General features: G+C 36.0%; 27 protein-coding genes, 1 long non-coding RNA gene, 2 other non-coding genes and 2 pseudogenes across 47 annotated transcripts; 16 read left to right on the forward strand and 16 right to left on the reverse strand.

Moving 5' to 3' along the window:
• Positions 1–213: 213 nt before the first annotated feature.
• Positions 214–10,921, reverse strand: LOC109109339 (ras-related protein Rab-32-like). The gene is made up of 3 exons (XM_042773539.1): positions 8,881–10,921; positions 8,154–8,431; positions 214–1,104 (listed from the first exon to the last, which is right to left on the reverse strand). The coding sequence occupies exons 1-3, from the start codon at positions 9,092–9,094 to the stop codon at positions 967–969; spliced, it is 630 nt and encodes a 209-aa protein (XP_042629473.1). The 5' UTR covers positions 9,095–10,921; the 3' UTR covers positions 214–966.
• Positions 10,922–11,420: 499 nt separating this feature from the next.
• Positions 11,421–28,692, reverse strand: LOC109108722 (metabotropic glutamate receptor 1-like). Of its 5 annotated transcripts, XR_006162098.1 has the most exons (12): positions 28,447–28,690; positions 27,261–28,076; positions 26,161–26,410; positions 24,267–24,502; positions 23,416–23,424; positions 22,954–22,965; positions 20,585–20,831; positions 20,200–20,368; positions 19,956–20,082; positions 14,079–15,009; positions 11,655–12,597; positions 11,421–11,616 (listed from the first exon to the last, which is right to left on the reverse strand). XR_006162098.1 is itself a non-coding variant. In XM_042773540.1 (11 exons), exons 2-11 carry the CDS (start codon positions 27,976–27,978, stop codon positions 11,772–11,774), a joined length of 3,525 nt encoding a protein of 1,174 aa, XP_042629474.1. In that variant the 5' UTR covers positions 27,979–28,076; positions 28,447–28,690; the 3' UTR covers positions 11,422–11,771. The 5 variants fall into 5 exon arrangements, 4 of the variants coding, with proteins under 4 accessions (XP_042629474.1, XP_042629475.1, XP_042629476.1 ...); XM_042773540.1 differs by having other exon boundaries at positions 11,422–12,597; XM_042773543.1 differs by lacking the exon at positions 11,421–11,616 and having other exon boundaries at positions 12,304–12,562; positions 28,447–28,692.
• Positions 28,693–30,343: 1,651 nt separating this feature from the next.
• On the reverse strand, positions 30,344–51,423 carry LOC122148130 (NACHT, LRR and PYD domains-containing protein 3-like). Its single transcript, XM_042773545.1, has 9 exons — positions 51,279–51,423; positions 49,375–49,536; positions 44,815–46,683; positions 43,020–43,190; positions 42,312–42,482; positions 35,583–35,756; positions 35,047–35,208; positions 31,698–31,744; positions 30,344–31,610 (listed from the first exon to the last, which is right to left on the reverse strand). The coding sequence occupies exons 2-9, from the start codon at positions 49,521–49,523 to the stop codon at positions 31,051–31,053; spliced, it is 3,303 nt and encodes a 1,100-aa protein (XP_042629479.1). The 5' UTR covers positions 49,524–49,536; positions 51,279–51,423; the 3' UTR covers positions 30,344–31,050.
• A 3,378-nt stretch (positions 51,424–54,801) lies between these two features.
• On the reverse strand, positions 54,802–64,615 carry LOC109113161 (NACHT, LRR and PYD domains-containing protein 12-like). Its single transcript, XM_042773546.1, has 8 exons — positions 64,543–64,615; positions 61,344–61,505; positions 59,093–61,042; positions 58,173–58,343; positions 57,621–57,791; positions 56,902–57,063; positions 55,991–56,037; positions 54,802–55,916 (listed from the first exon to the last, which is right to left on the reverse strand). Exons 2-8 carry the CDS (start codon positions 61,490–61,492, stop codon positions 55,390–55,392), a joined length of 3,177 nt encoding a protein of 1,058 aa, XP_042629480.1. The 5' UTR covers positions 61,493–61,505; positions 64,543–64,615; the 3' UTR covers positions 54,802–55,389.
• Positions 64,616–66,458: 1,843 nt separating this feature from the next.
• LOC109113055 (kelch-like protein 10) lies at positions 66,459–70,661 on the forward strand. The gene is made up of 5 exons (XM_042773547.1): positions 66,459–66,749; positions 67,178–67,670; positions 68,751–69,176; positions 69,999–70,196; positions 70,386–70,661. The coding sequence occupies exons 1-5, from the start codon at positions 66,607–66,609 to the stop codon at positions 70,596–70,598; spliced, it is 1,473 nt and encodes a 490-aa protein (XP_042629481.1). The 5' UTR covers positions 66,459–66,606; the 3' UTR covers positions 70,599–70,661.
• A 319-nt stretch (positions 70,662–70,980) lies between these two features.
• Positions 70,981–72,301, forward strand: LOC122148103 (kelch-like protein 10). Its single transcript, XM_042773376.1, has 4 exons — positions 70,981–70,984; positions 71,062–71,177; positions 71,440–71,531; positions 71,652–72,301. The coding sequence occupies exons 1-4, from the start codon at positions 70,981–70,983 to the stop codon at positions 71,776–71,778; spliced, it is 339 nt and encodes a 112-aa protein (XP_042629310.1). The 3' UTR covers positions 71,779–72,301.
• A 1,014-nt stretch (positions 72,302–73,315) lies between these two features.
• Positions 73,316–92,808, forward strand: LOC109113053 (E3 ubiquitin-protein ligase SHPRH). The gene is given in 29 exon segments (XM_042773548.1): positions 73,316–73,439; positions 73,954–74,547; positions 74,663–74,792; positions 75,376–75,594; positions 75,694–75,772; positions 75,868–76,018; positions 76,600–76,696; positions 76,958–77,214; positions 78,024–78,647; positions 79,738–79,989; positions 80,117–80,195; positions 80,849–81,012; positions 81,101–81,557; positions 81,658–81,746; positions 82,589–82,681; positions 82,759–82,866; positions 85,457–85,599; positions 85,691–85,864; positions 86,183–86,245; positions 87,702–87,927; positions 88,007–88,144; positions 88,284–88,385; positions 89,340–89,411; positions 89,490–89,678; positions 89,821–89,913; positions 90,001–90,087; positions 90,715–90,893; positions 91,374–91,454; positions 91,762–92,808. Coding segments are annotated over 28 exon segments (5,028 nt in total). The 5' UTR covers positions 73,316–73,439; positions 73,954–73,962; the 3' UTR covers positions 91,859–92,808.
• A 9,533-nt stretch (positions 92,809–102,341) lies between these two features.
• Positions 102,342–109,730, forward strand: LOC109112788 (F-box only protein 30-like). Its single transcript, XM_042773549.1, has 3 exons — positions 102,342–102,521; positions 105,548–107,618; positions 107,699–109,730. The coding sequence occupies exons 2-3, from the start codon at positions 105,594–105,596 to the stop codon at positions 107,900–107,902; spliced, it is 2,229 nt and encodes a 742-aa protein (XP_042629483.1). The 5' UTR covers positions 102,342–102,521; positions 105,548–105,593; the 3' UTR covers positions 107,903–109,730.
• A 10,938-nt stretch (positions 109,731–120,668) lies between these two features.
• Positions 120,669–142,229, reverse strand: LOC109113051 (utrophin-like). Its single transcript, XM_042773550.1, has 15 exons — positions 141,784–142,229; positions 136,481–136,611; positions 136,241–136,397; positions 135,234–135,345; positions 132,500–132,762; positions 129,740–129,818; positions 128,868–128,928; positions 128,319–128,380; positions 128,056–128,130; positions 127,202–127,403; positions 125,895–125,980; positions 125,454–125,611; positions 122,983–123,149; positions 121,772–121,883; positions 120,669–120,809 (listed from the first exon to the last, which is right to left on the reverse strand). The coding sequence occupies exons 1-15, from the start codon at positions 141,916–141,918 to the stop codon at positions 120,669–120,671; spliced, it is 1,941 nt and encodes a 646-aa protein (XP_042629484.1). The 5' UTR covers positions 141,919–142,229.
• Positions 140,648–140,730, forward strand: trnal-uaa. The gene has a single exon. It is a non-coding gene; the product is annotated as a tRNA-Leu (tRNA).
• Positions 141,381–141,463, forward strand: trnal-uaa. The gene has a single exon. It is a non-coding gene; the product is annotated as a tRNA-Leu (tRNA).
• A 2,632-nt stretch (positions 142,230–144,861) lies between the features above and the next one.
• Positions 144,862–147,239, reverse strand: LOC109100045 (syntaxin-11-like). Of its 2 annotated transcripts, none has more exons than XM_042773551.1 (2): positions 147,089–147,239; positions 144,862–146,168 (listed from the first exon to the last, which is right to left on the reverse strand). In XM_042773551.1, exon 2 carries the CDS (start codon positions 146,161–146,163, stop codon positions 145,282–145,284), a length of 882 nt encoding a protein of 293 aa, XP_042629485.1. In that variant the 5' UTR covers positions 146,164–146,168; positions 147,089–147,239; the 3' UTR covers positions 144,862–145,281. The 2 variants fall into 2 exon arrangements, with proteins under 2 accessions (XP_042629485.1, XP_042629486.1); XM_042773552.1 differs by lacking the exon at positions 147,089–147,239 and adding an exon at positions 146,579–146,658.
• A 9,166-nt stretch (positions 147,240–156,405) lies between these two features.
• LOC109099867 (A-kinase anchor protein 12-like) lies at positions 156,406–162,705 on the forward strand. Its single transcript, XM_042773553.1, has 3 exons — positions 156,406–156,689; positions 158,732–158,831; positions 159,007–162,705. The coding sequence occupies exons 1-3, from the start codon at positions 156,567–156,569 to the stop codon at positions 162,690–162,692; spliced, it is 3,909 nt and encodes a 1,302-aa protein (XP_042629487.1). The 5' UTR covers positions 156,406–156,566; the 3' UTR covers positions 162,693–162,705.
• A 15-nt stretch (positions 162,706–162,720) lies between these two features.
• Positions 162,721–167,716, forward strand: LOC109100048 (calphotin-like). Its single transcript, XM_042773554.1, has 3 exons — positions 162,721–164,965; positions 165,296–166,447; positions 166,533–167,716. The coding sequence occupies exons 1-2, from the start codon at positions 162,721–162,723 to the stop codon at positions 166,405–166,407; spliced, it is 3,357 nt and encodes a 1,118-aa protein (XP_042629488.1). The 3' UTR covers positions 166,408–166,447; positions 166,533–167,716.
• Positions 167,717–167,795: 79 nt separating this feature from the next.
• LOC109100049 (zinc finger and BTB domain-containing protein 2-like) lies at positions 167,796–170,905 on the reverse strand. Its single transcript, XM_019113541.2, has 3 exons — positions 170,721–170,905; positions 169,308–169,490; positions 167,796–169,218 (listed from the first exon to the last, which is right to left on the reverse strand). Exons 2-3 carry the CDS (start codon positions 169,478–169,480, stop codon positions 168,054–168,056), a joined length of 1,338 nt encoding a protein of 445 aa, XP_018969086.1. The 5' UTR covers positions 169,481–169,490; positions 170,721–170,905; the 3' UTR covers positions 167,796–168,053.
• A 752-nt stretch (positions 170,906–171,657) lies between these two features.
• LOC109100050 (required for meiotic nuclear division protein 1 homolog) lies at positions 171,658–175,618 on the reverse strand. 2 transcript variants are annotated; one of them, XM_042773557.1, is made up of 12 exons: positions 175,478–175,618; positions 174,735–175,141; positions 174,556–174,664; positions 174,359–174,434; positions 174,232–174,271; positions 173,768–173,867; positions 173,552–173,659; positions 173,395–173,459; positions 173,132–173,208; positions 172,917–173,037; positions 172,032–172,148; positions 171,658–171,836 (listed from the first exon to the last, which is right to left on the reverse strand). In XM_042773557.1, exons 2-12 carry the CDS (start codon positions 175,137–175,139, stop codon positions 171,804–171,806), a joined length of 1,251 nt encoding a protein of 416 aa, XP_042629491.1. In that variant the 5' UTR covers positions 175,140–175,141; positions 175,478–175,618; the 3' UTR covers positions 171,658–171,803. The 2 variants fall into 2 exon arrangements, with proteins under 2 accessions (XP_042629491.1, XP_042629490.1); XM_042773556.1 differs by lacking the exon at positions 175,478–175,618 and adding an exon at positions 175,237–175,446 and having other exon boundaries at positions 173,552–173,657; positions 173,766–173,867.
• A 965-nt stretch (positions 175,619–176,583) lies between these two features.
• Positions 176,584–179,223, forward strand: LOC122148263 (annotated as a pseudogene).
• Positions 179,224–181,166: 1,943 nt separating this feature from the next.
• LOC109107444 (nesprin-1-like) lies at positions 181,167–286,932 on the reverse strand. Its single transcript, XM_042773558.1, is given in 147 exon segments — positions 181,167–182,087; positions 184,590–184,648; positions 185,837–185,929; positions 186,686–186,898; positions 186,984–187,112; positions 187,231–187,431; positions 188,420–188,631; positions 188,851–188,977; positions 189,533–189,669; positions 191,210–191,278; positions 191,424–191,763; positions 192,420–192,611; positions 192,694–192,831; positions 193,353–193,535; positions 193,587–193,764; positions 194,538–194,725; positions 194,810–194,972; positions 195,402–195,568; positions 196,641–196,799; positions 197,483–197,638; positions 197,718–197,843; positions 199,041–199,235; positions 199,312–199,546; positions 199,656–199,750; positions 199,832–199,979; positions 200,117–200,271; positions 201,084–201,230; positions 201,298–201,480; positions 202,604–202,630; positions 202,632–202,809; positions 203,082–203,215; positions 203,298–203,469; positions 203,586–203,740; positions 203,826–203,981; positions 204,960–205,136; positions 205,324–205,473; positions 205,601–205,783; positions 206,394–206,526; positions 206,617–206,813; positions 206,998–207,129; positions 207,648–207,821; positions 207,914–208,114; positions 208,279–208,398; positions 208,749–208,850; positions 208,936–209,145; positions 210,192–210,341; positions 210,536–210,667; positions 211,331–211,484; positions 212,082–212,182; positions 212,356–212,490; positions 213,432–213,623; positions 214,288–214,449; positions 215,444–215,638; positions 215,757–215,918; positions 216,001–216,120; positions 216,853–216,993; positions 217,523–217,711; positions 217,984–218,127; positions 218,538–218,720; positions 219,814–219,936; positions 220,026–220,211; positions 220,303–220,440; positions 220,621–220,803; positions 220,918–221,070; positions 221,207–221,362; positions 221,594–221,759; positions 222,091–222,359; positions 222,580–222,798; positions 222,905–223,049; positions 223,204–223,541; positions 223,824–225,981; positions 226,101–226,366; positions 226,879–227,055; positions 227,125–227,250; positions 227,346–227,492; positions 227,578–227,754; positions 227,917–228,084; positions 228,172–228,324; positions 228,439–228,765; positions 229,574–229,747; positions 229,866–230,021; positions 230,382–230,699; positions 231,519–231,683; positions 231,766–231,909; positions 231,996–232,149; positions 232,730–232,902; positions 233,103–233,267; positions 234,368–234,523; positions 235,023–235,166; positions 235,472–235,654; positions 235,731–235,908; positions 238,348–238,484; positions 238,578–238,934; positions 239,058–239,222; positions 239,791–240,100; positions 240,180–240,352; positions 241,204–241,495; positions 242,420–242,569; positions 242,748–242,953; positions 243,555–243,667; positions 243,767–243,974; positions 244,486–244,689; positions 244,766–244,867; positions 244,952–245,134; positions 245,212–245,370; positions 245,458–245,608; positions 246,737–246,916; positions 247,001–247,626; positions 248,379–248,532; positions 249,335–249,501; positions 249,782–249,905; positions 250,009–250,196; positions 250,272–250,370; positions 250,440–250,667; positions 251,271–251,421; positions 251,536–251,696; positions 251,997–252,137; positions 252,626–252,802; positions 252,894–253,061; positions 254,380–254,544; positions 254,628–254,736; positions 255,633–255,841; positions 255,929–256,087; positions 257,004–257,138; positions 257,289–257,453; positions 257,682–257,840; positions 258,587–258,754; positions 258,841–258,984; positions 260,442–260,594; positions 260,697–260,861; positions 260,946–261,148; positions 262,631–262,727; positions 262,835–263,003; positions 264,415–264,527; positions 264,619–264,783; positions 265,473–265,610; positions 265,793–265,900; positions 266,099–266,131; positions 267,025–267,072; positions 267,308–267,417; positions 268,882–269,078; positions 269,249–269,427; positions 269,523–269,615; positions 271,124–271,207; positions 271,367–271,462; positions 275,827–275,888; positions 286,801–286,932. Coding segments are annotated over 147 exon segments (26,451 nt in total). The 5' UTR covers positions 286,868–286,932; the 3' UTR covers positions 181,167–181,837.
• Positions 286,933–288,949: 2,017 nt separating this feature from the next.
• On the forward strand, positions 288,950–290,194 carry LOC109097771 (myc target protein 1 homolog). The gene is made up of 2 exons (XM_019111387.2): positions 288,950–289,080; positions 289,609–290,194. Exons 1-2 carry the CDS (start codon positions 289,008–289,010, stop codon positions 290,124–290,126), a joined length of 591 nt encoding a protein of 196 aa, XP_018966932.1. The 5' UTR covers positions 288,950–289,007; the 3' UTR covers positions 290,127–290,194.
• Positions 290,195–293,429: 3,235 nt separating this feature from the next.
• On the forward strand, positions 293,430–306,499 carry LOC109097523 (tubby-related protein 4-like). Of its 2 annotated transcripts, none has more exons than XM_042773559.1 (16): positions 293,430–293,567; positions 294,473–294,780; positions 295,780–296,049; positions 297,021–297,149; positions 297,878–298,039; positions 298,192–298,372; positions 299,024–299,131; positions 299,497–299,663; positions 300,369–300,593; positions 300,675–300,909; positions 301,029–301,191; positions 301,380–301,521; positions 301,786–301,879; positions 301,992–302,135; positions 302,243–305,730; positions 306,086–306,499. In XM_042773559.1, the coding sequence occupies exons 2-16, from the start codon at positions 294,760–294,762 to the stop codon at positions 306,200–306,202; spliced, it is 5,646 nt and encodes a 1,881-aa protein (XP_042629493.1). In that variant the 5' UTR covers positions 293,430–293,567; positions 294,473–294,759; the 3' UTR covers positions 306,203–306,499. The 2 variants fall into 2 exon arrangements, with proteins under 2 accessions (XP_042629493.1, XP_042629494.1); XM_042773560.1 differs by having other exon boundaries at positions 301,029–301,173.
• An 898-nt stretch (positions 306,500–307,397) lies between these two features.
• LOC109097767 (MFS-type transporter SLC18B1-like) lies at positions 307,398–314,016 on the forward strand. The gene is made up of 14 exons (XM_042773561.1): positions 307,398–309,604; positions 309,761–309,894; positions 310,050–310,145; positions 310,232–310,305; positions 310,492–310,639; positions 310,890–311,046; positions 311,221–311,360; positions 311,640–311,741; positions 312,024–312,115; positions 312,215–312,310; positions 312,499–312,574; positions 312,665–312,757; positions 312,886–312,932; positions 313,091–314,016. The coding sequence occupies exons 1-14, from the start codon at positions 309,583–309,585 to the stop codon at positions 313,185–313,187; spliced, it is 1,374 nt and encodes a 457-aa protein (XP_042629495.1). The 5' UTR covers positions 307,398–309,582; the 3' UTR covers positions 313,188–314,016.
• Positions 313,650–326,371, reverse strand: LOC109097764 (jouberin). 2 transcript variants are annotated; one of them, XM_019111379.2, is made up of 27 exons: positions 326,242–326,371; positions 325,715–325,750; positions 325,484–325,608; positions 324,845–325,368; positions 322,345–322,460; positions 321,844–322,018; positions 321,531–321,723; positions 321,346–321,441; positions 320,977–321,162; positions 320,733–320,885; positions 320,510–320,642; positions 319,688–319,811; positions 319,354–319,583; positions 318,520–318,626; positions 318,298–318,416; positions 317,836–317,966; positions 317,613–317,753; positions 317,310–317,500; positions 317,055–317,097; positions 316,728–316,759; positions 316,339–316,453; positions 316,082–316,140; positions 315,357–315,413; positions 315,102–315,264; positions 314,934–315,025; positions 314,770–314,849; positions 313,650–314,697 (listed from the first exon to the last, which is right to left on the reverse strand). In XM_019111379.2, the coding sequence occupies exons 2-27, from the start codon at positions 325,722–325,724 to the stop codon at positions 314,535–314,537; spliced, it is 3,558 nt and encodes a 1,185-aa protein (XP_018966924.2). In that variant the 5' UTR covers positions 325,725–325,750; positions 326,242–326,371; the 3' UTR covers positions 313,650–314,534. The 2 variants fall into 2 exon arrangements, with proteins under 2 accessions (XP_018966924.2, XP_018966923.2); XM_019111378.2 differs by having other exon boundaries at positions 315,357–315,416.
• Positions 326,372–327,522: 1,151 nt separating this feature from the next.
• Positions 327,523–335,619, forward strand: LOC109097781 (annotated as a pseudogene).
• Positions 335,620–337,125: 1,506 nt separating this feature from the next.
• On the reverse strand, positions 337,126–339,535 carry LOC109097769 (left-right determination factor 2-like). Its single transcript, XM_019111385.2, has 4 exons — positions 339,216–339,535; positions 338,127–338,370; positions 337,761–338,012; positions 337,126–337,658 (listed from the first exon to the last, which is right to left on the reverse strand). Exons 1-4 carry the CDS (start codon positions 339,478–339,480, stop codon positions 337,331–337,333), a joined length of 1,089 nt encoding a protein of 362 aa, XP_018966930.1. The 5' UTR covers positions 339,481–339,535; the 3' UTR covers positions 337,126–337,330.
• A 4,487-nt stretch (positions 339,536–344,022) lies between these two features.
• LOC109053094 (serine/threonine-protein kinase MRCK alpha-like) lies at positions 344,023–397,197 on the forward strand. 2 transcript variants are annotated; one of them, XM_042773563.1, is made up of 40 exons: positions 344,023–345,187; positions 353,449–353,540; positions 355,864–355,947; positions 356,034–356,129; positions 356,393–356,541; positions 370,837–370,930; positions 373,572–373,772; positions 373,967–374,215; positions 375,288–375,367; positions 375,912–376,072; positions 376,186–376,308; positions 376,507–376,640; positions 377,278–377,520; positions 377,596–377,706; positions 378,538–378,785; positions 379,033–379,138; positions 381,682–381,806; positions 382,226–382,331; positions 382,482–382,630; positions 383,170–383,261; positions 383,368–383,444; positions 383,805–383,843; positions 384,367–384,486; positions 384,817–384,894; positions 385,226–385,331; positions 385,423–385,553; positions 385,781–385,920; positions 386,012–386,093; positions 386,221–386,440; positions 387,830–387,892; positions 388,028–388,627; positions 389,722–389,819; positions 389,978–390,062; positions 390,395–390,518; positions 391,704–391,821; positions 392,230–392,412; positions 392,752–392,869; positions 393,419–393,561; positions 394,183–394,257; positions 395,690–397,197. In XM_042773563.1, the coding sequence occupies exons 1-40, from the start codon at positions 345,010–345,012 to the stop codon at positions 395,813–395,815; spliced, it is 5,547 nt and encodes a 1,848-aa protein (XP_042629497.1). In that variant the 5' UTR covers positions 344,023–345,009; the 3' UTR covers positions 395,816–397,197. The 2 variants fall into 2 exon arrangements, with proteins under 2 accessions (XP_042629497.1, XP_042629498.1); XM_042773564.1 differs by lacking the exon at positions 392,230–392,412.
• Positions 397,198–398,627: 1,430 nt separating this feature from the next.
• On the reverse strand, positions 398,628–429,946 carry LOC109053087 (frizzled-3-like). Its single transcript, XM_042773565.1, is given in 9 exon segments — positions 398,628–400,917; positions 402,697–402,933; positions 404,299–404,387; positions 404,389–404,410; positions 404,445–404,488; positions 408,456–409,473; positions 411,996–412,192; positions 427,673–428,214; positions 429,644–429,946. Coding segments are annotated over 8 exon segments (2,274 nt in total). The 5' UTR covers positions 428,123–428,214; positions 429,644–429,946; the 3' UTR covers positions 398,628–400,700.
• Positions 429,947–431,946: 2,000 nt separating this feature from the next.
• LOC109053088 (keratinocyte-associated protein 3-like) lies at positions 431,947–437,132 on the reverse strand. Its single transcript, XM_019070513.2, has 6 exons — positions 436,975–437,132; positions 436,251–436,435; positions 434,955–435,014; positions 434,311–434,508; positions 433,361–433,495; positions 431,947–432,385 (listed from the first exon to the last, which is right to left on the reverse strand). The coding sequence occupies exons 1-6, from the start codon at positions 436,985–436,987 to the stop codon at positions 432,290–432,292; spliced, it is 687 nt and encodes a 228-aa protein (XP_018926058.1). The 5' UTR covers positions 436,988–437,132; the 3' UTR covers positions 431,947–432,289.
• Positions 437,133–438,567: 1,435 nt separating this feature from the next.
• Positions 438,568–481,392, reverse strand: LOC109053093 (C-terminal-binding protein 2). 6 transcript variants are annotated; one of them, XM_042773569.1, is made up of 10 exons: positions 481,169–481,392; positions 468,928–469,080; positions 446,670–446,824; positions 445,448–445,592; positions 443,987–444,193; positions 442,876–443,090; positions 442,661–442,791; positions 442,121–442,248; positions 441,669–441,783; positions 438,568–439,470 (listed from the first exon to the last, which is right to left on the reverse strand). In XM_042773569.1, exons 2-10 carry the CDS (start codon positions 468,983–468,985, stop codon positions 439,290–439,292), a joined length of 1,335 nt encoding a protein of 444 aa, XP_042629503.1. In that variant the 5' UTR covers positions 468,986–469,080; positions 481,169–481,392; the 3' UTR covers positions 438,568–439,289. The 6 variants fall into 6 exon arrangements, with proteins under 6 accessions (XP_042629503.1, XP_042629506.1, XP_042629501.1 ...); XM_042773566.1 differs by lacking the exons at positions 468,928–469,080; positions 481,169–481,392 and adding exons at positions 440,381–440,451; positions 459,949–465,207 and having other exon boundaries at positions 439,333–439,470; XM_042773568.1 differs by lacking the exons at positions 468,928–469,080; positions 481,169–481,392 and adding exons at positions 440,381–440,454; positions 459,949–461,127 and having other exon boundaries at positions 439,333–439,470.
• Positions 481,393–488,826: 7,434 nt separating this feature from the next.
• LOC109076761 (erythroid differentiation-related factor 1) lies at positions 488,827–499,881 on the forward strand. Its single transcript, XM_042773377.1, has 24 exons — positions 488,827–488,927; positions 489,144–489,210; positions 489,936–490,061; positions 490,277–490,401; positions 490,486–490,636; positions 490,721–490,807; positions 490,925–491,046; positions 491,488–491,599; positions 491,689–491,836; positions 491,929–492,040; positions 492,137–492,248; positions 492,328–492,597; positions 492,793–492,864; positions 493,815–493,962; positions 494,056–494,247; positions 494,777–494,977; positions 495,171–495,392; positions 495,514–495,740; positions 496,887–497,045; positions 497,127–497,276; positions 497,378–497,531; positions 497,624–497,739; positions 498,658–498,830; positions 499,237–499,881. Exons 1-24 carry the CDS (start codon positions 488,827–488,829, stop codon positions 499,400–499,402), a joined length of 3,513 nt encoding a protein of 1,170 aa, XP_042629311.1. The 3' UTR covers positions 499,403–499,881.
• Positions 499,882–500,298: 417 nt separating this feature from the next.
• Positions 500,299–516,618, forward strand: tonsl (tonsoku-like, DNA repair protein). Of its 2 annotated transcripts, none has more exons than XM_042773573.1 (28): positions 500,299–500,564; positions 501,390–501,485; positions 501,635–501,777; positions 501,850–502,033; positions 502,159–502,288; positions 503,186–503,357; positions 503,487–503,601; positions 503,830–503,975; positions 504,147–504,299; positions 504,423–504,548; positions 505,379–505,574; positions 506,139–506,194; positions 506,283–506,372; positions 506,459–506,531; positions 506,642–506,805; positions 507,340–507,463; positions 507,838–508,067; positions 508,154–508,619; positions 509,369–509,559; positions 510,036–510,136; positions 510,215–510,371; positions 511,691–511,769; positions 511,865–512,172; positions 512,921–513,092; positions 513,198–513,373; positions 513,657–513,730; positions 513,849–513,982; positions 516,165–516,618. In XM_042773573.1, exons 1-28 carry the CDS (start codon positions 500,540–500,542, stop codon positions 516,365–516,367), a joined length of 4,284 nt encoding a protein of 1,427 aa, XP_042629507.1. In that variant the 5' UTR covers positions 500,299–500,539; the 3' UTR covers positions 516,368–516,618. The 2 variants fall into 2 exon arrangements, with proteins under 2 accessions (XP_042629507.1, XP_042629508.1); XM_042773574.1 differs by having other exon boundaries at positions 509,372–509,559.
• A 2,172-nt stretch (positions 516,619–518,790) lies between these two features.
• LOC109076768 (antimicrobial peptide NK-lysin-like) lies at positions 518,791–521,866 on the reverse strand. 2 transcript variants are annotated; one of them, XM_042773575.1, is made up of 5 exons: positions 521,724–521,866; positions 521,321–521,435; positions 521,003–521,067; positions 520,379–520,474; positions 518,791–520,282 (listed from the first exon to the last, which is right to left on the reverse strand). In XM_042773575.1, the coding sequence occupies exons 2-5, from the start codon at positions 521,361–521,363 to the stop codon at positions 520,121–520,123; spliced, it is 366 nt and encodes a 121-aa protein (XP_042629509.1). In that variant the 5' UTR covers positions 521,364–521,435; positions 521,724–521,866; the 3' UTR covers positions 518,791–520,120. The 2 variants fall into 2 exon arrangements, with proteins under 2 accessions (XP_042629509.1, XP_018947975.1); XM_019092430.2 differs by lacking the exon at positions 521,724–521,866 and having other exon boundaries at positions 521,321–521,555.
• A 22,132-nt stretch (positions 521,867–543,998) lies between these two features.
• LOC122148132 lies at positions 543,999–548,058 on the reverse strand. Of its 2 annotated transcripts, none has more exons than XR_006162100.1 (3): positions 547,976–548,058; positions 547,036–547,128; positions 543,999–545,995 (listed from the first exon to the last, which is right to left on the reverse strand). It is a non-coding gene; the product is annotated as an uncharacterized LOC122148132 (long non-coding RNA). The 2 variants fall into 2 exon arrangements; XR_006162099.1 differs by having other exon boundaries at positions 544,008–545,822.
• Positions 548,059–562,602: the final 14,544 nt, after the last annotated feature.

Here is a 562,602-nt window from a genome sequence, read left to right on the forward strand (position 1 = left end):
TCCATGCACAGAATTCGGAATATGCTGGCAGCCTACAGTGAGTTGAGGCTGCTGGTTGAACGGAGTATTGTTTGCTCTATATAGGCTAGTCCAGATCTCTGGGGGGAGCATCAGGGAGTTCTTCACTTAAAAATGCGCAACAAAATTGGGTCACACTGGGAACGGCTTCCTATTTCTGTGACATTAACCATTGTGTATGGAAGCTGTGCATCATGCTGATGTATTTGATCACTTCTGTGACCTGGATAATCACTGTATGGGACAAATTTCACTTCTTTATTTTAAATAATTGATCATTTTATAAACTTGATAAAACAGAGCAGGGCATTGGGCTTAATTAGTGTATGTTTTTGGCCTCTCAGTTAGTAAAGTTTGCAAAAACTATATGAACTGAAATGGAAATTCTGCCACTTTTTGTCAGATAATGTAAAGAGAGATTTATTAGCTTGCAATCTGAGACACAGCATGACACATTTATGCTGCCCTGATGGAATATGGAATATCATCCTGAAGCTACATTTATTTTTCATCAGTGTAACTTCATTAAATTATTTTTCATTTTAAACATTCTCTCCTGCTATTTTCCAAAGAAAACAAACTTTTGACGGCTATGTAGGAAAATATAGGCCACGTCCCTGTGCACGCTGCTTTCTGCAGAGAGAAACATAATGAATTTGGCATTCTGACAGCATTTCTGTTCACTCCTGAACTGTTGTAGGCTGAAGTGTGTACGGCGGATCTCGGTTAGTCTCCTTCCATGCTGATGTATTTAATAACCCGTGAGCATATTAAATGAGACACATTGCCACGGAGGTATTTATTAGATCAAACTCATTCAACGTGGTACTCGTTCATGGCCCCCAAAATGTATAGATGAATATTAATAATTGACAATAAAATTAAATATAAAAAATCCAAACTGCAAAATGATATGCTGTATAGAAACAAGTCATTTAGAGGTCTGAATCAGCAGCAGGAGTTGCTCTTTGACTGCTGTTGCAGGTTGATCTGCATGTTCTGCTCTTCTTCTTTCACTAATTCCTCATTGTTTTGGAGAATGTGCTTCACAAGGAATTTAGCAGCTTCATCCACATTGATATTCTCCTAAAACATAAACACAGCAGCAAAACTCCATTAAATCTAGCTACATCAGTTTAAATCTAGTAATGAAACAGAAGTGGAATAGTAGAAGTGATACACATTTTATAATAGTATAGGCAATATTATAAACATAACATACTGTAGTAGCTAAACATACAATTTCTTACAAAACTATTTTGAAAATTATAATAAACTATATATACAGTAGGTGGTAGTTAAAAGTGTTATTTCTTACGAAGCTATTTTGGAAGTCGTGGTGTATGTATATTTAATTAGAAGCTTTTGACCGCTGAGTGGCGCTTTAATCACAGGTTTACAAACAAGCGCATCAAAGCACATTTTCGCAAATAGACGTCAGCTTTGCCTCACCGAAGTGTTATATTTGATTGCAGTCGGGGAAAATGAAAGAAAAAATATTTATTATTCACAGATGAAAGTTTAGTCCTTATGAAGATATGTGCGTTTCTTATAACGAATTCAAGCAGGATAAATGTCAAGCCTATGAGCCTGTGCTTATATTTTCTCTACACCATATTTTAGATTAGACACATTTAAATAGTGTGCAGTATTATTTATATAATATGAATTATGTGTTATATTATTAAAAAGAAAATTAAAAGTGATAAAAGTGATAGCCTATTGTGATAGGCTTGCGTGTTTTATAAATTATTTTCTTTATTTTAGTAAAACGTAAGGCACTGTATAATTTCGCTCCCATTATTTAGGCCTAATTAAAACAAGAAACGAATAAATTAAACCTGCATGATTTAACTAAATCATTGCAACTCTAAAGAATGGATGGATTAATAAAACGTCCTCACTTATCAACAAAGTGCACACGATGTAAAAAAAACAAAAAAACAAAAAAAAAGAGCTTCATTAATTGACAACTTCAGTGATTTTAAATGGAGTCTTCTTTGCTTGCTTTCATATAATTTAAGTAAAGTAAAAATAAATAAATAAAATAAATAAATAAATTGCAGCCGCATTTAAATGCAGGTTTGTATAATATTCCGTTAAATATCAGTGCAAGATTTGCTCTGCATGATGCTGAGTGCACGCAGCATTTATTCTTATTTGTCTACATATTTTATCTTCATTACAAATCTTGTTTGGTTTTATTTTGGATAATTGCATGTAAAAAATATTTACTTTGTAATGCATATGGAAAATGTGAATTATTATTTATATTCAAGTGTTTGTGCAAAAATTGCGCATGCATGACAGGGAGGCGCCCTCTCGATCATGTAATTTTTTTCCTAATAATGAAATAACTGAAAATTGTGGCGTCTCACATACATGAGAAATATACCTACAGAAAGCTTGAAATGTCTTTTAAACGAATCAATTCAAAACGAAAGCATTATGTAATCTATGAAGGTTGTTTTTCTGTTTAAAGGCGCGTCCATGTGGAGAGAGTCAGCACTGTGAATTTCATCTTGCAGCCGACAAGAAAACATTTGTTTATTAATAAATGATTAAAATGTCTCCTTTTTCATAATTATTAGGCTACTTCTGCCTGTGCTTTTTGACAAACTTAATGCATGTTCTTGAGCGTGGAATATATTAAGGCTGGATTATAGTTGTAAATTTAATATAAACTTGCGATTAGTTGAATAATGACAAATGAACGACTAGTAACTAGAAAAATCTTACATGGGAAGTAGACCTATTAAATACCCTCTAGACATCTCTGTTAAAGTTTTTAAAGATTTTTATACGCGTTTGCATAAATTCTTCTTTCAGAACGGTCTGTAATGGAGAGATGCCTTAACACTGATTTTTCCTCTGAAACACAAAAACGAAAATTGAAATAAAATAAATATTTTATGTTTTGAGAATGATTGGGCTCAAGCCTCCCCCGCGCTTCTGAGACACGCTGCCGAGCAGAGTATGAGCGGAGCGGAGTAATTCTGACTGAAGAGGAGCGGATTTTTTAAAAGTCGGAGCGTCGTGGTTTTCACTCGCTCCAGCACCGCTCCATCACGAATACAATTCATGCCAACAGCCCGTAATATAACTGCATATTTAGCAAGAATTCACATGATAAACATATTTAGCTATAGCTTGATACACATAATATCTCCGATCAGAAGACTATAATGACGGCAATAGTCGAGCGGGATGTTACAGGCTAGTTCTCAAGTAATTTGTATTCCTTTTACTGATTATTTTCGGGTTAAAGCATGATTTAAAAAGATACAGCACATTCACACGTAATCGCTGTAGCAATAATGCATTCAAACAAATGTAATCTTACAGTAGGCTACTTCATCTGTATCTGATTTTGAATGAGCAGAAATCTGTAACAAATGCATCGATCTGTAGATAAAATAACTGACGAAAATGTAAACTGTTTTTTTCATCACAAACAAAATTTGCACAGCAGAAAGCAGCAATCATACCTTTTAATGCTGACAATTTTATTGGTTTGGCGTTTGGTAGGACAAAAAGTTTGCACACAATAGCCTTATCCCCTTTGAAACTCTCCTGTAATTTTATTTATTTATTTATATTTTATTTTTATAAGCTATTATGAACATAACATTTCAACTTTAGCCACGGAGTGAAGGCGGAGCAGTGTTTCTGGTATCAATGAACGCTGAGCAGAGGGATTATTAAATGCTCGGAGCGCGGAGGGAAATTGTTGCTGCTCCACTTCGCTCACATAGGCCTACTGTACTGCCGAGTGAGAGAGATGTTTCGCCCTGTATGAACAAGGCCGTCCGGTGTAGACACGGTTAGACAGTGTCTGCTATATTTACAAATAATTGATGTAAGAAATAAAAATAAATACATAACCTAAACCAGCGGCATAACGAGATGAAAATATAGACTAGAAAACTGATTTAGGCATAAACTTGGTCTGTCCTCCGTCCATGACACTGACTCACTGCAGAGTTGCCAGTTTTAATCTGAACAGCTCTTAACGCCGAGTGGATGGCATGATGGGCTAGTATTTAAAAAAATATATTTTTATATTAAAACTTGTTTTGAGCAATTTCTTTGTCATTTGAATATTGATTTTAAGTAGGGGGGGGGGGGGGGGCAAAAAAAAAAATCGATTTAAATTGTAAATCGGATTTTTTTTGTGAAAAAAATCGGGGATTTTTTTAGGCCATAGGCCTATCGCCCAGCCCTAATGCAACAGTTTTTTTTTTTTTTTTTTTAAGTTAAGGCAACCTCCTCTGAAATTAAGTTATAATAACTAATAAACTTTATTGCGCTATACAGTAGTCAACATTTGAAGTGATCAAACCTTTCTTTAAAGTTGTCCTAAAACCTGTTCTGCAAGTTTGAAACCCTCATAAAACTGTCCATATGAAAGAGCAAGAAATTCACACCTTTATCTCGACCCCCACAAGCTATACAGAACTACCCCAACCCCCTCCAGCTGAACTGAGCTCGGTCTGTTTTTTGGCTGTGAGGAACTGTGTGTTCTCATGTTACTGGGTTGAAACATGCCTGGACTCACAGCAGCCCTTCTCTTTTTATTCATTATTTTCCCGCAGCCCATATTATTATTTTCACTAGACCAAAATAATAACAAATTATCAATTGATAATTAATCATTATTTTTTGCCAAAATCATTGTTATTTGTGAAGGTAGGCATTTGCGGAAGGCTTTAAGACCAAGCGGAATCCTCCGTAAGCTGCTCCCGCTTCACAGCGCGCGGGACTCGCGCAAAACTGACCCCAACATTTAGCAAAACAGGAAAACATTCAGTCTGCCTGAAGGAAGACGTATATCATTGTAAGTTAATGCTGTTAAATAGAGAGTAAAAAAAAACACAAATCCAAACACCAGAAGCAACCTACACTCTCAGTGTTCTTTCACTGAAAAGTATGCATTTTATTTATTTATTCACAGGCTATATGGTTGAAATAGTAATATTTTAGTTGAAAACTTTAAGTGCCATTGTTTAAAAAAATGCATCAAATGTTTCATAGACCTTCAGTTTTAAAATCCCATGCCATTTGTAATTTCACTGTATTTTAACCTCCTAAATTACTACCCCAATTCTATAATGGTAAAATTTATTCAGACCGATGGCATTTTTATGACATTATTTATTTTTATTTTTAGAATAGGCTAATTGTAGCATAAATGGATGAATAAAAACAAATATAACTTTTTAACTGCAGGCAGATATAGGCCTATAGTATTTTACATTACAAATATTTGGATCCCTTATTTTATTAAAGAATAAAGGCTTATTTTCTTCAAGAATAAACATTATAAATAAATAATTAAAGAAAGAGCCTCTATTAGCCCTTATTTGTAGGTTGTAGGAGATATGCGAGCGATTCATAGATTAAAAAAAAAGAAAAAAGTGGGTGCTTGGTTTCAGAAAACGAATACAGCTCGTAAAAAATGCTATGATGAAAAAGTCATGCTAACTTATTAATTCATAGAAATAATTTAATTAAATTTTTTTTTTCGAGATTCAACTTGAATTTCAATACTATTAAACTGACTTTAAAATCTCAAGGAGTTTATAAGTTGAAACGGTAAAATGTCACAGTGCATGCTAGCCTAAATGAACTTGTATCTTGTATAGTATCCGAAGACTTGAGTGTATGTTAGCATAAAACTAACAATATAATTTGATTTTTTATTTTTTTTTAAATGAACAATTCCTATATAAAATGTGACAGCAACCTTTATATCAAACATTTTGAAATCGTCCACAGCTGAGCATCGCAGGAGGCAGATCTGAAGTTATATTTGTTTGTTCACGAAGTGAATGTGATGCACAAAGTAATTTTTAGATGCAATGGAAAAATAAAGCTGGATGAAAAACATACACAAACCCGCTAAAAAATAAATTACATTTGTGAGAGTTGCATTTTATTACATTCAGAAATAATAACGGCAGTCCTAATAATGCTATAGGCTAATGTACCAACAGGACATTTTTAGTTCCCTTCACTTTACAACAAATCCTTTAAATTTTAAAAAATGATCAGAACAGAACAAGAATTACAAATATATAATTCTAATGGATAAATATAATTGCAGCAGGCTATATAATAATATAGGCTTATAAACAACAACAAAAATAATAATAATTTAAAATAATTTAAAGCGATACATAAGGTTGGGCTTATCTCTCTCATTCGGGACAAATCCAAACATGTTGCACATTTGAAGCTAAACTCTTATTCATTAGGTAAAATAGGCTTTGGATTTCACACGTGTTTCAGTATGGACGAAAAAAAAAAATCATAATTAGCAAAATTATGCCAAAGTGGCCCGCTGCTCGCGCCGCATGGCTTGGTGAATGACTGCTGTTTCCAATGAATATGTGCGCGTGAGGTACCAGCGCGATCAAAGTCACAATTCACAATTATTGGTCACACAGTAAAGGCATAATTCAAAAATGCAACGTGTTAGCAGTTTGAAAAGTCAAGAATTATAACAGAGTTAATAAGAATGTTACGGTCGGTGGCTTGGTCCGTCTGTTTTCTTTGTTTTGTCCCTCCCTTGTTTTTCTTGGCGTTGCGCTATCCTTTTGGAGCGTGTACGTGCTCTATCTCTCTCTTAGGTGGACGCACCTGTTCGTGATTTGAGTGGCTGATTGATACGGTATAAACGTCAAACGAGGAGAGAAAGGAGATGGACAGATCTTGTGGGCCAGCCAGCAAACAAGCGTTTCTTTATTTGTATTTAGTTTTCTTTGTTGTTGTCTGTTCTGTATAATTTCGTTCCTGGGTTGGTATGTTCGTTAGTGTTGTGACGTCTGTTGGGAGTGAGTGAATAAACAGATTTGAGCGACTTCGCTATTTATTCGTTCTTGTTTATGCTACGTAGCTCTCTTCCCTCTGGGATGATATTTTGATGAGAGGTCGTAACAAAGAATTATTTGTAAATGCTGGACTGTTCTCATTTCACTCTGCAAATGGGACCTGAAGATTATTATTATTATTATTATTATTATTATTATTATTTTTAAACCAAGAATGAACAGAAATGAAAACATTTTAATCCGTATATATATATATATAATGACTGTTTAAAAACAATAGCATGCATAAGAGCCTTTGTGTAAAGGTTTTTTTTTAATTTTTTTGATGAGTAGACTGTAGCCTAAGACTATCCTATTTTTAATGGCTTTTAAGGATGTTATAATGTATATTATAATGTTATTGTTGTTTTACGTCTTCCTTTCATTTTACAATTACATTCAGTTCGCAATCCGTCCCTTTGCGCCACCTGGTGGTAGTTTCGCGAAGGATTTTAACACGCGACTGAATTTCAGTTAACGCCGCGGCCCTGCGGCGGCGGTACGCGCGGCGGCATTACTCACTTTGGTTGTCTACCATCTGTATATACTTATTTGTGTTTGTTTATATATGTGGCGGCGGTACGCGCGGCTTTTTGTTTAAACAGTGATACATTACCAGTTTTAAATAAATTATTCCTTTTATTCAGCAAGGATGCATTAAATTGATAAAATGTGACAGTAAAGACATTTATATTGTAACAAAAGATTTCTATTTCAAATAAATGCTGTTCTTTTGAACTTTCTGTTCATCAAAGAATAAAAAGAAAATGAATCATAGTTTCCACAAACAGGTCAAGCAGCACAATCATTTTCAACAATGATGATAATAAGAAATAAGTAAGTTTCTTGAGCAGTAAATCAGTATATTAGGATGATTTCTGAAGGATCGTGTGACACTGAAGACTGGAGTAATGATGCTGAAAATTCAGCTTTGCATCACAGGAATAAATTACATTTTAAAATATATTCAAATAGAAACCAGTTCTTTTAAATTGTGATAATATTTCACAATATTACTATTTTACTGTAATTTTGGACAAATAAATGCAGCATTCAAAAACTTTAAAGCGTTTAATGTTTACATAAAAAATGAAAATATAAGTTTAAAAATAGTAAGTAATGTATGTAATTAATAATACAAATAAGTATGCAATTAATACATAAACATGAAGGAGGACACTGGTTGGATGAGGATTGAAAAAACCCTGTTTCTTATCCAGAATTAGTCTAAATATGGAAATAGCATGATAATAATCCAGTCACCTTCGCTGATGTCTGAAACCATCCAATGAAGCCCTTCTCCTGGCAGAGTTTCTCCAGAAGAGAGGCGTTCCTCCGACACACTTTAGTCTCATCACATTTATTGGCCAGCAAAACAGCAGGGATCGGACGGCCGTTTTTCAACATTACTTGACCATCAAGTTCATGTTTCCAGTTCAGAGCTCCATCCAGTGTTGACCCGTTTGTCATGTCATACACAACAAACGCACCACTGGATCCTTTGAAGTACACACGGTTCAGTCCTCTTACACGCTCTTGACCTAAATAAACAAGAGAGAGAGAAAAAAAACACTTTTAATCAGAAAGCACCAAATTAGCCTTTAAGATTATTGTCCTAATTCTCCAGTTTAATGGAGGAACACAAACTGATCAGTTTACAGGCATTTCAGATTCATATGACTTGATATGTTTTACTTGCCTGGAGATTTATAGTCACTATATATGAATCTGAAAGTGACTTCACTGTGCCACTAAATGGTTAATAATTACCCCTGATGAGGACCAGCGGCACTAAAAAAACAACTATTTTTGTCAAAGTTAGATACATTTCTGTATCTAACTTTCATATTTTGCTCATGATACCATTTTCTCAGCATAGTACAAATATGTACATTAACATAATTAGAGATTTATGCACTGCTAATCTATTATGACCGAACAAAATAGCAACCAACGTTGTTCTACAATACTAATTACAACAAAGACTTACCTGCTATATCCCACAGCTGAAATCGCACCCGAGTGTGACTGTCCCAGTCTATCACCTTCATAGAAAAATCCACACCTATAGTCGTTTTCAACTCCTGGTAGAATTGATTTTTCACAAATCGTTTAACAAAGCTGGTTTTCCCAACTTTATGGTCTCCAATCACCAAAACTTTAAATAAATGTTCAGTGAATCCTAATTCTGAGTCTCCTGACATTTTCCTGGATAGCGATAACAAATCACATCTGCAGTAAATGACCTAGTTCTGATTTATTCTGCCGGTTAAATCCCTGTCATGTTTTTCAACCATGCTACCACCAACACAGATTGTCTCCAGCATTAAAAACAGTAAAACATAGAGTTTACAAGTTAAATCAAAGGTCAAAGTGTGAGTGTTTCAAGTGCAAAGCATGCATAAAAGTGACAGTGAGACACACAGGTGTTGAAGACTGTTCTTTAACATGGTCATATGAAAGCAATAACTGATCACATTTTGGGAAATTATTAACTAAACACTGCAGCAACAACCCTGAGAGCTTATTTACAAAATATACAGTATTTATCATAAACCTAATAAAACATGCTCACCTAAAATGATAAGCTAAACAGCCTCTGACAAAATACAGCAGAACTAAACGTCATCTGTAGAAATATAGTTTATCTTAAGATAGCTACTTCTAGGCTCATACAGTATGCAATAAATGATTGATTTAAAACATATAATAGCACAAATGTTTTCTTAAAGCTAAAGTATAGACTACAGTGTGCAGTCCGACAACATATATTGCACTGCAACAGAAAAATTTTTTTTTACAGCATAATAATTTCAGATTATATCTAAAAAGTTACCTGAATACAATCCTCTATAACTGCTTAAAATTCCACTATAATTTAGTAACCGTCATGTCATACAGGATTTAAATGGTCATAACAAGAGTATATAACTGTCTACATATGAGGACTTGTGGTACATTCTGGCGAAACTGTCGTCGGTGGCCCTGCTGAGCATTAGGGGATCTTGAATCTTCATTAACACATTGACTGTATGAAGCATATAAGTATTTGGAGCTGACATGAAAACATTTTACCAACAAGTAAGATAAGCTACCAAATACAGGTAATCATTTCTAATGAAAAAAAGTCATAATACAAACTCTAGCTTTATGTTATGACCATCTAAATCTAGAGATATATGATATATATTTACATTTTCTTCATTATTAAAAAACATAACAATCACATAAATAAATGATAAATAATATATACACTTACTATTGTACTTTAAACACACAAACTATATAAAAAGTACATTAAAAACAATACAGCATGAAAAAATACAGTGGTTTTGACATTGGCACTTGAAAACTACTGACTTTTTGCTACATTTTGCTAATAGATTTACTAGGCATTTGTTATCTACACTTGCTGTAGTTTAATGCATACATATGCTGCATGATTTAATGCTGTAATGTAGACTTAAAACTGTTTCATGATCAGGTTTGTTTAATATAGACTCAGTTTAAAATGTAGTTTATAAAAGTCATGATTGTATAAAATGCCTTAAACATGTTAAATTGCCACTGATCGAGTTGCTGCACATTGTTTGAATTCTTAAATCTTCATTTTCTGCTACAGTGGTTATTTTCTATAAGTCCTTTAGATGATTTGATCAATTATGAAATGCATAAACGGCTCAGAATATACAGCATCACAATGACTGGTGTTGGTGTCATGTCCACTACTGCTGCCATACTAAAGCAAGAGATAGTGACACAAATCAAAGGGTACCTACACATTTGGTTTCTTGCTTTTACTCAATCCAGCACTGACATTATAAGGTCCAAAATTAACTTTTTTTGCCACACCTACCAATTGCAGGTAAATTGAGAAAAAATACAGGAAGTTAAACTGTATTTTGCTTTATTGTTAACTAAAACTAAAACATAAAGAAACATTAAATAAATAAATAAATAAATAAACATTAGACAAATGTAATAAACTATATAAAAAAAACTATTTTATTTAAATGTTCATTTAGTTTAACTTAAAGTACTAAATTAACTAAAATTAAAATAAAAATCAATAAAAGCTATATAGACAATTAAAGAAAAAAACAACTAATAAAAATGACAAAAACACAAAATAAACTAAAACGAAAATGGAAAATGAATTCAAAATATTAATTTAAACTATAATAGTACATCAATTAACTTTTTGCCAAAGCCGCCAATTGCAGGTAAATTGAGAAAAATTACTGAACATTAAACTATATTTTGCTTTATTGTAAACTAAAACTAAAAACATAAAGAAACATTAAATAAATAAATAAACAATAGTCGAATATAATAAACTATTTTTTTAAAAAAAAACTCATTTTATTTCAGCTGGTTATCAAGACAACATCAAATTTTCATTTAGTTTGACTTAAAGTACTAAATTAGCTCAAATTTAAATAAAAATCAATAAAAGCTAAATAGACAATTAAAGAAAAAAAAGAAAAAAAACAACTAATAAAAATGACAAAAACACAACAAATTACTAAAACTTTAACTAAAATGAAAATGAAAACACAATGTAAAAACAAATTATTTTTATCCAAAACTATAATATTAAAATAACACTGGCTCATTTAAAATATGTATATGGTACACAAGCTTATCCATATCTATGTAAAACTGTGAAAGGTATACTGGCAAAATTGTATGTGCAATTCACACTTGGCAAGTCTTAATTTTGGACCCTGGTTAACATACATTCACTTCCGTCTTTAAATCAACCATATATAATAATAAAGCTCTCTAGTGCGGACGACTTACAGTCACATTATTGCACAAACTAGTACCATAGCTATTATTTCACAAAGCTAGAGTTGACATGATCTCCTAAAATAAATTTCAAAGAGTCGAGGAGCTTTGCTTATAGTCTCTGAGGATGACGGATGCGTATGTCACGCTCGGAGGCGTGCATAAGATGGACTCAGACACAGGGGAGTTGGGAACAGGGCTGCCTGAGCCGAGAGAATCACGAAAAGGAGAAGGTGGCATGAGGGCCATAGAGTCCTCCACTGCCATTTTTATCTGCACCAAATCCTCCTCATCGTGGATCTGCGCATTGTCATACATGTAGCCATGAAGAAGCCCGAACTGCTCATTTTCATCCTCCTCCAAAGGGGAGAAAGGTTCGTCCGGGTATGCGCCCAGTTGCATGGGCAAAATCGGATGCGGGTGCAATATCTGGAGTTTAAGTGGCGAAATCACCTCGTCGCCCGGCTCAGGCAGGCTAATGATCTCATCCAGATCGGGCATGCTTGAATTAAACTCGAGCGCCTCTTGATCTGCAATGCCATGTTGAGGAAGAACACTGTTTTTTCGTGGCACGTATTGCTCGGGAGTGTAAAATGTCATATTGGCGCCCGCCTCCTTCATAGGCTTGCTGACAGGTGACTGCCTGAGAGCCATCAGAGGAGGGCTGCCCGAGGGATTGTATCTGATCGGGTCGCCCTCATCCTCCTCGGCTACGTTATACAGAGTCTTGGTGCTTAAATCGGAAAACTCCATGCCTGGGCTATTGTAGGTATTAGTTAGGGGTTTGATGACAGCCGTCTGATTGGATCCGGCTTCCTGCCTCTTCACATGTACAGACAGTCTGTGCCACATGTGTTCCCCTTTCGGAGGATGTCTTGAACCTGGTTCAGACCATGACACAGACTTTCCATTAGAACTATGAACAAAATAAAGACGACTGTTATTTCACAGGAACCGAGAAAGGTGAACACAAGAACAACATTTCTGGTTCGTGTAAAAAATTATGCAAAAATATGCTGAATATTACTATTCAGATATTTAGTGTATGCTTAAAAACAATAGATCTATAGAGTTGGGCGGTAATCTAAAATTACCACAATCTTAATCACAGTACACTGTAAGCAATTGTGTATCAAAGTAACAGTTTAAAGTGAGGTCCAAAAGACTAAGGCCAACTTGAAAATGTAGAATTTTTTACATAACTTGAAAATAAACAATTAATTGAGAAAAATTTCAGATCCTGTACTATTTCTAGATGACTAATCAAAAGTATTTTGAGTAAATGAGTGTAACTGCTCATGTGACTCTTTGTAACGAGCATCAGATTTACTTCCAAATGAAGCCAAAGGTGTTTTATGGAACATCTCAAATCAAGCTGGAGAACATGCTCATGCTCATGTTCATTTCAGCTCCAGTGCTGCTGTCATTAAAGCAAGCAGAAAAACGAAATGGTAAAAGATTCTGAATTTGTCTGAAAATTCAAATTAACGTTTCACTCAAACATTGTTAATAAAATAATATTCAGAAATATATATTTTAAATTACCATCCATAATTACAAATGCATAATATAATATTTAAACATTTCAATATAATATATTAAAATATTTAAATAAAAAATATTACATGAAAACATAGCAAAACAGAAGAATTTCTACTAGTGCATTCAAACTTTTGGACCACACTTCATATCACAATATACATCACAACTAAATAGAAATTTAATCTAATTTTCACATTTTATTTGGAAATGATTTAGACTCAAACCAAAATACCAGATTATTCATAACAAATTAATTAATCTGGCATCACTGCAGAAACAGCTTCACATTATTAAAACAAAAGACTAATTTTATAAAACAAATAATTGCAACTCGGACCACAGGCATTGCAAAACAGTGATATACATAATACTATATTATGCAACAAGTCACAACTGTAACTGTCTTGTTTGGAACAAGTCCTTCTCTCTATTTCTGCATTACTCTATGTTTCATGTGTAAATACCACAAATATATCTACTGTGGTATAAAAATCTCTTCCAGTTGACAAATTTCTACCATTATCTAATATACACCATCATACTGCCCAGCAACTCAGTAATTGGTAGTGGAACAATAATAATTTTTGCTCTTTGCCATTACATACAGTACATATAAAGCTACTATAGTCTCACAGTCTCCCCCAGCCGTGCTGCTCAGACGCCCCTGGGTATGCAGGTTCCAATTGTAGTTGACCTGCAAATCACAAGATGTCTGAGAGAGCTGTTAATTGAAGAAGCTCCTGAAAATGGCATGATCTTAAGATCTGGAGAGAAGCTGGAATAACAGGACTGGACCCATGGGCTCTAGCGCAACAGGACGGAGAGAGACTGTGCTAACATCGTTGAGCTACTTACTTGGCATTTCCAGACGCGTTCTTCTTGCGTTTGAACATGTTTAGCAGGCTGTTGCTCCTGCAAGCAATTTTTCCATCACCCACGTGCATGCGCACCACATCGGAGGTGGTGAACGCGCTGCGTACGTTCCTCTCGGGCTTGGCGAGAATTATGTACATTTTTGGAGTGAACATGCAGCCGAGAGCCACCGTCACGCTGAGGCTCACGGAGAACGACGTGGTGATGATCTTATAGTTGGAGCCAAAGTAGATCGGCACAAAGGCCAGCCAGATAATACAGGTGGTGTACATGGTGAAGGCGATGTACTTGGCCTCATTGAAGTTGGCAGGGACGTTACGAGTTTTAAATGCATAATAGGTGCAGCTGAGAATGAGCAGGCCGTTGTAGCCCAATGGCGCAACCATTCCCAAATTGCTGGTGTTGCATATTAGAAAAACTTCTCGAATACTCGGGTAGGACTTTATGGGCTCCGGAGGCTCCAAGATGATCAACGTGACCTCTAAAGTCAGTTGCACACTGACGAGGATGGATGTGATCACCACTTGCGCCCAGGCGCTCATGAAGCGTGGTTTGCGCGTGCATATTTTCTTCTTGCTGCCGGCCAGAATGCGAGCGATGCGGTTGGTCTTGGTGACGAGAGCTGAATAGCACATTGAGGCTGAGAGGCCCACGAGGAGACGCTGCAGGTAACAGGAGGCTATGGTGGGACGGGCGATGAGAGTGAAGGGGCAGATGTAACCCAGGAAGATGCCAGCCAGGATGATGTAGCAAAGTTCACGACTGGAGGACTTGACGACTGGCGTGTCTCGGTACAGTATGAAGATGAAGGTGACGAAACTGGTCACTAGGATGCCCAGACATGAAAAGACGACAGCTGCGATGGATTCAGGATGACTCCACTCCAGGTAGCGCAGGGGAAGGGGCTCACAGACTGAAGAGAGAAGACAAAATGATTAGATCATATGTGAGACTATGAACATAATGCATTTAATTATTAATAGTAGTGTTTTCTAAGGCAAACATCCCTATTAGTCTGATTCACAACGGTAAGCTTGTAATAACGTTTTCTAATTTGAGTGGTTCGGGTCACAAACAAAGAAGGAGTCCAGGCTAGTAGGCTATAGCGTGTGTGGATGCTGCAGGTGGCGGATCATTTGTAGCCTTCTCTTACAGCAACTTGTCATTATGAGAATAGAATTTAAACGGTGCATGATGGTACTAAAACACATGTAAGTGACTGAAACTAGATTATAATTTCAAATGTGCTTCTGAATGATCTGATTACAGATATGTAGGATTACACTGTACTTACAAAAGATTTGTATTTCAAAGAGAACAAGTCCTAAGGAACATTAAATTGCTTTTTCGAGGTTAAAAGACAAATTCTTTCAATGACATTCGAATGGTATGACAATTACAGATTACTGTACAGAAATTGAAAAATCACGTAGTGCTGACGTTAACATTAACAATTTGAGATCAAAGTATAACAATAATAATAATTTGCAAGACGTAGTACAGGGTTCCTCAATTAGTTTTCGCCAAGGGCCGAATTCTGCCAACAATACCAAGCCAAGGGCCACTGACATATATATATATAGATAGATAGATAGATAGATAGATAGATAGATATGAATTATTATTATTATTAAAATTATTATATTGTTGCTTTTGTTAAAATAATCAAAAGATGGTCACAAGATACATATTCAGACCCCCCCCCCCCAGTAGTCTGTTTTATTCAGACAATTATGAACATTTTTGCATTTAGATACAGAAGAACTTTGCCTGTTGAATATTTAAAACAAATGAACAAACAAAAAATCTGGATCTTAGTGTCTGCAAATCAACTGTTCCTGCTCATCTCCAGACTGGATCTCTTCTCTCTACTTTCCCTAATTGCAGTTCTCTGCTGCAATTCAATTATTAGATCTGTAAGCATTAATATTTTTATACTTAGATTTTTTTTGGGGGATCAAACTGTAACACCTTGTGTCCCAACCAGACGTGACGCGACGCGATAAAAAATATCTTCTCCATGCAGTTTTTGTCCTAACCACCTGCGACAGCGACAAGTGACAATAAGCCACATGCAATTCTATTTTAGAAATGGTTTTTATTTTCTGCGACATCGCGGAAGGAACAACATACAAATTATGACAGTGATAATCTCAGGTAATGATTATGTGCTTTATTCAGTGTTAAAAGTGTCTAATGTGAGTTGCGTGATCTTTATAGCCATAGTAAAAGCAACAATAGATATTTTACCTCAGATCTTGAAAATAAATTAGGCTAAAGCAAACTTACGTTAAAACTCTCTGCGAACCAACATCCATAACAAAGATGATATCACTCACTCACTCACTCACTCACTCAAAACTGTTCAGTCCATTCATATTTGAATCATCTATTTTCAGTGTCCACTTTTCTTTACTTCACACTCGCCATGCTGTCACTTCGTACTGTATATCTACACTGGACGCAAAAAAAGCACTGCAAATCATTTGAACGTTGTGTCAGCACGTCATAAATAGAACGAGTCAGCAGTTTTCTGTCAGGGATTTGTCGCGCCGCAATGCGCAGCATCCAGTGTAGACAGCATCACTGATTATAATAAGTTCTACTGTATTTTGTTGGGTCGTGCCGCGCTGCTCGCATCCAGTGTAGACACAATGTAAGTTAATGTCGCTTTCTGATGCTGCGTTTGAATTTTCATGCCACATTATTTGAAATTAGCACGGGCCAAACATTTTTCTCTCTGGGGTTGAATGTGGCCTGCGGGCCGCATATTGAGGAACCCTGACATAGTATAATTCTGAAGTACAGTGAATATCCTCACTGGTGAGTTGACTGACAGCCCACACATACACCTAGCTCAAAACATTAGATACATCTGTGCTGAGGAGCCGTGCTGATGCACAACCCATGTAAAGAAAATAATTTCACAATTAATTGCAACTGCAGGTTTCAAACAGAGATGGTGACAAAGAGGCAAAACTTACACACTGCAGCTTTACGTAACAGTTAGTATCCACTTTGAACACTAGTAAGCAACCACCTATCAATGCCCTACTAACTACTTTAAACACCCTACAAACACACCAAAATCCAGAACAACTGCATAGCAAAGCCCTGGCAATGACTCAAATTTTGTATTTTTTTAAACAAGGCACAGGAAGTAACCTTATTGAACACCCTATCAGCTGCACAGCAATACACTCAGAATACTTGGAGCAACCGCATAGCAACACCCTAGGAACAACCAATAAAATGTTTTTTTTTATTTTTTTTTTTTTTTTACTTGGCACAGTAAGTAACCACATGGCCTCTGTCCATTAAAATTTTGGGATGAGTTCTTATGATTTGGACCAATAGGTAACCAACACCCTAGCAACAATTTAGAACATTCATATCTACTGCATCGCAAAGCCCTGGCAACAACCTTTTTTTTTTTTTTTTTTTTTTTTTTTTTTTTACATGGAACAACGAGCAACCACTTTGAACATCCTAGCAACTACATAGCAATGCACCAAAACCCACTCAGAGCACCTAAAGCAACTGCATAGTAACACGCTGGGAACAACACACAAACTTTTTTTTTTACATGGTAAAAGGTAAGTAACCATTTAAAACACCCTAGAAACCACATAGCAACACACAAAAACACTTTGAAAACCACGAAGCAACATCTTTGCAACCAGTCCCCAAACATCTAGGATGAGTTCTATTGATGTGGACTAGAAAGCAACTACCAAGCAACTACTTAGCAACTGCATAAGAACCACTCAGAGCAAATGCATAGCAATGCCCTGGCAATGACTTAAAAAAAAAAACATTTACACACATGGGACAGTAAGTAACCCTTGTGAATTCTGAACACCCTAGCAATCACACAAAAATACTCAGAACACTTCAGCAACCACAAACAATGTCTTGGCAACCAGCCATAACATTTCAGAGTGGGTTCTCTTGATTTGGGTCAGTAAGTAACCACTTAGGAAAATACTATGAACAACCTAGCAACAGCACATGCTAAAACACCTTATTAAGCCCTGGAAACCACTCTCAAAATTTGTGCTTTGGTTGTCTTGAATTAGGCCAATCTAGCAAAGCCCTAGCAACCATCTAGCAACAGTCCAGAAATATTCAAAACACACCTGATATGTCTACATTCATAGGTTGTGAGACGTTATGAATGTAAGCTTCCACCAAAAAGCAAACACTCTAAGAGATCAACAGGGGGTTGAGATCAAAGCATGCATTGTTGATTATGGATTAAAAATGGCAAAAGCATACACTTCGCATTGCTGCGTGTCTTTGTAGGACTGGCCATCTGAGTGTGACCAGCTCGCGTATGCACCAAGTGCTAAAGTAGGTTTCCAGCTCACCTAAAAATAAACAGCCCTTCCACTAAGGGACCGGCCGTAAGAAAGAACCAAGCCAAAGGAGACTTGAGAGACTGCAGCAGGAGAGAGGAAATGAATGCTACCTCATTACCAACTAGTATTCATGAGAGCCAGACACTTTTACCAATGATAAAACTCAAGGAGAGCTTAAAGACAACTATTTGTATCTAGAAATACATGAATCACAAATAAAATCTGTATTTGTACCATGCACATGGGTTATTCTTGAGCTACGGTGAATCTGTGCATTACGGCAGTAGCACAGAATGGAGCTATACTATAGTGAACTGATGAAAAATACATTGCTAGGACACTCTAGGCTACTGCATTGACATTGACCATCATAGTGTATGAAAATAGGCCAGAGAAGTAGGCAGTGAAGTAGGGCTGTCACAGGCGATAAGTTGCACAGCGCAAGCAATCTGTAAAAATGATAAATGGCCTTCAGGTGTCATGGGAAACCTTTTGAAAATAGGACAGTGAAGGTCTTTTTAAAAGCCAAAATCAGTCATCTAAGGCATGGAGAATGGGTTTCTGCATGAATGTTTGATGACACATCTATGATGCTTTGATTCAGAAACATCCTTTGAATTTGACTTTGAAACTCAATTTTAAAATTTTACTCAATTTAAATTGAAACCAGTTAAAGTGAATCAAACTTTGGGCAACAGTACCGTTTAGGCAAATCATTAACAACATTTGAACATTTTCTGAAGAAAAAAGTTTGTTCAAAAGTCACCACCGTAATCTTATGGTCACATAAAAATAGCAAGTCTGATTGCTTAGAAAAATAATATCACACCTCTCCTGGACAAGCAGCACAATTTGAGGTGTCATTCTTGTCTGGAACAAACGGTGACACTGGATTGTTTAAGGTTGTAGACCAAGTTATATCTTTGAATATTTAGTTTTACAAAAACATTTCAAATTTAAATAGGTTAATTATGCCACATAATTTCCCTTTAGTTTGTCCATTGTTTCCTCTAGACAATTATGAAATCAAATATAGATTTGGTTTAATTTTTCAGCTAACTCTAGTAATATCATGTCTCCTCTAGAGCTTCAGAAGAGATCTCAACCTCAGCAAGAAACCAAAATACCAAAGCCAACCAAAATTCAAGATTTCATTACGATATCAAACATTTCTCTTGAAATAATGTACGTTTTCTGAGCAATACTATGCAAGTTCATTTTATAGGTCTATATTTTGACTTAATATTGAGTATAATCTCATTTGTGTTTGTTGTTATATTTCCTGAAGAATTTTACTAGAAACATCTGCGACTAAACTAAAACCGACTACTCTTTTTTATAGTTTTAATTTATAGAATATTTCAGCTAATATGATAATGCTTTCAGCTACTAAAAAGAGTGTAGTATTCTTTCAGCTACAACAATTCAAATTTACCATTTTGTCAGTTTTAAAGTCTGGATCTGAAGTTTAAGAAGATGACTACTGCAGATGAAGTACCTTGCAGCTCTTTGTCCGGCCACCATCCCAGCTCACAGGCTTTGCAGGTGAACTCATCCTGCACATATTCATTGTCTTTACAGGCCGTACAGATCCAACAACAGCTCACCTCCCCTTTCCTGATCACCTGTGGGGACACAGGAAGACATTTTATTTTATCTGTATCTTAAGAAGAAACGGATGCAATGGAAATAAAGGCAACTATTTTATATGAGAGTTTTTGCTAATAAATATACAAACTCACCTTGATCTCTCCTTTGGAGCAGGGCTCGCTGCAAACAGATCGGACCATCTCACTACGGTTCATCTGGATCATATAATCATCGATACTTAAAACGCCTTTATGCCACGAGCCGACGTTTATATAGTCATAGACTCCAGGCTCTACATTTTGCAGGTTCATAATGTCATACTCAAAAAAGAGAGAGATAGAAATATTGCTATCAAAACAGTGATTTATGGGGGGAAAAATCCAGAAATACCTGTGAGTGAGTGTTTGCCGAAGCCAGGCCATTGGACTTATTGGATGCATGCTCCACGGTGGTTTAAAAATTAATTAATAGCTATTTTTGTGTTATTCGTTTAGTGCATAAAACGTAGCTTTATGTAGGGCAGTAAGTAAGACTGACCTGCCTGGCGAGTCCCCGTTTTCATCAAACCACACATCTTCTCCAGACACACCAGTAAATGAGGTCTTGAGGAGAAAGTCCAGCAGTTTGCTGCCGTCAATGGGGTCCATGGCATCACACAGTCCCACGTGATCTGGACACAAGTGCTCATGCATATCATGAAGCCCGTGAGCCATGGCATAGATGGCATTAATGACGAAGCCCATCTTACTGTCCTGGACATAGTTGTCCTCCAGGCTTTCATAACCTGTGAGAATCGGCAAACCAAAAAGCAATTATTAAAACATCAATGCAATGCAACCTGAGTGTTTCAGTCAACATGAAACAACATTTGCAACCTATTTTACATCCTTATAGATCCAAACAGCTACTTGACTACTGGTTGACATTATCCCCAAGCTGCATGGCCTAAGTGATGTTAGTTTTTTTATGTAAGCAATGAAGACCAACAGTTTTCTTTAGAATAATGTGGTCTAATGAATCATTGACAGTGAATAAAGAAACGTGCATTGAGAAAGTAAACAGGGTCAATATTGATTTCATGTTGACTGCAGCAAAACATTCAGCAATACCAGAAAATTTGGAAAAAATCCACATTTTGCAGCTAAAAGGCTTTTACTGAAATGAAAATCACAATGAAAATCCCCACTGCAACAAGTTCAGCCATGATATTTCCAGACACCATTTCATAGTCATTTTTGAGCACTTTAAAGGGAACGATAGGGTGTCCAAAGACATCATTATTCCTAAACCACAGGCGACATGACAGTAAGTTCATTTTTTTTGGCATTGGACATTGAATCAAAAGACAGCAGTATTAAAAGAGCAGATCAAACAAAACACAGTTGCCATGGCGAAGAAAACCATTTATGTAACCCAACTCAGCATTTAATTAGTAATAGACATGATGGTGACATTATTATTAATTGAGCAAGGAAATTAATTATTCATTTGTGTTCTCATTCTTGCCCATCTCCCTTATGAATCAAATTAAATGTGGCTGACAATTGAAGAAGAAAAAAAAGACTGCTGTATTAATTCAAAGGAACAGGCAATGTCAAAGGACACCCTATCAGCTCATTATCTGGTGATCTGTTACAAGCCAGCGGGAAGCAATATCAGGCACCATAGCTGATAAATATGGTGTATTTAAAAAAAATAAAAATAAATACATATTCAAAGAAAACGCTCACCGTAACATGGCTCTCACCTTATATCTGTAAATTAAAGTGCATTGCAGCAAGCAACAGGCAAAAGCTAAAACCTAGGCATGCTTCACTGGGCGATCCCTAATTTTTTATGGCACAAAATAAAACAGTGACACTTTGAGAAAAACTAAAACATTAAATACATCTTATTAATAATAGAGGCAGATTGTGAGGATAACCCCCCTGGCTCTCTATTAGACCATTTGTTAAAAAAACTAAATTTTATTTGGCATGTCAAAGTTTTGTTTACATGCAAAGTGAAATAACTGACTAGAGGCTTCAGTGAGGATATGATACTGTGCTATGATATCTCAACCCAAATATCATCTCATCACATAAAATGAATCATCAAATCTCATCAAAAATTAGTCAAAATCATCCCAATAATCAGATAAAAAATGTTAAGGACAAAAAATAGAAGAAAAATATGCTGACTAGCTTAATTAATTTATTTACATTTTTTATGAGTAAAGAAATAAAAGTTCACCATATAATTCACAATGACCTTGTTTACCCTATTTACAATATGGCGCCGGATGATAATGTGTCTGGTCACTATTATTTTTGTTAAAAATAGTAAACAGCAAAATATTTTTACACCATAGTCACAGTATGACATCGATACAATCATCTTATTTATTTATTTTTTTTCTGTTGTGCGTTTAGCAGATGCATCTTGTAAGTGGAACCAAATCTATAGAAATAAGAAAAGGGACCTCTTAATTTCTTCTCTCTGAAGGCTCTGATTCATATTAGCATAAGCAACTAAAAATGTTTGGAGCTTAAAAGAGTTCCCCACTGGAACATGCAGCCAAGCCAACTGGCATGATTAATCTAGCTGTTATTGGGATATAAATTCAAAAGGAAGTGCCCTTATAAATGCTTATTTATTTTTTGGGGAAAAAAACATCCCAATAACTTCATATATTAGAGGTCAACCGATATTCGGTGCTGCTTTATGACCTTATTGACAATAGTAAACTCTTATCTAATGACATTTACTAGTGATCTGAAAATATAAAGACACATTTTATGCAAACACAGAATCGCATAACATAATTTATTTTGAAATCATATGGTAGTATTATATCAGTCGACCTCTATCTATATTGCTGAAGTGAAGTGTCTCCACGTTAGCTCTTCAGAAAAATATCCACTTACCATCTTGGAGTTCTAGACAAAGAAATAATAACAAAACAGCAGACTATGACTATTTCTCTGTTTGATCATTTTTAACAGTTTTCAGTTTGCCTTTATGTTCACATTTTAAAGAGTTAAAATGAAAATGTTGCATTAAAGTCATTTGACTTATATGACTAAAACTAATAAAAACGAAAGGAAAAAAAATATAGCAAAGCAATGCTGTAAAAAATATAGACAAACAACATGAAAACACCATAAAAGTAAATCAGATAATAAAGTGAGTGGCATGCTTCCCTGTAATTATTACACTTTAAGATGAGTCTAGTTCTGTAAAACTGTGAAACAAAATGTGGCATTGCAAATGTAGAAAATAAAGTCAGGTCTCATTTGACAACAAGCTTACTTAGTGTTGCCTAAAACACAGTTGATAAATAATCAACCCAGCCATATAGAAATGTGCCATAAAAAGAGTCAATTTACCTAAATCACCTTTTCAGTCAGCAGAGAAGGTTTCAAAGATACAAAAAGAGCAAAAACACAGAAAAGGTATGTGTTTTATTTTCATCTGTTTTGGGAAATAACAGCTATAGCATGCAAAATGGGTCATTCCTGTTCTGCTGTAGAATTTGATCAAACAGAATTTGCATGGCAACTATCGCCACAAAACACCAAAGAATCCTTAAAATCCATTGCTCACACTTATAAATGTTTGTACCAGTGCAAAATACCAGTCCGCAATCCATAATAACACTTCCTCCAGTTAAAAAGTCCATCTCCTGTTGTCCTCACACATTAAAATCCACCAACATATTTATTTTTAACTGTTTTTGCTTGTAAACAGTTCTTGATCTGTCCATATTTCTATCCTGATTCAATCAAGACAACTTTTTCTTAAGAGGACGTGGCATGGATTACTTGTGGATTATTGTGATGTTTTTATCAGCTGTTTGGACTCTCATTCTGACGGCACCCATTCACTGCAGAGGATCCACTGGTGAGCAAGTGATGGAATGCTACATTTTTCTAAATCAATGAAAGTAAATACATTTACATCTTGGATGGCCTGAGGATAAATTTTCAGCAAGATTTTAATTTTTGGATGGACTGTTCCTTCAATACATTGTAAATTTCTTTTCTTTTTTTTTTCATTTTAGAAGTTAGTGTATAACAAAGTAGTGAATTCTTTAAAATTCATGTTAAGTTAAAGAAAACTAACTCGTATGAATTAGTTAATATTTCATCTAACATATTAGGTCATCTATGATGGGGACAAGAAAATGTACTGCATACCAGGAATGACCCATTTCCAGCCTCTCTCTCTCTCCCCGTACCTGAGCAGTTCTTCTTATAATTTGAGTTTTCTTGTGGATGTCCCGGGAGGCGGCACTGGAAACGATGCTGCCAGAATTCAGCAAACCAGGGGTTTCTATTGTTGGTGTTGAGCTGTAACTTCAGGTAATATTCATCGAAGGATGTGACCTCCGCCGTCTGTAGCTTCACAGTGATGCCGCCTGCAGCTTCCTGCTCGTAGCCCTCCACGACTTCATCCCTGTCCGCCCAGCCGTCACTGAAGGAAATGTGTCTAATTAGTTACCTAATTACCACCAGCTTCCTTTTCAATCTCTCACCTGAAATGCCTGAATAACATTGATGCTCAGTGTATTGACCTACTTTAGCACAGGCTAAAGAACAGACTCAGCACACACAATACTAACTTTGTGTTGGATGGTTCATTATTATAGCACAAGTGATGTGATGATGGCTGCCAACAGATTGATATAACCTTCTCTGATGCTTTTAGCTACAACATTCAAGGTCAAATATTGCACAACTGGCTTACTTTGCAATGCATAATCTGCAATTTCAGGCATATCAAAAGAGCATGAACATTTATTTGAGCTATATAACAGCAGGATGTAATCCCAGGCTGTTTTTTTAGTCCCAGTCCATGCCTTCTTGTTTGAGCTCATAATGAAGGTGTCTTTCTGTGGTCATGGTATCATCAGCACCATCTGCCTCTCAGCATCTTCTCGGCAGCATGCCAAAAAGTGACTATTATTAGTTGACACTTCATATTTCACAGATGACAATTTACCACGAGCAGCTGACAAGCATTGTGTGTTCTCAAAGTGATTACAGCATACCAAAGAAATGCCACAATCAAGTTCTTCAACTTCAGGCATGCCCTGTATCATGCACTTTTATGTCCCGGAAGTTGATTTTAATTAAAACCAAACGATTTTAGATTTTACTTTTTAATTCAAAGGCAATGTTCAATGTTTCAATTACAATTACAAACTTTCAAGTACATTTTTCAAACTCTACTCTTATAGACAGGTCTAATCTAACAGCTAGTATCAAATGAAGTTAGTATAATGCAATTAAAACACACAACAACTCAGTACAGTTTTATGCATCATTTGAAAAAGCCATGGCTGCGTCGATGAAATACACAATAATTTGCATTATTTAAAGTTTAAATTATCTTTAGTAGCCTAAAATGATTTTGAGTCACAGTGGTGAACACTACAAAAAGTATTCTTGTAGCTTCATAACATTACGGTTGATCCACTGATGTCACATAGACTACTGTAACAATGTTCCTACTAACTTTCTGGGCCTGGGAACGTTTCAGTTGTGTTGCTGTCTATGCAGGGTCAGAAAGCTCTCAGATTTCATCAAAAATATCTTAATCTGTGTTCCGAAGATGAACGAAGGTCTTACGGGTTTGGAACGAGATGAGGGTGAGTAATTAATGACAGAATTTTCATTTTTGGGGTGAACTATTCCTTTTATCTAATCAAATCAGCCTGGTGTGACTAGTAAGTCATTCATTAAGTTACTAAAGTATATGGCTTTGAATTAGCCTCCTTTAAAACAGTCTCCTTGACCCAGAATTAAGCAGCCTTGGCCAATTGATGTTCCTCTTTTCTTAGTCTATAGAGACTGCTTTGGTGTCAAGACCGAGGTACTGTATAAAACACTTTATACCAACAAGAGAGGGTTCTGCTGATTAAAAAAACTAAAGGGACAGTCATCCATCATTTTAATCTCATCAATAGAAACATGCAGCATCGGGAAATCATGATCATTTCTAAGCAGAATCCCTCTGATAGATCTGGTGCTTTATGAAACCATCAAGGATTATTCTCTAATGCCTCTAAATGTCCCCAGTGTCCCTGAAGTGTCACATTTCATTACATTAAAAACGAAACTTATATTCACCTGCCGATGAGGAGGAATTCTCCAGCTACACCAAGGCGTCTCATGGCCATGAGAAGACCACGAACAGTCATCCCCTCACAGAAACACACCACCACTCGAGCTTTGGGCAGACGCTCTCGCAGTTTCCTCAGCAGCCGGTCAAAGTGTTTCTCCCCAGCGTTGCTGTAGATCTTGTCAGAATGGGCGATACACAGACCTTCCTGAGATGCCAATTCCTTAAAGGCCTCCATCCCACTCTCTCCATAGTTCCCTGAGGAACAACATCCAACACAATAGCATTTGCATTAGAGAGTCTCTCATTGCCTCAGTCCAGCTCACCTGAGACTGCAGTGTCAATGCAATGGGATTGACAACTGTGTTTTCAAAGTTCCTCTGCTGAGCAGATGAAGACTGCAGATTGACTTTAGTCTGATTTACTGCTGAGATTATGGCCCATAATTTGGCTAAATAAGCAGAGTTGCCTGTTCAGAATTTAAGAACTGGCTCCTTTCAATTCATGAGTGTAACATCCACATAATATGGAATAGGATTTGTTTAGTCTGATTTACTGCATATATATATATATATATATATATATATATATATATATATATATATATATATATATATATATATTGAACGAATGAACAAACTAAGGACTGAAAAAATACTGAACAAATGAATGAATCAAAAACTAAAGATGATGACAGATATTTGCTACAATGAATGATTTGAGTGAGCACTTGTGATCCTGATTGTGCTTTCAAATGCTGTTAAGAAGATTAGTGTTACTTTTTAATCACAGATCGAGTTGTATTTGGAATAATGTGCCATGATAGGAGACCAGGAGATCTCTTGATAATGATATGGTGATTAAAAAGTCTGTTCAAAGACAGTCATCACATACATTCATAGTTGGGGCGCATATGGAGATTTCTGCTTGAGAAAAAGTTCCAGATAATCTCACATGTGTCTCCTCAAGAGATCTTAACATCTGAGCTGCTATGCACCTTCATTTTATAGCTCTAGGTCGAAAACTGACTCATTTGTGTCTTTTTTTCTCCCTATGTATTTTAGGAGAACTGAGAGCATTCTTTTACATCTCCAGAGCTATAACTCACCCTCAGTGTGAACTGCTGACACATACGTCCAGTTGTAGCGTTGAACAATGTCCAGGAGAGCTCTGGCCTGAAGAGTGTCAGAAGGTACGACCCTAAGGAAATACTTAAAGAGGGTTTTATCGCTAAGATCTATGCTTGTCGCGGAGTACGCAATCTGAGGGATGTTGAACAGCTGCAGCAGGTTCTGAACTTGAATGGCCACTGAACTGGATCCAGGTCCGATCACACCAGCGATGGGTTTTTTGGTGGCTGGCGGCTGAGCGGAAGGATTTCCCTCAATGCACCACTTCTGCCCGTCCTTTTCATCACGAATGGAGATAAGCGAGTCTCTTATGAACTCAATACTCTGTTCCAAAGCAACTGATGAGTGCCAGCAGGAGTCCCTGATCTCACAACCCAGAGTGATGTTGGGAAGAAGGTTTGGATCAGCGTTTATTCTATCTAGTGTATAAAACATCGCTTCCACCCTTTGGATCCCGTACTGTTCCCTGACCTCACCACACTTTCTTTCTGAGACCTTTTCTGCCGCTGGTTGATGATGGACAGAAAACAGAGCGCCGATGATGATATCACCATCCATCCTTGCCACGGAGCGGGATGCTGCTCTGGGTACCACTGACCTCTCATGAACATCAGCTGCTGAGATGGGACAGGTACAATACAATAAGACTGAGAGACACAAAATGATGAAATTTATTCTCAACATCATCATCCTCATGGTATCAGATGTCTTCAGTTAAAATCAGCTCCATCTTGCTGGTAAAAGACAGATATTTGTTGCATTCCAGTCTAGCCATAATCATCCAAACAGCTTCCCTGCAGAATGAAGATGAGAATGAATCACTTCATATAACATTCTAGCAGTAGGTACAGATGTGATAAACATATTCAGTCATAATAGTTATTAATAATTACATCGTGATGATTTGTAGGTCATCCTAGATATGTGCTGTAAACATTTTTAAATCAACAAGACACTGAAACCACGGACAGAAAAGTAAATTTCCTAAACATGCAGCATGCGTCCTGTTGATGAGCCACTCTGTGCCATAATTTAACTCAAATATAATAGTTGGTACAATAGCCACCATGCAATAATTTCTAGCAGGACACTAGTTTAGTGATCTGGCTGATGTATTATTTCTGTGTCGTGCATTCAGCTCTCATTTAATCAGTTAATTCTCACCTGAAATCACAGCGCGTGTCGTCACATCTCTCTCCTGAGCTGCTGGAGAACAAACTGAGCCTCCTGTTTTCATCCTCCAATGTGAGCGCAGGAACCTCCTCCTTTATCATCACTGCATGTGAAAGCGGCTCACACACCACACACAGACAAAGACACACAAATCCTGAGGAATATGAGACAAACATTAGGCTATATATTACATTTAGCCAACTATGTGTATGTGTGTCTTGTTAAAAATGAACGACTAATCTAAAATGCAATTTTTAGTTATTGTTATTTCCTAAATAGTACTTACTTTAAGATTATCCACAGTCCACTTTAATTAATTTATGAAAACATCTTGAAAAAGAAATCACACTGTTAAACATCACAGATGTTATACAATTAATATTAAATTTTGCAACGACATATCACGTATCACATTGTACAGAAACACATAGCCTATATACAGACTTTATAAAATACCTCTGTGAGATATTTAAAATATATCTTTGAGATATTTGTTCAGAATAGTTCTCTATATAGATATCTAAATAGACTAACATAGATATAGAACTTAATTATTACCAATACTTAAAATATCAAGTATTGTATAAAAACCTAACTGTGTGAAAAAATTGAATTGTGTCGAATATTAAGAGTCCATTTCAATAAGCAGGTGTCAAAGCCCCCTGGTGGTGAGATTAACGTGCTGCACTGGATTCACAATTTGACCTTGAAATATCACTGATTCACTGGTCTGAACCTACAATTTCACTTGGCATTAATTTGTAAAACAGCAACATTGCTAGGTACTAAATTTGCAGATGTTTAAAATAAATACCTGACGTTCGTTTGTATCTAACAGATTTTGAGATATGAGTGATGAACATGAAAACACATTTCAGTGGTCATTAATTTAAAAAGGTCAATGTTAATAATAACATTTGAGTAAACCATTTTGGATATTTGGAATAGACAAGATAAAATGCATAATTTGAGAATAAAATATCAGTCCATAATGTTGAGCTCAAGACACAAGCTGATCATTGAATGTATTTTAGCTCTACATCTATGAGAGATTCTCAAACTCTCCTGAGCACTGAGTCCCAGAAAGACTAAATCTGACATGAGTTTGATCCACATCTTCAACTCTACTGAACAATCAGAGTGATCTGCAAGAGACATCAACCTTCCACACGGAGTGTAAGATGAGCTCCATAGTCTTTGACATTTGTAATGAAGTGTGTTTAGAAGATGGGCTCTGACTGAAACCTCAGTTGCCATAGTAACAGAGCAAGCAGTTTCCTGTGATCGAGAAACTAAATTTTTCCTCCAGGTGGCGCTCAGAGATTCAAAAAGACAAATTTCCTGTTGAGCCGCATTCAGATGTCTTAATAAAAACACAAAATGTTTCCATATTAGATCTATTACAGCTGTAAGTTAATGTGAAAGGAAATGTCAATGTGTTCTCAACCGGGTGTCTCAGTTGTTTCCTACTGTAAGCTTGCAATCTTCCCCTTATATTCAGCCTCCCAGTAACAGCGTCCAGTCAGACTCTCTATACAAAACCTGCTGAAACTCATCTAACCTTGCTGGATGATCACGATATGGCTGCTTCTTTTTCACACAAATCACCTGTCTGTTACTTTTAGAGCGAGTTAGTGTTGGTTATTATGAAATATTGATGAGTGATTGTGATATTGATCATTCTTTTACACACACACACACACACACACACACACACACACACAAACACACACACACACACACACACACAGACACACACAACACAAAGGTATGTAAAGGGTTTAGTCAGATGAGCTGTTCTGTGCTATAATTAGACTAAAATATAATAGCTGGCATAACAGCTACAACACACCACACACAGTTACTAAGGAAAATTAAATACATGATATATATTTCATAAATTATTTTATTGAATTATGTGTATGATTGTCACGTTTAAAATTTAACGGATACACATTTGTTTTGTTTTGGTTAGTTAATGTATATAATTGCAATCAGTACTGTTTTTCTAAATAGTACTTGCTGCAAGATTATTCACATTGCCCTTCTTATGAACTCTAAAACACGTATATAAAAAGAAAGTAAATCTATACAGATACACTGAAAAATGCACATGTAACTGAACAGATACTGAACACTAATAATGCAGAACAGGGAAAGTTTACATAACTCAATGCTTCATATAGATTCAAATATATACACATATATACAAAAAAAGGACACACATTTATCTTTTAAAGAAACACTGTACACTATATCTCGACATGATTATTTAAAAAAAAAAAGATGAGATGTGTTTAGAAGATGAGTTCTGACAACTAGTAACAGCGCAAGTGCTTGCTAAGAACTGTTTCCTGTAAGCAAGAAACTAAATCTTCCTCCAGGTGTCGCTCAGAGACTCAGAAAGACAGAACTCATGCTGAGCCAGATTCAAATGTCTGTATAAAAACACAATAGAAGTCTGTGGTGTATCTCATTTAGACCAAAGTCAATGTGTCTATGATTATATACACACACTGAAATTAAGATTAGAAGAGAGAAACAGTTTTACAGTTATTTGAGTTAATGTGAGAGTGTTTCACTCAACTGTGTGTCTCAGTTGTTTCTCACAGGAAGCTGTTTCATATCACACAGAGACACTGAGGAGCTATGATCAACCCAAAATCCAGCATAAAGGGGTTCAGTGAATGAGGAGCTGAAAGTGTGTAAGCATGTTATTTTGTGTGTGTCAGAGATGCTGTAGAAAGACAGAGTGCCGGCTGACCAGTCCAGATACACTCCTACTCTGTTAGAGCGATATGGAGGGACAGATATATATGTGATATTACTATTGTGACAGACATTGAAACTGTTATCAAAACAGTTCAGACTCCAGGACTTTTCATTGAGTCCAAACCTACAGTCATTACTCTTCTCTTTCCTGCCGATTCCTTTATATGTCAGTGATATATTAACCGCAAACCCGCTCCATACAGCCTCCCAGTAACAGCGTCCAGTCAGACTCTCTCTACACAGAACCTGAGGATACTTATCAAATCTCTCTGGATGATCAGGATACGGCTGCTTCTCTGTCACAAGCATCACCTTTCTGTTCTCCTCAGATAGTGTGAGACGGGTGTTTACTGTGTTTAAATCCAGTGTGAGATTACATGCATCTACACAGAAACAACATATTATAACATTTATAACATGAAACAACGATCATGGTGTGTGTGTTTGCGTCTGTGTGTGTTTTGACCTACATTTCCACAGTCCTGGTGTCATCCTGAACTCTCCTCCATGATCCACACTATTAAAATGAAAGAATTCACTTATTTTACATAATAATGAAGAAAACAAAGTAAAAACACCCACAAAGAAAGAAAGTAAAGCTGCTTTCATGAAATGAAAGAAAACCTTCTACTGTGTCCTGAACAGACAGGATGCAGCAAGCAATTTGTCTTCCCAGACTAAATGAGAAATAATCCTAATTTCATTTGTGCCATTTATGTGCATGAAGTCACTCTGCATTCTATCTAGTTTATAGGAAATATCAAATTTGCATATAGCAGTTTTTTCGAGCCTGTTTCTATTGCAACTAAGACACAGGAGCGAATAATACAATATGAAGAACAGCAACAGACAATACATCACTAATAAACCTAAATTCTCCATGATAACAATTGTGACAACAATCAAAACAAACTATTTGAAGATGATATTGATTGTTTTCACATTTTAGTAGATGCATTTATACACAAGGGCCCTTTTGATGACTATAGCAACTCTGTTTAAATTAGATTAATTAAGAGATGAGAGGGTTTTAATGTACTGACTAAATGTTAAATGTTAAACTATGTTAAAGTACTATCAGCACATGAAACACTCTCAGAAAAGTAGCATCTCATTTTGTTTGTGGATTCATTTAATTGAATTAGTATGAAAATAAGTGCAATATCTTTTATTTATAAAAATACAATATCTTTTATTTATTTTAAAATACCTGAAACAGAATAAAGACAATAGACAAACCATATATTGTTGTGTATTTTCTGGATTCATCTTTCACAGCGTTTTTAATTTTTTCTGTTAGTTAGGGTTAATTTACCCAAAAATGAAAATTAGGCCATAAATTACTCAAGTCATGAGATTACTCATCCTAGGTGTATATGACGAATCCAGTCGGAGTTCTATAAAAAATTGTCTTTGATCTTTCAAGCTGTTTCATGGCACTCAGCGGGTGTTGCATGCATCAGTCCTAAAGAAGTTAAATAAAAAGCGCCCATCCATAAAAAAAAGTGTCTCACACGACTCCGGGGGGTGAACAAAGTCCTCCTGTAGCGAATCGATGTGTTTTTGTAAGAAAAATAACCATATATATAAAAAGTAATAATCACTTTAATGTAGCTTGCGCTCACTGTTGTACATGGAAGCATTTCCGGGCGGATGACGTATGAGGTCAGCTCTGCGCATGCACTGCTCAGAAGTGACGTACGCTGAAATGCAGCGGAGAGATCAAAACAAAACAACGGTCACTAATTAGAAGTACAAAACAAGGATTTCAAGAGATTCAAGATTCAAGATTTTTATTTGTCGCATACATGGTTATATGGAGAGCATATGACCAGCAGTAAAATGTAAGTCAGGTCCCCTGGACAGTGCAATTATTAAAGAATACAAACACAAGAAAATTATATATAAATATGGTATGGAAAAATAAGAATAGAATAAAATGCTTATAAAATAAAATAAAATGCACAGGACAGTATACTGTAGACTTCATACATATTAAGATGACCAGGAATGTACAAGAGAAGACTGTGCAAACAGGTTGTACAAGGTATTTACATAGCAGCAATAGAGGTAACAAAGTAAATAAATAAAAATACAAAATAAATTGTAAAGAAGAATGTCAGAGGATTTCGATATAAGTCAAGAGGAGACTGGTTTTCCTATGCTAAAGTAAGGAAACGTTGCTTCCTTCACTCCTGTTAACAACGTCGGTTTTCACAAGACTCACAAGACCAGCGCATGCACAACGCTGACCTCATAAGTCATGCTCCCGGAGCTGCTTCCATGTACAACTGTTGGCGCAAGCTTCATTATAGTGATTATTCCGTTTTGAACATGGAAATTTTTTTTCTTACGAAAACACATTGATTCACTACAGGAGGCCTTTGTACACATGTGAGACACTTTTTTTATGGATGGGCGCTTTTTATTTCAGGTCTTTTGGACTGATGCATGCAACACCCGCTGAGTGCCATGAAACAGCTTGAAAGATCAAAGACAATTTTTAATATAACTCCAACTGGATTCGTCTGAAAGAAGAAAGTCATATACACCTAGGATGACTTGAGAGTGAGAAATTTATGGCCTAATTTTCATTTTTGGGTGAACTAACCCTTTAAGCTGTCTGAATGAAAAGAAACATGCTACTATAAGAAATTTCCAAGGAGAAATGTCTGATGTACATTACTTCCAACTTTCACTCACAACAGCGCCCTCTGCCGACTAATAAGAAAGGGTTAGTTCACCCCAAAATGAAAATTCTGTTATTAATTACTCACCCTCATGTCGTTTCAAACCTGTTAAGACCTTCGTTCGTCCTTGGAACACAAAGATATTTTTGATGAAATGTGAGAGCTCTCAGACCCTGCATAGACAGCAATGCAACTGTAATGTTCCAAGGTCCAGAAATGTTGCAAGGACATCGGTAAAACAGTCCATGTGACATCAGTGGCTCAACTTCAGTTTTGCGAAGCTACGAGAATACTTTTTGAGTGAAAGGAAAACAAAAATTACATTATTTATTTTCCGCCATTTTGGAGAGTACCCAAGAGCGTAATATATGTAATCAGTGTCGTTTACGTTCAGAGGAGAAAGTGCGCCCATGAACGTAATCTGCATAATCAGTGCTGTTTACGCTTGGGGGAAAGCGTGCGTATGCATTGTGATACTCTCTAAAATGGCAGAAGACATAACTAGGAGGAGAAGAATTGTTGAATAAATTGTTATTTTTGTTTTCTTTGTGCTCAAAAAGTATTCTCGTAGCTTCGCAAAACTGAAGTTGAGCCACTGATGTCACATGGGCTGTTTTACCGATGTCCTTACTACGTTTCTGGTCCTGGGAACATTACAGTTTCGTTGCTGTCTATACAGGGTCTGAGAACTCTCACATTTCAGCAAAAATATCTTAATTTGTGTTCTGAAGATGAACGAAGGTCTTACGGGTTCGAAATGACATGAGGGTGAGCAATTAATGGCATAATTTTCATTTTTGGGTGAACTATAATTTTAACACTCATCATAAGCGTTTTACTGCAGCTCAAACGCTCCTCACAATGCACATCACATCAGTCTTTTATATTTAAAGGATTAAATATAAAAGTAAACAAATGACAGTAAAATTCTAAGTAATCCACTCAATAATCAGAAATACTTCTTGAATGTAACTAATATGTTTAACTAACTGTCAAGACACATCCTTATTTTTCTGTGCACTATGTGTATATACTGTATGTCCTGCATGCAGGGATCTATAAGAGTTTTCAATTACTTTATACCGCACATATTTACACATGACAGGATGATTGTTAGTGTTGTACATACTTGAGTTTGTCCAGTCTGTAGTTTAGATCAGAGAGCAGCTTGACTATTGATTGTCCTGGGTGATTGTAGCTCAGATCCAGCTCTTGCAGGTGTGAGGGGTTTGAACTTAGAGCTGAAGCCAGATAACAACAGCCTTCCTCTGTCACCATACAGCCAGATAATCTACAAAAACACACACAAACACAGGAGAACAGGAGATCATCTTAAACACAGGAATGTTCAGATTCCTGCAGTTCTGCTTTAAATCAAATGATTCTTTGATCAATGTTTCACCTTTCTCCAACAGGTTCAGTTCAGTTTGAATAACTTTGGGTTCATTGTTTTACTCAACATCATAGTGTTGATGGAGCATAATTGGTCTCAGTAATATTTTCTGTTTGTCTCTTTATAACAACAGGCTTAAGCAAACACAAACCAAAGGCATCTAACACACTGTGGTCTGCTGATATATTACAAACACACAGGAGATCCAAGACCAGAGCAGAGGGCATCTTTAATATCACAACCAAGTGAATCTTTATCTGTGTTTTATTTACCTCAGTATGTTGAGGTGACAGTATGAACACTTCAGCCCATCCGAGAGCAGCTTCACTCCTGAATCCTGCAGGTCATTGTTACTCAGGTCCAGCTCTCTCAGTGAGGAGTTTGACGATTGTAGAGATGAATATAAACTTTCACAGCACTGACCAGTAAGATAACAGTAAGCAAGTCTAAAACAGAGAAGAATTGTTCAATAAAGATGAACTATGTGGGATAAAATATTGTTTTCTGTGTTGTGCACATGGTATTGATCACATGACTAATATTGTATTCTTCATCAGGAGGTGAACTTTGAAAATGTACTGACAATCACCTGAAACTTGTTGAATTAGTGTGTTACTATGAACCTATAATAGTTATAAAAGTTGTCATATTAACATAATTTTCACAACAATGTCTGTTGCTCAGCTGGTAAAACTTGTCCATTTTGGGAACATAGCTTGACCTAAAAGAGACTATTAAGCACAAAAAACACCAGGACTGTATGCTGCGTTTTAGTCAGTTGACAGAGAGTTTACTGAAGACAATTTTCTCCACATTTCCCAAGGCAGAACTCAGGACCAGAATGGCCATCAGAAACGTGTGCTTATTTTTATTGTTATTATTATTACTATTATTATTATTATTTATCAGTTAATTTTTTTAAATGAATTATTTTATTATTTACAAACCTGTTTGGTCAACAAAATCCCAAGACATTTAATAACTATTTTATGTTTTTGTGAATTGGTGGCTAATTCATATGAATTAGTACAATCTCATTAATACATTTTCAAATAATATGCTCACAGAAAATACATTAATGCCTTTTCTTTAAATAAGGATTAATTCATAACTAGGTGTGCATTCAACAATTTTATTGCACAATATGGAATCTATCAGCTATCAGCAATGAAAAGTTAAGCTGTTGTTATTGATTTTTGCAGGAAAAATTAGATTGAAAGAATAAAAATAAGTTAATTTTCATCTGTTATCCGTTTTGTCTATGGGTCATTTTATTTATTTTGATCTTTGTCTGTTATAAATCAAATACAGATAAAGTAGCACAGTAAGATTACATTTATTTCAATGAATTAGTGTGAGAGGCTGAAGCTCTAGATCATTTCAAAAACAGAAATAAATATATGCTGAGAAATATATTTTAACTTTTCAGTCTTTTAAGATTTTTTACTAATAAATCACAGGACAGTGTTGACAAGTTTTTACCCTCCTGAATGTTTCTCTTTGCATGCATTCATTTGTGTATGTGCCAGTTACCATCTGTAGTCAGCTACCATTGTGCATTGTGCATGTAATCTAATGCGAGCATCAGTTTAACTTTCAAAGAGAGTGAGGTAAGATGGAAGTTGCAAATTATTTAATATTAGTCAACAGTTTTATGATAGAAATGTTAAAGGACTGACAGCTATATCCAATAAACAACTCAACTTTCTCAAATATGGCCATTTTGAGAGAGAGAGAGAAAGAGGGAGGGAGGTAGAGATGAAAGTTGCATGTGTAAATTACTTCTGTCTGTTGGTCCCACACTACAACAGTGACGCTATGAGTTTAGTTATTTAAAATACAGTGATTTTACCCCTTGTTGCTATGAAATATAATGTAGCAATTTAGTATAGAATCTATTTTATTGATAAAAGTTGCGTCACAGTGTTGACAACAAGTTTCTGTGCTCCTGAATGTTTCTGTGTGTGTTCTGTGTGGTATATATGACTCTCCCCCCCATGTTCAAGACATGGTAATGGCCTTAGTTTAAAGAACACATTCCAGCCAATCAGTACAAGATCTTGTCACCAATCAGCTGTTTTGGTGCATACAATGAAATTCAATGGGGTCCAACAGTTTCAAGCTCCAAAACCATATGAGAAAATCTGATGATGACAAAATGAGTGAAATATTCCTTTAACATTCATGAGTATATCACACGGTTTGTCTTAACATATCTTATGCAAAAAAAGAACAAAGAAAACAAAAGAACAAAAGAAAAAATTAAACTCATTACTGATTTTTTTTGTTTCTAAATAAAATAATTACAAAACAAATGCATATTTATTATTTTTTTTATTCTAATTATCCTATTTTGCCCTTGTATTTAAACCTTGTGTTTCCCTGAGTCTATGTCAGCCATTAAACGTCATCCTGATGTGTCGAGTCCTGTGATCCCCTGCATGCCCTTGTTAATAAAACCCTTTTGATTTGTTTACTCCGTGTCTCCTCGATCCTTCGTTCTTGTTCCTCATGTGTGCAACGTGACAGAACGGCTGCCCAAGACAGTAAGCAGAGTCACTTCTCCTGTGTTTTGTTTTCGTTTTTGAACAGTCATTTGTTTTCATTTTTTCCCCCCTGTATCTTCATGGTACCAAGAACACCCTGCTGTGCAGCATGCTGGCCACGCTGTTGTCATGCCCGCCAGCTGCGGCTCACTCCAGCCCGCTGGCTGCACCAAAGACAAGCCTGCTGTATACTCAGAAATCAAGTTAGTCGGCCACACCAAAGTGTGCTGGCTGCGCTGTAGTTTAGGTCACCGGCTGTGGCTCTCTCCAGCCCGCCGGCCGCGTTAAAGACCAGCCTACCAGTTGCAAGAATGTTAAGCTTGCCGGCCGTGCCGAGTCAAGTTTGCAGGCTGTTCCTATGGCAAGCTCGTTGCACGTTCATATGGTAAGCCAGCCAGCGGTTCTTATGGCAAGTCCACCGGACATTAATGTGGCAAGACAGCAGGACATTCAGCACTCTCGCCCACCTATCCAGAAGAGGAGACTAGGGAAGAGGAGAAGGGTGTCGCCTCCAGCCCCAGAGCTCGCTCCAGTGATGGCTCCACATGCCTTTTCCCCCCGATCCAGAAGAGGAGACTAGGGAAGAGAAGAAGGGTGTTGGCTCCAGCCCCAAAGCTTGCTCCAGTGTCAGCTCCAGGCCCAGAGTTCTCTCCAGTGTTGGCCCAGACCATGCTTTTCCCCCCGCTCCAAAAGAGGAGACTAGGTGTGATTAGAAGGGTGTTCGCTCCAGTGTCAGCCCAGGCCCCTGAGGTCGCTCCAGTGTCGGCCCAGGCCCCAGAGTTTGCTCCAGTGTGGGCCTAGACCATGCCTGTTCCCCCTGAAACTAGGAAACTAGGGGTGAGGAGAAGGGTGACAGCTGCAGCCCCAGAGTTTGCTCCAGTGTCAGCCCAGGCCCCAGAGTTCACTACAGTGTCAGCCCAGGACCCAGAGTTTGATCCAGTGTCGGTCCAGGTCCCAGAGCAAGCCCAGGAAGGGCTCCAGATTCCCAGTTAAGTCCAGGAAGGGCTCCCGATCCCCAGTTCAGCCCAGGAAGGGCTCCTGATCCCCCGTCGAGCCTAAGGAGGGCTCCCGATCCCCAGTCCAGCCCAGGAAGGTCTCCAGATCTCCATTTCAGCCCAGGAAGGGCTCCTGAGGCTCAAGTAAGCCCAGGGAGGGCTCCAGTCTCCTGTCATGCCCCACGGAGGGCCTCAGAACACATAAGCCTAGAGGCCGAGCCAGGGGCTGGGGCTGCGGCTTCTCTGCCCTGACCTCCTGAACTGCCGTAACCACCATGTCCTCCTGTGTTCCCTACGCCGCCCTGGTGCCCGGAGCTGACAGGTCCACCATGGCACACGCTCTGGGGCCCTCTTGTCTGGTAACCCTGCTCCTAAAGGTCTACAGAGTAATGTCAGACCCTGGGCCAGGTTTTGTGTGTGTTTTGTTCCCCTTATTTGGTTGGTATAACGTTTCGACCAACAAGTCTTCGTCAGGTCTTTTAACCTGTTGGTCAAAACTTTGTACCTATAAATTCCTTGGGAGCAGTCTTATCAGTGTTCAGACAACATTTTGTTTTGTTTGTATTGATCTTATTTTTGTCCTGCACCTGAGCCTTCACTTTTTTTGTATTTTTAAAATTTAACAGAACACAATTCATTATTTTATTTATTCCTAAAAATCTCCTTCAGGATATATCTCTGTGCTTTAAGCGGTCATTATGTCTAGAATCATTTATCTCTTTTTAGACATTTCTGCACAATCTACAGATACAGATACTGTAGTTACATAGATGGGATGAATTATGAATTAATCAGGACTGCACATTTTATTTTAAACCAAATTAACAATTAAAAAAAAATAATTAAATGTCATAAATTGTATATGACAAGATCATTTATGAATGATAAATTATTAAATAACATTATTTATCTTAATAACATTGTAAAAATTAAAAGGGGTCATATGGCGTTGCTAAAAAGAACATTATGTTGTGTATTTGGTGTAATGCAATGTGTTTATGCGGTTTAAGGTTTAAAAAACACATTATTTTCCACATAATGTAATTTTTTTTTTGTGGTTTATGGTTTGAATTTATGTATTGTTTTCCATTTTTTACAAAGCTCATCGTTCTGAAAAGCGAGGTGTACGCTGATTGCCCAGCTATTCAGTGCATTGTGATTGGCTAAATACCTCAAGCGTGTGATGGAAATGTTACGCCCCTTAACATACTGTGATGGCGTCTCCCAGCACGATCAGACAAAACCAATAAAACCCATTACAAATGAGGCATTTGTTGCATCAAGTTGGGACATAATTACTGATTATAATGACTTATGCTGTGTTTTTTTACGCATTGCATTGCGTATAATAATCATAAAACCATATTTGCATTTGTGAGCAGAGAAATGACAAACAACAATTGCTACTCTGCACTGCTTAAAACTCGTGTTTAAATCATCAGCGGCAAATTCTTTAAATATAAAACGTACTTACAGGCTGTGAGTCAGAAGCGCCAGACTGATCTTGCAAAGTTGGAACTGCCTCACTTTATAGAACAGTCTATAAGCACAGACCCATTGTAGGCCAGTCTGCAGGTTCAGGAAATGGTCCTCCATAAAATGAATCATACAGCATCACACACTGTGTTAAAGATCGGCGCGGCCGGCAGATTCGATGAAGGAGCAGCCGGCGGGCTTGCTGCAACCACATGTGACGACCCCAGGATGGACTCTGCTTTGTCCATGGTGAAAGCCGATCTGGCGATCCACAGCGTGAAGTTGATGTATTTCCTCAGCGACCAGCACGGATCAGCTCTAGGCATGATGAAGTGGATATCATCCTCTTTTGGAAGGCCAAACAAAGTAGTTTCGCTTTCACAATGAAACACACAGCGTCTCCACAACATGGTGGCAACAACAATACTACAGCGAGAATAAAGGTTACACATTCTTTATTTGCGTGAACATTTGGGTGGTGTTATGCAAATCTTCCCACACAGTGATGTAGAGATGTGGGGGCGTGTTTAAATGAGGTGTTTTATGAGGGTGTGGATAAGTCTTAACTTTATAAAGAATATCTCTTTGGATTTGAGACTTTAGTCTTTGCAACTTTACAGATCTTCTTAATGCACCAAGAGCTATTAACACTCCAAAGAGAAAGGAAAAACTGAAATCGCATCATATGACCGCTTTAATATTTATATTCTTAATATAATTTATATTCTAAAATTTTATTCTTAATCTAAATTACATTATTTATAATATTAATTAATGATATGCCTAAAAATGTCTAAAAATATAATTATTCTATCTTCCAAGCTCTTATAATGTGTGAAATATTATATTAATAGAAACCAAACAAAAAAAAAAACATAAATAAAGAGAGGTCTGTGCATACCCTTTAGCAGCACAGTCCACCATCTCATACTGAAAATGTTTTTCAGCAAGCTGTGCAGTTAACCTTATATAATTAGGAATTACTGTACAGACACATGGATAATTTTTTCCCCCATTCAGCCATATATTTGGAGAGCTACTTGCATTAAACGGGCGGACATGAGCTCTAAATGTTGCTAAATGCTAAAATGCAATTACGCGCAGATGAGTTTCTCTACTACTTATTGTTAAATTGATTTAGTTTTATTTGCTATTATTATTCTCCACACATCAAAATCCATATGTGTTAATTCAGCTATGTGTAGGCCTATATGAATTATAGATCAAATAGCATCTCAAATTGATTTGATACAGGACACGTAATTTTACCTTTGCAGGACGATCCTATATTTTGTGGGATGGGTAGCAACCCTAATTTTCACTATACCTTAATTATGTCTCTGTATAGCTAAACACTTGAGTCTTTGCTAAAGGAAGACATTTCACTGTCACTTTTTTTTATGAATCAAAGTTATGCGACTATCAAAAATGTGAAATATCAAAGGAACTCTAAATTTCAGAACTCAGACCATTCTTGTTTGAATCACTTTTAATATACTTCTTGCATATATTGTATTTACATTCTTTTTTAATGCATAAGACAGATGTTTTTACATCTACAAGCAGATCAATCAGAACCAATTTTGCAAGCATGGCTTAAGCAGAAAATTTCACACTGGTAATTTTAATTTTGTTCACATAGTGCTTCATAAAATGTGCTGTGCACAAGCAATTTTTTTGAGTTATACTGCTCAGAAACAGCATTATAAACAAATTTCTTGTTTTGTCTGTTTTCAGAAGGTCAAACGAAGGGGTTTTGTTTTCATGTGGAAACACAGTGTGGCAGAGACATGGGGACAACACTTCAATTACTTGTGCATGTCTTTGGGCAGGCATTATGTTAATATGGTATGTATGTCATGGAGCAGTGTTCTCTTTTAGATAGAATAAATCCCTTTTGTGGGAGACCATGAGCTTTGTAAATGAGCAATCTTTAATTCCCTTTAATTTCATAACCAAGTGAACCTTAATCTGTTTTTCTTACCTCAGTATGTTGAGTTGACATTGTGAACTCTTCAGTCCATCAGACAGAAACTCCACACCTGAATCCTGTATGTTATTGTGACTCAGGTCCAGCTCTCTCAGTGAGTTTGATGATTGTAGAAGTGAAGACAAACTTTTACAGAACTGACCAGTGAGTTTACAGCATGACAATCTAAATAAAACAAAGTACAAATATTCTCATCTATCTTTCCAAAACATGCAATTCCTGATATTTTGTCTACTGCTTATTTTTAGTCAAGAGTAGCTGTCTCATATTTTGAAATGCATTATGTATCTTTTTAGTGAGTGAAGTTACATATAGCCAATTATGGTGACCCATACTCGGAATTCGTGCTCTGCGTTTAACCCATCCAAAGTGCACACACACACACAGCAGTGAACACACACACACTGTGAACACACACACTGTGAACACACACCCGGAGCAGTGGGCAGCCATTTATGCTGCGGCACCCGGGGAGCAGTTGGGGGTTCGGTGCCTTGCTCAAGGGCACCTCAGTCGTGGTATTGAAGGTGGAGAGAGCGCTGTACAGTCACTCCCCCCACCTACAATTCCTGCCGGCCCGAGATTCGAACTCACAACCCTTGGGTTGCAAGTCCAACACTCTGACCGTTAGGCCACGACTTCCCCCTGTTAGGTCAACTTATTGTCTCTGAATCAAATTATATTTTAGAGAAGATCCCAGACCTCAGTATGTTGAGTTGACAGTGTGAACCCTTGAGTGCATCAGACAGAAGCTTCACTCCTATAGCCTGCAGGTCATTGTGACTCAGGTCCAGCTCTCTCAGTGAGTTTGATGATTGTAGAGATGAAAACAAGCTTTTGCAGAACTGTCTAGTGAGATTACAGTCAGCAAGTCTATAAAATAGAATGAAATATGATCCAATAATAGGAGATACGAAACAAAAATGTACACATAAACACTGTTCAGAAAGACAGACAGTGGAAAAGTCCAAACTTTGTGCTGTTAATGTCAGTGGGGTAACACATGAGTCTCTGCATAATGTAAGGAAAGTTAGGAAAGAGTGTTATTTATTATTATTATTAGGATCCCTTGTGCATCACAGCACTGGGGCCTCATTTATAAATGTTGCGTAGCACAAAACCTGCCCTGAAAGAGGCATCCGCCACTTCCTGCGCAAAAGGTGGGATTAATAAAAACAAACTTGATGGGAATATTTGCACACCTGCACCCAAACTTTGACCCATGCATACAGACTTTTTTCCTGGAGAAAGAAAAGTAATGAAGTAAATAATGATATTAAACTCTGTTTTCATGTCGATATACACATTTACATTAAATATTCCACTCTCATTAATGGAGATAAGCACTGAAATTACATAAAATCATTACGCAGAAGTTAAACCAAAATTATATGAATTTAGACAGCCTATTTGTAGAGGATGCGCTTGATCACTTTTCCTGTGGCATGCTATGTTTTAATGACAGCGAAGAGTGCTATAGGTGCACAATAATTCATCTTTATATTAAACTGCAGATCTCATGTTATGAGAAAATATTTTTAGTGAGAACAATGATCAATGATGCGCACTTACAGTACTACAATATTATGGCAGACACTGATAAATTTGGTGGTCAAACGGTCCATTGTCCGGTTTGAATAGGTCCAGTGAAATAGCTTACAGTATAACCGCAGCTGAAGGCATCTCCACATTATGAAAAATACCACTGTATTTGAAGGATACAACTTGAAGAAAACGTGAAGAAAAAGATTTGCACATTTCATTTTTAAAATACTTTTGTCAGTGATGCACAAGTAAGACAATTGTATTTACACTGCAATAAATATAGGCCTATCTGTTTCCACTAAAATAGCTAAAAGATGTTCACCTTATCAGCAAAACTTCATAAATTCAATTTAATTTGAATCGTTTAAAACAATCAAAATATTATTTGGCCTGTGGAAATGAATGAGATCAACTAAAACAATATTTATCTGATAACTATTTTCAACATTTTTTTTTTTTTTTTTTTTTTTTTTGGATATTTTGATATATTTATTCTAAAACATAAAAAGGATACTGGATGTTTTTTTAGCAATAAAAATGAATGTGTATGTAACAAATGGCATTTATAGTCTGTATCCCCTTAATGTGATGTAGGCTACCTTTGACGGTGTTAAACATGGTGTCACGTGGATGGGAATATGCATGGAAATGATATGCAGATGAGGTTATACACAGCAAAACTAAGTTAATCCATTGTACTAAACTTCCCTCTCTGTACATGCTCATGACCCCTTTCCGACTCTGACAGGTTACATGTTGTTTGGTGTGAGTCAGGAGGAACTAAATACTTCTGACATTAAAACATATGTCATTTTCAAACAGCTTATGATTTCATTTTAAATTATTGCCATGTCAAAAAAAAAGTGTGTGATGATTAGATGGAGGAATTAAAATACAGTGTCTCAACAAAGCAGGCATGTTCAGTTTTATCTACAATCACAAAGGTACTCACAGAGCTTTTCTGCAGTTCACCACAGCTGGTATCAGTCTCCTTCTACCCTCATCTGATGTGTTGTATTTCTTCAGATCAAACTCATCCAGCACCTCGTCTGATATCTGAAGCATGTAGGCTATAGTTGAGCATTGACCAGGGGAGAGTCGATTCACTGAGCAATTCTCTGATTGCACAAACTCCTGAATCTCTCTGTACAAAGTCTGATCCTTCATTTCCATCAGACAGAGGAACAGATTGATGCATCTCTCAGCTGAGAGACATTTATCACCCTTGATTTTGTCTTTAATGTACTGTGTGATTCTCTTGATGATCTCTGAGCTGTTCACTGTGTGTGTCAGTAGATCCTGTAAGAGTCTCTGATTGGACTCCAGCGAGACGGCCATCAGGAACCGCAGGAAAAGATCCAGCTGTCCATTTTCACTCTGAAAGGATTTATCAACTGCTGATGTTAATAGCTGATGCAAATTGTATTCCCGACGGTACTGCTGATATCCTTCTTTCAAAAACAACTTCAGTGATTTCTTATTCTTGTCTACATGGGAGTAAAACACAAAGAAAGCAGCTAGAAACTCCTGAAAGCTCAGATGTATGAAGCAGTAGACTTTCCTCTGATGAACCATAGATTTCTCCTTAAAGATCTCAGTGCAAATCCCAGAATACACTGAGGCGTCAGTGGCGTCTATGCTGCTCTTAATCAGGTCCTCCTCGTAGAACATCACATTGCCCTTCATCAGCTGTTTGAAAGCCAGTTCAGCAAGTTTCAGAATCATGTCTTTGTTGAACTTCAGGAGTTTTTCTGGATCTCTCTCATTATACTTCTGATTCCTCATGTTGATCTGAGTCAGCAGGAAGTGGATGTACATTTCAGTCAGAGTTTGAGGGATTTTTGCACTGACATCTTGTTTCAGGAGGTTTTGAAGCACAGTGGCTGAGATCCAGCAGAAGATGGGTATGTGACACATGATGTTGAGGCTTCTTGATCTTCTAATGTGTGAGATGATTCTGCTGGCTTGATGCTCATCACTGATTCTCTTCCTGAAATATTCCTCCTTCTGAGGCTCATTGAATCCCTGAATTTCTGTCAGACGGTTGATGTATTTTAAAGGGATCTGACTGGCTGCTGCTGGTCTGGAGGTGATCCAGATGAGAGCAGAGGGAAGCATCTCTCCTCTGATGAGGTTTGACATCAACACAGCCACTGATGAAGACTCATTCACATCAAGAACTTTCTCATCATCTGAAAATGTCAGTGTAATTCTGCTTTCATCCAGACCATCGAAGATGAACAAAACTTTACACTCTTCATAAACCTTTGAGTCCAGATCTTGAAGTTCAGGATAAAAGTCCAGTAGAAGTCTGTGAAGACTGTCCTGGTGATCTTTAATTAAGTTCAACTCTCGAAATGGAAGCACAAACATGAAATCTACATCCTGATTGGCTTTTCCCTCGGTCCAGTCCAGAATGAACTTCTGCACAGAGACCGTTTTTCCAATTCCAGCGATGCCTTTAGTAAGAACAGTCTTGATTTTGTCTTTCTCCTCACATACTTGTCCATGTAAGGGTTTAAAGATATCATTGCAGTAGATTGGAGTGTCTTGTGTTCTGGATGTTTTCCCCATCTGTAAAACCTCATGCTCTTCATTCACTCCTTCACTCTCTCCCTCTATGATGTAGAGCTGTGTGTAGATCCTGTTGAGGGGGATTTGATTCTCTCCTAGTTTGGATCCCTCAGATAAGCTCTCATACTTGTTCTTCATGCTGGTTTTGTGTTGGTCTTTGACTGTCTGTCTGATGATGGTCTGACAGTCGGAGTCAGTGCAGGTCAGATGGGGTGTCACTGATCTGATCACATCAGCTCTCTTCACTCTGCAAAGACAGAAAAACTGTGCATTAAAATAAAGGAAATCATTCAAATATTCAAGCATTTCCAGAGCTGACAGCCTTGGGGGCAGCGTTTAGTCATGTAGCATTTTTGTGCTTCAGATGACCTAATGTTGAGTCCCAGCTCATGATCTTTCCCGATCCCATCCCCCTCTCCTTCTGCTTCCTGTCAATACTCTGTACTGCCTTGTCCAATAATCAGGGGCGCCGCTAGCAATTTTGGGCCCTATGAAAGAAAATTAGATTGGGCCCCTACCGCAGTCATTCTGCACCAAACATACAAGCCAACCTTTTTATCCAAAATCTTTGTCTGCGATTTAATAATACTGACCTACTACTTTTGCTATTGCTTTTCACCACTAGGTATTAGTATTTAATCAGAAACCTACCCATAGCTGAGGGGAGCATATAGGTTCCGTTTGTTTGAGATTTTAGCTCAATATTTTTTTATTTTATATTTTTATTATTTTAAGGAGATTTTATAAAATATTACCCCCTAAATATACACCATTTATCATCTGCAATATCATGGTGTAACCTCTAGATGCCTGTATAGCCCTATATATAAATACATATAAACTGTTTGCTGCAGAGTGAAAACTTAAGACATAAAGCACATTAGTTGTATCAGGTTATTCATTGATATATTTTCAGACATTATTAAAAACTTCATTTAGTAAAAGTTGAAATTTAAATGTTGATTTGAAGTGTCAGTTATTATTATTGTAGTAAAATCTGACAGAGAAAGCATTTTGTTAGACTACTCATGCTAACTACAGCGTGATCAGTCACACAAAAGTAATGAGAATAAATATTGGCTCAGTGTGACCAGGGCAATATTTGAAAAATATTAATCACTTAGAATTTTGCCAGAAATGCAGAAATAAGCCATAATTTGTTTTATTTGTAACTCTTGGGTAGATACATTTATAATTTCTATTGTATGACCACTAGTACTGTTACTTCTAATAAAACAGTACTTTGGGGGCCCCAAAGTGCGTGGGCCCTTAGAACCTTCCTAACTTCCCCCCTTAGCGGCGCCCCTGCCAATAATAGCAAAAAAAGCCATAACTTTTGGGCGCTCTAGTGGTTAATAAACATAACTGCATGTGTCTTGCAGAAGAACTTTGTAGCCGGAGCTACTTTTCTCTGTTTATGTCTATGGCGAATCATGCAGGGACTGGGCTACTCCACAGCGGTACTTACCCGAACCAGTCTAAATAGTCTGAATATAAACACTTATTATAGATGTACTGTTGACAAGCCAAAAATGTGTTTCGGAAAATGGATTCATGATGTATTCGCTTATTATATAAGTTTAGTAAATTTTTAACACACAAAAAAGACCATACTATATTCTGATTTGTCTGATAATGGCTGAGATGTGAAAGCACATTTTAGATTTTTTTTTTTATAAAGTGATTATCTGGTCTTTGTTGAGAGATCAATTTATGGAAGTGACAGTTCTAGCATTGTTTTTTGGTGGTTTATATTTTTATTATTACGTTTTGTTGTAATTTGCAAGGAAATCATTCAATTGCTAATTTTGTACCTACAATAATCATGGAAATTTATTATCAAATATAGAAATTAATGCTTCAGCGTAAGTTCTGTCAGTAAGACTCCAGTGCCACGTCATTCATTCATACTATTAATCAAACTTTATCTTCAGGCAGGATAAGCCAAATCTGCGTCCCCAGGATTTGGACAAAGGACGGGGCCTACGCCAAAGAACTTTTCTATACAACTATACATGAATTACTGTAACTTGCCATCATCTTTACCTTTACCTTCTCTCTGATAGAAATATATATGTATTTTGTTTTTTGGAAATTGCATTCCAAATCCATTTGCAACAGAAATCTGTTCATTTTGAATGGGTATGAAGGCTCTGGTCAGGACAGTTAAGAGAATCATTGGTGCACCTCTGCCTGGGACTTGTACACCTCCGGAGTGAGGAAACAGGCGAAATAATCAACACTAATCCCACAGATAAGCCATTCTCTTTTTAAACTACTGCCCCCTGGTAGGTGATACAGAGCTCTGTCTAACAGAACAATGAGACTTAAGAACACTTATGTCTTCCAAAAGGCCATCTCTGTTATATAAGGGATAATGTACATCTAGCTGGTTGTTATTGCAGAATAAACCCAGACAGGGTGATCAGGACCCAGGTGCGAAGTGTGTAGCAAAGAGAAAATAAGGTCTATTCAATACTATAATTGTGGATAATTGTATTCCCTATACATCACATAACACATCATATTTGTGACCCTGGACCACAAAACCAGTCTTAAGTCGTTGGGGTATATTTGTAGCAATAGCCCAAAAAAATTGTATGAGTCAAAATTCTTGATTTTTCTTTTATGCCAAAAATCATTAGGATATTAAGTAAAGATCATGTTCCATGAAGATATTTTGTTAATTTCCTACTGTAAATATATTAAAACTTAATTTTTGATTAGTAACGTGCATTGCTAAGAACTTCATTTGGACAACTTTAAAGGTGATTTTCTCAATATTAAGAAATTATTATTTATTTTTTTCATCCTCAGATTCCAGATTTTCAAATAGTTGTATTTCGGCCAAATATGATCTGTTGATGCAGAAATCTTAATTTCGGAAAAATGGACCCTTATGACAGATTTTGTGGTCCAGGGTCACATTTTTACTCACTTGGGCTCAGGGGTCACTGCTCCATCATGGAACTGAATGGGATTATCCATGGATGTGTTACTCGTCATAGACACACAGCTGGGCTCTGGAGCTGCTGCTTCATGTGTGTGAACATCCTCCTCCATCTCTCTATTCTCATACAGACTCATTTTACAGGCAGTGCTTTAGAATGAAATAAAAATACAATAAAATTACAGCTGAATTGACATTTTAAGACTTTTAAAGAATGTTTAAGAAACAATTCTTGGTTGTGTTTTTTCGTTTTCTTTATAAATTTTTGTCAATTACACTAACGCCATATAATATCAAAAGAAATTGTTTCTTCCTTGTTTATATCTCTAATTCCATTCCCATTCTGAAAAACAAAACTAGAAAATTATAATAAAAGACTTGCTTTCTCTAGAATAGAAGCAGTAGAAAATAAAATACAGTTTCAGCTTTCTCTGCACCTTGTACCTGAACTTACAGTCTAATACATATGAGCTACAGATAATCAGAAAATCTACATTACAGAATCAATATTCAAGACAATATTGCAAAATATTATATTCCGAAGGCATTTTGAGTTGTTTTAATGAATAATTCACCATTATAATTAATTTCTAAATAGAAAGACAAGTTGTTGTTTTTTTCACTATCCATTCTTTTTCAAAACAGGTATGAATTAAATGGAAGTTTACAGGATTCTGCTACCCTGTTGTGCTCATTTCATTTTGGAGAAATCACTCATCACATTCAGATAAATAAATACAGTTCCGAAATATGAAACCAATTTAATACAACTTTACACAATAGTTCAGTTTCTCTTTCAGTTTGACTGCAAAATACAGAGTTTTTAAATCATCTTTTCTCTCCTGATGCTGTTCACATTCTTTTTCTTCAAAAAAAAAAATGCAGTCAGACTGCTGAAAATACTTTCATTTGTGACTTAAACTGACTGAACTGGTTTCTGCTTTCTCAAGCGAGAAGGGCAAAACTCTTAACACACACAGAAAGACAAAATAGCCCAGGATCACACACATATTTTAAACTTTCTAGCTTTTATTTCTTATTAAGCCTTTATCTCTCACAGTTGTGACTTCTTTCACGTCCTTAAGTATCTCATAATTGTTGACTTTAGCAGCACAGATTCGTCCTTTTTGGTGTGATTCTCTTATTTTGGTCACATTATTGAGTATATAGTTTGGACTCACAATTACATTTATTTAATTTTATTTAATTTTATTTTATATCTGAAAAGTAAACTGGCCTCCATAGTTTATTGTTGGTTTGAGAAGCAGCATTTAGGACCAACCATGCACACAGTCAAAATAATAAGATCGTGATGCTTCAGAGTTCTTCCTTTCACGAGTATGACTGCTGAAATAGTTTCAGTTTTGTCATAATCAGATCAGCCAGTTTTCTCAGCCCGGTTTCTCATCTTATCAAGAAAAACAATGTTGATCATTTATCAGGTAAATCAGTTTTCTTCATTTTTCATATGTGACACACATAAAGAGAGAATTCACAGTTCACAATCAAAAAAACAAACAAACAAACAAACAAACAAACAAACAACCAAAAAAGCTTAAGTTTTATTTCACTTTGTTAAATTACTGTGATGATGTTATCAAGATATTAATTAGTGGGTGGAGACACTAAATTACTTCACATACTGAAGAAGGCCTAAGAGCCAAAGTGTCTATTTTTCTCCCATGTGATTAATAAAAATAATGAATTTGAGTGCAAATCCCCATTGGATTCCTTAATGGTCATTGTGTTACACACAAAAATAACATATTATGGCATTATATTTAATACATAAGCTAAATACATGTAGTTAAAAGCAAGTAAGAAGGTGAGATAATTGTATTCTCTTTACATTACACAACATTATTCAAGAGTATAACCTTCATTATACTCACTCAGGCTTGGAGATCACTGAACTGAGGGGGATAATCCACAGACTCGTCACTCTTCATAGACACACAGTTGGGTTCTGGAGCTGCCGCTTTCTCTTCTCATAGAGACTAATTTTACAGGCAGTGCTACATAGATGATAAAATATACAACTGAATTAACTTCTTTAGACAAATAAGAATAATTACAAAAAAGGAAACTTCTGTATGTATTCTTATGCCACACAATATTCAGATATACAGTAAAAAAAAACTATACTTTCCATACAGTTTCATAAAGATTCACACTTTGAGCCACAAAGTTTTGGATGAATAATCACCGTCAAAAACTGTTCAACTCAACTCTCAGTTCAAGTTTCAGAAACAACTCCAAGAATCAATCATAAACTAAAAAGCTGCTGAGAGTAAGAAAAAGTCTCAGCAAAAATACTAAAGCTTTTGTATATACTCTTATATCAAAGTATGATAGAAATATAAACATTTACACATGCAAATTCATACTGATTTACCAGTGCTTGAGAATGAATCAAGAAATGTGTTTTCTTGACAAACCTACCTCTGTCTCAACAATGAAGAACATCAAACACAAACTTCATTCAGTTCATAAATCCATTCCGTCTCTATAAAGCAACATTAAACTGATCTGTTCCTAAACTGATTTATATTATTCACAAACAGCTTTTCTCTCCCGATGTGGTTCACGTTACCTTTCACAAAGTTGAAATAGTTCCCTTTTGACAAACTGGTTCAACAGGTTTATTTTTACTCGAAAGAGATTAAAACAATGCTGGACATTTGTAAAACACCTACACAAGTGAAGCAGTTTTCTTCATTTCTGAATATTTCCACATCTAATCCTAATACAAACACAAAAGTGTGTTTACAGTAATCCTCTCACTCTCACTCTGTGCTAAGATGACAACAGCATGTTAAAATTATGTGAACATTCATAGGTAAAGTGGTTTTCTACCTTTTGTGTCCACTTCTAATCCAGGTTTGTGATCTCATAATATGATGGCTATTCATTTTTATATACTTAATTATATATACTATTTGGATAACAATTAATGTGATCACAATGTCTTGTCTAACTGCAGAATACACAAACACACATACACAATATGTTTCCATTGAATATATTTCACTCAGTAAAGTAGCATACTGGTGCCAAAGTACCATGGTATAGTAATGGTAATACCATGGTACTTTTACCAGTGGCACTGAATTATTACTAATTAATTATTATTAATTACTATTGTTACTAATGTTAAGCCATGTGTTGTTATCATGCTACTTTTCGGTACTGTTAGCGTTCTGATACTCTTTTGAACATATACGTCTTTACCTACAGCCAGTCACAAGCAGCATATGGTGAGCATGAAATTTCACCAAGTACAACATGTTCCTGGATCAACATCCTGGAACAACATTCCAATCAACCAATCAGAATTGAGATATAACTTTTCAGGAAATATCTGTTTTAGGCTTTCAATCAGGGTTAGGTGCTTCTACACTCTCGTTAATCAGCTATCATTTCCCACTGATTTTAGGAATAAAGTATGGGTAGGGTTAGGTTTAGGGGTAGGGATTGGGTTAAGTCTATATTTTTGGACAATAATGTTGATCCAGCATCATCAAAAGATGTTGATCCAGGAACATGTCTTACTTAGCAAATTCATGGCAACCAGCAGCATATATACTGTAGGTGTTTAACTTGTTAAAGACTTTCTTCATTGCTGTCAGATGCTTTTGCAGGGTTGGTTTCAGTGTAGGTACATATTCACTTCATCCAGCACCCTTTTGATCTTGTTCAAACAGCAGCAGAAAATGGTTGTCAGACCTGTTTTAGAGTAAAAAACAAATACAGTGATGTTTGCATACAGGTTGGTTATTAATGAGAGACCCAAGGAAAAGATCAACTGTCCAGATGAAAAGATTTGTACCCACTTTTCAGTTGACAATTTTGTTTTTTTTCAGAAACTCACTATGTATTTGTTTATTTTTACTTTTTTTTTCTGCTGGTTGTTGGTGGTGGAAAGGCGGATTTTTTTGTTGTTTTTTTAATAGTTGTTTGAACAAGAAATTATTATTGACTAACTCATATTTTAAACACAATATTGTTGGTTACTTTTTTACTCCATCTACAAAAATTTTTCAATATTCCAAACCAGAAGAACATGCCTGTTAAAAGCAGATAATGTTGCTGGTAGTTTGTCTGTTTATACTTACAAATCAGAAGGGTATCGGGTCAACCAAACTGGGAAAACATGTAATTGGAAATAAAGTTCCATAAAGACATTGGCTTCTAATCTGTTTCAGTCAATTAATCTTTAAAGTGTGAAGAAATAAATCCCAAAAAATTGAGACCACCCTGTTCACATGTGTTAATTACAAGGTTTTGTAATATAATAAATTAACCACTTTCATTAAAAAAAAAAAAAAAAAATTCAGTCTACATTTCCTAACTTTTTACCCAGTGGAACAGATTGAACAACATAAGTCGACCTTGAAGGCCCTCTGGCTTTTTTTTTAAAGTACCCAGAACAATCTCTTTATAGCCACTTGTTAAATCTATTCTGTGTTTTATCAATAAGAGGTTGGAAATTAAGAGTACATCTTTCTATTTGGTCCTTCACTATAATAATATCCTGTCTTTCTCAGTGATATTATGCACAAAAGTATCACTGCAGTCATGAGCGCAGACCAGAGACATTGGAGGACAAATCAATAATACTTATTACCAGAAAAATCTGCCTATAGTGTCCTTAAGAAAGAGGCCTGACAACCTCTCTTTCAGCAAAAGCTATTACTGTTAAACTGATGGCTTTTATGTAAGTGCAAAGAATCCAAGCTGCAAATAGAGAAAGGTAAAGGGAAATGGGGCAGCCCAGCCTAAACCCCCTCAGTATTTCAAAATGTTGAGTTTCTTCACTTCTCATTCATCACCTACTCCCTGTACAATTAAAGAATTAACATGTCCTTCAAGATGGCTGACTTTAATTGAAAACCGGGTCACAGGCTGGAGGACAGAGGAGTGAGGAAACAAGGAAGCATGAATTTGAATACTGAGAAGCACCCCAATCTTATTATATACATTTAAGAAAACAGTAATACACATGTACACTACAGTGCAAAAGTCTTAGGCCACTAGTGTTTTCACCACCACCACCACCAACAACAACAACAAAAAATGGTTTTAAGCCAGTTATTTCTATCTTTTGCTGTAGTGTTTGTAAAAATCAGATTACATTTCCAAACATTCCTTTTGCTATTAATTGTAATAATCCAGTGAGATTTTTGTATGCACAAGGAGTCTGACAACAGCCAATGCTCCACACAGAGATCTGATTTCACCATAATCCAGTCCATCTGGAATGACATGAAAAAAAAACTGACAAAAAACTGAGAAAGACTAAATACAGAAGAATTGTGGCAACCTCTCTAAGGTGCTTGAAGAAACCCCCATTGAGTGCAAGACAATGAAAAACACATTTTCTAAGAAAAATGATTTTTATTGGTCATTGGTTTATAAAAATCAAATTGAGAAACTTAAATCATAACTGCTAGTTAAGTGGCTTTAAGTATTTGGAAGCACCAGGTTAAAATATATTAATCACCATAATTAATCATCTATTAATCAATGAATAGCTATTTTATACATAGATAGATTTTGAACACATTCTGAACAGCCTTAGAAGTGTACTTTGCATAACAGTGGTTGGATGCATAATTGCGAAAGGAGAAACAAAAGCATGAGCTCTGCACAATGCTGTCTAGCCATCTTCACAAACAATACAATTCGGCATTAAATTATAGGGATTCAGACCTAAATTCACGTTTAGGAAGCTAGTTAATGTTGACTAGGGTGGCTACATAGTGCGATGTTGCAATGACTGTGGGTACATGACATTAAAGAGACCCAAAGTTAGCACTAAAAATAGGTGGGGTTTTTTGTCCACAAAATGATAAGAGCACACATACCTTCTTTGTGTGTTTCTATGAACTAAAATTAAGATCAGAAAAGAGGGCAGCTGTGTGAGTTAAAGAGAAATAATGTGAGTGCGTTTCTTTCTCTCAACTCTGTGTCTAACTTGTTTCTCACAGAAAGCTGTTAAAACTAACACAGAGACACTGGCCTATAAGGATAAACCCCAAATCCAGCATAGAGGGGTTCAGTGAATGTGGTGCTGAATGTGTGTAAGTGTGTGAGTTTGTGTGTGTCAGAGACGCTGTAGAAAGACAGAGTGCCGGCCGACCAGTCCAGATACACTCCTACTCTGTTAGAGCGGCATGAAGGGACAGGTATGACTTTTCTGTACTTATTGTGTCTCACAATAAAATTGTTATCAAAACAATTCAGACTCCAAGACTTTTCATTGTGCCCAAGCAAACTTTCAGTACACCATCCTTTCCTACTGATTCCTTTATATGTCGCTGATATATCAGCCCTCTCTCTCCATTCAGCCTCCCAGTAACAGCATCCAGTCAGACTCTCTCTACTCAGAACCTGACACCATTCATCAAATCTCTCTGAATGATCAGGATATGGCTGCTTCTCTCTCACATGTGTCACTTTTCTGTTCATCTCAGACAGAGCGAGAAGAGTGCTTGCTGTGTTTAAATCCAGTGTGAGATCACATGCATCTGAACACAAGAAGAGAGATTATAACATCTGTAACACAACAAAACAAAAACTATTAAGGTTGTGTGTGTCCTACATTTCTGTGGTCCTTCTGTAATCCTGAACACTCCTCCATGATCCACACTATAACAAGAAAGGATTATGAAAGTTGCTATATTAGAGAATACAGATAGTTGTTTGTGCTAATTTTTAAATAATCTATTCAGGATGTCTACAGATATGAATAAGTAAAATTTTAAGACTTTAAGACCAAACCTGTGATGGAAATACTTATATGTAATATTTAATGTTGAATTAAAAAAAATATATATCATCACTGTCAACAATGCTATTTACTATTATGATATACAGTGAATTTTTTAAAACAGCAGACAATATCTCAAATTAACAGCGCGACATTGATATCAGAAATACACTATTATCAGTCACTGTTTAAGCTGAATGCAATAAAATCAGAAGAATCATTCTCATGTTTCAATGCATCACTAGTTATTTTTTGTCACGTAAGTTTTAATCAGGCTATTTGTCCTGTCGGGCAAGTAAAATTCCCAAGCCATTTTTCAGTAAACTTGCATTAACCCATTTAAAGTAGCTATGAGGCTGGTCAATTAGCTACTTCGACCTGTTATTCTGTTGCCACAATTCTCTCTGATGACGCGGTAACTACAGCAGGGAAAAAGTCTTCAGTCTCTCCAATGACTGTAAACACTCACTGGGTCCGTCAGACTGGAGACATTTTTGCGGTGATATGACCAAAAATATTTAAGACCCACTGAATATGAATTTAAGACATTTCAAGACTTTAAGGCTACAATTAACCCTCTTTTAGTTTTTATGTCAAATGGAGTCAAAAAAATCTATCAACTGTAACAGTTTTTAGTGATTACAGTGCATGTGTGAGTATACTGCACACATTTTATAAACTGCACACAGTGAGCATACTGCACACATTTTAATACACATAATGATTGTTAGTGTTGAACATACTTGAGTTTGTCCAGTCTGTAGCTTGGATCAGAGAGCAGCTCGACTAATGATTCTCCTGGGTGATTGTAGCTCAGATCTAGCTCTTGCAGGTGTGAGGGGTTTGAACTCAGAGCTAAAGCCAGAAAAGAACAGCCTTCCTCTGTCACCATACAGCGAGATAATCTATGAACACACAAACATTAAAGAAAACTTTCTATGTGGCATCACAGCTGATCAGTTACAAGACTACAGTATGCACATACATTTAGGCTACATCCATTTTAGTGACCTGGAATTGATTTCGGCAAACAAAGATTTGCCAGTGTTTTGTTTGTATCATTGATTTGGGGAAAAAACAGAAATGTTATTCTGATTTCTATTTTTTTTATGTTACTTGCAGTAATTATAATCTATTAAACTGGAGACCATCTTAATTCGATTCACACACAAGAATGTTCAGATTCCTGTAATTATACTTTATTAAATGATTCATTTATTTAGTCTGTCACTTTTTATCCACACACAGCTGCTTACAGGTTCGGTTCAGTTGGATTAACTCTGGGTTCAGTGTTTCACTCATTTTTCAAAAATAACTGACTAATATGAATCCTATCTTCAGACACACTGGGGATTGCTGATATATTATAAACACTAAAGGGATTGGGACCAGAGAAGAGGACTTTTTTTTAAAAATTATTTTAATTTTATTACTAAGTGAACCTTTATCTGTTTTTTCTTACCTCAGTATGTTGAGTTGACAGTGTGGACTTTTCAGTCCATCAGAGAGCAGCTTCACTCCTGAATCCTGTAGATCATTATTACTCAGGTCCAGCTCTCTTAGTGATTTTGATGATTGTAGAAATGAAGACAAACTTTTACAGCACTGACCAGTGAGTTTACAGCTTGTCAATCTAAACAGATCAGAGTACACATATTGTACAATTAAACTCATGAAAAGTGTAAAAAAAAAATTGCTGTGGTATGAAATTAGACCCTGTTGGTGGTACTGATGGCATCCAAGCTTATTAAAATAAGGTCCTCACCTTGGCTTTCCCCAAAATAACACTATGTATTACATTCTTTATAATGTTCAACAGAGAAAAAAAATACAGGCAAAAGCAAGACAATGACAAATTATTTATATTTATCCTTTGCCTACAGGAGTTGTGTTACACTACTGCATCAATATATATTTACTTCATCACTTCGTTTGCCAAAAATGGTAAAACTTAAATATTTTTTCTTAACTGTGAACTTCAAAAACTATTCAGTTTGAAAAAGAAACCCCAAACCTCAGTATGTTGAGTTGACAGTGTGAACTCTTCAGTCCAATAGAGAGCAGCTTCACTCCTGAACCCTGCAGGTCATTGTTACTCAGGTCCAGCTCTCTCAGAGAGTTTGATGATTGTAGAGATGAAGACAAACTTTCACAACACTGACCAGTGAGATTACAGTCAGCAAGTCTATAACACACAATGAAATATGGTTTAATAAAGAGGAGAAAAAATACAAGGAGCTCAACAACAACTACTGTCATGTGAAGATGACAAGACAACATGGTGGGTAAAATAACAATGCAAAGGCTTTTTTGTGTTTCAGAATTGTATTTTGATTTACTTTATTGGGCTGTTGCTGTTGTTGTTTCCTCCTGATTACATGATTACTAATTAACATTATTAGAGTAGCATTTAATGTTCATATAATGACCAATTTGGGGCATGCATGATTAGTTGAATATTCAAATATTCGGTCTGAAATCATTTTCTGATGTAAATGCAGCGAATGCATGTGAAATCCTTAACACCCAAACTGACACTCACAGTTATAACATTCATTGGGTGGCATGTAGACACAAGTTTGAATTGCATTTGCCCGCAGTTGCTGATGGAACCATAAATTCCACCAGATAATGATCTGATTCATTGGTGATCAGTAAATAAAAAGTGCTTTAACAAACTTGTTTAATTTTTATGAACTTAAATATTCAATTACAATATTATTGAAAAATGTCCATACCAATGACAAATTACATTTTTCTTGAGATTTTGAACTAAAAGAGTTTGGTGTACTATGAAACAAACTGTGACTTAAAAGTGACAAAAAGGCTTCAAAATAACCCTTATCTGATATTTTTGGTATTGTGAAGGATGTAATTCATAATGATGAATATATTAACATGTGACTGCACACAGACACATCAATTAATACTCACAGAGCTTTTCTGCAGTTCACCACAGCTGGTATCAGTCTCCTTTTACCCTCATTTGATGTGTTGTATTTCTTCAGATCAAACTTATCCAGCACCTCCTCTGATATCTGAATAATGTAGGCGATTGTTGAGCAGTGAGAGGGAGAGAGTTTATTCACTGAGCGATTCTCTGATTTCACAAACTCCTGAATCTCTTTGTACAGAGTCTGATCCATCATTTCGATCAGACAGAGGAACAGATTGTTGCATCTGTCAGCTGAGAGACATTCATCACCCTTGATTTTGTCTTTAATGTACTGTGTGATTCTCTTGATTGTTTCCAAGGTGTTCACTGTGTGTGTCAACAGGTCCTCTAGAAGTTTCTGATTGGACTCCAGTGAGACGCCCAACAGGAACCGCAAGAAAATATCCAGGTGTCCATTTTTGCTATGTAATGATTTATTAACTGCTGCTTTTAGTATCTCATGCAGAAGATGGCATTCCCAAATGTTCCAGTTACATCCATCCAGGAACAACTGCAGTGATGCCCTATTTTTGACAACCTTTGAGTAAAACACAAAAAATGCAGCTAGAAACTGTTGAAAGCTCAGATGTATGAAGCTGTAAACTTTCCTCTGATGAATCACAGATTCCTCTTTAAAGATTCTAGAATACACTGAGGCATCAGTGACGTCTATGCCACTCTCAATCAGGTCCTCCTCATAGAACATTACATTGCCCTTCATCAGCTGACTGAAAGCCAGTTCAGCAAGTTTCACAATCACTCTTCTGTTGGACTTCAGGAGTTTCTCTGGATCTCTCTCATTATACTTCTGATTCCTCATGTTGATCTGAGTCAGCAGAAAGTGGATGTACATTTCTGTCAGAGTTTGAGGGATTTTTGCACTGACATCTTGTTTCAGGAGGTTATGAAGCACAGTGGCTGAGATCCAGCAGAAGACGGGGATGTGAGACATGATGTAGAGGCTTCTTGATCTTCTAATGTGTGAAATAATTCTGCTGGCTTGATGCTTATCACTGATTCTCTTCCTGAAATATTCCTCTTTCTGAGACTCACTGAATCCCTGAATTTCTGTCAGACGGTTGATGTATTTTGAGGGGATCTGATTGGCTGCTGCTGGTCTGGAGGTGATCCAGATGAGAGCAGAGGGAAGCAGCTCTCCTCTGATGAGGTTTGACATCAACACACCCACTGATGAAGACTCATTCACATCACAAACTTTCTCATCATCTGAAAATGTCAGTGTAATTCTGCTTTCATCTAGACCATCAAAGATGAACAAAACTTTACACTCCTCATAAACCTTTGAGTCCAGATCTTGAAGTTCAGGATAAAAGTCCAGTAGAAGGTTGTGAAGACTGTCCTGGTGATCTTTAATCAAGTTCAACTCTCGAAATGGAAGAACAAACATGAAATCTACATCCTGATTGGCTTTTCCATCGGTCCAGTCCAGAATAAACTTCTGCACAGAGACAGTTTTTCCAATTCCAGCGATGCCTTTAGTAAGAACAGTCTTGATTTTGTCTTTCTCCTCACATCCTGGTTCATGTAAGGGTTTAAAGATGTCATTGCAGTAGGTTGGAGTGTCTTGTGTTCTGGATGTTTTCTCCATCTGTAAAACCTCATGCTCTTCATTCACCCCTTCACTCTCTCCCTCTATGATGTAGAGCTGTGTGTAGATCCAGTTCAAAGGGATTTGATTCTCTTCTAGTGTGATTCTCTCAAATAAGCTCTCATACTTGTTCTTCATACTGGTTTTATGTTGATCTCTCACTCTCTGTATGACATCATCTACTGGTTGATGAGAATTGTGCTGCATGTCTGCATTCTCCTTCAGCAATTTGTGTGTCTGCAGAGCTTCTATGTTTTGCCATCCCAGAAAGTTCCGACAGTAGGAGACAAAGCGTGTCAAATAGAACTTCACTGATCTGATCACATCATCACTCTTCACTCTGTAAAAACAGAGAGATGAACAGAAAACTGCATTGAAATGTTCCAGCACATCAAACTGAGCGCTCTAGTTTGAAATGACACCACATTCACACAGAAGTGGCCATTCAGACAGTGTCCCACTAGCTGTCTAGAAACAACAAATGAACATTTTTTTGCACAGCCTCCTTTATATTCTTCAATAACTCTTAATTCAACTGAAAAACCTGGCTAGTGGGAAATCTGCAGACTTTATTTACTTTGTATAAAACATGTCTGTAGTCAACATCCCTGTTTATCATGTTCCATCCCATTTATACTCACTCCGAGTCTGAGGTTACTGCTCCATCCTTGAGATCAGGGGGGTTTTCTATGGACTGGTCACTCTTCACAGACACACAGCTGGGTTCAGGAGATGCTGCTTCATGTGTGTGAACGTCCTCCTCCTCCTCTCTCTTCTCACAGAGACTCATTTTACAGGCAGTGCTTTTTAAATAGACAATAGAAATATACAGCTGAATTGACTAAAGAGATTCTTCTACCCTGATATGCTCATATGAATTTCTGACAAATCACTGATCACATTCATTTATTATATTTAGTCTTGGAATATAAAACTTTTTTTTTTTTGTGACTCCAAAAGGCAGATTACAGTTGTATCAGTTTTCTCTCCTAACATAGTTCATGTGCTTTCTTTCAAAAAAATGTGGTAAGTCTGCTAAAACCATTTCTCTTGCATTTTAAACTTGACTGAACCAGTTACTGTTTTCTCAAGAAATAGAGGGAGCAGAAAAAACAATGTTGTTTATTTACCAACAATACAGAGTTGGAAACATTATAGAATCTTCTTTTCTGCATGTCCACACATACGATGACGTTATAGTTCAGGAATCAGGATCACACAAACATTCCTCTAAAAAATATATCTAACAATCTCAATTTATTTCTCATTATTGCACCTTTATATCACAACATCGTTGTTTCATGCATTTGAGACCATATAACATATAACTGTTGATGTGAGCAGCACAGATTCATCCTTATTTTGGTGTGTTTGGCTTTCCATATTTTTTGCTTTCATCCTTCAATATAAAGTCACAACTGTAAAGAAATAAGTTACAATTACAATAGTTTAGTGGTACTTTAGGACTACCACTGCACACTCTCACAACAATAGAGATCTCTGTACAAATATTAGATCTTAAGATTGTGGTGTATTTAAATTCTTAATTTCACAAAATGCAGCCTGTCTGCAGAAATAGGTTTACTTGTGTCATAAACTGGCTGAATCTTGGCTGTTTTCATTAGAAAGATGTGACCATACCGGATTCATGAAAATATTCTTAAGAAATCAGATCAATAAATAAAATTCCTCTGATGAATCACAGATTCCTCTTTAAAGATTCTAGAATACACTGAGGCATCAGTGACGTTCAATAATAAACTAAAGCAGAGACTTGATGTTAACTGTCAACAGGTAGGAAGAACACATTCAATTACTCAGCTGAACATAATTATATTCATCTCTTCACTCGTAATGCTCTTATGAAATTTTTTTGGTCACACTTTATTTTAAGGTCCAATTCTCACTATTAACAAACCATTAACTATGATTTTTGCTTTATTAAACTCCTAATTTGCTGCTTATTAATAGTTAGTAAGGTAGTTGTTAAGTTTAGGTATTGGGTAGGATTTGGGATGTAGCATATGGTCATGCAGAATATGTGCTTCATAAGTACTAATAAACAGCCAATATGTTAATAATAGGCATGATAATATGTAACTAGTTAATAGTGAGAATTGGTCCCTATACTAAAATGTTACCAATATTTTAGCAAAATGTATATTTTTTGTCTGTATTATTGTGCTCATGTTCCTTTATGCTTCATCAGTTTGACATGCATCCAAGCACCATGGCTCTGTCGGTGATGTCTTTGAAGTTTAATGACTCGCTTGCGAAATGAAAACACTCTTGTGACATTCTAACATTTAAAGAAAAGGATCCCTGCTAGATCATCTCTAAAATGTAAGTTATGTGCTGAAACGCACATGTATCTGTCAAAGCATCTGACAGGGAAGCCACACGTCTTCTCAAGTAACACATACAGTGACCTTTGTCACAAGGACAAAAATATTTTATTCAAAATATTTAATTCAAAACTTTCTTAAATAAAATAAAATGCAAAATACAATTTCATGACCATTAAGAAATATTTATGGCTGAGACATTTTCTCAATTAACTCGCCATGACACTATTTTCACCCCAATTGCCTTCTTATACTTTACAATGCTGAAATATACTAGACACTGTATATGCTCACAAATATGTTTCACTAACAATGGTGAGATATAAAGGTGCAATTATGAGAAATAAAGTGAGATTGTTAAATATAGTTTGTAGAGGAATGTTTGTGTGATCCTGATTCCTGAACTATAATTTCTGTCATTGTACATGTGTGACATATGTAGAAAGGAAGAAAACTGGTTTACCTGTATATTGTTGGTAAATAAGCAACATTGTTTTCCTGCTCCCCTGTTTCTTGAGAAAACAGAAACTGGTTTAGTTGTTAGTTCATAACGCAAATGAAATTGTTTCAGCAGACTGACCACATTTTGTGAAAGAAAGCACATGAACTATGACAGGAGAGAAATAATTTGCCTTTTGGAGTCACACAGAGAAAAAAAAAAACCACCTGAAAGAAGCTTAACTATCCTGTGAAAATATGTTTTATATTCCAGGACTAAATATAATAAAACACATCTTATAAAAACACAAAAAAAGAATTGTATAGGGTTTTTATTCCATAGTGTGAGTAATGTTTATTCATTTAATACAATTACATTGAAGCAATTGTATCACCATACAATTAAGAGTGAATGTGTGCATGTTTTAAAATAAACATATTTGCAAATACTTCAATGCACACACACACAAACACACACACACACACACACACACACACACACACAAAATAAAAAAAAAGTAATTTAGAAATATCTAAACACTACACAAAAAATACAGTAATAAACTATTTGTACTCCATGACTATATCCCTCTGGTTGTAATGCTTAATATTTGAAACACCAAAATAAATGAAACATTCCATACAAACTCATCACAACAAAGGATGTGACTATACACCACTGGCTGTAATGCTTAATAAATGAAAAAAACACAAAATATTCTTAAGCAGTTAGTTTTTTTTTTCTTTTTTCTTAAAAATGTTTTGTAAATCTAAACTCTGATTCTTAAATATCATTTTATAACAGCTGATATTCTGACATGTTGATTTCCTTTTCTGAGAAATCACTAATCACATTCCCGGAATCCGATATAACACATTTTTACAGGATAGTTCTTTTTCCATTTTATTTGTGTTTTATCAGCAGCAATTAGGTATGGAAAGCAATCAAGAGAAGAAGAAAAACATAACTACAGAGAAAGCATCCCAAGTACTGACTTTTTACAGCTCAATAATGATGCATGAGAATGATCTCAAATATTTGTCAGTTCAGACCTACCTCTGTCTCAACAATAAAGAACATCAAACACAAACTTCTTGCAGTTCATAAATCCTGTCTCTTCAAACAGCTGTTCTCTTCTGAGGATGTTCACATTCTTCCTTTTACAAAATTGAGTCTGATTACGTATTTCACTTGTACGATAAACTAGCTGAACCGGTTTCCATTTTCATAAGAAAAAGAGGAGCAAAAAACAATATTCTTTTCTTTTTCTGCATGTTCGTGTCTAAACCAGGCTTGTGATGTCATGATATTCTTGACTATGAAACTATTAAAATATTTAAGTTAAAGCATATACTGTTATTATAACTGTTAGTGTGTCAACAGTGTCCTGTCTAACTTCCGAATACACAAGCACACACTTATACGCAATATTTTTTCCTTCTTCAAATTAATTATGCAACTTTTTAGTACTTTCGTGTAAATAGTGTTAGTGTTTTGAAAGGAATATGTCTTTATCTGCAGTATAGAGGCGGTCAAAAGTGTACCACTAAACTACTAAACCAAAAAGCTCTACTTTGGAGTTTAAACTGATCTGTCCATAAAACAATCTTAGTTGACAATGAGACAATGTTGATACTTAAAACTGCACTGAGAACTCCAGTGCATCTCCTGAGCTACAAAACTTCTGAGTTAGCAACTTCTGAGAATCTTAAATGTTCCTCTGTGGAGATTTCAGACCTAGTAAAGATGTTTAACTCACTATCCGTGTGAACTGCTGACACATACGTCTGGGTGTAGCATTTAACAATGTCCAGGAGAAAATTCTCAAAGAGGGTTTATCACTCAGGTCAATGCCTGTAGTCAGGTACATAATCTGAGGACACAAAATAATGATGAAATTCATACTCAGCACTTCCCTGCAGAATGAAGATGAGAATGAATCACTTCAGATCACATTCTAGCAGGAGCTACACATTTTTAAATTCATGCTATTAGATTAAAGTCACTGAATTGAGGGTGTACTGCGTTCAGCACTATGAACAGCAGCTCACGCTCACAGATCAGCAGAAAGTCAATTGGTCAAGGGCAATGACATACTCAATCATAATGAAATTATATCCTTATGATTTCTGGATGAATGCTGATATAGATATATGATTTTCATAGAAAATACAAATGTACTTCAGATATCTGCCATGGACATTTCTGACTCAATAAGACAATGAAACATCTGATGGAAAAATACATAGGTCAGAGTTTCCTAACCATACACCATGTGTGCTGTAGATGAGCTGTTCTGTTATATAATTAAACTAAAATATAATACGCTCAGCTTGAAAAAGATGCTCGGCACACTCCTGGCAAAAAAAAAAAAAAAAAACAACTGAAAAAAAATAATAACTGTAAGAGTAAAGAAACTTCATGCTTCACTATAAGGAAGGTTGGGAATTATTAACAAATTTCTGTATCCATTGCTGCTGTCACGTCAGGTGACAAATGAACGAACGACTCTGACCCGAAGACTCGGGAGGTGAACTAATCATTTATCTTTCCGGTACAGACTGCATAGGCTCTAGTAGTCTATGGGGCTGACATGTGATGAACGAACTACTCGAACCCGAACCCAAACCCGAACCCGATAATCTGTTTCCAGTACAGAACCTATGGATGTTGTGCGTGTGCGGTCAACACAAAATGAACGAATCCGCGTTGTTCCCGAATCATATTAAAGATTCAAATCGTTCAAGAATGACCCATCATTAGCTGTTAGGTCTATTTGGCATTTTTGTTAAATGTTCACAATCATGTATAATGTAATAAGGCCTATTTAATTTCTTAATTGTATTGGTCACTGAGTTAAAAATGTGATGGGTAAATATTATTGAAAACTTGATGTTCAATGACTGTGAAAATTTTTTATGCAAAAGCCAAATGTTAAGTCCAAGACACAAATTGATAAAAAAAAAAAAAAAAAAAAAAAACATATTCAAACTCTGCCACTATGATGTCACAAAGACATTCTAGAACTAGAATATGTAGAACTCTAGAGTCCTGAGAAGTCAGAGTTTGAGGTGAGAAGACTGCATACATACACTTACTTAAGATCAACAGCCGGCAAAAATGGAGAACATCAGTCCCACAGCCTTTAGCGTGTTTGATGAAGCACGTTTACTGGGTGAACACACTGATCTGGTCTTCAGAGCAAATGACAGAGAATTTCAAGTGCACAAGATCATCTTGTGTGGCTGCAGCCCTTATTTTAGGTAAGGAAAAGCATTTAAACTGTATACAAAGTACCTAGAAATAATTATATACAAAATTTTCACCACTAACACCAAACTGTTGAAACTGCCTAAGCTATCCATATATAAATGAATAAAAATAAATAAATGTATTGCCAGAACACAGAACATTACTACAGTATGATAAAAATATTTCTTGAGATTTAATTCTTAATTTTAATGGAATTGTATGAATGTTTATGAGTTAACACAGCATGTTGAATTTAATATATGAAACTAATCTGTTACAATCTTTGAAAATTACCATTAATTATAGCAGCATATGTTTTAAAGCATGTTTCTCTACATGTGAAAATTGGTCTTAAATTAAACTGTAAATACTTTTTTAATGTGTGTAACACAAATACTCATTAATAATGCCTGTATTTCTTTTTCAAATGTGTTTGCAGGGTTCTTCTTTCCACTAATTGGACCAGAACCGCAGAACATTTCTATGATATTCCAGGAATGTCCCGAAACATCATGTCTCTTATTATTCAGTACGCGTACACAGGATCTGTCCTCATTACAGAAGAGAATGTGCTGGAGCTCTTAGTGGCATCTGATCAGTTCTTAGTCTCAGGTCTTATAGATGCCTGCTGTCAGTTCCTGGAGTCACGCTTATGTCCGGAGAACTGCATTGGCATCTGTATGTTTACAGAAGATTTCCACTCCTGCTTAAAGCTCCACCATAAAGCAAAGCTCTACATCCTGCAGCACTTTGAGGAGGTTCTGCAAGTATCTGAAGAGTTCCTGGAGCTCTCACTGGAACAGCTTGAGGAGATCATTGATAAGGATGAGCTGATTGTCAAACAGGAGCAGGTGGTTTTTGAGGCCGTCCTCCACTGGATTGATCATGCACCTGAAAGCAGGAGGAATCACATCGCCATGCTTCTGCCAAAGGTAAAACAAAGAAAGACAGTAACCTTTGACTAAATAAAATTTAAATTAAAAAATGTAAAGAATAAATAAATACTTACTTTATAGGAAAAAATACTTTTTATTTTTTTGTCTTGTTTTCCATTACAAATATCTAAAAAGTCAAGAAACATTTACTTGAGAAGAAAATCTCTTTAAGTTATTAAGTCCTGTTTACTGAAAAATGTAAATTATTTACAAAATTAAGTGAGTTTATTCTTAAAACAAATTCATATTTGACTTTAGTTTTTATTTTAAAGTTTTCTGTTTTCATTTTAATTTTAGTTAAAGTTTTATTAATTTGGTTGTTATAGTGTCATTGTTGTTTTTTCATCTTTTTTATTTCTTTTTTTATTTCAGTTTTATTGTTACTTTAGTGCATCAAGTTAAAATGAAATGAAAATGAAAAATGTTGCCTTGACAACTAGCTGAAATAAAATACATTTGTGTTTTTTATATTTTATTTTATTTTTAAATAAAGTTTATTTTATTTTAGTTTTTTTATTGTTGTTGTTAAATATAATAACCCTGCCAACAGAGTAAGAAAAAAAATTAATTTTGAAATAAGTTTATTTTTCTTAACCTACTGACAGATTCTTTTATATTTTAAGCATAAACTTATTAATTTTGATAATTTTTTTTATAAAATAAGACTTAATATCTTAAGTCATTTGTCTTTATTTTGCTAAATGTATCTTGATTTTAGAAAGTTTAGATATTTGTACCAGAAACACAACAAAAATACTGAGTAAAAAATATTTTGTAGTATTGTTACCACTTTGGACACCATATAAAAAAGTGAAAAGTGATGTGACGTGTAGCCAAGTACGGTGTCCCATATGCTCGGAATTTGTGCTCTGCATTTAACCCATCCAAGTGCACACACACAGTAGTGAACACACACACACACACACACACCCAGAGCAGTAGGCAGCCATTTTTTGCTGCGGTACCCGGGGAACAGTTGGGGGTTCAGTGCCTTGCTCAAGGGTCTCACCTCAGTTGCGGTACTGAGGGTGGAAGAGAGCAATTCTGAAAGTCTAAACTCTCTTCATTGTGCTTCAGGTTCGAATGGGATTAATGACAACAGACTACTTCATCAATAATGTAAAGAGCAATGCACTGGTGATGGAGAATGAGGCCTGCACACCTCTTATCATCAATGCAATGAAGGCTTTGTTTGAATTTGACATGGATTTACAAGAGCCCACCAGCTCAGAGCTCATACATCAACTGACACGCCCACGTCTGCCCTCTGCGATCCTATTGGCCATTGGAGGATGGAGTGGTGGCAGTCCCAACAATGTGATTGAGGCATATGATGCAAATGTAGACTGCTGGGTCAGTGTGACTCTTGAGGATGAACGTCCCAGAGCTTATCATGGCACAGCTGTCCTGCATGAGTTTGTCTACTGTATTGGTGGTTATGACAGTGTGGAGTATTTCAACAGTGTGAGGAAACTCAATTTCACCACTCAAACTTGGCATGAGGTGAGTAATGTTGTACTGTAGGTCAACAGGTAACTTTAATTTTTGCTTCCTTTATAAAAAAGTAATGTGGTAAAATCCGATGGGACCACAGTATTGAATGAAAGTGTTCAAAGAAAAAACCTTGATACATTTGTATCCCAAAAATGATTGTAGCTTTGGATATAATTTAATTAATTAATTAATTATTAAGTCCTGTTTACTGAAAAATGTAAATGATTTACAAAATTAAGTGAGTTTATTCTTAAAACAAAAAAACTTTTTATATTAATATTTGACATTAGTTTTTATTTTTAAGTTTTCTGTTTTCATTTTAATTTTAAAGTTTTATTAATTTGGTTGTTATAGTGTTTTTGTCGTTTTTTCATCTTTTTTATTTATTTTTTTATTTTTTTTCAGTTTTATTGTTACTTTAGTGCATCAAGTTAAAATGAAATGAAAATGAAAAATGTTGCCTTGACAACTAGCTGAAATAAAATACATTTACATTTTTTATATTTTATTTTACTTTATAAATAAAGCTTATTTTATTTTATTATAATATTAATATAATAATGCTGCCAACAGAAACCTTTATTTTGTAATAAGTTAATTTTTCTTAACCCGCTGACAGATTTTTTTTATTTTAAGCATAAACTTATTAACTTTGATATTTTTTTCATAAAACAAGACTTAACATCTTAAGTCTTTTGTCTTTATTTTGCTAAATGTAGTACCATTGTACTTTTCTGCAATTAATAGAAGAGAACAATGAAACAGTGTATTGATATATATATGAACACTGATTTATATGCCGAAAAATGGTAAAATCATGATGTGTTGTAGGTGGCTCCCATGTATGAACGACGATGCTATGTTAGTGTTGCTGTTCTGGATGGGTTCATTTATGCCATCGGTGGCTTTGATGGACATGGACGGCTAAAATCAGCAGAACGCTACTATCCTGACACCAACCAGTGGACACTGACCGCATCCATGAATGAACGGAGGAGTGATGCCAGCGCCACCTCACTGCAGGGCAGGGTAAGAACATTCCCCCATGACCTGTAAAGCAGAAGGACAGGTGAAATGAAGAAATTATGGACTGTAGCATGAGAATACTGTCAATAAGAAACAGAATTTCATATGAAATATACTGTGTGTTGTAAACACTGTTTTTCTGAACAATCTGTAACAGTTGTGTGTAAGGCTGTGGTTATAATCATTTGGCAGGTTTATATCTGTGGTGGTTTTACTGGGACAGACTGTCTCTTCTCAGCTGAATGCTTTAACCCTGAGACAAACCAGTGGACTCTCATTTGTCCCATGAGAAGCCGCCGCAGTGGCGTTGGTGTGATCGCTTACGGGGATCTAGTTTATGCTGTGAGTATTAAACACACACATCAGTGTTATTTTAGAATCATTGAGATACTATTCATATTTTAAATGTTATATATTTTCTGATTTTATTCTAATTTTAATTAAAGTTTTAGTAATTTTGTTGTTTTTGTATTTTATTTTATTTTTAAGTTTTTGTTGTTTAAATGTCTGTATAGTAATATATCATTTTTTTTTGTTAGGTTTTTTTTTCATCATCATAGCATTATATGTGTCTATATAGGTTTTTAATTCATTTTTATTTCAGGTTTAGTTTGTTGCCTTGCCTTGCTGAACTATCTGAAATAATGTTATGAAAGATAAAAGTTTTAATACTAAGTTTTTTATATATTTTTTATTATAGTTAAAGCAAGAAAAAAAATTTTTAGTTAACTGTAATAAGCCTTACACACATACAGAAACATGGACGCAATCACAGTTTAAAGGTTGCATGTGTGTGTGAGTGAATGCTTGGATGTGCATAAAAACACAAACAGAATGCATAAATAAAAAATGTTTTTTTTTTTTTTAGTTGGTGGTTTTGATGGTGCCAGTCGTTTGCGGAGTGCAGAAACCTACAACCCGCAGACTAACACCTGGTGTGATATTGCATCTATGTACAACCAACGCAGCAACTTTGGCATTGAGGTGAGATGTGGACAGTTATCTACTGAAACTATGAAACAACATTGCAATAATGATTGTTTATTATAAATATAGGTAATTTGTATTGGTACCATATTGACAATAAGAGGAAAGTTGCATCTCAAAAACTCTAGAAGGCTTCATGGAAATGTCAAAATGAATAAATATTGCCCAATGTGTCCTATACTATGATTTTTTTTTATGCAAAGTTAAAGACCTCTGCTGAACATTATTTAAATTCCTTTTTACCTTCCTCAAAATCCAGGTAGTTGATGATCAGCTGTTTGCTGTGGGGGGGTTTACTGGAATCAGCACCACGTCTGATGTGGAGTGCTACGATGAGAAGACAAACGAATGGTAACATCCACAAACACTGCATATAAGCTAATGCCTCCACATAAGGCCCAAAAAAGTACATTAAGACTCAATAATGTATATTTCTTTGCATTCTCGGCATGTTATCTGTTGTCTTCACAGGTCTGATGCGAATGAAATGGCCATTTTCCGCAGTGCTCTGAGTTGTTGTGTAGTGTCAGGATTATCTAACATGGCACAGTATGCTGCCCAGCGAGACGCAGTCCAGATACAAGACGAGTCTGAATGACCTGCTTCCAGCAGCATTCTGACCCTCTGACCAGGAAAAACCCTCACCTGTGATATGAAACATGAATAAATGCAATCAAAAATAAGGTCATGCTCTGAATGTCAAACCTCTCAAGTGTGGTGTCGTTCATCAGATTGTAGGTTCAAATCCTGCGCCCGTGGAAACTATGCACTCAATGAACAATGAACTATCTCAGTTGTTGTCGCATGAGGACTGTCCCTGCATTATTGTACTATAAGTTGCTTTAGATAAAAGTTCTAAATCTATATCTTAACACACCTAAAGTTATACATTTGTGTAATAGAAATAACAATAAATGAGTAAAAATAGAATGTCTAATATTGGGAATTATGTTTTGTTTAAATAAATTGTTTAATAAACACTATAATTTCCTGTCTTTCAGGGTGACCGGTGAATTCGTTTTGGTCTTTTTACACATTGTGTATGATTGATTTAACTCCTAACTCCTAAACAGTCTTTGCTAAAGACTAAGACGTGATGTTTTTATTTCTGTAGCCATAATAAACACATGGAAATAGCACTTTATGCAACTTTTGTGTTACATTAAACAATTGAGAATGAAATTTTTTTGCAGTGTCATTTATGACTTTATGACTGAAAACAATAAAGATTGTAAACATAGTAAAACCTGGAGGCAAGGTATTTTATTACTCTGTAAAATAATGACATCATCAGTTGTATTGAATATGTGTGTAACATTAGGCTCAGTTATAAATTCGAAGAATACATTTGAAAATAAATGTTCTAAAAAAAATATTAGATAAGTTTTAATGGAAAAAAAAGCTACTGCAAGGGGGAAATTTTATTGGAATTCTATCCTATACAAGATGTTAATTGGAAAAAGGAGAGGCTGCTTCCTTACAAATGTTGTATTTCTAATAAAGAAAAATTTATGAAAAGATCTTAGATAAAATCTATCCAACTTATATTTAACTTTCCAATTTTATAGACATTTGTAAAGAATGCTCTTTTTGTAATAGTTTTGAAGAATCTATGTTTTTGTTTGTTTGTTTGTTTGTTTGTTTTTGTTTTTTGTAATGAATTTGTTCTTTTAATGAAGTCTCTTAAGGTTGTGAAAAAATGTTAAGTACAGATTGATAATATTTTACAGTAGATGCCTTTAATGTGTTTGTGTGTGTGTGTGTGTGTGTGTGTGTGTGTGTGTGTGTGTGTATATATATATATATATATTTTTTTTTTCATATATCTTTGGAGATGCATACTTGATGCCTGAATTTGTTTTTGTAATGTTGTTCACAAGCTCTTTAATAATAATTTAAAAAAGAAAAAAAAAACATTAAGCTCAGTCAGTTCAGGTTCAGCTGTTTAGTAAATAAATTATTATTATTAATATTATTAATTTAATTTATTAATTTTTTTATCAGACAATTATCAAGATTTTTTAGTTATAATTTTAAAAAATATCTTCACGACAATAGTCCCGTACTTATCTATTTAGCGCCATCTAGTGTTTAAAATATTACAGTTCCTCGGCATTGTTTTGGTTCTGACGTCGCTTCCTGTATTTTAAATATGGCGGATAAAGGCATGAAAATGTCCCGCAGGTTTTGGAGCTTATGAAAGTTATTTTATAACATTTACTTGCTGCAGATAAGAACACATTCCAAAGCAAAACAAAGGTACGTTTCGACTGCGGATGAGGCGGTATATTTATAATCTGTAATCAGCAGCGTTTGATTGAATGAATTGAATATATCATACCGTTTCTGCTGCATTGTTCATATAAACTGACGTTCCACGAAAACATTTTCAATGGACTTTGTAAAAATAATCATATATTTGTATATTTACCAAGAGAGTAGGTTAGTGCACTAATATCAATATTTTACTACAACTGTTTTTAGTAGAGAATTAAGTCAAATTAAAGCTTCAGTTTAAAGCAGAATAAGTGATTGTGAAGTGTTTTAGCCGTAATGTATAGAGTTATGTGTATTTATTCGCACTATATATATCTTAAAATTTGAGTACATTCCCATAAATGTCTTCTTCTAATTAAACTGGTGTATAAATCTGTTACTTTTGTTAAATTGTGTAAATGAATGAAAGTTAAGTCTCATGTAGCTTTAAGCATTTTACCTCCATATGGTAAATAAACAAAATAATAATGAAACTTTGTGTTGTTGTATCCAGCAGGTTTCCGCTATGAGCAGCAGGAGGAAACGAGCGCCGCCGGCGCGCATAGATGAGGAGGCCAAGAGGAGACTGGAGTGGAATATGCATGAAGATCGGAGAAATGAAGGAGACTGTAAAGACATTCTGGAGTCAATCCCAGCACTGTCTGACAGCTGTCATCTTGGACCGGTGCTTGAGAGCAACCAGGAAGAGGCAAACCAGTGTTTTATATCTTCTGCCGGCACAGAAGAAGGACCATCAGAAGAGCGTCCAAGCTGCTCCACACAGGATTCTCTTCCAGATACCATAGAACTGAATGTGATGCCAGTTTCTGCTCTGGATCACGGGTGGAATGCACTGATTGGAGAGTTTAACCTGCATCCAAAGATTCCCATTGGGATTGGAGACGGATCCTTCTGCCTGCAGCAAACAGGTGATAGACTAAGCATGAGTCTGAATAGTCTTGAGTTGGAGGTTGAGAGCGGCAGAAGTGATCCTGTCAGCCCTGTGCCGATCGAATGTTCGTTTGGTGGAATTTTGCTGGAAGATCTTGACTGGCTACAGAAGAGGATGGTCATTAAATTGTGCCATGCATCAGGAGATGAATCGGTAAAGGTGCGCATCCAAACCCATCAGGATCAAGCTATTGACCGAGGCTTTAGTACTCCAATAACTGTAACATAATGTAAACAAATTGCTGTGTTTTCTCCTCATTTGTTTTTGTGAACAGCTGAAAATTTTTCTTCTTGAATCGGGATTGGGCAGACCAGAATTCCTCAGTGAAGGAAATGGGCGCATTAAAAAAGCCAATCAGCTTCTGCAGAAATTAATGGAATTCTTCTACGACTTCATCATCCCTGGTAATCTACAATCTATGGATGCTTTCACACAATTTTATTCTAATAAGATCCTGGTCATGGTCACTTTAAAAGACCGTTCTATTTATTTTGTAGAAACAAACAGGCAACACAATTCAGGAATACTCTTGAGCCTGGAGGTGGAGCTCTACTTCAAGGCCCACTAAGCCCAGAAGTGGAGCTGCACCACAGGACCCACTGAGCATTACTGTGATGTCATAAGTGCTAATCAAAAGAAAAAAATCAAGCTTAAAGTAATTGGTATCTGATTTGTCTGTTTATACAAAAAAGTGTCAAATGTACAAATAAATAATAAAAAATTAAGATATAAATGTATAAATAAAAATTAATTACCGGTAACAAAAATTGTACTAAACCAAACAATCAAATAAACAATAAATAGATAATGAGCCTTAAAACACTTTCCATAAGGACCAAAATATGCAAAGTTTATTTTTCATAAAATAATAAGGAATCTTTTCTAAGGCAAACCTTGAGGTCATTCTGGTTTATTTTTATAAACTGTAATCTTCCTTTATGATTCAACTTTATTCCCATGGGATTTCTTATTTCTGGTCAATGGTAGAGGTGATGGTGAATGAAGAGGAGGAGTGTGACACTGATCTGGAGCGTCAGAACGTCGAGGAGCTGTACGATCACGTCCGACACCTGCACCAGACAGAAGCAGCAGAGCAGAGCTTCGATGTCCAGCACCCGGGCCTCATCCCCGTGCTGAGACCCTATCAGAGCCAGGCCGTCAACTGGATGCTGAGGAGAGAGAAGTACAAAAGCAGCAGCTCTCAAGGTCCATATGTGTTTTCAAATGCTTATCATCATCTTTGATTTATGGAAGTGGATGAAAAGAGTTCAGTGCTTAATAACAGCGTTTGTTTTTCTTGCACAGAGCAAAGATTGCATTTTCTTTGGCGGGAAATGGTGTCGATTTGTGGCAAAAAGCTCTTTTACAATCCCTACATTGGATGGTATGATTCTTTTTCTTAGAATGCAATGAAACTGTCTGAAAATATCGACAGCATTTAGTTTTTCACTGTTTGAATTCCCTTGAACTCAATCACAGCCTGATCCGAGAGTTTCCTCTGGCGGGAGTGGACTGGCCTGGCGGGATCCTTGCTGATGAGATGGGACTTGGGAAAACTGTGGAAGTACTGGCCCTTATTTTGTGTAACACCCGGCAAAACCTGGAGCATGGCGTTCTCACTTTACCTGTGGTAAGTTTACGATTGCATGTGCCTTTAAATGACATTACATAAACATTAGTCAAAAAAGTCTGCAGCAATCTTATTATGGTAATACTTAACAGCAAGTTCCCATTGATTATGCATTAACCTGGCTTTTAACTAGATTGATGTTTATATAGACTGCATGCCAAAACCATCTAACTATTACTTGATCTTAACAAACTGTATCATTAGAATGATTTAAGACACCATAGTAGTGACAGTAATTTCTAAACTGATGTCAGAAGAAAAATCAACATGCAAAGTCAATCAGTAGTTTTTGACATTGAATAGAATAATTTATATTTGAGTTCAAAGTTCTTTACTAAATAGCATTCATTAGGACTGTTCATTGTTACTTAAAGTTAGCTTATAACTATTAAATAATATTAACGAACAACTTTTGATTTTAATAATGTATTAGTGCATGTACATCTTTATAGTTAAATGCAGTTACCTATTGTTAGCAAATGGAACCTTAAAAAGTGTAAAAGCAAGGGACATTGAAATATTTCTTTGCACTTTCCAGAATTGACACGTTTTGTTTTACTCTTTTGTCTCTGTCCTCTCCAGGACGATCTGTGAATTACTTTGTCCCTCCTCCACCATTAGAGAAACAACAAACCATTAAACATGAGGTCAGACCCAAGGAGAAGATCATTTATCCAGGTAAAAAAAAAAAAAAAAAATATTCTCCCGAATGAGGACATGTTCCTTGATCAACATCCTGATTGGTCCAGGAGCAGCATTTCTATAAACCATGTTTCATCTGATCAGATACTCTAGGTTAAGGTAGGATTTAAGCTGTTGTTTCATAGGAATATTATCCAAGGACTAAGTTTGTTGATCCAAGAACATGTCCTATTTGTATTAAAAAATAATTAATGTATAATAAATAAGTAATTTCATGCAATTTCTGTCATTTTCTAGCTGTTCGTGAGATGCTGTTGACTTCGATTAAAGAAATGAAGGTTGGGAAAGGAGCGTCAGTCAATGCCATTTTTGCTTATCTGCGGACCATGTACAAGTATGACACCCTAAAGAACCGGAACCACATAAAGAAAGTCCTGACCAAGCTTATTAGCGAGAACGTTGTGGAGCAGATCAAAGGACGAGGGTTAGCAGGATCCTTCAAACTGGGCAAGAACTACAAAGAAAAGAAGAAGAGGCCTGCTGCTCCTCGAATTGTTCGTAGTTTTACATCTTCTGTAGTGAATTTTTGATCTTTTTTGATTATTAAAAATATAGAACACACTATTATTATTATCTTTAGTTAACCAGGCAAAAACCTCTCTGAGATTAAAAATCTCTTTTACAGGAGAATCCTGGCCTAAATAGGCAAAATAACATGCACACTCAAAATTGATACGAATAAGACACACTGAATATACAAAACCTTCAGTGACTTATCCTCCAATTCGAGAAGAATGGGATTAAATGTTTCAGAGATACCAGATTATGTATATTAATGTATTTTTGAGTTTAAGTAATTATAATTATCAAATATAAAAAAAAATGCATGTGTAATAATATAAAAAATAAGAGTTATTGCTGATTGAAAAAGCACATAAAGCTAGATATTTACTACTTATTTTATTTTACATGTAGAAGAACTATAGTTCTCTATTTTAAAGGATGCTACTTTAAAATACAAATTTATTTGTATTATTTTGCTATTTTTATTTTGTTACTTTATTTGTTTTTTAATGTTTTTTAAAGTAACTTTAAATATGTAGAATACAGCATGTTAATTTTTCATGTTTTTGTGCTATTTTTATAGAATTCTGTATATTTATTTATTTTATAAAAGAAACAAGACACACTTTAAATATGTAAGACGGGTCATGCACTTTTTCTTTTTTCTTTTACTATTTTTGTAAGTCTATTTTATTTATTTAATTGTTTATTTTACTGCAGTTTTACTTTATGGTAACCATTTTAAATATGCATAATGCATAATGTACTTTTTCATATGTTTGTATTCTTTTTGAAAAAGTCCTGTGACAAGGCCACCCCCAGAAGAACATCTCGTCGGGTTTCTGGTCAGGAGAAAGAGGCATCAAAGACCTCGTACACGACAGCATCAGATTCTGAAGACAGTGTGGATCCTCCTCTCCTCACAGAGGAACTCAAATGTGAGCCAGATTCACTTCTGGACTCCGAGAATCCACCGCAGAAGACGTCAGTAGACATCACAGATGAAGATGATAAAGAAACAACAGACAAACCCCAACAAGAAACTACAGAAGACATCCGTGTTGAGAGTTCTAAATCAGATCCTACCCAAAACTCCAAACCTGAACCCGAAACCCCAACCAGAGCATCTGTGATCCCGTTTAATACTCCAGATTACCGCTTTGAGTGCATCTGTGGAGAGCTTGGCCTGGTGGACTACAAGCCTCGGGTCCAGTGCTTGAACTGTCTGCTGTGGCAGCACGCTGAGTGTGTCAACTACAAAGAGGAGAACCTGAAAACGACCCCGTTTTATTGCCCTCACTGCCTGGTAGCCATGACACCTGTGTCTACTGGAGCCACTCTTATCATCTCGCCCAGCTCCATCTGTCACCAGTGGGTGGATGAAATCAACCGCCACATTCACACATCTTCCCTCAGAGTGCTGGTAAGAGCCAGCTAGAGAGCTACGACTACTGTTTAGATCAGGGATCTCCAACCCTGCTCCTGGAGAGCTACCATCCTGCAGACTTCAGTTCCAACCCTGCTCCAACACACCTGTCTGTAATTATCAAGTAGCCATGAACACCTTGATTAGCTGCTTCAGGTGTGTTTGATTGGGGTTGGAGCTGAAATCTGCAGGACAGTAGCTCTCCAGGAGCAGGGTTGGAGACCCCTGGTTTAGATCGTTTAACCAGTAGTTCAGACTTTGATTCTATTTTGATTGCATTGTTTATTTGAAAGATTTAATATAAGACTACATTTCTTATTAATGTCAATGTTGAAAGCAGTTGTGCTGCCTAGTATTTTTGTGGAAACTGATCTTTTTTTTTTCAGGATTCTTTGATGGATAAAAAGTAAAAAAAAAAAAAAAAAAAAAAGCATTTATTTGAAATAGAAATCTGTTGTAACATTATAAATTTGATTACTGTCACTTTTGATTAGTTGAATGCATCTTTGCTGAAAAATGTGTGTGTATATATATATATAATATATATATATATATATATATATATATATATATATATATATAATTATATAATATTTTTTTTTTTTTTTTTTTTTTTAATGCATGTGTATTTTTTTTTTTTTTTTTTTTTTTGATTCAAAATGTAGAATCTAAGAGCAAAATGCAGTAAATTGTTGTAGTTAAATATAAATAAGGGATGTTTTCCTCACTAAATGAATGTATGGAAGGATTATATTTTCAAACCATGTATTAAATGTATTTATATTTACTAGTCTAACAATATATAGCAATAAATGATATGGCCTGTTCACACCAAGAACGATAACTATAAAGACAACAATTACAATAACTATGTTAGCATCCACACCAATGCATGATAATGCATTCATCAGCTGGAAAAAATAGTGATTCCATTGATATAATTGCTCTGTGTTGTTATTGTTAAGTACGGACTTCCCAGTTCTCATAGAATTAGAATGATTATCAAAACTTAATGGTGTGAACAGATTTTATCCTCACATATATATTTTATATTATTATTATTATTTATTTATTTTTATTTTTTTAGGTGTATCAGGGTGTAAAGAGACACGGTTTCATCCAGCCTCACATTCTGGCTGAGCAGGACGTGGTCATCACCACTTACGACGTGCTGCGCACTGAACTCAATTACGTTGACATCCCGCACAGCAATAGCAAAGACGGCCGCCGATTCCGCAACCAGAAGCGCTACATGGCCGTACCGAGCCCACTAGTGGCTGTGGAGTGGTGGCGCGTCTGTCTGGATGAAGCTCAGATGGTGGAGTGCACCACAGCCAAGGTAGCTGATCACAACATTGATATATTAATTTTGCAGGAATAAATCCTGTTCAGTTTTAATCCTAGAGACAGCACAGTCAAAGAACAGCTTTTATTATGGTAAAATCTCTTGGTTTTTTTCTATTCAGGCTGCAGAAATGGCTTTGCGTCTCACATCTGTTAATCGCTGGTGTGTCAGTGGAACACCTGTGCAGAGAGGTTTGGAAGGTAAGCAGAATTAATATTTCATTGAAATAGAGCTTGGTGACACAACTAAACAATATCTGGAGATGAGCTCACACACAACCGTTCAAAAAAAAAAAGTCTATTTTCACCAAGGCTGTATTTTATGATCAAAAATACAGTAAAAACATTTATATTGTGAAATATTATTACAATTAATATTGCAATTTAAAATAACTGGTCTGCCATTTGAATTTATTAATTTATATCATTGTACAGTATGTATTTATTTGTTTTTTAAATAAACAGTTATTTTGATTCAAAATTTAAGAGCAAAATGCAGTCAATTGCAGTTGTGAAAAATAAACAAGAGATGTTGTCCCCATTTATTGAATGCAGGAAAGAATAATATTTTAAAACATATTTATATGCACCAGTGTAACACTAAATAGCAATAAATGACAGTATTTACAAACATACATTTTTTACTAACAAACTTTAATCTGTGTAAAATGCCTTATGGGGACTTCTTTGAACTTTCCTGAGTAATGGCACAAATTATTAATTGAGTCACCGATTCCCTAAAATAGACATTTGAACAAACTCCTCTGTACTACTGGCATTCTTGTGACTGTGGTCACTAATAAAAATTGTGTTATGTGATGATAACTGTTTTTGTTTTATATGAAATCTTTTAGACTTGTATGGTCTTGTCCTGTTTTTGGGAGTTGATCCTTACTGGGTGAAGTACTGGTGGGACCAGTTACTTTATCGCCCCTACCGCCACGGCAACACCACACCGCTCTACAATGTCATTGGTCAACTACTATGGAGATCTGCTAAAAAAGATGTCATCGATCAGGTTAGTAGGTAACTCTTTCAGAAAACTTACTTCATCCTTCATAACCTTGGCATTGCATTGATTTGATGTCACAAACTTTCATGTTTAGATCCAAATCCCTCCTCAAACAGAAGAAATCCACTGGCTCAACTTCTCCCCAGTAGAGGGACACTTTTATCACCGTCAGCATGAGGTTTGCTCGCAGGATGCTCTCGTGAAGCTGAGGAAGATCTCTGATTGGTCATTAAAGCTGGGTAGTTTGGACCGCCGTACCGTCACTACCATATTATACCCCCTTTTACGTCTACGTCAGGCCTGCTGCCACCCGCAAGCTGTCAGAGGAGAGTTCCTGCCCCTCCAGAAGAGGTTAGAAACTAAATTCAGATGTAATTGAAAGTGTTCTGGTTCATTTTGTCCACACTGATTTTGTTATTTCCTGTTGAAGACAATGACAATGGAGGAGTTGTTGAAGTCGTTGCAGAAGAAATGTCGTGTGGAGTGTGAAGAAGCCCACAGGCAGCTGGTGTGTGCTCTCAATGGTCTGGCTGGAATTCACATCATCAGAGGTATCGCGAGCCCCATTTCTACAGTGTCAGTATTCATCTACCTGCATCTGCCTTCCTTGACTGTTGTAGACATTAATGAACCATTTCCTGTCATCGCCAGGTGAGTTTGTAGATGCAGCGGAGATGTACAGAGAAGTGCTGCGATCATCTGAAGAACATAAAGCAAGACTGAAAACTGATTCCCTTCAGGTAAACAATTCCAACTCAGTTTAATTTAAGGCAAGACACCACAGGCAAAACCATTGTTTTTCAGGAACTGCTCAGTTTTGAGATGTTGGGCTAGATTCAGGGTAGACTAGTGGAAAGACAACATTAAAAATACAAATTTAGGTATTTACTTTATCTATATGCATCTGTAGATTTCAGTGATATGCATATCTTTAAAGGCGTTTTCTCAAAATGAGTTTTTTTTCTCATGCTCAGTCTGTAATCTCCAATTCAGTAGCATGTACATTCACCAAACTTTACAGCTGTATCTATATTCGGAGGGTTATTATTTTTTTGTAATCATTCACCTGAATTATTCACATTTTATTCCTAAAAATATGGTGATTTTTCTTTCTGCGTTTGTTTTCTGAGTGATTAAAAAGTGTTTTCCAAAATCTCTATGAAAACTTTTAATGTCAACAAAATGAAACAAGAATTTTTAACTATTATCCAGTGTTCATATTTATGCAAATGAGTGCATATTTAATTAGATAATGCCTTATTTGCCGATTTAAACACAGCATTTCAGACATCTTGTTATACAAAATAAGTGTCTTAAATGTTGTTATTAATCATATTGTAAAGTATGGTTGTCTATTAGTTAAAATATTTATCCTATCCACCTGTTGTGTCTTGTCCTAATCACAAATCATTAATCACAAATGTTTATTATTTTATTTAGTTTTATTTTTTTGTTCTAAATCCAATTTAACTCCCAATTCAAATATCTTTACTGTTGTTTTTGTACAAAATTTTATTACATCGTTTTTAATCATTTTTGTTTGCATTTTTATTGTTGTACCTTTTTTGTTCAAAATGTATAGAGGCTTCATGCAACCCACAATCTGATGGAGCTTCTGAATGCAAAGCATCCTGGGATTCCTCCAACCCTGAGAGATGACAGTCTCAAAGATGAGGTTGGGTAATCGCTCATAGGCCTAAATGTGATATGTTTTTAATAAGAAAATTCTAGTCCTCTGTGTTTTCGTCCCAGGCTGAGCAGCTGAAGCAGCATTACATGGCTAAGGTGAACTCTGAGGTTTCTGAAGCACATCAGAATCTACAGCCTGTTCTTCAGCACATTAAAGAGCTCAGACGCAAGGTAAAAGCTCAATTACCACACATTTTCATCCTTGTGTTTTGCTGAGTTATTGTTGTAGTTTTCACACACACTGCTGTGTGTACATAATCCCACAAAAGACTCAAATATGTGTTTACATGCTCATGCACTACAAATCATCTTGCACTATTCCCCAGCCAGCTGCTTGACTTACAGTGTTTCTCTTTGCACATGTACAGTATTATGTGAAGCATTCGTATAGTCTATATATTTTTTCTTTTCAGTCTATGTATAGGTAAACATCTATATATAGTATATTCATATTCAAAATCTGTCAGTAGGTCAGTTGTGTATACAGTAGGTACAGTGTTTATGTGTAGCATTTGTATAGTTTGTATTTTGTTTTTAGTTTATGTATAGGTAAACATTTTTTTATATATATATATATATATATATATATATATATATATATATATATATATATATATATATATATATATATACAGTACAGGTCAAAAGTTTGGAAACTTTACTATTTTTAATGTTTTTGAAAGAAGTCTCTTCTGCTCATCAAGCCTGCATTTATTTGATCAAAAATACAGAAGAAAAAAATTTTAATATTGTGATATATTATTACAATTTAAAATAATTGTTTTTAAATGTATTATACTTTAAATTATCATTTATTTCTGTGATGCAAAGCTGAATTTTTAGGATCATTATCACATGATCCTTTAGAAATCATTCTAATATGATTATTTCATTATCAAAGTTGGAAACAGTTCTGCTGCTTAATATTTTTTCAGAACATGTGATACTTTGTTTAGGATACTTTGATGAATAAAAAGTAAAAAAAAAAAAAAAAAAAGAAGCTATGTTTTTAAAATATAAATATTTTGTAATAACAATATACACTACTGGTCAGTAATTTGGGGTCAGTAATTTTTTTTTCTTTTTTTTAAATAAAATCAATACTTTTTATTCAGCAAGGATGTGTTAAATTGATAAAAAGTTATAGTAAAGAAAATATATTATTAGAATATACATTATTAGAATCTTTTTTTTTATTTTGAATAAATGCAGTTCTTTTTAACCTTTTATTCATCAAATATATTAGACAGCAGAACTGTTTCCAACACTCATAATAAATCAGAATATTAGAATGATTTCTAAATGATCATGTGATAGACTGGATGTTACATGTGACACTGAAGGCTGGAGTAATGATGCTGAAAATTCAGCTTTGCATCACAGGAATAAATTATTTTTTTAAAGTATATTCAAATAGAAAACTATTATTTTAAGTTGTAATAATATTGTCAGGGTTTTGCACTGTCACTGTTGTGTCTTGTTTCTTGTTTATGTCTTGTGTCAGCACATGGCCTTGTTAATTGTTTTCTCGGCCATGTGCTCCCTTAGTCCATCCTCCTTGTTTCATTTCTACGTCACCCTCTTGTTAGCCCTGTTAGTCTAATTGTGCTCACCTGTTCCTCATGTGTTTTCCTCCCTATTTATAGTGCTCCTTACCCTTTTGTTTTTGCTGGTTCGTGGTCATTTTCACCCCCTTCTGTCACTGTCTTCGTAGCTGTCTGTGGATATGACTATATATATGTGCCCATGTCTCCCTGTCTGGTTGGTCTTTTGCTCTTGTTTTGTTTAGTCCTTGTTGTTTCATGTTCTTGTCTTGCTCCTTAGGTTGGTAAGCTGTTTGTTCTTGCTTTTATTTTACTTGTAATTTAGTTTTTCTAGTCTTGATTCTTGGTTTTGTTTGATATTCTTGAAGTTGGTTAGATTGGTAATTATTTCTTATTTTGTTACTTTACTCTTTTAGTTCATTGGTTTATATTTTCCCTTATCTAGGATTTAATTTGTGTTTCTGTGGAGCTTTGTCTAGTCTTGTATTAGAGTTCCTGACCTGTTCCTGTGTGTCCTGCCCTGGGTCTACCTGCCTGGCTCTTGGTCTGCTTCTGAGTCGGCTGTCACCTAATGTTTGAGCTCTGCTCTATGATGCCTTGTGTGGTCTTCTCCATCAGCCTGGTCTTGCCGCCCCCTCGGTTGCCAATGTATTCTGCAAGTTTTCTGAAGCTGACCCTGTGGTCTTCCCTAGCTGTTCCTGTTTATTGTGTTCCTGTTGTGGTATTTGTGCACTTCACTACCCTCTTGTATCAGTCTGTTGTCAATAAACCATTGTTAACTCACTCTGCAACTGGGTCCTCCTTCCTAGATCCCTGACAAATATTTCACAATATTACTGTTTTTTTCTGTATTTTTGATCAAATAAATGCAGGCTTGATGAGCAGAAGAGACTTCTTTCAAAAACATTAAAAATAGTAATGTTTCCAAACTTTTGACCTGTACTGTGTATATATAGTATTTAAAGTCAAAATCTGTCAGAAGGTTAGTTGTGTATAGGTGTAGTATCATGTGAAGCATTCGTATAGTCTGTATTTTTTTTAGCTTATGTATAGGTAAACATTTATATATAGTATATTTATAGTCAAAATCTGTCAGTAGGTTAGTTATGTATAGGTTTATACTGTTTACTTCTTTGTTGTATGTCTGTATTTATGTAGTACCGTGGTCAATAAAGCTCGACTTGACTTGAGTTTAATAATTGTGTGTTCTGCCCTAGGTGAACCTTCGCTCTCCCTGGTGGCTGGATGTCATACAGCATGCCATTCAGTACTCTATGGACGATGACCTTGTGGGCCGCATTCAGAATGAGCTAACTTGCAGTTATAAACAACAAGCCAACAAGCTCTCATTGGCAGACAAGTAATCCAGCATCCATTCACTTGATAGATTGCAGATATATAGTTTTTGATGGGAAAAGAAGTGCTATTTAATAAAAATGTCTTACTCATAGGTTTCGGGATGCTCGTGGTCTTCAGTTTCTGCTCAGCACTCAAATGGATGATTTGATGAAATCGCAGAAAACGGTTCAAGATGCTGTAAAGAAACTGGAGGGGCCACCATCTCAGCAAGTCATCGAGGAAGCAACACTTTGCCACCTTCGACCTGTTCGTCTGCCACTGAACAAGTAAAATCTTTTCAGTGTTTATGGATGAAGTGCATATTTTCTGTTACAGTAGAAATACCAAAATAATTACTGTTTCCAATCAGTCTGACGTAAAACTCCAAGGCCATTAGTGAAATGGATTAATTGAATTTTTTAACGCTACATTTTTCATTCCACATTATATAACAGAAATATAATAACTCTTTTGAGTTACATATGTTTGTTAACTGTTATTGTTTTTGTTACACATTAGGGTTAGGTTAAATGTCACATTTGCAAATTATGATAATTGTTTGTCTTTGAATTTAACATTTGTTCCTTTTTAAATTCATCCCGTAGCTGTGTGTTTTGCAAATCCGATGAACTTTTTACGGACTACGAGTCAAAACTCTTCTCTCACACGTAAGTTATAAAACACATTAGATAGTTTGCAGTTTAAAGTGGTAAGTCGTCCAAAAATTACAATTTCATCATTATTTACTAAATCTGTACGACAACTTGTGTGGAACACATAAGGAAATGTTTTGCAGAATGTCCAAGCAGCTCTTGTTTAATAAAGGTTGATAGAGACTATGGGCTGTCAAACTCCAAAAAGGAAAAATCAGCACCATTACAGTATAATAAAAGTAATTCATATGACTTCAGCACTATATTCCAAGTCATACAATAGATTTATGTGTGAAACAAACTGATATTTTATCTGTTATTTATTGACAATCATGTTTAAACCATTTAGTTTCATTCAGTGGAAAATCACAGCTTGGACATTCTGAGATATATATATATATATATATATATATATATATATATATATACAGTACAGACCAAAAGTTTGGAAACATTAATATTTAATGTTTTTGAAAGAAGTCTCTTCTGCTCATCAGCCTGCATTTATTTGATCAAAAATACAGAAAAAAAACAGTAATATTGTGAAATATTATTACAACTTAAAATAATAGTTTTTCTATTTGAATATACTTTAAAAAAAATAATTTATTCCTGTGATGCAAAGCTGAATTTTCAGCATCATTACTCCAGCCTTCAGTGTCACATGTAACATCCAGTCTATCACATGATCATTTAGAAATCATTCTAATATTCTGATTTATTATGAGTGTTGGAAACAGTTCTGCTGTCTAATATATTTGATGAATAAAAGGTTAAAAAGAACTGCATTTATTAAAAAAAAAAAAAATTCTAATAATATATATTCTAATAATATATTTTCTTTACTATCACTTTTTATCAATTTAACACATCCTTGCTGAATAAAAGTATTGATTTTATTTAAAAAAAAGAAATGAATAAAAAATTACTGACCCCAAATTAATGACCAGTAGTGTATATTGTTATTACAAAAATATTTATATTTTAAAAACATAGCTTCTTTTTTTTTCTTTTTTTTTTTTTTTTTTACTTTTTATTCATCAAAGTATCCTAAAAAAGTATCACATGTTCTGAAAAAATATTAAGCAGCAGAACTGTTTCCAACTTTGATAATGAATCATCATATTAGAATGATTTCTAAAGGATCATGTGATAATGATCCTAAAAATTCAGCTTTGCATCACAGAAATAAATGATAATTTAAAGTATAATAAATTTAAAAACAATTATTTTAAATTGTAATAATATATCACAAAATTACATTTTTTTTCTGTATTTTTGATCAAATAAATGCAGGCTTGATGAGCAGAAGAAACTTCTTTCAAAAACATAAAAAATAGTAATGTTTCCAAACTTTTGGTCTGTACTGTGTATATGTGTATATATATATGTAAATGTAAAAGGGTTTTTAAAGACATTTTGGTGAAAAGTATAGTCAGTAAACTTCAGTTTTTAAATGCATTCTCGGCAGAGTAAAGGGACAGACGGCCATCTTTGAGGAGATGATTGAAGGTGAGGATGGGCTGGTAGATGATAGGCTCCCCACGACCAGCAGGGGTTTGTGGGCAGCCAGTGAGACTGAACGAGCCCTTAAAGCCACCCTGTCCTTTGCAAAGGCCCGTCGTTTGGAGTCTGGACTCATAGAGGAGGGAAACTCCTTCATGGAGCTCTTTGAGTCCTGGAAGAAAGAATATAAGGTTTGAGGTTGTTTTCTCATTGCGTGATGAATGAAGGATAGTTTGAATGTCTTCATCAATATATCTTGTGCTCTTTCAGTTGCTGCATGAGTACTGGATGTCACTGCGAGATCACGTGTCGGCCATAGATGAGCTGGGCATGGCCACCGAGAGGCTGCGTGTGCGGTTACCTGATGAACCCAAACCCAAAGTGCTGCATATCATAGAACCTCATGAGGTGATGACGACAGAAAGAGTCCCATCTGTCATGCTCTGTGTCATTTTAAGACTAAGAGATGTAAGAACCGTTATTTTTTTTTTCTCTTTTTTTTTTTTTTTTTTTTTTTTTTTTTTTTTTTACTTTTACATGTGAACAGGTGGAGCAGAACAGGATAAAGCTGCTCAATGACAGGGCGGTGGCCAAATCACAACTGCAGAAAAAGCTTGGGCAGTTTCTCTATCTCACAAACCTGGAGAAGGTAATACATGATGTATTTTAAGGGATATTATTCAAGGTTTTTTTTAAGTGCCCTTATAATGCCATTTTCAAGGTTCCTAATATTGGTTGGGAGTCTCCTATAATAGGTTTACATGCATGCAAGGTCAAAAAATGCTTTAGTTTTCTTAAAATATGCATTTAATGTCTCCTTTTTTCAGCAATTCGGAAATTAATCGTTTAAAGCAGTTCTCAGATTTAGTCTCTCTAAACCCTTACTAGCCTACTCTACTCATTCAGGCTGTACAGGGTTGATTCTTTATTTTGGGAGACAATAGCTTTATTTATCATGCAGTTTAGGCTTTACAACTTTGCAGACCGTTTACATTCACACACATCTACTTTACACACCATTTTTTGAAACACTTTTTTTTTTTTACCTAAGATTATTTACCCAATATTCAGACCCAAGCCTATCAATTTTTTCCCTCTCTCTGATCCTTAGAACTAAAAAAGTTTTTTTTTTTTTTTGCTCCTGTACCTTTAAGGCAATATGCTACAGACAAAACCATGTTTTATTTATGTACTAATCAATTTATGGGTTGCTTTGCTTCCATAACTTGTCTTCTTGCAGACTAGTGGAAGGAAAACATCTAAAATACACATTTAAATGTTTATTTTAATACAAAATGTATGTTTATTCCTATCTATATTGTGAAAGTTTTTACAGAGATGTTTGTTCAAGTGTAATTTGCCCAATTTATATAACACTTTATCTGATTGTGTCTGTAGATTTCAATTACGATACATATCTTTAAAGGCCATTTTCTCAAAATATTTTTTTTCTCTCCTCCACTAAGTCAGAAAAAGAAGAGTTAGTTGTTAAATGAAAATGCATAAAAGTTAGTGCACATTTAATTACATAATGCATCATTTGCATATTTAAACATAGCATTTCAGAATGTATTTCTAGTAATTCATGTATTGATCGTTTCAGTCTCAGGATAAGTCCACCGGAGGGTTGAATCCAGAACCATGTCCCATCTGCGCTCGGCCGCTGGGTCAGGAGGTAAAATCAAAGCAAAAATGAATGTGTCAAGTGTAAGTATATACTCTGAACGTGACTTGCATGTGTTTTTATTGTCAGTGGGCCGTACTGACCTGCGGACACTGTTTCTGTAACGAGTGCATCGCTATCATCGTGGAGCAGTACAGCGTCGGCAATCGACGGAGAGCCATAAAGTGTGCCATATGCCGACAAACCACTTCTCATTCAGAGATCTCGTATGTGTTCACCACTCAGAGCGCCCACCAGGGGGAGGACATCCCTGTGAAGGTCAGAGACAATTCCTGCCTCATCTAGGCGTTTAATATGTATTTTACAATGTAGGTCAAATACAACTGTACTGCGACTATGTGACATTTTCAGTCAGGTCAGATATGATTTGAGGCATCTCTGTAATCTCTTTCCCCTGTAGGGTAGCCACTCCACGAAGGTCGAGGCCGTGGTTCGAGTCTTAAAGAAAATCCAGATGACCGACCCGGGAGCCAAGTCTCTTGTGTTCTCCACGGTAACGCTCTCATTAAATGAGTTACTACATCAAACACCAGACTACAGCTCTTAACCTCTGACCTTACATTTACGCCTCGCCTCTCAGTGGCAGGGCGTCCTGGACATCATCTCGAAAGCCCTTTTCGACAACAACATGGAGTTTGCACAGATCAACGGAATCCACAAATTTCAGGTTTGTGTTGAATATGATGAAAATGTAACATAACACAATGTTTGTCTTTAATTAAGGATTTTTCTCCCTTTCTTTTCTGTAATTGCTTAAATATGTTATTATAAAACGAGTAGATCCAGCACCAAAATGAGTGGTTTAATAAATTTAATTATTTCTGTTGCCTTCAATTACCCAAAGTGTTTTTTTTAATGTTTATATTTAATATCAAATTAATTTAATAAATTATTCATTTATAAATGAGACATAGAACTCTAGAAATTAATGAATATTTTTTGAAAATGTTTTTTAAATATATATTTAATAATAATTAAATTAATTATTTTATTTTTTATGTTATTTATTTTTTTTTTTTATGTGTAAATGATTGTTTATTTTTTTATTTATGTGTAAAGATTTTTAAGCTTTTTTTATGTTCTTTTAGTTAATTAAACTCTGGAGTTTAAATGAATCAATTTTGAAACTGAAACTATTCAGCCAGTTGAACAGAGTAAACAGCTGATGACAAGAATCTCAAAATAGCCAAATTTTATCCAGTTAATCAGGCAGCTTGGTTATCCCTAGTTACCACTACACCTCTTTAACCACTAAGCACAAATGTGAAATTATGATTATTGCATTCATTTTTAGGAGAACCTGAGTGCTTTCAAATACGAGGAGAACATCAACATCTTGCTGCTGCCACTGCACACAGGCTCAAATGGGCTAAACATCATCGAAGCAACGCATGTGCTGCTGGTGGAGCCCATTCTAAACCCTGCCCATGAGCTGCAGGCCATAGGAAGAGTGCACCGGATTGGCCAGACCAAGTAGGCTTAACACACACACATGCTGTTGACATGAGTTTTGATTCTGGCTTGCAGCTTTTCTGTCATATCAGTTAAAATGGCACACATTCCAAACATTTTTTTGGAATATTTAAAGGAATAATTCACCAAAAAATTTACTCACCCTCAGGCCATCCAAGATGTAGATGAGTTTGTTTCTTCATCTAAAAATATTTGGATAAATGTAACATTACATCACTTTGTCACCAGTGGGTCCTCTGCAGTGAATGGGTGCCGTCCAAACAGTTGATAAAAACATCACAATGATCCACAAGTAATCCATCGATTAATATTTCATGAAGCAAAAAAGCTGTGTGAAGAAACAAATCCATCATTAAGGCATTTTAACTTTAAACCGTTGATTCTGGCCACAATACAAGTCTATGATCCATAATAGCACTTCCTCCAAGGAAAAAGAGATGTTATTAGTAAATTATTAAATTATTCTTATTATTTCTACAGACCCACATTCGTTCACCGGTTTCTGATCAAGTCCACCATCGAGGAGCGGATGCAAGCAATGCTTAAAACAGCAGAAAAGAGGTACGTTTCTGACACAAAACGAGGGTATTTAAAAAAAAAAAAAAAAAAATCAAACTATTGTGGTTTTTAGTCCATGTATGTTTATCCCTCTAGAACTAGTTTACTCCAAAAGTTTTTTTTATATATATATGTCCCACCCCAATTTCCTGGTTTAAAAGGAATCTCATCAACACAGGATCAAGCAATTTATTGGGATCTTTAAATACATATAATTGTGCACTCTGGCCTTCTGTAGATTTGCATTGTTTTTGCTCTGTTTACTGAAAATGACCTTGACTAATCTGTCTCAATCCAACATCACCTTCAGTCATAGTTCCACGTCTATGAAGCATTCGGAGGCCTCCGTGTTTACAGTGGCAGACCTGGCCGAGCTGTTCACAGAGGACAGCGAGTCTCTTGAGTAAATGTCTCTCCAGACCTGCCAGTCCAAAGGCCAGTAATGTGAACACTACACTAACACCAGCCAGGAGACGAGCCGTGCGCTGCTCTCCAGCTCTCCTGTATGTTTGCTTTGCACATTCTCCTTTCTATATGGTCTGTCCCATGGTGTAATTTATTCGTGATATTCGATGTGAAAAAGCAACTGATTTGAAGAACCGTTTCAGTCCTGTATCTCTATTTGTTTTCTAGATTTATAGTGGGTGTAATTTTTATTAATGCCGTGTTGTGCATAAACAAATGATTTTTAATATGATTTTAATGAACCAAATTGAAATTAGAATGCATTTTTAATGCTGTACAGTGCGTTGGTTTTGACATTAGCACTCATGTATTTGTGATTGAACAAATGTTTTATAAGAACCCACGGTAATCACAGTCTGTCTGTCAGTCTGTGCTGTAAAGTCGATTAAAAAAAACACGTGAGACATTTTATTGGAATTGTGCTCTTGTCCTGGTTTATTTTTTAATTTAAATGCATTTTATGATGTTCAGGAAGGAAATTGTTTGAATTTACAGCACTGAACCTTGTTGGAGCATCTTCCGTTCAGGCGCTCCTTTCAGTGGATTGTCTGTGCAAAGTTGTAGCAGACCATTTTGAACATTTATCTGGTGCTATTTGCAAAACAAAAGACATGTGATTCAGTTTCCGTAAAACTCATCCAATAAAGAGCACTTGTAAAAAGTAAAACCAGAAAGTAAAAGGAAAGAGACTTTCTTTGTCCTAGAATTGGACAAGGGCAGATGGGGCAAGTGAACTCTTTCTGTCAAGCTGTACTAAAATGCAAAATATCTTTCATGACAAGTTGTGATAACCCAAATACAGTATTGTACATTTTCTCATACTTGGAAAAAATAAATAAAAAAGGATTTGTCAGCAGAGGAATTCACTATAAATAAATGTTGTTTACAAGAAGAGATGCATTTTGTTGTATATTTCCTTTGAATTTTGAGTAGTTAGCAATGTAAAAATTTTCTTTTTCAGGAAAATGCTTATAGCAGACTAATCATTTTATTTTATATATCCCCTGAAAATGCATTGATTGCAATGCCATCGTTTCACATTTTGGCATCTGACATTTGAAAATCTCCCTCACCAGTTTGAAAGACTGCCCTCCCTCTCTGTCCAAACAGTCTTAAAGACATCAACTCCATCATGGCTAAGGTGTCAGTGAACTGCCCTTGACTCAGTGTGACGGGATGTCTTTCCAAACAAGTCGTTGGGGTTCCCGAAACAGTAAAGCGTTTGCCATGCCCTTTAAAAACCCCAACAGACAAAAGAGTGAGATAAAACAAAACACCGCCCCTGTATCTCCATTCCCTTTGCATGACAAACAAACTCCTTGTCGACCAACGCACTGAGACGTACAGTGCGCCGTCTGCTAAGTGGGTTGTCGGTAGTATTTTTTCTGCTTTTGCCTGAAATCTAGTTGGTCGATGTAACATTGGTCTCCTCCCAACTTGTGCTATTCAAGTGTGGAATCTCATTGTTGGTGTGGACATCATTCAAGCTGGTGTTCCAAAGCAACTGGAGGTTCCCACTTCATTAGAGCTGTGTTTCGGAGAGCTGGAGAGAGTGCAAGCACTACGTCTGGCTCTGACAGCTAGTCGAGGTGATAACCGAGAAGAATTGGCGGAAAGGGGCGAAGACAGAACTAAATTTCAGGAGAGAAGAAACCAGAAAGGTTTTAAGGATGACACCTGTTACACTGGCACTGACATGGTCTTTGCTCTCAATATGGACAGTAACTTCTGCTGTGCAGATTGAAGAAGAAGGTTAGTCTGATTAAACACATACAAAGACAAATATGTAAATGCATTATTTTATTGTTACATGCATAAAAACCAGTTTGAATTTGGGATGTACATTTTGGCAAATTGTTGTAAAATAAACCTAAAAAGAGCTTTTTTTGCACTGTCTTCCATGCATTTCTATTTCTATTTTATAATGTTAAAAGAATCTGCCACTGCACTGCAATTAACGTACATTTTATATCTAATTTTTAAATGTTATTTGAATTTATATATATATATATGTATAGAGAGAGAGAGAGAGATTAAAAACAAATGCTATATATATATTTCTTTTGAACACTAAAGCAAGTACCATTGCAATACTTCAAAATGTATAATATATATCCAATATTAAAATATTATTATATGCAAAATGAATATTTCAGCATTCTTCTTCACTGTTTTCATCTAGAACTCAATGAGACAGTCATTTGCACCAAAGATCACATGCAAGTTATCATTCCCAGTGTGTTTTTTCTGAACAAGGAGCCACCTGTTTCCGTATGTTCATGCAATTAATTTCACAAATAATTAAACCAATTGCAATGCTTGAATTTGTTTTAAACCATTTTCACTGATCTCTGTTCAGGTTTGGGATTTGCACTTGAATGATCCTGACTGTCGAGGTGTTGAGGTTGGGAACGACTATGTCTTCAGCATCAAGACAAACCTCACGGACTGCGGCACCATTATGGTAATCATCATTAGCATCCTCAAGGCATTGTGTGTAATCATAAAACCGCTTCAGACGATCACGAGGTCTGGAGAACGTCCTCAGCCGATTTCAAACTGGTGTCAGGACATTAAAGACCTTTAAAAAGGTTGTAAACACTTGTTGCATAAAGGCAAACTTCAAATTGGGCCTCTTTGGCTGTTAAACTTAAAAATACAAACAGTAAATTTCCCTATTTTACAATCCCTTCATAGATTGAATAGTGACCACGTGCTTTGTTCACAGAATAAGCAAACCTTCTAAAAATGTCTCATGAAATATTATACATCTCTATAATTATGTGCATTGTAATAAGTGACAAACATGAGGGTTAGATATTCTTTTAAGGGAGACTTGTATTTATTTAATTATTTTTCAATATGCAAATGCACATCATTGTTCGTTTCCCTACAAATTGGCTGGCTAGTCCTTTCAGAGCTCGGAGGGGAGGACAAACAGCCATGTGGCTCTAAATTATCCTGATTTATATGGAAATGATTACTGTGTTTTCAGCCGTGGTGAATAGGCCGACCATAATTCAGTGCCGTACTTTATAGTCCTTCTTTTATTCTGCCCTACAGCCAGCCTCAAACAGCGCTACCGCAACCCAGAGGACGAGCTTCACTCTGGCACGGCATAAATCTGTACTTGAGACCACGAGTATCATTGAGAGCCTCTCTCGGGACTCAGCAGACTATTTCTTGTAAAGCCAGCAAAAGGTTAACGCAGCTTAGAAAGGGGATGAATTCCCTTCTTCTCCCCCTTTCGGAGTTTTACAAGCTTTTTTCGTACTAAAAGTAGGCCGTCTTTGGATTAGAAAAATAAAATCCTTGTTTGTTGAAATCAGCTGCTTTTGAGAATGCGATCAAGAGAGGCAGTTTTCTGTCCCTTGTACATGCAGGATTGATTTAAACTGAATAATGTGACGCAAACAGCACTAACATTTGGTGACCGTGTCAAGAAGATGTTTTTTCTCTGAATCAGGAGGTGTGTTTGTAATGATCGGGGAAATAAAAGGGCAATAAAGTTTGTTTTACCGGATGTGGTCCGGGACAATTTAGCCCCTTCATTACCACATTGTTTCCTTACGTTGACCTTTAACTTTTTATGTTTTATTGGCCCATGAATGTCACTCAGACATTATTGAACTCAATAAATATTATGCAAATTAAAGTTAGACGAGACAAAATATCTCAAAAGTCTTTCAATGTAAACTGGAAAAGGAACATTGAACAAGATAAATTATGAATTTTAGATAGCATATCCTGTAAGTTTACAAGCATTTGAAGGTTATTTGATGTCTGGAGATTTTTTTATCTCATATATAGTTTGAATACTTGGACAGTTTACTATATGCATTGTTATGGTTTCATAGATAGATAGATAGATAGATAGATAGATAGATAGATTTAAATTTCTGTTTCATGTTTTCCTCAGGCTTCAGATGATGCTCATATCATGTTCACCAACACGATCCGCAACAATGAAACCGATATCATCACCAGAAGCTACATCAATATCACGTTTGGGTGTCGATACCCCATAAACTACATGGTTCAGCAGCAAAACGGGCAGAATCTGATCAGAGTGGATGTGAGGTGAGCTTCTCTAGTCATGACATCATCAGTTAATTAAGTCTGCAAGTCCTTTTGGTTCAGAGCTCAGTCTGTCTGGGACTGCAGCACTCCATATGTATTAATGGCTTTAATTATCACTATTTTTCCAAACTTAAAAAAGGCCGAGCCCTTCACTAATTGTTTGTTTGTATGTAAACACAATAAAGGAAGCTAATGATAACAAAAGACTGCCCTGGGGTCCAACTCTAAGAGTTTCATTCAATATTCATTGAATGAACCTTTCAGCCCCTTCAATGAGCCTTTTAACATTCTCTGTCCCGCAGGACAATCACTCTGAACACGGAGGATGGAAATTTCTCGGTCTCCATGCTGCTGTATAAAGACGAAGAGTTTCAGGATAAATGGACCACTGTTCCTTCTCTCACACTTGAGGACAACATTTATGTCAAAGTTTACATGGTGTGTGTTGAGCTGAATAGATGACATTACTCACTACAAGCTACTGAGGGCTTTCATGAAAGCTGCCGTGTGTTTTCTTTATGCGGCAGTTAAGAACTGTTTGGCTCTTTGTTCTCAGATGAATGGAACTATCTATCTATCTATCTATCTATCTATCTATCTATCTATCTATCTATCTATCTATCTATCTATCGTTCTTCGTTTGATGGTTCTATCTATCTATCTATCTATCAATCTATCTATCTATCGTTCTTCGTTTGATGGTTCTATCTATCTATCTATCTATCTATCTATCTATCTATCTATCTATCTATCGTTCTTCATTTGATGGTTCTATCTGTCTGTCTGTCTGTCTGTCTGTCTGTCTGTCTGTCTGTCTGTCTGTCTGTCTATCTATCTATCTATCTATCTATCTATCTATCATTCTTCGTTTGATGGTTCTATCTATCTATCTATCTATCTATTTATCTATCTATCGTTCTTTGTTTGATGGTTTTATCCATCCATCCGTCCATCCATCCGTCCATCATTTGTTCATTCTTCATTCGATGGTTCTATTCTTATCTATCTATCGATATCTATCTATCTATCTATCTATCTATCTATCTATCTATCTATCTATCTATCTATCTATCTATCTATCTATCTATCTATCTATCTATCTATCTATCTATCTATCGTTCTTCGTTTGATGGTTCTATCTATCTGTCTGTCTATCTATCTATCTATCTATCTATCGTTCTTTGTTTGATGGTTCTATCTATCTATCTATCTATCTATCTATCTATCTATCTATCTATCTATCTATCTATCTATCTATCGTTCTTTGTTTGATGGTTTTATCCATCCATCCGTCCATCCATCCGTCCATCATTTGTTCATTCTTCATTCGATGGTTCTATCTATCTATCTATCTATCTATCTATCTATCTATCTATCTATCTATCTATCTATCTATCTATCTATCTATCTATCTATCTATCTATCGTTCTTATCTATCTATCTATCTATCTATCTATCTATCTATCTATCTATCTATCTATCTATCGTTCTTCGTTTGATCTATCTATCTATCTGTCTATCTATCTATCATATCTATCTATCTATCTATCTATCTATCTATCTATCTATCTATCTATCTATCTATCTATCTATCTATATATCGTTTCTTCGTTTGATGGTTCTATCTATCTGTCTGTCTATCTATCTATCTATCTATCTATCTATCTATCTATCTATCTATCTATCTATCTATCTATCTATCTATCTATCTATCTATCTATCGTTCTTCGTTTGATGGTTCTATCTATCTGTCTGTCTATCTATCTATCTATCTATCTATCTATCTATCTATCTATCTATCTATCTATCTATCTATCTATCTATCTATCGTTCTTTGTTTGATGGTTCTATCTATCTATCTATCTATCTATCTATCTATCTATCTATCTATCTATCTATCGTTCTTTGTTTGATGGTTTTATCCATCCATCCATCCATCATTTGTTCATTCTTCATTCGATGGTTCTGTCTATCTGTCTGTCTGTCTGTCTGTCTATCTATCTATTCATATATTAAGTATATTTCTAATATTTCTTAGAAATACTATTTTTACTAGAATACTAGAAAATACTATTTTTACTAATATTTCTTTCTACTCAAATCGACTAAATAGATATGGGAAAGATTCCATGTCCACAAATCATTTGAATCACAAATTAAACATGCCAATTCAATACTCTGTCATCATAAATGTTTTGATCCTATAATCTGTGAACAGAATATGTACCAATAATGTACCAATCTTTTTTCTTGGAAGATGGCAGCTCATATTTTGTATATCTGCATAAGAGCAATAATAATTTTCTAATGGAGTCACTATTTTAAATGTGCTAATGAAGCTTTTTATCCTGCAGATTCCAGCAAATCTGTTTCTGAGAGTGGAGAGGTGTTGGGCCACACCGACCAATGACCCATACAGCAACATTCAGTACACCTTCATCAGGGACAGGTCAGGTTTTGCCCATCAAGCATTTCATTTTAGTGATTTATAAACTAATTTTGTTTATTAACTCCCTTTCATTGTCCTCTGTGTAAATGCCCTCTTTCACAGCTTCATTATTCCTTTGCTCAGGATTTAAATGTTCACTCAATCATAATTATCACCAGAGGTGTGAAAGGATGTTGTTGAGACATGCTGTTGAAACCGTTGCTAAAGCAGCTGATGGCAAAACAAAGTATGCGCTACAGTCATGTGACGACTGTCAGCGGCCGTATGCATTGCCGTTTAACAGCTGTGCTTGTCCTTGACAACCCAAAGAGATTCTCCACCGGGAGAAAGCCATGAAGCATGCAGTTTCTTTGAACATTAGAGAAAACAGATCCAACTTAAATATCAATCCCTTGAGTACAAATATCACACTGACTTACATTTCTCTTCACATCAGCTGTCCAGTGTTGTGGAATGACCAGACACTAGCTGTGATGAAGAACGGTCAAGGACCAGAAGCTCTGTTCAGGATACAAATGTTCAAGTTTGTTGGCAGCTCCTACACAGATGTTTTCCTGCACTGCAACGTCCAGATCTGTCATAACACAGGAGGAGTGTGCCAGCCTGTGAGTTCCCATCGACACATATATATACTGCTTAAAGAAAGAAGTCACCATGCATTGATTTGATTAAAAACACAGTAAAAACAGTAATATTGTAAAATATTATTAAAATTTAAAATTACTGTTTTATATTTTAATATATACCAAAATGTAATTTATTCCTTTGATGCAAAACACAATTTTCAGCATCATTACTCCAGTCTTCAGTGTCACATGATCCTTCAGAAATCATTCTAATATGCTGATTTGCTGCTTCAGAAACATTCTTATTATTATCAATGTGCTGCTTAATATTTTTGTGGAAACAGTTATACATTTTTAGGACTCTCTGATCAATAGAAAATGCAGAAGAACAGGTTTTATTTGAAATAGTATTTTTGTATTTATGTAAAAAATCTTTACTGTCAATTTTGATCAATTTAGTGCATCCTTGCTGGATAGAAGTATTAGTCTTATTGACCTCAGACTTTTTAATGGAAGCTTATCCAAGATACCTCTGTCAGGGTCTAAAATTGGACAAAAACACCATAAAAGTACTATATATTTACCATAGAAGTAGTCCATATAACTTGCACTTGCAAGTCTTAAATCCTGCACTTTCTATCCTTTTTTAAAATGCTAACTTGAATCATCAACCACCCTTTTATATTTCACAGACAAGAAACATACCAATTTTGAACAATATGTGGTTAAATAAATAATAACCAATTTCTTGTTTTGGAGAACTTTTCCTTTAAAAATATAGTTGAGAAACATCGATTGCATCATAGTAACTTTAAACCCTCGGTGCATCACAGAACTGCTCTGCTGAAGATGCAGCAGTACGGACACGCAGGGATGTTGCATCATCTCACACAGTCTCGTATGGACCAATCAGAAGACTCAAAACTAACATGGAGAATACTAATCTGGGTAAGTCTTGTAAACTCTTCATCGGAGTCACCATACTCGCCACTGTGCTCAAACCTATTTGAACATCTCCTCTTCCAGGTTCAGATTTGCCCCCTGTGGAAACCTTTGTGTTGGGTGGTCTGCTGTTCGTCCTGATTGTCATCACAGGAGTTTTTGGGAAACTCTGGCTGCAGAGCAGAAACTCGTATCCGACCCAAGAGGCCCAGCTCACTCTCTCCAACATCCACCATATCTCAGAGGTGGCCAGCTAACTTGGGATCTCAAATACACGCAGTGTTGTGTGATTTGCGTTCAGTTTGAAAGTTTTGTCTGCTAACCTGTAGTGCATTTTATAGTAGTTGTTCTTTTTGTCATTTATTGTGAAATAAATAAGAATGCTTTTTGAATTCCTAAAAGCTTACTTGATATACTGTTCAAAATGAAATATTGAGACACTTTGTGGTTGAGAATCATCAGTTGAACATGATTATAGTTAATGTGATGATCCACACCTGTGTAAAGTGTTTTTGTAAAGTGACCGTGCACTATTTTAACACAAATGTTTCCATTTCATGCATTGTACAAAATTTAACCAATGGCTAATTTTCATCCGCAGTCCCTTGGCAGGTACTCACTAACATAAAACAAATAAATGCAGTAAAAACACACATATACATACATATGCTATCAGAGACTATGTTTTATCTGACCACAGTTCTTGCTTAAAAACCGAAGGGTAAAGTTTATATTTGTATAATAATTAATATCAGGTTTTATAGCTCTTCATTACCATTGGTAGGCTACCCATCTTCATTAGTTATGTAATGATTTCAATTAAACAAACAATAGTATTTGATATGAAGAATAGTACCCTGAACACATTTAATATCAGTTGCATGAATAATAACTAATGAATAACTAGGGCAGGTTTTAAATATTTCCCCAGTATTTAACAGTATCAACACTCAAAAAGAGAATAAATGTTTTTTTCCAAATGTACTGAAACAAATCTACTGAAAACAACAGGTTTCCGTGAGGATTAGTGTAAGGGTAAAGTAAATAAATATTGTTTCAAAATAGGCTGATGTATGAAAACCATTGTAACTATGAGAATGGCTTTAGAAGTAAACGTGCAACTGAACTGTACAATAGGAAAAAATAAAATGTAGTAGTTAATGGTGTCATATACCGTGGTACTTTAAATGATACTCCAAAATACTAAACAGTATGGTATTATCATGGGACTTTGTGTGTGTGTATGTACAAGTTTTTCTATACTGGTGGGGACTTAAAGGGTTAGTTCACCCAAAAATGAAAATTAAACTGTGTTTTACTCACCCCCGAGGCATCCTGGGTGTATATGACTTTCTTCTTTCAGACGAATCCAGTCGGAGTTATATTAAAAATTGTCTTTGATCTTTGAAAAGACTTCTTTTGGACTGAAGGAATGCAACAAGCTTGAAAGATCAAAGACGATTTTTAATATAACTCTGACTGGATTCGTCTGAAAGAAGAAAGTCATAAGCCCATTTCACACTGCACCGTCGGACCCGGCAAATTGCCGGAACATTGCCGGGTCGACTTCTGTGTGAAAGCAAACATGTCCCGGGATTGATTCCGGGATTGATCCCGGGTCGGGGACCTAGTAACATTGCCGGGTTCAGTCCCGGAACGAGCGCTGTGTGAACAAAAGCCAGAACTAATGCCGTGTTGTAGTGGTGATGATGGTTGTTGTGGGGCTATTTTTTTAGGTGTTTTTTTGGAGGATGATCGTTGTTGATGAAAAAATATGTGCAAACTGTAACGAAGCAGAGATCAGTTAATTCCTTACTTTCCGCGCTGAAGCTGAGATCGTTCACCAGCTTAAGTGAAAGTTAACGTGCCTAATGTTTTTGACTCGTACATTACACGTCACACCCTGATATCACGTGTCTTTACGGGACCTTTACGGGTTGTGTGTGAACGCGCGCACATATTCCGGGTAATCACTGGCAGTGTGAAAGTGCAAAATCTAGCGATCCGGGTACAAATGCTGGGACACATTTCCCGTCTATTTGCCGGAAACGCAGTGTGAAAGGGGCTATATACACCCAGGATGCCTCGGGAGTGAGTAAAACGCAGTCTAATTTTCATTTTTGAGTGAACTAACCCTTTAAACCTAAATACACACCAACTCATGGAGACCTAAATTGAGGTCCCCACGGGTACAAAAGCTTATAAAGTTTTTTTTGAGATTGTAAAAATGCAGAATGTTTTCTGTGAGGGCTACGTTTAGGTGTAGGGCGATAGAAAATACAGTTTGTACAGTATAAAAACCATTATGCCTATGGGGAGTCCCCCACAAGGATAGTGCACTGCGTGTGCGCGCGCGTGTGCGTGTGTGAGCGCGCGCGCGCGCTTAGTCTCCGCCCACCTATGGGCCTCCGCTCAGTCGTGTATCAGTGAGACACAGATTTGACCAGAAACAGACAGACAGCAGTGAAAACAACATCACTGTCATTATACTAGAATAAACTTTTTTTTTCTTTCATTAATTAAAACACTATCCTTATTAAACTACTGAAGTCTCGTCACTGATCAACGGTAAGTCACTTTAATGTCTGTTTTCTCACCGGCTCCGACCGAAAAGACCCGGTCTTTGTTAAAATCGCAAAATACTTGTTTGTCCCTCTTACTAACAAGATAATAGTCCATCGGTATACAACGTTTATTCCTTCCTTGTGTGTGTCGTTTTCATTTAATCTTGCATTTCGTTGCTAACCAGCTAATGCTAAAGGCTCCGTGTTTGTCAGTTTAACGAATTAAAACATTTTCCTGTCATGATATAAACACAAAGATGTTTGAGGATGGTTCGTTGGAGTTAAATCGTTGATTATTTATCGATATGTGTTAATAGGACTGTCAGGTTCATGCTGTCAGTCGTTTACTCTTGTTTAAGAACAACAACAAAAGCTGCTTCAGGTTTCATGAGTTGGGATTAAGTTTAGTGCAGAGCATATCATATTTGGGAAACATTTCACATTTAGTGTCAGATCATATGTAGGATTGTGCCATGCTTGGGATTATTAGGATCATCGTGTGTAGGACCATGGTTATGTCATGTTAAGGATGATGCATCATATGTCATATTTGGTGTCATGTAATGTTTATGAAAATTGGGATCCACAGGTTATAGGCCCTTGATTACTAAAAGATAATTAATTCAGTTCTCAGCTATCAATTACGGTATGGCATATGAGCAATTGCCATTAATGAAAATAATAAAAATATTAATGAAAAAATTAATAAAAATGAGATTTAACTATTTAATTATCTGTTTTTTAATATTTATACTGTAACTGACATACCTTAAGCAAAATAGTGTAGGCTGGCTTGAATAATAAAATTCTGAATATTTAATAAAACATTCAGGTTTTAAAAATATTTCAGTAACACTTTACAAAAAGGTTCCATTAGTGTAATGTATTAACTAGCATGAACAAACAATACATTTATTACAGTATTTATTAATCTTTGTTAATGTTAGTTAGTTAATGCATGTTAATTCACAGTGCATTAACTAATGTTAACAAGCACAACTTTTGATTTTAATAATGCATTAGTAAATGTTGAAGGTAACATGAGCTAAGAATAGTAAATGCTGTAGAAGTATTGTCCATGCTTCATTCGTGTTAACTAAAGTAGTTAACTAATGAACCTTATTGTAAAGAGTTACCAATATTAATTTTTTTCCCACTTTGGTTGTGATAGTCATTTTTCATTCTCTTGTTTCAAGGAATGCATCCTATTTGAAAAATAAATTAGATTAAATTGTATTATTATGCAACAGTAATAAATTTCTGTCATATTTACCTGAATTTTATACAGTAAAGTGGTTCATTTAAGCATTAGAATCTTTTTGTTGTTGTTGTTGTTGTTGTTGTTGGAAAACTGTAGGAAGACATTAGCTCATTATGAATCATCACCGTACCTGTTGTTGAAAAAGTTGGTCAATGTGTTCTCTACTTGGCAATTACTTAGCAATTTTTGTTTTTTGATTTCTGTATGTGTAAAATTAACCTATAATGATTCCAATTTGATTGCATTTTATTTTGTGATTTGCTGGACTGATAAGCTGAATTTTCTGTTCTAATAAAGGCACAAAATAAAATGCATAGAACGTATAAAACGTATAGAAGTCTGTCTAATAATCAAATAGAACGGTTAAACAACGGAATTAAAATGTATACAAAAAGTATTATAACGATTGCTTTTATATTATTAGTAATAGAATGGCAAACATACTTTTTTGTTTGCCGTCAGCATTCAGCAAATATGCATTTATATCATTTAAACAAATCTTTGAATGACTAATGAACATTTAATTTCACAAAACTTGCAAACTTGGTCGAATCCAGCTGTGAGATCTTGTGAAGTGTGCATTTGTATCCTGCATGATCGCATGTTCTCTGCGTGACGGTCGGTCCGTGTGAATTGAATGCTGACCGGAGGGAAGTTCAGCTTCACTGGAGACGCGTGATCGAAAAACTTGAAACTCATGATTTCAAATTATGCTGCGCTTTATGCATTTGCCCACAGTCATATTCATGTTATTTTCACTGTGTGCTGTATGTAAAATGCACACAAACTTCCCAGAATACAGAGTGCCCTGTTGGTTACAGTGCTTACTTCCTTTTTAATTATATTTTTATTAAATATTTATTCATTTGTGATATACTTTTTCATCTAAAGTATTTTTATTTCCGTTTTCAAATGATTTCAAATTTCTTAAATATCAATTAAAATAAATAAAATTATATCGGCCATCGGCCACCCTGCTTTCTAAGATATCGGCATAGATTTCGGCTGTCAAAAAAACAATATCGGTTGACCCCTAAAGCATGCTGTCTGTTGTAAGTCCTTATGAGTGATTGCTTGTGAAACTGTATGTCATACTGCACTCGAGCACTACATACCAGACACCTAAGTATTCAGAAAACATCCTCAGATGTGTTTTGCTGTTTCAAAAGAAGCCATCACAAGACGTGGCAGGCTGACATGCCGGCATTGTGCACAAATGTTTCGCAATGTTTATGCCCAGCTGGTATTACGAGGACTATGTTGAAAGTCAGCTTGGTGATTCAAACTTACACCACATCATGACAGACCCCCACCCACCACCTTAACCCAAGTAACTCAGACAGATTGCATTTAGGTCATGCCGGCTGAGTCTAACTGCACATGTCCAGCCAAGCCCTGTCATGCTGGAGAGAGAGAAGCTTCTTGAATGACATTGCTTATGGAAGTGTTTCTTTTGAGTGGAAGCCATGACTGATTCCTGTAACATACCGTTCAGAAACAAGGGGTCATGTTCCTTCTAAATCCTCGAAGAACCAGCGTGACTGTGCAAATCTAGGACAGTTGTGAAATGGCAGTGCAATGGTTTAGTATTTTGGTAAACATACGGCGAGAGGGCAACGGGGTCTGATTTACACTTATCCCTTTTAAGAGACGGGGGGGGACTTTCCCCATTAATGGCGTACATAGATTTTAAGCCGTGTGATGTTGTACACAACGTGTGTGTTCAAAATAAGATCAGGTCTAACAATCTGTTTTCTTTTCTTCCACAGTGTTTGGCATTGCATCTTTGAGTTAAGCGACTCACTTATATTTGCAATGGAGGAGCTTCATATCCATTGCCTGAAATGTGTCAACCGCCGATGTATGATAAGACCAGAACCTAATGTTTCCTGTGACCTTATGGGTTGCCCTCTTGTGTGTGGAGCAGTTTTCCACTCATGCAAACTGAATGAACATCGCTTGCTGTGTCCATACGAAAGAGTCCCGTGTCTGAACTTTGGATTTGGATGTCCGTTCAACCTTGCCAGAGTCAAAATGGCACAGCACCTTGAAACATGCCCAGCCAGCATTGTGTGTTGCACTATGGAATGGAATCGATGGCCAGTGAGTTACTCAGATCGCAATTCCTACGATAACTTGAGTAAGGAGGTTTGTGATGTGGAGCAGCTCGACATGGCTTTGGCTCTCCAGGATCAGCGGATGTTGCTGGAGTCGCTTAAAGTGGCGACCACTGTGACAAAAGCTCTGGAAGAGCAAAATCAGGACAATTCTAGCCACCAGGAGTCGAACCCTGAAAATGAATTCATTGAAACGGACGAGGAACCGTATGGTGGACCTTACACAACTTCAGTGGAAAACAGTAGAAGCTTTGTCGCCACTTTGGACGTTCTCCGTAGTGCAAAAAATATTGACTTCATTGTGGAGAATACCAGTGGTGAGGAACAGAATGGAGATTGCAGCGGTGTCAGGAATGGCGATGGGGAGTTTAACAATGACACAACAAAGGAAAGTGACACTGATTCGGATTCTGATCTGGGAGCGGTAGGCGGTGCTGATTGTCCTTTTCCAGTAGACCCTGAAGATGAAAGAGATGATTGGTTGGAGAACAGTGGATGCGGTGAATCTTCTGAAGAAGAAGGCGAAAAGAATGGTGGGATAGAACTCAGTGAACTTCATAATGAAGGGGATGGTGACAGCCAGGTCAGACTTGAAAGGGTCAGTTGCTCTTCAAACGTAAGGCAGGTTTTACCTGATCATTCCATACCTGTTCTAGCACAGGAGCCTGAAATGGCCCACTTGCCTCAGCTACCTCTTCCTTTGCCCATCCCTGTGCCTAACCTGATGCACAACAATGTTCTGCACCATTTGCCTTTCAGAATTGAGGACCGATGGCTGTTGCGCAAGTTGGAAAATCTCCAGGCACTCAGGGGAATGAACTTGTTTACAATCAACGGGCGAAGGACTCTGTTTTCCGACCCCTATTTATTCAAAGCCAAGATGGTGGACAAGGCAGTGGACACATCAGACCTTGAGGTGGCAGATGATCTGATGGGTCTTCATGGCATTGACCTCATCACCGCTGCCTTGCTCTTTTGTTTGGGAGACTCACCAGGAGGTAGGGGCATCTCAGACTGCCGCTTTGTAGACGGTTATCACATTGACTTTGGTACACAGACCTTCTCCCTCCCTTCTGCCATACTGGCAACCAGCACCATGGTTGGTGACATCGCCTCAGCTTCTGCCTGTGACCACGCCAGTCCACAACTCTCCAACCCCAGTCCATTTCACACCCTCAGACTAGACCTCGTTCTGGAGTGTGTGGCACGCTATCAGACCAAACAGCGCTCGATGTTCACCTTCGTATGCGGACAGCTGTTTCGCAGGGATGAATTCTCCTCCCATTTTAAGAATGTCCATGGTGACATACATGCTGGCCTTAATGGTTGGATGGAGCAAAGGTGCCCATTGGCGTACTATGGATGCACCTTCTCACAAAGAAGGTTCTGTCCTTCGGTACAAGGTTTCAGAGTCATCCATGACCGACACCTGGGCTCTTTTGGTGTGCAGCCTGGATTAGCAGCTTGTCCCAATGAGCCTCTATCTAGAACTGACACCTGTCAGTTCAGGTCCCACTGTGATCACCTTAGTGACCTGCCCTTTGAGTTACTCCAGTATATTGCGAGCTTCTTGGATGGCTTTAGCCTGTGCCAACTCTCCAGGGTGTCTCGCACTATGAGGGACGTGTGTGCTAGTCTTCTTCAGTCCCGCGGCATGGTGGTCCTGCTCTGGGAGAAGACAAAGCAAGTTGATGGAACCTCGTCTTGGCAGATACAAGACAAGGTAATTAGAGAGTATTCACCTTGTTGTTATGTCTTGAAACACCAAGCACAAATCTAAATTGCTGATGTTTTTCGTTTTAGGTATGGAGGTTCAGTACGGCATTTAACACTGTGAACGAGTGGAAGTTTGCCAACATTTCCAGCATGGCCGACCACCTCAAGATGTGCACATTCAACACCATAACACGGAGAGAAGAGGCTGTCCCACTTCCATGTATGAGTTTTACAAGAGAACTTACAAAAGAGGGACGCTCTCTACGTTCAGTGCTTAAACCGGTGATATAGACTGTAGTCAAAATGCAGAAGAGGATTTCATTTTAGAATATAACATGCCTTATGTGTTTAGATGAACCATGGGATTGTTTGGCAATGTATTCATTAAAATAAGAGCCTAAACTTGATAAACCACTTTTGGAAGAGATGTTTTTTTGTTTCGTTTTTTATAAACAATATCTACCTGCTGTATTGATGATGGTTGTGCTGTTTTGCGTTTTTGATACAATATATTCAGTCTTTTTTTTTTCTTTTTTCTATAAATTTGTTGCTTTTCTTGAACTATGTAGCTTCAACCCAGAAACACTGAATTTTTAAAATGGTGATGACCAAACAAAAAACCATTGTCTGCATTTTTGTAATGCAGGAATACACAATACAAGGGTTTCTATCATGAAGATCAGTGGTTCTTAACTGGTTTTACTTTTGGACCCAAATTTACATTGTACCTGAAATGGTGACTGTAAGCTGTCTTTTCTGTTGCCTTGGTCATGTTAGCATTGTTGTTTTTTTGTGTGTTTTTTTTTTTGTTTTTTTTTTGCCTGTTTTCACAGAACAGACCAGCAAACAACCAGTTGAGAACCACTTATGTAGACTTTAATCTCCTGATTTGTCTCATTTAAAAGTCTATAAATGATAGTCTTATACATTTTTCCCTTTTTATCAGTTTGTCAGAATGAAAACATAACAGTTCATTCTCTGAGAAGCATTTATGGTATCCAGTTTTAGTTTAGTTGTATACAACACTTAGAACTTGATACTGTCACACATAACACTCCCAGTGGTCATCCTCTGTGTCTTTTGAAAAGTAAACGGATTCATGTAAATGTACTTTATCTATATTGATGGCATGTGCTGCATTACAATCTCCCTGATGCTGAGTCACTGCACAAAACCTGCAGGGCAGGTACAAGACTGCAGTTGTAGCCTGTTTTTGGTGGCATACAGTGCATGTGCAGATGTATTTCTCTGTCTCTCAAGGGTTTAACATCAAGCATATGCCATTATAGACAGTTTATCTGTGAGAAACTTGATGTGAGCTTGTGATTCTCTTCCACTTTTATTTGTTGATGGTTTAAAAGTCAAGTTTACAGTATGTTTTCAGGTGTGCAGTTACAGTTTTTCAGTTTGCTAAACAGTCTGAAATGTTGCAATATTTTCAGTCTTGTTTAAGGAATTAGCTGTGTGATATGACAGTCCTTACGTTTATGTTGTGTGATGACAATAGAGCAATATTCTGAAACGTTTGAGTTTCTGAATCTAATTCTAGCATCTTTGAGAACTGAAGAGTCATAAAATGCTTATTTTTAAAGACTTTATCAGAGTTAACATCAGTCGAAGTGCAAAATGTTGTCTTTGAGTGTTTTTTTTTGTTTGTTTGTTTTTGTTTTTTTGCTGAAGGAACAAATGCATTCATTTATTGCATCGTTTTTTGTTTTTGAAGAATTGTGATTTTTGAATCTATTTAAATATATTTACTCTTAAGTTTTCCAGCCATAAATATTATTATATGAGTGAACTCAGGTATTTAAAGATGAACTGTGGAAAGGTTAGGTCAGAAAAAGTACTATTTGGTTTCCTTTCCTTTTTTTTTTTTTTTTTTTGAAAGTAAGTGTACAATTAATTTACTCTCCAAACCCTGACATTTTTGTAATACAGTTTTCATATTTGCAGTTTTATATGACCTCATAGTTCTCAAACCCATTTTTCTATTGTAAATAATCAAAACGTTTGTCCATCTGTAGGTTAACTAACCTAAACAGTTGTTTCACATCAGCAGTTGTATCATCATTTGCATTTTTTTAATAATATTTTAATTTAATAAAGTGTGAGAAATCCAGGTTGCCTGTGTGCCATTTTATCAGACTCCCGATATACAGCGAACCAAGTATCAAAAGATTTTACATAAAGTTAATCAACGCTGGCAGAGAAATTAATTTGCCAGTGTGAAATCAATCATGTAATGGCAGGATGGTATTTTTTTAAGCATTGAAATGTTAAAAGTATTCTAATAAGCTGTGGATCCACATTTATCACTTAAGCGCATGATGTGACTGATTTTACAGATGTTTTATAATAGCATCACTCTTATGTTTGAAAAGTGCTTTACCACCAGATGGTGCTGCTGTATTCAGAATCAGAACATGCTTATCAAAAATCACAGGTCCTGAGAGAAATTTTTTAATGAAACAATTTTCTTCCTAAGGACAATATTAAATGTTCATTAAAGTTGGATCTGGCTTTTGATCCAACTTTTTGATCCTCCCTCTCCTCATTTTTGAAAGGGTCACTCTATCTCAGTATAATTTTGCCTGTGGGCCGAAACATACACATAGACGTGAAAAACCATGATAAATGTCCTGAATGGATCCAGGGCTGTGGTCAGGTGTGCTCATCTGTTTCAGAAACCTTAATGGAAATTGGCTTTTACAGCAGAGTTCTCAGAAGGGTTTAGAGAGACAAATAATACACCCAGAACTGTGACCACATTTCTTAAGCTAAACAAAGAAGCATAGCTTTCTGATGCAATAACGTTCTTCAATAAATGATGCATGCCTTCATAATAATCTTTACAGAGACAATGGATATATCCTTAATCCTTAAGGAGGGGTGTTTTTTAGCAACAACTCTATTGTCTGCTCTGCATTTTAATTAGTATTATGTAATACCGTAATTACCAATTACATAATGAATGACCATTACCTCATTAAACAGGCATTAGAGAAAAGTTTCCATCATCTCCTAAAACAAACGAGAATATTTCATGTAATCTTTAGATGTGTGGGTGGCTTTCATAGCATCCTGGTTAGAGAAATAGAAAGTTGTGACTGAAAAAAAAAAAAAAAAACAGGACACCATCAGTGTAGCTGAGATGATAATCAGACAAGAGATTAAAAATAGCATCCTGTTCAAAACATACTTAATTAATCATGCATTATTGATATTCAGTTCAGTTCAGAGATTCAGTTTGAGACTGATTAAGAGTAATCTTTTAATTAAATGATGCCTAAACAAGACTTTTAAAATTCATTATCAACATTTGTCTATAAAATCCAGCAGGAACATCTGAGACAAAAATATATATTTATTACAATGCCGCTTTCAAGTTCAAATCCAAAGAAGTTTAATGGTGACACACAGAAGCTTTTCACAACAGCAACAATATGAGTTAAGAATATAATTGTAAGGAGTTGCACCAAAACACACAATATAGTGTCATACGTAAGATGCACACAGCAAACAAATGTATGAAAACACATTTTGGAATAAAGATGGAGGAAAACATCTACTACTGTACATAACATATCCAATATCAATGGAATTGGAAAAGAAACACTCCACTTGTGTGATTCCTTTTCAAATTGATGATTTTGCCCTATAGGGGGAAGTCATGGCCTAATGGTTAGAGAGTCGGGTTGCAATCCAAGGGTTGTGAGTTCGAGTCTCGGGCCGGCAGGAATTGTAGGTGAGGGGAGTGAATGTACAGCGCTCTCTCCACCCTCAATACCATGACTGAGGTGCCCTTGAGCAAGGCACCGAACCCAAACTGCTCCCCGGGCGCCGCTGCATAAATGGCTGCCCACTGCTCCCGGTGTGTGTTCACTGCTGTGTGTGTGCACTTTGGATGGGTTAAAAGCAGAGCACAAATTCTGAGCATGGGTTACCATACTTGGCTGTGTGTCACGTCACTTTCACTTTTTGTCACTTATTGGTTGTGTGTAGTGTAATGCAATATATGTAGACCGAGTTTGCAGGCGGTTTAAAATGAAAATTCCTTGATGAATTTGTTTCTTAGCAAAACACACAGCTTTTTCCACTTCACAAGGCATTATATTGATGTACTGGAGTGGTGTGGATTATTGTGATGTTTTTATCAGCTGTTCGGACTCTCATTCTGACGGCACCCATTCACTTCAAAGGATCCATTAGTGAGCAAGTGATGGAATGCTACATTTCTCCAAACTCATCTGAATGGCTTGAGAACATTTTCAGCAAATTTTCATTTTTGGGGGAGGAACTTTTCCTTTAAAGCAGACTTTGCATTGCTCAGAACTGATTGTCATAGTGACCGAGAACATGTACACTTTATCAGTGGCATTTAAGCATGCCAGCAGTCTCTCTGGGAGGACATCCATGGGGGTGTGAATCCCCCCAGCGAGCGATCTGTCTGTACGGTCATCCTCTAGCGAACAGCTCACAGATAAACAAAACCAATCTGCACTGCGGGTCGACTAACACTTAGAACTTGATACTGTCCACACATAACACGTCCCAGTGGTCATCCTCTGTGTCTTTTGAAAAAGTAAACTGATTCATTTAATGTACTTTATCTATATTGATGGCATGTGCTGGATTACAATCTCCCTGATGCTGGAGGTCAACTGCAACAAAACCTGCAGGGCAGTTACAAGACTGCAGTTGGTAGCCTGTTTTTGGTGGCAGAACAGTGCATGTGCAGATGTATTTCTCTGTCCTCTCAAGGGTTTAACATCAAGCATATGCCATTATAGAACAGTTTATCTGTGAGAAACTTGATGTGAGCTTGTGATTCTCTTCACTTTTATTTGTTGATGGTTTAAAAGTCAAAAGTTTACAGTATGTTTTCAGGTGTGCAGTTACAGTTTTTCAGTTTTGCTAAACAGTCTGAAATGTTGCAATATTTTTCAGTTCTTGGTTTAAGGAATTAGCTGTGTGATATTGACAGTCCTTACGTTTATGTTGTGTGATGACAATAGAGCAATATTCTGAAACGTTTGAGTTTCTGAATCTAATTCTAGCATCTTTGAGAACTGAAGAGTCATAAAATGCTTATTTTTAAAGACTTTATCAGAGTTAACATCAGTCGAAGTGCAAAATGTTGTCTTTGAGTGTTTTTCAATTCAAACTATTCAATTCAAACTATTGCTGAAGGAACAAATGCATTCATTTATTGCATCGTTTTTTGTTTTTGAAGAATTGTGATTTTTGAATCTATTTAAATATATTTACTCTTAAGTTTTCCAGCCATAAATATTATTATATGAGTGAACTCAGGTATTTTAAAGATGAAGTTGGGGGGGGGCTGTGGAAAGGTTAGGTCAGAAAAAGTACTATTTGGTTTCCTTTTTCAGATTTTTTTTTTTTTTTTTTTTGAAAGTAACGTGTACAATTAATTTACTCTCCAAACCCGGACATTTTTGTAATACAGTTTTCATATTTGCAAGTTTTATATGACCTCATAGTTTCTCAAAACCCATTTTTTCTATTGTAAATAATCAAAAAAACGTCGTTGTCCATCTGTAGGTTAACTAACCTAAACAGTTGTTTCACATCAGCAGTTGTATCATCATTTTGCAGTTTTTTTTTAATAATATTTTTAATTTAATAAAGTGTGAGGAAATCCAGGTTTGCCTGTGTGCCATTTTATCAGACGCCCGATATACAGCGAACCAAGTAGATCAAAAGATTTTACATAAAGTTAATCAACGCTGGCAGAGAAATTAATTTGCCAGTGTGCATCAATCATGTAATGGCAGAGGATGGTGCTTATTTTTTTAAGCATTGAAATGTTAAAAGTATTCTAATAAGCTGTGGATCCACATTTATCACTTAAGCGCATGATGTGACTGATTTTACAGATGTTTTATATAGCATCACTCTTATGTTTGAAAAGTGCTTTAACCACCAGATGGTGCTGCTGTATTCAGAATCAGAACATGCTAATCAAAAATCACAGGTCCTGAGAGAAATTTTTTAATGAAACAATTTTCTTCCTAAGGATAATATTAAATGTTCATTAAAGTTGGATCTGGCTTTGATCCAACTTTTTTGATCCCCCTCTCCTCATTGTTGAAAGGGTCACTCATCTCAGTATAATTTTGCCTGTGGGCCGAAACATACACATAGACGTGAAAAACCATGATAAATGTCCTGAATGGATCCAGGGCTGTGGTCAGGTGTGCTCATCTGTTTCAGAAACCTTAATGGAAATTGGCTTTTACAGCAGAGTTTCTCAGAAGGGTTTAGAGAGACAATATAATACAACCCAGAACTGTGACCACCTTTCTTAAGCTAAACAAAGAAGCATAGCTTTCTGATGCATAACGTTTCTTCAATAATGATGCATGCCTTCATAATAATCTTTTACAGAGACACTGGATATATCCTTAATCCTTAAGGAGGGGTGTTTTTTAGCAACAACTCTATTGTCTGCTCTGCATTTTAATTAGTATTATGTAATACCGTAATTACCAATACATAATGAATGACCATTACCTCATTAAACAGGCATTAGAGAAAAGTTTCCATCATCTCCTAAAACAAACGAGAATATTTTCATGTAATCTTTAGATGTGTGGGCGGCTTTCATAGCATCCTGGTTAGAGAAATAGAAAGTTGTGACTGAAAAAAACAAAAAAAACAGGACACCATCAGTGTAGCTGAGATGATAATCAGACAAGAGATTAAAAATAGCATCCTGTTCAAAACATACTTAATTAATCATGCATTATTGATATTCAGTTCAGTTCAGAGATTCAGTTTGAGACTGATTAAGAGTAATCTTTTAATTAAATGATGCCTAAACAAGACTTTTAAAATTCAAAATTTGTCTATAAAATCCAGCAGGAACATCTGAGACAAAAATATATATTTATTACAATGCCGCTTTTCAAGTCAAATCCAAAGAAGTTTAATGGTGACACAGAAGCTTTTCACAACAGCAACAATATGAGTTAAGAATATAATTGTAAGGAGTTGCACCAAAACACACAATATAGTGTCATACGTAAGATGCACACAGCAAACAAATGTATGAAACACATTTTGGAATAAAGATGGAGGAAACATCTACTACTGTACATATCCAATATCAATGGAATTGGAAAAGAAACACTCCACTTGTGTGATTCCTTTTCAAATTGATGATTTTGCCCTATAGGGGGAAGTCATGGCCTAATGGTTAGAGAGTCGGGTTGCATCCAGGGTTGTGAGTTTCGAGTCTCGGGCCGGCAGGAATTGTAGGTGAGGGAGTGAATGTACAGCGCTCTCTCCACTCTCCACCCTCAATACCATGACTGAGGTGCCCTTGAGCAAGGCACCGAACCCCCAACTGCTCCCCGGGCGCCGCTGCATAAATGGCTGCCCACTGCTCCCGGTGTGTGTTCACTGCTGTGTGTGTGCACTTTGGATGGGTTAAAAGCAGAGCACAAATTCTGAGCATGGGTTACCATACTTGGCTGTATGTCACGTCACTTTCACTTTTTGTCACTTATAGATGGACAACAGTGCAGTGCAATATGTAGACGAGTTTGCAGCGGTTTAAAATGAAAATTCCTTGATGAATTTGTTTCTTAGAAACACACAGCTTTTCCACTTCACAAGGCATTATATTGATGTACTGGAGTGGTGTGGATTATTGTGATGTTTTTATCAGCTGTTCGGACTCTCATTCTGACGGCACCCATTCACTTCAAAGGATCCATTAGTGAGCAAGTGATGGAATGCTACATTTCTCCAAACTCATCTGAATGGCTTGAGAACATTTTCAGCAAATTTTCATTTTTGGGGGAGGAACTTTTCCTTTAAAGCAGACTTTGCATTGCTCAGAACTGATTGTCATAGTGAGAGAACATGTACACTTTTATCAGTGGCATTTAAGCATGCCAGCAGTCTCTCTGGGAGGACATCGCATGGGGTGTGATCAGCGAGCGATCTGTCTGTACGGTCATCCTCTAGCGAACAGCTCACAGATAAACAAACACATCTGCACTGCGGTCGACTCCAGCTCTTATCAGTTTGAGGAGCAGAAGACAGCGATGATGAAAGTCCTGTCACACTAAAACTGCATCAGTCATCTCGGTGTGGGCTGTGAGATGCTCTTACATGGGTGATGCAAGATGAAATCTTATGCAAAGAACTCAAACTTCAGATCCCAGGGCACCAGTATCTCATCTGATTGAGGAGTCTCACGTGAAGTTGCCAGAAACATCCCCAGATCTAAAGGCAGAAGGATAGATTATGAAAGCTTGTTTCTGCCACAGGACTGAAACAAAATAAAAATGGCTGTTGTGACTTTTTTCCCCATGATTCTGTGTTAATATCTGGAGATTCTGACTTTTTCTCAGAACTGCAAAATATAAACTCAGAAAGTCAGAATTGCGAAGAAGAAAAGTCTGGATTGTGAGATATAAACTCTCAGTCGCAAGGGAAAAAAGTCAGAATTGTGAGATAAAAAAAATTGCAATTATTATTTCACTTTATTTTTTATTCATTGTTGAAATCAGATAGATAGATCTGTGAGATGCAATAGATTTGTGAGATGCAAACTCGGAATTGCAAGAAAAAAGTCCAAACTATGAAATAAAAAGTCGTAATTACCTCTTATTCTGTGGTTGATTAAATCAGGCTTCCATAGTGGATACTTGATTGAATCTTAAGTTTGAAAGCTTAAACTGTATAATTTATATAATCTTCTTATTAAACAAATTATGATGGTCTCTAAGTGCATAAATTCTGTAGAAATTGTATGAAATAAATTTGACACGAAGGCTGTGTCTGAAATTGCATACTAAGTATGTATTTGTGTTCAATAAAGTATGAATGTGTGTAGAATGAGTGTAATCCAGACGTACTGCATTCATCATGCTGTCACTGTCATGTGACCTACCAGCATCAGTTGTGTCGCTTCACTGCCACTCACAGATCCTCTGCCATGGCCTCATGGGATAATAAAGTGTCCATTTGATGCGCAATTCAGAATCTTGATGGAAATAGAAGGTCATCTGGGAACGTTTTGCCAATTATTTTTTGAATACTGTGAATTTGGGCATACTAGTCTCTTTTCAAATACTGTTTTTGGTCTTCTATATATTAGGGAAGCATGTGATTTTGGATCGAGCCATATAGTAGGCTATATGAAGTTGTTTTGCTAGCATTCGTAAGGCATCAGATCACCAGAGGCGTCAGAAACACATCAGTGGCCCTCAGCGTGTATCAGGTGACATGATGCAGGTACCTGTCCGCCTCCAGACTCTGAGAAGGTTCCAGCTCATTCATCATCATCATCATCTCAGTGTTGGATGAGCTCTGATGTGCACATGGAGCTGCTCTCTCATCAGTCTGAGCGTGGATGTCGTCTGCACACCTGCAAAGATGACAGATCATTTTGCATACTCTTTTACATAATATTTTCATTGCTTACATATTATTGCATTTTGCATAATAGATGATGTCTAATTAATTAGCAATGATCTCAAAGGCAAGCATCAATATTGTATTGCTTAAATTGGTTTAACCCATTCTTTTGTTTAGTTTTAGATTTTACATTTTTAGAAAAAAAATCATACTATATTTATTAAAAACCTATGCTGAAAAGTGACTTGTATAGTGGTATATCAGTGGATGATGACAGACATTTTAAAGAAAAATTAAGTGAAAGCAAGCAATCAAATAATCACTTGAAATCTATCCATGCAATTAAGTTGTTAAATGCATAGCAGGTTTATTATACAGTAGTAAAGTAAAATTGTTGCCATTAAAACTTTAGTTAACTGAAATAAAATAAACCTTAACTGAAATAAAATATTTAAAAGTTGTGACCTAGGACCACAAACCCAGTCTTAAGTGTAAATTTTTTCCACTTTAAAACTGGGATTTATACACTATCTGAAAGCTGAATAAATAAGCTTTCCACTGATGTATGGTTTATTAGGATCAGACAATATTTGGTCGAGATACAACTATTTGAAAATCTGGAATCTGAGGGTGCAAAAAAATCTAAATATTGAGAAAATCATCTTTAAAGTTGTCCAAATGAAGTTCTTAGCAAAGCATATTACTTATCAAAAATTAAGTTTTGATATATTTACAGTAGGAATATTACTAAATATTTTCATGGAACATGATCTTTACTTAATATGCTAATGATTTTTGGCATAAAAGAAGAATCTATAATTTTGACCCATACAATGTATTTTTGGCTATTGCTACAAATATACCCCAGCGACTTAAGACTGCTTTTGTGCTTCAGGCTCACAAATGTACTTTAAACTCATTTTAAAATTTCAAATTTTCATAGTTTATAATAAAAAAATAATAATAAACACTGTAGACAAATTTAAAAGAAAAAAAAACAACAAAATTACTGAAACTTTAACAAAACAAAATGAAAACATAAAATATAAAAATAAAAACAATCAAAATATGAATAAAAATATGAATAAAAAGTAACATTGTCACAAAAGTTCTACAGCAATGCTTATTCAAATTTTCAGAATTATTTTTTAGGATCGTTATGATTAAACAGGAGCATACTGCCATTATGTGCCTGTACTGAATTAGTCCAGATTTATTTGTGCTGGTCACAGTGAGGTCAAATATGAAATGCTCACTCATCAGTCTGTTAGTTCAGGTGTCACAGTGAATGACAGAATGACAAACTGCTGTGCAAATGAACCAAACTCACATTTTTCCTGTTGACAGGTGAGATTCTGCTACAGGTAAGATGGCACTGGATTCTCTGTTGTTCTGTGTCGACCTGAAAATGAAAAGTGAAAGTTCAATGTGATGCAGGTATCGAACTGTAAAATGTCTGAAGCATTTTTTTCTTTTCCCTGTAGCTGTCAAAGTGAAATATTCAATTCAGCAAAACAGCTTGTTAAGGGTACAGGCAAAACAATCCACCTTAAAACAAAATGCACTTGTAATAGGGTGAGGAAAAAGAGATGCTTTATTGTAAAAATACTGCTCATTACTGCAATGGAAACCTTTTCGGTGTTGCCAAATTAAAAAAACCTTTCCTGTAGTATGAATACACTGTTTCAGTATCTAAAATGGACATTTAAGTCACACTTAAAATGTTATCATACTAGTTTTAACTATATCAAACCAAGTGGTGTTTATTTAAAAGAAAGCTGGTATAAGCTTAAAGGAGAACTGACATTATGCATCCATTAAAAATCACTGCAACAAAAATGAGTAGTTCTGAGAAAAGCTTTTATGCATTTCAGAAATATTAGTGCAGCATTTGAGTAAAGCTGCTCTTTGGCTTGATATTTTGCATGTAATACAACAAGAGGAGAGACTGCAGATACTCACTCATACTCCTCTGGACACATGCTTACAAATGCAACGGGGCTGCAAAACATACAGACAGCAGAGTGAGAAAACATCATAGCTGTCAACAAACCTGATGAGAGCTGATCACACATGGGCATTACATGGCCTTGTGAACTTTTCACACCTACACTACTTTAGTTTGTTTACTAAAAAGGGCCAAAAGTGTATATGCATCACCAGAAATCAAATCAAAACATCTTTTCCCCTAAACCATTATGAATAGTTATAATTTGCAACATCTCAAATCACTATTCATTATGTGGTAAAATTATTTTAAACATTTTTAGACTATTATTACATAAATAATAATAACATTAAAAAATGCTTTATTCAGTGACATACAAGTGATATTTCCATTCACATCATCATGTCTCATATTTCATCTCAAGTTCTTCAGTGTCACTGTTTTCTTGTTGATAAACAAGTACACTAATCTTTGAAGAATTTTAGCACTGCCAAAATTATTGATTGTGGTGGAAATTAGACTGGGGGAAAATTTGTGTTAAATAAAATAAAATAAAATAAAATGAAATGAAAAATAAATAAATAAATAAATAAAATAAAATAAAATAAAATAAAATAAAATAAAATAAAATAAAATAAAATAAAATAAAATAAAATAAAATTATTGATGGTGGTAAAATGACACCATAACTGACGGATAGTCATAATTTTTTGGGGAAAAATTAATTGATTGTGGTGGAAATAACACCATAAGTGAGAGGTAGTCGTAATTTTAAAGAAAAGAAAAGAAAAGAAAAGAAAAGAAAAGAAAAGAAAAGAAAAGAAAAGAAAAGAAAAGAAAAGAAAAGATATTAAATAAAATATAATAAACTTAAATTAAATTAAAAATTGCTGATGGAAATGACACCATAACTGAGTAATTTTTGCAAAATAAAATAAAACAAAATCTTCCAAGAAATATAAATGTATGATTATTGCACTGTTTAGACCATTAAAATAATATTTTCTAAAAAAATATATATATATATATATAATGGGTTTTCATAAACAGTTGGGTCTGGGACAGTACACAGAATATTGCAAAACATGAAAATAATCTAAAAAGTTGCAAAAATAAATGAAAGCAAAAGAGTTTTAATTAGCATGTTTGTTTTTATTTTTAAAAGGACAAAAGCAACTGTAGTTGACAAAACACCCATATTCAGTCACTCCCATAATAAATCCGGACACGTAATAACATAAAACTACTATTGACTGTGCTCTGACATTGCAACAGCCAGTGAGAACAGTTGGTATATTTCAGTATTAAAGACTGCCATGAACATGATAAATGTCCTGTCTCTTCATTTCCCCCACAATCTCACTAAACAGACACCTGATTGCTTTTGTAATTAAATTCACATCCGCGAGAGGGAAGCAGCATATGCGTGTTGATGTTAAAGCAGCAGCTTTGGAATTACATGAACGAACAGCCTCTTATTTGTTCCAGCGTTCGAGTGACACATGAATAGACCTTTAGTAATTAATGAACGTCACAGCGAAACAGAAGCTAACAAACATGTTTCCCATGAGGCTGAGCGATGACAGGAAGTAGTCAAATTACCAATACATAAATGAAGTATAATACTCTTTATACTTGCACTTTTTAAACAAGAATTAAAGGCCGATAAAAATCTGGAGATCTCAAAAAGATCTTGAATATTTCCACTAGGAAAACTCACGTCTCTAAATGCTCTTCCTCCAGGATGGTCTGCACGGGCAGGTAGCCGAGCCGAGGGTGTTTGGTGAAGTACTTCTTTGAGCGGAACTTGTTTTTCAGCACCTTGGTGAAGTCACGCACATCTTCTCCTGAGGTTGTCTGTAACAGAGAGGCTGTAGGGAAATGTTCTGTTGTGCATGAAGAATTACAGTGGCAGGGACTGGAGCGTTTAGGCTTAGAAAAATCTGGAAAAAAAAAAATTCTAACAAAAGAAAATATTAATGCACCTGCACACACACCCAAGCCCACAATAAAGCAGATATATAATATTATAATATTATTATTTTGAAATATATATATAGAGAGAAAGAGAGATATTCAAAAATGTAATTAAATGAAATTTATAGTTATTAAATTTAATTATAATATTTAAAAAAATATAAAAAAAAATTATTTTATATATAGCCCTAATATATATATATATATATATATATATATATATATATATATATATATATATATATATATATATATATATATATTAGGGCTGTCAAATGATTAATCACGATTAATCACATCCAAAATAAAAGTTTTTTGTTACATAATACATGTATTGTGTACAGGGTATATTTATTATGTATATATAAATACACACACATAAATTATATATTTAGAAAATATTTACATGTATATAAATTTATATATTTATATTCTTATATTTTATATATTATATTTATTATGTATTTTTTATTTAGAAAATATTTATTATTTTTTTTTTAGAAAAGCATGTGTGTGTATTTATATATACATAATAAATATACACAGTATACACACATATATTATGTAAACAAAACTTTTATTTTGGATGTGATTAATCGTGATTAATCATTTGACAGCCCTAATATATATATATATATATATATATATATATATATATATATATATATAGATATATATATATATATATATATATATATATATATATATATTTTTTTTTTTTTTTTTTTTTTTTTTTTTTCAAATTATTTAGGGTGCACTATTTCCTCCCTAATTTTTGAAGCATTTGCCACAATGAACCATCTGAAACCACAACCAAACACAAGCGTTTTCCAGATGCTCACAGGGGTGCAGTACTCCACCATTGGATAGCTGAGATGATAGTCCTTGGAAATCCTTCCCGAGAAAAAACATGTCTGACACACGTTGTAGTTGAAGTGTTTCAGACTTCGATACCTACAGGATTAACAGATGTTTAACACAACAATGGCTATGAACTTTGCAACACTGTCAATGAACTAAACTGAATCAACACTGAACTAAAATGAGTTGAACAATGATTCTATCGTCTTCTGAAGTGCTGCTTATAGCTTGCTTTGAATTTATTTCATAATTTAGGAATTTTGCAACATTGCTTTTATTTTCTTGTTGTTTGTAATTATGAAGCTTATCTAAAACAATCTGTATTGTATAAAGTGCTATATAATTAAATGTGACGACTTTTATGACACTGTCCACACAAATAAGATACACATTGGTGAACCATTACTTAATTTTTAAAACAAATGCACAAATATCATATTCCCTGGACTGAGAACTGTTAGATAAGACATGCATGACATCTCAATTTATGGGAAAAATTGCAAACTCGTTGCCCATTCTGACGTTGTTGTTGTAATTCATTTATTTATTTTAACAGTATATTTTGTTATAGAATTGTATATTTCAACTCTGTTTATATATTTAATTATAATGTTTATTCTTAAAAAATATATATATGAAATAACAGATTTCAGGTTTTTAAAATTATGTTTAGACACATTCCACTATGTGTATTATAATAATAATAATAATAATAATAATATAATGATAATAATAATAATAAAAGTAAAAGTGTCTTTATTGTTGTTTTTATTAATAATGTCTTTAATAATAATAATAATAATAAAGACATTATTAATAAAAACAATAATACAACACTTTTACTTTTATTATTATTATTATTATTATTATTATTATACACATAGTGTATGTGTCTAAACATAATTTTAAAACCCTGAAATTTGTGATTTAATTATTTTTTAACAATGAACATTATAATTAAATATATAATTTATATAATTTTATTATTTTAATAGTATATTTTACTGTATAATTTATTATTAATAATAATAATAATAATAATAATAATAATAATAATAATAATAATAATAATAGCTATTAATAGCTAAAATGCTATTTTGAGGTTGACAAACAACATTGTCTGAAGATTGCGCACCTCCTTTGCTGAAGAAAATGAAATTTTAAGAGTTTCTGTCTACTTCACTTTGTTTACCTGAAGCCCACCAGGGGACACTCTTTACAGATGTTGCATTTGGCCTGATGTTTGGCGGTTTCTGCAGCGGCGACTCTATGAAGGACAGGCAACCAGACCACCGACTGCGGCTCCAAATGCATCCAGTCCACAAACTGCTGTACCTCAATGACATCATCGCGGCCCACCTGAAACCCCAGACGACAGACAAACTATTCATTCATAACCGCAGTGCACTGCATGACACACTATAATGGAGCTGTCTGAGTCTAAAAGCACTCAGATGGTCTATTTATCATTTTAGAAGCGTATTCAACTACACTCCAAAAACTATAATATCCCATCACAACCTTATTAGCCCGAGGGCAAGGGATCCATTAGCAATTTTGAAGTGAAGCAAATGGGGCCAATTGTGATCATTTGTGTCTCCCCCATGACATTAAAACTGCTACCACTGTTATGCATCAATTACAGCAGGCTAGTTAAGGCAGGACTATCAAGAGTCTTTCATTACATGCAACATTAAATGAAAAGAGCTCCACTGTGACCCAAGTAAAACAGTGAAGTATTGGAGGCTCCGTCCAGGGCGGCTTTCAGGAGAGCTGAACGGATTTATAAATACTCCATTACACCAGCGGATGTGGTTCACATCATAAAGCACTCCATCATGTGATATTATGAGAATGCGTGCACACAAATCAAGTGGATTTCATTTAACTATCTCTTGATAGTTTGTGCGTCAGCTGTTGAACCGAGCGCTAAGTGTCTGAAAGTGGCGATGTAAATCCCCAGGCAGGCCTGCCACTCTTATAACTGAGCTCATCATTTATTTATATGTCAAAACTCAGTGAAGTGTAATGATAAGCCCCTATCCCCAAATAAACAAGTCTGAGCATGCGTTCAGCAGCTCCCTTTAGGAATACATAATGTCTCACACACCTGAATTATGTATCATAGAATCCCGTTCATTAATTTGCATGTCAGAATTTTTGTTAAACCTTGTCATTTTTTAATGTATGCAGGTGTTTTTTTTTTACACTTCCTCAGTAAATAAAGTAAAGATTTTATTCTGATCATTTAATGAGGTCCAATGGAAAAAAAAATAATAAAATTTGCACAGATGTTTCTTGTCCTTGTAAGAGTCTGATGAGAAATGTTTGAGTTCATATTGAGATCTCTGATTTTTCAAGTGCACACTTTTGGCAAATCTGAGTTTAAAGTCGGTTTAAATTGTTGATATTTCAAATGTGAGACTGATATACTTGTTCTCAGTAAGCTTGTTAAATAAATCTAAAACTATTAAAACATTTTGCTAATTGAAATAAAGCTATAATCAAATTAAATACAAATATTAGACAACAAAAATAAGTTAATGAAATAAGTTAAGGTTGAAGCACTAAAATAACTGAAAGTAAATAAAAACTAAAACAGAACAAAATCTAAAACTAAATGGAAAATAAAATAACTGAAACCTAAATAGTAATGTTTAATAAAAACTATTAAAAATGACAAAAGCACATAACAAAATCATTAAAAACTAAACTATAATGATAACTGAAAATATAAAGCTAATTCAGAAAGAACCCATAATAATCTATAAAAAATATTAAAATAACTAAAATAACACTGGTTCTCATAAGAATTGATTAAACATTTATTTAAACCTCTTAAATCAATTTTTAAATCATTTTCAAAGTTTTTAAATTCCTTGTTTTATTGTTGTGATTATTTTATTATTATTATTATTTTCTTTTCTTTGATGTAAAGCACTTTGAATTACCATTGTGTATGAAATATGCTATATAAATAAACTTGCCTTCCCTAAGACAAATCGGACTAATTTGTCTCCATTTGACCTCAGTTTGATTTCAATGCCTTGTCAATTTAACGAAATAAGTTTAGGTTGAAGCAGTAAAATAACTAGCTTCAATTAAATAAAACATAAATCAGAATAAAAACTGAAGTAAATTAAATCTCAATAGTAATTTTAAAAAACGAATAAATATGGCAACAGGACGTACAATGACTAAAAATTAAACTAAAATTAAAATGATAACTGATCATATAAAAATAAAAGCTAATTCAAAATATTAATAAAACTATCTAAATAAATAGAAAAATCTGACTCTTAATTCTCGATTTAATCTCAATGCCAAAGCAAGTTACTGAAATATATTAAAGTTTGAACACTTAAATGTTAAAGCTATAATTAAATTAAAAAAAAAAAATTCATATTAACAAAACAAAAGAACATAAAATTACAACAACAACAACAACAACAAAACTAAAATTAATATGATAACTGAAAACATTAAAATAAAATCTAATTCAAAATATTAATAAAACTATAACAGTGTATATAAATAATGCTGAAATAACACTAGTTGTCAGGATACTCTTCTTGAAGACAAGTCTTCATTTGACCTGATCCAAAGATATGAAGAGAGATATCTAATTATCTTGTTTTATAGCCTACAGTAGTGTTAACTCACATATTGAAAGCAGCTACGGACACTGGGCTCCATGTTACTTCCTCCGAACGCTGCGGCCTCCCCGAGCTGGTGTGGGATTTGGATGCTGTTGTGTAGCAGTAATGCCAGCTGCCTCTGGTTACAGATGCCTGCAGCGCCGGCCACCTCAGCGAACAGATCTGTGGAGGACAGCAGGAGCGAAACTCAAAGAACATCACAGGATGTGATTTTAGACTTAAGATCCAATTTATAAACGTCCTTGTAGGAGCCACAGCAAGGACAGTGTTGCATTCAATTCCCAGTAGGTCTGAGACAGTGAAATCAAAGGTTGCAGTGAAATTGTGCACAGACATTAAAGCGAAGGAAAGAAGCCAGGGTTTCACAACATTATTTAATTAACTTATAAATTGAGAGCAGGATAGAATATTTTATGCCACATATATTCAGTTTCAAAGTACTTGCATTTGTACTTATCCTTTAGAGGTCCTTTTGAAAGAGAAAACAAGCCAATCTTCATGGACAACACTTGAACTTTTCCACTTCTGTCACTATTAAAAAAATAAATAAAAAAGTGAGAAAGTGAGAAAATGACGTGAGGTGTGGCCAAGTATCAATTCAATCTGAACAGGGTTTTTGATATTAAAATACTTTTCTATGTCATTTACTTTGCTATTTGCTTTAAAAAACATTTGTTGTGCAAACAAAACAGGCATGTTAGTTGCAGCAATAAACACATGAAATTCTGCCTCAACCTTCTGGCTACACTTACACTGATGCAACGGCGAAATTGCTTATTATATATTATCTTGGGGAATAACACTGGTTATGCCTTTACAAATCAGTTTTGTGTCAGCTTGTCCTCTTGGCAAAAATAGAAATATTGCTTTAGGACTGCAAAAGAAATTAACAAAAAGCATTACATCAAATATGTATGAGAACAACCATTAGAGAGGAGATTGAATGGAATAGTTTAGAGGTCATGAGACACTTTTAGTGGCACTAAAAAGCATTGGACAATTTATTCAGATTTAAAATTGTATATACACATCATTGCATTATAAAAAATATTAAACTAAGATATGTTTTTTTTTCCTATGGACAAAACGGACAAAAGTGGCATTTTTTATCTTTATTTTAAACAGTATATCTTTTTTTTATCATTTTAAAGCAATTTTTGCGTGTGTGATTATGCTGGGAAATAAATGCCACTTTCTTTCTTTCAATATTATTTAATAAATGCCTAATATTTAGTTATTGAATGCAGGTTTAAGCGTTGAATAGTTTACCCAAAAAATGAAAAACTGATGGAAATGTATTCATCCTCAGCCCACCCAAGATGTAAATGAGTTTGTTTCTTCATTTGGAGTAATTTAGCATTTCATCACTTGCTCACCAATGGACCCTCTGCAGTGAATGGGTGCCATCAGAATGAGAGTCCATTTGTTTATTACATTTGTTTTTTAATATGTTTATTAAACATGCAGTTTTTCATCTCACAAGACTGGAATGGAGTGGTGTGGATTACTTGTGGATTATTGTGATGTTTTTATCAGCTGTTTGGACTCTCATTCTGATGGCACCCATTCACTGCAGTGCATCCACCGGTGAATAAAAGTGATGTAATGTTAAATTTCTCCAAATCTGTTCCGAAAATCAAAGTCATCTACATCTAGGATGGTCTGAGGGTAAATACATTTTCAAAAAACTATTCCTTTAAGGGTCTAAATATGCTTAAGGGCCACTGTAGTAAAGATAAAACCCATACAGACCTGTCATAGACTTTTAGCAGCCAGTTGAGACACAGATCCACACACAAAGGCACATTAACCAGATCCGGATGCACCTGCTGAAGTTCACGGTAGATTGTGCACAGACAGTTTATGATGCTAGGAATCTCCAGTAGCTGCCCATTATGCACAAGTTTGTGTTGATCAAAGACACTCTGGGCGATGCTGAGCTCCAAAAGGTCCACTGAAACAGACAGACAGATTCCATCTCCACTCATTTCTGCCTCCACAATGAATTCCATTCAGCGCATTTTAATGAAAGTCACCAGAGCGTAACTCATCCGTTGGTGTGTAATGAAAATGCCGTACTGAAAAGGCAGCAAAAAATTCTATTTCTCATCAGCATTCATCAGATTTGCAACCAATTATAAGTTTCAACAACTACACTTTCTCAGCATCACTCACATCCGAAGATATGAAGCAAAAATCAGCTGCTGTCTGTAACCAAAAACACCATCCGGGTATTTCTGCACAGCTTGTACTGAACTAATGTTGTCAGCGGGTGGCTTGCCGGCTCTAATGCTCTCAAAACTCCTACTGCAGATCAAAGGCTCATAGTTAGTGTACCAGAAACATCCTGACAAAATTAGCAGATAGAGCTCAAGATTGCTTGGTTAAAATTGTATTTGTCCTCTGCAGTAATCTGTTTACTTCCAAAAGTCATTTCGAGTGAGAAGTGATGAAGGGTTTTTCCACATTCACAGTAATTTGCAATGCAATGATAAATGTCCAAACAAATATGGTATTTAGGACAAAATCCCTGACAGAAGAACCATGCAACTGTTTTTATTAGGAAAGTAAGAAATGTAAGACTTAAATGATAAGTTATCACTCACAGCAGAGGGCTTTCTGTAGCCGGCGGCTCTTCATCGCTGTGCGGTAAGCAGAGAAACGCACATGGCTCAGATCAGCTGCATATCGAGGGTAAAACATAAAGGCTGGATGTGAATATTACTAATAAGAAAAGTCCAGTTCTCAAGTTCAAATGATGAGGAAAATGTAAGAAAGCATGCATATTGCACATTTTGAATGTTTAGTGAAATACACAGAGAGAAAGACAGAACACTTGACAGTTTGATTGACCAGAACAAGAACAAACCCATTGACTGAAATAGCTGTGTCATCTTTGGATGATCCCACGAGGTGGTCTGCTGCTCATGACTGAAAGATAATTAATAATAATTAAACATCAGTTCACCTTAATGGAAAATGTATTTTGGTGTCTGTCAAGAGGATGAATAAAACTGCCAGAAAGATTTGGAGAGTTTGAAGGAGCCTTTTTTGTAAGAAATCAATCCTTTTATTCTGTAAGGATGCATTAAATTGATCAAAAGTGACATTAAAGACATTTATAATGTTGAAAAAAAATCTATTTCAAATAAATGCTGTCGTTTTGAACTTTCTGTTCATCAAAGAATTAAAAAAATATTAAGCGGCACAACTGCTCTCATCATTTGTAATAATAATAATCAGCATACTAGAATGATTTCTGAAGGAAATTATTGTAATACATTTTAGTAAGGGTGACTACAAATAGATGAAAATTTGTTGAATCACTTCATTCTGATGCAAAATTGAGCACATGGGAAATCACAAGAAGTGCATGATGTGTCATAGCAGAGATGAGAACATGTGAAACAAAACTCACTTGATATAATAAGGGATGCCGTTATGAAAAACAGCTCTTTGCCAAGGGAACTGAACGGAAACTGGTTGAGAGACAGAAGGTTTCAAAGATAAAGTCATGACATTTGAATAACTTTCACACAATACAGTTTTTGTTGTATAGTGGAACAAATGAAAAAGTATTTGTGACAAATCAGTTTCCCCACTTTTTGACCAGTGATTTTTCAGAACTTTTTCAGATGTTTCAACTGACTGAATACATATTTTCATGGGAAATTGCAGAACAAAAGAGCAATTTCTAGCCGATTAAGTATAGCTAAACAAATGTACATTACCATTCAAAGGCTTGGGATCTTTTATTGTTTTGAAAGAAATCTCTTATGTTCATTCATTTGACCAAAAATACAGTAGAAATAATTGTTTTGGGAAATATTATTAGTAATTAAAGTATATTTTCAAATATAATTTATTCCTGTGATCAAAGTTGAATTTTCAGCATCATTACTCCAGTCTTCAGAGTCACATGATCCTCCAGAAATCATTCTAATATACTGATTTGCTGTTCAAGAAACATTTCTTATTATTATCAAAGCTGAAAACAGTTGTGCTGCTTAATATTTTTGTGAAAAAACAGCATTTATTTGAAATAGAAATCTTTTGAAACATTAAAAATATCTTTACTGTAACTTTTGATCAATTTTATTGCATCCTTGCTATATAAAAGTACTGAAGGAAAAATCTAACCAACCCCAAACATTTGAATGGTAGTGTATTCACTACAGAAGTTACTTTTAATTAATTCACAGGGCTAAAAATCAACATTTTAGAATTAAAAATATTTTCTATGACTATGGGAATACTGATGAATGCATAAAAAACGTTTGCCCAACCTACCAGACAAGAAGTCATGGGAGAAATGTCTCTTATCCGTTTGAGAGCATTGCAACTGCTGGTGCTGATTACCCACAATCCCCTGATAAGATTTTGAAAAAGAAAAATATTCTCAAACAATCAAGATTGAAAGATTATGACTACACCAGATGGCATGATAAAAAAATGATGCCTTAACATCTGACTGTGCTATCAGATCATAATGCGCTGATCGAAACATACCCCTCCAATAGAGACATAATGGTAGCTCAGATCAGAGGGAAATTACAGTGCTTTAAAGGCTTTTTCATCCTATGAGACGACTAAGCAGGGGGCAGTCTGGAGAAAAATAAAGACATTGTTCTGAGAATATGAGAAAATAGTCGCTGGTACTTCACTTCAGAAATGACCAGATGCTCATTATCCAACACGACTGCCTTCAAGAGTCTGTGGAGACACATCTCTGCCAAAATATAATGAGTGCCCTTTTCATCTTGTGTGACAGACAATGCCACATCCCAGAAGCACAAATGGTGCAACTCTTTCAGTTACATTAATATAACTCTTGCATGAAAACCAAAGATGCTCACTTGGGATGGAAAATGTTGTTGTTCGAGCTCCAAAAATGAGTTAGCAGCAGCCTGTCTGTGGTTTGATGAGGTGTTGGTGAAATAAGGCCCAAGAGTGTCATTGGGCAGGTAGCAGCTTAATTATCTATGTTCTCCAGCTGCCCAGATCGATACGTAGAGTCAATATTTCTGCCCACAGGATCCTCAGGAACATGACAGTCACACACTCATCAAGCTACGGGATAAAGGAGCAATCAAAAACAAACTGGACTCCGTGTGGTTTCAGTGATCCTTATGCATGATTAAAAATAATCGATTCTTCAAAGTCAACGCTGGGGTTTGAAAGCATCTTATGAGTATTTTAGAGTGTGATGCCAGCCGGCTTAAATGATCTGTTGCCCATGTGGCACAAATTGGCATCTTTATAGCTATTATGTGGGCTAGTAAGAAATATTCTAAACCTGAAGTGTAAAATAATCAAAAACTTTGACCTTCAATAAGCAAATGACAGAATTAAAGTCATAGTTTACTCAAAAATAAAAAGTGCTGAAAATGTACTCATCCTCAGGCTATCCAAGATGTAGATGAGTTTGTTTCTTCATTTGGAGTAATTCACCATTACATCCCTTGCTCACCAATGGATCCTCCAAACAGCTGATAAAAACATCACAATAATCCACAAGTATTCCACACCACTCCAGTCCATCAATTAATGTTTAAGTGGAAAGCTAAGAGTAAGAAACAAATCCAACATTAAGGCATTTTAACTTTAAACCTTAAACTTTATCTTAAACCTCTAACTTTAAATAATGCTTCCTCCAGTGAAAAAGTCCATCACCTGTTGTCCTCTCACATTAAAGCTATCTTGAACTGTTTTTGCTTGTTGAAGGTGCTTGATCTGTGCATATTTCTCTCCTGATTCAGACGAGATGACTTTTCCACTGGAGAAAGCAATATTTTGGATAGAGGAGTCTTATTTTAACCAGAAGCAACAGCTTAAAGTTAAAAACTTCTTAATGATGGACATGTTTATTACAAACATGTAGCCTTAATTGATGGACTGGAGTGGTGTGGATTATATGTGGATTATTGTGATGTTTTAATCAGCTGTTAGGACTCTCATTCTAACGGCACCCATTCACTCCAGAGGATCAATTGGTGAGCTTGATGTTATGTTAAATTTCTCAAATCTGTTCAGATGGAGAAACAAAGTCATCTACATCTTTAAAACCTGAGGTTGATTAAATGATTACTTTCATATGAGTACATTTATTTACATTTAGCATTATCATGGATGCATACAGCTTAAAGAGTCTGCAATGTATTTCGGATGTATTAAACTCTGCACATCTCAGAGTTTAACCAATGCAACTTCATCTTGACCCTGATGTTCAAAGTTGTATGAGCAATCGGCGGCATGGTCTGATGGCCTTGTGTGCATGCAGTCCTTTACCTAATCTGACCTGGTGGAACCGTTCAATCAAACAAATTCATTTACTCACATGAGACGGCTTGCTGACATATTTATTGAACTGCCCTTGTACAGTCAAATCTGAGTCTGATCTTTCACTAGATCTGCCTTATTCTATTTAAGGCTAAAATTACAAAGAAAATTTCATATTTGATCATCACATAAGACATGAGGGATGAGCTTTCTGTCACATATCAAAGTGTATAATACAGTTTTAAGTCTATGGAGGTCAAACTGGAATAAAGTGAAGACTAGAGAGTGAACACACTGAAATCTGTAGTACTAGAGTAAATTTTCTCTCTTCTCTCAAAAACAATGGTAGAAAACTAATAGTAATAATTAATATTCTCAAATAGATGCTTATTATATACCTAATTGTTGAGCAGTAAAGCATGTCATAAAAAACAAATAATAACAGAGTTTATAATAAAAATAATAATAATTAAAAAAAAGTTCCTAAAACAAAACAAAAAAGACACAAAATTTGGCTTATATTTTTAGGCTTAAATTGAAATCAGGCATTAAAAATTATTATTGTTATTATTATTTTTGGTTCATTTTAATTACTGATCATTACTAAATGTAAATTTCAATATTTATTTACTAATACATTATTAAAACCCCAAAAAAGTAATGTTACAATATTTATTGGACCTGATTAATAAATACTGTAACAAATGAATTGCTCATTATTAGTTACTTTTAGTAATTGTATTAACTATTGTATTTTTTATTTGAACTCACGATACTTTCCACATTCTCCAGCACATAGTTGGCCATGCTGTGTTCCTCAGAGTGCCAGCTCTCATTCTCCATCTCAGCCAGGCCGAGGTCCAGTTGGTTCATGGCTTGTTGGAGATCCTGAAGTTTCCCCAGAGCCCAGTCAACCTCGTGCTGCCAGCTGGCGGCCTGAGCACTGAACCGCTCCCAGTGCTGCTGGACCTCAAAGGCCTGGTCCTGAACCGCTTGAGCCAGCTGACGAATCTTCTCCTCCTGGACGGTCAGTGCTGAAAGTTAAAGACAGCATCAGTCAAATGACCTCAAACGAGATGTTCTAAGTCATCATCTTATTTTAAAGTGATTATTTAACCCCAATGTAGCACTTTTTTAGCGACCTTGGGGTCCTTAACAGGACATGCACATCATGGAGACATCTATTTGACATCTGCATTTACATCTGCAAGATGAATTTTTTTCGATTGTTGGCTTATCTGCAGTATATCTATAGGACTATTAGATGTCAAATAGATGTTTAGAAGATGTCTTTAAGAAGCTTATGATTTAAAATGTATGTAAAACTGACGTCTGGAAGATGTCACTTTTGTATTTCACACAACTTCTCTGGGCAATCTGAGGTAAACAAACACTCGGTTCATAATTCTGATTCTTTTTAGTAAATCGATTCGTACAAAAGGATCCTGTTTATCATATGTAGCTTTGAAAAGTACGATTCATTGCAGTGATTAAAGCTTCTCTCTCATAAGCAGCTGTGGAAAGTCTGATTCATTCTGCCTAAATGATTTTCTCTCATAAATAGTTGTGGAAAGTCCAGAAGTGAATCGGTTCGTTCTAAATGATTCTTACTCTCTCATACCTTTGAAAATTCAGATTCAGTTTAGTGAGTCGGTTCATCTTAAACTTACTATTGTCTCATATGTAGCTTTGGAAAGTTCAGTTCTTTCTAAATCAGTTTATTTGGACGGTTCTTGTCAATGAACATATTTCAAAAAGTTTGGCCTAAGGGGCATATCGATTCTGTTTTGAAAATTTAGTTAGGACTACTATAGTTAGTTATATTTAGAGTAAATTTATGTTGTAGTTTGATTATTTCAACTTGACTGTGATTACTCATTTGTGTTATAAAACTGTGGTTCTGATTTATAAATTATTAAATTTTAATTATAAATATTATAACTGGATAGTTAGATAAATTATTTAATTGAGTAGCTTCAATGTACTAAGACTCCTTGTACGTAAGCATGTAGACTGGGTTTTCCAGGACTGAATATTTTAGTAGTTAAGAGTCCTAGTCCTAACCATATTACAGTGGTCCAGCACTTACCATGTCTCTTTACCATTCTTTACTTATTTCCTCTGTGATCAGCTGCTATAAATCCAGCTCAGATTTACATCTGGCCCCTTCAGCACTCTGTCACTTTTCACTTTGTGTCCTGTAAGGTTTATTGTGTCCACTGAGCCATTTCAGACACAAATCAAGCAGCAACGATGCTATAGACTAAAACTATGACCTCCAGAAATGAAAGGTGTGATAAAAAATTAGTGTTTGAATCCAGGAGATGATCATTTACATCAGAAAGACAATACACATAAAATCTGACACATGGTGGCATCTTTAATAGAAACAGACAATTGAGGACAAAACCAGACTGATAGGTGAAATCTATCACTGCAACAAAGTGTGTTCAACAGAGGACAGTTTGTGTTATTTTGATGTATGCTACCATTCAAAGGTTTAAGGTCAGTAGGATTATTTTTTTAATAAATTAATACTTTTATTCAGTAAAAATGCATTAAATTGATCAAAAGTGACAATAAAGACAAGTAAAAATCCTGAAGAAATATATATCATGATTTTCACAAAAATAAATATTAGCAGCACAACTATTTTCAACACTGATAATAAAAAATATTTCTTCAGCAGCAAATTAGCATATCAGAATGATTTCTGAAGGATCATGTGACACTGACAACTGGCGTAATGATGCTGAAAATTCAGTTTTGCATCACAGAAATCCATTCTAAAAAATACTGAAGTAAAAATAGTTATTTTAAATTGTAATAATATTTCACAATATTACTGTTTTTACTGTGTCTTTGAATATATAATGTAATCTTGGTAAGTAAATAAGAGACTTCTTTCATAAACATTAAAACATTTTGAATGGTATGATTGAATGGCTGCTGAAAATTTAGCTTTAACATTTAATTATTCAAAATTTTAAATAAGAAATTACTGACCTCAAAGTTTTTAAATGGTAGTGTATATAAATATAAAACGTTGTGCATTTCATGTTGTATAAAACACTTTTTTGTTTAAAAAACACATGCCTGTATAAAAGAAAAATCTCAAACAAGACCTCTTTAATATGTGAATTATCTCTCCTACGCAGTAATAGAACTAATTTTGTTAAAGTCTCCTGCTTCTCAGATGTTTCTCCCGAGAAAAACACCCCATAAATCTCACATCAGGCCCCTCCAGAGTTTCAGAAGGAATCTTAACAATGTTTCATACTGTGTTGAGAATCGCCAAGACATCAAAGCCTGCAATCAAAAGATTTCAGTATGAACTCTTTTTTTCTTATCCAATTCTCCCAAGACCAAATTATCTGAGCTTTGCTTTATAAGTATGTTGATACTTATATGAAACATAACTGAGAATTCCTGTACCATGAAAGAGAAACCTCTATAATAAAATATTCCTCTGGGAGGTCGCAAACTGACAAAAACAGTCTCTCACCTGAAGCCGTCTCTATATTGCTCAGGACTTCCATTGTTGTAGGTTGAACAGCCAGAGACAGACATGTCTGATTCATATTCTGTCTCCGTCCACTCATCTCACTGTGCAAGGCCTGTGTCAAACAATACATTAAAGATGCAGAGGTGTGACTTATAAACTAAATCACAGAGATAAAGCTAGCAGTCATTACATCTCATTCCAGACAATGTAGAAGTGGTGAAATTGGAGATATAATTAGTCGAAAAGCAATCAGAAAGCAATGTATAAACCCAAACATCAGCTGAGCTGAATGTGACAAACTGAGAAAAAAAAAAAATTGTACCAGAGGGAATATGTTTTGATGTCAATATCAGAAGAAATAACTTTTGATTAATCCTGTATGGTTTTTAACTTATAAAGCAATATAATACCACCAACAAACCACATGCAATAATGAGCCGCAGACTCTAATAAGCATATAAAAAATTTATATGTGGAATAAATGAGGTACTTTACTGTAAAATACTATTTAATCACCACTATATATAAAGCTACTTTATAATGTTGTTTACTGCTATTATTATGTGAGGTCTGTTTGTCAAGACAGACTTATTGCAACTGATGTAAACAATGCAATGTTTTAATGCAGTAAATTCAAAAAACGGCAACGATAAATAGTGTTGTGCATTTAAAGGACATCAATAATTCAGCAGAGCAATAACAAACAAAATATCACAGCTTCTGTTTGAGGAACAGTAATCAAGGGGTTTAATTATTTTGTATTGTATCTTTTTATTAAAGTAGAAAAGTCTATATTATCAAAGGACTGCAAGATGCCTGTTTATGCACAGGAGGAGGTGCTGGGTACAAAGTGGAAAATTATAAGACATCATGTATAAAAAAATATGAATACATTACTCAAAATGGACTGTAAGTGTTTAGCTCTCATGAGGTTTAATGGTCCTTAAAATCCGAGATGCCTTTTCTTAGTTTAACCTGTGAACACGCACACACACAGCGTGACTGACCGTACAGTAGCCTTGTTTCTGCAGTAAAGTATGTACATCCTCTCCCACTGGCCTCTGCCTTGTCAGCTCCTCATCCTTCAGCTTCACCCAGAACCAAAGCTCTTCAAGGATGGTTATGAGTCCTGTCCATTTCTCCGCACCGGCCTCGAAACACTCTCTGAAAGAACATGGCAGTTTGAAGGAAAGTTCAGGACATTGGAGGTTTCCGTTTGTTTATATTGCTGGATATATTGTACAAACCTTCTCGAGGCTATATGAATGTGGTCCAGATCTCCAAACTTATCAAGTTCTTGTGCCATGGTATTCGGGATCTGACCCCCCAGAGCCCTTTTAGAAAGATCAGTCTGGGTATCAACATCTGTCTGAATGTCCTGAGGAGAAATAACAGCATGCAGAAGCTGAAATTGCACCAATTCAAACTAATCTCAATAGACTCTGATTAAGAGATCGTCCCCTTGGTCTGTGTGGCCTATAAATAGGACTAAAATGAAGAGAAAATCATTCTGCCTCTATAAGTATTTAAAGGAATAGTCCACCCAGAAATGTACATTTCCTGAAAATGTACTCACCCTCAGGCCATCCAAGATATAGATGAGTTTGTTTCTTCATCGGAACAGATTTGGGGAAATTTAGCATTACATCAATCGTCAATGGGTCCTCTGTAGTGAATGGGTACCGTCAAAATGAGAGTCCATTTGTTTATTACATTTGTTCATTAAACATGCAGCTTTTCATCTCACAAGACTGGACTGGAGAGGTGTGGATTACTTATGGATTATTGTGATGTTTTTATCAGCTGTTTGGACTCTCATTCTGACGGCACCCATTCACTGCAGAGGATCCATCGGTGAGCAAGTGGTGTTAATGCTACATTTCTCCAAATCTCTTCCCATAAAGAAACAAAGTCAGACTTACTCAAACTTAGATGGCCTGAATGTAAGTAAGTTTTTAGCAAATTTTCATTTTTGGGTGAACTATTCCATTAATGCAGGGTCAAAAAATCTGGAAAATGCATGACTAACAATCAGGTTCCAAAACACATTTGTGGTTGACAGAACACTTACCTACTTACAAAATAAAGTAGGCTATGTATAACCTCAAATTGCACACACCTCACCTGCCTTCAACAGTCTGCTGTAATTCCTACCCATAAAACTTCAATTTATGGTGACAGTTTCCTTAAAGCCTCCACAGACATAATGACTGATTGGTTTATATCAGAAAAATGTACCTCACTCGTTTAGAGCCAAAGTGATGATATACAGCCAAGCAAAGTCATCAAACAGAGACATAACAGACAGTCTTTGCTTATTATGCTGGAATGCATAATATGTGTTCTGCTAACAAGAGGACTTGGGAAAGATGAAGGAAAATGACACTTGCCATCATTATTACTGCCAACGATGCTAAAAACATAAAAGAGCTTGATCAGATCTATGCCTTAATAAGGTTGTACAAATTTTCACAAGTATAAAAAAACTAATCAGACAAAAAAAATACACTGCGATTTTCAGTGTCAACAATTTCATATTACAGCATTCACCAAGTTATTTATAAGTACAATGACACAGCAAATTACGGATTTTCCAGCAATTCTGATGTGAAATTCATGAACCCGAACCTCCCCTTCGATCACTTTTGCACTTGGATCAAAACATAAAAGTCTCTTTCTGGTGTTAGGACAATAAACTGAAGAACTGTATTACATATTGTATGTGGAAAGATAGTTAATTAATATAACTGTAAAAAAAATCATTTGTTAATATTTGAAAGCTAATAATGTATTACCCTCGATCCAGTTCTTTTATTATAACTTAATGCAGCCTAGAGATAAAAGCACTATAATAAAAACACAAAGACAGCATGATCTGTGTGGTCCGATTCACAAACAAATGACTCTTATGATAAGAGTCATAATGACTCTTATGACTCTTATCAACTTCAAATCCAACAGAGCTACTGAATCAACACTTCCTGAACTGGAAGTTCCATGTCAGTGTACCATTACTGTAATATAGCCTTTATAGACTGCCTATACTTGTTGTTCAACCAAGAGAGCATGTGCTTGAAAACATGAAAATGTATAATATAATATCCAGAGCTTTTAAATTATATTAATTCTCGTTCGTGAGATTTAAAGGGGTCATGAACTGGCTTTTCATTTGTTGTCTGAGTAATGGGCCATTTTCTACCCTGGTTTTAAGGCAAGTGTTGCATAGAATTATGTGACTATAGTAGGCGGTGTATTGAGCTAATCCAACCTACTCATAGTCCTAAACCCAATCCTTATCCTAAACCTACCCTCACTACAGCGCCTACTAAGGTCATATAATTCGGTGGTCACAGAATAAGGTGTAACACCGGCTCAAGAAATGCTGTGTTTTTATGGGTGTGCCGCATTGAAGATTTGGAAGTAAACGCCTACTGCTGTGATTGGATAATAGTTTTGTATAGTAAACTAACTTTCTGTGTGTTTGTTTGACAATGCTGCATCCTTCAATATTGGAGCCTTCTGTGACTTTGGTTAGACGCGTACACATAATCAGGACACATCAAGCGATCTCTAGCAAAGCAATAGTGACACATAGTACAAATATTTTTTACTCACATAAGTGTGCTGCACCATTCCTGTCAGATCAAAAATAGACAGCACAGCATTGCTTTTTACTCTCAGTCTCTCTGCAAATCCAGTGTCGACATTTGTCTTGTTTACAAAGAAATCCGCGGTGAAATGAAGTGAACAAACGTATGCTCAATGTTTTACTCACATGAGCTGAAACTTCATTAAAAAATAAAGTTCAACCACGCATTCCTAATATTTGAATATGAAGGAAGGTAATGCAGCGACTGTGTTCTTCCACAACCAGGCACTGTACAATATTCTGCAACCTTAAACGGCATGTTTACTGCTTGGTGGCTCAATCCTGTTTAGCGACACTCATTTTATTTCCCTACTATGTCATGCGCGGATCAGTGGGCGGAGCTTGGGCATTGATATTCTTCTGTGGAGGCGGTGTTTAACCTCTGTATTACATCATAGGTAGGCACATTCCAGGATCTGGCGTTCACTGGGCCTGGTGTCAATAAAAGCTTTTATTTCAGAAACAAGGATGTTTTCAGTTCTGAAACTTACAGGATATTCTTTTAGTAAGATGACCTCTTATATATCAAAAGCTCAAGTAAAAGTTGATTTCTCAATTCATGACCCCTTTAACAGGCAAGACAGTTCCAGCAGTTTAAGAACGAACTTATTTCTTTTATTCCTATTTCTTATTTTTATTTGTTCATCCTTAATCCATTTTATTCCAAATGGAGACCATACTATAGGGCTCAGTTAAAATGTTTGTAAAAGCGTTTCAAATGCTTTTAGAGACGTACCTAATAAATATAACAATTCCTTAGTCTTTCAAAAGAGTTGTGAAACTTGGCATCTTTGAGATAAGCAATAAAGGTTGCTTTTAGTCAGAGAAATCCGAGACTGGCACACTTGTGGTGAGGAAGACATTAAGAAGAAGTTTATAAATGTCAGTGCATTAATGTTCTTGCCATCTCATAGATATGGTGCCAGCTGCAGTTTGTGCATAATCTCTCTGTGAACAACAGTCTTCTTGAAACAATAGAAGAAAAGACTCAGAGGAACTAGTGCAAGTGTGACCAGGATGGCCGCGGGGTTAAGGTGTTGGATGTCCTCGTGGGTTCGAATAATTTTCAATGAAATTAAGTAATCTTTTCTGTGAAGAATAGTCAGAAGTAATGCTGGGTTGTGATGAGATGGCATTATGAAAAACAGTGCTGACTTATCAGTGTTGTTCAGAGGAGCCAAACATGTATATAATATCACTGATGCACTAATCTCTGTGTTATTTATAAGACTTTAGATCAGGGGTGTCAAACTCAATTTGAGCCCTGCAGAGTATAGATTCAACCCTAATTAAACACACCTGATCCAACTAATCAAATCCTTCAGGCTTATTTGAAAACTATGTGGTATGTGTGTTGGAGCAGGACTGGAACAAAACTGTGCAGGGCTCCGGTCCTCCAGGACACCCCTGCTTTAGATAGTAAGCAATCAAAACTGTCTGCATAGGTTCCTGTCGAAATACGAAATTAATTATTGAAATATTTCATTATTTAATTAATGAAATACATAAGATAAATTCCTTGTGCAGACAACGTATGCAAAATTTTAACTTTTAACACAAGCAGCAGCTTTATAAAGTATAAATCTAATATTCTTAAATGGGAACAAGCCTACTTTTTTTTTTTTTGTCACAAACCAAATCTCTAAAAAGGCTCCTGAAACTTGGCTTAGAACATCTTTCAGATAAGCAGTAAAAGTGTGTTTGATTTTAGTCTAGAAAATCTTATCTATCTCATAAAGGAACAAAATATCGGTTCATAAGCATCATCAGGATGGCCGAGCGGTTAAGGTGTTGGACTTAAGATCCAATGGACAAATGTCCTTGTGGGTTCGAACCCCACTCCTGGTAGATTTCAACAAATTTTCAATGAAATTAAGTAATCTTCTCTGTGAAGAGTAGTCAGAAGTAATGCTGGGTTGTTGTGATGAGATGGCATTATGAGAAACAGTGCTGACTTATCAGTGTTGTTCAGAGGAGCCAAACATGTATATAATATCACTGATGCACTAATCTCTGTGTAATTGATGAGACTTTATATCAGGGGTCTCAAACTCAATTCCTGGTGGGCCAGAGCCCTGCAGAGTTTAGATTCAAGATTTTTATTTGTCACACACACGATTATATAGAGCATTTATAACCAGCAATGAAATGTGAGTAAGGTCCACTCAATGGACAGTGCAATTATTAAAGAATACAACACAGGTGAAAATATACATAAATATAGGTATGAAAGAATGAAATAAAAGTAAACAATAAAAATATAAGAATAAAATATAAAAAAGATGGATACTGTAGATTTAAATATAGAATAGAACATAATGTGCATGAAAGTATACTGTAGTCTTAAATATTAAGATACACAGGAAAGTGCAAGAGGCGAATGTGCAAACAGGTAGTGACACTGTCAGTATGTCAATGTGAGGGAGAGAATGATGAATATCTTACTGATAACTGATTAGATTCAACCCATAAAGTCCTTTAACCTGAGCTAAACTGTAACCAGGATGGCCGAGTGGTTAAGGCGTTGGACTTAAGATCCAATGGACAAATGTCCTCGTGGGTTCAAACCCCACTCCTGGTAGAGACCTGGATTTTTAGAGAGATTAAATTTAAATTTGAGATGCAAATTTCTGCATAATTCATGAAAAAAATACAATACCTGTTAGAGAATAAACAACTGTGGCTTTCTGGACAAGATTCCTGATAAAGTCAGTCAATGAACTGTAAAAAACAGATGCATCTGTTGGCAATATCACTGTATATTAAAACTTGGTTAATGCACTTTTCATTTCTTGTGATGCTACCGAACCCTCTAAAAGACTGAGAATCTGTGAGCCCAAATGCACACACATTCATCAACAGATCTTCATAGTAAACAAAGTCATTTAAACACTCTTTTACCTTGCACAGTTTCTGATAACGGGGTGACGTGACAGCCATTCTTTGGATGTGTTGTAGAAAAAGCATCACTTTCTGCAGTGAAGATCTCACCATAGCCATTATCTTCAGACTGCTGGGCTTGTTTAAGATTTTCATCCTAAAGGATTTCCACTCCTGGTGTTTGCACAGTTAGCACATCATCTCGGCTTTGAAAGTGGATCCAAATACTCCTACAGCATGTCCAATAACTTAAGAGGTCATTTGCAAATGTGAAGTAGAGAAAACGCCTCTCAAAAGCAGCAAACAAAGCCAGTACAAAGATCCAACTCAAGAGATGTCCTGTCTTCAGGCTTGTGCTTTAATCTTCAAAGGGATACTGGACAATGAAGAGAGGAGTGATTCAGATCCATGAAAACTGAAAGTTGGACTAAGATGCAAAAGCTTGTTTCCTTGTCAGCAAAAACTCCCTGTCTGGATGAGAAGATGCTGAGTGAGAGAATCAGAGTCTGAGTGAGTGGCAGAGAGAGAGAGAGAGAGAGAGAGAGAGAGAGAGAGAGAGAGAGAGAGATATTTGGGGAGTGCACAGTATCCACACAAGACTGAGGACCATTAGTCTTATACAGTCAAAATGCAAAATTTTCCATTGCAAGTTGTATTTAAAAAAAGGTTATTCTTACATTCTTTTTATAAAAAAATCAAAAACCTGAGAGTGGTGGTTTTTAGAATGTCACTAAAAAGCCTATTCCTTGTAAAAAAAAAAAAGTATGAACTACCAATCAGATGACACCAGGCAAGTAGTGGACTGTGGAGGGTTTATGGTTTGTTTTGTGACCAGGATGGCCAAGTGGTTAAGGTGTTTTAAGATCCAATGGACAAAAGTCCTTGTGGGTTCAAACCTCACTCCTGACAAACTAAGATAACAACATTATAATAACAATTTCAGTAAAATGTCAAATTAATTGTCCCAGCTTTTTGCAATAATTTGTTTTGCTAAATTTTTACAAAGTTCAGCAGAGAGAACACTCCAAACGTGTTTTATTATGAAAAGCAACTAGAGCATGTTTGTTTACATACCAACAGTTAAGTTATTGCCATATCTTACACCAATTATAATTTAATCAGTTGCTTACAATATGTAGTCCAGTTACTTGATCAAGCTCGTGTAAAACACGTGACTCTCTATTGAGACAAAAAAAAAATACAATGCCGACATCTAGTGGTGTAACATGGCAACACATTTCCACTGTTGTTAATCAACCTGATGGGAAAATGTGACTGTCAGTAGAGGGCTCTAAAAGAGTGTAAATAATATCTCAATTTTACCTTTTTTTCATTCAGTGCATTTGCAACTTGCTTATTATATAGAAATACAGTACGAAGGCATTCATAAATGCCAGTGCATTAGTGTTATTGGCCTCTCATACATAGATGCAGAGCCAACTGTAGATACAAAGTGAATTACAATATCTGTAGGCCTCATCACATCACATGCAAAATCCAAAGAAGAAAAGACTAAAGTCACAACAGTGGAAATGTGTTGCCATGTTACTAAAGTCTTTTCTTATAACAGACTTTAGACTGATAGCCACATTACAGTCTAAACAGAGAAAATTTTAAATGTATTGAACTGAACAACCAATTTACTGCACAGTTTCTAACTTGAACACACAAGAGAAAAGAGAACGCTGGTTATTCACTCGCCCCACCAACAATTCCTGCCGGATCTGAGACTCAAACCCACAACCTTCAAGTTACAAATCCGACTCTCTAACCATTAGGCCACAACTGCCCCAAAAGCCACAACTCTGGTGGGACACACTTAGTTAATACATCGACAGCTTCTTAAACAGTCTAGTCCCAGTTTACGCTTCTTGCTATAAAATTCAACCAAATGCAAATGCATATAATTATACTATTATTGCACTGTTTAAACTTCCTAATTGTGCTCTAAATTATTTTTCAGAAATACCAAAAAGCCTCAAGACAAGACTGTAAATCTTATGACCCCAAATACACCACTACAAACTAATCTGAAAGACACACATCATAACTACCTAGTTTGAAGAAAGGCAGTTTAATTTTTGGGTAGAAGTGGTTATTAAAAACAAAGAAACAGTGAAATCTAATCTCTTAATTTGAGTCTGACTGAGTTCTTAAGGCATTGGACTTAAGATCCAGTGGACAAATGTCCGCATGGGTTCGAATCCCACTCCTGGTAGGACTTCCTAACATTTAAACTCTATTCATTATATACTAGTGCTGTCAAGCAATTAATCACATCCAAAATAAAGGTTTTTGTTTACATAATATTTGTGTGTAGTGTTTTTATATTTTTAATAAAAGTTTACATAATATGTCATGTATATATTTAAGAAAATTTTTGTTTATATATTAAATATATTTATATATAATATAAATATAAGAATATAAATATATATACACGTAAATATTTTCTAAATATTTACTGTATGTGTATTATAATAAATATATACAGTACATATACATATATTATGTAAACAAAAACTTTTATTTTGGATGCGATTATTCGCGATTAATCGTTTGATAGCACTACTATATACAAGTTTCACTTGAGGAGAAAATGTAGATATGCAGCCAACAGAGAAAAAAAGTGATTAAGCAGCCTAGTATTATGCTTGGTTAATGCATTAACTCCATGGGGGTAAGCCATGCAAAGGCCAAAATGGCTGGTGATTGGTTAAGGTGTTGGACAAATGTTGTTGTGGGTTCAAACCCCACTCCTGGAAAACCTGAGAGAGATTTTAAAAGCATTATTGTTGACTTGAACCCTTTGCAGGTAAATGTGTTTCTCAAAAGAGATCGATTTCTCACATTGATTCTGATAAAAATGCAACAATGTAAATAAAGAAAAAACAGTCCTCAGTTTTTGTTCAAATGAATAAGACTGCAGGGTTTTGTATTCAAAGCACCAAACACTTTTACACAATGGCTTTTGCAAGTCATATTGCAGAAGTAACTTTCAAACTTGGGAAACCTTCCCTGTTGCAATACTATGTATTTCACAAATCTCCTATGAGGAACACTCAAGCACAATATGGTGATCAATCAAACGTAAATGCATTAAAAGATAAAAATATTTATTAAATTAATGCAACAAACCATACATACACAAATGTACCTTAAAATAAAGCAGTAGATTCATCAGTAAAACATGTTTCTGTATAATATTTGCTTGTGCACTGTACAAAGGCGTAAAACATTTTTACTTGCGGTTTCCTTTTTAATATCTTTTACACATCAAGTCAATGTCCTGCAAGTTTAGCAGTGAGATTGCAGTATCTCTCCAGCTCACTTGCATTGCAGCTCCTGTGGTTTACAAGACGACAGAACGTTTTTCACAATAACAACCATCAAGCGCAGGCACTGGGCATTGGTTGGTCTCTTCAGAGCACATCACATAACATGGTTAACACTAGCATGCAAGACTGTTGTTCTTTTAATATGGTATGGCTTATGTGAAATGGAAGGCGGCAACACAGATCATTTATTGCAACATGGAAAACAGCAACAGAAGAGCTGTCGACAAGGGTTTTTCTTCTTATATTTGACAGCTTGCTCTATCTTACTTGTGGCTTTGGCCACAAAGTCTTGGGTGGCATGTACATTGGCCTCAATGTTATTCACCATGAGCCCTTGTTCCTCCACCAGTAAGGCCAGCTGGAAAAACAGATCACGGATGTCTTTGATGCGACTTTCTAACTCCAAAAGCTCTTTATGGCGATTCTCGATCTCAGTGAGGGCTGAGCGAGCGGTTCGCCCGTCTGCAAGCAAGTCATCAGAGAACACGTTCCACTTGCCCGTCTCGATCATCTCTTCGATTTGATCTCCAGTCACTTCTTTACCCATGATCTCTGCTTGCCTTTGGATGCGAGTCTTGCAGTTTTCCCTCTGCGCCATTTCGGCACTGTTGTATTCACTCATGGCCTCATGAAAAGAACCCGTTATAAAGACGAACTGGCCTCGTACCATGCGCGCCAAAGCTGAATGGGCTCCGTGTTTCTCCTCCAAATCTTTACAAAGTGCATCCATCTTCTGTATCCGAGCATACAGTTTCTCCCCTTTAGTTTTGATGTTGCGTGCAATCGTGTTCGAGTCGCGTTTGATGCTGCTCATGCGTCTGACGGAGGTGAGAAAGCGCGTGTTTTGCTTGCCCAGACTCTTCACCTCCACCCGGAGTTGGGCGATTTCTTTCTGGATGGATTGGACTTCTCTAAAAGCATCCTCCATGATGTCTTCGCCCTCGAACACCACCGCATGCTGTTCAAATTCACCACTGTCCACATCCTCGCCGCTATCTGCTTGGTCTTCCTCTCTGTGGTCTTTGGTGGGAACATCTCCCAGTTCATCCAGCCTGTCTCTCATCTTTCCTGTGAAATAAAGATTAAACCAGAGGGAAATTCAGTTTGTTCGACTCGATGACCCGCATGACAAGCTTTGAGATCTTGAGAGCAGACATATACAATCAATATACAATCAGACACTGTTCGCAATGCAGGCCTGAAAACCTCTCATTGATGGCTTTCAGTACCATTCGCCATGAAACTAGCCTAAATGAACTATTAAGAGCAGAAGTATCTGTCATTTAGTTAGTCACCACAATGGCAAGCATGATGCTGCACTTTTCCAACCCCATATGGTCTCCAAAATGAAAAAGGTGGGGACTTCCCTGTAGTCCTCTGTTGAACACCATGAGGCAATAAGAGCAAAAACATGATTAAGTGCTTAAATCTAAAGTCCTGGATTAAACGCATTATTGTCTCATTGTGAACATACAAACCATGAGCAACAGCAACACAAGTGCAACTGAGCAGCAGTCTTCTACAAGACCATCAAGTCTTTTCCCGGATGTAAAGTCAATACTGATATATTACATTGGTGCACAATGTACATATAAAAAGCGTAATAATGTGTGCAAGTTCAGCCACAGAAATAAAAGCTGACTGTATACCAGTTTGATATTGTGAACAATGATTCAGTTTCTCGATTTAGGTGAGAAAAAAAAAAATAACTAAGCATCTTCATTTTCACTTCCTTAAAAATAATGCAGTCTAGATATCACAAAACCAACCATAATTCAGTCTAATTTGAATAAAACAGAAGAAGAATTCTTAAAGAGATTCCGCAATCATGCTGTAATTTCGATTTCCTCGTTTAGGCTAATGTAGAGTAAGCGTTTGATTTGACGTTTCGCTAAAAAAAATAAATAAATAAATAAAAACTTCGCCACAAACTTTTTGTATGCATCGAATACAAATGAGTTAAAATTATACATAAACTGTCACTTTACCTTATTTCATGTCCCCTCGTTGAATTCAAACGCTATAAACGCGAGCTTCTGTCGTTTCCTAGCGCGCATCACCTCTCCTGTCACATCGCTGCAGGAAATAACGTTGCAGGCAATCGACTGACTGACTTTGACTGGTGGAAGTTTCCGATAAGACAAAACACGACAGTTTACTGACGTTTTCTTACGTTTAAAATAAAGAGTTACCTTGCAAACATTTACTATAGTAATAGTACAGTTTTACTGTGATAACCTTTGGAATCTAGAAAAAGCTTATCATAGTAATTTATTATTATTTTTTCACTTATTATATATATATATATATATATATATATATATATATATATATATATATATATATATATATATATATATATATATATATATATATATATATATATATTCCTCCAATTATCATCATAACACGGATGTTTAAAATCCCTTCCCATCATTTAACATTTTCTACTCACACGTTGCAGTTTTCGACTTTCACTTTTGCAAATCCAGTGGCTGAATCTGTAGTGCAAAATCAATCACTTCTATTTTTATCAAGGCAGTTGAAAAAATAATCAGTTTATAATTGTGTCAGTGCTGGAGCCTAACTTGTCAATGCTAATAAAAAGAAACCAAACAAACAAACAAACAAAAACTACAGCTTCCAGCAAATGATGCTGCTTTGTTACTGTCTTTAACCAATGACTGACAACCTATGAGACAAACGATTCATTGGTTCTTAATATATTAATATACCCCTTAATTCTAAATATTTGGACAGTTTCTCTGGTAACAAGATACCTAAACCAGTTGTCCTCTGAGGAATGTGGGTATCGGCCTATTGATCTGTTGTGCTTTAAACAATTGACATTTTAGAGAGGATCTAAAGGCCTGGTTAAATCATAACTTAGATACACCAGCCATTCTGTTTAGATGACAAGGAATTTTAGAGATATTGGTCAAAATACATACAAAGCCATTTCCAAAGTGTAAATTGTTAGCCATTTTAAAATTCAGTAATTACAAAAGTCTGGCAGAAATAAAAAGTGTTGAGGCTCATAAACGTGACATAAAGTAATCTAACTCTATTGATTTCTGTAAAGCTACTTCTAGGACCAACAGAAAACTACATGAGTCACAGCTAGTGATCACGTGAGACCAAAGCAGAAGTGAAGCAGCAAATTTTCTGCACAACATGATAGCTACTAAGCAACACAATTCAATGGTGCGTGCATATGCAGGATAAAATACTTTACACAAGATGATTTTATAATCAGATGTTTATCTCTGTAATATTAGAAGGAATTGGTCATTTGGTTCATGCACACACCATATGATGGCAGTAGAGCTTGAATAATGATTCTCAGAAGCTTGTGGCCTAAACCTCACTGAAGTGTGAAATCTGTAAGTTGTAGCTCTTTGCTCGGTTTGCTCTATATTTTTGTGAACACATGTTTGAGCATTGCTGTTTTTTTCTGTTTCCTGTGCTTTTTTAAATATAGGCTGACCAGAAGAGCCTGGGTTTCCTCTTTGTACCATGGTTCCTTCCTTACTCTCAGGGTCTCAGGGATTTTTTGCTTTCTGCTCAGTTTGTGCTTGCATCATAGCTGTAGGCCTAAAACCAATGCAAAAATGTCAACTGAACTACAGCAGTCATGTATACTACCGTCATACAGGCTGATTATACAGTACTTTGTATAATTGTCTGTCTATAGCTTAGCTTACCATTGCCTACACAGCATCCACAATTTGCCAAAGTACTGTATGCTTGTGGTCTGATCAATATGTTAATTATATATTTTTTGTTTATTTACTGCAGTAGTTTTATGAAAATGTAATTTAAATGTTGTCAGTTTGATTGGTACTTTTCTTTGTGGTTGATGAACATTTTTGCAAGTAATTACGTCTAAAGTGACATTTGTACCTTTTAACATTTTTTTTAACGTGACATTATTTGTCCATCAGGGCTTGTGATACAGAAACATCTTAACCTAGAATCCAATCTTATCTGTTTAGAATTTCACTTTGGTAATTTCACTTTGGAAATATTAAATCAAGAATCAAGACAGGATGTAATACGGCACAGTTCTTTACTTTTCACATGGATTTACTGTTGTACAACATATAATGTACAGTATTATGTACAGTATGTACAATAATCGTTTTGCTTGTTAATGTCAGTAATTATTTAAATATCAATTTTGTTTTTGCTGTTTGCAACTGATAGCATGCATATAAAGCTGTTTATATGCAACAGTAAGAAATCACATGAAGCAACTACTGACAATAATTAAAACATGCCAAGAAACACTGTAATTCAAATATAATTACCTCTAGTGCAGTCAGATGACAGTGATCAGAATATTTACTCAGGTCCATACACCGGTTTTAGATGTTGTTCAATATCTGACTGAGTTTCTTTTCTGATCAGTGTAAATTTCTAAGGATGCATTCTGTTTTTGACAAAAACTGCTCATTGTTTAACTATGTGATACAAGGAAATAACAGAACCATATTAAAATTCTGACTTTTAGCTATTTAATTCCTCAAGTATTCAGTCTGTCTAAAGCTTCAAGCTTCTTTCAAAATAAACAAATATAAATTAATTGTAAAAAAATAAATAAAAATAAATAAGTTCCTCTCATTTGTCCTGAAAAGTTTTCTTGTTGTTTTCTACAGCCATGATCCACAAAGATTGAACTTTTTTTTATCTGAAAGTTACTGGATGTCGTAACCTAACAACACTGCAGGAATGCCAGTTTATGCCGAAACAAACCACAGGAATGGCTGCACTAACTTTAATCTCCCAAAATAAAAAAGTAAAAAATATTGTAAAAATTTTAAAACGCATACAGTACACTGATATAGAGTCTTCAAGCTTAATGCTGTTGGTGCATTTTCAAAAATAGTTTGCCTAATTCACATTCATGGACATTTTCCTGTTTTATTACAGTTTTATAAGGTTACTGATTTTGTATACTGTATGACATTAAACTACTTAGGTTAAGATATAACTCATTGTATTGTGTTTTCACTGTAAGCTCAGTTTGTTTATGCATCTAACTGAATTACATCCTTCCACCTGAAGTTCTACCTGCAGTGTCTGCAATGTGAGAAAGAGTGCATGTTCAGCACAGTAAACAATGACACGCTGTGCTAACACTGAGGCTTCTCAAATGAATTCTACAGTCAGAATGTCATATTTATCATTAAATTAGGATATTAAATCACTTTAGGGAAAAATATAAGCAGTAGAATAAAACCCCTTGATGGCAGGAGAGTTCATGACCTATCATGAACGGCGAGCAGGGGCGTTGCACAAGATCCCGGGCCCTATGCATAGGCAGTCCTGATGGGCCCCCATGAAAATATCCAGGTAAAATAAAATATATTCCAGACTTTTCAAGGGCCCTCTCTTCCTTTGGGGCCCTGGTAATCAGTACTGGTTTTACCCCCAGTCCGACGCCCCTGACGGCGAGAATGTTTTCTTTAAAATGTTGGAATAGTTTTAATTACTTAATTGTTAGTTAATCTGATATGCAGAAAATGGCACACGGTGAATCTGGGACTTTGACATATTGGAAAGGATAAGTTAATTGGGCAGATCACAGAGTGTTTACAACTTTCCATCCTAATCATCATGTGCAGCTGCTTCTGTAGGTTTTGTGAATGCTTTATTGTTTCCAGTGTGTGTGGAGATGACAAGGAAACCAAACTTTTTTACACTCAAATATAAAGATTTTCCGGTCAGCTTTAGAACAAACTACCATTATAATTTTGCTTTTACTTTCATTTAGCTTGAAACAAAACTGAAAATGACAGTTGTTGTATATAAGGTAATGCGGATTTAATATGAATTACAAATTCTATACTGTATGCCGAAAACTATGGCACAAGTGTAAAAGTGAAATGTACATTAATGATGTATTTTTAACTGATCTGACACTAAAATGTGTTTCTGTAGGAGTAATCTATTTTTAGTCAGGTTGAGGTAGTCATATTAAAATATATATTTTTCCATATAACCAGTTTAGATGTTACAAAATGTGGGTATACTATATAAAATATTTTAGGAAATACTATTTTCACCATTTATTTTTATTTTTATTATTATTATTAATTCATCAGCTGATTACCTTATCATCTGAAAAATTCTTGCATCAGTGCTTTTTAGAAAAATAAACGTGGCAACTTAATCCTTTAGGCTGCAGCACTGGTCCCATAAAAAAAAAAATGAATGAATAAATACATACAAACAAACATGCATACATAAATGTACATCCTTTTTCTTAAATGTCCTCTGGCTCTCTGCCCTATTGTAAGTTTGTTTGCATTAAATTAGACCAAATTAGATGTTTGTAATTCACTTACCATTAGCAAGTAACCACAACACACAATTATGTAATCAAACATCCTGCAAACTGGGAAATTTCCATTCCATTTCCCCTGTTCCATGTACAGTATGTCTATTAAACATGATTAGTTAAATCTGTGACTGGCGACACTCTGAACAAACAAATTGGTTGCAAAACAAGGTCGCATGAACAGACAGACAAACTCTGAGGGATGTGCATGTCTGTAGATTATTAACAGGCATCATTTCATCCTGTTTCCAGGGCCTTTTAAACTATATAATATCTGAAGAAAACATCAGCTGGTTTTGGTTAGCTGAACTGTGACTCAAATTAACTGATCCTGTTAACTTAGTATGAGAATCTCCACAGCAGCTGCAGTGTTTCAGGGCCTTTGATTGAATTAGCGTTCATGTTTGTCATGTGTTTGGAGATCTTTCTTGGCTCAATAATTGCCAGTTGCTGTAACCGTCCATTTCTTTTATAAAGGAACAAAAACAAAGATAATTTGTTGTTATTTCTCAACAACAACTAATTATTCAATTTAAATGAACAATGACATGTCAAAACTATATCTAGAAATTTTCCACAAACAAGTATCCTGGTCTGGTCAGGTCGCAAATCTGTTGTTTTTTTATTTATTTATTTTTTGTTATCTGATGGGGGAGGGGTTATCGCAGTTATATGCTCATGTGACATTGCTGTGCTACGTGGTGAAGAAAACTTATCAAAACTTATCAGTTTAGTGATTTTAAGCCATTGAAGCACAATCAGCAGCGAAAGAGAACTCATTTCGCTATATGTGCGTGCTGTCGGAGAGATGCTGTCAGGTTAAATAGGCATTATTTTATGTTTAATAATGACAATTTTTTGTGTTATAATGGTTATTTAAGTGTTTAATGTTTTACGTGATAGTGTAGGTCTTAAGTTAAAGCACACAGCTACTATATTGGATCCAGCAGCTCTTAAAGTGACAGCAGTCTAATATTCCTGTTGCCTGTCATTCATGTTAAACAAACAACAAAATAGAGAAAATCTGTTTTTTACTTAATCACTTTTGAGATTTTAATAAGAAGAAATATATTTTTAATTTACACAGTGAAGAATATGCATTGTTTTTATACATTTTATTACTTTACACAATGTACGTAGTAATTCTTTATTCATTAATTTATTAATATTTTTTAATTGCTGACTGTTTACTTATCGTCATTGTCGTTTTTTTTTTTTTTTTTAGGCTAGTATTGGTTTTTTGTGATACACTGGTGACAAGAATGACAATGAAATTTCAATGGTATCAAAAAATTTGACATCATAAAGACCTCATTTAAAGCAAAAATAACATTCATTATATATATCGTTACCGTGAAATAAAATTACTCATATTGTGATAAAAGATTTTGGTCATATCGCCCACCCCTACTACTGTATCTGAAATAAAATACATTAAAAAAAATTTCAGTTAAGATTTATTTTAAGTATCATTTTTTTTAATGGTTTTAGTTAACCTTAATAATCCTGCTTATAGTAGTTTGCTTGTTTATGTATTTTGTAAGAACTTTTTTATATGCATGCATTTAGAATGTGATAAAGTCAAAAGGTTATTGAACAGCTTGTAGAACTGTCACTTCCTGCTCTATGGTAAGTGATACAAGCTTCCTGTGAGATTTGGGTTCAACAACTTTGGGTTTGGGGGGCTCAGACCACTGACATGTGTTTCTCTCTCCAGTGGATGACCCTAGACTGATCCGCAGCATCTGTGCACCAGTAAATGAGCTAACAGGAACATTTAATCTGCCCTAGATGCGTTTATTTCCTGTTTTGTGTTATCTTGATCTTTAGGCCCAGTAGTTGATAATGTCTTCATGTTGATGATGTTTTTCATAAAATAAAATTGTGTGAATGGTTGAAGGTGAGGTGTGTCTCTGTTGGTTGAGAGAACTTGAGATGATCTTGTTATTTGTTGCCCAACTGGGCATTTCAAATGGGTTGTATTTTTGTTTGCTGCAGTAGAAATGGCAAATAAATAAAGTTTTTAACAAATTTTGTTTTACAACCCAGTACAACGCTGAATAGAACAATTCTGTTTGCTGTTAAAGGAGTAATAGTTCACTGAAACATGAACATTCTGCTATTATTTACTTACCCAACTCGTGTTTTAAGGGAATGCATGAACTAATAAATTACATACCATGAGATGCAATGTATCTGTGCGTAAATGCATCAATGTAAATATGAACCTGATACATCATGACGTCATCATGTTCTTTTATGACTGTACCAGGTTTGGATCTGTGCAATCTGAGCTTAGTTATGCCACAGTTTTGTCCTTTTTGGGAGCTTGACAGCCTTTTGTAAACTCATGGTTTCAACTCCTGGACTAGAGGGGGCGCAAAATGTTGAACTATCTTTTTAAAATTGTGTAATATCATGTTAAGTTATGTAATGAACAAAAGGTTGCTTTTTTTAATTATCCTACTTTCTTGAAAGGTCAAAGTTTTCCTCTGAAGGCGTGAAAATGTGTTTCGAACTACTTGAGCAATGCGGAACATAAGAAAACCATTGCAGAGCGTTTTATCCAGGGGTTGTTTGTCACACTCGTGATGTTTGAATTCACATGGCCTCATTTAATCTCAAATTGCATTATGGTGAAGGCTGTTCCTCCTCAGAATAACATTTGACCAGTCAGTTGATTTTAATTCACCTTATTCCCAGTACTTTCCACCTTTCTGCTTTGGGGCACATGTTACCCAAAATGGCTGGAAAATCAATATTTTCATCTTTTTAAATAGTTTTAAATGTTAGAATGGCACAAAATGGTTTACTCCTATTGCTCCCAAATTAGCAGGCTTTTCTCTTAATTCTATTACATAATCCATTTGACATTGCTGTAAGTTTTCTTACTCTATTCGACTACAGATGTCAACATGAAATCTGCTTTTACAGTTTAACGCAATGTAATGTGCCTATATTTTAAAGTATTCACATTGACTGAGGTTCAAACAGATTCTAAATGAGGAGTTTGTGTTCATTATTGATGTATCTTTTAGCTTATGTCCCATAGTTTTGTATTAAAAAATCTGTAAATAATGATAATTATTAAAAAATTTCTGTCATCCTTCTAGTATTAATATCTTCTCTATAAAATGTTGACTTGTTGGTTAAATAAGGTTAAATTCAGTTTAGCACATTACTACAACAAAAACAGTTTTAAAATAATGAAATAATAACAAAGAATGGCAAGAAACACATTGAATTAAGAATTAAATTTTGAAGTAAGAAAACAAAAAAAAACTATTTTCTTGTATAACACTCCTAACTTCAAAATATGATTATTATATCAAAAACAGTTTTAAAATAATGAATGACCTAACAAGAATGGCAAGAAACCACATTGAATTAAGAATGAAACATTGAAGTAAGAAAACAAAAAATACTATTTCTTGTATAACACTCCTAACTTCAAATATATTATTATATATATATATATATATATATATATATATATATATATATATATATATATATATATATATATATATTACAGTGTATTAGTTACACTGCTGGATGCCTTTTAACGTTTTTTAGTTGAAAAGTCGTATAAAAGTTTAAAAAGTTGAGTTGTTTGGAGATAATTTATTTAATTTTTAATTTAAATTAATTACAAATCCTACATCTTTATATAGTGCTTTATATATTTACAATTAGATTAAGACCAGGGTTTTGGCTGGGCTTTTGTAAGACATTCATCTTCATTGTTTTTGAGCCACACCAGTGTTTATCTTACCTTGTGTTTGGAATTACTGAAAGAACTTTTTTGCAAGTGTTCGTTCCCAGCAAACAGAAGGAGATGTCCATTGAAAAGCAGCTCAACACCATTATATTTCAACCGTCATGCTTTACTATTGGTTCATTGAAAGTTGAGTAGTATTAGATATGAGCCACATGTGTATGTGGCCATAATTATGCACACCCCCTTAATATTAACAGGTTTGCCTATTCCTGTCAAGACAAATTTTAATGCTGTAGCATATACTGTAATACTAGAAAATTCTATGCTTTCAATATTGCTGAAGCAGGAAGGCCCTTTTCTCTTCCAGCATGGTAATACTACTCTGCATGTCATGCTTTATTGAGACTGTTGTGGGGGAAATTACTGTTACTATGCACTTGTCAACTGGTACACCAACGGCAAGCCAGGACTCCTTACTGAGTAGGAGGGTAAACTGCTGTTGAGTCTGAATTGGTGCAAATACCTGAATTTGCATGTTCCTTGTTCAATCAGTGTTTAAGATGTAGTTAAAGGCCTTCCCAGAAGAGTTTACCCTTTTATAGGGAGCAATTCATGCTTTTTGAACATATAATTACCCTCCTCAAACTTTTGCAACAAGGGTGAAAGCAAAGAATTCTCTAGAATGCCATTAATATTTGTCTCACTGAAAACTGTTCCTTGGAATTACCATTTATTTAGGGAGTATCCACATACTTATTGTCATTTCAATTAATTTATATGACTAGGTGAGCCATGTGAATTAAATTTCTGACCTTTCTTGACCCTTGTTTTAGTGTTCTCTTCTGAATTGGATTTAATGTTAGAATGACATTAAAATAAATAATTTGACAGTTTAATTGCTTTAAATACAGATTTTTTTAATTCACAAAATACATTGTTTTAGAGTAAAATTACGTTTTTTTTTCCTCCAAAGTGCCATGAGAACATGAGATCCGTACATCATGTTTTCAACTTCGAAAATATAGTTTGTTTGTTTTTTTTTTAACAATTATAGTTATTCCACACACAGAACAGGAACTATTATGAGTGCAATCATTGGCCTATAAATAAATACATTCGATGAATAAAGAAGCATAATTATGGGATAAAAACGTTCATTGTAGAGGCTGTCCCTCGGTCATCCCAGGACTCTCTTTCTCTCTCCCACTGAAGCGCCGAGGCGTGCCAGTGTGTTCATGTGATGCAGGAAGGATGTGTCCTAAAAGAGTCAAACTGAGCCAAACTGCATCACTTCTGAGTCCGATCACTACTTAGCACTCACCTTCGGATATTCCCCCTTTCGCTTTGCAGTTACATCGGGTGAAAGGGAAGAACCCGAAGAGAACGAGAGAAGGATTGTGAAATGGGAGCTACGGCATCATCCGCGCAGCGGGACAGTAGAGGTGAGGAGGACGCAGCGGCGGAGGAGCTCACTGCAGCGGCGAGCGATGCTCGGGATGAGGATGACGGCAGTGCTGATGACAAGGTAGAATGCATGCAACCAGCCTCCTGCTGCAGAGAAACGCCTCACAAAGTTTCAAAGACACGAGCTCTGAATCCAAGGATACGCACGGGCTGTATCTCAAAACATAGTGTGCTGCCTATCCAGACAACATTTTTGCGGTAATGCAGAACATGCATATGATGCTCAAAATGTTGTGTAGGTAGTCAGGAACGATTTATTGTTCATATATTGCTCTTTTTAGCTCAGGAGAAGGGATTTCTTAGTTTTGTTTCGTTTATCTATCACGTTTCTCCTTTGGATAAGTAAATTAGACAATTGTTTACAGTCAAGTCAAGTCTGCTTTATTGTCAATTCTTCCACATGTACAGCACATAGGCTACATACAGAGAATTGAAATTGCGTTACTTTCAGACCCATGGTGCATACAGATAACACTAACAGTAGATCCAAAAAATCCAGATAGATACAGATTACATATAAAATATAAAATACAACTATACAAATACGGGCATGTAAAAAATAATAAAAATAAAGTTAAATAAAGAGTTATAAAATAGTGTGGACTTTGGTGCTTTAGCAAATCTGAGCACAGTTGTGAAACTGTAGAGAGGAAAATAAATTTACAGGAGTCTTATTTACAGCAGAAAATTTTCAGAAGCAGCAGACTAAAGCAATACACTTTCACTCAGAAACTGTCACTCAGAAATGTCACAAATAATTGCACAGAAATAGCAAGTAACACACCATTAAACATGACATTTTTAAGTAGAAAGACTGAAATAATATTTTGTTGTGAATCTTGCTCAAATAATGTTTATATTACTTACAACTTTGTGTTTTGTGTATTTTGCTTGGTGTAGAAAATTTATCAGGAATGTCCATAATGCAATATCCCGACTTTGCAGCTATTTAACTGCAGTAATGGGAGTCAAAAGAAGATTAGGTGACACTGTCCTATATATAGGTGTTTGGCCTAAATTCACTGTATGAACAAAATATGCATTAGGTTCTGGTAGTTCCGATTAGATCATTTAGTTAATAAGATTTGCATTAATTTTATATTAAAAAGGACGTTTTAATTAATCCCTGTAGTGAATTCAAGAAAATTGTATAGGACATATAGACATTATTGCCTGGTATTAATTAAGACATAAGAATCTGTGGCATGAGAACTTCAGAAGTCTACATATTTGGATAAAGTCACACATACACGTCTTCTGCCAAGTGTTTCTGTTAATATTGCAGGCAGAATAAATCAGTATCACTGATAACTGATGCATCCTCAGTGGCTGGCAAAGAATATGGTATCTTTTTTTCCTGGAGATCAAACTCTAAATTACATTTAAAAGTGTTTCATCACTACTAAACTGCTTCTTATCATGTGGGTAGAGTTTCTGGTTTGTCCTTTGATGTTTGTTTTCTTGTTCACCTGAATTATTTTATTGGATTAAATGTGTAAATTAAGAATTTGAAATGCAATTTCGGTTTATTTCAACATATCACAACTCAATCTCCTTTCAGCATTTAGGTTTGACAGTTGTTTTGGACTTATGTGTGCACATTAATGGAGGGATATTTGTAGTACTTTTATTCCCACAGGATTGATGGAATTCTCCCTTACTGCACTGGATGCATTGATTTTCCATGTAAAACATGATGAGGTCAGCCATGGTTTAACAGGAAGTCTGTGAGATGGCTTTTTTTAAGGAGAGCTATTTGATACTCAACTTCCATATATGTGCTCAGTTATTTTGTTTCGTTACTTATCCCAAGAGCCATCTCCTTCAAACTACATTGTGGTACTTAACATTCAGAAAATGTGATATTGTCATAACTTTTGTAAAATGTTTGGGGAATTTCTTAACTTGAATCCGACTCCGTTGTACGTTTTTTGGCCTGAGTGAGCAGTGCTGTACACAAACAAACTCACTGAGATTGTTGCCTAAAATAGCATATAGATCATATGTATAGTTAAGAGCTACAGTGATTTAATGACAAATCATTTATAAAGTATAATTAACTTTGTTAGTCACTCCTTAATCTGTCCTGTCTTTTCCATATAGTTATTACAGAAAAACGGGCAGATCTCCAGTTTGAATGTAAAGACAAGGAACAATGCAGATGAATTAAATGGCAACTTTGAGGAGAGAGTACTTGCAGATGGTATGTAAAACTATATTATTGTTATTAATTTAATTGTTTTCCTCGTTGGTTCTAAGTGAAATGAGAACAGCACTTTTATATAGTAGTAAATATCCATGTACAAATATTTTATGTGTATAGCACACACACGTACCTTGGCACTTTTCATTCTTATTTATATGTTTATTTTTGTCAGCTGGCTCAGGGTTTGTTACTTTGAAAGAAGATGGCACAGAAACAATTGAAGACCTCCAGGAAATGGATGCTTTTCAACCAGTCACGAAGAATGAGAGCACAGAGATGATTAATGCAGATAGTGTGACTGTGATGGAAGAAACTATGGAGGACAACCAAGTGAATGATATCAATGACATGGGCTTCAAAAAAATATTCAGATTCGTTGGATTTAAGTTTACCCTTAAAAAAGACACCTGTGAAAAGACTGAAGCAAATGAGCAAGAAGAAAAAGTAACATGTGCCTCAGAGGACTCCAGTGACACCCAGGAGAACAGTGCAGTGGAAGCAAATGAAAAAACACCTGATGAGACTCAAAAAAGTGAGGTATCATCCCAGACTGATTCAGCTGGACCCTCTCAACAAACAGAAAATATAAAGGAGCTGGATCAGGACATTAAGACAGTGGAGCATCATGTGGAGGACACACCTGAGAAAGAACTGGCAAAAGAAGCAAGTCCTGAGCCGGAGGAACCGATGTCACCAATCAAGCAATTCTTTACACAAGGAATCTTTGCCAGTTTAAGAAAGAAAAAGAAAGAAGAGGAAATGCAAAAAGAGAGTAAGGAAGAGGAACTCAAAAGAATTGAGAAAATGGGTGTAGAAGAGGCAGAAAAAGAGGACAGTAAATGTATGTGCCTTGATATTCCTTATATTACTTCACAGGAAGAAAAAGATTCACAGGAGAAAGATAACGAGTTGTTACCTGAAGGAGAGCTACAGAATTCTCTAGAGAAAGATAAGGTACAAGGAAGTCCACTTAAAAGACTTTTCAGGAAATTTTCCACAAGAAGGCAGAGAGAAAGTAAAGCTCCAGAAAAGGTGATCGAGGCTGAGGAACGAGTCTCTGAACAGCCAAAACCATCCTCAGAATTGACAGAGCTTGCAAAAGTCGAGGAACCAGTGGTTGGGCAACCAAAACCTGCTGAAGAGGAGCTGGTGGCTGATGTAAGCCCTCTAGAGTCCAAAAAGAAATCTGACATCACCGTTTCCTGGGAGGCACTGATTTGTGGTGGCTCTGCTAAAAAAAGAGCAAGAAAAACAAATGAGGATGAAACGCCAGACAAAGGAGAGGTATATGAGAAAACAACTGACTCTCCACTTGGAAGTTCAATTGAGGGTGATTATGATCAACTCACATCATCGAATGAACAAACTGGAAGTCCTGCAGAGGGAGAGATGGGATCCACATGGAAAACATTTAAAAAAATGGTCACCCCAAAGAGAAAGGTCAGAGCTGGAGAAAGTAGTACCCCTGAGCAGATACCTTCAGACAGTGAGATGAACAAAGACGAATCATTTTCTATGAAGAAACTTATTCCAGGGCATAAAAAGAGAAAATCGGATGCAAGGAAAGACCAGACATCCTCTGATGAGGGTGCTAAGGATCATGAAACAGGTGATGAAGATGATGAAACCCCAGCTATCATTCCTCTATCTGAGTATGAAATAATTGAGCCTGAAAGTCTGAAGGAGGTCAATGAACAACGAGTTGAAATCACAATAGAACATGAGATGCCAGAGATGACTTCACAAGCTCTAGAACAGGACACATCTATTAACTTAGTGCCCAAAATTGCAGTTAAAGTTCCAACTAACACTGGACCAACAATTATACATGGATTATCAGATGACTTTGAAGAACTTGCAGACTTTGTGAGCAAACACCAGCAACTGAGTGATATTCCAGAAGAAGGCATCAATGAGGAAAGCATTGAAACACCAGTATCATCAGCTGAGTGGACAACACAGGGTGACACCTTAGCTGAGGACATTGTGGAGTTGACAGCTGATGCGGTCACTGCTCCAGAACCAGCAAGTGAACAATTTATTGGGGATGACACTACTGAAATGGTCTCAGCAGTCTCACAACTAACTGAATCTCCCAGGTCATCTGGACATGTTACACCAGTGTCAGCTGAATATGGCATACAAACATCAGATGTGATCCTACAGGAAGCTATTCAATCCATTTGCATGACTCCAAGTGTTCAATCAGTAACTACAAAAGATGAAAGCCAAGAATCTCTGGCCGTGTCATTTTCACCTTATATTGTACACTCATCCACAACAGAGGAAACAAAGGTTTTGGTTGCACGTAAGAAAACTGAAGCAACAGCAATATGTACAGGCCTAGTATCTCAAGAAATAGAATCTGTTGAAGAACATCTCCCTGTAACCTTAGTGGAGGCAATACCTGAAGTAAGTGATGCTGTCCCAACTGAATTAGTCTCTGATAACTTTACAGATGAAACTGAAACTGCAGGACTTGGGACAGATGAAGTCTATGAAGCTGAAATTAAGGAAGTGAAGACTGAGTATCAGAAAGTAATTATAAATGAAAAAGTATCTGCCACTGAAACTGAGCTTAGCGCAGAGCAAGCCATTCAATTAGTGGCAGAGCCTCTTGTGGAAGAATCCAAGGAAACTCATATAGAAGACAAAAAAGAGGAACATACAACTAGTATTGAATGCAGAGAGGTGATTGAGATGATGCAAAGTGAAGACACCCATGATCCTGAAACAGAGTGTCCACTGCATCCTGTGTTAGATGAGCCTGTGTATGAAGGACAAGTAGCTGCTGAACCTGAAAAACAGCTTATGCCTTTAGAAGTTGAATTGGCAGCTGCTGAGTTTGAGCAAGCTGCACCCACGGAAGTAGTTGCGTCTTTGACACATGGTGATGTAGACAACATTCCTGACACTACCACAAGCAAAGAAGTCAAAGCAATTGAAATCATTGCCTCTGCTGTGGAGTGTCTGGAAACCAAAGAGACTGTTAGTATTCTAAGTCTAATCTCAGATTCCATACAGTCAGAGACAGTAGATTTAGAAAAGAGTTTAAAATTAGAAGCAGTTGAATCAGTACATGTTGATGTTTGTGAAACAAAAGTTGATGTAAAAGATGCAGGCTTATTAGCAGGTGATTCAGCGATGACTGTGGAGGACATCAGTGAGAAAACAGAAGAAAATGATTATGAAAAAATGGCACAGCTGGACATTAAGGAAATACATGTAGAAGAAAAGACTGGGGATGCTGTTGCTTCAGACGTTGTTGAAAATATTGAGGTTGAAGATATTTCAGAAGCTGTAGATGAATCATTAGCCAGAGAACAGTTGACAGCCAAGGAGGTGTCACTTCCAGAACCTGCATTAGTTGAAGAGCTCCATAAAGAAGACATTGATACAAATTTGGATGATGAAAAAGTGAAAGACAGTGCAACTGACAGAACGGATGGGATTTTTGTGAAAGAGGAAGAGGAAAATGCAGTAAAGGAAGGGCGACATTTAACAAACACTGAAAGCAAAGAAACAGAGAATGAAGATGTTTCTGCTCACATAAATACTACTGATGAATCTCCTGAAATAATTGTTGATGCAGGAAGTGAAAATGAAGACATGGTTCATGAAATAAGAGAATGCACAGTCATTCCTGACTTTTCAAAAGATGTATCTGAGCACACAGAAACACCAGCCAAGCTTGAAGCTAGTTCTGAAATCACTGCAACCTCTAGAGATGGTGTTGCCAGAAGTAAAAGCAAAACCTTTAGCAACAGAAATTGTGGTTTCTCAAACAGAAGACTGGAGTCTAGATACCAAACCAAGTCCAGAGATTCCCAAAGAGAATGCACAACCAGCGACAACTGAGAATATTAAGACTGGTAAAGTTTTAGAGATGGTTGCCATTATTGAGAACACAACAAAACAGTTTGGTAAAGAGAAGCCTATAGAGTCTGAACCTGTAACACAGGTACTCGAAAAATCAAAGCTACCAAAGGCAACAGAACAAAAGGGTGAAGCAATAGATGGTGACCAGGCCCCAGCAATGACATCATCAGAAATGAAAGAAATTGCAGTTACAGAAAAAAAATATACAATGGCTGTTGCTCCCAAACCAGAATCAGAAGGGTATGATTCAGAGCCGATTATGATTGAAGTGGCTGCAATCACAGTGCTCGCACAAAATTATACTGCTACAGAAATAGAGGTTAGTAATATAAGCGAACAGAACAGTGAAGCAGATAAAAAAGCTAAGCTAAAATGTGAACCTCTTGAAAAGGTAACAGAAAAAAAGGCAAATGAGTTGCAGGTAGACAAAACCGAAATTAAAGATGAAATACCAGCAGTAATGGAAATAACCCCCATTGCACAGGTATCACCACTGACCTCTGAAGTTACATCAGAAATACCAGAAGTTGCTGTGTCTGAGATACAATCACAAGTAGAGAATGAACTCCAGAAAATTCCAGTGGTAACAGAAGTGAAAGTAGAGACAGCTGTAGGAACTGAACTGGAAGTGGAGACACCAGTTGCCACATCAGTGGTTACAGAACTTGAAGTAGAAACACCAGAGGTTACACCTATGGCAAAAACAACTGATACTCTCAATTCTGCTGTTGCGTCACAAAATCAAAACATAGATACTGACACATCAGTGTTGACAACAGTGATCAAAGAACAAATGTTGGAGATTTCCACTGTTGTTTCTGTGGTAGTGACACCAGCTACACCTTTAGATGAAACACCTGTTGTAACTCTAGGCAATGAGTCAAAGGATGTACCTCCAGTAAAAGACACACCTGCTGTGACTGAAGCAGTAGAAACACCAAATGTTGGATCAGTGATTGTGAGGACTGCTGTGGCCCCAGTAGTAGAGATACAGAACGTGATTCCAGTGGTAGCAACACAAGATCTTGGTTCAGTAATAGTAACAGAAGCTGCATCTCCAGTAATAAGTACAGCAACAGTGACTACAGTAGCAGAAGCAACAGTTGTGAGCACAGTTGTAGAAATGCCTGTTTTTTCTGTAACAGCAGTAAAATCAACTCCAGCTGTGGTAGAGAAAACAGCTGTGTCACCTGTTGTAGAAATCCCAGCTACAGTAACATCTGTTGTGCAGACTCCAGCTGTTGTTTCAGTGGCAGAGACTGTACCTCCAGAAGAGGTTACACTAGATGTGACCCCATTTGCAGAAACAACTGTGAGCCAAGTAATTGAAACTCCCATTGTTTCCATCACATCAGTAAAGCCAACTGTACCTGCAGTGACAAAGACACCAGTCACTGAGATACCAGCTATGATTTCAGTGACAGTAGCAGAAGCTGTATCTCCTGTAGAAGTTACATCGGCTGGAACTCCAGTACAACCAGAAACAATTATGATACCAGAAGTAGAAACTTCAGTAGTAATTTCAACTGTAGAGACATCACTTGTGACACCAGTGGTACAAACACCAGCTCAGATTTCAATAATTGCAACAGATGCAGGACCTCCAGTTACACCACCAGCAACTGCAGCATCAGAAACATCAGCTGTGATCCCAGCTGTAGAAACCCCTGTTATAAAGTCATCTCCAGTTGCAGTGGATGAGATACCAGTTGTGACCCCAGAGGTACAGACACCAGGTCAGGTTTCAGTGATGGTAACAGAGACTGCCCTTCCAACAGTTGTTTCAGCAGAGACTGCAGCAGTAGAAACACCTGTTGCGATCCCAGTAGTAGAAACTCCTGTTGTAAAGGCAACTCCAGCTGCAGTGGATGAGACACCAGTTGTGACACCAGTGGTACAGACACCATGTCAAGTTTCAGTGATGGTAACAGAGACTGTCCCTCTGCCAGTTGTTTCAGCAGAGACTGCAGAGGTAGAAATACTTGCTGAGATCCCAGTACTAAAAACTCCTGTTATAAAGTCGACTCCAGTTGCAGTGGTTGAGACACCAGTTGTGACCCCAGTGGCACAAAAACTAGGTCAGGTTTCAGTAATGTTAACAGAAACTGCACCTCCAGTAGTTGTTTCTGCAGTGACTGCAACAATAGAAACAACACCTGTTGTGATTCCAGTAGTAGAAATGCCTGTTGTAAAGCCAACTGCAGTTGGAGTGGTTGAGACACCAGTTGTGACCCCAGTGGTACAGACACCAGGTCAGGTTTCAGTGATGGTAACAGAAACTGCCCCTCCAGTAGTTGTTTCAACAGTAACTGCAACAGTTGAAACACCTGTTATGATCCCAGTAGTAGAAGCTCCTGTAGTAAAGTCAACTGCAGTTGCAATGGTTGAGACACCAGTTTTGACCCCAGTGGTACAGACACCATGTCAGGTTTCAGTGATGGTAACAGAAACTGCCCCTTCAGTAGTTGCTTCTGCAGTGACTGCAACAGTAGAAACAGCACCTGTTGTTATCCCAGTAGTAGAAACGCCTGTTGCAAAGTCAACTGCAGTTGCAGTGGTTGAGACACCAGTTGTGACCCCAGGTCAGGTTTCAGTGATGGTAACAGAAACTGCCCCTCCAGTAGTTGTTTCTGCAGTGACTGCAGCAGTAGAAACACCTGTTATAATCACAGTAGTAGAAAGTCCAGTAGTAAAGCCAGCACCAGTTGCAGTGGTTGAGACACCAGTGATGTCCCCAATGGTACAGACACCAGGTCAGGTTTTAGTGGCAGTAACGGAGGCTGCACCTCCAGTAGTTGTTTCAGCAGTGACTGCAGCAGCAAAAACACCTGTTGTGATCCCTGTAGTGGAAACTCCAACTCAATTTGTTGTGGAAGAGACACCAGTTGTAACCCCAGTTATGATGACACCAATAACGGAAAGGTCAGTTGTGAGCCTAGTAAAAGAAACTACCGCAGAAGCACCAGCCGCAATTTCAATGGAAGAGAGACCTGTTATGATCCCAGTGGTACAGACACCATCTCTGGTTTCAGTGATTGCAAAAGAGGCTGCACCTCCAGTAATTCTACCAACAGTGACAGCAGGAGCAGAAACATCAGTTGTGAGCCCAACAGTAAAGGTAAACCCACCAGTGGCAGAGACACTAGTTCCACTACCAGAAGTACCTTCTGTGATCCCAGCAGTACAAACACCAGTTGCAGAGCAGGTAGTACAGACACCAACAACACCAGCCGTGCCCTTGGTAAAGGCAACATCAGTTGTAACTGGGATGGAGGCACCTGCTGTGAATACAGTAGTCCCTGTGATGATGACACGAACTATTACCCTAGTTGTAGCTCCACCTGTTGTGACACCGGAAGTAAAGAAAGCAATGTTGTCGGTAGTTGAACAGGAGAAAAAGGAAGCAAAGGCAGAGGCTTCAGTTGTATCTCAAAATGTTGAACCACCATTTGTGGTTGCGAAAGAGGTAAAGACATCAGTTTTAACTGAAGAGTGTGTATCAGATGAAGAAAATAGGAAGGCTTCCTTGCAGCATGAGCCTGTGGTTACTTCAACAGAACCTCAGTCAGAAGTAGAGGAGGATGTGTGGGAGGATGCTGTAGATAATATTGGAGATTCCCCGTGTCAGGTGACATACACAGAGGGTGCACACCAAGATACTGCTGCTAAACAAGCATCTGATGCTGCAATTTGATAGTGACGTGCTAAACCAATTGAAAGATGTGAGTGAGTTGGTAAGTGATTTTATTATATTGCATTCAGTTAGTCATTTTTGTTGTCAGATTCATAACATTCTTAACACAGATTTTATCATTTCAGGTGCAAGTTTAACAAGGAAAATTCAGAACATTTTACATCTGGAAGAGGCTGTGCTCAGCACAAAATCAGCTCGGACTCACATTTCTCACAACAAAGAAATGAACAAACCACTGAGAAGTAAAATTGGATCATTAAAGTTCCATTAAGCAAAACTGAAACCAAAAACAGTAGTTATTCAGTGGAGAGGTTGTTCTTTGACCAATCACTACATTTTTACATTTTACTTAGATGCAGAAAATATTTCAACATATGTAACCCTTTAAAAGCAGCTATTTTGTCATATTTTTACTAAGGATATTTGTCAATGTATGAATTTTTTTTATCCTGATTCAGACATTAGCGTGATCTTATGCCACATTATATCATGTTGTATTACATATCTAAAACAAAATGTTTTCTTAAAATATAAAACATTTGTACACATGCATTATATCCTGACCGTTTGCCATGTTTAGCATAACACAATAATTGTTATTGTGGAAGGAAGTGCAATACCTGGTATTAAGATATGTACTAAATCAAAGGTAATGTTGTTTTGAACCATCACATGCCTCTACATGTGATATAAATCAAGAAGGAATTTATTTTATACTCTAAATATGATGTACACTTTACCAAAGCTATAATGAGCAAATCACAATCATGTTACATCAAAGAGAGGTTTAGATAGTATTCAGTCAGATGTAGTCACTTAATGACTAAAAATAAGATTGTTTTAACTTGTTTTACAAAGAACAGTCAAAATCTTATCAAACTCTTGATTTATTTTTGTAATTTGCCATTTTAATTTACAGAAACACCCAATTTCAGAACATATTTGACTAAAGTTTTGGCAAAAAAATTGAAGCATGCAAACTAATGTTGGAATTACTGGCTTTTCCCCATTATAATATACAAGCGGCCTTGCCTGTTTTAAGGGCATTTGCATCTGGCCTGATAAAATAAGCCATTACAGTATTGAAATCTAAATTTTAACTTATTCTAATATACTACTAAGGAGTGTTTGAAACCATCTGTTCAGACTGATTATACAGTCTATGCATCTTTGAAGAAATTGCAATATTACCAATCAATTAAATATAAGAGTGTAGTATTGTTCCTGGATTTTGAAACATTTAAAAATGTATGGTTTAATACAAATGATAATTTCAGGTTTTATTTAAATAAAAGAAACTACCAATTTTTGACTTATGTTTTATGAAAAGTGGATGTACAGCACACAATACCATTGTTATTTCATTTGGCGAATGGATGAAAGACAAATTGATAAAACACTGGTTTATTTTCTACTTTGTGCAATGTAGGATACTTTAAAGAGGCAACTCAGAAGTGTTTCTGATGGGAAACATTAAATATAGTTTTTGCATTTTATTCGTTTCAAATATATTAACAAATGACCTTTCAATAAAAAAAAGAAAGAAGATAATGCAGTGGGCCTTAAAAAAAAATCTTATTTCTCTCTCAGTTTATAACAAACACATGAAAATGGTTAAATACTGGCACTACAATAAACTAACACTGCTATAGACTTTTAAAAGGAATGGTTACTTCAGGAGTAGTTGTCTGTAAGTCCTTGTTTTGATTTTCCCCCAGTGAATTTTCTGCCAATGGTACCGCTTCACTCTCAGTCAAACACTGATGTTTGGGAACCTCAGAAGGACTTGCAAAAGGTACTGCGCAAATGCTACATTTATAGGGTCTTTCTGAAGATTGGAAGAGAGCTTCTACCTGACTGTTGTCTTCTCCACCACACAGAACCAAACTCTGCTTGTTAACCATAATATACGAGTCTGTGTCCTGACTCAAACAAACGTGTCGAGCAGCTTGATTGGCTCTGCAGAAGTTCTTTCCGCAAGCACTGCACTTATATGGCTTTCCAGTGTGAATGTACATGTGCTCACGCCAGTGGCTCTTCTGAATAAACTTGCGAGCACAGGTTGGACATTCAAATTTTCGGCGTTTAATTTCACGACCCATCTCAGTGCCCTCCAGGTTGTCTATATCAGCAATTTCAGAGGGCGGCGGGGTGTCTTCCATCCACACCTGTTGATCGGTATCACTAATAACATCACTGTCAGCACGCAAATGGTCCTCTTCCATATCCTGAACTTCAAGCTCAGTGGTGTGACCATTTTGCATGAACAACACCTGTGGCTCAGCTGCTTGGTTGGTGTGGACAAGGAGATGTTCCTTCAACTTGTACCTCTGGTTAAAACGGATTCCACAGTAATTGCAGGTGTAATGCTTTCGGGAGGAAGCATTCTTACTCATTATGCCATATGTGAGGTGGTGGACCATTGTGGCTGCTGGGTTTTGGGTGGGTGACTCTATGCCAACGGGTTGTGGAGATCTATAATCCATATCAGAAATTTCCAAAAATTTGCGGCTAAAGTTTTCACCATTTTTAGCACCATCCTTGCATGCTGTATTTCTTTCAGGCCGGCTGTATGTCTTATCAGGTATCTGTATGCCATAAAGTGAGTTTGTCAAAGGTACATACTGGGACTCAGGGTTTATAAGAAGACTTGCCTCCTGTAATAAAGGGTAAGCATGCAGGAATTTTACACCCTGCTCGAGGCGAAGAGGGTCAATGGGCTGTGAGGTGAATTTTCCAGTGTACATTAAGTTAAGCAAGTAGCTGAAGATATCTGCTTGTATGTCTGAAGGCTTCAGTCGAACACAGTCACTGCAAAAAAGAACCATAAAGAATCATTTATTAACATAAAGTACTGCAAATGTGAATGAAGAACTTTTTTGCAGTGACATTTGTGGTACCTGTTTTGATGGATAAACAGCATACGGAAGTAGTTTGAGAACGCTGCAAGAACAGCTTTGTGGGCTTTGAAAAGAACATCCCCGATGGCCACAGTACAGTCACAGAGGAAACCAAACTCTCTCTGAGCATTGAGGCGCTTAAGGAGAACGAGACCATGATGGGCCAAGTCCATTTTTCTACACCTAAGCACACACACAAATGAAAAGAAAATAATCATCAGGTTTTCAGTAGGTTTCTCCTGATCAAATGTATCAAACCTCTTAAATATTCATTTTGGTCACCAAAACTAAATTTATCATTTAAAGAACATTTATGTGTGTACTTGACCATATGGAGGAAAAAAAAATTAAAAATTAATTAATTAATTCTGGCCAATATATATTTTTAATACATGCTAACTATATGATGGAAACGGAGAAGCTCAATTTATTATATTTTTGAAATTTTAAATTTTAAAATGCATTTCAGGGGTAAGAAAAAAATCCAATCTTACAGTAGCCTACATTTAGGATAAATGCAAATGTGAATGGAATAGCCTTAAAACTTTATTTTTTTTCTCCAAATGTGACATGTAAATGTATTTTCTTGCACTGAAATATATGGAGGGCAAAATACTATTTTAGATGCTTTTGAAAAATAAATGTATATTTGAAAAATCTATTTAAAAAATACAAAAAAATTAATAAATAAAAAATGGCCCAAAAATATATTGGTAAATATATTTTAAATCATATTTCAGCAAATATATTTTTGGCCATTTTTTATTTATTTTGCATAATGATTTTTGTGGATATACATTAAATTAAAATTAAAATTAAATTAAGTTTTAAATATACATATAATTAAAAATCTTTTTGAAGTATGGTTTCTTTATACTTTTGAGGGTAACAATATTTTTAACAATAATCTCACAAAAACAATAAAAATCTACTCATGATGATGACATTTCTCACTTCATGTCATTTAAAAAAAAAAAAAAAAAAAAAAATACATAATGTCCTATTTCTCGTGCAAAACTAGCAGTAGTGTGGTTTCAATGTCTAAATAGGTTTTGAGGCAGTGTTCGTAAATGTGTGTTTGTGTGTTGAAGCCCCGCCCATGCTGGTGAAGAGTACAAAAGTTTCCGCGGACAAATAGGAAGCACGCGCTCACGCAATGAACCCAATAAAATAACGTTAACGTACACTTTAAGCGAGCGAAAGAAAATCACACGAACGAACAGAGAACTTGAAAAAGGTCAATCTTCTAATAAGCGAAAGCAATGCCAAGAAGAAAACTGTAAAAATGTGAATCATTTTCGGTCAAGATCCGTGTGTAATCGATAGTGGCCATCGTTACCAGGGTAAAAACAAGCCGGAAAACCGGTTTATGAAACACTTGTTTGAGACAAAACCTTGAAAGGCGTCACTTACCGTTAACGCCGTATTCAGCAGAGTTTGTTGGCTGAAAAGCGGAGGAAGCCTCTCCGCCGAGCAGAACGAGCTCAGTCAGTGATCCGCTGCCGTTTTCCGGAGGGTTTGAATCACATGACGTGTGCGCGCGCCGTATCGAACCCTGTAGCTCCTCACTGCAGAGCACAACATCCAGGGGGCGTGGTTGAACGGCTGTCAATCACTAGAGGCTGATCGATCAATCAACCGAATAAGAGCATTGGAACATCAACATGACGTCATGATGGATTTGACAGCGGGTTCATTTGAGCAGCATTATTTTAATAACTAGTGAAATGATGAATAAATGTATGTAAAACAGCCTTCTGGAAAATCAAGCTTATGATTATAGAAAAAAGAATTATTAAGATTATGAACAAAGAGAGCCTCTGACACTAGCATTCTCTTTTTCTATTCTTTTGACTTGTTTATATATATAATATATATATATATATATATATATATATATATATATATATATATATATATATATATATGCGCGTGTGTTCCCTATTCTTTTTCTATTTTATCTACTTGTTTTCATTTTATTATAAAATATATTTTTAAAAAACACCTTGCTACGTGTACTGCATTAGGCTGATACTTGTCAACAGCTTGTAAAGTAAAAAAAAAAATCCTTCGAGAAATTTTAACATTATTGGAGGCTATGCAAGCACAACCCAATTACAAGACCAAGTTCGATGCCATTGGCAACATGGCAGGATGTGAAGAGTTGTGCACATGTTGGAGCTGTTTTATATTACTCAAGCTCATTTTCTAAGTTCTATAACACAGCTATGAGTTTATTTCACAGCAGGGGTCGAGTCATTTCAGGACATCTATATATCTAATACTGATTTCTATCCCGGAACTTTCTGAAAAGGAGCCAAAACAGAAACCAAATGAGCCACTATTCATCTGATCCTTCTAAAAAAAACTTTATTTCAGGTCAGTATCACATTAAGAATAGCAAAAGATCAGATGACTGATCAATGAGTAAATCAACTTCATCTACAGAAAACAAAAAGTCACTGTATGCCATTGTAAGTCTGTGTCTGTGGGTCCTCAGAAGATCACACGAGCAAGTTCAAACATCACCTTTAGAGGGAAGAAAATAAGAAATATGTTTTGCATTGCATTTGCAAAATGTGTACCTTAAAACAACATTATTCATTATATGATGTAGACATTTTACATAGCATTTTTTGACAGTGCAGCTGAAATGTCTATTAGATCTATTGGTGTTCAAAATGAAAGTTTACATGAATACAGTTGAAATCAGTGTTTGCTAACCTCAATGGTGATCAGTATGACAATCATCCACTCCAGTCTGAGACTGTGTTTCTCACTGAGGTGATTCCTCATCAGGTCTGTTAGTTCAGTGCAGTGCTGTAACTTCTCGTTCACAACCTACAAATAAAACAGTGCGTTAGGATCAATGCATTTTATCAGGATATTCATATCATGTGTTTTAAAGGAACAGTTCACCCAAAAATGAAAATGAGCTGAAAATTGACTCACCCTCAGGTCATCAGAGATGTAGATGAATTTGTTTCTTGATCAGAACAGATTTGAAGAAATTTAGTATTACATCAGTTACCAATTGCTCACCTCTGCAGTGAATGGGTGCCGTCAGAATGAGAATCCATACAGCTGATAAAAACATCACAATAATCCACAAGTAATCCACACCACTCCAGTCCATCAGCTAATGTTGTGTGTAGCCAAAAGATGCATGTGTGGAAGAAACAATTCCATCATTAAGATGTTTAACCTCAAACCGTTGCTTCTGGATAAAATACTAAATTATGGGTTATGGACTGGTGTTTTGGCCAGAAGTTACAGTTTGAAGTTAAAACACCTTAATGATGGATTTATATCTTACAAAGCAGCTTTTCAATTCAAAAGATGTTAATTTGTGGACTGGTGTGGTGTGAATTACTTGTGGATTATTGTGATGTTTTTATCAGCTGTTTGGAATCTCATTCTGACGGCACCCATTCACTGCAAAGGACCCATTGGTGAGCAAGTGATGGAATGCTGAATTACTCCAAATTTAAGAAACAAACTCATCTCCTTCTTGGATGGCCTGAGGGTGAGTACATATTCAGCACATTTGAATTATTGGATGAACTATTCCTTTAAGACAGATGCAAAGAATTCTTTACTATCACTAACCTTAACTCTTCTGTTAATATTGAGGAACTGACAGGTCTTGTCATAGAGCTGCTCGAGATCTTCTCTGTCCCAGTAGAAATCAGGTGTGATCAGTAAGTCAGAGCTGAGGTTTATGCAGTGCCTGTAACAGTTTAAAAAGACTGTGAGAATTAAACAGAGCAGCAGGTTATCTCAAACTAAATAAACCAAATAAAGTGATACAGAATCAGCCTTACCTGAGGGAAAAGAGCTCCCCTATCTTCTGCATAACTTCAGCCCTGGACAGTTTCACTCTCTGTCCAGACTTCAGCATCTGTTAAAAAGGTTTATGACTTTAATTACAACATTTCAAACCGTATATTTAAAGTATATTTGCAGTTTCAGAAAAGAAACAACAACGTATTTTTACATCTGTGCTTTTTAATATACAGAACAATTTAACTAGCGAAAAGCAACAAATGCTGGTATTACCTATGAAAGAGTACATAAGTGGATCTACCTCAGGAATTGACTGGATGGACTCAACAAAGTTGTCGAGAGAGACCTCCCATATTGCTAGTTTTACTGAAATTATGCAAGTTTAAAGCAACGTCATCAGTGTTTTCAATGTTTCTACAATTTATCAATGCTTAATAAAAATGCAAACATTACCCCACCTGACAGAGATAAAGCATTGGAAAATGCAAACTTCTCCAGGACAACCTGATCATAATCCAGCTCTTCATTAAACAGGAAAATTCCACGATGGAGCTTTGAATTACCCTAACCAACAAAGAAATAAAATACTGAAAAAAATAATACAGCAACTTTCAATAGGTATTATATGATTGGAATATATTTTGCATTAAGAAATGAAGGATTTGTTACTCACTCTCCCACTGTATAATTGATCTCTTCATTTTCCCAGTGGACCAGAGCGACTTCATAGGGTTGAATTTCATGCTGTTCCAGTATCCTCATCACTGTCTTTATCTGAGAATAAACATGAGTTTAACTGAGTATAAACATGCATATAAACACACACACGTTACACATCATTACTCCAGTCTTCAGTGTCACATGATCCTTCAGAAATCATTCTACTATACTGATTTGGTGCTCAAGAAAAATCTATGATGATGAACATAATTGCATCACAGGAATAAATTACATTTTAAAATATATTCAAATAGAAAACAGTTATTTCAAATTGTAATAATATTTCACAACCTTGCTGTTTTACTGTAATTTTTATCAAATAAATGCAGCCTTGGTGAGCATAAGAGACTTTATGCTAAACATTAACAAAAGTCTTAATTATTCCAAATTGTATGAATGAAAAATAACTACTACTCACAGTTTTTTCTTCAATGTTCCAGAACACCACAGAGCCTTCTCTATATGGTAAACAAAACAAAAAACAATTACCAATTGGCTGAAATCAAAATCCAGAAATCCAAGCCAAAAAACTTCATTCAGCATACCTGAAGACAAATATTGTGCCACTATCATAAGGTTTTGCAGCATTCTCTGTTCTCATAACCAAAACATTAGAAGCATCTGAAACCCACAAGATGTATTTACTACAAATATGTGTATCCTTCAAACAAGAATGGAATGCACTGCTTCTATGTACGGTCAAAAACATAAAAATAAAAAAAAGTGATGCAGATGAACTGACCTCTGGGAAATTCTTTGATTTCAACGAAGCCATGAGCGATGAGATCGTGACAGAGGGTTGGTAAATGGTACTGATCTGCGGTTGCGTATGCAATGCACTGCATCATGTCCTGAAAAACATAGTTAGATACATAATTATATATGCCATAGAAGATTCAAAAATAAACAATTGTCACACACCTCCTCCAGACTGGGCTGATTGGTTCGTGAAGGCTGTTTGGTTCTTGGTCCCTTAAAGGTCCTTTTTCCCGGCATGCCTCCTTGTTTCAGCACTGATTTGATGGCGGTTGTTGTGGACTGCAATCTCATTTGTAAACTGGATTTTAAATTTAAAGGAGTAAGTCTTTCAAAAAGTGGTCTCTGACACACTCCTCTCTTCACTAAGCATCTATGGTAATGTAAACTGGTGTGACCGTTCCTCCAGTCTCTAAGAGGGTTTTGTGTAGATGCACTGGATGCCACTGTTGTGCAGTTTAACCTGTTGGAGGGGACACTGTTTAATCCATTTAGTGTCCTGACAGCAAATCCACAGGCTTGTGTCCTTTTCAAAGGCTGATGTAACCTCCAGAAAATCTTGAGAGACATGCCTGTATGAATCAAGCAGTTTCAGCATTAAAAAAATGTTAAATCATGTCTATATCAGCATGCATGTAGTTGCCAAGAGGCCTTTATTTTAACTGACCTTGAATGACAAGCATGGCAACACTGAATTGGTCATATCTAATCATATATCATGATGGTTCATTATGAAGGTCAATCGAAGCAAAAGCAAAGAAGAAAGAATACGTGTCTGCTTTGTTCTGATCAGCTGACATTAAGCAGATATACTTAAAATTGTTTTTGGACTCTACTGTACACGCGAGCTGCTTACATTTGATTCTAATAATTCACAGTAATTCATTCGATTTAAACCTTTAGCGTACCTGCCGCGTACCGTCCCGCCAAATATTAGAACGTTCGGTGACAGAAACTGTTACACTGTAGATACAAATGTTGCAACATTATTTCACAGTTCGAACTGCTCGATTGATCCGGGCACTTCCTGTATTTTGTTTTGGTGACGTTCGATCGTAAGTGTAGGTCGGTCCGTGGATGGTTATTTTTTTTTTTTTTTTTTTGTATTGTTTTATTTGGTAAATTTCGTGTAAAACACATGTAAATTTAATTTATTTCATCTATCTATCTAAAAAGCATGTTTTACAGTAATTGTTAGTCGAGGAGAATTGTAATACAACTTAGTTAAATTGCAAACATTTATCAAGACTCTGCAGAAGATAGATAGGATGCTTTATATTATTTATGTCATATAAGATGCTTGAAATCCATTGTTTCAGTACATTAAATTAGAATTAAAATGAAAACAGTAAGTCGCTCTGATAAAAGCATCAGCCAAATGTGACTGGCGGTCACTGGCGCGCCCTCTAACGGGGAACACGTTAAATGTTGTTGCGTTGCTTGGATACCTGATAAACTACAGCGACACATTAACATGAATAATCTACAGAACACTGTGCATTAAGAGAAGGTGTGATATAGACGTGCAGCAACAACAGAGACAAGTGCGTTTGTACATTGTGTCAGTTTATAGAATGATGCATTCTCAAGATTTTTTTCCTCATAAAGAAAATTGTTGCCTTTAATTGCTGTACTGTGTATTTGTGTCAGGGTCAATAAAATGCTAAAACATCCACAGGACCTGCCAACAAGGGCTAATTTAGTCAGTCAACTAATTAAATTGGAATTTATGTCTTTTTGTTATCTTTTATGATCATCTATACACGTTTTTGTTAATTCACAACCAAATTGCATTGCATTTTAATACTATAAATATATATAGTCATTGTGTCCATCTAAATATGTTCAAATAACATATTGCTAACATACCCATTAAGTTATGAAAAAGATTTTTTTTCAAAATGTCCACTTAAAAAAAAAAAACTTGTTTGATAAACTTCTCTGAACATTCTAAAACAAGTAGTTACATTTAAAAAGGCTAAAATTTCAAACTGAAACATTTAGGATAAAAAAAAAAAGTTAAATGAATGATGTATAAAGTTTTTGTGCTAACATTTTGGAGAACCTTATTAAAACCAGAGCCCCATTGGAACGGATGTTCTAATGTTATTGGAAGAACGTTCATTCTTAACTTTGAGAGAACCTTGCCATTAGCCAAAGTTCTAAAAATGTTTCCTGTTAGCTGGGTGAATTACTGTTACTGTTGCTATGGATACATCAGGTTCTATCTGTCAGCATTCAGGTTTGGTTGACAGTGGTTTGACAGTGAAGGAGTCTGTAATCCAGCAGCACCTCACACACTATAAGCAGGCCACTGAGACGGCGCGTGAGGAGCTGGCCGTGCTGCAAACCAAATACATCAAACTCCAATCTCAGGTTCCTTTATTCACTGGTCATTTGTGGTGTTTTGAATGCACATTCTCTATGTGAAATAACTTATTTCCTTTTAACAGCTCTTGGTAAGCCAATCCAAAGTTGCATCTCAGGAAGCGACTCTGAAGAACTTAAAGAATGCTATAATACTTAAAGGATAAGTATAAATTGTTCATATGTAATTTAAATGTGGATATATATAACCCTAACACCACATATACATGTGTAAATTGTGCATATGTTGATGTATAATTAACACATGCACATAAGATATTTAAATTGTAATAAATAAATAGACAATATTGCAGAATGCAACAAGGCAAAACAGGAAGTGGCTGAAACCCAGAGAAGATGTGAAACCCTGATGAGTTTAAATCAGCATTGGCAAACCAATCTCTGTAAATGTGTCAGGAAAGGCAGATCCTGTGGATTATAACTGATCTCTAACATGTCTCTCAGCTTGAAGGAGAGAGACCTCCTTTAGAGCAGAGTGTGAAGTTGTACGAGGTGGAGTGTAAAGCCAGCAGAGAAACTGATGTAGAACGTGAACAGTTGCTCTCAGCCTCCAGAGTGAATGAGCTGAACTCTAGCAGACAGGTATCTTACAGAAAATAATGCAATTAAACATCACTTTAGAAATCTACAAGAAACAAGCATCTTACAGGTTAAAACCTGTGCAGAACATGTCTGGGTTATATTTCACTTCAAAACCAGAAGAAATAAATATATTTTGCATAAAGGAAAAAATATTTTTTAAATTATTATTATTTTTTATGAACATTATGGCATTACTTTCAAGTAATTCCTGTAAAGCAAAATCATTAATAACACAGCCCTGGATCAGCATTGCAAAAAAGGCCTAATATTAATTTGATGATATTGAGTTCAAAAATATTAATAAGAACTTTCCATTGCATAGTTTTTGCTCAAAATAAGAATGAAGGTTTTGCAAATTATATATACTTGTATCAGCTTTAATGGACTTCATCAAAATAAAAGCAGTCAAATGACAAAAAAAGTATACAGTATATTTCCAAACGTAAATTAATTATTACAGATTTTCCAATTTATGCCCAACTTTGTCGATCTGAATGCAAATTTTGAGAATTTATCTTAAAAACATTTTTAAAATTAGTCAAATAAAAATATTGCAGAAATGGAAAATAATTGTTACAGATTTTCAAATTAATGCCAAATTTGAAGATATTTACCTTAAAAAAAAACTGTAAAATAAAAATGAAAAATAGTGCCGTTTTCAAAATGTAATGCTTATGGTTTAATTAAGAACTTAATTAAAAACTAACAACTGCACAATTTAAATGAAAACTCTTGAATTTTATACTGTATTATACTGTATATACTGCAATCTACTGTATTTTTGTCAGGAATTGGATATAATCTCCCTAAAGAAACTAAGTTTAGAGAGGGAGAACCAGATCCTCAAAACCTCCCTGCAGGAGTCTGAACTGGTGCTGGCGTCCACACATGAGAATCTCTCTCAAGATCTGCAAAATAAACTCCACAGCTGCCAGAATGAAGCTCAGGCATCTCACAGACACCACGAGGCCTTCATGAAGAACGTGGAAGCTCTGCTGGATGATCAGTCTCTTCCTGTTCAACACACAGAAAGGGACATATTGAAGGCACTTACAGCCCTTTGCAGCAGAGAGAAAAGTGCACAAAAGGTAACGTTTGCATCTCGTATTATTCTAAAGTAGATTACATTCTTACTTTTCAACTAGTGTGCTTTCTGTGTGCTCTAGTCTCAGATGGAGATGGAGGGCAGGCTGGCAAAAACCTATTACTGTATAAAAACACTTTTCTGGCCACTGTGTATCATTTGGAATTAGAACATAATTCAAATGAATCATAAATGTCCTAAAATGACCCCTCAGTAATGTCACTGGTCTTCTCTCTCTGTAGAACCTCAGAGATGTTGAAAGTGGATCGTGTTGCTGCAGATCCGGGATTTGATATGAGACTGGAGGCCATTCTTACATGAGCAGAACAGCTGAGCAGACAGGAAGGGACAGCTTTACTGGAGACCAAGACACAAATCTACAGCCTTCAGAGAAAGGTGCTGACATGTCAAATAACTATTATTTAGTTTAATGTTTTGGTGCATAACCTTTCCAAATGTACAATAATTGTTACAGATTTACAAATGAATGCGTTGAATGAATGAGTTTGATCATAATTAATCTTACAAAAAAGTTTTAAAAATAGTTCCGAAGTGAGAAGAATTGTTACAGTTTTACAAAGGAATGTCTAATTTTGACAGATTTTATATATTAAAACACTTTAATGTTTTATTAAAAATTCAGATTTTAATAGAAATTTCCAGGATTTATTATATATATATATATATATATATATATATATATCTATATATATATATATATAATATATATATATATATATACGGTATATATTTATATATATATATATATATATATATATAGATATATATATATATATATATATATATATATATATATAAATGATAAATAAAAATGTTAAAGTGCAGTTTTTAAACGTCTAGTTTTGTAATGTTAATAATATAATAAAAAAAATTAAAAACTAACAACTAAACAAGCAATTCAAACTAATTTAATTTAATTTTAAACAACTAAATTATTAATAAAAAAAAATTCTTCAAATGTTTAAATTAGTTTAATTCTTTAAATTTGAAAATTTGAAGTTGTCAAGTTCTAGTTAAATTGATTCTTCAAATTATATTTTTACATTTTCATTTATTTATTATACTTCTCATTTATTTTAAATTTATTCAATGTAAAATCAGTGTAATAAAGCAAAAAAGTTTCAATATAAAATCTAAATGAAATTCTTAAATATATAACTCAGAGCCAGAGATGAGATTCAACAAGCCCAGAGACTCCTGGACACTCAAGTTTAGTGCCATAGTAGATCTCACTCACACTAAGAAACAGGTACTGAGCGTGACGTAAGACTACATATCTGCACATACACTACTGTTCAAAAGTTTGGACTTTTTAGTGTTTTTGAAAGAAGTCTCTAATGCTCACCAAGGCTGCATGTATTTGATCAAAAACACAGTAAATACAGGGAAAATGATTACAATTGAAGATAACCATTTTCCATGTTAATATATTTTAAAATGTAATTTATTTCTGTGATCAAAGCTGAATTTTAAGCAATTTTAAGATTTGCTGCTCAAGAATTTTTTTGTATTATTATCAATGTTGAAAATAGTTTCATATTTTTGTGAAAATTCGTGATACTTTTTACCCCAGGTTTCTTTGATGAAAAGAAAGTTCAAAAGAACAGCATTTATTTGGATTAGAAATCTTTTGTAACATGATAAATGTCTTTACTGACACTTTTGATCAGTTTAATACATCCTTGCTCAATAAAATTATTAATTTGTTTTAAGAAAATATTAAATCCAAATATAAGCATCATATATAAGCATCATATATATCATATATATATGGATTTTCTGTTCACATACAAGAAATATTTTGTGGTTTGGATGCTGGTTTTCCCACCAGACTTCTTAACTTGCTTACCCAGCACCACAACGTTGGTCAAACAGTAAAAATTATTTCCTGTGTAAACCAGGATTTAGCTGCTTCCTGTAACTAAGATTCAGTAACTGCACCATTCTGGGAACAAAAAAGCACCTTCTGCTATTGATAGCAATTATTAAAAAGTAACCATGTAAAAAAAAAATAATAATAATTAAATGCATGCAACAGATGTAAAATTTGCAAGTATTTCATTAAATATTAGTAGATATTTACCATTTGTTGTGATGAATGAGACTCCTCCCAGTTTAAACTGGGTTAATGGAATTATTACCCAGCTAACAAAAAACATGTTCCCATTAAGTTATAGAAATGTTATTTCTGAATTTTCTAAGACCATTCAAAACATCCAGTTAATGTTTTAAAAATTTAAACGTTCTATGCTATCATTTTCCAAACATGGGAAGTTTCTTTTGAATATTCTCTGATAAATAAATACAATGTATAAAAACATTTTCAGAATGTTATTAAAGACCAGATCATTTTAAATGAACATGCTTTTGTTACTGGAAGAATGTTCATTCATAACTGAGAGAGAAGTTCTGAGGTTTCCTGTGGGTACTGGGTAATACAACCCTATAAATATTACAGTGTTTAAGCAGTGATTGCATCTGAAAATTGGTAAGAAAATAATTATGATTTACAACTGAACCAATTATGGTCATTCAGTCTTTAATTGTAATGAAAAATACTAATCAGCAGGTTATGTGTATATCATAGGTGTATTTTCATTGCGAAGGTTTCTTAGGCCTCACCAAACTGTACATACATAAATATCCTTTTCTTCGATATCAGTGGTTTACATACAGTAAAGTATATCTATGACACAGTTAACTTGAATATTACAGTAGTTTAGTTAAGATCGAAAATTAAAAATAAACAATGACAAATCCAATAAAATCGATGATCGTTTTAAAGGATGACCACATGCCAAAAATACATATAAAAAATAATTGCAATATAGAGTTCATACGTACATTTTTTTTATCTTCTCTTTTTTACAAATTATTCAAGCAATCCAACACCTTTAAATTTTTTTCCCAATAAACTTGATCTTTCCATGATTTAAAAAGGCCTTTAGACCTGATTAACTCACAGTGTTGAGTTAATATACTCCGTTCCAGTTTCCTCCTTCATATCAAACATGGAAGAACATCAGCAGCACTAACAACACTTGTCTGACAGCAGTTTTCAGTGCAATAGGCTTCGTTGTAACATCTACACGAGACTCAGTGACATACTGTAGAATTAGCAGCTCTATTTGCTGTACAAGGACGCAATAATGGCTGCCAAGTTTAGAGGGAAACCCGATGCTCAAAGTGGAGCTCATATAGGCGGAGGCCCGTTGGTGTAGCTGAGCATTGGGTGGAAGGAGCGGGCAAAGTTGTTGAGATGGGCACAGCTGTAGCCGTCCTCAGACGTAGGCACAAGACAGGCCACCACCAGCACCAGCAGCAGGATGATCTGCAGCGGCAGTGCGGCCCAGAGGACACGCTTCAGGAAGGTTCTGCACCGGGATGGAGGTTCTTCCTTGTCAGAATGGGAGGAACCGGATCCAACGGCGTTGCGAGACCTGCTACACGAGAGGTGGAAACATTCAGATGTGCAAGGTGAATGAGAGAAATGACATTGGTTATCTAGCTTTTTTCTAAAACTGTAGCTAAGGAAATGGGTATTGTAAAATGAAAGGTTCACTGGATATTAGGCATTGATGGTTGCATAAAGAACCTTTAACATCCATGGAACCTTTTCATTCCACAAACGGTTCTATATTGTGGAAAAACCAAAAATGCTTGCTCTATTGCATTGCTATGGAAATCCCATTTTGGAACCTTTATTTTTGAGAGTGTAAATAGGCTTTCATATTTATTGGATGGAATGATTTCTCTATGCATATCTCTTATGTATGTTTATTTCTGTCTAACACTGTTATATGAGATTTGGCCCAAGCTTGACACAGATAGCGTTAAAGTCTTCAGTAGCATTTCAAAGCAAAAGGGCTATTTTAAGAGAGTTTTTGTTTTTATAAATATGCCTTTTTTGTTAAAGCGCTGTTAAAGATAGAGCATGCTAAAAGGGAAAAGTGCAGCTTAACAGTTTTCAGTTTAAGGCAAAGAGTTTTGGCACTGTGGGTGCTGTTGCCTAATGGTTAAAAATATGCTGGAAAAACTCAAATGCGGTTTGTTTCGAACCCAACAAGATGCAGTTCATGAGCGATCACCATTGTGCTCTCTAGAAAGATACTTACACTTTGGTTACACCAGACAAACTGACTGTAATAATAAGTCTACTTCATTGCTTCAGATACAAATGACCACATCCTAATGATGTAATCTGGCTTCCTTGAATCAATAATAAGAAGAAAGTGACACATACAGTCATTGGTTACTCATGTTTACTGCAGTTTAATACTGTATAGATATTCTTCTAAGAAAAGTCTCCAAAATAAAAAAGATTATTTCACCTTCCATCATTCTGTGCATCTTTTTTTCATCACTCTCTCTTTTTTGTCTATATTATTTTGAATATTGTATTGAGTTTAATATTTATCCATATTCATTTATCCATCCATAAATAATTATTCTGCAGTGGTTTAACAATAATTATTTTAACAATTATTTTATAATAGAAATCTTAAAGGGATAGTTCACCTGAAAATGAAAATGTGTCATTTGAAAAACGTATGACTTTCTTCTGTTTAACAATTATCTTATACTAAAAATGTAACAAATTAATTAATTATCAATGTATAATAATAAAAAATATATATATTATAACAATGTTTAATTTTATTGTGAATATGCACCTTTAAAGGGGAATTATGTCTTAGATTAATGGGACAGAATTATAATAAACAATTATCTTAATTATAATCAATTCGTTTAAAATAAAAAAATAATTAATTAATAAATAAATAATATTTAATAATGTCCTTATATTTAAAAGATATTATTATTGAAAAATTATTTTATAATAAATACATTTCTTGTAATTTCACCATGGCCCACTACAAAACAGCTATTTGCAAATAAATATGTATAATACTAAAAAAAAAAAAATATATAATAGATATATATATATATATATATATATATATATATATATATATATATATATATATATATATATATATATAAAACATTCTATAATAAAAATATATTATATTGTGAATATGCATATATTATATTGATATATTGCTATTACTTATATTTACAGGACAATAGTTTTAAAATAAACAATTACCTTAACTATATATATATATATATATATATATATATATATATATATATATATATATATATATATATATATATACATACTTTTTTATCTTAACAATTATCTTATTATCTTTAAATATTATTTAACTTCATGATTTTATATTAAAAAAAAAATCTTGTTGGAATTACACTATATGAGCCACAACGAAAAAAAATTGTGAATAACCATCTTTAATGCTGAGATATCATGGTAAAGCAGATTTTGTGCTCCTATCAGAAGAGTCCCAGCGGTAGAGAGTCCTGACACTGAGTCTGTGTAATGCACAGTCATGTTTCTCTAGCATGTCAGCAAACTGCACAGATGGCAGATTGGAGGAGGGAGAAGATGATTGATTAGTCGGTGAAAGAGCAGATGTCACACACCAGAGAGAGAAAAAGAGAAACTGTTGCCAAGATTGTTCATTGCAGACGCTTGCTGAATAGACAAGAAAAATGAACGGCTGAGCAGCAAGCAGCCTAGCACATCCATATTTACAGCCAAAAGAATATAGAAACAAGCACGTTTGTGGTCTTGTGCATGACCTCCTCCCTTAGTAGTGTCTATCTCAGCTCCCTAACCTGAGCAGTGTCTAGAATCACAGAAGATGATGGAAGTCATCAGCATGAGCCTGTAGGTTGCTAATATTTCTGCATGCATGACATGCTTCATCTCTGGGCCACTGCAAGTGTGGTCTGTCAGGTTTATAGGACACTGTCCACTTAGGGGTCAACCCAGAGCCATTAGCGCTAGGGGTCTATGCTCAGGTCATGGGTTGAGTTCCATTATCTTCCAAGTGTTCTAGAAACCAGGAGAAAGGTACCTGTGAAGTGGACTGCTCACACAGGCTCCGGGCTGTGACAGACTACTTTTGCCCCGTGGCTGTTTGCAATGAACAGGGGGGTAAAAGAAAGAAAGAATGTTTCAGTCCAGGCAAATAAAGACAAAGCTACTGATGAAAGAACCACCACCAAAAAAATAAAAAATAAAAGTAAAAAGAAGAGCACCAACAAAATCAAATGAGGGGGTGACAGCACCTCTGTGGAGACAAAGAAACTGGCTCTTCATGACACCATTCTCAGAAAAACCACCTTGCAACAAGGGATCCTTTAATATTTAAAAGCTTTTAAAGGGCTCAGAGGAAGTTTTAAACTCATTTCAGACATTTCTTCTGTTTTCTGAGAGTGAATCTCAAAATCTGCCAAGAACATTTCACAGGTCATATTTTACCCAGGACGTTGTGTATTACATAAAGGCCATAATGCATGAAAAATCTTATTATATGTACATTACAATGGAAAAAAGTAGTATGAGCTTTAAAATGAATCATTTTATTATTATAATATATATCCACAATATTATATTATAAATATTACAAACTAAAATTAAGTAGCATGACAGCTTTAAAATTATAATTTTTGAATTATAATAATTAAAAATATACATACATCACAGTGATAGTTTGCTGATTAATGCATCATTGTGTTATTGTAATGAGAATCTGATGAGAATTCTTAAAAATATATAAAAACAAAATATCTGGACAAAAAATGTTTATAATCATTTTAACGTTAATGGTACAAAAAGGCTTCATTTTCTTCATACTAAATATAATTTCACATTTTATAATTTTTGAGGTTAAATATGACCTGGACATGTTTTTTTTTTTTTTTTTTTCATAGAACCAGTATTCCTTGATGACTACAGTGTGGGAATCTAGAATAAACATGAATGTGGGAAAATGAGTGGAGGAACAAACCAAGCCAGTATTTAGGGGTGTGATACGAGTGTGACTAGTTGTTTAAAGGATGTAAAACGTATTTGGATCAATCAATAGGATGTAGAAACACAACAGGGACGAATCACATCTTCAGTTCTGATCTGGCTCTTGCATTAGAGGAGAGCATGCTGGGAAGGTCTGAAATTTTGGAGCAATTCTGAGCAAGTATAATGACTAATAAGGTGTCAAGTGTGTTTTCGGAAGCCAAGTTCCAGGGACATTCAAGTGTCAAACTATCAGCAAACACTGATCTCTGAAGGGCCCAACAGAACATGAGGGTGATGTGTTACCGATCGCTGGCGGCTGGGAGTACTGCGTCCAGACACGGGGCTCAGGGAACCGGAAGTGTCCAACTCATCAGCAGACGACCAAGATGACAAGTCCTACACAGATTGTGTGTGAAGAGGAGGGGATTAGGTTTAGGACTGCACATCAGGATTATTATAGATAACTAAAACCATTAAAAAGGGTTACCTTACTTGAAATAAAATAAATAAACTTGAACTGAAAAATATAAAAAAATAATGCTTTTTTACATTTTAACATTTCTTATTTTCATTTATTTACTAAAATAACTAAAACTAAATAAAAATACTAACTATTGTATATAGACATAAAAAGGCAAAAAACAACAACAACATTAATACAATTTTAACTAAAATAAACTGTAAACAGAAAATATAAAATAAAAACAATTTCAAAATATTAATCAGAACAAAACAAAAAAAGACTATCATCATATAATTACCGTTTTGACTAAAGCTTCTATCACAACATTTGAATAATATAATATAGAATATAATATTAGAAGAACTATAATATATAATCACAATTAATTTCAAGTTTAAAGAATGGTATTTTCTACAATTAAAGCCAAATAAATTTAAGGGAAAATAAGAATGTTAATATTTTTTTAAATTACATTTGTTTTAATATATTAATAATAATAACATTATTATTTATATCAATAATGATAAATGAAAATTATTTAAGTCATCCTGTGGCCTATCCTTCCTCTGGCTGAGAACCACTGGTTTAGAAATGTTTCATTTCACTCATTCATTTCCAGGCACTAATATTATTTTAGTAAACTATGGGCATCAATGTTTTTGTGACAATGCTGGCGGTCAGTAACTCACCTGCTGACTGCTGCTGATGTCCAGGGTCTTCTGCAGCTCTCTGATGTCTCTCGTCACCTCCTTCAGCAACAGCTTGAGACGGTTCCCGATCACATGCACCTTCTCTTTGGCTTCCAGACAGTCACTGCCCTCCGAGTGGACCAGCAGCTGAAGAGACATGTCCTGCAGGGACGCCACCTTCAACTGCGTGTCCAGCAACTCCCGACGGATTTGCTGCGGAACAATCAATATTTAATCAACACTAGCCATGCAAGTTGTAACCCTAATGCTGTACAAACAGAACAGAGAAATCAGTTACCAGAAGCGTTTTGTGATGCTCCTGTAGGGTATCGCTGTCCTGAGAGTGGTCAATTGGGAAGATCTCATTCCTCCTGCGATCGATGTTCTCCAGCCACAGAAGGAGGCCGTGACTCATCTCATGGAAGTCCTGAAGATAAGGTAAAGATCTGTCATTTTAACTCTTAAACACTGATGAAAGCAGAATTTATTCATGTGTATCTTCTGATAACAGCTTCAGCATCAGTTGCTGGTAAGGTGTTTCTTGCCTGGCACTGCATGAGCGCGTGCTGGAGCGCGTTCCTCCACTCGTCCAGAGAGCTGCCGAGACGCTCCCAGCGGTTATTCATCTCCTTCAGCCGTCGCTGCAGGTCTCGCGTCTCCTCGCTGTCCGACTGCACAAACTCAGCGCTGCAGAGGTTAATGGACAGCACGATGGCCTTACGCTTCTCCAGAGCCCTCTGCAGCTCCTGCGTAGAGTCACAGGTCAACAGAGAAAAGCGTCAACGCCAAAATACAATAATAAAAGAGCTGGAAAACCAATTAACACTAAGTAAGAGAAAAAGAAATAACTCTTACCTTATGAATGATGTGCTTTGATTGAATGTATTTGATTTGTGTTATTTTAGTATTATTTATATACCATGACAGTATTAATAAAAAAAATTAATTTCAAGTTTCATCTAATAGTTATATATAATTTCAGCAATTAGTGAAAATGATTTTTAATAGTTTTAGACAGTTCAGTTTATTTTTTTTAAGAAAACGCTAACCCTTACAAACTAATAACAGTGGTTCAAAGAATTACATGGCAGTACTGTTATTTACATACGATTACAGTATTTATTTATTGATATTTTTAATTAGCTTCTATTTTTATATTTTCAGTTTTCATTTTTGTATTTGTTCTGAGAATTGGGTGTAAGTGGTGTTGTTTTTTGTTTTATTTTTTAGTAATCTTATGTGTTTGTGTAATAGATATATATATATATTATATTATATATATATATATATATATATATTTATATATATATATATATATAATAGCTTTAATTTATATTTATTTCAGTTTTAGATGCCAATGTAACATTTTCTAATTTTCATTTAAGTCTTTTAAGTTAAGGTTTTTCATGTATTATTTTCATGTAAATTAGTGAAAATGGTTTTTAATAGTTTTTTTTTGTTTGATTTTTGTTTATGTTTGATTTAAGTTTATGTTGGATAAAACAGAAGATTTGGTTAAAGTGTTTTTTTATTTTGGTTTTTGTTATTTTTATTATTTTATATATATAATTACAATTACAAATATTTCTATACATTTTTTTTCCAGTTTTATTTTGAGTAATTTTAGCACTTTAACTTAATTTTTCATTTTATATTTTATTTTATTTCAGCTTTTACCGTTACCATTTTAAATTAATAGTTGTAGCTATCAATAACAGCGCTGGCGTGTCTGACCTTGAGTTTCTTGATGCGTAGCTCGATGGTCTGTATGTCTGTGCTGAGGTCCAGTCCCCGCTGCTGCTCCAGCTCTTCTTCTGCCTTGTCCAGCCAGCTGCAGATGCTGTTCAGGTCAGAGTTGAACTGCTGCCACTGCTGCATGTTCTGCTTCATGCGCATCTCTTTATTGAGAGCCTGAGCCTGCAGCAGCTCCCAGCGCTCGATCACACCTGCACAACACAGACAACAAGCTCTTCATGAGTGCATCTGGGTTACCAAGTCTCTAGTAACTTCAGTTAATAAAAATAACAAACTTTATAACATCAAATGATGCATCAGATAAAAGGAAATTAAAATGCATTAATACATATTCCTTTTATTATTCAATGCATGCTAATCTAAAGAATATAACTTGATAATAATAATAAGTATGTGATATGGTTTTATACCTGAAGTTTGGGACTCTGAGCTGTTGGGGTTGATGAAACCTGATACCTTGTCGTCCTCTTCTTTCAGCTCAAATCCCACTCGCTTTACTGCATCTATACTGCCACGACATTCTTCAAGAAGACGCATCTGAGAGAATTAAATATAACAAACAAGCGTTTAAATTCATTTAGCAAATGCTTTCTTATTCAAACCACATTTTCACTACAGTGACAATTTCCTAATATGTGACCCTGGAGCACAAAAGCAGTCTTAAGTCGCTGGGGTATATTTGTAGCAATAGCCAAAAATACATTGTATGGGTCAAAATTATAGATTTTTCTTTTATGCCAAAATCATTAGGATATTAATTAAAGATCATGTTCCATGGAGATATTTTGTAAATTTCCTACCGTAAATATATTAAAACTTAACTTTTGATTAATAATATGCATGGCTAAGAACTTATTTTTTTTGGACTTTTTTGGTGGTTTTTTTATTGTTTTGATTTTTTTGAACCCTCAGATTCCAGATTTTCAAATAGTTGTCTGATCCTAACAAGTATTGTCCAATCCTAACAAACCACACATCAATGGAAAGCTAATTTATTCAGTATTAATCTCAATTTCAAAAGATTGACCGTTTTGACTGGTTTTGTGTTGTTTTGTGGTATATGGTCATGTATGGCTTTTGTTGGAATTTCACATGTAATTGGCCGTGTACCTCAGGGCCGGTGGGAGTCCGGCTGCGTAGGATGCTCTCTGTCTGCTGCAGATGGAAGCAGCTGGTGTTGAGAGCTTTATCCAGCTGTCTGATGTGAGTCTCCAGTGATCCAGTGTCACCTGTAGAGGAACATCAGATTCGTTTTCAATGGAGGAACAACAGGAAGTTGCTCTGAGCTGGATTTGGAACAGTGTTCTCTGTCTCAGGCCTGATGCAGTGCATGATCAAGAGATGGACATCACGTGATTGCTTTCTCATTAGTCAAACACACTAGGTGCTTCTAATCAAATGTATCATTAGTCAAAGCAGGTTATAATCAGAGATGCAATTGTAAAATGTTTGTTCACTTTTATTTATCCAGGCAATTCAATTAGGAATTATTTTCTCATTTACGAGACGATTTGGCATAGTATAATGGAGATTTGATAGACTGATTAATTGGCTGATATTTGGCATTTTAAGATTGTCACGAGTTAGTTCTGGAATCAGATTATTTTTTAAACAAACTTTAATGCCAGTTAAACACATTTTTCCACAGAATCATCATTAGTGTAACAGAATATTTCTATTCTTATTACTGTGATGCAAAAAACATTTTTTCATTTCAATTGTGTGTTTAAGAATACACAAAATGCTCATTTTAACCAGTGTTGGTACTGTTATCTAAAACTATCAAAAATATTTGTTGTTAACCAAAATATTGAAATAAAATAAAATAGTAATATAAGATGAAACTAACTGAAATAAGTTGAAAGTATTAAAATTAAAAAAATTAAAACTAATAAAATGACAAAAACACATAAAATGACTACAGCTTAAATTATTAGAATGAAAAATAAAAAAGCTAGTTCAGAATATTAATAAATACCATAATAGTATAAATAATAATAAAATAACAGATTTAATAATTTTAATGAAAAATAAAAGTTAAATATATAGTTATGTATATTAATAAAAAAAAAAAATCCATATTTATTTTTTTATATTAAAAAATAGAGTATTTAATAAACGTGAATCTAATTATAAAAAATATTTAGATGTTTAACAGTAATGAGAATTTTTTGGGGAAAATGTTTTATAATTAAAAAATGCAAAAACATTTAATGTAAATTGGTCCAAAAATAGGCTTCATTTTCTTCATGTAAAATATGTTTGTATAATCTGTATAATTTGATCTTAAAATGTGAAAATCTCCCTTTAGACTGTTGTTACCTCTAGATATTGGCACAGTTTAAAAAATGGTTAACCACTAATATTTCATTGATGAACCACTTGCTTTAAAAGGATTTTATTTTTTGCAATGTAATAATTTATTCACATTTTTTATAATTCACAATTGTCTCTGATTGCAAAATACTGTGAGTAATGCTGTTGATTTGGCAAATCCAAGAGCATTAGAAACCAAGGAACAAACATCAAAGTGAACTCAGTGGTCATAAACCTGTGACACTGCATGCAAACACTGGAGAACTCATTATTAAAGTTAACACAATGTGTGAAGCAACACAAATCAAAAAAGAAGGGTTAAAAATACAGCTGATGGTCGCAGCACCGTCGCAGCTCTGTGCTTTAATTCGGTTTGTGAGTAGAAACTAAAGATCACAATCTCAGGCAACAGACTAGTGAGTGAGTCTCAGATTTCTGACTGCTGTTGCCTACCAGCGCTGGACCTCAGAGCTTGCTCAGTAAGTTTTAGATATGCCTCAGGACTCTCTGGAATCACTACATCTGAAAGAAACATATACATGCATACAATACAAACATGTTTGAATGTGCAACCACACTAAACCACCAGTTTCAGGCCTTCTTTGGTTTCATTTATACCCCCTTATTCTCTCTCATCTGTATATAAGACTAAAGATCCTTTACTGACCTGAGAGAGCGGACGCTGAGCCCAGCAGGTATCCATCTTCTCCCTGATTGCCTGGTTCAGAGGACAAGGCTCTGCTGGTGCTCTCCAGACCCCGGCTCAGGTCATAATCATGGTCCCACTCCAGAGGGATGGACTCCACGCTGGCCGGAGTGTCTCGGCCTGAGCGCGTCGGCCCCGTGAGCGTTCGGCCCGAGCGTTCAGAGCGACTGGACGAGGGCAGAGGAGGGGACAGAAAACCATCGCCCAGACGCTCACTCCATGGAAAGCTGGACACGTCAGCAGGCTCGTCCAGATCAAACTCACGGTCCGAGTACGAGACATCATGTTCATCGTCTGTGAGCTGGATAAAGAAGTTACGAACTCTCAGTGGTTTTTGGGGAGGAAACCTTGACTTAATTAATTAAAGTAGATTAAATAAAATGTAAAAAAAAAAAAGCTAAACAAAATAAATGCATATAAAATGAAAGAACGAATGAATGAATAAAAAGTAAACAAATAAAAAAATGGTACATATAACTATGAAAATAAAATAAAATGAATGAATTAAATAAATAAACATAAATAAAAGGTAAAAATGGTATATATAAATAAATAATAAAATAAAATAAAAATAAAGTGAATGAATGAATAAATAAATAAAGAAAGAGAGAAGGTAAACAAATAAAAGGTAAATATATAATAAAAAAAATAAATAAATAAAATGAATGAATAAATTAATTAATAAATGAATAATGTAAACATACACAAAGGTAAATATATAATATTTTGGAACATATAATATAATATTTATATTTGCATATAAACAAATATGAAAAATATAATTATATGTGTTAATTAATAATTAAATAATTAATAAATATATATATAAATAAATAAAGGCGGTCATAAATAAAAAGGTACATATAAATAAATGAATGAACAAATGAAATAAATCGAAAAAGAATGCAACAGAACTCCAATAACAGCCAGAAAAAGCATCTGATGTAATTAAAGTACCGGTAATCGTATAAGTTTCTTGTAGTAGCGTTCCACACGTCCAAACACTTCATGGCAGTAACGCTGCAGTTCTTCAAGCTCTTCCTCGATCACAGCAGCATCTATCGGCTCACTCTTTTCCAGAAGAGCTTCACCCTGCTGGAATATGTGGTCAATCTTGGCTGTGTTCAGAGTGATCTCCTGCTGGAACGCCTGGACTCAGAAGAAAACCTCCATCAGAGAATGACACAGGAGATGTAGAGAACACATGCAGTAATAAAGGCCAGAGACGTACCCTCAGCTGTTTGATTTTGGCCTGGATGTCACACTCAGAGAAATGCTCAATGTTGGTTAACTGTAGGTCCATCTCTGTCAGCCAGACCAGGACACAGTCTCGCGCCGTCTCAAATTCCTCCCGCTGACATATAAAGTGCTGCAGTGGACAGAAATGTTTTTTAATCTATTTTTTAATTTAAAAAATGTATTTATCTTGCATTTATCTAATAATAATAATGATAAAATCATTTATATTATTATAATAAATATATTTATTTATTTTGCAGTTGCTGATTTACATATATATTTAAAATGTATTTATTTATTTATATTTATTAATTTAAAATATTTATATATTTTATATATATATATTATATAATATATATTATATATATATATAATATATATATATATATATATAATATATATACTAATAATAATACTTTTATGATTCATTATATTATATGTACATTTAATAATAATTATTGTTATTACTATTATACATTTGACAGATTTAATTTAACTTCAGCTTAATCTTATTTTAATGATCTCTTAAAAAGCAAGGATGGAAAGTTATTTTCACAGATTTGTATTATTATAACATGCATTAAAGTGATGACTGCCTAATTATCAAATCAGAATAAAGGGTGGTGTGAAACTAATCCATCAGCTCTGTACCTTTAGCCTGCGTAGGACGGAGGACACTCGTCTCTGCAGGTTATCCCAGCGCTGGTTGGCGTTGTGGGCCATTTCTCTCAGATTACAAGCTGCGTCGGTGCGATTCTCACGTGCCAGACGCTGATACTGTTTATTGATCAGCTCCAGCTGCGTCAAACTTTCATGCACCTGCCGCTGGAACGTCTACAGAAACACAGTGCGTTAATATCATAAATCTGTGTTTAACAACACTACATTCATTCAGTCTGGATGATCTCACCTCAAATTCTTGAGCTCCTCTTTGGCAACAGTTGTAAAGGGACACCTGAAGAGTTTGGGCAGCGCGGCTGTCTTCTCCGACAACATGAGCCACTCCTCAAAATGAGAGTAATCATCGAGAAACTTCTGCCAGAGACGCCACGTCTCCTCAATCCTTTCAAATGAGCAAAGTTTAGGTTTAAATTTGTCATTTAGCACATCTATTGTTAACAAAAAGTATAACTAAAACTATTACAAATAATTTTCATTAACTGAAATAAAGCTGCAATAAAGTTAAAACAGATACAATAACATAAATAAAATAAAAAATATTAAACTAAAACTTAAAAAATTAAAATTAATATTATTTAATTTATTTAAGTATGAATTAGAGAAAATAAAATAAAATAAAATAAAATAAAATAAAATAAAATAAAATAAAATAAAATTACAAATGTTGCTTTGGTATCTTACTGAAATAAAAAAGTTGAAGTCGAAGTAGTAAAATGACTATAATTTAAAAACTGATATTAAAATAAGTCAAAGCTAAAAATAAATAAAAAATGACAAAAGCACAGCAAAATGAAAAACTAGAACTAAAATTTAAATAAAAATTATACTATAAAAACTATAAAATAATAACACCAACTTTCAGAAAGAAAGTACTACTCATACTATATTCTACAGTATGAAATATGTATTCTGTGTACAGTATGCACATTTTAAGCACGAGTAGATAAAATCCCCAGGATGACCTGGTGCGCTTCTCAAAATGTCAACACACTGTATCCCACAATGCAATGCACTCAACTTGACCTTACAGTCTGAGAGTGACAATCAGACTAGTTTTCAGGTTAACTATTTTACAAGATACACATTGTACACAAAAAAGCAAAATAACTGGTTACTGAACACACGATAAAATAGTTATTATATCACGGGTCATACTTGAGTCTTCTCTCCATGGACATGGCACAGATGCTCCTCCAGCGGCGGTCCAGGCTGCGTGTGGCCTGCTGGATGGAGTCACACTCGGCGTCCGTAGCACACGCGTCACAGTCATGCAGCAACACCTCACACAGGTTCAGCACAGACGCCACACCTGTGCTGTGCTTCTCGATGTCTCTCTGCAGCTCCTGAACCAAGAACAAAAATAATGCTTTATCTGAAAGAATCAAAATGCTTTCGGAATGCAATGTGTTTATATATACAGTATGTACCTGCTGTAGATCTAGCTTCCTCTGGATCTCCTGGTAGTCGCAGGTGTCATAGACGATGGGACGGGACAGTTCAGTCTCGATGTGGCCGAGCCAAGAGCGCAGACTATTCATGTTCTTATCCAACTGCTGAACGGCCACTAAAGTCTCCCGCAGCTTCTTCACCCTGAATAAACACAGACATTGTCATCTTTTTCACAATTTCAGACACAGTATACTGTGTCTACATCTATATACAGTATAACATTTACTGTTAGTTAATGAAAACTAAAACTGACTGAAATAAAATAAAATAAAACAAACTTTAAGCTTATTTTATCTCAACTAGTTGCGAAGGCAGCATTTCTCGCTTCCATTTAGTAACTTGATGTACTAAAATTACAACTAAAATTAAATTATTGAATTAACTAAATCTGAAGGTAAAAATAATTATTAATTCATATAAATTGTTTTATTATGTATCATTTGAAAAACAGGACATGTAATCTCAACACAAGGCAGATTCAAACCTCAATCATTGTAAATGAATTTTGAGCAAATATTATGTAAATTAGTGCTGATAATGCCAACCACACTGCGGTGTGTGTTCCAGTACCTGGCCCCTATGAGGTCAAGCAGGTGCTGCCAGCGTTCGTTGACTTTACTGAGTTTGTGTTCGATGTCAGAGGCTTTGCTCTCATGACTGGCCCGAGCTAAACGTTCACCCAGCTGCTGGAGCTCGTGTTTATTCTCCTGAACCACCGCCACCTCCTCCTGATAGTCCTGAGAGACAGGAACAAGAGACTAAAATTCAGTTCAACTCTAGACAAAGGAACCTGCTTTTCAAACACCTCTTATAAAAATGAGGTAACCATGGAAACCACAGTTTCCGCCAAATTACCATGTGAGCTACAGTTATTGTTAATACTATATTAAGACACTTACAGCTTGATAAGTGACAAGTGACGTGACATACAGCCAAGTATGGTGACCCATACTCAGAATTCGTGCTCTGCATTTAACCCATCCAAAGTGCACACACACAGCAGTTAACAGAAGTTAACACACTGTGGAAATGTGGACTGTCAAACACTGTGAAACACAGAAGTGAAGAAGTGAACACACCGTGACAAACACAACACCCGGAGCAGTGGGCAGCCATTTATGCTGCGGCGCCTGGGGAGCAGTTGGGGGTTCGGTGCCTTACTCGAGACTCGAACCCACAACCTTAGGGTTAGGAGTCAAACTCTCTAACCACTAGGCCATGACTTCCCCACAAGGCACTTACTACTAGGCAACACTGTCTAAACAAACTATAAAATAGAATAATGTAAAATAAAATAGAATATTATTGTATTATTTATTATAAAAAATAATATATAATCTAAAACATATAATAACAAATTATATATATAATATATATATATATAATATATATATATATATATATATATAATATATATATATATAATATATATAAAATGTATTATTTATATTACAGTATATATTGTATTAAAAATGTATATAAAAAAACATTACAAATATCTATATCTAAAATAAAATAAATTTGATATTATATTGCATATGTAATTATATGATTTATTATAGAAATAATTGAAAATATAATATAAATATAATAAAAATATAATTGCACATATAATTCTATAATTTAATGCTATATACAGTATATTAATTTAATGCTATATACAGTATATACATATATAGTATTATATTAAATTATAGAATATATATATATATATATATAATATATATATATATATATTTATTTATGTATGTATGTATGAATTACAAACAAAATATATGTAACAAAAAAAAAGTAAGATTTGATCGTTACCTTTCGTAGTTTCTCGATCATCTCTTCGATGCTGATGTCTCCATTCTGGGATACTTTGCTTTCCATTTGTGTCAGCCATTCACACAGCTCCTTATATTTATCATTGAAGATGGCCCATTCATTCAGCTTCTCACTCACCTGCTGCCTGCGCAGACACAACTGCACAGACAAATACACACAAACATCCGCCTTTACTTACAGTATTTCAAATATGGTTGAGCATTTAAGCTAAATCTAAGCAGATTCAGTTAAATATTTAGCCACAACGTCTCTCTGTATCTTTATAATGTGCAAAATTAAAAAGGTAAATAAACACACATGCCCAAAACTACTTTGAAGAAAAACAGAAGTCAGATAATAAGGACAAAGAAGTATGCTTACCAGAGCATCTGGTAAAAATACAGCACGAGTGAAGAGTTTCTGACAGAAGTTAAATCTTTCTACTGAAATATCAAATATACTCTCACATCCTGTGGTGTCTCAGCTCACGCACCGGATGCCACAGGAGACAGAGGGTGCGTAAAACATCTTCATCGCTTTGCATGCAAGTTTCACTTTGAGCTAAAAACTGGTGCTTTGCATTACTCTACTAGCAAAACATGGTGTTTGAAAAGCAACTGAACTGCACAGCCAGTTTTTCCTATGTTTAATTACAAGAAAGAGTTTTTGAAGACAGTCTGTGGTTGTGTTTTAAAACACAATGAGCTTCTTATGGAGCCCAGATAGCACTATGAATGTGCCTATGATATCTTGAAAGGTTTTGAAAGAGTTTGCACAGACAATGCAGGCATATGTAGTAAAACTGCACCACCTAATGGCCACACAAGTGTTTTCCAGTGTACCTGGTGACAGATCTCCTCCCACTGGCGGTGCAGGAGTTCAATGCGTTCCTGCAGCACGCGCAGATCCTCAGGACTGATGTAACTGGACAGAGACTCTCTCAACACCGTCAGATGGGTCAAATCCTCCTTCCAGCCGTCAAACATGCTCTCCAGATCCTGCAGGAAATGGGTGTTTATTATTTCTCACCATTTCATTGTTGTTCAGTTGCCCGCACTGAATCTGAACCCTGCATACCTTGCAGCGCATTTGTTCAGACTGCAGCTCCTCATTGCGATCTGGGAGCGGCTGGGAAAGCTGGCGTTTGAAAGCTCTTAGTTTCTCCAGAGATCCTCCGATACCTTTTTCACATCTCTCCCAATCCTACACGCAGTTTGAAACAAGTCAAAGTGGTTTCTGAGACCAACACATTCGAAACAATTACAATATCATGCATCGCTCTATCGTCCGAAAACACCCTTTAAATCAGAGTAGTGATGTAGACAAACTCATGTAGACATTCGTTTGAGAGCAAAATAAAAAATGGAATGATGTGGAACTACTATAAAAGCAATATTTGACAGAATCAGTGTGACAGACACAAACTTGAACAATACAATTATCTTTACAATAATCTAAAACACCCTAATTCATATATATATATATATATATATATATATATTATATATATATATATATATATATATATATTAAAACTAATAATAGTAATATAAAGTAGTCAATGTCATTTTAGTATTGAGATACTATTAGATTTTATTAATATTTTACATTTTATTATTTTCTGATTTTATTTGAATTTTCATTTTTTTTTAATTTTGTCATGTTTTTGCAATTTTTATTATTATTAAATAAAAAAATGTCAGTATAGTTTTTATTATTTTTACTTCAGATTTATACTAAACTAAGAATAAATCATAGGTTTTTATATATTATTTTATTTAAGGTTAATTTATGTTTTCAGTTTTAGTTTTAGTTAACTATAATTACCCTGATAATAATATTTAACTGTTATTTTAATATTATTATTAACTCATATTCATACTTAATATCTATATGTGCATTTTATTTATAATATAATTTTGATATTGATATTATATTATTATTATTATTATTTTACATTTATATTTAGTCACTCAATATATAAACACAAACAATAACAAAAAAAACACTGGGTGCAGGAACTTCTAGGAACACTATTTTATAAACAGGGTTCCAACATCCTTTGTCTAATAATTTAAATACCAAGGATTTTTACTACAGAAAATATATATTTTTTAAGATTTAATTAATTTCCATGAGTTTTCCAGACTTGGAAATTACAATGAAAAATATAAAAAAAATTATTATTAATATGTATTAATTAAAATTAATAAATTAATAAAAAAAAAAACAGAGACGTCTGGTTTTTCATGCAAGTGGGATGGATGACTAAATGTTTGGAAGATTTTCATTTATTTAATTTTTTTTGAAAGAAAAGAACCACTAAATTGATTCCAGACATGGAGCAACAAGGACTGCAAAGGAAGTAAACAGGTTGCTCTGTGACGTAGAAAACTCTACCCTGAGCAGGACGGCCAGCTCTTTCTTTTGTTCCTCCAGGCGGATGTTGGCGTGTCTCCAGCGCTCCTGTATGTCGAGCAGCTCCTCCTGTAGAGTCGCTTCGGCCCGTGTGTCAGCAGACAGAAGCAGTTGTCTCCCTGCCTCCACCGTCAGGATGTAACTGCCCTGCTGCCTCAGCAGAACCTTCTCCCTCAGCTGCAGGAACAACCGAGCGTCAGCAGGGGGCGCAAACAGCCAGCACAAAAGCATATTTAGGTCAAAGCATACTCACCTGAACTGCATCCAGCATGGCTCGTGCCTGTTGCAGTGGCACAGGTGCACCCGCCTGCAGGGTTTCGGCCTGATGGGACGCTTCCACCAACCACTTCCTCAGCTTCTCCTCCATCTTCCTGTAGCGCTGCCACTGCCGCAGGAGACTGTCTATGATGCCCCTGCGCTGCTGTGCCCGTCTCACCACCCCCTGCCACTGGTTACTGAGCAGAGCCAGCTTCAGCTTGAACTCATCTCTGGAGACACGGTCAGTTTCGATATGAGCACTCAGTCTGTTCAGGTATCTTGAATGCTGGTATCTTGCATATGCATATGTCTGATGATGATGATGATGATGTCGCTCACCTGTCGTCCACCTGTCCCTGCTCCAGCATGCGTTGTCCATCGCTGATGATAGAGTGAAGGATCTGCTGTCTGCTGAACATCTCTGCCTGAAACAGCTGTAACATTGCTCATTTATTAGCATCTAGGCAAGTTCTGCAAATCATAATCAGCACCTAATTTGCTTTCGTATGTCTCACCTCGTGAGCTCTCTGCTGTTCCATCAGGCTCTGGAAGTTTCCGGAAATCTCCACGGTCAGTTTCTCCTCCGTCTGCACCAGGAACTCCATCCACGTCTCACACTTCTCCAGAAATGTCTGCTGCTGTAGTAGCAGGGCCTGAAGTTTGCTGAGAAGATCATTTAGACATCCTTTAGAAGGTGAACACACTTGTAGTACTATATATTTCCATGAAGCTCTTTACAAAGAGCCATGCAGAGTCTTTAAGAGTAATATCATCCTTGTTCCTATTGAGTTGGAGCAAACCTGAATCTCTCAGTGGTCTGAGCTGAGGTGGTGGACCAGCTTCTGTTGAGGTTCTGCAAGCGTTTCATCTCCGAGTCATTGAGAGGGAGTCTGTAACCCAGTTCATTCAGCCTCTCCAGATCAGGAGCCATACTGCTGAACTTCAGCATTTGTTTCTGCACAAAAAACAAACACTGTTACGAGAACATTGGTGGTCAATTAATATATTGGCTAGGTCATCTTAAGTGAGACAGTGCACATTTACGATTTTTAGATTTTGTTATTTGGAGTGTATCTGAAGTACATAATGATCAAAAAATAAACAAATTCATACAAAAATCAAATGGAAGCTGCCTTAATTTTTTTCTATACAATTTATGTATATGTAAAACAATTCTGTACACAAATAACAATATAATAAATACGATACAATTAACATAAATAGAAACATAAATTCAATTAACTGTGTGCACTATATTTGACTTACAGTGTATACAGTACATCGGCCACCCTGATCCTGGGTCATTTTGGTATTATTTATAGTCTACTATAGTATTTATTATTAATATTTTGAATTAGCTTTGATTTTTAGATTTTCACATTTTTATTTTACTTTGATTTTTAGTAATTTTGTTATGTGAGTTAATGATTTTTATTTAACTGATTTTATTTTTTTTTTATTTCAGATTTATTTCAAGGTTATTTTGGTATTATTTATATACTACTGTAGTATTTCTTAATATTTTGAATTAGCTTTTATTTTTAGATTTTCAGATATTAATTTTAATCATTTTGATACGTGCTTTTACTGATTTTAATTTATAAAGTTTTAGTTTTAGTAATTTTAATATTTCAGCTTAAAATTATTATCACTATTAGCTAGTTGCCAAGGCAACGTTTTTTTTAAAACAAGTTTTAATAAACAAAAACAACACTGATCTGTTTTTTCAGGCATCCCTGCATAATTTATCCATTCAGGCTTGTATACCTTGAGTTCCTCCATGCGGTCCCTGATGAGTGACTGGTCAGAGGAACCGTTGGGATCCTGGTCTCTCAGGACCTCCTCAGCTTCCACGATCCAGCGGGACAGAGAGTCCAACTGCTCGTTAAATGTCTCATAGTCCTGAACTCCAGCCTGGGGAGGAAAAACCCCCTCAGTACCAAACACTCTCATACAGCACTGAATGCTCTTCTTCACTCACCTGCAGCGCCACCTGCTGTCGGCTCAGGCTCTGCTCTACAGCACTGAGGCGTTGGGTGAGACACAGGTGGTCAGACTGGATGGAGGCCGCAGCTGATGTGTCCACCTGCTGTTTGAGCTGCTCTCCCAACTCCAGTAAAACCTGCAGAGACGCCCGGACAGGAGCCTGTGAGCGCAGCAGCTCCTGAGGGAACATGGGAGGAGAGTAAATGCAACTAGAATGAGATGAAAATGAATCTACATTCCTAATGTGGCTGATTATGAAATAAAAAAATGTACACAAGTAGTTGCTGTTGACAGTTTATGATTAGTGCATTAGTTTCTTATTATTGTTTTAGTGATATTTTAGAGATTTTTATGTTATTTAAAGGGTTTTTAGTGATAGTTTTATGTAGTTTTAAGTGTTTAAAGTGCTAGACTTTGATCTTTTAATGTTGTATGTATAGGTATAATGCCTTATACTACACATTATAATTAATTATATTGTTTATAACCACAGCTAATCTAAAATCTAATCTAAAAATATCAAATTCATGAAAAATAATTTTAAATGAATTAAATGCATTTACAACTTGGATTGAGATGAACATGATTCTGCATTCTCAATAAGGGTTAATATGAAATATAAACATTTAGAGAAGTAGTTGCTGTTCAGAATTTATGATTAGTGCATTAGTAGAATAGACAAACACTTATTTATGAGAGCATATTATACAACTGATTTTAAGGCATTACATAAAAATTTTATAGAGGTAGTTGCTGTTCAGAATTTATGTGATTATAATACATTAAATACAATTTGATGTGAATACTTCTGACTAACCAGACAATATATCTGATAAAAGGAGTAAATGATAACTTGTAAGACTGCAAATATTGTCAAGTTCACTTGTGAAAATAACATTTTGTTGCTACAGTACATAATAATAATTGTTATGAAAGTGAATAAAGAACATGAAAACCACAATACAGTGAGGTCTTATCAGCACTAACTAACAAGGGACAATATAATTTTGCAGCATTTATTAATGTCTGTTAAAGTTAGTGTTCATGTTTTAGTGTATATTTTATTTTAGATAATGTTTTTGATATTAATTTTGTTGTTGTAAATTTTTGGTGATTGTTTAGGATTAATATAAGATTTATAAGTATTGTTGATTTTTTGTTCATTCTTAGTTTATGTAATCTTAATGTAAAGTTTTACCACATAATCATATACAGATGCACACGCAGGCACACACACACACACACACACACACACACACACACACACACACACACACACACAGAGTCTGAGTTGCACTCACAGCACAGTCTTGGTTATAGGTGGACAAATTGTTTGTGTTTGATTTATTTGTGGGTGTTTGTTTTAGGTGTATGGTTCCTCCTCTGTTATAGTGTCTGGATGCTGGAGTCGCTCTGTCCAAAAAGATCTTTATAGCTCTGCCACAGCTGAAGGAGAGCCTTACTGCTCTTCAGACGCTCCACGATCTCCTCCTGCAGACTGTTCCACCTGAAGACCACAAAACACTTCAACTCCATTAACCTCACTCACAAAACCATTTGACTTTACAAACTAAAATGCTTGCAGGTCATTAACCCTTTGGATTACAGATTTAAGTTTTTCAGTCTTAGACTTAAGTTAGAACTATATCCAATTATATAGAAACATTTAAACAAAAGTACTGTGACAGTATCATGGTACACTATACTGTATATCTACACACACACACACACACACATATATATATATATATAATTGATAGACAACGATGAAAAATGCACCTGGCGTTAATGTCTTTCAGTGTGTTATTGAGTGTGTCAGACACAGACGGATGGCACTCCTCCAGAAGCTGATGTGTAACTGATCCAAATTTTCTCAGACTGCTTTCTTGTTTCTCAAGGTCCTCCTGCAGGTTCTACAGATGTCCGAAGAAAGAACAGGAGTTATTTTGTCCACTTTCGGTCCATATTTTACAGGTGCACTTGAACTTGCTTTACCTGTAGACTCTCCACCTGTAGCCGCGAAGCCTCCAGAGATCCTGTGAGCAGACGGTAGCGGGACACAGAGTAGCGTCCCTCTGTCAGGTAGCCGTTGATCTCTTCAGACGCTTGTTTGTATTGACTCCACTTGTCCTGGACAGACTTCAGGCCGATCTTGAGCTGTCCGATCTGATACACAGCAATTCAAACACAAGTGAAATGCAGAAACCCACAAACAAACACTCCACCATATCATTTATTAGTTTTTAGTTTTATAATTATGCTTTATTTTAGAATTTAAATAGTAGGTGGTAGGTGTTGGAGATTGTGTTATTTGTTGTTTGTGGATTGTAGATGATAAATGAAAAGGCCTCATCGGTCTTATTTTGGACGAGAGCACAAGCCTGTTCCTCCACTCTCTCCAGCTCCCTCTCCTTCTCCTTCACCATCTCCTCTATCTCCTGAAGTCACATGTGAGATAAAGAGGAATCTGTATTCGAGTCATAGATGTGACTTTGAATAAAATAAGGCTGTGTCTGGTCAAACCTGGCAGTCTTTAAGTGCGTTCTGCACGGAGGATAAGTTCTCAATCCTGTGTTTTCTCTTGAGTCTGTCCTCCTGAGTGTTCAGCCACGCCTGAAGAGTCTGAACTTTACCCTCATATTCAACCCAGGATTCTAACAAGCATTCCAGATACTGTACCTGAAACAACAAAAAGTAACATTAACAACACATTTGTGACCCTGGACCACAAAACCAGTCTTAAGTCGCTTAAGTCGGCTAAAATACATCGTATGGGTCAAAATTATAGATTTTTCTTTTATGCCAAAAATCATTAGGATGTCAAGTAAAGATCATGTTTCGTTAAGAAATTTGGTAATTTTTCTACAATAAATATATAAAAACTTAACTAGTCAAACTTTAAGTTGGCTTGAAAAAGCCTAGCCAGAAAGTTTGAAGTAGTTTTAAAAGCTTAAAGTTTGAGGGTTTTCAGTTTTAACTAATTTAAAGTAGTTTTAAAGTTTTGAAGGCGATACAATCTATCAGAAAAATAGATAGATAGTGAGATATATAAATAAATAGATAAGAAATAGTAAACTAGCATGTTGCTAGCATGATTAGCAAGTGACTATATGTCATTAACATGATTAGCAAGTCACTAGCGTGTTTCCAGCATGATTAACATGTCGCTAGCATGTTGCTGGCATTATTAGCAAGTAACTTGCATGTTGCTAGCATGATTACCAAGTGAATAACATGATTAGCAAGTTACTAGCATGTCGTTAACATTTTTCTAGCATGTTGCTAGCATGATTAGCAAGTCACTAGCATGTTGTTATCATGATTAGCATGTGACCAGCATGTTGTTAGCATGATTAACAAGTGACTTGCATGTTTGGTAGCATGATATTCCTGTGACTAATAAACAAATAAACAAAAATGGAGGAAAAGAAACATCTCTGATTTCATTTAAAATATCTTCAATTGTGTTACGAAGATCAACTAAAGTCTTAGGGGATTGGAACAACATGAGGGTGAGTAATTAATGACAGAAATTAAATTTTTGGATGAACTATCCCTTAAATCAAACATTTCTTAAAAATATAAAACATATGTAAAAAAGTAGAGTTTTCAAAGTCTGAATAGTGTTTGAAAAGTGTGCTGCAGTTGAAGTCTCACCCTCTCTGTGATACGTGTCTGCAGTATCTGCCAGCGGCAGTTCATGGCGCCAAGTTTCTCTGCGAAATCTGTTTTATCGCTGCGTTTGCTCTCCACGTCTGCACCACTGATCTGGAGCACTGACTGATTCACAAAGTCCACAGTCAGCTGTTTGCAGTTCACATCCACTCTGAAGCCCTACAGGAAGTAACGGACAACAACATGGAGAAAACAGTTCTCAATTATACACATAAAAATACACAGTCTTGTGTAGCTACACTTTTGAAGATAGCCGTAAAATCCAATCCCACCAACAGATTCATTTGGAAGATATGATAGACCTTTTGTAGACTCTGACAGGTGTAAAACAGGTAAATGAAGTCACCTTGTATCGCTGCATGTACTCCTGGATGACCTTTGACCCAACAGCCCCTTTGAGATTCTCCTCATCCTCTTTTATCACTCTCTCCATAAATGAAATCCAGTTCACAAGCTCAGCGATAGCATGACGGGATGCTAGCTTATCCATCTGAGACTAAAACAAAACAAAAAAAAAATTATATTAAAAAGATGAAGGAACTAAGAAGCCCAGATATTAAACTAACCCTATTTGTTGGAGCAGAAAAGCCAGTTTTTTATTGAGTGGAAGCTCTGGTCAGTACCTGGTGAAGTTTCTCTTGAACTACGGGAATGCGGGCGAGCAGTTCGGACCACTGAGAGTCCAGACGGGCGAGTTCAGACCGCAGCGACGCGGTGTCCATCTTCTTGAGTCTGAGCAGCTGGTTTCCCTCGTTCAGCACTGAGGCCTTCAGACTGGAGCGGCTCTCCACCTCCTTACTGAACTCCTGCACAGAAGAAAAGAGCACATGAAATAACCTGTATCTCGTGGTTTCTGGAATTACTTCTTTATAGACATGCAAAAATATAAATAATTATGCAAATAATAATTGTTTAATTATTAATAATTATTCATTAAAGCTTCTTTTCAAAATATTTTCATTGACAAAAACTGTGAATATCAATTATTATATAATTACTATATCATTAAAAAATAAAATACAAAAAAAACATGTAAAAAGAATAAATAAATAAATCAAATAAATATGGCCCGAGACACTGGGATAGGCTCCAGCAATAATACTAAAAAATTATAACAAATAAAATTAAATTAAATAAAATTTAATAAATTAAATAAAATTAAAAATTAAAAATTAAATTAAATTAAATTAAATTAAATTAAATTAAATTAAATTAAATTAAATTAAATTAATGGCCTGAAAAGATAAATGAAAAAAATTAAATTAAATTAAATTAAAAATAAAATAAAATAAAATAAAATAAAATAAAATAAAATAAAATAAAATAAAATAAAATAAAATAAGTCTTTCTAGTGAAACTGGTTGACCAAACACACCCCATGCCTGTGATTTCTTGCACTGAACCAGTCTTACTAACCAGAAAAGCTGATAACTGGTCTTTAACAGTCTCCAGTTCCTGAGGACCAGCAACAAACTGTGTGTTCCAGAACTCCAAGCGCTCCAGAGCTTCCTGTAGCCAGCGACTCAATTCAGCAGACTCACGCTTATACCTATGACAAACAAGCAGCACATATAATAATAAATATAAAATACAATAATTAAACAACAGACATGAAATTCAGTATAAAAAATCCCCTAACCTTGTTGAGTGCTTCAGGATGGATTCCAGGTTCTGTAGCTCTTTGTTGATCTTGGTAGAGTTGTTGAGCCAGTGCTCGCCCAAAAGAGTGAGCTGGTTCTCCAGGCTGGAGCAGCTCACATATGACAGAAGATGCTTCCCTTCCTCCAGCACCTGATGCAGCTTGTGCTGGTGCTCCGCCAGACTGGCTTTAAGAGCCTAACGTGATGATAACGGAAGGTCAAGTTGGGAAAGTCGATCAGACACAGTTAGTCTGGTATTATTAGATTATTTATCCTAATAACAGATCATACCCATATTGGCAAGTTACTCTAGACTATGTTACAACTACTGTAATCCTAACAAGGCATGATGGCTGAAGATTGATGATTTCACTATGTACCTGATAGAGCTCTATTCTTTCATTCAGTCTCTCCTCTGAGTCCTCCATCAGGCCGATGCTCGGCAGACTTCCCTCCACAGCCTCCAGCAATCGGTACAAGTTCTGATAGTCTGAAACTAGACGACTCCACGTCTGATACAGGCACAAAAACATACAAATACACACGTGAGTATGTAAGAAACAGTTTCATACTTGGAAATATTACTACCATTTAAAAGTTTAGGGTTGGTAGAACTTTTAAATTGTTTTGAAAGTCTCTTAAACTCACCTAGGCTGCATTTATTTGATCAAAAATGGAGTAAAAAACAGTAATATTATGAAATATTATTCACATTTAAAATATATTTTTTATTTAAATATGTTGTAAAATGAAACATTTATTATTTATTAAAATAATAATAATAATAATTATTATTATTATTATTATTATTATTATTAATGCTGAAAACATTTTTTTATTTTTTTTTATTTTATTTTGGTGAAAACCGTAATACATTTTTTTCCAGGATGTTTTGATGAATGGAAAGTTCAAATGAAAAGTTGAAATTCATTGGAAATAGAAACCTTTACTGTTACATTTGACTTCTTCCAAATCAAAACTTTTGAACAATAGTGTATATATTCATAATACTTCATAAAAATCATGTTACCTCTGAGACACACTCCAGCTCAACTCCTTTTTTGTGCGCTTGCTTCAGCACATCCTGAGCCCGAGCTAGTGTCTCCTCCAGAGTCTGCCGCTCACGTGGCAAAACAAAGGCACTGATTTTTTTGTAGAACGTCTCGGTGAGGACCATGTGCCACTCCAAACCTTGGAAAAATTCCTGGAAAAGAAACATTTGGGGACACATAAGCATATGAGGGATGTGCACAGCCTTCTAAATAAACACAAGATGTATTTGGGAGTTTTGTATACCTTGTGTTTGTCTAGAAGGTTGTGCACGTCCTCTACTGAGCTGGTGATCATCTTCTGGTCAGCGTTCATCTTATCCTGGGCCGTGTCCACCAGATCATTTAGATCCTGGAGAACTCGTTCATACTGATTCTTCAGTGCCATGTTCTGGTTCAGTCCGCTCCGTCGAGAGCCCACCGTCATCACCAGCTCCTCATAAGCATCCTGTCCAGCACACACGGACAACTTTGAGAAGACTCAGGTATTTCAATTCTAAACCTCTATAATCTGGGACTACTTGGTGCACTTCTGTTTTTATAGTAACTGATAACACAAAAGTGTTTGACAGTTTTGTTTATTTAGTCCATGTTGATGTCACTGTTTGTTACCTGTAGCTTCAGCAGCTCATTGGTGGAGAACTGGTCCAGCTGTAGCTCCGCCCCTCTGGCTTTCAGCTCTGTTATTCTGTGCTCAAAGTCTTTCAGCATCTCCTCAGCCTCTGCAATAGTCTGTCAGAACAAAAGCGAGCTCACAGCGATATGATTGGATGAACTGTAAACACAGTTTTACTGTTAACTATAATATATAAGATGAAGTATTACAAGTTTAAGATGAATTATTAAAATGACAGAAACAAATAAAAAAGAAATTAAAGTGCAATATAAATATTTAAAAAACGAAAACAAAATGCATAAAAACTTAAAATGAAAATAAAAACTTATAATAATATATAAATAAAACAAACACTGGCATACTACTGCAATCATTGTTAATAAATATGACAACATCTAATAATGAAATACGATGAGAAAGTATTATTCAGTGCATTAATTAATAATCAAGAAGTATTCTTTCTTACTTCAATCTGTTTAGTTGTTGTGTGGTCAAGAACTCCCGCCACTTTCTGGATAATCTGGAACTTGCTTTCACTAAGCGCTGTAAAGAGATGCTGCAGCTCCGTCTGAAAAGAAACAGGAACTGAGATGATGTTGCAGGGTTGCATTAATGTACAGAACTGAACGGTGCCCATCAAGCCTGATTCACACCTGGAAAGCTGTGAGCTCCCGCATTCGGCTCCTCATGGTGTCACAGCGACGGTCCAGTGCTGAGTCCAGAGCTCCCAGGCGTTGAGTCAGACAGTCGAGGGTGTCCTTCATCAGCGTCTGCTCTTCCTCAGATAGTCCCACTGAGCCGCCTATCAGCCCCTTGCTGTTGCTGACCTGCCGCGTCACATCCGTCACTTCTTTTCCCAATGTCTGCGAAGCAAGGCAGCGTTTGACCATTTTACCTTCACTAAAACTTAAGATTTATACAGTATATACATTTATGCATTATCGGATGCTTTTATCCAATAGAGAAGCATAAGCAATTCATCACAGTGCCAACAACATTCTTAGTATACAATGCCACCTTTTGAAGTAACAACACTTGTATTCAAATGTGACTTATTTTATTCTACAGCTCTATCTGTAGTTTTACTTTTTACTATTAGCAGTGTTAACTAAAATTATTTATAAAAAAAATCAGTAATTAAAATAAAATATAAATAAATAAAATCTTAAACGTGAAAAGCTTAAAAATTAGAAATGTTGCCTTGCCAAGTAAAATTACTACAACTTAAAATAAAATTTAATTAAATTAGAGCCATATAGAAATATTAAGCATCTAACAAGATTACTAAAACTTAAACTAAAATTAAAATGAAAACTGAAAATATAAAAACAAAACCTATTGCAAAATATTCATAAATGCAGTAATAGTATATAAATAATACGTAAGCAACACTGACTATTAAGAATGCTCAAGTTTTGCATTTATATAAACAGATGGGAAGCAGTGGCCAAAAAATGGTCTCTGATTAAAATAACTAATTTAATAACATTAGAAATTTTCTAAAAATTACTAGAAATTATACTAAAAATGGTCTCTAATTAAAATGAATAATATTATAATAATTAATCATTTTAATAATTTTAAATATATTTAAAAAAAAATAAATAATAATTTCATGCAATTTTAATATTCCATATAATTTTCTTTCCAGAAGAAACATATGTAAGGATAATATATATATATAATATATATATATATAAAGAATCATATAAAGACTACTGGGATGCATTTCTATTTATATGTCAGATACCAACTGATTCTAAAGTATCACATACTTAAGTGTACAAATGTCTCTAACATGAAAAAAATGAGTGTGTTTGATAGGTTTGGCTTTCTCCAGGAGGACGGCTAATGTCTGTCTCATAGGAATCAGTTAGAGATAGCAAAATCTGCCGCCCAATGTTCAGACCTCATGGTTAGAGAGCTGCGTCTCAGCGTTCTCCGTCAGCAGCACAGGGCCAGAAAACAGTGTGTTCTCCACATCATCCACCCAAGAGGACGTGGCTGTGACTGCTGAATAAAGCTGCTGCTCCATCAGAATGACCTCTCGCTCTGTGGCCTGCAGAAACAATCAAACATAACCTAATGTTTACCATGACACCAACAACAAGCGCACGTCAGAATGCTTAACTGTCAAATTAAACAATAAACCTCTCAAGGCTGTGCACTGTAGTGATTTCCTGGTTAAGGGGTGTAAACATTCGATTGCGTTTGTATCAAAAAGTCAGAAGTCTTCTATAATAATGTGGCTACCTGAGAAGTCATCTCCTTTGTTGTCTGACTGAATCCATTGTGCAGAGACATCAGGCTGGACTTGTCCTGGACGTGAGTCTCTCTCTTGTAGACCGGAGCTGCAGTCTTCACACAAGCAGTTCTGGAGTAAAACTGTTTGAAAATATACAACTTTTACAAAACACTCCACCAACAGAGGCCGTTTCTGATTATTACAACAGTTATGCAGCTCCAGTTATGCAAGAATATTCCCTGAAGGCAGCCAGTCGGCAAAAAGAATAGTGTTAAAGTTTAAAGGAAAATGATAGTTGAAAACCCAAACAGGGAAAGAAAGAGGGCGAGAGAGAGAGAGAGAGAGAGACTAATAGTAATATAATGCAACATACATTAAAAACAGATTTATAGGAGAAATGATCTAGGCGATAAAATTGCTGAGCTAAAATGTATGCATTTTAAGCTAAAAAGAGTCTGCTATTTGTAATCCACCCTCATAGATTTCAATTATGTGAACTATTGATGGGAGAAACAAAGTTTTTGGAAACTTTGAATCACTTGCTTCCAAAACGATTCACTGTTTCGAAGCACTCAAAAAAGCTGGTCAAAATGATGTAAATGCAAGTCAAACCAAACATGCATAAAAACACCTTTTACAACCAACCGCAGACGTTTTACTGAAAGAGTAATCTATTATATACAATTAACAAATCATCAAATATCATTAAATATGAAATGTCTGTATGTGTTACACTTGTTTAAAACAAATGATTCGAAAAGGTTTCAAAGCTTCATGAAGCAGTGTCTTGAACATCACTGTACCGGTTGTTTGCTGTCTTGTTCCAGTGTGTTCATAAGGAGCTGTAGTTTAGTGGCCATGTCTTTTTTTAGACTTTCCCATCTCTTTCTCCTCTGCTTCTTCACGGCCTGAACGTCTCCCTCCAGCTCGACATCAGGCGAGAGCATCTCTGACGCACTGCAGAACATTTGACAGACAGAACTGTGAGGAGAGAGTCAGGGGTGTGCGATAATGACAAAAAATGATATCTTGATATTTTCTGGAATTTTGTCGATAACGATAATCATATGATATTTTGCTAAGCATGTTATTGTGCTGGTACTTTGGCAGGTTTAGGACAGATGACTCCCAAAGCTTTTGATATATTCTGTGCGGTGATTAGTTTGTAGGAGTAACTGAAATTAACTTTTCCAATAAGTTTTAACTGATTTCTACCTTTTATGGGCATTTTTACCTTCAAAGGGCCAATTTTGTCTAACCTAATTAAATGCATGCATCATCTTTTGTGTTAAATTCTTACATTTCATCAATAAATTCTAATAGTAAGATACTATAGGGATGTTACCAATCAAATGAAATCAATATCAACAAAATTTCTATTTTCAATGCATGAAGTGGCATTTAGATGCATTTACACAGACAGGACATGAATGCATTTAACCTGCATGTACAAAAGCATAAATAATGTTGTAATATATATCACAAACCCCTAGAGTCAGAGATTTTAGTTTGAGGTAAAAATGATATTCCTGTGAGATGTGAGAGAAATGTTACCTGGCTCTGACGGGTGACGCCTGCTGGGTGAGTATTTCCTCTCCACGACTCGCTACAGATTTCAACAGCTTCTTCTGCTCTGCAAGTTGTTCTTCAAGCTCCTGAACCCAAAATATTGTCATTCCTCATTTAAACAGATGCTTTCTTATTGAATGCAACTTACAGTAGACTTACTACAGGTTCAGTCCCACTGGAGGACACCATGGTGATAGTGCTAGTGCTATTATTTTGTTTTTACAACCCCAAAACAACCTTGTTGAAAAATGTGATCTACCTTCTGTTTCTGGAGGGTGTCCTGGTGCTGTAGGCTGCGTGTGGAGCGGGCCTGGGCCAGCCAGTCCTGCATGTTTGGACTCTGGGAGAGACTGGAGTCTGATTCACTGGAGTCTGATGGCTCCTTAAGGGAATCCTGCAGGTGAAGGAAAATGCAAGCATTGGTTTTGAATTCCGAAAACACATTGCTGAAACCGAATCATGATCATGAAACCAAATGATTATGCAATCATGAATCAAATAATCAGTTATCATTCTGCAATACTCTTATGAATAATAGCAGGAAAAGAGGAAGCCATGCAGGAGATTGTCATATTCACACCGAACCCAGTGCTGCTGAATTATTCTGCACATAGAGTGACAAGCAAAATAGCTGTGATATATTATTATTACGCTCGCTCTTTAAGGGTCTTTCAACTCCTCCCAAATTAAAGTAGCCTGCAGGACATAAAAGACAAAACATTCAGAGACTAAGAGGAAAAAAAACATGTTTTGGTCAAATTTCATCCAAAAAAAGAAAAAATAAATAAATTATATTTTATTTTTTTATATTTAATTTTAATAAAACTTTTTTGTTTTATATTCTGTTTAGAAATTTATTTATTATATGTATATATATATATATATATATATATATATATATATATATATATATATATATATATATATATATATATATATATATATATATTAAAGTAAAACTCAGATTGTTTTGCATTGTTTGCATTTAAAAATTTTGGTTTGATTGTTTTTTTTTAATGGCTTTTATTTGTTGCTTAATTTTTGTATATTTTTATTAAAAAGCTACTACATACAATTATTATTATTATTATGTACCATGATAATACCATGTTTTCTGGGCATCGTAAATTCTTATATTACCATCTAATGCAGTTAATTATTCAGTGTCGTGACATATCAAAGTATAATAGTATGAACACCTAATACTTCTACCATACCATGAAGCAATTTGGTACATTTTAAGCTAATTTAATTTTTAAAGGTCCAAATGAACCTTTATGACATAGAATCAAAAACTTCTAAGCTTTCAACCTTGATTCAGAGTTCAAGCCCCACCTGAATGTTGATCTGCTTGTCCTGCAGCATCCTCTGCAGCTCTAGCAAGCTGCCTTTCAGCGTACGCAACCTCCTGGCCAGCTGCTCCGCATCCTCCCTGTTCTCCGGCTGGCCTTCCAGCAGAAGATTCTCGCTGTGTCTGGAGAGCTCGGAGAGAGCCAGCACCTTCTCCTCGATCTCCAGCAGCATGTTCTGCAGGAGCAACAGAAGCGAGGCCAGCTCAAACATGGTTCTTCCGCTCTCATCCCAGGCCCTTACTAACACCTACAGCGCCGTACATTATCCGTAATCCCTCACGTGCTCCCAGTAAGCATGCATTCCTTAATATAACAGGAATGTATAAAAGTACTTGAAATTATATCCAAAATTGACTTAAAATATGTAAAGTCTATGCATATGCTTCTAATAAAAAGTCAAGGTGTTTCACAGTGGGACATCTGACAGTTTGTAACCTTCCCATGAAGGCAAAAGTAGCCCCTCCCCTTTCCCCACCAATGCTGCAGCCACCTTCATGAATATGTAATAGGAGGCAGAGCAGATTTCCAGTGAGCTCCAATCCTCTCTCAGGAATACTCTAATACCCTTAAAGCCATTATAACTGTGAACGGTGTTACGCTGAGACATTAACATAATCTGATTACTGCTCGTGCCACAAACGCTTAAGAATCAATCCACCTGAACACTCAGAGGCCTTCTAATACTGCTGTTTACGGTTAACAAAGTTTCCTGTTCCTGAGTCCAGTGGAATTCAGCAAAAACTCAGTCATTTAAAAACACAAAGTTGACACAAAAAAAAAAAAATGTACTTCAGTCTGTAAATAATGAATAAAGTTTCTGCTGTAGGGGGCGCTCTAACCTGACAGTCTCTGAGTTGCTCTTCCATGTCTGAGTCCTGAGAGCAGGAAGTGATGTTACCGCGAGTGCTCTGCAGCCATTGGTCCAGCTGGTCTGCCTGGTTCAGGTAGCGCTGTAAAGCCTGCGCCTGTTGCTGCTTTTCCACACGTTCACTCTGTCGCTCCTACACACATCAGCATATACTGTACACATATACTATACTGGGTATCTTTAAAGCACAGAAGCCTTTAACAGACAATAAAATGAGTGAAAAAATCAATCCAACATACCATTCTGAAAAATAAATGTATACAAAAAAAATTGAAAGAAAGATGATTGAAATACTTATAACGTTAATGAAAATCCATCTTTCTGTTATGTTTTTTTTAAATGTTTTTTTTAAAGAAATGAATGCTTTCCAACAGCAAGGACACATTAAATTGATCAAAAGTGACAATGAAGACAGATATAATGTTACAAAAGATTTCCATTTCAAATAAATGCTGTTCTTTTGTATTATGTATTATGATTTCCATAAAAATATTAAGCAGCACAATAGTTTTCAATAATGATTAAGAATTTTTTTTTAGCATATTAGAATGATTTCTGAAGGATCATGTGACACTAATACGGATGCCATGTGCGTATACTAAAGACTGGAGAAATGATGCTGAAAATTCTGCTTTGCATCACAGAAATAAAATTACAGTTTACAACATATTCAGATAGAAAACTATGGAGCCCCGCAATAGTAATCGTGTGCACGTTTTAGTACATTGAGGGAACGAATTAGTAAATCGTGCGCACAATTTATTTATTTTTTCTTGCATGTCTTTTTATTGTTTTTTTTGTGTGTGGCTCTGTTTTACAATATTACTGTTTTTACTATATTTTTGATTAATTTAATGCAGCCTTGGTGAACATAAGAGTCTTATTTCAAAAACATAAAATGTTGAAAGTTTTTTTTTTACCATACTATATCTTTATTTTTTTAACATTACAATTTTTTTTAATAGGCAGTCACACCTGGTTTGCATTTCAAAACTACATTTGAAGTCACAGTTTTCTGAAGGGGAAAAAGTTACAACAAGTTTGCAAAAAACTGAGCACTAATTATGTATGAACGGTGTTCTTAAAAGAAGTTAAATTATTCTTAAATTATTATTCCTGGCATATACCTCAAGAAGTTGGCGTTTTCCAGAAGCCTTCATGTGGATGGTGGCCATCCTCTCTGACAGCACCGTGAGCGTGGACTGCATGGCCAGCTGATCCGCAGAGTCCGAGTCCACCGCATCAGAGATCAGCTCTTCGGTGAAGCTGGACTGAAGCTCATCTATATCATTCTGCAGTTTGAAAATTTCCTCCATCTGATTCTGGAGGACGTTTTGAATATGACATTTTGTTGTGCATCAGTAATCTTATAAATTTCTTACAGTGTAGAGCTGGAACAAAAACAATGAAGAAGCTCCTTTAATATTTTAATCTTCTCACCTGATGTAGGACCATTTGTCTGTCAGGACTGAGATCGTGCATAGGGGGCTCATTTAATCTGCTCTCGATGGACTCCATCTTATTAGAGATGGTCTGTAGAGAGCCCTGATAGCGCTGCTGCTTCTCCAGAGCCTCGTAGAGCGTCTTCTGCTTTTCACTTATCTGTAAAACATGAAGACAAACTTGAACACCAGATTTGAAATCCTGGTGCATTTGACTGTTGAACACAAAAAGCAACACGTACCACATTTTTCAGGGTCTCCCACGAGCGCTGAAGATCATCTAAGCTCGCTACAGACTCCAGCGAGGGATTGTACAGCTCCTGGATGGGCGCTCTGGTGAGAGTGGCCCTTCCCATGGACATCTACATTTAGGACAGTCAAGAGAAAACCATGCAAGATTAAATATATCATAAATCACTGCACTGCAGTCTGTCACAGACATGTACTGATTCAGGTTAAAATTAAGGGTACTATATGTTCAGAATGACGCATTACACCCACTAGGAGTGCAGTAGAGTTATTATAGTATAATTAAAATACTACTATAGTTTTTATTAATATTTTGAATCATTTTGTGTTTTTTTCAAATGTTAAAATTGTTAAATTTTCATTTTATTTTTTCGTTTTAGTAATGTTGATGTGCATTTCTATCATTTAAGTCTTTTTTAATGTCTGTATAGTTTTTATTAATTATTGTAACCATATACAAGCCATATAAATATTAGATGAAAATTAAATTAGAAATGGTGACTTACTAAAAGAAATAAGCTGAATACTTAATAAATGACTAAAACTGAAATAAAAATAAATTCAAACTATATTGAAATAATAAAAATTATGCTTTTTTATGCTTTTTGATTTTGTTTTTGTGAGTGTTATTTAATATTGTTTACAAGCATGTGATTTTTTTTTTGATTGTATTGGATATAGAGTATAAACTGAGCAGTAGACAGTATGTTGAGTTTCCATTCCAGACTGATTTTTATTTATTTATTTATTATTTTTTAAACCACGGTGAAACTGATAATTACAAAAGGGCAGCACAGGCTAAACGTCTGCTAGAAATCAGATTGCTTTGACATTCCTGTTAATACCTTGCTAATGGCTGCTTCAGAATTAGTGATAGGAGAGGGAGATCGACAGAAAGCAGGAGAGCAGATCTCACTGCTGGTGCCCTCCTCGCCAGACTCCTCTGTCACAGGAGACAGGAAAGACTGACAGCGACCAGCCGACATCTGACAGCGTCACAAGAAAGAGAGAGTCACGGAGAAGAAGATATTAGTCGATCAGTTCACAAAGCTGTTAATCAAGCTCTTTGATTTTGACATGCAAAGATCACAGAGAGATACAGGAAGGAAAAAACGCTGTTCAGGTAAGAGGGTCAGTTTTTAATCAACACAATGCAAATTGATTTATTATTCTGCATTTCATAATTCATTATTTTCATCATAAGTACATTTTTGTTTTGTTTTCATGCAGAATATTTAAATACTAAATTTGTAATAATCTGAAAACTCTTTTTTAAGGGTAACATGTCTTAATCCATTTGCATGTCAAATAAATTTATCTTGATTTAAGGATGATTATATATTTTTAATGCAAGATGAAAATTCAGATCAGCCAATTAAAAACATGATTATAAATCATGTTTTGTATTGCAAACAGTACAAACATCAATTGCTTTTTAAAATATTTAACACTCCAGTCTGTTTCCTTTTCCCACAATTACACTGTCATGCCCACGTTCAGGGTAATGATACATACGGAGACTTGTGATTGGGTATTTCTTTTCATGGCATCACCGTCCAGATCCTCCATACTCTCGGTTAAGCCCTCTGCATCACTCACTGTCAGGAGTGTGGTGGCGTGTTTAGCTTTCACCGTCAGCATCTTACACTTGGAGTTCAGGGATGCAATTTGCTCCTGGTAGCCCTTGATTTTCTGGGCCAGTTCCTGTTTAGATAAAAATAAACACAGAATATGACAGATGTTATTTAGATACCCTTTAGGTTAATGCAAGAAGCAGAAAAATCAGCCTTGCTGAACACAAACAGTAGACATTAAAACACAAAAACAAGATTAGCGGACAAAATATTTTGTTAGTTTTTATTTAATTATTTTTATTAATTAAAAAATAATAATATTTTTAAAAAAATTATCAAATTTATTCAAAATATTCATAAATACTATAATAGTATATAAATAATACAAAAATAACACTGCACCTCATGATGGCTAATTTGTGTCTGCAGCTCTTGTATGTTACTGGTGTTCACAGGCTGGTCCTGAATGACCCGGTGAGCATCTTCAATCATGGCCTGCAGGTTTTTGACTTCTTGTTCGTACTGTTCATACTGCACCACTGCCTCCTAAAACAGATATAACACACATATGTTTGTTTTAATATCACAAAGAAGATGTTAATTATAATTACTACACCCCTTTCAGATGCCTCTGACATATTTAAATGCAAACTAATACAGTATTTAGCACCTTTACGAATCTGTTTCATCATGTAGACCCAACAATGATGTTGGTCTGGTTTAAAATAGCAAAACCTGACCCACTCTTAAAGTACACATGCAAAGTTATTCATCATCATTATTTACTTTAAAAATAACCCTCTGAATACATCTCTAATTTATAATCCTTTCTGAAGGATCATAAAACAAACACAACTATTTGTGCCTAATAAGCTATAAACAAACAACACGGAATCAAAACCAGCTGGTAAGCAGGTGGTTTTATTCCCATCTGGTGCCGCAACAGCTCCTCCTACCTGCAGGATGTTGCATTGCTGGATGGCGGTGTGCTGCAGTTGACTGGCCTCTTGTTGCAGATTCAGAGCAGTGCGGCAGATGGACAGATTGGTCACCACTTCCTCAGGAACTCTTAGAGCGCTCTGACAGTCCTGTACGGCCTCCACCTGCTGCTTGAAGCTCTCCATGTCCGCCAGCAAACGCTGAAAAAGATCAAAATCTATTCTAAGAACAAAACTACTTCCCTTCCACACTAAAATATATTATATATTTTATATAGTGTTAATGGGTTGATGGAAATAATTCATTTGTTGATCCTTTCTGTTACCAGTTCCAGATATTTAACCAGTTACACTACAGCCACAGACTTGTTTACTTAGAAGAGTATACTTTATTATGTTTACTTTATGCCTACTTGAAAGGAATAGTTCACCCAAAAATGAAACTTTGCTGAAAATTTACTCATCCTCAGACTGTCCAGAAATTAAGCATTTCATCACTTGTTCACCAATGGATCCTCTGCAGTGAATGGGTGCCGTCAGAATGAGAGTCCAAACAGCTGATAACAACATCACAACAATCCACACCACTCCAGTCCATCAGTTAACATCTGACTGCAGAAGATCCTTTGATGAGCAAGTGATGTAATACTAAGGATACGTCCACATGAAGCCAGAGCTTTCCCTATCCGATCTTTTTTTTCCTTGTCTCAAGAAATATCTGCGTCCACATGAAACCACAAAACCGACACAAAACAATGCAGTATACATGCCAGACCAGCATGTGGCGCAGTAATTCTGCCACAGAGGTACAATAAAAACGGAGAAGAAGACTTGGACTATGCGCATAAACCTTGCACGCGGTATACAAACAAACATGGAACAATACATTTATTAATCAGTGTTTATGTTAGTTAATATAAAAGTAAATCATTCAGTGTTTGTTCATGTCTTTGTTGCTGTTACATGACATAGCGGTGTCTGACTAGGGGCGAGACGTGGGCTGATGACGTCATTGTTTCAGAAAATATACAGATTCGCTGTCCACACAAAAACGCAAGGGCGGCATTTTCAAATTTATCCACTCTGGGACCCGGTTTCAAAAAATATCGGTTTCACTCTCCTAAAATGCTGGATCCGTGTGGACGAAACGCCTGTACGATACAAAATTTATGTGTATACAGTGAAACACGTCTCCATGTGGACAGGGCCTAAATTTCTCCAAATCTGTTTCCAGTGTAGGGTGTTTTAAAGAGGAAAATAAATACTTCTTGAGAATCAAGACAGATTAATGTACCTGTCTTTGAGTCAGTTGTTCTTTTAGACTCAGTCGGGCCAGTTCTGGAGATGTAAGAGTGGCCTGAACCTGCTCCAGAGACACATGCAGGGCCTTCACTTCACTCTCAAACCTCTCCATATCCTGAAACAAAATAGAAAGGCAATCACATTTAGCTAGAGAAAAAGTCTCCAGTGTAGTTAAGAGAATAAAACATCAAAAAAAGGTCACACCTTTGCTGCGTCTTGTAGACTCTGCAGTCGTGATCTGATGCTCTGCTCCAGCTCCTCAGTGTGCCGGCTCAGTTCTGACACCTGCTGTCCCATGGCCTCCACCTGCAGCGTCTCAGACAGTATCTCCACCTTCTCCTGCATGGCCCTCACGTCACCATGGAGCTCACGGGACTCACGTAGAACAGACTGCAGGGCCAAAAACCCAGATATGTGATTTCACAAAAATAACTGAAGTTGGACTCTATGCTATATGTGTATTCTGTGTATTGTGGTTCACCTGATACATCCTGATCTGCTCTTGCAGGTGTGAGGAGGAGTTCCAGATGATGTTGGCCTTGACCAGGCTCCTGGCTCTGTCTGTCCACTTCACTATGAACTCAAACATCTCATTGTATTCATCTAGATGTGCATCAGCCTTGAGAGACAAGACATACCACATGACATTCAGATATGAAAAGCTCTAACTGAAAGGTCATGAATGATCAAATAGCTTGTAGCAAATAGGCTTGATTTGACTAAGATAGTGCCTTTTTTCTATTAGCAGAATGTTCATTTTGTCTTTAATCGATTAGTAAAATATAATAGATCTTCTTACCTTCTTTAGCCATATTGTCTTATATTCGGCCAGTCGAAGAGTGTGATGATGGATCTCTCGTAATTTGGCAATAGCATCAGCCAGCTGTCTAGCTATCACAGGGTTACGACGTCCAAAATCCAGCACTGCAGCTTCTAGCTCAGCGAGATTCCGTCCACAGCCGTCAAGTTCATCACAGAGATGCTATAGAAATACAGTCCAAGTAGTTTATGGTCATTCAAAAGAGGGAAATTTGTTTATAAATAAAAACACCAGAAATATTATCAATTTAAAAGATTATTCGGATGCAACACTAACTCTGGCCTCATCTTTGGCCTGATCAATATCAGTGGCCTTTTCCTTCAGAGAGGTAGAGACAGCCTTCAATTTTTCGGACACGTCATGAATTCTGGAGTGGAACTCCTCTTTTATAACTCTGGTCTTCTGGATGTCTCTCTCCTTGGCTTGAACCTAAAGATATGATTCATTATTTATATCTTACATGCAGCCTTAGTAAAAATGCTAATATTGTTGAAAACATGTCTTCTATGAATTAATGAGAAACTGCCTATTAATTCACAATGAAAACAAAAGGGTAATTTAGTACCTGGTCCTCAATGGATCCCAGTGCCAGGGACACTTCTGCCAGTTGCATTGAGATCTCAGATGGTAAAATAGTGTACAGGTCCAAGTATTTACTTTGCTGCTGCTCTGCAAGCTTGTCTACATTCTGACGATGAGTTATCAGCTCTCCATGCATCACCTGCACAATGATACAATTCAATGAAATGCAATACCAGGATGACACACTATGTTTGCTAAAATGTGCAGTATACAAGCAAGATAAACTGCACTGCATCCCACATTGCAATGTGCATAGCTTTATTTCAAGTCACCTAAATAAACATGCACTATAGTGAAAATAGTGTTGCATACTAAAGTTTAAAACACATATTGCCAGATGCAGCATACTGTTTTAGGTATTATTTTTCACCTCCAGTTCTTGAGTCAGAATGTCCAGATCAGATGTGGGGTTCAGCAGAAGCTCCCTGGAGTCCTGGATCCAGCTCTTGACAAGACTCAGTCCTCTTTCCACGCCTTCCCTGTCTGACAGTTCCTGCTGAACCCGAGTCTTTCCTGTTCTGGCCTTCTGCAGAAGACTACAAGATACACAGAATAAGCAGATTAGCATTCAGTCCATACTTGGCATGATGTATCAGTCTAATTAGGCCAGTATGGGAAGCAAGACTACACTGACATTAAACAGGTTAGTATTCAGTCTACTTTTTGCACTAGCTGCAAATGCACTGGTTACTGTAGGCAGCTGAGTGATAAATAATATTGCACAATGTATCTGTGATCATACTGATACTGTTTCTGTAAAATCTGTAACAACATTGTACCATTTTCTATGACAAGTATTAAACAGCACTGTATTTTGGTGGATTTCATTGCTATTGTTTTGTATTGGATTGGAGGAAGACTGTGTACCTTTCCAGCTGATCTTGCACAGCTTTGACCTCCTTCAGACTTGGCAATTTCTCATGATCAGCTGTTGGCACAGACACCTCCACACCATGTAGCAGGCTGAGAGCATACTGTCGAAGGAGAGTTAGAGAAGACAGCTCCCTCTCCAGGTCCTGACTAACCAGCTCGTACTGGTCCAGATGTGACTGCAGTGTGGCTTTGGAGGCTTTCTCAGCAGTGCAATCAGGAACGTGGCCCTTTAGTTCTTCTGTTACAGCTCTTAGCTTCATCATCTGAACAACATAATATCTTGTTTGAAAAACTGTCATTATTTGTAACATTAACCTGTTTGCCCAAGCTCTTGTACCATTAAAATGATATATGTATTCAATACACCATTTCAAATGTTGTAGTATTATAACATTTCCCTAATTTGAGTAGAGGCAGAACATCATAACATCAAACGAGGTGTCCCGGGATATCTGGCCACAAATACCACAAGTGAAACTGCACCTTTTCCCTGAAAGTTCTCCATTCGTGGGCCGTATCCTCCAGCACCCTTTCTTGGCCTCGTGCTACACTACGCAACCTGGTCCAGCGCTGCCACACTGTGGTCATGGATCGGCTTATGGTGGCTTTACTGGCGTCACTTCCAATCAGCTCTAACTGGGATGCTTGCTCTTCCAGGCCAGTCAACTTTTCTTGGAAACTGTTCACCATGGATACTAACGACTATATGCCAAAGATGGAGACATTCTGAGTTGGGTTTTCATCATTTAGACATCTGAATACGTTTATTGTCTCATGAAAGAGAGTCAATACTGCATACTTAGCTCACCTTATGACTCCGGAGTTTCTCTTCAGCTTCCTGGTTTGTTGCAGCCTTGGCTGTGGAAAACTCTGTAAGCTTCTTCTCTGCCTCATTCATCAGCTCAATGACTGTCTGTCTGGCCTCCTGATACGAATTCCACTGGGCAACACAGCTAAAAAGATCACATTATAACTGTGATTATAATTCAGGCCTACAACAGTGTTCATTTTTAACATCACACTTAAGTCAATTTACAACACCAACCCCTTAATATATCTAACGGCTCAAATGTTTTGGAAAAAACTGTGTTATGTACCAAACTGCACCTGTTCAAGATGTCTTGGTGGCACTGCAGCTGGTCTCTGACCTCCACGCCTCTCTGCTGTGCAGACTTCACACTAATTTGAAGTTGCTCCTTGGCTGTAGGGTTGACCAGGTTTTCAAGTTGAGGTGGCAAAGATTCCAGCTCCTCAAGAACACCCAGGAACTCCTGTTCAGTGGCCATGATGTCTTCCTGTTGCCTCAGACACTCCTCGTAGTTCTCCACATCAACCCCAAGACTGGCCTGCTGCAAGAAGCCCACAGCGTCCTCCAGCCACTCACAAGCTGTTTGCATTCTGGAGTGATATTTCTGGCACAAGGCAAGAGCTTGCTCTAGTGTTATCTACAGGACAAACAATTGGATTCATTAGTGTGTTAGAATCAGAATCAGAAAGACCTTTATTGCCAAGTATGCTTGCGCATACAAGGAATTTGTATTGTATTAGGGAAACCATTGGTTGATTAAGGAAGTCTTGCTGGCTTAGCTAGTTAAGAGGCATGTTAGGCATACTGGCCTCCCATGTTGGGGCCTAGTATCCAAAACATATTATGTTGACAATCTATGCAGGGTTTTTTGCTTTATCTAGTAGTCTTGGTTCTACTTTCAGTTTAGATTAGAACTTGCCTGTTTGGAGCTGAGGGCACGTTGAACGTCAGCCTCCAGCTTGGCCATTTCTTGTAGACTTGAATCCACATGAGGGGGAATGAGCTCATTGGCACTGGTGTACTTCTGCTTCTCTCTGGTGCTTAGAGCTGCCACTATCCTAAGGCTATTTTTTGTTTACTCTTGCATAATCTGTTGCTTTCGGATTTCCTCCTGGACCTTCTCAACCTTGACATCTACCACCACCTCAGAGCAAAGTTCATCTTTGATTTGCTGGAGCCAAGTTAAGGTCCGATTGACTTCGGTCTCAAAGTCTTTACTCTGCACAAACCTGTTCTCACACTCCACAATTAGTTCCCCAACAGCAGACTGTAAGGACTGAAGCTCTTCTTGCCAAGAGGTTACCCGCTGCTTTGAAGCCTCATGTGCGGCGGAATCCATGTGGGTTGCCAGGTTACCCATCTGCTCCATGAGTCGAGTGAGGTGAGAGCTGGCACCTTGGAGACTAGCAGCCAGGGCATGATAATTTTTCAGTCTCTCCTCAGCTGACTGCGTCTCTGCATTCACTTTCACCAGTTGCTCTTTGGTGGCCTTCAGCTCTGAATCCACCTGCATAGCCATGGCTTGATGGTCCTCGAAAGATTCCAGAGTGTCGTCAAGATGTTCTACCCTCTGCTCAATCAGTCTTTTGAGACTGTTGTAAAGGCTAACCAGTTGGGTCATTTCTTCAGGTCTCCAAGGTTGGCCGGTGCTACGAAATCCCTCTTTCTTCTGGTTAAGCTCACTGACGGCTTGTCCAAGATTGGTCAGCTCCTCCAGTAGGGCCTTATAATCAGCCTGAAGACTGACAACCTCCTCAGTCTTAAGGCCGACAGACTGCGTCCCCAAGTTGTGGAATTGTTCCTCAAGTTCTTTAAGTGCTTTGTGGGTCACATCAATAAAGGAGGCATATTCCTGTCGGGCGAGAATGGCTTGTTGTATTTTCTCTTGTTTCTCCTTGGCTAGTCCTAAAATATTATTGTACTCTTGTGGAAGAGCAATCAATTTCTCATCTAAGTAGCAATGGTCCACTTCATTCAGAGTGGGAAGTATTTCTTGACCTGTTCTTTGCACAGTTAGAAGGAGGTTTTCATATTCCATTGCTTGATCCAATATTTGTTGGTATTTTGTAAGCTGTGAACTTAATTCTGCATCTCCATTCATGAGGTTTATCTCTGGGAAGGTCACAATATCAGCTTGCTTCAACCACTGGCATATCTTTTCCAGATCTACCTTGAAGTACTTCCTGGTCACCAACACTTTTTCCAGCTCCTGAAGCCTCTGGCTACACTTCTGTAGGGCAACTTCAAAGATATTCTGCAGCTCTTGGAGCTTGTTGAGCATCTCTGATTTCTCTTCTTCAGCAGCGTCTTTTATCAGATCCCTGCCTTGGGACCACAGGGAGGTCAGCTCACTCTGATAGGCTCTCAAGCTGCTCTGAATGTTCCTGCAAGTCCTCACCTGCTTAGAAAGGTCATCAGGAAGAAGGGCTATGTACTCCTCCGCTTGTGCTTTCTTTTCATTCTGCTGGACCCAGGTGATAGCTTGATTCACAGCCAAAAGGAACTGGGTTCTCTCTGTGAAGGCTTTGCTTAGGTGTTTCCTGCGTTGCGCGACTTTGATGCTCAAGGACTCTACCTCTGCTTGAGTTTCTGAGATGAGCTGCTGCAGTCTTTGCCTTTCATTAAGCCCCAGATGTGCTAAAACCCTATCTGCATCGCTCATGGCTTGGGCCAACAGAAGCTGCTTGGCTTCCAGCTCACTGCATATGCTCAGATGGTCGAAAAGGAAACTCTGAGCTAGTTCAGGTGGAGGGCTCATCTTCATGGCTTCGGATAGGGCAGGCTTTTGCTCCTCAGCCCATTCCCGAGCGTCCCTCAAACGGGCCTCAACGTGGCCCATGTCTTCAAGGGTCACAATGGAGTCTTGGATCTTCCTCTCTATGAGACTCTCTAGATGGGCCCATCTCTGCTCAAAGTGGCCAATCTGCTCCTTCACCAGCTCTTTATCATCCAGGTTTAAGTGGTACATTACTTTTTGCTTCTGCTCTTTGAGGTCCTTGTGTGTTTTTTTTTTTTTTTTAAGAACAGAGGGTTTTTTAAGAGGATCCTAATGATGATATGATGTATCAGCATCAGTTCTACAAGATCATAAAATAATAATGTAACTCCCAGAAGTCTCAAATTACACTTCCAGTGTAACACTAATTAAAAATGACATATGAATACATTTACACTAAATCCTGAATAACAGTTTTACCTGGCCAGGTTATCCCATTCCTTGGACACCTGTTCAAAGAGGTCTTCCATGGCACTGATGCAGTCATGATACTCTTTAGTCCTCTGCAGATCTTCCTCTCTCTGAGCCTGTAGTTTGTTGGCTTGATGGCACAGTTCCAGCCATGCATGGCTCAGTCGTCCAATCTCTGTATGCTCAGGAGACTCCTGCCCCTCTGTCATCTTACTCACAAGCTCAGTCATCTTAGTCAGAGTGCTTTGTCTGCTTTGAAGCTGCTCGCCAAATTCCTACAGGCAACATGAGCACAGAGGATAAGCCACATGTATAAAAAGAGATAAAATTAGAAATGAAAAAGGACTCCTTTAAGTTATAAATACATCTTCCTGGTCTTATTGTGAACAATTAATCAGTGCACACTATTCTGAAATTAAAAATGTGTTTTCATAATCATCAAATATATCAAACAAATCTCCACAATCTATTTTTTTTATCTCCTCCTGCTGACGTAATCAATGCCAGGGCAGGTGAAAAATAATATAAACCAATAAAATCACAGCCTACTATTCATAATTCAATAAAAAATTAAATCAAGTCCCACCCTACATTATTTCCAACTGAAAATTTGTTTGACCCAAAGTACATTAAATAAAAGAAGTTAAATATATGTGAATGTCATTCTATGTTGTCTTTAAATAAACAAAAATATATACATGTATATGAATATATAATACTAATGATTTTTTTTTATCTGAAAACTATTCTGTATATATATGAAATTCAACATAAATTTGACATTTACTTTGGCTTGGTCGAGCATGTTTTGAGCAATCTTGGGCTCCAACTCGGCAGGTCTCCTGGACAGACTTTGCAATTGCTGTTCCATATCTTGGAAAAGTGTTGTGAGTTCCTGTTTTTGCTCTTTAATCTCCCTCCAGCTATCCGACAGCTCTTGAGAAGTGGTCATCCTCTCCTCAATCTACAGAATTGACGATATCAATTACATTATAATTAACAGTGTTAGTCTAGTCTGTGTAATCAAACTCACCATCGTTTTGGTTTCCTGTATTTTGGCAGCTGTGGCTCTGACAGACTCGTCAGATAAATCACACACTGAACAAACCAGGTCCAGATACGTGCTGGCCTGCTCCTGTAGGGCTCTAAAGTGCTTCACCTATGGATAAGTAGTCAAAATGTAAGTAAATATATTTAATCTTTTAATCTGCTTTGTATTAGCGTAATATCAGTCTGCAGCTCTGTGGCATCTACCTGTTTCAGAGCCTCCTGGAGGCCATAGGGAGTCTGCGCCTGCGGCTGGATCTCCTCTTTAACAGTGGACAGCCACGTCTGACACTGCTGCAGGGTGTCCTGATGGCTGACGTGCTTCTGGAGCTCACGATCAAGACTCTGATACACCTGACAAGCCAAATGTTAAACATTAGACTAAAATAATAAGGTGATATTTCTGCTAATGAGATCCTTTATTAGCAGGAGTGCTCACCCGCTGAGCTGTGCTGCAAATAGCTGAATAACTGTCTCTGGTTCCCTGCTGGTGTGCCTGGATCTGCTGACTGATCTTGGCCTGGACTTGCTCCGTGCAGCTACTGGTGAGGAGATCGCCTTTATCTTTCAGACTGGTCAAACGCTCCTCAAAACCAGCTATTTCCTCCATTATTGCCTGAGAAGAAACAGTAATGAAGCCAAGTATGTAGTAAGAAACAGACTATGAAAATGTTTATAAATGATTTTTAGTAATTTTATTGCTTGTAAGTTACTGTAAAGCTATTGTTCATTGGATATTGGATCATATAATTAATAGCTATAATAACAGTTCACACACCTTGTGTCTGGCTAGTTGTTGTGTGGCTGTCTCTAGATTGCCACTTTGCATTGAGTCAGAAGTGACCAGCCTGCTAGACATCTGTAACAGCCATTTCTCTACTTCTTGTAGTTCACTGTTATAGACTTCATGCTCTCTCACACCCTCCGTCAAACTCTGAACGTGGACCTACAACAGAACAATATTAGACCACCAATAATGCATGGAATTGATGTAGCAGAGACATGCATTTTTAAAGGGTCTGCCTGACAGTACCTTGGCATCATTGCATAATTCTTGATAGTCGGCTTTCAGCTTGCTGATGTTTTCACTGATAGATGGGTCACGGATTGTTTCAAGAAGTGCATCTCCTTTCTCTATAACCGATTTGACTGCTGACTCATGGGACTGGATGGTCTGCTGGATTGTCTAGAAGGGGACAAAGGATGCATTTGACATAGTAAAGGGTTTACATGACTCTCTCAAGATGGTTGTATTTGTCACCCTCATAACTAATTCAGTGCATGTATCTTCATTTCTCACCTTATATTTGGCTAGCTGAGCCTTTTTTTGGTAAAGTTCAGCTTTTGGCTCCACTGGAGATGCCAGCAGTGATTTTGTCTCTGTAAGCCATTGTGTTTGAGTCTTGTATTTGTCCAGGAAGTCTTTGGAGAGCTGTATGGATTTCTCTGTAGCACTGAGCTCTGACCGCAGAGCTCTGATCAATGTCTCCAGCTGGCAGAGACGGGTGTCGACTTCTTCCTTGAGCTGCTCTGCCTCAGGTTCCTCCAGGAACGTCATGGCACGATCAGTCTTTTCACGCATGGTCTTCAGGAAAGTGTGACCCAGCTCCATGTCGCCCTGCAGAGCCTGAGACGTTAGATAAAAAGTTTCTTATGCTCTTATGCACATGATCCTTCAGAAGTCATTGCTATATGCTGATTTGGTGCTCAATAAATATTTCTTATTATTATCAAAGCTGAAAGCAGTTGTGCTGATTAATATTTTTGTGGAAACCGTAATACATTTTTTCCAGGATTTTTTGATGAATAGAAAGTCCAAATGAACAGCATGTATTTGAAATCTTGGTCCTACTGTATATTAAGTAGCCTTAACTAAAAAAAATTGTACAATGTACTTATTGGGTTTATATTGTATTGCAAAACACTTTTATTGCTATTGAGGTGGGATACTGGTAAGGTTAGGGACAGGTTTGGTGGTATGGGTAGGTTTAAGGGTGGGTTAAGGTATAAGGGATGGGTCAACACTGTAATTATAAATGTAATTACAGAAATTAAATACAGATGTAATTGCATGCAGGTATTTTTAAAATATAAGTACAATGTAAAAACATGTACAGTATGTACATTGTGCCAAATGATTATTTAAATGTAAGTACATAGTAGTTAAGGCTACTTAATCTACAGTAAAGTGGGACCGAAATCTTTGTAACATTATTGTCTTTGTATAACTGTCTTTACTGTGACTTTAAGGTGTCCTTGATTAATTTCATGTGACCTTTCTGAATAAAAGTATTAATTTTTTCAAAAACAAAGTAAAAAAATAAAAATGAATCTCACCTTATACTTTTGAATTGTAGTATAAAACTTGTGCACAATAAAGTATGAAGCTTCTTTGGCTTAATAACCAAAGATCTTACCTATTATATTTTTCATACCTCTAGTTTTTTCATTTTCTTCTCCATGGAAATGCGATCGACAACATCAATAGTGGTGGTGGTCACAATGCTAAAGTTCTTTTCTGCTGTGCTCAGCCAATCAGAGAAAGTGCTAAAGACACTCTGGGATTCTTCAATGCAGGAAACTTCCTCCTTCAGCTGCTTAATAGTGTCCTGCGAACATATAATATAATATAATATAATATAATATAATATAATATAATATAATATAATATAATACAACAGTAGTTTATGGTATGTCCTGATTTAGTTGTGTGTGTTTAAAGTGTACCAGCAGGTGTAGCAGCAGGGCATGATAGCGTGATGTGAGTTGTGTAGCTCTAGTGCTGACTCTGCTGCTGATGGGCGTCTCTTCTAAAACTTGTTGGGCCAGGACACTGAGACCCTCTATCTCCTCCTGATAAGCCAGCACCTCCTCATGCCAACCCTGAAGACACATCACAACAACATATCACACTCCATCCATCCATCCATTCTACAGGAACAGCTCACTTGGAGCCACTGTAGGTTCATGAATCACAATATATTGAGTTTAAAACTATAACCTTCGGGGTCCAACCCAGATCTGTTTTTTTTAAGTTGCAAATAAAACAAAGACTGTAGGTTTATGTTAAACAAGAAAATGCTATTTCAGTTATTCTGCTTTAAAATGTCACATTTAATTAAATGTGTTAAGTGCTGTTTCTAAATATTTGTGAAATTTACTAAACATTTGTTCTGTAAGTGAAAATGGTTTCAAAGTAAATCCTACACCATTTTTTTTTCAGTGTGTGGTTCTTGTCCTAACCTTCAGGAGCTGTAGCTGTGCCTCTTTTGTTGCTCTGTCAGAGCGGCGGCCGGAGCGTAACTCTCCTTTAGTCTCCATCCCTTTGAGCCAGTTATCCAACCGCTGGAACTTCTGCTCTATCTGCCGGAGTTTGGCCAGAGCGCTGTTGAGCTGAGATCTGGTCTCACCCAGCCGGGCCTGATACGAGCCCCACTCCTGCTGGACCATCTCCAGGCATCGGTCCTCTAACTGCGGGACGCCCCAGGGAATCACCTGCTCTCGGGTCACCAGCAGTGTGTTGAGCAGGGCTTGACCCTCTGTGCAATGCACCTGAAGTTCCTGGAGATGGAAATTAGAGATATTTCTCTAATGCATATTTAAAATGAATCGCCAAAGAATCAAACTATTCAGCAGATAATTACAAAAACGACCATTATGAATATGGATGCACAGTATATTAGCAATCACACTGGTATTTGCCAATATTGGGATTTCTTTAAATAAATAACTCTAAACCAAGGGCCCTCAGCAAACTTGATGACTTAAATATAATTATTTACAAATAATTAAAATTATAAAATTACATTTAAATATATAATTAATATTATTTAGCAACATTATTATTATTATTATTATTATTATTATTAATAATATAAATTATTATTATTTAATTAAAAAGCAGTATTCTAATTTTCTATGTCTGGTCACAAAAATATTACACAATTATGCATCTTTCTAGCATATATTATAATGTTTTGATGCCAGATATTTAAGTATTATATATAAATATTCATATATTTAAAAAGTTATTATGAACATGTTTTTTAAAGCAACAGAATAATCATTAAATAATCTAATTTAGAATGTCAGACATTATAATAATAACATAAATAATTGGCTATTCGAATGAAATAAAACTATATCAGTGTATAGCTCATTATTAATATTTACTGGTAAATCTTAATAAAAAATATATATTATAACAAATCAGTATTTAATGTAATTTCAAACAGTCCAGTTGATTCATATGTTGTCATAAATATTCATACCTGAATACACATTAGACATTACATACAACTAATTATAAAATGCATTAGTAAAAATATCAAGATAGATCAAATAATGTATCACAATAACTGCTTCAAGATGTCCTCTGACCTGTAGTTTGCGTAGCGTGTCCTCTAGAGTCTCGACGTCTCCCTCCAGCTGTGTGCAGCTGCTCAGTCTCTCCTGCTGCTGCTCCAGCCAGTCTTTAAACTCATGCAGGGTGCTCTGGTACTTCTGATGGGCCGACACCAGCTGCTCCGCTTTGGCGACTGCACACTGTGGCAGAAACATTTGAATCCATTTAACACAAATATTTAGCATATTCTATATGGTGACCAATGAGAGCGGTGCATTATACCTGGGCCTTATCTTTGACAAGATTGTAGCGCTCTTGTAAGTCCTGAATCTCTAGCTGTGTGACATAGTGCTCGGCCATGTTGGATCCCTTCATGGATATGACATCAAGGACACTGTTGTGACTTAAAACATCCTCTAGGAGCAGCTGAAATGAGGAGAATGTTTGTACAGTATGTCAGGACTGACAACTACTAGAATGCAATTACTCAAGCATTGACAATAATACAGTACTTTGGCTTTGCCCAGGTTGGTGGTTTTGTCTCTCATCTCAGAGCACTGTTTGTCTGCAGAGTTTAAAGTCTCTTCCACCGTCTCCATCCAGCTCACAAACTGACGCACGTCCTCCTGGTAACTGGTCCACTGTGACAGAGCGCCCTCCAGTTGGCTGTTCAAACGCAAACACAACACTCTTTAATACAGTGAGCAAATTCAACTTCAGCCAGGATCCCACTTTTCAGCTGTACGGGATTCTAGAGTTGGCTGTATAGGGCTAGTTCTGCTGTTTTGAGTCTTTTGTTTTTAACTCTAGAAAGCTGTTTTTGCAATGATTAGTTATTTGAATAATGAATATAAATCTGATCTTCTGGTTTGCATATGCTCGGTTCCAGGAGAAAATAATCATGAGATGAAGCTTCTGTAATCAGTAAACTATTCATGTTAACTAAGAAATATTCATATATGTTTTCATACAATTTTATTTAAAACTATTTCAAATATAGGGCAGAAAACAATAGCCCCTTTCACACGTACAGTCTTTACTGGTAAATTACCAGTAAAAGATTATGTGTCAACAGGACCTTTTCAAAAATACGTGTGGACAGAGAATGAAGGTTACTGTACAAAGTCACCCCTTAGTGTAGATACTTATTAGGACTTCCATCAAAGTATATTTAATTATGGTCTTCTCCAGGCCAGATGTATTTCACATTTAGTCTTTGCACTGATATTAATAAAACCATATTGACCTCTTGCATTGAATAGATGCCGACAGCAGCCCATCCCATGAGTCCTTGAGGTCTTCGATTTGTTTGCGTACCAGCGGTACTCCCTCAGCAGAGGTGTTCCTCTGGACCGACTCTCCTCTCGTCAGCAGCATTTTCAGCTGTATCTCCTTCTCTTGACGTGCTGTCAGTAAAGCCTGGGGAGCATGGATGCATTCATGTCAGACCACTCATTACATGTTAACTACATAAGAGCCATGAAATTAAATGCAAAGTTAAATACTTTAACTGAAATGTTCAGAATGAAGTACTAGTGTACTGCTGAAGACTAAATGTAGTATATGGGAAATAAATATGGTTATTTAAGGTGACATATATTCTAAGCTGTGTTCCTCACCTCGAGTTTGATCATCCTGCTGTCCAGCACGTTCTTGTCTGCGGTGGGAGTGCAGTAGGTCTGCAGCATGTGACTGGTATCAGCCACCCAGTTCTGCAGTTCTTTCAGCCCCTGTGAGAACAGCTGGTGCTCGGACACGATGCGGTCGATTCTAGAGGCTTTTTCCTATTGCACAAGCACAACATAATCAGATGAATGATCACTTCTTTGAGATATAGTGACTCGAGACAGTAACTGCGGATTCAGTACATAATCATAACATATAGTTTAGTAATTAATCATTCAGTAAGGGAAGCATCTTAATAGAAACGGTAATTGTGTTAAGAGGATAGTAGCTGAGAGCTTTTTGAGTCATCTTGTACTGTACATTTATCAAATTTGGATGACTAATCCATATGATTTTTTGTTTATTAGTAAATAGGCCGTAAAAATGTCAACTTACATTGCCCTAAATACGTAATTTCTGTCAAAAATGCGTACTTGGAAAAAAATGAGAATGTAACATCAAAAACAATACTTTTTGAAATGTATCTACTGTGCACAAGTTTAATTACACCATATAAAGTTTCCAAGTGAAACGTGTCCTCCACCCTAAATAGAGACACGTGGACTGCGTCTGAAACCAAAGGGAAATATATGCTTCCTTGACTAGTTAGTCGATGACTTAACAAAGAGTATTCATAAGAAAGTACAGCTTATGGAAAATTGTTGCAGATATAACAATATCATGCCTAATGATAAAGAAAAAATTCTTATTTGTATTTTACACTTAATGAACACATTGCTTCTTTCTTTGTTAAAATTATAACATAAAGGCCCAATAATGATCAATAATCAAATAAACAAATAAAAAATATAAATAAAAACCATTAAAAATGTAAATAAATGATTGAATTAAATGAATATAAAAAATAAATACTAATTTTAATTTATAATTTAATTTATGGCTCCATCAGACACCTTTTGGTGAGAAAACACTACAAAAAATCATTTATTTATATAAAAAAAATTAATGAAATAAAAATAAAATATAATATAAATAAACTAAAATAAAATATTCACAAATATAAAAAATAAATCATCAAATAAATATTTACATATAATAAATATTTATATATTTTGATGACATTCAACCTTCATTTGCTGCCTGATAAGAGCATTTGCCAGGTTTCTGACACAGCCCTATAATGCACATACTGTATAGTTTGTTGACCTCTGCAGCACTAGGGACAAGGTAGCTAGCGGGCAGACAGGTGGGACGTTACCTTGGTCAGGTTGCTTAAAGCTAGGTACTGAGCTGAGAGCTGCGAGACACGGTGCACAAAGCCCTTTCCGGCCGTGTGTCCGTCCCACAGCTGTTGGGCCTTCTCCCTCAACCTGTGCAGCTGAGACTCCTTAGAGGCTAATTCCTCAAGCAGAGACTGTGAAAGCACAGGCACATTAGCACAGAGCAACATCGCACACAGTCCTGTGTTAGCAGATGATTAATAAAGCAAACATGGCAGCACATGAACAGGACAGATGTTAAGACTGGGGACAAGCCATGTTATTATGAGTATGACAGAAATGCAGATTAAAGCATGACATGAATGCAGCCGTCTCATTCCATCGATCACATGATCATTTTCTACATACATTTTGACATTAAAGTCAACATGAAACACAATTTGACCCTACTTACTTTTATAATACACATCCCTGGTTTTACTGAGCACAAATCAGTATCAGAATTGATTTAAATGCTTAAAACACATCTACATCTATCCAAATAGTCATATGAGGACAATACTGACAACAAAAAAACTGTAAAGTCCAACCCATACAGCAGCAATGCCATAAAGCCATAAAGAATGATGCTTGTGAATGGCTGCTATGACAATGGTTGTGAATAGAGGTGGTTTTGATTATGCTGCACTGCACCTGTAACCTGTGCAGCTCCTGTTTCTTGGCTGTGAGATCATGCAGCCGGCTGCTGCTCTCCTGAACGGCCTCCTCGGTTTCATTCAGCCAGTCCTGGAGTGGCTCCACACTCGTTTCGAAGTCCCGCATCTGAGCCTGAAGATTCTGGAAGAAAATAATCAATGACAGTACATTTAAAGAGAGGATGACTGATTAGCTAGATCAGATGTGTTTTGGCCTACTGAGGTCTATGATATAAATTATTTACTTGAGTACACCTTGAGATTGCAAGTAATGTTCTAACCTTTCAAGAAATATTGAATTACATGAATAATAAATGTAACTAGATTTTTAGGATGTTGCAGGAAGTTGTTCTTGTATTACAGGCCCAGATCAAAAGTCTCAGATTCAACAGATGTAAACAGATACACAGATGTGTGTGAATTTATGATCAAATGACCATCAGACACCTGTAAAGCGGTTTCTCTCTGATGCAGATTGGTCATGAGTGACTTCCAGTCTTCTCTGGCCGTGTTGTTTTTGGCTCTGATGGACTCTACTCTGTCTTTGGGAGCGATGCTCATCAATAGCTCTCCGCTGGCCGCCACTGCGTTCAGTTTGCCGTGGCCTTGCTCACGGTCACTCAGAAACTCCTGCAATAATAAGAACCTACCCTCAGAATCGTTACTGAATTGAGTGGAAAATAATAGTAAATCAATAAGATGTTACCTGGATCTTCTGCAGGCTGGACGATGCTTCAGCCAGGTTCTGAGGCACATCGAAACATTTGGCCGTACTGATTTTTGCATTGACCAGCCACTGCTGGAAGTCTCGAAAAGCGCCACGAAAGCGCTGCTCCAGGAGCTTCTCCTTTCCCTGACACTCCCGAGATGCCTGGAGACTGAGGCTGTAGGGAGGAAGAGAGATGTTATAAACTATGGAGGCAAATCAATACATTTGAACAATGATATCATGTAGTCTCAATCTTAGATGGCACGTCTACCATTCATATAGTGCACACAAAAACAAAAAAACAAATCTGCAAACTCAAATCTGAATTTCCAGCTTCCACACAATTTCTGTGAATCAAGGTTGCAAAATTAGCATTTCTGAATGAGGCATAGAGTATTTAAGCAAGTAAGTAAAATTTAACCAGCTGAGCTCTTTATTGTTATGTATTCTGACACAATTTTAAAGTATATTCTGCTTTTTATTCAGAGTTGTGTTTGTCATTTTGAGCTGACTGCAAAATCTATATAAATTTCCATTAATTTTTTCAGTGTTGTTTGCATTGAACCATTTGTGGCATCTACTCCATTATTCGAATGAGTTACTGTTTTGTTGCATGCTGGTCTTTTATTATGATCGATTTTCATTGATTTCAGATTTGCCCACCCCAGTCAGTCTCTCATTCCATCTAATTAGGTTAGGTTTAATTAGGTTCAATCTAATGATGACCATATTAGCCCCGTTCTGTCAACTCTGCACTGGCTCCCTATTGAACAATGAATACATTTTAAAATCTTGCTAATTACTTATAAAGCCCTGAATGGTTTAGCTCCTCAATACTTGAGTGAGTTCATATCGCATTATAGTTTTTCATGTCCGCTGCGATCTCAAAACGCTGGCCACTTGATAATACCTAGAATATCAAAATCAACTGCGGGCAGCAGATCCTTTTTCTATTTAGTGTCCAAACTCTGGAACAATCTACCTAGCGTTGTTCGGAAGGCAGACCCACTGTCAGTTTAAATCTAGATTAAAGACCGGAACCGGGAACACTTCCCATAACACCCGATGTACTCGTTACATCATAAGGAGAATCGCATCTACGCTAATATTAGTCTGTTTCATTCTTATTTCGAGGTCATCGTAGCCACCAGATCCAGTCCAGATGGTGGATCAGCACCTAGAGACAAGCTCTACAGCCCTGAATTTCAGTGGAGATCATGTCAACTAGATGAACCCTAGAGACAGATCCCCTGCGAAGACCGCATTAACTAGACGGCCATCGGAACAAAGACCACGGGAACCAGACGAGTCCTCTGCACAATCTGACCTGTGTTGCAGCATGGAATTAAAGCACACCATGCTGGTTTCGTCTGGCCAGAGGAGAACTGGCCCCCGAACTGAGCCTGGATTCTCCCAAGGTTTTTTTCTCCATTTCTGTCACCGATGACAGAATTTTGGTTTCCTTGCCACTGTCGCCTTTTGCTTAGTTGGGGATGTTATTGTTAGTTATTGTCCTCTTGCATTATTGACAAACTATTTTCCTGTTTGACACTGCAAAACTGCTTTGACACAACCAGTATTGTATAAAGCACTACATAAATAAAGGTGACTTGACTTGACCATGTGATTCTCAGCCAGTCTCAGTTTTATTTTAGTATTATTTTTATACCTTTACTATTTATATACAATTATTGTTTTAATTATTCCTATTTAATTAGCTTTTATTTTTATTTACAGTTTTAGTAATTTCGTTATTTGCTTTTGTCATTTTTATTACTTTTTTATATGTTTATATTTAGCTTTAATTTCTTTTTATTTCAGTTTTAGTTTCAGTAATTGTAGTATTTTAACTAAAACTTTCTCTTAAAAATAAAAAATATTGTTAAAAACTTTATTTCTGTTAAGGTAACACTTCTTTAATTTAAACTTTTTTTAATTTAAAGTTTTTGATCTAATGTTTATATTACATTTTATTTCAGCTTTATTTTAATTAGTGAAAATTATTTGTAATACCTTTTAGTTAAAGGGGTCCCATTATGCTTTTTCACTTTTTCACTTTTTCAACTTTAGTTAGTTTGTAATGTTGCTGTTTGAGCATAAAAAAGATCTGCAAAGTTACAAAGCTCAAAGTCCAATTCACAAGGAGATATTTTATAGAGTGGTTACAATCATCCGGGTTTAAATCGCACTCAAATTGATTTGATTTTGACACAATATTTACACTGAAGCTCACAGTAGGCGGCTATGGTAAGAGGCATGCCATTTCCCGACCAGGTGCCGAGTGCTGCCAATCACAACACACACTGTCCCAGCTAACCAATCACACCACATTTCGTATTTCAGAAGGCGGGCCTTCAATTGATACAGGAACTATTCGAACCAATGATGCCAGACTGGTGAGAGAGGTGTTGTAATAACATAAAATATGTGAAAAAAAAATTCGAACCTAGTATGAGAGCCTGTTCTAGTACACCCCCAAAACTAAATCAAGACTTTGTAAAAGAGCATAATAGGACCCCTTTAACAATAACACCAGTCTCTCTGTGTACTCAGATGTTCTGCTAAAACTAAAACTTACAGTAAAGCCTGGAAGAGTTGTCTTGAGCTTTCCTACCTGTTGTATTCTTTAATGAGGGCGGACACTCTCTCAGATTGAGCGCCCAGATCTCTGGAGAACCGGCACAAGTCATTCAGCTGACACTTCAAATTGTCAGACATGGGCTCAATGTTTAGCAGTGCTTCCAGGGCGTCCTGAGTCATAAAATCATGAAGTACAGTAACTTTAAAAAGGACAGAAATCTTTTATTATTTATATTAGTTATAATTTTGCTCTGTAGGCTTTACCTTCGCTATCTGCCATCCCTGCACAGCCTCTTCACCAGAGCTCATTTCTTCCACCTGCTTCAGTTTGATGTGCCACTCCTGCAGTTTGCTGCTGAACTCCTGCAGGTCCTGCTCCAGCTGCGCAGCTAGGCTGCTGAACTCCTGCTCTGAGCTGGCCATCTGAGCCAGAACGCCCTCCAGACCGGAGCACATGTGTTTAGCTCCGCGCTCCCACTGTTCCCAGGCCGAGAGCAGCCCGGCCTCCTCCCTCTCCAGGACCTCACAGCCCACCGTGGACGTGTGGTCACGTGTGGCGGCACCACAGCTCTGCACACGAGTCAGACGCTCATGCCCTTGTTTCCTGGAGTCTAACAGCCCCTAAAATTCAATGACAAAGCTTTAAAGTCAAAATTGACTCAGTTGACTTCCTAAATACATGTTTCTGGTCTTACTGTGTGCACAAGAAGATATCAGAACACAGTATAGCACAGATAAACGTACCCTGACTTTAGAGAGTTTCCTCTGAACAGAAGCAGCATCTCCAGACATGTCTGACCAGCGCTGAAGCTCTTCTTTAGCTGATGTGAGCCAGTCATTCAGCTCACGAACTGACTCCATGTACTGCTCATGCTCCTTGACGATCCCCTCTGTCTGTTGTACCTTATTCTGCAGAATAGGAGATTACAATAAACATCAAAAATGTTGAAACTCAGAAAATTGACTATTTAATTTTTTTCTATAATATTTTTTATAATCTTTCATTAAAACTTACATAATTAACTTTTTTATTAACTAATGTAATCAAGAAATCAATTAATTTCTTAAGAAATTATCTTGTTTACTTGTCTCAATCCAATAAAATTTCATTTGTTTTAAGTTGATTTTAACATATTCATTAGACACTATTATCCAGAATGATTTAGAGGAAGTGCTTTGGATTGGATTGTGCATTCAAGCTGTGAGCTTGCTAAACTTAAATAAAATAAAATAAAATAAAATAAAATAAAATAAAATAAAATAAAATAAAATAAAATAAAATAAAATAAAAGGCCTTGGTTTTAAATTTATATAAATAACATAATAATTTAATAATGATTATCAACAAAATAAAATACTTATGGACGTCAAATCTGTTTCATGTTGTTTTGAAGGTGTTCAGCAAAAACTATTACCCAGAGTGACTTACAGGAAGTGGTTTGTCTTCTATATTTAAATTAAAATGAAATATTTTTACCTTAATGACAGCTGTGATGTTGGTAAACTGGCTGTTGAACTCAGATTTGGGTCCCTCTGCGAATGTCTGCTCTCCTGTCTTCTCATACAACTCTGTGGCTTTCTCATTCAGGCGGGTCAGTGCTGACGAATGGACCTCCACATCGGCCTGAATGGCCCGCAGGCGCTCCAGCAGCGAGGCCTTCTCTTTCAGCCCGGGCTGCTGCGGCAGAGCCACCCCTGCCTCCTGCTCCACCATCTCCATCCACTGCTGCAGCTGAGCTTTACTCTCCAGGAAACTCCCCCACTGAGCCACGGTCCACTCCAGACGACTGCATCACACACACAAATGATTATTATAGCATTCTGCCAAGTTAGCATGAGGCTTGATAAGAGGAGTCAAGAACTCACCTGTGGCAGCTCATGGCGGTCATGAGGATATTGGCCCAGGAATCCTTCAGACTCTTGAGCTGAGAGCGGATCATTTCCTGTTTATCCCTACTGCAGTTCTTCAGCACCTGTTCTCCCTTCCCTACAGTCATGTTGAGCTTCACCTCCCCTTCACCCTTCATCAACAAAATGTCCTGAAACAATAGCATCAAAATATCAATGCTCATACACAATGTTTTTATAAAGATGCATGAAAAAAATCGTAAGAAATGTGTGCATTATTAATTAACAAGACTACTAATCTTAAAATTAAAAAAATGGCCTGACTATGATATTTATATCAATAACATTTTATCATGAATAAATAATATAATAATGATGACAGACAAAGAGTTCATGTTTAATAACATATGGCATATGTCATAATTGACAAGACTGGTAATCTCAAAATCAAATCAAATCAAAGTTTTATCAATAATATAATAACATATAATATCTTACATCTATGTTATAATAATGATAATCGACAAAAAAAAGTTTAAGTACAGGTTTAATAAAATATATAAACACCATACACCATAATTGACAAGAAATAAAATAAAATAAAATAAAATAAAATAAAATAAAATAAAATAAAATAAAATAAAATAAGAAAATAAATATATGACTATAGCAATGATCGACAAAAAGTTTGAGTTCAAGTTTAATAAAATTTATGCCATATTAATTGAAAAAACTGGTAATCTCAAAATAAAATACAATTTAAAAATTGTAAAAAATAAATAAAATAAATTACAATTAGGCTTGGTATTATATTACTGTATACTATACTACACTACACTACACTATACTATATTATATTAGAATGATTGACAAAGAGTTTGAGTTTGCATTAAAGTGTGAGAAGTAATAATATTTGAAGTATGAGGAATTAAAAATAAAATTGCCTAGCAAAGTAATATTACAATAATAAAAATCCCAAAATAATAATAAAAATAAAAAATCTCTGAATATTCATTTGGGTGGCATGACTATATCTTCTAACCTGAACCAGCCCCAGTCTCTTCTCCAGGGTCTCTCTATTCCCGCTGGTGCTGTTGAGTGAATTGAGGCGCTCCTGTACGCCGCTGAGCCATCCCCAGGTGCCCTGCAGCGTCTCCTCAAAGTTCTGCTGCTCCTGCAGGCTGAGCTGACACATGCGTAGTCTCTCCCTCGCCGCCTTGAGAAGTGCCTGATGCTGCAACTGCAGCTGCGCAGACGCTCGAAGCTCCGCCCCACTGCCGTGACCCCCCTCACTCAGAGACTGAGCTTCCTGACACAGACTCTCAAATGAGTCCCTGCAGAATAAAATATTGGATTTTTTAATTGTTTCATTTTATGCATGTATTTTAATTTACTAAGATTTCTTGCATATTATATGAAAACTTTATCCAAAATACTGTGAGCGAATGCTATAATCTCACAAAAACATGTCCAGGTCACATTTCCCCCAAAATAATGTTTATGTGTATTATTAGTAATATTAATAGCAATATTATTAATATATAATATATTAAACGATTGACAAAACGTTTGAGTTTGTGCTTATTTAATTGCATAAAAGTGTGAGAAGTAATATTTGTAGTATGAGGTATTTGAAGAACATGCTGCATCGCAAGCACTATTGCAATTAAAAACCCAATAGTAAAAAATTAAATACACATATTTGCATAAGGAATATTAAAAAAATTATGTAAAATACATGCATTAATAATAAAATTATTATTTATTTATTTATTGTAAGTTATTCATAAATATAATGCAATATACATGCATTAATAATAAAACATTGTTTATAAATTATTTATAAATAGAATTACCAAAATTACAAATAGTGTTAGTAAATAAAATATTTTATTATCTATTTTATAATGATTTATTTAATAATAAAATACATATATTTTACATAAGGATTTTCGTATTTATTTAAATATATGTTAAATGCAAAATGCATGGATTTAAATAATACATACTGTACAAATATATATGCATGTTAGTAATAACAAATCATCTATTAATTATAAAACATTTATAAAACAAATATAATATCTGAAATATCAATAATTTTTATTTTTTTTTATGGGGGGGGTTAAATTATTTAGGTTTTCAATGTCTTCAAAATGAGTGCACAAAGTTAAAAAAAGTATGTTTTTCTGGTGCATTAAAACAGTATGTTTATTTACATACTGAGGGCACGCAGAGAGGACAAAAGATTTTCTAACCTCTCTTTAAGCACTTCATGTTGGAATTCTTCCACACGCTCCAGCGTTACTCGCTCCTGATCGCCGTGTCTCCCCTCCGGCAGCTCTGTGCTCATCCTCACATCCATGCGCTCCAGCCAGCGGGTCAGCCTCTGTAGATGGCTCTCAAAACTAGAAAGACAGTATAGATTTCAATTCAGAGCATTTGGTGACATATAACCCCCTGCCAACTTGAGAGCCGAGTGTAGTTCCCTACTTCCACAGCAAAGCCGTTTATCCCCAGGAGCTATTTCAAACAATCTGCCGCTCTAATATTTAACCCAGTGTGAAGCTGCTGTTTAGTTCTCACCTGCTGAGCAGACTGGCGCTCGCTTCCAGGTTCTGCTGGTTCTGTTTACACTGCTCCACGTAACTGTCCCAGTCCTGCTGGATGGAGGAGAGGTTCTGCTGGACTTGGCCAGCGCTGGCTTTGGGGAGGTGCAGAAGAAGCTTCTCACCCTCCGTACACACCAGCGTTAGACGGCTGTCTCCATCATCCACCCGCTCCAGAGCTCCCTGTATTACAATGAGTTAAAAGTGACACAAGCATAACATGTCAGAGATTGTTTGTACTGTAGACAAAAAAAGGGTAAAAAACAAATGCAAAGAATTCACCTACATACAGTAGACTACCATTCAAAAGTTAACTTTAACTAATACTAAATACTTAAAGAAATTAATACTTTTATTCAGAATGGACACATTAAAAGGATCTAAAGTGACAGTAAAGACATTTAAAATGTTACATAAAAATTTTATTTCAATTAAATGCTGTTCTTTTGAACTTTCTATTCATCAAACAATCCTAAGTGAATGTATAACAGTTTTCACAAAAATATGAAGCAGCACGTTTCTTGAGCAGCAAATCAACATATTAGAATGATTTCTGAAGACTGGAGTAATGATGCTGAAAATTCTGCTTTACATCACAGAAATAAATTACATTTTAAAATACACTCAAATAGAAAACAGTTATTTTAAATTGTAATAATATTTGACATTATTACTGGTATTCCTGTTACTTCAAATTAACGTAACCAATTAAATTAACCAATTAATTCACAAACATCAATCATTTTAAGACATTTTAACGGATGCTTGGTATATTTTGAAGTACCTTCAATTTCTGCAGTTTGCGCTCCACCACGCTCATGTCACCAGAATGATCGGCACATTCTCTCACAATGTCTTTCTGTCCAGAGAGCCATGTATGAAACTCCTTCACCAGATCTGAGAAGAGAAGAAGACAAAGCGGAGAGTAAGTAAACATCTTTCCCACAATGTCTGTCCTTGGATTAATAATTTAATCTGGAACACAGTGATTCTCACCACTGAAGTGCTGCTGGAGGCCATGCTGCATGGAGCCAAGCTTCTTAACACAGAGCTGATTGACCGTTTCATATTTCTTGATGAGGTCGGTCAGAGAGGAACCTAGACCGGCAAGTTCCTCGGATGGGTGCTTTCTGCAAAGCGTGTTCAGGTTTTCCCGGGCCGAGTCAATGCTCGTCTGCTGGTTCTGAAGCTCCTTTTGGATTTCCTATGAATTGTATGCATAGAATTTTTTAAAAAAAAATTTCCCTTTGAAGTCCATTTATAATGTAAGTCCAGGTTTCTTGTATCAAAACAGTCATAATTTAGTGTTATCTGACCATTTTTCCTTACACCTCTCTCTGATCTCTAGAGCTTTTATAACTTCTATATGTACAGTTAATGTCCTCTGTTATGATTGGCTAATTGTGATATGCCTCAATTCATTTGTTTCTTTACAATGAGGCATGAAGTCATTTTCCAAAACCTTCACCTTCTCTGTTCCTCTCTGGTGGAATGAGCTACCAACATCCACCCGAACTGCTGAGACCATTACAGCTTTTAATTTTCAGTCTTCAGGATTCTAATATAGCTTTCTAATAAGCATGGCACAGTATACAGTACAGTGAATATCGCTGGCTCTATGATGAACTGCTTATGCTCTTCTATTGTAAGTAGCATTGGATAAAAGCGTCTGCTAAATGCATAAACATAGAAATGGAAGAAATCACTTTCTGTACCTTCACTCTGCAGATTTCTTCAGGAGCTGTTCCACAAGGCGAATCCACCAAAGATCTCTCAACGTTCTTCAGCCACTCGGACATCTGGCTGAGAAAATCTTCCAGCTGCTTCTTCTGAGAGCAGAAATCTTGGAGGTTGCCCTTGGCTTGATCACATAACTCTTCAATGTTACTAATTTTCCTTCTGAGGTCCGTCTCCATGACCTGGAAGATGGCGTAGAGGTGATGAAACCAATTATAAAAACTAATGATCTGGAGAACAAATGGAGGTCAGCCTTACCTGCAGTTTAGCAGGGACGTCTTGGCCACCGCAGAGTTGTTTCAGCTCTGAAACTTTCTCTTGTAAAGCATCAATCTTCTTTTCTTTCAGGCCAACATCCACCTGGACAGAAAAAGGAATACAAAATATTACACAACTGTTGCTCTGGTTTTATGAATGTGTTTAATAACACAGCTCGGAACATGCCTTGACTTCAGAGAGTTTGTTTGCAGATTTCTGGCTATCGTTGAAGTTATTAAGTCCATCTGTAAGATCCATAACCGAGCTGTTGGACCAGCTTTCGATTTCTCCACTGATATCGTAGATTTCCACCCACAGAGCAGAGCTCCTCTTGAGACTTTCCAGATTGTCCTCAATTTTTTCGGACACCTGTGTGGATATGAAGAACAATGGCTCTTAGTTTCTGTTTTATGAGATTTTTTTATTGAAGACTCAATAAAACTCACATCTAGCCATTGGTCCACTGTGGCATCTATTTCTGTCTTCACAATCTGGCTGTCGCAATCAGGGATCTTGTTTAATTCACTTAAAAGCTTCTTTCCTTTACTGGAGAATCTCTCTAGTACATCCTGGTTACTGGCCATCTCTGCTTTAATGGCTTCATGCTACAGAAAAGAAGTTTATCATAGATAGTAGAGTTAACTCTATTAAACTGGTATTTCACAATCTGCCTACAGACTGTCAGGTTTTACCTTCAACAGGGATCTCCGTGTGTCCTCTTGGTCTTTCAAGACAGCTTTAATGTCTGATATAGCATCAGCACTCTCCAGTATTGTGTTTACTGACGTCTTCAGACTCTGGTAATCTTTCATGAGCTCTACCAAAGCGCTGCTCTGCTCTTGCCTGGACATAAACATGCAGCAATGTCAGACGCTGAAAACGGGGCTGAACCTTTGCATTATATAACTAAAATTTTGAAAGTAAAAGAAAACTTTGATATTCTTAGGCAGTGGTTCATACTGAGTTGCCTACCACATCTGATCAAATCAGACTATTTTTGCAGCACAAAGTCACCATGTAGTAGGACTGCACACTTAATAGTATATTTTTTCTTTCTACAGGTTATTTTAAGGGTTCATTTCAGTTTCAGTATAACATTACAATACCAGGCATATTTGTACTTTTTTTTATTTAAAGAAGAAACCAAACCAATGTATAGTTGAAATTTAAAGCTTAATGCTGCTATAGGAAAGCAATAAAAGTTTTTCAGGAAGAGTGTTTTCAGCTTGTTTATTTTCATATAAATATATGGCATGCAGTTGCTTGAAACAAACAAGCTATTCAAAACATCATTCAATGTAAATTGTGATAACTGTAATTAATAATCGCAATTCCAATTTCAAGGGCATAATCAACCATTATGATTTTTGTCATAGCCATGCAGCCTTATCATGTAGCCACTAAAGACTTACTTTTTTATGCATTACGATTGAAAATGATTGAATGATACGATTGAATAAATACATGATTTCAAAAAAAGGACCATTCAAAATCACCATGTAGTCACTTAGATTTGAAAGTTTTATTTATTTTATTTTATTTGTTTATAAATTATTTTGTATTAAATTAAACATAAAAACAAGGCTAAAATGACAAATTAATTTAAATATAAAAAATAGGATTAAAAAGGGCAATTTATAAGTTGTATTTATTCATTTAATTAAATAAAATAATTAAACTAAACAAACAAAAAGGCAAAAATGGCAACTTGAAAGTTTTTTCTTTAAAAAATTAAATTAATTAGTATTAGTAATGATTTTTTTATTAATTTTATTAAATTTGTCTAAAAAAGAAAATTGTGCGCTATCACCTAGGATGGAAACATAATGTTGAACCGCTAATATGAATATATGCAAGAATGCTTTCTTATAATATGAACCTACATATATTTTGATCATCTCTCTACAAAGTGGCAAACATGCCACTAAGATTTTATAAAAACAGTACAAGAGCCTGTTCCTGGCAGTCTACCTTTCAGTGATGAGCTTCTTGGTGTCTTCCCAGGTGGTCTGAAAGAGGTTGATTTCTCTCAGTACTTCACCACCCAGCTCAGCGTCTCTGTGGGCCAGCTGTTGACCTTTGTCCCTGAGCCACTGCTCCTCGTGCTGGTGGGACTGGAGCTCATCTTCCAGCTGATTAAAGAACCTAAGCCTACACACACACCACAAATTCAATAAACACAGCCCATCTGATAATCACAAACAACACTGATGGGCAAGGTACAGTAATCCATACCTCTGCTGTAGAGTAAGCACACTGGGCTCTTTCAGGCCCTGTTTATCTGCTTTCTCCTCGATATCCTCCACTGTTTTGAGCAGCTGCTCTTTCCGCTGTCTGAACGAGCTCCAAAGAGCACCGAGAGCCTCAGCTTCACTCTGTTTGGAGCCCAGAAGGTTCCTCACGGCATCCAGCTCCACGCTTAAGGAGTCGGCCAATGAGCGGCACGAGGATCGAGTGTCCTTTCCATTCATCAGGTGGAGATGAGCCTTACAGAGGCTGCTATCCAGACTCACAGCGAGCGTTTCAAGGCGACTGATATCAGGAACAACATCTTCGAGGTCTTTCTGCAGCTCGTCCACTCGGCTTTTATCCCAACTCCCAGCGCTTTCCACGGTCTGTCTGAGGCCTTGAAGGATGCCGGCCGCCACACTGTGGGTGTGCAGGAAGGCCTCTAGCTTCTCCAGACTCTCACCACGTAGTTCAACCAGCTGATGTGCCTCCATGTACGGCTGTAAGGAGCTCTCCCACCTTCCCTGAAGCTGCTGGACCTCAGCCGGCTCACAAACATCACACAAGGTCTTAGTCTGCTGTTGAAGGCTTTGTCTTAGGAGACTTTGCTTCAGCAGATCATCTCTCCTCTCCTGGTGGGAAAAATTATGAAATGAAACTGCAAATTTCTCTTCCTGCCCATAAATAACACATACTCTGTTCTACTCATATTTTATATACTTAATATTTAATGCCATGCCAACTTCTATGGCTATATTCATGGCAAGAGCCAGGTTTAGTATTGGTTAAAAACCCTTTTTAAAAGCAACAACAGAATAAAACAAGCTCCTCGAAGTGGTAGATGTAGTACAGTCTAGTAAAACAGTGAAATAATTGTTTTTAAAGCCAATGAACATTTTTGTTGTTTCATATAAACAATGATTTTCTTTGGCACAATATTGTAATGTCTTATACAAATATTCACATATGCAATGCATTTTTCATATATCCAAATAACTGGAATAAAATTTGAATTGGATTGACATTCATAATATTTACATAAAACTGTATTCACATGCACACTACCTTTCAAAAGTTTGGGGTTAGTAAGTTTTTTGTGATTTGAAAGACGTTATGCTTACCAAGGATGTAATTATTTGATTGAAAATAAAGGCAGTAATATTGTGAAATATTATCACAATTTAAAATAACTGTTTTCGATTTGAATATATTTTAAAAAGTAATTTTTTCCTGTAATTTTCAGCAGCCATTATTCATGAATGATCATTTTCTCTCCAGAAATGTGACATCAACTTAAAAATATTTCTCTGACTTATCACTTTTTAGTTTGGACATACCAATTACATACCTCATAATGCATGGATGCTTTTGTAATGGAACGTACCTTGATATCACTGGTGGAAGGTTGAAGATCAGTGATATCAACATGAGAAAACGAGTGTAAAGATGAGAGGAAAGACTCTCCCCATTTGAGGAACTCCTGCAGGGCTTGCTCAAACTGTTCCACCTGAGAAAGGTGCTCCTGAAGCACTTGGATTCTGTGAGGAAGAGGTTAATGTACAGTACTATGTTAGACATACTCAATTTTTTTTAATGCAAAGTTTATCCTTCATCCACGCAGGCCATTTGTGAAATCTAAACTACAAATATAGAAAACAAATTAAAGCACATTAGCATACTGACCCACCCTGATCAACAACAGTGTGATTTATGACAACACATGGATGCTGGCTAATCATAACAGAGGCCATTTACTTATAAGAGTATCAAAAGTGCAATAGCAGGGTCAGGGAAAGGTTGGAAAATAGTCATCAAAACACTAAATTACAACTATTTGTGACCCTGGAGCACAAAAGCAGTCTTAAGTCGCTGGGGTATATTTTTAGCTATAGCCAAAAATACATTGTATGGATCAAAATTATCGATTTTTTTTTTTCTATGCCAAAAATCATTAGGATATTAGGTAAAGATCATGTTCCATGAAGATATTTTTTAAATTTCCTACCAAAAATATATCAAAACTTCATTTTTGATTAGTAATATGCATTGCTAAGAATTCATTTGGACAACTTTAAAGGTGATTTTCTCAGTATTTAGATTTTTTTGCACCCTCAGATTCCAGATTTTCAAATAGTTGTATCTCTGCCAAATATTGTCCGATCCTAATAAACCATACATCAATGGAAAGCTTATTTATTCAGCTTTCAGATGCTGTATAAATCTCAATTTCGATAAATTTACACTTAAGACTGGTTTTGTGGACCAGGGTCACATTTATGATGCAAGAAACCGAAAGATAGCCTCTTTAAACAATTGCTGCTTATGCTTAATATGACTGACCTTTGAGGTATAGCTGCGGTCTGACACGTCCATCTTTTCTCGAGCTGTTCACAGTCTTTTTTAAGTGTTTTCACACGTTCATCTGATGCAGTGGTGTAAAGAGTTGGCGTTTGGGCCTCCAGCCTGTTGTAAACCGACTCCAGAGACTGAAGTTCACCCTGCAGGTGCTTTAAAACAATATGAAATGATTAACTTCTTATCAAACATCCCTGATCTTCATCAAAATGTGCCTTTTTTAAAAGAAAAAAGCTCATTAACTTTTCATCAAAATAGTTTTGAAACAGCTTTGCTTCTGAAATGAAGAGATAATGTTCACCATTATTATAGGCCTACTTTTCACAATTTATTTAAATTCCAATGGATAAAACCAAGCCTGTCAGTCATTATTTCCATTATGCAAGTAAAATACATTATTAGCGTTGTTTCACGCTTTAGTTCATTTATTACTTTCAGTTCCAGCAGTTCTCCATCCAGCTTTAGTTTGTCGACCGGGAGAAACTGAGAGTCAGGGCTGGTTATGGATTCACATCTCTCCAGGCATGACTGCAGGGCAGACCAATCCTTTTCATACCTGAAAAAACAATCAAATGAATCAAGAGATTTCAATAAATATCTCTTATAAAATAATTTGAGATATAAATACATTAGATTCCAACAGAGACAACAAAACATACTTTTGCCAGTGTGACATAAGGCTCTCCATTTGGTTCTGCTTTTCCTTGGCCTGTTTTAAACACTGCTCGTAACTTTGCTGCAGGGCCGCCACGGCTCTCTCGGCCTTCTCTCTCTCACTGAGCCTGCGGGTGCCGGCAGACAGGGACAGAAGTGTGGCCTTCAGCTTTTCCAGGGACTGGAACATGTCCTGCAAACCAAACAAATCCTTTATTCAGGCTGAACTGGTGCAAATAAATGAGAAATGATCATGCAGTGATCATACCATGTGACTCTGGAGAGTTTTGTAGGTCTCGGATGAAGACACGCAGGAGGTGACAGGGTTGTCAAGTTTCTTCTGGATACCTTCAACCTCTGATTGTACCTTTTAAAAGAATGTACTACCATTAGACAACATAAGGCTTTAGTAAGTAAACAGCATGTTCACACGTACCTGTTGAAGGCTGGCACTGAACTTCGTCTGGTGGGAGGAGCTTTCCTCCAACTGTCCATTCAGCTGTTCCACACTCTCCTTAAGCTCCTCCCAGTATCTGCCAATCTGTGTGAGACGGGCTTTGATTCGTGCAGATTCGCCAGACGACACAAACTGGACCAGCGCTTGAGATTTCTCCTCCAGATTGGACAGGACCTGTGTCCTCTCCTGCAGACCCTCTCTGATTGTCTAAGAGATAGAAACATTGCAATGTCAAAATTTTTTTTAAAAATTATATTAATTTTTTTTTTTTAAATTATAATAAGCTTTCAGATTATAAACAGAGGACACTAGCTAATCAAATTAAATGTTAACTTAAATTAAATTAAATTAAATTAAAATTAAAAAATTTTTAATAATAAATGATAAGCAATGACCAAATGGTAAGTGATATAAAAATAAAAGAAATATATAATTGTAAATATAAAAGATATTAACAAAAAAAACCAAAAGTACAAAATTTAATAAAAAAGTAATCAATTTATAATAATTTATACTAAGAAAATAACATCATATATATATATATATATATATATATATATGTGTGTGTGTGTGTGTGTGTGTGTGTGTGTGTGTGTGTGTGTGTGTGATGTTAATTATATAGAACATTTTCAATGTAATTAATTAAATTATATACCTTTTTATTAAGAAATATAAATAAATATAAAAACTATTAAAAAAACATAAATATAAAATAAAGATTTTTTTTTAAATAAATACAGAAGATAAGCAGTCATTTCAAGCATTTAAAAAACATTGTTCTTTTATTCAATTATATATTTATTATCGCACATTTACGGTACAGATTTGCTGGTCCAAAGATGTGCTGGAGCTTTTCAAGGCATCCATTTCTCTTTCTCTCTCCGTTATCCATGTGGAAAAAGCTTCAAACTCACTCCCGAAAGAATCCCACTGATCTTTCATGCCCTCCAAAGTCTTCACACTGAAAAAATGATACAGTAATAAAACAGCCTTATGGATTCCCAATGAACTCACAGATTATGCTTAATGAATTTATGCATTAGTGTAAAATTTATAAAATGAAGTAGGGTATTACTCTCGCTTGAGTCCAGTCTCAACTTTGTCCACTTGTTCACTTAGAGCACGTGCTTGATCCTGGAGGAGAGACTGATTTTTGGGGCCGAGTTGGATCTCTGTGGCCCTCTTGAGAAGAGTGTTCACCTGTCTGGCCTCTGTTTCACACTGTTTCAGGAGCTCCTGCAGGAAAAACAGCAGCAGATGAAGTGAAAATGTCTGTGGCACAGTTTTGCTTTTGTGAGGCAGAATAAACCAAATAATTATGAGCAATTTCAAAACATTATCCTGTAGGCTGCTTGCAGTCGAGTGCACATTGGCTATTTACAATGGCTTGTAGTGAGGCTCATTCAGTCAGATTTTCTAATGAGGACTTGGTGGCAAAAGCTCTTGCAGCTCTTCTGGTTTTAAAATAAAGACGCTCATGTTTAATTAAAGGTGATTCATTACACCGAGCCCGTGGAGATCAAGTGTTATTCTCACCTTGTTCTGCTCCAGCTCTGCGCTGAGACTGTCTGGACTGCTGAAGTTCATCTCTCTCTCTGTGACCGATCGCACTTTACCCACAAACTCCTTCACTGCTGCCTGCTGACTGTCAAACTCCTGCCAAGCAGCTAAAGTCACCTGACAACAGAGATGGACATTCATACCACGGTTTCAAAGAAAATATTTTATCTGCTCAATCAATCAAAAAAAATCAGTATGAAACTGCATTCAAAACTTTTAAATTAATATGACATATTTAAAAAATGAAACCGAATAGTCATATAAAGTAAAAAAAAAAAAGAGACAAAATAGTCTATTTATACTAGGATTTATATTCATAATAAAAATATTTTAATAATATTAATATATTATTATATCAAAAAATTTTTCTATATATTTAACATATACATTTTAATATACAAACTTTATTATTATTACTATTATTTTATCACATTAGTAATTTATTATATAAATATATAAATTTTATATATTAAAGTTTATTTAATTGAATTTGATTTAAACATTCTCACCTCCAGGTTCTGTAACATATACAAAACATCTAAAATACATAATTATATTTTTATATTTATCTTATTTCATTTGAATTTATTTAACATCATCCTCACCTCCAGGGTTTTTTCCTGTGACTCAGTGCTTTGATCCATTTTGCTCAAGGTGGTGTCTAGTTTCTGCAGGTCTTCCTGTAGGCTCTCCTCCAGACCCTCCTCTGTCTGCAGCTGCTTTCCACGGTTTATCTGCTCTCGCATTTCCTTCTGCTTGAGCCGGAGACGCTTGAGTTGTTGCTGCACATTAGGAGAGCACACGAATGTTGGATGTAAATATGATTTTCAGCTTCATGTATCAGGGTTGCTATTCATTCAGTGAGGGTGGCACCTGATGAAGCAGCAGCAGTTGTTGGGCTTCTCTGACAGACTCAGAGTCCAGAATCTTGCTGATCACTGACTGCAGCTCCTGCTGACCCTGTGTCAACTCCTCCAGTGTGGTTTTCACCTCCTCTCTGAACTGCACACAGTCGCTCACCGCCAGCACGACCTTCTCTGACTATCACAACACACACATACAATCTTCTTTTTTTAATATATAAACCATCACAACATAGAAAACAGGACTTTCATTACTTTTTTAAACAGAAGTCTTAAAGGCACAGTAGCAGAAAAAAAACATGTTTATTTTAAGGTTGGGAAATGGTCATGAAAAGTAAGTTAGAAACCATTATGAGTGGACGTTAGGCCAAATGTGTTACAAAACTACATAATCTCATCAAAAAGTTCAGTTTAAACCAGAGAATACACTTTAAACTCTGAATTTAGTGACTGATGGACTAATTTACTTTATACGTATCAGCTAACAGTTGATTTACATTGACATTTTCTTATACAACATATTTTAATATATTATATTTAAATAACAGGATTAATATTGCAAAATACTTCAGTTATGATAAGAATTAGTGCTGTCAAACGATTGGTTTACATAATATATGTGTGTGTACTGTGCATATTTATTATGCTTATATAAATGCACACACATTCAAATATATATTTAAGAAAAATAGGTGACCTTTAAAAATTAAATATTTGTATACATGATTTAAATTATTTAAATATAAATATATAAATGTAAATACATGTAAATATTTTCAAAATATATGCTGTATGTGTGTGTATTTATATATACATAATGAATATACACAATAAACACACATATATTATGTAAACAAAAACTTTTACTTTGTATGAGATTAATCGTTTGACAACATTTCAAGTTTAAAGCAGCTCAAAAAAGACAACAGTGTAATAATTCAGTTTAATTAGTTAAATATTTATTCATATGTTAACACAACAATTATGATATTAATATATGTGACCCTGGAGCACAAAACCAGTCTTAAGTCGCTGGGGTATATTTTTAGCAATAGTCCAAAATACATTGTATGGGTCAAAATTATAAACGCTTTTATGCCAAAAATCATTAGGATATTTGGTAAAGATCATGTTCCATGAAGATATTTTGTAAATTTCCTACCGTAAATATATCAAAACTTAATTTTTGATTAGTAATATGCATTGCTAAGAACTTAATTTTCTCAATATTTAGATTTTTTTTTGTACCCTCAGATTCCAGATTTTCAAATAGTTGTATCTTGACCAAATATTGTCAGATCCTAATAAACCATACATCAATGGAAAGCTTATTTATTCAGCATATAGATGATTCATAAATCTCAATTTCCAAAAATTTACACTTAAGACTGGTTTTGTGGTCCATGGTCACAAATTATAAATAGAATTACAATATATATATATATATATATATATATATATATATATATATATATATATATATATATATGTCTGACCTCAGAAAGGGAGGCGAGGAGACCCTTGAAGTCACTGGAGAGTTTGCTGAGAGCAGCTCCCTGCTTCTGAGCATCGCCCTCCGTGCAAACCTCTATCAGAGCGGCCAAACGCGTCTTCAGCCAGCTCACGTTCCCCTCCTGCAGCTCAGCATCGTTTCTCAGACTCTGCAAACCATGAAGGGGCGATCAATCAAGATTTCACACAGCTGTCACATTCAGTTTCGGTCCACTTTATCTTTGTTTCGCACCTCAATGGTGGATTTGACCTGTCCAAACTTGCTGGGGTCTCCAGCTCTGTTTCGCAGAAGTCTGAGTTGACTTTCCTTTGATGTAACCCAGGCGGAGAGTTCAGAGTACCTGCAAACACACACACAAAAATAATTCTGTTGTTAATATTGTATTAATTAAAATCAACTTATATCAGCAGTGATTTGACAAACAATTGACTGTGCAATAGTCAAGTCACATTTATTTATAAAGCACTTTATTTCAAAACAGCTTCACAAGTAATAAACAAGAAAATATCAGTTTTCATGCTGCAAAATTCATCAATTATGAAACGAATACAATTTCAATTTTAAAGCAGCTCGAAAATGACAAAAGTGTCATTATTCAGCATTTTAGTAACATTTTGATTGTTTAGTTCAACAACAGTGGGGATGTTACAAAGTTCATTAGCTGCAAGGCGGACACAATTCAACAATAATGACAACAGTGTCATTATTTAGCTCAAGTCAGTTCAATGTTAATTCAGTTCAGTTCAATAACAGTGCAAAGTGTATAAATAAAAGCTTTACTGAGCTACAAGCAGCTCTGCAGATAACAATAAGTCAGTTAAGTGTTGATTCAGTTCAGTTCAATAACTGTAAAATGTATCAATTATGAAACAAATTTGATTCAGCTATTGTAGACAACTGTCATTATTCAGCTCTTACATCAAGATTTGTTCTCATCCAATAGTGCAGTCAAATCAATAATATTACTGAATATTAAATGTTTTTGATTAAGTTATTGTTGTGAAAATTACTTAATTTTGTTACATTAATTTATTGAGTATTTGTTGTGTTAATAGTGTCATTATTGAGCTCAAGTTTGTTCAGCGTTTGCTTAATTCAGTTCAGTAACAGTGTCAATGTTGCACAGTTTGTCATTATCCAGCTTAGTTCAATTCAAATTCTGTTCTTATCTGATAGTGTCAGTGCAGCTGAATCTAAACCACTTATTATTCAATATTCAAAAGACTAAAGGTTCACCTGGTATTGAACTCCTTCCACTTGTCCGGGTGCTGCATTAGTTTCTGATGTGTGCTGTCAATATCCTCTCTGACCTCTGCAAACACCGTCCTGGCGTTCTCCAATGTTTGCCGGGCTTGTTCGCTTTCCGGAAGCTTTGAGCGCAGTTCCTCCATATGATGTAAGCGCTTCTCACAAAGAGCCTGTGGACCCTTTTCCTTAAAAAACATCTACGTAAAGATATCCAACATAAGCGTTCCCGATTTCCAAGGACAGAAAGAGTGCTTATAGAGGGGTGTAATGCTGGTGGCTCTCACCCTGTGCTCTTTGATTAACCTCTCGCTGCCCATGCTGGGCAGACTGCGGTTCTCACGGGCCAGTTCAGCCTGACACTCCTGCACCGATGCCATCAGACGACTCTTCTCCAGCTCCACCTTCAGATGCAGCAGGTGAGAGGGAATCTCTGTTTGGACATCCTGTAGAAAAGTATGGTGGGTGCAATTCAAGTGGGTTTCCTCATACTTTTAAGCTATAATATACAGCCAAATCAAATTTAAAAAAACCTAAGTTAAAGCCACTTTCAATGTTTCATAATTCTGAAAGGGTGTTAGGTTCATTTTTAACAAGATAAGCACGTTTTCATCTTTTAAACTTTAAAAATGATAATTTGTGAACCCCTTCAAGTGTGAAAAGCCCATATTGGCAACCCATTTATGTTCTGTTCTGTTCTATTCTATTCTATTTAGAACTTGACTGCTGAACTGCAGTTGAAACTAGACATTTTTCAACAGAAACAGGCGCCAGTCGAAACAAATTTACTTAAAAGAAAATAACTTTAATGTATGGCAATGTATGAGTCCTCCAGATGAAGTAACGGAATATAGTGCATTCCTTGAAGTGTAATTGCACCTTTTACTATTTTATTTTATTTTATTTGTATTTTTTTCTTTCTCTTAATGTTTGAATTAGATGCAAATTTCCTGTTGAGGTTTTTATTAATTCATTAATTAAGTATTATTATTGTTATTATTTATTATTAATATTATATGTAAATGTGTTTATGAAACAGTTACTGTTCGGTCACAGAAAAATTTAATAAACAAAAAATATTATATATATATACATATATATATATATATATATATATATATATATATATATATATATATATATATATATATAATATACACACATATACACACGCACACACACACACACACAGTAAGAATAATAAAAAATAATAAATGGAAAAATATATATAATTTAAAAAAATATTTTATAATAATAAATAATAGTAATATATAGTATAATAATAATAATAATATATATCAGCAAGTTTATGAAATGCTATAGAAATAGTTGGTATTGTGAGGTGAGACTGCGTTCTCTGACCTTCCACTGTTTGTGCAGTTTCCTGACTGTTTCCTGCAGATTCTGCTGTTCTTGCTCTGGTAGTATATCTGTGAGTTCATCGCAGGCTTTCAGAAAGGCATTGAGAACTCTCTGATCCAGCTGCCCAAAGAACTCCTGCAGGACATTCAACAGATATGTTATGAAATCATGTCAGCTTTCAAATTTCTATGAACTAATTTCCGAAATAAAGACGAAATAAAGTTCAAACTCTGTTTTCGGCCTATTTGCAAGCACTAGAATAGACGGTCAGGTTTCATTTCTCACAGTGTGCTTTTTCAGAAGGTCCTCAGGGTTTCCTCTCTCAGTCATGGAGCTGCGAGCTATTTTCAGAACCTTCTCCAGCTCCACACGAGACTCCTCAAATCTCTTCATCAGGCTGCTGTTCGCCTCCACATGCCTCTTCCATTCTGTGGTTTCTTTTACCATGCCCTTTTTTAGATAAAACATACAACAAAGAACAAGAAAGAAAAATAACAAATGGGATTTATTCCATATCACAATTGTTTCTCAAATGGATGGCTTCTGCCTTATTCTCAGATTGTAGTTCTGTGTCTGCGCTGAAGTTTCAGAAGAGATCTCAAACTGTGCTCAGATTTTTGCAATCAATAGACAGATTGTCTCATTCTTGCATATAAGACATGATGTTGTAGTTCCCACCTGTGAGGAGGCCTGAAGCTCGGTGATTCTCCTCTCTAGCAGTGACGTGTCCAGGTGTTTTAGGTTCTTACTGCTGTCCAGTGACTTCAGAATGATCTGATGGTTTTTGTCAATCACTGACAGGCACTTTTTACAGCTCTGCTGATAGGTCACCAGCTCCTGATAATTGTATAAGCAGAGAAAATACAAAAAGGAGGAGAGTTTTAAAATATGAAGTGCTGTCAAAATATTATTAAGAATGTTGTCAATAATTTGTTTGATTAAATTGTAGGTGTTGATATATTTATAATAAAATTTTCATTTGTAAGCATTTACTTTTGAAATAAATAAATATAAATTAAATAAAATAATAAAAATAAATATTTTTATTCATACCGAACAGTTTTAACCAGTGTTATTTTAGCATCAATGAGATACTACTATAGTTTTTATAAATATTTTGAATTAGCTTTTATTTTTATATTTTTTGTCTTTAATTTAATATTATACAATTAGTCATTTTTTGCTTTTGTCATTTTTATTAGTTTTGTGTTTTTTCATTTGTCTATATAGGTTTCCTTAATTTTTATTTCAGTTTTAGTTATTTTAGTACATCTAGTTTAACAAAGAAATGTTGCCTTGTCAACTAGCTAAAATAAAATAAATGTAACTTTTTAAATATTTTAATTTAGTTAACATTTATTTATTCCAAGTAACAAAATGTTTATGGTTTTAGTTAACTATAATAGCCCTGGTTTTAACTGCTTCTTTTCTTTATTGAATGATTTGTTATTTGCAGATATTTTCACATTTAAATCTTGCTAATCATTTTTTAATTGGGAATAGGTCTTTAAGGTGGTGCAAGCAGAATCATAACACTAAAAGCTTGCTGTCACATATAGTATAACCCATAGTCCTTTACTCACCTGACACTTCTGCTTGAAGTCTCCTGGAGCCTCTGAGTCCCGGGAGGAAGTGATGCGGCTTGCCTTCTCCAGCGACTGGTAGAACCCAGTGATATTTTTCTCCATTTCTTCTAATGGTGGCAGCATGGTCTGGGAGTCCCTCAGCAGAGGCAGAGCTCTCTCTCTTATCTGAATAAGACATGGAGGTCATAATGTGAGATGGTGTGATTACGGTCTAATGTGGCAGTTCATGAGGGAAAATACAGGCCTGGCACCTTGCTGAGCTCATCCTTGATGGTTGTCATGGTAGCCAGCATCCGAGCGATCTCTTCCTCCGTGAGGTCTTTGGTCAGCTGCTGTGCGTTACGTGTGGCCGTCTTGTACGCCGCCTCCATGGATGGCACTTTGTGCTTGATGTCCTACAAGAAATTAGTTGACATTTGCATAATCTCTATAAACTCTCATATTATGTACACTACTGTTTAAAAGCTTCTGGCCAGTGCGTTTGGAAGCATTAATTTTTTTTTAAAATGACAGTAAGATATTTATAATGTTACAAAAGATTTCTATTTCAAATAAATGCTGCTCTTTTGAACTTTGAACTCATCAAAGAATCCTGAAAAATATATATATTAAAGGGATACTCCACCCCAAAATGAAAATTTTGTCATAAATCACTTACCCCCATGTCGTTCCAAACCTGTAAAAGCTCCATTCGTCTTCTGAACACAATTTAAGATATTTTGGATGGAAACCTGGAGGCTTGAGACTGTCCCATAGACTGCCAAATAAATAACAGTGTCAAAGACCATAAAAGGTATGAAAGCCATCGTCAGAATACTCCATCTGCCATCAGACGTGCAATCTGGGTTATATGAAGCGACGGGAACACTTTTTGTAAGCGAAGAAAACAAAAATAGCGACTTTATTCAACAATTATTTTGTCAACAGTCTCCTCTGTGTCTCTCCATATCACCGTATGCTGTGAATGCTCTTCTGTGTCATCCGCGCCACAAGGATGCACTGTTTCTACATGTATTTAGCTTTGATTTGAAATAAAACAGTGCATCCTTGTGGAGCGGAGGACACAGAAGAGCATACACCGCATATGGTTATATGGAGAGACACAGAGGAGACCGCTGACAAAGGAATTATTGAATAAAGTCGATATTTTTGTTTTCTTCGCTTACAAAAAGTGTTCCCGTCGCTTCATATAACCCAGATTGCATGTCTGATGGCAGATGGAGTATTATGATGACAACTTTCATACGTTTCGTGGACCTTGACACTTATTTACTCGGCAGTCTGTGGGACAGTCATAAGCCTCCCGGTTTTCATCCAAAATATCTTAAATTATGTTCCGAAGATGAACGGAGCTTTTACGGGTTTGGAACGACATGAGGGTAAGTGATTTAATGACAAAATTTTCATTTTAGGGTGGAGTATCCCTTTAAGCAGCATTACATTGTTGATAATAATAAATGTTTTTTGTTGAGCAAATCAGCATATTAGAATGATTTATGAAAGATCATGTGAATATTAGAATGATTTCTGAAAGATCATGTGACACTGAAGACATTTTAAAATATACTACGAAAGGGAACAGCTATTTACAAATGAAAATAATATTTCACAATTTTATTGCTTTTATTGTATTTTTCATCAAATGAATGCAGCCTTGGTGAGCAAAAGAAGCTTTTTTCTGTAACGACTCGAAACTTTGGTACAGTAGTCCGAATGATAAGTCAGTCAATACACAGTCAGCTGCTTGAAAATGACAAATTCAAGAGGTTTTATCACTCAAAAGTGGTACACGCTGCGATCGACCAATCAGAATCAAGTATTCCAGAGAACCAGCTTAGTAAACTTGGATTACCTCAATGTCTTGTAGATATGTCCGTATGTTCAGAAATGAAACTTGAACTGGAGTGTTCATCCTCTCATTGGCTGAGTCAATAAATGCTTTTAAAGCTTCAATCCCATCGTCATAATCTTTTCTCAGCTTGTCCACTTCATCTGCTCTTGCATACTAAGAAAAAGAGGAAAACAGTCATGAAAAACTAAATTATGAATGTGTTGGGTGAGAGAAACCTTGACTTGAGAGATAAAAACTAAATGCTTGACGTCTTACATGTTTGACTTTGACAAACAGCTCTCTCCATCTGCCATTGAGAAGGAGCAACTGCTGTTTCAGTTCTCGAGACACTGTCTCATCGCACGTCTCAATCAGGAAGTTTCCAGCATCATTCATGTCCATGTGCTGCTGAATCCAGTGAGGAAGATTCCGGAAAAACTCCTGCAGAAGAATTCACACTCTTTATACACAACAGTTTTCATTCGACAGCATTTCATCTGAAAGCAACACACTTTTTCAACGCACCCGTTTGTCGCTCTCTGACTGGTTGAGCATCTTCTCGGCGTCCTCCAGCCAGGCCTGCAGGCTGGCCACTGTGCTGCTGTATTTCTCCCAGTTGCAGATCACTTCCTCTAGCATGCTGCGGACGCTGCGCACCTCCACTGACAGGTTCTTCCACTGCGCTGTCGCATCGCTCAGAAACTTATTCACGCCTTCTACCTCCTCAGCTGAAGGCAAATCACATTATGATTACCACTGAAAACAAATGCATTTCTCAATGTGATTTTTTGAGTTGCACACAAATCAATCCCTAGAGTCAGGACAGTGATCACTGTTGTGGATTAGAGTACCAGCTACTGATGATACACGGGGCAACTTTTTGAGCAATGTTGCTTGGGCACTTTCACATTGAGAATGGATACTCTGGATACTCAAAAAGTTGCCCCGTGTCTCATCAGCCTAAGTGAACTGACAGGAGAGGTTAGTAGAAGTGAAATCACTGTATTGTGATGTTACACACTTCAATCAAGATCAACCACATGATCTAAACAGTCACTATGTTAGAGAGTACTCTGGTTCCTCTAAACTCACCTCTCTTAGGGATTTTACTGCCTAGAATATGAAATAGTTAAACCACATTACTACACTCAGTATGGTATGGTATGTAGTCAGGCAAATATATTCCTAAGACCCAACCATTACATGTCCAGGTCATGTTTCTTGCCATTTTCAAAAGATTAAAAATAAAAAAAAATATTTTGCATTAATATAGGCTATATATATATATATATATATATATATATATATATTTATATTTATATATATATTATATTTTTTTTTTTTTTTTTTTTTTTTTTTTAATTAATTTCAACAATAATTTTTTGTCACATTATTTTTATTATATTAAAACACATTTACCCCAACTTATTTAATAAAACAATATTAAAACACAGTTACATTGTGAAATATTATCGGAATCTAAAATAAATGTTTTCTATGTAAATATATTTTAAAATGTCATTCATTTCTGTGATGCAAAACTACATATTCAGCATCATTACTCCAGTCTTCAGAGTCACATGATTCTTCAGAAATCATTCTAATTTGCTAATATACATTATATATATCTTATTGAACTTTTATCGAAGAATCATATATATATATATATATATATATAATATATATATATATATATATATATATTAGGATTCTGCAATAAAAATTAAATAGAAAGTTCAAAAGAACAGTTTAATGCAACCTTGCTGAATTAAAACCATAATTTCTTTTAAAAAAAAGTAGTGTATATTCATAATAATAATCTTTTGTAAAATATGTATTTTGAAAAATATATTAATTTTTTCCCCTCTTGATTTTGGAGTGAAATATGACCTGGAGATTTCATTTGTGACATTCACCCATTCATAGTATATATTTAGTATCTTTATATTAAGATTACTATACATGGTCAAAGAAGACCATCAGATGTGAGTCAAATATAATTTTCTAAGAAATAATATTACTCCACAGCACTTCTTTCAACACTGTGATGATGTTTCAAGGACTTGTGACAGAATGAGGCTGCCTGATCACAAAGCAATAGGCTTATTTTGGCTGCTGGAGTTCAGAATCGCTGGCAGGGAATGATTATAAAAAGCTTCAAGAATCTCCAGCCTCAGAAGAAAAATGGCTGAAAGTGAGACGTATCTTACCGGAATCCCCAGATTTCAAGTAGGAGTCTGCAGCTTGTTTCAGAGTCCGAAACGTGGTTTCATACTGCTCAAAGAACTTATGGCCTTCGATGAACGCCTGTGTTTAAATGAGGACAGTAATGGGAAGATGTTTCATGATATGTCAGCTGAATCAGATTTATAAAGCAGACTAAAAGAGTTTATTAAATATGCTGGAGGACGTACAATATAATTTTGCAGAAGAAGCTCCACTGAGTCCCGTCGGCCGTATTTAATGATCCACGATTTGAGCTTTGACTCGGCTAGCATGAGAAACGCCATGAGACGATACTTCATCTCGCAGAACTCAAACTTAATCAGGTGGACGTGAGATGATGTGGACACAAAATTAAACCTGTGCAAACGTGAATTATTAGTAAATATAGCAGTAAACTATGGGATTTTGAGTCCTTAGTTTCCATAATTACAGTATATAAAGTTAACATTAAAGTTAACACAAAATGTTGCTGGTTTTATTGTGCATGGTTCATTATTAGATTGCTTTCTTCAAAATTTAATAATCTCTGAAAATACTTTTATTTTCTATGGATGTAACCATGGCCACATGTGTACAAAAATTGTATTAAAAAAATATTGTACAATTTTTACATTTTATAAAACTAATGCAGCATGGCATTAAAGTGTTCTTGGTGGTTGCCAGGGCATTGCTATTTGGTTGCTAGGGGTGTTACGGGTGCTTGCTAGGGTGTTGCTATGTGGTTTCCTGGGGTGTTCTGGGTGGTTGCTAGGGCGTTGCTATGTGGTTTTCTGGGGTGGTACTATGTGGTTGGCTAGGGTGTTTTGGTTGTTTGCTAGTACGTTACTATGTGGTTGCCTAGGGCATTCTGGGTGGTTGCTAGGGCGTTGCTATGTGGTTTTCTGGGGTGTCCTAAGTGGTTGCTAGGGCGTTGCTATGTGTTTTCTGGGGTGGTACTATGTGGTTGGCTAGGGTGTTTTGGTTGGTTGCTAGTACGTTACTATGTGGTTGCCTAGGGCATTCTGGGTGGTTGCTACAGCGTTGCTATGTGGTTTTCTGGGATGTTCTAAGTGGTTGCTATGGCGTTGATATGTGGTTTTCTGGGATGTTCTAAGTGGTTGCTATGGCGTTGATATGTGGTTTTCTGGGGTATTCTGGGTGGCTGCTAGGGGGGGTGCTATGTGGTTGGGTAGGGTGTTTTGGGTGGCTGCTAGGATGTTACTATGCGGTTGCCTAGGGCATTTTGGGTGGTTGCTACGGCGTTGCTATGTGGTTTTCTGGGATGCTCTAAGTGGTTGCTATGGCGTTGCTATGTGGTTTTCTGGGGTATTCTGGGTTGTTGCTAGGGCGGTGCTATGTGGTTGTCTAGGGTATTTTGGTTGGTTGCTAAGATGTTACTATGTAGTTGCCTAAGACATTCTGGGTGGTTGCTAGGGCGTTGCTATGTCATGTTCTGGGTGGTTGCCAGGGTGGTGCTATTTGGTTGCAGAGTTGTTCTTAAGAGATCGTTGTAATGTGGTTGCCTGGGGTGGCCAAGTAGTAGCTACGTTGTTCTGGGTGGTTGCTAGTTTGCTCAAGTTAAAGTCTATTTAATGTTCTGGCCACTAAACATGGCTGAGTATGCCATCCTGTCTACTGCACAAGCAGTGCAGTTGTTTAATACTGTACTTTAAATTTCCATTTTAATGTATGTGATTGCACATCACATAACAGACATTAAATGCATTATAAATGCAGTTTCATGATGCCTTTAAACAGTTAAATGAAACTTAAGGTCATCAGATTTAACCTTTCTGCCATGTCCTGAAGCTGCTCTGGTGGAACCGGGACGCCGTTTACCGATCGGTCTCTGTGAATCTGTTGAAATGTCTGTCTGTGTCCCTCCAAATTCTTCAAAACCTCCTGCACAGAAAGCACAGACATTGGTTTTAATTTTGCCAGCACAGTGATTTAAGTAAGTCCCTTAAGAAAGAAAAAAATTTCCTGCACCTACCGTGTGCTGTTCCAGTTTTCTGTGGATGATGTTGGCCGTCTCTTCGTGGGCCTGTTGAATGGGTATGTCCTCTCTCAGGGAAAGTTCTGCCCGATGCAGCCAGGCTCCAATCACTCCCAGAGGGCCCGGCAAAGACTTATCCAGATGGATGTGCCAGTCTAAGAGCTGCGCAAGCCACACAAAAGCATCACAAATATCAAAAGGAGTGATCTGCTTTGAAAGCCGTTCACTGTCTGTGAGGTCCCTTCAAGCTGTCAAGTGTCTAGCCAGAATGCAGTGTCTGCTCTGTGGACTTCTCTGTTCCTTTAAACAAAACCGTCTCTGTGTGTCTGTCCTCTTTCCTCAGTAATGAACCCTGTATCCACGGTCTATGCTCCAATTCACACTTCATTACAGCTAATGGCAACCAGAGAAGTGGAGCAGTAAAAGTTCAGAGTTGAACTGTGAAGTAAAAACTATTTTCAAACATAACAGTGGATTTATGCACACAAAACTGACAAATATAACAGCTAATATTTACAATCTCCAGCTTAAATTAAAATATTAATATGATTAAGTTAAATAACTATCCCCCGTTTTCACAGACAAGGCTTAAGCCTAGTCACTGACTAAAATGCATGTCTGGGCTGTTTTACATGAAAGAAACTTACACTGTCTGATCTTAAAATATGTCAGTTCCATTGTTTTGTCTGAAGATGCACACCAGTAGTGTTATTTTCCTAAGGTATGTTTATAAAAACTACTTTAATGTCTCTAACTTAAACTACTTAAATTAAAAAGAGCATGATACTACGATATTTCCTCAAATTGTGATATCACACACCCCTAGTGAACAAACACTTTAAAGCACGTACCCTGACAGACACGTGATCCCAGGCCTGTTTGACCACAGCCTGGTCCACTGACAGTTTGCCGTCCCTGTGTACAGGTTGCAGGAGAGACTCGATCTGTTTCTTTCTCATCTCATACTGCACACGGTAACTCTTAAAAGCCTGCAGTCAAAAAAGAAGAATGGAGGAGAAATAAATAAATCTGACCTTATAGCAAACTCAAAACTCTTTTCAAATACAAGAATTTAGCCAATCATAATAGTGCTTAATTGCATACTGAAGTCTTAAAAGCAGCATAAACAGCCTGTTTAATTCTAAAGGTCATGGAAAATTGTCGTGTTCACCTGATATTTGTCAGTGAGACTCTCTTCAGATCCCTGTGCACGCAGCATATCTCTCTCTAGCTGATCCAGCCAGATCTTCACCTCCCTCAGCACCTTGCGTTCCTCTCTCTGTGCACATCAGACAGAAAGAAACAATGATTTATCACTCGTTTAGCAGGTATTCAGCAAGAAACCCTTATAACAAGAACCCACAGAAGGTAACACAGCAGTGTGAAACAATGAAAACTTGTAGCGAGTCCAATCCCAAAGAAGAGTAAAGATCATAATACGGAGCTGTTATGACCCTATGTATTATTATACACATACCTCAAGCATTAGCTCAATATCTGGTGGATCATACTGTCCAGGAGAGCAAAGGCACATCAAGAGACGCAAACACAACACAGTCAAGACGTTAGCAAGATAAAAGCCAGAGAAAGAGAGGAAACACGCAGAGAGTATCCACCACCAACAGAACATTCTCAGCAAACAGTGACATCTGTGTGTTATAATTGTCTCCAGAATTTACTACTCATTTCATAAACAAGATACTGATCTTATTTGGTAGATTTAATTCTGTTTACTCTATAATGCAAAACAACATTTTAAACAGATTATTTTTAGTAAGTATTTAGTAAATATTTGCTTTTCATCTGTCAGTGTGCTGCACAAGTGCTTATTTCCTGTTTTACTTTAATGAGAATTTAAAAAAAGGATACAATTATAATATTTTTTAAATAAAAATATTATGCTTCCACTGTCTATGTAGTTTTTAGAATGTTTATATTTTGTAAATATCAATATGTTGATATATATGTAAAATGTCACTTAATACACTTTTTGTTCTTATGCTGTGACATATCTCCCTTTAATAAATAAAATATGTTTTCTGACTAAAACTTTAATATAATATTATTAGAAATGTCTGCACATATCTTTAACCCCAAATCATTTTAAATGTAACATGGTTTGCTCAAAACATGTTCTGAATGAGCTGTGTCTTGGGTTATTAATATTATTCACAGTTATACTGTGTAATGTATTAATAATTATTCAAAGTATTTATATGATCAATTATCCATTGTATTTTATATTCTAATATAAGCATATGTATGTTCACGTTATTTAGTAAGTTACTGTGATATGGTTTAAATCATGTTTCCTACACTTTTCTAGCACATATGGCATCGTTTCCTGAGAATGTCCCATTCACTAAATGAACCTCATGCTGGTGAGACGTAATCAACTCTTACCTGTAGAGCTGGGATAGAGAGAGCGAATGTAGGAATGGAACGAACCAGCTACGAACGCGCACGGCGAGTGACACAGACAGAGATACAGAGTGAGCACACAGAGCAATGCATTATGGGTGTGATTCTAGAGGAAAATGTTTCTTGAATGGATTCCACATTGTGATGGACTACAGTAATGTTAGTGACTAATGAGGAAGCACTACAGCAGTAACTGCAGTAAATAACAACAGCAAGCGGCTAGAGTATTTTTAGCTCATACATGAGCATAAGCACTAAAGCGTACCTCCTCTTGCTGTCCATCTGTCTCGGACTGGTGGGGATCTGGGTAGTGCTTCAGGAACTGAGCTACGTAAGTCATTATGGATTTCTCATCAGGCTTGTCCACATCCACATCTGCAATAAAAACAAACTAAAAGTTGGAGGTTTGAACCCCTCAAGGGGAAATCCTTGCACCATTACCATTCTGCTCTTTATTTATCTACTATATGCATGCATGCATCTAGTTTTAGTTTGAGTTTTACTGTGCATCCTCAGGTGTTCCATAGACTTAGTCATTTTAGGCGATCCACTGACCTGAAGAGTCAAATGAGACTTTTTATAGCCTCTTCAAAGGGCCTCTTAAAAGATCTCATCATGATGTCATGCTAGTCTCTCTCTGATCTGGCCTGATGTCATGCTTGAATAGCAGCATGACCTACATAAGAAACTATAAGAGCGTCTGTCTGTAATGAGGCCTGATAATGGAGCATCCCCAGTACAATTATGCAGCGTCTATTCACATCAAACTCAAAACCAATGAGTGGCTCTTCAAAAGCACAATAGATCATTGACTGAATCTACATTATTAGCCACACAACATTAGTATTGGTGCTACATTCATGTTATCAGATGGTTATACCATATACTATACTATACTATACTATACTATATAATACAATACTATACTCTACTATACTATGCTATTATTATTATTATTATTATTATTATTATTATTATTATTATTATTATTATTATATTATATTAGTCATTTAAAAAAAAAAATCAATTTTCATGTAATTAACTTTTAGTAATTTTTTTTTTTTTTTTTTTAATTGTTTTGTTTTCTTTATTTTGGTTAATTATTTTTTTTTTTTTTGATATATGTGAATATGAAATGTTGACTTGACAACCATCTGAAATAAAAAAATGAAATTATTTTATTTATATATTATTTTATTTTTAGTAAATTTTTTATTTCAAGTAACAAGTTTTTATGGTTTTAGTTGTAGTTAAATCAAAAAAAGGTCCAGGAAAGTATGAAAAGCATCGTCAGAATAGTCCATCTGCCATCAGTGATTCAACTGTAACGTTATGAACCAACAAGAATACTTTCAGCTTACCTTTGAAACAAAAATAACGACTTTATTCAACAATTCCTCTCCTCTGTGTCTCTCCAAATCAGCGTAGCGCCATTTTGGCAATTCTGAGCAGTACGCAGATGGCGTACGCTCTTCTGTGTCAGCCGCGCTGCACCGAATACACATATTCTGACAATGCTTTTCCTACTTTCCTGGACCTTGAATTGTGTTCCTATCTTAAATTGTGTTCCGAAGACAAACGAAGCTTTTACGGGTTTGGAACGACAAGGGGGTAAGTGATAAATGACAAGTATCCCTTTAATATACCATGGTGTTTCCATGCTAATCCAAGATCATTTAAAAGAATGGCATTATATTGCCATTGTACATGTCTAAAAAACATGGTATTCCCATAGACCCATTATCAATGTGGTAATACCATGGTACTATTTTGTAAGTTGACATTGTAAGTTTTAAGAAAGTAGTAAAATAACTGGAGTAAAATAAGTCACATCAGTACCTTCAGGATCAAGTAAACGCGGTATTCCCAGTTCATTTTCTGCCACACTGAAGGCCTCTTCAAGGTTCTCACGATTACTTCTTTTTCTCACGATGTCCATGTCCACGAGATCTGGCCGAATGGCATGAATAACAGAATGGAAGGCCACACCGCTGCGCCAACTAGGACCGAAGTCTTTAACTTCAATCCCAAAATGCCTTGAGAGAATAAATAAAGACTCATTAGGGGCCTTATTGATACATTAGGCCTGTTTTTATACACAATTCTTATAAGTTGACATATACATTTCAAATGATCAATTTTAACCCTCAATAGAGCTCGTATTTATCTTAAAAATTCATTTAACAAAAATACTTGGTTGTCATACTTGGTTGCTGTGCTTTGGACCCATCTGAGCAGGGCTTTTTTGGCGCCACCCTGAAACTTTGTCATCACTTTGCGTTTCATAGGTGGGCTTCCCGTCTCCGAGCTGGCCATGCTGTCCACCGAAGACGCACTGCTGGATAAAGCCTGAAGGGCTGGAAGATTACTGGTCAACTCCTCAATCTGCAAACATTTGTGAGGGTAGACCCTTAAAATTCAGGTAAACACAGACATATGGCAATTTTCCAGATCCTGCCACCATAATTGGCAAACATTACCTGAAAATAGAGGATAATGGTCCATGTCAGCCCCAAGACAATGGACGGGCGTCCATCAGCAATGTCAGTGGCATTGATATTGACTAGTTTGATCTGGAAAATAAATATTTTGCATGTTAGAAAGTCCTAAATGGCTAAATCATTTGAAAATATCAATGTATTATCCACAGATTTGAGTTTAGTGCAAACAGGCCAGTCTAAACCAGCACTATCTGCTGACGAATCGTGCAGAATAACACCAGGAACGTGCATAAAGAAAGTAAACAGGGTCCATTTTGATTTCATGTCGACTTGAAAAAAAATAAGTAGCCAGACATATTCACTTCTTAGGGAATAAGCAAATATGAATGCACGAGTATATGAGGAACATGTGAGTGAAGAGGAAAAACGCAATTTACTCATGGTCAACCAGTCATGAACATCAAAAGAGATGCTGTAGAAGAACAAGCTTTCTAAAAATTATTGCAGCTCTTTCAGCCAGTAGCAGCTACAGCAGAGATCGGTAAATAATGGAGTTGCTTGCTGCGTATGGTACGCATCATCAAATGCAGATATGTTTGTGAGAGCTGTGACTAGGAGAAGTACTGACCGGAGACCCTTGGTACACAGACTGAGACAAGACATGATAAGAGAGAGGACAGAGTTAGAGACGCAGTTTGATGACAGATGCTGGACTGGGACATATGAACATATACAATGATCAGATAAGACTACAGATATGCCTGGATCATTCTTACTATACAGTTCATATATTTTTTATACTTTTACTTAGCAAGTATGCATTAAATTGATCCAGTGAGGACATTTATAATGATACAAAAGATTTCTATTTTAAAATAAATGCTGTTTTTTTTTAACTTTCTATTCATCAAAGAATCCTGAAAAAATTATTTATCATGGTTTCCACAAAAATATTAAGCAGCACAACAATTTTCAACGTTTAAATAATAATCAGAAATGTTTCTTGAGCAGCAAATCAGAATATTAGAATGATTTCTGAAGGATCATGTGACACTGAAAACTGGAGTAATTCTGCTCTGCTTCAAAGGAATTAATTACAGTACAATATAAATTTTACAATATATTAAAACAGAAAACAGTTATTTTAAAAGGAGCTTTAATGATGTGGAAGCAGCATCATGTTTGGTCAGAAAACAAGTATTATCGATGGATTTAATGGATTCTGGGATGTTTTGTGCTGTTGGTTTGCTGCAATCATAATTGGTAAATCTACACAAATCGATTTAATATATCAAAAGATGGAAAAATATGAAAGTTCATTTGAAATATCATGTAAACTATCTGTCAATTCCTCATTGAGCAAAGACTAACTTTAGCTTTCATTTCTATCCTGTTCATTTCTTGTCTTTGCCTGATCTTGACCAGAGCATATTTCTGACAGTCTGGTATATCCTGTTCTAGAAATACTTCCTTAAATTATAGCACAAGTATATTTATTTTTAAAAGCTAGACTTTAAAATGTACTGCAAAAGAGGAACGACCCAGCTGGGACCCAGCTACAGAATATCACCAATTATTAAGACAGATGAGCAGTTCAGTGAGACAGATGAGATAACCGGAGTGATCCTGGAGTCGCCTACCTTCCTTCCCTCCAGGAACTTAAGAGCTGTGCCTATGTTGGACACCCAGTGGATCCTTCTGAGTTGGCGACCCTGTTCGCATGGCTGCAGGGAAATACAAGAGGTTTATGAAAGGAAGCAGGACCCATCATCTTGGCATTAAACAGACTTTGTCACTAAAGATGCACTGCAGCTGCTGCTGCGCTCAATGCAGAGGTTCCACACAGGGATAATCTGAAGATATTGCATCACAGAAACACTTACTAATCTCTGTCCAGACAGCACTTCTAACAGAGCCAGCAGTTTCACCCCATCCTTGATGTCCTCAAAGAGGTCGCTGACTTCAAAAGGGGGTTTGTGCTGAAAAAGGACAAAAAGAAGAGGATCAAATAAACTGTGAACTTAATAAACCCTTATAGTGCTTTGATTATAAATGTGTTGGATGCTTCTGCTTTTGTGCTTCTCTGACTCATTTCTATTCTGAATAGATACGTATAAATGCTTTTAGGTCATCAGAAATTCCTCGCTCCATTCCCAGAGGAATTTAAGTCTTTCATAGTTTGGGATACATAAAGTATAACAAGTTTACTGCAGATGTTTGTCTTAAAAATGCTTTCCCCGTCTCACATTACACTTCAACCAGAAGTGCCACGCAGCATTCAAACTTGCGATCACAGAAAGACTAAAACTACAATCTGTGTAGGCAGATGAAACAAAAATAAACTGTAAATGCAAATTTATTTTTCACGTTGAAGCAGTGGAATATTCACAGGGAAATAGACAAAGGCAATATAAATGCTTTTTATATAAATATGGTGATCGTTCAGTTTGATGTCAGTAAAATGTTTTAAAATAACTAATTACTTCAGCAAGAATGCATTAAACTGACAATAAAGACATTTAGGATGTAACAAAAGATTTCTATGCCGTTTGAACTTTCTATTTATCATATAATACATATTTCCACAAAAATATTAAGCGGCACAACTGTTTTAATGATAATGAGAAATGGTTGTTGAGCAGCAAATCAGCATATTAGTATGATTTCTGAAGGTTCATGTGTCACTGAAGACCAGAGTAATGATGCTGAAAATACAGCTGCGCATCACAGGAATAAATTGCATTTTAAAATATATTGAAATATTATATTATATTATATCATATCATTTATCAAATCAATGCAGCCTTGGTGAGCATATGGTCTCACTGACCCCAAACTTATGAATGGTAGTGTACCAATGTGCTATAGTACTACAATCTCATATTTGTCTCATATTTGTAAGAACTATCACTAGAATACAGTATTTGATGCAGGTCTGAGTTGAGTTTGAAAATCTCAGCTCAGCTGCTTCTGTACAAACAAACATCATAAAAAAACACAAATGTGCTTTAAAATTTTAAAGGAAATGGACACAGTAGGAAAAGATAATAGATCTGTCAGAGGTCAAACCAAAATAGACCATCATGTGCAAACACATTTGCTTTGGTCATGCTTACTATCGAGAAAATAAAAAAATAAATAAAGAAAAGGAAGCAAGAAATGTAAATCTAGATAGAACAAAATTACATAGAACAAAAAATAAAGACAGACAGGCCAACCAGCGCACACACAGACAGCGACGAAATCTGGAAGAACAGCAGGCATCTGCAGACTCATGAAGCATTACATAACATATTCTGCAGCTCAGTTAGTATGCACTGAGCGTGTGCTTTCTATACGGACGCTGCCTCACTGCAGTGGACCCACTGGCTGCACACATGACTCGGATTCTTCAAACTTTCATAGTCGTGTTTTGCAGCAGATTGTGTGGAACAAAGACCCCTCAGTGGAATCTGTGCTGACTGGAATACTTAAATCCACCATTTGTGTCAGATTATCCTCTCTTTGTGCGCTGCAAAGTGCCCCGTCACCAAAGCAACTAATCACGCATAATGAGGAGAGAGGGAGGAGCAAAAACACTCACAACATCTCACTACTGCTCTACTTCAGAACTATGTTATGCATGTGGGTCATTATACAAGACCATTTGACTTTAACTATGAATAGCTGATGTCATCATTTACTATGTGCTATTAAAGCATTTTCTTACCACATCAACAAAAGTATAGTGACTTCCTTCAATTTTCAATTGCTTTCTATTTCTATTTCTATAAGACGGTGTCTTTTTGGCCGGCCCCAAAAACTGTGCTTCTTCTCTTTGCTGTATTAGCAAATGCACACTTTTTGGTTAAAAAAAGGTATTTTCTATGCATATTTTTCAGTTTAGGTTTACGTAATATTAGTTGTATAAGTAGCCCTTATTAAAAAAGGTCCTATTCCAGAAATCATTATTTTTCTTACTGACATCGTCCTTCGGAAAATTAGTAATGTATCCTTTATTCTGTTTTGTCATGTTTGTCAGTATGGCAGACGATCATAAAAATGTATTCTGATTTTGTATAGAAAACAACTGATTATGGTTATTTGTAGAAATGTCCAATTAAACTGTAAAACAGTCATCCTTAACCTTTCACAATGCATAATTATATCCTAATTTGACTCTTAATCACAGCATCTGAAATCAGTGGACACACACTTCAAAGACCTCAGGAGCGAAACATGTTTCTTCCTGCTGAGAATTGTTCCAGCCCCTTTCAACGGCCATCTGCACATACCTAGTGTCCAAAACTTCCCAGAATTACCCTTGTCTCCATAAACAGATTTCCACATAACTTAAGAAAGTCTCAGTCCAGTTAAAGCACTTTCACCTGTCAGGCATACTATAAACGTCTGTCCCCTTTATTGTTGGTCAAAATAAATTACAATTTCATTATATGACATAAATATACTGTACATACATACATACACAGACATATACATACAGTATATATATGAAAAGGCCTATTTGAAAGCCACATAAGAAAACAGGTTTTGTTAAATCATAACTATGACATAAAACGTTTAAATTATGTAATATAAAGTCATAATTGTTAGAAATATCAAACTAAACTCCAAAATGTTCAACCTTTCCTAAGACATAATTATATCCCAATATAAAAGTATTTTTATATTATGACCTGTGTCATAATTTTTTCATAAATCAAAATTATGACATAAAAGTTTAAATTATGAGATAAAAAGTAATTATTTGTGGAAAGGTCAAATTAAACTTATACTATAAAACATTCATTCTCAACCTTTCCGAAGGCATAAGTACATCTTAAAATATATAAAAGTATTTTACATCATAATTAATTTTTTTTATGTTATAAATGTCATAATTATAGCAAAAAAGCAATGACATAATTACATAATATCAGTGTTTTACATCATAATTATGACTTTTTATGTCAATTTCAACTTAATTCATTATGGCAGAAAAGTCAGCCCTTTACATCATAATTGTGACTTTTTATGTCAGTTTCAACTTTTTATGTCCTATTTATGTTATTACTTTTTTGCCATAATTATGATTTACCAAAGCATGTTTGGCTTCCATATATCTCACACATCACAACTTCATTTCAGAAATTCAGAGCACATTTTCAGAGATTTTTTTAATGCTCAGCCTACTAACACAAGATCACCCACTCATCTTGGCCATCACAACACAGCATTCATTCTCAAAGCACACAGCACAAACAGCGTCCTTCATGCTTTTTATTAGAGTATTATAGCATTACACCCCCTCATTCACTGTTTACTGTCCTGCACAACGATCAGCCTTTAATCATCTGAGCTGTACTCGGTTACACAGACATGTGCCCTTTAGAGACATTATGACATGAGGCTACAAAGCAAATCACATGGACCATTCACTGATCACGGATGATGGGTCAGAAAGACAGGAAGACTGTAACACAGCCAGCACTGCTTGAGACACTGGGGTAATTCCAACAGTCTACCAATATATACTATACTGATATAATAAGCTAGGACACTTAAGACACAGTTAATGCCGAAATGTCACTGCATTAAAAAGCAAGTGTCATTTAGTTTAAAGAAAGATAGAACATGCACAATTTTCACAAAAACAAGTTTGCTAGGTTTTACGTGATTAACATTACACGTAGAGTACACAGTACACTACGGTTCAAAGTTTGGAGTCTGAAAGAGTTTTTAAGTGTTTTTGAAAAAAATTTCACCAAAGCTGTATTTATTTTATCAAAAATACAGTAAAAACAGAAATATTGTGAAATATTATTACAATTTCAAATAACTGTTTTCTATTTAATATATTTCAAAATGTAATTTATTCCTTTGATGGCAAAGCTGAATTTTAATCAGCAATTACTCCAGTGTTTAACTCACAAACTTTTGATTAATTTAATGCTTCCTCACTGAATAAAAGTATTAATACTTAAAACAACGGCAACAAAATAATCTTACTGATACCAAACTTTTGAATGGTAGTGTAGCTACTGTTCAAAATAAAGATTGTGGTTGTCAATCTGAGAAAAACTTCACAGAACTACTAAAAATCATTGCCACTCCAGTTGATTAAAACTCACTGCCAAAAACTGCTCAGAAAAATAAAAGCAAAAGTTTTTGCAGCACTTCAGCACAAAAGACACTTGATATTTGCTATATAATGCATTAACAAACAAGCATTTTTTACAAGAGGCCAAAGTGTCCCAGTAGTGTATTGGGTCACGGTTGTTGTTGTTTTGTAATCCAGTGTAAATAGTACTACAAGCTAAAGGTTGTGGCATTTGGATGAAAAAAAAACAGCAAAACATCTTACCTTGGCCAAGTGTGAATTAATCCACTTTGTGAAAGTTCTTTTCTGCACTGCCTCCTGTTCATCTGCAAAAGAGAGAAGCACAATAATCACATAAATGAGCAGATATGTTTTACATTTCAATATCCAGTGAGATATTATGTTATCCTGTCTTCTTCATTCTGCTCACAGTCATCATGGCTCACCTGGTTATTTTTCATATTTGTGAGAAATAAATGCAAGAAGATTTACTACTGAATACTGTACATTTTCATTACTGAAAGTCTATGTTGAAAGCTAGAGAGGAGATATTCACCAGCACAGGAGAGCTGAGAGTCCACACGTGGCGTGAGCAAAAACATTGACATCATATCAGAAACATGTGCCAATATTCCCATTATTACATATATATTCAGCATAAACAACATAAATGCAGATTTTTAACAAAAACACACAGATATGCTCAGAATGTCTACTTATGTGCAATCCACAAGCTCTCAAGGCATAAGAGCGTTGCTAAAGCATTGCTATTCGGTTGCTAGGATGTTCTGAGCAGCCACCAGGCTGTTTCTATGGAATTGCATTGCTAGCACGTTTTGAGCAGATGAAATACTGTTACTATGGATTTGCAAAGATATTCTGCATGCAAGGTCAGGCCGTTGCTATGCAGCCATAAAGATTATCTAAAGTGGTTGCTAATATGTGCTGGGTGGTTGTCAGGGTGTTGCTATGCAGCCATAAAGATGTTCTAAGAGGTTGCTTAGATGTGCTGGGTGGTTGTCAGGTAGTTGCTATGCAGGATGTTCTATGCTGTTGCCACAGCATTGCAAATAGTCTGCAAATGTGTTCTGGTGGTTGCCAGGATGTTATATGTAGCCATAAAGATATTATAAATGGTTGTCATGGCATCGCTATGCTAAAATGGTTGCCAGGGTGTTGTTAATAAGGTTGATAGGATGTTTTAAGCAGCAATCAGGCTGTTGCTGTGGGGATGTTGCTATGGTGTTGTGTTTGGTTTCTGTGTGTTTGATTTTAGGCCTTTGATATGTTGTGATTGGTTTTTTGTGTATTGTTGTTGAGTTGTTAGAATGTTCTATGTGGTTGCCATGGTGTTGCTATGTGGTTTCTAGGATGCTCTGTGTTGTTGTCAAGGCATTGCAAAGGCATTTTATGTGGATGCCAGGCCATTCCTATGCAGTTGCAAAGGTACTCTACATGGTTGTCAGGAAGTTTTTAGGCAGCCATAAAGAGGTTTTGAGTGGTTGCTAGCAAGTCAAGGGCGGTTGCTAAAATATTCTATGTGGCTGCAAGGGCAGTGCAAAGTGGCTGCAAAGGTGTTCTAAGTGGTTGTCAGGACGTTGCTATGATGCTAGGATGTTCTGTGTGGTTTCCAGGGTGTTGCCATGTGGTTGCAAAGGTATTGCAATGCAGCCATATGGATGTTTTGATTGGTTGTTAGGGTGTTGTTTTTGGTTTGCTGGGTTTTGCCATGTGGTTATTAGTGTGTTCTTGGTGGTTGCAAGGGTGTTGCTATGCGGTTGCAAATTTGTTCTAAGTGGTTGCCAAGCAATTGCTACACAGTTCTAATGATGTTCTGAGCAGCTCCTAGGGTGTTGTGGGTGTTGCTAGGTGGTGTCCACCCCAAGTTTCTATAATAATCTTTTTCTGATTTTTTTAATTGTTTGCACGGTGAAAGAAGCTTAAGACAGTAACTCTTTAATACTGTTCAAATCATTAACCCTAAGTATGAGCAATAGTACTAGTGATGCTTGACTTCACAAACAGCAGTAATGAAAGTTTGTGACATCTGTTAACACAATATACAAATCTTGCAGAGCATTTTTAGACACAGATAAGGTCATTCAAGCTACCAACAAACACCCACCAGACATATTTATGCGTGATAGGCTCAGACAGACCAGCCATATTCACGACAGACAGCATCCTATGTTTGCATGCATGTTCTAATGCAATGCACAGGGCATGTTTAGGAAGCATCCATGTATTGCAGCACACATGGCATGGCGGTGCAGCCTTAAGCACACCTCAGCCGTCATAATCCAACATGCGCAACTGTAAAGAGGAAGAAATCAGCACTCGTGTGCAGCCGTGACCTGTGCCAACACTGTGATTACCTCTCCCGAGGAGGAAGACGAGGAAGACCTCAGCTGGCCAATAATGTCTAGTGAGCCATATGACCCAGAGACGTGTCACTGCATATCTGGATCATGCATCTGTTTCACCTACATTCAGTGGAGCACAGACTACATGTAAATCTGAGCTAGTGGCTCCCACACTCCTGTCAGATGAGAGGAGATGCCAATGTCCCACTTACCGCGGAGATACTGAAAGAATCCCGTCACCAGATTCAGAGATGTGGTCTTTTTCATAGCTACGTCCTTAAAGTGAGCCATTGTGCACCCTGCATTCTCTCCGTTTCTTTGCGTCCTTCATGTGTGAAAGTGCGCACTTATCATCCAGGCAGGAAAACCAGATAAGCTATCCTTTATTTCCTCTGGGAAGCAGAACAGAGTAGGCGGAGGAGCTTTCCGTGTGAAAACACAGTGCGACTGAGCACTGGAGGATCAAACCTCCCCCTCCTCCTGTTGTCTCTCTCTCTCTCCCTCTCTCTCTCCTCCGCTGTGGATAGGCTGCTAACCGAGGGCAGTTTTTTGGAGTCAGGCGACTTCCTGTTGTTGGTGGAGCTGGGGAGTCATGTTGGTGTGGATGCTCTGTTCAGGTCAGTTCTAGTTCTAGCAGCATCCCACAGCTGCAGCTATACAAACCGGCTATGGCACTGATCGGCCAATCAGCACACGGGGGGGCTGTGATGTCACCAGGCAGCTGGTGCTATCCTGATTTATATGAGTGGGTGGGGGTCAGTACTTGTGCTACACAGCTTGAACTCCACCGGGCATTCACTACAAGCACCGCAGACACCCTAATTCAGGAATGGCTTAACAAATAATCAGATTCATTGCAGTCCAGAATGCTATACAACAAAGGACTTATGACATAACATAGTTACTGTGGGTTTGAATGTGTTTGCATGTCTAAGTAAGAAACAAAGCAAACAGAAAGTGACCATTTTTGTCTTTATAAATATTTTAATACATATTTCTGGCCTTATTGTGTGCAATTAATTTATTAAACATTATTATGGGTGTTTGATGAGGCAAGAATCACTATTAATATTGCTTAGTATTTGAACAAACGACTAACACTTAGTATTAAACTTTGGAATGTTATTTATCTTACAGCATTTATTAAGCGGCACAACTGTTTTCAACATTGATAATAATAATAAATGTTTCTTGAGCAGCGAGTCAGCATATAAAAATGATTTCTGAAGGATCTTGTGACACTGAAGACTGGAGTAATGATGCTGAAAATTCAGCTTTGCATCACAGGAATAAATTACATTTTACAATAGATTCAAATACAAAACAGTAAATTGTAATATTTTTTCATTATTTTATCACTATTACTATTTAATCTAATGCAGCCTTGTTGCACTTTTTTGAATGGAAGTACATCAAAAATAAATAAGTAAAATCAAGCTCCACTGGACAATTCTTTTCACATTTAATATTCTGTTTCACTCAATCCTTTAAAGACTTTTTAATTTTGTGTGCATCTATGGCAAAAATCATTCATGTCATGAATTTAATTATACTGAATAACATGCATTTTTTGCAAATGGCTATAAGGCAACCGTGAACCAACTACACTCAAAGTACTGAATCATTTATGTCACAGCCAGTGCAAAGCATCTGCCACCTGCTATGGTGCAGTCAATGACTATATCACTCTTTTATTCCTGACCATCACCCCTAGCATGAGCTCCAAACAAACCCAATCCACCACACTACATATTTATTTGCGTCCTGATATATATTTAGTTTATTATCTTATAACCAGAAATGGACGTGACCAGTGTTAAGTCTTGATCTTCCAGGCATGCATGGCTTTGTGTTGTCTTGTTTAATAAAACATGCTTTATTAAATTACTTAATTCAATCTCATGTTTTGGAGCATTGGAACATAAGTGCATTTACAAAATATAACTGTTCTTTCGCAAATCCACTTAAAGGAAAAATCCACTTTCTCACCGCTCACTCACCGTGGCATAGTTCAGGTATTTATATCTCAACAAGCCTTTTGTGTTATAGATTGAGGAATGTACCTTAAACTGTTTCCGTCACAGAAGATAATGTAATCAGTGAAATAAGTGCTACTCCCATCACATGCTCATCTAATGAGTCACGATTTGTTTCTATCAGTTAACAGGGTTAAAGCTCAGGGATCTTTAAAGCAGATTAAAAAGACCTGACATTGTGTGGATTAGAATATGGTAAGAAAAGGCAATTTATTTATTATATCTAGCATACATATACTGTATAAATACATTTATATACAAACAAATATATATATTTATATATTTACATGTATAAAAAATAATAGACAGATAGATAGATAGTTAGATAGATAGTGGCGCTGTCCAGTCCTGAAATATTATCGCAGAATAATGTAAAGGCTTAGAGGATACAATACTGACTTTTCCATCAGGAATCAATGGATGTGTTTAGCATCTACAGGCAATTCCAGTGGTGCAACACGACAAACTGGATTGTTCCCACAATCATCAAAAAGCAGCTTTATCGATGGTCTACTAGTTCGCTGCACTGCACACTTGCACTCCCACCCAGTGTTAAGAATTTGAATTAATTAAGTATTAATGAATGTACAGTCACTTTCAGTTTGCACGTAGAAACAAGTGAGTGGAGCATCTGAAATTTAAATGAGTGCGTTGAACACAAACCCAGGACAGATGATATCATGGACAACAGGTCAGATGTTACTGTCATCTGCTCAATGGAGTGCAGTCTTTAATATTCTACACATCACTCTTGCAGTTTCAGTGGAGAAATGCAAATGCTGATCTTGTCTATTAGGGCAAAAAAAAGTGTATTTACAAAGACAAATATTTAGAAAAAAATAAACTTTGAAATACTGCCATCTAGTGTCATTTTAAAAACATTCTGTGACTACATTTAAGGGGTGCTATTATGCTTTTTCACTTTTTCAACTAAAAGATCTGCAAAGTTACAAAGCTCAAACTCCAATTCACAAGGAGATATTTTATTTAACAGAAATCACTTTTCAAAAACTATAACGAATGACTCGTTTGGACTACAACGCATATTTTCTGGGATTTGGGATAGGAGTTGGACAGTGACGAATGGGACGAGACCTGGTTGAGCTGCACTAGAGAAGGCAGCAAGTGTTATCACTATGTTGGAGACACACTAGTGTTCCCAAGTCAGACGAGCTTAGAGTGGTTACAATCATCCGGGTTTAAATCACGCTCAAATTGATTTGATTTTGACACAATATTTACACTGAAGCTGGCAGCAGGTGGCTATGATAAGGGGCATGACATTTCCTGACCAGGAGCCGAGTGCTGCCAATCACAACACACACTGTCCCAGCTAACCAATCACAACACATTTCGTATTTCAGAAGGCGGGCCTTCATTTGATACAGGAACTATTCGAGCCATTCATCTCAGACTGGGGAGAGAGGTGTTGTAATAATGTAAAATATGTGAAAGAAAATGTGTTTTTCGAACAACCTAGTATGAGAGCCTGTTCTAGTATTCCTTGTAAAGGAGCATAATAGGATCCCTTTAAAAGGCCTACATCCAGATTCAAGCTATTTTGATCAACATATTGATAATAGTCAAGTCACCTTTATTTATATATCACTTAATACAATACAGATCATTTCAAAGCAGCTTTACAGTGATAAACAAGAAAATAAAGATTCAATGATGCAAACAACTCATTTGTGCTGTAAAGCAGCTCTAATAAATCAAAAAAACACTCATTGTTTTAACAATATTTTGTAACAGTTACTGATATAATACCAACTTTTTGACAAGTCAGTCAAGACAACAACCTTTTTCAACAAACATTGTCTCAATAAAACAACAAGATTCTTAGATAGTTTTCATCTGATATGTGTCTAAAGGAAATGGCCACTGTTTAAAAATCATTCGTGCCAATGAAAGGAAGATGGCAAACGGTTTTACCACATGCTCAGAATAGGCATGCGCCAGTCACAAAGGAGGAGGAAACCAAAAGAAATGATTCTGAAAACAGTAACCACAGACATTCTGTCGCATAAACCACATGCCGCCTTATTCGCTGTTAATGTGCCATGGTAACTAGCACACGCCTTTTCTGATGTGCCTTCAATGCAAAACACATTTGACCACATGCATGAACACACTTCAACTGAATTCACCTTATATGCAATTACTGTGTCACCATCAAATGCCAAATCTACTGCTCTACAAATGAATATGTACAAATGAAACCAAACTGCACATCAGAAACTCAACATGCACTATAAATCATTTTTACATGAAATGTGAGTAATGCTTACCACTAATTTACTAGGGTGGTTTCTAGGGTGTTGCTATGTGGGTGGGTTAGTTGGGTACTGTTTCGTCTAATTAAACACATGACCTACACTAAAGCTGAAAATGCATTAGTGATTCTTGAAATTTTTGGCGGTAAAAACAGAAGTGCAAGTTATCATGCATATGTAACTTCCTTCCTGAAGTGTTTGAATGCTAAGTTCCTCTATGTAGCTTAATGCTTCTTGTTTCATCTTGAAGACTATATGAGCATGTGGGCATTGACATGGTGATCAGAAATAAACATGAATTCTCCACAAGGACGTAGCACAATATCCTCTACAGGTTAAATAGGAAATGCTTTAGAGGCTTTGAATAGGTGCATATGCCACTAACTTTTATTTTTGAGCTCCTTTAACTATTTATGAAGTTTTTAAGGACAAGATTGTGAGTTTTTGTAGGCTACTGTGAAAACGGATCCTCCATTACTATGTTAGTGTGACATTAAACTTGGCAATTTAGTTTCTTTAAACACAGTCCTGGTCTTATTACACATTATTTATCACTGCATGTTATTTTAAAGAAAAAATCTTGTTTTTTAACCCCTTCCCCACAAAAACCTGCCATATAAAACAAAAAAAAGTGACATGACATACAGCCAAGTATGGTGACCCATACTCAGAATTCGTGCTCTGCATTTAACACATACAAAGTGCACACACACAGCAGTGAACACACACACCGTGAACACACACCCGGAGCAGTGGGCAGCCATTTATGCTGCGGTGCCCGGGGAGCAGTTGGGGGTTCGATGCCTTGCTCAAGGGCACCTCAGTCGTGGTATTGCCGGCCCGACCCACAACCTTAGGGTTAGGAGTCAAATATACAAACCCGATTCCAAAAAAGTTGGGACACTGTACAAATTGTGAATAAAAACAGAATGCAATGATGTGGAAGTTTCAAATTTCAATATTTTATTCAGAATACAACATAGATGACATATCAAATGTTTAAACTGAGAAAATGTATCATTTTAAGGGAAAAAATAATTTGATTTTAAATTTCATGGCATCAACACATGTCAAAAAAGTTGGGACAAGGCCAGGTTTACCACTGTGTGGCATCCCGTCTTCTTTTTATAACAGTCTGCAAACGTCTGGGGACTGAGGAGACAAGTTGCTCAAGTTTAGGAATAGGAATGTTGTCCCATTCTTGTCTAATACAGGCTTCTAGTTGCTCAACTGTCTTAGGTCTTCTTTGTCGCATCTTCCTCTTTATGATGCACCAAATGTTTTCTATGGGTGAAAGATCTGGACTGCAGGCTGGCCATTTCAGTGTCCAGATCCTTCTTCTACTCAGCCATGATGTTGTAATAGATGCAGTATGTGGTCTGGCATTGTCATGTTGGAAAATGCAAGGTCTTCCCTGAAAGAGACGACGTCTGGATGGGACCATATGTTGTTCTAGAACTTGGATATACCTTTCAGTATTGATGGTGCCTTTCCAGATGTGTAAGCTTCCCATGCCACACGCACTCATGCAACCCCATACCATCAGAGATGCAGGCTTCTGAACTGAGCGCTGATAACAACTTGGGTTGTCCTTGTCCTCTTTAGTCCGGATGACATGGCGTCCCAGTTTTCCAAAAAAAAACTTCAAATTTTGATTCGTCTGACCACCAGAACAGTTTTCCACTTTGCCACAGTCCATTTTAAATGAGCCTTGGTCCAGAGAAAACACCTGCGCTTTCTGGATCATGTTTAGATATGGCTTCTTTTTTGACCTATAGAGTTTTAGCCGGCAACGGCGAATGGCACGGTGGATTGTGTTCACCGACAATGTTTTCTGGAAGTATTCCTGAGCCCATGTTGTGATTTCCATTACAGTAGCATTCCTGTATGTGATGCAGTGCCGTCTAAGGCCCCAAAGATCATGGGCATCCAGTATGGTTTTCCGGCCTTGACCCTTACGCACAGAGATTGTTCCAGATTCTCTGAATCTTTGGATGATATTATGCACTGTAGATGATGATAACTTCAATAAGGGCTGCAATTTTTCCTCTGAGAAACTCCTTTCTGATATTGCTTCACTATTTTATGCCACAGCATTGGGGGAATTGGTGATCCTCTGCCCATCTTGACTTCTGAGAGACACTGCCACTCTGAGAGGCTCTTTTTATACCCAATCATGTTGACAATTGACCTAATATGTTGCAGATTGGTCCTCCAGCTGTTCTTTATATGTACATTTAACTTTTCCGGCCTCTTATTGCTACCTGTCCCAACTTTTTTGGAATGTGTAGCTTTCATGAAATCCAAAATGAGCCAATATTTGGCATAACATTTCAAAATGTCTCACTTTCAACATTTGATATGTTATCTATATTCTATTGTGAATAAAATATAAGTTTATGAGATTTGTAAATTATTCCATTCCTTTTTTACTCACAATTTGTACAGTGTCCCAACCTTTTTGGAATCGGGTTTGTATATACTGACACTTTTTACCATGCAATTCAATCACATCCTACATTTTCACTCAAAATATTATATCAAAGAAAAAATTGGTTTCAAATGGTTTCATGTTTATTTTAAATTCATTCAATTACATAAAAGAATAAACTTTTTATTGAATTGTAATCACATGTCAGAGCTAGTCACCTGCTTGCTTATGTATATTATTGTGTTACCCAGCATGCCTGGACATGACCTGGTTATTAATTTTAAAAGGAAGCTTTTATTATTGCTCTTTCCATATATTCCTGCTCTATTTGTTGTCGTAAAAGCAGTTGAAATCATTCTGAAATCCATTAGCAAGCAGAAAATTTAACCAGCCTGATGCTGTTATTACTCTTCCATGAAAGCCCACAGAGAAACATCTGCTTCCACTAAGTCACAGAATAAACACTCTCAAAGGTCCGACTGTGCTCGACCAACGGGTTGCCATTAAACCATATTTTAAAATCTATGAAGAGGGCCAGATGAATGAGATGACAGGACTAAATACAGCTCATTTGTGACCCATTTTATAGACGTGCCCCATCCACTGCCAACACATCGATCTGTTCCATCTTCCAAGGACAGGACATCTTCCAAAGAGGTGTCAGATTCTACCTGTCCCTTATACACACCAACACCTATATAGAGTCCCTGTCCAACTCTTACACAAAGAAACTAAACAATATGGGCATCAAGCATATCGGTCAGTCTGGGTGTTTTATTACAATGTCTTATGTTACTATGGACATTCAAAACCTAGTATTATAGTATTTAATAATATTTACAATTAGCTTTTATGTGTAATATTAGTTTTCAGTTTGTGCTTTTGTAATTTATTTACAATATTTTTATTTGTTTTTTATTTTTTTACTTTATTTTATTTTTTAATTTTTATTATTTTTGAGATATTTTTTGATTTTTTTTTTATATTTCCATTATCGAAAACTATTTTTAGTTTAAAAGAAATTAAGTTATACAGACATGAGGGTGAATAAATGATAAATCATTTTTGGGTGAACTGTCCCTTTAAGCATGTGATTTTGTGATGGATAATATTGAAGCTGGACAGCAAAACAGGTGGATTATGGAAACATTTTCCTATCAGCATGAGCCCTGCATCACAACGTCATCACTCACTCCCAGAATGGCAATCATCATTTCTGTGTTTTTCTTTTGGGTGGTTTTATATTTTCCCTCCTCCAAAAATCACAAAACATTTAAACCATTCCTGCCATTTTAAAAGCATTACCCATAATGTTGGTAGGCACCATATCAGCAGCATTGTGTCTTAACACATCCACAGTTTGATATGACATGTAAACTAAAACATAAAGAATGTAAATATCATCCAAGCAAGAAAGGTCAAACAAAAGTATTCCCTGCATGGCAGCACAAGTGTTAGAAAAGGGCCTTTGTCAAGGGCAACTTCCTGTAAGAAAAAACAATGATGACCTTCACAGGCTAAACTATTTTAAACGCAAATCTAATCACCAAAGATTCTTTTATCAATTTTCTTTGCGAAAAAGCAACAGCCATTACTAGAGCAATTTAACAATACAGCTCTTTGTAGTTAGATTGCATGGCTTCTGTGCTGTTTTAACTAGATGACCAATTTATTTCAGCACCAAGCAGACAAAATTAGGTCCAAAATGTGCAGCAAGCAACACGACACAAATAGATCCTCTATTTCTGGTTAAATGGGAGAAAAACAACCTGTCCTAAGGCACTGCAACACAAAACCAGTCAATTCAAACCATCAGCTGTTAAACCAAGGTGTCCGCAAGCCATCATAATGAAAGTACATGATTCCCTCAGGACATTTCTGTTTGCAACATTGGCATAAGAGTAACATGAGCTGCATATGATGTCAGCATTAGTTTAGAGATAAATGGACGGACATGCATAGCCATTTATGTAAAGCATCAATATTGAAGTGGGTAAGTTCCTGTGCTGTCAAATAAAGAGGCATCTGGCAAACTCTTGGTGTGAAGGCACTGAATCAGCTAAATTCCTCCTGACTCACAGAGCCAGAGGACGGTTGTGGGAGGTTAAGAACAGAAAGACAGCATCACCTACCTTGCAGCCTCTGCATCACATTCATAATGTCCTTGCTGGACCGTCCGAAAGGGCTGAGGGAAGCCATGGTCCCTCTCTACAGTCCTGTGCTCCTCTGACACCAGATCACTCATGCAGTCGGCACAGTAGAAAGCAGATATTGCACTACTTTCTGAAGGGGCATCCCCATATGTCCCTCCTACAACTCTCTCTTCCTCTTGCTGCCTCTCTCTCTCACACACTCACGCTCTCTGATGCAGGAACTCCAGGAGCTTGATGTGGCCCAATAGAAAAGCAAGTTTCATATAGGTGCTCGCCCAAGTAGTCGACCAATCAGAAGTCCTCTTCTATGTACAGTCAGTGAACCGAGAAGGAAAAGTAACAGCATGGGTGTAAGACAAAACAAAATCACACTGTAAAAAGTATTTAGATGAGGTAATAAATAAAATAACAGGTTTAACTTAAGACATGACTTGAAAATCAACTGTAACAATTTTAGTGCCTTGACTTAAACTTATTTTAGTTAGCTGCCAAACCAAACATTTCGCAATTTTTCACCTGTTTAATGTTACTTCAGCTTTATTTCTATTACCAAATCCTATTTTTAATAGTTTAAGAAGAAGTTATAAAGTCATAAAGACATGAGGATGAATAAATAGAATTTCCATTTATGGGTGAACTATCCCTTTAAACGTGAATTTGTTGATGAAGCACAAAAAAAAGAAAGAAAGACACATTTTTTACTATTTTATAGTTCAGTAAACGTCTTTGTGTTTCTAAGTACTGTATGCACACTGTAGTCATGCTGAACATGTATGTTTGCACGCAGATCAGGCCCCTGTTACGTCACTTAAATTGTTATTATTTATTTATTATTTTCTTTCCATGTATAATAATTATTATCTATGGACTTACTGACTGATTACTATTACATGGAAAAGAACTTGAGTTATAAGAGCTCATCCATAATTAAAGAAGCCCCTGCCCACCAGGGATAACCTTTCATCTTCATTGTGCATTGCACTTTAAATGCATGATAGATTTGCATTTATATTAATCAGCCAAATGTATGCACGTAAAATAAACTCAGCAGCAAGATACATTTTTGCAGTCAAAAGCATGCAAACAGATTACACCGGAAATCTATATATATATTGTTTGTTTGTACAGTTGTTAATCTGTATGCGCGTGTATTACCGTCAGCAAATGACACTTCCTTTCCAGCAGTGCTTTAGTGTTTCATGTGATGATGATGAAACGCTGTTAGACTTGTTGCTATGGAAACCTTTAAACAATGTTGCGAGGCCGTGTTACTTTCATGTGACATTTACCGCCACCTATCGGTGATGAAGGGAACAATAAGGGGGCGTTTACTGTACACAGGGCAACTCAATGAAAGAGAACGGAGACTAGATAGATAGATAGATAGATAGATAGATAGATAGATAGATAGATAGATAGATAGATAGATAGATAGAATGAATCGGAAGCTCTTCATTGTGTAATTACCACCCAGTATCTACATCACTGGCTACATGGTTCAATAATGACATCTGCTGGTCATTCCTGTTTTTGTAATAAACTCAGAGCATGGATGGCCTCCTATTGATTTAGGATAAGATTGTGCTTCACTTAAATATTTGCAAGAACCACTAGACTACACCAAGAGGTTTTAGTGACTGGGAATTCTGTTGAATTATTTGGACAATGCATACCATCTCTCTGTTTCTTCTCAGAAGACATGCATTTTTACGCACTTTTAGTTATATTACTTTAAAGAGGGTATTTGCAAAAATATTATTATTTGGTTCCCTGTTCATGAAACATACAGTGAAATGCCAGAAGGTATTTGATTTTCATTTTCTTTTGGGAACTGTATCAAATCAAAACTTCAGAAATGTATTGTTCAGTTTTTATCTACATAAGTATTTGTGCAGGAAGGTCTAAAAAAAATGGTGTAATTTGGTCTATTATAATAAAATGGGGTGAAGAAGCCATTGTATTGTGTACACTGAAACAAAGGAAATGATGCAAGAGGAAACAGCCCGGTTCCTCTGGATTTCTGTCCTGAACAGATAAGCCTAGCACTTGCTAATTATACGAGTAAAGTGGCAGGAAGAATGACGACAAAGTTTCCCTTCATGCAAACAAATAAAGTGCCATATTCCCTGAGAAATACAGTGAACGGTTCCTGTGGACTTAGAGTGAGAGTTTAGCTGCATGTTCACATGATTCTGCTAACTATTATGGCTTCAAATGAAACTAATGGGATTTGGGAAATACTTAAACCTATTGATTTTGGTAAGAATTGCTGTGCATTTGTTTTACTGTCTTGCTTGAGTTGGCTCAGTGTAAATTTCACTTTTTTATAACTATATAAACTCATGATGATTCAATTCAATTTCAGAATGATTTGTAGAAATGTGACTCTTAAACAATAATTTTCTATTTCTAATAATGTATTTATTTATTATTATTAAACAGCATTGTTTAGTGGCATGCATGCAATAAATAAAATAATAAACAAAAATAATAATAAAAATGAGTAGATACAATTTTCCCTCAGAAATTGTTGGTAAATTTCAGTTCATTACAAAGAAATGGCAAGTAACACAATTAATTAAAAATTACATTTTTAAGTAGAAAGACTGAAATATTTTCATGTAAAACATTCTCCAATAATGTTTTATTTACAACTTCACAAAAATCTTTTTCCCTGCAGTTGTATGTCTGTATACATATAACTTTAAGTAAACACTGAACTCAACTATTCAATATGTATTTAATATTGATTTTATATACTTAAAATTCAATAAACTTTCCATGCAGAGGAGCTCATCCTGGCGTTCTGCTTGTCGATATTAATTGGTCTGCTCATCGGGATCTTGATTTTCCTCCTCCTTACATGGATGTCCAGACGGAGAGCTTCGGTGAGGATCACCGGATGTCAAAACCAGTCCTCAGAATCTAGGGGCTCACGTAATCAGCACTGCCTCCTCAGACACTACAAGAGTCACGGCTTCGACAAGAACAGTGAATATGTGGGAAGAGTGGTTTTAAACCTTCACAGACAGACTTCCGTAGACCCCAATGAGCTGCTGGGTAGAAGCCCTAGCTTTCAGAACTCCACGTTTCGGCCGCCACCAAAAAAGTCTAACAAGACTGGAAATGAAACAGAGGATGAAAACAAAACTGCATTAATTCCTAACATCACAGATCCATTTAGTGCAGAACCAGCAGAGTCCTTCTGGCTGGGGAAGGGAAGTCTAAGAGGTTTTCTACCCAGACAGACTCCACCACCTGCTTATGACAGTGTCATCCACATCTTTCAAGAGGCCTGTGCCTGACTGCACTGTGATAAGAGACAAAGGACTTGTATATTGTATATAAATCCCAAAACACGGCTTAAATGTGACAAAAAGGAGAAAAGTAACTGAAAGCCTCACATTAACAAACACTGAGCAATACATTTAACAGTAATTATTAATTACAACTGTTCATTGTTAGTTCATGTCAGCTCAGGTTCATTAAATTATATTAACATATGCAACATTTGATTTTAACAATGTACATTTACATTTATGCATTAAGCAGACACTTTTATCCAAAGTGCATTACAAAAGTGGAACAAGGAATTTGTCAAAAAGTCAACAATACACAATCACATATTATCAGATAACTCGGATGTATAAGCAAATGCTTAAATTAACATTAACTAAGATTAAAAATTGCAGTCTATAAGTATTTTGCATTGTTAGTTCAATGTATTTAACCAATGTTAACAAACTAAACCTTATTGGAACCTTATTGATCCTGAAAATGATATATGTGATTATTTCTTCAATGCAATGATTGTTACAAAGTATTCAACAATCTTGGTCAAAGTGGCACATGGGTGCCTAAAATTATGTACTTTGAAACAGTCTAGACCACTGAATGATTGCATTATTCATATATCGTGGTTTGTACATGGTACTCCACAATAAAAAAAGAAAAATCATGGTAATTTCATAGTAAGTGAAAGAATATTATATGCCTTTTGTGTATTAACTAAAGTAAATCATACACACACTAGGAACAGCAGAGGACCTCCTGGGAATCTTTTCAATATGGTATTGTTCTCTTTGACTTTCCAGAGATGAAAGTGAAGTATCTCTCCTGAGTCTTTCTGCAGTCTGTCTGGAAAAAAACTCCTAGGTGCTGGCAAAACTCCTTTTAACAGAGAAAACAACATTTACAACAGTACATAAATTGTAACAGAAAAAGCTAAGAAGTACAACAGATAAAAAAAAGTAATGATAACAGACTTACGTTGAGCTCTGATGTAAATCTGCACTTTGGAAACAGCAAACACTGCAAAAGAGTACAGTAGGCTAATAATCGATACACTTAAATACAATAAATAATTTCCTTATTATTTAAGGGTGGGTATAAAAACCAGCCAGGTATCAGCAATCCTGGTTGAATAATTAATTAAAATCATTAAAATGTTTATAGAAAGAGGGCATTAGGTTTCCTGTTTTGCTAACAAAAATAAATAACTTACAAAAAATAAATAAATAAATAAATAAAACATAAAAAAATAATCAATAATGTAATAAAAAATGTACAATGTCGGTAACAAAAGTCTGAGTACCTATTTCATTGTTTTCTGTTGTAGGGACATTTTATGTATTACAAAAATCACTTACAAAACCTTTAAACACACAGTCTTGTAGGCTATTTGTAGGACACTTGTCTCCAAGCAGGTCAAATCGTTCTTTTGCAAACTAAATTTGCTTAGTGTCTCTCCCTTGAAGTAGGCTACATCCTACGTGACTGAATTCATGCTTTCAAATACTACTAACTAGTACGAGCCAACAGCCATGGAGGAGGCTGTGAAGGAGCATTTTATTGGCTGGGCTACAGAACCGATACGCCCATTTTATTGAACGAATCAATGTTTTGAGGTTTTGAGCCTGAAGTGAACATCCCTCTCGAGAATCAACTCAACATTAATGAAACAAACTGTTGTTATTTAAGCTATCGTTTTTGTAATTTTTTCGACACCTAAATAAAAAATGATACCCAGCATTTTAGGAAATTGTTGGGGGAAAAAAAATCTAGGTTTGTTTGTTGTCATTTGTGAGGAAACAAGTGGAAGTGTCGCCACCTTTTGTGTAAAACGATGCACTCTGCAGATATGACCACCACTGAACAATGAACAGGGTCCATAGAAATGTATTAAAGGGATACTCCATCCCAAAATGAAAATTTTGTCATTATTCACTTACCCTCGTGTCGTTCCAAATCCGTAAAATCTTTGTTCGTCTTCGGAACACAATTTAAGATATTTTGGATGAAAACCGGGAGGCTTGTGACTGTCCCATAGACTGCCAAATAAATAACAGTGTCAAGGTCCAGGAAAGTGTGAGAAGCATCGTCAGAATACTCCATCTGCCATCAGTGATTCAACCGTAACGTTATGAAGCGACGAGAATACTTTTTGTACATGAAGAAAACAAAAATAACAACTTTATTCAACAATTCCTCTCCTCTGTGTCTCTGTGAATGGCGTACGCTCTTCTGTGTCCTTTCAAACCAAAGCGTAAATACACGTAAAAAAAATAATGTATCCTTGTGGTGTGGCTGACACAGAACAGCGTACGCCATCTGCGTACTGCTCAGAATTGCCAAAATGGTGCTACGCTGAATTTTTGGGTGGAATAACCCTTTAAAGGGGTCCTATTATGCTTTTTCACTTTTTCAGCTTTAGTTAGTCTGTAATGTTGCTGTTTGAGCATAAAAAATATCTGCATATTTTCCGGGATTTGTGACATCACAAATACCGACGAATGGGATGAGACCTTGTTAAGCTGCACTAGAGAAGCCGACGAGCGTTATCACTATGTGGTAAACACGCTAGCTTTCCCAAGGCAGACAAACTTAGAGTGGTTACAATCATCCGGGTTTAAATCACGCTCAAATTGATTTGATTTTGAAATATTTACACTGAAGCTTGCAGCCATAGATAGGCGGCTATGATAAGGGGCATGCCATTTCCCGACCAGGTGCCAAGTGCTGCTAATCACAACACACACTGTCCCAGCTAACCAATCACAACACATTTCGTATTTCAGAAGGCGGGCCTTCATTTGATACAGGAACTATTCAAGCCGTTCATGCCAGACTGGGGAGAGAGTTGTTGTGATAATGTAAAATATGTGAAAAATAGCGTGTTTTTCAAACAACCTAGTATGAGAGCCTGTTCTAGTACACCCCCAAAACAAAATCAAGACTTTGTAAAAGAGCATAATAGGACCCCTTTAAAGATTTTTTTTTTTTTTTAAGAAAATGGATGAGAAAATACCATCAAATATATACTTGCAGGGACTGAGATGAAAGACTGCATTTTGAATCGTAGCCTATATAATACAAGTAAATTGCTTTAATAGTACAGTCTTTGAAATTTGTGCTTTCTTTTCTCAGTGAAGCTCTGCATTATTCACAGTTTCTTGCTTATTAATTCGTATGGCAAAATAAGAATGGAGACTGGTGATTTATATAAGTCCAGCTTGCCTGTACACTGCATTTGTTGTATACTATCTGGATGGGGTTGGCAGTCATGTGATTCACAGCACCATTCCGTCAGAGCGCGGGTTGCCTTCGCACGTCGAAAAATCCCTCATTCAGGGTTTATTTTGCGCCAATGCACAGCATCCCACTACATGACTTTAACGCTCTGTAGGGTAAAATCTCCCATGAGCATCTGGCAACCATTTAGACGCATTGAGAGCGAGTTGATAGAGGTGAGTTTGCTGATGGAAATGAATGCAGAATTCTTATTTTATTACTCGAAATAATTATTTTCTTGTTGGCTCACATTGTTCTCATTTGATTTCTTTGGAATATCATAGTAATAGTCAGTGTTGTATACCGGATGGTTGTGTAATTATTTCACGAGTGTAGGTGGCAACCATAGTTGATGGATTTATTCTAAACTGCATCCAGCTTAATTACCTTAATTACCTGCCACAATTCTTATATAAGCAGATGCGTGAAACTAAGCTTGTTATGATCCGGTAGCCTTATAAGGTTATTTTCATTTTAATTGTATTGTAGTTTGATGGTGAGATTGTTTTAAAGGTGCCGGCCCATATATATATATATATATATATATATATATATATATATATATATATATATATATATATATATATATATATATATATATATATTATTGAGCCTAAGAAAAACGCAGGGAAAACGTAATATTTCTATTCGAAGTTAGAATAAATGCAGTTATGAAGTCTTAGGTTGGGTGTCATTAAAATTCAGCCATCATCACATCCCTGTTGCCATGACTCCTGCGAGCTGCCTCATCCTTAGTTGTGCAAATTTTTCTGTATCTTTTTGTGTGTGTGTGTGTGTGTGTGTGTGTGTGTGTGCTTGCACGAATGCATGATTTTTTTGTACAGAAGGTTCGATGCATAATTTCTGTTGCGCTATTTTGCGTATAAAGAACGAATTGGAGGGGCTTTAAACGTCCTGTGACGTAATGGGGACCAATGTCAACTCAAGTGTGGGTGCAGACAGAGAAATGAAATGTGGCTTGTTCTTGCTTTTCAATCTACTATATATATATATATATATGTATATATATGTGTGTGTGTGTGTGTGTGTGTGTGTGTGTTTCTCTTTGCATTTCTCTTAGAAATCCTGGACTACTGAAGACTGAAAGCTGGTTTTGTATAATGAGGATAAACTGCAATAGGCCTTGACTTTTGATTTAGACGTAATTCACATCATTTTGTTGAACAGAAATAGAACAGACTGCATTGCTCATGATGTGCAATAGTCTCAGACTATAATGGCCTGATATTACTCACACTTTTTCTTAAGACACATCTTCAGTTAAGTAATTCTCAGGTTGTACTGCACATTTTTTGAACAAGCAAGCCAAAATGGAGCACTCCTTCAAAGACGGAATTCGGACCAATAATGTCCAGGGACTATGAAGAGGTGAGTATTTTCAGAAACTACATTTTGCATTCTATTTTCTGGTGCATCGAAAGCATATATGTTTGTTTAATACAAACAGAAATTTGACAAATAATATCAAATAGTTAGTTGTTAGATTTTGCAACTGGCATTCCATCTACATTCCTTCTATAACTACTAATAAACTCAAATTTTCTTTCATAATTATTAGGCATGTTTTAGCAGTGTTTATGATATTAGATAACACTACATGGAATGTGATTTGTCCCACCACAGGCTTATATAAAAGTAAAGTGTGTGATTTCTGTGCCACTAGCAACACAAAATTGAATTGCAAAAATGAAGAAAATAATTTTCAAACTGGCTGTTAATTTTCAAATCCAACTATCAATGGCTTACATTTCTCTTTGCATGTTAAATTTGTATAGGAGAAGGAATTTAACATATTAACATAAAAGCATCTTTTAGTGGACTGCGAAAACCTTAAAGCTGATTTACAGTGGTGAAAGAAATAGTTACGGCGTTTAAAATATACACTTTCCTCTAAACTTTAACCTAATATTTTGATTCTGAAGAAAAAGAATCACCATGCTAAATTTAATTTTACTGTTTATCATTATGTTTAAATCATTTTTATGTAAATCACTTTGAATTACCAATGTGTTTGAAATGTGCCATAGACTAAAAAAGGCCCCAAAAAAAGCACAAAAGCTGTTTTTATAAATACCTTATTTACCCCAAAATGGTTCACATTAGCGCCTTAAAGGTAGATATTAGTACCTAATGTGAACATATTACCTAAATAGTACATATTAGTACCTTTTGAAAAGGTACTGCCTCAGTGACAACTTTTGTTCTTTTGTATAAATGAGTGTGTATAAATAAACTTACCCTGCCTAACAACCCATTCACTGAATGAATATGCACATATTCTAATATAACAGTATTAATTACCATTAAAAATGACAGATTTGAAATATTTCAACATTGAGTCCCTCTTATCTCCCTGGACACCTGTAGCCTGGTCAGTCTGTAGGGATGTTGGCTGCGGTGGAACATGGTCCGGTCCTCTGCAGTGACTCCAACATCCTCTGCATCTCATGGAAAGGGAGAGTTCCCAAAAGTGAGAAGGAGAAGCCGGTGTGCAGGAGGCGCTACTATGAGGAGGGCTGGCTGGCCACTGGGAACGCCAGGGGTGTTGTGGGTGTGACGTTCACGTCTAGTCACTGTAGAAGGGACAGAAATACCCCACAAAGAATCAACTTCAATTTACGGGGTCATAACAGTGAGGTGGGAGTTTGCCTCTTCTCTTATGGTTTTAATAGTTGAATTGCAAGTTGCATTAAGTAATGTTTTCCACTTTACACCTAAAAAAAAAAAAAAAAAAAAAGAAATTTACAGTAAAAAAAAAAGAAAGAAAAAAAAAGGCAGCTGTGGCAGCCATAACTTTATCAGTTTTACAGATTGAACTTCAGTTTACAATTAAAAATATATATTTCATTTCCTGAAATAATGTTAATATACCAAATTACTAAAATCTGATTTTTTAACTTTTTTAATTAAAATTAGTAAATTATAAATTAAAAACTTGCGGTAATGAGAAAGCCACATGATGTGTCAAAGTTAGCTTTTCCATATACTAATGTATAAAAGATTCACAGTGCTATACACACAAATACAAAACACTTAAACATGAAAATAATGCCATACACATTAATTTACCAAAGGTAAGATATAGGATAAAATCATAATTTACATAACTGATTTGAAAAATTTAAGAAGGAAACATATCAGATATGAGCACAGAAGAACTGTCTGTGTCACACAGAGACTTCTGGGAATGTCAGTTTATTGTTCATCACTGTAAATTATAAGATGACTTCCAAAAACAGTATATTTTACTGTAAAATTAAATGAAATGTCCCATTAGAACTATTACAGTTTTTCACCATATTAGTAAGGGAATTTATTGCAGTATTTTTAGTCTTTACCATCAAATTTTTACAGTGTATGTTTTGATAAATGTGTTTAAAAGGATTTAACCTTAAATGAAGTAAAAGCTCCAGTGGAGCTAGAAAAAGATATTTTATTAGTTGAGCTGAAATGACCAGCCAAATACTCCTTAACTACTGGCCATACACTTTTATTCAGAAAGAATACTTCATAAATTGAAGAATGTGTGTATGTCATCCTATGCGTGAGTAGTATGCTCTTGCAAAATTCTGCTAGAACTTCATTCCCATGGTGCTGTTCTTGTACAGGTTGTCCTTGTTAGGTGGAATGAACCGTTTCAGAAGCTTGCAACGTGTGACATGGAGGGAGGGATATTTGTGTGGATCCAATATGAAGGAAGATGGTCTGTAGAGCTGGTGAATGACAGAGGTGCCCAGGTATGTTAGGATTTCATGCTCATTTTTCATCTGTGCTGAATGTCAGTGTATTTTTATGACATGTCAAGATTGAAAACTTACCTATATCTTTTGATTAAAAGTGCACACACACTAAAAGGCCATTAACCTTGTAAAGCCTGAAATATGAAATGATATTCAGAAAAATCTAATTAAAAAAAAAATGCAACAGTTTATTGAACTTTTAAACAAAAAATTGAAGAGTTTCTGTTTTTTTGTTTTAGTATCATATTTTGATACATTATGATTTAATAGCTCATATAGTATGATATGACAAGATGGAGCTCATACTCGATAAACTATAAACTATCAATCAGATGACAGAAGCTGTGTAGTAGATTGTGTACAACAGGTTTTTCAGCTAAGCTTTGAACATGTTGATCATTTAGAGGTCTTAGAAATGTGTATATCAAAATGTTACATAGTAAGTTTGATAGAGTTAAAGTTAAGACGATGTAAATAAAGTATGATACAATGGTTCAGTTATTTCCTTTTCCCATGCCATTTTCTCATGTCATTCATCGGAGCAGATTATTTGTTCAAAATAACTCATAGTTATGAAACAGAACGTAAAATTAAGTTTAGTAAATTTATTCATATATTTCAAAATCAGTATCAGAAAAGATAATGTGTCATTTTCTAACAGAATCAAGATGAGTAAAAGCAGCTATTACTCTAACATGAACTGCTTAATGTGGTTTGTCATCTAGGTGAGTGACTTCACCTGGTCACATGATGGTACACAGGCCTTAATCGCCTACAGGGATGGTTTTGTCCTGGTGGGTTCAGTGAGCGGTCAGAGACACTGGTCATCTGAGATCAATCTGGAGAGCCAGATCACCTGTGGAATCTGGACCCCTGATGACCAGCAGGTAACTCTTTGCTGTGGCCTCATCAAACTAAGGAAAAAATGCATTTGTTGTCAACAGGTTGTTTGCAAACGATGAAATGACTTGGACCGATGCCCTTGGACCAATGCCTGTGTTTTCCTAATTTGGTGTTTGCATTCATTTATTCTCCCTAGGTGCTTTTTGGAACAGCAGACGGGCAAGTCATAGTGATGGACTGCCACGGCCGTATGCTTGCCCATGTTCTTCTGCATGAGTCAGATGGCATAGTCAGCATGTCCTGGAACTGTCCGAACTTCCTGGTGGAGGACAGCACTGAGAGCGAAACAGATTCTGATGACCCTACTCCAGCTCAAGGTATGTTATACTCTTAAATAATGTCAAGTCAAAAGTATCTGTTTAGCACTTTTCACAATACACATTGTTTCAAAGCAGCTCTACAGAAAATCATGATGTTGATAATATCTTAATATTTTCATGCCTTATAATCACATTTTGCTGATTAGGGCTGGGCGATAATATAATTTCCATTTTACGATGATACAAGCGATCAAGCATGCTGCAGTATATAGTATACAGTATATTGCCCTAAGTGAGTATTCTGTATGTTTACAGATAAAGTTGGACATACGTTTATATCCAGTTTTATATAAAAAGCTGGTCGATGATAGTTACATTTTACAGCTAAATAAAAGATTTGTTATCTAGTACATACGGCTTGATGTTAGTGTACTAAATAAACCTATACAGTTTCTTCCATGGTTCTTTGTAGCAATTTTTCAACCTTTTGTTTTTTCATCAGTGCATTGCAAACATTATCTAATTAATGAAAGAAAAGTGAAGTCTCAAAATGTTTTTCCAGAGTGGTTTCTAATCTAAAGGACCATAAATACCCTATTTTTTTTAAACATATACAAAATGTTATACATTTTATTGGATGATTGCAAGGCAGTGGTGTGTATTTGACTTTTTAAATGTTATTAACTATAAAACCATGTTTTCTTTCAGTGCAAAACCTCAAACCACTGTTCACAGTCAGCTTCATATCGGGAGACATTAGTTTGATGAACAACTACGACGACCTTTCACCTAACATTATACGCTCAGGACTGAAAGGTAAAACAGTGTTGTTTTTGCAATAAGTAAATTACCAAGTATGTGTTTTATTACTACCATTGGATTATTATTAACAGAATATTCAAGTTATTTTTTACATAATGTGCATCCGCAGCATGCTGTTGATTAAATTTTACAGTTGGAAGTCTGGCAAGTGTGACATGCTGTATATAATGTATAAAAATTAAATACAATATTTAAAATGTAAATTTTAAAATATGGCTATTTTTCTTGGTTTAGGAACTATTGGTTACGCCTACAAAGTAATTCAGTAAAAATAACCCAAAATCAGTGTTGATCCTCTGTGACAGAGCCACACAACATGCTGTAATCTGACTGGACAGACTTTTTTTTTTCTTTTTCAGATGTGGAGGTACAGTGGTGCTCTCAGGGAGACCTGCTGGCAGTGGCCGGGATGGAGAGGCACGGCCTGCCCGCTGACTCAGCTTGTGCCTCTCTAATGAGGAACGCCCTTGTCAAGTTTTACAATGTCCAAGGGGAACATATTTACACTTTAGAAACTCCAGCCCAAGTGAGCTGTAACCAGTCATCATTTAACAGTTTGAGCATATATACATTAACGGTCAAAGGTTTGGAATAATTAATGTTTCTTTAAGCTTTTGAAAGAAGTCTCTTATACTTATCAAGGTTGCATTTGAATACAAAAAATACAGTAAGAAAAAAACAGTAATATTGAGAAATATTTTTACAATTTAAAGAAACTGTTTAAACTATTTGAATATATTTTAAAATATAATTTATTCCTGTGATTCCATTACTCCAGCCTTAAGTGTTACGTGATCCTTCAGAAACCATTCCAATATGCTGATTTGGTGCTTAATTATTAATAATGGTTCTTATTATTATCGATGTTGAAAACAGCATTTTCTGCTTATTTTTTTGGAAACTGTGATACATTTTTTCAGGATTCCCTGATGAATAGAATGTTCAAAGGAACAGTATTTATTTGAAATAGAAATCATTTGCAACATTGTAAATGTCTTAGTGTTACTTTTGAATGATTTAATGCATACTTGCTGAATAAAAGTATTAATTTCTTCTATTTACTCCAAACTATGAAATGGTTTCCACAGTTTATTATGGTTTCCACTAAAATATTGAGCAGCAAAAGTTGTTTTCAACATTGATAATAATAAGAAATGTTTAATGATATAAACTACAGCGTACATTAAATCATAAATAAACTATTTATAATATAAATATCTTTTGGTTTTAGAGGCCAATCACCACGATTTGCTGGGGTCACCGGGACTCCCGGCTTTTTCTGGCTTGTGGACCAGCCCTGTATGTAGTGCGTGTAGAGCATCGTGTGGCCAGCCTGCAGCTTCTGTGTCAGCAGGGCATTGCCAGTGCTCTTAAAGAGGAGAGAGATGTGGGAAAACTGAACATGCCTTCACTCCTCTGTTCCTATGTTACCACTGCTTTCATTCCAACTATCAAGGTACAAAAGAAGCAAGTGAAGTTTTTGATGTATGCTAATGTATGCATTGAACTAAATGCATAATCTTTTACATCTCACCAGCCACCCATCCCAGATCCGAATAACATTCGAGACTTTGTGAGCTATCCGACAGCAGGGAATGAACGCCTGCACTGCACTATGAAACGTTCAGAGGAGAACCCAGAAGCAGGAGGCCCCTGTTATACCCTCTATCTGGAACACCTGGGAGGTTTGGTGCCTATTCTCAAGGGTCGTCGCATCAGCAAACTGCGACCAGAGTTTGTCATTATGGACCCAAAAATGGATGGTAAAGCAGGTACTGCTATATTCACTGTTGCTGATCACGTGTGCTGTAAGCTCAAGCTTAATGTGTAAATGCATTGTCTTTTTTGCCTTGAAGGCTTGTCTTTAATTTGATGTAATCTTGTCTTTCAGATGAGGTCTGTGTAAATGGCATGATCTCCTATATGACTGACAGCTGTAACTGCTCAGACTCCAGCGATATTGAGTTGAGCGATGAGTGGGTTGGGCGAAAATCGCCCAAACTTTCTAGAGGAAACAGGTCTCCTAAGCTTCCTAGGTACTCTAAACATATAAGGTACTGTTGAATATAAAATTCTCACAATATTAGGATGCCTGAAACTTTAAAGAAATGTTTGTTCCATGAGAACCTTGACAAAATACAATACAGTAAATTTCAGAAAAACATAAATTACAAGTCAGCAACTTTTAACTTGATACCAAATAAAAGAATGTCTTTTGTTTCATATTTGTTTTGTTCTCTAGAATTAATATGGAATCAAGAAAGTCTCCCAAACTTACCCAAACATCTCAAGAAATGTCTAGGTCTCCTAGATTACCAAAGAAGCCTCCAGTTCGGTCTCCAAGTCTTACTCGAAGAGAATTTCCAGTTGATGGCTTTAGTGAGGTACTTAACATTTTATTTGCAAGCTAACTTTGGTGATAATTTTATATTAATCTTGCCTAGAATTGATAGGATATGTGTCTGTATTTATCGCCTCTGTCTACCTGTAAAGCATTTGTAACAGTAAAGCGTTTGTCACATTTACTGCAGCATGACCTCAGCAGACACCTCATTTTCTTTAATATCATGCTTTGCTGAAGAGGAATGACAGAAAACTGACTTTGACCTTGAATGTTTTCTATAGCTATCACTAAATTTCCTTTGCAGCATAATTACTTGGCCCAGGTCACCTCTAACATTTGGGGAACAAAGTTTAAGATTGTAGGCCTTGCCTCATTTTTGCCAGCTAACTTAGGAGCAGGTATGTTGTCAGGTTTTGTATTCAAATGTACAGTTTCACATAATTATTTTAAATAATAATCTTTTAAAAATGTTTTAAAAATATTTTTGACAAATGTTGCATGGTGTTCCAGTTATTTATAAAACTAGTTTGCTGCACCTGCAACCTCGTCAGATGACCATCTATTTGCCTGAGGTGCGTAAAATATCCCTGGATTTCATGAGTCTGCCAGTCTTCAATCCCAATGTGTTCAGTGAAGATGAAGATGATTTACCCGGTAAGAATCAGTAGAACATTTTTGTCCATTTTGTCTCTGTAGAGCTTAACTACAACAAGTGAAGAAATGTAAGAAATCAATCTCAAAATGTCCTTGCTTATTTCTAGTTATGGGACAATCTGGAGTGTCAGCCGACAATCCTTCTTGCACAGTTAATATCCCCATAGCTCCAATTCACAGCCCTGCTCAAGCCATGTCACCTACACAGAGTATAGGTCTAGTCCAGTCTCTCTTAGCCAACCAAAATATTCAGCTTGATGTCCTTACCAATCCCACCACCACCGCCACTGCAGCAGCGGCAGCTGCAGCAGCAACAGCAGCAGCAGCAGCTAATGCAACAGTATCTGAGCATAGTCAGGACACTGTGACAGCCCAGTACACTGTGCCAACCAGATATTCTAACCCTGGACAGGTGGTTTTCAGTGGACTGGAAATAAGTAACATCCTAAGTGGAACCCTTCCTCCTCCTGCACATCATCTGCCACAACAACCCCAACAAAAACGTCAGCAACAACTGCAGCAACAAGAACATCAACAATCAAAACATCAACAACCACAGCAGCAGCATCTGAAATTGCAACATCAGTCACATCATCAACAGTCGCTGCAGCAGCAACACATGCAACATCAACAGCAACTGCAAACACAGCAGCATCAGCAGCAACTGCAACAGCAGCATCAACAACAACAACAACTGCAACAGCAACATCAACAACTACAACAGCAACATCAACAGCAGTTCCAACAACAACTGCAACAGCAGCATCAACAACAACTACAACAGCAGCATCAACAACAACTGCAACAGCAGCATCAACAACTACAACAGCAGCATCAACAGCAGTTGCAACAACATCAACAGCTACTGCATCAGCAGCAAATTCAACAGCAGCAACTGCAACAGCAGCAGCAACAGATTCAGCAGCAAGTGCAGCAGCATCAACAACAAATTCATCAACAGAATCAACAACAATTCCAACAGCAGCAGCACCAGTTGCAGCTTCAGCATGAGCAAATACAGCAGCAGCAGCAACAAATGCAACAACAGCAGCAACAAATCCGACAGCAAATACAGGAAATGAGGCAGCAGCAGCAACAACTTCAACAGCAGCATCAACAAATACAGCTGCAACATCAACAAATGCAAAGACAGCATCAACAAATGCAGCACCAGCTTAAAATGCAAATGTCCCTCCAACATCCACCTTCAGGGTATGCTACTCTAACCCTGCATCAGTTACAGCTGATGCCTCAAATTCCTCATCCAGACCAGCCACCAGACAGAGGAGAACAAGTCCTCCCTCTTAAGATTCCCTCACGACCACAGTCATTTATTGAAATTGACACTCTTGAGGTACAGATGCGTAAAGTAAACCCTCCACCACCTTACCCAGGTACAGTCGTATCTGCTGCAGCTGCCACACCCACTACGGCCCCCCCTGGTCTTCTTGTTAGCAATGAGAATGGCACTACACTGTCAACAGATCCATGTTTAACTAAGGATGAATTCTCTCTTCACCCAATTGGCCTTCAATACCCAACTCCACTAGGCTATGAAAGAATCACTACTTTTGACAGCAGCGGAAATGTCGAAGAGGTATGTCGCCCAAGGAGACGCCTTTTGAGGAACCAAAATGCCTACAGGATGCAAGGAATGGGCAGCTCCGCCACACTGAAAGTAACTTCATCTGAGAACAAGAAGATCCAGTTGCCGTACAGCTCAGCAACTCTTAGTCGCCTCTCAGTGCCTAGATATTCCATACCAAGTGGAGACCCACCACCTTATCCTGACACATCTAACCAAATGAACACAATCAGAAGTCCTACGCAAAGGATTGACACCAATTTGGTTCATGCCACTTTGCGCCGTGATCGCAGGGAACCGACCCTGAAGGTTTCTCAAATGGTGGATACAGTGAGGACTCTACCGACTAAATCCAAAATGAATGGTTCCCTCACGCTCTCCTATCAGCCAAGGATACCCACAGGTTTGTATACGTGCACTCAGTGTACCAGTAATAGCAGCAGCACTAGTGTAAGTGTCACTGGTGGTGGCACAAACAGCAGCGGAATTGCTGGAGGAACTGTGGTGAGACAAGACTTCCCACCTGGCAAAGCGTCCCAACACAGCACGATAATTGTGCACTCCAAAAGTGCCTCACCATTAGCCTCCCAGTCCTCCTATAACCTTCTGAGTCCCATTGACAACAGTAGAGACAGAACTGTCTATGTCAACTCTGCCTTTACAGAAGATGAGACACCAAGTCAGCCTTGCCATCTTGAAAAGTCAGTACGGCATTTAACGCTTGGGGATGTCAATTTGACAGTCAAACTGCCTCCACCTTACCAATGGGACTCACCTGCAGCAGAACAACTCTGGATACCTCAAGAACAAAATTTATTGCCTGGACCTCCAGGACCACCTCATAAGCCACCCCCATTTTTACTTAGCCAACCACAGCACTTAGACATTCCCCAACTACCTTTTGTCCTTTCAACAAAGCCTCCCCCCAGTCCCAATTCTATGACCCTCCCTTCAGCCTATCAGTTATCCCTTTCACCCTTCCCATCAGTAGGACGTGGTGGACCTCAACTACAACCTTTGCAGAGTCCTGCACAATCATGTGGCCCCAATGACATGGTAACATCTAGCCCTTTTAGCCAACCAGACCCAGCATTAATCTTACCCCCAGGTTATCCCACAAATTTGACCAATCTAGGTTGTTGCACTCTGCCTCCCATGTACCCAGGGACTAGCTCCTGCAGCAACCTTCAGCTGCATCCAATGAGCTTGCATCCTTGGAGCACTTATAGCACTTGTCCTCCCATGCCAGACCATTCGGCCACATTGCCTAGTAAGACCCTTCAGGCCCTGGAGAAGCCAGTTCTCTCTCCTCCTCCACCACCTCCACCTCCCCCACCTCCTCCTCCTCCACCTCCTATCCCTCCTCCTCCTCCACCTGTTGAGCTCTTGAACCATCAGGGTACTTCTGAGGTGGTCGCAGAATCTGGAGAGAGCTTTCAGGATCAGTCCTCTCTCAATGAGAGTCCACAAGGAGCAGAGAGGTTCAGCAAGAAGGGACGTAAGAGACTTGACAGTAGGACAGAAGAGGCAAATATGTCTGGAGTCTCTGAAGGGAAATCCAAAAGAGAGAGTCGCACACTTTCTGACTTCAATTCCCTGATCTCCAGCCCAAGACTTGGCAGCAAGGAAAAGAAGAAACCTAAAGGGCAGAAAGAGCCATTGAACAAGGCCAAGAAACTGAGTAGGACCTCCAATGAGTTCCAGGATAGCTCTGAGAGTGAGCCTGAGCTCTTCATCAGTGGTGACGAGTTGATGAACCAAAGCCAGAGCAGCAAGAAAGGATGGAAGAGCAAATGCAATCTGCGTACAGCAAACGAACTTGAGGAAATCAAGTGCCGTAAAGCTAACGAGAGAGAGGATCGTAGTCTTGGCAGCCAAGGCTTTGTCTATGTCATGGCCAACAAGCAGCCATTGTGGAATGAAGCCACCCAGGTTTACCAGCTTGACTTTGGAGGACGGGTGACACAGGAGTCAGCCAAAAACTTTCAGATTGAGCTTGATGGACGCCAGGTATGTGATTTTATGTATATTGAACAAATTTGTGCCGGAGATAATCAATAGCTTTGACCAGTGGTTCTTAATCCTAGTCCTGTGGACCCCCTGCTCTGCACATTTTTTAACAAATATGCACCATACATAATCAATAGCTTTGAGCAGTGGTTCTTAATCCTTGTCCTGTGGACCCACTGCTCTGCACATTTTGCATGTCTCCCTTATTAAACACATCTGATTCAGATCATCAGCTTGTTAGGAGAGAGCTCTATGAAATGAACAGATTAGGGAGACATAATATACAAAATTAAGAATCACTGGCTTTGAGTAATAAACATCTACCCTGCATCTAACCCATAATTCTCTGTTACAGGTAATGCAGTTTGGCAGAATCGATGGCAATGCATATATCCTGGATTTTCAGTATCCATTCTCAGCAGTACAGGCATTTGCTGTGGCCTTGGCCAATGTAACTCAGAGACTCAAATAGAAAACCTCTCCAGTAATCTTGTCCTTGAGTACAGATGGTCTGAAAAAGAGTTTATTGTTAATTGCAGATTGTGAGAAAAATTACATTCTCTGCTGCCATAATGTCTGTGCAATGCCGGTTAGTAACTGAGAGACCTGGTCACTCTCAGGCAAAGTGTACACAAGACGTAGACAGGTGGTCCAACAATAGATTTAATGCTTTAAATCAGCGGTTCTTAATTCCAGTCCTCGCGATCCCCTGCTCTGCATATTTTGTATGTCTCTCTTTGTTAACAACACATGATTCAGATATTCAGCTCGTTAGAAGTGAGCTCCGTGCATGAACTGTGTTTTGATTTACATGGTCCCTACACAGTGTTCATTGCTCCCTACTCCCTGAGCAGGGGAAATCTGTTGAAGTTAACTTCACTTCGGAACATTCATTCACAGATTTGCACTGCGTAACGTCTTCACACATGGATAAGTGTGACATCATATACCTCAGTAAATAAATACAATTTAAATTCACGTCTCGCACACTTCAATGCACTTTGAATGGAACATATACATTCGCTTCGCACTGGAATAATGGCGGAATATCCTGTGATGTCCACTTCACAGGGCACTTATGTTCGAATACAACAAATGTCTGAAGCGATATGAGAGACATACAAAATGTGCAGAGCAGGGGGGCGCAAGGACTGGAATTGAGAACCACTGCTTTAAAGGGATACTCCACCCCAAAATGAAAATTTTGTCATTAATCACTTACACCCATGTCGTTCCAAACCTGTAAAAGCTCCAATTTAAGATATTTTGGATGAAAACCGGGAGGCCTGTGACTGTCCCATAGACTGCCAAGTAAATAACAGTGTCAAGGTCCATAAAAGTTATGAAAGTAGTCGTCAGAATACTCCATCTGCCATCAGACAATCTGGGTTATATGAAGTAATGGGAACACTTTATGTAAGCAAAGAAAACAAAAATAACGACTTTATTCAACAAATCCTTTGTCAACAGTCTCCTCTGTGTCTTTCCATCTCACCGTATGCTTCATATAACCCAGATTGTCTGATACCTCTTATGGACCTTGACACTGTTATTTACTTGGCAGTCTATGGGACAGTCACAGGCCTCCCAGTTTTCATCCAAAATATCTTAAATTGTGTTCCAAAGACAAAAAAAGCTTTTACGGGTTTGGAACGACATGAGGGTAAGTGATTAATGACAAAATTTTCATTTTGGGGTGGAGTATCCCTTTAAAGTACCTTTTTGTTAACAGAGGTTCAAGCTGATTCAAGGTTCCACATGAAAGGTGGTACACATCTGAAAAATACTTAATATTTGTGTATTGATGGAAAATTATTTTATTTAATTCACTTTTATTGATTTTTTAATGTATTTCATTAGTATATAATGGTGTGATTAATTAGTAAGATCTGTGATGGATATTAGATTGTGGGCTTTGTTTCCTTTTTCCCTTGATTTCCCCATCTCCTTTTGTGTTTGTACCTGAGATTTATGTGCCAAATTTAGATTTCCTATATATAATCATTGTAAAGTGACAGATTTTGACTATTGTTTGTGGTCAGCAACCAATGAAAATCTAGGGAGGAAAAAAAACAACTCATGTTTGAATATTCTCAACCTATGACTCACTTCCATGAAGTGAAACAGGTATTATATTCACGTTATAATCATATTTTCCCAATTGTGCAACTATAATGAATGCATTTTTCAGGTTTAAAAATCAATTTAACTTTAAATTTAACTTTTTCTTCACAAAATGTCTTATGTTATATTGCATCATTTGCACACTGTTATTGCAGTATCTCAGTTATGTCCTTTTTGAATGAATATTTGCTTTTTAATGTTAACAGTAACAGAAATCAAAGTTTGAACATTTTTTAAAATTACTTTCAAATATATATTATATTGTCATTGTCATGGAAGTGACTTGACAGAAAAGTGCTGTAGTTAGATGTACCTAAAAAATTTGTTCATATTGTGCATAACACTTTAGCACGAGCTATTTAGTATGCATTAATTTAGCCAAAAATGTCTTATATCACTATATGAATCAAACTTAACACACTATATATTATGCAACGAATGGAATCTAAATTAAATTGACAGTTTCATTAATCAAATGAAAAAGAATATTTTTTTTTTTTTTCTCATTCCTAAGTTAAATAGTCAACCCAAATTGCTTAGTTTGATTTATGTAAATGGACATATTTTATTATATTTAATAATTGGTTTCAAATATTTGATGTATTAATATTTAATATTTTGCATCAGTATTTAATAGTTCTTATGGCAAATCAGCTAATTGATTTGCTTGTTGTTGCTCAGTTTCTGATGTTTTCCAGTAATTTCATCAGTTTTTATCACATTTTTGTTGTAAGACAAACAGTGGTTCAGAGTGGGGTAGTGTTGATATGGTTGATGTTTTAAGCACTTCTTGATGATTCTTGATGTTGTATGCTTTGATGATTTGCAGTTGCAGTTATTTCTAGCCACTTTGTACTGGGACATTCAGGCCCAGATTAAAATATGTGGAATGTGAGGCTTTAACTGTGCTTTATTGATTAATTATTCTAATGTACATTTACAAAATGTAATTCAAGGGTGTTAAGAAAAAGCATTAGAATATGTGTGCAGAGTAGGCTTAAAGTCACTAAATAAAATCAAACTAGATTTTTGAAATTTGTGTCGAATATTGATCGTAGTTGTGAAATCATCTCAATGTTATTATGAAGGTATTCGCATTGATGGATAAAGGTTTTTGGACCATTAGTAAATTCACACCTGCCTCAGCTTTGGTTTGCTACCAACCAATTCTAGGTTTACTGGGTGTTTGTTTTTTTATGTGTCCTCCCACCCCTTATAGTGTCTTGGGATCACCACCTATAAAAGTAAAGTCAACACACACTGAGAAAATCACAGGTTTGAAAAGCAGTGCAACTATTTGGTTACTGACCTCGAGATGGCGCACGTATGTTCTCGTTCCAGAGTAGTCCATGTTGGAATCTTGAGTTTGATTCATGTTAGCGAATCGGTTCGTTCGCACCGTTCGTGTCAATGAGCCTGTTTACTCCTTTTTTTCTGGATTTAATTTGTAATTCAATTAATTATTTTATGATTAAAATGCTGTTCTCTTAGGCTAATAAAATTGCATTAAATGTTGTGTTTATTGTTCAAACATTGTTCACACTGGAAATTCCTGACTGAAAAGTTTTGTTCCTAAACACCGCTGAGTGATCCGCGCTTTTGCGAATCGGTTCGACCGAACCATTGAAAAGATTCAGTTGAAAACAATGATTCTTTTAAGAATCGGAGACCATTCACACTGTTGAGTTTCCCAGCTGTCAGGTTAAGCACGCGGTCAGAGACCTGACAATGGATATCGATGAAGATATAGGTATGTACATACATTTAAATGATTGATTGTTGTTGGGTGATCAGCGTTTTGAATGAGTTTTGATCTCTTAGCGCGTTTGACAATGACAACAAATTATTCTCGAGCATTTTACAGTGTTCGTTTACTAATCAAGAAATGCATGTGAACATTGAATAGGTGATTCTTCACCAGCAGAGACTCCAGCCACTAAAATGTCCAGACAACAGATATTAACACTTATTGCAATGGCCTCCATAAACTTCAGTTCAATGATCTGTTACTCAATTCTGGGACCATTTTTCCCAAGTGAGGTACATTGATGATATGTCATAGAATTTGACTTGTATAGTTAACAATATGAAATGTAACATAGTTTGTTCTAAGTACTCTGCTTAATGCATTTAATGTTTCTTACAGTAGGATAAAATGTGTGAATGTATTACTTCTGATCTGATTCATTTTCTAGGCAAAGAAGAAAGGTGTCAGTCAAGCTATGATTGGTTTAATATTCGGAATCTATGCATTATGTACTTTAGTGGGCTCATTGTTACTGGGTAAATATGTAAGTTAATCATTATTTCAGAAGATAAACAACAGCTTTCCATTATGGATTGCACACTATATCAGTGCACTTGACCTCTGTTTCAGATTGTCCAGATAGGAGCCAAGTTTATGATCGTGGCAGGGTTGTTTGTATCAAGCGGATGTACTGTTCTCTTCGGGTCAGTGAATCTGTGATGTTTTTTTGTGTGTTAAACATTAATATGAGTATTTTGTGTCTTTTAGTCCATGTCTGTTAACTTTCAGATCATTTACGTGCTAGATTATGCCTAAATGTTGATAAAATGACTTTATATTTTGGAAAAATAGAGGAAAACTCATCATTAATGATATTATTTCTTATGCAGGTTTCTTGACCAAGTGTCTGATGGGACAGTTTTCATCGTGCTCTGTTTTATCACACGGTGCATAAACGCAATTGGCTTTTCCGCCGCCGTTACAGCGTCTTTTGCAGTTCTAGCAAAAGTTTTCCCCGACAACATAGCGACTGTTTTGGTGCGTTGTGGTCAGTGCTTGTTTCTCAGTGCAGTAATGGTGTTTTGGAGTAAAGTGACAAAGGAAGCACTATTGTATGTCACAAAAGATGTGCTGTTTCTCTCTAGATTCAGTTATTCGGTCTGACTGGTTGTTTGGTTTCTCATGGTCAAGGCATGCACAATGATGGAACCATTCTTAGGATTTTAATATTTACACAAGTGTGCTTAAATATTAAATGTGTCTCTACAGTGCTATCTTGTTCTCTCAGGGCTTCATGGAGATTTTCACAGGTCTTGGCCTGATATTGGGTCCTCCGTTGGGCGGCTGGCTCTATCAGTCATTTGGATATGAAATCCCATTCGTTTTCATGGGATGTCTTCTGTTTGCGACAGTGCCTCTCAATTTGTGGATTTTACCCAGCTTTGGTTTGTGCGGACTTCATACTGGTTAAATATTACATGTTTTTAATTATTAAATTTAAGACTACTCCATGTAGCACACTCCTGGTTAAGTTATGTCACAAGGATGTGTCTGCTTTTGTTACTGTTTGCCCTCCAGCCATGGAGATAGACCTGTCTGTTTATTTCATTCCAATATAGATGCTGTTCCTTCTTCCCAGAATTCCTTCCTCAGATTGTGTACCAGAATAAAGATCCTTCTCATCTGCTTCGTGGTGTTCACTTTGAGTTCAGGACTTGGCTTCCTGGATGCAACACTGTCCATATTTGCCATAGAAAAGGTTATGAAGATTTAGAACACTGAAACTGAATATATAATACACTAAAACATATATATATATATATTATGAATGTTTATATTTGTGATAGAAAAGGTTATGAAGATTTAGAACTATATATATATATATATATATATAATACACTAAAACATATATATATATATATAGACTACATGTAAACTCACCATAGTTTAAAATCATTGATTTTGTTATACTGTTGTAAATATCAATGTAAAGGTTCTCATACAGTATAATAATTTAAAACATTTTTTTTGCGAACAGCTTAATCTCAGTGCTGGTTCAGTGGGGCTGCTCATGATTGGACTGTCACTGCCGTATGGGGCGGCATCACCTGTCTTTGGTGTGATCAGTGATAAATATCCTGTAAGTCAATATTTAAACAATTAACATTTTTACAGTGAAGATTAAAAATTCTGATAGAACAAAATTTTGAAATGTTTGAAATTCCTAATGACTTTTGATGCTTTATGATGTATTTATTTATTTATTTATTTAAACTGCATTCATATGTTTAAGATTTGTATTTTTTAATAAAAATTAATTTTTTTAAGATGTTTTTTTGGAAATGTTTTGAAACATAAGCTTAAATATAAGTGCATAAATATAAATAACTTTTTCTGTGGCTGTAAAATGATTCTCATGCAGTCAAATAGGAAATGGATGATGGTAATTGGAGGAATGGCCACAGCGGTGAGCTTTTGTTTCCTCGGCCCACTTCCTGTTTTCCATATTAGGAGGTGAAACATTAATTTCAGATTTTTTTTTTTTGAATGGCAATGTTTCATTGAAGCACAAATCTGTCATCTGTAATCTGTGAAATGTTTTTGTGTGTTCAGTCAGCTCTGGCTCACCGTCCTCATGCTGATCGTGGTGGGCTTCTCTCTCTGTATGACCTGTATCCCCACCTTCGCTGAGATGATCGCTTGTGCACAGTGAGGCAAAACCATCATCATTCAAATCCACTCCCAGTTAACCATTTTAAGTCACGTGTCTGTGACTTTAATTCACCCAGTTATGTCTCACAAAATTCCTGAAATGGTTTGAATAAATGCAGTTAATCCTGAAACTGAGCAAAATACAACAATACAATGTTTTGATGCACGTGTTCCTGGTATTGCAGTGAAAATGGCTTTGAGGAGGGCTTGAGTACGCTGGGATTGGTGTCAGGCTTGTTCTCAGCAGTCTGGTCTGCTGGGTGTGTATTAAAATAAAGTTTACGTGCAATATTCAAGAATATCCTTTAGAATCCCCCCTTACGAAACCTGAATCATCTGTTTCTGGCTGAAATGTTCTTTGGGCCGACCATTGGAGGATACATCACACAAGCACTCAACTTTGAATGGAGCGCAGGAGTTCAAGGCGCAATCGCCTTTCTCGCTGTAAGAAACTCTATGCATAACAGACCATTTTTAGAATAGATCTGCATTTTCTTAACTTTCTCAATTGCTTATGAACTTTAATGATAAATATTTATTTATTGGCATATATTTACCTTAACATTCTCTAGGCCTTACTACAAGTAATATATTTCACAATAGAGGACATACAAAAGAAGTAAGTACATTTTTAAATATTTTTATTACTTTATGCAGCAATATGGTAAATATTCTTTAAAATTAAAATATTAAAAAATCATTCTGTATTTCTTAAGTTGGTGATATTAGAAAACAGTCATAGGAAACTGTTGATCATGCAAGATCATTTTTTTTCAGGTCACAAAAGGCCAACAGGACTGACAGGTCATTATCAGAAGGAGAAAAATCCCCGCTTCTCCCCAAGACAGATCATCTCAGGGTTGATGTCAGCTGAAACAAGCCTCTGCAAGCTTTTAAATGGAAGAACAAATGTAATCATATTGCTGCTAAATACAGGTGATGTGGGATATGATTGACAGATGACAAATGAAGAACGCAGAGAAGGTCAGTTTAACAACAAAAATATCGTACATGTAATATTTTAAGATCAGTTGAACCTGTACACAGGAGTTCAGTGAACATTTACAAAGTACATGTCCTGTAAGAAGACTGTATTAAGAGAGAAGGAAGTGTATTAAAGTTTCATGTATAACTGTAAAGAGATGACAGAGCTGAGATGTGCCTGTTGATGAAACACTTTATCTTTTACCCTGTTTCTGGGAATATTGTAGGGTGACGCTGTAAATATTCCCTCACTAGAAGATGCTGCCCAGCTTTGCTAATTGTTTGCATCTCAAATGCTGCTTTGGCAATTAAATATTCATCTTGACAGTCACAACAAGGACATTTTACAAAGTAGAGTGAAACACATTTTGGCTTATTTGTGTTTAGTAACATGAGATATAATCCATTCTGAAAAATAGGTGTACATTTTTGCAGTAAATTACAGAAATAAAATAATTCATTTCCTCGTATGCTTACAGTACAGTACACTGGAATATTTCTGAGGTCTTGTGGAGGTTTCAGAAATCTTTTGGACTAGTGTAAGAATGTGGGATTTGTATTTTAATATTACTTAATACAGAGTAATACCCATCTAGCCCTGGTTCGTGACTGACCCCATTATAACCGCTTTTTACAGATTTACAAATGATTGCCATATGCCTTATGGCAACAACTTCTACAAATGTACAGTTTTACACAATAAATTTTTACAATCTGCATTTCAGTCTTTTCATAGCAATGAGATCCTTCGGTTCTTTGGAGTTGTTGCATAAATATTTTCAACACTGCAAAAGTTGTTTACTCTTTTACATGACAATATTTGCAATTGGGGAGTTTAAAATTGTAACATTTTAAAATCTTGCATCAATTTGTCATACATAAATGTATTAATACATTTCATCGACTGCATACATTAACTTGGGTGCTAAATAAATACCATAGTTTATTCTCTTCTGTTCTGTGAACAAAATATACATTTTTATATGTAATTATGATTACTGCTGGAGTTGTTGCTGTTATATTTAAAATTCATAAATTAAAATAACTACACAAAATACAGTACAGAAATACAGTAAAAATATCTTGTAAAACCTCATGATAATACAAATATCAGTATCAAAATTACAAAATATATATTTTAAAACAAGGCCAACTACAAAAAAATACATCCACATGAAACACTTGTCTTTAGCTCCTTCATAACCGAGGGAAGTTTTAGCAATCAGATTCAGTCACGTCAGTTTGGTCCACCATCAAACGCACCGCTGGCTTGGCCTAGTCTGGGGAGGGGTCTCCTTCTTCTGGAAGATGCTGAAGACATCTCATGATCTGAGGACGGGGCCTGAGGCAGAGCAGAGGGAACTTCACTCCGCTTCACCTTTTTCTTCTTCTTTTTTGTTCTGTGAGGAAAATAATATCACTATGTGCTCAAGAAAACAAGTACTCAGATCGCAGATGTGGTTAATTCATACGTGGTGGAGGACGCCTCAGGGTCAGTGTCCAGCTCTGAGATGATCTTCAGCTCTCCAGAGGCACTGATGGCTGCAGACAGCTGCGGGAGGAACAGAGATCATAAGGGTCAGACTATAAAGTTTCACAAACTTTATGGGAGGAATAAATGAGGATTTGTCATTACCTGGACTGGTGTTGTACACTCAAATCCTTCAGGTTGATCTAACGGTGAAGGCTGTGCTTCTAAAGCTCTTGAGAGCTCGTCATCAAAACTCCCTGTGGGAGATACACATGGATTTAGACAGTTTAATATCATACATGTGCTTTTGGTTATCAAACTTCATTCACTAACCTTCATCAGCCACATAGGATGCTGGGAAATATCCCTCCTGGCCACTGACCAGTCGCCCAAACCACCAGCTGTCATTGTCTTTGTACAGCACATGGATCACGTCACCGCGGCGTATCGACAGCTCATCTGATCGATTGGCTCTGTACTCGTACAAAGACACGACCTAGAGAACATTTCATAAAAGAGATCAGAAACTAACTCCAAGTAATTCCACATTTATACTAATCGATTATAATAAAACATATTAAAATTTACCGTTTGATGGATTTGCCCAGTCTCTGCTTGTTGAGAGAATTCATAATCCAGTAAACTCTGCTGACATGAACACAATCTTCAATTATTAGACTGGGATTTTCCATAATCCATAAGCATCCATAATCTTTTAAACAAAAATACAAAAATATATATATAAAAAAAACATGTATATGTATATATATATGTATGTGTATATATATATATATATATATATATATATATATATATATATATATATATATAAAATACCCATCAAAAGTTAAGGATTGGTTAGATTTTTAAAATGTTTTTAATGTTTCTTATGCTAATCAAGCCTGCATTTATTTGCTTATTATATTATTATAATTTAAATAACTGTTTTCTATTTTCATATATGTTAACATTTATTCATGTGATGCAAAGCTGAATTTTCCAGCATCATTACTCCAGTGTCACATGATCCTTCAGAAATCATTCTAATATTCTGCTCTGCTGCTTAAGAAACATTTCGTATTATTATCAATGTTGAAACCATTCGTGAAGCTTAATATTTTTGTGCAAACCGTGATAGTCTTTTTTTTTAGGATTCTTTAAGGAAATAGAAAGTTCAAAAGAACAGCATTTATTCGAAACAGTATTTACTGTGATGTATTATCAATTTCATGCGTCCTTGCTGAATAAAAGTATTCATTTATTTTTACATTTTGAATGGGAGTATAATATAGAACCAGATCACAGTGTCTTACTTTCTGGTGTTTGAGGGATGGAGCTCTTCTAATGGGCTGCCCAGCAGGACTGTAACCACCTGTGAGAGAAGAGGCAGATTTAAAGACCTCATGACATGTGATTTCATGTGTTTTTAAGTGCCACAGAAACAAACTACACTTTTTAAAATACATAAAATACTCATATTTTATAGACTTTATAGTCTGCGATGTGATCTTCAAAACGATGCATGCTCAAATTATCCTATATAATATGAAGTATAATGAAGAGAACATACTGCTGTGTGAGGTGAGGGTGGCCTGTGGAATGAGTTGAGCACTGAGTGACGTGGACATCTGTAGTTTGGAGTGAGGAGAGAGTAGAGATGGAGAAGGAAGATACGAGGTCAGGCCCTGAAACAAACCACAATAACAAGAGCTCAATGTAGGACTGAGGTTCAGTATCAATGCTATATGATATGGTTTCTATTTTAAATATATAGAAATATGAGTTCTCTTGAACTAAATTTTGATATCACTAAAAAGAATCTACCAATAAATCGGTTTGAGGAAGAATAATTTTACTACAAAGAAAACAAGTACTGTTAGTGTCTTTAAACATAATTCAAGAAACTCTAAATTCTGTTTTTCAGGTATAACTTTTATAGCAAAAGATACAAACATTCACCTCTAGGCTTCTTCCCAGACGAGACATACCACCTTTTAAAAAAAATAAAAACATATTTGTATGTCGATTTACAAAAGAATTAATTGCACATGCATTAGAAATAAATTTTATTTATTTTTTATTTCAAATGTTACCCTCTCTGTGAAATCAAGGTTAAAGTCTAAAAATCTAATTATGAGATAACAAGCATCAAAGTTTGATTTCAACCATTAATGTCACTATAATTTCAATCTTTGGTACTGCATTACTCAGTCAATATTAAAGTTATAAAGGTTACATTTTCACAGAATGTTCTCACAGAATGTGATTCACAAAAAAATCACTTGCCTTGTTCATACATGTCCACAGCAGGGGAACTACGATGGGGCTCCTGCAAGAAAATAAAAGTATAACTGACTGTTTATTGACTAAATTATAATAAGCCGTTATAATTTAACTAAATTTACAACAGCCACTCTATTTTTCTGATAGACTATATGGCCTTCAAAACCAAACTTTAAAACTACTTCAAAATTTCTGGTCATGCTTTTTCAAGACAGCATCAAAATTTGTCTTATTAAACCTGATCATCTGAATTTTTACCAGTACGGAGTCTAGTTTCTGTTTGACCCGCTGCATCTTTAGAGACACACGAGCTGTGCTGGAGAATCGGTCCATGCTGGTGGCTGAAGGGGTCTGGAAGGTCATGACCTCTGATGAATTCCTGCCTGTCCTACTGTCCAGATACTCTGACCGGCTCAAACCTCTCAAACTCTCCACCTCCACCTGAGCCACTGTGTACAAGCACAAAACACTCAACTTTAAGAGAAAATGATCATGCGACTTGTGTTTCTAAATACCAATGAATCTGAATCAGTGGTTTCCTGAGTCATTTGGAGGACTCACCCTTCCGGTCATACAGATAGAGATGGATGGGCTGGTTTTGGCCAAAGGAACAGAAGGCCACCATGTTCTCATGAGGGTGGAAAGCTACAGCTCGAAGCGCAGATGTATAGCACAGCTCAGAATATACAGCAACCTGGTCACCTGCACAACAGATATCCCAAATCAACCTCCGCTTGGATTTTCCGTGGTATTCAAACTAAATTGACTCAAAAGAATCTCCAACCTGTCTCAGAGTTCCACACATACGCCAGTCCATCTTCACTGCCTGAAAAGATGAAGCTTCCACAGGGAGTGAATGTGCTGTTGATTCGCTCCCTGTAGTTTGTGGCACCTATGTATTTCTTCACTGCAAGACTGGAAAACAAGTGTTTGTTTTTAATAGATTTGATATTTGCATTTATTTCCCTTTATAACTGTACTCTCAACAAATGCACTGATTTATGTGCATTTTAAAAAGTCAACATGAAAGTAAAATTGGCTCAAATTACTCTTAATACACCTATGTAGACTTACTGCATGACTCATCTGTGTAAATGATTAGTTCTGAAGTAAAAATTAATTTAAATATTTGAATAATGAATTATTAATCTTGAATAAATAATACAATTTTCATCTTAATGTAACAGTGTTACATCATGGTATTAAATAAATATTCAGATTAATAAATAAAAAGGTAGATATTTACATTCTCAAATCCATGACCCTTAAAACACTGTCTTTGGCATGAATTAAAAGCCGTCTTCCGTTTGGATGCACCTCTAATGAGTTGATGGGTATTCCATTCAGATCTGCCTCTTTAATTTCCTGCAGAGAAATATTAAACTTGCAAATTATTATATTTGTTAAAATCATGATATCAAATTGTGATTTATGTAGGTCTTCTATGCAGTATTTGAGAATCATTTACCCTTTCAATGCTCCATTGATTGGTCGGCCCATGGCGAGACCCAGACACAACCTTGGTTCCCCACACAATAATGAGGCCGGAATTGTCCGCAGAAAACATTCTGCTCCCTGTGTGGAGACCAACACATTACTACATTTAAATGAACGCATTTAGACAATTTATTCAAAGCGACTTACAAAAGAGTCATTAAAGGGATACTCCACCCCAAAATGAAAATTTTGTCATTAATCACTTACCTCCATGTCGTTCCAAACCCATAAAAGCTTCGTTCGTCTTTGGAACACAATTTAAGATATTTTGGATGAAAACCGGGAGGCTTGTGACTGTCCCATAGACTGCCAAGTAAATAACAGTGTCATGGTCCAGAAAACGTATGAAAGTTGTCATCATAATACTCCATCTGCCATCAGTGATTCAACCGAAACGTTATGAAGCGACAAGAATACTTTTTGTACATGAAGAAAACAAAAATAACGACTTTATTTAATTCCTTTGTCAACAGACTGTTTTTGTTGCTTACAAAAAGTAATCTCGCCGCTTCATAACATTACGGTTGAATCAATGATGGCAGATGGACTATTCTGAAGATGTCTTTCATACTTTTCTGGACCTTGACAGTGTATTTTACTTGGCAGCCTATGGGACAGTCACAAGCCTCCAGGTTTTCATCCAAAATATCTTAAATTGTGTTCCGAAGACGAACATAGCTTTTACGGGTTTGGAACGACATGAGGGTAAGAGATTAATGACAAAATGTTCATTTTGGGGTGACGTATCCCTTTAATGTCTCGAATCACAGCATTCACACAGTTATGACATTCATTTCCTCTGTACCTTCTGGGTCAAAACACAGCGTGTTGATGAAAGTCTTATGTCCGTCAAACTCTTGCAGAAGTTGCCCGTTCACATCTTGTATGTCCACATCCCAGACCCGCAGCACCCCGTCGTATCCCCCTGTCACCACCAGACTCTGGGCTTGTGGGTGGAACTGGGCGCTGTACACGAATGAAGGGTGAGGAAGAGTTTTATGAGCAAAACTCTGCAGTCGTTCAACGTTCCACACTCTGAAAGAGGAAATCAAAACATTATGGCCCACACTTTCACTCATATTTGTGGTGTAATTATCAGTTAAGAAATACTCTGTATATACAAAAAAGGCACTATTTACCTTACTGTTCCATCAGAGGATGCAGTTAATAGTCCGTTATCATCTCTGGACCAGCAGAGATCATATACCACACTCAGATGGCCATTAAAGGATGCCAGAACTTTCCCACACGGAATCTCATATACTAAAATAGAGACAAAGACACACACACAATAGAGACATATCAATGTAAATACATACATGAATACACACAAGTTGATGCATACATTTTTTTTTTTTTACTTGAATGTAAAAGGGAACATCTATATTATATTTATTATATTATATTTACCTTTTTATACGCATGCATTTTTTTTTTAATTTTCATCAAGTTTTTCTCCACCTTCATAAATGTATTTTAAATGGTAATGAATCGTAATTTACGATTTGGTGTGATAAATACAAATACTCCGTGCAGTCTCTTAATTAATAAGAAGTTATAAAAACTGAATAAATAATTAATAATGAATTAATAAATAATTAATAAACTAATAATAAAAGTTTCTGTTCTGTTTCAATAGTTTTAGATGAAGTACAGCACATCACAATTTCAACCTCCCAAAACTATTTTGTCAACAAACTACCCAAGTTTTATATGTTCTTGTGCTAAAAATGTATTTAAAAATATAAAAATACAATGCTTGTGGATTTGTGCAGCTTGTCAGTTAGCTTGTCAGTTAAGTAACCGCTGCTCTATGTGAAATCATGCATGTGATGGAATTTACCGCTGATTAGAGAACCGGCTTTACTGACGATATCCGCATTAATTATTGGCCGATATTTATCGTGCACCCCTAAATACAACACAGACGAAGACAACATGTATAGTCACAAATTACTTACTGATGATTGGAAATGCATCTCTATCTGCACATGCAGCCGCTAGTGCGCGTCCATCATGAGAGAAACGCAGAGTAAAACAGCCCATCTGACCTCCACGGAAGGACTGCATTGGCTTATTCGGGATGCGGCACACCTGTTTAAACAAACAATAAGAAACCATTCGGTCAAACTTAAAGATTACTGATTCTCCTAACTTTAACACTATAAAGCAACTGAATAAAACCTGTCCGGGTATGCGGCTCCACTTAATGTTTTCTGATTTGCTCTCCAGTATCTGTGCGCTGGTTTTATTGGTCATCTCAGTATTGAGCTCACTGTAGGAGGTGCTGCCGCGCTCCTGCTGGAGAGCCATCATGGAGCGGATACTGGGGTCCACCTGTGCAACAAATCCAGACCAGATCCAACTTCAATGAGCACCAATTTTTAGTCTTTTCACTGTGGTTTTTAAATTTAAAAAGTGAACCTACATGTTCTGGTGGTTTGAGGCCTTTCACTGTGACGTAGAGTGTTGAGGCGTATTTGTTCCTTGGGAACTTTGACCACCACTGAAACACTTCAACTGTTTGTGGCAGTTTCTTTGCCCGTGGAGGAGGACAGTAAAGCTGTAGACGCAGTTTGGTGTCAACGTTCAAGACCCCATTGGTTCCTACAAGCTAGAGGAAATATTTGAAGAGCTCGATTTCAGTGGAAATTTGAGTCTGATCCAGAACTTGAAAATAATAAAGGATACAGGTTCATAAAATAAAACAGCTATGGAGCTCACAAACAAAATAACCAAAGATCTATGAAAAAATTACCAAATATACCAACGACTAAAGTAAAATTGAAACTGGCACCTTCAAAAAAGCCCAGGCAATCTTCCGGAAACCCCTCTCATGTCGGTCAACAGAGACGTTTGTCCGTGCTTCCTCCATACTGATGAAATCCAGAATCTGTAACATCCGTCATCAGTGTTTTAATCATTCCTTCCTTTACTCTGAGAAAATATGCAAATATAGTTTTAAACATCAAGCACACACACCTCAAAAAACAGCATCACACGCGGACTCTCATCATCGTCTTGTAGGAAATATCCGAAGCGCTCGTTAAAGATGATCTGTTCCTCCCATTCTGGAACTGTTATTTTGTGTTTCTTGAAGTCAAAGGGTTGAGTTATGATGGGCAGGATGTGCTCAATGTTTTCTTGCTCATAGAAGGACGAAACATGACGATGACTGAGAACCAAATAAAACACTGAGAATAAATGGGACTGCATTTGGTATGAAGACTATGAACCAAATGGTTCTAGCAGGTTGTGGTTTTAGTAGTAAAAAGACAGCATGTGAAATCCAAACCTGTCCTCCTTCTTGACATACTGTCCAGTGACCTCATCAATCACGTGAACTTTAACCATGGGGTGAGACACCATCAGGTCTGTCTTCAGCTTGTCTGTCCTGTGGATATAAACTCCCAGCACCAGACTGTCATCAAAGGACTGTTTCTCTTCCGCTTGTTCCTCCTCAACAATCACTACAATCAGAAATAAATAACCACTATCAACCCCACACATATCACATGCGTAAATACAACTGCGCATGAAATATACACAATATATATATAAATTAAGAGAACTTTATTCTTTTTCTATGGTGGTGGCAACCAAAAGATTTTTTTTTTTGACTATTATTAGACATGCGATTTTGTAAAATTGTGGAAATATTTATAATCTGATATTTAAATTGATGTTAAATTGAAAGGACTCTAGTATGCAACTTGTGTGCTTGAACTGCCATAATAAATAGAAAATTGAAAAAGTTTTATGGCGATTACATCAATGTACAAACAGCCTATTATACCTTCTTTTCGTTTCTTTTTCTTCTTCACTTTGGGTTTGACTGTGTCCTCCATGAACTCCTCCACAACATCATCCTGAATGTTTTCTGTCTGGTTATCCACTGACGCTTCAGTCTGACTGCAGACAAAAACAAATCAAGAAGAGAAAATGCATCATACTTTTTACCTTCAATATGTGCTCAAGGACTATTTCAATGTCAAAAGCATTTCACCATGTTAAGATCTTTATTAAAGGGTTAGTTCACCCAAAAATTTAAATTACCCTATAATTTACTCACCCTCAAGCCATCCTAGGTGTATATGACTTTCTTCTTTCAGATGAATACAATCAAAGTTATATTAAAAAGTGTCCTGTGTATTGTTGCTTTGCATGTTGTGTGATTTGACACTAAATAAAGCATTAAATATATTTTTTTAAAAAGTGTGCATGCATACCAGTTAGTGGAAGCTAGAGATTACAGTTTATAAAGTTTTAAATATGGATATTTTTCTTACAAAAATGCATCAATTTGCTTCAGGAGGCCTTTATTAGCCCCCCCAGAGCCATGTGGAGCACTTTCTTTATGATGGATTGGCGCAGTTTATTGGACTTCTACTGGACTATTGAATCTCACCCATTCACTGGCATTATAAAGCTTGGAAGAGCCAGGACATTTTTTTAATATAACTCTGATTGTAAGACCCGTAAGACCTCCATTCATCTTCAGAACACAAATTAAAGGGGTCATGAAATGAGAAACCAAATTTGCCTTGATCTTTTGGAATATAAGAGGTCTTTGTACCATTAAAACTTCCTGCAAGTTTCATAGCTTAAGACGTCCTCCCCATTATAAACGAGCCATTTATTTAATCAAGCTCTAAATACAGCTCGTTCTGGATCCATGGTAAGAAGTGACGTCACGGTGCGAAGTGAAGTTCTAACCATTTGCATATGACCGCCTCCAGCACAAGACAACTACGCTCATTTCGTATCGTTGTCGTGCCGCGCGCCTCACAAGTGTTCAGTCGACGGACAGCGAGTGGGTCTGTGTACAGGAAAATTACAATGCCACGCAGATGTGCTCAAACATATAAGGTTTTATCATTGCAAGAGCCATCGCTTCGAATGCATCACCCGCTACTAAACAGTTAAGTGCAATCCACAAATGTTCTGGCTGGGGGTGTTAATAATTGATCCATAGGCACTGTCGTTAACCAATCATAACAGTGGGCGTTAACACTGAACTCTTAAAGGGGAAACAACCCAAAAACAGACTGTTTGAATCAAAGGATGAGAAACAGGGTGGGAAAATGTCATAATTCACTACATTTTAAAAGTTTTTTAAAAAAAAAAAAACTATAGTAATACTATAATTGCACCTAGGGGACCATAATAATAAAATAAAAAAAACCATGTCATGACCCCTTTAAGATATTTTTGGTGAAATCCAAGAGCTTTCTGACCCTGCATAGACAGCGATGCAACTGAAACATTCCCAGGCCCGGAAAGGTAGTAAGAACATTGTTAAAATAGTCCATGTGACATCAGTGGTTCGACTATAATGTTATGAAGCTACAAGAATACTTTTTGTGGCAAAGTAAACAAAAACATTTGTTTTTACGATATATTGGTACTTTTTTGTGTCAGAGTAAACAAAAACATCGACTTTAGTAGGTGTGGGGGAGGGGTTAAAATTAGCCAATCAGGTAGCGACTTCAATGAGCGGAGTAATAATTTGGCAGGGGGTTGAAATTGTGCACAACACTGGCATTCTGATGTAGAACCCAGATGCACTGCGCTTTGTTTACAAACAGAAGAATATATATAAAACATGTCTAAAGATTTTGACAGAGAAGATGACTTGCAATTTTATGCCCAGCCTTACTAATTTGAATCAGAACATACAGACGATGAACTAAGAGAGATGGACACACAAAAACGTATTCTCATAGCTTCATAACATTATAGTCGAACCACTGATGTCACATGGACAATTTTAACAATGTCCTTACTACCTTTCTGTGCCTTGAACGTTTCAGTTGCATTGCTGTCTATGCAGGGTCAGAAAGCTCTCGGATTTCATCAAAAATATCTAAATTTGTGTTCTGAAGACAAATTAAGGTCTTACGGGTTTGGAACGACATGAGGGTGAGTAATTAATGACAGATTTTTCATTTTTGGGTGATCTATTCCTTTAATCTATGGTTAAGGCTACTTTTAACCTTGAATTCAAGCTAATGTTTGTCATGCACCTTTATCATCACCTTACAGAACTACAAAATAATGACTTCCTTTGATCAGACAAAAAACTCCAACATAGTGTTAACCCTGTAAAGCCTGATAGCCATATCAAATAATTGTATGTGCTTTTGTTGAGTTTTTCAGCAATGTTTTGATCATATTGCTAAAATGATACAGTAGGTTTTACAGGCTTAAAAATAACAATTCTAATCTCATAATGTTAATATATATGTTGCTTCAATTTAAATATACAATATTTTTTATAAAAATGTGGTTTTTACCTTCTGTCACCATCATGTTTGTTTGATTTCACCTTCTTTTTCTTCTCCAGCTCATTGTTTAGCACCTGGCTCTCTGCAGCTTTCTTCCGTGTTGTCTTTTTTCCAGCCGTCTCTTCCTCCTGTGAGATCTGATGCTGGTACGCCTGCAGATAATCATCTTCCGTCTCTGTCTCTTCTTTCTGTCTGCTGACATCATTCACATTTTTACTCTTTCCTTTTCTAGTTTTCCTAGTATGTTTTCCATCGATTTCTGTATCAGTCCTCCTGTCGTGGTCTTCTTCATCTTGAACAAGAGGTGGTGGTTGCGGGAGCTTCCTCTTGCTTTTCTTCTTCCCGCTGGTCAGCGCTGGTTCCTCCTCACTTACAGCATTGTGTATGTTAGTTTTTTGTGATGCTTCTCTCTCTCTGCGCCTGTTTTTTGTGTATCTAGGGCTGCCCTGAGCTGGATCATATGTGTTATGGAGGATAGCTTCATCATCTTCAGTATCTTTACTCAAATCTAGGTTCTTCTTCAAGGTTTGAAGCTGCAAGAAAAAAGGATGGAGTGCAAATAACAGATGTTGCAGGCTGCAGGGTGAATTATGTTATATCAATTATGTTATTCTTGGTTAAATAATGATTATTTTTACTATTACTAACCACAATAATTTCCTGGGACTGGTCAGTGATCTGTTTGGCTTTCTTTTTCTCTGAGGGAGGGTTTGTGTATCTCTTCAGCACCTCATCAAAGCGAGCTCTGGTCTTAGCTCTCACATCACTTTGACCTGTCAAACAGAGATTTACAGACAAATCTGCACATAAGAACATCCCTGATCATCAGTGACGCAGAGAAGAGTGGTTATAGATCAAATATGAGTGATCTTTACTCACCTGCAGGCATTCTGATGAACTATGGACAAATTCATTCTGGAAACAACAATTCTAAAAATGATTATATCATACATTACAGTGGCATCAAAGAATAACTGCTGTTTCTAAGTCCAATGCAACCTGTAGACAGTCTTTATTCGCTTATTTAGGTACAGTCACCTAGAAATAGTTTATGTATTCTTACTAGAACTAGTTAAGCAGATTATGTAATATTTAACTTTAACGCCAACACAAAAACACCTCTAAAATCGAGCTATCCTATTCTACAGAAACTACAACATTACACGCATAAAAGCTAATAAATCAACTCTGCTTTCATGTGATTATTAATTCGATTCTGAAAATGACAAAAATGCCGCTGGATCAGTGATTGTTGATATTGTAGCTCTGCTAAACATCACACGCTAGCTGCAAACAATACAAACAAATCACTGCAAACGCACCGTACTGTCTCGCGCGAGAATTAAGCGAATCGAACTCATCTTACATCTTCTGTTAAATGTACAGTTTCTGCGAAATAAACGTACATTATATGAAGTAAATGCGAGGAAAAAATCGCATCATGTCTGTAGTAGAGAATCCATGAATGATTTCAGTGAGCAGCCATTGCTGGCGCGACGGTTTCCAACAGCAACAACAACAACAAGATTAGCCCCGCCTCCCGTGGTTACTGTTGCCACATCAATCAAGAACTAAAGGTTTATTAGTTTATAGAAGCCCGCTTTTAATGTTCATCCAGTCGCTTTGGATTAAAAAAAAAAAAAAACATCTGCTAAATTAATAAATGAAATCTATTTCAAAGACAAATGAGTCAGACTTGTGCAGTACGTTCATCTTACCACCAGAGGTCTCTGTCACCCGCTTATTGAATTTGACCCAATATTCACTCAATTTAATATTTAATGCAATCACTCTTTATGGAGTATTTTATTGCTGCTTATCCGAGCAATAACATCTATATTAATCTATTCATTTAAAATATATATATTTGATTACAGAGAACTCTTCTGTACTTAGAGATGTCTCTCAACCCTTTTTACGTATTAATTTATATAGAATAAAATATTGTCACTTTATCATAATTTTCCAAAGCACACAGATCATGATGAACAATGGATGATTTTTAAACACAAATGATTTTCAATAACAAATATAATATAATATAATATAATATAATATAATATAATATAATATAATATAATATAATATGATATAATATAATATAATACGGAAAAAAAACACAGCTGTGAATTTTCCAGTAGCCCTGTATGTAATTACTTTGTTATGCCAGTAGGAGGAAACAAGTGACTGCATTATTTGTGGCTCATTGAATCGTTCATTCAAGAGATTCCTTTTATTCTTAGCTGAAACTTCTGCTTCTTTCTTGAGTAAGCTACTAAAAATACTTGGATATAAACTTGCAACTAAATAACTGATTCTTTCAGACTTCAGAGGAACATAATACAACTTGTGAGAAACATTAACTTGTATGAAATGACAGTTGAGAAAGGAAATCCTATCACCTCAGTGCTTGTTCATATTTACTGTAAACGGTAGACAGGCTAGTGTTGCTTACTATGTTTTTCAAGAAATGTTGTTTTTGTCTTAGCACAGGTAAAGTGGTTTTGCATTTGGATTAGATGTGGACATTTAGAAATGAATGAAACTGCTTCACCTGGGCAGGTGTTTTTTTACACACGCAAACGTTGATTTTGTTCTCTTACTGTTAAATTTAAACCGGCTGAACCAGGAGGTCAAAGTGAAGTTGTTTTAACATACCTATCTATTTTGTCAGAGGTAGAAACTGTACAACATCAGGAGAGGAAAGCTGTTTGTGAATCGGTTTGAGAACAGATCAGTTTAATACTGCGGTCTAGAGACCGAATGGATTTATGAACTGAATGATGTTTGTGTTTGATGTTCATTGTTGAGACAAAGGTAAGTTTGAACTAACACTCTGCCTTTAATTCTTAGGCATCGCTGAATGTTCACTTGCATGTGTAAATATTTTTCAAACTACTTAAGCCATAATCTAATGTGAGCCTGTTTTAATTTTTTTATGCTCTATAGATTTATTTGTTCTCTTAATAACCTTTCATCTCAAACTGATGAACATTCGGACAGATTTTGTGGTCACACAGAAATACAACTAAACTCTCCTATAAAATACTTTATATGAGTGTTTTAGGAATAATCTTTTATTCCTGACAGTCATCGATAGATCCAAACACTCAGTTTTTCTTTATGATCAGCTTCTGAAACCATTAAACTGTTGTGGGAAGTCGTGGCCTAATGGTTAGAGATTCGGACTTGTAATTAAAAAGGTTGTGAGTTCGAGTCTCGGGCTGGCAGGGATTGTAGGTGGGGGGTGTGAATATACAGTGTTCTCTCCACCCTCAATACCACGACTGAGGTGCCCCTGAGCAAAGCACTGAATCCCCGGGCGCAGCAGCATAAATGGCTCCGAATATCTTAATATCATGTGGATTAAGGAAAAGATTTGACCAACATGCTGAAACCAAAGACATTCATATTTTTATTAAATGCTTTATTCTGGATTTATCTTTATTCATTTATGTCTAAAAATATCAATTGCTGTACATTTCTGTGCTGTGTTTCAGTAGCACTGCTTATAAAATGAGTCTCTGTGAGAAGAGAGAGGAAGAGGAGGATGTTCACAAACATAAAGCAGCAGCTCCAGAACCCAGCTGTGTGTCTATGAAGAGCCGCTGGTCCATAGGCATCCCTCCTAATCTCAGTGCTGCAACGGTGACCTCTGAACCTGAGTGAGTATAATGTTATTGACTGAGACATTTACATATTGAATTTTAAAATATGTGAATCTTTGGTGATTGGTAGAGCAAGTCAGTTTTATATGTATGCTGCTTTTCGGATTATGTATTATTACAAATCACTTTATTCTTGAGTTAAAATCAGCTTAAATCAGTTAAAATTATGTTATTGTATCTCGATCTGAACAGATTTAACATGGACGACGATGACCAGGTACGCAGGTCAACAGCTAGCTGCTTTTACACTCCTGCTCTTATTGTCAGTGTGTTGTTGTACCTTGTTCCCAGTTTGCCAACTATTAATTATTGCTAATTGTATTATGCTTCCACTAATGTATACAAATTCCAAATTGAAGAAACTTCAAGCCATGTCATAATATAATTCTGCTGGATTAGTTGTGTTTCTCACGTTACATGGCAGATTTCTGCTTTTCACTCACAGTGCTCTTTAATTATAAAGTTTCACCTCAAGACAGTATTTCAATAGTGTTAAACAAGAGCTAATAAACAATGTTGTGATGATGACAATTAGCAAACTAATGAGTAAGAAAACTTAAAACTCGCATTCCGGGGGGTAAAATACACTTAAAATACACATTTTTGGTATGTTTTCCTTGTTAGTATTAGAATTTAAGGTGTTAAATTTTTTGTTATTGTTTTCCTGATAACCCTTGGACATGAAAAACACCCCACGACAACAGTATTAAAGTTGTCCAATTCCGCAGGAAAACAGTGGACTTGGCAACACTGACATGGATGGATGCTCAGAACACAACAATATTACCAATGCTGAAAAAGCAGCTTTAGATTTTAAGTGAGATTTATATTTGATGATTGTGGTCCTAACTGAAGTATATTTCTGTTCTGTGTGTCAGTAGTACTGCCTATAAAATGAGAAAGGAGGAGGTTTCTGTTCAGACAAGTAATGCAGCATCTCAAGAACCCAGCTGTGTGTCTATGAAGAGTGACTGGTCCATAGGGATTCCTCCTAATCTCAGTGCTACAGCAGTGACCTCTGACCCTGGGTGAGTATCAGCATGAGCATTGTCTTTGCTTCTTCATGCAAAAGTTTGCTATTAGGTCATAAGCTTTTCTTTGATTAATAATTAAAAAAACATTTGTACAACATTTTTCTATAGCCCTATATATAGTGGCTATCGTATATGTCTAAAGGATTGCAGTGTTTTTACAGTTGTAGTCTAAGATTACTATGTAATCCAGTTCCCATGCCAGTTTATAGATGGAAAATTTTAATCATGCAATGCCAAAATATTTAGCAGTATGCACATTGTAACTTGGTGCACATTAATGCTACAACTATGCTAATTTGTAGTTTATAGCTGATGCAAACAGCCAATATCAGCTTTAGTGTGGGATCAAATCAAATTGTGGAATTTAATGAGCTGGAAACATTTGTAAATGCTTTTTGGCCATAGTTTTTGTCCTATTTCATCTGTCTGATTAAAAACGTTTGAAATGATTTTTACATTTGTAAATGCTTTTTGGCCATAGTTTTTGTCCTATTTCATCTGTCTGATTAAAAACGTTTGAAATGATGGTCGCCGTCAGCGGAGTTTTTATTAGTATGCATGTTTATTGTATTTTTAACTTTCTTTTAAAGAATTCAGACATGAATGAGTTTTTATTGGCAAATGCATTAAAAAACCTTATAATGTCTTTAAATCACAAACAAACAAATCTCTGTTTTTGCAGAGTAAAGAGCGATGATGTGATCAGATCAGTGACGCCCAGTCTGACCTGCACTGGCTCCAACGGTCAGACCCTCATCAGACAGAAACACAAAACCAGCATGAAGAATAAGTATGAGAAATTATTTGAGGGAATCAAACTAGAAGAGAATCAAACCCTCCTGAACAGGATCTACACACAGCTCTACATCATTGAAGGAGAGAGTGAAGGGGTGAATAAAGAACATGAGGTTTTCCAGATGGAGAAAAAAGCCACAACACAAGACACTCCAATCTACTGCAATGACATCTTTAAACCTTTACATGAGGAGAAAGACAAAATCAAGACAATTCTTACTAAAGGCATCGCTGGAATTGGAAAAACCGTCTCTGTGCAGAAGTTCATTCTAGACTGGACCGATGGAAAAGCCAATCAGGATGTAGATTTCATGTTTGTGCTTCCATTTCGAGAGTTGAACTTGATTAAAGATCACCAGTACAGTCTTCACAGACTTCTGCTGGACTTTTATCCTGAACTTCAAGATCTGGACTCAAAGGTTTATGAGGAGTGTAAAGTTGTGTTCATCTTTGATGGTCTGGATGAAAGCAGAATTACACTGACGTTTTCATACTTACAGAAAGTGTGTGATGTGAATGAGTCTTCATCAGTGGGTGTGTTGATGTCAAACCTCATCAGAGGAGAGCTGCTTCCCTCTGCTCTCATCTGGATCACCTCCAGACCAGCAGCAGCCATTCATATCCCCTCAAAATACATCAATCGTCTGACAGAAATTCAGGGATTCAATGAGTCTCAGAAAGAGGAATATTTCAGGAAGAGAATCAGTGATGAGCATCAAGCCAGCAGAATCATCTCACACATTAGACGATCAAGAAGCCTCAATATCATGTGTCACATACCCATCTTCTGCTGGATCTCAGCCACTGTCCTTCAAAACAATGCAGAAATCCCTCAAACTCTGACCGAAATGTACATCCAATTCCTGCTGACTCAGATCAACATGAGGAATCAGAAGTATGATGAGAGAAATACAAAGAAACTCCTGAAGTCCAACAGAGATTTGATTGTAAAACTTGCTGAACTGGCTTTCAAACAGCTGATGAAGGGCAATGTGATCTTCTATGAGAAGGACCTGATTGAGAGCGGAATAGACGTCACTGACGCCTCAGTGTATTCTGGGATTTGCACTGAGATCTTTAAGCACGAATCTGTGATTCATCAGAGGAAAGTCTACTGCTTCATACATCTGAGCTTTCAGGAGTTTCTAGCTGCTTTCTTTGTGTTTTACTGCCAAGTAGAAAAGAATGAGAAATCACTGAATTTGATTCTACGTGATTTGGACTATAGATCGTTGGTTTCAGGGATGTGTGGACAGATTGAGCCTGAAGAATATTATTTGTACGGTATTAACATCACTCTGGTTGATCTACAAAAAGCAGCAGTTGATAAATCCTTAGAGAGTAAAAATGGACACCTGGATCTTTTCCTACGGTTCCTGATGGGCGTCTCGCTGGAGTCCAATCAGAGACTTACAGGATCTACTGACACACACAGTGAACAGCTCAGACACTATCAGTGCAACGTGGTACATTAAAAACAAAATCAAGGATGATCATTATTATATGAGAGGTAAACATCTCTCAGCTGAGAGATGCATCAATCTGTTCCTCTGTCTGCTGGAAATGAAGGATCAGACTCTGTACAAAGAGATTCAGGAGTTTGTGAAGTCAGAGAATCACTCATATAAACTCTCTCCTGCTCACTGCTCAACAATAGCCTATATACTTCAGATATCAGAGGAGGTGCTGGACGAGTTTGATCTGAAGAAATACAACACATCAGATGAGGGTAGAAGGAGACTGATACCAGCTGTGGTGAACTGCAGAAAAGCTCTGTGAGTATTAATTTATGTAATTGGAGATGGTGTGTATGTTTTGTTGAGACACAGTTACATTGTAAATCCTCCATCAGATCATAACAGTGTTTCTTTGTCATTACAATAATTTAATGGGAAATCAGAAGCTGAAATACATCACATCAAAGTACTTTATTGCATATTAAACCTCTGGCTGAATGATTGATTCTGATTGCCTGATACTGAACCAAGGTGGGGGAGAGGTCTCTCATTCTTTCTCTCCATGTACACACATACAGTACAGACACATTCACATGGACAGAAACCTGTCAGAGCTGCCCTACGTCTTGTTAATAAAAGTTTCACTAATGAGTTATGATAAGTTACATGACTTTTCTCAGTTTCTAGGTGGTAGCATAAATATTTTTTTAATTAGATAAACTTACAGTTTTATTGTTAGAGATGCTTTATGCTGCCCAACACTACTCTCTATGTCTCTGTAACAGCATTGCAATGATTCCCACCTCTATTGTTAAATGATAGTTGAAATGCTATACAATGCTTGTTGTAAAATGGTTATTCAGAATTAGTAATGGGGGCTTGTAATGTTTAAAAGGAATTCAAATAATGCACTTCACATTATAGCTGCATTACCACCTTGGGTATGCATTATTTTTCAGTAATTCAATGGCCCTTCATCGGATATTCTTTAAATGTACAGGAAAAGTCATTCACGTGTTGATCTCTTGTGTAGATTTAGTTGCTCTGGAATATAATTCAAAGCATCTCAGTCAATGTTATTTCAGCAAACAGAACTTCACCTGTCACATATGTATGACTATAACTGAGTTTTCTAATACAGTAGGTTTGTAGTATCCAACTTATTCAAATATAATTGAGTTGATTGTCAGTCAGTATTCAGAGTTCACTTCACGGTGAAAAACAGAATATTAGTCATGTGATCAATGTGCAGAAAAGACAGTATTTGAACCCACCATCTCCTCTATATTAAATCATATACCCTTCCCTTTTATAGACTTGATGGCTGTAATTTTATTGATTATTGATGTGTATTTTTTTCTTTGTTTTTGAATTGACTAAACTCACTGAGAGAGCGACCTGAGTCACAATGACCTGCGGGATTCAGGAGTGAAGCTGCTCTCCGATGGACTGAAAAGTCCACACTGTCAACTCAACATACTGAGGTAAGAAAAACAAATGGACACTTGGCCTGGGCCTTGCCTTTGCTAGACTGGGAGGACCCAGAGGAATATTCACGTTTTAAACCCCCTGTGCTCCAGACTGCCAGACCAGAACACAATTGAGGAGTCAACTCCCCAAGAACGTTAGGTAGATTTTGTACCATACCTAACAATTACTTAGTGGCCCTGCAGCAGACCCCAATTTGAGTTTGCGCCAGCCTGTTGTTTTAATGAACTTTTCAGTTATTTTGAAAATTATTTATTCACTGATTAAGTTTATGAGGATTGGAGATGAAGACTCTTACTGAGAACTGCCGAGATATTGCTTAATCAACACTGTGACACTGAGTAAAACACTAAACACACTAGTTATGCAAGCTTAACTGAACCTGTAATCAGTGATGTGTGGGTAAAAATTTCTTCAGTGAATCAATGAATAATTTGATTTGAAGCAGAGTTACAGAAATCTGAACACTCCTGTGTGTGAATTAGTTTAATATGATCTCCAGGGTGATGTTGAGTGTTTGTGTGTGTTTGTAGATTATCTGGCTGTATGGTGACAGAGGAAGGCTGTTGTTTTCTGGCTTCAGCTCTGAGTTCAAACCCCTCACACCTGAGAGAGCTGGATCTGAGCTACAATCACCCAGGAGAATCATTAGTCAAGCTGCTCTCTGATCCAAGCTACCGACTGGAGAAACTTAAGTATGTTCAGCACTGACAATCATCCTCTCGTGTGTTTGTACATGTGTAGCACACACATGTTAGCCACTGAAAACTCAGATGTACACTACCAATAAAAAATTTGATAAGTCAACAAGTCCATAAACAATCAAAAGCAAATTATGAGCAATATTACAAATAAACACTATTTTAAAAAGACAAATTAATTAGTGCTTTGTTTTTTTTTTTTTTTTTTCCAGGTAGGTCTAGCCTAGTATTCTAGTAAGAAATGATACAGAAATTTGAGTAAAGTAATCAAACAGAAGATAAAATAAACTGCAGCAGGTATTAGACTGCTGTCACTTTAAGACCTAATGCACAGTATGTTACACATCTTATTTTCATTATTAAATTCAGTAGGCTTTTTTACTGCACTTTTATGAACTCTTTTTATATATTAATTTACCCTCATTTCTTTATTACTTTAAAGTCTGTGTAACTGGAAGTTGTTGCCGACTTTATGTCAGTATAATAACGTATTTCCAACTGAAACAGAATATTGAATGGGGCACTGTTTTATTTTTGAATGGGGCGCTATATATATTCCTTCATTTTTTGGTAAAATTGTCATTATCATTCAAAATGTTTTGTTTTTTATAGTGTGGATCATGGAGGAGAATTCAGGATTGTAGCAGGACCACAGAAATGTAACTCTCGCTCTCTCTCTCTCTCTCTCTCTCTCTCTCTCTCTCTCTCTCTCTCACACACACACACACATACTTTGATTATTGTTTTTTTTTGTGTGTGTGTGTTAGTAATGTTGTAATCTCTTCTTGTGTTCAGATATCTGCAATCTCACACTGGATTTAAACACAGCAAACACATATCTTGCTCTGTCTGAGAGCAACAGAAAGGTGAAACATGTGAAAAAGAAGCAGCCGTATCCTGATCATCCAGAGAGATTTGAGAGATTTCCTCAGGTTCTGAGTAGAGAGAGTCTGACTGGACGTTGTTACTGGGAGGCTGAATGGAAAGGGAAGCCTGATATATCAGTGACATACAAAGGAATCAGCAGGAAAGGAAAGAATGATGACTGTAGGTTTGGGCTCAATGAAAAGTCCTGGAGCCTGATCTGGAATAATTACAAATTCATTGTCAGACACAATAATGAGAAAACAGGCATACCTCCCCCTTCAAGCCGCTCTAACAGAGTAGGAGTGTATCTGGACTGGTCGGCCGGCACTCTGTCTTTCTACAGCGTCTCTGACACACACAAACTCACACACTTACACACATTCAACACCACATTCACTGAACCCCTCTATGCTGGATTTAGGGTTTGTTATTCTGGTAGCTCTGTGTCTCTTTGTGAGATTAAACCTCTTCCTGTGAGAATCAAGTCAGTCACACACAGATGAGAAATAGAAAGACTCACATTATCTCTGTCTTTACCTCACACAGCTGTAAAGTCTTTCTCCATTCAAATCTTAATTTCAGTTTGTATACAGAGAAACACATGCTGACTTTGGTCTAAATGAGACACACCACCGGTTTTGTAAAGTCATTTGAATGCGGCTCAACTTGAGTTTTGTCTTTTTGGATCTCTGATCGCCACCTGGAGGAAGATTTAGTTTCTCGCTCACAGGAAACAGTTTTTGGCAACTGCTTGCTCTGTTACTATGGCAACTGAGGTTTGTTTCTGAGGTAATTTTTTTGTTACTATTCATTACAAGTTTCGGTGAGTGTTGAGCTCATCTTACACTCCGTGTGGAAGGGTGGCGTCTCTTCCTAAATACTCGTTCTCACAATCGCATTCAGATTAATTGTTCATTAGAGTTGAAGATGTGGATCAAACTCATGTCAGATTTAGTCTTTCTGGGACTCAGTGCTCAGGAGAGTTTGAGAATCTCTCATAGATGTAGAGCTAAAATACATTCAATGATATTGAGTCTAGAGCTCAATATTATTATGGGCTGATATTTTATCCTCAAAATATGTTTTTTTTTTTTTTTTTTTTTTTTTTTTTTTTGTTTGCTTGCAAATTCTCAAAATACATTACAAAGTTTTATGTTTAAAATGTTTTTATTTACCTCTACAAAATATTCCTACCCAAAAATGAAAATTACCCCTTGATTTTCTCACCCTCAAACCTTTCTTCTTTCAGATGAATACAACTGGAGTTATATTTAAAAAAAAAATGTCCTTGCTCTTCAAGCTTTATAATGGCAGTGAATGGCTGTTGAGATTTTGAAGCAAAATAAAATGCGTCCATCCATCATAAAAAGTGTTCCACACAGCTCCGGGGGGTTAATAAAGGCCTTCTGAAGTGAATTGATGTTTTTGTTGATGAATAATATTCTTATTTTCATGAGAGAGTGGCGTTCTAGTGGATGACGTAGGACCAGGCATAGCGTAAGCTCCAGTAAGAATATGCTAATCTTGCGAGGACCAAGTTTTGTTTACAGCAAAGGAAAACCAGTCTCCTTTTGGCTTATATCGAAAACCTTCGACATTTTTCTTTACAAATCCTCATTTTGTACTTCTAATGCGTGACCGGTGTTTTGTTTTGCTCTCTCCTCTGTGCTTCCATGTTAGACACTTCTCACCAGAACTTACACTACGCCTAAGTCCTACATCATCACTTCAGAAGGCCTTTATTAACCCTCTGAAGCCATGTGGATTACTTTTAACAATGGATGAATGCACTTTATTTTGCTTAAAAATCTCAAACACCATTCACTGCCATTATAAAGCTTGGAAGAGCCAGGACATTTTTCAATATAACTCTGACTGTATTCGTCTAAAAGAAGAAAGTCATATACACCTAGGATGGCTTGAGGGTGAGTAAAACATGGGGTAATTTTCATTTTTGGGTTAACTATCTATCTATCTATCTATCTATCTATCTATCTATAATTTTTTTAACCTGTAAATATGTATATTTCTGTTTATATATTGAGGTTATTATGTTACAGTCTGAGGAAGGTTGGTTTTTTGGGCAGTAATCAAATGAAATGGTACATTTATGTTAAATTATGTTAAAGGTGGCAATGTTGCTAGTTTAAAATCTACACATTAAACATTAATAAACTAAAATTATTTAATTTAAATGTATATTAGCATCAAAACAAAAAATATGACTATGTGAATCATGTTAAAATGAAAAAAAAAGAATGAAAACATGACTCATTGATATAAAATTACTATTTTATTTTTCAAAAATCACATCAATCAACAGGCTATTTCTGATGCTTACATTACATAAACAAATAATTCATAAATAATTAGATTTTCAAGTGCTCAGTGGGGATTTGTAACATGTGAATCTCAGTTCAGTATCTCTGAGATATTGAATTAAAACAGCATCACCTCTCATCTGAGAGCAAACCACGAGACAGTCTCAGACTGGAGGGATTTTGTCCATGGAGCAGCCACACTTCTCAACAATCATATTCGGGAACTCTGCCACCTCGATTTCAGTGTAATCTCCCTTTTTCACCAGGTACATCATGGGCAGCGGTGCACTCTCCATCACTGCACAGGTCCTCTGCCCGTATCCATAGTAACCACGCTTGGGCTGCTTGCATCCTCCGGCACATCTGAAGGCCTGGTACCCAGCCGGCTCAATGATCCAGTATTGAGTCCAGGTCAGCTCACGGAAATTGATGAAATGCTCTTCCCGGCAACACTTGCTGCTGTTTGGGCTGGAGTTACAGTTCCCCTGAGATCTGTTGACAGGGAAATTAAGGATTTTAGTTAATGAGCATGTGACTGAAAGGTGTAAAGTTCAATGCAAACTAAATAAGCTGCAGTTTAATTACAGTACTCACCCATATTCATCCAGGTTTAGGGTGTAAAACACAAGTTCAGGTGCACCCACATCCTTTTCCAGGGTATTTTCTTTTGAGTCCTGTGTGGCAAAATGAACTCTTTTGGCCATCTCGGCCGCGTAGCTACCAGGTCTCTCTCCTTCAGTCCACACCTCCAGATGCAGGGGTGTTTGCTTTTGAGCTTTAGACCAGTAATGAACGGCCTGAGTCACGTCAAAGCTCCTCCAGCCAGACTCATGGATAGGAACCAGTCTATTTAAATAGTGAATATGAACACATGAGTTCTTGTTCATGCATTATCAAATTAAATACTGTTATTACTTGTGCATTTATTTATGTTTTATTACATTTGGACATCTGGCATACCGTGAGTCTATGAGTGATGTTCTGTTGGAGCCGTTTGCCAGCACTTCCACCCAGTAGATGCTCACTCTGGCGTTGTTAATGGGTCTGTGGTGCCTTCGCTCAGGTTTAGATGGATTCTGCACAGCTGTTTGGAAAAGTTTCAGTTCGGCCATAGTGACTTCAGTGTTTTCTTGCAATCTGGACTCCATGTCGAACACAAGACGCTGACGGGTTGTGTCGGAATACTTGATTTCACCTGTTATATCTATGAAAAAAAGAATACATTATAGTTTATGACATGCACTGTAAAAATGTTTTCATCTTAATGCTTTGGCAACATTTTTTATATTTATTTTGGCATAACAATTTCTACTTGATATTCTTGATCAGTAAGTAAATTCATAATAGTCCAAAAAATTGCTGTGATGTTAAAAATTTTTAAGTTATAAAGTAAGAAATTCATTTAAAATATTTTTATCAGTAGAATATTGCAACAAAGTTCATGAGTTACAATAGTTAATATGAACTTGAATACTTTCACAGCAATTATTAATTGTCTGTTAATTTTGACATAGTTACACATTTTTTACATTAAAAGTTGTATACATTAATTTTGCAACAATTAAATATTTATACATTAACATCAGTCAAAATAAATTAATTTTATAAATCATTTTTAATGTAATTAGTTTATGGTGAAGTTATTTGTTGCATTCATTATTGCTCTTTGTTTGTTCATGATACGAAATACATAACCTAATATTAAAATATAGAATATTATTTCAATTTTTTACAGTTGAATTTCATTTTGCAAATGTTATTTATCGGTTTAATCTGTTTAAAATATTTTTAAATTATTCATGATTGCATTTTTATTTGATTATTTCTAACGCATTAAGAAAATTGAGCTTTTATTAATTTATTATGCAACTAAAATAATTTTTTACATTTTTAAACTATTTACAGTTTTATTTGTAAATGTAATTAGTGTTTGGCCCAGTTCATACTCCATGATACAAAATACATTAACTAATATTAAAAAATAGTTTTTTTTTTTTTTTTTTTTTATACTTATTAACAGTTCAATTTCATTTTGCAAATGTAACCCACCTGCATTCCCATGGATGCCTCTAAGAATTCCCGCCAGGCTTGGCAGGGATCTCCTCCTGCGCTTGTGATGGAGTTTCTGCATGGACAGATATTTGTTCTTGATGTGAGCTGGGATGACTAGATTTTCCAGATCTCTCTTTTGAATCCTGGGGAGTTCAGTTAGTCCGAGTTTTTGGAGCATGGCCTGCTTCATATCCTCATGGTCGAATCCCTCAGTGAATGGGATCACTGTGGTGCAAATAAGCAGCTGGATGAGCAGAGCCATGTTTGATGTAGTGATGCCAGTGTCGCTCTCCTGATTGAATGACTGACTCTCTGAATCTCTCAGGGTTTATATGCAGTTGCCCCCCTCTCTCCCCCACCCCGTCTGACTCTTCACACCTCTAACAAAGGGGAGACAACCTAAAAAAGACACCCTTCAAAGCCATGTCCCATTTAGACCACCTATTGTTGCTCGTTTTTGGTTTTCAAATGTATCATAAGTATGTTCATTATATAATTTTTTTAAATATTTTAAAAATATATATAAATTATTATATTTATATGAAGTATATCTATCTATCTATCTATCTATCTATCTATCTGTATATATATATATATATATATATATATATATATATATTGTATTTACACTATATTTATGATTATAGTTGTTTTTTTATATTGTAATGCATTATTTCTAATATTTTTAATATCAAGTATATTCAGGGCATATTTACATATAATAATATTTTGTATTTTTTTACATTATATATTTATATATATATATATATATATATATATATATATATATATATATATCCTCGAATTATATATTAACATTCATGTATATTCATTTATTTATCAGTTTAATCTATTTCAAAGCATTTTTCGCATTATTTATGATCATTTTTTATTTTATTAATTTATTTCTACAGCATGAATGAATGTATTTTTGTGAAGAACATTTTTCTTCATACGTGTAGGGCATTATACATATATTTTATATATATTTTTATCTAAATTTTAAATCCATTTCAAAGCATTATATATATATAGATGGATGGATGTATTTTTGTGGAGAGAGAGAGAGAGAGAGAGAGAGAGAGAGAGAGAGAGTTTCTTTTTAATAATTTTATTAAATTATGATAAAAGCATAAGCATGAATGAATGTTTTTGTAAACAAAATTTAACTTATTTATTCTGCAGCTAAAACAATTTGTAAAAATGTGTAAATGCAATTAGTGCACGGTAAACTTATTTGTTGCATTCATTTACTTCTTTCTGCCTATATTTCAATTAATTCCCTTCTGCTTTCCGACTGTAACCATCTTTGGTAAAAGCAGCAGTGTATTTGGCAGGGCAGAGGAGAGAGGAAAGTGTATTGAGAAATGGCCACCCCTGCCGTCATTATTCCACAAACAGAGGCAGTAAATCCAGGAGTGTGTTCAGGGATGTGGATTGGAGGGAGTTTCTCAAGGGGGTGGTTATCTGTTACTATTGCAGGACTGCTCAGACCTCTTCTGTCCTGCCAACATGGGACTAAAGTTACCCCAGTCTGTGTGTTGTGTATTGGGGCGGCAGGTTGTCCTGGGATGTCAGACAATGACGGCACAGGAACGGCTGATGACGGATCACATCACGTCAGACAGCTAAGCAAATTTACTTGCTACACAGCCACGTTTTCATGGTAATCGTGTTATTATCTGACACTGTTTGTCAGGATGGGCAAGACAAGTATAAACCAATGTTTACAAATCAACATGTCTATTATTATTCCAAATTAAGTCAATAGCACAGATAAGCCACATTTTCTCTAACATAAATTTAAGACCTAAAATGCACACCAAACTTAAAATAAAATTACTTTTGAAACCTTTATATTTTATTCATTTTTGTGCCTAATCTAAAACTGCTAACATGGCAACTAGAAAACCAAACTAAATTTAGTAGTTCAGTCTATCTCAAAGCATTTTTACATTGTTTATGTATATGTTTTTGTGGAAAATTTGTGTTTTTATGTTTATTTGCTGTCCTATAAAATGCCATACATTTTTTTTAAAGTAAGTAATAAGAATCTGTGGACCTAATAAAGACTTATAACATTTATTTTGCACAATTTGTGTTTACACAGTTTTATCTCTGTCAAATCTTTCACCTGCACCTTAAAAAAATGTCCTTTGTTTAAGATAGTGGCAATTTGTCATCAAATAAATAAAGATAGAAAGATTAAAGCAGATATTTAGATAAATATCAATATATTTAATGTCAATATATTTAATATTTTTATTGTAAATTTTCAAGTGAGTTTTTTCATGAAAAATACTTTTTTTTTTTCAAGTTTCAATTTATTTATTTTATTTTTATAAATTTTTTTGGACCGTGGTCTCAGTATTAAATATTATTAAATTATATTTAATTTAATAATACTTAATTTCTGTGTATTGTAATTTTCAGTGGTAAATTCCAAACTATCTGTCCTTGTAAGATATTTCACAAGACTGTCCAGTTAAAATTGTATTAGGCTTAATGTTTTGAATACACACCATCATAACAAAAGGCCGGAGACTTTCAATGACTCATTAAGCCAAACTATTATTTCTAACTATAGACGGCTGTTTTAGAGGGTGGGGTGTTGCAGTTGACTTTCTTTGTTTTCTCCATGCTGCAGATTCTAGCACATCAATTAATTAGATGATCTAGACTGAAAGTGGTATTTCTCATTTTCTAATTGCATATGAAAAGGGATCAGAAGGATTAAACCAACAATAACACTCTCCTGTATTTTAGCCCTTTTAATCAAGAGCCCAATAAACACAAAAGGTGTTAATGATGAGCGTTATAGAAGCTGTTCATTGAAACCAGCCCAGCTACATACATCAGATGTCCTCAGTGTTTACTGCTATGATGGAAGGCTTTATTTGATCCACTATCAAGACTAATAGAAATGCAATTAAGCTATTCAGTCAGACAAACTGTTAATATACAGTCTGCTTTGACTTTCTTTGCTTGAAAATGCCAAACCAGAATAAAAGGGATATTCTACGTCACAGTTTGCATCCATTTCATAAATGCATTTATTCTCTTCTGAAATTATTTCCATGAATTCCATGCAGCCAATTAAAAAAGTAGTAAATGAATCACTAAAATGACCAGTAGGTGTCGCAGCTTTATCATGTCTTTGCAAGAAACGATTCCTGAACTGTCTGAACAGGCTCAGTGGATTTTTTTCAGCCCCAAGAGGGAGCTCTGGCGATCAGAATTGACCAAAATCTGTTCAATTCTCAATTCATTATTGCTTTATTGGCATGAATGTAAATGATACAATATTGCCAAAGCTTAGTGTACATATATATATATTTATTGCTTTATTGGCATATATATATATATATATATATATATATATATATATATATATAAAATAATAATAATAATAATTAAATTAACATCACAGTAATGGAACTGAATATTATAACATCTTAGAATATTAAACTATAACAAAGTATAATGTGTGAACATTTGATACCACAGTCTTTAACTTACATAGAAACACACAAACACACTAAGGATCACTGTGGTGCACAATAGGGTTATTATACAATAGACCAAAATCTAGCACTTCACATTTATATGTGCTATACATTGAGTCAACAGTGTCACATTATAGTTTTTATTAGGCTATTATATCATAATAACATTTAATTTAACCCATTTTAACCAGCCACATTAATTTATGTTATTTCATCTCAGTTTTCAGAGGTTCAACTTTATTTCCTTCATTGGTAATTAAATTCAATGTGGTTGAAAAAGTGCAATTAACTCACGACTGCAGGTTGTGACATTTGTTCTACTTGGGTGTTACCTGAACAATTAAGCCTGCATTTAAAGTTAACTTTATACAAAAATATATATATTTTAGTGGAATTAATTTTGAATTAATTTTGCTACATTGTATATTTATTGTACTCTGAAGTACAGATGCTATACAGTGAAAGCAACTGTTCATTACTTTTTCTTTCATAAACATTTTTATAAATTGTCAAATATGCCCTATACATGTACTACTACAACATATTAGAATTTAAAATATAAGTTACTAAAAAAAAAGAAGGCTAAAAGTGACTAGCATAGACAGACAGACAGACCGAGACAGTGAGGATGATATAGATAGAATGAAAGAACAGACAGATAGATGGATAAACAGACAGACAGCTGATTCTCAATATAAATTATGAAAGTGTAGTAATTATTAACTAAATTATATAAAATCATCTAAGCATGCCTAATAGCATTAAAATAATCTTAAAATGAAAGTGTGAATACATGTGACCCCAACCTGCCCCACCCCTCCAAACACCCCACCCCCAGCAAAACAGCTGTTTGTAGACTTGTGTATTTATGTATAGACATTTGTCTGTAAGCATGTGTATTTATGGATGCACATTTATGTTTTTGTTTATATCCAATGTGTGTCCCTCTATCCTATCCGTTTATATGTGTGTGTGTGTGTGTGTGTGTGTGTGTGTGTGTGTGTGTTTTTAATTTTCGTAAGTAAGTGTATTGTTTGTTTTTATTTATGTTATTTCTTCAAAGTGTCTGAGAGATTGTATCTATATCTGTATTTATGAATGTTTTACGGGCGTGTGAATGTCTGTATAGCCTATGTGTAGCTACTGTGTGTTTATGTAAATGCATGTTTTATGTTTATGTGCATGTAGCCTGTATATGTTTATTTTGATGTGTGTCTGAATGTGAGCGAGCACGCGCGCGCGTGTTTATCATGACTGTGTGTGTGTGTGTGTGTGTGTGTGAGTGAGAGAGAGAGAGAGAGAGAGAGAGAGAGAGAGAGTCGCCATGTTTCTCCTCATCATTCCTGAAACACACTCAGTGGCGGCGGGCAGATGAGACAGAATCACCCCGTCACCCCACATCCACACCACCACCATCCTCCTCCTCATCTTCACCCCATCATCATCATCTGACGGATTTCATCCCGCGGGCAGGACTTATTTTCAAGGAATTATTCACGGGAATAGGACTATGGAAAACTAAGCGACACTCAATCGGTGCCTTTGGAGAACTTCGCTAAACTCATTATTGCGGACATAAACATATTTTATTCATCTTTTCCACGCACGTAATGCCTAAATATCACAGTTGGGGGGCGTGTCATGTTATTCCTGTTTGTTTTGAGGAAAATTCTCTTTGAGGACGAGCTAAAATCTGTTAGCCTGCTAGCCAAACGTCTTTATTAGCCGGATCATTAGCATCAGTTATTTTAACCCGTTAAAGTTGAACAAACTGGGGATGTTTTACAGTCTCTATACATGACATGGTTTGACACTAATACTTGTTAATATTACTACACTGTTTTTTGTATTTATATGAGAGAAAGCTAGTTGAGATACATTGTGTCGCGGGAATGTTGTTAGCTCGTTAGCTTGAGTAGCTACAGAAAAGGCACTTAAATGTATGTAGATTAATATTTATCAAACGCAAGAGATAAATTACAGTTTTATATAAACGTGGAAGGTGTTTTTGGGTAAATGTCTTAAATTGTTATTTCCCCCCCCATTTGGTGGTTTGTTGATCTTCCACTGAGTGCGTTAAAAGATGTAGTGAAAAGTTTTATTTGGTATGAAACTAAAATTATTTTTGAGTTTACTGCAGTTTTGTGACTGCATTTTACTGTGATGATGGGTGGATTATATTTATAGCTATTTAGACAGATCCCCTCCAAAGACTGTTCGTGTATTTGCATTGATTTTAATAACATTACACTACATTTTTTTGGGACTGACACTCGTTTTGCACCATGTCTGGAGAAGTGCGTTTGAAAAAGCTGGAAAAACTGATTCTGGATGGTCCTGTCCAGTCCAATGGACAGTCTTTTAGTGTGGAAACTCTTCTGGATGTTCTCATCAGCCTTTATGATGAGTGCACCAACTCCCCACTCAGAAGAGAGAAGAACATTGCAGAGTTTTTGGAATGGGGTGAGTATAATGCTTTTAAAAAAATGTTCCTTAAAATCAATGCATTTCATGTTTAAACCATATTAAATCAATGCATTTCATACCAAGACCATTTTAAATCAGTGCATTTAATGTTTAAACCCTGATAAATCAATGCATTTTATCTTTAACCCATGTCAAATCAATGCATTTCATGTTCAAGCCATCTTAAACCAATGCATTTCATCTTTAACCCATATCAAAATTGGTGCATTTTATGTTGAGGCCGTCTTAATCCTATGCATTTCATGTTCATCCCATAGTAAACCAATGCATTTTATGTTTAATCCATATCAAATCAATGCATTTTATGTTCAAGCCATCTTAAACCAATGCATTTCATGTTTAACCCATATCAAAATCAGTGCATTTTATGTTGAGGCTGTCTTACGCCTATGCATTTCACGTTCATCCCATAGTAAACCAATGCATTTTATGTTAAACCCATATCAAATCGATGCATTTTATGTTTAATGAATCGTAAGTCATCATATTTATTGATTAAATCATCTTATAATGGTACCAAATCTAAGTTCAGTAGATGTTTGGGTTTTAAAGTAATCATAAATAAGGATATTTCACTGAAGTTCATGCAACCAATGTCTTTAAGCCACGTTTGGCAGCACTAAATCATAGGTGTGTGTGTGTGTACAGCCCTGGAAAAGTCAAGTAGCAACATGCTGTTAAATTCTGAGCCATCATACCAGCATGTTGAGCAGTAAATCATGGGGCATGGATTGAAATTCACCTCAGAAAGGGAGTATATGTTATTAGAATTTGATTAAAAATGTTCACAAACCATTTTTATTTAAAAGTACATGTGCTATAGAATGTCTTTAAGGGTTAGTTGAAAAGCAATGAAAGAAATCTTCTTCTGTCTGTGGCAAAGTGTTGTGACACTGAAGGTTGTGCTGTTCACTGTCTTGGAAATTGATCAAACTGGTCCTATAGGAAAGGCTTTGGCTGTTGAGATTTGTGCGTGAATAATCTAGAAAAAGACCCCAGTCTATACGGTGTCATTCTCTATATGAATAACAACACCACTGACTTCTGGAATGTGAAATCTCCCCCTTTTGTTTTATACAAAGGATTTTTCCAAGCATGGAACTTGACGTTGACTTGTTTGGTGGTAAAGATGTAAATGCATTAAAAGAATAGTTCACCCAAAAATGAAAATTCACCCTCAGGCCATCCAAGATGCAAATGAGTTTGTTTCATCATGGGAGCAGATTTGGAGAGATTTAGCATGACATCAGTTGGTCTGCAGTGAATGGGTGCCGTCAGAATGAGAGTCCACAACAGCTGATAAAAACACTGTAATCCACACCACTCCAGTCCATCAATGTCTTGTGGAGTGAAAAGCTGCAAGAAACAAATCCATCATTAATATGTTTATAACTTTTAATCATTGCTTAAGGGTCCTCCATCCGCAATATTGCTTCCTCTAGTATAAATGTCACTTTGTCTGAATCTGCAGAGAAGTATGCACATATCAAGCACAGTTTACAAGCAAAAACAGTCTGAAACGGATCTAAAGAAATATGTTGGCGGATTTTGATGTGAGATGACAACAGAGGATGAACTTTTTCACTGGAGGAAGTGCGTGTTATGGATTATGGATTTAATTTTTGGTCAGAAGCAACAGTTTAAAGTTAAAATGACTTGATGGATTCTTTTCTTACAAACACAGCTTCTCTCGTTACAAGATTTTAACTGATGAACTGGAGTGGTGTGGAATATTTGGATGTTTTTATCAGCTGTTTAGACTCTCATTCTGACGGCACCCATTCACTGCAGAGCATCCACTGGTGAGCAAGTGATGCAATGCTACATTTACTCAACTCTGTTCTGATGAAGAAACAAACTTATCTACATTTTGAATGGCCTACACATGAGTAAATTTTCAGCAAATTTTCATTTTTGCATGGACTGTTCCTTTAATAACTGCTGGGAGGTATTATGAAGTGACCATCATGTGACTAAAATGTAACTGAACATATACAGTGTATGGGAAAAGTAGTTGCATTGTTTGAGTGTGTTAAATCAGGGGCCCCCTGACCCAGCTTAACTAAGAATATGGCTTTAAGGTTTTTAAATTTTTTAATTTTTTAATTTGATGAGTGGATGGCTGGATCGCTTTATGATGTTATTCTGTGAATGAACATAGTGTGCTGTTTGTTTGTTTATTTTGTGGCCTCACTTGCAACTATCCTGAATTGTAAACATTCCTTACCTAGTAACAGAAGTCATGATGCACGCAGTATATACCGAACAAATGTGTCAGAGCTTGAGAATAATAAAAATCCACTTTAACACAATAATACAAAGCATAGATCATATTTGTAGGGACCAGATTACAAAGTGTGACTCCTTGCACTTCTAGACCTCTTAAACTGAGCATAGGCTATATTTTAGGCTCATGCTTTGGGATAAGACATTGTGATTGCATTTTGCTTCATTTCTTCTTTTCAGCCTTTCTCAGAATCATTGATGCTTAGATATATATTGAAGATATATATTTATATATAAGATATATTTTACATATATTCTTAGGTCATTAATAATCTTGATTATATTCATATGGTTATATGAGGTATATAAAGCAAAACAAAAGTGGGGCAAATCTGTTTGCAAGCACAGTCTTGCTGAAGCAAAATCTGATCAGAAGACCTAGATTTCTAGTCGTTACCCAATTTTACTTTGCATGTAAGCACATTTGCCAATGCTTGTCAGCTTGTTCAGTGTGCAAATGCTCCAGTTTGTGTTTTTTACATTGACATCACATTTTATTTTTATTTTATTTTATTGCATTTTCTGTTTATTGATGTGCATGTTAACTCTCAAAGCCAATTTCTGATAGTTATCAGGATTTCTTTATGCTATTAAACACATTAATTGACTAATTAGTAATTAGAGTGCCGATTACCTGCTCTTTCTGCTTTCTCTGCTGATCTGAAAGAGGCCTGAAGACTTTTATTTTAAGGCCATTGTAGGAATGTGCAAGTCACAGATACCGTTTAGGCGCAACTGTTTGAAAGAAAAGGCTGACTTGGTTAACAGTGACTAACAACTATCCTCTGGTATTTGTAGAAGTCCCCCTGTGTAGTGAGTTCCCCTGGACAGCTGGTTTAAATTGATAACCCAAGCGGGTTTTGTAGGTTATGTGGCTATCCTGTCACAGCCCCAACATCATCTGCTTTTCCAGTGTTCTAGCTTATGTACTGGATACGTTTATTTATGCAGGTTGGGTTTGCTGTCAGGTAAAACCGGCCTCATATTTTGGGATTAGCTTTGTATTAACTTTGGGAGGTTTCTTGTATTCAAACGTTAAATCCTCCTCATCATAAGATTTTCCTTTATATTCAGTCCTTATTTGTATCTGTATTGTAGCAAGTCATCACTTGTTTAGGAGTGTCATGCACTGTGATTGGCAAGATCAATATGATTTTAGGGATGGAAATAATCTTGTTGTCTGTCCTATGGATTGGGTTTAGGACCAGACTTGTTCCTCCATTGTTATTTGCTCTCTCGCCAATGAAAATGCAAATGTAAACACTGCTAGTTGTTTTTTTGCAGTGTTAAAATTCGTTAATGCTTCATATGACTGATCTTCAGAAAAACATATGTTTGCAAATCATGTTATTTATTTATTTTTTTGACAACCTAATATCACGGTCTTTTTTGTTTTTGAGACCACAGTTTGAATTTTTTATCCCAATAAATTCACTCCTTTAATTGTTATGTTTTTAAGGTAAACCCTGTAATAATTGTATTAACTTCCTCAGGTTCTTCTGACTTTGAAATGTTTTTATGTTTAATTATTGATTTTCAGATTTTTAAACAGTGTTCTCAAGTTATTTTTGTTGTAGTTTTTAGAATATTGTACTATAATTATTTTATTTCAGTTTATGAAATGGGTCTTAAATTCGTAGTTTTAAGTTTATGAAGTAACACTGCAGACATTGGATGAAAGCTGAAGAGGTCTGACTATTTATTCTACGTCCGGTGTTTGTGCTATGCAGACATTTTACAGTGAAAATGCTCTTGATGTTGGAGTCGAGCAGAGCAGGTTTGAACACGGCACACACTCACAAGTATATCTGAGGTCTTCTTGCAGTCTGGCTTTAAGCTTTCTTTCCCTCTATGGAAATTGTGTTTTAATAATCCTGCCAGTGTCTGTGCCTTTATATGGTCTCCTAATGTGGGTCTCTTGGGTATTGCTGGAGATAGATGGTGTGGTTCATTTGATTTGCAGCTCTGTGTCCACTTACGCTGGAGTCTGTGACAGTGATATATACACAATGAGTTTTCTGCATTCAGTTCTTTAATGAACACTGACCCCTGCGTGCTGCAGTTGTTTGGGACACTTTGAAAGCAGTGTAGGTTCTTCTTAGGAAGGCTTGACCTTTAAACTGTCCTTTATAAATAGACTTTATACACTTTCCCTTTTGGATGTATTGGAGGCTGTGATGGCAGTTCCAGGTGGTCTGTTTTCCGTCTGTTTCTAATGCACTGTAAAAGGATGCCTGACACAGTGGTTACATTTGATATTCACAGCATTGTTTACGTTGTTTATGTTTTTAGTTTTATTTACGTTTTTATGTTTCTAATGTTGTTTAAGTGGATTCTTGATAATATCAATATCATCCGCTCTCACACCGAAAGCACAGTCAGTTGTCATCAGTGTCTGTTGTTTTGTGTAATTGATCTTTTGCTTTTTGGATTGTGGTTTTTGGTATTGTTTGTTTGATGTTTGGTTTTTTTTTTCTTGTTTGATGAATATTAGGTTGTGCATTTCGCAGAACATGACTCTCATTGTGATTCTGTGGGAAAATGTGAATAACTTTTATCCCCGGTGGGGGAAAAAGAATCAATACGATTCATCTCTATCCATCTCATATCTTCTGATTGTTTGTTGGTGTGTTTTGATGGTTTGATGATTTTTTTTCTTTTTTTTTGTGTGGTTTAGTGTTTGTAGGATTTTATAATGCTTGACAGATTTTTGAATTTTTGTGATATTTTTGACATTGACTGATAATCTGATCATTTTGACTGATCATGTTCAGCGATTGTTTTTTAAAGAAATTTTCATAAATATTCTTTTGAATATTTTTTTGGTATGTTTTTTTGTTCTTATCTCATTTAAATTGTAATGTATTTATATCTTTCATAAATATTCTTGGTACTCATATTAGGTTGGCCGTCTTGCTTTTTGGAAATTGGTACTTGCTGTGCTACTATTCTTAACCAGCTAGAGCAACAAGTGATAAGGAGCTAGACATTTTGATTGTCACTTGGTTTCTGTTTCTATTATGTTTTTGTTGGTAGATTCACATTAAGCCACTGTAATTTTCTTTCATTTTCATAATCATTGTGGATTATTTGTCACTAGAATATTATTGCATTGCAATTAGTATGTGTAATTAAATATCTTGATCAAATGATAATTCATTGATCAGAGGTTAAAACTAGCAACAAACCCAGATCTTTAACCACTAGGCCACATCATCCACAAACTATTGTAGCTTTCTTTCATTTTACAGCATGTTAGTTACGTGTTTAGAACTTCTTGGTATTTGTTAGTAAAAATACTGCACACTTTTGCCAAAGGCATGACAGTAAATACACATCCTAGTCAGGTGATTTCAACAGGGATGTGGAATCTGGAGTTGCGTGTTTGACGAGAGCGCTCAGATATGCTATATTTTCTCCAGTTGTTTCCATAGAAGTGAGGCAGCACCATTAGTTAAGGATTTCTGACCGGGATATAAGCAAATCACTTTGATCGAAAATTCCTTGACTGTTTTTCAGTTTCTCTCTCACCCAAAAACAAATTGGATTGGAGAACATTTGAAAAGAGTGTGAACAACAATAATATTGCTGAATAAGTGCTGATATGTAAATGTGGGCACGTTAGCTACTCATGGTTTTGACACCATAACCATTATAATTTTTGATTGAGCAAATTAAGTTTACATAAATGGTCTGTGTAGACTGTTTATATGATATTGTGTGGCAATTATAAGCAATCTATTTTTTTTTTCATTTTAGGATGAATTGTTCAGACTGATTATAAGCAATCTATTTTTTTTTTCATTTTAGGATGAATTGTTCAGACTGTTTCTGTATTCAGTGTAGTAGGGATGCAGCTCATGATTTATCTTGGTCAGTTCTTTTTTTAATTTTGTGGGTTAAGTGAACAGCACAGGCTCATTGTCTGTACAAGAGACTGGATTTAATGCAGTCCAAGTGAAAAGAGATCTGTCTTTGTGTCTGATCTCCAGTGCTGGTAGTCATGAACTCAATGTGACTTTCATTAACTGATACAGAGTTCATTCATAAGCAGCATGCAGCATTGTAGCTGTATGGCCTTCAGTAGAATGTAGTAGGTTTTTAGTTTTTTCTTTTTATTACTTTGTTTTTTATCTGTTTATTGTTGTAGCCTTTTTTTTTGTTTTATTTTTTTTTATTTTATGTAGTTTACCTGTTTCTTATTGAGAACATTTATGGACTCAAGTAGGTATTGTGTGAGTGTGTTTTTGGTGTTTGAATGTTGCTAAAATTGATGCATTTGTTCTTGTTTTTTGCTAGGGTGTTCTAGAATATGGAAAATTAACCCGGTATGAGTGTTTCTATGATATGGGTTCTTCTAGGATGTTCCGGGTGGTTGCTAGGTGGTTAATTACAAAAAATTTCACTCCCAGTTCTTTATGATATTCTGGTCATGGATAGATGGATTAATGTAAAGAAAACTAAATAAAGAAGTACTGGTATTGTTTAAACACGTTTTAACAGCTCTTATTAATAATTGGGCTTAAATGTATCAAATTCAAAAGTGTTAATTGCCCTTGGCCATTTGGGTTGGTGATCACATTCATCCTTGAGTTGAGTGCATTCTCTTCACAGCTTTCAATAGAAACTCCTTACACATCTTCTCAACCACACAGTAAATCATATTTTGTGTGCTCCATAAAACAATACAAAAGTGGTAATTGATTCTCATTGCTAAAGTCAGTAGTCATCCTGCAGTAGCCCCATACTTGTTGATGTTTTGTGATCGTTTTACTATTATAATTTGGAGTCTATTAGATATAAACCTTGCTGCCAGGATTGGTCACAATAAACGGGTTAATGGCAAATTTGTGCTGCCATTGATGATTAAACCCAGACTTATGTGGCATATTGTCCTATTGTCAGCCTATGAGATCGGCAGATCGCCGATACTCAATAATATCATGCTAATATATTGAATTATTTGCTTACTTAGTTTCATAGCCAGAGAGTGAAAACAGACTAATGGTAGTGTAATCTATTATCTTAATAATATTTTTTTTTTCAATAGGACTGAATATGTATTGAACATGATAGCAATTTAATAGAAACATTGTAAGTTACTAATTATAATGCTTACATTTCCTCGGTTATTCAAACAGCAGCTACAGAAAACGAGCAAAGAACAGCATCACTGACTTTATGCACTAAAAAAGGTGAAGCTATCTACACTGTATGGTGAATCAATCTCTTATACTTATGTTGCACAGACATCTGCACTTTGTTGTTTATGATGAGAGAATTCGTGAGAGAGCAGAATTCAGTCAGCGCGTGTGCAATGAACAACAAAACGCCGGTGTTTCAGCGATAACTCATCTGACCGCCTCTGATTGGCCGCTACATTCATAAAGTTAACTGAATTGTGTGTGTGATTGGTTATAACGAGCAACACTGTAAAAACACGGAAAAATAAATATGATGGAACAAATAAGCCCTAATATTAATTAGTATTTCTAGTTTATAATAAAAAAGAATAATTAATTGTCTTGCTATTGTCAAAGGCATCGGCCACAGGTGATGTCTCTGACTATCGTCGATACACAATACTATCATTTATCGGCACAACCTTAATGTGACAAGCCCTTTCTTTCTTGAACAGGTTTGTTTTTTTGATAATGGCGAGATGACTGTATTATCCTTCTACTTGGCAAATAAGTTATTTTATGTGAGGAAAAAAGGTCACATTGGCCAGTTTTTTAGCTGAATCCCTGCAAGAAAGACTTTACTGTGATAAACTATTAATCTGTCCTTCACACCTGCTCAGAGATGCCTCTGAACTTTTGATTTGTGTGAATGTGCTGTAACTGAACGGCTACAAATACCTTCAAGAAGATCAGGCCTTTATGGCACACCGTCGTGAAGTGATGGATTTGAACGTCTTCAATAATAACAACTTCTCTCTTTCTTCACAGCCAAGCCGTTCACCTCTAAAGTGAAACAGATGCGATTGCACAAAGAGGACTTCGAGATCCTGAAGGTCATTGGTCGAGGAGCTTTTGGCGAGGTAAGCGTCAGTCTTGTGTTGAGACTGTAGTGAATGACTGGATCTGAATTTCCATACTATCCATAGTATATAGCAGTGGCTCTCAACCCAAAACATGTTCTCATAAGTTTGCTTTTTTATTAAGAAACCTTTGTGCAATAAACAACTTTGGTATAATGTTCGGTTGCTGTTTGATGTCTAAAATGTCTCAAAATAGTATTTTTTAGTATGTAGTCTAGAACTTTCCGGTGCTTTTACCAGTGAAGTACATACTCAACAAAATGTAGAAGTGTGTGAGTTGGGATGCAGCCAGTCAGTCGTTTTAAGTGCCAGAGAAGTGGTCAGGACCCTTGTGGTGCCATTGTTGTTTTTTGGGCAAAGAATTCATTCATGACTCAAAGACATGCCAAGTTATTTTACTTGTCATAAACTGAGTAAAGTACAGTTTGTTATCCCATGAAAATGTGAAAGTGTTTAACCCAAGTTAACAGTTTAGCAGCCAAAGTCAACCTATTTTCACTCTTGCATATTTTATGTTTGCAGAGTGTGACACCATCACCATCTGCACAATGAGAGTTACACTGAGCAGATGCTGATGGGTGTCATGCTCTCTGAACGGAGCTCTTTGTAGCTGTCAAAGGGTTGTCTCTGTGTTAAGGTTGACCTGTCACCCCGGCTGACCTGTCCTGCCCTGATCCTGGTTTCATAGAGACCTCGACAGGAGCCAAGCTAGAGCGCATCGCTTAAATCTCTCATAACATCTCTGGTTCTTCTCTGATCAGTGATTAATTGATGATTTACATGAATTTAATCAGTTGAGAGTATTGATTGTTGATTAATCAATTTCATAGCTGTGACACAGGCATGCATGCAGTATGTTTATAGTTTAAGTTTAAATTCCGTTTGAATTTTTCTGGATACTTTTTTCTTCTTCATTTTTCTGGATTCCATTTTAATGGCTAAGTATCTTGTAAGAAATTTTTATGACTGAATTCCACTATTCCATCTGTGTTTTCCATATTGCATTTTTTATTTGAATTGCTCACTTTTGTCCACCCACACATCTCGTACTGTTGACAGTGTTATGACAGAAGTTAAATGTCATTTTTGAGATATAATTAGTTTTCCAAAGCTGTATTTTAAAGACTGCATTGTGGGAGTTTGGCCCATGTAAGGCTGTGTGTTTTGAGGGCACAATGCCAGCGCTCTGAATGCTATTTTAAAAGTTGCTTTCCAGTCTCTGGATCCTTTCGATCTGATATTTTCTGGAACTTATAACAAATACTCCAGCTTTTCTTAGCAACCATAAACTGTGAATTTTTAGGTCTGTGCCATTGGTTTATTCTAAATCCCTATCAAGTGTTTGGAAGAGAGAAGAGCGTGATTTCTATCTGGAATAATGCTCGTATCCTGGCTCGGGCTGGAATGTGCAGACCTCTCAATGCGTGCTTGTTTTGGCTTATTTAATCGTAGTGAGTGAATCACACCGTTGTTTCGCTTGGACACCTTATGTTCAAGATAAATATATGTCCATTCCACTTCGCTTCCTTTTCTCATGATGCTTACACAAATGTCCGGCCCAAACATCATTTTATTTGTCCATTATGTGCCATTTAGGTGAATGTGTTTGGATCAATGTTTCCTATAATTTTGTTTTTGCTCCACAAAACCCATCATTATTACATTATTATATGAAATAATTCTATATTATATATCTTGTGTTTGAAATTAAATGTTAGAAATTATAAATTGTATTTAAAAAAAAATAATTATGTAATATAAAATATTAAAAATTATATAATATATATTTTATATTTTAATTATTTTTGTTTCTTAAAAAGTATTAAAAAAATATTAATTAACTAATTATAATAAAATATGTTATCAAAAGTGGCTTGGGTCAGATTTCAAAGTCATATTTTGCAGTTCAAAGTTTGATTTATTAAAACTGGATTTGGGCTGTCGGTGAAATTGTCTCTGACTTGATATTGAATTGCTCCCAGCTGATTGTGTTTTTACTTGAGTCCTGAGTGTGTATTTGTGAAGAATCCTTTCTTCCCCCAATATGAGTTATATTATGATTTCATAGCTCTGTGTGTGTGTGTGTGTGTGTGTGTGTGTGTGTGTGTGTGTGTGAGTGTGTAGTAACCTGACCTGCCCTTTAACTCAAGGTTTACACTCTACTGTCACTGATAACCACTTCCACGTGTGATCTGGAAATCTAGATGGAACAAAAGCAAAACAAAGCATCTTATCATCTCATCGGGACCTCTAGAAATCCCCTCGTGCTTTCTTAATGGAGAGCCAGGTGTCAGATCTCTGTGTGTTTTCCGGTGCGTTCCAGGTAGCAGTTGTAAAGGTGAAAAGTTCAGACAAGGTGTTCGCCATGAAGATCCTCAACAAGTGGGAGATGCTGAAAAGAGCAGAGGTACAAAATGTCAGAAGGAATTAGTTTGGTAATGAAACCTTAGTTTTGAGTGGAAAATGTAAATAAATGTGTCTTCTTGTTTCCAGACAGCTTGTTTCCGGGAGGAGCGGGACGTGCTGGTAAACGGGGACTGTCAGTGGATCACCAGACTCCACTACGCCTTTCAGGATGACAACTTCCTGGTAGGCTTCTGCCCTCTGAGTGCTTCCACATTAACAGGAGTATCTATCTATCTATCTCCTGGTAGGCTTCTGCCCTCTGAGTGCTTCCACATTAACAGGAGTATCTATCTATCTATCTATCTGTCTGTCTGTCTGTCTGTCTATCGTTCTATCGTTCGTTCTGTCTGTCTGTTATTTTATCTATCTTTCTAGCTAGCTAGATATAATTCCATCGTTTTGTCTGCTGTTACACCGTTTAGTTCTGGCATGTCTGTCTTCTGCAGTACCTGGTGATGGATTACTACGTGGGTGGTGACCTCTTGACTCTTCTCAGCAAGTTTGAGGACCGTTTGCCAGAGGACATGGCCCGATTTTACCTGGCTGAGATGGTTCTGGCAATCGATTCTGTGCATCAGCTCCACTATGTCCACAGGTGAGATCATTGTTCTCGTGAACCAGCCTGGTTGTTCTTGTCCTTCTATTTTTTTATTTTTTTAGTTTTTTTGCTGCTGCACGACATTGTTACATTTGGAGCAAATTGCATGGAAATGATTTGTGTGCGCTGGTCTGTGGGAATGTGAATTCTTTTGGGAACACAGGAAGTGACCAAATTGTTCTGATTTCAACAATCACAGAGCAGATTTCAGTGCTGCCTTTGCTTGCTAAGTTGCTATTGCACTCTATACATGGAGTGCCTTTCCAGGGATAACGCTCGGAGGCGTCTGGCCCCTCAGATGTGGCTTCAGTGGAATTGATTTATTCTGGTCTTACTAATTGCAGGCCTCTGCTGCAGAGCCCAGCAGAGGGCCGTACATATCGTATGAGCTCTGAGAACTCAAATAAAGACTATAATTGCAGGTTTAGTAGCCACCCCAGCCGTGAGAGATATGTTTTGGACAATTTAAAAGGGGTATGATACTGCAGGCAACTCCCTTCCAAAGGAGGGAAAATAGACGTAGTTCCATTTTTACCCATGTTTAAGTGCGTTGTCCAGTTTTGGACAGATTTACTCAAGCTTGAAATGAATAGTTACATAACCTCGTCCATAGTAAGACACCAAGCTAAACTTTAGGTGCTGAGTAGACCAGATTGACAAAGGGGCCGGCCTTCCATTGTTGTCATTTATGCAGGAAGTTGCATATTTGTGTGCCAGGCTCTGAGTTTCCTGTCATTCTGTCCCCCATGCTGGATGCTTTTCAGTTCAGCAAGGCTGTTACATATCGTACAGTTTCCTTTGCTGACGGTGTTTTTACTCTCTCGTGTGCTTGTTATTCACTATTAGAACATAAAGTGCATGTTTTTCCCCTGCAGCAGTGTGCTTGTGTTGATACGCTTCATCTGCATTCCTGCTGTCCAGTTAAAGCTGTTTGCGTTTGAGTGGTAGTCAGCGCTCACACCATATGTTCAGTGAAAAACATTTTGGCCAAGACAGCTGTTCCTCTTATCTTACATCTCTCTTATGTGAATGCACATGGCTGTGCTGGAGTTTTCATGGTTTGATTAGGAAGAATTTGTATTTTTGGTTCCATATTTGGAGTTCTGTTAAATATCTTATCAACTGAAAATAAGCCAACATAAAATTGAAAGTGACCCCATGTACTTTCTGAACATGTTTCCGGTCTTATTGTGCACAATAATTGTTTTTACAATCCAATCAATTTCCTAAGGATAAAATTAAGTCCCACCCTAATTAATTTTTTTTTTAACTTGAAAATAAGTCACTTTTTAAACTAAAATGTGTTCATGTTCATAGCATATCATAATTTACTTTTTTATAATAATTTCGACTGTATTTCTGACCATTACAGCTGTTTGTTTTCCGTAAAATTGTCTGTGAGGAGTGTTATAAATGCCAGATTGGTGTTTTATTTCAGAATAGGAAGGAATATGCTTTTTTTATTATGATGTGCGCACTTTAATAACAGTCTAAAACAACAGTTTTGAACTTTGACTAGATGTCCTGGAGACTACAGGCTCATTTGCCTTTCCAATTAATTAGCTTTTTGTTATTTTGAAAAAGAAAAAAATCATGTTTCTTTATGCTTCAAGATTATGAGGGCTACTGTAAATAGCTGACGGTGTTTAATTAGCACTTCTCTGATAGCACATTTTTATGGTGTCAGTGTCTGTTTCAATGTGGATAAATTACATTAGGTAAACATGTCAGCTGTGTGGATGCTAGGGTTGGGTTGACAGTATCGATTTCTTAATTGTATGTTTAGCTCCAGTCGACTGGACTCCATGTCTGTAAGCTGAGCGCAGTGTTGACCGCTGCACTGACCTGTTCACCAGAGGTCAGCGCTTCACCTCCCACATTACTTTCATTCCACGTGCACACAGGTATGTGACACTCCCCGGACCAACCCTCTGGACACCAGCAGACCAGCAGTAACAATCTCCTGAATGCAGGGTATTTTGAGCTATTCTTACGAGCGAGTCTGACCAGCGTCTGAGAGACATCTAACACTCATATTTCTCCGAGAGCCCAGCGGCGTGTCTGGGATTTTGACACCTCTTTGTCACTTGTAAAGCTCTGACAGCCACACCACTGCAGTCTGGCTCGTCTCTGATCATGTGAGCTCCAGTGGCTTCACTCTTATTGGCGGTTTATGCATTGATTTGCTGTTCATTTAAATTTAATAGAAGTTAAACCTTTCATTATGTTGGCCATATTTACTCATGTTGCCTGAAATTCTCTTGACTAGCTGTCAGGTTACCTCATCACTGAACAGTTGATTTATTTATATATATATATATATATATATATATATATATATATATATATATATATATATATATATATATTCTGCTGTATTGCTTTGAAAAGTCAAAACTCTAGTATTATGATAATGTTTTTCTTTATATATTTATTTTTTTACCGTATTGCGTTGAAAAATACTTTAGGATTATTGTATTTAGTTTCAGCATAAATTAAAGGTGGTACAAATGTGTTAAGTGAATTTACTCATTACAGTAATGATAAGTAGATTAATTTGACATAATGTTAATGGTAAAATTGGGGGAAGGAATGTTTCAATGCAAAATATCTTAATCGCACTAATAATAGGTTTCATTTTCTTTTTGTAAAATATAATTTCACCTTTTTTTTTTTTTTTTTTTTTTTTTTTTTTTGAAGTGAAATTTAATAAGAATGTGCTTTTGGCGTGGTTATGTTCAGCCATGCTATTAAGCCAAGATGATATCTGCAGATGTTTTTGCATCTGTGCTGGTTTGGAAGAAAATCTGTTTCTGTGGTATCCCTCAATGCAATGCGCTTAACTTGCCCTGCCGTTTCCAAAGTGGTGGATGAAACAGAAACATTATCAACCACAATTTTAAACATCTCCTTTATGTCTTGTAATTTGATCAGTCTTTTTTGTCTCAAAATTGGATTAAAAATGAAATATAACCATGTATTTTTTACATTTCTAAGATTATAAATTGGCTAAAAATTAAAATATGCAACCAAATGTAGCATACTAGTTTGCAATGTCGGTATTGGTTCAGGGTGTGGTGTGGCACAGCTGCATAGCCTCTTGGGATTGCCAGGATCGTCCATCTTCGCCTGGAATTTCAGGGGCTCCCAGTGGAATGAACAGCACTGCAGCTTCTGAGGCGAGATCTCAAGCCCAGATCCTCGACCACATCTCTGATCACCATCTGCAGAATCCTGGAGGCCGCAGGAGAAAGCCCCCTTGCATTCCTGCGGTCTCCTTCAGCAGGAAGCCGACACTGAAGTCAGCAGTAAACTACTCCGTGACCTTTGTATGGCGGTTCACAGCTTCACACTGTAGCATCTGTAAGGCTTGAGATTGTGAAGTACAGGGAATATCCAACTGGAGGAAGCCGTCAGTTACTGTAGGCTATCATTGTTTAAGAATGTAAAGTTTTGTCTCCTCTTGTACGATTCTTCTCAGGGGTGTTTTGGATGGGGAATTAACCTCTCCATCACAGCTCTGCTCCAAGCGATTGTGTAATCTGGGTTAATATTGATTCAGGTGTGCATGTTTTCTGCTCGCACGAGTTGCTGGTGGAGCAAATCAGGCCTGAAGCTCATTCTGATCATGAGGTCGGCCTCTATCGCATTGGCAAATACGCCCCTCAGTCATTCTGAAGAGATCCTGAGATCTTCACTCTAGTGTTTCCGCTTGGTTCGTTTGTGATTAATCCAGTTATTGACCTTTTTCTGGACTGTGTGCAGATATTGATCAGAATTCCTAAAGTTCCACCCCTTTTCCATCTCTCTCAGGACGATAACCTGACGGGTTGGACAGGTCCTCAGGGTCTCTGAGAGTTGACTGCCAATAGCTCTTATCAGATAATGATCGAAAACGCATTAGTCAGTGTCCATACAGATAACAGTAAATTGTTTTTCATTCTTCATTCAATTTTTTTTTTCAACTGGGAATTAAATGAGCTTTAATAAATATGTGGCTTTGTTTGTCTAAGGCTGTAATTGTGGGATTTGGGATCTTCAAACTAAAAACTGTGGTGATATGAAACTTGAAGACATAGTCCACCCAAAAATGGACATTCTGTCATTATTTACTCACCCTCATGTCATTCCAAATCTGTATGGCTGTATGACTTTTGTATGACGTTTTTTCTGTGGGATTCAAAAGAAAAATTCTGAAGAATATTGGTAACCAAACAGCTTCAGTTCCCATTGACTTCCATTGTATTATTATTATTAATATTTTTTACCCAATAATGGAAGTCAGTGAGAACCGAAACTGTTGAGTTACCAACATTCTTCAGAATTTCTTCTTTAATGTTCCACAGAGGAAAGAAAGTCATTCAGGTTTGGAACAACATGTAGTTGAGTAAATGATGACAGAATATGAATTTTTGGGTGGATCAATATTATATATTTATTAATTTCCGTTTTTAATTAGATAAACCATCCAATAGAACCAATTCATAAAAAATGATTAAAACGTCCCAGTGCTGTTTGAGAGGAAGATATTTGGGGGAGTGTACTTATTTCTTGTTCATGTGCAATGTCATGTAAAAAAATAAATATAAAATAAAATTTAAATAAATAAATAAAGCTGTGTATTGGCAAGAATCTGGCTATACGATACATATCACGATACAGGGGTTCCGATACGATATGTTGCTATACATTGCGATACTGTCAGCAAGGCGAAATATTGGGATATTTCTTATTTTAGGAATAGGATATATTTTTAGGAACACACCACCATATCCAAACCTTAGCATTAAATAAATAAAAATGATTTAACCAGAACACAGTGGGATCTGCATTTGATCAGTCCCTGTAACATTCAATGTTATTGAATCACTTTTTGTGCAGTATGAGTAAAGAGGGGAAAATTAAAGTGCTTGCAGGATCCTTTAGTTAAATGTATAATACCTATCAAATGTATTTTGTAAAAAGCCCATATATATTTTTAGACCCTGCTTTAAAGGTTCACAGTTTAAGTTTACAGTTGTAACATACAATGTCATAACATTTTGATCTGAACAAAATAATTACATTTGCTTAATATCAATAAAAAAGTACTTACAGGATTCCTAAAAAAATAAACAATTGTAAAACAATAAAATAAATACAGATGTTGAACCTTTCCACTTGGATTTCACAGGTTTTTCAGTTTGTATTTATGTTACACTTCAGCTTTGTACACCAAAACAGGAACTGGGACGATTACTTCATCCTCCATTACTAGCAGCGATATTAACGCTAACATTAACAATGCTAGTATTTCCTGTAATTCAAGATTTGTTCAGAGATGAAGACTGCCATCTAGCAGTCGGGATGTACACTCAAACGAAACAACTTCCAGGAATCTTGTATGAATTTTTGAAATTTTTATTATATCGATATTCCGTTTTTGAGAATTGATACCTTATCGCCAAACATAAATATCACGATACTCACGTGTATCGATATTTTCTTACACCACTATAAATATACATTTTGACTCATCATGCAAATGTTTTGACTCATCAAAGTCCCTGTGTATCCCCTAATTTAGGTATGTATTTATCTTAAATAATATATCAATTTTATTTATTTATTTTTTAATAAAGATTTATTTATTTTCCTAATTAAAATGTTTTGTGTGTTTTTTTAATAAAAATGTATGTGTATATATATAAATCTATATCCTGTTGTTCTGGGATGCAGTAACTCCATCCTTATGATGTTCACACGCTTGTTGTATATTCTGGGCATTTTTAAGTCATTTTAGGTGCGTTTAAGAAAAACAGCACCTGTTAAGGAAGTAGCGGCCTGATGTAAATCACTGAACAGGATGTGGTGTAAAACCTGAAGGAAGTGGAAGTGGTACACCACTGCTAGTTGTTCTGATCCTCATAGGAAGTGATGTCTCATTTCCAGGAAATGTGAGAGAATTCTTTGTGAGAGTTTCGGTGTGACAGACATGAGGCTGTCTGATAGTTTGGCTGGACAGCTGACCGTCGAATTGTTAGAGGTCAGTAAGCCATGACTCTTTTCTCGGTCTGTCTGAAGTCAGGGCATATGGTGTCCAAAGATCAACCATGCGCTTTTAAAGCAGGATTATCTCCCTTTCTCTGACCGTTTGTCCTCTATCTCTTGTTTTGTGTGCGTTATGAAGGCTTAATGCACAACACTGACATCTTTGACTCTTTATTTATTAATATGTAGCTAATTGGTTTATGTGAAGTGTCTGGGAAATGTGTGCTTTGTCTGGAATGCTCTTAACAAAAAGATTTAAAGCCAGCTGGACACCATAAAGTGAGATGGACTTACTGACACTGAGCATTTTATTTTATTGATTTATTTTTTCACTCACCAATAGACAACAAGCTCTTTGTTTATATGTCCAGAACTGCTCATTTTTGTTGCCCATTTTTATTGTGAATAGCACTTAATTCTGAAAGTTTTGTGAACTGCAGGAAGGAGTTTTTTTCACATCTGTCTCTGTGGAAAGAGAAGATCAGGAAGAGAAAATAGCTGCTAGTAGTCATCACTGTAAGTGGCCTATTTGAGGAAGGGTTGGGGGAGATGTCTGCTGTTTTGTCCAGCCCTTTCCACTCGCGAGACTGACAAATAACAAATAGACGCAAGAGAAAGGAATGTTGGGTCATGCTAAAGGCCATCAGTGTTTACTGTTTACGCATTTATAGGGAAAATTGCAGGGTTTTAAGTACAGCTCATGACTTTGGACCGCCTAGCCATGGGAAACTGTTGCAGTTCATTCAGTGCTCTCTCTCTTTCTGGCAATGCGAATTCAACAGTGCTGTATTGACATGACAAATAGTTAGTTTTAGGGGTTTATTCAAATCAGCACAAGCACTAGTAATAGTGATGCTTGCCTTTGCAAACACATGTTCTGCAAAGTAAACGAAGAGTCTCTCTCACAATGTTAAGATAGTAGGGAATGTGTGGAATTCTGTCTCTCTCAGTATCTTGGCAGTATGAATCTCTTTTTCTGTAAACAGCAGCTCGTCTGATAAGAGTTTCCAGTGGTTTTGCCGTCATGCAGTGAGGTTGGCATCAGACGCTTGCCTTAATAGGGCATCACTTCCTTGCTTTTTTCTCCCAGGCTCCATCTTTATGAGGCTACTCCTTTCTGCATTCATATTTATTGATTTATTTTTTGTGCCAGTCCTTTTTTCTTTGTGGTTTCATCTTTTTTATTGATTTTCTTTTAGTTTCATTTTTTTTTTTAATGGTTTTTTTTCGTCATTTGGTTTTTGTCTTATTTTTTTTCTTTTTTTTTTCGTTTATTTTGAGTATTTTTATTTAGCAATGCTGAAAATGTTAATTGTTCAAAATAAACAGAAAAAGCAACACTGAAACGTATTTATGCATTCAATATTGGTGACTGTTTCATGCTCTCAGCAGCCAATAACTCACCACACAAAGACATGTTTATCCTCTTTTCAAGTGAACCCATATTTTAATGTAATTTGGGTCATATTTTAATTTACCTTGTGTAGCTTTTTTGCTGTTTTTCTAGAATACTGTCTATATGGGCCCACAATAAAAAGGTTGATGGATCTATTTATCTTGCTGTCCTATTGCTTGCATTTAGCATTGTTTTCGCCTCTTGTATCATTGACCCAATCAGAACAGACCTGCAGCCCTCATTTTTCGTTTCTTCACTCCTCCTCTTTAACCTGCCACTCTTCTCACTATGTAAGAACTCAGACAGCTCCTATGTGGCCTGTCAAAAAAACAAGATCCTTCACCTATTTACTGAGTTTACACTCTCTCTCTCCTCTGCACTTTAATGGGGCGCCTACTGCTGCCAAATTTGGGATACAGCATGCCAGATGTTACCCTTCAGCCAGACCCAGAAAGAGTGCATCTTATAATATTGTGAAATATTATTACAGTTTATAATAACTGTTTTTTTTTTTTTTTTTTTTTCTCAACAAGTAATTTATTTCTGTGATGCAAAGCTGAATTTTCAGCATCATTACTCCAGTATTCACATGATCCTTCAGATATCATTCTAATATACTGATTTGCTGCTCAAGAAACATGTATTATTATTATTATTATCATCAATGTTGAAAACAGTTGTGATTTTGTGGGAACCATGATTTTTTAATATTTATTTTTTTGTGTGTGTGATGAATGTAAAGCATTTATTTGAAATAGAAATCTTTTGTAACATTAAAAACACTTTTGATCAATTTACTGCATCCTTGTTGAATTAAAATATTCCTATTGTACTGACCCCAAATGATAGTTTGTATGGTGTATGTTAGTGATTATGGCAAAATAAACCTTGATAGGATGATCAGGCCCCTGATGTGTAGCAGTGTTTACTGTCTGACTGTGCATCAGTTTACATGACTGTTTTCTGAATCACTAAATAAAACATTACAAAACATTATAAATTATACAGTCATTAAATGAATATTTTGCTCCAGAATGCCATACTGGACCAGTCAGAATCATGTCCTTCAGAGAGCGTCTAATAAGTGTGTTGGAATGTTCTGTGGGTCAGAGCAGTTTTGGGCTTACTGAGAGAGAAAGAGAAGTTATTTTTAACACCCCAGCTCTGTTCCTCAGTGCTCACTGATGCTTTACTGTCTCTATCATTCTCACACATACAGTCACACACACTCACACACACACACACACACTCACACACACACACACACACACAGAGACAGACAGTCTTCCACCACCTGCCCATCTAGTGACCAGCTGCTGGCCCTCCTGTCTCTCTGTGCGTGTGTGTGTTAAAGAGACCCTGAGGACATAAACTGTTGCATGACCATTCACACACTAAGGTCATTTATAACTCTTCTCTGTACTGATTTCACATATTTCATTGCGATAAACAACATGAATTTGTTATTAGATGTGTTCAAGCTGCTTTGGAAAGTGTATCATGACTGAAAATGGGAGTTTCTTTTTTTTAAACACCGCTCCTTTGATGGTTGATTTGGTTTGGATGGAAACTTCAGCTCTTTAATGATGGCTGTTTCCATAGTGGGAGATGAGAAAATATAGTCTATAGGGATTCATTTCTTTCATTCTCTCTTGTTTGCTTCCAGCTCTTCCTAATAATTTCCTCTGAGTCTTTATTGACCACTGTTGACCAAATAAAGTTGGCCTGATACCAATAGCTTATACAATGAACATTATATTATATTGTATTATATTATTTTTGAAAAATGTAGATTTGAAACAGAAAGTTTTAAGTGAAATCAAGGATCAAAACGGCATGTTCAATAGAAAAGATTAGCTAAAAGTTAACTGTTTAGTACTTTAGTACTAAAAATAATAAATACTACTATTTAACTTGTATTCATATTATTTCTGAATTAACTAATATTTGTTTAGTACTGGCTAAAAAGGTGTGACTACTGGTATATTGTGCATAGTATACCTAAATTGTGTATGGTGGTTTATTGGCTTTTTTTGTTGTCGTAATGGTGGTTTGGAAGGGGCATTTGTAGTCTCTAACACAGCTGTGGCATCATGCGTCAACAGAGCAGGAAACCAGCACTAATCACATTCTAATGTTCTGCTTCCCAGCGTGTTTCTGTCAGGTCCTGTGTGCAGCATCCTTCATTTAAGAGGAAGACCCGGTTTGCTTTCATTTACTGGCTGAGAGGATGATGTTAGCTCCGGTGTTGTCAGGACGGGGGTTTAGTTCACCTGCTGTCAGGAGGGAAGTCGACCTGGGGTGCACACACGATTATGCCCATGTTGTTAGATCTGTCTCACTGGGTATTATTGATGTCATTGATATTATTGTGTTAAAAAGAGGAAACAATTAAAATCGCTTCTGTAAATTACTTAACAGATCGGTGTTATTTTAGTATTATTTATGAACTATTATAGTATTAATATTTTCATATTTATATTTTTAATTAGATTTTATTTTTTATATTATATTAGTATTTTCAGTTTTCTCTTTAATGTTATTTTTAGTTATTTAGTGTTGTTTTGTCATTTTTATTAGCTTTTTAAAAAATATATTTTTTAGATAGCTTAAATTTATTTGTTTCAGTAATTTTAGTACTTTAACTTAAGCCAAGACAACTTACATTTTTCATTTAATTTTTTTAATTTCATGATTTTTTTTCTTCTCCTTTTTTTATTTCAGCCTTGATTTAAGTTTTTATATCACCAGCGTTTTTGATAGTTTCAGTTAACAATAACAACACTATCAGACTCTTAATCCTAAAGATAGATCTATAGAATGAAGTACAATTCAGACAATGCAATTTATTCTAAGGTTTCAGTTTATTATAGTTTTAGTCATTTTAGTACTGCAAATTGAACTTATTTGTTTCAGTTAGACAACACTTCTAATTTTTGTTCTAATTTTTGTTTGTTTATTTTTAAGTTAAAGTTATTCTATTTATATTTAAATTTAATATATATATATATATATATATATATATATATATATATATTTATATATATATATATATATATATATATATATATGAAATATTGCAGCAGTGATATGTAATAGTTTTCAGTTAACAGTAGCAACACTGTATCAGACCCTTAAACATAATGATAATAAGCACTGGTCATTAAAAAATCTTTCATATCTTGAATATGAAGTACAATTAGGAAATGTATTGTATTTTCCTCTGTATTTTTCATGTTTTAACTAATGCTTTGCAGTCAGTTTTTCTTTGAGAATAGTTTTAGTATACTAACGTTGATTTGTAAATGTGCTTATGTTTTTCATTCGTCATAATTTTGATAGCTGGAGGTGAAACTGTATTTTTCAAGTGTCATCACCATTTTCCACTGATCCCAGAACAGACTCCAGGAGACCCTGAACTCGAGCACCAGATGAATCACGTTATTCAGTTGCATGTGAACGGTTCTGTTCTCCTGAGGCGGCCTCCCTTCACAGTAGCTCTGCCTCCGTGTAAAAGCAGCCGGAGTGGGGTGGAACAAATAAACACGGCCTCTAATGCGGCAGTCCAAACCAGTGCTGTGCCTGTACCCACACATGGGCCAAATCCACACATGTCCTCATCTGGGACAAATGTTAAGTTTCCGCTGCTGTATTAATGATAAAATCAGCGATCCTTTTCGTACAGCTTGTACAGACTCTTTAATGTGCCCAGAGAAGTTCCCTGTGAGGAAGTCTCCATGGCTCTCCAAACTTCCCGTGCTGATTTTTTTGGAAGAGTCCCCAGTTATGACTGTAAATTGTAGTAGACCATGAAAGTCTTTGTTTTCATTCCTCAGCTCTCAAATGGAGTCGCAGCAGGAGTGTTTTGAAGGGGACATTTCTTTGGAAAACGTTGCTTTTTTTATATGAAATACTCTATAGTTCACAACCCCAGTTCACCCTGAACGTTTATTGAAACTAAACTGCAGAAATGAGGCATTCAGAGATTGTCATGGCTGTGATGTCATACTCAATAGCACATTAAACCAATAGTTCACCAAAAAATGAAAATTGCAATCGTTTACTTGCGCCCTCCATGTGACTTTTTCTTCTAAATGTTTCACGCTGCATTTTTAACATACAATAAAAGCATATGGTGATCAGGAGCTAAAAGGACAGTAGTAGTAAAAGTAGTTTATATGACTTCAGTCACTTCTACAAAGTCTTTGTCCATTCAGAAAGATCGTATTATGCACTACCATTTAAAAGTTTGGGGTCTGTAAGGTTTTTTTTTTTTTTTTTTTTTTTTTTTTTTTTTTTTTTTATGTCTCTAAAGCTCACCAAAGCTGCATTTATTTGATCTAAAATAAAAACAGTAATATTGTGAAATATCATTACAATTAAATGTTACACTTTTTTTATTTGAATGTATTTTTAAATATAATTTATTCCTGTGATGCAAAGCTGAATTTTCAGCATCATTACTCCAGTCTTCAGAGTCACATGATCCTTCAGAAATTGTTGCAGCTCAAAAAACATTTCTTATCATTATCAATGTTGAAAACATTGTTGTGCTGGTTAATATTTTTGTGGAAACCATTTTTTCAGTTCAACAGAGCAGCATTTATTTGAAATAGAAATCTTTTGTAACATTATAAATGTCTTCACTGAAATTTTTTTATCGATTTAATACATCGTTGTTTAATAAAAGTGCTAATTTCTGTACTTACCACAAACTTTTGAATGATATTGTTGGTAATTTGCATATCATTATAGTATTGTAATATTAATAGTCGAAAAGCGCTATAGAGAAAACACACTGTTTAATTCTAAATGTCTAAAATAGGTTGGAAGATGGTCAGTGGAAAAATTAAATGGAATAATTATGATTTTTGTGAAAGTTTTACTAAAATCTCACCTAGACACAATGTGCTTACTTTCATGTAAATATCATGATTTTTTTTGTCTTAACTCGTTGGAATTTTTTTTGGGACAGGAAGGTTTTTTTGATGGCTTGGTTGCTATTTCTGTAGCAGTTTGTATTCAGTATGCACAGACTTATTTTTTTAAACTTCAGGAGTATAAAAAATATGATCCTTTTTTTTCTATAGCTTACTATCAAGTTTCCATTAATCTCTTAGCGCAACCTTGTTTTCATTATAAATTTTGCCGTGGCTGGCTGCCCATTGAACATTGTTACAGGATTCGGCAGCCGTTCGTGGGATATTGAAGGAAACTCACCTCACAAGCGTTGTCATAATTCATGTCTATACAAGGCACACGCAAACATTCACTCCGTCTTTATTACAGCTCAACGTCAAACTCCTGGATCAGATTTACTAGGGTTGAATGAGCAAGAGTATACAGGAGAATAAGAACCGTCTGTATTTCGCTCCCGCCGCGAGCGTGTTCTCTGACACTTCTTAAGATAAGCTGGAATGGAGACACGAACTTGCGACACATTGATTCCACTTTGTTTGTGCTTCTAGTGCCCCGTGGGCAGGTCACAGTCAGGGCAGCGAACACCTCTCAAACGCTATTAAAACTAATCCAGCCCTCCAAATGACAGGTTCAGATCTCTGACCTGTTTGTTTTTACTTCCTCCTATGAGAGCTGGGGGTTATGCGGAGTGGATGGAGGCTTTCTGTGACACAGAGCCTGTGTATTTCCAAAGTGTCTCTCTCTCAGGAATAGAGGTGATTTACAGGGCAGACACTGTCCCTACTGTGAAGTCCACCGTGAATTGGACTTGAAGTGGCTCTAAGGTTGTAAAATACAGTAGCAAGCCGCAACATGTCTCAAAAAGATTTTTGCTCCATGTAAACCAAATAAAATAACAGCAATATTTGCAATTACGTTAATGTGTTTTACTTAAAGGGTAAGTTCACCCAAAAGCCCATAAATTACTCACCCTCAAGTCATCCTAGGTGTATATGAGTTTCTTTTTTCGGACGAATCCAGTTTTTTTTTTTCACATTGTCTTTGATTTTTCAAGCTGTTTCATGGCAGTCAGCGGGTGTTGCAGTGCATCAGTCCAAAGAAAAATATCCATATTCAAAACGTAATAATCACTTTAATGTAGCTTGTGCTTACTGTTGCAAACTAAGCGGTTCCGGGAGCATGACGTATGAGGTCAGCGATGCGCATGCGCCGATGAGTCTCGTGAAAACGAACGTTCGTTAACAGGATCAAAGGAAGCAAAGTTTCCTTACTTTAGCAAAGTAAAACCAGTCTCCTCTTGGCTTATATTGAAGTCCTCCGACATTCTTCTTTACAAATCCTCATTTTGTACTTCTAATTAGCAATCGTTGTTTTGTTTTGATCTCTCCCAGCATTTCTGCGTTCGTCACTTCTGAGCAGCGCATGCGCAACGCTGACCTCCATACGTCATTCCCCCAGAACTGCTTCTTTGTACAACAGTGAGCGCAAGCTACATTAAAGTGATTATTACGTTTTGCATATGGATATTTTTCTTACAAAATGCATCGATTTGCTACAGAAGGCCTTTGTTCACCCCCCGGAGTTGTGTGCTTTTTTTTTTAACTTCTTTTGGACTGATGCATGCAACACCCGCTGAGTGCCATGAAACAGCTCGAAAGATCAAAGACAAATTTTAATATAAATCCAACTGGATTCGTCTGAAAGAACAAAGTCATTTACACCTTGGATGACTTGAGGGTGAGTAATTTATAGGCTAATTTTCATTTTTGGGTGAACTAACCCTTTAATCTGTGATTTATTGTGCATTCAAGATGTAATCCATGTGAGTGTTACCTGGGATTTGAATCCTTAACTTTGGCAGCTTTGAACAACAACTTCTAAATCAGTATTGTGTTAACATGTAAATCTTTTTGTATTAATCTGTCTTTCTGCTTTCTCTCTGACAGAGACATCAAGCCAGATAACATTCTGCTGGACGTGAACGGACACATTCGGCTCGCAGATTTCGGCTCCTGTCTTAAACTCACAGAGGACGGAACGGTTAGTATGTTAGCTGTTCGGATATCAGTGAATACACTGTACACCAGATTGTGCTGGTGGTCATATTTCACAGAAGCAGAAAACACAGTCATTAGGGATTGTTGTTTAGAGCTGATAGTGTGAACTGGGTCTCCTTATTTATACTGGAATGGCTCAGACAAATCTTAAAACTTGAACTGAAAGCTTTAGAACAGAAATGTGTTAACACAAGTCTCTACTTTACTTTTCCCTAATAAATCAGAGTTTGTAATGTTGTGATTTATCTTAGAAACTGGTTGGATTTGTTTCTTAGAGCTCATTACTGAAGAGTTGTTGATTTTTTTATTTATTTTTTTTTTTTACATACGTTTTTAAAGTGTGATGTAAGTTTCCAAATACTTCTTGGGGTCAGTTTCAGGTCTGGTTGTTTTCCCATAGTTTAGTTCACTTCCTGTCTAAATAATATTTGGCTCAATTACACTACCGTTCAAAAGTTTGGGGGTGGGAAGGTTTATTTGTTGTTGTTTTTTTAATTAAATTAATGCTTCAAAAGTGACAAAAGACATTCATAATTCTATTCCTCAGAGAATCCTGAGAAAAATGTATCATGGTTTCCACAAAAATATTAAGCAGCGCATGTTTTTTTTTTTTTTTTTTTTTTAAAATAAATGCAGCCTTTGTGACCCTAAGATAGATAATAATAATAAGAAAGAGTTAATAAAAAATATTTTACAAATCTTACCAGCCCCAAACTTTTGGATGGTCGTGTGTGTCAATCGGTCCTTTAAAAATAAATCCATAGTTTCAATGCATGTTACAAAAGGAGTTTTAGGTCACCTGACAAATTTCACTTAGTGCTTGGAAATTAAATTCGAAAATCTGTTAATGAAACTGGGCTCCAGCTCTATCCTCCAGGCACATTGTTTTAATATGAAATAATGGGACACCCTTGGTTTGAAAGGCGGTTTATGATCAGAGTTGATTTCACACATCTTCGAAGCAGGGGTGAGTATTTCATCTGATATGTGCTGCTGTTTTCTGGCATGTCGCAGATAGCTCGGCAGGATATCCCCCCGACTTCTGACAAGAGCAGCGTGAGTGTGGTCTCTGCGTGTTCGCACGTGTGTTGCCTAACTCTCTTCACATGTCCGTGTGTTTTCAAGTGTGTGTCACTGCCAGCGAGAGCAGCTAATTTACTGCCTCACTTCCACAAATTCTTCCAGCTGCACACATCTGCCACGGGCTGCATTACAGACGGTTTCCACCCGCTCAGCCGCCTTGAACCCGGGCCAGGAAGCTCCAGTCATCCCCCCGTTCATTAGTGGTCTCTAGTGATACCTCTCTCTCTTTTTCTCTCTCAGTGCGGTCTGTGTTCTGAGAGGTCCTTGTGTATCTGAATACTTTTGACCGTCATGTTCCCCTAAGCCACGCCCACCTCTGCTGGCTGCAACCAATGTGATGGCTTGAGTCATTCATTTGCATTTTATAGTGATGAGTGTTGTGCCAAAAAAAAAAAAACAATACACATTTCCAGGGATTACTTTGTTTGCAACCTTGTTCACTGACAGGATGTGGTGTGATCTGATCTGCTCAGACAGACACCGAACGCCTCTCTGTTTCTGATCTCAACATGCCAGGTCCTGAATTCTCCTGCAGTCTTAATAACAAACGCCACAATAAATATACAAATCTCACGAAACCTGTCAGGAATATATCCGTTCACATGTCATGACAAAATTAAAATAATTTTTTTTTTTTTGAAAATTAAATTAAAACGTGTGTGTGTGTGTATATGTATGTATGTATGTATGTGTGTGTATGTGTGTATATATATATATATATATATATATATATATATATATATATATATATATATGTATATATATATATATATATATGTATATGTATATATATATATATATATATATATATGTATATATACATATATATGTATATGTATATATATATCTATATATATATAAACCCCTTTACATAAAGATTTCTTTTATGCAAAATATAAAATTTTCTATTACTACCTTCTTTTTTGTGTAATATGACCTGAACATGTACTTGACGGGTTTATGAGATTCACCCAAATGAATTGCATTGTTTAAAAAAACAACGACAACAAAAACAACTATATATATAGTTTTTTTATTATTATTATTATTTTCCTTTTTTTTTTTTTTTTTTTTTTTTTTTTTTTTTTTTGGTCAGTTTTTTTTTTTTTTTTTTTTTTCTTTTTTTTTTTTTTTTTGAAAATAATTATAGTTTAAAGACAATTAGACAGATCTTTAAAAGGTAGCCAGACTCTTAACTAAATGGCAAAAATTTATTTATTAATCATATCAATTTCTGTGAAAAAGTGAATTTTTCTTACATAAAGTCTCTGTGAGTGAGTGTACAGAATATACGTGAAAAATAGCAGAACATGACAGCATTTTAGTACAGACTTTAAGACATGAATGAGAGGAAACATTGCAAATATGAAGACATATAATGCATGAGGACTGTAGAGCACATGTCAATAGGCAAACAAAGCCTATTGCCTAAACTGTAAAGTGTAAATTCAAAGATCGGATTAAATCTTGTTGGATTAAGAAGATGTGTTCCAGTTTCCTCCTGTCAAACTTTCCAGCATGTCCATTTTCTGTTCTCACAGGTGCAATCCTCTGTCGCTGTGGGTACTCCAGACTACATCTCTCCTGAGATCCTGCAGGCCATGGAGGACGGGAAAGGGAAATATGGGCCGGAATGTGACTGGTGGTCACTGGGGGTCTGCATGTATGAGATGCTGTACGGGGAAACTCCTTTCTATGCGGAGTCCCTGGTGGAAACGTATGGCAAGATTATGAACCACAAGGTACAGAGCCATAGCAGTATTATTTTAAAACAATAATCTATGCACTGCAGTGATTTAAAACAATTTTTATTTTGTTATTATAATGTTATATGGTTAATTATATTATTTATATTAAAAGTCATGTAGTATCATCATGAAAACCTAACACACAAAACACAATTTAAGCAATTTTTCTAATATTGTGTTTCACGCAGGAGCGGTTCCAGTTCCCTGCTCATGTGACGGACGTATCTGAAAATGCCAAAGACCTGATCCGCAGACTCATCTGCTGCAGAGAGCACAGGCTGGGTCAGAACGGCATTGAAGATTTCAAACAGCACCCTTTCTTTTCCGGCATTGACTGGCAAAACATCCGCAACTGTGACGCCCCCTACATCCCTGAAGTCAGCAGCCCATCTGACACGTCAAACTTTGACGTGGATGACGACTGCCTCAAGAACACGGTAGTATATTGCACTTTTGTTTCAGACCTACAGTACAGGTCAAAAGTTTGGAAACATTACTATTTTTAATGTTTTTGAAAGAAGTTTCTTCTGCTCATCAAGCCTGCATTTATTTGATCAAAAATACAGAAAAAAATGTAATATTGTGATTATTATTACAATTTAAAATAATTGTTTTTACATTTATTATACTTTAAATTATCATTTATTTCTTTGATGCAAAAGCTGAATTTTTTAGGATCATTATCACATGATCCTTTAGAAATCATTCTAATATGATGATTCATTATCAAAGTTGGAAACAGTTCTGCTGCTTAATATTTTTTCAGAACATGTGATACTTTTTTAGGATACTTTGATGAATACAAAGTAAAAAAAAAAAAAAAAAAAAAAAAGGAAGCTATGTTTTTAAAATATAAATATTTTGTAATAACAATTTACACTACGGGTCAGTAATTATTTTTTTCTTTCTTTTTTTGAAATAAAATCAATACTTTTATTCAGCAAGGATGTGTTAAATTGATAAAAAGTGATAGTAAAGAAAATATATTAATTAGAATATATATTATTAGATTTTTTTTTTATTTGAAATAAATGCAGTTCTTTTTTAACCTTTTATTCATCAAATATATTAGACAGCAGAACTGTTTCCAACACTCATAATAAATCAGAAATATTAGAATGATTTCTAAATGATCATGTGATAGACTGGATGTTACATGTGACCCTGAAGGCTGGAGTAAATGATGCTGAAAATTCAGCATTGCATCACAGGAATAAATTATTTTTTTTTAAGTATATTCAAATAGAAAACTATTATTTTAAGTTGTAAAATATTTCACAATATTACTGTTTTTTTCTGTATTTTTGATCAAAATAAATGCAGGCTTGATGACCAGAAGAGACTTCTTTCAAAAACATTAAAAATGGTAATGTTTCCAAACTTTTGACCTGTACTGTACATTAATAAGATCACTCATTGCTGGGTTCGAACCCAAAGCCTTTGGTTTATCAACCCAGAACTTTTAACATAGTGCTTCAGCTGCAAGTTAAGATCCCTGCTCTGTTTTAGGAGACAATGCCGCCTCCTTCCCACACCGCCTTCTCAGGACACCATCTCCCATTTGTAGGATTTACCTACACCAGCAGCTGGTAAGATATTACTGTCAAACTCATCATGCTAAAGATGCAGGTTCAAATCCGGCCTGCATGGTGTTGCAATCCTGTTCCCTCTCTATTTAACCCTTCTGGTGTTTTCCAGTCAGTTTGACTCGCATTCGATTTTCAAACAGCTTGAGACACTATTTATTCCACTACTTATCAACACATAGATGTGTTTTGGAAAGACTGTACAAATTTTGTTGGTTGAGCTTCACAGTCAAAAAAAAAAAAGAAATCTGTTAAAGGCTGTTTTTTTTAATTTTTTTATTTTTCCAATTACTAAATTATTGCACCACTGTAGTGTAAGCAGTGTGATAAAATATGTGTGTCAAATTGACACCTAACACAATAGAAATAGATGGGAATTATTAAATTTATCTGACAAGCTACAGTAGAGGTTTTCTGTTTTTACATGAATCAAAATTGCATTGAAACCAACAGAAAAGCTTAACCCAGTTTTAAAACACAGGATAGTTAAAACAAAAACCAGTCATGAGTCTCCGTTGTGATCATTTGACCCTCTGTTCTCCTGCAGTACTCTGTCTGACCGTGGTTGCCTGCGGGAGTCTGCGGCACCTGCACAAATGGATGTGTCCGTGCAGCGCGGCCTGGAGGACAGTCTGGCCACTGAGGCGTACGAACGGAGGATCCGCCGTCTGGAGCAGGAGAAGCTGGAGCTCAGTCGCAAACTACAAGGTGTCTGTCATGACTTACATGACTTGTGTCCTTTTAGGTTATTTTCTGTGGGAACAATCCCACAAAGTTAGCTCTCTTCCTGGCTGACAGCTGAAATCTCTTCTGCTCTTCAGAGTCTACAAAAACGGTTCAGGCTCTGCAATACTCCAGCGGGGACGGACCTGCTTCCTCCAACAGAGAAGTTGAGATCCGTGGACTGAAGGAGGAGTTAGAAATGCTAAGGAAACAGATCGCAGGTAATCTCAAGCACTAGATATCACACAAATGTCTCATGTAACCAGACATTAGTTTTGACCAAGATTTGTTTTTTACATGATGTTGACAGTTGTGTTTCAATTGAAATAAAAAAACGTACAATATTCCTGCTCTATCTCATTATTGTTTGTGCTTCTGGCTTATATTCTTGTCTCTCTACTCCTCTTCTCCCCTTTCAGATACAGGACAGGTGGAGCAGCAGTTAGAACAGGCCAGTTCTGCCCGCAGAGATCTGGAGGACTCCTCCAAACAGATCCGATCTCTGGAGAAACAGCTCAAGAGCATGAAGCAGGAGAGAGATGACCTGCAGAAGGTACAACTTTAACTGCAGCTTCACATAAGCAACGCCTCTCATTGGCAAAGTGCCTTGCTGCAGAGATTTGTTTGACAGTGCTGGATAATTAATCAAAAGTCAAAATCGTGGTATGGCTCAGTGTGGTTAACAAATGGCAATGGTTGCAATTGAATAAAATAAATACATGTGCTTTGCTTGTTTCAAATTAAACCCATACTTGTATTGAAAAGTGCTTACTAACGAAAGTTCAAATATACACACACACACACACACACATATATACCATTATATAAAATAACAATTCAATGGTTTAACATTTGAAAATGAAAAATGATGAAAGCCATTAATATTAGTATTGTAATTTAATAGTTGTAATGTAAAATAATTATTATAATACTATTTTTCGTCTGTTGGCTTGCTTTATTAAACAACATCAACTGCAATATAATAAAAGACTCAAATGTTCAATAATTAAATAGATAGCAATAATCACATGTTGGTATGAAAGTGTGTTTAATTCTTAAAATTATAAAAAAAAATTTAATCTAATGTGTTATTATGATAATTTATAATTAATAAATAATTTAAATGTAAGTATTTAATTGATAAATTGCTTTTATATAATATTATTTTGTTTTAACTTGTTTGTCTACAGGGTCTGCAGGAATCCTCAGAGAAGTTGAAGACTCAAGGGAAGGAGCTGAAGGAGGCGGACAGCCAGAGGAAACTGGCCATTCAGGAGTTTGCAGAGGTGAGCGAGAAGGTGACGGAGCTGCGGTCACACAAGCAGCGGCTCTCCCGACAGCTCCGGGACAAAGAGGAGGAGATGGATTCCCTCAATCAGAAGGTGGAGGCGCTGCGGATAGAAGTGCGCAAAGCCGAGCGGGCCAAGAAAGAGGTTAGTGTGGAGGAGAACAGCTGATCGCAGGAGTGTGTGTGTAAATGTGTGTGAACTCTGTGGCTTTGTGTGTAGATGGAGGCCCAGGCTGAAGAGTGGTCTGCTGAAACTCAGAAAGAGAAGAAGCTGAGGGAACGCAGTGAGCAGTACAGCAGACAGCTGGAAGAGGAGCTGGAGGGAATGAAGGTTTGTGAACCCAAACACACTCTAAATACTGTTTAGGGGTGTTAGGACCAATGCAACATCTCAGGAATGGAACATTTACATAAGAGAACAGTGTGACGACTTCTGGCTTGTTTTTATTAAACAGCAATAACTGCAATATAATAAAGGACTCAAATGATGAATAAATTACATGTAAATACACGTAATAATCACAGGTCAATATGAAAGTGTGAAAAATTATAATTAAGAAATTATTTATATTTAATTAGTTATTTATTAATTATTTTAATTTTAATTATTAACATTATTTTGTATTTCTTTTTAATATATTATGATAGAATTATTTAAATGGAAGTGTTTTTCTTAATTGTTTTATTTTAATTCACTATTTAATTATTCAGCAATTATTTAAATGAGTAAGTAATAAATTGTTTTTTAATGAAATTAATGAGTAAAATTTTTGAATACATTATTTTATTGTAGTTTATAAATTATTTTAATATAAGTATATAAATAAATAGTTATTAATTAGTTAGTTATTTATTATTTGTTTAATACAGTATTAAAATTAATATAGTATTTACATATTTAGTTTTATTAATTATTCATCATTTTATTAAAATTCATAAATTATTTACCTTTAATAATAATTATTATTTTTGTTCATTGTTAATTTTACTACTTTTTTAATAGTTACATACATTATTTACATTTAATTATTATAACGTGAGAAGGTTTTTATTTATTCATTACATTCACAATACTTTTTTTTATACTTTCATAACTTGAAATGATCTCTATACAGGTTGCTGATAGTTTCCTTATCATTTCTTTCTCTGTGTTGTGGAGCAGCAGAAGCAGGTGGGCCGTTCTCCAAGCGTTGGGTCATCTGAGCAGCACCAGGAGCTCAGTAAATTACGAGCAGACCTGGAGAAAAAGACCACGTTCTATGAGGAAGAGCTGTCACGCAGAGACCAACAACATGCCAACGAACTGAAGAACCTGAAGAAGGAGCTGCGGGAGTCAGAGGGACAGCAGCTCACCTTGAAGAAAGAAATCATGATGCTCAAAGACAAGCTGGAGAAGACCCGCCGAGAGAGGTACTGTTCTTTAGCTGTTTTAAAACATCACCATGTATTATTTGACTTGATAATTCTGAGGGTCAGAGATGTTGGAAAGCGGTCATGTAAAACTAAATTACAAAGGAACCATGACTAGCATTGGACTTTAGGGGAAGAAATAAAAATATAGCGTTCTGGTGTTCGGCTTGTGTTAGTACGTTGGCAGTGTGTGTTGGATGCCGAGTGCAGTAACCCTGATGTTCAATAAATCATTTCACCCTCACAGTCAGAGCGATCGAGAGGAGTTTGAGACCGATTACAAACAGAAGTACGAGAGAGAGCGAGTGCTGCTGTCAGAGGAGAACAAGAAACTTTCCAGCGAACTTGACAAGGTGAACATTCACACACTCCTAGGGCTGTCATGATATATTCAAGTCAACATGAAATTCAGCAGTTCATTTACTTAATGCACTGATGCAGGTTATTTCAAAGAAAAATGTGTCCGTAATCGTTTTTAAAATGAAATAATTTGCTTTTCCACTGATGTCACTGAGGCACCACAGGCAACTGGATAAAGTAAAACAAAAGCCAAATATCTATTTAGGCACTGCTGTAGGAAACTCATATAGAGCGCTCCAAGGATGACATATTTTTGTTGGCCAACCTCGAAGTTTGCATCACCCTGATACCCTCAACAAAATAACAACTGGCATTTGAATTATTACAGAAAATACACTCTGTGATGAGCAAAAGTTCAGGATTTTTGCATGTTCTGTTCATAAATGAACACAGCTTTTATGGATTTTGAAGGTATAGTACAATTGGCAGAAGTTAAACTACACAACAACCTCTGTAGTCCCATTTAGCCACTTTTTTAAGAAATGAAAAAACTCACAAGTGGGCTATTATTGATGCATTTCTTTTTTAATACTTGCTCAGGCATTTAACCTGGAGCCCATAAAAAAAAATCATTGACTTTTCTGGGTTTTTAAAACTTATTGCTATCGCACTCTTTTCTTTATTCTGTCATAACACCCTCTTGTTCTCCAATAATTTCCAATAAATAAAAGTCTTATCCCTAGACATTTTCTCACTTCATATTCTGTTTCAGTCGTCACATTATAAAAGTGAACTGGGTTGAAAACTGCATTTCACTTTGGTTTTAATCATATCACACAATATTAAACCAGCTGAAGTATGTGATGAGTATTGTCAACAAATTTTTCTCCAATTACAGCCGACAATAAATTCTCACGTATTTGTAATCCTGTTCCTGTATTCTTTTAAATTATTTCAGACATGCCATAGTTTGAAATGAAGCTTTTGGTGTGCAAACTATCGTAGCTACTGTACATACAACAGTGGATATTGCAAAACTGTACTTCCATTTTGTGGCGCACCAGTATTTTTAGGCTTGGATACTTGACCCTACTGTGGCTCCAGGATGCTGTGTAAACCACCCCACACATCGGCCCACAACCCTGAAAGCACAAGCTCCATCTCTCGTATTACTGAAGCCTGAAGTCACAGATTCCACGTCGCTTTTGATGTGGTCATTACACTGAAGATGACAGGAGGCTTTGCTTCTTAGCGGTCAGAGTTGATGCTCTTTGTTAAAACCATGAATTAATTCTGGGAATTGTTTCTGAGTGCTTCAAACGGAGTGTTTGAAAGAGAGGCTTGTGTGTGTAGCGGTTCGTAACTGCTCTCAGCGAGCCTGACGGCAAAGCTAGTCCTTGAAGATATGGTCCACCATGCCAATGTTTTACTGGGAAGTCAGTCAGCGTGTAAGCACAGGGAAATATGCTGATCAACAGACAGGAATCTGGAACGGTTTTCCTGAGGACCACTGCGAAGGTTCAGCGCTCCGGTCAGAGCGTAGTGTTAAATGAAAACCTCGGATAATGCGAGTGTAATTATAGGGTGGTCAGCCTCAGCAGCTCTTGCTTAAGATAGAGAGCGTGTCTAAATCAGATTGACTAGATGCGTGTACTAGCAGACGTGTTTACTGCGGAGTCCACCGAGCTGTTGCAGATGGAGGGGGTCATGCTTATTCATGAGCGTTTGGTGGTGTAGGGGTGGTAATGTGGAGGGCATTACAGCGACACGGGTGGCTTTGCTTGGTGGTCCATCCTGCGGTTCTGATGAGAGCCAGTCGCTGTCTCTCTGGTCCGTATAATGCATCTGGCCCCTCAAATTGCTGTATTGGTTTGTGATTTTCTGACATGGTAATGGACCTGTTTTCAGGCTGGTTGTGTTTCTTGGGTTGTGCAGGAGTAAAAGCCTTAAATAAGTATAATTTTCCATTCACTGAAATAAAATGTGTTATTGGGTTAGGGATGTGCTAAACTACATTTTCAGAATTGCTAGATGTTCATAAGAAAGCCCTGTATAATCTTATTCGTTCATGAGCTTAAAAAAATGTACTACTATTTGGGGTCAGAAAGATTCTTTTTTTATGTTCACCTAGGCTTCATTTACTTAATCAAAAACACAAAGTAAAAACAGTAATATTGAGAAATGTTATTGCAATTTAAACTGTATTTTTATATTTGAATATATTTTAAAATTACATTTATGATGCGAAGATGAATTTTTTTGCATCATTACTTCAGTCTTTAGTGTCACATGATCCTTCAGAAATCATTCTAATATGCTGATTTGCTGCCCAAGAAACATTTATTATCATTATCAGTGTTGAAAATAGTTGCTTAATATTTTTGTGGAAACTGGACACATTTTTATCAGGATTCTTTGGTGAGTAGAAAGTGCAATTGAAAAAAAAACAGCATTTATTTGAAATGGAAATCTTTTGTAACAATATAAAATTCTTTAATGTCTTACTGAATAAAAGTGTTAAGTTGTGATCATCAGTCAGGGTTAGGTTAGGGTTAGGGTTATATTCAATAACATGTTTTTTTTTGTATGTGTGTAGATGATGTCTTCGTTTGAGAAGTTGAGCTGCAATCACAAAAAGCTGGATGAGGAGATGAGAGAACTGGCGGATAAGAAAGAGAGTGTGGCCCACTGGGAGGCCCAGATCACAGAAATCATTCAATGGTGAGACACACACACACACACACACACACAGACACACACACACACACACACACACACTCACACACTTTGCTGTTCATGCTCATGTCTGAAACTGGAATCGGCTCTCTAAGATGATTGGAGATTGAGAGAAAACTATGAAAATTGATAGCAATTTTTGTTAGGCATTGTTAGTGTAGTGTAGGTTTTTTCTTTGGGGGGTTCTGTGCACAGTGGCTGAAAATCCTAAAATAGAATGGTTATTTCCCCAAAAGTGGTAAAATAATGGTAATTATGGCCTCTACTCCTCTGCATAATTGCAAATAGTTTTCTATTGAGTGTTTGTTTAATTGTCATTATGGGTTGTTATTTGTGTAGTTGTGGGTAAATCTAGTGGTGATGTTTTGTAAGTGCAGTTCTGTGCATCTGTCTTTCATTCTCAGGGTCAGTGATGAGAAAGATGCTCGAGGTTATCTGCAGGCTTTGGCCACTAAGATGACAGAAGACCTGGAAGGTCTGAGGAACACCAGTCTGGGTGCACGTGCTACTGTAAGAATCCTTTTACAGCGAAACTTTGATCTGGCCTTGAATTTGTGCTTAATTTAAGAAATTAATAGCAATCTTGATATGGATGGCTCCTAGTCTTGCTTTACGTTGTGAGGCAGTGGGTGTTTAATTCTGTTTTTTCTGGTTTTCCAGGACATGCCATGGAAGGTGAGACGTTTGGCTAAGCTGGACATGTCTGCGCGTCTGGAGCTGCAGTCTGCACTGGATGCCGAGATTAGAGCCAAACAAACCATCCAGGATGAGCTCAACAAAGTCAAAGCATCGCATATGGCCACAGACTGGTAAAACATGCATCTCTCCTGTAAAGCTTCTAATGCATTACATTTGAATTTAATTTAAAATATGAGAAATGAAAAATGTGCACTTAGATATGTTATTTATTTAATTATTGAAGTCAGCATGAAATGAAAATTCAACCTATGTATTTTCTAGATGCATGTTATTGATCTTACTGCACACGATTCATTCATGCAAATAGTTATTTTTATGTGTTTTTTTTTTATTTTTATTTATGTATATTTACTACTACACATAAATGTGTTTAAAACTTCTCACACTGTAAAATTTAATTTTTGCAGTATTTTTTAGGTTTGTCTGATTTTTTATTTCAATCTGAAATGGTGACAAATGAATGCAAGCCTAAATTTTTTTCTGTTTTGATGATCTGGTACACTCAGATGCTTCCGTTTCATCGTGGCTTTAATAATTCAGTAAAATGATAATTGACCATTAGCCAACATTGATGAGCTAAAAATGGCCATATGCCGGCATATTAATCAGATTATGCTCATCATACTGTCTGATTTTTTTTTCTGCACAGCAAGCTGGAGGAGTTGGAGAAGAAGAACCAGGACCTGCAGGCAGAGATCCAGAGGCTGAAACAGGAAACTGAGAATCTGCACACGTCTAAAGGTAAAATAACAAACATTTGAAATCAATTAGGCAAGATTTCAGTGACAGGCCTGATATTGTTTAGACTGTTTAGGCTTGTATGTAACATCTAAGTCATGTTTTTCAGGGGTCAAGCACCAAGACTCCCAGAATTCCTTCCTGGCATTCCTCAATGCTCCGACCTCGGCCCTGGATCAGTTTGATGTAGGTATTTAAAGCACTGACATGTGGCTTTAGTTAAGGATCACAGCCGAAGCACTCATCGTTTTTGACTTTGTAACATGAATTCGTTCTGTCTGCTTTTTCATTTGTTATTCAGGCAATAATATTTGTATTGATATTTCTGTTTCCTCTCATATTCTCTATAAATGGTTTATTGTGGATTAAATTGAAACTAAACTGGCTCAAACACATTCTCGATTATTACTTCTGGGCTTTTGAGACAGTCATTTTAAAAGCGAGCGGGTGTGTGTGTATGAATCCTGTTCTCTGTGTTCATATATTGTTTGCTCTTTTATTATTTCTTTCTCTTGTTCTATCTGTCTGTTTTTGTCTGTGATGAAGCGCTCCACTGCCTGTGGGCCGTCCGGCAAAGGCAGACGTGTAAGCTCTTTTTGTTGTGTTTGGAGCAGTGCTTCATCTCAACACTGATTTGATTGCGTCTGCGGTCTGTTACTGCATGGCATAAGCTACATATCCATATTTCCCAGAGGGTCTTTCACATTCAAAGTCCATTTAAACTGACACTTTCTGTGGCTAATACATATGCAGTATTTAGTTTTATTCATCTTGCGTTACCAGTGGAGGTTTTATTCCATACCACAACCGATGACTCAACTTCTAACTCACTTTTGCTGTTTCTAAAACTTGTGAAGCTTGTTGTGAAACAGAAATGTGTCCCTTGTGTTCAGCAGTGTTTCCTTTCTGATTATTTATGCTTTGCTTTGCTGTCAGGCGTTATTGACATGGTGTTTTGACCTCTGTCTTGTCTCTAATGTGCATGATGTGTTTTTCAAACAGCCTGTTGTGTTACGTTTAGCAGGCATGTCTTGGGTCTTCAATCTGCTGCTCATGGTACAGTTGGATCGGTTCTCTAAACATTTCCTTTCTCCAACCTTCTCAATAGATCGACTCCATTGATAACTTCAGCCTGTCCAACACACCATCCCGGGAGGAAGATGGAAGATCCCAGGTCACGTCCCACTCTCGCTCACCCTCAACCACCAGCGATATGGAGTCTCAAGAGGTGACTTCTCAGTTTCTGACCCCCTTAACAATGCTAAAACTCTGTTTTGATATATTTGTTGTTGTATATTCCACTGCCGCTGTGGATGAAACGTAACACTTTGCTTCTGTGCATTCTGTGATTTACCTTATCCACAGTAAATACATTGGATGCCACCTTACAACGAAGCCAAAATCATGCCTATGATGCCTTATAAGGCTGTCTAAATAGGCAGATCAGTAGGTTTTAGAATAGAGTTTCATTCAAGAAAAGAGACAATGCAGATGCTACTTTAATGTTTCTATTAGGATGGTATCATGTTGTGACTAATATCTGTGACTGTTTTTCCAGCAGGTAGATCAGCCACAACGAGGTGCACAAACTCCCATGCGGTCAGGATACAGTAGCTCTGCTCACAGCACACCTAAAGTAATTAATTCACTAATTTATTTTGCTCCTACACTCCAAAAAATAAAGGTTCCATAAGGTTTTTTTTTTTTTTACCATACCATTTTTTTTTTGATATCATAGAACCACCAATATGGGTTCCCAAAAGAACCTTTGAGGGAACATTTTAATAATCTAAAAACTAAACCTTTTATGAATTGGAAAGGTTCTATGAATGTCTAAGGTTCTACATGATTCCATCGACGCTAATAAAGAACCTTTATTTTTAAGAGTCTACTTTGATTTCATATCAGCCAGATCTTATATTCTGTGATATTCTGTAATTTATAATGTTCTTAATTGCTCTTTTTAGCCAAAAGCCCATCAGTTTGTGGTGAAGACCTTCAATGCACCCACTAAATGTAACCAGTGTACGTCTCTAATGGTGGGACTTATCCGACAGGGCTGTTCGTGTGAAGGTGAGGGGTCACTATGGTAGCAGCTGAGGCTGTCGTGGATATGGTAAATATTGTTAAGAGTGGCGTTCACCTTGTTCTCCTCATTCTGCAGTCTGTAACTTCTCCTGTCATGTGACGTGTGCGGACAAAGCTCCTGCTGTGTGTCCGATTCCACCGGATCAAACCAAAGGACCGCTGGGTATCGACCCCCAGAAGGGCATCGGCACAGCTTATGAGGGGAAAGTGGGGTTTGGGGGCTATGTTTAGGTTTGAAGTTATAGTTTTGTGATCAAAATGAACGATTAGCAGATACACATTTAGTCTGAAAAATGGAGCAGAAATAAGCTGTAAGGTTATAATTTCATCCTATAATATTTATCTGTTGCCAAAGATAATACTGCTATATTGGATATATATAAGGAAAAAGCTCCCAATTAGTTGAGAACTAATTCTGAGATCTCTTCTTTCAGGTGCCCAAACCATTAGGTGTGAAGAAGGGATGGCAGAGGGCCATCGCTGTGGTCTGTGACTTCAAACTCTTCTTATACGATCTCCCAGAGGGCAAAGCTGCTCAGCCTGGTGTCGTGGTGAACCAGGTTATTGACATGAGGTCAGCGAAGGCTTCAAAACAAACATCTGAGCCTGTGTTTGATTCTGATTACTGCATTTGCATGACATCTAAATTGCTCTTTTGGTTTCAGGGATGAGGAATTTTCTGTTAGCTCAGTTTTGGCATCAGATGTCATTCATGCGAACAGGAAGGACATTCCCTGTATTTTTAGGGTGAGGATTTTTTGTTGTTGTTGTCGTTTAACCAAAACTTCATATTGATAACATTAGTTTTGTATTGTAACTTAAGAAAAATAAAGGTGCTAAATTTGTAAGTTGTCCACCTCTTTCTCTCCTGCAGGTCACTGCATCACAACTCTCTTCATCCAGCAATAAGAAATGCTCCATCTTGATCCTAGCTGACAGCGATCAGGAAAGAACCAAGTGGGTCGGCCTCCTGAACGAGCTGCACCGTCTCTTGAAGAAGAGCAAACTGAAAGAACGCTTTGTTTACGCCCCTAAAGAAGCGTACGACAGTACCTTGCCTCTCATCAAAACCACACAGTCTGCTGCTATTATAGGTACAATCAACCTCATGTACCACAAACCTTGGTTTTAGTTTTCAGTCATAGTGAAGAGTTCCATATGTAATTGCATGCATATATATATATATAGATATATATATATATATATATATATATATATATATATATATATATATATATTTTTTTTTTTTTTTTTTTTTTTTTCTTAATTTTTTTTTTTTTTTTTTTTTTTTCTTAATTAACCAAAAGAATACTTCCTCTGTGATCTGACCCTAAGCTTTCCATTGATGTATGGTTTGTTAGGAGGACAATATTTAGTCGATATACAACTATTTGAAAATCTGGAATCTGAGGGTGCAAAAAAAATCTAAATATTGAGAAAATCACCAAGTTGTCCAAATTAAGTTCTAAGCAATGTATATTAATAATCAGAAATTAAGTTTTGACATATTTACGGTTAGAAATTTACTAAATATCTTTACTTAATATACTAATGATTTTTGGCATAAAAGAAAAATCTATAATTTTGACCCATACAATGTATTTTTGGCTATTGCTACAAATATACCCCAGCGACTTAGACTGCTTTTGTGCTTCAGGGTCACATATATACAAGGGTGCACGTTTTTCAGTCTGGTTCTCATGAGAGCACCTAAGTAATAATAGTATTAATAGTGTTATTGCACTTTTTTTATTTATTTTTAAAATAAAATAGTAAATGAATGATATTGCAATTATATTTTAATATAAAATAAAATATGAGTATTAAATAAAAATACAAAAAATTTATAGTGCACTTAAAAAAATACAATGCTAATAATTAAAAAAAAATTTTTTTTTGGTTTTATATAATTGTTTTTTTGATATAAATGTTCAACATTTTCAAACATAAATTCAGCAAGCTTATTTTGGCGTATTGCCGGCAAGTAAGTATATGCACTGCTGTTTTTATTGCTGCAGAGTGAGGAGCATCAGTGAATGTCACCGTGTTGCATTTTGCTCTGCACTGGAAGCACGTAGCCTAGATTTATGTTTTCAGTTTGAATGGAAATCTTATAGAGTATTACAGTTAGTCAGTCTAAAACAGTGATTGTGCATAAACAGCACATTTTTTTATTTTTGTTGTGCATGCACAGCTGTGCACCACTTACGTGTGTGCATGCCTGCATATAAATATATGTGTGTGTGTGTGTTCAATAACATAATGAATAAAAATAATAATAATATATAAAGGTGGTTTGAATAGTTTTTAATAACATGATATATTTTATTACATTGAATGTTTGTACTTCAAAAGAGCAAGCAAAATCCTCTTTATTTAAAACACAATTTACGAATTAGTCTGCGCTAGTCAAGCCCAGTCCAGCCTAGCTCTATCAAACTTTGCTTTCTGTTTATTTTAACTGCGTTTTTATTTATCTGCAGATCATGAGAGGATAGCCCTGGGCAATGAGGAAGGATTGTACGTTATTCACGTTACCAAAGATGGTAAGTGTAATTAAAAGCTTTATCTGTGTTTACTGTACTTATCTGCTGCATTTAGACTCTGTATATATAGGCGTCTTACTGCATTCTTTGATGTTAATACCAAGCCTCTTATTGTTTATGTATTCCTGTTCACAGATATTATCAAGGTAGGAGACAATAAGAAGGTCCGTCAGATTGAGCTGATCCCATCAGAACAGTTAATCGCAGTGATATCGGGCCGAAACGGCCATGTACGGCTTTACCCAATGACAGCCCTGGATGACCGTGAGGCCAATTTTCACAAGATAGCGGAGACCAAAGGCTGCCAAGCTCTGGTTTCTGGCACGATCAGACAAGGATCTCTCACATACCTCTTCGTGTATATGAAAAAACCTGACAAGGTGATGATCTACGAGCTCAACAAGAGCAAAACACGTCATCGGAAGCTGCGGGATATTTTCATCCCGGGATCCGTGCAGTGGATGGGTCTCCAGGGCGACAAGCTCTGCGTGGGCATCCAGGCCGGGTTCCTGCGCTTTAATCTTCAGGGGGATGAACCTCCCTTTAGCCTCCTCCACCCTGACGATCACACCCTGGCCTTCATCGAGCAGCTGAGGCTGGACGCTCTCTGCGCAGTGGAGATCTCCAGTAAAGAGCTGCTCTTGTGCTTCAGCAGTATCGGCGTGTACGTGGACTGTCAGGGCAGACGGTCACGACAGCAGGAGCTGATGTGGACGGCTACACCCACCGCATGTCGTGAGTGACGGTTGCCATTTCTGTACAGATTAATATGGCTTGTGTTCACTTTTAACTGTGTGTTAGTACCAATCCACAAGGTTTAAGATGAAATTTGCACTTGAAATTATGGTTTACATTTCCAACATCAAACGGGAAGTACATGACAAGCCTTATTTTAATACTATGCTCTGCCATATTTTTTTCTTAAAATTTAATTTCAATTAATTTCCAAAGGTAATATTGCTACTTGGCAATTGGTAATATAATATAAAAAAAAATTATATAATATAATGTAATATGATGTTTAAATATATTTTAAAATATATTATAGATATATGTATAGTGTAATATAGTATGATATGATAAATAAATAAATACAAATAGTCTGTCATTAAAAGTAATATTGTTAAATTGGTTTAATAATATAATATAATTTAATATTTAGATATATTTTTAAATATATTGTAGAAATATGTATAGACACATTATGATATATAATAATAATAATAATAATAATAATTAATCAATTAATTCGTTCATTTAAAAAATAATCTGTCACCAAAGATAATATTGTTGAAATGGTTTTATAATAATCTAATCTAATATAATATAATCTAATCTAATCTAATATAATATAATAAACAACTTAAGTATATTATTGATATTTGTAGAGTCTATATGTAATATATTATGTAATAATACATAATAATAAAGAAAAAGAGTCTCAGCCAGTACTGCTGGATTATTTTGTTAATATAATATTTAAATGTGTATTGTAAAATATAATGTATTATGGATATATGTATAGTATAATTTATTTAAAATATAATGTTTAATGTGTTATCTCATGAAAATATTACACTAGAAATTCTATGTTCTAGAATTTGCATTGTTGTAATTGCTTGTTAATAGTTTATAATTGTCACCGATTGTTTGGTTGTGGATGTTGTGCCCATAATTTGCACAAAATGTCCTTGGATGTAGGAATGCTGTGGACAAGATTGCTTAATAGTTAGTGATATTTGTGAAGATGACTGTTTCTCACACTTAGGATTAGTGATTTTAACAAAACTGAAAATTTCTAAATGTTTTCTGTGACTCTTGTTTTACAGGTTATAATGCACCTTATCTGTCAGTGTATAGTGAGAATGCAGTGGATGTATTTGACGTCAACACTATGGAGTGGATTCAGACGATGCCTTTGAAAAAGGTCTTATTTTCATGTATCTTTATATATATAAAACCACATTATAAGAAAGACAAACATCTGGAGGGAGCTTCTCATCTCTGTGAAATAAAATATACATCGAAGCAGGTGGTAAATTGAAGTGCGGTGTGTTAATGAGCTGTGTGTCGCTTGCGTTGCAGGTTCATCCTCTGAACGCTGATGGCTCTCTAAACCTGCTGGGGCTGGAGACCGTACGGCTCGTCTACTTTAAAAACAAGACAGCAGGTGAGACGCTTCCTCCTCCTCCTCGGGATTCGGAATATTCCTGCCCTATGTTTTTAGGCATATTCAACAGGAAAGAAAAGATAAGAAAATGAAAAGAAAAGTTGTTTCAGAGAAAAACAGCGAATGCATTTTGAATAAAATTACGAACACCCCAAAAATGGGGCAAATTTTGATTTCATATTGTTTTTACAATGTAAAGAATTGGCATCAACTCATGCATATGTGATGTAACAGAGTTATACATCCTAATGGATGCTTGTTGTTGTGTTTTATACTGTTTAATGTGTTGTGAAATGTGTGTAATGCTTTGTGTTCTGTGTAATGATGTGCAGAGGGAGATGAGCTGGTGGTGCCAGAGACATCTGATAAGAGCCGCAAACAGATGGTGCGCAGTATGACGAGCAAACGCCGCTTTTCGTTCCGCGTGCCAGAGGAGGAGAGAGTTCTGCAGAGGAGGTGATGTTCAAGCCTAGCAACACTAAACCATCATGACATCCAAAGGAAACTCTAATGGGCTTTTCACAATTATACATTTGCACCACTTTAAACCCTGGGAAAAGTTGAATGTTCATACTTATCATAATTTTGTTTAGTTAGTTAATGTTTAATATGGTAAATGTTCTTATTTGCATATTTACAAAGCAGGGCTGCACAATATATCAAAATAAAATAAAACTGATTTCGAGATACGGTTTAATTTAATTAATGAATAAATCACAGCAATTTGACAATAGCATTAATGGGATAGTTCACCCAAAAATGAAAATTACCCAATTATTTACTCACTCTCAAACCATATTAGGTGTATATGACTTTCCTCTTTCAGATAAATACAATCGGAGTTATATTTAAAAATGTCCTGGCTCTTCCAAGTTTTATAATGGCAGTGAATGGGTGTTGAGATTTTAAGGCTGAATAAAGTGCATCCATCCATCATAAAAAGTGCTCCACATGGCTCTGGGGGTTAATAAAGGCCTTCTGAAGTAAATCGATGTGTTTGTGTAAGAATAATATCCATATTTAAAACTTTGTAAACCATAATCTCTAGCTTCCACTAACATACTTGTGAAACTCAAGTGGAAAGAGTTTTTAAAATTATTATTTATTTTTTTTTCAAACTCCAAAACTGTGTTGCGTTGGTTATTGTAAACAGTAAACCCAAGTCTAAACACCCAAATTTTTCAAGTTTTTCCCCAAGTATTGCAAGAAAAATCTTCGCAATATAATTTTTTTTTGAGCATTTTTATTTTATAATTTTAATTTTGTATGCAGATACACTCCCCAACAAAATCACCCTAACTCTAAAATTATTAATTAATTCTAAATAAAGCTATTCGAGTAATCGGTTGGAAAATACCTGTATTTTTTAAAAATTTTAGTATATATCACAGAATATGGTTATGAAGTCAGTAACAAGTTGTGAAAAATGTTGTCATATAAGTATGTTCTGGCTGTTTAGAAAAACCTGTAAACTAGAAAAGCAAATAATTGAGTTAATTAAACGATTAATTACATGCGACAAAACAGCATGTAAAAGTTTCTGTGAAAATCATATGAGAGTTTAATAAGGTAAACATTGAGACAATTTTTCTGGTCTTGAGACGGTGCTCTTGGTCTCACGGCATTGTTTATGCTCTTTAGGGAGATGCTGAGAGACCCAGAAATGAGGAATAAGTTGATTTCAAACCCAACAAACTTCAACCATGTGGTTCATATGGGCCCGGGAGACGGGATCCAGATCCTGAAAGATCTGCCAATGGTAGGAGCAGCTAACAGCAGGGAGAACGTCACCTCTCATATTCTTCTCCCGCTTCTCTACGCCTCCATCCATCTGTTTCTAAGAGCTGTTTTAATGAGCATGAACCATCTTTCCTTAATTATTTCCACTGTTATTATTTAAGGTTTATAGATGAGCTTAATTAAAAACCACATTTGACTTTATGTTGCTCAAGCAAACTAATTAATACAATTTTATTTCCTTCAGAACAACCAAAATGTATGATGTAAATAGGGTCGGTTTTGTTTTTGTGTCGTCTTTTACACAACCTCCCCTCTTCCTATTCTTAAGCCATTATTAAGCAGAAAACTGTTGCATGCATCTATATTTTTTCTTTCTTTTTCCTCCATATCTCTCTCTGTATCTGCTCCTCCTGGGTTTCTGCTGTAGCCCGGTTCTCCTCTCCCCTCTCCTCACCTGCGCCTCATCTCCACCCCTACAAGCTTTGAGCATGTCTATCACATGACTGTCACCTCTGCTGACAACTTCCTGTCCCAGGACTCCTCCCCTCTCTCCTCACGCTCCCTGTCCCTCAGCTCCGCCCCCGGGACCCCTGCTTCCGTCTGCTCTCTGGTAGGACCGGAGAGACATATACAGACACACTCCATCTGTTCTCTGAAGAGGATGAATTTTTGCACACATGCATTAGCTCACTTTCATATTTCTCAAACTCTCAGTCTATGTTCTGATTATCTGCCTGCATTACAGATATATGTAATTTTCTCAATTTACAATCTGTCTGATTCTTGCATGCTAAATCATCCCTCCCTTTATTTTATTTTTTGAGCATTATTATTATGACACTGGTATATTTTTAACCCTGCTTTGTGACTTTTTTATTTATTATTTCAGTAATATGTAATGTAAGAGTTTTTTTTTCTGGCTTTTCCTGACTGTGTTTGTGTTGTTCAGAATATGCGCCCTCAGGAGAGCCGTGGTGTCCTGGGAGCATCCGTCAGTATCCCCTCCATCAGCAAGGCCAGGCCTGAACCAGGCCGATCTATGAGTGCCAGCAGTGGCCTTGGCACACGTGAGTATTGAAATATCTGTTTATAGACAGAGATACAGGGATAAGAATGAGTATTGTTGAAGAAAAAAAATCATTAAATTAGTAGAAAAATTGAAGTTTATTAATTTGAATTAGACAGAGTGCCTGTTTTCTCCCTAAAACTCAATTTTAGGGTACGTTTTTAATATATTTTAAAAGTAAGTTACAAGTGTCATGTACGTGTGGTCAGGCAGGTCTTTTTGTTGTCAAGGGGCATTTGAGTATGTAATGTAGAACAGCTAATGAAGAACTGACAACTAAATTCTGTTTCATTTTCTTTTGAACTGACTTTAAACTTTCTTTTTTACTTTAAATATTTTCTTTTGAAATTTCAAACATTTGAATTTTCAGGCTATATTTAGAATTTTCAAATTGTTTTTTGAACATCCAAACGTATTTTTTGAATGTTCTAACTTGAAAACATTCTTTCTGAATTTTCAAAAACTCTTTTGAACGTTCAAACTTTGGCAGGTTCTCATATTGAATAAGTCAGTGTCTTAAAAATCTGTTGACGGCTGTCCCATATCCCAGGCTCCTCCTCTCAAAATGGCAGTGCACTGAGACGGGACCTTTCTGTTGGCAGCTACGGTTCCACCAAACGGCAGATGACGTCTGATGGCTCGCTGTCATCCGGAGGGGGCATTGATGCCCCCCTGTCCCATTTTGACAGAGAGGTCAGTACCAGCAACGATTGTCAGTGCCTGCTTTTCCAGATTTTTGGCTTAGGTTTTTTTTTTTTTAATACCTAAAAATATTTAAAAAACCAGACTTGTTTATTGCTAAAAATAAGGTTCTCTGTGGATAAAATAAATACTGCCGAGATCTGTAGTCATGTGGAAATGTTTTGGTCCATTACGAATGACAAGTCTGATGGGATTTCAAAAGGCGTATTTTCTCCTTTATAGTGTTCTTTTTGTAAATGTTGATTTAACACGTTCATTCGACTTCCAGACTGATCAAAGCAGGTAAATGTGATTCTGATCACTGCTAACACTCAAAAGAGAGCACTAGAAGTGTGTTATACAATTCCAGTACACAGGCATCCTTTCCGTTTCAACTGCCAAAATGTGTTTGGAGGATCTCTATCCTCTCTTTCTCTCACTATATGCATGTGTTGAGTGTGTGGAGTGGCACCATATACACGGATTGAGGAGATGACCTGCCTAACACTCTACCTACACACACACACACACACACACACACACACACACACACAATCTAAATCTCGACCCCACGTTTGACCGTGTGCACATTGACTCCATAATGTCGTGTGGGTGCTGTGTGTGACTCTTTAGTGGCCGGGAGTGTCACCTACAGAGAAGACTCCTGATCTGAAAAGGGCTTTAAGGACCCTGCTTAGTAAGCTGAAGGTAACATACATGACACTGCTCCCCCAGGTCTGAACCCTGTAGCTCCATCCTAGATCTCAGATGGAGGAAATGGGTTAGTTGAGCTGTGTTCTTGTTGAAAGCGTGTTTGATCTGTGTAGGTGGTGGAATTGTACAGCGTTTGCTAGCTTTAGTAATAGCATTAATGTGTCACATAGCACCTTTTATCCATCCACGTTATATTATGTAGGGGAGGATTGATGTTGTGGTGGTTCTAGCTTAATAATAGATCATTTGAAATGATCACGTTGACCAATAAATGTGCTAACAGAAAGAAAATGGATAAATATATAAGAACCATTTTTTTTGAGTAAATATCTTTTAGTTTTTTGCAATTTTGATAGGTTATTTGTTCTCTAGTTCTAACTTTTAAATATTTATACTGCAGTTACAGGATTTGTCCTTGAATATTACACGGCTTCAGCTAACTAGGAAATCTGTGAGGAAGATTATTATTATTATTTTTTTTTTATTATTAATATTTTTAGTGGTGTTTCTTTAAAAGGGGATGAATTTAGAGGTGTAGGTTTATAGAGGTTTTAACTGGTTATAGCAGTAATAAATAATATATTTCAAGGCAATTACTGTTGGACATCAAATCTTCTGAGGTGACCAGTGTCCCCAGTATTATGCAGAACCCACTTTTCCTCTTAAGGTCCAGGATGTTTTTAAAATAAATATTTCATGCTGCATTTATTTGATCAATCAAACATACATTAAAAACAGTAATTTTGTGAAATATTATTACAATTTAAAATAACTGTTTTCCATTTTAATATATTGTAAAATGTAATTTATTCCTGTGACGCAAAGCTGAATTTTCAGCATTATTACTCCAGTCTTCAGTGTCACATGATCCTTCAGAAATCAGTATAATACACTGATTTGCTGCGCAAGAAGCATTTCTTATTATACAGTTCTTATACATTTCTTATCATTTCTTATACATTTCTTCTTATTATTAAAGTTGAAACCAGTTGTGCTGCTTAATATTTTTGTGGAAACACTGATGCATTATTTCAGGATTCTGAAAAATTAGAACAGAAAAAACAACAGTATTTATTTGAAATAAATATATTTTTTGTAACATTGTACCATTTTACAATCAATTTCATGCACCCTTAGTTAAGTATTAAACAAAATAATAATAAAAACTTTCTGACCTCAAATTTTTGAACTCTTTATTCTAATTATAAAGTGTGTCTGGTCACATGACCCCATACAAGCTGCTTTTACTCCATGTGATTCAGAAAATTCACTCACTTACAAAATGTAATTTTGAACATCTGTATTTAACATACATATAAATAAATCATTGATTAGTTTTGGCCTGAGAAGAGTATGATGTTTGATCAAAATAGATAAGAAAATGAAAATAAATATAAAAAAACAAAGTTTTGTCTTCTGCTTTTAGGATTCAGACTCGCCACGTCACTCCACGGCCTCCAACAGCTCTAACCTGAGCAGCCCACCGAGCCCTTCATCCTCACACAAGAGCAAGTCTCTGGAGCGCGGTGAGCACCTGGGCTGGGAGACATGAGCTCGGCCCCTATCCCACTTCCTTCTGACGTCCTGTGGGGCCCTGAGAGAGACCGAGAGCCGACTCCTTATACGTCATATTCCTAAACACGCTGCTGGGCCCAGGTGTGTGTGTTTGCGTGTATTAGTGTGCATATGCATTACACGTGTGATTGTTGTACACACGCACATTACCGTGCACCTTACATCCCTTTTGAGTGGACCCATCACCACACTTCCTGTTCCTGTGATGATGGGGGAACAGACCACTGAGTGTAGCTTATCACCTACCGCCACCGGTGTGGACGGGGTCGAAAACGACCAAGACAGAGCTTTAACCTGAATTTATCAGTGTTTGTTGACGAGTGTGCCTCATCTAACACAAGAAAAAAAATATGCATTCAGAAGTCTTAATGGACCGGGGGGATGTTACTTTAAACGCATAACACTAAAGATCATGAAAACATTCATCGTGGATCATGGAAAACTGTTCGTGGCATTCCAATCCGTGTGATAAAACATGAACACTTCAATTGAGTTCAGCCCCAATCGATAGAGCGGCACTACTGTATAACTCAGCCTCTACCCTCCAGTGCCATGCCGACCTTCACAGTCAGAGGTCAGAGTTCAACAATAGATTCTGAGTTCAATAATGTAAATAGAGTTTAAGTAGAGTATAATATATAATGAAATCATAACTCTATTCTGTTGTTAAATAAGTGTGACTTGGCTTTGAGAGAGTCGTCTTTCCTTTTTATTTTCCCGGTCAAGGTTCTAGTGTTTTATGAAGACATTTTATGTCAATTTAAGCATTATTTTGTCAAGATATGCTAGTTTTTCATAATTCCATTGAAATTGTCAAGATTTGCAAGGGAACACTACAAAAAAAAGTATTGGGCCTCATTCATGAAACACAAGGAGAGCCATTCTTATGTGCAATTTTCCATTGAATATGACGTTAACAAGCTTGCAGTGAAATCATTCATAAAAACATCCATGCTTAAATTGTTGCATTAAACATTCACATTCATAAAATCTTGTATATTCTATAACTGAAAGCAAGGTACACGATTCTACAGCAAATTGTTTGTATAACAATTCTTGCTTAATTGTTACATTTTGTAAAACCATTCTTGCATAAATTTTTGTATTAAATGCAAGCTTCACATGGTTGCCATTAAATTTCACCACAAGGTCTCCACAGTGAAGTTTTTCATAAATCATTATGTAAATTGTCGTTTGAATTGTCATCATAAAATAGTTTGAACTAATTCTTGAGTGAAATTGTTGCACTGAATGTGAGACACAGAAGACAAAAGTGAAGTTGTTTGTAAAAAAAAAACAAAACAAAAACATTCTTGCGTAAAATTGCTTTGAATACATTTACGAGGGGCAGCAGTGAAATTGTTTATAAATTTAGTGCATCATTGAATGGAATTTTAAATCATCAAACAACATTTAATGAACAACTGATATAAGAATGTTTTCTAAGAATGATTTACATAAACGCAATCTCCTTGTGTTTCGTGAATGTTTGTGCATTGTGTACAAGATCTAGCGTTTAGATAAATATTAGTGTATATCGCTACATCCATATTAAACTCACACTCCAAACACGTACAGTCACGTGATCATAAATAAGCTGTGTGCTGAATGTAAGAGATTGACTGCAGCCTTGTTTATTTTCTCTTGCCTACATCTGTGCTTCATGGTTCTGTTAGCGAAGCAATAATGCTGTTTCCAAAGAGGTTTTTTCTTTAATTATTATTGTTAATTATTATTCTTTTAGTATTTTGTTTTTATTTTCAGTGATTAAAGTTTTGTTTGGTTTTCCAACTCACAAGAACCAAACTTTGCCTAAGGTGTACATGTGAATATAACAGTGTACCACTAGTTTCAGAGCGCTTCATGTTTGAGTGACACGGAGAAACACTAAACTCATCATCTGAAGCATTCAAAGGGCTTCAACGCTTCAAACTCACTAGTGCATATAGCTGGTGCCTCTTCCTCTAACACTTCCTGCTGCTCATACTGACTCAACAGGGACCGCGAGGACCAGCTGGAGATTAGGTCATTTGGTATTAATACAAATTCATTGAGGGCGTACAGTAAAGCTGCTGTAGTGATGTTTTAAAAGTGCAGGGTCAGACTATCAAACACCCCTGACCCTCAGAATACCTCAGATTAGAGAGCCAAGCCATTACAACTCCAACAGAACCTTGTCAGTGTGCAAATTTTAGCTGTCCCTCTGTCCAGTTTCATACACTAATGGGCGTTTATGAATTATTCACATGCACTACTGCTCGCTTTTGCAAAGCATAACTGAGAAATGGATTTCTCATTTCTTTAAAACACATTCTGCAGACGAGACGCTGTTCAGAATTCCCAAATATTCCAGTTTTTTTTAGGAATAGCTCACTCATAAATCTAAATGTACATCATTTACTCTCCTTTGTTGTTGCAAACCTTTATGGTTTACTTTGTCTTGTATAGTTAGGCTCAAAGTAATCTAAAAATAGTCTGATTATATTACCTAAAATGTGTAATGTATTGGATTACATTACTGACTACAATTTTTGTCATGCAATTTGTAATCTGTAATGGATTACATTTAAGTAATCTACCCAGCACTGTGTGTGTGTGTGTGTGTGTGTATATATATATATATATATTATATACACGTTATACATTATGTGAAATTAAAATTACTGAAATTAAAAACATTGTTACTTAATATGATGCTAAAAAATATGATTTAAACAAAACAAAAAAAAAGAGTAAACTATATGGGTTTAGAATGATGGCAGAATTTTTTATTTTTGAGTGAACTATTCGTTTAAAGTATGCTGAAAAAATGAACAACCTTTCAGTATTGAAGCACACCTAAGTACAGAATTAATGAAAGTTTGTGGTTTTATTCATTCTAGTATTGCCAGCATTTAAAGTGTTTCATTATACGCAAGCACTATTGAAAGCTTCACTGTGGAGCGAACTCGGCACATTGTTTTAAAATCAAGAGCTCAGTTATCACTCGGGACCTTAGTTATGCATTTGCTCTATTTCATGATCATGGTTATTTCCAAACAAAAATTAATATTCATAATACAGTTTTTTTTCTAATAAGGCTGTAACGGGTTAGAAACAATTTGCCAGGGTTATGGTATTAACATGAACAGGAAACCTGTTTGAAATGTTCTCAGGTATGTCAGAACCAATGATTATATGTTTGCGTGGAGGAATGGAGATGGTAGAAATGACAGACGTCCAGATCTTTCGGTCGTTTGATCTTTACAACTGTTACTTAGTAATGAATAGACAATATTAGAGCGGGAGGTGCCTTCGTTTTCTCAGATCAGTGTAAACTGGTCAGTGTAGGTAGAATGAGAGATGACGACTGGAGATTGTTGCTAAGACACATTCACACTTGCATTTCACATGTGGATTTTGATTGCCTTGTTGGTGAATTGCTACTTCATATCATATGATATCTTCTCGATTTTAATTTTTGTAAGACTGTACAGATTTGCATGTCATAGGTGTAATCACTTGTTTTAAGGACTGTACGGCTGGATTGTTTTGTTGTATTTTTATTGTATTTTATTGACCTGTGTGGCGTGAATGGTTGGGACGTGAACATGAATTACCCCCATACTGCAATATAGACCTTTTTCTTATTTCTTTTTTTTTTTTTGCACAAGTGTGTTTAAGGTGGAATACTGTTATTTGTATTGGTTTGAACACCACTTTTCACATGGAAAGGACTATTTCAATAAAATTGGGAACTATAAAACACTTTTTACAAAAGCTTTATTTGAAATCTTGCATGATGCTATGACTGGATTTAATGTCTACACATTCAACAGATAGCCACGGTTAAAGTGCTATATTGTTGCTCACTAGTAAAGTGGACAGAAGAATCGAGCATGAAAATCAAGTGTACTTGGGAAACCGAAGGCAAAGGTACAGCAGAAGCAGTAATAGCGATCAGAAAAACAGTTTTTACAAAGCCCAGGTCCAAAGTCACATGTTTAGGCACTGAGTACCAATCTCATCCAACACGTAAACAAATACACTCAACGTCACTCTTAAAGCCAGTCGTAAAACAGAGCACGATTCATGATGAAAATTCAGCATGCTAGGCGTTTTGTGCACAAGCTCTGGCCGGAGTAGAGCGCATGTAGAAATGGCCTGCTGAAATATTCATGAAGCAACATAAGAAGCACCGTTTACAAAGCATAAGACTCCTGTACACATGGGCGGAAAAGCATCGACGTGTAAGATGTTCTGAAAGTCAACATTTGCAACCCATTTTAATTGTGTGATGTGACACGAGTGTGGGACGGAAATGCAGGTCAGAGCGATCCGATGTGATGAGGTAGGCAGCCATCTAGCAGCCGAACAAAAGCACATCAGGTGTTGGTGAGGATTCTGGTACGTCCTTTATTCATGCCTTCTCAACCAAACTACCACCAGAAACGAAATACAGCTTGCCAGAGGCACAGAACCGCTGATCCTCCCTCTCTTTGAACCATCCTTTAGCTTTAGAGGGTTTGAAATCTGATCTCTAATGGGACAGTCATCAGTCTTCAAGCGTCGGTGATCCATTAACTCTTTAAACTGGGTTTTGTGATGGATGTAATGGGGAAAATCTCCCATCGGACAGCTGCGGCCCGTCCTGATGCTGCTTTAATGCATGCAGTAAACTTAATCCGGCAGAACTTCACCGAATCAAAGAAAGCATCTCTTATTACTCAGGTGTGCCACTAATGGGACAAATCCTGAGGACGGCTCTGTCAACACACATGCATCGAGTTTCTGATTCCCCTGCCACTGCCAAAAACGCATGTCTGTCCATCAGCAGCTACAGGACAGGGACTGGTTTCAGTATGAGGAGGCTAGTCTCTGGGTTACGCACTTGTCCCGTCGTCCTCCACCACGCAGTTCATACTGGATCCGTGCGTGATGTTAGCCGCCGGCGCGTCGCTCAGGTCTCGGGTGCTGCCGTGTCTGGACTGGCTGTCGAGGCGGTGAAGGCTGCTGTGATGGGACAGCTGCTCGTTGAGTCGCGGCATGCTCCCGTACGCTGGGCGTTCCTCCATGCCTCTGTGGCTGGAGGGGGTGAACCTGTGTTCAGAGAGAAAACCGACCGGTTATTTAAGTTCAGGATTTTTTAAACACGCAGCTCTATGTGTCCAAACACGCACGGTTATATGACAATCTCTGAGAAAGCTCAACTGACACGCTTGCATTAAAGGAGATGTTTTAAACTCGGGGTCAAGGGCTGCAAGCGAGTGAGAAGGGAGCCACAGAAAATACTGTATATACATACTTATTTAATATAGATTTGATTATAAATTTGATAAAATTTATATTAATATATTTGTTATAAATGTTAAAAAAATACTTAATGAGTGGAAATGCATTAATTATACATTTTAGATTCATAACTGAATTCACATAATTTTATTAATATACAATTTTCATGTTGTTTGTGTGTGTGTGTTGTGTGTGTGGTGTGTTTGTGTGTGTGTGTGTATATATATATATATATATATATATATATATATATACACACAAATTTTATATAAAATTATAAAATTAAATATAAAGTATATTTTTATATACAATAAATTTTTGTTTTACTTAATGAGTGGATTAATTTAATTGTTCAAAATGTATTCAAATATATTTTTTTAAATATATTTATATATATTAAATATTATACATATTTTATATTTATAATATAAATATACACATACAATAAGGTGTATATATATTATTAAATTATATATATAATTATAAAATAATGATATAATCAAATTATTATATCTAAATTTATAAATTCTAAGATTTTAATATTTTTAGTTTAAATATTTCCACCATTTTTTTCTTTTTACAGAAAATGTACCAAATGTACAGAATTTGACAATACTGTTTCATTCTGCTTACTAAAAGTGCTCTGATACCTAAATATTTTCCAGATATTTACATAGACTATATATTTTTTTCCACAGTACAATTTTCCCTATATGAAAGTATATAGCTGCCTTTATTTTATTTTTTTTTGAGAGGGGTCCCTAGTCAAGTCAAGTCAAGTCAAATTTTATTTGTTCACTAGCTTTTTTGTTTGTTCAAAATTGTAAATAAAACCGATTATTGCGGTGCATTTAAGAAAATACTATTTCAACTTCCAAATTTCACTTTTACTTCGCTGTACTTGCAGTTTCTTTGTAATTAACTGTGAAATTTACGAGCAATTTCTGACTAAAAATTTAATATTTTCATATATATATATTTCATATATATATATATATATATATATATATATATATATATATATATATATATATATATATATATATATATATAGATTAGAGCTGGCCAATAATATATATTTTGTGACGATACAAGCAATCACGCAGTTGAGTTTTGTTATATACTGTAGTTTTTGCTATATATTGCCCTATACAAGATTAATGCATGTATGCAGATAAAGCTGGACATATATTTTGGTAACATTTTATTTTAAGGTGTCCTTGTTACACACTACATGTACTTACTATTATAATAACAATTAATTATGCACAATTACATGTAAGTAACCCTAAGCCAAACCCTTACCACATAGTAAGTACATGTAGTTAATTAATATTACTCAGTACTTAAATGCATAATTACACTGTAACAAGGACACCTTAAAATAAAGTGTAACCCATATTTTATATAAAGAGCTTGGTGATAATATAGTTAGTTACATTTTGCAACAATATTACAATCAAGCAAATTTGCTATATAGTATACATGTCTTAACATGAGTATACTGTATGCATAAGCATAAGCAGATGATCATATTTAGGTGCATGTGGCATGAAGTTTGAAGCCAAGTGCTGAGCTGCTCCTGACCTGTCGTCTCTGGAGCGATGCAGGCTGCCGTGATAGCTGCTCATCTTGCTGTGGACGCTGCTGGCTTTGCTCCGCACGTCGTCCAGCATGGCCAGGTGTGTGGAGGAGGCGTGGGTGGACGTGCCCTGAGTGGACGTCCCGCGGGACTTCCGGATGATGGGAGTGTTCGGGTCTCGCAGCAGAGACTGAGCAAAGTCTGGCTCCTGCAGAACCTGCCGGCTCTCGTTCACCGCGCCGCTGCTGGAGAAACATGTACTCATTTATCTGCTTGTTTTATGCAATCTTCATTGCAACAACAAGGCCAAATCAGTTCAAATATATGTAAATAAACTAAGATTTAAAAGAGATATTAACCCTTTAAGCCCTAAAGGCATTTTTGCATCCCTGAAGATGTTGCTTTTTCTGAGGGACATACACAAAAAGAATGACTCATAACTCCAAAACTTTAGCAAGGATAGTCAAAAGTTAGGTATCGTTTAAAAGAAAACGTTCTGTATTTTTAGGAAAAAAATATGAAGATGTTGCTTTTTCTGGGGGTGGGGGTATAACACTTGTTTTAGAGTGACATAGTGAGCACTTGGATAGAGTTGTTTCAGAGTTTTGTACAAAATAATTAAATTCATTAAAAAGCTGGGTTTCTAGCTTTAAAATGATACCTTTACGCATTTCCATTCAGTGGTTCCTTAGTAATTTGATTATGCTTTTTATTTTTTCGGGTTTAAAGGGTTAAAAGGTGATAATTGCTACACAAGCAGAATAAATAACTGACATTTTCAAATATCTATCTATCTATCTATCTATCTATCTATAATATTTTTTAATATATATTTTAATTATAGCACTAATCTTAAAAATTACATGCCAAATAAATACAATTAATTAATAATATATTACTAGTTATACATTATAGATTTTAAGAAATTCAGAGTTTCTTAAACTCTAAAAATTTACTAAATATGTATAGTTTTCTATTATTATATACGCGTGCGTGTGCGTGTACATACTATATACTATCTAATATAATCTTATATATATATTATATAGAGGTAATGACATAAATAATGTATTATATATAACTTATAATTACAGAGTTCAATGTTCTTAAATCTAAAAATGTAAAATAAACAAATATATAATGTTTTATGTAGTTATAAGATAATATTGAATTTTTCATAACCTTATATAATATTTTGTTTAATATAAATGTTACATTTTATATGAATTATATATTACATATTAAAGCACAAAGGGAAAACTTAATTTGTGTCGTTATATTTTAAATTAATTATATTTTAATTTTTAAAGCACAAAGGGAAAACTTAATTTGTGTAAATTTTCTTTGCATTTTTTTTTTGATTATTTTTTGTTTTTTATTGTTCTTGGTTATTTTTTGTTTTTTGGTATATTTTAGAAGGTTTTAGAAAGCTTTCTAAATAAAAACAATTGCGAAAAAAAAAAAACCAATGTTCATACAATGTTTATGTTCTTTTCTTCGTCTTAAAAACATCATCTTGTATAACAGTAGCACTTGATCATGTCTAGTTTTAAATGAATGGGGAGTGTTTTCTCCTGTGATTGAAGCCGAATAGGAGGTTCTGTTACTCACATCTGTCAATTATGCGGCCGTGGAAGAATCTGGCCCACTCGCAGCAGGTTCTTCTACTGCCACCCGAACACACCGACGGGATCCCACACCACCAGCACCATCAGGTAACTTCATATGAGACTGACGAGGGATGCCCCGCTGCTTCATGATGAACAGGACGAGGGGAGGCCCGCTGGTCACCTCCTTCTACACACAGAGATCATCATCATCATCATCAGTCCTCTGGAAGAGCTTCTCTCAGGCTCACTGATGGCTGCTTTTACCCATCCACATCCAGAATACTAAACACACTCCCAATACATTACATCTATTTAAAGGTGTAGCCTTTTTTTTATGTTTTTATTTTTTTTATTTAGTTTTTTTTGCTTTGTTTTATTTTTTTCAGTATTTTCTCTTCTTTAGGTTTCAGTAATTCTGTTGGGTATTTTTATATATAAATATAATTATATATATAATATATAGATTATAATAATATATATATAGATATCTGTATATATAATATATAGTTTTTTTTGTTGTTTTAAATGTCTTTTTTTTTGTTTTAATTTGTAGTTTGTTTTCATTGAAAAGTTATATTTATTTTTATTAGTTTTTTTTAAATGTCTAAATAATTTTTAGTTTTAATTATTGCAGTATTTTCTGTTTTAATTTTAAAGTTTCAGTAATTTTTTTTTTTTTTTTTTTTTGAATGTCTACATAGACTTTAAGATTAGTTTTAGTAACATGTCTTTTTGTTATTTTTAGTAGTTTTTGATTTTTTTTAAATTGCTTTTAAGGTTTTTTTTTTTTTTTTTTTTTTTATATTTTTTTTGTTTGTTTTTTGTTTTTATTTTTAATTTTTTTTTTTTTTTTATTTTTATTTTTATTTTTTTTTAGTTTTTTTTTTTTGTTTTTATTTAGTTATAAAATGAGATTTTTTTAATGTTGACTTTGGCTGATAGCTGAATAAAATTTGTATATGTAATATAAATTTTATTTTTATTTCATTTCATGTTTATTTTAAGTATTGTTATTGTTTTTTTTGTTGATTGTTATAATTCCTTACATACTATAAAACTAAGTTTTTAATTTTTATTAAAACTGCTTCATCTTCACTCTGAAAAATCTGCAGTGCACATGGCCATATTTCTCCCTGTGAAAGTGTGTGTTTATACATGCTGGAGCTGAAGTGTGTATCTGTTGGCTCGTTCAGACTGCATAGCTCACTGCTCACACACAATCTGCTGAACACAAGCCACAACAACAACCTGATCTCCGGCTCTTCCTCCGACAAGCTCATGCTCAAAACAACTGGATAATGTGCTCATGAATATTTGATGTTAGCCACAACAACAACCTGATCTCCGGCTCTTCCTCCTATGGCGAATCGGAAATCTCTGTAGAGTGTCGTCCGACTACATTGGATGAAATCTTCGTCTTTAAGGCACACATTAATATACACTAATACATATTCACAGAAAAATACTAATGTATGCTGCCTTCTTGTAGTGTCATAGGATGGATATTTGATTCATATTTAATTGGTAGTAAATTGGTTGTACGTATTATTTAGTTTGCATGTATTGTTTAGTTGTGATTGAGAATTTTGTTTGATTGTATTGTTTTTTGTTGATGGATATTTGTTTTATAGATAAATTTTTCGTGTTAATTTTTTGTTTTATTAAGCTATTCATGATGACTTACTTTCAGCAGATATTAGCGGGTGAACGACGGACATCCTCAATCCTTCAAGTGCATGACTTTCAGCACTCAGGAACCCTCCCTAATGAGTGAATAACACGTGTCATCAGACTGAGTGCATTACCTCACTCCTCCAGACCTCACAGACTGACACGCCACGCGTCTCTCATGAAGAGCCAATCAAAGCCCTGAGCTTTTGTGCTCTGAGGTAATGACAGGCCTGACCACCTTTAATCACAGCGGGAGGGGGGTCTGTCCTTCAGTTGATGCATCAGCTCCAGCATCACACGGATCTCCCCTCGGCACTGTTCTCCGACCGACCACAATACAGACAGCACAGCGTGACTTAACAAGCCCAATGATGAAAGACACCAAGAAAAAAAAAGAGATCCATTGTATCTGAAGAGCAATCTTGCAAAACTGCACCTGACACAGGGCTGGGCAACAAGCAATATATGAAATACATTAATCACTGTTTATATAAAAATGAGAAACACTGTTATTTAAAATAGTAAAACCTTATCTATTACTGTAATTTATAAAAAAAACAAAAAAAAAAAAAAACTCATATATCTATAATAATATATATCTTATTATATATATATAGTATATATACTACACACCAGTATATAATACATATTCTATTTTTAAATATTTCAAAGTGCAATATAATCTATGTAAAGTCCACCGAAAAGCACGCCTGGCCCTTTACATTGCTGCTTGAGTATATATATATATGATATATACTAAATATATATATATATATATATATATATACACACACACAATGTATTAGTGTAAATACACAAATATTTAATATTTCATATAAATGTGTATACAAAATTAGATATAAAATAAAAAATATTTTTAAAAAATTAGATTTATTTTTTAAACAAAAAAATTCATAAATACATTTTAAATACAAAAAGGCTAGAAATGTATCAACTATTAAAGTCTTCAAAATATTTTTAAAAAATTAGATTTATTTTTTAAACAAAAAAATTCTTATGCAATATTTTTTTATTAACACTCATATATGAAAATAATCAATTGATCAAGATTTTTTAGGTACCTGACCTTATGCAAACAAATCATAATTGATTTATTTTTTTTTTTTAGGTAATTTATGTTATCAAGATTTTTTAGGTACCTGACCTTATGCAAACAAATCATATACTGGACTGTTGCTATAGTGCCAACTGACTTCTGCGGTGGTGAAGACGGAGGGGAGGGGAGAGAATAACTGCATCACGTGACGCTGGGATCCGTTTATGATTGTGTGCAGGGAGAGGCCGAGCGGATACAGTTACACTGTAATAATAAAAATGCCTCATGCATCACTGCGCTGGATCGTATCTCACCATCCATTCACTCCAAAACACAAAAGAACTGTTAACATGGATATCTGCAGCAAATGTGACGCTTGCAGAAGGTTGCGATTACTACAATCATCTTCATTCAGTCAAAGCAAACCAGTTGAACAGTAAATCAATCAAACACTTCTACTGCCTCGACATTTGATTTTTTTCATTTTTAGGAAGGTTAACAGAGGGGATTTACTTTGATGTGAGTTGATTGAGCTGGAGGGGGGGGAGGATATCAATATAGTAGGGTGTTTGGTGTATATTTTTTAATCTCATCTGCCTCTCTCCACAAGTACACCACGGTTTAATAAGCTTAGCTGCCAGAAACACTACATCATCCCATCTGAGTGCTTAATGTGTCAAATACTCAACATCATAGTTTTTTAAGAGCTTTCTTCACAATAATAATTTTATCTTATATGATTACTTTGTTGTCACATCTGTGTGTTTAAAGGTTCATATTATATGATGCATTAAGCTGATCAAAAGTGACAGTGAAGATATTAATAATTTTAGGATGCATTAAGCTGATCAAAAGTGACAGTGAAGATATTAATAATTTTACAAAAGATTTCTAACATTTTATTTTTAAATAAGCTTTGTCATCATAGAAATTCACAGTTATAGAATTTTTAAATTGTTATAATTTTTTATAGTGCATTTTTGGTTTTGTAATTATAGAATTTGTGATTTTTAGAGTTTTTAAATTGTTAATAAAAATACAGTGATCATAAGAGACTTTTTAAAAAAAATCAAGCTTGTGTCATCATAGAAAATTCAAAGTTATTAGCAATTTGTTAAATTGTTCTAATATTTACAAATGTTTTACGCAGAAAAAAAAATATAGACAATATATATATATTATATAGATATATATATATATATATATATATATATATATATATATAGGATATTATATATGAGATATAGAGACTTCAAAAAAAAAATAAAAATACATATATATATACATATATATATATATGTATATATATTAGACTGATACGAATATGTTATGTTAAAATTATAGTTATGGAATGTGGATTTATTTTTTTAGTAATTATTAAAGTAGGTATGAAATATAAAAAAGTATGTTTTTGTGTTGATTTTACCTGGAAAGGGCAGGGTATGTGGTAGTTTTTGCAGCGCTCCTTCACCCATCTGGTCTCCCAGGCGGAGCGGTACGTCTGTTCGTACAGGTAACAGCCCACCACGGTCAGCAGCGGCACCAGATACAGCACCGAGAACACGCCGATCCGGATCATGAACTTCACCAGCTTGTCCTGATTCTCCTTCTCCAGAGGAATCTCCATACGGACCCTGTTGAGCGCTACGATCCCGGCCAGCAGCAGCGACACTCCCACCAGGACGTCCAGACACAGCGGCGCCAGCACGAACCAGCGGAGAGTGTGAACGTCATACAGGCCCACGAAACACACGCCGCTGATGTTATCACCCTCGATCTTATTCAGAGCCAGCAGGGTTATGGTTAGCATGCCAGGTATCCCCCACGCGCTGGCGTGGAACAGCAAAGCCTTCTTCTCGATGGCTTCGCTGCCCCATTTGGGAACAGCAGCTAAGAACCAGGTGATGGTAAGGACGACCCACCAAACACTTCCCGCCATGGTAAAGAAGTACAGCACCATAAAAAGCAGCGTGCAGGCCTTGTTATGCGAGCCTTGAGTCACCGTGGACGTTTTGTAGTGGCTGGGATTGGCCGCGTTACACGCTACACGATCCTCCAGCAGAAAGCCCAAGAAAAACACCAGCGACACCATCATGTAGCAGACGGCGTAGAAGATGATGGGCCGCTCCGGGTAGCGGAAGCGCGTGACGTCGAGGAGGAAGGTGAGGAAGGTGAAGAGCGTGGCGGAGAGGCAGACGATGGAGACAACGCCAATGAAGTAGCGGGCGAGGGTGAGATCCTCGCGCCCCAAGTACATGTTGGGACAGGGAGGGGAGCAGTCGCGCACACCAAGAAACATGTAGCCGAGCTCAGGCTCCACTTTGAGCTCGCGAGGACACCAGAAACCATAGTCACGCTGAACAGACGTGGACGACTGTTTAGTGGGGTCCTCGTTCACGAGCAGATCTACATCACGAGGGTAAGACTCATCACAGTCTGGGAACCTGCAGTCAAGAGACAAAGACATACATAACTACTACAGACAATATATATGTGCGTGTGTGTGTGTGTGTGTATACATATATATATATATATATATATATATATATATATATATATATATATATATATATATATATATATATATATATATATATATCAAAAGACACAACTAGACACAATCAACTACCCTGGTTTATATATTTTCTTAAGTATATAATATACAGTACAGGTCAAAAGTTTGGAAACATTACTATTTTTAATGTTTTTGAAAGAAGTCTCTTCTGCTCATCAAGCCTGCATTTATTTGATCAAAAATACAGAAAAAAAATTTTTTTTACAATTTAAAATAATTGTTTTTAAATTTATTATACTTTAAATTATCATTTATTTCTGTGATGCAAAGCTGAATTTTTAGGATCATTATATTATTATAATTTAGAATTATTTTTAATATGATGATTCATTATCAAAGTTGGAAACAGTTCTGCTGCTTAATATTTTTTCAGAACATGTGATACTTGTTTAGGATACTTTGATGAATAAAGTAAAAAAGAAAATAAGCTATGTTTTTAAAATATAAATATTTTGTAATAACAATATACACTACTGGTCAGTAATTTGGGGTCAGTAATTTTTTTTTCTTTCTTTTTTTTAAATAAAATCAATACTTTTATTCAGCAAGGATGTGTTAAATTGATAAAAAGTGATAGTAAAGAAAAATATATTATTAGAATATATATTATTAGAATTTTTTTTTTTATTTTGAATAAATGCAGTTCTTTTTTAACCTTTTATTCATCAAATATATTGGACAGCAGAAACTGTTTCCAACATTCATAATAAATCAGAATATTAGAATGATTCTAAATGATCATGTGATAGACTGGATGTTACATGTGACACTGAAGGCTGGAGTAATGATGCTGAAAATTCAGCTTTTGCATCACAGGAATATTTTTTTTTTTTTTTTAAGTATATTCAAACAGAAAAACTATTCTTTTAAGTTGTAATAATATTTCACAATATTACTGTTGTTTTCTGTATTTTTGATCAAATAAATGCAGGCTTGATGAGCAGAAGAAACTTCTTTCAAAAACATTAAAAATAGTAATGTTTCCAAACCTATGACCTGTACTGTATATAAATAAATATATATATTCGTAAAAACATATTATATGAGTACGTATATTTTGTATATAAACCTTTATTATAAATAAGCCTCCTTGCCAGAAACATTAATATAAGATTCTATCTGAGTGCTTAAAGACTAAACTTTCCAGTAGAAAGTTAGAACATGTTTGCCACAACTTTGCATATAAAAATACATACATGCATACTATATACAACTCTATATAGCATATACAACCCTTCATCTGTCTCTTCTTTTAAAATTGTTTCCAATGCCTATAAGCCGATAATTATATGGCTGATAATTGATAAATGTGATATTATCATTTTATGTATTTTTTTTTTTTTTATAAATTAAACTAAATTCAATCATTTTATACATTACAACTGAATTTAGGCATCACAACATAAATATACAGTATGAAAAATTTATAGAGATTCACTAAAAATTAAATTTAATAGTTATTAAACTATTAATTCAGTTTAATTTAAGTACTAAGTTAATTATTGTTTTGTACTGCTCGTACACAATATACATCTTTTTATGGAAAGGGATTCAAAGTAATAAAATATTAACATGGTAATATCTAAAGTATAGTGTTAAAAAAAAAAAGCAGTGTTAAAAAAATGCTAGTCCATGTAGCAGACGGCTTAGAAGAAGATGTGCCGCTCCGGGTAACGAAAGAACATAAAAGCATGTTTAATCCAGATTTTATTCATTTATTCACCCAATCTGATTTCTTCTCTCTCACGTTTGCCAGCAGCATAGTAAGTGCTGGTAGGAATATTAGGAACGGACAGCGTTAGCAACAGTAACTAAGGAGGGCGGGGCCTAGCAAATCCTTAGTTCCACAGTTTGTAACAAGCTCTTCCTCTGTCTCTTACTGTAAAGAGATCAGCCATCAGGTGCACAAAATCACAACAGTACACAGAATTTATTGCTGCAAGTTTTGTTTCACTCACCCCAACTAAAAGATTGATTCTGGAGTAATAAATTATGCTTCTTTTTCTAACATCTACTGCTTTGAAAGTATGTTTCCATATATTACCACTGAGTGTTCAACTGCTGCAAACATTAAAATGAAATATGCAGCAGATTTATTTCAACCTTGTTTAAATTGTGAGCATATTTTTCCCTCTTCAGAATGATTGTTTTTCATCGGAGATTAAACGTGGAGAGTCGCCTGAACATCTGCATTTGCTTAAACCAACATTTTATCAGAAAACATGTTCTATTAAATATGTTAAGAATAAACATGTTACAGCACCATTTCCCTTTAGAAATGCTGAGCAATTATGTAGCAATTATATCTGACACACTGGGAAATGTACCTTCTTTCGAAAACTACCTTAAATTTCCATTAACAAAGAAGAAGAAGAACTCTTGAATGAGTACCTGCTGCACTCCGTCTCCTCCGGCCAGGTGACTCCAAACATGTCCATGAGCTTCTGGCAGTCTCTCTTAGCATGTGTGCACAGGCTCCGGCACGGCAGAGACACGCGTCCGTACTCCATACACACGGGTGCATACAGGGCACACAGGAACGGCCGGAGGTCTGGAGAGCACTGCAGGTTCACCATGGGGTGGAAGGGCTGTTGAGGAGGGAGAACAGAGAGTTAGTTCATGCCAAGCTCCCAGAGAGTTTATGGCAGATATCATAAAAACACACAGTCTGGCTCTGGCAGAGGTTTGGACCTGCCTGCCGAGAGTCACCATTCCACAATAAGGGCTTACTGTAGGTAGAAGTGCAAGAAAACTTCTCAGGCAGACGTAAACAAGAAATTAAAACGGACCACTTAAAAATGTGTTGAACAAAGATGTTTGTCTGTGGAATTAAAATACAACTTGCTCTGCTTTTACCATCAAGACCTTATATTTTCATCATATAAACACTTTTCACCATCCAATCGATAACTGGTGAATAAATGGTTTATGTTTTATTTGGAAATATGTTACATTTCATTATTAAATGGGATTGCAAGCATTTCAAGTTGACTTTAAGAATCAATCTATTTCCAAAATAAAGCCAGAATCACATCTTCATAACTGCTATTGTCTTATTATTTTATAATTAAAGAATAAAGTTAAGAATGTTTATAATAAATGCAAGAATATTTATATATTTATCAAATTTTCTTAAGATTGTTCTAAAACAAAAATGTTAAAGATTGTTCTTAATCATGTAAATGCTTTTAAAATCATGGTAAATAATATTTTAAGTTACGATAACCTCCAATGTGTCTCAAATCCCCAAATCACTCCGTCTTGAGAAAGATTTTTTAAAAATACTCTCGTCAAGTCAGCTGGAATGAATATACTGTGCACGCTTATTATTAAATTAAATTATTTTTTTTGTTTTTGTGGGCGATTTTTTTTTTTTAGATTTTATGTGCATTCAGGCTATCAATTTTTTTTACCTATCATGTGTTCCCAGGGAATCGAACCCCCAACCTTGCGCTTCATAACGCAATGCTCTACCACTTGAGCTACAGGAGCTACAGGAGCTTATGATTATATTACAGTTCTCTGGTAGTGAAAAGAATGGCTTTTTCAAGTGTATTTTGTTCTTTTTGTCTTAAGAAAATATGAGAACTTCTCAAGATTTATACTTTTATCTTAGATTATTTTAAGAAATTACTTCATTTCTAGAATATTTTCATAAGATGTTCTTACAAACATATCAGAACATAAGAATTTTTTTAAGAATTTCACTTGGGAGCATGCTAACAAACTTCCCCAAATGATGTGGGGATTAAAGACATTTATTTTTTCTATCTTCAGAAATTTCTTGATTTCCTTTTCATGAGTGCAGCCTCTGATAACACCAAAGCTGCTCTTAATATATATAATAAATAAAATATATAAGATATATTTTATAAAGTTTTTTATAATTTAGTATATTTGTTCTTGGGATTATTATTATTAAATTTTTAGAATTAAAACTTGAAAACTTCTCCCTTGAGAAGAGTTTCGTGGCTCCCAGATTCTCAAGGTGCAAAAAGACAGGCAGGAAGTTGTCTGGATACAGTAACCTGATGCCCCTTCAGCAGGATTACAGGACAGTTTGGCAACTCCAAGGACGCTTTTGTGCCCTAAAGGGGCCCAGTGCATGCTGGGAGAGAAAGCAGCTGCAGAGTCGTGCATTTAAATTCAAATCTTTAAAGGAACAGACAATAAGCCTCCACCCAGGGTTAGCCAATACATATGCACTTCCTGCTGGGGTCTGGCCCTTTGTGACCGCCCTGTTTTTTGGGAAAGAACTGGGAGATTGACAAACCGCAGCATTGCGCTTCATTCCTTCACGGATCGCTCGAGTGAACTTAATCCCTAAGTTGCACAATATTTACAGAGCATTTGCATGTATTACGGTTTTCCCACCAAGAAAAAGACACCAGCATACTGCTATGAAAGCCAGCCAGGAGATCCAGAGCGTCTTAAAAAAGTTCCAAAATAACGTTCTCAAAATTCGCATGATGCAAATGAGCCGTGAATAAAAGCTTTATCAATATTTAAGGAAGGTTATGAAATATTTACCCTGCCTCTGGAGCAGGTGAATTAAAGAAACCCGAGCAGCTACTATCAGCCTCCTGCATGGAAACCCCATACACTCCAGTAATTGAGCTGTATGAACAGAATCTGAATGGCTCTTGACATGGTTTGCCCCCCGTAGATGCCAAACTGGACGTCCCCTTCACTCCCTGCTGTATCTGTTACACTCAGAAGGAGATGAGAGGGTCGTCTTATGGGAATCGGGCTCAGGTACAACAGAGGAACTGAATTACAGCAGCCGTCTTCATTATTTATGTGGATCAGACACGATAGTGCAGTCGTATCTCAACAGGACGCCTTACGGAGGCACATGTACTACACGCTGAAGGAAACACAACATACAATACACAAACACACAGCTAGCTCTGCAAATATACACAATCTATTCATGAGTTTTTTAATGTCATTGCAAACGCGTATGACTTTCTTTCTACAGTGGAAGACAAATAAAGTTTTTTTTTGCTCCATAAAAGTAGTCCATACAACTAGTGCACTATATTACAAGATGTCTAAAGTCATAAAATAGCTTTGTGTGAGAAAGACAGAAAGTCAAGCTGATATTCACTGAAAATCTTCCCCATCAGCATACTCTCAAAGCTCATTCACGCTCACGTTAAAGTAAAATAGGATGTTTTGCACCAGGTTTGACATCAATGATTGCTCCTCACATATCAAACCCTTTAAAACAGAGGTTTTCAGACTGGAGCACACCAGGTGTTGCTACAAACAAATTTCACCATAAAAAAAAAAAAAGGAAGACGAAAAATTTACAATTTCAGAATTAATCTGCTTTTTGGAATGCATCTTTTTTAATTGCGGTACAATACTTATTGAGCTAAAAAAACATAAAATAAAATAGATAATATACAAAATACATTATTATTATTTACTGTAATAATCATGTATAATTTAATACATAATCAATATATAATTTATATATAATCTACATATATATATAGATAGATTTTTTTTCCACACACCATTCTTAAAAAAAAAAATCTAAAATGAATAAATCTAATATTTAATTTAATAATGTTATTAAAAACAATATGCACTATATATAGTTTTTTTAAACATATGATTAAAATCATTTTGGAATCAATAAATCTAAAATATAATAAAAATAATAACAAAAACTTTAAGAATAATACTAATTAATACACACAGACACATATGTAATTATAAAATATACAAATATTTATAATTACAAATTATAAAAATATATATTTTGGCATATGGCATTGCTTTTTTATTAAAACAGTTCAATATATATATATATATATATATATATATATATATATATATATATATATATCTATGGTGTGTGTGTGTGTGTGTGTGTGTTGTGTGTGTGTGTATGTCTCTGAAAACTCTTTGAAAACCCCTGCTTTAAAAATGTCAAAATTTTTCCCCTGTTTTCCATAAATCACCCTCAAAAGCAGCAGATAATTCTGTAAAGGCATGTGAATGACAGGGGTGTAACTACAAACGGCAGCTCAGACTGTCTCTGTCTCTGAACACAACACAGCACAATCTGTGGATGTGTCGAGCAGATAGAGACGCCACTGGAACGCCATGAATCTTCTCCCTGTCAGAGCGTGAAATGCTGGTTTGCAGGCTTACTCTGAATGCAGAATGGAGATCACAGCCTTTTATTTAGTGAGCATGAATTAAAGGCCCTAAAGAACGCACACTGACAAAAAAGGAGCGCTGCCAAATTTAGACAGACGATCCTGAGGGTTGATGCTTTCTGAAGAGGAAGAGTGCTGCACATCCATCAACCCAGAGACATTTGGGAAACGATGAACTACTTTAAAATGAAGAAAGCTGGATTCAATTGACACACAGATCTATAAAGGGAATTTCTGGCTGTCTAATAGGACTGTGCTGTATGTTGTATATAGTATGTGACAGCAGGAATGTGTTGAGCATGAAAGATTCTGCTGTCGTTTATACTGCAACGCTTTTAAAAACATCAGATTTCAAGTAGAAACAGTCTGCTTTCCAAAGTCTCACAGATTGTTCCAGTGTTGATGGCTTCATTCATTATAATAGAGACACAGTGTAACCATAGCTTTGCCAAGTAATGCTCTGTTCTGTCTTATTAATATGGTACGTGTTAACAAACAATGCCCAATGCTACCACATCAAAAGTATTTATTCATAGATTACTTAAGATTAATTAATATATTAAATATTTCTGGGTTACATTTATACCAAAAATAATGGAAACATTTTACAATAAGGTTTCCTTTTTGTTAAAATTAGTTAACTACATTAGTCAACATGAGCTAACAATGAACAATCAGTATTTAATAATCTTTGGACACTATTTAATAGTCTTTGTTAATGTTAATTTTAACATTTAATAAAACATTTTTAAAATAAAAATAATGTATAATATTTTATATATAGCTTTTATTTTGTTTACTATATAATATAGTAACATTTAATATTATATATAGTAAAAAAAAGCTAACAATGAGCAAATATTTCATTTTATATATATATTGTGTGTGTGTGATATATTTTTTTTATGCACAAACGATTAATCGTGATTAATCGCATCCAAAATAAAAGTTTTTGTTGACGTGTGTGTGTGTACTGTTTATATTTATTATGTATATATAAATACACACACATGCATGTATATATTTATGAAAAATATGTTATGTTTATATATTAACTAGATTTATATATAATATAAATTATATTAATATATATATACACGTAAATACATGTAAATATTTTCAAAATATATACTGTATGTGTGTGTATTTGTATATAAAATACAAAAATACAGTACACACACACATATATATTATATTAAAAAAAACTTTTATTTTGGATGCGATTAATGGATTATAATCGTTTGACAGCACTAATATATATAAAAAAAAACTTTTATTTTGGATGCGATTAATCGCGAATAATCGTTTGACAGCACTAATATATCTGTCTATATGTATGTATTATATATATATGCATTACACACACAAGTATAATATATGATATCAAATTTATTTTGTTTAATATAATATATAATATAGTAAAAATACACTATCAATAAACAATAGTTCTACAGCATTTAATAATATTTTAAAATGTTAATTTCAACAAAACATGTTTAAAATCAAAAAGTGTATCTCTTAAGAGGGCTGCACGATTATGACAAAAATCATAATTGTCGATTATTCCCTTGAAATTGTAATTGCGATTATTAATTATGATTATCACAATTTACATTGAATGATGTTTATACCATTGTTTGATGTAGCTGTATGCCATATTTTTATATGAAAATAAGCTGAAAACACTCTTAACTGAAAAACTTTTAGTGCTTTTCTATAGTATCAAGCCTCAAATGTCAACTATACATCGGATTGGTTTCTTCTTTAAATTATAAAAAAGTAAAAATATGAATTTTATTATAAAGTTATACTAAAACTAAAATTAAAATAATGGGAAAACCCCTTAAGATAACATGTAGAAAGAAAAAAATCATCTTAAGCATGTAGAATAACATAAGTGGACTTTTAACGATTAATTGTCGCTTTGAACGATTACGTAATTGTGGCATCCATAATTGTAACTGCGATTAGAAATTCGATTAATGGTGCAGCCCTACTCTTAACATTACTTAACGCACACTTAACAAACATGAGCAATTGTATTTCTATTAACAACTAATGCTTTAATGTTAAAAAATGAGACCTTATTGTAAAGTGTTACCAAAATAACCATTTAGTGATATATACACTAACTGTGATGCAAAACTACTGTAAGTTTCTTTGTCCCACCGCTAGCACCGAAATGTCCCACCAGGAGGAACTTCACTGAAGCTTACTCACATGCTTTTAACAGGCACAATCGCTCTCAATATGTGTGTGTGGTAAACACTCACATAGCGTGTGTTTTCAAGCATGTGCACTTAAAATCGATGGCCACAAACTTCCTGGCGGAAAGAGAACCGGATAGCTCTCTCTACCAGAGGATGTCGACCCCGCTGACCCCACTCTCAGAGACGATTCCTCTCATAGGTCTCCATCACCATACAAGAGCTGCTGGGCGCGCTGAACAAATCACAGGCCCCTTCACATCTACAGCTCATTCTGCACGAGCGGCCTAAAAAGCTCAGCTCATCAGAGTATATGCCTGACCCCGTGTGACAGGGTTTTTAAATACTCATATATCTCTCTCCACTTGACTGTATGGAAATATAGAGCTCTCCATAGTGACACACCTGCTACTGGCTGAGAACTAGTGCTTTAAGCAATTTAATGCAAAATTCATATTGCCTTCTCTTGAATAACTACAGTGACAGTTGAAATACATTATAAGGTTTACATATTCATAACTATACCTTTAAAGGGCAAATAATGCATTAAACATTGATCGAGTGTTATATTATTTGTTATTATATTGCATCCAATACTTCGTAAAGGGGTAACCATGAACAGATTTATGGATAAATCATAAACAGATAAAAATTCATTATAATGTGAAATATGAGCCATCAAGACCTTTACAAATGTTTAATAATAACCATGAAGAGAAGAGGCAATGAGAAGATGCAAAATTAGATTTTGATTTGGAGCCCCACAGTGAAAAAAACAACATATATAGTATACTAAATAAATATTTTTCAAAGTTGTAAATAAATCATTGGAGTATATTTTATATGAAAATACTATTTCAGTGTTTCTACTTCAAAAATATTTTAATTCAATGTGTTACTTGCCAATTCATTGTAATTATTAATGAAATTTACTGTGTAATTTCTGAGTGAAAGTTGTTTCTTTACTTTTTTTTACAATATTACAATATTTATAATATTACTTTTTATTGTTTATTTTAATATATGATATGTGTGTATATATATATATATATATATATATATATATATATATATATATATATATATATACACACACACACATACATATATATTAAAATAAACAATAAAAAGTAATATTAAATAAATAAATATATATATATATATATATATATATATATATATATATATATATATATATATATATATATATATATATATATACACACATACATACATATAACAAATGAGTGTATGTATATTTACTTTTTATTGGTTTTATTTTGTTTAATATATTATATAAACAAAATTATATTTAATACACATTCAGTAATATTATTAAATTAATATAACAAATTAATTAAAATTTATACAAACAAATATAGTTCTTTAACATTAAACATAACAACAAAATTAAAGAGCCAAATTTAAAGAAGGCCCAATTTAATATATTTACTGTGTTTAAAATGACAGGTGTTTCACATCTGTATCTACATCATGTATTGAATAAGTGGAATATACTGTATTGTCCAAAGAAAAAATATATGAAACATACTTATGCTTTAAGTATTATTTATTTTCTACAGATTTCATATTATACCTTTCACACTGTGAAGAAGTATAACCGGCAAAAAAAAAAGCAAGACTAATGCACATAAGCGTTGGATTTTCTGCAAAGGTATCTTTTTGTTCGTCTGTCAGTGAGACGTGAAGGTGTAATTAATCAAGACCACTCACACGTTTCCGAAAGAGAGATTCATACATATTATTTAGCCTAATCTCCATGTCTAAGACAGTAATGGTAATTAAAACACTGCGGGGTTGAAGTGAATGCCACGCCGCCGTGCCAGCGAGCCCAGACTGTGTAGGAGGAGCAGCCCGAGGAAGCGGCTGGGTTTCTGGCAGCGGTGCAAAAGAGCACATTTGTCTCTCAGTCGCCAAGAGCCACTCCTCTAACACTTCAATGGATGGATTAAGTTTCTGCCTGTTTTTCTTTTGTCAGACTCATGATCCATTTAAAGAATCGATGAATAGAGGTTACCTTTGAAAGCCTCCAGCTTTCAGAGTACGGCTACATGCTTTTACGGCTTCCTGGGCTACTTGAGAACTTCTTCGTGAGAAAAATAACACATTAAGATGTCTACCTACTGTATTTCAGTGTGGATTAGGTAGAAAAGGAGGCACATTTATCTGGACAAGGGCTGGCGCTATTTTGAGTTTTGCAGAAAGAGGAAAAAAGAAAAAATGTCCTGTGGCAGTATCAATGATGGCATGCAATTGCCAATACCCTGGCATTTCAATGGTGCTCCATGGTACTTTTTTAAAGAATACCATGGCATTACCATGATGCATGTCTAAAAAACATGTTATATCATTAAGATAAACCATGTAATGCCAGGGTGCTTTAATATAGAGTAGTGCTATATACATAGTACACCATAGTACAATGATACTCAAAGGTACTTCAACATTGTACTAAATGGTGTAAAATCAAAGTATTACCATTGTACTTTGACATCAACCATGATATTTGATTACCACATGCATATACCATGGTATATGTCTTAAACCTCATGGTAATGCCAAATACATACTGAAGAACTGAATGATCTAAATCAAGTACTGCATGATGGAATTAATGCAAAGAATACATGGCATTACCATGATATCTGCCCCAAAACATGGTATTATCATGATAAATGTCTAAAACATCAATGAAACACCAAGGAACTTTGATGTATACCACAGTACTGAATGATTACCACATTCATATTTACATGATACATGGTATTTCCATGATACAAAACTAAAAACATGCATAGTATATATAGTATTGTCTACAAAGACAGTCTCATAACAGATGCCTGCAGGGTAATACAGGTGTCTGGACTGGAATCCTGCCTGACAGTGTTTTCTGGCAGATTTGGAGATGGGAAAAAAAGAGTGAAATCTGATCTGAACAGGTGAAATCAGAAGGCAAACAGATCTTGTGCAAGTGGAAAATCCAGTTTACCAACTCTGCAGAGAGAGAGTTTGTGAGAAAACCAAAGGGTTTAAGTCTTTCTAATGTGAGAATCGCTCACCTTTCCCTGCTGCGCTGTGTGTGTGCCATACTCGCTTCTGATGAGTTCTGAAAGACTGCGCTTCCTAAAGCAGTCATTAGTCATTTCATAAGTACAAATGACCAATAAAATCACAGATTTCACATTCATTTAATCATATATTCAGTTGTGGTCAGAATTGTACAAACATCTTGCAGAATCTTCAAAATGTTCATTATTTGACCAAAACGAGAGGGATCGTACAAAATTCATGTTATTTTTAGTTAGTCGTGAACCACTTTAGGAGTCAACTAAATAACTAATAAGATTTATGAATAACTTGTCGACACAATGCTAGGCTTAATGGCTTAGTTGTCATCTTGTAAATATAAGCTCAGCTTCCTCAATGTAAGTCTGTGGGATAATTTGGCCATTTTTTATCCAGAACATTATTGTGCAAAATTATTATCCAATCACAAAGCCCAAGTATAAGCAATTATAACGATGACGCCTGTCTTAGCAAACTCCATTAATAAAAGCAGGTCAACACTGAATGTGAAGTCTTGGAGGACACAGAGAACCCATTCAAATATCAAATACAAATGTTTGCCGTTGGTAGCTCAAGCTTCAAGTTAACAAGCTCTGACAAACTGCTGAGCACTAGATAGTCTGAACTGCCAGAGCTGTAGAGTCCTTACGCAACAGATTCTTCCCTCCGGCCCAGAACACTGTCAGATACTATCAGAGTGTTTCCCATGAGTCTGTCTGCAGCTCCACATCCCTGATGAAGATCCCGGGTTTCTGGCAGCAAATACAAATCTTTGGGTTTGAGAGAACAGTTTGAAATCTCAGAGAGAAGTTGTGCTGTATTAATCAGTGAGAGCCGATTCCACACTACATCATTACTGTCAGCTGAAGAGATCTGAGCTTATTTAAAATGATTAAACCATCACAGATTCACACAGAAGTCATTTATAGAGACACCACAGATACTTTAAGGCAGATTCTTTAGACTTGAATCAGTAAGCAATCACCTAGCAACCACCCAGAATATCTTAGCAACCACACAGCAACATGCTTAAAACCATTTAAAATGCCATAGCAACACCTTTGCAAAACTTGCTCAGGTGGAACCACACTCAAATTTCTTCAGAAAATGTAAAAATGCACTTTTAAATCATCATCATACACAATTTCCTCAAAAGACACTCTTTAAGCTTAACTTCAATTTGAAATTACTCTAGAGCAAAAAAATTGATTTTTTGTAATTATACTAGAGGAAAAGTTTATGATTTGAGGTAAGGTGTTAGTTATTGAAATTGTGGCTTTTTTAGCATTTTGTATTTTTATGAGGGAAAAAATGCATACTTAATTTTTACACATATTAAAAATGAGTAACACCACAGACACTACAATATTGTTGTAATCTGATATGATTATAAATGTAATCATTTTCAGCATTTTGAATACATAAGTCTTGCAATTCTGTATATAAGTTTGAGATTAAGTTTTTTTTTATGTTTTTGAAATAAAAAACATCTTCTGCTCACCATGGCTGCATTTATTTGATCAAAATACAGTAATATTGTGAAATATTATTACAACCTAAAATAACTGTTTTCTATGTGAATATCTTTTAAAATGTAATTTATTTCAGTGATGCAAAGCTGAATTTTCAGCATCATTACTCCAGTCTTCAGTGTCACATGATCATTCAGAAATGATGCTGCTCAAGAAACATTTCTCATTATTTTCAATTTTGAAAACAGTTGTGCTTAATATTTTTTCAGGTTCAAAAGAACAGCATTTATTTGAAATATATTTTTTTTGTAATAACGTTTGTCTTTACTGTCATACTGCTGAATAAATTAAATAATATAAAAAAAAAACTTACCGACCTTACTAACAGATTTTTATTTATTGATTGATTTATTTATTGACAGGTGAAAAGTAGAGTTTGCAACACTTATGCATTCAAAATGCTGTAAAATATCCCAGTACTGTTGTGCTCACGGATGTAAAGAGACACTGATTGAGTGCTTATAAATGAGGACACAAAACAAGAAGTGAATCGTCCTTATGAGTGACACGACAACACGCTGGCTGCTCTGAGCGGCTGAATAAATTGTGGCGTGCAGGGACACACGGAGAATAAAACACATCCTGTCTCTCCTAGAACAACAACAAAGATAAACTCCTTCTGCGGTCACCAATTGGCTCTGGGCGGCCCTTTACTTTCACACAGGCGTGAAAGACTCAAGGGCCTTGAATGGGGAGTTATTTCCTTCATCTGAGCTCTGGAAGAAAAACAGAAGACAGAAAGGACAGCCCGCTCCCACACTCCTCCTGTCCTGAATCAAGATCACTTCTCGTCCTAGGTCTCGCTCTTTCCTTACATTTTTAACAGGCGTACCAGGGTAACCCTGATGCAGAAACAGGCCGATCTAAAGTGGAGGGCTTATGACAACTCTTCATCCTCAGGGGTCAGAGGTCAGCACGAGGGACCGCCTCCAGGGAACATTAAAGCTTGTCCATTTTGAGGCCGTACAATTACTGTTGTTACTACGGTGTTCCTCTACCCAGTTAAGAAGGACGGAGAGAACTGAAGTGCACTTCTGTAGAAGCTACAGGGGGTCTTACAGAAAAACCACACACCATTACAATTATTTCAATCTGAATGCACACCAAAACGTACAGAATTAAGGGCCGTTCACACAGGATGCATTCTTGTGTTCCAAAACAGCCAGACTGGAACTGAATGCAGACGTGTTTTTCCGAGCTGAACTACTTTTAATTTCACACTCTATCTTAAAAACCCAACGCTAGTGAGATGCTGAAAACATACCTGTCAGCAGTTCTTTGCATTTTCTATGCATTATCTTTCATCAGCATACAGGCCGGCATAAAAATAGCAACTTGCTTTCTATTCCAGATCCACGTTTTTCTGCTTTCCTGTGGAAAATCTTCCAGAATAGCACATTAGAATACTAGTTGTGCTATTTCTGCAGTATGCATGTTGTGTGACATAGTATGCAAATTTCCTGTAAGCCTGGATTACACAAGTGACCTTTTACATTTGCCAAAATGTGCATTATTAAACAGAACATGTGACAGACTGTATCACACAATGCAATGCACTTGACTTGAATTTTGCTTTTAAAAATGCAACCTGAAGTAATAAAATTTACAATCTCTTTCTTGAATCATTATTTAAACAAAAAAAAAAGTTAAGCAGTTAATACATACTTGAATGTCCCTTTCTGAATTCTGATATCTGTATGTTTAGTCATTTTGATGTGATGCATGCATTAAATCAATATGCTAGAATTACATTTTGAACATTTTAGCCAGTGACTGATGACCTCACACACAAGGCCTGTCATTATCGCCTAGACTCCGCCCACTTACAGCATCACTGCTCGCATCACAATGAGGGCGTCTAGACCCCAAAACCTCCCAGACAGTAAATTCCCCTGGAGATCTTTAATCAGCGCAGGGCGGGAAGCTGGAGTGCTTTTGGTTCAACATCAAGGAAACCCACAGTTCATTTGAAATCACTTAGTGTTTGGAGCTGTTGAAAACTTAAACAGTTGAACTAAGTGTTAACAGATTAAATTAATCAAGGCTTTTTTTCTTTTCAGAAACTGGCTACATCTCATGAAACCTGTCTAGAATCTAAGCAGGCCATATTTCACACCAAAGTAAGATTTAAAATATTTTTTTATCCAAAAATGCATTGTGATTTTCACTTTCTTTTATGACAGTAAAGCACTTTCCCCCCAAATTATCAGTCCTGTAATGTGAAAAACAATGACAAATTATTAAAATTTTAAAGTACATTATTGTAGTATTTGTTATAGTGAATTTAATGCATTCTTTAATAAAAATAGAAACACTGTATCAGCATGGTTTTCACCACCGTATTAACATGATTTTTTTTCCAGTAATAAAAATTCAGAATCTGAAAGGATATGTTTGTGCTTTTCATAATAGAAATAATGTCACAATGCAAAAAAAATAAATAAAATCCTAATAATTTTAAATGCAAAAATAAAAATATATAAATGATTATTTTCAGAGAAATATTATTATATTCACAAAAAAATGTATTGAGATATTCATCTTCTGTAAGTACAAACTTTACTGTGAAAAGCATATCTTTCTGCTAGGATTTGATTCACGAGCACTGAATCCAGCTCAACATAAGCACATAATACATAGCTAACCTATATTTAAGGTTTTTATCAGGGTCAGAACTAATCACCTGGCCTCATTCACCACAGAGAAACTTTAGTCAACATACACACAAGATTTCCATAATCCCATCTGATCCGAGCTCATGAAGAGGAAAAGAAACATACAGCTCTTGTGCAAGTCACAGTCGATCTGCGAACAAATCCTTCTTTCACACTGATTCGTTTAAAAAAAATTCTGAATCACATAGCATTTGTAAAATCAATAGACTGCATGCGATGAATCTGGGAATATAAATCTGGGAATCTATAGAAATCTGCAAAAAGGTAATATAATGATATCACATAATAATATTATTACAATTATTGTAAACAATACTGATGTAGGTGTTTGTCTTTAAAAAATACATTCAGTAATGTTGGAACAATAGCAGCACCACATTAAACATTTGCACACACACACAAAAAGTATTTAAAAAAAAAACATTTTACTGCCTCTATTGTAAGTCATTTTTAAGAGCAACCGAAGCATTTATAATTAAATTTTTAAAATAAATATACATTTATTTAAACTGATTACATTTTAATTATATATTATTTTTATAAATATTTAAATACACATTTTATATAAAAAAAATCATTTTTCAGTCAAAAGATAATATCCAATGTCTCTAAAACGCTGTGAATGTATTTTTTGTATTAATGTTTTATACACTGTGAATGTGAAATTATTTTTAATTAATTTAAGATATGATTTATTGATGTATTTATAGTGATATGAAAATCAAACAACTGTAAGGGATGAATCTGTAAAGAAGTTAAACAATTTTAAGAAAAAAATATATTGGGAACAATACTGATAATACTGTTATTAAAGGAATAATTCTGTAAAGGTGCAAGTTAAAATAATTTCAGTATTGCTGGAACAACAGAAACTTCAGAGCAGTGTATCAGATAACTGATTCATCTCATCTACCTCATCACAGGGGCAGCACGGGGCAAACACAGAGGGGGGTAAGAGCTGTTTTTATGGTTCACCAGCAGGGAATCTCGGGGTGATGTCACACATATCCACAGAGGATACTGTACACCACCATGAACCTCAGGTGACCCCCGAGACCTACAGCGGGCACTGCCTCCGGCTGCTCTGTTGTGATTTCAGAACACAGATGGACGCTTATGCTCTTCATCGTGTTTAATTGACTGAACAATGGGAGAAAGCGCATTACTCCACGCCTCAAATCAATCCAGCCATTACAGCTCTCAGCAGATAACGAGGCCGTTAGAACCAGGAAGAATGTAAGATAGCACCATTAGTTCAACGAGCATGCCATTCCTGAGACGCCACAATGGCTTTTCACTGAATTCATGGAGCTGTTTGACATCCCCTCTAGATATTTCTGTAACAGATGGACTATTATACAAACAAATAATGTATAATTAATACAGATAATTAGTTATACATCTGATATCTATATAATCAATATCTAAAAATTTCTAATTATGTAGCGGGAAGAAATGTATTTATATTTATATGTATCATTTATAGCGGGAAGAAGAGTAGTTATAATCTTTTTATAATTAAATTAGAATAATTATTATATTATTTATATATTTATTAAAAATTAATAATATGTGTTGTTAAAAATATTTCAATATACATTTTATAATATGATTTATATTTTATAGCAATATATTTTTTCCCCCTTTTTAAGTCAAAATGTCTCTCAAATGCTGTGGATGTTCATAATGTGATCATGTGATCTTTTTAAATTAATTTAATATCCAAAAATATATAGTACCTCACACACCTAAATCTGTAGCAGGTTTATCTAATTAACATTTAAAATAAACCAAAAGAGAGAAAAATGTTGCATTTGAAAATGTTCTGTTTTTTTATTTTTTTAATTATTTTAGCCTTTTTATTAAAAGGAGATTACATCTCCTATCCTTACGACAGACATATCAGCACCTAAGTTTGTTTTCTTGATTAATAACAGATCCATTACACACACACACAAAAAAATCCTCAGGGCAAAAATGATCTCACTGCATTTTATATGGATATGATTAATCAAAATGGCCGTGGCAGGCATTAAAAGTACCAGAAAGTCCTGAACAAGCATGCTCCACAGTTTTTATTATTAAATGTCATTATGATCTGACTGTTCAAAATATTTTTTTGTTCATTTCGTAAAAATTTGGTAGGTTATTATAATTTAAGAAAAACCCCTAAAAATATAAATTAAAATCCCGCAGCTCTCACATTTAAGTTTGAAAAATATCAAATTAAACTTAGTTCACTTATCAAGAGGCACCGTCAGTCTAAATTATTTGAGCTCATCAAAGCACCAACCACAAGCTTCCACAACAACAAGCTCCATGGCAACCTAGTTTTCCTGCCACCTTCTCTAAATCCCTGCTGTATAAGAGCAGAAGGAAAAGCATGGTTACCTCCATCGCCAGAGCGGCCGTCTGCTGGTCGTAGTGGTTGAGGAGGTTGGGCATGAAGGTGGTGTTGTAGGGAAGATCCTGGCACATTCGGAGGCCGATCGACTCGCAGGTGAACATGCTGTGACTGCCCACCGAATCCATGAGGATGCCCAGACTGCTCGTGAACTGGGACAGAACCAGCAGAGCACCGAAGAGCCACATCCTTCGCAAAGGGAAATCCACAATGTGCCCCATGCTTGATTGGCAGAACACAGCGGGACAGGACTGAGAGGCTGAACGCAAGCACAAGGGTTTATTCTCTACGTAGAAATCCACCACACCCATAGTGTGTATGATCGACCGCTTCCATCTCCCTCCTGTTCTGTCCTCAAGGATACCTGCTGTTGACCGGCGTCTCGGGTCAGTGCACGCTAGACCCTTCGACAGTCTTATGCATCCTCTCACATTCATACAAGACTACAGAAGCTGCCTTTGCTCAGGGTGGTCTTCAATGGATCCGTCAAACGCGGGTTTAGGACGTGGCTACGACTGATACTGGATACCTGTAACGACATATATTAAAAGACAAATTTAAAACAAGGATATTTGTTAAGAGGGTTTTTTAAGTGGATGATATTTGTTATGGATACCTGTAACGATTGTCTCCAACTTATGTTGTCCCAACATTTCAAAAGTTACTGTAGCAGGAAAGACCATTTAAACAGCTGTTATGTACAGCCATGACATATATTAAAAGACCAATTTAAAACAAGGATATTTGTTATAAGTTATAACAGCTGTAAACCAAAACCAACTATGTATTATCTAGGTGACAATTTATAAACTTATATTTTGCAAAAAGAAAAATCAAACCTATTTTAGGAGCCTTATGATTTTGTTTTGTGACAACTGCATTACTGCAAAAAAAATGCATTAGTGCATGTGAAAGAAAATACTGAAATAGTGCTAAAGTATTAAATAAAATATAAAATTAGAAAAGAAATCATACATTACAGTAGTATCTATTTTACTGAATTTAATTAATGCTTATTTTAATAAAAAAAATCACTGCATCCAGACTTTCATTACTGTATTACTGTAATGAGAACAAGATTTTCTTGTGTTACAGTATTGTGAATATTGGGGAGAAAAGTGCTTAATTGTCATGAATATAATGTTTAAAAAGTGTAATGTAAAAAAAAACTCATCGTAAATACTTCATTTTCATTATGCAAAATATTATTTAAAATTTTTTTTATTTAATATTGATCTTAAATATGACCTTTCTTCATGGGTTAACATGATTAATACACATTGGATTAATTTGTGCATTTAAAACAGAAATGCATAAAATCAATATATATATATATATATACTGTAAATATACATATATATACATATATATATATATATATATACACACACACACACACACACACACACACACACACACACACAGTGAGATAAACAATTTGAGAGTAATTGTAATATGGTCAGTGAGTAAATAATATTTAAGGACACATTTTCTCACATATCCCTTCACTCAGCCCTTCTCAATCCTGACTGTGTTAAATCTGAATTTATAGGTGCTGGTTTTGTTATATCAATGAATTAACAGGATGTTAGTGTGAGTCTACAAACACACAACCTGCTCCAACCAGCTAGGAAACACAGCAACCTGACATTTAAAGTAATTTTTTAAAAAAGTCTTCAGGAATTGTCTAATATGAAAACACATTAATAGAAAAATTATTATATTCTTATATTCTTCATTTCATTAAAGGGTGTTGCATTATACATATTCAAATATTCCGAATATTCTGATATTTCATGCAGGACTCATATGATGGGGTTCCTCATGTCTGAACATTAATCAACATTCAAGTTCAGACAGGAAAGCAGAACATATGATTATATGAAATAAAGGATAAAAACACATTTATGTCAAAACACGTGAACAGTGCGTGTAATATAATGTATGTAAAACTTTACCTTTCCCTGGCAAAGCTGCTCTGGTTTCCTCCATATGATACAATACAGTGTGTCTCTCGGTGTAGATTTACGCAGCAGGTTTGATTTCAGCACCTACAATCATGTAACACACCGAAGCGCGCGCTGCAACAGTCACACAACATCAGCACGCGCGCTCCGGCTGCTTATTTGCATGGAGAGGCTGATGGATACAAAAATCGTAAACTACCCGAAACGAGCACATTAAGAGAGTCACGGACGGCTGCTGGCTTTGAATATTCACAGCGAAACTCCCGATTCGCCCCACCTTCAGCTGTTTCCTGGGAGATAGATAGAAACCTGTTTTCCTCCAGCGGGCGCGTGGTGGCTCAAAAGCACAGTCTGCCATTGAGCCGCATTCAAATCCAACGAATTTTAATGTCTTGTTAGATAAGTTCATGCAATAAAATCTGTAATCGTTTAAGTGCATTTATTCTAACGATTAGTATCTTTTTATAAATGTAAAAAAAATCTTTGACAGCTCTTACTATAAAATTAGTTGAAATACTATCTTAAGGTAATCGCATTCGACTTTGATTAGTCCAGGCTTACCAGCGCTGAGAAAAGTAACAGGTAGCACGTGAACAAAACCGCTCCGCGTTACCTCGAATGCGGTCGATACAATTATTTACACCTGCATAACAGTACTCAGAAACTTCTATTACTGTCTAATTGAAATACACAGTGAGAGTCTAAAATATAATAGTTACTGTTCAGCCTCCCGGCCGCGATCCCCGCCCATTTTATGACGAGTTCCACAATAATTTCCCTTCTATCAATTTATTGCATTTCTATGCTCCATCCCCAAAACAGCGAGAAGAGACTGCGCATGTCCCTGAGAACTCGTTTCGAACTCTGGAGCACAGCAAGGGTGCATATTTAATTAATTAATTTCTAAACTAGTAAGTGAGTGAATTAAATTATAACTAAATTCTGTTTTATATATTTTAAAGTTACATTTTTGTCTGCAGTTGAAGTTCAACTTGTTTTATGCATATACATGTAATATAACAAACGCTCAATAAAAGCAGTGACATAAAAAGGTAATGATAAAATATTACTTGTATGTGTATACAGCAACATATAACCAAATATGTCAGGCTACTGGTTTATAGAATAAAATTCCCTCAAACTAAATTTCACAGTGAACTTAAGTAGGGGAGCAGGTTAGTTGATGTTTTTTTTTCTCTTTCTCTTTATTTATTAATTAAGTAATAACCACAAAGCTGAGTCTGATAACTAGGTTTTTGTCTCGGACGCTTCGAGTGAACAGCAGATGTCCAGCAATCCAACAGGTGCAGTGAAGTGAATGAGGTCAGCTGTACCATAACACTGAGAACACTACATCAGCTTACATGTGGCCAGTTTGAGATAACAGAATGAACAAGAATGAGAACTGTTTTTCTCAGTCTAACAAAGGGTCAGTGAAAGTTAATGCTGTTCATCCACCTCGGGGAGACAAAAACATTTGTTTGTATTGTTAGGCTTTTTAAAACTTCATTTTTTATGCTACGTTAATTGCATTTTAGATAATTGTTCATTAAACTACTAAATACAATAAATTATTTAAAAAAAATGTGTGTTTTATTTCCTCGTTAAAGTTTAGATTTAAAAGAATAACATTCACCATTTCCAACTCTAGTTGTGAAATCTAAAATGCAATTAATATAAAAATATTTTATAGCCTAACATAAACAATTATTCATAATGGAACACTTTTACATTGAGAAAGGGTTCTGAAAACTCTATTTGTTATGTGTTTATTCAAATATAATGCACAATGATAACAACAACAACATACCACAGTGTTAAAAGTAATACAATGAAATGTAGAATGAATTGTGAACTGAGATGAGGGACTTTTGAATAATCTGTCAGGAATGAAACAAAATTACAGCTCTGTAAACACACAGACACAGTCTTCTGAAATGAAATATTATTCATCACGTAGAGGGAAATCCCTTTGCTTTGACAGTGTCAGTCATGTCTCTCTGTCAATATTTAACATCTTTAATCATACTGGATTATCTGTGAATGTGAGATTTTCTCTGCATCATTAAATCCAGCTCGTATATTAACGTGTCTCACGGCGCTCTGGGACACTCTGGAATATTTGTAAGCCTACCGGCTATAGAGAGCTCAGTCTGTGGCACATTAGCGATTAAAACAGCTGCTTTAAACTAAAATATGTTTTGGGTATATTTGACAGCACAGGCATAATAACATCTCATATAAAAAAAAGAATACAGTCACTTAAAAAAAAAAAAATCAACTTAATTTTGAAATAATGCACAAGTTGGGTGTTTTAATGTAAACAAGAACTGCAAAACACGCAACTCCAGACACAGTTTCAAAAAACACCATAATGGATACAATCTATGATGTCTTTGGCTTAATTACAGTCTATATGTGTAGACCTGAAAACATTCAGTCCAAACGTCCAACTGACTGGAGTTCAACAGACAAAATCTGTATTAACCTCAGTGCTTCAAATCATCTACAAAACACCTACCATTATCAATTAATAAAATTCAGAATGTAACTCAGTATGAATGCAAACTATTATTATGATCGGTTTCACTACACAGCATCTAATTAAACTTCCATATTAACATTGGGATTGTCTCTCTAAGCGCTGGCAGAGTGATGTGCAATGAGACGCTCGCCTTGAGTCGTGTGGTCTTGGTCCATTTTTGATCCTGATGCCAGTGCATACTCTTCCAGCTGTTATGATATCCATCACATTGATTAAAAAGAGGTCATATTATAGCTTTTTTAATCACTAATCACTTTTATTTACAGATTTACAATACATCTTTCTACTCCCTGACCCTTAGAATTGGCTGATAAAACGTATACTCTGAATGCAATGCAAATTAATTTGGATAAACATGTCTGCTCTGTTCTACCTTAAAGAAATAGTTCACCCAAAAATTAATAAAACACCCAAAATTGCATCCAAGATGTAAATGAGTTTGTTTCTTCATTGGAACAGATTTGAAGAAATGTAGCATTGCTCATCAATGAATGCTCTGCAGTTAATGGGTGCCGTCAAAATGAGAGTCCAAATATCTGATAAAAACATCATAATAAGCCACAAGTAATCCACACCACTCCTGTCCATCAATTAACATCTTGTAAAGCTGCATTAACTGCCATTAAGACAGTTATATTTTTAAAATGTTGCTTTTGACTAAAATAGGAGTCCATAATCCATAATATTTCCTTTTCCAGAAGCAAATGTTTGAAAGTAAAAAAAAACCTTAATGATGGAGTTGTTTCTTACATATATGCAGGTTTTCCCTTCACAAGATGTTAACTGATGGACTGGAGTGGTTTGGATTACTTGTGGATTATTGTGATATTTTTATCAGCTGTTTGGACTCTCATTCTGATGGCACCCATTCACTGCAGTGCATTCATTGGTGAACAATTTTATGTGATTTCATGAGTTGATTTTTTACAATTTTTTTCATTTTTAGAAATCTGTTCATATGAAGCTAAGATGGTCTGAGGTTGAGTACATTTTCATTTTTAGATGAACAGCTCCTTTAACTGCATATGTAAAGAGTTCAGAACCCTGCCAAGTCATTTTCATAATCTGTTAGAGGTTCACAAACAATCCCTATGAAAATTATTATGGTTTTAAACAGCAGGTTCATTCAGCTGAGCCGTTTGCATGCATATTGAGAGATGTACCTGCTCTCTGATGTAGGTTTGAGCACAGGGTCCGATGCCTCTTAACTGGAGACCCACAATAAAGCACCACACAGACAGTCCAGCCTCCAGTGCGGTGAATGTAGCACAGGTGAACCACAGAGCAAGAGTTGTATCCTGGAGGAGAAACAGCAGTTCAGTCTTCACATACAAGATGAAAGTTCATACTGGTTAAAGGGATAGTTCACCCAAAAATGACACAAACCGTTGCAGTCTGTCAGTCATATAATGGAAGTGAATAGGAATCACGGCTCTGAGACTCAAAAAAACATATGCAAACAAAAGCAAATTAAACCCTGCGGCTTGTGATGATACATTGATGTGTAAAGACAGAAAACGATCGGTCTGTGCAAGAAACTGAACAGTATTTATATCGTCTTTTTTACCTGATTCACGCAATGTCCAAACTGTTCGAATTGTCTTGGGCGCGTTCTCAACAGCAGGCGCATGACACGTCTTCTTGCGTCTTTACGGTGGATCGCAGACTTATAAGTGCATTACTGACTTATAAAACCACTGACACTCTATCTACAATCTCAATCAGGAGTGTCTGGTCCACTTATTAAAATGCACTTAGAAGGTCTGCGTTCCGCCATAAAGCAAGAAGAAAAAGAAGACACATCACACGCCTGCTGTTGAGGACGCCCTCAGGATGCACAAGCCACAGGGTCTAATTTGGTTTTGTTTGTGTATGTTTTTTTGACTCTCAAAGCCATGATTCCCATCCACTTCCATTATATAACTGACAGACTGCAACGGTTTGTTTTAAAAATCTTCGTTTGTGTTCTGCTGAAGAAACAAAGTCACCTACATCTTGGATGCCCTGGGGGTTAGAAAGATAAACATAACATTTTCATTTTTGGGTGAACTATCCCTTTAACTTATATATAATTGTTCAAAAACACCAGATGCATTTCTGTAGACTGACTCACATAGATGCGAGTGGCATCAAAAGGACAGTTGACGATGACCGGAGACCGTGCATTCACAGGCACGTTAGTGTAATTACATCCTTTCATGAGCGTGCTCCCGTCGGCTGAAATGGTCATACTGATCGCCAGAATCAGACCCACTAAACACGCCAGCGAGAGAAAGGCGTTCAGAAAGGAACTCACTAACAGACCGATGTGCTACAGGAAGCAGAAGAACAGAGCTGAGTTAAACACTAGATGGAAAGAATGTGGTATTTTTGCATTGGTATACAGAACAATCATGCTGATAAGGTTATATGACCATACGTCCTCTTTTTTCCCAGACATGGCCTGGATGGGATTTCTAAATTGCCTTAAATGTCCAAGTCTTGGCTTTGTTTTCATACCTGCTGAAGGTAATGACTAAAAAGTAGCTTGACCATTAGTTTGCAGACAATGTATATATTCAACCAATCGTGGTGTGTGAAAAAGGTGGTGATCTACAGAGAAAGGTCAAAGCCATGCAAATACACACCTATAATGCAGGAGGACTGTAGAGAGCACATCAATAAGAAAACAAAGCCAAAACCTGAACATTTTAGGTGATTTTGAAATGTCTGGGGAAAAGAGAACATATATTTTCTCCCTAGATTAGGCCTACTTACCAGTTTCAAGTTGGTTATATTCCTTGACACCAATATTGCAACAATTCCACTTGCAATGCTCGAGAAAAACATGTTAACATGATTAGGTGTGAGGACATTCAATGGCATTTTATTCAAATTTTTCTGATTTTGTGGGAAAATGTAGAAATTAAAACTACTCAGGAACCCTAAAAAGTTTAATGTGTTAAATACATGTGAAAAGAGTTTTATAAGCACTTTTCTTAACAGCTTGAAGGAATAGTTTACCCCGAATAAATATTTGTTGAAAATGTATTCAACCCTCTCAGGCCATCCATGAACGTGAGTTTATGAACATGAGTTTGTTTCTTCATCAAAATAGATTGAGAGATATTTAGATCCTCTGCAGTGAATGGGTGCCGTCAGAATGAGAGTCCAAATAGCTGATAAAAACGTCACAATATATATATATATATCTAAAAAATTTTTTTTTTTTTTTTTTTTTTTCACAATAATGCAGCAATACACACCACTCCAGTCAATCAGTTAATGTCATGTGACGTGAAAAGCTGCAGGTTTGTAATAAACAAATCAATCATTTAAGACTTTTTTAACTTCAAACAAGTCTTCCATCCATAATGCTGCTTTCTCCAGTCTCGTCTAAATTAGGAGAGAAATATGCACAGATCAAACACCGTTCACAAGGGAAAACAGTCCAAAACAGTTATAAACAAATATGTTAGTGGATTTAGATGTGAGAGGGCAACAGGATATGGACTTTTTCACTAGAGGAAGCTTTATTATGGATTATGTATTATGGACTCATATTTTGGCAAGAAGCAACGGTTTGAAGTTAAAACGCCTTAATGATGGATTTGTTTCTTACAAACACAGCTTTTTGCTTTATAAGATGTTAATTGATGGACTGGCATAGCGTGGATTACTAGTAGATTATTGTGATGTTTTTATCAGCTGTCATTCTGACGGCACCCATTCACTGCAGAAGATCCATTGATGAGCATGTGATGTAATCCTAAATCTACATCTCGGATGACCTGAGGGTGTGTAAAATGTGCACAGTTCTTCATTTTTGTGTGAAATATTCCTTTAGGTAATTATACAGACTTAACTCAGATGAACTGGGTGAAGCAGCACACCCAAAGTAATAGCAAATCCTCCTATTTACATTTACAGACATGTGACCAGACCCTTTCTGAATGAAAATTCTTGAGATTCAGAAAGCATCACTTACTGGATATTACATGCATGAGTTGAATCAGCATCATTTAGGACTCACATATGGGACATGAGAGAATATACAGAAGCACAACGACTCACCAGCAGTCCTGAGGTGACAGAGATGATGTTTGATACGGTATATTCTGTTGAGATTGCATTGCTGGGTTTGGATATGTGGCGTAACACGCTGCCATGGACAATGGCACTCAGGATGAAATTAACATGACCGATGACAATGAGGGTCAGTCCTTTCTTCATCAGCCGCCCAGGGCCCCTCTGCTTGTCTAGAATATAGTATACTTTCATACAGTGGTTTAAAAAAATTACACCGAAAAAAATTAATTGCATTAAAAAGAAATACTACTAGAACTTTTCTCAGAACTAACTAAACGTTAATTAACCAGTTTTGCAATGAACTAGTGGCTGACACCAGTGGACTTGATTTATTTTGCAGTGTATTAGCATATATTTTAAGTGTTGCTTCAATAACAAAATAGTTTTGTAATACGTATCAACAGATTTATTACATGGTTTAGAACATTTATTGTTGTGTATAAAGTACAAGCTTGACGCAAATCCCATTTTCCTTCTAATCTGCTTTAGCGGGATTTAGTGCAAAATATTGTTCCTAAAGGTTTATCCAGCTGATAAATATTCTTTTCTACAGTGAATAAAACATTAGGAGAATGTAAACATTACAGCAGACGCGCACTTCACGAGAACAAATAACCGGTTGTCAGAGGCCTCTTTACAGCTTCAGTTAAACTATAAATCACCTGTAATTCTCGCACCTGCAATAAAAAGAAAGAAACGATCGTCTTACCAAAATCACACATATCTGTTTCCGCGTATATGACCCAAGTTTAAAAGGAAAAACTTGGAAGTCAAACGCAGTTTCCTCCCTTCATAGTCGATGACGTCACACACGACTCACCTGTACAGAGGAAGTGGGAGGAGCCAGAATACAAACGTCACTCAATGCGAATGCAGAAAAGCGCCAATGAATCTCTCTTATTTTCTATTATATATATATATATATATATATATATATATATATATATATATATATATATATATATATATATATATATATATAGCAAAAATAAAATTGAAAAAAAGGAGAGAAAATGGCAATTATTCATTTATGAAGTAACTGGGGGAAAAAAAATGAAAAAACGAACGTTTGCTTTCATTTGTTTTATTTATGCATTTGCACCACGTGGTCTAAAATTGACTTGTGAAGAGTTACACGGACCAAATGCCAGAGTACAAAGTCCTGTCATATCTGAATGCCACACCCCACAATATCAGCACTAAGCAAATATTAGAGTAGCGAGGACAAAACACAGGCACATCAGGTAAACAAGATGATAACAGAATACTGGAAAAGGAATAGGCTAAATTTACAGAACACGTACAAAACATTGACATTTTATTGTCAGGTAATATCATATATTGCATTAAATTGATCAACAAGTCAAATCAAATGCCTTGGTCTTATTTATGGTAAAGGAATAAGATGGAAATTCTCAACCTGTAACCCCCAAAAAAACACTTTTTTTTTTTTTTTTTTTTTTTTTTTTTTTGGTAAAAGAACAATTTCTCCTTTATTTCTTTACCAAAAAATAAGCATATAAATATAAAACAATGTAGCCTATTATCAATGCATAAGGAAACCTATAAACCCAGAGCCACAGCGACCCCTTGTGGCGTCCAGACCCATGCAGGGGTCATTCGAAGGTCACTGTACTGTAGATGCTGCAAATCCTGTCAGACCGTCAGAAATGTGTGCGTAAAGTGAGACAAACACACAAGCACAGTATAGAACGTCAGAATGGTATTTTATTTGAACTGTACTGTATGCTAAATGTTCACCTCGGTACAATAAACAAATACAAATACTCACACTAAAAAACAAACCTACCACATTTAGTTGAAGGAACCTGACTGGATTTGGCCTTAGGCCTCAGAATATTGCATATAAACAACACAATGAGCTCCGAACAGTGCGCTTCAACATAAAGAACCCAAAATAACAGGAACAGGGAAGGGATCAGAGGAAAGTATGGTTACAAAAACATTAAACTAGACAATACAAATCTAATTTAACTGCCATACATTCAACACCAAAAACGCACTGGATGGCAGATCTATAAAATATCTCGGGTAGCTGAACGGGAAAGAGTGAGTATTTAGACGGGGCTGTTTGTGTTTTGGAGTAACCGTTGAATGTTCTTCCTGAGACAGGGGCGGTTTTTCACTCCAGTCCCTTTTTTCTGTGTGAGCTGCCATCTATTTTTTATTTTTGAACGCAAACACAAAATCAAAATCATGTCCCTCACAGTGACGTTCACTCGAATCTAAATTGACTTTTTTTCTAAATTGACATTTTTGAAAACTGTGATGTTTGTGTTGTTTGTGTTTCAACTCCTGAAAACTCACTTTGAATTGAAATCAATGGATATATCAGTAAAATAGTGTGCTCTTGGGTCTTAAAGAAGAGCGGACTCTGAGCTGGTGCTTGTTGAATTTGTGCAATTCTGTAAACAAGAAGTCAGCTATGCCAAATGTTGAAAAAAAAAAAAGCTAAGAATTCATCTTCATTTTTGCCCAAGAACAGCCTTGACCTCTGTTCTCATAATAGATACACTGTATATATATATATTTTTTTTCATTATCGAGCACTTTTAACACTGAAACAAAGACGAGCACTAATTCTCTGGACGTAAAGAAAGAAACGAAATTGAAACTGTTGTGAGATTTGTGTATGTAAATAAGGCGAGGAGGAAGAAAGTGCAGGGCATGTGATAACTGTCATCGTTTTGAACTTTGTAAGTGGTGCACGATGAAAGAGGCGTGGTTATGTCATGCCACGCCCCTGATAAGAAAGCACCGCCCACCTGCTATAAAAGAGGTGGAAATGATGTCCTCCCCTCACAAGAACAACAGAAACAACCTGGGTTAAAACGTAAATGAATGGAAAAACACTGAAACTGAAAAGAAGACGGTGGAAAGACGTCCGTGAAGCATGTCTCCGGTGCAGCTAGCGGCAGCTGATTGCTTGTTCACCCGTTCACTGTCTCTTAGTCTCTTTGATTTGCAGTTTTGCTGAATGACTGTCGCTCAGTGGTCAGGTGGTTATGACTTGGCGAGGTGTTCTCTATGGTCGTTGTGTTTGAGGAGCTGGGTGGGGGACGGGGCGAGGCTGGGCTGGGTGCCCGGCGGCAGGGGATGGGCCCCGGGCACCCCGCCGGGCATCATGCCCTCTATCTGTCCACCCATGCCACCAGGAGACCCACCCACCGCACCAGGAGGAAACCTGAGAAAATACAGAGAAAACCACATGATTACAGATGGAAAAGCTTCACTTTGGCTGAGAACCTTTTATAATTTATACTCTTGCAAAAGTTTGGGCACATTTGATGGATATGTTTCTCATGTTTCTTAAATGATTTGATCTCAAGACTTCAGCTCAGATGCTTTAAATTAATTCTGCAGACAAAAACAAATCATTACTATATACTCAACAGTTTGAGATCAGTAAGATTTTAAAGAAATTAACACTATTCAGCAAGGATGCATTAAACTGATCAAAAGTGACAGTAAAGACAAATATAATGTTACAAAAGATACAACTATCTATTCATCAAATAATCACGGCTTCTACAGAAACATGTAGCAGAACAACTGTTTTCAGCATCGATAAAAACAATAAATGCTTCTTGAGCAGCAAGAATGATTTCTGAAGGATCATGTGACACTGAAGACTGGAGTAATGATGCTGAAAATCACAGGAATAAATGAAAATACATTTAAATAAAAAAACTTATTGGATAACTTCTAGTCATTACGTTCACATTATCATGTATTTCTTTATTGATTCATCAGGTACAATTACTGAATTCTCAAATAATTTTTCTCAAATTCTCAAATAAAAGTGGCACAAATGGGCCCATGTATAAAACCAGTTTTACTGAACACAGCAAATGCACGAACAGCACAGCTAAATACATGAAGTAAATATTACATATGATTCAAATAATAGTAGAACTAATGAGAAACCAATTAGCAGGCGTCGCATGATATTTGCATGTCCTATGAGAATGAGAAATGTAAAAATAAAAGGTGACAAATCAAAATTGTTTCAGACATGATTGTTTTGTTGTGTCATTTAGAGATATTTGGACTGTGTCTTGAGCTCTGTGTTTCAGCACGCTGTAAGCAGTTACCTGTCATTGTTTAGGTATACATTTTGTCTTGCAGGCCGCCAGGAGAAACGGCTGGTAGCGGTTGGGCCACTCTGCTGAGCGAGAGAAGCAATCAGACTGAGCAACACAATCGGGGCTGGTTTGTGTGTGTGTGAGTGTTTTTATGTGCGGGTTGGAGAGTTAAATGCATAAGAATGAGGTGTTAGTTTAGGGAAATGTTCAAAAGGGTCATAGCGGGTAAATCTAGAGGTGAAGTTCATTTATGTGTTCCACAGGGACAGACGGCGGTCTCGTTTGAGTCTATTTGCATATGTTGATCTGGAGGGAATAACACTCACTACACAGGGATGAACTAATGAAGCACATCTGCATAGCTGAACACAGCCGCTGCACTGCTTGGCTACTCATACAATAGAATCCATGAATTTGTTGAGTATTTCATCTCACAGTGAGGAAGGAGTGATCTTGAGTCCAGTGGGGAAAAGAGCAGGGATTGGAAGGAATTTTATGATTCCAGTTTTGATTCAGATTCAAGTTTATCAACTGTTTTATTGATTTAGTCCTTTTGTGACAGTGATTCACCTTTTCTATGACTATTTTTGTAACATTTAGATTTTTTTTTTACATATTTATTAGCAATTAACAAATAATATTTATTTTACCATTTATTAAACTATTACTATTTACTATTGTAAAAAAAAAATCTGAATGTGTGTCACTGGCAAATAGTTCTTCTTGTTTTAAGATAATCATAAATCTTACCAAATTATTTTAGATTTATACTGACAACACAAAAAACAACAACAACAACAACAACAACAAAAAAAAAAAAAATTGCCAATGTGGTTGGAAAAATAAACATAACACAAAATATATTCTTTCTAAATTAATATAACATGAAGTTTTGTTTTTAAGTATATTTATAGTTTTAGGAATAGTTTCGATATTTAAATATAAAAATATATCAAATTAATCAAATGAAATTTTATTTATAATTTACAAAATTCAAAAATAAAATGAAATTTATTACAATTAATTCAAAATATTCATTATCATTAAAAATAAATGTACAAAATTATTTAAAAGGTTAATTACATCAAATTTCAGGACTGAAAGATTAACAGAACTGAATGCAATGAAAATCATTTGGGTCCAGTTCTAAATAAGAACCAGTTCTCAATCCTAGCCAATCCTAGAAAAGAGGGTGTTTGAGATGGTAAAAAAACTCGAGGATGGACAGTATGATAAAATAGGTGAAGTATGAAAAAATAGATGGCGCTCTGTGCATGTTTAAAATCTCTTTTGTCACCTGTAGGCTCCGCCGTTGAGCTCCGGATGTACCTGCTGCTCCATCACCCCCCACGGCGCCGTAGTCACAAAAAACTCTTTGTTGACGCAGTTTCGGAGACTATCTGGAATACGACCTGAAAAACAGAACAAACCCGAGACATGAAGACTGATGTACAATAGGACGGATCTAGATTTACATTCCCTGAAGGAAATACAAGTGCTTGCTAGGCAGCGAAAGACTAACGTTTGAGGTAAAAAAGAAAGTTGAAAAGTTCTGCGATAGAGATAAAGAAAGAGAGATAAATCAGGACTCCCCCCTTCACAGTTCACATGCAGTTAACCATAATTAAGCATTGATAATACCCACTGATAATCACAATGTTGTATCCAAATTCTATGATTATATCCTCAAGTGGTTACATTTTGAATAGCAAACATTCTAAGAAATGAAGTCAATGGGAGATTTTGTACCGGTGATGGCCCTGCGGATCTCAGTGGCCGCTGCCTCTCTCATCTCTAGTGAGGCCTGCTCACTGTACCACGCCGTGTGAGGGGTGCAGATCAGATTGGGCGCGTCCTTCAGAGGACCCTGAGAAAAACTGAGAGAGACACACATCTCATTTTGCACACTAGAGCTCACGTTAACTACACATTCAACTTCACTGTTCATGTGCAAACACTAACGTCAGTGAGATTTTTTAAATGTTTTTGAAAAAGTATCTTATGCTCATTGGGCTGCATTTGTTTGATTAGAATTACTGTAAACACAGTAATATTTTGAAATATTATTACAATTTAAACAAACTATTTTCTAAATGAATATGTTGTCAAATGTAATTTATTCCTGTGTTGCAAAGCTAGGATGCACAAATCCTAATGTTGCATATTATATAGAAATAATAGCATGCAAATTTAGGTGCAGCTGAAGAAATGTTTGGAGTTGCATCCAATATCTTAAGGCAAAGAAACACGGAGATTGGATTACGATTAGTATGTCATTACAAATGTTACCTGAAGGGTTCAGACTCGTGAACGTCCAGGGCTGCCCCCCGTATCCTGCCCTCTTTGAGAGCCTGAGCCAGGGCTTTTTCATCCACTAGACCCCCTCGTGCTGTGTTGACTAGAAATGCTCCCTGTCGCATCTAAAAAAAAATAATACATGATGTTCACACAACAGCCACTAGATGGCACTCATGATAGCAGGAATGGGTTTGTGGGTAATGTACCTGTTTGATGGTGAAGTCGTTGATGAGGTGGTGATTGTGTTCGTTTAGGTTGCAGTGGAGAGACACACAGTCGCTCTGGTACAGGAGGTCCTGCAAGGTGTAAACTCTCTGGACGCCCAGCGATCGCTCTAAACCGTCTTGCAGGTATGGGTCATAAAAGATCACATTGAAGCCAAATGCTTTTGCTCGAACAGCCACTGCCTGTCCCGATCGGCCTAGGAGACAAAGAAGTGACTTTACGATGACACATGTAAGTCGTATGGTGCTTTTTTTGTCATTATTAGAGCTTGGAAAACCTGTTGTCACCACTGACTTTAATTACATGAAAACAATTTCACATGAGTGACCTGACTAGATGATGACATCCTTCATTTGAACCATTCCTGTAACATCTTCATGTCATACTGTATCTACCGGTCACTTACCGGTAATCTAATTTTTCTTGAATGCTTGAAATGAGTCTTGTATACAGTGATAAATTGTGCCTATATATGAATATCAACATATGATGACTTTTGATCTCTACATAATTCCCATAATTTAATTTGCATTATTTCATAGTTGTGATGACTTCGCGGTTACAAAAACAGTAAATAGGTTTGAGCACCTACATGAAGTTCATTCAAATATAAACAGAACTAAATCAGTTTATTTGTGTATATATTAATAATAAATAATAACAATTAGCTTGATTTGATGATTATGATTTTTTTTTTTAAATTACAATTTCATAACTGTCATATAATTTTTATTATTTGCAGTATAATTTTAACTATAATATTTATTAATATTTTGACTTTAAATTACATTTTTATATTTAATATAATTTTATATTTTAATATATATTATAAGTTTTCATTTTAAAGTATAGTTTAGGTTTAAGTAATTTTTTGTAAATTTGAATTAAATTGAATTAAAATTTTAATTCGGTTGTAGTTTTAGTAATTATTGCAAGTCTATTTTTGCAAACCTTTTTATTTTTACGTTATGTAATAATATTTATATTTTATTTAATACATTATTTCAATTAACATTTTTTTTACATAGTTTTAGTTAATAACAACAACACATTTGTAAAATATTGTAATGTTTTAGTGTTTCTGTCCCTTACCAAAGCCAATAAGTCCGAGTGTTTCTCCTCTGATGCGGGCGGCCCCTGACGCCACCTCTCTGATCTGCTCCACGCTCTGGACCCGTGTGCCCTCACGCATGGCCTGGTACAGCCAGGTGTTCCTCCGGTACAGGTTCAGGATGTGGCAAAGCGTTGAGTCTGCCGTCTCCTCCACAGCAGCTGATGGAATATTACAAACCGCAATACCTGCAGACAAGCACAAATGTTAGGCAACATGAAAAGATTCATATTTACATATCAAAGCACTCCATAAACCAGATTCAAATGGCCTCAGATGGTCTATTAACGCTATTAACCCCAGATCCCCTCTTCTCTCCATTCATGGATTTGACCTGTATTAAGCTGTATCTGTAATATTTCTCCTTTTATTCGAACCATATAAAACATCTGTCCCAGAGGGAAAATTTAGCTCTTGTGTATCTTTTTGTGTCTGTGGGTGTTTTCTTGTCTGTTTTTGTCTTCTAACATCATTCAAACATCCAACTTTTCCTTACTACTTGAGGAGCACTTTGTATTTCTCAACAACCACTGTACCCGGTTCCTGAGCTAATCAGTATTTGATGTCAGTAGTATGTCTTCTGTGAGGAGAGCATCTTGACACTAAGTATCAGACTATATGAGCATTTACAATCAAACACACCTTTAGACATTCTACATTTTATTTGCTAAAGGCTTTTCACATTACCATCTAACAGTTAGATTTCTCGCTGTCATTAATTAGGTGTATATCTAATATAAGATGCTAAAACAACATACTTAGTTTTTTTTTAGATATAACACGTTATGTATAATGCATTATATTGGTATTCATACGTTGTAATGCATTTTATTTTCAACTGTAACTAAAGGTAAAACGCATTATAATACTTGAAGTTTCCTTGTTAGATCTGCATCTGGTTGTTTGTCATATGCTTGTGTAACAATCCATAGCTAAGCATTATAAATGTATAATAACTGTGGTTACAAATTATACATTAGATAATACAATGCATACTAGGGTGCATTACAAGGCATAATTAATGCATTAAAAATACTTTTATAATGCATTATATATAAAGGCTTCAAATAAAGTGTTACTGTTTTATTATTATTATTGTTATTATTGTTGTTGTTGTTGTTATTATTATTGGTCAAACTAACATTTGTATGTCTTCACAAAAAAAGATATTCTGAAGAATGTTGGTAACTGAACAGTTGCTGGCATTGACTTTCAAAGCATGGACAAAGATATTATGAATGTCAATGGCTACCATCAACTGTTCGGTTAACATTCTTCAGAATAAGTTCTTTTGTGCTCAGCAGAAGAAAGAAACTCATACAGGTTGGAACATTTTTCATGGTGAGTAAATGATGACAGAATTTTCATTTTTGGGTGAACTATCCCTTTAAGAGCAAAAACTGTAACCAGGAAACATTTCTTAGCATTTGTAATGCTCTTACCCATCTCTCCTGCTGCTTTAATATCAATATTGTCATATCCACTACCGATGCGGATTATGATTCGGAGGGCTTTAAATTTCTCCAGATCTTCTCTGGTCAGAGTGATGGTGTGGTACATCATCGCCCCCACCGCCTCGTTCAACACCTGCCACAGATACATTTATATCACACTATAAACATCGGAGAATAAAGCCGTGGGGTGTTTATTAAGGACACAGAAATCATTTCTTTGTAACATCCTGGGAGGAGTATGTGGGTGTAATGCATTTCTCATGATGAGCTTGCCATGTTCATCTACATGTCATTTCATGCATTTACTCACAGATAATTGTTGCTTTTTACTCTGTGCAATTACACACAACACGTAATTCTCAATCCAACAGCAATAAAAGACATGATTAAATTTAACAGGCAATTTTCCCTTGTGATGAAACAGGAGTAATTTAACTCAATGCAATGAGATTCTACACTAAATGAATATATGCGACGTTAGTGGGTCTTATAATTGGGTCACTATGAAATAAATCACAGCCTGTGTGTTTGTATGAGCCAGTGTTTCTTGCAGTTTTGGTTTAGTATGCATACATACATACTAGACTAAGTCTATCTTATGTACCAACTTTGAATGTTCTTTTAAATAAAATACCATTTATTATTAAAAAACAAAACATTTGACTGAACATCATCATATAATCAGTCAGTCAGTCAGTCAGTCAGTAACAGATTCACATAGCTGGTGCATTTGAATTAGACAACAGTGGTCTTGGTATTTGTTGCTGCATGCTTGTTTGTTATTTATTTACTGTCTGATTTCATTTTAAGTAGAAAAACAGCACTGGAGTAGATAAATATAGAAAAATCCAGAAATAATAGTTCTTCTGATATAGACTGTCCAATTATATTTACATATCTACTGTATATAAGTATTATATAAATATTTTTCAGTACCCTGTATTAGGGTATTTTATCTGTTTGGTTGAAATGATGGTTCCTGTTTTTTTTTTTTTTTAATTGAGATATTTTGAATATTGGCTAGGTTGAAATCAATCAATCAATAAGACAGTCCAATGAGACACAAATATACATAAATACATTTTTATATATATAATTTTTTCTTTGTTTCCAATATTGGAGTGTTCAATTTTCAATTAAAATACTTTTCAACCAAAACAAAATGTTTGCTGTACTGTTAGTGATGCAGGAAATAATAGTTCAAACAGACCTTCTCATGGATTTCCTGCGTTGACTGAGCGTCACAGAACGCCACCGTGGCCAAATCCTTCAGGATGGGCATCTCTACGGTACAGTCCCTCCCGTCCAGCAGAGCGACCAGCGGCCGAGGATGCATCGGACCGTTCATGATTTGCGGCCTTATACCTGCAAAGAGAGAGAGAGAGAGAAGTGTGAACTTCCCATTTGCCCCCCTGCCATGTGCCTTGTTGTCATGGAGATTACAGTATTTGAGCAGAGTTATGAATACATTTTATTTAATAGCCTTTGGGGGGACATCTTGCTCTCTGCGTTCTGTCTTTTCACTCTCCACCATCTATTTAAAAATGACTTCAAATGAGAATTATTTACCAGAGTATTATTAAAAAATAATTGTCTGTGAGATTTTAAGGCAGAGTTGGGTCTCTTGGAGGGAAGCACGATGGATGCGAGAGATCAGGGGTCTGGCACGCTTTAAATGAGCAGTGGACACATCAAACAGAAACACAAATGACATGCTGGAGCGATCACTACATCAGAGAGGGAAGGACAGACGATTGGGCTCTCAGAAGACACACACACACATACACACACACACACTCCTTCATGTAGGTGCTCAACCAATCAATGTTCACAAAACTGTGCCGATTATTCATTTTCCAACCTATAAACAATTTCAGAGCTCTAAAAGCTTTTTTGGACAAGAACAACGAAGATAAACTTAAACTCAGTGATTTTTAAACAAACAGAGCCTGAGCCGAGCAGTACACGAACATTATCCAATCAGAGACCAGCAGGGGAATTATCCAATAAGAGAGCGACAGGGGAAATCTCGGCCCTTCAGCCATTCTCCACGAGCATCTCCACATTTACTCTGATCACAGAGGACAAAAGATCCCGACAAAACACCAATTTCTGAGATGAGAGGCTTTTTAATTTTTATTGCAATCAAAGTCTTTCCAGTTTTCTCTCAGCTAGGATAATTTTTTATTTTTACATACCCTCATTTTGTTTTAAAACCCATGACATCCCACCCATTTCAAAACTCCAAGGAGTTTTAGTGTTTGTATTTTCCATTTGCATCTTAATTTTAGTTAAAATGTAGTAATTTTTTGTTGTCATTTTTAGTTGCTATAGTTTTTTTTTCGTCATATGTCAGTTTTATTTTTTTGTTTTTTTTGTATATATTTTAAAGAGATATATGATTTTTTGCTGATTTTTTATGATGTTTATTTTATAATTTTATTTTTTTACATATTGTATTTTATTTTCGGTTAACGTTTATTTTAAGTAACGAAAATGTTTATTTTTATGGTTTTGATTTTAGTTTCCGTTTTAGTTAACTATGATAACCCTGCACATTATTATAAGAAAAATAACTTTCCCCTTAAATTAATAATTTTTTTTTACAAAGCTGTCAGATTTCTTGTTTTAAGGATAAACTCACTTCAAGTCAAGTAAGTGTATCTTAAAATACTAAGAATTTTTATTTTATTTGCAATGACTAATACTGAACACCACTGGTTCTCGCATGTCACAATGCCACAATCACAATGCGGAAAGATCAAATATGCATTATATTTGAGAGCTACAGGCAAAGAGAAGCAAACAAATGTATTCATTTGTAATAAATTTGAATATTTCCTATTAGCACAGACTACTTTTAAGGTGCTTATTTGGAGCAGTATATGATGGCTTTTGTTAAACAGAAAAAGCAGCGTGAATATTTTACCAAACATCTCCATTTGTATTCCATTATAAAGTTTGAAAGAACACAAAGGTAAGTAAATAATGAGAGATTTTTTAGTTTTGAGTGAACTATCCCTGTAATGCATGTGAAACTAATGAGAGTAGAGCGAGCGAGAGAAATGTAATACTCTCTTTGAAATCCCATGAACAATAAAAGTCTGTAAAAACAAAAGGAAATGAGGAGATTTTTCCATGGAGCCGCGTTGACGTGGATCTGTGTGTGTGTGTGTGTGTCTGTGTGTTGTAATATGGCAGCATGTACATCACAGCGTATGTGTGAGTTTCTCCACCTCTTGCTTAGGTGTGCCACTGTGATTTTAATAAGTGTGTGTGTATGTGTGTGAGTGTGTGTGACAAGCAATCTCGGATTAAAAAAAAAAAAAAACTGGCAGCCAAGTGCCTCACCTCACTGTCAACTGCTGCTTGTGGTTACCAAGCAACCTCATTTCTCACCGTCACACAATAAACACACACACAAACACACATGCATGCACAAACAACAAAAAATATTTCTGAAATGCAAAACACTCTTCTTTGCTCCAAACTAAATTGACGCTTGCAGGAAAATCAGTTAAAACAGTCAGATCACTGAAAGGTAGTCCAGGACCTGAAATAAACCAGGTGCATGTGTGAGTGTCTAATAAGAGTGTATCTGTGCTGCGTCACTTTTTCTTCTCTCTCCACCCCTCCTGATCTATTAGCCAGGGATTTGGCTGCCACACACACACACACTTATGATAAGGAGTCAGGCACACAATACACTGCGTGTGTTTGCACACACACGCAAACTAGTTTACAGATGTGTCACAGACAGCAGCCAAGACATGCGCTTGTGACACCACAGAACTGTGCACACACCACACACACATATATGCATGCATGCAAACACACTCACACACACGCACACTTTTTCTTTTGGCCGATTTTGGAAACATGCGTCTTGCCTGGAAAATGCTGCCTCCACATTCCTCCCATGAAGAGCAGCCCAAAAAACGGGGGAGAAAAAAAATGGAGGGAGGTGGCAGAGAAAAAGCAGTCTCCTGTGATTGTGTCCTGGGGGTCTCTCCCTCCTCTCACTGTCTGTCTGTCGCTCGCTCACTCCCCCATATGTGGGTAAGTGGAGATATCTGCTCGTCTTTGGTCAGTCGCTCAGCAAGGGAAGCGTTCAGAGATGGACAGAAGAGCTTGTTGTTTTCATTCCTTGTTCTAGCCTCCTGCTCTTGGTTAGTCCATCTTGATTGCCGTTTTCATTCCCCTCTTGCCTCATTTTAGAACAAACCCCTCAAGGTGAAAAAGGAGAGGAATAATTATGCCTGGCAGAGTCGAGGAGAGTCACGGAAAGAGGGAGAGGGTCAAAAATTCCCACACGAGTGCCAGTGCAAACGAGTTTTGCCGTTCCACTCCTCACGCTTCCAATCACTCCCCCTTCTGTTGCTCTTTTTTTTTTTTCGACCCAGTCCTTTTTTTCCCTCAACCACACTCCCTTGCTCTCAAATTTATGATTTGGAGACCACAGTGGTTAGAGACTGCCAGCCTCTCCCTTCCACTCACATCTCTCCGCCTGCTTTTCTTTCTTTTATTTTCTCTTGCTCTTTCTGCCTCTATTTTATTCGCCCGCCCTCTATGCTAGAAAATTACAGTCACTTCTGTCTGTTAAAATGGTATTTATTTGGATTATGTAATGTGAACACCGTATGTGTGTGTGTGTGCTCTGTGAAAGTTGCTAAAAAAGGTTAAAGAAAAACATTGAAATGAAAAAAAAAGAAATGAAAAGTGGCCAAATTAACAAACGAAAGAATAAGTGAAAAAACAAATGAAAGAACAAATAAATGAATGAAAGGACATCAAAGTAATGAAAGAAAGAAAAAAACTTAGAAAAAAAGAGAAAGACCAAACAAACAAATTAAAGAACAAACATATTAATACACAAAAAACAAAGGAACAAACAAGCAAATGAAAGGAAAAAAATACTGAATAACCAAACAAACAAACAAACAAACAAGGAACGACTGAAAGATTGATAGATTAAAACATTGATTGATTGAAATCAAGTAATGAATCAATAAACAAATATATGCTTGAAAAAAAAAGTTTGAACAAACAAATGAACCAACCAAAAAGGAAAAAAAATAACTAAAATGTCCTAAACAAGCACACAAAAAATAAATAAAAGAAAAAACAACAAACTACTGTTCAAAAATAATGAACAAAAATAAAATGAAACAAAAAAAGAAATTAACAAAGTAATGACCAAACAAAAAATGAAAAGAATGAATGAATGAATGAATGAATGAATGAATGAATGAATGAAAAAAGAACCAAACAAAAGAATAAACTAAAAAAATGAATGATGAAATTATGAACAACTAACAGCCAATGAAACAAATAAATGAATGAGCATCAAATGAATGAAAGAACAAACAAATAAATGTTTAAACAAGCCAATGCACCAACACAAAAAAAGAACAAATTAATGAAATAAACTTTGAATTAATGAAAGAATAAATAAATCAACAAATGAATGGACAAAATATAAAATGAACAAACTAACCTCCAAAACAAACAAGCAAACTAAGTAATGACCTAATGAACACTAAATGAATAGGAACAAATGAAAGGAAACAAAGTGTACTGCATAGTGCAGAAAGACACAAAAGACAAGAAGCTGCTCACGTTGTAGCTGAATGAGTGATTTTAAGCCCAAACAAAAATGTGTTTTATTTTATTCATTTATTTTTTGAACAATTCAACATTTCAGTCTTATTGTCCTGTGTATATATCTCCCCTTCTTTAACAGCATCAGCATTTTAATTCATTTTGTAGACAGTCACTAAGAATTGTTTATTACACAGAATATGTGCCAAAATCATGAAACATAATTATGTTAGCATCAGAATGTAATTTGGGCTCCTCCTTAACACATCCTTTAAATCTTGCCATATTTCTTGCACACATCTTCATTAACATGCTAACCTGCAATTTGAAAGGTGGTGAATTTTATCTTTAGCCCCTTGCATCCTTTCTTATCATGTAGACAACAGGTTAAACAAAGATATTAATATGCAATATAGTGCATATATTTAGGAAAAAGCTCCTCTTTACAGTTATTTTTCTAAAGAGTTTATGGATGCTGAGAGGTTATAGTTTACAAGCTTCACACGTTTTCTGCAGTTTGAAACACTGAATGAGCGATTACATAAGACATTTCAGTAAGTTGTATTGTAGGTTGTGTTATGTACATTCATGTTTATGTTGTACGTTGTAAAGAGAAAGATAAGATGGGTTCACGTGCCGCTTGAACTGAGGTACTTAAGCGATTGCTCATGCCACATTAAAGAGCGCCAAAACTGTATTTATTGTTTGAATTTTGTTATGGATTTGACAGAATTTTAAAGCTGATACTTTGTTTATTAAAAGGTAACAGAGCACAAAGTTTTTTGCTATTACTGGAGGGCAAGTGTGCTACACATAATATGAAGTTCACACATTAACAGAACACAGTATATGGACTAAAGATCTTGATAACAAGAAGCCATATTAGTATCAATTATAAACGAGAATTGTTAATGAAATTGCTGATTGCAAAACAATCTGGAAAAAAGGCATTACATGCTAATTTTGAAATCATAACATAAATTTATATAGTCGCCACTGGCAATCTCAGCAAAATATCACTCGCAAATGAATATTTCTGTGTTTTAGGTGCAGTCTGGAGCCCTGCATACTATTATGTTCACAGCACAAAGCTTCCTCCACTTCAAACTGAACATTTATGGAAACAAATTTGCCAAAACTGTTTAGGGCACTGCTTAGGCAATTATCAAATCACAAATTAAATAAATATGTGCACTGTGTGTTTCAGAGTGAAGCGCAGCACTGTGTTCATTTACACGCAAACTGCTCCACACAAACTCATCTCGGCATGCATTCTGAGTTTAGGGTTTATGGTTTACTGTTTGAAAATAAATGAAGACAGCCATAAATATTAGTTATGTAATGTTACAATTGAAAAATATCCCAAGAGTAAAAATTCTTAATTTGCTAAATATTTTTATTAAAAAATAAAAAAATATTATTGTTATTTACTATTATTAATAATAACATTACATTTATAGTCACAACATTTTGCAGCCCTACAAACAAAAACAGAAAACCTGGAGTTTTAAATAAATAAATAAACTTATATAAATATTTTTAATTATTCATTCATTCATTTAATTTTTTATCATAAAAATGTTATAAATATATATGGCTTCTTTAAATTCTATGAAATTAGTTTAAGAGTAAAATACGTTATTTCTGTGCAACAAAAAAAGAAGTGATGAATTTTTTATTGTTTTTTTAATATGCTTTTTTAAACCTGTTGTTCATTATTTGTTTTTTGGGGTTCTTCCAGGCAAAACTCAGATTGCAGTTTCGTTTGGTGATGAAATTTCATGCTGACCTTTCGCCTTACATATGTTATTACAGAATGACATAGTGATGTGTAAGCAAACCTGGTGTGGTGACCCAACAAGAGAAAACAAACAACACGTTAACACAGATAATTAGCACAGCATTCAATCTTCATTCTCACCCTCTTGAAGCGAACACACACACACTCAGAGCAGATGTGATCTCTCTCACTCGGTTTCATTCCCCCAAATACTTTTTTCCCCTCTATTCATTAGTTTCACATTCTCTCAGTCCATCCTTCTGTTAGTTCTCTATATGACAGGAGCCATCTGGCCTTCCAGATCGAGAGATTGGACCAGGGAACGAGAGGTTTACAATGCACACACACACACACACACACACAGCTGTGTTTTGTTACACTAAAGACAGAGGCTCTTTATGAGGTGACAGTGCTTAACATTAGGGATAGAGTTACAACAAAAACAGACACACACTTATGCACAAACAAACACACATGGTTTAGTTAAAAAAAAAAAAGCTGAGGAAACCACAGTGCACGAGAATGATTCATTGATGCATGCTACTGTCACTAATTTCTCTTATTTTCAACTCCTTCAACCACCTGACTCTGTTTTCATGGGCAACGCCCACTTTTCACAATCCAATCATTTCCCAAAGTACCAGTCTACCTTTTTTCATTTCATAAGGCAATATGTCACATCACATAAGGAAGATAGGTTTCAAAGCAAACGTCATAATACACAATGACTTGAACAAGTTTCTTTGAGCAGATACACATAAAAGTAGGTTCTTGCAGGGATAGAAATTCACACAGCATACAAAGCATCAGACAATTATTTCATGTCTTTTTTTCTTCTATAGTTTGCATTGAATTAAAGTGCTAAACAAATAAATTCAGGCCCGTCCAACATCTGTGTCTGCTTGCGCTGTCTGTGTTCATACAGAGATCTGCCTCTCCATCTACGAATGAAACTCAATCTCTGTGACCTTTTCATTTTCTCACAATGAATAATTCACCGGGACTTGTTTGCTATCTCACATTGTCACTCACACACACACACACACACACACACACACACACACACACACACACACACATACACACACACACACACACACAAAAGAAAATCTCTTCTGCAACCATCCACATGTTCTCTCATTCGTTACAAAGACACTCATCTTTTGCATCATACATTTCTTTGTTTCTAAACTCTTTGATTTTCTGCAGAGGTCAGGATTATTATAGTTAACTAAAACTATAACCATAAAAACATTTTTGTTACTTGAAATAAAATATAACTTTAACTGGAGAAAATAAAATAAAATAAAATAAATAAAATAGCTACCAAATTAAAAATTTTGTATTAAAAACACACAACTAAAAAAAATAAAAATAGAAAAACAACAAATTCTGAAAACTGAAAACAACAATTAAAACAAATTTAAAATATTATTAGAAACTATAATAGCATTTCAAAGATACTAAAATAACCTTGGAAGGGATCAACTATATATATTTGGTTGGCCTGTTCTTTGCCCTCCCTATATTTTCACAGACCACAAGAAATGATATATTTTTAAATAATTTTTTCTTCCTTTTTTTCATGCTTTACAACAGATTTATATTAGATTTATTATAATACATATATTATTCATATAATATAAAGTAATATCATATTATATTATTATACATTTTAATATAATTTTATATCAAATAAATAAATGACAATTTTAAAACAAGTTAAAACGATCTGTTTTTAAACAGCAATAATAATAAAAAAATGATAAAGCTAAAGGAGCAAAACATGGAAGGCAATGTCATTGGCAATAACCAATGCTTCCAAGACTATTGGAAAATCACAACAATGCTACCTTTTTGACATTTATATTAGCAGATTTTGCAACAACAATGTCAAATACATAACATAAAACCAAATGAAGAAGTATGCAATGCAAAAACATCCACATGCATATGAGGCTGTGATAATACAGCACTGGCCCAACAGAGCAAGTGACCTTTCTGTTAACTGTCCGGAAAATCTCTCTCTATCAGCTTATCCTTAAAGTTTAACCCTGGCATGACACCCATTTATTCATTCAGTGTTTGGTCTCTGTGGCTCTGTGCAAACATTCAGTATGCACACAGAAAAAAAGCTAGATTTAACGTGAGGTGTACATAGACTGATGCAATAAACTGCACATACATGCAAAGCGTGGTATACATTTACACTCGCATGTATTCATTTAGCAGATGCTGTTATTCAAATCAATTTACAAATAAAAAATGCTACAGCATAAGTGATTTACAAGTTGTTTAACATTTTATAAAGTTGTAAATATCAGACGCTGGGAGTTGTTTACAGCTCTCGTTTACACACTGCACCAGGGAAAATTGATTATTCATACCTTCAAACAAACCAATATCACACCCATTTCCATTCTTTAATGCTAATATGCCATGTGGGACAGTTCTATACATCAGAGACAGGTCAGATGAGTTGTCCTACTGCGGACAGGGATTACAGTACACACATTCATCCATTTCTGCAGGATTATGTTGTGATGGAGAGCGCTAACCCCAACACCCCCCCCCCTTTCCCACTGGGCCTGTTCTGCACAGATGGCTAGTGGGATTTTACCTCTCTAATCTCTTTTCTTTCATTCCCTCTCTCTCTGTCTTCTCTTTTCATTTCTTAAACTCACAGTAAATGAATATGCTGAGCTGGACAAATCGGCACTGAAACGACTTTTGGTTTTTAGTCCCTTTTGCCCCCCATTTTCATTCACTGTTTCCTCTCTTTTCCTACTCTTTCCTACTACTGTTGATTTTCTTCCAAATTTCCTTGAGAAACTGATTACATTTCTACAAATCAATTTACACCAACTACGTACAAGTCATTCGTATGCTGTACAGCCACCATTATACACTTGGACAGTCATGCAAAGACTAAATAAACCTGTAATATATATAAACTTTAGCATGCAATGCCAAGCTGTAAAAAAAAAAAATAATTCATATTACAATCAATTACAATTTTACTCTTTCCAATTCAAAATTTCATGTTTAATTCAGTTTTATTTGGTGTTTAACTAGCAATTTTTGCGTGAAAATGTTGTTTTAAGCCAATATTTTTTTTTTCAGTGCAAATATCAAAAACCCATGTAAATCCTCATAGTTTTTCAGCAAATATAAATACAGAGATTTAAATAAAAAAGGATCAATGCTTGCAAAAAGTACTATGGTACAGGAATAGAATCGTACCATGATTGATAGGCCAATTCATAAACCAATATTTGGTCACTTTGAGATTACCAAAAAGAGATTATTGAATCGAACGGAGTATTTTTATTGAATTTTGAGTAAAAAGTGTTATTTTAGTTTCATCACTTGTCACCTCATTTGCCATTATTAAAAGGTATTATCCATACAGCAAAATATCACATTATTTATCAATACCATGGTACTGAATCGTTTCTATATCCACTTAGCAAGGCTACTCCTAATAATACCATAGGATTACCATGATATGTGCCATCTGAAATGTAAACAACAGTGATGACGTCACAACAATATTTGCATACTGAATTGTAACTGGTCTTGTCCTTGCATCTAATTAACCCCACTGAAAACAAAAAATCTGATTTTTGAAAAAGCAAGTATTAAACATTTTGAGGAAAAACTCCAATAATCTTTGTTTTATTAATTTATTTACGGTACATATTACACCAAAGAAAACTAATTATATTTCACAAAAGACTGGTTGTCAAGCCAATAGCAAAAAGGCTCTGATATTGCATTTCATTATACAGAATCTATTATGCACTAGTATTCCCTTCAGAAAATGCAAATCTAGTTCAACTGTAGCTTTTCAGCACTAACGGTCACCTGTGACTATTTAGAAACACTGTGGCCTAGAATGAAAAAGCTCAACTGAACAGCCTGCACAGAGTACTGTAAAGCGTACCATGAAGCGTCCTTTCAGTGTAATTCCTCTGATCCATTACCAGAAGCGACTTATCCCAGACTACAGGATGATCATCACTCTAAATGCTCTGTTCTAAGAGCTCTGTTTCATAAAGAACTTCAAAAGTAACAAAATTATCAAATAATACCTCGGATACAATAAAACACAAATAACACATGGACACACCTGACCTGGATAAGTCTCATATGGCTTGACCATGACACCCATCGCCATGGCTACCTAATCCCTTCTTACTATAAAGGAAGGTCTTCTGCCAGGGTCGACCCTGCATGTCCATATATAGACACAATTAAACTTGGGGGCATTTAGAACGACCATATATGGTCAAGGAACAAGGAAGCAGGCTCTTGTCAGATCAGTTCATTGAAATGTATTAGACCGTAAAAAAGAATAATGGTGTATGTGCATGCTTTCTAAAAGAGCTGGCACAATAATAATAATTATAATTAAAAAAAATCAGAGCAGTCGTTGCTACCAAAAACAGGTCACCTAGCAACACACAATTAAGGAATATCCTGCGAGCCCACAGTCTTCAGCCTGTCCATTAGCAGACGAAATTACTGGCTAAACAAACAACCATCTCCCACATGCAAATGACTTTGTTGTTCATAAGAGAAGCACTCATATTCTTGCCCGCTGGGGTTTTCACAGATGTTTAGGACATGAGCAATGTACTCTGACTCTATCCAACCTGAAACATCTGGAGTCAGAGATGACTGGGGCACTGGAGAAATGCTTTCATTATATGGAACGAAAGCCAGCTAAATCCATTAACTCAAGCGAGACGCCAGAGAAGGTGTAACAGAAGCAAAGGGAGGAAAAAAGATACAAAAGGGAAAATGGAAGCCTTTGAAAGAGAAATGAAACGAGAGGAAGCGTGAAGAAGTCGCGGGTTAGAGTCTGCCATTAAAGAGTACAATACTATCTGACCTCTTTTCTAGGGATGGGTAGGATGGTCAACCAGCACTTCAAAAACTGACTAGTCCATCTAGACAAAAACTTTAAACTGCAATACAATACATAAACTAGCCAACCAGATTTTTCAATCCTTGCATTGGATGGCAGAGAGAATAACAGCAGAAATGTGTCAATAATATATCATTTACATGGTGCAAATGTTTTGAATAATTCATTTTTAACTTTAGAGTTTCATAATGTACAGCTGTTTTTGCACTGATGTCAGACTTATTAGTTATGAATAATCTTATCTTGTGATTGGAGTCTATCAAGTTCCAAAATATTTAATACACCAGATTATCCAAAAATAGTTTTTTCCACACTTATCTAACATATAAAACCTTTTTCGAGCACTAATAACTATTTTGGGATACATGCTGTTACCATGAAATATAACTCATACCATGATTTTGGTCATATTGTCCAACCCTACTGAAGCTGCTCGCTCACCAGGCACTGAACCAGTCAGCCTTTAATAATGTTTATCACCGCTCATTTCTCTCCCACTCCAGAGGCTCTCCAATCATATCCATACACTCTGATTACTATCACCACAATGTGATTATCCTGACTATGGTGATGTGTTGTTTAATTTCCTGCCGGGGTCTGACACTGCATCTCTATTTCGGCTCAGAGTAAAACTCCCAGCGCTGCTTCCCCTCCCCCTTAGTGCAGTCATTGGCCATCTTTCTGAAACAGCAAATGTGGGCTTGTAACGGTCTCTTACACCAGCTGCACCAGGTGGGATTCAAGAATAGAGGACACTAGAATGACACTTTAACCCTTTACAGTCTTTAGCATGATCTGCAAAACATGCATCAACATCAGTCCTGCAACAACATTTGAATGAATCCCACAAAAACATAGCAAAGTTACAATCTACACCAAAAGCAAAAGAAAAATATCTATATTTTGAGATTTCAAGATTATTTGACATTATTTTCATGCTAGTTTTGCAAATTTCCCACACAAAGTTGATTCTTATTAAATTGCTGTTTGATTAAATGACAATGTATGTTTTTATTTAAATCAGCATAAAAGCAGCTTGACAAATACTATTAATATATATATATATATATATATATATATAGTATATATATATATATATATATATATATATATATATATATACATACATACATACACACACAATTCACAAATGAAATAACTTTTTTGCATTATAATAATGAAAATTGATTTTCTCAAATGTCACTGTCAACTGTAAATAGAAAAACTACATGCTTAATTGTTGCTCATAATCAAAATTTCCCATTGAAGTTTGTGCTTGGCAAAAAAAACTAAACTGTCATTCTCTCCCTGTGCTGGTCCAGTCCATCATTCTGATGCTGCCTGTGTATGCCTCGAAGTGACAGTTCACATCAAACATGTATCAAAGGGCTCTACCGCTAACTGACAGGCTACACTTCACTCACAGTATCTTAGTCAAACAGATCAGCTGCGACGGGCAGATAGTGACAGAGGTTTAAACTAGCAAAGACAAACCATGAAAATAAAAATAAAAAACATGTCACTCCAAATCCATTTAGATATGCCTACTACAGAACATAGATAAAAGCAATGTAATACAGAATACCAAGTCAAAATAAAACACAATCACTGACACCCTGAAGCTGATAATGACTAATACTGCAGAAACGTGACTGACTAATAACCTAACAGGCCACTGAACCACAAGGCAACATAATGAAAACATGCTAGCACACTCTAGCACAATTCACCATACTTTTAATTGAGCTTGTGCTAGACTACAGAAGTTCAATATTCTGTGGTTTGTAATTTTGCAATGACAAGGTATAAAAAAATGAAGAATGACACACTAAATTTATTAATATTTTCTAAGCCTTTATGCAAAAAAAAATAAAAAAATCTTTGAAGTACTAGATGAATACACCTAGAAACATCATTACTAACTCAATTCATTAGTATTTCAACAACAAAACAAACACCATTGTTTATTCCTCAAAGAAGGATTCTCTGTGTAGCATTTCTGAAAAGTGAAGTTCAAAGGGAAAAAAACGGAATATAACTGAATCAATTAACCTACAACCATATGATTCAGACACTCTCACTCCGACACAGACAGTTAGGAGCTGGAGCATTGGAGGGGGTGAAGGCGAGGAAGATAGGAGAACATGAAGGTAATGGAAGAGGGCTTTGATTTACTTGTGTCTGGCGATGCCATAGTGGACACAATGACTGGAGGTCCAGTACGCCGACTGAGCTTCTGATTAGCCAGACTCGCATTTTGGCCTGGGACAGCACCACCAATCGGTACTAGGACTCTGTCTGAGGATGCTCCAGCCTTGCGCATTACTTGTGGGCTTACATGGGGACTAGGCATGGGCGACATTGTGGCCAAACTCCGATCCCTCTTCATCAACTCCATTGGTACAGTATAGTTGGTGGTGTATGCCTTTGGAGCCTGCTGGGGTGGCAAAGCAGACACAGTCATTGGTTGGGGAACTGCAGGCAGTGCTGGAAATGGTTGTGGCATTGCATGGATTTGTGGTGGTATTCCTGGTAGATGTGATGGAATGGCTACCTGTTGGGACATCGCAGTCATAGGTGACATGGGCAGACCAGCATGTGGATTGTAGCCTGACAATGGGCGAGGCTGCACTGGAACCATAGCACCACCGTATGCTCCTGCAGACCTGGCTCCAGGATACCCGCTGGTCTCAAAAAACTGCTGGGAGGGAGCACTGCTGGGTCTGCGACTATAACCTTCACCCATCCTTGGAGATATAGTCTGCATTTGGGTAGAGGGAGGCTGCATATACTGGGACTCCAAGCCCGGAGTCAACGGTGGCGGCTGGTGCACGTAAATGTCACTGCGATGGCTAAAGCTGTTGGATCTGCCACGGACCGGAGCACTGGGATGCAAGGGGGTAGCAGGAAGGATTTCAGGTGGTCGCTTGCAACCAAGCACAACACGAGATAGAACCCGAGCTTGTCCCAAGTTTGGGGCCACTGAACGCACATCATTTTCCTCCATAACAGCCAACATTTTAGTGGAGTCAAAGCCCTGCTGCAGCAGAGAAGTGATGGTGCTTTCCGAGACGCCCTCTTTTTGCAGCAATGCCAGAAACTCAGGATCTGCATTTTTTTTAGGATCTACAGGAGCCACTGGGGTCTGAGGAACAGTAGGAGGAGCAGCAGCAGTAAAAGGCTGAGTAGGAACTTGAGGTAACAGAGCAGGAACAGTAGCCACACTTGGAGTGTTTACTGGGGCAGGGGCTGTAGGGGGAGCTGGAGTATAGACAGGATTTGGGGGTGCCACGGGTTGCATATGTGGAACTTGCTGCACTAGATGAACCTGTGGTACCTGCTGAACTTGCTGCACTGGCTGATGGGGGTGCCACTGGTTGCGCATTTGCTGTTGCTGTATTTGTTGTTGCATTTGTTGCTGTGCCTGTTGTTGGGCTTGCTGTTGCTGCTGTATGGTGTATGGTGAGGGGTTTTCCTGATGCATGACCATACCTCGGGCAGTTCCATCCATTCCTTGAGCAACTGGTTCAACCACCAGGCAGGTGGCAGCTGGCTGATGAGGATCAATTGACCTTCTGTTAACATCACTGTAGACTGAATGGCTAGTGAAAGAGGCAGGTGGCTCAGCACCATAACGTGGAGAATTTGGCTCCATTATATAATGAGCAGGAGATGGTGCTCGGCTTGGAATGCGCTGTCCATCCTGCATCATTTTGGTGCTAGGAGTAGCAGGTGGGGGTCCAGGCAGAGACGCTTCTCTGTAAATACGACCCATGTCATGAGCAGTTGGAGGTGGGGGAGGAGGTATGCCAGGTGTTGCGGCAGCAGAACAAGGCCGACCTCCTGAGCTCTGTTCCCACAGTTGCCGAGGACCAGCCATCATTCCATAATGTGAAGATGACCTATTAAGAGAATGGGGTTGCTCTCCATGATAAAAACCCTCTGTTGGCCGTGGTGGCATGCCTGAGTCTTGCTGATAGTAATTGTGGTGTGCCAGGGAACCACGGGGAGCCATGGGTGGCCGATCGTAATGGCTGTTCAATTCAGGAACAGAGTTCTTTCTTACGTTACGAGGGTCCGGAGGATCCAAATATCCCTGATTGTAAAGAGATTCCTGGTAGGAGTCTTGCTCCCGTTTCAAATCCAGGTCAGGGTGACGCACTCCAGGTGGTGGTTCATACCATCCCCCTCCTGCATCCGCTCCATACCTCAGCGAGTTGCGTCGACCAGCCATCCGGGCCTGCTGCTCGTAAACACCGTCACTGCGCTCCCAATGACCCTCATTCACACCCAGCGTGTCCCAGCTCTGGGAACGGCCGATCGGCAACTGCTTACTGGAGATCAACATGAGGAAGAGATATACCTTACTCACAGGGAAGAAAAATGAGAAAGGCTTTCCTTTAAGATTCTAGTTGCAGGGTGTCAAGTGGTGCGAGGAAGGAGGGTGAAATTAAAAAAAATTTAAACAGAAGTATCGCTTTTCACCTGAGGTCCAGTTGTAATTTCTTTCTCCGGTCTCTATCACAGTAGCAAGGTCTGGCTATCAAATGGCTCCTCTTGCTTGGTGATCGGTGAATAATTAATCTGGGGAATACTGCTGGTGGTGATGGAAGCAGGAAAGAGGACACCAAGTGCTCTCACAAATAACATTGGTAGTTGAAGCCTGCCTGACTACTCCATTCTGGCAATGCAATGTGACAAGCATGAACAGACAGAAGGAAAGCAAAGAGAGAAAACGGAGAGACAGGAAGGAAAATTTTAACAAGGGGAGGGTTGTTGTGGGGGGAGGCAGGGGCTTGTGATAATCCAGCGAAGCCGATCCGCTCCAACTCCGAACATTTTACTCGTTCAGATTGCTATGAGGGATTACAGACCAAATAAAGCCAGCTTAAATCCACTCTTCACCCTTGTGACGTCACATGCAAATGCGCACGAAATGTGTCCCTGATGATAATGAATACAATGAAATCCCTTTGGACAGGAACACATGCTGCCATGGACACGCTTACCTGATGCCAATGACTGAGGTGGTCTGTGCTTCTTTCAAAAGCCTGGCCAGCTGGCATTAAGCAGGCAGTCTTTGCTGGACTCCAAGAGATGGGCCAGTGGGGCAGGCCAGTGAAACTAATACAGACCTAATGCAGCAGGGCAGAATTGTGTAGCACTGTCAGGAAACGTCAAATCCTGATTGAACAGTAATCCTATGATGGGCCAGCGATGCCTGCAGAGCTATGCAAATGCAGAGATCCAGCATCACCACTCATCTATTGCATTATGACCCAAGCCAACACCAGCGCAGCTATATGAACTACTGCCTCCAAACACCCTACACATCACACCAACAATGAGGTCACAAAGCTTCTGTAAGCTTATGGATCACAATGCTTTAGCTTTTAAGAGGTTGGGTTAGTATTCAATGCATTACTAGTTTGCGTGTTGTTTTTTTGTGTGTGTGTATTTTTCTGTTGTTTGTTCAGCACTCAGGTCTGCAGGTGCAGTTTTAAAGTGCTTTAAAAAATAAAGTGAATGAATGAATGAAAAACAATTAGCTTCATAACAAAATCTATCAGACCTGAAGCAAACTGTAATACCATTCTTAGTGAAAATTACATAAGGATGCTGAAATTTCTCACAAACAAAATAATCACATAAAAATTCTTAGCTACCTCTTAAAAGAAGAGCCCATCCAAAAATGAAAATTCTGTCGTGATTTACTCACTCTTATGTCGTTCCAAACCTGTTTGACTTTCTTTCATGAAACACAACAGAAGATATTTACATACAATGAAAGTCAATGGGATTAAGTGTTGCTTTTGTGTTCTCCAAAAGAAATAAAAGCATACAGACTTGGAACGACATTAGGGTGAGTAAATTATGACAGAACTATCCCTTTAACATAACAATGACTGTTTTTAGACATTCATTTTACATAAACAAAGAAACCATCACCCCATGTTTTGATATTCCCCACTGAGAAAGCACAGCTATGTTATTAAGATAAGCATTATAAAACCCACAGGGGGTGAAAGTCAAAATCTGGAACATCAAATAATACTACAATATCTAAAGGCTTGCAAATGTTTTTCATGAAAAACATTCCAACAATATGAATGTTAACAGCTGAATCTTGAGTTTTCGGTTTAGGAAAAGCGTTTTGTTGCGAACAGATTTTGTCCACCTGCCACTGAAACACTCCCCCCAAATCCTTTCTGATCCCCACAAACACCAGAGAGAGAGAGAGATGGAGAGGAAGGGAGAGAAAGAGACTTGTGAGGATAAAATTAATAGGGCATATTCTTTGTCTATCCACAGTCATTGTGATACATTCTGCATTCTGATACAATCTAAAGCTTTGCACAGTTTTAAAGTGATTTTCAAGCATTTCGCCTTGTTTTGATCCTTTCACTTTTATAAAACAATGTTTGATGCCAGTAATACAGCAATGCCAGGAATTTCATTTTAGCTTTAAGCCTGTTGTTCAGAATCAACAACACCTGTATATGTTAGCATTTTCAGATTACAAACGAGCCCCAATATAGTTTACTTGTCATAAGTAACCTAACTGTACTCTGTACACAGGCACGTCACAAAAATCCATATTAACTACTTCCAGGTTGTTGCTGAGTTAATGAAACACACAAACACATAACACATTTTTTTAGAATGCACTATTTTTTTTAACACTTTTCAGCAACACATGAAAACTATTTTCATAATCAACAGTTCCCTCGCCTCATCGTCATATTGCATTCTGGAACTGAATTCTCTGTGTTTGCTACATGTCAAGCTCCCTTATAATTATGCTGCCTACCTTTTGGGGCGTGGCGTTGATGCCTTACTAGTTCACTAGGTTTTGGCACAGAGAAAGAGAGAGTATTTAATAATACAGCCAAATAAAATCAAATCTCTCTGGAAGGGTCTTTTCTTTCTCTTTGTGACTTTCACTTACAGACACAGTGAGGATAAAATTGGGTTCTTTAATAACTGCTACACAATTACCAAAAAGAAAACCAACATGGATCAGTTCAGTTGCAACACAATGGAAAAATCAAGAACAGTTTCATGGCAACAGTGTATTTAGTTATCCTTCTGCAGAACTTTAAGGAACAAAAGAGAGAAAGACTGAGAGACTGGAACAAAGGAAAAGAGAGAGAATTTTCATAAATCCTTTGTGCCCGAGAGACTGCGATCTAATACAAAAACCCTGTGGGATGTTTGGCTTCAACAAGCTTCTCTGCCTATCTGGGAATGCATGTGTAAGCAATTTTATACATGACTACTAATACGAGAGCTCTTTGAGGGAAGCAAATTCATAAAAAAAGGATATGAAGTGATTAAAAGCAGAATGGGGCGAAATGAAACATTATTTTAACTAATTTACTCTCCTTCTGGTTCAGCTGGGAGTTCCTAATGCTATATATACTGTGTGCTTATATATTTAAATTGCTCATAAACTGACAATTAATCAAAATGTTCTAATTTTGTTATAAGAACAACTCGCACTGAATTAAAAGAAATACTCTGTGGACAAAATGATTTAAACTCTATTATGGTATGGCATGATTTCAATCTAGTCTAAAACATCATTTTATTATTTAAAACTATTATAGTATTATTTAATACGATTTTCATTTAATTTAAGTTAGTAATTTTATGTGCTTTGTCATTTGCATTTATTTTTTATTTTAGTTTTATTTTTAGTCATTTTAGCACTTTAACATAAAAATTAACATAACTGCCAAGGCAACATTTCTACTTTTTGTTGAAAAAAAGTTTATTTTTTATTTTTAAATAAATTAATAATAATAATAATAATAATAAATAAACTTTACAATTTTCCCTCCATATTAACATTTTATTATATTTTGGCTTTACCAATAGATTTTCTTTTTAATAGTTTTAGTTCACATCACTGGTCTTAAATGGCCTTTAGCTGGTCTAAACTGGTCTGGATGGTTGAAAAGCTGGACAACCAGCTAGTTGGTCTAAGTTTGACCTGGTAGTGCATCTTGGGTCTGGTAGACCTCGCTGTATAGAAACACACCAGCTACTATGTTCCAGAAAACCAGCTCGCCCTGTTATTCCAGCAAGGGTATTAAATATTAACTTGTCACATACTATAATAATCTGAATACCCTGATCTTCCATTATGCAAATACAATCAACATATTGTTATGAGCCTTGTCTCTTTTCTTCTCAGAAGCACAGCAACCTTGGTTCATGCACACATACAGAGCTACATTTCATTCAGAAAAAACAGTGCAGCCCAATTTATAACCACTCAAGTTCTCCTATTGAACAGCTAGTGGAAGAGCTCTCAGATTATACACATTTTAATAAGTTTTTCTTATGCAGCCTCTGCACAGCAATGCAGCTGACAGCTCTATATTCAGATATCTCACTGTAACACATTCACAACTTCACTTTCTCATTTCTCTTCTCTATTTCTTCTTTTTTGCTGATTTCTCCTCTGCAGCAGAATTCCCTGGAGTCCCACCATGGTGCTGTAATAAGGCTCTTTTAAAAAAAAAACAATGAAAGAGGGAGACTTGACATTTCTTCATTTTAGGAGGTATACTGAAGAACTTGGCTTTTCCAACTCTGGGAAAACAAGTCAGGCGTTTAACGAGCCAGCGGCTGCAGATGTGATGACTGCAGGCTTTAGGGAATATGACTACGACTCAAGTTTCTGACACCTGATCTTTCAGACGTGAACTATCTCTTTGAAACTTCACCTAGCGGTTAATATGTCACACACTTGCACTACTTAACTTCAGTGACAGGGGACACCACAGCACAATAGCTAAATTCCCTCAATGAAACGCTTCCTAGAGGAACTTACTGATATTCCAACAAATTACAAACTCACAAAAAAAAAAAACCTGATAACTGGGATTTTTTGAACATTGTCGTTTAAACACCTCTTTTGAGACGCTTCTAGTCTCTACAAGCAAGAAGCTGGGGGTAAATTTGTGTGTTTTTAAGTGCAGCACTGCATTCTAAATAAAAGCTTGATAGTTAAACGTGAAAATGAAGAAATAAAGACTAATAAATATCAGTATTGTTATTTTATAGTTTTATAGATAAATTAAGAATCATTACTATTGCAATATTTCACTGTAATATAAAAAACGAGTATAAGAAAAACAATAATATTCTTAATGAAAATATTACAATAGTAATAAACCTTATTTTATTTAATATAATAAAAAATAATAATAATATAATCAAAAAATATTAATAATATTTATACATTTATACAAACATTTTTATCAGGAAAATAAATAAATAAATAGCGTTATTTTGCTAATGCAAGCATGCATGAAATTTGTCTTTGAATGCAACAAGGGTAACTCAAATAGCATTAAAGAAATGTTGTGAGTTCAATTCAAATTCAGTCAAAAGCTTAAAGTTGATTACCGCAGAAAAAAAAAATGAAACTCGTCCCTCAGCTTCTTTGAAAAAAGTCAATGCAATACACAACAAAACAACACTTTTTAAAAAGCACAGCTATTTGCAAACTCATTTTACTTCCACAATCTGATGTATTTCCAAGTACAAAAATGTGGGAGGAGTCAAATCAATTGTCAAAAAGGGCCAGTCCATACCAGAATGGAGACAGACTGATTACAAGTTTATTAAAACACTGTCTAAACAGCTATTTGACTATTGGTTAAGACTAACTTTTGCTTTGGAATAATCTGCAAAGATGGATCAGCAACAATAAGAGCAAAATCATGCATGTCAAGGTGACTTTAAGACATCAGACTTACTATACTATACACAGAGACCTAGTAAAAATGACCATAGCATAAAACAAATGAACATATAAAGCTGTAAAGCAACATTTCAGTGGTCAGTAGAGCCCATCTCACATCTGAAAACTACACCCCGTCATGACTCCCTGGCAACTTCCTCTTTGTACACAGTGTAGTTTACAACATCCCCAGAGGCACATTTCCCCTCCTCGGTTTCCTAACTGTGGGCCTAATTGATGTGTGAGGAAGAAAACGCAAGGCTGCCAGATCAACCGCATTCAGGAGTCCCAGCGAGGGGGTCCAGGAGCCAAATGCAAAGTTTTATACGCTTATAATATCAGACAGCAGAGAGATGCCAAACCGTGGTTTTTCCGTGGAATGGATGGAAAACTTTCCCAGCGTCCGGGGATTACAGACTGATTGCATGTATGTGTGCATCGATGTATATGTCATATGGGGTTTAAACAGTAATTTAAGATCCTGCTCCATTAGAGGAACATTGCATCATCATGACTGATGTCAACTTAGCATGTGTTTCCGAGTAAATGTGCATTAGTTTCACTAGTTACTCCTTTGGTTTTTTAATCTGCCTCTGATGACTCTCAAATGGGACCAAAAAGAACATTTTGGGAAGCTGGAAAAACTTTCTCAGGAAACCCGAGATGACATCATTTATCACACATGCCCACATGCAAACGCATATATATTCCAGATTTGACAAACAATTAAAGTCCTTCAAGTTGTGTAGCACTTAAAAACACACACTATTAAAAAGTACAAAAACACTACAGTATTACCATAATTTATACCATAAACATAGTCATTTCACCCAGCTTTCTTGGAGTAGCATGTAAAAACCATGGTATAAATACAGCGCCGTTCAAAAAGTTCAGGGTTATTTTGAGGATTTTTAAAAAGAAATTATTACTTTAATTCAGCAAGGATGCTGATCAAAAAACACAGTAAAGACAAAAATGTATAATAAAAAAATATATTTTAAATACACACTGTTCTTTTGAACTTTCTATTCATGTTTCTTAAGCAGCAAATCAGCATATTAGAATGATTTCTGAAGGATCATGTGACACTGAAGACTGGAGTAATGATGCTGAAAATTCAGCATTGCATCACAGAGATAAATTACATTTTTAAAATGTATTAAAATAGAAAACAGTTCTTTTAAATTGTAGAAATATTTCACAATATCACTATTTTTGCTGTATTTTTGATCAAATAAATGCGGTCTGAGCAGAAGAGACTTACGACTGTAGTGCATATTTAAAAACTCTTTCTTGAAGTATATAGTTTAAAACAGCATTTATATGGATGATTATGTATTACCATCTGACACCATCATTGCACCATGGTACTTAAGGGGCATTGTGAGATTTCTTACCCTCGCAGATTCTGTCAAGTCTTTGCCGTTTGACCTTGTGCTTGTCAATCAAAGCCATGGCAGCTCTGTTCTCCTCGTCTGCTGTTCACTGAGCTTAGCAACAGGAAACTACAGCCCCCAGAATCCTCCAGTGGGCATAACGCCACCTTACACCTGCACAGAAACACACAATCCAGATGAAACCAGAGGACAACTGACAAAATGACATTTTCAGCCACTAGAGGGAGCCAAGATACTATTCAAATAAGAATTAGTTTCAAGCATTCATTTGGCTGGAGAAACAACAGGAGGATAAATCAGTATTTTCATATGACAGTCTTTATTAGCTTTAAAGACAACATAAAACTGCATTAGTAATAAATGTAACTTACATGTTAATATTCACAAAATTCAACATGTTAGACTATGATATTAATGGAATTCGCAAAAGCATATTTATGGACAGAGACTTTATGTAGACTTCTATTAAAAGTCTGGGGTTGGCAAGACATTTTCTCTTATGCTCACCAAAGATGCATTTATTTAATCAAAATACTGTAAAAATAATAATATTGTGAAATATTATTACAATTTAAAATAACTGTTTTCTATTTGAATATATTTTCTAAATACAATTTATTCCTGTGATGGAAAAGCTGAATTTTCAGCATCATTACTCCAGACTTCAGTGTCACATCATCCTTCAGAAATCATTCTAATAATTTACTGATCAAGAAAATTTTCATAAAGAAACTTGTATTATTTATGATTGTGCTGCTTAATATTTTTGTGGAAACTGTCATACAGTTTCTTTCAGGATTCTTTAATGTGTTGAAAGTTCAGAAAAGAACAGAATTTATTTGAAATGGAAATCTTTTATAACATTATAAATCGCTTTACTGTCACTGTTGATCAATTTAATGCATCACAGCTAAATAAAAAAGTACACATTTCTTTAAAAACAAATAAAACACTTTTGATAGGTATTATATTTAAGACATGAATGATGACTTTTGACTTGTGAGTTTTTAATAAGCAATCACCCATGATGCTTTAGCAACTGTCACAGAATGCCTTGGCAAGCAACCACAATGAATGCCAAAGATTTGCAAGTGTAAAAAACACAAAAAAAAAAATACTGGAGTAAACATATTGATTATATGACCTTGGATACATCAGCAGAAAAGTTAACAAGAGAAATTCATTTTCTTTAGATGAATCATACACAAAAAAAGGTCAATTTTCATGCTGTATTTCATTCTGACTAGACTTTCGGTGTCTGGAGTCTGTAACTTCAAACTGGTAAGATTGTATTATGTTTTGCTGGCCTTCTGAGGTTTAAAAAAAAGAAGGTGTTTTTAAATCAGAAAATGTCTGCACAGAGCTGTCAGTCTCCCTCAATCAGAGCGGCAGCAGGTTCTGAGCTGAGAAAGAGCACCCTCTCACTCAACCTGAAACTGATCGGAGCACACGCCACACACACACACACACTCCGCCATCCTACAAAAACATGACTCAATTTCAACCATCCTCCTGAAGGATAAATTTCAACCCTCCAGACAGGAAAGGACCATGAGAGAAATGCATGATGGATCTTTTTATAAAGAGTCTTTCATAACAGATCATTTTCAATTAAAAAAAGGCATCCTGCATTTCTCAGTCCTCATCCTTTTGAGCACTTCCTCCCATTCCATCTTTTCCCGATCTCTCTTTCAATGACCACATTAAATGTACAAGCAATTTCTGTGGCAGTCTTTGCATTACCTTGACCTCGGTTGTCAGTGATTTTTCTGCACAAACAAAAACCTCAATACATTCTCACACACACGCGTTTGGTTTACTGTCCTTGTGGAGACTCTCCATAGGTGTAATGTTTTTTCTACTGTACAAACTGTATATTATAATACAACCTATACAACCCTCACAGAAAACTTTCTGTATGATTTGCAAGCTTGTTTCCCCATGGGGACCTCAACTTAGGTCCCCAAGGTGACACGAGTCCCCATGAGTCAGTGTGTATTCAGGTTTAAGTCCCCAGCGGGATAGAAAAACCTGTACACACACACACTCTGTTCTCCAAAGCACTGTGGGTCACAGGGTCAGCAAAGACTCCGTTTTTTCCAGCTGAATGCTGGGTAAGATCTGACCCGTAAGGCAGCAACAATAGCCCGAGCATGAATATGCACACACTGGTGTTTGAGTCACAGCAGGAGGTGAAAGCGAGACCTCCTCTCTCCAGCTCTTTAGCATCTCCTCGCTTTGGCAGCTTATTAGAGTCCAACAGCTTAACACACCACTCTGTCACAAGAAACAATACAGATCTAGGGAACAGAGACTCTGACGATGAACTAACTCCACCTAAAACACTGTCAAAATAATGACTGCTGATGGCAAAAGAAGACTAAAACTATTTCTGTTCTCATGAGGCATCTGGAGGGGAAATGCAGCGGTTACTATACTTTTTTACTTTCATATTTAAAGGGATAGTTCACCCAAAAATGAAATTCCTGTCATCATTTGATCACCCTCAAGTTCCAAACCGGTAGGATCAAAAAAAGTAGACATTTGGTAACCAAACAGTTGCCGGTTTTTTCATACTATGAATGTCAATGGCTACCACTGTATGCTTTCCAAAATTCTTCAAGATATCTTCTTTCATGTCAAACTGAAGAAAGAAATTCATACAGGTTTGGAAAAACGTGAGAGTAGGTCTCTTTAAGGGAATCTGAGTGGTGCCATGATGCTAAGGTGGCTTCCAGGTCATTGTTAGGTGGTTGCTAGGGTGTTCTTCTTGTTGCTAGATAGGTTACTGGGTCGAAAAAGCCCACCTTCAAGTCTTTACATATGGCTCAGATCAATGAGCAATCGTGATGCTTGTTTAGCAAACACCATTATTGAAAGGAAAATCATTATTTTGGCATTGTAATGTTCCAAAACTTAAAATGTTTTCCTAAATGTACTATTTCAATGGACATGATGTAATTTATTTACATTGCACTCTCTTGAAATACTATATGCACTACTTTCAAAAGTCTGGGGTCAGTAAGATTTGTTTTGTCATTTTTTTAAATGAATACTTTTATTCAGCAAGGATGCATTACATCGAAAATGACAGTAAATACATTTATAATGTTACAAAAGACTTCTATTTTTAAATAAATGCTGTTCTTTTGAACCTTATTCATCAAATAATTCTGAAAACAAACATTGATAATAATAAGAAATGTTTAGTGAGCAGCAAATCAGAATATTAGAATGATTTCTGGAGTAATGATGCTGAAAATTCAGCTTTGATCACAGGAATAAATTACATTTGAAAATATATTAACATAGAAAACAGTAATTTTAAATTGTAATAATATTACTGTATTTACTGTATTTGTTATAAAAATATTACTATTTTACTGACCCCAAACGTTTGAAAGGTAAATACATTTAGTACCATATATCAAAGTATCATGGTATTATAGTTTGACACCACTGTTAAAAAGGTTAATAAATAATTGTAATATGCCATTTCATATAATAACCACCAAAGACAAAATAAACTGTGACTGTTCTGCTAACTAGACACAACACACAAACACAGTATTATTTCCATACAGAAAGAGACAAATGCTCTAATAATTAACCAAGTTTATCCTCTGTAACCAAGGCAACCATCACTTCTTGTGACCTGTACTGTTATACAGTTAAGGTCAGAGGAAAGAACGACACAAACCTGCCACAGAAACACTGAGCGAAGAAGATACAACCCCAATAAAAGCAAACTCAGACAATATACATTTAGATGATTAGATGATCATTACCAGAAAGACTGTTGTATGTAATTCTATTTAATTTACCAACAAGACTGATCTAAAGAGGTGCACAGGTCCTAATAAGTGGGTATAGTTTGAGATGTAAATCTTGTGGCAGTTCATGCAGCAGCACTTGAAGAGAGAAAACACAAAGACATCAGCTGTATCCACTTCAAAGACTCGTGTTTCTAAAGCACTCCTTCACACAAAGCATGAATTACATCTGCTCCATTCACAAACCTGCTGCTTTGATTCAGCTGCACCTGTGTGTGTGTGTGTGTGTGTTATGACAGCCGCAGCACTCTCTGTGATTGATGTTTGCGTGTTTCGTTCCTCATGTTTATCCTGCACAATAGACACATTTACACTGACCTCACTTCATCTTAATATTCATTGAGAGTTATGCAAAACCGAGCTGTTATGGGAATGTTTTCATTAAACGCTGCTTTGATACTCCACTCTCTCAGCGTCAAACTCTTTCACTCACTTCTCAATCACATGAAAAATGTGATGCTCAGGTCATATTTCAACATAATAAACAAATAAATAAAAGTAGATAGATAGATAGATAGATAGATAGATAGATAGATAGATAGATAGATAGATAGATAGATAGAAATATAGATAGATAATAGATACAAATAAATAAAAGTAGATAGATAGATAGATAGATAGATAGATAGATTGAAAATAAATATAAATAAATTTGCATAATAGTTATGAAAATAATGTCACAATACCCTAATGGTCCTAAAAATATGCAATTTCCCCTATATGATTTTGTGGTGAAATATGAGCTGGTCTTTTCTTTACCAGATTCACCAACTTATTCTTTTATCACCTGAACTGAAAGTCCTGACCTAAACGAGCAGTGAATTTCAGACTCCTCTGTGATCGCTCTCAAGATGTTTCGGTCTTTAAAAGCTCTGGAGCACTTTGTTGAGGTGGCATTTTAAATATGCAGATCATTTCCTGCATATTTATTTGTGGCATTGAATAATTTCAAGCAATCACAAATGTTTTTTCCAGAGACCTTTAGAAATGCCAGTGCTCATCAAAGCAGCTTCCTGTAACGCACAAAGAAAGGAGATGGGTTTTAAATCAACTTCAGCAAAGTGTGTGTGAAACACACTAGAAGGTTATCTGAGGAGACGCTGAAAGAGTTTAGAGGAACAGAGAGAACGCCCACAATGTGTCACTGTTCAAGTGTGATAAAAGATAAAGCGTCATGTGTGCTGTTTTAAACACTGTTTTGCAGACCCCAGAGTTTTGAAACCATTTGTGAACGCTTGACCTATACTTGCTAGTTCATAATCATATCACCTAACAAATCACTTTCTGTTTGAGTCATATATCTCACTTTCTATTTCTTTAATATCTCAACTGTTTCTTCTAAATTAAATGATTTCCTTTTTAGAAATAGACCCTAGTCCAGGGGTCGGCAACCTATGGCACGCGTGCCAACAGTGGCACGCAGAGGGATAATCGCTGGCACGCGAGCAATAGAGAAAACTGCATACTGACGTACATTTTGAGGTAATAACTTCTCATAGTCACACAGCCTGTTAGGAGCTATAAATACTATTAAAGTGTGAGAATTACCTTGCACTAGTCTACGGATGCGCGCGCGACCGCTGCACATACTAGGTGCTTCAGATAAAAGTCTCAGCGGTCTAACAGTGCTCATCAATGTCAAAATGACTGAGATGGCCAATCAAATCAAAGTAGGTGGGGTTTACCCTTGACAGAAGCAAAGCTCATGTGAAGCGTTAGTTTAACGTTGAAGAGAGCAAGGTAAGAAGGTACCCCCTCCTTGCTGAGAAATAATGTAGTGATTCAGTATTGATTAATATAACTCACGTGGCAGCGCTGACAACAAGTTTATGAGCTTCTGAATGAGCTTCTGAATGCGCGCGCATCAATTAAAGCAGCGCATTGATATTGAACCGTGATTAAACTGAACGGTTTCAATGCACTGACCTTGTCACACACACACACAGTGATGTTCAGACACACTGTATATCTTTTATTCAAGAAACTTTTGAAAAGTTTAAAAAACAATTTATGAAAAAAAAATCTTCAGAAACTATTTGCATGAAAATCAAAGAGGCCCATTGTTTTTTGTGGTATCATTTAAAAATGTGTATGTACTGTACAAAGCATTACAGCAATACATTGTTGGCACAGGGGTTAACCAGAAAATTTTAAAAAATGGCACGTCATGCCGAAAAGGTTGCCGACCCCTGCCCTAGTCTAATGTCAAAAATCAAAAACATCAAAGTCAAAATAGAAAAAAAGTGAGAGAGAGAGAAAAAAAACGGTGGAGGTTGTCTGGTGGAGGTCATGGGACCCAGATGTTGCTGAATACATTTTTATTCTTTTTGCAAGCTGGGATAGTGTAGAGGATTTTAATTTATTTTTGTTTCTTTGTTAAAATATTTGTATGTATAATTTTACATAAAATATATAAACAGTTTTAAGTAAATAAATAGTTTCAGCTACTTATATTTTCTACTTTATTTTTATATAGTTGCATTTACCCAACAAAATGTATTATGAGATATTTTCTGCAAATTTCTTCAAAGTACAGGTTTAAGCCAAATATATTTCATTAGGCTGTGCTGATTCCAAAAAGTATTTATCAAATATTTGAACTATATATTGCTGTATAAGCTCAGACGTGTCTCCTTTAGAGTTTCAGAGATGCCAACAATGTCTCAAACTGTATTCTGCAATTAAAAATCAGAGATCTCAATATGCACTGAAAGACTTCTCATCCAATGGAGAGAAGCGTTCAGGAAAACTGAGCCATTATTTCTGCATTTATGTAGCGTTCAATGAAACATAGTTGAGAGCTCACTTATGTCTTCTGAGCAACAAAAAAGCAACATCAACAAAATGTTCCTGTGTGACACTCTCTCAGAGACAGAAACCTCCTTGTGCAACATTACAAACACTTGATCTTACTCCCACACATCTGTATCTTCAAATGCATCACTTTCATTCTCAGTCATATTGCTCATTTTCTTCCTCTCAGCATAGGACAGAAACCTCCATATATACGTCACAAAAACACCACAATACATCGCAACATGCAAACGGCATTCAGAATATGACTCCCCACACAGCATGTGAATACCTCCGTGATGCTATAATGAGCTAAGCACTTTGCCCCGAGCCCTCACAGTCTGAGCACAATGAAGGGGCCCCTTGCCTCGGTGACCCCTTCATAACACGCTGAACTCAATAACCCTGCTTTGACTCTCACTCTTGGAGGCGAACTTAAATAACCTGGAGGAGAGACTGCTCACATCACCTCCTACAGCGCAAAATGATTTCAGCTCAGGGATTAATACAGAAGATTCAATTCAATTTCAGACACTTTGGACATTTTCCTCTCATCTGAACACTGACTTAAAGAACATCTGCTCTAGCCTGAAAGGGCAAGGGGTTATAATGCCCTTATCTGCCAGAGATGCTCACACAAAAGGGTAAAAGATCTATGAGAACAATTTAGTTGTACAATCATATCAGTCTGACCAAATCAATATTGGAAATAGAAATAATTATTGCAGATGTTTTCCAATATAACCATATTTATAAGCCTCATCAGCATCATAGAAGCAGAGCTTAAGTCTTTCATATTTAAACTTGTGTACTTTTTTCAAATTTGAATTTGAAAAACTTGAAAACTGATACACATTACCATACTTTCACCAGTTGATTAATACATTACATTAATACATTATGACCACTGTTTTTAATAACATGCCTGAAATGTGTTATGTTCATATATGCAAATTAAACATAATGTAATTAAATATGCACGCATTTGCATTTTTTCCAGAATATAAATCTAAACACTGGATAAAGCCAGGATATAAAATTCTTGTTTTATTTTAAAGACACATATTGTAATTGAAATCTCCTGGTGGAAATAACAGTGCAATAATATAAATACTATAAAAAAGACATGTTATAGAAGCTAAATAGCTCAAAATTGACCGGTGAATGAAAAAATGGTTTTGCCTGTAGTGTATTGCCTTAAAAGTTGTACTGTATTTTTTTTTTTTAACTTGAGCAGTTTTTAGCATCGTGTGCGAAATGCTGCAAAAGATGTGTGATGAAAGGGCAACAGTCAACATTAGAAATACATCTGTCTAGTGCTTCTTTACACACACACACACACACACACACACACACACACACACAAACAATGGATAGACCATTTCTGCATTTAAAAACATAAGACGCAATCAGTGGGATAAAAAAATTCCTCTTTGCATGCATTTTTTATTACTTTTTTTCCTGCTTTTAACTTGACCCAGTGTTCTAAAAACTCTACGCTCATGAGAAGAGATGCTGTAAAGTACATGAGATGAGAGTGTAATGGTCAATTCATCTGGTGTATGTTTATATAAAAAAAAGGGGGGGGAAACAGAATTGTGTTCAGGGCCATTCACACAAAGCGTTTTTGCTTTTGAAAAATGAAATAATAAAAAAAAGAGAAAGTGCACCAATAAAAAGAAAAATGTAAGGTCTAGTGATGCTAAAAAAAAAACAATAGAAATGTAGCAAATGTGTTTTGTGCAAGCAGCCCCTAAGTCTGCATATATAATGTTTATAAATATAATGCATATTAAAATCTCTGAAATATCCAGAACCAACAGGACAAAAATGTAGTAACTATGTCACAAAAAAATATCTTCACACACTGAAAATGAACTTTCCAAGCTGGATTACAGCATTATCACTTTTCTAATAAAGCCTGGAGCTTTAATTTATAGTGTACAGACATCTATTATTGATCAAAAATCTGAGCACATGCATCAAAACACTAATGAAGATTTAGGAAATGTATGCGTTTTTTTTTTTTTTGTTGTTTTTGTTTTTTAAACTATGGATTTTTCAAAACTATGGTCTTATCACCATTATGTCTTTATCAGTATTGGCCAAAATGTATATGGGTTTAAAACGGACAGAATTATAATTAATGTCACTTAGTGCACACAGTAAAAGCACCCATGTTAAATGAGCCAAATTCTCTCAATATATCTAATTCTGCATGAGTACATTTTAAATTTTACGCTAAAGATTATCACCCTTTGTCAAGCACATGGAGGATCTCATGGCTGTATGAAAGCAACAGGAAGCAAAGCCTGTAGCATTTCCTTTACAGCTGACTCTAGCAGGGGAAAGAGTGTGAGATCATTTATGTCTGGGCAACACAAAACAGAAGGTTCACTGGCATCTACAGCAACAACCGAGCAAAACTAGACTAGAAAACTAAGTTTTCCTTCATTATTCCATTACTTTTCCAACACTCTTTATAAATTTACTCTTTAATAGAAAGGAGGAGGATCTAGTGATTTGAATTCAAGACATTAGAGCTTGAATCTCATCACATTCTGAATGACAGCCAGACACATCCCTGAGCCACGAGCAGTGAACAAAATAAAAGGTTGAATTCTGCAGCTCTAGGCCCGATGCCATGTTCCAATTTCATACCAATTACCTTCTTATCAGGCACCGTCAGACATCCTTTCAGTTCTCTATTGTTGAGAAATCACCGGAATACTACACTAGAATATATGCAGAAGAGGCCATAATAGTGTGTGTTAAACAAGGTATTAAACTGAGGAGAAATCATTAATATTCATCTTCTCTGTACCGCTCTTTAAAATTCACGCTACACTCATCCACGCGCTCAAAAACAAACAGATTTCACTTCTGTGCTCACTCAACATTCCTGGCCTCAACACAAGTGTAAAAAGAGCTACACTGGATGTTCATTGTGTTATCATTGCCTCTGGGAAAGAACACGCTCACATGTAAAAGACAAAACTAAAGGCTGGAAAACACACAGCTCAGCATATCCACTACCAGACAACGCAATACTCCTGAGCCAATGAATGCAGGCCACATGAAAAAAGATGAATTAAACACTATTATATGATCTGCCTGAAATATGTAAGATGCAGTCAGTACACTACCGTTTAAAAGCTTGGGGTCAGTAAGATTTTTTAAAGAAATTAATACTTTTATTCAGCAAGGATGTATTAAATTGATCAAAAGTGACAGGAAAGACATTAACACTGTTACAAAAAAATTATATTTCAAATAAAATTTCATCAAAGACTTCAGAAAAATATTGAGCGGCACAGCTATTTTCAATATTGATAGTAATAAGGAATGTTTTTTGAGCAGAAAATCAACATATTAGAATGATTTTTGAAGGATCACATAATGGAGTAAATTACATTTTAAAATACGTTCAAACAGAAAACAGTTATTTGAAGAATAATAGTATTTCAGAATATTACTGTGTTTACTGTATTTTTGCAGCCTTGGTGAGCAAAATACTTTTTCATAAACATTACAGAATTTACAGACCCCACGCTTTTGAATGGTAATGTGTGCAAACATAAATACTGAATGTGTGTATGCTGAATTTTTTGACTGTATGAATCATGTCTTTTATAAGTTTCAGAAAACAGGCCTAACTGTTGCACGTCACCTTCAGTAAATGTAAAATATATGGTGGAACACATGAAAGAAAAACAAATCTTATAACATTCTTCTATGAGATATTTTTTTTTTTTTCATATTTGAAGCCTTCAGAGGTCAGCGTTTCATTTCCCAATATAAGCACCATAAATCCCTACACCATCAGGTCTCCATCAAACCAAAGAATGATATAGGAGGAAATACATAACTGAGAAATATAATAGCTTATATGAAATAATCAGACAACATTGTCTATATTTAATGAATTTGTTTAAAAATAGGAACATATTTTATGTACCTGTAACAGAAAAAATAAATAAATGTAGACCAGTAGTGCTCCCCTGTGAGGCCATGACCCTTATAGCTGTGCATAATTAGGACAACAAAAAAATAGGCTTATCAACTTTTAGAAGGAAAGAGAAAATACTTCTGTTGTTGATTAACTATATGGTATTTTGGTGCAAATTCACTTGTCACTTATGGCATGCCTTTATGCTCAAACCATGAACAAAACCATGAAAATAACAGAAAATTATCAATCAGACTACATTTAATCTGTTGAATCTATTAGTGGTTGTTGAGGTAAATACTTAAATTATTAATGATACTTATTATTATTATATTTCAAAATGTGATTTTAAGGACATTTCTGTTCAAGAAACATTTTTTGTGCAGGGTCACCACTTGATATTCCAATGTATAACCACTTGGGAACCGCTTATCCAAGCAACATATAAATGAACGCACACGTTCCCTCCGCACACCTGAAGAACAGGATGCCATAAATATTAAAGAAGCCCTTTGCATTTTCCTGTCCGACTCTAATAAATGTCTTCTTGCTTAGTATGCTGCCATGTACACTATGATTCAGTGTGTGATGTGTGAGTGCTCCGGGCGAGCGAGAGAGAGAGAGGGTGAATTCCCAGCGGGAAACATAATGGACGTGTTAGAAATCAAGATCTTCAGTCGTCAAACCCAAACATGCAACCTACTGAGAGTACATAACTGCTTATGAGTAACACTGTGCAGTATTAACAGATGCATTGCATCCTATTGACCAGCAAGGACTGCTTCGCATTTGATAGCTTGCGGAGTTAAGCTTGGAAAAGTAACATTTTCTTTCGGGCTCCGGCGCCTCCTTGAAAGGGCCCTTGACAAAGCCCTTAGAAACAGCAGATGTCCTGGTAGAGAACATCTGTACACACCCCCTCTCCTCCAGCAAAGACAAAGGGGCATCACACACACACACACACTTCTTAATATCTTGTTTTAAATCTGTAAGGAATCATCAAAAAACATCACAAATCCTTAAAAAACGTGTATGTAATAAATTCAGCGACCAGACTAAACTTTTAAACTACATAAAAATAGAGATTGTTGACTTGGCCAAAACCTTATTTAGGAACCTGATTATACAGTTATCAACTAAATATTACATTCACGTTGACTCAAATTGTATATTTCCTTACACAGTGCCCTTAAAAGACACGCAACATTAAGCTAATGCTACCAGTAAAGACGGAAGACATCAACAGAGTTTTAATAAAGCTATTTTATACATTGTTGCAACACTTAATCTAACGGACACAATGTATCCAAATCCAGAAGAGTCAGCCGATACAATGTAGCCACGGATCAAAGAGCCAGTGTAACAACCAAAGACGTTCCATTCTAACTATTTCAGTCTCCGAGTGGCTCAAGATGTCCTCGGATATTAGAAACACAGCGAAAAGCCCACCCATCCCCTCCATGTCGCAGGCGAATAAACGCACGCATGGACGGACACACCGCGCAACACCAGCCGCGGCTCCTTAAACCAACAACCGGCGAGTGCATCTTCTATCTTACCTGGACAAACGCCTTTGTGTGTATGAGTATATATAGGGTTTATATATCCATTAAGAAACAATACGCCGCTCAAATACACGTAGAAGCGTTCATGATTAATGACTCACCTTTAAAATGCTACAGAACTTATTCCAGCGTGTCCCAAAACTGAATGTCTGATTGTGATGTTTGGCTTTTGGTGATTGAAATAACTTACAGATGTGGCTCAGTTTGGTTCAGAGCGCAAGAAGGTGGTTTACTGGGTTTAAAAAAAAAAAAAAAAGAGGAGGTGATTCGGAGACTATGGTGCACTACGTTTCATCTTTTCCCCGGTTGCAAGGATTGAGATGTCTCTGTTTTCCTTTTCTTTTTTCTCTATCTTTTTGAAAGAGGCGGGGCTTTGGATTGAGCCGACCAATAGCGGCGCGGTTAGCGCGGGGTCACGCCCACATCGAGTGCGTTTGCACTGGTCAGTCTGACCACAGCAGGCCTGCGGAACACTAGCATTGATTGCTGTCGCAGAGAAGTCGAAATTCTCTCATGTTTGACCCCTGGGCATGATTTTCAGATTTTTGTTACTTTTATGAGATCTAATTTTTTCATAACATGTCTTCCTTAATGTCAAATTTAACTTGACTTCAGTTCAGTTGACTTTGACTAATTAGGTTGTTTACTATAAAAATTAATTAAAATCATCTTATTTAGCAAAACTATGCGATAATATCATGTTAAACTAGACTAGAATATTGTAACATTTTTTTAATTTTAGTCTCAGACTATAGAGATAAATCTTTCATATGGTTCATTTAACAAAATTTTCCAGTTCATATCTGAGAAAAATGTTAAGTGAAAAGTGAATTTTTTATGATTTTTAGTCATAATTTTTTCAGATTAGAGATAAATACTTAATCTGAAACGTTTTCTGCACTTTTTTTCAGGGTTTTTTTTTTTGTTTTACCCTTTTAAAAATTTAAATATTCATTATTCATAATTGGCAGTGGTAACACTGAGAGGTAAATCAGTGTTTTTTTTCACATCATTCAGCTGGAGGTAAATGAATATTTTAAAATCTGAGTAGTTTATTGTCACTTCAGACCATATAACAGATCTTTACAAGACTCCATGTTGAGTAGCCAATAAATACAAACACTTTTACTGATTAACAGTTAATACTGACAATAAATCAGATAGATGTGTGTGGTTCAGCGGACGCTGTAGTGCAAATGCAGATATTGTAATTCAAAAATATGTAACAATATGCAAAAAATACAGTGATATTGAATAAAAATATGTAAGAAATCTGGATAATAAAACGTGCATATGTTATTGATGCATATGTTTTATCCACAGACTTTCTCTCTTCTAACATTGTCTTTTTTGACTCAATTGCAAATATAACATTTTTAAAGAAGCATTTTTGAAGGACACACACACACACACACACACACACACACACACACACACACACACACACACACACACACAAACTCATCCTCTCAAACCTAAATTCTCTCCTTTTTTACATTTCCCCCAAATTCAGCACTTTTACATTCTGCCTCTCTGGGAACAAAATGCTTATTTCAGATGAATTTTTCTCTTAAGGTTAGTCTTTGACTCTTTGCTTTACAGTATCTGCTTGTATATATACTGATTTGTCTGTCCAGAACTATGACACTTTCACAGAAACTCAGCTAAATAGAATTCACAACATATTATTTGTATGGCTGATGTCCCCTGGGAAGGAAGCAAGCTGACTGTACGGTTTCACTCAGCAGTCATATACCTCAAGTTTGCAGTTTCTAACAGGATTAATTAACATAAAATTATATATATTTTCCCTTACTGGCATATTATGCATGAACTCAAGTGAATGGCATTTATTAAATGCATAACTCAATATGATTCATTTATGGACTGTAGAAAAGCACTTTTATTTAGAGATTCATACTTATGGAAAAAATATTTTTATTTAAACCATATGGAACTACATTACTCATGTTTAATTTGTTAAAAACAAAATTTGAGGCCTACAATTTGCCCTAATGAAACCAGATCATCACACATAAAATGTCACCGTCGCTCTAAACCCAGTTTTTAACCCTGGGTTAAGGAACGTTTCACACTTGTAATTTAGAAGCGGGTTTAGCGCTGCTTTTTATCCGGGGTTATGAAACCTGAGTCTATTCTTACCTTTATAGTTCACCAAAAATCCAACATGTAAAAACATGGTACTACAGCTGGCAATAAATAATATGATGATCTATGACACTGACGCTGCAAATATGCGAAAAAGCAGATTAACCCATGCAGGGTTTAGGAATGTACAGTGTGAATCATCAGCGTGTATCAACCCAGGGTACTGATTTCTAAACAATTCATTTTTATTTAACACCATTGTACCGGATTTCCCGGCTAACAAGTTCTCAAACATTCTCAAAGAGAGGTTCTCTCAAAGTTATGAACAAACATTCTTCCAGTGATCTTAATAGAACATTCATTCACAGTTATTTGGTCTTTACTAATGTTCTGAAAACATTATTTATACATTGTTCATGGTATTATGTCTGAATTGTTTTAGTTGGACATTCAACTAACTATTTTAAATGTTTTTAATTGTTTCAGAACGTTTAGAGAACATTCAGAACTAACATTCCCATAATGTTTGGAAAATTATAAAATGGAATGTTCTGATTTTGAATGAAACATTCTTAAAACCATTTTGTTAGCTGGGTTCTCATTATTGCTTGTTAAACTGACTTGAAATGGTGACTTTATTGTCTTAACTCAGTGTTTGTCATTCTGAAAGAACCTGTTTCAATCAAGCAGCTTGATCAAATGGTTGTAAAATGAAGCACTTGAGTGAACCGGTGCAGCACTGAACGCTGACTTCTGACACCAAACAGAGTTTTTCTGTGTTGTAACATCAACTCAGACTGATCTATTCACAATGATGCACTGTACGCCTGGATGTGAGTAATCTTTAACAATGACTTATTCTAATGCAGCAGCCCTCTCCACCTCATTTGAATTAATATTTCATCAAAATGAAGGTTTATTCTGCTGTGTGCTGGGTCTCCTGCAGCCATTTCTCAAGATTAGACAGAGTTATCACAGGGCCAAGCTAAAAAACAAGGATGTGCGTCTGAAAGGCAACAGTGAGCGTGATGATATCTCACAAATAACAGCATCAAGGAAAAGATGCTGTTGAGAAAACATAACTGAATTATGCCCTATGAATTATAATGACTGGAAATCAAAGGAAGATTTTAGACAGCAGATCACATACGTATCCTAACGTAAGTGCAGACCGAATTCATTTCTGAATTACAAAGAAGCATTTGTTTTTGTTTACACTTGTCTGAAAAAAAAAGCTAATTACAGTGTTAAGATGGTGGAGAATGGTATGGGCTAAATTATTTGTCTTGACCTCTCGTGTAAAACATGCCAGACTGTTTCATTAATTCATTATCTGGCAATATTCATTATAATGAAGCCAGTGAAATGAAGTGAATAGGATGGAATGCCCTTAAGTTAAGGCTCTTAATTCAGAAATGATTTAGGCTGATTAATCTACTCTATTAACTCATAATGCATTCTAATGTTCTAATGTACCTTGACATCTGATTATCTTTTCATAAATCCTTGTCATTAAAACACTAGTTGGCATAGAAACCTAACAGGTTTGTTTAAATGGAAATGTAACAATCTAGTGAAAATTTCTGTTTTGAAACTTATTTTATTTTTAACAGAACTCAAATGCTTGTTGGTGTGTCAGAGCCCTTTAAAGTGCAGTACAATAAAAGATGAATCATGAGATGGAATTCTTTGATCTCAGCAAGGTTATTCTGCATTCAGCAAATCCATCAGCTTGTGTCCTGCAATTTATTTTTCAATGAGAATTGCAATGAGCTTTCAATAAACTGTCAGCGCAGAGACAAATAATATTAAGATCAATGTTTAGCCTTTGAAAAAACAAAGACTATCAGTTGAACCAGCACCAGAGTAAGTCAGACAATATTAAGAGAACAGACAATGTTAAGATAATTCTCTGTGCCATCGCCATGGAAACATGCTTATCATTCATGAATAGGTTATGAAAGAAATGCAATGTGGAAAACTTCATTACCATTAAAGAAATAAACACTTAATTACTAGTTGTCATTTTCTTGGATTGCATTTCAAAATGTGGGTTAAACAAAGAGAGCGATTCCTCTCTGTCTCTTCCATTGGATCATGCTATCTGGACGTGTTGTTAAAGGAAATCTGGACAGCACAGAGGATTCTCTCAGCTGCTCTTTTACAGGTGCGCACAGACTGTGGTACAGCTGCCATTTCAAATGCAGCACCTGCTAGAATAAGATGGCAATCTTACGCTCTCTCTTTGAAGCTGAGATAATGTAACGCCGTTCACTGTTTAATCTCTTTCAAAGGCAGGATACTGAGCTTTAGCCCAAACCTCATACTTACGTTTTTTTTTTTATCCACACAAATCCCAGTTTCTCGCTTTGAACCACATCAGGTATGTAAAATGCCACATTAAATGCTAATTTAATTTTGTGATGTTATAAATATTCCCATTAGTACTATTCTCCTTAATATTATAATTTTGTTAATATTTTGAATTAGATTATATTTTTGTTTTCACTTTAATTTATTCAAAATTTTAATAATTTTGTCGTGTATTTTGACAATTAAAAAAACTCAATATATGTCTATATGTTTTTTAAATTGATTTTTAATAATTGGTTTTAGTTTAATTAGCTTCAGTTATTTGAGTCTTTCAAGTTCAACTAAACAAAAATGAGAAATGTTGCCCTTAGATGAAATAAAATAAGTTTAAGTTTTTATATTTTATTTTTGTTTCGTTAACGTTTATTTCAAGTAACAGTTTTTTAATGTTTTAGTTAATGATAATAACCCTGATTCCCATAAGAATGTAAAATAATGAAGGAGAAAATTCAATTATTTCACAGCAAAAGAGACCATAACTGTTACATAATATTTAATATAGTTTATTAATTCTATATGTATTTTTGAGACAAGTTTGTCCTAATACATATAGTCTAAAACAAAGTTGATTCTTAAAAGAAATATAAATAAGCTTTAATAAAAAGTTCTTTTTTTATAAGCTGAAAATGTTTATTTTTTCTTATTATACAGTATATTGCATTCAACACTGATACTCTTTACAGAAGGAAATAGATTTCAGAATTTGTGACCGCAAAGCTGTTGAGTGACACTGACCTCTGCTGGTTAAAGCAGACAATACACACTTGCTGGGAAATTCCCACAGAGCATCATGCTTAGTGTGACAAACATTGACTGCTGTCTGCTCATCTCTGACTGTGTTATTTAGGGGGTTAATGAGAGGTTGGCGACTGCTAGTACACTTAGAGGAGTGTGCTGGTTAGAGTCATCCCTTCCAAACCACATGAAACACTCCACTTAGTGTTCCTTTGAGACCTGGCTGAGTGATCTCTGTGGGGAAGCGTCTTCTGAGTGTGTCTTCTTCTCTGCCCTCCGTTTCCTGTTTAGGCAGGAAGTCGGTTCGATAAGCTGAGTGGTCCCACATATCATAATGGCACAGGTAGAAATGAGAGTTACGCTGGCGACACTCATCAAGACATTTCTTACGGCCAAAACCCTGAACACATGAACACATACACAGTGAAAAGGGTATAAAGATTTGAGATATAATAAATAGAATCACTGTTTATCATACTGATGAGCTCACCTGATCATACACATCAATAGTGTGCTGCAGTGCTGTGCAGTTATCATGCAATGACAACGGATATTCTCTGCCCATTGTTTTCTGCCAATAGAAAGCCTCAACATGAGAATGTTTCTTCATACAAGTATGAATCAGGATGATTAAAGTACAGTAAAAAATTATTTCCTCCAGGAATTTGCTATTTGTAACCAGTGCTAGATTAAATACTTTTTGTATAGTCTATGGATTACCAAAATTTTGTAGAATACATTGTTGAATACAAATTACATTAAGACATTTTTAGTTAGTTATGCAGTCAATTACATTACACATTTAAAGTAATATAATCTGACTTTTTGATTACTTTTGCATCAAACATAACATTACATGTCAGGGGATAACTCAGGAAAACAATTAAGATCCAAGTGCAGTTTATTATTCCAAATAATAATCGAAAAAACAAAGCAAACCACAAGATAATCCGGAACATGAGCACATAACAGAAAACAAGACTGAAGCAACTAAAAGACTCAAACCAACCAATATATATATAGAGATAATTACCCTTAATTACACACAGCTGAAAACAATCATGGGAGATGCAGTCCGGGTAAACAAACAAACTATAACCCAGAAGGAGTGCTCTCTGATGACTGTATTGGGCACTCCAGCAGATGGCTGTGACACATGAAGAAATACAGTGGTTCATAAATTGAAAAGCTAATAATTCATTAAATCTTAAAAATATTAAATTAAAATATGTAAATCATTTAAAAAATATTTTAACATAATAATAATAATTAAATATGTAACAATATTTTAAAATAAAATATTTAAATTAAATTAAATTAAAAATTATATATATATATATATATATATATATATATATATATATATATATATATATATATATATATATATATATATATATATATATAAGAAACGTTTAAAATAACGTTCAGTAAAAATGTCGTGGATTAATATAACATGTAGAATAACACATAAATACAAAATCTAATTATTTTAGTAAATAAATCTAACTATTTTAGTGTGAAATACCGTAAAAATGTGTTATTTATATGCTATATAAAATTCTAATATATACAAATAAATCGAAAGTTATGACTATTTATTACATTATATAACCTATATATTCTAAAAGAAATAACATATTTATATTTATGTGTTTAAAAGTATTTGTAGTATTATAGTGAAAAACACTAACACTTTTAGAGCTTTTATTCATTTTTATGTTTTTTTATATGTATGTGGTTTTTTGGAGTAAAGTGTTGTTACGGTTTTGATAGTGAGTTTGGAGTGACCACTGAAGCTGCCAAGTGACAGACTTAAAAGACTTTCCTCATAAAACAGCGTTTGTATTTATTTATCTTTTAGTCATCTTTGAGTTACCGAGCGTTCTGACAGATTTCTGCATGTGGCACACATATCGACGTTTAAGATAAAACAGCGGAAAATGTAATGGGGATAAACAACATGGTCTGCTGTGCGGTCCAGTAACGTTAGTTTGTGATCAGTTACAGTCTGTAAGTGAAAGAATCAGCGCTTGTGTGTTTTGAGCGTTACCTTCGTGTAATTCGTCGTTTCGTGGCGCTTCCGAATGGATGGATGTGGTGAATATGAGCTCTCAGGATAAGAAGACAGACTCGGATCCCAGACATGAGGAGGATCAGAGCAGCACAGCATCTGAAGACAACAAACAGGTCTGATACTTTGTGTCCAGAGTCACTGCAGCGCTGTAACATAATACGAGACTGGTGTCTCTCCACACTCAGGCACATACTGCAGCATTTCACACTGTCCTGTTGCACCAATCATGTGTTTATGTTGCTTTGCATTCATGGAAATGTGGCTGGGTTGTTCTGCATTCAGAAGTGCATAGATGTTCAGGCCTATTGAGATGAATGGTGACTCACAACCTAACAGCTAATGTAAAGTATTTGTGATTTTAAGGTTATTTGTGTTGTAAAAAATTTTGTGTTGTTTGTTTGGGTAGTGATGTAGTGAGGAGTTGTGCGTTAGTGATGTTATGTGTTGCTACGGGGGAATACTGATATGAATTTGTACAGGGCAAACTGGCTGCGGGAAAATACTCAGCTGGGCACCGCTGGGACCACCGTACTCGGATCCAGCAGGAAAAGCAAACCCTTCTCCAGGTATCTCCATTAATTCACATTCATATTTATGTATTTGGCAGATGCTTTTATGCAGAGTGACTTGTGTTGAGAATCAAACCCATGATGACCTTGGCATTGCGAGTGTCATGTTCTACTGTTTGAGCTTAATGCACACTTTCATACTAAATGTACATATTGAGATGGCAGTGAAGCTGATCTTTCCATGCATTCTTGTGTTTTCTTTGTTCACTGTAGTTTTGGGATGGCGTACGACTTCATCGATTGTATCGGTGATGATGTTGATGTTGTTTCTGATTCAGAGGTGGGTCCGTTCTTCTTCATATGACATGATAAATGATTAAATTCAAGTGGCTTTCTAGAATACTTGGTTCTGATCGGTTGATCACAGCACTCTGCTGTCACATATTTTAATATAATGATATTAGATAATATAAGTGAACATTATGTTTTTACATTTACATGATTTAAAAAAAAAATTATTAATACTTTTATTCAGCAAGGAAGTATTAAATTGTTCAAAAGTGACAGTGAAGACATTAAACAGTAAATGCTGTTCTTTTGTTGATTTTTGAAAATATTAATCTGTTTTCAGCATTGATAATAAAAAGAAATGTCATTCATATTAGAATGATTTCTGAAGGATCATGTGACACTGAAGACTGGAGTAATGAAGCTTTGCATCACAGGAATAAATTACATTTTTAAATATATTCATATAGAAAACAGATATATTGAGTTGTAATGATATTTCACAATATTAGTGTTCTTACTGAATTTTGAAGTCAAAAATTGCTGGCTTGCTAAGAGACTTAAGCCTGGTTTCACAGACAGGGCTTAGATTAAGTGTGCATCTTCAGACAAAACAATGGCACAGATATATTTATAAGTTTTGTCAGTGCAAGTTTCTTTCAGGTGGAACAGCCCAGACATGCATTTTATTCTGGGACTAGCCTTGTCTGTGAAACTGGGGGCTTACATTTTGAACTGTTTATTTATCACTTTCTTGTTTATTCTTAATTTAAACAGAACATCAAGAAGTTGCTGAAGATCCCCTACAGTAAATCTCATGTCAGCATGGCTGTTCACAGAGTCGGCAGCACGCTGCTGCTAGATGAACTGGACATTCAGGAACTATTCATGAGGTCATCACAGGTAACCAGAAACAGTCTGCTTATTTCTCTTAGCTGTGTTGTATTTTGTTAAGGAGCCCAAAATGCATATCCATTTAACCTTCTAGTGGCTATTCCCCGAACTTACAAACAAAATACTGAATTATATAGCCGGAAAACCTTTATTTATGCTGCTCAAAGTGTTTTTATGTACGAAAGGAGCGTTTATGCCGTCATAACATTGCAAATGCCCTGTAGACTGGTGACTGGACGTGGCTGAAGGAGTTTTATCAGCGTCTCATTGACCAAAAGTGGCAAAGAAAGAAGAAAAGTAAAGAACACTGGAACGAGAAGGCAATCCTCTCAAAGTTTCTGTATTACAGGTGAGAACTGACTTTACAGGATTGCCATCCCCATGGCAGCACGGATTTCATCGTTTACATTCACAATACTCTTCTGTGTTTCAGTATTAACAGTGACGGGACTGCAGTGCCCGTGCCGTCAGATACAGAGCAGGCGGCAGAGGAGGGTTGTGGGACGGCGGCTGAAGGATCGTCTTGGCCTGCCACCTTCAACAGTTCCACCGCTGAATCCGAGGAGTCTGCGATACCAAAGGAGGTGCGGTCAGCCTTTCCTCTACTGTCATGTGCTCTCAGTGTTTTTAAGGCTGAATCATCTTGTCCACTCGTCTCTCAGGAGCAGGTGGACACATACGCGTTGGGTCACGTGTCTTCAGTTCCCAAAGAGCAGAATCTGCCCACATTGTTCAATGAAGGGGAAAACAGTCAGGTAATAGCATTTACCTAACATTCCCCGGCTTCCATTATAAATCAGAACCACACTGTACATCACAGTACATACGTACTGTATTTGTATTTTTTTCCTTTATCTTTCTCACTGTCTCAGGATTTGAGGAACGACTTTGTCCGGAATATTCTATGGACATTTGAGGACATCCACATGCTTGTGGGATCAAATATGCCCATATTTGGAGGCGGTCGATACCCAGCAGTCAGTCTACGACTCAGGTTAGAGCTCTACATTATTTGCCATATTTGGTGTTTTTAGATTTTTAGGATTATTTTTATGTTTGTTGTTTTTGATCTGGATTATTGCTCTCTGTATACACTCAAGTTAAAAAGTTAGGGCCAGTAAGATTAAAAAAAACAAAACAAACATACAGTTTATTCAACAAGAATACATTAATTGATCAAAAGTGAAATTTATAGTATTACCAAAAAAATCTAAATCAAAAATCAAATTAATGCTGTTCTTTTAAGCTTACTATTAATCAAAGAATCCTGAAAAAAATATACATTTCCACAAAAAACTGTTTTCAACATTGATAATAATAATAAATATTTCCAAACTTTTGAATGGGAATGTATATTATGTACTCTACTATAAATACCCCTATATTTAAATATTCCAGAGATTTATTTTAAATATTACACTTTTTTTCTTAACAGGGACAACAACAAACCAATCAACGTTCTCACAGGAATTGATTACTGGCTGGATAATTTGATGTGTAATGTACCAGAGCTGGTCATGTGCTTTCACGTCAATGGCATTGTGCAGGTAAGATGATTTGGTGATTATTAAATAGGTTTGTACATGTTGATGTACTATAATATTCAAATTCCTAATAACTCTCATCTCATTTGCAGAAATATGAAATGATAAAGACAGAGGACATCCCGGATTTGGAGAACTCCACGTTCTCGACGCGGGTTGTGAAAGACATCGCACAGAATATCCTGTCATTCCTGAAATCCAACTGTACCAAAGAAGGACACACGTACTGGCTCTTCAAAGGTGGGTGGCTGACGTTCTTTAGCTTGCTTTCAAACTGCTTCATCTGAAGTCACTTCTTCAATCACTGATGTCTGTCTGTTTTGTCCATCCAGCTAGTGGAAGTGACATCGTGAAGCTGTATGACCTCACAACTCTATGCGAGGAGGCGGCAGAGGAGAAATGCCAGAATCCCTTCACACTTCCTGTAGCAGTGCTTCTCTACAAGTATGATTTACATTCATAACTACCATTCTCAAATTATTTTCCACAAGTTTCTCAGTAAGCATTAGAAACAAATCTGTTTGCTGTTTTGCATGACAGAGTGGCCAGCAACATGATTCTGAAGAAGAGCCAAAACAGGAAGAACTATGGGACCATCAGAACGCTGTTGCTCAACTGTATTAAACTGCTGGATGAGGAGCGACATCCACAGGTGTGTAGCTTTATTACATTGCTTTAATTTCCTGAGCTGATGCATGATTTCTGATGTTTCCTTCTGTTTGCTGGTGTAGATCATCGCTTCTGCTCACTACATGCTGGCAGAGCTGTTTCAGCTGGATGACGTGAGTGAGGACGAGGGGAACGGGGAGTCACTGAGGGGCGGGGGATCTGAAGACAGCTACAGTGATGAAGAGGAGGAGGAGGAGGAAGAAGAGGAAGATGAAAGCTGCTCCTACAGCACCTCTTCTGAGCTGCAGGACGACTCCAAAGCTGTGGCCATCATCAGGTCTGTCGGGGAGCTATCGGTTCCAGAGAAATACAAGAGCACACATCAGATCAGAGTAAGAGATCTTAGAGTTCTTTTTTTATTTTAACACAAATATTATTGAATATAAGCTGCCTGATGTATAGTAGATGTTAAAATGTTCTGTTTAGATGTTTGTGAATGTACTTTTTTCCACCTTGCATGAATTTGCACAATAAATTTACATCATGTTACCAATGTATCATATTATTAGCATTATGTTGCCTTCCAGCCCAACTGTGCATTTCCGGTGTCACAAGACAAGGAGGAGAAGTGCCGACTGGTTCTCAGCTATGTTCTGAAGGTAAGAGAACAAGATCACTATTTGTTTTCATATTATTGTTCATGTGCATTTTTTTTCTTAGTTCTGTGGACTGTGAAATTAACATTCTTTGTTCACTAACCATAACCATAGTCAAGCACCTTCTATCTATCAGTCTATCCTCTATCTATCTATCTATCTACGTATCTATCCATCTATCCATCTATCCATTCCTCCATCCATCAATTGTTCTATCTTATCCATCATTCTATCTTATCCAGCCATTCTCCCATCCATCCAGTGTTCCATCTTGTCCATCCAATGGTCCACCGTCCTATCTCATCCATCCATACTTCCATCCATGCTTCCATCCATGCATTCATCGTTCTATCTTATCATCCATAAATTTATCTTATCCAGCCATTCTTCCATCCATCTGCTGTTCTATCTCATCCATCCATCCATCCATACTTTCATCCAAACATTTACTGTTCTGTCTTATCCATCTATCCATCATTCTATCTTATCCATCCATTCTTTCATCCATCCTCCATTCCATCTTGTCCATCCGTCCATCCATCCATCCGTCCACCGTTCTATCTATTCCATCCATCCATACTTCCATCCATTCTTCCATCCATACATTCATTGTTCTATCTTATCCATCCATTGTTCTATCTTATCCAACCATTTTCTATCCATCTGCTGTTCCATCTTGTCCATCCATCTGTCCACCATTCTATCTCATCCATACTTCCATTCATGCATTCATCGTTCTATCTTATCCACACATCATTCTATCTTATCCATCCATTCTTCCATCCATCCGCCGCTCCATCCATCCATCCATCCATCCATCGTTCCATCCATCCATCCATCCATCGTTCCATCCATCGTTCCATTTTCTGTCAATCCATCCATCATTCTGTCTTGTCCATCCATCAATCCATCCATCCAAAAACACTAAAGCAAACCCTCACCTGTGTCTGTAGGGTTTAAAAGCCGTGGACAGCAGCATAAAGAAAGAGAGTGACCTTCCTGCGGCTGACCCCAGCACACCTATCCCTCTCAAATATGAGGAGCGGAGTCAGAACGGAGCCAGGGATGTGGAGCAAGATATTGCTCTGCTGCTGGACAGAGGTCAGTCATCCCATCCATTCAGTCCCTCAAATACTGATTTGTCTTCCACTATTTGGTCATTTACGGTGTTCCTCTTCATCTTGGGATACACAGTGGGTCCGTGTAACGAGGAGCTGAAGGTGCCGACACGCTCTGGGATGTTACCTGGCACATGGCAGCACCGCATGAAACTGCAGCTGTTCCTGAAAGCATCAAAAGCATACTATGTTTTGTCAGATGCTGCAACCAACCTGCTGAAGTACGGACGGGCCCTGCGCTATATCAAACTGGCTCTGCAGTGCCACGGTAAGAACAAGCACCTTTCAGTGTTGTCAGATAACTTCAGGACAAACAGTGCTGTTCAAAAGTTTGGGGTCAGTAAGATTTTTATTTTCAAAGAAATTAACAAAATATGAAGTTGCACAACTTTTTTCAACATTGATAATAAATGCAAATCAGCATGTTAGAATGATTTCTGAAGGATCATGTGACACTGAAGACTGGAGTAATGATGCTGAAAATTCAGCTTTGCATCACATGAATACATTTTATTTTAAAATACATTCAAATAGAAAACAGTTATTTAAATTGTAATAATATTTCACAAAATTACTGTTTTTTAAAAGCTTTGGTGAGCATAAGAGACTACTTTCAAGAATGCTGAAACATATCTTACCAACCTCAAACTTTTGAAGAGTAGTGATTATTCTACACGTGCATGTTCAGATTAAACCAGTAATTTAAAAAAAAATTTTTTAGAGAACGTCAATTAAGCACCTTATTTGGACCTAATCTGTTCAAACTTGTTCGATATGTGCTTTCTCTCTCCCTATAGATGCGTATTGCTCCATAAATGGTGGTCTCCACCCACAGGTGCTTCTGTTCCACTGCCAGTGTCTGTCTCTGTGTGGAGATGTTCAGCTCATGTTGGCCCAGAATGCCTCAAACAGAGCTGCATATCTGGAGGAGTACAACTACCAGACTAAAGATGACCAGGAGATCCTCCACTGCCTGCACCGCGAGAGCTCCTGCCAAGGTCTAAGCACTAGATCACACACTCTTTTAATGAAGAGATCATAAAATGGTGTGCGTTATGGTTGCAGCTGATGAGATTTCATTGGACAAATGAGATTTCACTGTTCTTAGGAGATGGATTGGATACTAAAACTCCTGGAAGAGACACTGTCTTATAACATTTGAATATTGACACTGTTATTTTCCTCTCTCAGCCTTTAGCATGGCCACTGATCTGGCCTCAGACCCAGAGTATCAGCTGATCGTCAGCAGCAAGTGTTACGAGGCCGCCCATGACCTTTTGACCTCAGGAGTTCTGAAGGACCTGGGACAGGAGCAGCTGGGTCAGGTTCTGAAACGGCTCGGTAACATCCGCAACGAGATGGGCGTCTTCTATATGAACCAGGCCGCAGCCATGCAGGCGGAGAAACAAGGAGGTGAGGGCTTCTTGGGTTTTCTATTAGACTTTTTAATAACAAACGTTGGGGTGGTTTGTCGAAAATCCTTCGACAAATAGTTTGAGAGTTGTTTGTAAAGTATAGCTTTTTCTGTGTCCAGTGCGCAGGAGCGTGTGCATGGCCGAGCAGGAGCTGTGGAAGAAGAGTTTCTCGTGTTTTGAGAAGGGCATGCAGGATTTCAATGCGATTTCAGACTCTGTGAACACAGCCCTGCTGCTGTGTAACATCGGTCGACTCATGCGTATCTGCGCTCAGGCTCACTGCGTCACGACATCAGAGCACAGCCGCGGCGAGTTCTCACCGGAAGAGGCCCTCTACTACAACAAGGTTAGTCACACATATGGTCTTGGACATGAAGTGTCATTATTGTTATTATAATTATTGACAGAAATATAATAATCTTAATGTAAGACACTTATCCAAGGGATGTACAAATAAGAAATTATTATGATTATAAAATATTATCTTAATATAATCATCTTAATATAAGATGTTGTATCTACAAGAGAAACAATAATGCTATAATAATACTTTATCATTTTTATATCCCTTGGATTGAAGTGTCTTTTATTAAGATTATTATATAAAGATCATTAATGTTTATTAATAATAATAATAATAAATTCTCATTTGTATATCCCATGGATAAGCATCTTATATTAAAATTGTTAGTGAAATTATATTATCTAATTATTATATTAATATAATAATAATTATTGTAATAAATATTATGTTAAATATGTTAAGACATTTTATCCATCTGCAAATTGGAAATGTTAATATTTTTTATTATTATATATTATATTGTAAGTATTATCATTAAATTATATATATATAATATATAAAATAATATATATATATATATATATATATATATATATATATATATATATATATATATATATATATATATATATATATATATATATATAAATAAAATCATTATAAAAATATAAGAAAAATATTATTGTTCTCTTGTAGATGGATAAAAAGTGGATACAAGTGTCTTATATTAAGATTATATTATTATTAATAATAATAACAATCATAAGACACTTATCTAATTTTCAGCCATCTACAAATCTGAAATTATTATTATTTTTGTATTCTTATTAATAGTAATAATAATATTTATTATGATTATTCTTATTCATTATTCTTATTCATTGTTCTTGTAGTCGGATACAAAGTGGATACCACTGTCTTATATTAAGATTATTATTTTAGGATTGTTAATGTTTAATAATAATAATAATAATATAATTATATCAATATTTATAATTAGTAGTAGTAGTAATTTCTCATTTGTAAGTCCCTTGGATAAAAGTGTCTGTTAAATTAATTTGTGTGAAATACATCCTCTATAATAAGTCCAGGAAGAAGGTCCTTGTCGTTGTAGCTGCATCACAGGAGCCGTCTCTCTCTCTATCTCTCTCTCTCTCGCTCTCTCTGTCTCTCTCTCTCCATCAATAGGCGATAGATTACTATCAGCGGGCGCTGAAGTCTCTGGGTTGCCGGGAGAGTCACTCAGCCGTCTGGGACTCTGTTAACTGGGAACTCTCTACAACGTATTTCACGTTGGCCACACTCCTCCAGGACTACGCGCCGCTGTCCCGTAAAGCACAGGAGCAGGTACCACACACATACTTCATTCTGTCTGTGCACACTGCAGAAATGATGAACTCCACTTGACATGAGCGTACCGTGTTTCAGATCGAAAGGGAAGTCACTGAGACCATGATGAAGTCCCTGAGGTTCTGCGACCTGCAGACGGAGTCCGCTCGCCAGCCGCTCTACCAGTACAGAGCAGCCACTATCCACCACAGACTGGCTTCAATGTACCACAGCTGCTACCGCAACCAGGTACAGCATCAGACACGTGCCTCTCTACACCTTCATCATCAACACACAATAAGTATTAACATGTGCCCACATGGGTTGTTGGTCCCGTCTCTCTCTCTCAGGTTGGAGACGAGAGCGATCGTAAGCAGCACAGAGCTCTGGCAGAGCAGCATTACAGTAAGGCTGTGCGGCTCTTCATAAGTCTGAGTGACGCCCCGTGCGAGCTGCTCCGCACGCTTCTGGAGAGAGTAGCCTTCGCTGAGTTCACCATGGCGGGTGAGAAACACACACTGCAGGAAATATCATCTGGGAGAGTTCGATGGGACACGAGTAGAGCCTCATATCGGATGTTTTGTTGTGTTTTCCAGGTCAGAACAGCAGTGCTGTGAAACTGAAGACTCTGACGGGAGCACTAGAGATCATGTGTGAAACACGTCACGCTTTCAAACTCATTCATAAAGAGCTGCTGGAGCAACAGGAAAAGGTATACACAGATATATAATAATAATAATAATATAGCTTCTAATTATAAGTGTCTTATATTAAGATTATTTTATTAAGATTGTCAATTTGGATTACTATCATTAATTATAATATTAATAATAATAATTATTATTATTATTATTTCTCATTTATAAGTCCCTTGGATAAAAGCGTATAATGTTAAGGTTATTATATTAGGATTAATATTTATTATAATTACTATTTTTAGTAATATAAATAATAATAATTTCTCAATTGTAAGTCTCTTGCATTAACATGTAATGATTATTATATTCGTTTTTTTATTATTATTATTAATCATCATCATCCTCATAATTTCTCCCTTGGACAAAAGTGTCTTATTATGTGTCTTATATCTTTAAGATTTTGTTTATTATTATTCATGTTATTATTATCAACAATAATGATTTCTCATTTGCAATTCCCTTGGACACAACAAGTGTCTTAAATTATTATTATTATATGAATTATTATTGTTAATAATAATAATAATAATAAATAAATAATTGTTTCTCATTTATAAGTCCCTTGGATGAAAGTGTATTATATTAAGGTTAATATTTATTATCATTACTATTATTAGTAATAATAATAATTTTTCATTTGTAAGTCCCTTGCGTGGATTAATTATTATTAATTATCATCACCATCATTATCATCATTTCTCAATTGGACAAAACTGTCTTATTTATTATTATTATTATTATTAATAATAATAATACTTTTATTAACAATGATGATTTCTCATTTGTAAGTCCCTTAGACAAAAGTGTCTTGTATTAATATTATTATTATTTATAATAATAATAATAATAATAAAATAACAACCGTTGTCCTCTATAAATACATTGATCTCTTCGTTGAATGGTCAGTTTTCACTGTTATGTGATGTTGACAGATGTCGACGCCAGAAGACTCGGACAAACCTGAAGAACTTCACTCAGATAGTTCTCCTTCCTCTGAGCTCAACACAGAAGAGGTTGTGAAGTTAATCGGCGTCTTTGAGCCCAGTTTCTCCTTCCTGCTGCTGCAACTGATTAAACTCAGCACTGCAAGCAAACGCAAAGTTAGGTGAGAGATGCAAAAATATACCTACTTCAGTACCTTATTCCATATAAACTCAGTCAGTGTTATTTTAGTATTTATTCATATTTTGAATCAGTTTTTAGTTTTACATTTTAATTTAAGTTTCAGTAAATTTGTTGTGTTTTAGTGATTCTGTTTTTTTTTTTTTTTTTTTTTTTTTTTTTTTTTTTTTTTACATCAAACTGACCATTTTTTTAATTTTTAAAAATTTTTTTTTATTATGTTAACGTTTAATTTGTTTCAGTTAACTGTTTTTAATGTTTTTAGTATTTTTAGTTTTAGTTAACGATAACACTGTTACATATCCAGTCATATAGAAGCAAATGGCATTATAGTGTTTGATTATGTGGCACTTATTGTGTATGTGGTGGTTTTGTGTTTTCATATGCAGCGGTAAAGAAGAGGAGCAGGTGAAGATCTACAAGAATGTATATTCTCGCTTCCTGCGGGCCGAAAAGTCCGTCCCGCTCATCCAGAGGGTTTCCCTTTTCACGGAGCTGCTGGATCAGCTAAAAACACCAACAGGAAGCGATGAAGCAAGATCATCATCATCTTGAGAATGAAGTTGCATCAGTTTGAGTAATTCTAAATGACATCATTAATGCCAAGCATGCAACAGTTTAGAGTTGAAACAATCTTGCTAGTTTTGGAAAGTGACTTGGAATTAAAAACACAACCCTCACCAGCAGTGCCTTTCTTATTCTCACATTGTGCTGGATTTCCTACAAGAGTTGGGTTGATAATTATGGCAATTAATCTGTATGTACAGTTGTTTGTATAGCAGATATTTCTTGCTAATGAGACGAGATGTACAAAATGTGAACCAGTGGTTATGTTTTAACAACTCTTCCAGGCTTTTCTTTTTCTGGTGCATAAATAAGCTTGTGAATTGAAATATAATAATGCAGGTTTTCAATAAAAATGTGCAATAATTTTTAAAGGTCAGTGCAACAGGGCTGATTATCCAGATACAGCAATGTGAACATTTGTGATTGCTTGGCTTTTAAGTCTTTAATAAAGTTCAAAGCTGCTCAAAGTCACTGTCAAGGTTTTTTTTTTTTTTTTTTTTTTTTTTCAAAACTGAAACACTTGTTTTAAAGTTTAAAGTTTAAAGTGTGACATGCTCTGATATGTATTTCAGCCTTATAATAAAGCCACAGCAGCATGGTCCTATACAATATAGTTTAATACATTTCAAGTATTTTATAACATTAATGATATTCGATAAATATAATTGGGACTACTGGTAATCAGAATGAAGTAAAATAACGTTTTCTTCTAAACCTATATGTGTAATTCATCAGCACATGTGGCTTCTTTTTTTTTTTTTTTTATAATTGTTAATTGTTAAAAATAACAATTTTACTGAGAAAACGGAACGACGGTAACCTTATCAAGATGGCCTCTCAATGTGGACATTTTCAGGAAGAGCATTGTGGGAGCTTCCTGACGTCACTCGCACTAGCCAATCAGCATCTCACAATATTTCCGTACCGTGAACTTTGGCGCGCCACTTTGAAAGAATCGGCTCATCTATGAATTTAGACGATCATAAGCATTGATCAGCTTTAAAACCGCTGTAAAGTGATCAGTGAGCACGTGTTTTAAAGTACTACAGCTGTTCGCGCGCAGGTAGTATTTGTTATTTATTAGATGCGCGTAATCTGCTGTAGAGATCCTACTGAGTGGACAAGATGACGTCTACAAAAGAGATCAAGCGTAAGTTTATCATCAATAATATTATTTTTGGACATCGGCTGTGATTTATTGTTATTTGTTGATCAATACTAATAAAAAATGTGTATTCCAATTTAACCCGACACCTTCCACATGTTTATTTATTTGATTGTTTACGTATGTAACGTTATACGTAAGTTAAAATTTATGACTGACATATACATATGTAAACAATCAAATATAATTTCTAACTGACATTTAAATTGTATAAAATAAACCTTTTTCCGTTAATATGTAAATAATTTATACATTAACTGTGTGTGTGTGTGGGTAAATTATATATATTATATTAATATATATATTATATATATATATATATATATATATATATATATATATATATATATATATATATATATATATATATATATATTTGTGTGTGTGTAAAAATAACCTCTTTTTGGTTTGATTGCTTGTCATATGTGTATAATTTACTATTAAATATAGTTATTTAATATGAGTTGTTTTAACAGATATGGTATAGAACAATATACTAAACAATACTTAATCTTAGTTGTTTAAATAAATACAGTAAATTATTATATATATATATATATATATATATATATGTGTGTGTGTGTGTGTGTGTGTGTATATGTATGTATCTCCTTTTAAAAATTATATTAGTGGCATATAATTAGTACATATAATACTGCATATCATAGTGAATATATTTTCAATTTACTGTGTCAATGTGTTTAAACAACTATGATTTTGTATAATTTGGTAACGTTAGGTATACATGTTTAATACAAAATGCATGTATGTAGGTGTATAAGTTGCATTCATTCCTTCATGTGTTTGCAGAACTACAGAAGGCCAAGAGTAAAGCCCAAAGCAGCAATAACCTGAAAGAAGAAGCCAGTCTTTGCAATCAGCTGGGGGAGGTTTACGCTAAAACAGGTAAGACTTAAAAATAAACGTGGCTTAATGGGTAAAGTTGTGGTGTCTTAACCCAAAGGCTGTAGGTTCAAACCCTAGAAGTGTTGCTTTGTGAACTATCACCATTATTGATAAAGTTGTGGTGTCTTAACCCAATTGTTGTTTTCTAGGTGACTATCACTCTGCTATTGAAGAGCATCGTCAGGAATTGGAGCTGTCTGAGATTTTGCACGATGTGATTGGCTCTGCTGTGGCCAATAGAAAGATTGGAGAATGCTACGCAGAACTGGGGAACATCAAAGCTGCCCTGAAGGTTTGCATTCACATGTTAGTTAGAATCGGAGTGATTGCGTGGAGTCATGCTCACATAGAGTTTCTCTCTCAGCACCAGAGGCTTCATCTGAATCTGGCTCGATCTGTCCATGATGCAGCAGAGGAGCAGAGGGCTCTGGCCACTATTGGACGAACATACCTCTTCCTCTTTGATTCGGATAATTCACGGGACAGCTTGAAGCACGCGGAAGATGCTTTCAAGAAGAGTTTAGCTATTGTAGATGAGCGGCTGGAAGGTTAAAGAATGAATTTATGCATATACAATGTTATGGTTTACCTGGTCAGAATACTACTACTACTAGTATGTGATATGTTTGCTGGAAAAGGAAACATTGTATTCTGTATATCTCTGTTTCTGCAGGTACCGTATCGCCACGGGAGCTGAGTGAGATGAAAGCCCGTCTCCTGCTGAATCTGGGCTGTGTGTATGATGGGATGAAGGAACCGCAGCGCTGCAGTGACTTCATACGACAGAGCATCTACATCGCTGAGTAAGAAACCTTTTTTTTGTCTATAAACAAGTGAAGAATGCAATGTTTGCTGCTGTTCAAAGCTTTACAATAAGACTTTTTAATGTTTTTAAAAGAAGTCTGCATTCATTTGATCCAAAAAACATTGTAATATTGTAAAATTATCACAATTAAAAAAACGGTTTTCTATTTGAATATATTGTGAAATGTCATTTATCTCTGTGATGCAACGCTGCATTTTCAGCATCATTACTCCAGTCTTCAGTGTCACAGGATCCTTCAGAAATCATTCTAATCTGCTGATTTGCTGCTCAAGAAACATTTATGTTTATTATCAATGTTAAAAACAATTGTGCTGCTTAACATTATTTGTGGAAACCATGATGCACTGTGATATTGATAAGATGCTGATAAATCAATGCTGTCCTTTTTAACTTTTTATTAACAAAAAAAGAAATATGTATTTGTTTTGGTTTAAAAATATATATATGTTTGTTTAATTGATTGATGATTTATATATGATTTAATTAAACAAGTTTCATGCCATGAAAGTAACATTGGTAGCTGGTTAAATTTAAAGTAAACCAACAAACAAACAAAGCAACAAATGCACTGAAATGTTGTGTTTGTAATATTTTTTTTTAATATCAAATCACTGAAGATTACTAAATGTATATAACTAAATAATTTATATAAACTTTATATAACTGAATAATGAAAATATATTTGTTAGGACAACCTTTTTAGTAGGTTAAGAGTGTTTTATAATATAATACGATATTCTGTTTTATTTTTTGTTTCTCACACAGATAAAAGAGCAACATTTCATTGTAGAATTAATTCGCTAATATGAAATTCTTCATTGTGCTTATTTTGGTACAAAACCATGTTGTGGATATCTGACCTCTTTTCCTCTAGGAAAAACAACCTTCTAGAGGATCTGTATCGTGCCAACTTCAACCTGGGCAGCATTCACTTCCGCAACGGGCAGCACTCGCGCGCCATGCGCTGTTTTGAGCAGTCGAAAGAATGTGCCCGCAAAATGAAAGACAAGTTCAGTGAGAGCGAGTGCTTCCATAGTATCGGCAAGGTGACAATCTCACGACATCTCCAGACAGCAACATCACCTACATCTGCTGGCTTTTATCTGTGTAGTTCCTTGTTTCCTGTCCCCTTCAATGATTTTTGACAGGTGTATTTCTTTTTTGGTGTGTATCAGGTATTGCTTTATCTTGGTGACTTTGCGGCAGCGCGGCGTTCTCTGAAAAAAGCCTTCTGTCTGGGCTCCCAGCAGCCTTCTGATCGTGAGGCCGTCAAGAGAGATTTCAAACACGGTGAGATAAGAACATCTGTGAGCGAGGCTTCACATCAGTTTGACAGATTTTGTCAGATCAGGAGATCTAAAAGTGGTTTATCTCTTAAAACTGCTCAGCTTAAGGCTGAGCGCTGATCTCTCGGAGCGTAATGGAGATTTAGAATGTGACACCCTCACATACGTTGCCTTCTAATCACAGTATTAGCAGAGACTGACATGGTGTTGACTGAATGTGTGTCTGCTGCAGCGATCCGGGGCTGTCAGCTGGAGCAGATGGCAACAGAAGTGACTGATAAGTTTTCCCACGAGGCCATGGATCTGTCAGAGCAGCTGGGAGATCTTTACTGTAAAGTGGGCTGTTACAACAAAGCTCTGGAAGCTTATCAAGCACAAGTAAGATGTAGTACTATACCCCCCAAAACCATTTTTAATATATTGCATCCATATTTTTAATTTCTGTCTCATTTTATTTTATTTTATTTTTTTAATTTTTATTTATAAATGTTCGGTAAATTTCTGTGTAAGCTTTATTTGAAGTTCTTACCTCATGTGTTTGTGCATCAGCTGGTGTGTGCAGAGGTTTTAGGGAAGCCTGCTCGTGAGCTAGCCGTCATTCACGTGTCACTGGCGGCCACTTACACAGATTTGCGACAACATCACAGGGCCGTGGAACAGTACAGACAAGAACTAAAGCTGAGAGAGGGCAACCCTAAAGAGGTAACATAGCCAGGGATCAGAAACTCCTCATAAACTGCCTACTACTCAGTTTATGTATCAGATCTGTTGTGCATCATCTTCAGAGAAATGTTTCAGTGATTATCTTGTGTTTGTGTTTTTCAGGAGTGTGAGACGTGGTTGAATATAGCTGTTTGTGAGGAGGAGACTGGACAGCCTATGGAGACGCTCGATCAGAGTTTCAGCGCTGCTCTGAGCTGTGCTGAGAGATCAGGACTAAACAAACTTCAGGTTAGTTAAAAGAATGCTCACACATAGTTTAATGTGCAGGAGCCTCACTGTTTTTATGATCTGAAGAGGTTTACTTGTAAAAACAATGGTACTGGCTAGTGGCTGATGTCCGAGATATGAACAATATCATGCTATTTAATTTAATTTAAAGATAGTCTATAACACATGCACAACTTTTCTGCAGTTAATGTTTACTTTACAAAATGTTTACCAAAATCAATCAGTAAATGATTTAGTACATTTACACTACCGGTCAAAAGTTTGGGATCAGTAAGACTTTTGTTTTTTAAAGAAGTCTCTTCTGCTCATCAAGGCTGCATTTATTTAGCCGTCATTAAAAATCGTTCTGATCCCAAACTTTTGATACATGAATATATATTATTATCAAAATATATATTATATAATCTTTTCTATATATATATATATATATATATAAAATCTAATTTGTGTATATATTTTAAATAAATGCTCTTCGTTTTATCTTTTACATCAAAGAATCCTGAAGTAAAAGAGGTATATATATATCTAATTTGTGTATATATTTTTTTTATAAGTTTATTTATTTTTTTGTATTTATAATTTTTTTTGTAAGTTTATTTTATATATATATTTTATTTTATATTGATTTTATTTAAATGTTAGTTAATGTTTTGTTACTTGTATTTATCAAAAGATTTTTTTTAATTGAGTATTTATCATTAAAACCATAGCGCCCTTGTGGAATTAAATTGATTGGGTCCTTGAACCTACATGACTCAATTCAATTTAAAATGAAATGTCACTTTGAATTAGAGAGTATTTGCTAAATGAAGATGAATGTGTGATTTCAGAGGCGTGTTTTGAGAGCGTGGCTACAGGCCCAGCGACGCTGCGGCTCCTCACAGTGTGACCACACTGAGGCGCGGCTGATGGAACTGTGTGAGCGGGATGGACTGAGACTGGAGGACAGTGAAGAGGAGGATGAGGAAGAGGAGGTGGAGAACAGTGAACCACTGGAAGACAGTGACATACAGTACTCTGACTCTGGTAATACAAACACACACCACATACAGAGTTTAGTTTTAATGCATTTTATGAGGATTATTGGTATGCAGATAATGTACTTTAGTGGTACCAGTGTTATTTTAGTATTAGTTATATACTTTGTAGTATTTATTAATATTTTGAATTTGCTTTTACATGCATTTTTAGTGTTTATTTGATTTTAAGTTTTAGTAATTTTTTTAAGTGCTTTTGCCATTTTCATTAATATTTCTATTTAGCTTTAGTTTCTTTTATTTCAGTTTTAGTATTTCAACAATCTTTGAAAATTTTATTTTAGTTAGTTGCTAAGGTAACCTTTCTAATTTTATGTTTATTTTTTTTTTAGGTTTAAGTGCTTCATCTAATTTTTTATTTTATTTTATTGGCTCCATTTCACTTAATAAACATTATTTTATATGTTCAGTTATGCAGTGTGCAATGCAGTGTTTTTTATAATGATAAATAATGGCTTAGTCCAGTTTGTTTTGATGTAATAAAGATGTTTATTCATGCATGTTATCAGGATGTCTGTTTGTGTCTGAGTGAGTGAATGATCTGTTTGTGCAGATGAGGATCTGGAGGGTTATGATAAGACCGTAACGGGCAGGAGGAAGACAAAGAGGGTGAGATCTCAGAGACTGTGGTTTGTTGCACTTCATCCTCTTCTCATGTATTGTTTGTTCATCTTGTTGTTCGGTGTTGTTTGTGCAGTGGAACCGACGGAATGAGAAGGGCGAGACGGTTCTGCACAGGGCCTGTATAGAGGGAAACCTAAAGCAGGTTCAGTACTTGCTTGACCAGGTGTGTTTGGCTTTTGGTACTTCAATTTTTAAGAGTGAAATGGCTTGAGAATGTATTTGATGTGTGTGTTTGTTGTTCTCTGACAGGGTCACCCGGTTAACCTGAGAGATTACTGCGGGTGGACTGCTCTGCATGAAGCCTGTAACTACGGTCATCAAGGTACTGCAGCCGGCAATTTTAACATATATATAAATATATATACAATATATATAATATATAATATAGTATAGGTATAGCTCATCAGGGAGACTGAAATCTGTTTCTTTCAGAGATTGTAGCTCTCCTGCTGGACCGTGGAGCAAATATAAGCGACCCTGGAGGTCGAGACTGTGAGGGTGTCACACCCCTGCATGACACCCTAAACTGCGGCCACTTCCATGTTGCGCGGCTGCTGGTAGAGAGAGGAGCGTCGGTCACTGTTCGCAATGGCAAGGTCAGGCAAACACACATGCTACAAATACCTATTAACAAATAAACAGAAATGTGGCATCTGTTGAATTATTATTTTTCAAATAAATGCTGTTCTTTTGAACTTTCTGTTCATCAAAGAATCTTGAACGAAATGCATCACGGTTTCCACAAAAATATTAAGCGGCAAAAAACGTTTTTCAGCATTTATAATAATACAAAATATTATCACTTGAATGATATTAGAATGATATCTGAAGGATCATGTGACATTGAAGACTGGAGTAATGATGCTGAAAATTCAGCTTTTCCATCACAGAAATAAATTATGTTTTAAAACATAATAGAATATTTTGAATTGTAATAATATTTCACAATATTACTGTTTTTACTGTATTTTTGATTAAATAAATGGTTTTGAGCATTAGAGCAGCATCTGCAAGATTATACAAGACACATTACACTAGCATTATCATAAACACATCAACAACACAGGGCTATTTTTTTTTTAAATTTTTTTTACTCTAAGCACAATTTTCTTATACGTACTTATTTATAGGGACACACTCCTCTGGACACCCTGCGTCAGTGGTTTAAGACTTACAGCCGACAGCTGGACCAAGAGACAAAGCAGGAGTGTTTGGAAACTGAAAAACTCATCAAGAGAGCTCTGTCAGGAGACGGTGAGGAGATAAGCATTACTGATTTATTTTGCAATATGTTTCTTAAGGGGCTGACAGACAACGTATTGCTTATTATATAAATTTTTGCATGTTAAGGATGACACATGAGACATTCACAAAATTACTAATGAATTAAATTCATATTTTGAACAAGAATTACTCAAAACTCCCTCAGAAAAACAGAAAATGTGCATTATTTGTCTCAAGTGAGAGCTATTAAACGTTGGGTTGATGCCGATTATCTCGATTTTAGCTTATTTATTGATCCAAAATAGAATAGAACATTTGATTTACTTGAGTAAGTTTTGGTACTTTCAATAAATCTAATAACATCTCTAAAATAAATAAATGAATCTCCTTGTCTTGTCCTGTAGTCTCAGTTGTGTCGGCTCTTCCACGGCAGCAGAAGGAGCTTCAGGACAGTCAGCTGTTTGATGCTGAGTGTTCAGAACCGCTGCTGCAGGAGTCACGGCCCGCATGCCAGCAGATCACTCCCTGTCCCGCTCCAACCGTCCCAACTCCAAAAAACTCGGCTCCGGGACACAGGAGCACCTCAGGCCCAGCCCGCCGGCCACGAGGGATGGAAGTAGATGTTTTGTACGGGGTAATGTTGCTTTTCTGAAACAATCGTTCATTATTTTTTTCTAATTTTTAAGCAAGAATTCATTTAATCAGTTGTTTTTGCTTCAGAACAAGAGCAGTCCTTCGGATCATTCCGACTCGGATTGCTCACTCAGTCCTCTTCGTCCCGTTCGGTCAAGACCGCGTTCCCCAGCTGTCCAGTCCTCGCAGGAATTCCCACCCAGTCAGGATGTGCCCTCTGCATATGAGTTCAGAGAGGCCGTGTTGCCCCCGCAGTCAGAATCGGGCAGACTGGAGTATCAGAAGGCCATGCAGAATCTGGGCAGCGCCAAATCCCGCCTCTTCTCTCAGAGCCTATCAGAGCCGGCCTTCACCAGCACGCCAGCAGTGTCAGCCAATAGCAGAACAGCATTGGTACCAGAGGACCAGTATCTGGCAGATGATTGGCTGGAGGATGACCTGAGGGATGTGCAGCCTAAGAAGAAACGGAGAGTTTCTGAGCACAACGTCCCACGGGAAATAACTTCCAGAAATCAGAATCATTTCTCAGTTTCTGCTGAAGTTCATCCTAGAGGTGTTGACATCTAGATTCAAGATGATTATGAAGAACACACAATGAGAAATAAGTTCCAGGGGTAAGAATCATTTCTCAGTTACTCTTTTTGTTTATATATATATATATATATATATATATATAATATATAATATATATATATAGATATATATATATATATATATATATATATATATATATATATATATATTTTTTGATAATGGTTAGTTAAATCCTAAATTTAATGTCTAAACTTTTTTCTTTTAATTTTTAAGCTCCTTTACTTTTTTTATGTTAAAGTAATGCAACACAAGTTTCCTTAAACATTATTATTACTACTTTCTTATAACATGATTAATAGTACAATTTTAATGAATAATGGTAAGTTAAATCCTACATTTAATGTCTAACAATTAATATTTTTGAGGTTTGTAAAAAAATGTGTAAAAATTTTTTATTGATATTTTTTAATTTTTTGAGTTTTGTTAAATTTATTTATAATTAATAGTTTCTTATATTATGATTTATATTGTAATGTAACACATTTCATGAAACACTTTCAAAAATAACATTTCCCAACACTGAAATTAACATTCATGAAAGTCAGATATTTTTGTATAATATAATGTTATAATTAATATAGAATACATTTGTATGACACAAAATATTATATTTTGTATGATATTCATATAATATAATTAATATACAGATATTAATGATGCTGAACTATTTAATTGCCTGTTGTTAAATTGTTTCACTATTTCTCATAGCAGTTCAGAGTTCCTCCAGTAGGGGTCTGTCTCTGAAAAAAGGCACTAATAAGCCGCGGCAGGTGAAGATGAATCAAATGCCCGGGATGGTGAATCTTGGCAGGAGGGAGGTCAGCAGGTCACAGAGTCCCATCATGACCCAAGAATCTGAGCCCATCCATGAGCATGCACCTCCTACCCATCAGTCGATGGTAATGCAGACCTCACTATGCCATTGGTTGTGTTTGGAATGGTATGCTAGTGTACTATGACGTGCATAATATGCAGGGATGGGGGGCCTCCAGGACAGGTTTGAAAACACTGGTATATACTGTAAAGCGCTTGCTATTTTTAAAAAAAGAATATGTGAATTTGTATGCAGTATGAAATGTAGAAAGTATTAAAACATGTTACAAAGTAATGAGATTATGTAATATGTTTAATTTATCAAGTGGCATTCAGTTACAATTTTGGGAAAAAATGCAGTTATTCTGTATTTTTAACACTTTAGTGTAAAAATGTCATAATTCTTGGCAGTTACTAAACAAATTAGTCAAAAAGGAGGTAACAAATCTGATATTTCTATTTCTGCATTATACTAATTGTGTTTTATACTTACGGACTAATATGTTTATTGAATGCCTTTTTAATCAGGGTTAATGAGTAATGATTATCATTTTTTTTAAAGCCACCAGCATCATTCCAGAACCGAACAGCTCATGTTCCTGCACCGATCAGGATGAGGGTCAGAGTTCAGGACAATGTGTTCTTGATTCCCGTTCCACACAGGTCTGATGCTGCTTTCGTATGTGTCAGATAGTGTTCAGTGTTTAGTTCTGAGTGTATGTAATTGTAGATGTTGTGCAGTGAGGCAGACTCCTGTACGGTGGCGTGGTTGTGTGATCAGGCCGCTCAGCGTTACTATCAGACGTGTGGATTACTGCCGCGTCTGTCCCTGCAGAAAGAGGGCGCTCTGCTCTTACCCACCGATCCACTGCTGGCTGTGCTGCACACCAATGAAGAGGTCAGAGGTCTTGTGTATTTTTGGACTTTTTGTAGTGTTATTTGTTTACTTAAAGAATGAAAGTCAAAAATTACAGTCATTTAAAGAGGGATTGTAGCAAAACAAACATATTGGGGGGGGGGCAAAAGATTTGCCAGGAAAATAAATAAATAATATTTTTTTTCAGTTGGGTGGTCATAAATGTATAGTCTAGTAATTTACATACTTTTTTTGCATTTACATGCTTGATTTACATTTTTTTAAACCTGATGTATATACCTGATATATAAAAGTTTTGTATTATATAATATCATTTAATAATTAATAGACATGTATATGTATATGTGTGTATATATATGTGTGTATATATGTGTGTATAATATGTATGTATATATATATATATATATATATATATGTGTGTATGTGTATATATATGTATATATATGTATATATATGCATGTGTGTATATGTATGTGTATATGTATATATATGTGTGTGTATATATATATATATATATTATATGTATGTGTATATATATGTGTATATGTATGTGTGTATATGTGTGTGTATATGTATATATATATATGTGGTGTATATATATATATATATATATTTATATATATATATATATATATATATATATATATATATATATATATATATATATATATATATATATATACTATATATATATATATATATATAAATATATAAATATAAAATTGTATATGTGTGTGTATATATATATTGCTAATTAGTTTATATCGCTCACTAGTCTGCGGTTTCTTTTAATGTCATAATAAACCAAAATAAATATTTTTTTCAGTCTAGTGATATTACCAAAATCAGAATTGTATGATGTAGTCATTCAAATACTTTACTTTACAAAAAGTACTTCTACTTTCTTTTCAAGTCTTTTTCTATCACTTTAATCATTAGTAACTTGATGGACACAAACCAGGTAGTATTAGTCATAATTGCATATGATTTAGTAAGGCATCAGTCCAATTGCACAATCATATTAAAAACAAATGACTCAAAACAGTATTACATTGTAAATAGATGCATTTGAAGTATGAAATTCCTGTTTTGTTTTATTGTTCCATGGTATTAACAGTTTAGCACAGGCTGCTTTTTAGCTTTAAACCAAAGTGTGTCAAGCTCCAAAATGAAAAAAACAAAACAAAAAAACCTTGAAGTAGTCCATACAAAATGAATGCTGTATTGTAAGTCTTCTGAAGCCAGACAGTGTCTTTGTGTGGTGAACCGGCTGAAAGTTGAAGTTGTTTTTAATGGCAAACCTTTCTTTTTTCATCTTTTGGTCAATCTTCCTGTTGCAGGTTGTTGCTGAGGTGTGTTCATGGGATCTTCCTCCTCTCCCTGAGCGCTACAGGAAAGCCTGTCAGAGTCTGACAGTGGGTGAGTGACTCTGTCTTGTATTAAATATCTTTCTCGTCACAAAAAACTCTGGGAAATCGATCACAAAATGTGTTTGTTTCATATGTGTGTGTTAGAGGAGAACCGGCGTGTGTCTCGGCTGTGTGAGGTGCAGGACAGCAGCTCCTGTGTGAACGTCTGTGGACTCAGTTTGCCTCCAGCGGCTCTGACTCCTCTCCTCCGAGCGCTCAAACTGCAGGCCAGCCTCACGGAGCTGCGCATCTCTGCCAACCGTCTGAACAACGACCTCCTTCCGGAGCTGATGTCTGCTGCTGCCACTATGCCCAGACTGAGGATTTTAGACATATCAGCCAATCAGATCACCGGAGAGGGGCTCAGAAAAGCCTTGGACACGTTTGAAACGAAGAGTCAAGCTGCTTTCCCTGTAAGTGTGCTTTCATTCATCCAGTAAAATAAGTTCTTCGATTAGGGACAGACATTAAATCAGTTTTGTTAACAGAGTTTTTCTTAATGCAATTTCTTTTATATTTATTGAAATCAGTTGATATTGGATATTAAATGCTCTTTTCCCTATTTTTACATTTTGAATAACTGTTAACATTTTAAAAAACATCCTCAATATACTAAATTCGATTGTAGCATTTGAAATGATTGATTTAAAGTTGTTGTTTTTTTTATTTAGATGAAATAGTATAAAATTCAATATCAACCATTTATATAGCTGAGTTTTAACAAGCATATCTTCATTTTGATCTCAGTAAATGCACAATTGCCCCAGCATGCATGAGTCTGTACAGCAGAAACCTGCAGCTAATATAGACGTGTGAAGAATGAATATCAGATAATTGTGACTGTCTTGTCAGTATGTGGTCAGGAGTTTTGCTGCTTTCTGAGAAGAAATGAGCTCCTCCCTGCTTTCGGTTCAGTGGTTTCTTGAGTGTTTATGGTCAAATCTAAAAGAACAGATGTGAAATTCACACTTCATGAAATATATACTGACAGATTACTTGTTGATCATCGTCTTAAGATAAGAGTACTGCATAATATACTTTGATGCATACTGTATAATGATGCAGAGTTTTGAGTTTCCATAATAATTTTGTTATTTTTAAATGTATTTTTTAAATGAATTTCCTCTCTGTCTCCTTTATATTCTCCTTTTGTCTATGTAGTGTCTAGAGGAGTTGAATTTAAGCATGAATCCTCTGGGCGATGGCTGGACACAGGCACTAGTGAGTCTTCTGTCCGCCTGTCCCATGCTCTCCGCTCTGTCCCTGCAAGCCTGCGGCCTCTCTGCGCGATTCCTCCAGCAACACCGTCTGCTCTTAGCCAACGCCTTGGCAAGTGAGTGCACCATCAGACACATCTGATCTGAAGTGGTTAGACCTCTGTTTTTCAACAAGCACATTAAATCACCGCGTTTATGTCTATTATTTTATGCTCTCACAGGCACTGGGAATATGCGGTCAGTGTGCCTCTCCCATAATGCACTGGGCTCCACTGGTTTCGAGCTTGTGTTGAAGACATTACCGATGCACTGTCTCACACACCTTCAGCTGTCTGCAGTCTGTAGAGGCCCATCTGACCAGCCTGCGATGGAGATCCTTACTAAACTCCTGACACAAGTACACTTACTTCCATCTACTCCAGACTTCTGTTAACTTAATGTTTTTAAAAAGTGATTTTTTTTTTGTTTAATGCAACCTCTGCTCCTACCTGTCAGTCAGTCGCCCCTTTCGAGTGATAAAACAGTCATCAATTCAAGAATTTGTGCTGAAGATGTTTAGTATGGGTTGTGGGCTGGTTCTGAGAATTAAACTCCGGCCCTGATGCCATTTAATCTCTGCTTTAAAGTCTGCATCATTCAACTGCTATGTAAATAATATTGACTAAATGTTTGGGTTCCAGGGAGACTGTGCACTCACGCACTTAAATCTGGCTGGAAATGGCCTCACGGACCACAGTGTCCTCTTGCTTGCTAGGTGAATCATTCAACTCTTGTTCTACTGTACTGAAATATTTGTTACAAAACCTAAAGAATCATTTATATGCTTATTTCAGTTTGCAGCTATATTATAGATCTATTTTGGATATTTTTAGGTGTCTTCCTGTTTGTCCCTCTCTTGTGTCTTTGGACTTGTCTGCTAATCCTTCAGTGACCTCAGTCGGCCTTCAAAGTCTCCTTAACGCCCTCATGGAGGCCCAGCGACCTTTGACCCATCTCAATCTTCAAGGTATTTTCTTTTCTTCCTGTGATATTTAGATTTGATCTCCAGTGTCTCGTCAGCTCAGATGCATTAATTGTCATTTTATTGTGTATTTTGCTTTTGTATTCTGCCAGTGGTTTGGCTGTTAGCTGATAATAGAAAGGTTGTCGGTTCAAACCCCTAAACGATGATAAACTTGAGCAAGATGTTTAAACACAAAGGGAATTTGAAGGTACTTTCCCTGTAATAGGTTTACTGGCAATTCAGACCTGTACTATTGCTTTCTGAGCATCTGATCAAAAATAGGAGAAATCACTAGTATGAATATGTCATTCAGTTTTTGACAAGTAACAAATTTTATTGCTCCAAAAGGGAAGCACAATTCTGATTTTTTTTCTCGGAATGGTGAGTTATAAAGTCTGAAGTGCGAGATTTGAGCTAGAGACCTGCACTCCCACGGGACCCAATGCAACTGGATGCAGCGCGGGACAACTCTTGATGGGCGTGTGCGGGTGCGGGAAATTATCTAAACATAAAGTGTCTAAAATATATAACATTTTTATTTATCTGTTGCACAAAAGCAAATAGAACAACTAATATTAAAATTAAAATGATTGACATGCGCAAGCTAGGCATAGTTTCTATTTACCGTATTTTCCGGACTATAAGTCGCACTTTTTTTCATAGTTTGGCTGGTCCTGCGACTTATAGTCAGGTGCGACTTATTTATCAAAATTAATTTGACATGAACCAAGAGAAATGAAGCAAGAGAAAACATTACCGTCTACAGCCGCGAGAGGGTGCTCTCTGCTGCTCAGTGCTCCTGTAGCATACCCCTGAAAACATTAACTGAAAACAACTGAAAACTGTTAACTGAAATATTAACTTAAGAGAAACTGAGAAAGACTGAATGCAAACAAAATGCCCCCAAAAAGAAAATCCTATTCTGCAAATTACAAACTGTAAAATATTGTAAAATATGCAGCCGATCTGACAGGTTACAGGTGCACTGAGCAGCATAGAGCGCCCTCTGTAGATGGTAATGTTTTCTCTTGGTTCTTGGTTCTAAATAAATGCAACTTATAGTCCAGTGCGACTTGTTTTTTTCCTCGTCATGACGTATTTTTGGACTGATGCGACTTATACTTAGGTGCGACTTATAGTCCGAAAAATACGGTATAACACGTGTTTAAAGGGTTGCGCAATGTAGCCAATCACAGACTCAGCTGTTGATTTCTGGAAGGTGCCGAAATGCTGAAATTGCATGCTCACGAATCCTCTCATTTTAGCACATTAAGTGTAGACTTTGTGAAAGATTAATTGTGCATATATTTATTGTGTTATAACAGAGTTTTATGAGATTGCGATTAACTGAGATGTCAGCTTTTAGTGATCATAAAGGAAGCGCTGCTGGCATTCTGCCATGCCAAATCTTGCACGCAGCAAAACATGAATGTTGTGGGCAGGAGCGGGACCAGATAAGATATATTTCTGCGGGAAAAATCCGTCCCGCGCAGGTCTCTAATATGAACTCGCAATTCCGAGAAAAAAAGTCAGAATTGTGAGTTTATATCACACATTTCTGCGAAAAGAAGTCAGAATTGTGAGATAAAAATTCACAATTACCTTGTTTTATTTTTTATTTAGTGGTGGAAACTGGCTTCCATACATTTATGTAAGTGAAGATGGCCAAATAAAGTAAACTGTGATACATTATGCCCAAAAATTCTTCATACAGTGGGCTACCAGTAAAATGGATAAAAATTTGGGACCACAACTTATTCAGACACTTTGACCTGAGCATGTTTTGCTTAAGTGTTATCTGACATTATCAAGATGAAATTGTTCTGACAGTTTAATTCTGAGCTCTTGACACATTTTATTATTATTTTCTATATCTATATAGAACTACAGCGAATAAACTTGTGATAATGTATGAAATTTTGAAGGCATCTGAATCAATTTTGGTTTGACAGCATACCATGAAGTAGATTTCAAATGAACTTAAAGTGATGACACATTCTGACACTGTTTTCTAAGCATCATGTTTTGTAATAGCTGCATGCAGTCACATCATAATCTCAGAGTAGAAGCATCTTGCAGTATCTCACAGGAAAAGCTGTTTGAGAAGCTCATTAGTTTGATAATGATCGCTGTTACTGTGAATGTGTCCTGTCATATTTCAAGTTCCTCTTGTTCTTCTTAACAGGCTGTCAGGTGTCAGGACCTTTGGGTGATGTTTGTTTGGACAATCTGTCTGATCACATTCGAGATCTGCGTTTGTGCTCCCAGAGTCTCAATAAACTAGACCAGGATGCACTGCAGCAGACCTGGAGACGGAGATCAGAACACGTGCATGTCTTTTCTCGCAACTCCAAATGCATGCTGAGCATCACCGCGGCTTCACAATAAACTATTTCTGGCAGTAGAATTAGTCTAATGGACAAATGCTTGAAAACATTTGTCTGTAAATGCTGTCTAATTGTAGCATGTGTGCTGTCATTATGTATTTTTTTTTATTGTAATTATTTGTATGGACACATATATTTGTTTAACCCATTTTATTCTATTTAGTCTTTCTGCAAACTGTCTTTATTGTTTGAAATGGGCATGAGATATTAATGTGTGGTGCTGATTGACCAATAAATACTAATTCAAGCATCCTCTTTTTGTAAAAGTATCTCCAAAAATTGGAAAAGACCAAAAACGTCTCAAAACATGAGTTTCATGCATTTATTGTCCATTTAATTAAAGAAAAAGAGGAAGAAAACTGGTGTCAAATAAAACGATAAGCCCCAAGAAGCCGTGATTTACAGTGAATTTATAATAGCTAAGGGGCATTGTATATAACAATTTAGTTCCTCAGAAACAGTCCTTAGCTGACACGGGGCCGGTGCGAGGTATGGAGCGGGTCCATTCATGGTCGTGTTCCGGAGGGTTTGGGGGTTGGGCGTTGGTTCCCCATTGGTCAGTTTGCTCGGGGCCCGGTGCAATCGCACCAGTTGCACCCCCATAAGGATGGCACTGATCATACCATTAGCTCTAGTGCACTCTTCCCAGCTGAAGCGAACACTAAAGGGCTTTTCACACTTGAAATAGTTAACCCTGGGTCAACAGGATCCTGTGTTATCTTGCTTCATGTTTCACACTGCTCATAATTTACCAGGGTTTGACAATTAATCATGGTTATTTATATGCCGATGTTTCACACCGTACATTCTTAAGCCCTGGGTTAATGTGCTTATTTGCATATTTGTGGGGGCAGTGGACTAATAGTGCACGACTTGTTTACATAATGGCTCTAGCACAGAGTTGCCAGACATGAAGTGAGACCAGTAGCACAAACTTGTTACATCGTCCTGTAGGTATAATACTTATTTTTCACAAATTATAGTACTTGTACTATAGTACTATTGTACTTTGAGTACATATATCTAAATAGTATACAATTCAGTGTCAACACTACAGCAGGTATATATGATGATACCATGTTGTCAGATAGTGATACTATTGCACTGAAATTAAATGTGCTGTCATAATCCAAGGTAATTTCAAGAATATTATGGTACTACCATGGAACATGTATAATGTAATCCAATAATTGCCATTAACTATACATTAAACAACTGCATGGTATGTGTGTTGGAGCAGGGTTGGAACTAAACTCTACAGAGCTGTGGCCCTCCAGGAATTGAGTTTTGCATTCCTGCTTTAGTTGTTTTTTATTTATTTGAACCCTCGTCCTCTCTTGTTAGAGAGTAGCAAAACCTCTCTTCGCAAGTAGCATAATTTTCTGATCCAGATAACTTATATCAATCAGTTTAGGTAAAATAATACCTTTATATTTATGCATTTTTTACTACTATTATTATTATTATTGGTAAATAATAATAATAATAATAATAATAATTTACCTTTAAATTCAGTATTTTATTATGAAAAATAAGGATATTTGTTTACATTGTTTCACAAAATAAAAACAAAAAAACAGCAACCTTGCAGTCCTATTTTAATTGTGAACACTTGTGCACTTGGTCACACATTTTCACTTATTGTCAAAGTTTTGAAGGGTTGTAGGCTCCAACTACAAAACAGTGATGAACTGGATTCAAGCAAGATGTTTAAACTCGAAGGGAATTTGAAGGTACTTTTCCTGTAATAGGTTTACTGACAATTCAGACCTGTACTATTGCTCTCCAAGCTTTCAAATCTGATAAAAAACGGAAGGAAATACTAGTACTAATAAGATGTGGTTCTGTTTTACTTTTTCTTTTTTATCAATTAATCAATTTTATTACTCCTAAAAGTGATAAGGGACAGTGTTTGTATATGTTGCAGCATCAAATCATAAAGATTTCAAATTACTTGGAGTGATGGCAAATTTCTGACATTGTTTTTCATGCCTCATTTTATTTATTATAAAGCTGCATGCAGTCACATAATGATCTCGCAGTAGTAGCATCTTGCAGTATCTCACAGGAAGAGCTGTTTGAGAAGCTCATTTGCACAAAATTTGAATTGCTGGATGTGTCACCAACCATTTAAACTAACTGATAATGATCGGTGTTATTGTGAACGGGACTCACTGTGTCCTGTCATATTTTAAGTTCCTCTCATTCTTCAAGACAGGCTGTCAGTCTTTGACAGTCTTGACGATCTTCGTCTAAATCTTCTTTACTGCTGATTATTTGTGAAATTTAAGAAATTATGAGTTTGAAATATGGTGCTGATGGACCAAGAAACAGACCAACAAAACATTAATTCAAGCATACTCTGTTTGTAAAAATATCTCCAAAACTTGTAAAAGAACAAAATCAGGTCACAAAACGTTTTTTTTTTTTTTTACACATTTTAGTTTAATGCAAAAAAGGGGTCTAAAGTTGAGTGTACACAACAAATAAGCAAAAAACTGTGATATTCAAAACCACAATACTCGCATCCTTAGCTCTATTGCAGAATTTCACCAACTTTCCCAGCTAAAGCAAAAGCTTAAGGGCTTTTCACACTTAAAATAGTTAAAGGGATAGTTCACCCAAAATTAATCACCCTCAAGTTGTTCCAAACCTGTATGAGTTTCTTTCTTCTGTTGAACATAAAGAAGATATACTGCTTATTTTTTTCGGATCACAAAAGAAGAAATTATATATATATAAAAAAAAATGCTTGCACATGTCCATTTAATGGATTGTAACCTTCTTCAATCTTTTTTACAAAAAGGATTCAAATATAAATTTATCCCAACTTGTTCCATACTCCAAATGTACTAAAGGCATACGGTACCCAGATAGTACAGGCACACGTCTGCAAAATGTCTGTTAAAGATCTCTTCCTCTGGAAAGCAACTCAAATAGGCATACACACTGTAGCGTTTGCCAAATATGTTTCGCCAATATCAGATGGGGCCCCTTGATTACCCTGGGCCCTAAGCGGCCACTTACCTCGCTCATTGGTTAATGCTGCCTTCATGTGCTACCGGAATTATCGTAAATACACGTTTTCTAATCGGAAATTAGATGTGAACGCCTCTCAATTCGTATTCACTACTGGGAAATTCTGAAATCATTTTGATACCAGAGTTTCCGAGTTGGGCGGGTCTTTGCTGCTGTCAACAACTACATCCCTTTATCTTGTCGCTAAAGTTGTGTATATATAGGCCAGATATGAACGATCATTTGAAGCATATTGTATGTTTTATAAGCATTGAAATAAGCATGTATTTGACTGACATTCCAGAATTGTCAGTCAACTGCATGTGTAGCGCGGTGAATGTTTATGATAGTCAACCAATGGAATGCTACATTTTATTCTTTCCGACATTAAAGCACTTGAATACGACAAGCTCGTAATCACGACTTCATAAGTGGGAAATAGGAAATTTCTGATAGCATATGAAGGCAGCACAGTCCTGCACATAGTTTCTGTTACTGTCTAACGTAACATTCTAACACCGCATTGTTTTAAAAAGTGGTTCTAACTCAGTTTCTAAATTACAAGTGTAAAACATTCCTTTACCCGGGGTTAAAAATTGAGTTTAGAATGACAGTAACTCAGGGTTAAGTACAGTGTGAAAAGCCCTTTAGAAACAAACAAACAAAAAAGCCTTGCGCATTTCTTCAATTTATCAAGGATTCCTTAACTTTTAAAAAGCCATTAACTTCATTCTTATCACTTGCAAATACCAATGTTAACACAGATGGTTCTGGCGTCATCAGTAGTTGAAAGTTCTTCGATCAGAGTGCCCATGTACTTGTTCACAAACTTCCTACACAGTGATTTCAGGAAGCCAATCTGATCACAGGTCGTGCCGAGTTTATTTTTAATTTCATCCTGTAGGAAAGTGACCAGCAGATTTAACATTAAGCCATTAGTTTAACACAAATTTGTTCAATAAATCATATGAAACAGTAGGCTACTGTTACCAACCGCAGTTGTCCCATTGGAGATTTGTTTTTTCAGCTTCCCCATGGCCCACTTGCAAGCCCAGCACAATCCAGGAAGTTGTTCTGTTTGTATCTCACCCTATTAAGAGAACAGATATAGAGTCAATAGTTTAGATACAATCTGACAATTAGAATCTAGCAGTTCAAAACAGACATGAAGACTAGCTGTTTGGAAACCGTTTCCAAGCTCAACTGCATCTTGCATACTCTTTTTCAGTATGACAAAGATCTGACCTCTTATTGTGATCAATACAACAGTCAGACTGATTAATCAGCTGACAGTTATTTAATTGTGTTGTTTTTTGGTCAATTTATAATTGTAAATTCTTCCACCATCACTACACAATCAAGTAGTTTTGCTGTTTTCAGATAGGAGTTTGTGAATTTTTTACAGTCATAGAAAACTTGGAAAAAAAATCTTGAAAAATAATGCAAGTGAATCCAATCTTAAAAAGACATGGAAATTTCTATATTAAAAATACATTTTTGAGCATTAATTATAGATATAATACACAATCTGGTTAAAGCAGTTCACTGTGCTACTTTACAAGTGATCATAAAATGGGATCATGATGAATGTTCATGATAAATGAAGTTAAGAACTTACAGAGCTTTCTTCAAGTTCATTTCCAATAGATTCTTCTTTGTGCATTTCCCAGTGTTGAGCACAAGCTGTGAGGAAAAATGCATGATAAATGTAATACATACTATGTACTAAATGTGGGAAATTTATATAATGCATGACTTAAACAGCGAGAATATGATATGTATATATTTGGCACTTGTTTTAGTATGACCCTCAGTGAACTTAAGCTGGTCCAAATCAGTCTATGCTGTTTCTGTGTGTATGTGCCAGCTAGGCACACAGAATAAAAACAAATAGATTGATAAAGATAACTTAACAACTGATCTGTGCCGATTTTACCTGAGAATATCAGCAAGGTGATCAGGATGATTTTCCACAGCATCTTGTTTGGCAAAAAAAAGTCTGAACACAATGAGACTGAAAACTCTCTGCTTGTTGTAGGGCTTTGGTGCCACTGTTTAAAAAACACAGTTTTTAACCAGAAACCACAGACAAAGAGAGAACAGTAACACCCGCAACGTGAAGATGTACAATCACTCCTTGCATTACTTTTTAATTTTTTTTTTTTTTTTTTTATAACATCCTGTATGTGATACTTAGGGTGTCATTTGTGAAAAAAATTGTGGGCGTTTTTGATTTTATTTATTTATTTGCTTGAAAATAAATAAATAAATAAAAAAACACTTTTCTTAATTTCTAGGAATGCAAAATAGATATTTTCAAACAGATTAATAAGACATACCTGTACAAATTCAGTCACATTTATTTTTGATCACAGGGCTTTGTTGTTGTTTATGTGACAATATCATGGTGTCAGATGCTATATCGACATTTAACGACAATGCCACAGCCCTGCAGAGTTTAGATTCAACCTTCATTAAATGCACCTGATCCAGCTAATTAAGTCCTTCAGGCTTATTTGAAGTAATGCATATGAATGAATTTCATTAATGTTTATATAAGTTTTAATTTCACTAGTGTTTGCAAGAGGCTTTTCAATAATCATGGCCTTTATGACCCCTCATACTGTACTGTATGTTTTTGACAGACTGAAAAGAACCAACTCATTAGAATCCTTCGTTCTGTAATCGGACTACACTGTTGGTGCTGTTAAAGAAAACTGTTTTAGTATGGAGTTCAATAGAATTCACATAGGAAAACAATTAAAAGAACCGAGCATCATTAAATTTAGTTATTGTGTGTGTGTGTGTGTGTGTGTATGTGTGTGTGTGTTTTAAACCATCATCCTCTCCTTGTTAGAGAGTAACAAAACCTCTTCTGCAGGTCAAAATGACCTGAAGCATTAAGCATTTGGTCTGGAGAGCTTATATCAATCCATTTTGATAAAATATTATCTTTATATATATATATATATATATATATATATATATATATATATATATATATATATATATATATATATATATACAGTACAGGTCAAAAGTTTGGAAACATTACTATTTTTAATGTTTTTGAAAGAAATCTCTTCTGCTCATCAAGCCTGCATTTATTTGATCAAAAATACAAAAACAGTAATATTGTGAAATATTATTACAACTTAAAATAATAGTTTTTCTATTTGAATATAATTAAAAAAAAAAAAATTATTCCTGTGATGCAAAGCTGAATTTTCAGCATCATTACTCCAGCCTTCAGTGTCACATGTAACATCCAGTCTATCACATGATCATTTAGAAATCATTCTAATATTCTGATTTATTATGAGTGTTGGAAACAGTTCTGCTGTTTAATATATTTGATGACTAAAAGGTTAAAAAGAACTGCATTTATTCAAAATAAAAAAAAACCCCTAATAATATGTATTCTAATAATATATTTAATATATCACTTTTTATCAATTTAACACATCCTTGCTGAATAAAAGTATTGATTTTATTTAAAAAAAAGAAAGAAAAAAAAATTACTGACCCCAAATTACTGACCAGTAGTGTATATTGTTATTACAAAATATTTATATTTTAAAAACATAGCTTATTTTTTTTTTTTTTTTTTTACTTTTTATTCATCAAAGTATCCTAAAAAAGTATCACATGTTCTGAAAAAATATTAAGCAGCAGAACTGTTTCCAACTTTGATAATGAATCATCATATTAGAATGATTTCTAAAGGATCATGTGATAATGATCCTAAAAATACCGTATACAGGTGCTGGTCATTTAATTAGAATATCATAAAAAAGTTGATTTATTTCACTAATTCCATTCAAAAAGTGAAACTTGTATATTATATTTATTCATTACACACAGACTGATATACTTCAAATGTTTATTTCTTTTAATTTTGATGTTTATAAGTGAAAACTAAGGAAAATCCCAAATTCAGTATCTCAGAAAATTTGAATATTGTGAAAAGGTTCAATATTGAAGACACCTGGTGCCACACTCTAATCAGTTAATTAACTCAAAACACCTGCAAAGCCTTTAAATGGTCTCTCAGTCTAGTTCTGTAGGCTGCACAATCATGGGGAAGACTGCTGAATTGACAGTTGTCCAAAAGACGACCATTGACACCTTGCACAAGGAGGGCAAGACACAAAAGGTCATTGCAAAAAAGGCTGGCTGTTCACAGAGCTCTGTGTCGAAGCACATTAATAGAGAGGCGAAGGGAAGGAAAAGATGTGATAGAAAAAAGTGTACAAGCAATAGGGATTACCGCACCCTGGAGAGGACTGTGAAACAAAACCCATTCAAAAATGTGGGGGAGATTCACAAAGAGTGGACTGCAGCTGGAGTCAGTGCTTCAAGAACCACTACACAAAGACGTATGCAAGACATGGGCTTCAGCTGTTGCATTCCTTGTGTCAAGCCACTCTTGAACAACAGACAGCTTCAGAAGCGTCTCGCTTCAAAAAGGACTGGACTGCTGCTGAGTAGTCCAAAGTTATGTGCTCTGATGAAAGTAAATTTTGCATTTACTTTGGATATCAGGGTCCCAGAGTCTGGAGGAAGAGAGGAGAGGCACACAATCCACGTTTTCTTGAGGTCCAGTGTAAAGTTTCCACAGTCAGTGATGGTTTGGGGTGCCATGTCATCAGCTGGTGTTGGTCCACTGTGTTTTCTGAGGTCCAAGGTCAACACAGCCGTATACCAGGAAGTTTTAGAGCACTTCATGCTTCCTGCTGCTGACCAACTTTATGGAGATGCAGAGTTCATTTTCCAACAGGACTTGGCACCTGCACACAGTGCCAAAGCTTCCAGTACCTGGTTTAAGGACCATGGTATCCCTGTTCTTAATTGGCAAGCAAACTCGCCTGACCTTAACCCCATAGAAAATCTATGGGGTATTGGGAAGCGGAAGATGCGATATGCCAGACCCAAGAATGCAGAAGAGCTGAAGGCCACTATCAGAGCAACCTGGGCTTTCATTACACCTGAGCAGTGCCACAGACTGATCGCCACACCGCATTGCTGCAGTAATTCAGGCAAAAGGAGCCCCAACTAAGTATTGAGTGCTGTACATGCTCATACTTTTCATTTTTATACTTTTTAGTTGGCCAAGATTTCTAAAAATACTTTCTTTGTATTGGTCTTAAGTTATATTCTAATTTTCTGAGATACTGAATTTGGGATTTTCCTTAGTTGTCAGTTATAATCATCAAAATTAAAAGAAATAAACATTTGAAATATATCAGTCTGTGTGTAATGAATGAATATAATAAACAAGTTTCACTTTTTGAATGGAATTAATGAAATCAACTTTTTTTTGATTTTCTATTAACAATATAGTATATATAGTTTTTTGTGATTTTTATTTTATTTACCTTAAATTCTGTATTTATTATTGAAAATAAGCATATTTGTTTACTTTGTGTCACAAAAAGATTGTAAAATATATCATGCATTGGGTCTGATGCCCCCTTGTGGAAAAGAAATGACATTAACTTGCATTTTATGGTTACTGCCTCTAGAGTGGCCTATAGGATCTCTATGGAGATTTTATACAGAGCAAATCAACTGGAATATGGAAACATACTCCAATTTGAAACTTTGATTTGTTATAATATTTATGCATTCAAATATATATTCAGACAATTAATTTTTACATTTTGTACATCAAATCTGATTTGCTGAAAGCCTTTTCCATGAGTGCTATATTCTAGTGATAATGGAACTCCAACCATTTCTCGATTTGTTTTTTAATTATTATTATTATTCAATAAATAATATTTCATATATATAATAGTATTTAGGCCCAATCCCATTTCTACCCCTCAGGAGTCTCGATTCTCTTTTGGTTGGAGGGGTAGGGGGAAGGGCCAGATAGTCCTTCAAATTAAGATTTTTCGGGACCCCACTTCAAACGAAGGGGTATGAGAATTATCTCAGCATACACCGGCAACAGCGGCAACATGGTTGCTCGAGCAAACAAGAAGACCCCTTAAATCAGGGGTGTCAAACTCAATTCCTGGAGGGCAGGAGCCCTGCAGAGTTTAGATTCAACCGTAATTAAACACACTTGATCCAACTAATCAAGTCCTTCATGCTTATTTGAAAACTACATGGTATGTGTGTACAAAAATAATCTACAAATACTGAAGCAGCAAACTTTGCAAAACACAAAATTTTTGTCACTGCCAAAACCTTTGGCCTTGATTGTACTGTAGTGGTATTAGTGTTATTTTAGTATTAGTTATTTACTTTGTAATGTTTATTAATATTTTGAATTGGCTTTTACATGTATTTTTAGTGTTCATTTTATTTTAAGTTTTAGTAATTTTTCTTAAGTGCTTTTGCCATTTTCATTAATATTTCTATTTAGCTTTAGTCCCCCTTCAGTCGGTCACTCTCAATGTCACGTCAGATGAGTGATGAATTGGGATATCGCTTCGATAGACCAATCTACTTTGAGTGTAAACTAAACGAGCCAATGCACATTGCCATGCAATTATTGCATCCAGCTGCAGCTGATCACAGCGTGAACAGATAAAGGCAGCAGGTGCAATGCATATCTGCTTTTTGCTTCGGAGCCGAGCAACAACATCGTTCTGCTCCATCTAAGTGTCTTCAGTGAGCTACGAGTTCAACGCGCTCTTGGAAGCTTTTGGTGTTGGTGGTACGGTGCTTCAGTGGTGGACGTTCCTGTGTCAAATGGGTTGCACACTTCAGGTTGCACTACCCCGTTGTGCTGTAAGCGGCCATTCCCCTGTGCGCCTCAGCACATAAAAGAGCATTTCCCTAAAAGAGCAATTTCTCTAAAAGTGCAATAAATGGGTGCATCTTTGTAAAGACGACAGATCGTTTCACCGTGCGTTTCTGGATGCGGTCGTTACCTGGCGCTAGGTGATGGTCACGATCACTGCCTCACTTGTCTGCCCCATTGCAGGAAGATGATCGTCTCGGAGCTGCGGGCCAGGCTCTGTTTCCTCCGGGGGGGGCGGAGCTCCGTTGCTGCTGCCGCTATCTCAGGGTTGTCCTGGCGGCCGACAGGCGAGAACTGCTTCCGGCAGTGGCACGGGTGGTTTGAGGATCACACCCTTGGGGGCTCACCGCTCCTCTAGAGCTTCCAATCCAATTGAACGGCCAAAGGAATGTGCTGAGCCCTCTTCAAAGAGCGTACCAGCAGTATCCTTCAGTGCTCCTCCCGACTGCCAGAAACCAGCCTGATGGTTCCTCCTCCCTCACCACCCTCGGCGGTGGTGCAGCGAGGGGGTATACGGGGGTCTCCCCGGTCGGTTGCGATGCAGTTGTGTCCTAATACCGCCGTGCCTCCCCTCCCGGGTCTGTAGGTACTCGTCTGGCCTGTCCGGCGATGCTTATACAGCCTGTGGAGAAGCTGTCTCTGCCTTACACGCTATGGCGTTATGGCTGTGCCGGGTGGAGAATCTGGAATCTGGGTCCCTGCATTTCACCTCGCTGCCCCACTGTGGGTACGGTGGTGGTTCTGTTGGTCTCGCTTGCATGGTTTCCGGGTGCCTTGCTAGCGTTACCCAGCCTGTCTCACTGGCTTCTGCGGACCATCAGCCTCTGCTATGCGATTCAGTTTGTCCAGTGTCCCCCCAAGTTCAGCGGTATCTGCATCACTACAGTGAAGGCAGCTGATGCTCCTGTCTTGAATGCGGAAATCACAGTCTTACTGGTGAAGGATGTGATAGAGCAGGTCCCTCCAGCCGATATGAGGACGGCGTTTTACAGCCCTTACTTCATCTTACCCAAGAAAGGCGGCGGGTTATGGCCAATCTTGGACCTGCGAGTCTTGAACTGGGCCCTTCATCGATTACCGCTCAAGATGTTGATGCAGAAACACATCTACGGGTACATCCGTCCTTTAGATTGGTTTGCAGCGATTGACCTGAAGGATGCGTACTTTCATGTGTCGATCCTTCCGCACCACAGACTTTTTCTGTGGTTTGGGTTCGAAGGATAGGCATATCAGTACAAGGTCCTGCCCTTCGGGCTGTCCCTGTTCCCCCGTGTCTTCACGAAAGTCATGGAGGCGGCTCTTGTTCCCCTCAGAGAGCAGGGTGTTCACATCCTCAACTATCTTAATGATTGGCTTATACTAACACAGTCTCGGGATCAGTTGTGCGAGCACAGGGAACTGGTGCTCCGGCACCTCAGCCTGTTGGGTCTTCTGGTCAACTGGGAAAATAGCAAACTCTCCCCGATGCAGAGGATCATTTTTATCAGTATGGATTTGGATTCGGTCGAACAGACAGCATGCCTCACAGAGGAATGTGTGCGGTCGGTGCTGACCTGCTTGAATTCATTCAAGGGCAGAACAGCGGTCCCACTGAAACATTTCAGGGGCTCCTGGGCCATATGACAGCTGCAGCGGCACTTACACTGCTAGGGCTATTGCATATGAGACCGCTTCAGCACTAGCTTCATGGCAGAGTCCTGAGGTGGATGTGGAAGCGTGGCACTTACTGGGTCAAAGTTACACTGGCCTGTCGCCAGACCTTCACCCCGTGCCCCTGGAACAGGTCTCCAGGCATGCTGTGGTTAACCCGGGTGCCTCCACCACCAGCTGGGGGGCCACGTAGAACGGGTCCCCATCTGCATTGGCATATCAATTGCCTAGAGTTGTTAGCAGTACACCTTGCCTTGAACCGTCTCAAAGGGCGCTTACGAGGCAATCACGTGCACAGCGACCGTAGCATGTTGCAACTCGGCCGCCACCTCCTCCTTTGGAGTCGAAAGGTTCTGAGGTCACTTCATGCCATTCATATTCTGGGCCTGTTCAACCATAAGGCCGATGAGCTGTCTCGAGCTACGCTCCCGACTCCATCCTCGTACGATTTGGAGACGTTTCGGTGCTGCTCAGGTAGACCTGTTTGCCTCACCAGAGACCTTTCACTGCAAGTTGGTCTACTCCCTGACCGAGGGAGCACTGCCACACAGCTGGCCGTGGGGCCTGCGCAAGTATGCGTTACCCTCAGTGAACCTTCTCGCACAGACGCTGTGCAAGGTCAGGGAGGACGAGGAGCAGGTCTTGCTTTTGGTGCCATAATGGCCCACTTAGACCTGGTTCCCCGAACTAGTGCTCCTCACGACAGCCCCTCACTGGTGGATTCCTCTGATGAAGAATCTTCTGACTCAAAGACGGGGCACCATATGGCACCTGCATCCTGACCTCTGGAAACTTCAAGTCTGGTCTCTGAGACGCGGGTTTGCGCACTTCGGATGAGCGCATGCACAAATCTTCTCACTGCTCACAGGAGCTGAGCTCGCATCCTCTGGTTCTTAAATGTTTAAACTGGCACAGTACAATAGCCTCTTATTAAGAAACCACAACTAGATCCTAGTGAACTGGCAAATTACAGACCCATTTCAAATCTTCCATTTATGTCTAAAATTTAAAAAAAAGTTGTGTCTGCTCAATTGTGCCCCTTCCTGCAAAATAATTTATTTCTATGAAGAATTTCAGTCGGGTTTCAGGCCCCATCATAGCACAGAAACTGCACTTGTTACAATTACAAATGACTTGCTTCTTGCGTCAGACCAAGGCTGCATCTCATTGCTAGTTTTACTTGATCTTAGTGCTGAGTTTGACACCATAGATCATGACATACTCATAGATCGATTACAAAACTATACAGGTATTCAAGGGCAGGCTTTGAGATGGTTTAGACCCTACCTGTCTGATCGCTACCACTTTGTTTATTTAAATGGGGAGTCATCTCATTTATCACCAGTAAATTATGGAGTGCCACAAGGATCTGTCCTAGGTCCTCTGCTATTTTCATTATACATGTTGCCCCTTGGTAATATTATTAGAAAATACGGGATTAGTTTCCACTGTTATGCTGATGATACTCAACTATATATCTCAACAAGACCAGATGAAACTTCTAAATTATCTTAGCTAACAGAGTGTGTTAAAAATGTGAAAGATTGGATGACCAATAATTTTTATAATTATAATAATTATTATTACCTATTAAATTCAGATAAGACAGAGATATTACTTATTGGACCAAAAACATTATACAGAATCTCGTAGATTACAATTTGCAACTAGACGGATGTACTGTTACTTCCTCTACAGTCAAAAATCTGGGTGTTTTATTAGACAGCGTCTTTTGAAAATCATATTTCCCATGTTACAAAAACAGCATTCTTCCAGCTTAGAAACTTTGCCAAGCTACGAAACATGTTACCTGTTTCTGATGCAGAAAAGCTAGTTCATACATTCATGACCTCTACACTGGGCTATTGTAATGCACTTCTAGGTAGTCCAAAATGCAGCGGCTAGAGTCCTTACCAGTTCAAGAAAATATGATCATATTACCCCAACAGGCAACCAATTAAGTTCCGTATCAGTTACAAAATATTATTACTTACTTATAAGGCCCTTAATGGTTTAGCTCCTGCGTACCTAACTAGTCATCTACCACGCTACAATCCATCACGCTCCCTAAGGTCACAAAACACTGGACTTTTGGTAGTGCTTAGGAGAGCAAAGTCCACTAAAGGAGGTGGAACTTTTTCGCATTTGGCTCCCAAACTCTGGAATAGCCTTCCTTCAGACACTGTTTAAATCTAGATTAAAAACACATCTCTTTGGCTAAGCATTCAAATAATGCATTTCATAATTTTGGACTACAGTTATATCTCATCAAATGCGCATTATTATTCTTTAGCTTGGGTTAAACCAGGAGTTTTCAAAGTCTAAGACAGTGGGCCTCCCTTTTGACACAACTTACCCAATGGCACCCCCCCCCCCAAACACACACACAGATAAACACACAGAGCAATGTCAGACTGTTAACTCACTTTTATCATTATTTTTGTTAACATGAAAAGTGCAGTTATTTTTAGAGTAATAACAAGTAGGTTAATATAACGTTTTAAAACTAAGAATAATGAAACAAAAACAATGAAGGTTTTTTTTAGCAATTTAAAATTGTAAGAACTGTCCACCCCAGTCAAAACAGTCAGATGATCTGTAACAGAGAGTGTGGAAAGAACTTTAAACAATGCCAAAATTTAAACATCTCTACTACTGATTTATATGCTTAAATAATTATATTCCTACCTTATTGAGTGGTACGCATTTGTTTCCTCGCTGCTCAGAGAAGACAATTTGTGGTTGCAGTGACATCAGAAACAGATGAAGGTCATCCTCCACTTGAAGACATGAACGATATTTGTGCTTGATGAATGTCAGAATAGAAAATCCTGATTCGCACAAATACGTTGAAACAAATGGTAAAATTTTCCTCAGTGCCCTTTGTGTAAGTTCAGGAAATTCATTTTGAACAGAGAGACAGAAATGTCCAATTCTGAAGAGTGTGTAATCATTTGCTTCAATTCATGATTACTAGTCAGATCAATCAAAGCCTCTTCGTCTTGTATAGAGAGTGCGTCACTTTCTGCTGGCTTGAACTTGAATGGATTGCAAATCCACTCGTCCTGGATAGTCTTGTTGGTAAAATAGTGTGTGAATTGGTAACACAGACCCCTTAGGTGTTCAGCGACCAAAGGCTGAATAGGAACCACTGTCGGCCCCTTCTCTTGCATGAAGTCAGCCAGTGTAGGAAACAATGTCCAAGCATCCTTTCTGCACACGAGTGGCCCATAGATCCAGCTTTCTTCGTAACGAGGACACATGCTCAAATGCCAAAAACACATTGCAGTCGCTGCCCTGCAATGATGTATTAAGCATGTTGATGCGTTTAAATATGTCTGACAAATAAGCCAACCTTGCGATCCAGCTCGAATCACTCATGTGCTGCATCAGTAGGGATTGAACATTTGACAGAAAAAGTAGAACTTCCTCATGCAAATCAAAAAGTTGTGATAGAACTCTCCCCCGAGACAGCCAGCAGATTTCGGTGTGCAGAAGCAGCTATTTGTAATGCGCACCCAATTCATTGCATAAAATGTGGAAAAGATGAGCATTTAGAGGTTGTGCTTTTATCAGGTTGACAATTTTCACAGCTTCATCGAGGACACTCCGAAGATCATTTGGCATCTTCTTGGCAGCTAAGGCTTGTGTATGGATTGTGCAGTGGGTCCACACGGCTCTTGGAGCTACCTCTTTAACCCTCGATATGAGACCACTGTGGCGGCCTGTCATTTGTTTTGCCCCATCACTGCATATGCCACAGCAGCGTTCCCAGTCTATATCATCCTTTCTCACAAATTCATTCAATTTGTTGAAAATGTGTTCACCTGATGTGTGGGTGGGCAAAGCACTACTAAATAGAAACTCTTCTTAAATGTCCATGTTTTTTACGTACCGCATATATGTTAAGCTGAGCGCAGCTGGCCACATCGGTGAATTCGTCGATCTGAAGTGCAAAAAATGGGCTGTTTCTGACGCTGTCTAACACTTGGTCCTTCACATCCTGTGCCATGTCTGAGATGCGCCGACTTATTGTGTTGTCAGAGAGTGGAACAGAATCAAGCTTAGAAGCCGCTGCCTCTCCTAGCATCACGGAACACAGGTCTTTTGCTGCTGGCAGAACTAATGTCTCTCCAGTCGTATGTGCTTTGCCTGCCTTGGCAATACGCACTGCAACGTGATATGAAGGTTCAGTGGCCTTTCCATTTAACTTGACAAAATCTTCCACAATTTTTTTCTGACCTTGAAAGGTTTGAAGTTTTCTCTGGAAAAATTCTGGAGGTTTTCCTGCTACCTCACCATGCTTGGTTTCAAGGTGTCGCCAAAATTTTGCAGGTCTCATGCTGTCATTAGCCAAAATATACTGACAAACCACACATAAAGGTTGTGGTTCATCAGTTGGTCCTGTTCACGTAAATCCTAAACTCAAACACTCATCATCATATTGTCGTCTTTTGGGTTTAAGCCCTGAAGTTGAAGGCTTTGAATCGGGGGGTCTCAGAAACCACTCCATTGTATTAATAGTCATATACCTGTATTGGCGGGCTTGCCAAACAGCAGCGAATTCACAGCTATGGCCTTCTGGGTTGTAATGTGAATGAGACTTACTCCATCGGATGGTAGACTGTAATGCTTTAATGAAATAACCAAAACATCCACACAGCCACTACTAGTCTGTGAAACTCCATTATACAACAGCGCCCTCTTGTGTCCTGGATATCTTATATCATTACATCTCCCCTTTTCTAAAGTGATTTAACAGAGATATAGGGCAACAGTACTGCATAAGGTTGAACTTAAAATGGCAGCATTTAAAAGTCAGGATGCTCTCTGTAACTACCTCCTGTAAAGGAAAAATGTTTATAAAATGAAACATTCAGGAAGGCATTATTTAAGTAAGAACGTTCAAAGGTAACATGTAAGGGGATAACAAATGTTATGAGTTAAACCTGTTCTCAAGTATTTGTATTTCAGTTAAGTTCATTCTCTCTGTTACAAGTTCAGTCTTTCTTTTGGTTTGGGTTTTCTGAATGTGTATCGTCTTTCTTTTTTTCTCAGTGTTCTCTTCTTTCCCCTCTGTACATGCTGGGGTGTCTTCCTCTGTTTTGATGAGCTCTCTTCTATTTCGCCTGTATTGCTGTCCTTCTGCTTCCACTAGGTATGACCGTGACTCGGGTGTTGGTTTTACTACTTTAGCTGGTCTCCACTGCTTGCCCTCCCTTAAACTCACTGTGTCTCCTGGGCTAAGGGCTGGCAGCACGTGTGATCCTCTGTCATAGTAATGTTTCTCTCTGTCTTGGTTGACCTTCATTCTATCCTGCACCCCTTCTATTGTTCTAGGTTGGAGCAGATTTTGTGTTGTGTGCAGTCTTGTCTTTGTTCTGCGGCCCATAAGCAGCTGTGCAGGTGAGGGTCCCTTCGTACACTTGCTGTCAGTAGAGCTGAAATTTTTATCTTTAAAAACTGCGCTCCTGACGGCTTTGGCTTCGGGTTAAGAGGGTTGGGGAATTGCAGGCATTTTCAGTTGACGAAGCGTGGCTGGAATTCGGGCTGGCTAACTCACACGTTATCTTGAGACCCTGGCCTGGATACGTGCCCAAAGTTCCCACCACTCCTTTTAGAGATCAGGTGGTGAACTTGCAAGCGCTGCCCCCGGAGAAGGCAGACACAGTCCTGGCGCTGCTCTGTCCAGTACGTGCACTCCGCTCTTACGTAGACACAACTCTTTAGGACCTCAGACCAGCTCTTTGTTTGTTTTGGAGGCCAGCAGAAGGGAAAGGCTGTCTCCAAGCAGAGGTTATCCCACTGGATAGTGGATGCTATTGTCTTGGCTTATCAGGCTCAAGACCTTCTGTGCCCCCTAGGGGTGAGGGCCCACTCAACTAGAAGTGTGGGTTCCTCCTGGGCACTGGGGCATGACGCCTCGCTAACAGACATCTGTAGAGCTGCAGGCTGGGCGACACCTAACACGTTTGTGAGAGTCTATAATCTCCATGTAAACAGGACCTGCTCTGTGTCAATTCGCTTGCTGCACCATTCCACTCCATGGACTGGATGCGTGCGCTATTCTCCTCAGGTGAGTTCCACAGTTCAGAACCCTGGGTTCCTCCAGCTCTGTTGGTGTCCAGCACTTGCGTGCATGCCCTGTCGGTCAGCCCCTGTGTTGGACTAGGTGCCCCATGTGTTGGGATTCCCCTCTTGGGCAATCCCATGTATGTATTTCCACAGTAAGTCTCTCTCAGCAGCATGTGTCTTTTCCCTTGCCATCTCTGTCATTTAAATATATCCACCCTGCGGGCTGGATACCTCAGAGATTCATATGTATCACCGCTAAGCTGGTTGATATGTGATTTGTAAGACCTCCTATGAGCAGGCAACCTGTTAGCATACTTCCAGCTGGAATATGATACCTAGTGGATTCTGTGTTAGGTATAGCTCTTCGCTCGTGCTGCCTCATGACAGGGTGCTATCACTTACGCAGGTCACTGGAAGACAACCTTGTAGCATTTTGGGAGGGACCCCATTCGTCAGTCTCTTCTGACATAACGTTGAACGTGACCGACTGAAAGGGAACGTCTAGGTTACATATGTAACCCTCGTTGCCTGAAGGAGGGAATGGAGACGTTACGTCCCCTTGCCACAATTGCTGTCCCGCTGAATGGCTGGACCACATGCCTCGGCTTCTCAGCTAAGACTAGAATGCGAGTTGCTCGCGCTGCTCCTTAAATACCCACATGGTAGGGCGCAGCTCGCGATGCAAATTCCACAGACCAAGGTACTCAACGTACCATAGGCTCGTTTTGTTACCACTCGAAGGTGATTCGTCATTCTCTTCTGACATAACGTCTCCGTTCCCTCCTTCAGGGAATGAGGGCTACATACGTAACCTAGACGTTCTTCTGTTAGGGACAGACATTACATCAGTTTTCATATCAGTTATCTGCCATTATTATCGAGTTTTTCTTAATGCATTTTTTTTTTATTCAAATCAGTTGATATTGGATATTAAATGCTCTTTTCCCTATTGATATATTTTGAATAACTGTTAATATAAAAAAAAAAAAAAAACGAATAATTGAATATTCTCAATATACTTAAAGGGGTCATATGATGTAGCTAAAAAGAAAATTATTTTGTGTATTTGGTATAATGAAATGTGTTTATGCGATTTAAGGTTAAAAAATCACATAATTTTCCACAAACTGTACATTATTGTTTCTCCTCTATGCCCCGCCTTTCTGAAACGCGTTGATTTTTACAAAGCTCATCATTCTGAAAAGCGAGGTATGCTCTGAATTGGCAGCTATCCAGTGCGTTGTGATTGGCCGAATGCTTCAAGCATGTGATGGAAATGTTACGACCCTTACCATAAGTTTGAGACTTTAGTCTTTGCAACTTCAGGGATCTTATCTATTTACGAACAGCTTGCAACACTCCAAAGAGAAAGGAAATGATTGATTTAAAGTTGTTGTTTTTTTATTTAGATTAATGGTTTCATGAGGAAATCATTAATGGTCTAAAAGAAATTCACACATGAAATTTATACTGACAGATTACTTGTTGATCATCATCCAAAGATAAAAGTACTGCATAATATACTTTGATGCATACTGTATAATGATGCAGAGTTTTGAGTTTCCATAATAATTTTGTTCTTTTTAAATGAATTTTCTCTCTGTCTCCTTTATATTCTCCTTTTGTCTATGTAGTGTCTAGAGGAGTTGAATGAGTGACGTGTCATACAGCCAAGTATGGTGACCCATACTCAGAATTCGTGCTCTGCATTTAACCCATTCAAAGTGCACACACACAGCAGTGAACACACACACACCGTGAACACACACCCGGAGCAGTGAGCAGCCATTTATGCTGCGGCACCCGGGAGCAGTTGGGGGTTCAGTGCCTTGCACAAAGGCACCTCAGTCGTTATTTTGCTGGCCCGAGACTCGAACCCACAACCCTTGGGTTAGGAATCAAACTCTCTAACCACTAGGCAACGACTTCCCCACCCAAAACTTCCCTAGTCGTTGTGCCTCTCCCATAATGCACTGGGCTCCACTGGTTTCGAGCTTGTGTTGAAGACATTACTAAACATCTTCAGCACACATTCTTGTTTTGATGACTGTTTTATTATTCGAAAGGGGAGACTGACTGACAGGTAGGAGACTATGCACTCATACACTTAAATCTGGCTGGAAATAGCCTTACGGACCACAGTGTCCTCTTGCTTGCTAGGTGAATCACTCAACTCTTGTTCTACTGTACTGAAATATTTGTTACAAAACGTAAAGCATCATTTATATGCTTATTTCAGTTTGCAGCTAAATTATAGATACAGGTGCATCTCAATAAATTAGAATGTCATAGAAAAGTTAATTTATTTCAGTAATTCAACTCAAACTGTAAAACTCATGTATTAAATAAATTCAGTGCACACAGACGGAAGTAGTTTAAGTCTTTGGTTCTTTTTAATTGTGATGATTTTGGCTAACATTTAACAAAACCCCACCAATTCATTATCTCAACAAATTAGAATATATTGACATGCCAATCAGCTAATCAACTCAAAACACCTGCAAAGGTTTCCTGAGCCTTCAAAATGGTCTCTCAGTTTGGTTCACTAGGCTACACAATAATGGGGAAGACTGCTGATCTGACAGTTGTCCAGAAGACAATCATTGACACCCTTCACAAGGAGGTTAAGCCACAAACATTCATTGCCAAAGAAGCTGGCTGTTCACAGAGTGCTGTATCCAAGCATGTTTAACAGAAAGTTGAGTGGAAGGAAAAAGTGTGGGAAGAAAAAGATGCACAACCAACCAAGAGAACCGCAGCCTTATGAGGATTGTCAAGCAAAATTGATTCAAGAATTTGAGTGAACTTCACAAGGAATGGACTGAGGCTGGGCTCAAGGCATCAAGAGCCACCACGCACAGACATGTCAAGGAATTGGGCTACAGTTGTCGTATTCCTCTTGTTAAGCTGCTCTTGAACCACAGATAACATCAGAGGCGTCTTACCTGGGCTAAGGAGAAGAAGAACTGGACTGTTGTCCAGTGGTCCAAAGTCCTCTTTTCAGAGGAGAGCAAGTTTTGTATTTCATTTGAAAACCAAGGTCCTAGAGTCTGAAGGAAGGGTGGAGAAGCTCATAGCCCAAATTGCTTGAAGTCCAGTGTTAAGTTTCCACAGTCTGTGATGATTTGGGGTGCAATGTCATCTGCTGGTGTTGGTCCATTGTGTTTTTTGAAAACCAAAGTCACTGCACCCGTTTACCAAGAAATTTCGTAGCATTTCATGCTTCCTTCTCCTGACCAGCTTTCTGAAGATGCTGATTTAATTTTCAAGCAGGGTTTGGCACCTGCCCACACTGCCAAAAGCACCAAAAGTTGGTTAAATGACCATGGTGTTGGTGTGCTTGACTGGCCAGCAAACTCACCAGACCTGAACCCCATAGAGTATTAATTTACTGTTCATGTACAGTAAATGAACATACTTTCCATACTTTCCAGATGTTTTATTTTTTTAAATTTTTTTATTGGTCTTATGAAGTATTCTAATTTGTTGAGTGAATTGGTGGGTTTTTGTTAAATGTGAGCCAAAATCATCACAATTAAAAGAAGCAATGACTTAAATTTATTTACCTTTAAATTCAGTATTTTATTTTGAAAATAAGCATATTTGTTTACATTGTTTCACAAAAAAAAAAAAAAAAACATCTTTGCAGCCCTATTTTAATTGTGAGCATCAAAACATATCATGCGGTTGGTCATGAGTGTCTCTGATGCCCCCTTGTAGAAAAATGACATGAACTTGCACTTTATGATTACTGCCACTAGAGGAATATGGAATTCCAAAAGGCATATGGTAACATTCTCCAGTTCTAAACTTCAATTTACTTTGAATTTATTTAGTTTTCTATGATTGGTCATATTGACCCAAGGAGAGTTTTTATTTTATTTTTTTACACCCACAAAAACTCTTTTTTGGTGTTTTCCCATTTCAAGTCTAAGAATTTTACTTGCTTTTAAACCACTCCGATGAACACCTAATTTGTTAAATTTAAAGAGAGCCAGGTCTGAATAAGAAATGGTTCTTGGTTTCAATTCTAGTCTTTTTGTGTTGTGTCCTAATGGTTAGAGAGCCGGACTTGTAACCCAAAGGTTGTGGGTTTGAGTCTTGGTACTGGCAGGTGTTGTAGGTGGAGGGAGTGAATGTACAGCACTCTCTTACACCTTCAATGACCATGAATGAGGTGAGACCCTTGACCAAGGCACCGAACCCCCAACTGCTCACCGGGTGCCGCAGCATAAATGGCTACCCACTGCTCCGGGTGTGTGTTCACCGTGTGTGTTTGTCCACTACTCACTGTTGTGTGTGTGTACTTGGATGGGATAAATGCAAAGCACAAATTTCGAGTATGGTACACCATACTTGGCCACACATCACTTCAAGTTTCACTTAAGATGAACAAAATTCTTACTGTTTGTCCCTCTCTGGTGTCTTTGGACTTGTCTGGCAATCACCTCAGTCGGCCTTCAGTGTCTCCTTAATGCCTTAATGGAGGCCCAGCGACCTTTGACCCATCTCAATCTTCAAGGTATTTTCTTTTCCTTGAGTGATATTCAGATTTGATCGCCAGCATCTTGCCATTTCAGATTCACAAATTTTCACTTATTATCAAATTTCTGAAAGGTTGTAGGTAGAGGTCTTCACGGGTCCAAAAATTCATGCCCGAACCCGAAAGAGACCCGTAATGTACTACACCGAACCGGCCCGGACCTGTCTATTATTTCAAAAGCTGGACCCGGACCCGTGTAGATCCGAGAAATGCCTACCCGGACCCAGAGCCGTAGTCTCTCTTCCTTGTACCTGACTGCCTGTGATGCATTACAATCCTCCGACAAGAAAGTTATCCATGTTATTCCTCTCGTTATTCCAAGTCCAAGTTTAATCCACTCATTATTTCAGCTTCAAAAGTCCACTTGATGTCACGGTGACGGATGACAAATGCAACTGTGCACATGTACATTCTGACTCGAGTTAACTCGCATAATAACTTCGACTGTTTGCCCTTTTGAACTATGATAACGATTGCTCGTTCAGTGCCATGGCCGCTGACGTTGTTTATTTGCTATTATCTCTGTGCTCTCTGCTCTGCGTCGAGTCTGAATCTGACCACTAAAACTTTAAGATTAAACGGTTAATTTATATTATTATAAAAATGGGAGAAAATGTAAAGCGCGGTTTGGCGGTCGAAGTCATTTTGTCCTTCACTGGTTGCCATAGAAACATGACACGCGCTTGAGACTGCACATGCGTGCTAGCTGGATCAACCTAAAATATGCTTTTTAACGCAATTTGAGCGTCATAGAAAGCATTCATGTGACAGTTCACCTCAGATTTTGTTGCTGATTTGAAATATATTAAATATGAGTGTGTCAAGTCTGCAAGCATTATTACTGTTGCGTGCACTTGCATTAGGGACTTTAAGCAACAGCTGCGAATGGAACGGCTACAGCGACCGGAAGTTTGCTGTCACACCGCCGTAGCCAAGAACGTAAAAATCACTAAGCAACGGTAAACAGGACAGCGCAACGCGGCATTAATTCATTTATTGAGATACAAAAAAAAAGTCATTTAAAAAAGCAAGAGAAGGATTATTATTGAATGACAATCTTTTGTCAGAAGAGGAGTTTTTAATATTGTATGATGTAAATAAGTCTAAAAACCTAGATTTACCATGTAAGCAATACTTGCCTTTTAACCTTGATTACATGGAGGAAGACGAATGCTTAAATGAATTTCGTGTCAGAAAATGTGACCTACCAATTCTGGTAGATTCTCGGGATTCCCAATGAGATCGTTTGTGATCAGAGAAGTGTTGTGGGAGGAGTCGGAAAAAAATAATTAAAATTAGCTTAACACATATTATATAAAACACTAGTGGTACAATCATAAACTGATGCAAATTACAGTGTCATATGCCATGTTTTTTATATTGTATGATGTAAATAAGTCTAGTTGTAGCGACTCCGGCAAATCAGCTGTTCTCCCGTAGTAGAGACCGTTAAAGTAGAACGTCACAAAGTAGCAGTTAAATTTGCGCATGCGCAATACAACGCCAGAATGGCGTTGCCGTTCCACCAGAGGCTGTTGCTTAAAGTCCCTATTAACTCGGAGTCTGCGCGCTCTGTTTCTAACGGCAGAGAGGAGAGAGAGAGAGAGAGATCGCTTTTTTTTTCTCACACTTTTCTTTTCAAGTTGCAAGTTACAAAAAACACAAGCAGTGTCTGATCACGGCCGGGTGTTCTCCGAGTCCGATGACTCCGATCGCACGGGTATTACACACAATGTTAAACAGACCCGGGACCCGAAGTAATAGATTCGGACCCGACCCGGCTGATCATTTAAAATATAGACCCGAACCCGTACGGGTCCCGGGTCGACGGGTCTCGGGTGCACTGTGAAGACCTCTAGTTGTAGGCTCCAACTACAAAACAGTGATGAACTGGACTCAAGCAAGATGTTTAAACTCGAAGGGAATTTGAAGGTCCTTTTCCTGTAATAGGTTTACTGACAATTCAGACCTGTACTATTGCTTTCCAAGCTTTCAAATCTGATAACAAATGGAAGGAAATACTAGTACTAATAAGATGTGATTCTGTTTTACTTTTAATCGATTAAGCAATTTTATTACTCCTGAAAGTGATAAGGGAAAGTGTTTGTATATGTTGCAGCATCATATAGCCTAATAAAGATTTCAAATTACTTAGAGTGATGACAAATTTCTGACATTGTTTTTCATGCCTCATTTTTTATTATAAAGCTGCATGCAATCATACGATAATCTCACAGTAGCAGCATCTTGCAGTATCTCACAGGAAATTTGCACAAAATTTGAATTGCTGGATGTGTCACCAACCATTTAAACAAACTGATAATGATTGGTGTTATTGTGGACACGACTCACTGTGTCCTGTCATATTTTAAGTTCCTCTCATTCTTCAAGACAGGCTGTCATGTGTCAGCTTGTCATAAAATTGTCTAAAAATGGACAAATGTTTTAAAACATTTGTCTGTAAATACTGTCTAACTTTAGCATGTTTGCTGTCATTTTGTGTTTTTTTGTTGTAATTATTTGAATGGGCATGTATGTTTGTTTATAATTGTGACCGAAACCCATTTTATTCTGTTGCTTCTTTCGGTTATTTTTTTTTGTTTTTAATTGTTTGTTTTATTTAATTATTTGTTTGTTTTGGACATGAGATATTAATTTATGTGCTATAGTGCTGATTGACCAAGAAACAGACCAATAAATACTTATTCAAACATACACATCATGTCACACATTAAAGTTTGTTTCACACATTTATTTTCCAATTGGATGCAGAAAAAAGTTGCAAAGTTGAGTATACACGACAAATATGCAAAAAAACTGTGATATACAAAAACAAAGCTACGATACTCACACAACGTTAGCTCTAGTGCAGAATTTCACCACTTTTTCAAGATATTTTTAACGGTAATTTTAACAGTTTTTTTAGTTTTGGGGTTGTTTAAGGGATAGTTGAAAATAATTTGATAATTTTGTCATCATTTAGTTTTTCTAGAGTTTTGAGTTTCTTTCTTCTGTTGAACATAAAAGAAGATAGGTTTGGAACAACTTGAGGTGTTTGAGTAAATGAGTATGATGAGTATTATAATTTTTGGGTGAACTGGAAAGTCCATTCAGAGAGAGAAAAAAAACTTTACATACAGTCAGCATTATACATAATGCATACGTTTAGAATGACCTCGGCTTAAAGAGTCATTCTAAACGTACGCATTACATATAATGCTGACTGTATTTTAAGGTTTTTTTTTTTTTTACTCTGAATGGACTTAAATGGTCCATTTAGGTAAGAATTAAATTGTTTCTTCTTCACTCCAAATGTTTTCAGTTATCATTTGACATTTTTCCCTTCAAAAAGCTGAAACTACTGTTTCTGCAAGGAGACTGTCTGAACCCGTGGCTAAGTATCTAACCATAACTTTCACTGCATCGTTTCTCAACGTACAAGTTACCTAACACCGAAAAACAATGTCTTGCTCTGGAGCAGGGTTTAATAACCCCTGGTAAAAAGCTGTGCTAACTCCGTTTCTAAATTACAATTGTGAAACGTTCTTTTACCCGGGGTTAAAAACTGGGTTTAGAATGACAGTAACCTGAGGTCAAAGCCAGTGTGGAAAAGCCCTTCGGAAACAAACAAACAAACAAAAAAGCCTTATGCATTTCTTTAATTGATCAAATATGATTCTTAAACTTTTATAAGGTCATGAACTCCATGCCTATTTCTTGCAAACACCAATGTTAGCACAGATGGTTCTGGCGTCATCAGTAGTTGAAAGTTCTTCAACCAGAGTGTCTGTGTACTGGTTCACTAACTTCCTACATATTGACTTTAGGAAGCCGATCTCATCACAGACCATCCCCAGCTTCGTTTTAATGTCATCCTGGAGGAAATTAAGTCATTAGTTTCGCATCAATTTATTAAAGCTTATAAAAATGTATTGTTACCAACCGGAGTGGCTCCATTGGAGATCTGTTTTTTCAGCTTCCTCATCACCCACTTGCAAGCCCAGCACTTTCCAGGGAGTTGTTCTGTTTCTATTTCACCCTAATATATCAACATATGGCAGTATTTTTGAGTCAATAGTTTATATGACATTTAAAATCTAATTAGCAGTTCAAAATGGACATGACTAGCTGTTTAAAAACCATTGCATCTTGCAAACACTCTTGAAGTTTAATTTCAGAATATGACAAAGATCTGACCTCTATAGATTGGGATCGATGCATAAGACAGAGTGATTAATCAGTTAATAGTCATACTATTGTAGTTGTTTGGCCAATTAAATGTATGGTGGTAAATTCTACCATCATCACGTAAACAGATCAAGTAGTTTTCCGGTTTCCAAATAACAGTTTGTGAATTTTGAAATAAACATTCAGCTAAATGAATTTTGTGTTCATGTTATTTGTTTTCATAAGAGTTTACAACATCAAACAATTCTTGAAAAATAACAGAATGCAATCTTAAAAAGTTAAAGAAATTTCTATATTATACATACATACATTTTGACCAATAATTAACAGTTCGCTGTGCTACTTTACAAGTGAACACAAAATGGGATCATGATAAACGATGTTGAGGGAGACTCACAGAGCTTTCTTCAAATTCATTTCCAGTGGACTCTTCTTTGCGCATTTCCAAGTGAAGAGCACAAACTGTAAGAAAAACTGCATGATAAATGTAGCACGTACTATGCCCGAAATGTGGGCATTTAATATAGCGCATGAGTTTAGTTTAACAGCGAGAATATGATATATATATATTTTAGGTACATTCAAGCTAATTTTAGCATGACCAGCATTGCACATCAATGAACTTAAGTCGGTCCAAATCAGTCTATGCTCACAAAATTAAGACAAATGATGGATAAAGATAACCAACAACTGATCTGTGCTGATTTTACCTGAGGATATCAGCAGGGTGATCAGGACGATTCTTCGCAGCATCTTTAGCAAAAGAGTCTGAACACAAGGAGGCTGAACACTCTCCACTCGTTTGCTGAAGGACTTTGGTGACACTCTTTCTTAAACACCTCTACTTTAAACAAGAAACCACAAACATTGTGAAGTGAGACCAGTAACACCCTCAGCACGTTATTTTCCATCTTCCTGTATGTGTCATAAATGATATTTGATTATACATACTATATCTAAATAGTTAACACTAAATTCAGTGTCAACTACTTATTTCAGAACAGTATCATAATGGTATGGTAGCAAATGGCAGAAGCATAAATCACATATCACTTCAACTGGAAACTCTGCGATTGTGATTAAGATTTTGTTTGAAATATTGTATTTGAAAAGGGTTGCCCTAATGCCACTCCCTTGGGACTCTTTTATTTATGCCACTACAACTAGAAGCAACATCAAAGAATAAAGCCTTCTCTACCTGGTTATTTGAGATGAATGATAAAACTTTATTACGTACTATATTTGCCTTGACTTTTGAGAAGAGATTGTTTCTTTAACTTGCATATTGCAGGGTGTGTGATGTTTTTAGTTTTGAAGATTTTCACACCATACCAAGAATAGAATCAAGAATTGCTTCCTCGTTTCTAATTCTCAAACTGTCATCATTTTAAAAGTCCTTAATGAATTGATGTGACATTGTGAAATGCAAATTCAGAAATGCTCCTTTTGAATCAATGGTGAAATGAGCAAACTCTGAGAGTACTCTACACCATATCTTCTCATTTCTCAAAAGAGAGACAGTGTGCACCCCACCCAAAGCTGTGTAACTCTTTGAACAACTATAATAATGAAATCCAATAATCGGCATTAACTCTACTAACTATAAAACCATGCTAAACACATTTTCATTTCATTTCATTTTTATTTATAAAATATTTTATACAAAGTGTCTAGTTTCTTAGTTGTGTGTTGGTTTCACATGAAATAACCCACACATTAGTCATAACATAGCTCAAAAAGTTGCCCCATGTATCATCACCTTTAGAGTCTTTCATTCTGTAATCAGAAAACACAATACATGCTTTATTTATTTCATCAGAGCTCATGGAGACAAAATTAAGAAAACAGTCATCTTTAATCCAACTTACACAAGGAATACAGAGAAACAGTTTTGCAACAGATCCAAAAACTCATTAGAATAATTTGTAATTCAACTACACTGGATGTGCCATTGAAGAAGTATTTTGCAGGAAACCTGAGTATTTTTGTACAGAATCCTCATGTAAAGAACCAAACATCATTAGGTTTTCTTATTTTTCTATATAGTTATTTATTTTGAATAAAACAGAGGTGTGAACATCTTCACACTTCTGCCACAACAACAGACATCTATACAGCACTGTTTGACAAACAACCCACACACATGCGCTGATACTAACCACACCCCTCCACACGACTCTTCTTGTGCATTTTTAGTTACTTTAAAGGCTTTAGCCAATCAGTCATCATTTCCTTTGAACAAGTTTCTCAATAAAAAAAATTTTCCTCACACTTGACCTGCAATGAGAAGAATGAATAAATATAACTTCTGCTGACTCATGGTTATGTTTTAAAACTGTGCAACCACATTCATGTTAGATGGCCTCATTGCCTCATTAGATGGTGGCTTGTAGGTAATCAGTCATACTTAAGTTTGCTTAGTTTTTCTCCTGAAACTGTGTAGCGGTCGGTGTGGTGATGTGGTTGCATGGTTTTATCTGGTACTTACTCAGCCTAGTATCTGGGAAAAAAAAAACCCTCTCAACATTTAACCTCTTCTACTTCAATACCCAAAGAGCAATTTATAGGGTTATTTAATTATCAGGATTGTACTGGTTAAGGCTCAAGGTTGGGCTGGTTAGAATGGTTTAGTTGGCCCCTGCTGGTTGTAGGTGCGAACTACATGCTTTGGAAAGCGCATCTCCCTATCTCAATAGAAGATGTTTTACAAATGTCTGATTTTATAGGGGCTCATAAATGCTTTAAATTATATTTTAGAGTCATTCAAGTCAAGCTCTGTAAGACGTCATTCAGAAGTGGCCTCATCAAATCAGGCATGGGACTTTAAATGGTGTGATAATATACGAATGTGATAGGCTACTACCTTCTTGCATCAAGATTGAGTCTTTTGAGACTACACACGTTAGGTAACTTACTCCAGCATCTTGTTCTTGCGGGCTTTTACCTTTGGTGAAAGTTTTTGTCCATCCAAGTTAAAGAACACTTTCTGGAAGACTTAAAAGGGAAGTTTGGGTTCTCGTGGATAGCTGAGGTTCAAGGCGTAAGTAAGTCCAGCATGGCCACTGCTACAGCTACGTTCTTCAAAGAGCATAGAACCTCAGTCCCTTCAATCACAATACCAACATCCACAGGCTTATCCCCTGGTTGGTGTCCTTCGGATCGGACGATGTAGATCCCCATTACCATCTGCTCTATGGCTTTTTTGGCATTCACCCAGTCGCAATCCTGTGCAAAACAAATAAAATGTGTTTCATTTGTAGAACAAAAATCTTTAATAATGACAGTAAACATTAGGGGAGCAACGGTTCAAAATGCTCACGGTTCAGTTCATATCACAGTTTTAGGGTCACGGTTTCGGTACGGTTCGGTATGTGCTATGTTCAGGGAACATAGGACTACTGTCAAATAAAAATTAAGAAAATAAGAGCAAATAATCAAACTACAAGCAACATTACAAATAAATACAGTAGAGCAAAGATTCAAATAAAATAAACAGTGCTTTTCAGTTTTTTTTTTTTCAGGTATCTAACAGTAGTTTAGGTACAGAAAATGGATAAAGTAATCAAATATAAAATAACACTGGATATTATCTTCACTTAATAAATTAAATAAAGATTAATTATTGTTACAGTTAAGTTACAGAAGCTATTCAGTCAAGAGCAGTGAGTGATTTCTTTGTCATTTGTTGTTTGATTTAACATTAAAAACACAGGCAGCAGGAATAGTTTTTTTCACGATCCAGTACATACTGTTACACATGCAATGTCTTTCTTGACTAATATACGTTCACTAAAGACATATCAGACAATGTTTGCTAGGATACTCGCCAAGACGGGCATGTTGACATAATTTTTGTATGAATTTGGCCGCTGAAGCACAAGACTTGAAAGAGAACTCGGTATTTGCACGCTGTCTGAAAAAAGCGTGTGCGTGCTTATGATTTTGGCAGATGAAGATCTTGTCACAGTTGTGTTTTGGGTATTTGTACTGTGTGTATAAGTTAGCAAGGCTTAAATGAGTTTAGTTTAAACAAAGATAGCAAGGGCGTACATGGCTGGACATTAGAGCAGCATATGGCACTCACATTGAACAAAGTTTACAAAGAGTGACTGTTTTGTCCACGCTTTTTGATTATCGTCGTTGTAATGGTTTGGAAAGCCAGAATGCACATCCATCGACTGAAACATAGGCCTACATTTATATGAATTCTGTCTGTTTTCCACGTTGCTATTTTAAACAAACCATATTAGCCTACAGATGCATCATCATTCGAGGTGGACCGCGGTGCAAGTGCATGCTGAACCTTAAGTGGAGAATGGTACGGTTCGATTTTTTACCGAGAACCGTTGCACCCCTAGTAAACATATGAAACATGTAACAAGCATACAAAACATAACGTAAACATATGAAAGTGAAGAAGAGAAAAGCATTTGCTTACATTGTACTCCTTGAACAGCTGTAAATGGTCCTCATTTAAGTATACACACAGTGCTTTGAGGATGCATTCTCTTCGCATCTCTATGCTGTTATTCTGTTAAAAAAGGCAAAAAAACATTGATTATTTGACCATAGCATATTGATAACCAAGTATAACAGTACATACAATCTGTATGAAAGTTCACTCAATAATAAAAATTCTGTCATTAATTACTCACCCTCATGTTATGCTGTAAGACTTTTGTTCATCTTTGGATCACAAATGAAGATCTTTTTGATGAATTCTGAAAGCTTTCTGTCCCTCCATAAACAGCTATGCAACTGAGACTTAATAAAGAGACCTACATGAATCGAGCAGTTTAGTCCAAATTTTCTGAGACTCGATCACTTGATGAAGAGATTTAATTTAGGCTTTTACTCACATAGAAACATCAATCAGCTAACAAAAGCAGAAGCTCAACCAAAAATGAATGACGCCTGAGAACAAACCTCATCCGGAAGTTTTAAACGTGCTGTGTAACACACACGAATGAACCTCATTCTCCGCAATAAACTTCCGCACGTTTGAGCTTCCGGAAGAGTATTGTTCTTGCACGTCATCCAGGTTCGGTTGAGCTTCTATATGTTTGCTGATCAATGTTTATATGTGAATTAAAGCCTAAATTAAATACTAAATACTAATACTAAACTAAAGAGCTCAATTCATATGGATTAGTTTTACGATCTCTTTATGAACTTTATAACACAAAGTTATAATTGCGCAGCTGTCTATTATGAAGGGACAGAATGCTGTCAGATTTTATCAATAAGATCTTCATTTGTGTTATGAAAATGAACGAAGGTCTTACGGGTGTGGAACTACATGAAGGTGAGTAATTAATGACATGATTTTCATTTTTGGCTGAACTAACCCTTTAAGAACATTCCTTTATACAACTTACCATGTGAAAAAGTAGACTAAAACCCAAGCATGGGATGCTGTTTATTGCTCACAGGCGTGTGCAGGAAATGGGCTACAGGTGCCGCATTCCCCAGGTCAAGCCACTTTTGAACCAGAAACAGCGGCAGAAGCTTTGGTCCAAAGTACTTTTTTTGGATGAAAGCAAATTTTGCATGTCATTCGGAAATCAAGGTGCCAGAGTCTGGAGGAAGACTGGGGAGAAGGAAATGCCAAAATGCCTGAAGTCCAGTGTCAAGTACCCACAGTCAGTGATGGTCTGGGGTGCCATGTCAGCTGCTGGTGTTGGTCCACTGTGTTTTATCAAGGGCAGGGTCAATGCAGCTAGCTATCAGGAGATTTTGGAGCACTTCATGCTTCCATCTGCTGAAAAGCTTTATGGAGATGAAGATTTCGGTTTTTCAGCACGACCTGGCACCTGTTCACAGTGCCAAAACCACTGGTAAATGGTTTACTGACTATGGTATTACTGTGCTCAATTGGCCTGCCAACTCTCCTGACCTGAACCCCATAGAGAATCTGTGGGATATTGTGAAGAGAAAGTTGAGAGACGCAAGACCCAACACTCTGGATGAGCTTAAGGCCGCTATCGAAGCATCCTGGGCCTCCATAACACCTCAGCAGTGCCACAGGCTGGTTGCCTCCATGCCACGCCGCATTGAAGCAGTCATTTCTGCAAAAGGATTCCCGACCAAGTATTGAGTGCATAACTGAACATAATTATTTGAAGGTTGACTTTTTTTGTATTAAAAACACTTTTCTTTTATTGGTCGGATGAAATATGCTAATTTTTTGAGATAGGAATTTTGGGTTTTCATGAGCTGTATGCCAAAATCATCAGTATTAAAACAATAAAAGACCTGGAATATTTCAGTTGGTGTGCAATGAATCTAAAATATATGAAAGTTTAATTTTTATCATTACATTATGGAAAATAATGAACTTTTTCACAATATGCTAATTTTTTGAGAAGGACCTGTATATATAATTAGCATGAGATGTAGGGCATTCAATTAAACTATCATTGTGTTATTATTTCCAAATGTTTAGTGTCGCTACATAAACAGTTCTGAAGAAAACAGGCCATCCTGCTCTACCGATGAAACCGAAGCTGATTAATGTCGCATTTTCCTGTGCAATATGCATTATAACTGAAATCAATATAAAATGTGAATGCTGCCCCGGAAGACAAGTTTCGATCATTATATTTCATACAAGCAAAGACTAATTTGTGTCTTTAAATCATGCTTTAAATACAGCTCATTTAATTACAGCGACTGTAACAATAATACAGCGTAATACAATAATGTGCAGTAGCAATTACAACGGAAACACCAGTGATAAGTTTAAAGTATAAATATCACGTTTAAGATCATAACTATAAAGCATTATGGTTTTGAACATGTAACAGGAGTGAGGGAATCACTTACAGTCACAGTATTTATCATCGCGTGCATCCACTGTCTTGACCATCGTCACGTGACATAGGCCTAGTGCGCATGTGCTCTATACTGTATTCCACAAAGCCCGGTTGATTGTTGATTTAAAAGTAGTAGTTTGACTCGAATCATTCTTTTTCGTTGTTTCGACAGAAATGAATTGAGCTATTTTAAGGTTGTATGGATTTAGATCAGACTGATTTAAAATAATTGTCTACATCCCTTAAACTGATTAATTTTATTTGTTTCAAAATGCTCTATTTATTTTTATCAAACAACACTTAGATTTCATTTTATTTATGAAATACTTAATACAAAATGTCTAGTTTGTTAGTTGTGTGTTGGTTTCACATGAAATAACCCACACATTAGTCATAACATAGCTCAAAAAGTTGCCCCATGTATCATCACCTCTAGAGTCTTTCATTCTGTAATCAGAAAACACAGTACGTGCTTTATTTATTTCATCAGAGCTCATGGAGACAAAATTAAGAAAACAGTAATCTTTAATCCAACTTACACAAGGAATACAGAGAAACAGGTTTGCAACAGATCGAAAAACTCATTAGAATAATTTATAATTGAACTACACTGGATGTGCCATTGAAGAAGTATTTTGCAGGAAACCTGAGTATTTTTGTACAGAATCCTCATGTAAGGAACCAAACGTCATTAGGTTTTCTTATTTTTCTATATAGTTATTTATTTTGAATAAAACAGAGGTGTGAACATCTTCACACTTCTGCCACAACAGACATCTAAACAGCACTGTTTGACAAACAACCCACACACATGCGCTGATACTACCCACACCCCTCCACACGACTCTTCTTGTGCATTTGTAGTTACTTTAAAGGCTTTAGCCAATCAGTCATCATTTCCTTTGAACTAGTTTCTCAATAAAAGTTTTTTTCCTCACACTTGACCTGCAATGAGAAGAATGAATAAATATAACTTCTGCTGACTCATGGTTATCATGGTTACTCATGGTGTCCCAACTATGTCCTCCAGATGAGTTTATAAGAATTTAATGCAAATAATCTTTTAGTAGTCTCGCATAGCCAGACCTTAGTTCAGAATGACGGCTGAAGATCTGGAATCCAGAGGTGGAAGTAAATCTCATGTGTGCAAGTCACATGTAAGTCTCAAGTCTTAACCTTCAAGTCTCAAGCAAGTCCAAGTCAATTTTTGTGAGAATCAAGCAATTCAAGTCAAGTCACTGCTTTTGTCAAGCAATTCAAGTCGAGTCATAGCTTGGGTCAAGCAAGTCACTGTCAAGTCATACAAATGTTTGATTATTTAACTATATATATATATTAAAATAACTTAAAACTACAGTAGTTATGGACAATGGGAGTTTTATTTGCAACTAAACAAAATTGCAATATACATTTCTATTCAAAAAGTGTCCACATACAGCTGAGTTGTTAATATAATAAAAATCTAAAATAAATAAATAAATAAATATTAAAACTACATAGCCTAAAATGTACATGTAACTGAAATTAGTCCAACATAAAAGCATGAAAAGTATTTAGGTACAGGTTGTGCAATATGCCTTAGACATTGAAGAAAACCATGAAAAAGTAAAATGAAATGGTTTCTATGCCACCAAATGGCATTCTTCAAACAGGCATCACCTTTATGGGACATGAACACATCATTAAAGAGATACTCCAACCCAAAATGAAAATTTTGTCAATCACTTACACCCATGTCATTCCAAACCCGTTAAAGCTTCGTTCTTTGAAACACAATTTAAGATATTTTGGATGAAAACCGGGAGGTTTGTCTCATCGACTGTGAAGTAAAATACACTGTCAAGGTCCAGAAAAGCATGAAAGACATCTTCAGAATAGTCCATCGGCCATCAGTGGCTCGACCGTAACATTATGAAGCAACGAGAATACTTTTTGTACATAAAGAAAGCAAAAATAATGACTTTATTCAACAAGTCGTCTCCTCTGTGTCTCTCCACATCAGCATAGCGCCATTTTGGAGAATATGAGCTGAACTGCTCTTCTGCGTCAGCTGCGCTGCACTGATTCGCTATTTTCTTTTTTGGAGAATGTGACAGAAGAGTGTACACAGTTTGAGTTCAGCTCATATTCTCCAAAATGCTGCTGCGCTGATTTGGAGAGCCAAAGTCTCAATAAAAAAAGTTTTCACTGGTTTATTTTTCTGTTTCTGTTGCAAGACAACGGGATGAATATAAAATAGAGACTGAAAGCGGCCCATTAAGACTAGCCTAACCAGCTCTCCATTAGATGTTAATCTGCACAAAAATCCTGATTCAAAATCATGACTTCGTCTAAAAAAAATCAAATACACATAAGATAAAGACAATGATTGTGATGTGATGTCGGCTATATTTGCATGTAAAATAGAGCTAGAAGTGACAGAATATCTAGTTTAACCAAAAGCGCAGCTCCTCTCAGCCGCTCACTGAACAGAGCAGATGCAGAGAGAGGTGTGCACGTGCTGGGAAAGAGAGACATTGCGCTCATGCGGCAATACTGGCCAGTCTCAGAAACTAAATAAGGTTTGTCCAAGAGGTCTAGAATTGTCGCTAGGAGCTTTTTTTGATAAAAGTCGCTAAATCTATCGACAAAGTCGCTAAATTGGCAACACTGCGCACGCTCTGCTCGCCTGCTGCATCACTTGGTTAGGTTGCAGTGCTTTCAAAAACAAACAGATATTTATTGAATGAAAGACGATAAGACAATAAATACGTTAAATGACTTTAAGTTATTTCAAGTCATTTAACTCAAGTCATGAATATCAAGTCAAGTCAAGTCTTTTATGAATATTTGTCAAGCAAGTCTCAAGTCCTAAAATTTGCGACTTAAGTCTGACTTGAGTCCCCCACCTCTACTGGAATCCATGGCAGCTTTCATTGGTCAAGGCCCGCCCATGAGGACGTTTGATCGACATGTCAAACAGCCAATTATAGTTTGTTTCATTTCAGTGTCACGTTTCGGGGCGTGGAAATGTATCTGCAATAACAGACTTAAAGTGAAGTGACATACAGCCAAGTATGGTGACCCATACTCAGAATTCGTGCTCTGCATTTAACCCATCCAAAGTGCACACACACAGCAGTGAACACACACACTGTGCCCGGGAGCAGTTGGGGGTTCGGTGCCTTGCTCAAGGGCACCTCAGTCCTGGTATTGCCAGCCCGAGACGGTGTGCCTCGGTGCTGGTATTTGGGAACCAGGAAGTATGATCATATTAGCCCAGTCCTGTCAACACTGCACTGGCTCCCTATCAAACATCGTATAGATTTTAAAATCTTGCTTATAACTTATAAAGCCCTGAATGGTTTAGCACCTCAGTATTTGAACGAGCTCTTGTTACATTATAATCCTCCACGTCCGCTGTGTTCTCAAAACTCTGGAAATTTGATAATACCTAGAATATCAAAGTCAACTGCGGGCGGCAGATCCTTCTCCTATTTAGCGCCCAAACTCTGGAATTACCTACCTAACATTGTTCGGGAGGCAGACACACTCTTGCAGTTTAAATCTAGATTAAAGACCCATCTCTTTAACCTGGCTTACACATAACATACTAATACACTTCTAATATCCAAATCCGTTAAAGGATTTTTAGGCTGCATTAATTAGGTAAACCGGAACCGGGAACACTTCCCATAACACCTGATGTACTTGCTACATCGTCAGAAGAACGGCATCTACGCTCATATTAGTCTGTTTCTCTCTTATTCCGAGGTCACCGTAGCCACCAGATCCAGTCTGTATCCAAGTCAGAGGGTCACTGCAGTCACCCGGATCCAGTATGTATCCAGCCCAGATGGTGGATCAGCACCTAGAAAGGACCTCTACAGCCCTACAGATCCCCTGTAAAGACCTTGTCTCAGCCGACCACCGGGACAAGACCACAGGAAACAGATGATTCTTCTGCACAATCTGACTTTGCTGCAGCCTGGAATTGAACTGCTGGTTTCGTCTGGTCAGAGGAGAACTGGCCCCCTGACTGAGCCTGGTTTCTCCCAAGGTTTTTTCTTTTTGGTTCCTTGCCTCTGTCGCCTCTGGCTTGCTTAGTTGGGGACACTTCATTTACAGCGATATCTTTGACTTGATTGCAAATTATTGCACAGATACTATTTAAACTGAACTGAGCTGCATGATGACATCACTGAATTCAATGATGAACTGCCTTTAACTGTCATTTTGCATTATTGACACACTGTTTTCCTAATTAATGTTGTTTAGTTGCTTTAACATAATCTTTTTTGTTTAAAGTGCTATATAAATAAAGGTCACTTGACTTGACTTGACTTAGGGTTAGGAGTCAAACTCTCTAGGCCACGACTTCCCCTACACGCTGTCTTCACTTCTTTACATGAATTTCCCTTAAATTACTTTACACGACTTTTGTGTAAAAGTGTGTGAAATTTTTTAAGATTCTGTGCCGCGAACTTGAAATATTTCACATACTTTTGAGAATCCAGCGTTTAGTTGATCCTGATAAGCGCTCATTGTCACAGTTGTAAACACGATGGCTTTCTTCTTTCGTGAGGGGATTTCTTTGTTTCCAGGCGGAACGTTAAAGAACGTGACACACACGTCTCCTGGAAATCCTGGAAGAATTCCGAACATAAGTGAGCATTCCTTTGCCCTACTCCATTCAAAGGGCAGAGCCCTTGAAGTGCGTTTTTTTAAGGGTGTAGGGCATAACTGTCTCGTATAAGCGTTTGGAACTCCCTTGGCAAAGGGAATGACTGATCAAATGTTTCCTTGACAATGCTGCGCATGCGTGCAGCATTTAGCACTCCATCAGTTGTTGCAAATAAATATTTATTTTGTGTGCCATATGCATCAAACGTTCAGCCATCATCCGTGGGCGTGACGTCTGGGCTGAGACTATTTTCTAAGTAGCCAGGACTTCTAAGAAACTAAAATAACACTTCCGTCTCACACTTGCCTTGCACACACATTAAATAGATTTCCTGTTATCTCTCAGCTCATCAAAAACTCATGCATACTGAAGTAAACTGAAGCACTCCTAGACAGTCTAAACTAGAACCCTCTTCAGTACAGTGAAGCAAATAATACAGAAAATAAAATTTTCCTCCACACTCCCCACCTTTATTATTATTATCATTCTTCGATAACCATAGAAGATTAAATAACATACACACTCTCTGAAAATTTTCTTTCCATGTTTTTACACCAGAGGTCAGAAATCAGACTTAGGCTGTTTTTCATGAGAGACAGATATCTCAGTGTCTCTCAATCATATAGTAAACTGGTCATCACTCTATTTACAGTTCTTCGCTCAGTCTCAAACCATGGGTAAGACCTGTTTGAATCCTCAATTTTATTTGTTTATGCTTAAAATGTCCTCCTCTAACGAGGTGTATACCAATTTTTTCTAGACAAACTTTAATACATTTTAAGAAATATCCAATGAGGATCCAAATAATTCTGCAATGTGTAAAGTGATAATTACTGGTAGCATTAACTTAAGCAGTGATCAAAATCATTACCAAATACAGAATGATAGAAGTTAGCTATCTAATAACCAAATCTAATGTTGATAAACTGCACTTTATTTCTATTTGATACCTGATATTCCTTCCATCAGCATCCTAAGCTGGAATGAACATCATTTAATAATTTTCCCAATTGTACCACAAACTGCACATGTAACTTATTTTCAAGCAATGGAAAATTAGAAACAGAATACTCTATAGTAAACCGCTATAACAGACCTTTTACAGAGTCATTTCTCAACAAGCTGATATTGCTGCAAAGGAAGCTATTAATTTGTATATAGAGTGTCAAATCTATCTTTCAGACCTACTCTGAATTCCTACATATTCATGTACCAACAACAAATTGCATGAAATTCCTCTTTTTCTAACAGATTTTCATGATTGTATATAGAGTGTCAACTCTATCTTTCAGACACAAAAAAAAAAAAAAAAAACAGATTCGGTATTCATCAAAATGAATTCAAACAGGGAAATGCAAACTCAGAATATGATGCAACACTGCAATAATTAAATATGTTAAATAACAAAAATATCCTTTATGTATTCAATCCCATTTTAATAACCAGTGTCTTTGCTGCTAACCTTCGATGATCCGGTTCAATACTAATAAGCAAAAATGACTTTACATAAACTAACATTTGTGCTTCATTGTTTGTTTTATTGCTAAAGAGTGTTGAACCTTCTTCTCCTGCTTTCTACTGTACAGATGTTAATTTACTTTTCCTTCAGCCTGAGGCTTATTCCTTTCACTTTTTGGTGTGAAAGGGCTTTTACATTTGCTAAAAATATAACTTTTATTTTAAAAACAAACAAGCAAGCCCCGCCCATATTTAAAAAGTAACGCAAAAGTAACGTAACACATTACTTTTCATAAAAAGTAACTTGTTAAGCTTATTTTTCCTTACATTTTGGTTTTAATCAATATTGTACTACCATGTGCAAAAAAAGATCTCTGTGAAGAGCCTCATCATAGCACAGAAACCACACTTGTTACAATTACAAATGACTTGCTTCTTGCGTCAGACCAAGGCTGCATCTCATTGCTAGTTTTACTTGATTTTAGAGCTGCGTTCGACACCATAGATCATGACATACTCATAGATCAATTACAAAATTATACAGGTATTCAAGGGCAGGCTTTAAGGTTTAGATCCTACCTGTCTGATCGCTACTGCTTTTTTTATTTAAATGAGGAGTCATCTCAATTATCAACAGTAAAATATGGAGTTCCACAAGGATCTGTCCTAGTTCCTCTGCTATTTTCAATATACATGTTGCCCCTTGGTAATATTATTAGAAAATACGGGATTAGTTTCCACTGTTATGCTGATGATACTCAACTATATATCTCAACGAGACCAGATGAAACTTCTAAATTATCTAAGCTAATAGAATGGGTTAAAAATATAAAAGATTGGATGACCAATAAATTTCTCTTATTAAATTTGGATAAGAAAGAGATTTTACTTATTTGACCAAAAAACATTACACAGAATCTCGTAGATTACAATTTGCAACTAGACGGATGTACTGTTTCTTCCTCTACTGTTAAAAATGTGGGTGTTATATTAGACAGCAACTTCATATGCATATTTCCCATTTTACAAAAACAGCATTCTTCCATCTTAGCAACATTGCCAAGCTATGAAACATGTTACCTGTTTCTGATGCAGAAAAGCTAGTTCATGCATTCATGACCTCTAGACCGGACTATTTTAATTTTTTTTTTTACATCCTGTATGTGATCCTCAGTGTCATTTGTGGAAAAAAAAGGGGTGGGTTTTTGATTGATATTTTTTTATTTTTTGCTTGAAAATAAATCACAAACCACATTTCTTAATTTCTAGGAATGCAAAAAAAAAAAAAAAAAAAAAAAAAGATAGTTATTGATATTTTCAATTTCATGCGACAATATCATGATGTCAGATAGAAATAAATATGATTGCACTCAAATTGAATGTTCTGTCATAAGGTACTTCCAAAATGCTGTGGTACTTCCATAGAATGTGTATAATGCAATACAATATCTGCAATAAACTATGCATTAAACAACAATGCTAAAAATACATTTGTTCATATTTCTAAAATACTTCTGAAAAAATATCTATCTATGTTATACCATTAACAACCAGTCAGTAACTTATTAGTTGTGCATTTGCTTCAGTTATAATAACCTACACATAACAATCATTTTAAATATACAGTATAGGATTCACACTACACTTTTTTTTTGTACTAGAGGTGTCAAACTCAGTTTCTGTAGTGCCACAGCCCTGCAGAATTTAGATCCAACCTTCATTTAATGTACCTGATCCATGAGCCCTTAGGCTTATTTGAAAACTACAGGCGTTTCAGTAATGCATATGCATGAATTTCACTAATATTGATATAAGTGTTAATTTCACTAGTGTTTGAAAGAGGCTTTTCAATAATTATGGCTCTTCATTCTGTACTGTATGTTTTTGACAGACTGAAAAGAACCAACTCATTAGAATCCTTTGTTCTGTGATGGGACTACACTGTTGGTGCTTTTGCGGGAAACTATTTTAGTATGGAATTCATTAAAATTCACATAAGAAAACAATTAAAAGAACAGAGCATCGTTGGGTTTAGTTATTTTGTGTGTGTGTGTGTGTTTTAAACCATCATCCTCTTCTTGTTAGAGAGTAACAAAACATATATATTGTGTGATTTTTATTTTATTTAGCTTTTTATAATAAAAATAAGCATATTTGTTTACTTTGTTTCACAAAAAAAAAAAAAAAGACATTGTTAAATATATCATGCATTGGGTCTGATGGCCCCTTGTGGAAAATAAATTACATTAACTTGCATTTTATGGTTACTGCCACTAGAGTGGCCTATAGGATTTCTATGGAGATTTTATACAGAGCAAATCAACTGGAATATTGAAACACACTCCAGTTTGAAACTTTGATTTGTTGATTTGTTATTTTTATGCATTCAGATGTATATTCAATTACACAATTATTTTTTATGTTTTGTATATATACATACAAATATGATGTATTTATACAACAGCTCTTTCTGGTCCTCGAATCTGATTGGCTGAGAACTTTTTTCAGGAGTGCGATATAATGGAACTCCAACCATTTCACCTTTTGTTTTTTAAGTATTATTATTTAATAAATAATATTTTATATAAACAATAGTAGCATTTAATAATAGTATTTAGGCCCAATCCCATTTCTACCCCTTGATTGTCTCGATTCTCTTTGATGGAAGGGTTGAATCTAAGCTCAGCAGGGCTCCGGCCCTCCAGGAACAGAGTTTGACACCCCTGCCTTAAATGTATGTATTTTTTGCATTAATAAGGATTTTAATGAAAACTAATAATTAGCTGTATGTTACATTCAATCTTGTTTTTATATTTATGGTCATGTTCTTCAAAGAAATGTTTGCAAAAAAACAACAACAACAAAAAACTTTTAAACTATTAACTGACTGCACAATAGTCCCACAACATATTTTCCTGTCTCTGAATCATGGGAGATACATCCAGCTGCAGTACAGCAGAATCCTTACGTCACAGCAGTCTCAGGACAGCAGCGCCAAGCCAGAAGTGGGCGGAGCAAAAGTTATCCTACTAAGCATATGTTTTGGATCACTTCAAAAGTTTAAAATGGTCATATGATGTAATTTAAATTTTTTCTTTCTCTTTGGAGCGTTACAAGCTCTTGGTGCATAAAGAAGATCTATAAAGTTGCAAAAACTAAAATCTCAAATCCAAAGAGATATTCTTTATAAATGTTAAGAGTCAGCCACTTCTACCTAAAACGGCTCGTTCTAACATCTTGTCTTCATCACAATGTGGGAAGATTTGCATAACGCCACCCAGAAATGTTCACGCAAAGAAAGAAGGTGTAACTTTTATTCTTGGTAATGGTGCCGGTGCCATGTTGTGGAGACGCTGTGTGTTTCATTGTGAAAGCGAAACTTCTTTTTTTTTGTGCTTCCAAAAGAGGACACAACTAGAAATCAGTGGTTAAGTTGTATTTACAACACTGTTCCAGAACAGTTCAACCCAATCTCAACTAGATGTCTGCAGCACATTTTGAGGAGGACAAGGACTGTTTCCTGTGAGAGTAGCCTACAATGCCAGTGTCTGTTTCTATAAAGTGGAGCATTTACAACTTTGCAAGGACAGTCTGGTGCTTCTGACTCACAGCCTGTAAGTACGTTTACATATTTAAAGAATTTGCCACTGATGAATCAAATGCGAGTTTTGAGCAGTGTAGAGTAGCACTTGTTGTTTGTTGTTTTTCTGATCACAAATGCAGACATGGTTTTACTACGTAGTGCAATGCGCAATGCAACGAGTAAAAAGACAGTATAAGTCATTATAATCAGAAATTATGTCCCTACTGGATGCAGCAAATGCCTCGTTTGTAATGGGTTTTATTGACTTTATCTCTTCGTGCCGGGACTCGGCATCACAGTATGTTAAGGGCCGTAACATTTCCGTCACACACTTGAGGTAATCGCCCAATCACAACACACTGGATAGCTGGCCAGTCAGCGTACACCTCACTTTTCAGACACAATGAGCTTTGTAAAAATCAACGCATTTCAGAAAGGCGGGGCATAGAGGAGAAACAATAATGTACAGTATGTGGAAAATAAGGTGTTTTTTGAACCTTAATCCGCATAAACATATTTCATTACACCAAATACACAAAATAATGTTCTTTTTAGCAACGTCAAATGACCCCTTTAATCTTATAATGATTTAATCATAGATAGATAGATGAGGTAGATAGACAAAACGAAGCTTGAGGATTTGAGCATTTGATTTTTTTATTTTTTTTTCAATTAGGCCTATTTTTGCTAGCTATTAGTAGCTTTGGTTTATGAAAGCCTTATAAATCTCACCTTGTTTTTAATCAGCTACCTCATCTATCTATCATCTATTTAAATTGTTATAATAAAATGCTGACTTGACATCAACATTGATTAAAACTTTGAAATGATGCAAAACACTACGTGACTCTATGCTTAATAAGAAAACTTTTGCTCCGCCTACTTCCAGCTTGACACTGCTGGCCTGAGACTGCTATGACGTAAGGGTTCTGCGGTTCTGCAGCTGGGGATTATTGGATCATGTATGTTCCTCCTCCTGTATGTTTGTGTGTGCGCTATCTCCAATGTGTGTATGTGTGTGTGTGTGTGTCAATGAAAGCAGTGCATTAATATAGAAGGGTAATTAAAGGGCTGTAATGCACACCAGTATTCAGACACACCATGGTGTATGTGTGTGTGTATATTGTAGGAGCTAGTGACGTCATGATGAGGTGTAACGGTGTGTAACGGTGTAGTAGTGGTGTCCCATTTCTTATGGCAATATTTTCACCCCTAACCCATGACACCCATTTCAAGGGCCAAGGGGAAAGGGTAGGGGTAGGGATATAAAATAGAATTGGGATTTGGCCTTAGTTTTGGAAAATGCTGTGTGTGATCATGATGGTGATTCGTTACAGTGTTCCAAGAGACTGTTTTTCTGAGTGAGTCAGCAAAGAGTTTCATTTATTTTTACTTTAAACAACAGCTTGTAAGACGGAGCCAACAAATGCAGTGAGCAGTGCTGTCACCGGAAATCACTCTTAACAGATGAAAGGATAGTACAACAAAGATATTGCTCTCCGAATGCTGTATCAGATGCAGGTAATCACACTGGCTCAGTCCATCGCTCTCTCATAATGCTATACATACAGTCATGGCCAAAAGTTTTGGCAGTGACATAAATTTGGTATTTTGCAAAGTTTGCTGCTTAAGCTGATGTGGTGTTCATTCAGATTGTTTCTAGATTATTGTGTAGAGTGATCAGATTGAATTTAAATAATTGCTAAAAGCTTCATTGGCCAAGAAATGAACTTTTCACCAAAAAAATAAAAAATAAAATTTCACTGTTTTTTGATCCTGACACAAAATGACCAGCTAACATTAATTGACTAATATCAGCAGCATGTGAAAGTGTGAATGAGTACTAGTCAGGTGAAATCACTATCATTCTGATTAGACTGTAAGAGCAGACTGACTGCTATAAAAGGAGGGAAGAAGTGCTTCCAATCAGTGTTCTTGTTAGCAATGGTTACCTCCAAAGAAATACGTGCAGCCATCATCGCTTTGCATCAAAATGGCCTCACATGCAAGAATATTGCATCTGAAAGAACCATTTACCGGTGTCGTGACCAGAGTATGTGAACGGAATGGAGTGGCAACAATTTCCCCTCCACGCTCAGAGCATTTAATAATCACTCCGCTCCAGCTCCGCTCCGGGTTCACAATTTCCCGCCTCCGCTCCTGCTCCACTCCACGCTCACTGATACGAGAAACACTAAAGTATTTCAGTATGTTTGAAATGTTATATTCATAACATATATAGCCTATATTAAAATTAAAAATAAATTAAATAACAGGAGAGTTTCAAAGTGGCTTAGGCTATTGTGTGCAAACGTTTTTTCCTACAGTACCACATGTCAAACTAATAACATGGTTGTCAGCATTAAAAGGTATAATTGCTGCTTTCTGTTATGCAAATTTAGTTTGTGATGAAAATAACAGTGCATTTTATCTACAGATCAATGCATTTCTTACAGATTTCTGCTCATTCAAAATCAGATACAGATGAAGTAGCACTGTAAGGTTACATTTGTTTGAATGTATCTGTGGGTGTTGTCTGTGTATGTATGTGAGTGTGCTCTGCATTGGGGATGTTCTATAGTCTCATCCCTTCATTTATGTATGTGTTTTCTGAATTGATTCGGATTTTGTTTACAAATAAAATTAAATAAAAAGCTAAATTGATCTATGATAGGTCAAATTGACCTGAGAAGTTCTATTTTTTTACACCCACCCAAAAGTTTTTTGTTGTTGTTGTTGTTGGTGTTTCCCCATTTCAATTGTGAGAGTTTTACAAGATCTTAGACCACTTTATTCTAATTTAAATTTTGTTTTAAATGACCCGAGGAGAGCTGGATCTGAATAAGAAATGGTTCTCAGTTCCAATTCTAGTTGTTTTGTGTCCGCTCTCTGGTGTCTTTGGACTTGTCTGGCAACCCTTCTGTGACCTTAGTCTACATTCAAAGTCTCTTTAACTGCATTCAAAGTCTCTTTCATGGAGGCCCAGTGACTTTTGACCCATCTCAATCTTCGAGGTATTTTCTCCATTCAAGTTTAATCTCCAGTGTCTTGTCAACTTGGATAAATAAATTGTTATTTTATTGTGTATTTTGCTTTTGTATCCTGCCAGTGGTTTGATTGGTAAAAATCTGCGCTGATAACAGAAAGGTTCAAACCAATAAACAGTGATGAACTCAACTCAAGATGTTTAAACTCAAAGGAAATTTTACGGTACTTTCCCTCTTGGTTTACTGATAATTCAGACATGCTATATGCTATTGCTTTCTGAGAATCTGATCAAAAATGGGAGAAATTACTAGTATGAATATGATGTCATTCAATTTTTGACAAGTAACCAATTGTATTTTTGTGAAAAGGGAAAGTGTTTGTACAGGATATATTGCCAAATTATATTATGGAGTAGATTTCAAATTAACTTATAACGATGAAAAAATGTTGACACTGTTTTCCCTGCCTAATTTTTTTTTAAATTGTATAGCTACATGT

This window comes from Cyprinus carpio, chromosome A17 (genome assembly GCF_018340385.1).
Source record: "Cyprinus carpio isolate SPL01 chromosome A17, ASM1834038v1, whole genome shotgun sequence".
Lineage (NCBI taxonomy): Eukaryota > Metazoa > Chordata > Actinopteri > Cypriniformes > Cyprinidae > Cyprinus > Cyprinus carpio.

Coding starts and splice junctions, on each gene's coding strand:
- LOC109109339 (XM_042773539.1), bottom strand. CDS start 9,094: ATGTCAGGAGACTCAGAATTAGGATTCACTGAACATTTATTTAAAGTT. Junction 8,432..8,880: donor TCAGCTGTGGGATATAGCAG/GTAAGTCTTTGT, acceptor TTGTTTATTTAG/GTCAAGAGCGTGTAAGAGGA. Junction 1,105..8,153: donor GGTTTCAGACATCAGCGAAG/GTGACTGGATTA, acceptor TTTATGTTTTAG/GAGAATATCAATGTGGATGA.
- LOC109108722 (XM_042773540.1), bottom strand. CDS start 27,978: ATGAGGATGATGATGTTGAGAATAAATTTCATCATTTTGTGTCTCTCA. Junction 20,369..20,584: donor AACGGGGACTCGCCAGGCAG/GTCAGTCTTACT, acceptor TCTCTTTTTTGA/GTATGACATTATGAACCTGC. Junction 20,083..20,199: donor GCTCCAAAGGAGAGATCAAG/GTGAGTTTGTAT, acceptor GTGTCCCCACAG/GTGATCAGGAAAGGGGAGGT.
- LOC122148130 (XM_042773545.1), bottom strand. CDS start 49,523: ATGAGTCTGTATGAGAATAGAGAGATGGAGGAGGATGTTCACACACAT. Junction 46,684..49,374: donor GCAGTGACCCCTGAGCCCAA/GTGAGTAAAAAT, acceptor CTGTCTTTGCAG/AGTGAAGAGAGCTGATGTGA. Junction 43,191..44,814: donor GTGAACTGCAGAAAAGCTCT/GTGAGTACCTTT, acceptor TCTATTTTATAG/ACTTGCTGACTGTAATCTCA.
- LOC109113161 (XM_042773546.1), bottom strand. CDS start 61,492: ATGAGTCTCTGTGAGAAGAGAGAGGAGGAGGAGGACGTTCACACACAT. Junction 58,344..59,092: donor GTGAACTGCAGAAAAGCTCT/GTGAGTATTAAT, acceptor TGTGTGTTATAG/ACTTGCTGACTGTAATCTCA. Junction 55,917..55,990: donor TACAGAAGGACCACAGAAAT/GTAGGACACACA, acceptor TCTTGTGTTCAG/ATGCATGTGATCTCACACTG.
- LOC109113055 (XM_042773547.1), top strand. CDS start 66,607: ATGGAGAACATCAGTCCCACAGCCTTTAGCGTGTTTGATGAAGCACGT. Junction 66,750..67,177: donor GGCTGCAGCCCTTATTTTAG/GTAAGGAAAAGC, acceptor ATGTGTTTGCAG/GGTTCTTCTTTCCACTAATT. Junction 69,177..69,998: donor CCACTCAAACTTGGCATGAG/GTGAGTAATGTT, acceptor GATGTGTTGTAG/GTGGCTCCCATGTATGAACG.
- LOC122148103 (XM_042773376.1), top strand. Junction 71,178..71,439: donor GCAGCAACTTTGGCATTGAG/GTGAGATGTGGA, acceptor CTCAAAATCCAG/GTAGTTGATGATCAGCTGTT. Junction 71,532..71,651: donor GATGAGAAGACAAACGAATG/GTAACATCCACA, acceptor TTGTCTTCACAG/GTCTGATGCGAATGAAATGG.
- LOC109112788 (XM_042773549.1), top strand. CDS start 105,594: ATGGAGGAGCTTCATATCCATTGCCTGAAATGTGTCAACCGCCGATGT. Junction 107,619..107,698: donor CTTGGCAGATACAAGACAAG/GTAATTAGAGAG, acceptor TTTTCGTTTTAG/GTATGGAGGTTCAGTACGGC.
- LOC109113051 (XM_042773550.1), bottom strand. CDS start 141,918: ATGAAAATCTTAAACAAGCCCAGCAGTCTGAAGATAATGGCTATGGTG. Junction 136,398..136,480: donor ATTCATATAGCCTCGAGAAG/GTTTGTACAATA, acceptor ATGTTCTTTCAG/AGAGTGTTTCGAGGCCGGTG. Junction 120,810..121,771: donor TGGTGGAGTACTGCACCCCT/GTGAGCATCTGG, acceptor TCTCTGTTACAG/ACAACCTCAGGAGAAGATGT.
- LOC109100045 (XM_042773551.1), bottom strand. CDS start 146,163: ATGAGAGACAGGCTGGATGAACTGGGAGATGTTCCCACCAAAGACCAC.
- LOC109099867 (XM_042773553.1), top strand. CDS start 156,567: ATGGGAGCTACGGCATCATCCGCGCAGCGGGACAGTAGAGGTGAGGAG. Junction 156,690..158,731: donor ACGGCAGTGCTGATGACAAG/GTAGAATGCATG, acceptor TTTTCCATATAG/TTATTACAGAAAAACGGGCA. Junction 158,832..159,006: donor GGAGAGAGTACTTGCAGATG/GTATGTAAAACT, acceptor TATTTTTGTCAG/CTGGCTCAGGGTTTGTTACT.
- LOC109100048 (XM_042773554.1), top strand. CDS start 162,721: ATGGTTGCCATTATTGAGAACACAACAAAACAGTTTGGTAAAGAGAAG. Junction 164,966..165,295: donor CCCAGTGGTACAGACACCAG/GTCAGGTTTCAG, acceptor TTGTGACCCCAG/GTCAGGTTTCAGTGATGGTA.
- LOC109100049 (XM_019113541.2), bottom strand. CDS start 169,480: ATGGACTTGGCCCATCATGGTCTCGTTCTCCTTAAGCGCCTCAATGCT. Junction 169,219..169,307: donor CTGTTTATCCATCAAAACAG/GTACCACAAATG, acceptor TCTTTTTTGCAG/TGACTGTGTTCGACTGAAGC.
- LOC109100050 (XM_042773556.1), bottom strand. CDS start 175,282: ATGATTAGATATGACCAATTCAGTGTTGCCATGCTTGTCATTCAAG. Junction 175,142..175,236: donor TGCCATGCTTGTCATTCAAG/GTCAGTTAAAAT, acceptor TGATTCATACAG/GCATGTCTCTCAAGATTTTC. Junction 174,665..174,734: donor ATCAGCCCAGTCTGGAGGAG/GTGTGTGACAAT, acceptor TATGTTTTTCAG/GACATGATGCAGTGCATTGC.
- LOC109097771 (XM_019111387.2), top strand. CDS start 289,008: ATGATTCTGCTAACTATTATGGCTTCAAATGAAACTAATGGGATTTGG. Junction 289,081..289,608: donor ACTTAAACCTATTGATTTTG/GTAAGAATTGCT, acceptor CTTTCCATGCAG/AGGAGCTCATCCTGGCGTTC.
- LOC109097523 (XM_042773559.1), top strand. CDS start 294,760: ATGTCCAGGGACTATGAAGAG. Junction 299,132..299,496: donor TATACGCTCAGGACTGAAAG/GTAAAACAGTGT, acceptor TTTCTTTTTCAG/ATGTGGAGGTACAGTGGTGC. Junction 301,880..301,991: donor GCCAGCTAACTTAGGAGCAG/GTATGTTGTCAG, acceptor ATGGTGTTCCAG/TTATTTATAAAACTAGTTTG.
- LOC109097767 (XM_042773561.1), top strand. CDS start 309,583: ATGGATATCGATGAAGATATAG. Junction 311,361..311,639: donor CCATATTTGCCATAGAAAAG/GTTATGAAGATT, acceptor TTTTGCGAACAG/CTTAATCTCAGTGCTGGTTC. Junction 312,933..313,090: donor ATAGAGGACATACAAAAGAA/GTAAGTACATTT, acceptor ATTTTTTTTCAG/GTCACAAAAGGCCAACAGGA.
- LOC109097764 (XM_019111378.2), bottom strand. Junction 316,454..316,727: donor GTCTGGGAAGAAGCCTAGAG/GTGAATGTTTGT, acceptor GGTTTGTTTCAG/GGCCTGACCTCGTATCTTCC. Junction 315,265..315,356: donor CTGGGCAAATCCATCAAACG/GTAAATTTTAAT, acceptor AATGTTCTCTAG/GTCGTGTCTTTGTACGAGTA.
- LOC109097769 (XM_019111385.2), bottom strand. CDS start 339,480: ATGGCTCTGCTCATCCAGCTGCTTATTTGCACCACAGTGATCCCATTC. Junction 338,371..339,215: donor AGGCATCCATGGGAATGCAG/GTGGGTTACATT, acceptor TTTTTTTCATAG/ATATAACAGGTGAAATCAAG. Junction 337,659..337,760: donor CTAAACCTGGATGAATATGG/GTGAGTACTGTA, acceptor CCCTGTCAACAG/ATCTCAGGGGAACTGTAACT.
- LOC109053094 (XM_042773563.1), top strand. CDS start 345,010: ATGTCTGGAGAAGTGCGTTTGAAAAAGCTGGAAAAACTGATTCTGGAT. Junction 356,130..356,392: donor TTCAGGATGACAACTTCCTG/GTAGGCTTCTGC, acceptor TGTCTTCTGCAG/TACCTGGTGATGGATTACTA. Junction 370,931..373,571: donor AACTCACAGAGGACGGAACG/GTTAGTATGTTA, acceptor CTGTTCTCACAG/GTGCAATCCTCTGTCGCTGT.
- LOC109053088 (XM_019070513.2), bottom strand. Junction 433,496..434,310: donor TTGATGCCACTCGCATCTAT/GTGAGTCAGTCT, acceptor TTTCTCCTCCAG/GATACAACTCTTGCTCTGTG. Junction 432,386..433,360: donor AAACCTACATCAGAGAGCAG/GTACATCTCTCA, acceptor ATATCATAACAG/CTGGAAGAGTATGCACTGGC.
- LOC109053093 (XM_042773566.1), bottom strand. CDS start 462,121: ATGTTGATCTCCAGTAAGCAGTTGCCGATCGGCCGTTCCCAGAGCTGG. Junction 446,825..459,948: donor TATGGCATCGCCAGACACAA/GTAAATCAAAGC, acceptor CTCTCTTTGCAG/GTATAAGGCCGCAAATCATG. Junction 443,091..443,986: donor ACTCGGACTTATTGGCTTTG/GTAAGGGACAGA, acceptor TTTGTCTCCTAG/GCCGATCGGGACAGGCAGTG.
- LOC109076761 (XM_042773377.1), top strand. CDS start 488,827: ATGAATTTGTACAGGGCAAACTGGCTGCGGGAAAATACTCAGCTGGGC. Junction 492,865..493,814: donor TTCTCAGCTATGTTCTGAAG/GTAAGAGAACAA, acceptor CTGTGTCTGTAG/GGTTTAAAAGCCGTGGACAG. Junction 495,741..496,886: donor AGGCCCTCTACTACAACAAG/GTTAGTCACACA, acceptor CTCCATCAATAG/GCGATAGATTACTATCAGCG.
- tonsl (XM_042773573.1), top strand. CDS start 500,540: ATGACGTCTACAAAAGAGATCAAGC. Junction 502,034..502,158: donor TGTAGATGAGCGGCTGGAAG/GTTAAAGAATGA, acceptor CTGTTTCTGCAG/GTACCGTATCGCCACGGGAG. Junction 512,173..512,920: donor AGAGTCAAGCTGCTTTCCCT/GTAAGTGTGCTT, acceptor TTGTCTATGTAG/TGTCTAGAGGAGTTGAATTT.
- LOC109076768 (XM_042773575.1), bottom strand. CDS start 521,363: ATGCTGTGGAAAATCATCCTGATCACCTTGCTGATATTCTCAG. Junction 521,068..521,320: donor CACCTTGCTGATATTCTCAG/GTAAAATCGGCA, acceptor TTTTCCTCACAG/CTTGTGCTCAACACTGGGAA. Junction 520,283..520,378: donor TCTCCAATGGGACAACTGCG/GTTGGTAACAGT, acceptor ACTTTCCTACAG/GATGAAATTAAAAATAAACT.